Source organism: Crinia signifera, chromosome 3 (assembly GCF_055691185.1).
Source record: "Crinia signifera chromosome 3, ASM5569118v1, whole genome shotgun sequence".
In the NCBI taxonomy this organism is placed as follows: Eukaryota; Metazoa; Chordata; class Amphibia; order Anura; family Myobatrachidae; genus Crinia; species Crinia signifera.
Genome location: NC_139219.1, coordinates 166,837,141 through 167,413,856, shown reverse-complemented (window position 1 = coordinate 167,413,856; position 576,716 = coordinate 166,837,141). Strand labels below are relative to the sequence as shown.

Below are 576,716 nucleotides of genomic sequence, written 5' to 3'. Positions count from 1 at the left end.
GATGGAGGGACACGCAGGCAAGCGGGTGAGCGAGTGGGCGGGCGGCTGCAGAGTGGTCGAGCCACCCGGATCGGTTCTGCGAGCTACCAGTAGCTCGCGAGCGACGGGTTGGCGACCACTGAACTAGATCTAGAACATGATTCATCAATTGTCATTGATTTATGACTAGTTCACTGGGATGCATACCTCCCAACATGACCCTCTCCAGGAGGGACACATTGCTCTGTTTCTGGGCTTTCCTCTTAATTTATGATTTCCATCACCTGTGGTGAAATGCCTTTCTTGTCCATTAACCTGTTTAAAACAGGTGATGGCAGTCATTAATTAAGAGGAAAGTCCAGAAACAAAGCATTCTGTTCCTCCTGGAGAGGGTCATGTTGGGAGGTATGCATCCCAGTGAACTAGTCATAAATCAATGACAATTGATGAATCATGTTCTAGATCTAGTTCAGTGGTCGCCAACCCGTCGCTCGCGAGCTACTGGTAGCTCGCAGAACCGATCCGGGTGGCTTGACCACTCTGCAGCCGCCCTTAGGAGCAGGGGCGTAACTAGATGTTCATAGACCCCATAGCAAAAGTTTGTAAGGGCCCCCTATTTAGCAACTTATGGTGATAAATATGTGTAAAACATATTACTTAAACAGCAAAGATGGGCTCACTGTAGCTCTGGGCCTCATAGCAGCTGCTTCCTTTGCACCTATGGTAGTTATGCCCTTGCTTAGGAGTTTGCTTCATATGCCACCTTGGAATACAAAAGGGGTTTTGTTGGTCGCACAAGACACAATTTGGGAATAAGCGGACCCCCTAAAGTTGGTTGTAGTATTTGGTGTACTGAATACAATTACGGGGGTGTGCTACCATCGGACATATGGAATTGGCAGGATCAAGGAAAAGAAGAAAGGATGTCCTTTGTCGGTGCACCAAAAAGAATAAAACTTAACCTTTATTATTTATTATTCTAAGAACTACAAGATAAAAATTCCAACATATAACAACAAACAGGGGTAGGGTTCACACAATTTAAAACTAAGGTGGCAGGCAGATGTTGCAGGAGCTTTATTCAATATTAATGTGTCTTAGTAACAGTGTATTCCAGGTCTGTACAGAAAAAGGGAAATAATCTGACAGGCCAGGATACTAATGTGAGAGCGGGTTTGTTACACAAAAACCTCTTGAGTATTGAGCTCTCAGTGACGCATGCTCACATATCAAAGAGTGGGGTTATTACACCTACAAAGTGGGAGTAATATCGGATATGGATCAACACACACTGGGGTAATTGGACAGTGTGTGGGTGAAAAATCACTCTAGACTCCGAATAGGAGGATCCTTTCGATGTTGTAGCCCACTTTGATATGCTAGGTTGGTACAGACTGCCCACAACCTTGAAATATAGGTTGCCCTATGTACGGGGGTACACTATCTAGCGTGAAAACGCTCAGTTGGTGGATAGTGTGGGCTCCCGGTGGCGGGGGTTAAATTCCCAGAAAATCAGTGCACCACCTGGGTGTCTTGCTGCACAGGTCCAAAGGAGTACCCTCCAACTGGACTATCACACTCATTCGTGAGCGCCTTTACAAAGGCTATTACGGCGAGTCACTGGCTAAGTACATAATCAAAATGCATAAATATGAAAAATAATAAAGACTGCAAACATCTGCCCACGCACCGCTAGCCGGCACGCGCTTCAGCATAGCGCCCTAAAACTCCTGGGGGGGGGGGGTTTCTGGGTACTCAGACAGCCCCCCCCCCCCCCCCTGCGTGCGCCACTGCTGTCACTGGCAATGAAGTCCAGAAATTGAGCATTTTGTACCTAATGTAATGGGTCATGTTGGAGAGTATGCAGTGTGTGCGTTATATAATAAACTGTAAAGAAATGTTGGATAGTATGCTGTGTGTGTGTTACATAATAAACTGTAAATAAATAATAAATATTTATGTGTGTGTGTGTGAGATTCATCCATCCAGATAACCTATCCTGCAGTGTACGCTAGCCAGTAGGAGTGAGGTTGGCCCGTCCCATAAGGCCGTTACATGGTTCCTGCCCTTCCCTGCAAGGATCTGCAGAGTGCAGCCACACATGCCGCACAGCGCCGCTGCAGCCACGAGCAGAGATCAGGAGGCTGGGCGGATCTCTGCAACGCCCACTATCCAGTCCCCTGACAGCCAATAGGCGTGCAGGCGCTGGGGCCGGTGACGCAGTCGCCGGTATATAAGGTCGGGCACGCCGCCCACTCGCCGCTTTACACAGTATGGCCGGCGATATTAGCTAGCGCTCGCTTTACCGCGTTCTCCGTAACCGGGAGAGATACAACGGGAAATAAGAGACTGTACCGGAGAAACTAACAGTGTCCATCACACACAGGAACACCAACACCTACTACCAGGAACGTCACCCTCCTAACACCAACAAACAATAAACCTCTTTATAAACACTATTTAAAGAAAGTTCTAGAAATAATTCCATAAGAAGCTCCGAGTGTACGGCAGAGGTGTGCGGGAGCCGCGGACCGGGCGTGGGAGGAGAACACTAATAGGCTAGATACAGATTTTTTCCGTTTCTCGTTATTTTCTGCGTTGTCGGTGGGTCTCCGGCTGCCGGGGGAGATGGAGGAGAGCGGGGCTCACTTCTTCGAAGGCACCGAGAAGCTGCTGGAGGTCTGGTTCATCCAGGAGGACAAGAGCAAGGGATCCGGGGACCTCCGAGACATCCCAAGGTGAGGGGGAGGCCGGGGTACGGGGAGGGGGTGTGGGGCCGCTGGGGGCTGTCACTGCTACTACACGCATGGCGGCCGCTCCCCCGTCACTAGCAGCTGCGGGGCTTCCTATGGGGGGTGTTCAAGGTCGATGGTCCCCGGTGCGTGCTGCGGGTACAGGCTACGGCCACTCGCCCTCACACCGGGGAGGCTGGAAGCCATGCCGCCCATGTGCTCTGCACGGGCTGGGGGAGGGGACGCGGCCGCCGTTGGCTGGGGGCAGCATGAGGGAGGCAGAGCAGCACCTTCCATTTTGTTTCTGCTCACCCGGGCACATTATTCCCCCTGATCCCTGTCACGGGTTCTCCGTACCCATATACTGCCCCAGCATCGGGGTTCCCCCGTGGCTGCTCGCTACGTGCCTGGCTGCGGGCATGGGATCTGTCTTTGTTGCTCGCTGATGGCCGGCAGCGCCATGTATGTGCCGGTCAGTGATGGCGGTGCCGGCGTCAGTGCGGGTGTGAGCGACAGTTGTTGCCCCCGCCGCCGCCCAGTGGGACAGCTGTGTGCTGCTGCCCCACAGGCGCTAGTTATGGTGGTATGTGAGAATGGCAGGGTTTGTCCTCGCCTTGGTAACATACATGGGTTTTAGGTGTGTTCCAGGTATACAGCCTGATGTCAGACATGTCTGCCGAGGGTGGGGCTGTAGCCTGTGCAGTGTGCACTCAACATAGTGAGGCGTCCGGGTGACAGCAGCATATGCTCCATTCCAGCATTGCCAAATGGCTTCTCTGCCATTACCCTTATAAGGGGGACTCAGCAGCTGCCCCTCTCACCCTGACTGCATTGAATGTTATTTATTATAAGGTTTTTAAATGTTATTGCCTTCATAATAATTTTCTGATCAATTTATAATACAAACTAAATAGTTTCCTGTCCTTATCCATTTGTGTGTGGCGTGTAATGAAGTGACTGCAGTGCACGTTTGTGTGGTAGATGTGTCGCAGTGCTCATGGTGGGTGTCATGTACAGTAGAGATATATTACCTCTGCAGTCATTCTGACATGGATATATTGATTTCCTTATTGGGGAACCCTCTGCTAAGATAATGTATGTTTGAATTTGTCATTTTCCTTTTATACAGTCATCCACCTTCTGTTGTGAAACAGGATGGTTAGTAGTAATATACATCAACTAATGTAAAAAAAAAACGGTTCCCAAAAATTCCTTGGTTCACTATTCACTAATACATCGGCAATGGTATTCCATTGCACACTAGATCTAACCTCTGTTAGAATCTTGAAAATGAATGGAGTCTGTGCTGGTAATACTAACTAGGCCCTATTGTAAAGTGACTCACAATTCTGTGGTCATGTGCGCATTCTGCCACTGGGAAATGTAACCTTGGTCTTTGCAGGATATTCATTCTGTATATTTGCAGTTATTTAGATACAATATCAATAACCTAATTGTAAATGTTTTGACCTATGAAACTTTCTGTGCAGACTTATTGGAAAGGTTCTAATGCTTCATTCCTGCTAGCATGTGTCTGCTGCAACTACACGTGAGTCTAGTTCAGCCTCTTTATTATGTTAAAGCCTCCTGCAGCAAATCAAAACTATGCCTTTGGTAATCTGTGGAATGTGCCCACTGCCAAATCCAGACTTTAACTCCTGCAATATCCAGAAAGCAGAATAGTGTGTTTTTTAACCGCTGACATTTCCAGCATGTGTAGCAGAACATAAGTGTAATGAATTAGGACAGTTCAGGGAAGATATGGATAGCACAATCTAGCTTTATATATTCTCTGTTTTCCTGAGTGGTATTGCAAGACTAGAAATATCTGCTTTTTCTCTTGCATCCATTTTATCTTGGCGTCATCAAATTGTTGGCATATTGATATTGCTCTCAATCTATTTGTACATTGATAAAGACGGTTGTATATGCTGGAAGAGCACTTTGACGAAGCAGTGTTATTTTTTTTTCAATGCAGTGTTGGCTGTAGTACATTCCATTGAGTGTATAACAGTGACGCAGTTTAATAATCTGAGATTCTAGAAGCCATAACGGTGTGGTTTGTTACATTATGAAAAAAAAACATTTGAGCTAATTAGGTAAATGGAGCCTAATGGTCAAATATAAATAATCTAAATGAAAGAAGCATTTCTTGTGGATACTGATTTTTTGTTTTTGTTACGGATTAAATATTTATGGCGGCAGACCGTGTTTTTTTTTTTTTTTTTTTTTTTAGTTTCCTTTATTTTGTTGTAGTGTTTTTTCCTTAGTATAGTTTTAGCAAATAGTGATTTTAAGCTCTTTACTTGAATCCAATTGCACTTCCATTATTTCCTCAGGCACATACACCATGAAGTGTGTGGAGTTAATCTCACTGGAGAGAGAACATTCCCTGAATGTGTACTGTATGATACTGTGTGTGATAGCACTTATCCCTTAGGATAGGCCATATATGTATAGGAGTTTATGATTATAAACCTTTTCCAATGCAGTGATACACATTTCCATTAAACAAAATGCCATACGTTTGAGTCCATCCATTGACCATTTCATGCTCGGAAAGCTATTTGTGTGTATGCAATATCTGAATGATCAGGTTTGCATTATTGATCGTTCCAGAGATGGTAATGTTATGGCTTACCGTTTCTGAAGTAGCGCTGTCCTCATTCATGGTCCACCTGTTTTTTTTTTTTCTTCAGTTTTTTTGTTTAAACATCATAAATGGCCATGTTTCCTAAAATAGAAGTGACTTTAATAACTGATGGTAATGTTAACAAGTGTTTTACAAGCTTATCCGTTTATAGGACACTTTGGGATTAGCTAAAACTGAAGATATATTTTAGAATAAAATACAGTTTTTAAAAAAACCTGCAGATGTTTGGTTGCAATATAGAAAATTGATTAAAGGAAATGGAGCCTCCATGACTTGACTGAAATAGTTATACTTCCCCCTTTCCTTCTTTGGCACAAAAGGTAAGCTCCTCCATGGTGCTCAGTCTTTCCCTATTGACTTTTTTTTTGCCTGCATTCTCCCCACATTTATGAAGATCATTGCCCATAGAATGTAGGGCGTTTGATCGGCTTTTCTGAAATGCTATGGGAAGCCAGTGTTTGGGTGTGGAAAGTAGTAATTCAATCAACAGCTCTGCTCACAAATTGCTCTATATATTAAGTACTGGTGTTTGGAGTCCATTTTATGTCTGTTTAATTAATAATACCAGTTTTAGAATGTCATTTAGTCAATTATATTTGGAAATATTTAAGTTGCATTAGATTTGCGTAACTTCCTACAGATAAGCTTTGTCTCGTGATTTGATTTAATTGTTGAAATGAGCCATGAAAAGCTCAGCCCACCTGGTTTTACAGGCCAAATATAACCCTTGTCTTCAGTATGTCTATTTGTATTTAAAATACACAAGATGGGGTACAAAAAAGATAAAAGGGGGTGTGGAGCTGTAAGTGCATAGTATAAAATATTTCATTTAATATATAACCTAATCAGAAGAAAACAATTGTTAGTTGCATCGGTCTGACCATCTAACCATTAATAAGCCATGGGAGTATATGGAGAAAGCTTCAATGGTCTTGCAAGGAGGGCCATTTTGCTGAGAACTTAAATAGAACACTGAATGGGATTGACACGAAATTTCGGTGGTCAACATCCCAACTGCCGAAATCCCGACAAGGGGAGGATGTGGATTCCCCCCCCCCCCCCTTTGCGGGCTCGCTGTGCTCGGCACAATCATTTATTCTCTCAATGGGTGGACACCCAGGGAGGAACAAAGTGCCGGGATTTCGGCGGTCAGGATTTCGAAATCAGGATTTTGACTGCCAGGATTTCAACTGCTTCCCCCACTAAATACACCAGTGAGAAGTTACATTTTATGAACCAACAAGGCACTTTCCATAATGGAGCATTTAACTTCTAAAAGGATGAGCATTTAGCTTTTTTCTTTTTTTAGGACGAGAATGGACAATGTTAAGCATACACTCTATCGCGTGTTGAGCGTGCTTACAGGCATCAGGGAAGTGTCATTTCTGGACCATCACAAAATAAGTGGAACAGGTGGCCTTATTGCCTGGAAACACGTCAACAGAGGCAAAGCTGCTGGAACTATTTTATGGTACTGAGATACCGTTGGAGGAGCTCTTTTATGGTATGTTTTCATGGCTGCGTAGGATCAGTATATCTTGATATAAAGGGTCTTCCAAATAAAAAATGTTCTGGATAATTCATAGTGCGCCTTTAATATAGGAGCAATGAGAGGCAATAGGCCACTGGAAAAGGACTTAATGGTGCCCACACAAGAGAGGTGTGCTAGGTGCGATTTGAGCTATCCACTTATGTAAATTGAACTTTATACACTGTGCTATTTGAACCACATAAAAAGTTCAAATCGCATGTGAAAATTGCACAGTGTGTGGGCCCCTAAGACAACAAAGACTCCAGAGCTGTGTGAGAACACGGACTACAGATAGCATTGAAAGTGCTATCCCAGAAAATATTGTTTAAAAAAAAAAGCACCCCACCTTCAGGTTCTCTTATTTAGCCAACATTATTGCAAAGGAGAAACAATCTTTGAGAGAAGGTGCCTTGTTTAAGCCAAGGGGAAATACCCAGAATAAGCAGTCCAGGAGGAAATGTTGTTATACCACATCGGTACTAGGGCAGGAGAATCCAGGGAGCTTAGATTAACCTGTTTGTCCAATTTTCTAAATTAGAAAATCCTTACAGGTATCCACTTAACCTCAGTGCCTCTGGTTTGGAGGGGGTAGCACATGCAGTTATGACATTCATGTACACTGAAGAAAAAAAGTGCTTTTAAATGTCAAAATTCCCTGCATTTTAGCAGTACATTGTGCATTTTACTTCATTTTTTTTTTATTATTTTTGTTGATCTAATACTGGCTAAATTGCTTATTTTTAAATAGTTATGGGTTTAGTAAATGTAGCGAATAATAACCTATAGATATGATCTGACATGACTGATCATTCAGAATAAATATTTAGCGCAATGTGCCTGTAATATATTAAATTACATGAATTGGTTATCTTGAGCAATAATCACTTACCACGACATTCCGATACTCCTATTTTGTTGTATTTTGAATGTATTGTTAAGTCTGTGTGATGTTATCTTCAAGCAGAATCAAATGCTGCTTATGCTTCTGGTTTATATTTTTGGAACCTGCCAGATAACAGATCTCTGAATAACATATACCATACCTGTATTTCCAGTTGTAAGTAACCTGACAAGACTAGTTATCGGTTTTCTATCAGTTAAGGTGAAAGTCAATGTCCTTTCTCTGATTGTGTCACATTAAATGTGGTTAAAGTGGAGCAGTTACATTTCTAGGTGTACGGGTATACTCTATAACACAGGTTCTCAAAGTTGGTCCTCAGGAGTTTTGCAGGTCTCCTCACAGAATCAAGTGAAATAATTAGCTCCACCTGTGGATCTTTAAAAATGAGTGCACCTGTCGTGACCTGGAAAACGTGTACTGTGTGGGGTCCAGAGGACAGAGTTTAAGAACGCTCTACAATATTTATGCTCTGAAGAAATTTCTGTTTGATCCTGCTGCGCATAGGATTTTGTCTCCTGTGTTTGATGTCATCAACTATAGGCCTTGTTTCATGGGCAAGATGTTAAATGAGTGTAGCAGAAAACTGCCTCTCTATTACCAGGTACAACTAGAACAGTCCACAAAGATATCTATTGTGTAATGGAAGGGCAAACAATTGAAAAAAGGTCTGCTTTGCTCGCAGTACCTTTATATTAACAGATGCAAGTTCATTAGGATGGGAAAGTTATTCTGTTCAACCTGCAAGAGATCAGAGCAGCCTGGAAAGCAATACACCAACTCCAGAACCACTTGCAAGTAGCTTAGATGATCTCAGAAAGTGTCATGGGTCACCAACATGAATTGCTAGGGTGGTAACCAGAAGCCTGGCATTCATGAGCAAAGTAATGATCATGTAATGTGCAGAGAAACACCAGCACTCCCATGTGCCAGGCAAAGGCAATGGTAGCTGAACACACGTGTTCCAAGTTATTGTTAAAAGGTAGCAACAAAAATGGCTAAATATCTGAATAAAAAGCTGCCTCACTACTGTATTGTCTTCGTGGGGCACAGGGCATAGATGCGCTCATTAGGTGGCTATTTCATCTGGTTTATGTGTACCCACCATTTTCTATGATGGCTCTCACATTGATAAATATTAGGGAAGAATATGTAGAGCATTTTTATGATCTTCTCTGGAAATAGCCGTAGAAGAACTGTGGGTGTTAGAAATCAGGCTTACCCCATGGCTATTCCCCCAATAAGTCAGTTTGTTGGGAGTTGCTCCATGGCAGTGTATTTTTTTTTTTCTCGGAAGCAAGTAAAGGCCCTCATACACTGACGTGTACTAAGGACAGGTTGGATCAGATTTCCTTTGAAGCTCCCTGGAAGGGCTTCATAGGATTGGGCACTTAATGTGCCATTTTCTTACGTACGATTTATTGCGTGTAAAAGGACTCCCAGGGAGCTTTGGTAGGGACGGGCAGGAGATTTGAACAGTCCCATACAAATGTATGGATGGGTGTCCGTTATTCGTATGGGAGTTTTCAAATCTGGCTACCGCAGCAGGGGATGTAGAACAGGGAGAGTAACTCCCTGCCTGGCAGTTCCCTGCCCTGCAGACTATAGGTGTGTGCCACTGGTTACCTAGTTATTGCCTTGATCCGATATGATACATCGCGGGTGCTAAAAAGCACCAGCAATTTGCCGCTGATGGTCCGACAGCAATGTATCTTATGTGCTGCGCATAAGTGCTCTAGGATCTGATGCGCACGGGACCGCGGATCAGATCTGGTGTCAAACACCTTTGATTTGGACCGTTTTCATTTGATTCATCAGACCGATCTGTCAGAATCGAATGAAAACAAGCCAAATTGGAGCATTATATGGACACCTTAAGTAGAGAAAGTGGAGGTGGAATATATGCCAGATGGGTGGTCATTTTTTGGGAAAAAGTTCCTACCTAAATCTAAGAGTAAGGGCTTCCATGGCGTACAAACTGAATTATTGAATAAATTAGTTTTAGCCCCCATCAGCACGTTTTTTTGTCGATAACTTTATTAAAGAGGAAAATACTTACCTATCAAATAGTTAGTACCACCATTAGCCTAAAGGTGCCCATACACTTATCCGATTTGGATATTTATTTACAGTTTCTTATATAGCGCAGCAGATTCCTTTGCGCTTTACAATAGTAGACCGTGATAAAACAAACTGGGTAACAGACTTGGGGTTTAGAGGGCCCTGCTGCAAGCTTACAATCTATAGGGATACAGGAGGGAAACACAAGGACAGGCATCAGTAATAGCATAGCAGTCCCACCAAGTCCAGAAGGGAAGCTATATAATACATAAGTGCCTCAGAGGGTTAGGCGTGTAGAACTTAAATATGATAGGCTTGCCTGAAGAGGTGAGGTTTCAGGGAACACTTGAAAGTTTGGAGGCTAGTGGAGAGTCTTATTGTGCGTGGAAGTGTTTCACATCCCATCTGACCCGATGTGCAGTCCCGTGCACATCAGATCGGACCCTACAGATTGAAACTGCTGCAGGTTCAATCTGTTGGATCGGACCCATCAGCTGCGCATCGCGGGTATCTTTTTTTTTTTCTCATGCTCCTCGGGAATTTTACATGCGATAATTTGCATGTGGATTATTCCGTGTAAAAAATGGCACATCAAGTGCCAAATCGTAGTGAGCTCTCCCGGGCAGCTGCCGGGGGAGCTCAGGGGAATTTAGGTCCGACTTGTCCTTTGGACAAGTTGGCCTAATGTATGGGGGCCATAACACTTTTTTCAAAAGGGCTTTGATTATGGTAATAGAAGGGCTTGCTCTGGTCAAAGCATGGAAAAGCGTAACAAGAGCAGTAATGGTATATAAATACCATCATTTTCATATTACCATTGTGTGCATTATCTCATATGGACTGACATATTGATATAAAAGGATTTCTACAATAAGTCTGTGTGTTTCATCCCACTTCAAATATACCTAGACTGAACCAGAGAAGCCAGAAGGCTGCTAATCCTTGTTAATGTATAGGGGGTTTTCTCCAGAAACTATCCCAAAGTAAATATACTTACCAGACACCTGTCAGGATTCACTGCATTGATATGCAGGCATCTTGATTCTGTATGTATGTGTACATTAGGTTGTGCATGTCTATCTCAACCTATTGGGTGGGGGGGGGGGGGGGGGGGGGCTCTAGTATTTTGATTTAGTCATTCACCCTCATTATGTTCACCCAATCCTATATCATGTCTCACAATATTTACTTGTATCATCACATCCCGGTTTTGATTATTTTGCTAGTTTATATTATGTTTTTAAATGTAGAAGTCCCTTTTTTGGGGGGGGGGGGGGGGGGGATATAAGTCTAGGTTAATCTAAGACATAGGGGGAAATTTTTTACATTTTCTATCCCAAAAATACGGCAATTCGTATTGATAGCACATCAATACAAATTGCCGTATTTTCAGGATAGTAAATGTCAAAAATAAGTGTATTTCTAAATACAAATACACCTATTTTTTTTACAAATTTCCTTTAGTAAATTTCCCCCATATTGTCAGTAGGCTGCTGCCTACTGGAGTCTGGAGACTCTGCAATGCTGACCCTTCCCTGCCACTTTCCCACTCTTAAGGTGGCCATACACTGCTGCAAAACATCACAGCAGTGTATGTCTAGACGATCCCCCTTGAGATGCCCGGGACCTTCCTGGCAGGCATGATCACATGCGAAACATAGCATGCAGTCTTTTCACATGCAATGTATCACATGCGACTCCATTTCAAGGTGCCGGGAGGGGGCCGAATCCTGAGGTGTATGTGTAGCACATATGATCTCTGGATCTGATGTGCACTGGGCCGTGCATCAAAGCTGATGTCAAATCACATCCCATTTGGCCAGTTTTCATCCGATTCCTCGGAATCGAATGAAAACAGGCCAAATCAAACTTGTGTATGGGGGCCTTTACAGTCACTGAGCACAGAAAAAAAGTCTCTTCTAATACTTGTGGTGAGTAAAGTCCAAACTAGCCTGTGCAATTTTGTTAATATATTTTTTTTTCCCCCACTTTATCTTATTTTTCAGGTTTGAGTGGGACAAACTTTTGGAGAATGTTCACTGTTTGATCATAAGTGTGACAAAAACTGACAAGCAGGAAGCTTATGTACTCAGGTAATGTGATTGGAGCATTTTGCTAGAAAAGTAATGAAATTGCATGATACTTTTGTGATTAATTGTAACACATATAAACTACACAATACTGCATTCAGCGAACACCTCTTGGAATTGACAATAGTCTGTTAAAATGTGAAATTATTGACAAATTAAAATTACAATTGAATCGCTGTATAAAACTGGCCATACATATACAGATTGATTGTCAGATCTGGTTTCTTTGAACAAAAACCTGGAAATGTCTAGCAGTTTTTGGCAGTTTTCCAGCTTTTTTTTGTATATTCTTTTTTTATTGAAATTACATAAAAATACAGAAATAGTGAGTTTGAGCGGCTCCATATAGAGTAATCATTCAGGTAATCAATATTTCTCGACGCAGCGAGAAGAACAATTCTGTAGTTCTAATAATCAGATAATCACTGTAGTAAGGAGTCTCGAAAATATAAAAAACTGTGAATAGAACAGGAGGCCATAGGAGCCAGAGGTGTTGTGGTATAAATAATTTCAATGTTTATCAGCATAAGAAAATAAGAGGGTCAGAGAACAAGTGGGGAGAGACAGATAGAGGGAAGGAAAGGAAGGGTGGGGGTAAAGGCGGGGGTGGGGTTTACCTTTCCCAAGGTAAGGTGGGCTAGTTAAAGCGGTTTAACGCTAAGGTGATCTGGCAATGTAGTTAGCTATTCTGTTTAGGAGATAGAGTTTTTATATTCTTGACTCTCCTTGTATTCCAGCCAGGGAAGCCATGTGGTCATAAAACCAGATTGTTTATCAACAGAGGATAGCATAATCGATTTTGGTGAACCAGGACTTTCGTGTGGGAGGGGTTGTGGATTTCCATAATGCTGGAATTACGGCTCTAGCGGCATTACTTAGGTGTCTGTACAATGAGGATTTGTATAGGGAGACCGGGGTGGTGGAGAGACCAAGTAGCCAAAAGGCAGGGGTAGAGGGGAGGGGGGTGCGGAGTATGCCCTGTGAGATTCTTATAACTTCTGACCAGAAAGTTTCCAGCTTTTTAAAGCAAATGGTCAACTGTCATTTCCTCTCTTCCATACCAGCTTTTTGTTTCAACCAGCCAGATCTGACAATAAATCTGTAGATGTATGTCCACCTTAAGTCTGTTATGACTAAATGGCATGACTGGATATGTCCCATAATGGCATGGTCTGTGTAATAACACATACTGTAGTGTGTCTTAGTAGAGGCAGCAGTACTTTCCAATGTGCAGCTCATTGGATGATGGTAAAAGCAATTGGGAGCAAACGTGCTTGTTTTGTTTGGAATAACTGCAATAATGTAAGGCCCTGATAGATTTGAGGAATTTTCTGGCCTGAGTCATAGTTGGCTACATAGCCTTAGTATTAGTTTCCATGAGTAGGATACTAGTAGGATGATATACATGACCAATTATTTTGTGTTGAGTTAGACTTTTCTGATATATAATCTATATCATGGTTCAAGAAAATATCAGATAATTGGTAATTAATGTATTGACTGTATAGAATTCACTGATCCATTTTGCTCTGAAATCTTTGTGCAAAATCCATTTTTCTTGCTTATTTTAGTAACTCTGCCCCCATTGACACTATTTTCTACTGTTGTTGTGTATTTCCTACAACTTTATGTGGGTGGCAGTTTGACATACATCACCCTTTGCATACAATTGGCCTTTTGTTTGTCTTCCTAAATATTCTAGTTTGGTCTCCAGCACATTCTGTATTGAGGGGTAATTGTTTTCGTACTCTACAGCTACCTTATACAGGATGTAGAAAATTGTGCGGTCATATAGCTATGGTTACATGCAGTGAAGTTGGGGTCTTCATGGCTAGCATTGTGACTGCTCTTACACGTATGATGTGTGGAGTAGTGTAGATATTGGAATTACAGAAATGTGTTGGGGAAGCAGAAATATACCTTTTGAGATTTTAAAATTACAAAAGATTTTTAAAGATAGGATAGATGTGATCTATAAAAAAAATATGTTCCTTTTCAACTCATTGCTGGTAATACTTCAGAGATGAACTAAGACTTTGGTCATGACATTTACCACTGGCATGACTTGTATACTGTATGTGTATAGATAGAGCTTTGCATGTAGGTAGCTAGGGATATAGATCGATGGATAGATAGATATCAATATATAGGTGTATACAGAAAGACCATAGTAACAACTTCAAGTCGTGTAAGGAGCAAAGTGTCACCTCCATGGCTTTTACTTGTTTTCCAGCAAATTCCACTTTTGAATCTGGGGAAATTGTATGCCAAATCGGCACCAATTTTTGCAATGTGGCAGGGCATATTATCTTGCTGAAAGAGACCAATACATCCGGGAATACAGTTACCATGAATGGCTGTACTTAGTCTGTAGTAACTATTAAGTACGTGTAAGAGCAAGGTTTACGTTTTTGGCAGAAAACTGCTCAGACCATCATACTGCTTTCACTTGCCCATTTATTTTCTGTTTCCAACACATCAACTTCAAGTACTTCGAGTTCACTTGCTTACTAATATATTCCACTCATTGATAGGTGTTATTGTAATGAAATAATTAATGTCAGTGGTGTTTAAATGTTATGGCTAGTCATATGTATGTAGGCTTGATGCACAGATCATGCTGGAGAACTGAAGGGGAGGGTATTTGTTAACCTGCAGATATTTTGGAAAAGTAGGTACTCAAATTAGTTGGTGATACTCATGTTTTCCTTAATTATTTACTAGTGTGTTAATCTATTTTTATGATTTGCATGAGGTAGAACAAAAATGAAATCGCTAACCAGAATCTTTTGTCCCATTACACAGTGAGAGTAGCATGTTTGTCTCCAAGAGACGTTTCATTTTGAAGACATGTGGTACCACCCTCTTACTGCAAGCACTGGTTCCCTTGTTAGAGCTCGCTAGAGAGTACTGTGGGTTTGATATTCAGGTAAGTTGAGCTCTGTCTGCCATATTCTATTGTTTATCCTAAGTACACATTCATTGGGCAGTATTCAATGAGAAAGTTCTCCGTGCATGGAGAGCGTTTTATTTCGCTCTCCATGCACTCTCCGTGTTTTAGCGGAGATTCTCCCTGTTCCGGAGCCTCCTGCTCCCACTATTCAATGTATTTAAGACTCGCCGCCACTCGCGGCGAGTCTTAACCCCTGCAGCGGACGAGCATCCGCGGCAGGGAGCTTTCAGGGAGCCGGGGGACGGAAGCAGCCAGAGAGATTAAAGTCTCCCTGGCTGCTCCAGAGGAATGTGGTGGGGAGGGGGGCTCCCCAGGACCCAGGCAGCACAGGCTGCCCCCCCCCCTATAGCCAGCGGGGGACCCAGTATTCACTGCACCCGATCGTGCATATTAACGATCGGGTGCAGTGAATATATGAATATCTAAATATATATTCATGTGCTATAAGCACATGAATAAAAATAACATGCCCCTTCACAGAAAAAAAAAACCTGATTTTTTGACACCAAAATTAAAAAAAAAAAACTTTTAGTTTAAAAGTTCACATTCCAGATCTCCATCAAAAGATGGAGAATTTCTACACGGAGAGAGACGGAGAAAATCACTTAGAAAGACAGAGAATATTTCACATTGAATAGGGTTGCTCGCTTTTGGAGAGCAAAATGCTCCGTCCAAGGCGAACAAAGCACAAATTCTCCATAAAACACGGAGAATTTTTCTCATTGAATACTGCCCATAGTTTTGAAGATCTGACTTATTAGATGGAAAACTCAAGCTGTCAACTTCTTAGAATGCCCTAACTATTATGGGAAAGCCTTGTCTCTCTGATCCAACTCCGTCCTGTACAAAATGTTTTTTCAGTACTTGTTTCCTAGCACGGCGCCTGTCGTGGGTGATTGCATACCTTAACTTAAGGTATGCGATTGACGCGACCAATGCGATTTTAGGGCTATTTTTAGCCTTTTCCCCGACAATTAAAAAACCCCCGTCCATCGCATGCCTTAAGTTAAGGCATCCGACGCGACCGACGCGATTTAACATTTAATGCATTGTATTCAATGTTAAATTCCTATGTAAAATCGGGTCCATTGTATGCCATTATAATGGCATACAATGCGACCGATGCGATGGACTCGATTTTACATAGGGAACAATGTTAAATGGGCCAATGGACCCAATTTTTCATTGTATACCCACCCTGATGGGTAATTTACATGACAAATTCCCCCCCATTGTTAACGCCACCCCATGATGAACGCCAACCTGAAGCGTGGCAGTACGCGTCCTCCAACCTTTTCATACCCCCACTATCCACGTCGGCGTGGAGTTGATTTTATATAGTGTGGCGAGCCACCGAGCCCGAAGCATGACGAGCGCAGCGAGCCCCGAGAGGGGACGCGTAATACATGTGAAGTAATGCGCGTCCCCTCGCGGGGCTCGCCACGCTTTGGGCTTCGTGGCTCGCTGCGCTCTCCACACTATATAAAATCAACTCCACGCCGACGTGGATAGTGGGGGTATGAAAAGGTCGTAGGACGCATACCGCCACCCCTCGCGGGCTCGCTGCACTCGCCACGCTTCGGGTTGGCGTTCATCGTGGGGTGGCGTTAACAATGGGGGGCCATTTAACCCATCAGGGTGGGGAAAGAATAAAAATTGAGGTCTGGGGGGCATTTAACATTGGGGCCAATGTAAAATCGGGTCTCAGGGACTGTTTTACATTGGTTCCAATGTAAAAATCGCGTCGCATGCGATGCGATCTACGGGATTTTTTGGAACCTGATGGATACAATTTCTATCGCTGGCGCCGTGCTAGGAAACAAGTACCGTTTTTTCAAGTCATCTGTATGGATTTACAGTGCATGAAATGACAGTAATCGTGAAAACAGGAAGGCCTTAAAATTTTAAGGTTTCTCTTGAATTTGGAGCAGCCCGAGTCTCGGCTTATTCTATCATTGAGGTTAACCCCGTTATCTGGGCTTTTACCGCATGTCTGTATGCTCTAACCCCTCTCCGCAGTGGCAGCGCGGCGGAGGGAATCGCCAGCTTTTGCTATGAAGCCTACGGGCTTCTTACCGCAGCGCTGTTTGAGGGATCAGTCACAGATCCCTCCCAGCATGCCCTGCGGCCGGCGTGTCACTATGCGCAGATGGACTCCCGGGTCACAGACCCGGAAGTCGTGCCAGCGCCGCATCGCAAGGGACAGCTCTTATCGCAAGAGCTGTCCCTTGCGTTAATAACACATATGTTAGAACATATGCCGTTATTAATAATGCGGTGGCCGGCGAAGGGGAGGCGAACAACATCCCGCCCTGAGAGAGCTAGTTAATGATTCCGGCTCATGACCTCTGTGATTGAACAAACCAATACTGCATTTGCCTGCTTGCAAACTCTTCTTTTTCTTCGTTTTGTTGTGACAACTGTTAGTGCGAGACCACAATTATCAGACAAAACTATGTACTATAGCGAAAACTATTAGATCAAGTGCCATATTTAGCTTCAATGTATACTGACACCATTCCGAAGATACTTGCAAATACTGTCATCAACTGTCTTGTAAAAACTGTCTATTTGAGGCTATTTGTCATCAGAGACCTCTTCCCCAATTCACTACAGAAGTGCTTTAAGAGTGCTAACGCTATTTCACAGCTGCAGCATTCAGTATAAGGGGGTATTGAATTTAGTCTTTTTTTTTTTTCGGCTAGCCAAAAAAAAACCAGTTAGTTCATTAAGCATTTTTGCACATGTTTTTTAGTCTTTACGATGCTGCTTCACTTTTTTTGTGTTAAATTGTCATTGGTGAAAAATTATTAAATAGGCAAAATCTCCCACAATCTAGCCTAAAACATGGATTAGCGAGTTATTCACCGATCCACATGTTTTTCTTCTGTCATTTTTTTTGTCTAGTAAAATTTGCAATTTAGATTGAATAGGTTGAATTTTAATTCGACCAAAAAACGGAAATTAGTGCTGTTTTTTTTTTACTATTATAAAAACCAACACCTAATTTGAATACTCCCCAAAGTGTGAGGTGAAATAATTGGTTTATCATGCAAATGAATGACTGCATCTTTTTTTGCAGAACTTTTTTTATTCACGTAAAAACTTTATGAAACCAGACCACCAGGAATACCCACACAGAAATTTCCAGGAAGAAGTTGAATTCCTAAATGAAATTTTCCCAAGTAAGTAGATCATAAAATTTGTATTCAGGTAATTTAACAGAAATTATCTGAAAATGAACAAGGGCTTGCTTAATCATTAAGATCAAAATGAAACCAGAAATCAGTTCTCTTTCATCTGGCCTTGGTGTGGGATATTTCAGGGCAATTACAAGATGTCCACCAGATTGGTGATTGAGCACAATTGATTTTGGGTCAGCCATGGGGAGTACTGAGTGGTGGTGTGCACAAAAAAAACAATAAGGCTTGTATGCTGGTAGTTTGGTTTGCAAATAAGATCTGAAAATGTCAGTTACAGAATTTTATGGTTAAGAAAATTACTCAGTCCATGACTTTTAATTTATACTTTTCTAATTTCAGATGGAGCAGCTTATTGTATGGGACGTATCAACTCTGATTGCTGGTATGTAAGTTCTACTTTAGAATGAATGATAAACTAGAATTGTACACACATGGGGCGAAAAAAAAATCTATGTTGGTAAATAGTCTGCCTTTAAAGTTGTATCTGCATTATTCCCTTCAATCAGTGCATAGTATAGATAGGGTGGTACAGGGAATTTCTTCATCAAGGGAGAGGGGCTAACCTGGTTTTGTTTTACAGACAGACTAGCTACACGCAGTAAGTGCTTTACATAGAACTACAGAAAGAAATGTTGCATGTATGTGGATCTAGTACAATATATGTTATTTGTGGTTTGTTTGGCATTCCACGTTTTTATGTTGCTGGTTTGAGAACAAGCACTTGAGGCACATTTTTCTTTTAACAATTGTAGAACTACAATGTAATTTCTGCCTGCGTCTAGTTTATGGAGTATGCTGATCCCAGTGTGTGTAATAGAGATAGATATATATATATATATATATATATATCACAATATGGCCTCAGTAATGTGCTGAATTGTAATCCTATACAGCTGCAATTCCAATCTCCTGTTAGTGAGAGCCTGGATACAAAGAGGTGAAAACAGAAAAGGGGGTTTATCGGAGTGCGCTAGACCTGGTACCACCTAGCAACCAATATAATCATAAATATGTGATGTACCAATCACACTTCATACAGTAGTCTTCCGTTCTTTTCCAAAATAAAAACATATACTCCGTTCAGATAATGCGTTTCATCAAAACGACTTCATCAGGGGTATTGCAAGATTTAATTATATTTAGTTCTGTACAATTGAAGAATGTAGACTATGATAAAACATCAATAAATGGAAGTCATCAGAAAAAAAACGATTGTGACCTGTTAACCGAGGTCCTCAAAAAATGTGGTCATTAGGACTCCAAAGTTGTATGAACCATATCCACAATTTATCAAGAATATAGGAAGGTTCGAGAACAGAGGTAACGCCTCTCAATTGCCGGAATCAACCACCACAACGTAGTGAAATCACTGGCTGCAAGTGCACCTTTGTTTAAACCAGTTGTTCGTCCCTGAGTGCCGCCAGTACCCACCAGAGATAGATATGTGTGTGTATATATATATATATATATATATATATATATATTTGTATACCATAGAACTGCAGAGCTTGGTGGCAATTCTCACATATGTGTTCTGTGTTCCCATTTGTAGGTACTTGTATACTCTCGATGTCCCAGAGGGTTTTGTCATCAACCAGCCAGATCAGACACTGGAAATTTTGATGAGTGAGCTTGACCCAGAGATCATGGACCAGTTCTACATGAAAGATGGTGTTACTGCAAATGATGTCACTCGTGTAAGTTTACAATTTATGGAAAAAAGGGATCAAGTTTAATTTAGTGGCTGATGTGTAAGTACTGAATCTTTACATTAAACGATGATGACCACAAAACAGACTTAGCGCGCACTTAATTATCTAACTTGAATATCAGCATCAAAATACAGTAGTAAGACTGAAATTGGTGTTATAGCATATATAAATGCTAATTGTATTATTTCTTAGATGAGTGGAATTCGTGACCTGATACCAGGTTCTGTCATTGATGCTACAATGTTCAGTCCTTGTGGTTATTCAATGAATGGGATGAAATCAGATGTAAGTATCTTGTTTGGTGAAATCCATAGCTTGTACTGTAATGTTGAGTTGTCTTACTTTATCCTATTGTCTCCTTAGGGAACTTACTGGACTATTCACATCACTCCAGAGCCAGATTTTTCCTATGTTAGTTTTGAAACTAATGTATCACAAACAACATATGATGATCTCATTAGTAGAGTTGTCGATGTTTTTAAGCCAAGGAAGTTTGTGACCACCCTCTTCGTTAATCAGGTATATTGTTTATTTATGTCCTAGACAAACAACCTTTTATGCCTGTGAAGTGTTCATAGAAAGACAATTTTATAGCATAGTGCTCTTTGTACTACCTACTGAATCTTTTTTGTTACCTTTATGTGGCTTCTCTGCAAAGGGTTTTTCTTATGCATTGTATTCGTTACATCTGCCTGATCATCTTTAAAACTGTTTGGGCTGGCATTACAGCCGATCTTTTGCATATCTCACAGATGTTCGCTCATATTTAAAATATGGTATTGAACCGGAGTATTTAAGTGATGTACTTCCTTGGGGAGTCATCCTCTTCAGAGACCACAGTGGTATAGCTCACATATATAAAAAGCAGAATCTTCAGTGGGGCATTACCAATATAACCTTGGATGATACAGCAAAAATATTTATTAGAAAATTGTTAAAACTCACATAAAGCAAAGTGCTGCGCAATCAAAATAAAAAGCTTACCCAAAATGCATTGAAACTGCGTGGACCCGTACCAAATGTGTAGTTATGCATAAAGAGTGCCTCCAGATTTACTTTAATTGCCCTATTCAAGTCTGGGCTCTGGCATTTCAGCTTGCACCCTTTTTTGGGGGGCGGGGGTTCGAGTTCAAAGTGGAGGTTGGTGCATACAGGCTGTGCCTTCAAAGACCCCTGATATGGCTTAGGAACATGTCGGCACTTGTTAGTGCCAACTTCTGCTGTGGACTGTTGGGCAATCATGAGTTAGACAGAGAACATCTGGAGGTACGATTTTGTACAACCAGACAAACTTTAATTGTATATTTTATTTTGGATTCTGGATTCATGGTATAGCTTTTATTTTTAATTGCATCACTTTTGCAAGTGCCGGAGCCAAATTTGGTGCCCTGCTATACAAGCTTTCCCCCTACGCTGCATAATGGATTACCTTCTCCACCCATAGCTCTGGGACAGACTGTTCGTCTAGGCTGCCATAATGTGGCAGAGCTGGGAAGTCCCAATGCGCCCCCTGCACACACCTACTCTTGCTCTCTGACAATTTATTTATAATATTTTGCTTTATCATCCAATGTTACTGCAATGTTACATTACCAAGATTTCTGCTTTTTCTTATATATGTTATCTACTGTACACCATTGTGGCAAGAGGCTTATTCCCCAAGGAATTATATATCATTGAATATCTTGGTGCGCAGGTTTAATATTTTTTTTCTTGTACGTATTATTGGATTTTGGGAGCTGTTTCCCTGGCTAGATTTGTATACTTGGCACACAAAATGGGGTATATTCAATGCCCTGACAGCGAGCTACGATGGCGAGAAGTGTTGATAGCTCACCGTAAGTGTATTCAAGTCCCTCCCCTTCACTCGCTGTTTCCATTTCACCTGTTCCCTAATGGGAGTTGGAAACAGCAAGTGTGGCCATTAAAATGGCGGGGCAACAAAATGCATTGGCAAACCTTGCTATTTAAGGGGATCCTCATAGTCCTCTCACGGCGAGGATTTCTCCCTTACATTGCATATGATGAGGGGTTTGACGGTGAGGCTGGCTTGTTTTCGGTGAGGAAAATCCATCCATGCCGTAAAAACCCACTCGCCGGCTGCATTGAATACCGCCCTTTTTCTTTTATTAATTTAAAATGTCTGCATGAGTTGGAATTCTTTAGACCTGTGGCCCAAGTTTGATCACATTTTATTGGGAATAACTTTAATGTATAAAGTATTTAATGAATATTTAAAGCTTTTAATAACTTCCTTAAACATAGGAGTATGTACTTTTATGGATATACTGAAGAAACAATTTGCACACTTAATCACTTTACTAGTCCTAGAAAATACAGCGTAATTGATTTGATTTAATGTCTCAGGTTTGAGTGTACATTGGAGTCTAAAATGTCTGCATGTCTTTTTCTCCAGAGCTCCAAATGTCGTACAGCATTCACTTGTGCTCAGAAGATTGAAGGTTTTAAGCAAATTGACCGCCAGTTTGCGCAGTTCAACGATTACAATTTTGTTTTCACCAGTTTTGCCAAGAATCAACTGCAGCAAAGTTGATTAGGAAAAATGAAGCGAAAACGTAAAAAGAAAACCAATGAAAGAGGTGGTGGGTGCTTGCTAGCTAATGTTGCCGGGGACCATCACCTAGTAGTTGCAGAATGCCCTGAATATAATCATAGTATGAGTTTGAATTGTATCCATAATTATATCAAGGAGTTAGATAACTTGCATGAATGCTCTCTCCTGTGTGTAGGTAATCTATGCCACTCATGCTGTGAAATTGAAGTGCATGTGGATAAGTTAAACACATACTCTACTAGACGGTCTAATACTTGTAAAAATGCACATAGTTCAACACACAGCATAAGTTTTCTACAGGTGTCTCCAAAAATCCCCCACAGACAAGGTTTCCGCCCCCACTAGCTTTTTTCCCCATAGCCAATGCGCATAACGGTTTGAGTTGTGGGCTTACTGCAGTATTACATGCATGCTGTATGTTCACTGGACCATATTTCAGCCTATACCCAACTTTTTTCCTTTTCTCTCACAAAGCTTTAGTATTGTGGACAGAGATTGGAAAATGATGCTTAACCATTAAGGCTGGTCACTGGCCTTGCTCATTGCTGAAATTGTTATGCAGTGTATTGGTTTTGTTTTATGCTCATGGTGAAAATGTCCCCTTCTCAAGAATTTGCTGCGGTTTCATATATTAGAGGGCGTAAATACCAGGTGATTTGAAGCCCATGTAATCTGACCAAACCCTGGCTTTGTTGCCAGCTGTGGCCTGGATCTTTCTCATCAAAATGACCTTTCACAGTATCTGACGTTTCTCATTGTGTCTGAACAATATGCTGTACACCAGTCCAGATCTCAGCTATTTACTGTTTCCAGCTGAATCAATAAGTTTTCATCTAGCCACTAAAAGGAAAGGCCTGTGACAGATTGTTCATGTGACTACTATGCTGTAACTAACTCTGCTGTGACTTCATCTACTCTCCCTTATGTAATGGTGTGGTGGTGATTATCTTTATTTTACCATGTGTAGGTAGAGTCCTAGAATGTGGGGAGTTGATGAGAACTGTGGGCACTGTGATGTCCGTTGTGATAAATGCAGGATTTCCAATACTTATGTTACATTTGGAGCTCTGAAGTAACTTGTTACTTTCATCCTAGTCTCTATTATTTTATGTATCCGTTCTGGATATGTTGCAGCAATGTTCCTTATGTATTAATACATAAAAACTTTTTGTAATGTTGTTAAACTGCACTTGATTTGAAATCAATGCTTTGGAACATCCACGGTCTTTCTGAGCATCTTAAATATAAAGCTTCATTCAAGAAGTTTAATATAATTTTGCTTAGACTAGGGTATTTGAATATACCTGTTCTATTCTTTGTACTCATTTTGAGGACCAATATTTAAAAATATTGTTAAGGGGCTGTATACAGTTTCCTTAATATATACCCTGCCCCCACATGTAGCTGTTAGGGACCTCCTGCAATGAGGCATACAACATTCTCCAGACATTGCAGTCCTCTTCAGTCCTGCTCTCCCATGCAAGCTCCCCAGTGAGAGAACTCCCCTGTATACTGCATGTGGGGGCTGAGAACAGGCTATATTAGGTTGACCAAAAAGTAGAAATCCCATTTATTGTCCAGAAAAAATTGAAGCCTCTGTATTATTTAGCTCTGACCCAGGTATATAAAATACCTCACAAAAAAAGAAAGTGCACCGTAATATATATAATTATACTGTTGACCTGTTTGAAAAAGATGGGAGATGAATTCATTGCATTATTAGGTGACTTTGATCAATTGAACTGTACTAAAAATGTATCTGTACCACAGACCTAATGCTTCAATAAAATGCTTAATTCATGAACTGTTGGCTGAGTTTGTCCTGTGGTCTGCACATGTTGCTTTCTAGTTCTGACACCTTGCATAAACTTATTTATGAACATCTTTGTACACATGACCATTTTTGCCATATATGACGGTGGAAAAAACCAAAACATTAGTCACTATGGACTACTACCTACCAAGGCTTTGTCAGACTTAATAATGGAATGTTGCAGAAAATGTGATTTATCTTCATAGAATCATTACAGGTCCCAAAAAATGTATTGTAAAGGATTCTGAAAACTCAGGACACCTTATTCAATAAAGCTTGATCAAAGCATAAATTTGTTTTACTCTGAGCTCAGGAGGAGGCACATCTTTCCTTTGTTGCAGAAATGTGGTAGTTAGTGATAACAGATATGCAGCCTATTAAAGTTGTGCATTTTGTTAAGGTCCCCATACACGCTGCGATACGCTGGCATCGCACAGCACAAAAGGTATGTGCTGCACATACTTTTTGTGCTGCCCGCGCATCGCAAGCATTGCGATGCACTGTGATGTGATCCACCCGATAACGCATCGCATTGCGCACTGCTTATCGCAGCGTGTGTGAGGACAGTTCGGTCACTAAGTTTTTCTCTTTAGCATTTTTGTTTTTGTTATCGATATAGTCCCAATACAGAAGTACTTGTGTTTATCTGTAAGATAATGATCTGTACAGTGAACATTTCAAAATACTTTTGAATGTGCATAAAAATCCTGAATTTCTCCATCTGGTGGAGACTTCTAGACCCATGGGGTTTAATGCGGTTGAGAAACCAACGCTAAATAGGTTAACTTTTTAGGGTATATTAGCTCCTGCCTTCCAACCCTTTCCCCAGTTTTAATTTAAGTGCTAAAGTAGTAGGTGATCACTGGGTTAAAATGTCTGAAAAAGGGAGCCATGGGGAGTTACAGTACATGGTATAGTGAAGCACCTGCCAAGGAGGCTAAGCTCTTCCCACTCATCTAAGGGATGGAGTCCTGGTATAAGTATCTGACAGACTTCTGTTTTGAGATACTTATGTATTTCTCATGCATGTTGTCAGGCATGTCCAAGCTATGGCCATCCAGCTGTTTTGAAACTACAAGTCCCATGAGGCCTTGCCACAGTATTGCTATCAGGGAGTGCTAAAACTATTAAAAGGCATGATGGGTTGTGTAGTTGCAAAACAGCAGGAGGGCCACAGTTTGGACATGCCCGATGTATGTAGTACTGCAGTTTGAAAATTTTCTTTTTATTGTGATTTTTGCTTTAAATATCTGAAAAGATGAATAGAGAATTAGGTTGTGCAGTTCAACTGTTAAATTACTGTGTGGTGCATATAGCTGTGCTGTGAGACTGGTACCCGCAATCCATTTCTAGATGTGAAATAGCTAGCTAATGCACTTTGCAGACTGACTGTTGACTTTCATCTTTATTGTTATACTGCAAAATGTCTGAAAGGATACTTATAAAGGTAATCCTGGAGAGGGAAAATTATTTGTTCAGATTGTTAGGCAAATTTAATTAGTGGTTCATATTTACTCATGGCTGCTTGCTAGGTTGTCTGATCACTTGTGGTTGCATTGGTCCCCACCAATCCTGCAAAGCAATTAAGTTTGATAACTTCACCATATGTGATGCTGGCTAAAATTTTGACACAAGCGGCTCTGGCAATGAGTGATTCCATTTCACACCCACCCTTAAGCAGTGTATTTTCAAGTTCCGGCAATATCCTTGGTCTTCTAAGAATAGAGTGGAAGGAGGACTGCTGATTTATCAGTCCATTCTTCCAAGGGAATGGTTTCTGTATCCAGAAGCTGGTGTTCTTTGATTATGAAGTAGAGTTGGATATAATGGTGCCTTGGTGCTACAAAATGATGGGCAAGTGCAAAGTCTGAGAACCATTACTCTTCTAAGGCTTTAGAATTTTATTTAGTAATTTTCCACTGATACCCATGCTTCCTGAATTCTCTTGAAGATGTCAAATTGTCATTTTGGTCCTCAGAGCAACTTAACATGGCAGTAGGTCCATGGAGTGCACCCTCCATTTCAATGGAACCAGTTGTCTCAGGGTGTGATTGTCAAGACATTTGTTAAATTTATCATGTGGGTTGTGAAGCTATGTATCTTATGGATTTCAGATTCAAATTCGGGCTAGGAATAAACCAGAAATGAAGTCTCTTAAGACAATTATCTGTGTCTGGGGTCTTAATATTGCTGCTGTAAGAATAGAAACATAGAATTTGACGGCAGATAAGAACCATTTGGCCCATCTAGTCTGCCCCTTTTTTTTTACCCTTCAGGTACACTCAACCCTTTTTAATCCTTATTTCTTTGTAAGGATATTCATATGCCTATCCCAAGCATGTTTAAATTGTTCTACTGTCTTAGCCTCTACCACCTCTGATGGGAGGCTATTCCACTTATCCACTACCCTTTCTGTGAAGTAATTCTTTCTAACATTTCCCCTGAACCTACCTCCCTCCAGTTTCAGTGCATGTCCTCGTGTTTTATTACTTATTTTCCTTTGAAGAAAATTTCCCTCCTGTACTATGTTTAAAACCCTATATATTTGAAGATTTCTATCATGTCCCCCCTTCCCTTCTCTGTTTCAAACTATACATGTTAAGATCTTTTAGTCTATCCAGGTAAGTGTTGTGATGTAGGCCATGCACCATTTTAGTTGCCCTTCTTTGTACACTCTCCAATGTATTTATATTCTTCTGAAGATATGGTCTCCAGAACTGGACACAGTATTCCAGATGAGGTCGTACCAATGACCTATAAAGTGGCATTATTACGTCTTTTTTTCTGCTACTGATTCCTCTCCCTATGTAACCAAGCATCTGACTAGCCTTCCTCATTGCTTTGTTACATTGCCTCCCTGCCTTTAATGCTGCTTTCCCACTGCCTACACGGGTAATGACCCGTTTTTTTTAAACGGGTAAGAGCCATAAAGACCCTTTCCCACTGCAGCTTTTAAACGGTAAATTACCGTTTAAAAGCTGATTTTGTCACGTTCACACTTACCCGTTTAAAAACCCGTTTAAGCAGTGTAAAGATGGGGGGGGGGGATTTAAAAAAAAAAAACGGCGTGGGGTCCCCCCCACTGCTGTAACCAGCACCAGGCTTAAAGAGCCGGGGCTGGTAATAAAAAATCAGGAAACCCGGCAAATAGGGGTTCCCTGATTTTTTTAAAACCAGCCCCAGGCTCCAGGTCCGGGGCTGGTTCCCAAAATACGGGGGATAAAATGACTAGGGGTCCCCCCGTATTTTAAGAACCAGCCCCAGGCCAAACCAGCCAGCAGGGTAATGCCACAGCCGGGGGACACTTATTATATAAGTTCCCGCGGCCAAAGCATTAACCCTACTGACCAGTCAGCCTGGCCAGGGGGAGTGGGGACCCCTCCAATGAAGGGGTCCCCCCCCTCCAGGACTTACCTGACCAGGCTGAAGCCTGGTGCTGTCCCCGATGCCCCTGGGCGGTGGGCATCGGGCTGATGGAATGGTGTAAAAAATAGAATAAAAACTATTGTCTTTTACTGGTGAACTATGAGTCCCAGCAAGCCTCCCCCGCAAGCTGGGACTTGGAGAACCACAAGTCCCAGCCTGCGGGGCATTAAAGGGCCCGCTGGCACTTGTAGTTCCACAGTAAAAGAAATAGTACAATAAACACACTGACACACGTGAAAAATAAAAGTTTAATACATACATTACACAAACACACTGATACTTACCTATCTTGAGCCCGTAGGTAGCCCTGGTCCTAATGTCCTGGTCTGTGTCAGCGTCTGTATCCATGTCGGCGGTCCGGAGTCCGAAGAAATCCATGTGGGAACCTATGGAAGGAAACCATACTCACCTGTCCCAGGGCGATGTAGTCCAGGGATGGGTCTTTGCAAAATAACAAACCGACACGCGAAACCAAGCGAACAGCAGAGAGCCTAGCGGCCAATCAGGAGCCGCTAGGCCGCAAGGCGGCCAATAGCGGCATTCGGGAGGCGGAGCCGCACGATGTAAACAAACACTGTGCGGCTCTCTGCTGTTCGCTTGGTTTCGCGTGTCGGTTTGTTATTTTGCAAAGACCCATCCCTGGACTACGTCGCCCTGGGACAGGTGAGTATGGTTTCTTTCCATAGGTTCCCACATGGATTTCTTCGGGCTCCGGACCGCCGACAGGGATGCCGACATGGATGCCGACATGGATACAGACGCCGACACAGATCAGGACATAGGACCAGGGCTACCTACGGGCTCAAGATAGGTAAGTATCAGTGTGTTTGTGTAATGTATTTATTAAACTTTTATTTTTCACGTGTGTCAGTGTGTTTATTGTACTATTTCTTTTACTGTGGAACTACAAGTGCCAGCGGGCCCTTTAATGTCCCGCAGGCTGGGACTTGTGGTTCTCCAAGTCCCAGCTTGCGGGGGAGGCTTGCTGGGACTCATAGTTCACCAGTAAAAAACAATAGTTTTTATTCTATTTTTTACAGCATTCCATCAGCCCGATGCCCACCGCCCAGGGGCATCGGGGACAGCACCAGGCTTCAGCCTGGTCAGGTAAGTCCTGGAGGGGGGGGGGCCCCCTTCATTGGGGGGGTCCCCACTCCCCCTGGCCAGGCTGACTGGTCAGTAGGGTTAATGCTTTGGCCGCGGGAACTTATATAATAAGTGTCCCCCGGCTGTGGCATTACCCTGCTGGCTGGTTTGGCCTGGGGCTGGTTCTTAAAATACGGGGGACCCCTAGTCATTTTGTCCCCCGTATTTTGGGAACCAGCCCCGTACCTGGAGCCTGGGGCTGGTTGTAAAAAATTAGGGAACCCCTATTTGTCGGGTTTCCTGATTTTTTTTTTAATACCAGCCCCGGCTCCTTCAGCCTGGTGCTGGTTACGGCAGTGGGGGGGGACCCCATGCCGGTTTTTTTTTTTAACGGGTAAAGGGCTACCCCTTTCCCACTACCGAAAAAACAGCTTTTAAGCGGGTAAAACACTGCTTTTTACCCGTTTAACCCCTTCCTGACACAGCCAGTTTTTGCCTTCCTGACAGAGCCCTTTTTTTCAAATCTGACATGTATCACTTAAGTGGGGATAACTTTTTTTTGCTTTTACTTATCCCAGTGATTTTGAGATTGTTTTCTCGTGACACATTGTACTTCAAATTAGTGGTAAATTTGGGTCGATACAGTCTGTGTTTTTTTGTGAAAAATACCAAAATGTCGTAAAAAAATGGAAAATTTAGCAATTTGCAAAATGTTAAATTTTCTGCTTGTGAGACAAATAATCATACCACTCAAAATAGTTAATAACTAACATAGACCATATGTCTACTTTATGTTTCCATCATTATTTCAACTTCCTTTTAATTTTTTTGGACACTAGGAGGCTTACAATATGAATAGCAAATTCTCAAATTTTCAAGAAAATTTCAAACACTGATTTTTTTAGGGACCAGTTCAGTTCTGATGTGACTTTGAGGGACTTGTATGTGAGACACCCCCATAAATGATGCCATTTCGAAAACTGCACCCCTCACAGTATTCAAAACAGCATTTTGGAAGTTTGTTAACCCTTTAGGTGTTTCACAGGAATTAAAACAAAGTGTAGGTGAAATTTCAAAATTTCATTTTTTTTGCAGATTTGCAATTTTAATACATTTTTCTAAGGAACACAGTAGATTTTACTAGAGAAATGTGACTAAAAATTGATTCCCCCAATTCTTTTGTTTTCATAAATATCCTATATGTGGCCCTAGTGTGCACGGTGACCAAACCACAGGCTTCATAATAGAAGGAGCACCTACTTAATTTTGGAGCCTCCTTTTTATGAGATTATTTTTTAGGCACCATGTAGGTTTCTAGGCACCATACGATGCTAAAATGTAGGAACCCCCCCACAAGTGACCCCATTTTGCAAACTACACCCCTCAGGGAATTCATCTAGGGGTATAGTGTACATTTCAAACCCCCAGGGGTTTCACCAATTGTGGTACAACTGGGCAGTGAAAATGAAAAATTACATTTTTTTACACAAAAATGCAGTTCTGGCTCAAAATTTTTCATTTTCACAAGGAATGAAGGAGACAAAGCACCCCAAAATCTGTGCCCCAATTTCTCCCGAGTACGGCAATGCCTCATGTGTGACCAAAAAGTGGCAGGACTCAGAAGGGAAGGAGTGATATTTGGATTTTGCAGCACAGATTCTGGTGGAATGTTGGTGGGTGCTATGTCGCATTAGCAAGACCCCCCAAGCACCAATACAGTGGAACCCCCCCACAAGTGACCCCATTTTGCAAACTACACCCCTCAGGGAATTCATCTAGGGGTATAGTGTACATTTCAAACCCCCAGGGGTTTCACAAATTTTGATACAACTGGGCAGTGAAAATGAAAAATTACATTTTTTTTTACACAAAAATGCAGTTCTGGCTCAAAATTTTTCATTTTCAGAAGGTATGAAGTAGAAAAAACACCCCAAAATCTGTGCCCCAATTTCTCCCGAGTATGGCAATGCCTCATATGTGACCAAAAAATACCAGTTGGGTGCATGGCAGGACTCAGAAGGGAAGGAGTGATTTTTGGATTTTGCAGCTCAGATTCTGGTGGAATGAATGGTGGGTGCTATGTGGCATTAGCAAGACCCCCGAAGCACGGTGAAATGATGAACCTAATAATCCATAGATGTGTGGTATATTTTAAAACACTCCTTTATACATAGGCCGGGTTTGTCGGGGCAAGTTTCACAGTGGAAAATAGTATCCTTTCTTATTCCCTTTTTTATAGCAAACTTTGCACCTTTTTTGTGTCCTGCCCTTTCTTGCAGTGGAGGGGATTTCGTTAGGAAAATGCTGCCCTGGTACAATACGGGGGCCAGTACTAGAAGTACTGGGGCCCTCTGCCTGCTGGTTCCCAAATATTAGGCCCTTTATGACTTCCTCTTGAAAGTGCATAAATGTCCCCCTCTGGCTGGTAGAACGGAATAGAACGTAAGCGTTATACAGTGCCATCTGGATGATATACACGGCCAGCTTCTTGTACCAGATTTTTGTTTTCCGCAGGGCACTGTACGGCTTCAGTACCTGATCTGAAAGATCCACTCCGCCCATGTACCTATTGTAATCTAGGATACAATTAGGTTTTGAGGTGTGGGTACTGGTACCTCGTACAGGGATGGAGGTGGTACTGTCTCCATGAATTGTTGTCAGTATAAGGACATCCCTCTTGTCCTTATATTTGACCAACAACATATTTTCGGTGCATATTCCCCTGCTTTCACCCCTTCTCATTACTTGGGCAATGTGCGTTTTTGGGAGGCCTCTTTGGTTCTTACGCACAGTACCGCAAGCTGCTGTACCTCTTGAACCAAGGGCCTTAAACAGGGGGATGCTAGTGTAAAAGTTATCCACATAGAGGTGATAACCTTTATCCAGGAAGGGGTGCACTAAATCCCAGACAATTTTTCCACTAACACCTACGAGGGAGGGGGGGCATTCTGGCGGTTCAATTCTTGAATCCTTCCCTTCATATACCCTAAACCTGTGGGTGTACCCTGAGGTGCTTTCACACAGCTTATACATTTTTATGCCATACCTTGCCCTCTTACTGGGAAGGTACTGGCGGAATTTAACCCTTCCTTTAAAATGTATAAGGGACTCGTCAATACAAATAAATTTTTCAGGGATGTACATCTCTGCAAATTTGGCACTGAAATGATCAATGACCGGCCTGACTTTGAATAGCCGGTCAAAGGTGGGATCATCTCTGGGTGGGCACAGTGTATTATCGGTGTAATGTAAAAATTTAAGGATTATCTCAAAACGAGCCCGAGTCATGGCCATACTGTCATGATTGGATGCCATCTTGTCATGAGCGATCGCCATTTTTACGCCAGAAGGAGCGTAATTGTACCACGCCATTCTGCCCTAATGGTAAATGTAATGGAGAAAGTGACCTGCCTTTGCCCTGGATGGTTGGGAGGACTGGGGGGTGAAGCAGGAAGGCAGATGGGATCTCTTTCCTTTGAAGTCCATGCTCTGTTTACAATACTGTTTCTGATATGGTGTGCAATCTACTCATCCTGTAATTTTATGAAAACTCCACAGGTTATCTGCTTCCCCCCTGCATCTATAAAACTGGTACTGAAGTCCGGGGTCTCTGGCAAATGTCTTCCCAGACCAGAAGAGATGTCAGAAAAGCAATTCCCTTAGAACTCTAGACTGACACCTTATTTGAGATAAGAATTAGGAGGCTCCAGGGGGTGATTGAATGGCTAAATTGCTAAGCCTCAAAAGAGAAGTCAATTAGCCAGCCCCTGGGGATATCCTCAGGAAACCCCTGGACAAGGAAGATTCCTGAGGTGGGGGCTGTGATTGTGTGTGTTTTTGCCAATCTTAAAAGTGTGTGTCTCACAAGACATTTTGTTCATTTTTCCTTGGGATGATACGGGTCCGATACCTGTCTCTGAAATGATCCAATATCCGGAGAGATTTCCACTCCAACCCCCGCTTCATGCTGTGTGTCCTTGAAGTGGTTTGTTTCTTTATTCCCATTTTGTTTTATTCTGAAACTGTTTTTACGTTTGACTTACCTATTAATCATATATCTTGTAACTTATGTTTTCTGTAATATACTGTAAGCCTTGTAGTGTTTTCACTTAATTAAAAAGTCATAATTAGTTCTGGTATCTGCTGTTTTCCAGCCCAAGCCTCTGACGAATTTGCCAGGGCGCTACCCTGTAACTCATAATTTGGTGTGTCGGCAGAATCAAAGCTGTCGCGGACTAAGTCCAAAAAGCTTACTTTGATTGGTGGCAAGCGGAATCGTGGTGAAATACGCACACGCTTGGGATACTCAGTGAAAGTGTCACGTGGCCGGTATTCACAGATTGTCGTATCTGGGGAATCGCCGACTAGGGTCGTGACAAACTGGTGGCCAGCGGTGGGGATATTTCAAAAAGCAATTTTTGTTTTTTATTTGGATAACTTAAGTGAATACATTTCACCAGATACCAAAACTCAAGGCTTATGTAGTAGTGTAAGTCACTGTAAAAGCATTTTCTGTTCCCCATCCCTGTTTTATTATTTTGGAGAAGTAACTGCAGCAGAATGGCAGCTACTTATAAGGAGGCACAGATTAAGTGGAGATTGACCTGTGACTCTATGGAGGAAGATACAGAGCATCACGATGGCGGACTTGTGCGTGAGAGTTCACCAGCCAGGGCTACTGAGGTAGCAGGAGGTGGACTTCGTACTGAACTTTTACTTTCTGCGGAAATTAATAGTGTGAAGTTGGATCGTGATGTGGTCTCTGGTATCAACCGAGTGGAGCCTGCCAAGGGGCAGACCAGGGAACAGATGATCCAAGTCCTCAGAGATGCGGACCAGCAGGTAGCTGGGGGGAATCAAGCGGATTCCAGGTCTGAGGTTGGGAATCATTCTGGTTCCAGAACAGAGGAAGAGGAGAAGCGGACAATGAAGATTGCAGGCCCCACAAACCGTGGATTGGATGCCTCCAATTACTGCTCTGCCTTGGATCTGTATATGCAAGAGGCTCTGAAGTATGTGAAAGAGCCAGATAATGCCGTGGTGCTGAAACTGATAATGCAGTTTAATAAAAGGGAGTCCACTGCTGCAAAGGAAGCAGCAGAACGCAAGCTTCAGCTGGAAATAGCTAAGCTCAGCTGGCAGCCTGTGTCAGTGGATGCAAATTTCAATGGACTGCGTCACAATAATTTCCCTGTCTTTGAAACACACAGGGAGAGCAAAGTAAATGCCGGCTTGGTTGTGGATAACCAGCTGGACCTGGACTTTACTCAGGGGACTGGCATTTCTGCTAGTACCAGGGAGACTGGAGGGTGCATGGCAGTCACAGAGGCTGCGGAGTACCAATCCCCTATGGTACCGGAGGAGTCCAGTGGGTATATTGACCCAGAGGAGGATGATGATGTGTTTACCCTAATGAGCACAGAGGAACTAACGGAAGAATGCCAGCTGCAAGGTATCTCCTGCCACAACCATACTCGTGGGGAGATGATCACGCAGCTCACCAAGGCAAGGGACGATGAGTGCAATGCCTTCAGCCAGTATCGTGCAGCATTTCGTGTCTGGGGTCCATCTGCGTCTCCTGAGGTGCTGCTGAGAGAACTGGGAGAATGTTACCAATTCGCGCAGCAGGAGGTCGCTGCTTGGAGAAAGCTGGATACCCCATTTTGGAGAGATCAGTGCCGCCGGGTAGATGCGGAGTGGCATCGCCTAGAACAGCTGCTGTTACCAGCTCTGGAAGCAAAGTCCCAGTTTAAACTGCTGGGAGAAGCAGAAGCTGAGGATGTCAGCAGCTTGCTCTCACCAGGAATGCCCTACCAGGACAAGGTAACTCTGCCTACTACAGTCGTCATGGAACCTGCTCCGGAGACCTCACATCACAAGGCCCAGTTTAAACTGCTGGAAGATGTGAGCAGCATGTTCCCACCCGTTGCTCCAGATTTGTTGCCGGAAGAGGCTGGCTGCATAGTGAAAGTATGCAGGGAAGGGACAATGTCGGAAAGAGGAATGGGACTTTCTGACTGTATGCACACAAATGTGTGTGGGACTACTGATGTGGGACTTTTATTCACTCCACACATATCTGTCAATATTGTCCACACTGTCGCTAACCCTTCTGAACCATATGATGCATCTCAGGTAGTATGTAACCATGCTGAACATTGCAATGTTGTGATTTCTTGTGAAACTCCTGGGATGATCTGTGATAGTGCCGTACCTTCTGTAGAGGTAAGGGAGGGTGAGTTAAAGACAGATATAGTGGGTAATCCTTGCCAGTTTGTGGGGTTAAACGAATGCCCTAATCTACTTGGGAATGAGACACCCTCACTCACCAATGGTAGGAGTGCTGCTGGTGATGTCATTCAGGTTGCGGTGCTAGAAGCTAACCCTATTCTTCCCCAGGGACCTGAGGCTATAGAGGTTTTACCACTGGCCAATTGTAAGCCAGCAGGATGGGTCCCATGTGTTGTGGAAGATGCACAGGCTAATTTGCAGCTAGTGCAGGATGCCTTCCCAGGTTATGAGATTGATGTTAATGTTGACAATGTGATGTCTTGCACTACTGTGGGAAATGTGGTACCAAGTATAATAAGTGACCCGGTGGGTCCTGTGTGCACTGCAGACCGGTCAGATAGGGGAGGGTCTGTGTGGGCAGCTGTAGTCACTACTCGCTCCCAAAATAGGGAGAGAGTGTCCCTTGCTGCAGCTTCCCCCACAGACCCCCCTTCTTCTTGTCAGGACACAGTCACACAGCAGGAGGTCCCTGCACACCCTGAGGGCTCAATAGAAAGTGGATCTTTCAAAACTGAATTGATAACGAGTCTCAGGGCTGCAGCAGCAGCTGAGGAGTCAGATGGCTCCCAGGGTACTCCCAGGCTGTACTGGGAGAATGGTTGTTTGCATAGAGAGTATGGAGTCCACAACACTCCACCAGGGCAAGTTACGGAACGTCACCTGGTCATACCCCAAAGGTATAGGGAGGGTCTGCTTAAGGTAGCTCATGAAATTCCCCTCTCTGGACACCTTACGGTTAAAAAGACCGGGGCTCGCCTGCCTAAGTTCCACTGGCCAGGTATGATGAAAGAGGTGGACTGGTACTGTCGGACCAGCCATACCTGTCAGATAGTGGGGAAGCCTGGGGATGTGGGCAAGGCCCCCCTCATTTCTTTCCCCGTGGTATCAGAACACTTTGAGCGGGTGGCTGTAGATATGGTAGGGCCCCTTGCAGTGCCCAGTAGCTCCAGAACAGAGTACATTTCAATAGGGGTAGATTACGCCACCCATTACCCAGAAGCTGTAGCCCTTTTATCCATTAGGGCCGACAAAGTGGTCGATGTCCTTGTCCCCATATTCTCCCGGGTATGGTTCCCCAGGGAGATATTGACGAACACAGGAACCCAGAAGGGGTCCCCTCCAATCACGGAGAGATTCTGTGACCAAACCACAGCCATGGAGGCTGCAAGCCTGCAAATGCCAGGTGAGCCGCCTCCCACTGCGGCTGCCCCGTACCTGGGAAGTGTGAAAGATACACATGGGTATAGTGAGAGGGTTGCTTCAGTAATAGAGCCAGTGGCAAGTCGTGAAGCTGCTGTGTGTAACCAGAAGGGTCTGAGGGCCCACGGAGCACAGATAAACTCAGCTCCATTAACCTCTAAAAGGCTGGAATTGGATGTTTCCAACACAGGGGACAATGACCTGTTGGTTTTCCCCCCCTGCAGAAACCTGCCCCCCTTCACAATTCACACACACAAAGGCTTTGAGGGAGTGTACCTTCCCCCCAGTGAAAGGGAGGGGGAGTCAATCAGCTCAGGCAAGAGAGCAGGACAAGAGATTCTTGGAAGGTGACAGGATTACCTGTCCCACTGTATGTAGTGCTGATGTAAACACAGAAAAGGCCCTAGCCCATATGATTTGTATCATATTTATTGTTGTTAACCTCATGTCATGTCAAGGTACTTTACAACACCTGATAGCATTGTCCCACAGTCCTCTTAAGGCTGCCCCAATCAAGCAGAGGCTCTGGAATGCCTACACCTCAGGGGAATGTCTGTGTGGGGTGTGGCAGAAGAGGTTGGTTCTGACCCCAGGATGGCAAACGGAACTGCCGGCGGCAGGTGAGAATCTATGCCCAGGAGTCCAACGCACAGCGGGGGTGGGCTGTGTCCTTGCCAGCAAGGATGGCACAAGGGGACACAGCTTCCACTGTATCAGTGTGCCCACAGATGGCTTGGGCAGGTACACCTGTTTGCCCGCAGCTTGCTGTCTCCTGGAAGAGGAGCAAGAATCCGGTAGTTCGGAGACCCCGCCCATAGCGCTGGTCCTAACCTGGAAACTGCAGCAGTCTGTCGGGTAGGGCGCTGACAAGTGTCAGGGCTCAGCATGGGATACTGTGGCTGGTTTGGCCACTGCTCCCATGCTGATCTTTAAAGGGGGAGGTGTCATGATTGGATGCCATCTTGTCATGAGCGATCGCCATTTTTACGCCAGAAGGAGCGTAATTGTACCACGCCATTCTGCCCTAATGGTAAATGTAATGGAGAAAGTGACCTGCCTTTGCCCTGGATGGTTGGGAGGACTGGGGGGTGAAGCAGGAAGGCAGATGGGATCTCTTTCCTTTGAAGTCCATGCTCTGTTTACAATACTGTTTCTGATATGGTGTGCAATCTACTCATCCTGTAATTTTATGAAAACTCCACAGGTTATCTGCTTCCCCCCTGCATCTATAAAACTGGTACTGAAGTCCGGGGTCTCTGGCAAATGTCTTCCCAGACCAGAAGAGATGTCAGAAAAGCAATTCCCTTAGAACTCTAGACTGACACCTTATTTGAGATAAGAATTAGGAGGCTCCAGGGGGTGATTGAATGGCTAAATTGCTAAGCCTCAAAAGAGAAGTCAATTAGCCAGCCCCTGGGGATATCCTCAGGAAACCCCTGGACAAGGAAGATTCCTGAGGTGGGGGCTGTGATTGTGTGTGTTTTTGCCAATCTTAAAAGTGTGTGTCTCACAAGACATTTTGTTCATTTTTCCTTGGGATGATACGGGTCCGATACCTGTCTCTGAAATGATCCAATATCCGGAGAGATTTCCACTCCAACCCCCGCTTCATGCTGTGTGTCCTTGAAGTGGTTTGTTTCTTTATTCCCATTTTGTTTTATTCTGAAACTGTTTTTACGTTTGACTTACCTATTAATCATATATCTTGTAACTTATGTTTTCTGTAATATACTGTAAGCCTTGTAGTGTTTTCACTTAATTAAAAAGTCATAATTAGTTCTGGTATCTGCTGTTTTCCAGCCCAAGCCTCTGACGAATTTGCCAGGGCGCTACCCTGTAACTCATAATTTGGTGTGTCGGCAGAATCAAAGCTGTCGCGGACTAAGTCCAAAAAGCTTACTTTGATTGGTGGCAAGCGGAATCGTGGTGAAATACGCACACGCTTGGGATACTCAGTGAAAGTGTCACGTGGCCGGTATTCACAGATTGTCGTATCTGGGGAATCGCCGACTAGGGTCGTGACACATACGGTAAAATGGGGTGCTGTACAGAACATCTGTACTCCAATATTGCCTAATTTCTGGCTTTTTTACTATGCCCATATGAAACACCAGACCCCAAAACGTCATCATCTCTACTGCATCTACAGGGGTCCACCTAGCAAATGATGACGTGGGGTTTTGAGCAATAAACTGCTGGGCATATAAATTACTTTGGTCCACCATTAAATTTATAAAATCATCAGAGAAAAATAATTTGAAAAAGTCAATTTCTCTGAGACCTGCTGAATCAAATTGGATTCCTGGGATGGCCAAAAACTCAGGAACCTGGGGCTCAAAATTGTCTGGTGGTGGGGTCCATACGGGATCAATCATTTGGGGGGGGGGGGGTAGTGTGTATGTAGTGCAGAAAAAAAAAATACTTTATACAGGAATTTGATCCCAATAAAAAAAAAAAAAAAAATTGAAGGGGTTAAAAAAAAAAAAAAAAAAGGTCCTGCGCCAAAAATTGAGCACAGATGTTGGTCAGTAACGTCCGTCACTGAACAGCGCTCAAAAGCAACAGGAAACCCACAAAAACAACGTGGGTGTAAAAACAAAAAAAAACAATTTAAAAAAAACTGCAGAAAAAAAATGATATCAACCTGTGCTAAAAATGCTGTTCAGTGATTGTACGTCACTGATCAGCGGCCACAGGACACCCACAAAAGCAACGTGGGTGTAAAAACAATTTAAAAAAAATTTCCACAGCACTCTCCCAAAAAAAAACAATTTAAAAAAACTGCAGAAAAAAAAATGATATCAACCCTGTGCCAAAAATGCTGTTCAGTGATTGTACGTCACTGATCAGCGCTCAGCGGCCACAGGACACCCACACAAGCAACGTGGGTGTAAAAACAAAACCCCACTGCACTCTCCAAAAAAAAAAAAAAAACGCAGATCAGTGATGCAGTGATGCAAAACTGATTAGCAGTGAGGGGCAACAGACACACAACCTGACAGGGTATATATATAAAAAAAAAAACCTGGACCCCCAAAAAGTTGCTGATTAATTTAAACTGACCAGCACAAAAGGGGGGGCAGCAGTCAGTTGCACACGCAGCACAACCTTTGGTGCAACTGACAGGTATATATATATAAAAAAAAAAACCCTGGACCCCCAAAAAGTTGCTGATCAGTTTATTCAGCACAATCAGCACAAAAGGGGGGGCAGCAGTCAGTTGCACAGGCAGCACAACCTTTGCTGCAACTGACAGGTATATATATTAAAAAAAAAACTCTGCACCCCCAAAAAGTTGCTGATCACCTCAGATATAGTGATCAGCACAAAAGGGGGTGCAGCAGACACAAAATATAGCACTCTCTATCACTCTCTATCACTCTCTGTCACTATCTGTCCCTATTTCTCACGATCTGTGACTCTATGACACTGCATCAGCAGCACACACAGAAGTCACAAGATCCAGGAAGTATCCAGCTGCTGGCAGCACGCTATCAGCGGTGATCAGGTAAGTTTCAGGCAAGGATCAGGTATGTATCACGACAGATTGGCACGGTGACCGCTCTGCACGCAATTCCAGACCGGAATGGCGTCTGCAGTGCAGTCACCGTTAGTTTAAATCACGCGCCTTGGCTGTGATTGGTCCGTGGGTCCCACGGACCAATCACAGCCTTGGGGGCAGGTGGGGTGAGGTGTCGTCGTCACCGATGACCCCCTCATGCCCCCTGACGCCCGGCGGTGATTGACACCTGTGTTACCGAGCGTCTGATTCGCCGGTAACACAGGAAAACGCTGTGAATGGCTGTTCACACTGAACAGCCAATCACAGCGATCGCCGACGGGGGGGCGGCATCGCAGCCCCCCCTGGGCATGCAGGGACATGTCTGCTGTCAGGGACAGCAGACATCGTCCCTCTGTCCCCGCGTCTATAGACGCGGGGACAGTTTAAAGTCATGACGTATATATACGTCATGTGTCGGGAAGTACATCCCGGCCATGACGTATATATACGTCAAATGTCGGGAAGGGGTTAAAAAAACACGGTATTTTTAAACGGGTACAGCAACCTGGAGCTTTCCCACTGCAGCTGTACCCGTTTAAAAAGGCTAAAAAAACGGCATTTTACCGTGTAAAGCCTGCAGTGCGAAAGGGGCATAAGTCACTTGAAATAGTGACTCCTAGATCGCTTTCCTCCTCAGTAGTTTCCATTATAGTACCCTTGATACTATATTGAGCCTTGTTTTTGTTTGTTTTTTTTCCGTGCCAAAGTTCCATTCAGTTAAAAGTACAGGTGTGCCCTGCAACAGCTTACCTGCGTATAGCAGCTTACTGTAGCGGAATTGGGCTGTGTGCTCCCTTTAAACTTGATGCTCCTGCCAGCCCCATTGCAGTGTATATCAAACACACACCCTGCTATTCCATGAGTTGTAGCAACAACCTATGTTGGCACATCTCTTATGGTGTGTACACACGGGGGCGATATGGCTTCCGATGTTCCCGATATAGTGAACATCGGAAGCCGTATTGCATATTAATTGTCAGCTTTTTTAGGGCTAATGAGCCCGATGCATGCTCCCGAGTGAGCGCAAATCTGCAGCATGCCGTGCTATATGCAGGCTCGATGCGATCTGATCGCATCGGGACTCGCATAGCACGGCATATATCTACATATATCTACACACCATTAGTCTATTATCAAAGAGATTAGCTGATCCCAGAAGTTAAGACTTAGTCCAGGTACACACCAGGACGACTAGGGCCCGATCAGCACAATCTAGATCCAATTCCGATCAATCGGATGTAGATTGTGTGCTGATTGGGCCCTTTTCTGACCTGGTGTGGAGCGATTCCGATCCGATGCGCGGTCCCGCGGGTCGGTCGGTCGTTATTGAGATCCTACCTGCTGCAGGTAGGATCTCAATGACGACCATAGAACCGGGTGCGGGTCGCCATCGGATCGGACCCGCTCACGGTGCACATCGTGAGCGGGTCGTGCCCTCCCGCGTCATCGTGAGCGGGTCGGACGAGACACTGACGACCCGCTCACGATGTGCATCGTGAGCGGGTCGTCCTGGTGTGTACCCCGCATTAGACACAGCCACTATAACATTCAGTGTATATTTAAATACAATATACCAGTTAATAAGGTAACTATAACAAATAATATAATGACAACAATAATGGCATTTTAAAACCAACAATGGACCCCTAATTATACATACAATAAGAAAATATAATGCTAAACTTGAACAGTGTAAAGTCAACAATACAATATCATTTGCAGTTAATGAGTCATTTTAATGGCAGGAAATGGAAACCAATTAGGGACATCAGCTATAGCCATGAGAACCATCCCATTAGGGCTCTGTTATTGCCACTGCTGTTTTATGCAAATACATCTGTGTTTCTCAGTTCAGTAAACACTGCTCATGCACCTTGCAGTCCTGCTTCTGAGATGCTTTTCCATCTTGAGGGGGGTATTCAATCAGTGTTATATTCTGAAAGGTGGAAATATCTGCACTTTTCAAATGTAAAAAGTTGCTTTACATTCGATCCATTCAATCTATCTGACCGTCGTAACTTCTATGACGGTTGGATAGCCAACAGATCAGTGAAAACTGCCCCAAATTCCGCAAGTTGACAGCTAAAACCTTTTGTAACCTGTGTATGCGCTACACTCAATTAAGAGCACTAGGCAGGGAGAGGCTTCAAAGTGCCATGTAAGCTCTTGGACAAACATTGTGACTTGAATTATTTCTTCCGGATCCTAACAACAAGGATATCCTTATTACACGGCTCTGCGCAGTGTAGATTATCAACGGCATTTCACTTACCAGTCCTGCAGTCAAAGCACAGGCTGATCAACTCCTGGATTTACTGCATCACATAGCTCGTGGGAAAGATAGCCAGTTTGCTTCCAGTGAGAAGCTCTGCAATACTATATCTATTACCATCTGTGATAATATGCCTGTTATATGTACTTAATGCGATTAGTCTCATTTTAACAGTTCACTTTGGATAGGGTTATTTCACTGTGGCTTATTTTCAGCAGGGTGATAGATATATATATATATATATATCTATGTCCAGATAGACCGCACTCTCACTTTATACAAGACAGCACTGGGGTGTTCAGAAAGAGGCATATATGCCATTATTCATATATCCTCATACATAGTCCGATGCGTCCCTGTGGCTAACCGCAGGGTCACTGAACACTCTCCAAAGGATAAAAATAAATCCAATTTCTCAGTCAAAGAGTAGATAAATAATCAATTGGTGATTTTAGTTCAATATAGTAAACACATCCTGCTCCGACGTTTCGGTCATAGCCTGACCTTTTTCAAGGAGCCTATAATGCAAATAACAATAACAATATCAGAGTGTATCTTATCACAGATAAAAGATAACACCTGACAGAGTACAAAACAAAGTCTTACATACTTTTAGAGGATGCATCAAAGGAACAACAACACGGTGACTCAGCCCAGGAGCGGGAGAACAGCTACACTGGGAGAGAGGCCCAAATCCAGCTTATATACCTAGCTAATAGCATAAATTGGACACATATGCGTCTCGATTGCCTCAGCGCCGCTGACAGCGCTGCCGCACTTCCGGTGGTGCCGGAAGTGCGTCCGGCCGGAAGTGACGTCACGTGGAACGCATAATGTTATGCGAACCCGGAAGTCACTTCCCGGTGACACGCACGGAAGTGCAGTGTTGCGGACCGCTATTGCAGCCACAACTACTGGCCAACTGATCAAAAAGAATTAAAGAATAGGGCTTAGTAATGTGACGCTGTATATTAAACAACGTGGATGGTGTTTAAAATATGCAAAACTGAGCAGCGTGATAACCTTGTAATAATGGTACAAACCATTCAGGTGGAGCGCTAGTAATGTCCAGCGCCACCTGTTGGATCTAATAGATATGGGCAATGTGGGATGACCATCCTAGAATTACATCAGTGCTACTAATGGGTATAAGCTGGATAAGGAGGATGAGATAGATATTAAGACAATACACGAAGGAAAATATATTAATATAAAAAAATATATATATATATTATATGAATCCATATTTTTATAATATTTTATAATATTTTATAATATTTTAATTTTATTTTTATTTAAATTTATATTTTTATTTTTTCTTATAGTTTTGTGAGCCATAGATGCTTCATGGGATAATGTGTGAAACACACAATTAAAAAATAACTACTACTCTATCTAGAGCTCATCCTGATAGTGCTAAAAGCTGGATTTGGGTCTTCTTGTATAGGCAAAACGAAAAAATGCAATATAAACAATTTCAGGAATCATTAGCATATAAAGATGCATGTCAAGGATCGTTGGAGTTATATATATCATCCTTGTAAGAGGTGTTAGATGGCACCTATGGGATGAGGACACAAGAAATGACCACATAAAGTGTGTCCACGCTGTTCTCTTGGGTCGAATTTTAGTCCTTAGGTGTCCCAAAAGATGATGGTGTAGTGGATGGAGAGAATTTATATGATGATTTTTTGAGATGATTAGCTTTTGAGGAATATGGACAGAGGATTGTGCTCATTGAGCCCACGAGGGGCCATGGTTCCCAATCGGTGTATCCATCTACATTCGATCTTTTTCAGGAGGAGTACACGATCTCCACCACGTGGAGGGGGGGGTACCCAGTCAATTAGCCTACATCTCAACGTAGAGATCTGGTGGCCTGCAGCAAGAAAGTGACGAGGAACAGGTAATTCGGCCTTCCCTGTGTCAATGGCTGATCGGATCGAATTTCTATGATTCGCCATTCTATCGCGGAATTTACGCGTAGTCATTCCGACATATGCGAGACCGCATGGGCAGTTCAATAGATAGATTACAAAGTCCATGAGACAATGCAATCTGTGTTGAATTTTTATTGGTTTCCCAGAATGTGGATGGGGGAAGGTTGTTCCTGGGGTCAAACTATTACATGTAGTGCACCCCGTGCAGCGGAAGCATCCAGGTCTTGTTGAGTGTAGCCAGGTTGTTTTTGAATCGGGTAATGGGTTCAAGGTTGGTCGCATTAGTATCTGTTTAAGATTAGGTCCCTTTCTAAATGCCATCATGGGTGGTTTGTGATGTTGCAGTCTTAAAGAGGAGTCGGTGGATAATATAGGCCAGTGTTTTTTTAGACTTTGTTGGATCTGATGGGAGGCATGATTGTATGTATTTACATAAATCATCCTATCCTTTTTCTTACTGGCTGATGACTCAGCGCCGCCCATGTTGGTCTGTTGTTTTTTCTTTATATTAGATCTTGCCTTTTTTAGGCATCGGGACAATGTGTTTGTGGAGTACCCTCGCTCTTTGAAGCGCCCTGTCATTTCCTCAATTTGCTTTTCCATGGTCGTCATATCTGAATTGTTGGTAATCACCCGCATGAATTGGGAGATTGGCAGATTCTCTTTTAGAGCCGGAGGGTGTTGGCTTGATGTAATTAGCAATGTGTTCCGATCAGTGTCTTTACGGAAGAGGCTTATCTCAAGTTTGTCCTGTATAATCTGGATGTTGATATCCAAAAAATGTATAGTATTCGGGCTGATGTCATATGTAAACTTGATGGGACTCTCAAGTTGGTTTAGATTAATTACCATTTGATTAAATGCCTCTATCTCGCCATCCCAAAGCAGAAATACGTCATCTATAAAACGTTTGTAGAAGGAGATGGAACCTGCGTATCTCGGTAGAATATGGGTGCTCTCGTAGTCGTGCATGAAGAGCCCAGCGTAAGATGGGGCTAAGTTTGAGCCCATAGCTGTCCCTGATATTTGTACATAATATTTGCTCTTGTAGATGAAGTGATTACAGGTTAAAATTAATGTCGCCATATTGATCAAGAAATCAGTCGGAGGGATCAGGGTCGTTCTTTGATCGAGTTTTTTACGTAACACTATAAGGCCTTCTTGATGGGGGATGACAGTGTACAACGAGGATACATCCATCGTTGCTAGTTTCATAGTGTCAGTGATTTGCACTGTAGTAACCTTGTCGATGAAGTCCATGGTGTCACGTATGTATGTATCACTTGAGGTTACCAAAGGTTGCAACTGATTATCAAGAAATATGGCGAGGGGCTGGAGTAATGATGCCCGTGCCGAAATGATTGGTCGGCCGGGAGGGTTTGAAGAAGATTTATGGATTTTGGGAAGTGTGTAGAGGATCGGGCAAACTGGAAAAGGCACTGTTAGGAACTCATATTGTTCTTTTGTGAGCCATTTGGCCAAAAGACCATGTTGTAAAAGTATGTCGACTTGCCTCTTGAAGTCTGGAATCGGATTGTAATTTAGTAATCTGTATGTCCCTTCATCAGACAATTGCCGCATTACTTCATGGTCATATTGGGCCCAATTCTGCAGAACGACAGCGCCTCCTTTGTCCGCTTGACGGACTACCACCTTAGCATCTTCTTTCAGGTCCTTCAGGGCTTTGCGTTCGCTCATCGTAAGATTGTAATATTCTGGTTTTCTTGTCGTGGTTTGGATGTCATGTTCGATCAGTCTCGAGAATGTTTTTATGCTTGGGTTTGAGGATAATGGGTCAAACACAGACTGTGGGCGAAATTGTGATATTGTTTCGAGTGGAATTGCATCTTTAAAATGTTCATGCAACCTGATTTTTCTGCTGAATTTATAGAGATCGACAGACGCCTCAAATGTATCATGTACATTTGTGGGAACAAAAGAGAGACCTTTAGATAATAATGAGGTCATAGCTGGAGTAAGAGTTTTCTCTGATAGATTAAAAATCAATGTAGAACTGGTTTCCGGACCCTTTTTCCCAATTCGACTACTTCTAGGGTGTGGTCTGCGCCGCGTCCTTTTCTGGATCTGACCGGTTGATTGTGTCCTCCTCGGTCCGAACCTAAAAAATCTTGGGGATTGCTTGATTGGTCCGTGTCTGATGCTGACGTCGAAGAGCCAGTATATGGGTTGTATGGGTTTCTATTTTGTCTCCTACCTCGGTAGGGACGTTGTGTGCGTCTGTTGGTGGATTCACCGGATAACCATCTATAAACATAAAGTATGATTTTGGTAGTCAGATGTGACCACAGCAAACTTATTCCTCTTAAAAGAGACAAGTTCTCTTTTATAAGTGTCAATCTGCGTGCGCAGTTTTTCAATCAGGTTACATGTCTTATCACTTTTGATAGTCGCCAAATGCTCAACACCAAACTCCTCAATGTCTTTTTTTACTTTTTTGAGTTCTGTGCCCACCTCTTCCACTACTAGGAGCATTAGATCCAAAGAACATTTATTTAACACACCGCACCAGCGGCTACAAAAAGTGGGGTTGTTGCGTCCCAATGTGGGGACATTTGCTACTCTGAACCCTCGCGGTATGTGTTTCTTCCTATGATACTCAGAAAGGAAGTGTCCATGGAGGGACAGGTCAGTCTCCCTCTTTCGTAGTTTAAATAATCGTTGATATAAGTCGTTAGGGGATTCGGTGGGTAGAGTCTCAAAGTCAACTTGATCGAATAAAACCTTATCGGCGTCATCATCCGTGAGTGAAATGATCCCAAGCTCAGCCTGGGTGAGTAAATTGTCGTCTAGGAATCCCAGTCCACCTAAAGCCATTTTGTGATAGCAAGGTAAATGAATATATATGCGCGTACTCACAAAAACAGTCTCAGCACTATGATGGACCCTCTCCTTGGTAGGGCTCTCTCGACTCTGGAATAGGGTCTGAGTTAGGTGTGGGTGACAGGTCAAAGAGTAAAGAAGATAATGTTATCGACTTGGCTCCAAATATATGTCCAGATAGACCGCACTCTCACTTTATACAAGACAGCACTGGGGTGTTCAGAAAGAGGCATATATGCCATTATTCATATATCCTCATACATAGTCCGATGCGTCCCTGTGGCTAACCGCAGGGTCACTGAACACTCTCCAAAGGATAAAAATAAATCCAATTTCTCAGTCAAAGAGTAGATAAATAATCAATTGGTGATTTTAATTCATTATAGTAAACACATCCTGCTCCGACGTTTCGGTCATAGCCTGACCTTTTTCAAGGAGCCTATAATGCAAATAACAATAACAATATCAGAGTGTATCTGATCACAGATAAAAGATAACACCTGACAGAGTACAAAACAAAGTCTTACATACTTTTAGAGGATGCATCAAAGGAACAACAACACGGTGCCTCAGCCCAGGAGCGGGAGAACAGCTACACTGGGAGAGAGGCCCAAATCCAGCTTATATACCTAGCTAATAGCATAAATTGGACACATATGCGTCTCGATTTCCTCAGCGCCGCTGACAGCGCTGCCGCACTTCCGGTGGTGCCGGAAGTGCGTCCGGCCGGAAGTGACGTCACGTGGAACGCATAATGTTATGCGAACCCGGAAGTCACTTCCCGGTGACACGCACGGAAGTGCAGTGTTGCGGACCGCTATTGCAGCCACAACTACTGGCCAACTGATCAAAAAGAATTAAAGAATAGCGCTTAGTAATGTGACGCTGTATATTAAACAATGTGGATGGTGTTTAAAATATGCAAAACTGAGCAGCGTGATAACCTTGTAATAATGGTACAAACCATTCAGGTGGAGCGCTAGTAATGTCCAGCGCCACCTGTTGGATCTAATAGATATGGGCAATGTGGGATGACCATCCTAGAATTACATCAGTGCTACTAATGGGTATAAGCTGGATAAGGAGGATGAGATAGATATTAAGACAATACACGAAGGAAAATATATTAATATAAAAAAATATATATATATATTATATGAATCCATATTTTTATAATATTTTATAATATTTTAATTTTATTTTTATTTAAATTTATATTTTTATTTTTATTTTTTCTTATAGTTTTGTGAGCCATAGATGCTTCATGGGATAATGTGTGAAACACACAATTAAAAAATAACTACTACTCTATCTAGAGCTCATCCTGATAGTGCTAAAAGCTGGATTTGGGTCTTCTTGTATAGGCAAAACGAAAAAATGCAATATAAACAATTTCAGGAATCATTAGCATATAAAGATGCATGTCAAGGATCGTTGGAGTTATATATATCATCCTTGTAAGAGGTGTTAGATGGCACCTATGGGATGAGGACACAAGAAATGACCACATAAAGTGTGTCCACGCTGTTCTCTTGGGTCGAATTTTAGTCCTTAGGTGTCCCAAAAGATGATGGTGTAGTGGATGGAGAGAATTTATATGATGATTTTTTGAGATGATTAGCTTTTGAGGAATATGGACAGAGGATTGTGCTCATTGAGCCCACGAGGGGCCATGGTTCCCAATCGGTGTATCCATCTACATTCGATCTTTTTCAGGAGGAGTACACGATCTCCACCACGTGGAGGGGGGGGTACCCAGTCAATTAGCCTACATCTCAACGTAGAGATCTGGTGGCCTGCAGCAAGAAAGTGACGAGGAACAGGTAATTCGGCCTTCCCTGTGTCAATGGCTGATCGGATCGAATTTCTATGATTCGCCATTCTATCGCGGAATTTACGCGTAGTCATTCCGACATATGCGAGACCGCATGGGCAGTTCAATAGATAGATTACAAAGTCCATGAGACAATGCAATCTGTGTTGAATTTTTATTGGTTTCCCAGAATGTGGATGGGGGAAGGTTGTTCCTGGGGTCAAACTATTACATGTAGTGCACCCCGTGCAGCGGAAGCATCCAGGTCTTGTTGAGTGTAGCCAGGTTGTTTTTGAATCGGGTAATGGGTTCAAGGTTGGTCGCATTAGTATCTGTTTAAGATTAGGTCCCTTTCTAAATGCCATCATGGGTGGTTTGTGATGTTGCAGTCTTAAAGAGGAGTCGGTGGATAATATAGGCCAGTGTTTTTTTAGACTTTGTTGGATCTGATGGGAGGCATGATTGTATGTATTTACATAAATCATCCTATCCTTTTTCTTACTGGCTGATGACTCAGCGCCGCCCATGTTGGTCTGTTGTTTTTTCTTTATATTAGATCTTGCCTTTTTTAGGCATCGGGACAATGTGTTTGTGGAGTACCCTCGCTCTTTGAAGCGCCCTGTCATTTCCTCAATTTGCTTTTCCATGGTCGTCATATCTGAATTGTTGGTAATCACCCGCATGAATTGGGAGATTGGCAGATTCTCTTTTAGAGCCGGAGGGTGTTGGCTTGATGTAATTAGCAATGTGTTCCGATCAGTGTCTTTACGGAAGAGGCTTATCTCAAGTTTGTCCTGTATAATCTGGATGTTGATATCCAAAAAATGTATAGTATTCGGGCTGATGTCATATGTAAACTTGATGGGACTCTCAAGTTGGTTTAGATTAATTACCATTTGATTAAATGCCTCTATCTCGCCATCCCAAAGCAGAAATACGTCATCTATAAAACGTTTGTAGAAGGAGATGGAACCTGCGTATCTCGGTAGAATATGGGTGCTCTCGTAGTCGTGCATGAAGAGCCCAGCGTAAGATGGGGCTAAGTTTGAGCCCATAGCTGTCCCTGATATTTGTACATAATATTTGCTCTTGTAGATGAAGTGATTACAGGTTAAAATTAATGTCGCCATATTGATCAAGAAATCAGTCGGAGGGATCAGGGTCGTTCTTTGATCGAGTTTTTTACGTAACACTATAAGGCCTTCTTGATGGGGGATGACAGTGTACAACGAGGATACATCCATCGTTGCTAGTTTCATAGTGTCAGTGATTTGCACTGTAGTAACCTTGTCGATGAAGTCCATGGTGTCACGTATGTATGTATCACTTGAGGTTACCAAAGGTTGCAACTGATTATCAAGAAATATGGCGAGGGGCTGGAGTAATGATGCCCGTGCCGAAATGATTGGTCGGCCGGGAGGGTTTGAAGAAGATTTATGGATTTTGGGAAGTGTGTAGAGGATCGGGCAAACTGGAAAAGGCACTGTTAGGAACTCATATTGTTCTTTTGTGAGCCATTTGGCCAAAAGACCATGTTGTAAAAGTATGTCGACTTGCCTCTTGAAGTCTGGAATCGGATTGTAATTTAGTAATCTGTATGTCCCTTTGTTCTTTGGATCTAATGCTCCTAGTAGTGGAAGAGGTGGGCACAGAACTCAAAAAAGTAAAAAAAGACATTGAGGAGTTTGGTGTTGAGCATTTGGCGACTATCAAAAGTGATAAGACATGTAACCTGATTGAAAAACTGCGCACGCAGATTGACACTTATAAAAGAGAACTTGTCTCTTTTAAGAGGAATAAGTTTGCTGTGGTCACATCTGACTACCAAAATCATACTGTTTATAGTTGGTTATCCGGTGAATCCACCAACAGACGCACACAACGTCCCTACCGAGGTAGGAGACAAAATAGAAACCCATACAACCCATATACTGGCTCTTCGACGTCAGCATCAGACACGGACCAATCAAGCAATCCCCAAGATTTTTTAGGTTCGGACCGAGGAGGACACAATCAACCGGTCAGATCCAGAAAAGGACGCGGCGCAGACCACACCCTAGAAGTAGTCGAATTGGGAAAAAGGGTCCGGAAACCAGTTCTACATTGATTTTTAATCTATCAGAGAAAACTCTTTTTCCAGCTATGACCTCATTATTATCTAAAGGTCTCTCTTTTGTTCCCACAAATGTACATGATACATTTGAGGCGTCTGTCGATCTCTATAAATTCAGCAGAAAAATCAGGTTGCATGAACATTTTAAAGATGCAATTCCACTCGAAACAATATCACAATTTCGCCCACAGTCTGTGTTTGACCCATTATCCTCAAACCCAAGCATAAAAACATTCTCGAGACTGATCGAACATGACATCCAAACCACGACAAGAAAACCAGAATATTACAATCTTACGATGAGCGAACGCAAAGCCCTGAAGGACCTGAAAGAAGATGCTAAGGTGGTAGTCCGTCAAGTGGACAAAGGAGGCGCTGTCGTTCTGCAGAATTGGGCCCAATATGACCATGAAGTAATGCGGCAATTGTCCGATGAAGGGACATACAGATTACTAAATTACAATCCGATTCCAGACTTCAAGAGGCAAGTCGACATACTTTTACAACATGGTCTTTTGGCCAAATGGCTCACAAAAGAACAATATGAGTTCCTAACAGTGCCTTTTCCAGTTTGCCCGATCCTCTACACACTTCCCAAAATCCATAAATCTTCTTCAAACCCTCCCGGCCGACCAATCATTTCGGCACGGGCATCATTACTCCAGCCCCTCGCCATATTTCTTGATAATCAGTTGCAACCTTTGGTAACCTCAAGTGATACATACATACGTGACACCATGGACTTCATCGACAAGGTTACTACAGTGCAAATCACTGACACTATGAAACTAGCAACGATGGATGTATCCTCGTTGTACACTGTCATCCCCCATCAAGAAGGCCTTATAGTGTTACGTAAAAAACTCGATCAAAGAACGACCCTGATCCCTCCGACTGATTTCTTGATCAATATGGCGACATTAATTTTAACCTGTAATCACTTCATCTACAAGAGCAAATATTATGTACAAATATCAGGGACAGCTATGGGCTCAAACTTAGCCCCATCTTACGCTGGGCTCTTCATGCACGACTACGAGAGCACCCATATTCTACCGAGATACGCAGGTTCCATCTCCTTCTACAAACGTTTTATAGATGACGTATTTCTGCTTTGGGATGGCGAGATAGAGGCATTTAATCAAATGGTAATTAATCTAAACCATCTTGAGAGTCCCATCAAGTTTACATATGACATCAGCCCGAATACTATACATTTTTTGGATATCAACATCCAGATTATACAGGACAAACTTGAGATAAGCCTCTTCCGTAAAGACACTGATCGGAACACATTGCTAATTACATCAAGCCAACACCCTCCGGCTCTAAAAGAGAATCTGCCAATCTCCCAATTCATGCGGGTGATTACCAACAATTCAGATATGACGACCATGGAAAAGCAAATTGAGGAAATGACAGGGCGCTTCAAAGAGCGAGGGTACTCCACAAACACATTGTCCCGATGCCTAAAAAAGGCAAGATCTAATATAAAGAAAAAACAACAGACCAACATGGGCGGCGCTGAGTCATCAGCCAGTAAGAAAAAGGATAGGATGATTTATGTAAATACATACAATCATGCCTCCCATCAGATCCAACAAAGTGTAAAAAAACACTGGCCTATATTATCCACCGACTCCTCTTTAAGACTGCAACATCACAAACCACCCATGATGGCATTTAGAAAGGGACCTAATCTTAAACAGATACTAATGCGACCAACCTTGAACCCATTACCCGATTCAAAAACAACCTGGCTACACTCAACAAGACCTGGATGCTTCCGCTGCACGGGGTGCACTACATGTAATAGTTTGACCCCAGGAACAACCTTCCCCCATCCACATTCTGGGAAACCAATAAAAATTCAACACAGATTGCATTGTCTCATGGACTTTGTAATCTATCTATTGAACTGCCCATGCGGTCTCGCATATGTCGGAATGACTACGCGTAAATTCCGCGATAGAATGGCGAATCATAGAAATTCGATCCGATCAGCCATTGACACAGGGAAGGCCGAATTACCTGTTCCTCGTCACTTTCTTGCTGCAGGCCACCAGATCTCTACGTTGAGATGTAGGCTAATTGACTGGGTACCCCCCCCTCCACGTGGTGGAGATCGTGTACTCCTCCTGAAAAAGATCGAATGTAGATGGATACACCGATTGGGAACCATGGCCCCTCGTGGGCTCAATGAGCACAATCCTCTGTCCATATTCCTCAAAAGCTAATCATCTCAAAAAATCATCATATAAATTCTCTCCATCCACTACACCATCATCTTTTGGGACACCTAAGGACTAAAATTCGACCCAAGAGAACAGCGTGGACACACTTTATGTGGTCATTTCTTGTGTCCTCATCCCATAGGTGCCATCTAACACCTCTTACAAGGATGATATATATAACTCCAACGATCCTTGACATGCATCTTTATATGCTAATGATTCCTGAAATTGTTTATATTGCATTTTTTCGTTTTGCCTATACAAGAAGACCCAAATCCAGCTTTTAGCACTATCAGGATGAGCTCTAGATAGAGTAGTAGTTATTTTTTAATTGTGTGTTTCACACATTATCCCATGAAGCATCTATGGCTCACAAAACTATAAGAAAAAATAAAAATAAAAATATAAATATAAATTTAAATAAAAATAAAATTAAAATATTATAAAATATTATAAAAATATGGATTCATATAATATATATATATATTTTTTTATATTAATATATTTTCCTTCGTGTATTGTCTTAATAGCTATCTCATCCTCCTTATCCAGCTTATACCCATTAGTAGCACTGATGTAATTCTAGGATGGTCATCCCACATTGCCCATATCTATTAGATCCAACAGGTGGCGCTGGACATTACTAGCGCTCCACCTGAATGGTTTGTACCATTATTACAAGGTTATCACGCTGCTCAGTTTTGCATATTTTAAACACCATCCACGTTGTTTAATATACAGCGTCACATTACTAAGCGCTATTCTTTAATTCTTTTTGATCAGTTGGCCAGTAGTTGTGGCTGCAATAGCGGTCCGCAACACTGCACTTCCGTGCGTGTCACCGGGAAGTGACTTCCGGGTTCGCATAACATTATGCGTTCCACGTGACGTCACTTCCGGCCGGACGCACTTCCGGCACCACCGGAAGTGCGGCAGCGCTGTCAGCGGCGCTGAGGCAATCGAGACGCATATGTGTCCAATTTATGCTATTAGCTAGGTATATAAGCTGGATTTGGGCCTCTCTCCCAGTGTAGCTGTTCTCCCGCTCCTGGGCTGAGGCACCGTGTTGTTGTTCCTTTGATGCATCCTCTAAAAGTATGTAAGACTTTGTTTTGTACTCTGTCAGGTGTTATCTTTTATCTGTGATAAGATACACTCTGATATTGTTATTGTTATTTGCATTATAGGCTCCTTGAAAAAGGTCAGGCTATGACCGAAACGTCGGAGCAGGATGTGTTTACTATATTGAATTAAAATCACCAATTGATTATTTATCTACTCTTTGACTGAGAAATTGGATTTATTTTTATCCTTTGGAGAGTGTTCAGTGACCCTGCGGTTAGCCACAGGGACGCATCGGACTATATATATATATATATATATATATATATATATATATATATATATATAGATATATATATATCGAGGAGACCACACACGGATTTATGAAGCAGTGATAAGGGAGGAGAAGTGATACAGTGCCTGGTAATTTATCACCGGCCAATCAGCTCCTATTTAAACCCAGCCTGTAACTGAACAGTCAGAAGCTGATTGGCCAGTGATAAAGTACCAGGCACTGTATCACTTCTCCCTTATCACTGCTTCATAAATCTACCCCACTGTGCTCAATAAAGCTGGAATGGGAGCTGCAACCCTGAGAGGGTCCCCTGTTAGATAAGACCCGGTTTTAGAAATGGGAAAAAAAAGGGGGGTTCAGGGTGCGCTAAACCTTATCTTATTGAACAGAATAATTCAAGTCACAATAACGTTTAGTTTTAATAAAACTGCCAACAGGGCATGGCAGTATACAAAAAGGTTTGTGTAATACAATTTCAGTGAATCAATAACAAAAAGTATCCTCTTATACAGTTGACATTCGGTAAAGACGGATATTGCAATTATCCCAACGCATTTCGTCATAAACATAACTTCATCAGGGGCACGGTACAACAGTTGGATAAGATGGTCACACGATCGCAAATTGAGACTGGGTTTCTCCAGGGCAATATAATGAACCAAAGATGTTAAATCCCATGGAACAGTTATATAATGATATCCACCAGCTGATGTAATTTTTATAGAGAGAACTACAGTACCAGGGTTCTTTAGGCAAAATAACGGCCTTCAAGCTTTTGTAAAATCATATAAGGACATTTCAGGTCCAATGTAAGTGGTGTGTACTGCTCAGCTCCAACAAACTTTTGGAGCTGAGCAGTATACACCACTTATATTGGACCTCAAATGTCCTTATATGGTTTTAGCAAAGCTTGAAGGCCGTTATTTCGCCTAAAGAATCCTGGTAGTTCTCTCTGATTCTCAAAGTTTGCTTTGCTGGCCACTGCGTCTATGATCCTCAAAAGAGATTTAACAGCATTCTAGAAACACCAGTCTGCTTTGAAATCTTTGTTTGGGAGAGACCTTGCTTGCACAGTATATAATTACCTTGAGTCTTGTTGCTGTGCTTTGTCATGCCATTGTGTATGACAAATGAAAAGGTCTTCCATAACCGCCTTTGTAGTATGTATCTCACACAGTTTCACTTAATCAATGTTTGAACCTACATATGAAAATGATTATCACCACCTGTCTGGTATGATTGTTTAGTCATACAAACTCCTTGGCTATGCAAGTGTGCCTAGAAGTTATGCTGTTTTGGAGGCCGAGGGTGGTTACATCAAATAATGATTTGATTTAAAATTCTCTCCTGTTTTTTTTTTTACTTTGCGTTTTGTTAATAAATTATCAACACTTCTATTTTTTTTAAAACAATCTGACTTTTCTGCATTTTTTTTTACACCTGCCTCAAAATTTTGCACAGTATTATGTCCCCAATCCCATCTCTCCTGAATGCTCCTTCATATGCTACCATGAGTCATTATTAATTTAGGCAAGCATTTCCCATGAGTGCCTCCGCCTCCTACCTCCCCATTTGCAACTATCATTTCCCCTCCCCATATGTACATCTGCCTCCTGCCTGACCAAGCATTCTTCTCCCTTATGTGCACCTATCATTTCCTCTGCACATATGTAACTGTGCCCCTGGCAAATGCCACCCCAATTGTTCTCCTGACCTGCTTCCCATGGGCGCATATAATCTTCCCTCCTCATTAGTGGGCCTCTGATCCCCTTCTCCCCATGTGTATAAAAATAGCTGTCTGAATGTGGATACATTTATAGGGCGCATGTGTGGCCGGGCAGTGTGAGTATACATGAGGTCTGTTATGGCATGACACGTCTTTTGAGGAGCATTTGAATTATTGTATTACCTTTATCCTTGCGCGGAAAGTGAATGTATGTTGTCAATACTCAAGAAGCTCTCCAAATACTTGCCGGGTGCATTCCATGTAAGACTGCTGGCATGTGGTCACAGATACATAGTCCCAGAAAGGCGGCTCCCTGGAAAACAAGCAACGCTCACAGATGCATTGCAATTTTTTTATGGTTTCAGTACTATAATATACCTTTGTCAAGGACAAAATCTATGGCACTGTAAACCACTTTTGGTGCCTTAGAAAATATAATTTTATATATATATATATATATATATATATATATATATATATATATTGGAGAGAGCAGGGTGGTCAGCGGCACTCACATGGATTCATCACTTCACTACCAGTCTTTGTAACGTTTAAGGGAATATTTTGATACCTGCGCACGGAATCTATTTTTTGTGTGTTTCCTGTGACTAGCAGCTGCACCTCAACGGAAGACTGGGTCCGTTTAGTATTGCAAGATAGAGAAGTGGGTTGTTGTGCCGCGCTCTGTCACTGAAATTCTACAAGTGGTTTGACAAAATAAAGTGTTTATTTATACATGTACTTGTAAACACACAGGAAAATTGGCCTTTTCAATAAACTGTCTAATTGTTGGTGGCTAGAATAGTAAATTCCTTCAAGGTCAAATTGGCACGGTGTCCAGCTTACAGCACCTCCAGGCAGACGGAGTAGTGAGAGTGCAGCGGTGTACCTTAACCGCTGTCACTCATAGCAGATAAGCTGCGGCGGCTTGTGTGTATTGCTGGTTTTCCCTGCCGAATACTGAGCAATCCAGGCTCACGGCATCACACGGAAATTAAACAATTATATATGTTATCCATACCCATATCTGCTAATTAAATTATTTCTGGATCAGAGATGCCGACATACTGTGTCAACACTGCCATATACCTATAGGGTCAAGATAGCAGTTCTAAAAACACATACTTATCAGCTAACTAACATACTGAAGGGAGACATACCCTGGGGCCCCATGGTGTGAGGATTCTATATCCTTTTTATATGTCATTGTTTTGTTTCATGTGTATATGTGTTTTATATTTCGCAGTTTATAAAAAAATTATTGGTTAAAAGTAAAATTTTAGAAACTCTCTAGGTGTACCACACAGAGACATACTTTTTCTTTCTTGTGTGCTAGATCTAGAAAGGGGCAGATCTTTTCCTGTTCATCGAGTCATGAATGATGTGATCTAACGTAGATAAAAAACAAGGGAAATTAGTTTCTTGTGGATCTCATGTATCCAGTAAAGGATGTTGAATTTCTTAAATGGTGTGGTTTACCGAAGATACACAGTTGCAGAGGTAACATCCCGCACAACATTACCTTTAGAGGACGGGGCTTCATTCAAGGATCTGATGGATCGGAGGATGGAGAGTGCACTTTTGCACTGCGGTATTTCTAAAGTTAGGGGTCTCTATGGCCAGGGCCTTAAGAAGGTGGTGTATGACACTTCACACAGATATCAAAGAAAAAAATTCCAGGCAATATATTTTAAAAAGTTTGGAGGTTATTCAGAATTCAGTCTAATTTCTCTGTGAAGCATTCTTAGATGCTACATCTAGAGCTATGGCAGCTGGTGTGGCTACAAGAAGATGGGTGAGGTCCTGGTCTGCTGACTCTTTCAAATAATCAATTTGTTTCCTTGCCTTTTGAAGGTTCTTTACTGTTTGGAACAAAATTGGATGCTCTTATCCACAGAGTCACTGGAGGGAAATCCCTCAGACTCCCGTAGGACAAGAGGAATCGTTCCCTTATCCTGTGTCATCCAAGCAGATGTTTAAGGAAGCTAAATTTTATAGGCCAGGTAGTCCATACAGTCAAAGAGGTTCCTTTGCCACCTCCAGGCAGTCCTTTTGACAGAACTTTAGAAGAGGTGGAAGACAATGGCGATCAAATGTTCCCTTCGGTAGGAGCTCGTCTGTTACAGTTTTCAGCCGAATGGGATGTTTCAATTCAGGACAGATGGGTACGAAGAGTGGTTCACAAAGGCTACCTTTTAGAATTTACTCATGTACCCATGAACAATGTCTTTATAGAGTCAAGGATACCAAGGTCTTCTCTGGAGAAAATGGAGCTGCAGAAGAAAATCAATTTACTTTCCATCAAGGCGGTCGAGCCAGTACCAGTTTCTCAAACAGGAAGAGGTTTTTACTTCAATCTTTTCCTAGTGGAAAAGAATACTGGTGGATTCAGAACCATCATAGATCTAAGATGTTTAAACCAGTTTCTAGAAGTAAAGAAGTTTTGAATGGAAACCCTAATGACATCACAGCAGGCATCAGAGAAGGAGACTTCATGGTATCCTTAGATCTAAAGAATGCTTAAAAGGATGCTTATTATCATATCCCAATTCATCCGCAGCATTGAAAATTCCTCAATTTCTCCATAAAGGGGATAAATTATCAATTCACATGTCTTCCTTTTGGCCTCACCTCTTCTGCAAGAGTATTTACAAAGGTACTTGTGACTTTGGTGGCAGTTCTAAGAAAAAAGGGTGTGCTACTTTGGCCTTATCTAGGCAATATTCTCATCGCAGCATCATCCAGACAAGAGGTTCTAGAACATTTACAGATAGTGATTACCCTTCTTCAATCTCATGGTTGGTTAGTGAATCTGCAGAAAAGTCAGTTAAATCCAACACAGAGATTTCTCGGGGTGATAGTAGACTCAATAAATGTAAAACTTTCCCTGTCAGGAGAAAGATGTACAAAGATAAGAGACCTCTCAATCTTATTAATGAGGAAGAATTGGGCTCCTCTGAGAGAGTGTTTGCGGCTCTTGGGCATGATGTCCTCCGCTACAGGAGTTGTTCCATGGGCCCAATGGAGGATGAGAGTCTTTCAATTGGAGATTCTGCCATACATGAAGGAGAAAATTGCCAGAAGAAGGATTATAAATCTGTCTATCCAAGTAACAAATTCCCTTAGTTGGTGGACAGAATCTGGGTTGAGAAGCAGAGCAACTCCTCTACAGTCACCCCGGTTACTTGTTATTACAACTGACGCAAGTCAGTCAGGTTGGGGGGCTCACTGCGAAGGAGAGGTAGACAAAAGGCACCTGGTCAAGAGAAGAGCCTGAAGTCATCAAAGTGAAGGGAAGCAGTTTGAAGGGTGTCAGGACATTTGGTTAAAGAGTCAAGCAGTCTCATTTGAGAATTTTTTCCAACAATATGTCAGTGGTGGCATACATAAATCATCAGGGAGGCACCAAGAGCAAGTCACTTATGTTGGTGGTCTCAAAACTTCTAACCTGGGCAGAAAAGATGTGATGTCGTTGACCACTATATTCATGCCAGGAAAGCAGAACATTCTGGCCAATTTCCACAGCCATAATGAGATTCTTCCAAGGGAATGGGAATTAAATGGAAGAATTTTCAAAAAGTTGATTGCCTAATTTGGAGAACCAGAAGTGGATTTGGTGGAAACCCATTTCAACAAGAAGGTGGAGAAATTCTTCTCCAGATACGATCTTCCCCAGACTACACCTTCTCAATTTGATGGACCTGACGGTTAGGTTATGTGTTCCCTCCTCTTCCACTAATTTAAAGGGATGAGGGAGAAGAGTTATTGCACAAGTTAGATGTGGTAAGAGTTATTATTAATTACTTGGAAAGAATGAAGGAGGTCAGGAAGTCTAAAGTCTGTTTGTGTTCCCAGGGCTAGAAGAGGATTACAAACAAACAATTGCACTCCACATTCTTATATATATATATATATATATATATATATATATATATATATATATATATATATATATATATATTTTGCAAGAGAGAAAGGAGAAAAGCGCACTTGTGAGTATTTTAAGAGCAACACTTTACTGAAAAATATATATGCATACATGCATCAAGTAAAGGAATTAACAGCTTGCCAGCAACACAATGATACGGCACATCAGCGTAGTGAACAGATGGACACTGCGAGGGGGACACCGGTTGGATACGTGCCCACGCCGAGTAGATCACAACCTCCGACACCGACCACACGCAGGATACGCTGGAGAGCCTCCAAATGGACAGCCACACTCGTCAGGATTCTGGCACGCCCAACTAGTTTCGTCACCGCACGGACTTCTTCAGGGGGTGTCCACACCCCCTGAAGAAGTCCGTGCGGTGACGAAACTATGTGTATATATGGTGTAGAATCATGTCCTGTAGGTGGTCCCCGTCTGATGAATATGCGGGGGGGGTAGGCACTGTGACCGTTTAATCCTCCTTGTATATAAAATCGGCAGGACACCTAAATTGGATTATATATTGGCTTATGAATTTGAGATAGTTTGCAAATGTTTTTAATAATTTTTATCAGCTTGTTCCCCCCAATATGAGGCTCTGCACTCAAAGGTATACGAAGAGTAGTTAGCCTAGCTATGCTGAAGTGCAATGCACGTATCCGATTGAGAGAGACGGAGCGGCAACTAGATTAAACAGTAGTTTAGCAACAGTGAGTTGGCGTCCCATTAGAAGTCGCCCCCATGCAAAGAGATGGGCGGACTCCTGGGTTTAGCCTTGCGTTAAAGAAAGAGGCGGACCAGGGGCTACGTTCCGGAAGCAGACAGCCGGAGGTGGAACGCATAAGCACAATATGCGCTCCATGGATGAGAATTGTATGGGCGCACGTCACAGGAAGTGACGCGTGCGTTCCATAACCCCGGAAACCGGAAGTATCATACTGGGTATTCGGCGGAATTGAATGATTGTGAGGCAATTAGTATCGGTATAAATATAAGGACTGTCATGCAAGTCCACATACACTCCTGAAGAAGTCCAGCAGTAATATGCAAAGGACGAAACGCGTTGAGGATTTCCATTGATGGACATTGACTGACCTCAAGGGTGCTGGCAGAGCACACATCAGATAAACTTATACCTTATTTTAACACTGTAAGGGCAACTGAGTTGTCATTGTGTCGTGTAATAAAATTTGTACATATTACACTATCATCTCCCCTTTTTTGCTTTTTAATACATGTAATACTATTGTGGAGCAAACGGTGGGATATACCCGGTTCCATAGAGGAGGAAACTACAGAAGCTGTGGGAACCTTGACTGCAACAACTGTCTGTGGGTGGCATTACATACAGGCTCAGATTTCAGTGGTGGTGAACCACCTCTTACGGTACACCTTCATTTGTTGGGGTGATAATTTCCCACATGGTGAAGGGTATCGCACGAATAAGAGATACTGCACTAGGAGGCGCTTTTTTCTCATCCTTTTTTACAGATATATATATATCTTATTGAATATAAAATCATTTTTCAAAGACCCCTGGAGTGACAAGACCATCTTTTCGTATATATATATATATATTTCCGTTGACTATACCCATTACCCCTTTCCCTGTCTGGAGCTGAATGAAGGCTGCTGGGGATCCCAGGTGCAACAAAGGTGTATGGGGGCCCCCACTATTAAATAAGCACACATCCTGGATAGGGATAGCGCACCAGAGCATTAGACATGGATGGTTCAGACTCCGCATTCTCGAGCGATTTTATTTCACTGCCCTGCGAAACTGACTGTACACTTTGGCAGTCGTTGTTAATAAACTAATGAGCAGCCAAAGGGCTCAAACCAGGGTTTTTGTCACTAAGTGCAAGACAGTAATTTGCACCCCTTGTACCCCTCCCAGCTTTATAGCCAGTGTATAACAGCTGGTGCATGTGTACAATTGCTGTTACACAGTGTACAGAGCCAACCAGTGAATGTAGCTTACATTGGGGACTGAGTTGAATGGTATCCGTCTTGGTGCCCCCCTGAAATCTGTCACCTGATTCTTGTGCCCCACCCAGACCCTTAATACCCTCCCTGTCCCAGTCTGTTGCTTTTGACACTGGTACATCTGAAGCAGTAGTTCTAATATTTATAACTGAAAACCAGGTACTAGCAATAGGCTGCATGGAATTGAAATATTATCTGGATGGCCACTGTCTGCCTGATACTACTATGTTGCCTAATCCAAAAAATTAAATCATATGAAACAAATTAGACAGTGTCAGAGTGGCCCAATGAATATACTAAATTTTTATTTTAAGAAAACAAAGACATAACATTAAATTAAAATACACTTTTGAAAAAGTTTATCAGATGAACTTCTGTAGTTTCTTTGGTGCTGCTTGAGGGTACCATGGGGAGTGAACAGGTACATCTATATTGCATTCTTATTCATGCCCATAGTTTATTTTGACAGCTTTCATTACACAATGAATTTCATCAACAAAATCTTATCTTATGTTCTCTGATATACTATGCAGACTTTTTACTAAGACCATGGTTATAGAGATCCTAAATTTTACTTATTTAACTATATGTTAAACCTTGTTCTAGGTCGACAGCACCTTTTGGCATTTATTGTGGTCTTGTTCTGTGGTTGCCTCCTTCTGGACTGCGATTATAATTTTAATAGCTTCCACGGAAGTTCCGGTGCAGGCTTTTACCCCCCAGACTTGCTTATTGGCTGCTTTTGAAGATGACACATTAGACATATCTACACAGAGATATATCATTAAACTGTGTACGCTGGCAAAGGTCTGGGTAGCATGGTTATGGATGGCTATGGAGGGACCCACGGTCACTGCATGGATCCAATTGACTAGCGAAGTGGCTAATCATGAGAATTTTTCTGATATTTCTATAAGGAGAGGGTATATATTATAACATTTGGGATAGGTGGTTGGAGTCTCCCTTTTACCGGTCTCTTGGGGACTCTTAGGAGACCTACTGTTGTCGTTGCCCACACTCGCCAACTGCGGTAGTCATAAAAACCCTGGGTAGTTTGTGCATTGTTTGGGGTATACGATTCTTTCCTTCACTGCCTATATTTAGAGTCTGATAATCTAACCATTAATTTTCGTTTTTATTTCTAATTTTATTTAATTGTATTTTTATAGTATAACGTTAAGATGTATATGTAGTGGGCACGACTCAAGAGACCAGCACTGTTGTTTTGATCATATTCACTTTATTAATGCACTAGTTGTCGTTTGAATTCACATTTGTATGTAATGTATGTGCAACAATATAGCTCAAGTTTTTATATTGTTTTCTGTTATATCTACAAAAATCTCAATAAAAATGATTGAATTTAAAAAAAAAAAACCTTGTTCTAGCCCAGTGGTTGCCAACCTCGGCCCTCAAGTAACCCCAACAGGTACGTTTTCCAGGTCTCCACACAGAATCACAAGTGAAATAATAAGCTCCACTTGAGGATCTTTTACATTTTGTCCATGAATAATGAGTACACCTGTGCACCTGCTGAGTGACCTGAAAAATGTGACTGGGGTATTTAAAGACCGAGGTGGGCAACCACTGTTCTAGCTTGTCCAATGTCTTATTGCTGCTGTGTTTCTTTCAGCTCTTTGTGAAGGCAACATGACATGAACCACTTTACACAGAATTTGTGTCCATTATCTAAAAATATGTATATTCTCATTAATATGCTTAGGATAGGAATATGAATATCTGTTCAAAGAACTAAGGATCAAATAGGGTTTGGATTACCTAAAGGTCTAAATAAGTGTGCAGATTTGATGGACTGAGTTTTACATATTTGCAGTCAAATTCTATGTTTATGTTTTCCCATTTAAGACATATTTCACATTATCAGGTGCTTGTTTGAAAATGTTTTCTGCATCCATGCCAACTGATTGTTGTCACCGAACATTGTTCCATAGCACTGTGTATGTTTGTTACCATGTCATCAGCAGGTCACTAGTTCAAACAGCTGATTCACTTTTATGATGTCACCTTTCAAGTATATCACTGAACAGAGATCATCATTGTGGTATTTCCTGAAAGTTCTAAGTTATAGTAGATGTAAGACAATGATGTGATCGTAATAAAGCAAGTTACTTAAGCCTCTGTAAATTATCAAAGGTAATCTACGTAAGTATAAAGGAATAATGTTTGTGTGTGTGTGTGTGTGTGTGTGTATGGTTGTTCCATGATAACTATCAAATGCTTTAACTAATCATCTTCAAATGTTGCACACTACCTTATCTTAAGAGACCATTTAAGTTCGAAGATGGGTTTCATGGGACCACCCCTTAAGGGAGCTGTCATAAGGGTCCATGCTTTTTCTGTTGTTTTCATGCATTGTGATATGATGTTGGGAAGCTTATGACTTTCTGAATACAACCAAGGCCGCTGAAGGCACCCTGGGCCCTGGTAATAAAAAGGGGTGTGGCCAACGGGATGGGGCTTGGCCACGTCCCTGTAAAAATAAAAATGCAGGGAGTGCGGGCTGTGTTCAGCTGCCTTGCTCAGCACGCGGCACTGAGCAGCATGTACTCCCCCACTGCCCAGTCTCTGCAGGGGGGGATGGGGGCGCACGACCCGTGTCCTTCCATCAGGCCTGGGTAAAAAGTATCCACCCCCCCCCCCCTCAATGGTGCTGAATACAAAACAATAAACAGACTCCCTTAAGTGGGCCCTTAACCAATTGAATGTGGTGGGTTTTCCTGCGGCAGGACAAACCTACCAGGGCAGGTTTTTCCTGCCCCACAAATACCACAGAAGGGGCAGCCGCTGCTTTCTGCAACAGCCCCTGCTCCCCTGGAGCTGCTGCTGACAGCTTCGGCTGTTTGTGGCCGCCTGGAGAAGTTTGGGGCTGCTTGGGGGGGGGGGAGTGACGTTCGGGTGTTTGGGCCCTCAGCCGTTCGTCTGTTCAGTCATTCGTGTGTTTGGATACCCGAGCGGCAAGGGGGGGGGGGGTGACAGCAACATGGGGATGTTGATGCGCCAGTGGGTCATCACTGAAGGCATCATTGGCGTACCCTTTCTTAAGTCTAGTACATTAATAAAACAGTGCATAAGCCCTAAACTACAACAGCTACCATTTTTGTGATATTGGTTTTGACAAACAAGATAGCTCAAATGCCTATGTAGATGCTGCACTGTAAAGGATATCCCCACGCAGCTCCCATGCTCTGGGGCCATTGCTGAGAGGGACCCACTTTTACTGTATAATATACATTTTTTAACATTGGTGGTACAGTACATAGAAGCCTTTACAAACTTTGGCTTTGGGGCCTATGATATATCTAGGTATGTCTCTGGACGTGCTTATTGTAATGTGGTATAAAATTAATTTGAGGTATAATGTTAACCCCTTCCCGCCGCAGCCTGTTTTTGCCTTCCTGACAGAGCCCTTTTTTTCAAATCTGACATGTATCACTTAAGTGGGGATAACTTTTTTTTGCTTTTACTTATCCCAGTGATTTTGAGATTGTTTTCTCGTGACACATTGTACTTCAAATTAGTGGTAAATTTGGGTCGATACAGTCTGTGTTTTTTTGTGAAAAATACCAAAATGTCGTAAAAAAATGGAAAATTTAGCAATTTTCAAAATGTTAAATTTTCTGCTTGTGAGACAAATAGTCATACCACTCAAAATAGTTAATAACTAACATAGACCATATGTCTAATTTATGTTTCCATCATTATTTCAACCTCCTTTTAATTTTTTTGGACACTAGGAGGCTTAAAATATGAATAGCAAATTCTCAAATTTTCAAGAAAATTTCAAACACTGATTTTTTTAGGGACCAGTTCAGTTCTGATGTGACTTTGAGGGACTTGTATGTGAGACACCCCCATAAATGATGCCATTTCAAAAACTGCACCCCTCACAGTATTCAAAACAGCATTTTGGAAGTTTGTTAACCCTTTAGGTGTTTCACAAGAATTAAAACAAAGTGTAGGTGAAATTTCAAAATTTCATTTTTTTTGCAGATTTTCAATTTTAATACATTTTTCTAAGGAACACAGTAGATTTTACTAGAGAAATGTGACTAAAAATTGATTCCCCCAATTCTTTTGTTTTCATAAATATCCTATATGTGGCTCTAGTGTGCACGTTGACCAAACCACAGGCTTCATAATAGAAGGAGCACCTACTTGATTTTGGAGCCTCCTTTTTATGAGATTATTTTTTAGGCACCATGTAGGTTTCTAGGCACCATAAGATGCTAAAAGTTAGGAACCCCCCCACAAGTGACCCCATTTTGCAAACTACACCCCTCAGGGAATTCATCTAGGGGTATAGTGTACATTTCAAACCCCCAGGGGTTTCACCAATTGTGGTACAACTGGGCTGTGAAAATGAAAAATTACATTTTTTACACAAAAATGCAGTTCTGGCTCAAAATTTTTCATTTTCACAAGGAATGAAGGAGACAAAGCACCCCAAAATCTGTGCCCCAATTTCTCCCGAGTACGGCAATGCCTCACATGTGACCAAAAAATACCATTTGGGTGCATGGCAGGACTCAGAAGGGAAGGAGTGATTTTTAGATTTTGCAGCTCAGATTCTGGTGGAATGTTGGTGGGTGCTATGTCGCATTAGCAAGACCCCCGAAGCACCAATACAGTGGAACCCCCCCACAAGTGATCCCATTTTGCAAACTACACCCCTCAGGGAATTCATCTAGGGGTATAGTGTACATTTCAAACCCCCAGGGGTTTCACCAATTTTGATACAACTGGGCTGTGCAAATGAAAAATTACATTTTTTTACACAAAAATGCAGTTCTGGCTCAAAATTTTTCATTTTCATAAGGTATGAAGGAGAAAAAGCACCCCAAAATCTGTGCCCCAATTTCTCCCGAGTACGGCAATGCCTCACATGTGACCAAAAAATACCATTTGGGTGCATGGCAGGACTCAGAAGGGAAGGAGTGATTTTGGGATTTTGCAGCTCAGATTCTGGTGGAATGTTGGTGGGTGCTATGTCGCATTAGCAAGACCCCCGAAGCACCAATACAGTGGAACCCCCCCACAAGTGACCCCATTTTGCAAACTACACCCCTCAGGGAATTCATCTAGGGGTATAGTGTACATTTCAAACCCCCAGGGGGGTTTCACCAATTGTGGTACAACTGGGCAGTGAAAATGAAAAATTAAATTTTTTACACAAAAATGCAGTTCTGGCTCAAAATTTTTCATTTTCACAAGGAATGAAGGAGACAAAGCACCCCAAAATCTGTGCCCCAATTTCTCCCGAGTACGGCAATGCCTCACATGTGACCAAAAAATAGCATTTGGGTGCATGGCAGGACTCAGAAGGGAAGGAGTGATTTTTGGATTTTGCAGCTCAGATTCTGGTGGAATGAATGGTGGGTGCTATGTGGCATTAGCAAGACCCCCGAAGCACCAATACAGTGGAACCCCCCACAAGTGATCCCATTTTGCAAACTACACCCCTCAGGGAATTCATCTAGGGCTATAGTGTACATTTCAAACCCCCAGGGGTTTCACCAATTTTGATACAACTGGGCTGTGCAAATGAAAAATTACATTTTTTTTACACAAAAATGCAGTTCTGGCTCAAAATTTTTCATTTTCATAAGGTATGAAGGAGAAAAAGCACCCCAAAATCTGTGCCCCAATTTCTCCCGAGTATGGCAATGCCTCATATGTGACCAAAAAATACGAGTTGGGTGCATGGCAGGACTCAGAAGGGAAGGAGCGATTTTTGGATTTTACAGCTCAGATTCTGGTGGAATGAATGGTGGGTGCTATGTGGCATTAGCAAGACCCCCGAAGCACGGTGAAATGATGAACCTAATAATCCATAGATGTGTGGTATATTTTAAAACACTCCTTTATACATAGGCCGGGTTTGTCGGGGCAAGTTTCACAGTGGAAAATAGTATCCTTTCTTATTCCCTTTTTATAGCAAACTTTGCACCTTTTTTGTGTCCTGCCCTTTTTTGCAGTGGAGGGGATTTCGTTAGGAAAATGCTGCCCTGGTACAATACGGGGGCCAGTACTAGAAGTACTGGGGCCCTCTGCCTGCTGGTTCCCAAATATTAGGCCCTTTATGACTTCCTCTTGAAAGTGCATAAATGTCCCCCTCTGGCTGGTAGAACGGAATAGCACGTAAGCGTTATACAGTGCCATCTGGATGATATACACGGCCAGCTTCTTGTACCAGATTTTTGTTTTCCGCAGGGGACTGTACGGCTTCAGTACCTGATCTGAAAGATCCACTCCGCCCATGTACTTATTGTAATCTAGGATACAATTAGGTTTTGAGGTGTGGGTACTGGTATGAATTGTTGTCAGTATAAGGACATCCCTCTTGTCCTTATATTTGACCAACAACATATTTTCGGTGCATATTCCCCTGCTTTCACCCCTTATCAGTAATTGGGCAACGTGCGCTTTTGGGAGGCCTCTTTGGTTCTTGCGCACAGTACCGCAAGCTGCTGTACCTCTTGAACCAAGGGCCTTAAACAGGGGGATGCTAGTGTAAAAGTTATCCACATAGAGGTGATAACCTTTATCCAGGAAGGGGTGTACTAAATCCCAGACAATTTTTCCACTAACACCTACGAGGGAGGGGGGGCATTCTGGCGGTTCAATTCTTGAGTCCTTCCCTTCATATACCCTAAACCTGTGGGTGTACCCTGAGGTGCTTTCACACAGCTTATACATTTTTATGCCATACCTTGCCCTCTTATTGGGAAGGTACTGGCGGAATTCAACCCTTCCTTTAAAATGTATAAGGGACTCGTCGATACAAATAAATTTTTCAGGGATGTACATCTCTGCAAATTTGGCACTGAAATGATCAATGACCGGCCTGACTTTGAATAGCCGGTCAAAGGTGGGATCATCTCTGGGTGGGCACTGTGCATTATCGGTGTAATGTAAAAATTTAAGGATTGTCTCAAAACGAGTCCGAGCCATGGCCATACGGTAAAGTGGGGTGCTGTACAGAACATCTGTACTCCAATATTGCCTAATTTCTGGCTTTTTTACTATGCCCATATGTAACACCAGACCCCAAAACGTCATCATCTCTACTGCATCTACAGGGGTCCACCTAGCAAATGATGACGTGGGGTTTTGAGCAATAAACTGCTGGGCATATAAATTACTTTGGTCCACCATTAAATTTATAAAATCATCAGAGAAAAATAATTTGAAAAAGTCAATTTCTCTGAGACCTGTTGAATCAAATTGGATTCCTGGGATGGCCAAAAACTCAGGAACCTGGGGCTCAAAATTGTCTGGTGGTGGGGTCCATACGGGATCAATCATTTGGGGGGGGGTCTCAGCTGCTCTACGGGGGCGTCTTTGAGGGGGTCCCTCATCACTAGAGGAGGAAGAGGAGCTTAAGACGAATCCTTCAAATTCCCCGCTTGCATCACTGGCTGTGTCAGAGTCAGAGGCAAGCATGGCATATGCCTCCTCCGCTGAATACATTCTTCTGGATGACTGGGATGACATTTGGGATGACATTTGGGATGCCATTTTTATTTTTGTGTTTCTGTAAGTGTAATGTTTCAACACGTGTATAGTGTAGGGGGGGTACAAACTTTATTTCAACACGGGGGGTATGTAGTGTGTAGTGTGTATGTAGTGCAGAAAAAAAAATACTTTATACAGGAATTTGATCCCAATAAAAAAAAAAAAAATTGAAGGGGTTAAAAAAAAAAAAAAAAAAGGTCCTGCGCCAAAAATTTAGCACAGATGTTGGTCAGTAACGTCCGTCACTGAACAGCGCTCAAAGGCAACAGGAATTTGATCCAAAAAAAAAATAAAAAATTATATCAACCCTGTGCCAAAAATGCTGTTGAGTGATGTACGTCACTGATCAGCGCTCAGCGGCCACAGGACACCCACAAAAGCAACGTGGGTGTAAAAACAATAAAAAAATAAATAAACCACAGCACTCTCCAAAAAAAAAAAAATTTAAAAAAACTGCAGAAAAAAAATTATATCAACCCTGTGCCAAAAATGCTGTTCAGTGATGTACGTCACTGATCAGCGCTCAGCGGCCACAGGACACCCACAAAAGCAACGTGGGTGTAAAAACAAAACCCCACTCTCCAAAAAAAAAAAAAAAACTGCAGATCAGTGATGCAGTGATGCAACACTGATTAGCAGTGAGGGGCAGCAGGCACACAACTGTGGGTGCAACCTGACAGGGTATATATAAAAAAAAACCCTGGACCCCCAAAAAGTTGCTGATCAGTTCATTTATACTGATCAGCACAAAAGGGGGGGCAGCAGGGGGGCAGCAGTCAGTTGCACAGGCAGCACAAGCTTTGGTGCAACTGACAGGTATATATATAAAAAAAATAACCCCTGCACCCCCAAAAAGTTGCTGATCAGCTCAGATATACTGATACTGATCAGCACAAAAGGGGGTGCAGCAGACACAAAATATAGCACTCTCTATCACTCTCTGTCACTATCTCTGACTATCTCTCACTATCTGTCACTCTATGACACTGCAGCAGCAGCACACAGGAAGTGACAAGATCCAGTAAGCATCCAGCTGCTGGCAGCACGCTACCAGCGGTGATCAGGTAAGTATCAGGCAAGGATCAGGTATGTATATCACGACAGATTGGCCGGTGACCGCTCTGCACGCAAGACCGGAATGGCGTCTGCAGCGCAGTCACCGTTAGTTTAAATAACGCGCTATGGCTGTGATTGGTCCGTCGGTCCGACGGACCAATCACAGCCTTGGGGGCAGGTGGGGTGAGGTGTGGTCATCACCGGTGACCCCCTCACGCCCCCTCCCACCCGGCGGTGATTGACACCTGTGTTACCGAGCGTCATATTCGCCGGTAACACAGGAAAACGCTGCGATTGGCTGTTCACATTGAACAGCCAATCACAGCGATCGCCGACGGGGGGGAGGCATCACCGCCCCCCCTGGACATGCTGGGACATGTCTGCTGTCAGGGACAGCAGACATGTTTAAACTGTCACCGCGTCTATAGACGCGGGGACAGTTTAAAGTCATGATGTATATATACGTCATGTGTCGGGAAGTACATCCCGGCCATGACGTATATATACGTCAAATGTCGGGAAGGGGTTATATATGAACTTGAATTCTGTAAGGTGGCATAATATGAAGTAGAGGAGGTATTATAGTGAGGCATAAAATTAACTAGGGTTTGGGTGTACTGTAGTGCATAATGTACAATGTAAACTAGGTCACTACTATTTTTCAGAAAATGAACCAGGGCATAAAATAAATGACTGCTGCAGAGAGGTGTCTCTCTAGAAGCATTGGGATAGGGGGCCTTATTCTAGTTCAGTCTTTCTGACAAAATCCTTCTTAGATGGAAAACATGGCAGATGTTACTTGTGCAGAGAGAATTAGATTTGGGTGGGGTTTTACTTCAAAGTGAGATCTATATTGCAGTGTAAAAATAAAGCAGCCAGAATTTACCCTGCACAGAAACTAAATAACTCACCCAAATCTAATTATCTCTGCACATGTTACATCTCCCCCGTGGAGTGCACATTGTTTTGTCCATCTAAGAAGGATTTGGTCAGAAAGAGTGAACTAGAATAAGGCCCAGGGGCTCCTTCAAAACCTTTGGCTATGCCACTGGCCGGCACCATGAAAAGTGTTACCACCATCATAAATTTATAATGCCCCTAATTATAAATCAAATAATATTGCCCTCGGGGGAAAAAAATCCATACATTTTTCCATTGGGAAAAAGTAATTTATACTGACTGTAACAAATAACATTTTGTTTTCTACGATCCCCATGGCAGCCGTAACACTGGGATATCATCCCTCTCCTCTAGTTTAGACAGGATGTTTTTCTAGGGACCACCCACCTGGTGGTATATAATCTCACTTCCTCCTTGTCTTTTTCTCCTGTCTCCTAACTAGTTTGGATAGGTAAGGAGTGTTATTTTTCTTTCCTGCTAGGGCTTAGCTCTATCTCAGCAAGGAGCTGAAAGGAGTGGCTCCCCGGGGAGAAGAAGAGTATCCGGGAGTGTGGCCTGTGGAGAGTCCTGGCCGTGTATATTAGGACTTAGAACTTTTTAGGGAGTGTGGCCTTTATAGAGTCCTGCCCATCTGTTTATTCGGCTGTAGCTGCCCAAAAAAAAAAAAAAAACTGCACTTGAGCCGCATTGAGGATTGTGTAAGAGAGGTCTGCCTGCGCTGAGGATGCCTGGAGAGGGCTGGTTGTCACCGCTTGCGGTGCACCTCCAGTACCTTAGCCGCCGGTGGACCTAGCGTTACGGGTCCACCGGCGCGTCACCCCGCACTCCAGAGCCAATGTGACTACAAGCCGGGGCAACAGAGGGAGCACTGGCAGGGCTGCCTGTCCCTGCGGCCTGCATTTTCACAAACGCCGCATTGATGTGCGACGGAGGAGAGGGGCGTGGCCTTCCTCACTCAAGTCCTTTGTGGTGTCGCTGAGGCGCGGCACGGGGTGAGGACTGGGGGGGCGGAGTCAGTCTCTCTCTCTCTTTCTCTGCTGACAGCACCATCTTGACACACGCATCTGCGGAAGCTCCCTCCGTCCAAAGTTCAGGCCTGGGATTCTCCAGCTTCCTGCGCTTCTTCTACACCGCACCCTCCGACACTACATTGTACTGTGAGTTATTGCAGGAGTTTTTTGGGCTGCACTTAAACCAATTGGGGGATTTTGGCTGTGGCTTCTCCCCCTTCTGTTTCTGCCCGGGCCCCGCTATACTGTAGGCTCTGTGTGGAGTCCCTATTATGTGTTTGCGTGTGTGGGTGGCATTTACAATTGATAATAATATGGCAGGAAAGGCTGCAGCATCAAAAGCTGCACTTAAATTGTACTCTTGCAAACAGTGCAAGGATCAATATACCCAGCACATCAAGGGTGTTTCCCTGTGTCCCAAGTGTTATGGGGATATTCAAGCCCCCGTGGATGTTCTCCCTGTGGACAATCAAACACATTCACCTGCTCCCCAAACATCAACTGGGGCGGGGGACCCCTTGCAGGCTGTCTTGGCGGGCTTAGCAGCGGACCTGGCAGCGTCTCGCAGAGACAGGGAAGCACTTCAGGTGCAGGTTTCTAGTTTGGCAGCAGAGCCACCATGGGCTCTTTCTCTCATACAGCCTGTTAATGACTTAGCACAGTCTGTCACAGAGACTTCTACCTCTTCACAGCCATCTGCTATGAAGAGACCCATTGCCTCAGTGCTGCTCGCAGACCCTGACTTAGATGACCTCGACCTAGAAGAGGGGGAATTTGTACCTTCATTGCAACAGGCTATGCAAGAAGAGGATACTGCTGAAGAGATTTCTCAGGCTTGATAAGCTTGATGGCTTGATAAGAGCGGTCAAATCCACATTGAACATAGCAGAGGATATTGTCAGAGGATATTGTCCCGGAGCGTGTCTCCATCTTTTGGGAGAGTTGTAAAACAACCTCTGGTGTTTCCTGAAGAGTTGGATAGGCCGTTATTGGCGGCATGGAAAACTCCAGATAGAAAGTTTCAATTGTCAAATAGGCTGAAGACACTTTATCCCTTTGCACCTGAGTCCAGGAGTAAATGGGAGAACACACCGCCACCAGATGTTTCAGTGTCCCGCCTATCCAAACGTACCACCCTTCCAGTACCTGGGGCGGTCTCCCTTAAGGAAGCTCCAGACAGGAGATTGGAGTCCACCCTTAAGTGCATTTACAGCACAGTGGGGGTTCTTTTAAGGCCGGCTTTAGCTTCTTCATGGGTAGCTAGGGCCATGGAAAAGTGGGCAGAAGAGTTGTCCATAGGCCTCCAGCAGAACACACCTAAAGACGAATTGGTTCCCTTAGCGGAATCCCTTGAGGAAGCGGCATCCTATATGGGTGAGGCAGCAGCTGACATCTCTAAACTGGGGGCAAGAGCCTCCACTTGCGCCGTCTTGGCCAGGCGCACGGTGTGGTTGCGCTCGTGGCAATCCGAAACCGAGATAAAGAAGGCTGTGGAGGGCCTTCCCTATACAGGGGACTTACTGTTTGGCGCGGAATTAGATAAGCTTATATCCCAAGCAACAGGAGGCAAATCCACCTTTTTGCCTTCTTCCGCCAAGTCCCGAAGAGACAGTTCACAGGCCCCTCCTTTCGTTCCTTTCGAGGGGCCTTTACTTATAGTGGTAGATCGAGAGGAGATTTCTCCTCCTTCCTTGGTCGCAGAGGTGGTAGAGCCGCCGCCTCTGCTCAACCCATTTCCAGAAAGCCGGACGCCAAGCGCACTGACAGGGTGGTGGCATGACGGTCTTCCGGCTCACTTGGGGGACCCCAAAGTGGGCGCTCGTCTTCTGAAGTTCTCAGAAGTTTGGGCCAGCGAGTGCAAGAATTCATGGGTCTTACAAATCATCAGAAGGGGTTACCAACTGGAGTTTTCTCATTCTCCTCCAGAAAGATTTTTTACCACAGGACTTCCACCAAAACAAGAGTCCAGCGCAGCTCTGTGCGCGGCCATTCTACCAGTTCCGGTGGAACAGAGAGGCCAGTCTTTTTGTCGTTCCAAAACCAGATGGAATAGTCAGGCCTATTTTGAATTTGAAGTACCTAAACGAGTACGTGGTCTACAACAAATTCAAAATGGAGTCCATTTGGACAGTGATTGCAGGCTGGAGACAAATGAGTTCCTCCTGTCTTTGGATATAAAAGACGCCTACCTGCATGTCCCGATTTGGGAGTCCCACCAGAGATTTCTCCGGTTTGCGGTAAGACAACAACACTTTCAATTCAGGGCCCTTCCCTTTGGCCTGTCCTCAGCACCGAGGATCTTTACCAAAATCATGGCCTGTATGGTGTCTGCTCTCCGCCTCCAAGGGGTCGTCATAGTACCCTATTTTGACGACTTGCTCTTAAAGGCCCCATCCAAGGAAAAGTTACAGCAGGTTGCCCTCTTGACTAGCCAGTTTCTGCTGTGGATGGGGTGGATTCTCAATTACCCAAAATCCCTGCTTTTCCCATCCAAAAGACTGGTCTTCCTCGGGCTGGTTTTCGACATGAGGCAGGAAAGGATTTTCTTGCCTCTGGACAAGGTGGTGACCTTGCAGGGAGTAGTGCGGCAAGTTCTGCAGCCTCCCAGGGTCTCTGCCCACCTGTGCACCCGTCTTCTAGGCCTCATGGTAGCTGCTTTCGAGGCTATTCGTTTCGGGCATTTCCATACACGCTTTTTTCAGTGGTGTCTCCTCGGACAGTGGTCCGGGTCACACCACACCATACACAGGAAAATTGTCCTATCCAGAGGGGCTGGACAGTCCTCTCAGTGGTGGCTCCGGCAGGGAAGGAGCTTCAGGACGCACACTTGGACGATCTTGACGACAGACGCCAGCCTTCGGGGCAGGGGAGCAGTGACGGAAGGTCACGTCTTTCAAGGCGTGTGGTCCCCACAGGAATCTCATCTCCCTATAAATATACTGGAGTTGAGGGCGGTTCGGCTTGCTCTACTGCAGGCCCACAACTTTTTAGCAGGAAAGGCTGTGCGTGTCCAATTGGACAATGCCACGGCCATCTCCTACATCAATCGCCAAGGGGGCACCAGGAGCCGATCGGCGATGAGGGAAGTCCGGGCTATTCTGGAGTGGGCGGAGGCTCATTCAGAAGATTTTTCAGCCATCTTTATTCCAGGGGTGGACAATTGGGAGGCCGATTTTCTAAGTTGACAGGACTTCCACCCCGGGGAATGGGCTCTCCACCCAGAGGTTTTCCAATTGCTGGTCCACAGATGGGGGAAACCCCAAATAGACTTGATGGCATCCAGACTGAACAACCAGGTACCTCTTTATTGCTCCAGGTCCAGAGATCCAGCAGCGGTGGCAGTGGACGGCCTATCCATTCGATGGGATTTTTCTCTGGCCTACCTGTTCCCACCATTCCCTCTCATCCCGAAGGTCCTCAAACAAGTAAAGAGGGTCAGGTTCAGTGATCCTGATTGCACTGGATTGGCCAAGGAGAGCCTGGTTCTTGGATCTCCGCATTCTCCTGACAGCTCCTCCATTCCGGCTTCCACTCCGTCCAAATCTCCTTCTACAAGGTCCGTTTGCTTACCCAAACTTGCCTTGGCTGCGTTTGACAGCCTGGCTGTTGAGGCCGACCTCCTCAAGCGCAGGGGGATCCCACCAGCAGTGATTCCTACGATGATAAGATCAAGTAGGGTTTTTTGAGCACTAGGGGCAAGTGTGCTGTGTGTTGTACAGAATGCTGCCCTCTGGTATAGGGATGCCGCCCTCAACAGAGAAGATTTACAGAAAAAGAGAACCAGTGGGCGCCTTCTGTACACTAAAAAGATTTATTCAGCAATACACATACATATATCACACAATACACAAAAAAAACACATAACAAATAACTTTGCATGCATGCAAAAGAGTAAAAAATATAGATGTACTCTAAAAAATTACTTCAATGCAATTGCATAAAAGGTTTTAAAATAAAAGGTCTGCAGCAGATATTTACCAAGTTCCGATTGGATGGTGTGGTTGCCAATATTTATAGTCCCACCGGTGGTCAAGATCTTTCCAAAAGAATAATAGCCAAAAATTGCAGTATTGGGCAAATTCCAAACTTGGATCAAGCCGGGGCGAGCAGAACACTTACTCGCCACTCTCTGTTGAATGCCCGACAATAATTGGTGGCGTCTGAGCTGTAGATTAAATGTCTCCCGCAAGATAGACACGTCAGTGTTCTGCGGTGTCCAATATTGGGCAGTTGTAACTCCAGCCGACCCGCCACTCGTAGATGCGAGTACACTGTCCCTCTTGTAGTTGCACCTTCCCACTATAGTGGGCTTGCCCTCAGCTCTTACGTGTCGGCGTTACCGCACCGTCCTCTGTGCATGCGGCTGGCTGTGATAGAGTGCGCCGTAGTAGCTGGAGGTGCCTGTTTCGGGGATCAGCTTCTCGCGGAAAGACGTGATCGAGGGCCGGTGATTGTTGCCGGTCTGGTGACACTACTGTGTCCCTCAGGTCCTTTGGCTGCAGTGTCCAAATAGTGCTCCTCACAAAAACGCGTTTCGCCGCTCTCAGGCGGCTTTTTCAATTCAGGAATGAGGAGTTCCATGCTAGGGGATGGTCTTATACCTGTTAGCTAATTGTATACGGGTGTATGTCTCATTACCATAGTCCATGTTGTTTTATTGGCTCTAAGACTCTATCTTTCATTTAGTATAGAAAGCGGCAATGGCATATCGCAGTCACAGTACATTATAATCACACAAATTCTTAAAAAATATATGTATCTATAAAAGTACACACATAATGTTACACTGACAGACTAATGTTCAGTATAGAATTTTATTTTTATATTTCTATGCATATGATTTATTTATTTATAATCACCATAGGGTATAAGAGTACACACATAATGTTACATTGACAGACTAGTATTCAATGTAGTGTTTTATTTTTATACTTTTATGCATATAAATATGATTTATTTATTTAGAATCACCACAGGCTATGTATATACATCATATACACTATATAATACATTTAATGCATTTAATCTTTATCGGATATAAGTGTATGGGTTTGTTCTAACACTCTATCCGTGTCAGACCCATATCGACTTCATTCTAGTGGGGAGGCTTCTAGTTCAGAGATTTTGATCTTAAAGGGACCTTCACTTGTCAACATACGAAAAGTGGACACAGAATTCTGTGTCTATGGGGTGAATTTATGAAGCTTGGAGAAGTGTTATCTATCCCCATAAAGAACGTTATGAGCAAGGTGATAATGGTTCAGCCAATCAGCTACAATATGTAAATTGACAGGTAAGAGCTGATTGGCTGAACCATTATCACCTTGCTCATAACGTTCTTTATGGGGATAGATAACACTTCTCCAAGCTTCATAAATTCACCCCTATGTCCATTGAACAACGGAATATAAATGTAGCGATTTATCCTTAATCTAAGGATTGATACTGTTCTGTGTCAATACGATAAGACAGCTTTTATCTTTGGGAGAGATCTTGACCACCGGTGGGACTATAAATATTGGCAACCACACCATCCAATCGGGACTTGGTAAATATCTGCTGCAGACCTTTTATTTTAAAACCTTTTATGCAATTGCATTGAAGTAATTTTTTGGAGTACATCTATATTCCTACGATGATGAGTGCTCGGAAGATTTTTACATCTAAACATTATCACCGCATCTGGCGGGCATATGTCAAGTGGAGCTTCTGCGCGCAGGGTCTCAGAACTGGGAGCTCTGTCCTGTCGGGCCCCTTTTCTCATATTCCGTGCGGATAGGGCAGAGCTAAGGACAAATATTTTCTCCCCAAGGTGGTTACCAAAACGAATGTCAACCAACCGATTGTGGTACTGGCCTTCACAGAAGGGTCCAGCTCTTTGGATGTGGTTAGAGCCTTACGGATTTATGTTTCCAGGATGGAGTCCATTCGGAAATATGACTGCTTGTTTGTCATGTATGGAGCCGAAAATAGGGGTTGGCCAGTGTCGAAACAGTCGTTGGCGCGTTGGCTCTGTTTCACTATTCGTGAGGCATATTTTCATGCTCAGAAGCATCCCCCTTCAGGAATTTCAGCTCATTCCACCAGATCTGTCAGTACCTCTTGGGCAATGTCTAGAGATGTTTCCATGTCTCAAGTTTGTAGAGCGGCCACCTGGTCCGGCTCTAATACCTTTTTGAGGTTTTATAAGTTTGATACGTTTGCCAGCTCTGCCGCTTCGTTTGGCAGGGCAGTTTTGCAGGAGTCCCTCCGCTCTCCCCCCCAGGAGTAAATGCTTTGGTATAGTCCCCAATAGTCTACCAGACTGCAGTGTCCCCTGCTGGACGAAGGGTAAAAGAGGAATTTGGTACTTACCGATAATTCTCTTTCTCCGAGTCAGCAGAGGACACTGCACGCCCGCCCAGCGTCTGGTCTCCTGCCATGTTGTTCATAAAAGTTCAAGTGATGTTTTATGTTGAGGTTATGCATGTGTCTAACCAAGTGTTATCCTTCTCCCTCTACTACTGCCTGTCTCTCTCCTCTCGGACAGTTTTTCTAAGACTGAGGTCTGGGGGGGGGATAGAGGGGGGAGGAGCCAGCCACTGTAAAACTTTAGAAGTGCCGACTCCTCAGTACACCAGCTCTATCCCAATAGTCTACCAGACTGCAGTGTCCCCTGCTGACTCTGAGAAAGAGAATTATCGGTAAGTACCAAATTCCTCTTTTTGCTCCCCCCTGCCAAAAAAGTTTTTGGCGCCCACAATGTGCAAACGCCCACACAGACCCCGCTGCTGCTTGCTCCCCCAAGCGGCAGCTGGGGCTGGCTTACAGTAGTTACGCCACTGGCAAGTCTGTCCTTGTGCTGGAGCACTGGAAAGATGGAAATACCTTTTCCCCCATAAGCCTGAAAATGCCCAAACAAGGTAAGCTAATTTTTAAGAGCATTATTGTTTTACTTTTTATTTAGCTGGTTAGTGATAGGCTATTTTTGGGTACTTGTTTAGTTTCACGGCGGCCGATATATCGGATGCGATATCAGCCAATCCGATGCAATTTTTTGCCTGTTCATAACCCCACTATCCACTACGCATGAAATTGATTTTATATAGTGTGGCAAGCGCAGTAATCCGTGTACGCTCGCCATGCTTTGGGCTTGGTGGCTCGCTGCGCTCGACACACTATATAAAATCAACTCCATGCGTAGTGGATAGTGGGGTTATGAACAGGTAAAAAAATCACATCGTATCACATCGGATCGGCCGATATCTCATCCGATATATCGGCCGCGGTGAAACTAAACAAGTACATATTTTTGTTATCCTTTTTAAGCTGTGTATATACGGTGCAATATCGCTGGCAATATAGTCCCGAACGACCATATTGCCAGCGATTTGTTTGTGCTGCAGCAATACATTTTCAGGTGCACGCTCCTGTGTTCAGCCCTCTAATGGTCGCTGGTCACAGGAGCTTGCTCCTGCGATCAGCTGTTTCCCTCTGCGGCTCCCCCGGCAGAGTCTCCAATATATTGCTCAGCGTCCAGATTTCATCTGTGCCCAGAGATGGTCGCTGATGAAATCTGGACACTGAGCAATATATTGCACCGTTTGTACACAGCTTAACATACCTCCCAACATGACCCTCTCCAGGAGGGACACAATGCTCTGTTCCTGGACTTTCCTCTTAATGTATGATTGCCATCACCTGTGGTGAAACACCTTTCTTATTAGTAAACCTTTTGAAAACAGGTGCTGGCAATCATACATTAAGAGGAAAGTCCAGATGCAGAGCATTGTGTCCTCCTGGAGAGAGTCATTTTGGGAGGTATGCTTTAATGTGCCGGCAGCCTCTCCACCGTGACCAAAGATGGTCGCTGATGAAAATGAGACACTGCCGGGGGAAGAGGCAGGGGAAGCTGCTGGTCGCAGAAGCATGCTCCTGCGAATAGTGACCACCCCAGGGCTGGTTGCGGGAGCACGCTCCCAGTGACCATCGCCCCGAACACACGGGGATATGGTCGCTAAGTGACCATATCCCTGGCGATTATTGATGAAATCGCACAGTGTGTACAGGGCTTAAGAGAAATCCAGCTTCTTTCTCTGCATTTCTGTGATGACTGTGAGGAACAAGCTGCAACTGTGTCTAGTCAACCTAATCTATTGCAATGGAGCTGCAGGGTTTATAAGAGGTCAAGATCTTAGGCTGGTTTTAACTATAGGTGCAGTGGCGTAACTATAGCTCTGCAGCCCCCGCGGTGGCGGGGAGGCACAGAGAAAGTGTGGGCGCCAGGGGTGTCTGCGGGTATATAGTTACCCGCTGCTGTCTGCCGGTACCTGGCCTGCCACATCTGCGGTCGCGGTCCCGTCTCTCCCGGCGCCGGCTCCTGCTGCTATAATGAAAAGTGACGCTTTGGCTGCCCCCATACTGCAGACAGTTTTTGAAGATGCCAGAGGAGGCAGCGGCAATATGGGGACAGCCATTTTCTGCAGGGGGGCGCACATTAAGTAGTTGCGCCACTGTACACATTACAATTATTGTATACAATATCGCATCTCAGTTTTGCAATGAGATCTAGTACAAAAAGTATGTGCTGCACATACTTTTTGTACTAGATCTCATCACAAAACCGAGATGCGATGAGATGCGATATTTTATACAATAATTGTAACGTGTATGGGCACCTTAAGAAGGTGCTGTTTTTTCCTGGTGAATAGAAATTTCCAGTTATGGATCTGGAGAGATATATGGGGGCATTTAATGTGCCACAGCTATTTTAGACAGATTTCAAATCTCTTACAAGGCAACTTCAGGGGAATAAAAGAAGTATTCAAATTCCCCACACACTGGTTTCAAATGATGGGTTTAAAACATACTTGCCTACTTTTGAAAATGAGTTTGAGGGAGAGTATAGTTGGTAGTACAGTTTTGTACAGCGCCCCATTGAGGGGGCGTGTCATGCTCCACCCAAAGGGCATGTCTAGTTCCATATATGGACACATTGTGAAAAGAGATTGTCAAAGAGGCATCTGGATCGTGGTGTGACCTGCGATATCTGAGTGGAATCTTTTAAAATTACTTATATCCAAATGTAGATGGGCCCCAAAGCAGTTAGTAAGAGCTACTATACTGTACTTGCTAAAGTGCTGGGAAATGGTGCTGATGATTCAATGTAAATGTATCTCTCTCTCATTCCTTTTTTCCCCAAAAATGTAACAGTGTAATGTGGGCTAGGTGACATGAGGAAGATTGCTAGACTAATGAGGGAGAGAGGGAGATTGCTACTATGTCAGGGAGTCTCCTGCAGAATGCAGGAGGGGAGGTAACTATGATGAAACAGTGTGATGTGGGCTAGGTGAAATGAGGGAGATTGCTAGACTAATGAGGGAGAGAGGGAGATTGCTGCTATTTCAGGGAGTCTCCTGCAGAATGCAGGAGGGTAGGCAACTATGGTTTAAAACACAGAATGTGCTGAGAGCTGTTATTTCATCTAATACTGTACTCTTCTCTACACAAGAATGTCAAATATCATTGTTGGAGGTAGGGTCAGGGTTTACGCTGCGGGAGGGAGGGTCAGTGTTTACGCTGCGGGAGGGAGGGTCAGGGTTTACGCTGCGGGAGGGAGGAGGGTCAGAGTACGCTGCGGCAGGGAGGGTCAGGGTTTACACTGAGGGAAGGATGGTCAGAGGGTAAATTTAGCAGCACAACCTCTTCTCCCTTTATCCCCAGCAGACCCTTACCACTTTGTCACAGGTGATGCTTCCCTGGGGCTGCGTTTTAAATCACCTCCGCCCGTTTCTCCCCGCCACCATCACAGTCATAGCGCAGGGAAGCATAGTAACACAGCCATGCTAGCCACACAACTGCCCCTGTCCCCGCTCACCTCATTGTGCAGGAGCCTGCTATTGGAGGTACAGTATGCAGTGCAGAAGGATGTTAGGTGACGTGGGCACGTATGTCATAGAGAAATGGGGCCATACATCACAGGGAGAATTAATGGTAGCCACAGTAAGGGCTGATGTACCGCTGGAACTTCAGCATCGGCGCCCATCACTGCCGCATAATACAGTGTGCAATGTAAAGGCAGTCATGGCTGCCATATGGACACTTACCCCCAAACAGTCTTCCCCACCTAGAGGGGGACTCAAACCCCGCTCCCCCATGCCAGTCTCTGCAGGGAAGCCACTGTCGCGCCTGGACTTTCCTCAAGATGGCAGGTGCAGCACATGGGTGTTCAGTGAAAGTTAACTTCTCTCTTTGCCTCGCCTGCCCACTTGAGACACGCTGTGGGCTGAAGACAGGAAGCTCCCGCTGGCGGGCGAACAGCTTCCTGCTGCCGCTGTGGGAACTCAGTGAGAGCCGGGCGGCCAGTGTAAACTCAGTGAGAGCCAGGCGGCCAGTGTATCCAAGGTATTAAATGGATGGCTGAGGTGGCGGTGTGACCGGCCAGGCTGGCCCATTCAGTGATCGCTCAGAAGCCACCACATATTAACCTCGATTTCTTAAACTGTGTACACACAGAGGCGATAGGGGCTGAAATCGCTGGAAATATGGTCGCAGGTGACCATATTGCCAGTGGTGGGAGTGTGCCCCGGGGATAAATCGCCGGGTGCGCGCTCCCGTTTTCAGCCCCGTTCTAATCGCTGGTCGCAGGAGCTTGCGGCTCCCCCGGCAGAGGTTCCCTTTCATCAGCGACCATCCCTGGTCGCTGATGAAAAGGAGAACAGAGCAAATATTGCTCAGCCATATATTGCTAGAAATATATGGCTGAGCAATATATCTCCCCCGTGTGTACGGGGCTTTATACTGACAACACACACAAGTTCATCATGCTGGGGAGCTTACATTGTACTGACACATTCCTAAAATTACGTCACACAGGATGAGTAAACTGGTCTTTAAAAGAAAGTCTGATAACCTCAAGCTTAAGAGAGGCAAATATTACTTCAAAGAATAGATCAACACTTATCTTGAGTCTTTTCAGCCAATGTTACTGTCATAAGCATATATACATTGGCATAATTCTCAGCAGAAGCTAAATCCTTTTTGGAGAAGGAGAATTGAGCAACAGTTTTCCTGTGGTTCATAAACAAGTTTGGGCAGCCAGATGTGGACCTGATGGCAACTCATGTCAACAAGAAGGCAGACACATTCTATTACAGATTCTAACTTTCCAGAATGTATGCAGTGGACACCTTTTTAATTCAGTTGAATTGTCGCCTAGGATATGTGTTTCCTCCTTTATTCCTCTGTCGCATTCTAAAGCCAATAAGATCAGGGGGAGGTTATAGCGGTCCTCCCCATTTTGGCAAAGGAGAATGTGGTTCACAACAGCCTTTAAAAAAGCAACGCAGGTACTCTGGACATTACCAATTATGCCAGACTTTCTACATCAGGGTCAGTACCATCCAGATCCAGCAAGATTATGCTTGGAGGAAAAGGTTTTGTCAGATCAAGTAATCCAGATTCTATTACAAGAAAGGAAGTTTTTTCGTACACCTATTATAAGATCTGGCAAAGATTTACCCTTTGGAGCGGGAAGCTCTAAAGTATCACTAACTATGATGGCACAAGTCCTACAATTCCTGCGCAATGGTTTCTCACCAGGCCTAACTCTTTCACTCTTAGGAGACAGATAGTGGCCCTAAGTGTATTCCTAGATAGGAGATTGGCAGATGGTAGTGTAATTAAGAAATTCTGCTACGCTATTAAAATAATGCGTCAGCCCAGCAAATCCTTAGTGGTTCCTTGGGACTTAATTCAGGTCTTATGCATTAATAAAACAACTCCTTGTACCATTACTAGAAAATCCTCTCAAATTCCTGACTTGGAAGATTGTGTTTTTAGTAGCAATTATGTCTGCGATTAGAGTATGTGAATTATAGGCTTGTGGATGGAAGAACCATACTTAAACCTGTTGATGGATAGAGTGGTACCTAGGACACATCCTCATTTTTCTACCCTAGGTGCTCACTGGTTTCCATCTGAATCAGGATATAGTACTGCTGGCTTTTTCATCCTGAACCTAAGAACAAGAGAGATGAAGCCTGGTATACAACTGACCTAGTCAGAAGTATTGGCATTTACTTAAACAGACTGACATTAGAACGTCAAAACATTTATTTGTGATCACAGAAGGAAATAAAGAAGGTTGTGTTCCATCAAAACAGACCATCTCTAGATGGATTAGAGACCTGATTATATTCATATAAAAAATGAGGGTCAAGAGGTTCAGCTGTTGATCAAGGCACACTCAACCAGAGCTGTGGAGACTTCATAGCCTAGGAAGACTCAGGTTTCCAGAAAGGACATTTGTGAGGCAACACTTTGGTCATCTATTCATACATTCTCTAAACATTATGCTTTAAATGTTGCTACCACCCACTTGGGGATCCTGTCTTGCAATTTCTCTTGCTAAGTTAATCATACTGCTTTTTGTTTTATCACTGTCTACTATTGTAAAGCGCAACGGAATCTGTAAATAAATAAATACTGCATTTATGGTTTTCCAACCTTTATTCTGCTTTGGTATGTCCCAGTGTTATGGCTGCCATGGGAATCATAGAAGAAAGCAGCAAGTTATACTCGCCAATAATTCCATTTCTTCTTAGAGATCCCATGGCAGCCATCAGAATGACACCTCCCCCCCCCCCCCTTGTAGTGTTTTTCCAGGGACCTAAATACTCGCAAGACAAGGAGGAAGGGGAGGAGTGAGGTTATATACCATCAGGTAGAGGAGAGGGATGATATCCCAGTGTTATGGCCTCCATGGGTTCTCTAAAAAGAAATGGAATTATCGGTGAGTATAATTTGCTGCAATTTCCTCAGCACTGACACCTCAGATTACTTAACTTGTCAGAGACCTGTCTAAAAATGTCTGCCTTCCGGGGGTTATGTGTGTGGTTTGCAAAACCACAGTTGGATTCATGGTATGTTTACATGTCTTTAAAGATGGATGTTGGTTTCAGAAATAATTGCTTTGAAATTATGCAGTTTTGTCTATAGTAAGTTTTACCACTTATAAAGCATACATAAGAGCCCCCCCAAAAAAAACGAGATTTGGCAAAATTGCACTTTAGTTAAACTCCCCCTGACATGTTCATTAAATATTTAAAAATTCGTGGGGATTATGGAGCTATTTCTGCCTTGTTCCTGAATTAACTATCATAAATAAGATTATTCAGATCTGATTGCTAAGCTGCTTTTTTCTCAAATGGACAAAACCATGTTGCACTGCAGGTGGGGCAGATGTAACATGCAGAGAGTTGGATTTGGTGAGTTATTTTGTTTCTGTGCAGGGTAAATACTGGCTGCTTTATTTTTACACTGCAATTTAGATTTCAGTTTCAACACACCCCACCCAAATGATTGCCTCTTTAAAAAGAAAAATGTCAGAGTTTGGCCCGCATGCACACTTCAGGTGAACTCGGACTATATTACATCCCAACGAAAGTCTGCTAATTAATGTCCACTGATTAATAAGACTATTTAAGACTTCCGGTTCCGGCTTGGATGTGAGAGGCCGCAGCTAGCGAGACCTCCGCTGCACCTCCGACGCCAACCCTCCTTTCACACCCCTGGGCAGCCCCGGAGACATCCAGCTGGCCCCGCCGGCATGCTGAGACAGCCCCGCAGCCACTGACGCCGCACGAGCGCGGCTCCAGTGCCGTTACCGGTGAGTCCCGCTGCACCGCACTGGATGCCGGACGCCAGCCACGTGACATCGCGGGATGCCCCTGACACGGCGCACGGAGGATGAGACGGCCAGCTAGGCTACCAGCCGCCTTCACCGTGACGCCAGAGGGAAGCACCCGGACCGCGGCCACAACAGCATGAGCACAGCGCCTAAAATCACTCTGGTGAGTCATGCCACGTGGCACCTGACGCCATATATCCCCTCTGCCCCAGCACACAGAGACAGACCCTGGCTGCCCTGAGGAACACTGTACACTATACATCCGATTGCATCGGAGCACAGCATAAACGTCTCAGTTTACCCAGAGCTGTGAGCCAGCAGCAAGGGATACTGCAGACACAATGATATCTACATTGAGGGCAGGGTGGTCTGGGAACCCCGGCAGTAATCTACATTATCGTGTACCAGTACCTGACAGATAAAAAACAGCCGGGCACATAGTAAACCCTCCATCAGACCCCTTATTCCAGCACCGGCGGTGGATGGAGAGATTTCTCTCTCCACAGATGCAGAGGGGTCACACAAACAAGGGGAACAGAGGGCCAAGTCCAGCACCAGATCACAGTCACAGACTAGATCCAAGATGGCCGCCACACAGGATAAGCGGGGAAAGACGGCGTCTCAGGTTCTGTTCTCCCAATACTCTGATACCACAGAGGGTCCACCTGTCACATACTCTGAGGTTGTTAAGGCCATACAAGAGACTATGGGACCCCTTATGGAGGCACAGGCCGCCAAATTCAACAGTGCTATAAAAGATGTCACAGCCCAGTTGAAACAGGTTGCGCAAATGCAACATACTACTGACTGCAGAGTGGGAGAACTTTTTCATGATGTGGCCAATCTTAAGGGCTCCTCTTCCAGCCTCCAGCAAACCTGTTATGACCTGCAAAACAAGATCGACGATCTTGAAAACAGATTACGAAGAAATAATTTAAGGATTGTGGGCCTAGACAAAGCCATTAAGGGCCCCGACTTATACAAGTTCTTACAAATCTCCCTGCCTGAAATGCTCCAGATCTCAGAACAATGCAGAGACATGGTGGTCGAAAGAGCACACCGTTTGGACCCGGCCCGCACCACGAGGGGGAACAGGCCGAGAGTTGTGATATTCCGGTGCTTGAATTATTTACATAAAGACGCTATATGGTCGGCTTCTAGGAGACACCGCGACCTGAAATGGAACGACACCAAGATATTCATTTTCCAGGACTATTCTGCAGAAGTCACCCGTGCCCGAAAGGAGTTCGCCCCAGTCTGCACGAAGCTGTTCAACGCCAAGAAAAAGTTTGCATTGCTCTACCCTGCCAGATTGAGACTGTTTGACGGGGGAAAAGTCAAGGACTTCACATCTGCTGCTGACGCAGACCGCTATCTTGCTGAGCAGGCTGAATCTGCCGAGGCTGGCCTTGATCTTCAAGAGGCACCTGATCCTACAGAATGAATAGGATGAGTAATATTGCAATATCGCAGGTTGGGGAGGGATGGTGGAGGATATACCTTGGGAAGTCACCTTACTCCGTAGTAATGTCTTATGCCTCAAATGCTTTATATGTATATCTTTAATTTTGAGTTTGGGAGCCATTGTAGGCTGGCAGCCATTAAAACAATTCGTGCATGCCACACAATTCTCATAGATATTGACACTGAGGTTGTTAACAGTTTATTAGATAAACGATATTTAGGCCTCTGCCTAGTGTGAGCCGTTTAGAGAGGATAGGGCATTTACTTGTTTACAATGTTTGGAATCTAGTTATTTCTAAGACCAACAATGCTTATATCCTAGGGACCTTTATACTACTCTGTATGTGGGATCACAGTAGTCTACACTATTAGAATGTTATGTTATTCTTGAGGAGTTACGGGGGATGTTCGGGGGTTTTGGGGGGGAGGAGGGGGTTTTACTAGGAGGGATCGTTGGGTAGGAGGGAGTTGTATACGGAAGTTCTGAATAGAGTACTGGAGATCTTCACACTGGCCATCGCCCAGCGGTGGGAGGTCTTGATGTATGTTTCATGTTTGTCTGTTGTTCCCCCTCAGTCTGTTATTTTTTCCCTCATGTGTCTTTCCCTGCAGCGTTTAAGGTATGAGAAATTCTGAAATTTCGATGCTTAAGATAGGTTCATTGAATGTGGGTGGTTTTAACACTCCTGCAAAACGCAGGAAAATGTTAATGTATTTAAATAAAATGTCTCTGGATATAGCGTTTCTCCAGGAAACCCACCTTGTCCCCAGTAAAGTACTAAAGCTTAATACGCTGAGATGCTCGGCGATGTCATCGGCATCGTTTAACTCTAAGTCAAGGGGGGTGGTAATCCTCATCAGAAACGCTATCAATTACAACATAACATCGACTGAGGTCGACGAGAAAGGCCGATATGTAATTGTTAATGTAACCATTCATGATGTTCCATACACACTATGCAATGTCTATGCTCCTAATGCCAGCCCTCGGGAGTTCTATGCATCCCTGATTGCCAAACTAGAATCTATGCAGACCCATTCCTTGATACTGGGGGGGAGATTTCAATGTAGTAGCGTCACCCACACTAGACAGGAACAAGCCCACCTCCAAACAGAATCGCCACCCAGATGATACTATTGTTTCCCTTTGCGACTGATTCCAACTGATAGATTCCTGGAGGTCCTGCTATCCAGTGGAAAGAGACTATACGTGCCTATTAGCGGCTCATGGTACCCTTTCCAGAATAGATTACATATTAATCCCCCGTCATATGTTTTACCAGAGTAGCCGATGCCAAGATAGAGACAATAAGCATCTCCGATCATGCTTTGTGCTGGGTACAACTCGCTGCACAGGTTGACAAAGGCCCGATCCGCCAATGGCGCTTCCCGGCCTACCTGGCAAACCCCATTCAATTCAGAGCTATGTTGGAGGCAGCGTGGATGGACTTTAAACACAATCATGCAGACTTGGAAAAAACAGACCCTCTGCTGTTCTGGCAAACCTCTAAGGCCGTACTAAGGGGGAATATTATGTCCTTCTGCAAAAAAAGAGACAAAGATCTGGACAAACACTACTTAGAGGCACAGACCAATTTGACCAGGTCATACTCTATTTTTAAAAATGACCCAATGGGGCCCAATAAAGCTGATTACTACAAAAACAAGATAACCTTTGACAACATCTTGACAGGCATAGAGAAGAAATTCAGCTTTCACCAAGGTAGCAAATTCCATCATTTTGGTAACAAGGCGGGGAGACTGCTGTCACATTTGTTGGGGGGCAGGCGTCCCCCCAATATAGTCAGATCGATTAGAGACCCACATGGGAATGTGAAAAAATCTAACGTAGAAATAGCAGAGGTGTTCTTTAACTTCTACTCGTCTCTCTATTCTGCCCCTTCCATAGATGAAGAGGCCAAAAACAACTTCTGGGCCAACCTCCAAATACCTAGTCTTACAGATGCCCAAAGGGAATCCTTGATCGCCCCAATAACCCCTGAAGAAATTCAGTCCACAATAACTGGACTCAAAACTGGAAAATCCCCGGGCCCGGATGGGTTTGCCAATGAGTACTTTAAAATCCTGTCACCTAAATTGGCCCCCCCTTTGGCAGCAGTGTTTAATGCAGTCATGTCTGGAGAGGCCCTTCCTACATATTTCAATTCGGCAATAATACGTCTTCTCCCCAAACCGGGCAGGGATGGTGGGGACCCTGGTTCGTACCGTCCAATATCATTACTAAACACAGATTATAAGTTATTGACAAGAGTCCTATCGGATAGGCTCAAGTTGATACTTCCACACCTGGTCCACACTGACCAGTCTGGATTTATATGGGGACGCCAGTCTGTGGTAAATATCAGGAAGCTGCTAGCTGTAATGGAATGGTTTCATGCTCACCCGTCCGGGGAACAGAATGTAGTTCTCTCCCTGGACACGGAGAAAGCTTTCGACCTGATCACTTGGGACCATGTGTTCGAAACGTTGCACAGATTTGCCCCCCCCGCAATTCATTACATTGCTTAAGACCCTATACACTAACCCGGCTACCCAAATACTTAATAATGGATTTCTTTCACAACCATTTTACACACAAAGGGGCACCCGACAGGGATGTCCGCTATCTCCGTTGTTATTCGCCCTGGCCTTGGCCATAGCTCTGAGAGCATCCCCCATTTATACTGGAATTAGAGTGGGAGGGGAGGAGGCCAAGTTAGCTCTATTCGCTGCGGACATGTTAATATTTGCATCAAACCCGAAGGTGGCTATCCCAGAGATAGTATCACTGATTGAGCGGTTTGGCTCGTTCTCCGGGTTTAAAGTTAATTACACAAAATCCGAATTGATGCTCCTCACAGGCCCCAATGACTCATCCACCCCGGGTTCCCCACTAGCCCTGTTCTCAATTGTAAAACACACAATGAAGTATTTGGGCATCCGTATACCCCACTCCGTTTCCGAGATTTACTCGGCTAATTTCCGACCAGTAATGGCGGAGATTTCTGCACTCCTCCATAGATGGACCACCCTCGACGATGGGAAGGGCAGCGGTCATTAAAAGCATTGCATTCCCTAAACTAGCTTATCTGCTCCAAATGATACCATTATCCCTCTCCAGACATGACTGCTAAATTGTTAACACTGTTTTCTCTAAATTCTTATGGGCTGGCAAGAAGCCGAAAGTGGCATATGCGAAATTACATCTCCCCCGAGCTGAAGGTGGGCTTAATATCCCCGACCCTGCACTATTCAGCAGAGCAGTTTGCTTCCGCTATATAACGGACTGGTTCTGGCAACACTCTATCTTTTCTAATCGCTCTTTAGAAGAAGCATTGTTTGCCCCATATTCGCCGACAGCACTATTACACTCTCCTAGAGGAATGATCAGGCAGGATATATTTAACAACATTTTATTTAAAGACACATACAGAGCATGGTTATACACAAATAAAACACTGAAAAGATCCCCCCAGGTCTCTCGCTTTATAACACTCTGGGGCAATCCCAGGTTTACTCCTGGATTGGATAACCCCCAGTTCTCGGTTTGGAGGAAAGCTGGTTTGGCGGCAATCAGGGATGTTTATGATTCGGGGGGGTCACCTTCGGTCTTTTGCAGATCTAAGAGAAGAATATCAGTTACCACAAAGCCATTTCTACATGTTTTTACAAATACGGCACATGATTCAGTCCCTGCCCCCGGCTGGCCCGGAGGGAGCGGAAACTGACTCAATTAACACCATTATGACGCTGGCTCATACTGGAATTTATAGGCTGATGTACTATTATGTGGAGGCAGGGGTTACAGGGGGGTAAAAGAAATGGAATCGAACATTAACGGCCTGGAAATCAGATATTCCATCAATGCCAGAATGCAAGGTAGTCCTGAAGCACTGCCAACAGACTATGAAACACCTTCATTTGGCATCTCTCCAGGAAGTACACTGGAAAGTAATGCACAGGGCTTACGTAGCCCCAATACAGAGGGCTCATATGATACCTGGGGAGCCAGACTCCTGCGTTAAATGCGGGCAGAGACGAGCTACCTTTTTTCACAACCTTTGGCAGTGCGGCAGGATAGCTACTTATTGGAATAGGCTAATAGCATTCATAAATAGCACCTTCCACCTAAAGGTAATAAGAAACCCTACGGCATGCCTGTTGCTGGTAATGGTGGACTGGGATTGGGGAGGTAGGAAAAAAGCCCTATTACCGGTCATGATAGCAATCCTGGGCATAGCAAAGAGATTAATTATGACACACTGGATAAAAAAATCAGCCCCTTCAATAATGGAAACAAAAAACGCAATCCTAACTACCTTGTATATGGAAAGACAGGCCACCTTACCTGACGTTGAGTCGGGAGTAATGCGGTTCTATAAGAAATGGGGACCTTATATTAAGACCCTGCCTAGCTCTACCCAAACGCATATTTTACGCCTCTATGAAAACACCTCATGGTATATGGTACGACAACTGAGCTCTTCATGAGAATCCGTATAGAGGTAACTGATTGGAGAGAAAGCCTATAACCCACATGCAGTATATAACACCACCACTGGACCTTCTTTCGGAAGCTTGAAATCGATATCTCACTACCTATCCCTCCTCGTACCTTTCCTTTGTCTTGTCTGACCTGTTTAGTTTACTTTCTACTTTTGATATTAATGGGATGATTTGATAAGTGATGCAGTACAATGGTCAATTACTTGACCTAAAGGCTAATAGTCACTCTCAGAAGTGACTTACAATTGAAGGACTTTTGTACATCCGCACTAATCATGATAAGGCCACCATATGAATGCATCATGTGTGATTTACAGTATTACAGGTTTATAGCTTTATACATTCTCATGTTTCTTATTACTTTTTCTCTTATATTTATGTTTGTCTGTAATTTTTTGAAAAAATGAAAAATATGGTCACCCTGCGTTGTGTACTTCTGTCAAACAAGGAAAGAATTGTCGCCTTGATGTAAAGAAATATACTTTGTGACCATTTCAATAAAACGTGTTTGAAAAAAAATAAGACTATTTAAAATGTGATACATCTGTTTACATTTTAGGAAATGGATATTAATATTCTGTGCTGGATCAAGGTTCTGGAGGGCCCGGGGTACTTATGACAGGGGGGCCCTGGGCTGTAAAATGAAAAGCATAATACATATGAATGTGTGTGTGCACATATCTTATTACCATGAGATCCTGTGCGACCCAGAAATGTTGATAATATGCTGTTTGATCAATTACATTTAATGTAATCATTTAATACTGCAGTGCCATGAATGGACTGGATTAATTCTTGACCCTCAGCAGTGGGATGGAATGGGATGCTGGCAGTCAGAATACTAATACCCCTTTCAGACATACTACCCGGGATTTTAGACCCGGTTCAAACCCGTTTTTTTTTTTTTTTTAAATCCTGGGTGCATTGCAGGTGCATAGGACCTGGGATTTTAGAGGACTAAAATCCCGGGTAGAGCCTTTCAGACATACCCTGGTCCCGGGATTGTGCTCGTGCACGTGAAAAATCCTGGGATTTTGCTGTATGTCTGAAAGGTGTATAATACAGGCATCTCAATCATAAGTATGCTTGGCTTCTCCATGCTTGCTAAACCTGGTTTAACAGATTATTATTTATTGTGGCTATTTTTGTATACTGTGCACGTGTTGTTGATGTACTCTAATTACCATTGCTTAGTACAGGGGTGAGCAACCTGTGGTACTCCGGCTGCTGTGAAACTATACATTTCAGCATGCCCTGACAGCAAAACTGTGGCAAGGCATGTTTGGATGTGTAATTCCACAGCATCTGGAGAGCCACAGGTTTCCTATACCTAGCTTAGTCATAGCTATTCATGACCATATAAGGCAGTGTGTATGTTGGACAGAGCTACTATGCCTAATACAGCCTATAAAAAGCCCTAGTTGTCATGACATGTGGGTTCAGCTGAAGAGTGAGATGGTAGTGTCCTGAAATGATATGAGAAACCGTCAGACCCTACTGCATGTCAAACCAGTCTGGTTTACTGTGCACAAAATGCCAGATATGACCTTTTAACTTTCCAGTATCTGGAGTCCCTGGACTCATGTCACCTGCTATCAGCCAAGCACAAATAAAAATGTATTTTTTTTTTGAGTATTTCAGGCTTTTTTTAACATTCTAATCATTATAAATATAGGTGTGGACCGCGCTCTGTGTGTTGGCAGCTCCAGCTGCGCCTCCTCCAGCTGACTGCAGCCTCTGCCTCTAATAAACGAGCATAATATTATTATTAGAGGCAGAGGCTGCAGTCAGCTGGAGGAGGCGCAGTTGGAGTAACGGAGGTGTCCACTCGTACATTTTATTCCTAATTACTAAACACACAGAGCGCTCCGTTACTTCCATTCCATATTCTAATCATTATATTAATATATCATCAATGACTTACTTTCTGCCGTTTCATCTTAGTAACAGTTACTTATATAACATACATATAGGGTGGGATGTATTAAAATACATTGCCACCTGGCCGCAGCGATGCTAGCGCATAAGTATTAACATATGCGACTAGCATCGCAGTGCAGTGACTGAGGCCCCTCGCCATACCTGTGATGTGTTGTGCGGCTGTCCCCAGCACCGCCTCCTCCCCCCTGCAGCATGAAGGACATACAGGTGTGACATATGCTAGGGGGAGGAGGAGTTTCACGGAGGACGGGGAGGGGGGTAGGAGTCTGCAGCGGGTAGCAATAGGTATAAGGTACACCCAATACCCTGCCCTGCGATGAAGTGGCGGCCGGGTATTAGTACTTTTGAAAATGGGGGTTTTACCGCATTTTCTTCTTAGTACATCCAGTCCATAGTGCTTTACAGAGAATATTTGAACATTCACATCAGTCCCTGCCCCAGTGGAGCTTACAATCTATATTCCCTTCCACATATACATGCACACAGACATTCTAGGGTTAACTTTGTAGAAGCAAATTGACCTACCAGTATATTTTTTGGACTGTGGTAGTACCGTGAGGAAACCCACGCAAGAAAAGGGAGAATATACAAACTCTGCACAGTTAGGGCCATGATGGGAATTGAACCCATGACATCAGTGCTGTGAGTAATGCTAACCATTACACCATCCGAGCTGCCCATTATCTTGGATGTCCTCTCACTACCTCACACTTAATATTTCCAAAACAGAATTATTTCCAGGGCCAATAGTAGTTACCAACCTGATACCTGTATCACTGTTGAGAACTCAAAAATCAATCCTACCCCACAAACTTGTTACCTAGGTGTCATCTTTGGCTCTGAACTGTCCTTTCTTCCCCACATTTAATGTAAAAATCATGTTAAATACATCTAAAAACATATTTGAAATATGACCACACATGGACCATACCTCCCAACTGTACCGATATTCATGGGTACCCCTCGCTGTACAATGAGGAACAACCCGATACTAGCACTGGTGTGAAAGACCCCAGGGCCAAAATCCCGGGACCGATGTGCCATGATTTCAACCCTGCTAGCTAGCAGGGTTGTTCCCGGGACCTTCACGAGTTACTGGTCTGTGTGAAAGGAACTTACCTGGCTTCCAAGGATGATGTCTAAGCGTTCGGCAGTCATTCAGGGTCAGTGGTGTAGTGATTGGCTGTAACGCGCTGTATATATGTGTCCCAAAAGTGGAGGATCCCACTGAAGCCTGCAGCTCCTGTGTCCCGCAAGCAGTGGATCCCGCACAGCTGCTGCCAGTCTCGGCCGGAGCCTGCGTCCCGTCACAGCCAGCAGGGCAGCAGTTCCTATGTGCTGGTGGCGGCATCCACTATCATCCCTCACACAGCACTGAACACCCAGGCCAGCCCTGCCAGCATCATCCCACTCGCCACGCCTCTGGACTGTATTCCCAAGTAAGTCCCTGCATTTTCTGGTGTGAAAGGGGTATTAGCAGAGCATCTTTGTCTATTCACGAAGAAAGAGAGACTGGGTCATGGGAGGTATCCTGCATTGATTATCGCAATAGTCTTCTTACTGGTCTTCTAAAAAATAGACTCTCAACACTGCAATCCATTTTAAATGCAGCTGTGACTCTTATTCTTCGTCACTAGCCATTCATCGCCTGCTGATCCGCTCTGTCAGTCTCTCCATTGATTACTGACATTGTACCGTATTCAATATAAATACTTTTACTTACTCCATAAGGCTATTAATGAAACTGCTCCAATGTACGTGTCTTTGCTTATTTCAAAACCCGTCTCTGCTTGACCTCCCCACTCTGAACAAGATCTGTCTCGCATCCACATCCATTACACTCTACCACTCATGATTACAGGAATTTTTGGGGACCATTTTAGCATGCCTCTGTCCAAGTGTCCTCAGTATAATACTGAAGATCTGTCCATAAAACCTGCACCTTAGTACATCCCCAAAGACAATGTACTATGCATTAGGTTACCACATTTGAAATTAGAAGCATCACCTGTTTACATTTTGGAGTAAAATATACTATGCAAACGTATAGGTGCATTTAACCCTTTGAGTGCCAACATCTCTGTGAAAAATGGTCAAAGTAGCCGCTAACATTATTTGTTATATAGAAATTAAAATAAAAAAATGTTGTGCAGATAAATGTAATTTATATATATATATATATATATATATATATATATATCCACGAGTCGGACTGGCACTCTCTCCTCGATAATCAATAGCCTCCGTGCCCTTGTAGAATTAATGTAGGCAGATAGGTAATCCCAGCAAAGCAGGACTCCAAACACGGCACTGGAAGGTCTTTGTAAAAAGTGGACTTTATTTGAGAAAATAAAGTCCACTTTTTACAAAGACCTTCCAGTGCCGTGTTTGGAGTCCTGCTTTGCTGGGATTACATTATATATATATATATATATATATATATATATATATATATATATATATATATATATATATATTTATTAAGGTAAATATTACAGGTCATAATGATGAAAAAATGTTAAAATGTTTGCTTGGCAACTTTTACACCTATTTTGACAAATTCACTTGGCACACAAAGGGTTGAGGGACCAATATTAATTGTGTGTTCATCTTATGCTGGATACACGCTGGAGCGATTCCTGCGGCCACAATATAGTTAATAATTGACATCACCCCTGCTCCCCTTACATGCAGTCGCTGACGAGACTGTCAGATTGAGCTGCATGTACAGATGACGGGGGGAGGCAATAACAACCCACAGCCACATGCACCATTAACAAAATTGACCTTACATGATGGATGATATGCATGTGATATTGTCAATATCCTGCATATCATTAAGTACATATGTGTGTACCCAACTTTAGTATATGAAGTCAAAGTTTTCATGGAAAGCTCAGAGACTTAATATTTCAGTCATTGTGTGTCCTGCAGTTCATTCTAGCAAAGATTGCGTTATTTTGCGATAATGTTACAAATTAGTATCTGGGGGACATTACAATTTTGAAAGCAAGGACATCCATTCAGGTGTAGTTCATGTGCTAAATAATATGACATAGCCGGGTCTTGTATAAAAATACTGTACTGCCTTGAGGGTTATAATTATGCTAGCATGGCTGTAAGGAAAACCTCAGATACTGTGAAACATGATTGTTGGGATGTATTGGCAGGAGTTCAGCGTCCAAGACAGCTAAATTTGCTTAATGAGCTATGTTGTCTAAGGTGAGATCAGCTTGTAACATAAGGAAAAAACATTGGGGGAGATTCTCTAACATTCGCGGAGAATCTGTGTAATTTTTGCTGGTTTAACGGCTCATTTGCGCGCCGTTATTGATGCACACTTCGCCATATGCTGTAACAATTCAGCTACCGCAATCTGCATTAACTCACCCATCCCCGATCCCCGGCTTTGTGTTTTTTTCTACTGCGCATGCGCCCGCTGTGTGCCGAGCGGTCATGTGCACTTGCTTCTTCCGGACATCGCTGGTCTCGCATCCCAGCCTCCCTGTGCGGAGACACAACAAAGTGTCTTACACCTCCCAAGTACATCGCCCAACATCAAAATAGTGCATCACACCTCCCTGCATTATAAAAACCCATACTGCCTTAATTTACACACACCTCAGCTAGCTTATCGCAAGCTTGAGGTGGCAAAAACGTACAGCCTGGTTTCATACGGCGCGGATGTTAGAGCATGCGAATTGACAGAAAGCCCATGCAGTCCAATGGGGAGCTGCGGCCGTGACGTAAAGACCAGGAATGCGGAAGTGCAGAGAAGCACACTACACCGCCGGGGGACAGAACATATGGAGAAGAGACAGCGGCGCCGTTAAAGACGGCTGACCGCTGCGTTACAGGTTAGAGAATCCCGCCCATTATCCACAATGGAGAACACTGGGTGGACTTGCATACGGAATGCTCATTATATCCTTGCATTCATTTAAAGCACAAAGCATCAGGTAATAAACTGATGAACAATTAATGTACAAATACTGTTTCGCAGGCAACATTTCATTTATAGACTTAAGAGATTTCAACTCAACAGAACATCATAATTACACTGCATCACATAAACTGCCAATGGTGTTCAGTGGTGCATATAGAACAGGAAATGAAGTACCAAGCACTGGAGTAAGGTGATATGAACAAATGAATCCTCTTACAGTACACAATTTTTACAAAGTAATTAGTGCACGTATGGTGTCAGACTCCGTACTGAATAGCCCTGATCGTTTGTTCCACCACTGAAGGCTTGGTTACCTGTAATGTTGCTGGGTGTGTGTTTCTTGTCATTGTTTTGTTTCAATCATTTCATTAAAAAGACACAGTCAAAGCTAATTTCATATTGATGGTATTGAGTGATCATCTTATGTTGCATCATTTCTTTCCTGTTGGATGGAGTGTCTTTCAGGATGATGTCCCCATCCACTTTTTTTCGCACAGTCACTGGAAGTACACATCACTTTAATTCCTAGAGGGGAAAGGCCCTTCTCATTACCCAAGCTTATAGGCTTAGCTTCTTGCTTAATGTGGATGTAGAACTTTATTAAAAAGTTATTGCGAACAGATTAAAACTGCTCTTACCATAGTAGATCCATATTGATCGAGTAGGTTTTGCCTGTGGTCAAAAGGCCAGAAACAACACTACTAAAATTATTAACCCATTTAGCTCTCCAACACACAACAGCTTGAAAATGCCTTAAATCATATTAACTGGGCATTCATATGGGGGCATGCTAGGTCATATGTGCTTAGACCCAAAATAGGGTCATGGCATTGTATAGGGTGCCATCTGCAAAGATTAAAGTTAATGGTTACTTCTGAAAACTTCATCCCAACCAAATTTCTAACAGAACGACATAAGGATTCCGTTTGTCTACATTGATGTTTCACTTGTGTATAGAGGCTCCGGCTTGGGCTATATGGGCAAATCCAAATATATCTGGTTCATGGCTAGGGGAGTCAGTAGCGCACGCAGGGGGGGTTTCCGAGTACCCAGAAACCCCCCAGGAGTCTAAGGGCCATTGTCTGAAAGCTGAGGGTCCCCTCTTTCCAGGAGTACAAGAATTTTTAAAATCGGACCTTGGAAACCGGAGATATCTGACTTCAAAGCAGTGGTCCCCATCCAAGCCTGTTAATTGCTGTTCCCAGTCAGATATTTCAGGTTCTGTCTGACGTAGAGTTTTTTCTGAGGATATATTCCAAAAGCTAGGATTCTCCCCCTTTGAAGGACACTTGAAGCTTGTCTCCACTATTCCCAGAACCAGAGATATCAGCCTTCCAGCAGCTGGTTACTGCTCCAGCTCCACACACCTGGTATGTAGTTTTATATACTCGTTGCCAGATTGCTCTGCCTCTTGAACTCTGATCCCCTAGTGTCCAATAGCATTTGGTAGGTGGGATTCTCTAGATTTTAATTCCATTAAAATCTAAGAAATCTATTTCCGGGAACTGGAGATATCTGCAGTCAAGCAAGTTGTCCTCCCACCAGAAAATTATGAATAATAAGCCCACTCCACTATACACCACTCCTCTGCATATTAAATATCCTCTACCACCCTTGAAGTTATGTTTTAGGGCCCCTTCATTCAGCCCAATGCCCCCTTCTCCCACCTCATCTCCCACCATCTGTGCAGTAAAGGAGTAATTTGTGGAAATTACTGATCCAGGCCCTACATGCTGAGCGGTTGATATAATACCCCCTACCACCCGCGGGACATCAAAACATATACTGGGTCACCCAAGTGTCCATCTCCGTACTTTGCTCTGCCCCTCTGGAAACCCCCTTCTGAAAATCCTGCGTTTGCCCCTGGGAGTCTCACTCATCAATAACCCCAGTGTATCACTTACAAATCTTATGAAGGAATTCCATAACATTGATACAGAGGGCAAGATGTACTAAGCTTTGAAAAGTAATAAAATGGAGAGTGATATACACTATCAAATCAGCTCATATCTGTCATTTTTCAAACACAGCTGGTGACATGGCAGTTAGGAACTGATTGGCTGGTGGTTTATTACTCTCCATTTTATCACTTTTGAAGCTTAGTACATCTGGCCCTTAAACTTATTTTAAAATTAATAAATCTAAGTCTGTGGCATTGAATCAGACTTTTCCTCCCACCACTGTAATAGGCCTAGAGATTTTCGTGCTACACTATTCCCTAAAAATATTTAGGTGTCCTACTCCCTAGAAATCTTTCTAAACTGCATTCATATAATTTTGTTTCCATTCTTCCAAAAAATCTGATATCATCTCAATACATGGCGATATGGGGGCATCTCTTGGATAGGGAGGATTAACATAATCAAAATGAATATTTTTATTCGGGTGCTTTCCCACTTACAAACTGGGTTGGTGGCTATCCCTTGAAGGTAATTTGCAGCTCTCCATGGTGTATTAAAAATGTTTATGTTGGGTGGGAGAATACTTCAGTTTAAACATGAGGTTCTCTTTAGACGACATTGGGCAGTATTCAATGAAAATAATCGCGGCGTGCAGCGAATCCTGTTTAGGATTCGCTGCACAGTCACCGTGTTCCGGAGCCTCGCTGTCCCCCTGCTATCCCCGTATTCAACGTCGCAGGGGCTCACTCCCCCTGATGGCGAATCTTAACCCCGAGCCGGGGTGACGGCGGCAGGCAGGGAGATGGAAGTCTCCCTGCCTGCCCCAGAACGTATGTGGAGGAGAGGAGGGCTCCCTGGGACCCAGGCAGCACAAGCTGCCCCCCCGGGAGAGCCAGCAGGGGACCGGGTATTCACTGCTCCTGATCGTGCATATGTAATGATCGGGAGCAGTGAATATATGAATATCTAATGAGCGGCTATTTCCTCCCGGCCCCCTGCTGGCTGTTATGTGTAATTAAATATATATTAATGTGCTATAAGCACATGAATAAAAATAACATGCCTATTCACAGAATAAAATTCCTGATTTTTTGACACCAAATGTAAAAAAACAACAACTTTATTTTAAAAGTTCACTTTCCACTTCACCATGAAAAGATGGCGATTTGCTACATGGCGACACATGGCGAAAATCACTTAGAAAGACGGTGAAAAGTGCACGTTGAATAGGGTGATTCACTTTCTGACACAAAAAATCACCTTCCAACGCGAAAATAGCACAAATTTGCCATAAAACATGGCGAATTGGCTTTATTGAATACTGCCCATTGCCTCATTGTCACAAATATTATGAAGCCATTATGCCTAGTAGAATTCTAGACCAGACTAGCTTAAATTCAGCTAAACAAGCTCTTTTATGTAGAGATGAGCAGGTCCGGATCCCGAGATCCGATAGATCCGAATCTCGGGATCCGGGTCAGGGTCCGAGGCGGCTCGGGAGTTCCCGCCTCAATTCCGGACCGAAAACGAGGCAAAACGTCATCATCGCGCTGTCGGATTCTCGCGGGAGCGGGATCTTAGAAAAGACTCACGCGCGCCCCGCCATCTTCACTCCAATCTTTGAGAGGGAAGAGGGTGGTTGGGAAGCTCCGTGTGCCCTGTGCTGTGCTCCGTGCCATGCTGTGATGTGCTGTGCTCCGTGACCTGCCCTGTGCCCTCACTGCCCTGTGCTCCATGCACTGTGTTGTAGACTTGTATTGAGTGAGAGTCAGTGATTGTTTATAGGCCTGAGCCCTGTAGTGTGATTTTTTTTTTTTTCAAAACTTTTTATTGAGTCAAAGCATCAAAACAATACAGAAAGCATTTCTGTGTTCTCAGGCACGAGAGTCATATCTCAAAAGTTCAAGTGTACAAAGAGGGGTTACATAATAACAATAGAATTTCCCAATTTTGTAGCATGAGTTCAAAAACGTAGTCGTAACAAAAAGAGTTAATAAATTAATCTAGGACTAGAGGAGGGTTGTTGAGTAGCCTCTGTTCTTCATACCAGCGGGTATTTTGGAAGCATTGGTGGAGAGTTTGTTTAGTTGATGTGGGTAGGGTTTCCATATAACTGTTCCAAGTGGCAAAGAATTGTTTTGTGCGCGAGTCCTTTTGGAGGGAGGCCTCCAACCAGTCCATGTGAAAAATAAAAAACAGTTTATCTCTGAACATTGCCAAGGCTGGGGGGGAATTTTGGATCTACACTTGTAGGATAGTTTTGCGGGCAGCGGATGAGATTGCTAGCATTAACTTTTTAACGGGTTTGGGGGCTCTAGTCTCCTCTGGAAGGATGCCAAATATGGCCCATTCCGGGGTGAGTGGGGCGAAATTTACCAGGTGTTCATTGGAAAAGTCACGAACCTCTGTCCAAAATTTCTTAACCTGTGGGCAAGCCCAAAAACAATGGTATAGGTCTGCTTGGGGGTGGTGACATTTGGGGCATGTTGGGGATTGTAGTATTTGCATTTGGAACCCTCGTGAGGGAGAGATGTATGCTCTATGGAAGATATTTAGATACATTTCCGTGAATTTGGCCATTGGGAATATCGTGATTGAGGTCTCCAGGGTTTTTAGCAAGTTGTCCGATGTGAGGGAGGGGAAATGTTCTAGCCATTGGTTAAGGCCTGTTTTTTGCGATGAGTAATCTATGGTCTTTCGGAGAAATTTGTAGTAAGTGTAGATCGCTTTTTTAGGTAATGGGGGAGCTAGGAGCACGTTGTCGAAATCGTTGTTCCAGTCTCTTTCTGGGATAAGTTTAGAGATTTTGTCTGCGTACGATTGGGCTTGAATAAAATTTAAGTTAAGTGCGGTTATTATTGGGTAGTTCTTAGAGTCTTCTGAAAAGTTAAGTGGTTTATGAGTGTGAGGGTCTATCAACTGTCCAACTCTTTGTAGTCCTGCAGTTCTCCAACTTGTGAAAAGGTGTGGGGCATTACCGTCATGAAATTGGGGGTTTCGTACAAAGGGTAGGTGTATCGTATGGTGTGGGTTCAAGTGGAAAGAGTGGCGCAGGGTAAGCCACAACTTGCGGACAGACATTAGAAGAGGGTTCAGGTGTATTTCCGGGGGGATGTCTCTGTCTTCTAAGTGCAGGAATGCAGTTAGTGAAGTGTGAGGTAGAAAGTGTTGTTCCAGGGCTATGTTAGCGTAAGTTTGGTTGGTAAGTAGCCAGTCTTTGAGGTATCTGAGTATCGCCGCTTGATTATATATTGATACGTCTGGGAAATTGATCCCGCCATTCCATTTGGGTTGTGTCAGTTTGATCATTCCGATTCTTGCTCTTCCCTTGTTCCAGATGAAGGTTCGGAACAGTTTAGTTATAGTAAGGATATCGGATTTAGTGGTTAAAAGTGGCAAAACCTGAATTTGGTATAAAAGCTTGGGAAAGTATACCATTCGCAGGAGGTTTGCCCTGCCTAGGTATGACAACTGAAGATGGCCCATTCTATTTAGATCCCTAGTGAGATTTTTAATAGTTTTGCAGATATTGTAGGCATATAAATTTTGCATATTTTTGGGTAGAGTTATGCCTAAATACGTCAGGTGGCCCTTTGCCCATTTCATGGGCAGTTGTGCGGCCCATTTGGGGCGTGTGAACCCCTGTTTTAGGTATAGAATTTCCGATTTTTCCAAATTGATTTGGAAACCTGACAGTCTGCCTGAGTTGCGTAGGAGATCTAGTAGAGGGCGTAGGGAAGTTTTGGGGTTTGCTACATAGATGAGGACGTCATCTGCAAACGCAGTTATTTTGACTTCCATGTTGCCTACGTGTATACCTTGAAGGACAGGCCAGGATTCAATAAGTCGAAGTATGGGGTCTAAAGAAAGATTAAATAGGATCGGGGAAAGGGGGCATCCCTGTCTAGTCCCTCTAAACATCTGTATAGGTGTGCTTCTAGTTCCATTGATGAGTAGGGAAGTGCTTGGTGTATTATAAAAGAATTTTATCAAATTTATAAAATGGGGTCCAAAGGAGTATGCTGATAGTGTCTGGAATAAGAAAGGCCAAGAGACAGTATCAAATGCCTTATGGGCGTCTAGACTCAATAGCATATGTGGGGCATTGGGGTGGAGGTTAGAGGCAATTACCAAGGCTATTGCAGTGCGTATTCCCTTAACGGATTGTCGGCCCGCAACAAATCCCATTTGGTTGGGCGAGATGATCTCTGAAAAAAAGGATTGGATTCTAGTTGCCATAATTTTAGATAATAGCTTAAAGTCTACGCTTAAGAGAGTAATGGGGCGGTATGGGTCCAGTTTTGTGGGTACACGTCCAGGTTTGGGAATTAATGTTGTATACGCCTCATTGAATGAGGAATACAAAGGTTGGGTTTTGTGGATGGTTCGGTATAGTTCTAATAGTGTTGGGACAATATCTGGCTGTAATATTTTGTAATATTCCCCAGAAAATCCGTCTGGCCCCGGGGACTTATTTGTTTGGAGGGAAGATATCGCTTGGGACACCTCCTCAGCTGTTATATCTGCGTCTAGTTTTTCTATTTGGGTTTGGGAAAGAGAGGGTAGTCTGGAGTCTTTAAGTAGTTGGTCTATTTGTGTGTGGTCTGGGGGGTCAGCCGAGTATAGTGTAGTGTAGAAGGTTTGAAATGCATTAACTATGTCGTGAGTTTTAGTGAGTGGTAGGGGGTCATTAGTTTGGTTTATAGATGTGATATGGCTTCTACGGTGGAAATTTTTTGTTAAGTTTGCCAATAAGCGTCCGGTGCGGTTTCCCCATCTATAATATCTGTTTTTTGTGAAGTCGAGGTGTCTTTGGGCTTGTGAGGTTAGAACATGGGTCCTCAAACTGCGGCCCTCCAGATGTGGTGAAACTACAAATCCCAGCATGCCTTGCCACAGTTTTCCTATAAGGGAGTGTTAAAACTGTGGCAAGGCATGCTGGGAATTGTAGTTTCACAACATCTGGAGGGCCGCAGTTTGAGGACCTATGGGTTAGAAAGTCCTCGAGAAGATGTTTTGCCTGTTAATAGGCTGTGTGGTTGTCAGCAGTAGGGTTGTTGATATAAGAGTTTAAGCAGGAGGTCATGTTGGCGTGGAGGGAGTTGTATTGTGTTTTAGAGGCTTTGTTGCGTTTGGCCACATATGCAATAATGTGTCCCCTCATTACCGACTTCGCAGTCTCCCAGAACAATACTGGCGTGTCCCAGTGTTCAATGTTGGTGTCCACGTAATCCATCCAATGGTGTTTTAGATACTGGCGAAAGGTAGGAGGGAAATCTCCAGGATTTGTGGAGTGGGTTTGTATGCGATAGGTTAAGAGATAAAGTTATAGGGGCGTGATCTGAGATTAATATGTCTCCTATATTGGCTGAGGTTACAGAAGAAAACAGATGGTCTGCTACTAGGATATAGTCTATCCATGAGAATGAATGGTGGACTCCCGAATGGAATGTGTATGACTTATCAGTGGGGTGAAATAATCTCCATGCATCAGTCATGTGGGTTTGTGTCAGGAATGTGTTAAATGCTGTCCATATATTAGAAGATGTAGTCTTTGGGGGGGGGGGGGAGTCTGTCCAGTGTGGGGTCTTTAACTACATTAAAATTTCCTCCTATGATTAAGGATGAGTGAGGTCGTTGTGCTAATAATTGGGAAATCTGGCAGAGGAAGTTTTGGGTCTGGGTATTGGGGGCATATATATTTAGGATGGTATATGCAGCATCTCCTACCTTAATATCTAATAGCAAAAACCTGCCTTCGGGGTCCGAGACTGAGTCTACAACAGAGTAGATCAGTTTTTTGGAAAAGAGTATGGCCACTCCTCGAGATTTAGTAGTATAGGGGGCAGATATGCACTCTGCTATCCATGGCGCTTTCAGGGTTGAGTTTTCATCCGCCTTCCAATGGGTCTCCTGCAATAGGATAATATCTGGGTCGTGGTGTTTTATTTGGGTAATTATTCTCCTCCTTTTAATAGGGGAATTTAGACCACATACATTCCAGGACAGGATGTTAATTGAATGTGGTGGAGACAGGTATGGTAGGGTTGTTGGAATGGGTGGTGTCATCCTATTCCAGCCCTGGCAATGACATTGAAGCAAGGGTTGAGCGTACAAGAAGGCCCTCCATCCCAGCGAGTAGAGGGCCATGTCTTGACATGTAATAGACCCCATTTCTGGTAGTACAGACATGCCTGAAATAGCAATACGATTTGAACAATAATAGCAAATAGATTATATATTGTAAATAACAGGTGAGGCTTTGACAACATTTTCCATTTTTTCCAAACCGAACTATCGCAGTGGGTTCTGATTGGGGTATCAGAACCGACCGGATATAAACTATACATTAGTAACATTATACCTAACAGTGGTAAAGTTAACATTTATCTAAGTCTAGCTTAAGGAGAAACAGTTATTTTTTGCAGTATTGTGAGGAAACTCAGGTGGTTACTGGCGAGCCAGGGGAGCTAATTGATGGCATGAAGTGCACTCTTGCGGCCTCAGGGTCATCGAATAACAGTGTACGGCCATTGTCTGTTACCCGGAGCTTGGCCGGGTACAGTAGGGCGAATCTCCTATGGGAGTCCACCAAGAATTTACAGATTGGGGAAAATGCCTTACGTTTCTGGGCCACTGCCACAGAAAAATCTTGGAATATGAGTACACGAGTACCATCAATTATGAGTTGGTCCATTTTTTTGTAGGCCCGTAGTACCTGCTCTTTGGTTCTGAAATCGAGGTATCGTGCTATCACAGGTCTAGGGCGTGAGTTGGGGTCTGATTTTTCTTGTCCAATTCTATGAACCCGTTCTATATGCGGGAAGTCAACTGCGTCAGACACGTCTAAGGCTAGTAACAATTTGGAGGTAAGTAAGTCTGATAGCATAATTGGTTTAATGCTTTCAGGTATTCCTATGAATCGTAGGTTATTCCTCCTATTTCTATTTTCCAAGTCCTCAATCTTATCTTGGAGTTCTTGTATCATCATTGTGGTGGAATCAGAGGAGGATTGTACATTATTGATAGTGTCCTCTGCATCACTCATTCTTTGTTCAAGATCGGCTATGCGGGAGGTGTTAGATGCGACTTCCCTCACTGTAGCTTGGAAAGAGGCCTTAAACTCATCTAGTTTTTTGTCAATATGTGGCATTAAGACTGACAATATTTCCTGTGCCGTAGATGAGCCAGTCTGACTATCTGAGGGGAGGTTATCGTCAGGTGGGGGGCTCACATCTGTAACAGACTGTGAGGCGTGAGGGGTTGGGGGGTTTTGTTTTACAGGTCTATTGCGACCCATTCTGTTCTCATTAAGTGGTAAAGTGGGATGTGGGCGCGTTGGGGACAAGAACCTTTCCATTAACCAAGTTTAGTTCAAGGGAGGGGGAGCAGTGAAAGCATATAAGGAAGTGTCACCTTGGGTGTAGTATTGAGGCAGTGGTAAGTATAAACAATTAATAAAAGATTATTTCGTTGGTAGTTTAGACGTCTCGGGTATCGTGCAATTTCCTTCCTCGCCTTACCCCCTCTGTTACCAGGGCAGCTCGGATCAGACAACAGCGTTTTGGGACAAGGTTAAGCCCGCCAGTGGAGTTAAATCAGAATGAAAAAAGGGTTTGTATCACATTAACATATTATAACAAGTATGTGTTTCTCCCCATTGAACATCAAGATCTACATTATTACTATAGAGTTGAAACTAATGTGTGGAGAATATGTCACACACCAATTCCTGCCATAAGATAAATGCAAGGTTGGTAGGGGGTGTTGTGCAAGCAACTATTATCCCCAGGGTTTAATGGTATTATGAAATAGCAAGTAGGAGTATATCCCAGATTCTACCACATGGTGGCAGCATAAGGTTGAAAAATATAATATGATATGAGCACAATGTTTGTGCTCGAGAGTAAAAAGGTCAGCTATTTACCTATTGGTAATACAGCATTACACAGTATTAGGATTCTTAGTTATGATAAAATACAAATACTATTGAACACAATCGTTTGTAATAAATGAACACAATTTTTTTTTTTTTCTAATAGATACCAGCAAGCTCAAATGTTCAAGAGGGTGAGAGGCAGGTCAGCATTTGGGGGCATAGTATCCTTAATTATTGTTGAGTGCCGCAGCTCCAAGTCCCCTATGTCAGGGAGTATAATAGTGAACAGTAGATGTCCATTTGTTGAGTGGAGAGGTTAGGAGCCTCTTAGTTTGGGCCAGGAGTAGTGTCAGTATCAGAGAGGGCACTTAAGAGGGTTGACTGGCACAAATGTGAGTACCAGGCTTGGATAGCTGGGGGGCTCAGCTGGATGTGCAGCCCAGTGGGTAAGTTACTATGGGGACTTAGGGGGCAGGGTGAGTGATTTCGGGTGTCAGGAGCAGGGAGGTGGGAGCAGGGGACATCACCCACTCCACACCCTCATATTGTTAGTGCGGGGACTGTTACCTCAATTTTCCTCCACCGGAGTTGTGGTGGGAGGACTGGGGAGGTTGTAGATCCCCGAGCAGCAGCACAGCAGTGTGGGGTCGGAGGTGCGGGGACACGCGGCTCTGGATGCGGCTGATGTGGAGGAGGGTGTCTGCGTGTCCGTCTCCCCCTCTCCCGCACAGGGAGGTCGCAGGCTCTCCGATGCGCTGGAGCAGCAGGTGTCAGTCCAGCTCCAGGGGTGTCACCAGCGTTCAGCGGCTCCTGCCTCCGGTCTTCCCCGCTCGTCAGTAGGGACCTCGCTTCAGTAAAGCCACAGGGTGTCGCGGCTGCAGCGGTGGACAGCTCCGGCTGTTAAGATGTTAGCGCGCCCGTCTTCTTCCTCCTCGCCGCCCACGCAGAGAGGCCGCAGGTCCTCAGATGGATCAGGACGGCAGACGGCAACAGAGTTTTAGGGGCGCCCACAGGATTCAGCAGCCGCCTCTCCTACGGGTCACCAGGGGCTGTCTTGCCGCCGAAGGTATGGGGGCCGGGTTGCGATGGGGGTTCTGAGGGGACAGGCACCGCCACGGAGTGGTGTGTTGGTCAGGGGCAGTTAGTCACTTGACGGCGTCCCACGTGAGGGCCCGATCACGGGTCAGACTCCGATGGTGGAAGGCTCCCTCCAGGTCTATGTCCACAATATTGGTATCGGCTTGATCTCCAGGAGATAAGGAGACAGCTGAGTATGATTGGGATACCAATATGTGGTTTTTTGGGGCTGGATTGAGTTGGATGGAGCCTGGGTGAGCGGAGCTCAGTTAAGATGTGGCCATCTTGGATGCGCCACCCACCGGAAGTCCTGTAGTGTGATTTAACTAACTAGGTGCTGCAGTGCTCACACGCAGGGGCTGCAGTGTCCACTGTCCAGGGGCTGTCCTGTGGCCCGTGCCCTGTTGTGATTTATTTAGCCCTAAGCCCTGTGTTGTGATTTATTTAGCCCTGAGCCCTGTGTTGTGTGATTTAACCAACTCAGTGCTGCAGTGCTCACACGCAGGGGCTGCAGTGCTGCTGAGTAGTACACTGTGTACAGGGACTGCAGTAATACAAGAGGCTGTGTCCAGTGTGACCACCTATATCCATTGTCCAGTGTCACGAGTCACGACATATATCCTGTGTCCAGTGTGACGACATATATCCTGTGTCCAGTATGACGACATATATCCAGTGTCCAGTGTGACGACATATATCCAGTGTCCAGTGTGACAGATATATCCATTGTCCAGTGTGACGACATATATCCAGTGTCCAGTGTGACGACATATATCCAGTGTCCAGTGTGACATCTAACCATTGTGTGACGGCATATATAGTGTCCAGCGTGACATATATCCATTGTCCAGTGTGACGACATATATCCTGTGTCCAGCGTGACATATATCCAGTGTCCAGTGTGATGACATATATCCAGTGTCCAGTGTGACATATATCCATTGTCCAGTGTGACTACATATATCCAGTGTCCAGTGTGACTACATATGTCCAGTGTGACTACATATATCCAGTGTCCAGTGTGACGACATATATCCTGTGTCCAGTGTGACGACATATATCCTGTGTCCAGTGGGACGACATATATCCAGTGGCCAGTGTGATGACAATATATCCTGTGTCCAGTGTCACAAGTCACAACATATATCCTGTGTCCAGTGTGACATGTAATGTGTGCCGGCATATATCTTGTGTCCAGCGTGACATATATCCATTGTTCAGTGTGACGACATATATCCTGTGTCCAGTGTGACTACATATATCCAGTGTGACATGTAACCATTGTGTGACGGCATATATCCTGTGTCCAGCGTGACATATATCCATTGTCCAGTGTGACGACATATATCCTGTGTCCAGTGTGACATATATCCTGTGTCCAGTGTGAGAATATATATCCTGTGTCCAGTGTGACGACATATATCCAGTGTCCAGTGTGACAACATATATCCAGTGTGACATATATCCTTTGTCCAGTGTGACGACATATATACAGTGTCCAGCGTGACATATATCCATTGTCCAGTGTGACGACATATATCCTGTGTCCAGCGTGACATATATCCAGTGTCCAGTGTGATGACATATATCCAGTGTCCAGTGTGACATATATCCATTGTCCAGTGTGACTACATATATCCAGTGTCCAGTGTGACTACATATGTCCAGTGTGACTACATATATCCAGTGTAACAACATATATCCAGTGTCCAGTGTGACGACATATATCCTGTGTCCAGTGTGACGACATATATCCTGTGTCCAGTGGGACGACATATATCCAGTGGCCAGTGTGATGACAATATATCCTGTGTCCAGTGTCACAAGTCACAACATATATCCTGTGTCCAGTGTGACATGTAATGTGTGCCGGCATATATCTTGTGTCCAGCGTGACATATATCCATTGTTCAGTGTGACGACATATATCCTGTGTCCAGTGTGACTACATATATCCAGTGTGACATGTAACCATTGTGTGACGGCATATATCCTGTGTCCAGCGTGACATATATCCATTGTCCAGTGTGACGACATATATCCTGTGTCCAGTGTGACATATATCCTGTGTCCAGTGTGAGAATATATATCCTGTGTCCAGTGTGACGACATATATCCAGTGTCCAGTGTGACAACATATATCCAGTGTGACATATATCCTTTGTCCAGTGTGACGACATATATACAGTGTCCAGCGTGACATATATCCATTGTCCAGTGTGACGACATATATCCTGTGTCCAGCGTGACATATATCCAGTGTCCAGTGTGATGACATATATCCAGTGTCCAGTGTGACATATATCCATTGTCCAGTGTGACTACATATATCCAGTGTCCAGTGTGACTACATATGTCCAGTGTGACTACATATATCCAGTGTAACAACATATATCCAGTGTCCAGTGTGACGACATATATCCTGTGTCCAGTGTGACGACATATATCCTGTGTCCAGTGGGACGACATATATCCAGTGGCCAGTGTGATGACAATATATCCTGTGTCCAGTGTCACAAGTCACAACATATATCCTGTGTCCAGTGTGACATATAATGTGTGCCGGCATATATCTTGTGTCCAGCGTGACATATATCCATTGTTCAGTGTGACGACATATATCCTGTGTCCAGTGTGACTACATATATCCAGTGTGACATGTAACCATTGTGTGACGGCATATATCCTGTGTCCAGCGTGACATATATCCATTGTCCAGTGTGACGACATATATCCTGTGTCCAGTGTGACATATATCCTGTGTCCAGTGTGAGAATATATATCCTGTGTCCAGTGTGAGAATATATATCCTGTGTCCAGTGTGACGACATATATCCAGTGTCCAGTGTGACATGTAACCATTGTGTGACGACATATATCCAGTGTCCAGCGTGACATATATCCTGTGTCCAGTGTGACGACATATATCCTGTGTCCAGTGTGACTACATATATCCATTGTCCAGTGTGATATGTAACCATTGTGTGACGGCATATATCCTGTGTCCAGCGTGACATATATCCATTGTCCAGTGTGACGACATATATCCTGTGTCCAGTGTGACATGTAACCATTGTGTGACGGCATATATCCTGTGTCCAGCGTGACATATCCATTGTCCAGTGTGACGACATATATCCATTGTCCAGTGTGACGACATATATCCTGTGTCCAGTGTGACGACATATATCCTGTGTCCAGTGTGACGACATATATCCTGTGTCCAGTGTGACTACATATATCCATTGTCCAGTGTGACATGTAACCATTGTGTGACGGCATATATCCTGTGTCCAGCGTGACATATATCCATTGTCCAGTGTGACGACATATATCCTGTGTCCAGTGTGACATGTAACCATTGTGTGACGGCATATATCCTGTGTCCAGCATGACATATCCATTGTCCAGTGTGACGACATATATCCATTGTCCAGTGTGACGACATATATCCTGTGTCCAGTGTGACGACATATATCCTGTGTCCAGTGTGACTACATATATCCTGTGTCCAGCGTGACATATATCCATTGTCCAGTGTGACGACATATAGCCTGTGTCCAGTGTGACGACATATATCCTGTGTCAAGTGTGACATATATCCTGTGTCCAGTGTGACGACATATATCCTGTGTCCAGTGTGACGACATATATCCAGTGTCCAGTGTGACAACATATATCCAGTGTGACATATATCCTTTGTCCAGTGTGACGACATATATACAGTGTCCAGTGTGACATATATCCATTGTCCAGTGTGACTACATATATCCAGTGTCCAGTGTGACATGTAACCATTGTGTGACGGCATATATCCTGTGTCCAGCGTGACATATATCCATTGTCCAGTGTGACGACATATATCCTGTGTCCAGTGTGACGACATATATCCAGTGTGACATATATCCTGTGTCCAGTGTGACGACATATATCCATTGTCCAGTGTGACGACATATATCCTGTGTCCAGTGTGACATATATCCTGTGTCCAGTGTGAGAATATATATCCTGTGTCCAGTGTGAGAATATATATCCTGTGTCCAGTGTGACGACATATATCCAGTGTCCAGTGTGACATGTAACCATTGTGTGACGACATATATCCAGTGTCCAGCGTGACATATATCCTGTGTCCAGTGTGACGACATATATCCTGTGTCCAGTGTGACTACATATATCCATTGTCCAGTGTGACATGTAACCATTGTGTGACGGCATATATCCTGTGTCCAGCGTGACATATATCCATTGTCCAGTGTGACGACATATATCCTGTGTCCAGTGTGACATGTAACCATTGTGTGACGGCATATATCCTGTGTCCAGCGTGACATATCCATTGTCCAGTGTGACGACATATATCCATTGTCCAGTGTGACGACATATATCCTGTGTCCAGTGTGACGACATATATCCTGTGTCCAGTGTGACTACATATATCCAGTGTACAGTGTGACATCTAACCATTGTGTGACGGCATATATCCTGTGTCCAGCGTGACATATATCCATTGTCCAGTGTGACGACATATAGCCTGTGTCCAGTGTGACGACATATATCCTGTGTCAAGTGTGACATATATCCTGTGTCCAGTGTGACGACATATATCCTGTGTCCAGTGTGACGACATATATCCAGTGTCCAGTGTGACAACATATATCCAGTGTGACATATATCCTTTGTCCAGTGTGACGACATATATACAGTGTCCAGTGTGACATATATCCATTGTCCAGTGTGACTACATATATCCAGTGTCCAGTGTGACATGTAACCATTGTGTGACGGCATATATCCTGTGTCCAGCGTGACATATATCCATTGTCCAGTGTGACGACATATATCCTGTGTCCAGTGTGACGACATATATCCAGTGTGACATATATCCTGTGTCCAGTGTGACGACATATATCCTGTGTCCAGTGTGACGACATATATCCAGTGTCCAGTGTGACATGTAACCATTGTGTGACGGCATATATCCAGTGTACAGCGTGACATATATCCAGTGTCCAGTGTGACGGCATATATATCTAGTGTCCAGTGTGACGGACTATATCCAGTGTCCAGTGTAACGGGCTGTGTCCAGGGGCAGTGTCCAGTGTCACAGGCTGTGTCCAGTGTAAAAAATAAGAAAAATAAGTAAAAGTATTAAAATAAAAACAAATTTTTGGAGGATGATGGAGGAGGAAATAGTGGGAGATCAGCAACCTGATAGAAGTACTGAAGCTGCTACCACCAGTCAGATTCATGATGGCAAGGCCGATGGTCAAAGGCCTAGAGGCCATGTAAAAACAAAGCAGAAATCTCATTTTACAATGGTCCATAAAAAAAAAATTAAGTCATGTGCGGAGAAAAATAAAATTGGCAATATGCCGTTCACCACACGCAGTGGGAAGGAAAGGCTACAGCCTTGGCCTTTGTTTCTGACTGATGGTACAGCATCTCAGAAGAATGATGGTAGCCCTTCTGCTACTACAAAAAAAAAGAATGAAAGTTTTTAAGACAAAGGCGAGTTCACAAGTGTCACAAATCCCAGAGGAGAGTCTAAGTGTGTCCGCGGATGCCATATGTGAGCCGGACCTTTCAAATACTGTTCATGAAGAGGAGGTTCATTCCACCATTTGCGTGCCCTCTGCAAGTGTGTGCAAGAGCATCCACAGTCAAGATGCTGACCTGGTTATTGAGGATGCTTCTGAGGAATTGGATGAGGATGTGGATTCTGTTGGTGAAGCTGGCACACAGAGGGATGCGGATGATGACGATGTTGAGGATGATGTTGTTTGTTTTAAGGCACCGACGGAGACAGTTGTTGTCCGGGGTATGGAAAAGCCCATTGTCATGCCAGGGCAAAAAAACAAAAAATCCACCTCGTATGTATGGAATTATTTCTACCCAAATCCGGACAACAACTGTCAAGCCGTGTGTCGCGTTTGTAAAGCTATTGTAAGTAGAGGTAAGGACGTGCAGCACCTTGGGACCTCCTCACTGTTACGTCATTTGCAGCGCATCCATCAGAAGTTTTTGTCAAAAGAAACTGTGAACAAACATGTAGCAGCATGCCCAGCGTCGCCATCCTGCTCCCCTTTCTCTGTTAAATCCAAGGGCCTGCAATCTCCTCAAACACCTGCATCATCCACATCCTCAGAGATTATGGGATTGGGAAGTAGTCCTGCACCCAATGTCATGATCCTGACTGAATCCTCTCCTATCCTGGATTCCTCAAAAGCATCCTTAACAGCTACACCTGTTGCTTCTGCTGCTGCTTCCAGGAAGGGGACCAGGAATGCTAGTCCTGATCACTTAGCCAAGCAACTGACTGTAAGTCAATCCTTTGCAAGGGGGATGAAGTATGCCAGCAGTCACCCCGTTGCACAGCGTATTACTGACGCCATAACAACTATGTTGGTAATAGACGTGCGTCCAGTATCCGCAATTAATTCTGTGGGTTTTACCCAGTTGCTAGAGATCCTGTGTCCCCGTTACCAAATTCCATCTAGGTTCCACTTCTCCAGGAAGGCAATACCCAGACTGTACACGGACATTAAAAAAAGCGTTGTTACTGTCCTTAAAAATGCCTCTGTACCCACTGTCCACTTAACCACGGATATGTGGACCATTGGAACAGGGCAAACAAAAGACTACATGTCTGTGACTGCTCACTGGGTGGATGTATTGCCTTCAGCAGCAGCACCAACAGCAGCAACAGCAACATCATCTTCCATTGTTATTCAGAGGCAGGCTACACTGTGTATCACCGGTTTCAGTAAAAGGCACACAGCGGAAAACCTCCTAGAAAAACTACGGGAAGTCATTGCGCAATGGCTTACCCCACTTGGACTCTCCTCGGGATTTGTGGTATCCGATAATGCCACCAATATTGTGAGTGCATTACATGTGGGCAAATTCCAACATGTCCCATGTTTTGCTCACACAGTAAATTTGGTGGTGCACCATTTCTTGAAAAAGGACAGGGGTGTTCAAGAGATGTCAGTTGTTCGGAAAATTTGTGGACATTTTCGCCATTCTGCAAGTGCGTGCAGGAGATTGCAAGACTTGCAAGAAAAGCTAAATTTGCCCTGCCATCAGCTGAAGCAAGAGGTGGTCACGAGGTGGAATTTCACCCTCTATATGCTTCAGCGGATGGAGGAGCAGCAAAAGGCCATCCAAGCCTACACCTCGACCTATGACATAGGGAGAGGAACGGGAATGCACCTGAGTCAAGCTCAGTGGAGAATAATTTCCGTGGTGTGCAAGATCCTGCAGCCCTTTGAGGCTGCTACACGCGAAGTTAGTTCTGACACTGCCAGCTTGAGCCAGGTCATTCCCTTGATAGGCCTTTTGCAAAACCAGTTGGCGAAATTGAAGGAGGAGTTGAAGCAGAGTGAATCTGCTAAATATGTAGGACTAGTGGATCACGCTATTAGTTTACTTAGCAAGGATCCAAGGGTCGTCGATCTCTTACAATTAGATCATTATATTTTGGCGACAATACTGGATACTAGGTTTAAGTCTTACATTGTGTCTTTGTTACCAATGGGAACAAATCTGCAGAGGTGCAAAGACCTCTTGCTCCAAAAATTGTCAGCTGAAGTGGCAGGCACACAACTTCTCCTTCAATTTCTACCACTGGGGTTGCGAGGAAAAAGCTAAATTTTCCTAAGAGACCCACTGCTATTCAGTCCGGAAATATATTTGACATCTGGTCCGGACTGAAGGAGCTTCCTAGCATAATGGACATGTCGACTGCTACTGACTATGATGCTATCACAATTGAAAGAATGGTGGATGACTACTTTGCCGATAGCATTGATATAGGTATGTCAGATTGTCCATTCCATTATTGGCAAGATAAAAAGGCAATGTGGCGTCCTTTGCACAAACTGGCTTTGCTTTACTTAAGTTGTCCACCCTCCAGTGTATATTCTGAGAGTCTTCAGCACAGCTGGGAACCTTGTTAGCGATCGGCGTAGGAGGTTACTTCCACAAAACGTGGAGAAGATGATGTTCATAAAAATGAATTTCAAATTCCACGAACTGGACCTCCTTCACCAGCACTTACGTCCTCCTAATACACACAGTCCTCCTGTATTGGTTGATTCCAGCGACTACGAATTAATTGTGTGTGAAGAAGAGGATGAGGCTGAGGAATCTGATGCTGAGGATGACATCTTGTAAAGCCAGTTTGTGCAATGCCCATTGCCATTTATTTTTCGTGGGGGCCCAAACAAACCAATCATTTCAGCCACAGTTGACAGTCCCTGCCGCTGAAGTCCCTGTCGCTGAAATGATTGGTTTGTTAAACTGTGCATGTCCTGTATACAACATAAGGGTTGCCCAAGGACAATGTCATCTTGCACCTCTTTCTGAGTCGTTTTGTTGGCTGTTGAAGCGTCCTAATTTTTTTACCTCTTTGATGGATGGTGGGGAGATGGGTGATTTCTCTCTCTACATCATCTATTATGGATGAAAATATGTCCTCATGGACATCCATGGTCTCATCCATTCCTATCGTACTTCTTTTTTGGATGGGATGTCCCAGATGGATGGCTGGGTGGCAGGGCCCCAGCAATTCTTTTCCTTGCACCTCTTTCTGCGTCATTTGTTGGCTCTTTGTAGCGTCATAAATTTTAAATCTTTGATGGATGAATGGTGGGGAGATGGGTGATTTCTCTCTCCACATCATCCATTATGGATGAAAATATGTCCTCATGGACATCCATGGTCTCATCCATTCCTATCGTACTTCTTTTTTGGATGGGATGTCCCGGATGGATGGCTGGGTGGCAGGGCCCCAGCAATTCTTTTACTTGCACCTCTTTCTGCGTCATTTGTTGGCTCTTTGTAGCGTCATAAATTTTTAAATCTTTGATGGATGAATGGTGGGGAGATGGGTGATTTCTCTCTCTACATCATCTATTATGGATGAAAATATGTCCTCATGGACATCCATGGTCTCATCCATTCCTATCGTACTTCTTTTTTGGATGGGATGTGATGGATGGCTGGGTGGCAGGGCCCCAGCAATTATTTTACTTGCACCTCTTTCTGCGTCATTTGTTGGCTCTTTGTAGCGTCATAAATTTTAAATCTTTGATGGATGAATGGTGGGGAGATGGGTGATTTCTCTCTCCACATCATCTATTATGGATGAAAACATGTCCTCATGGACATCCATGGTCTCATCCATTCCTATCGTACTTCTTTTTTGGATGGGATGTGATGGATGGCTGGGTGGCAGGGCCCCAGCAATTATTTTACTTGCACCTCTTTCTGCGTCATTTGTTGGCTCTTTGTAGCGTCATAAATTTTAAATCTTTGATGGATGAATGGTGGGGAGATGGGTGATTTCTCTCTCCACATCATCCATTATGGATGAAAATATGTCCTCATGGACATCCATGGTCTCATCCATTCCTATCGTATTTCTTTTTTGGATGGGATGTCCCGGATGGATGGCTGGGTGGCAGGGCCCCAGCAATTCTTTTACTTGCACCTCTTTCTGCGTCATTTGTTGGCTCTTTGTAGCGTCATAAATGTTTAAATCTTTGATGGATGAATGGTGGGGAGATGGGTGATTTCTCTCTCCACATCATCTATTATGGATGAAAATATGTCCTTATGGACATCCATGGTCTCATCCATTCCTATCGTACTTCTTTTTTGGATGGGATGTCCCGGATGGATGGCTGGGTGGGAGGGAGGGCCCCAGCAAATCTTTTTCTTGCACCTCTTTCTGCATCATTTGCTGGCTGTTTGTAGCGTCCTGATTTTTTACCTCTTTGATGGATGAATGGTGGGCAGATGGGTGATTACTCCCTCCACATCATCTATTATGGATGAAAATAAGTCCTCATGAACATCCATGGTCTCATCCATTCCTATCGTACTTCTTTTTTGGATGGGATGTCCCGGATGGATGGCTGGGTGGGAGAGCCCCAGCAAATCTTTTTCTTGCTCTTTTTTCATCTTTTTTTGGCTCTTTGGAGCAATAAATATTTTTTTGGGATATGATGGATGAATGGTGGGGAGAGAAAGTCCAAACAGCTGGGGATGGTCATCCAATTAGACCGAGTGTGCGGCTTCAGGAGGGACACATGTGAAGTTGTGAAGTGGTGAGGGAGGTCAGGGAACACACGCCTAGCCAGTCATATCAAACGAATTAACCTTAGCGGTAAATTGGGTGACAGATGTTGCAGACCAAGATAGGGGTCTATAAGGGTAGACTAGATAGGGATCTCCAAACCAGGGGTCCTAGAGAGGTGGAGGAACTCTGTTATCTGCCACCAATTACCCCCCTCCCCTCCACCCATTAGGTGATGGATAAGGAGGCAACTGGTAATGTTTCCAGAGTTCATCAACCTGATCATGACAGATAGGGGTCTTATTAGATTTTAAACTGATCAGAACAGATAAACACTTGCCGCAGATTAGAAGTCAGTCTCTGCACAGACCGGCGGCTGCGCAGGAAACTCATACAGGGGAAATTGGGCCAACTACAGTAAATGAAAACAATTTTGTGAGCTGTGAAGTGATCAAAATTGACTAGAAATGAGTGGAAACTAATGTTATTGAGCTTAATAACACTTTAGGGGCAAAAACAGGCCCAAATTCTGTTATTTTAGCAATTTTTAGCATTTTTCCAAAAAAAATCTAGATCCAAAACCCGCAAGGGTGGTTTTGCCAAAACCAATCCAGATCCAAAACACGAAGGGAGATCCAGATCCAAAACCAAAACCCGAAAAAGTGACCGCCGCTCATCTCTACTTTTATGTAGTTTCCTATATTTTCTCTGCTCTAAATTTCGTGCCTAACTAATATATCTCACCCAACCTTGGGCTTTACACTAGCTGTTAGAAATAAATGTAAGGGTTTAGGATGTATTCCTGCTTCCCCCCTTGGCTCTGTTATTTGTTAATCTGTTGGTTTTTTTTTTATCCCAAGCAGGATTTTACAAGTAGGACAGTTAGTAATATTAATAATATTCACATCAAATGGCCTTTACCCAAGCCTGAAATTCTATTTTACCTTGAGGTGAAACATTTTCTCCAAGCAATTGATCTCTAACAAGTGGGAACCCAACATTTGAAGCCCTTTGAGTAGTTGACTGTTTCCTACTTATCCCACCCACTGTCAAACATTTATAGACTCTTAATTACCTCATTCCACCTTATCACAATTTACTTAAAAACTAGCAGAGAGATCTGGGAATTCCTATCAGTGATGCCAAATTGTCTTACATCTTTTAAAAGTCCTTGTGTGGTTAACCTAATGTATTAACCACTGAGATGCATTACACATATAATTTTAGATGGTATTGCTGTCCAAATACTCGATATAAAATGTTTCAGGAGTTGCGATTTTAGCATGCACTCAGATAACACAACCTAAGACAGCTGGGTTGTCATGGTTGCGCACTTCAGTCACTTGGATACATATGCCATTTCTTCTGCTACTATAAAAGAGTTTAAATGGGTATTTTTGTTCCCTGGCCAAATATGAATATTTCACACTTAATTACACATATAGCATGGCTCACCATTTCAACAAAAAACATGAAAATACACTAGATTAAATGTATATTGACCCGAAAAAGTGTTTCCAAGGTTTTGGGTTACAAAAAAGAATGTTACAAACATGGACAAAAAGTTATATTGCAGTAGGTTCAATGAAAATAACAGGGAATGAAAAGAAAAAAACAGTTTCCTAATTTACAGATGCTGCTGCAAAAGGAGTTAGAAATGTTCAATACATCCACAGTCTCTTGTAAAGGTAATGCACACTTGCTGATGATGGGCAAGCAGGGATGGTGGTTTCGATTGCACAGAAAAATTTGGGCCCAGGTGTTCCAGATAGTTTTGGCTTCTATAGTTGCTTCCCAATCCAATCCTTGATGTGTGCATATTGTCTTTGAAGTACCTCAACAGAGGGGTTATGCCAAGAGATTGGAGTATCTCGCTCCCAACACTCACTGACTGGTTTCAAAGGTTTATATATATCTATATATTTGGGTTGATTTTTAATTAACCTCTGTTACCGTGATCATAGCTTTCTCATGCACCCTAGATAAGCTCATTTACCTGAAACCTGTGACAGCTGCCCCTTTAATACTAATTCAGGTGCTGTGTTTGGGATTGTCTCACCTTATAAAAGCCATTAGTTACTTGGCAGTTGAGCATTAACCCAGGAAAAAAACACATGTTCATTTTAGCTATGATGTGTAAGCAGGTGCCAGGTTCCCAAGAAAACCAGTTTTTAGTGTAGGACTTGCAGTGAAATGGGGTCCCTTGGCGATGGGCTGCAAGCTTAAATGCATTGATCAATTCATGAACTAAAACCCCATTATTTATTTATTGATTATTTGAATGTTAAGGTGAGTTAGTTTGTTGTAGTGAGTGCTGGGCCCCCAGTGTTTGTATTTACTAGAGTGTGTGGTCACAGGCCACCGCACCCCACCCTGGGATGTGGGTGCTGTTTGCACCCCATTCCTAGGAATGGCGAGTGTGTTGGTACTTCTGTATCTATATATTTGGGTTGATTTTTAATTAACCTCTGTTACTGTGATCATAGCTTTCTCATGCACCCTAGATAAGCTCATTTACCTGAAACCTGTGACAGCTGCCCCTTTAATACTAATTCAGGTGCTGTGTTTGGGATTGTCTCACCTTATAAAAGCCATTAGTTACTTGGCAGTTGAGCATTAACCCAGGAAAAAAACACATGTTCATTTTAGCTATGATGTGTAAGCAGGTGCCAGGTTCCCAAGAAAACCAGTTTTTAGTGTAGGACTTGCAGTGAAATGGGGTCCCTTGGCGATGGGCTGCAAGCTTAAATGCATTGATCAATTCATGAACTAAAACCCCATTATTTATTTATTGATTATTTGAATGTTAAGGTGAGTTAGTTTGTTGTAGTGAGTGCTGGGCCCCCAGTGTTTGTATTTACTAGAGTGTGTGGTCACAGGCCACCGCACCCCACCCTGGGATGTGGGTGCTGTTTGCACCCCATTCTTAGGAATGGCGAGTGTGTTGGTACTTCTGTATCTATATATATATATATATAGATATATATATATAGCATAGTAGTTAGAGGTCGGCACAACCATTTTGCAAAAAAGATTTTACAGTGAAAAAAATAGAAGAAATCCAAACTTTTGCAGCAGCACTTTACAAAAACATTGTCCATATACTTATCAATGAAGGTACAGGAGAACAAGCATTTTGAATCCACTGCAAAAGAAGGTCATATTCAGTCATGCTCTACAGCTGTTTCGGAGGTGTATCCGTCATCAGGAGCATGTCTGAGTGACCAAATAGACCAGGTATATATAGCTGCCACAATTAATTATCAATGGGAGAAAGTGTGCTCACCTGTGCAACATGCCGATTTCCAAACAGGAAGTGTGCACCTGGTCCAGCTTCCGCCGGTCCCCAGTGCAACTTCAACAAATTATTAGTACCAGCTAGGTGTACGGTGTCAGCATCATCGGAAGTGACGCAGCGTAACCAAGAAATCAAAGAAGCAGTGGCACTCGTGGGTCTTTGCAAAAATCTGTATTAAACAGTGTTGAAACCGACGTTTCGGGGCAACAATGCCCCTTTTTCAAGGTCACATCTTCACCTTGAAAAAGGGGCGTAGTTGCCCCAAAATGTCGGTTTCAACACTGTTTAATATAGATTTTTGCAAAGACCCACGAGTGCCACTGCTTGTTTGATTTCTTGGTTATATATATATATTATATATAGATTAAGCCTTCTGGAGGCCCGGGGCACTTTACACAGGGGGACCGTCTTGCACTTGTCATTACTGGCCACAGAGAATATTATACTGTCAAAACAGAGTAAAGACAGTATAAACTCTGTAGGATTGTAGGAGACCTCGCAGTGTCAGTGCTGCCTCTGATTAAAAACCCTCCCATGACTAGGCTGCTGCTGCTGTTCTCCATGGGCCTGAGAAGCATATAATGAGCTCCACCAATCAGAGCTCAGCATAAACCTCTAATCCTCTGCCCTCTTGTGCAGTGTCATGGGACTTAGTTAACTCCCAGTAATGCACTGCATACTTGTACAGTCAGTGTGCCTTGGCTCCCGATGCTCAGCACCATTAATCATTGTCACATTGGCAAATAGGTGAAGCTGCAGCACTACCCCACTCCCATGCACAAAACCTTTAGCTAAAAAAATAAATAAAAAAATAGATGGTACTTGTGGAGTATCACGGCTCCCACGACCTTCATCGTATGCTGATCGTATGCAAAAAATTTGCATCACATCGCATACGATCAAATCGCACGCGATGCGATCGCACCCGATTTTGCAATGAAATGCATCAAAATGCATTGAAATGTGTAGTAAAGTTGTGAAATGCCCCCAAATGCCATTTTTCATAGTGTACCACCCCCACTATCAACGTCAACCCGAAGTGTGGTGAGCGGCGGCGGTACGCGTCCTACGACCTTTTCATACCCCCACTATCCACGTCGGCGTGGAGTTGAGAATAGAAAGTGTGGCGAGCCCGAAGCGTGGCGAGCGCACGCGGACACCTTCACAGCTATACGCGTCCCCTCGCGGGCTTCACAGGTATCTGCGTCCCCTCGCCACACTTTCTATTCTCAACTCCACGCCGACGTGGATAGTGGGGGTATGAAAAGGTAGTAGGACGCGTACCGCCGCCCCTCGCGAGCTCGCTGCGCTCGCCACGCTTCGGGTTGGCGTTGATATTGGGGGTGGTACACAGTGAAAAATGACAGTTGGGGGCCAATTAACATGTTTCATACTAATTTTAATGCATTTGGATGCATTTAAGATCAAAAACGTATGCCATCGCATCGCATCGTATCGTATGCCATCCGATGCGATCGCATACGATTTTTGACCAGAAATGCTCAAAAATCGGTAAAAATCGCATCGCATCGCATCGTATGCCATCGTATGCCACTACATATGGCATACGAAGCCATACGATGGGAGCCGTGATACTCCACAAGTACCAAATATATATATATTTTTAAATACATGCCAACTACAGGGGGCTCCTAGCTAGAGGGGGGCCCAGGGGTACTGACCCCTTTTGCCCCTGCTTTAATCCGACCCTGTATGTATATATATAAAACAGATGGAAGGCAAGACTGGTGCTGCTTGTCCTTAATTGTGACATATCTTGTCTTGACAAAGATCCCTGTGGTGGATCGAAACGTCGACTGCTATGATGATCTAAAATAAAGCTTTCATTCAACTTGCTCTAATGCCTATGGTGAGTGCCTGCCTCAACAATCTATGCTATATTTGAAACTTTGATTCCTCTAGAGTGGAGCACCGCCCAGTCGTCCTGTGACTAATCTAAATCGGTTCTAGATTTCTACTATATATATATATATATATATATATATATATATATATATATATATATATATATATATAGAAGATGATGCAGCACTCCAGCGTAAGCAAAAAATATTCTTTTTAGTGAGTAAATACAGCAACGTTTCAACTCTTGCGTGTTGTCCTCAGGCTCAATATACACAGTGAGATAACCAACCTTAAATAGCTCCCTGTACGCCGTCTGCCTGCGAATCCAGCTCACGCTGCAGGTGGCATGTGCTCCGGTGACGTCATTCAGATGTGGCCTGCTACGGCCGTAATGGAAACAATCTGATCACCATGGAGACCAGTGATGCGACGTCCGGCTAGCTAGCCGTAAGTACGCGTATCGGGTCTGCACAGCGAATGTGTGAACAATGTTACAATCTGTGTTAAACATACAATTTTTTTACAAATCAGAACAACATTAAAAACCTTGCTACAACTACTACATAGTAGCTATCTCTACTCAAGTTATGTACAACCATGTTAATGCATCAAGGTAACTGCCGAACTAGGTGTTAATATCTAAGGAATCACTAGCTCATGGCGACATACATAATATATTTAGTAAATGATAGAGGCCAAGTGGGCTCCACTCAGCCTACAACATATAACCAGGAGACTGCTACAGATGTCGACAGCGCTTCTGAGACCTCTCAGGGCAGCAGTAAATTTTTGAAAATCGGCATGACTGATGCCATATCAGGATTCTATAGGAATACCCCTACTCAGTGAAGACCTTTCATCAATATCCCATTTATACATTACAACCCTCCTGGGGTAACGACATAACTAATCTAAGTATGTCGACTACTTAATGCTGGCTTAACAAGAAGCCTGTCCTAAGGACATAACCACATATTGAGAGCTGCAGCCCAACCCTTTAAACCTCAAATGATGAAAACTGAGTAATGTTAAAAAACCATAGTGGTATATGACCCCTCGAATGCTTAATCAGGCATTACGCCCCTACCATCAAACCGCCCCATAATCGACCTGTTGGGCATAATGTAACTGCTGGTACCCGGCGATGACCCGCTAATTGCAGCCAGTTTTGTTGTTTTATTCAAATGAGAGCATTCAGACCTGTCGACTCATTTAGGCCCCTTGGGCTAAGGGTGTCCAGTCGCATGATCCAATTTGCGTCTCGCTGTAATAGTCGCAAGCCCCTATTGCCTCCACGTATGGAGGCTGGCACATGGTCAATCATCCTGTAGCGAATTGATGTAATTGAGCTTCAAAGAAGTGCCTTGGGCTGTTCACTTTTGCTGGTATTAATGGCAGATTTTATCGCCGACCGATGTGCAGCCATGCGCTCTTTGAAAGCTCGTTCGGTCTTCCCAATATACGAGAGACCACATGGGCATACAATTTGGTAGATCGTAAATTAAGTATTGCAGGTTAGGGTAAAGTTGATGGTAAGGGCTTTGCCTGTATGTGGGTGGTAGAATTTATCTCCACCAATCATGAACTGACATGTCACGCAGGTACAGCGTATACAGCCAAGTTTGTTGGTAGACTTGGCAGCTGTTGTTGGTTCTTTATAAGTTTTGACTAATGTGTCGCGTAGGTTACGCCCCCGTTTGAAGCATGGCATAAGGGTGGTATTGTCCAACTTTAGATCTTTATCAGATTGGACCAAGTGCCATAGCTTCTTTGATTTTTTCACAATCTGTTCACTTTTGGTGTTATACTGTTGTATAAAGGGCATCCTAGTACTGGTCGAGGGAGATGTTTTTTTGGGGATCAGAAGAGATTCCCGTGGGATTTTTGAAACTTTTTCCCTAGTTGCTCTAAGTTGATCCGGGTTATATCCCCGTGCCAAAAAATTAGCTACCATCTTGTCCATTTGGACCTCAGCAACGCCTGGATCAGAATTGATCCTTTTACACCTTAATAGCTGTGAATATGGCAACCCATATACACTTGCCCTTGGATGACAACTAGAGTGGTGCAAGAAATTGTTTCTGTCTGTTGCTTTTGTAAACAAGCTTGTAGAGATGACACCCTCCTCCAGGCTAATGCATACGTCTAAAAAATGTATTGCTGTTTTGCTTACTGACTATGTAAATTTAACAGTACTTAGACTATCATTATGTGTTTTAATCACATCTTCGAGATCCGAGGGGTCTCCCTTCCAAAATAACAGTAAATCGTCAATGTAGCGTGTATAGAATAAAATTCTGCCCACCACACTGACGTCACTGAAAAATATGTCATTTTCCACTGCAAACATGAACCTGTTGGCATATGAGGGGGCTACCGCCGCCCCCATAGCACAACCAACGTTCTGGAGGTAGAACTTATCCTGATATAGGAAGAAATTTTTTGTCAAAATGAGTCGGAGCAAATCAATAATTAGTCCAACATCCGGACCGGAGTATGTTATAATCTCCCTTAGAAACTTGGCCATACTCAATAAGCCAAGTTCATGTGGGATCACGGTATATAAACTCCCCACGTCTATAGAAAACATACAGACATCCGGGTCCAATCTGGGTAATTCTTTCAATTTAATTAGTAATGAGGTAGTGTCCAATAGGAAATGTTCATTCTCCCGGAGGCATGGTTGGATGAGACTATCAATGTAGATTGATGTTGGCTGAAAGAGGGATCCCCTGGCTGACACAATTGGTCTGCCAGGGGGATCCACAAGGGACTTATGTATCTTTGGGATACAGTATAATATGGGGGACACCGGAAATTTTGGAATTAAGGCATCACGTGTAGAGGCAGCACTACTAATGTCGGCAACTGGTGTGGGCACGTGTATAGGCAGCGCTACTAATGTCGGCAACTGGTGTGGGCACGTCTATATGCAGCGCTACTAATGTCGGCAACTGGTGTGTGCACGTGTGTAGGCAGCGGTACTACTGTCGGCAACTGGTGTGAGCACCTGTGTAGGCAGCACTACTAATATCGGCAACTGGTGTGGGCACGTGTGTAGGCAGCACTACTAATGTTGGCAACTTGTGTGGGCACGTGTAGAGGCAGCACTACTAATGTCAGAAACTGGTGTAGGCACATGTAGAGGCAGCACTACTAATGTCGGCAACTGGTGTGGGCACGTGTAGAGGCAGTGCTACTAATGTCGGCAACTGGTGTAGGCATGTGTATAGGCAGGACTACTAATGTCGGAAACTGGTGTGGGCATGTGTATAGGCAGCGATACTAATGTCGGCAACTGGTGTGGGCATATGGTTACACAGTGCTACTACTGTCGGCAACTGGTGTGGGCACTACGTATAAGCAGAGGTACTACTTTCAGGCAACTGGTGTGGGCACGTGTATAAGCAGAAAAAGGAGGATGGTCGTAAGAACGACCTATTAGGCACTTGTGATGGGATGTATTGTGGAGCGGCTACTAGGGAAGGGGGTGAGAATCCCTTCAGCAGAAAAAAAGGGACAGAAAAAATAGTTGCGCTAAATAAGATAAAATTTAATAAGAATTTAATATATCATAAAAATAGTAATAAAGCACAATATAATAAACAATAAAGCACTGGCACCTGGTGAGCTACCTATTAACATGGGTCCATTCCTAGTAACACCGCCAATAATTTTGGAGATATCCGGATACAGTTCAAGACCTGTTGAAGCTCAAGGTGAGCTGTATATTTACCGCAGGGTCCAGTTGAAGATTTTTAATCCTTTTCAAGGAAAGCAATAACTGCAGATGTCTTCAGATGGAAAATGGTGGAGTTCCCAAGATGTTTTTGTGGGTACTTTTTGTAGATAATGAGCTCCGCTAACGGCTGGTCTGGAACCAAATGGTAGTGGGGGTAGCAAGAAGGTCGCCAAAGTGCCTTACGCCTGACGCGTTTCGCTGTAACAAGGTGCAGCTTTATCCTTGAAAAGGATTAAAAATCTTCAACTGGACATTTCCCTGCAGTAAATATACAGCTCACCTTGATCTTCAACAGGTCTTGAACTGTATCCGGATATCTCCAAAATTATTGGCGGTGTTACTAGGTATGGACCCATGTTAATAGGTAGCTCACCAGGTGCCAGTGCTTTATTGTTTATTATATTGTGCTTTATTACTATTTTTATGATATATTAAATTCTTATTTCATTTTATCTTGTTTAGCGCTACTATTTTTTCTGTAACGTGTATAAGCAGAGCAACTACTTTTGGCAACTGGTGTGGGTGTTATGTATAAGCAGAGGTACTACTGTCAGCATCTGGTGTGGGTATATGGTTACGCAGTGCTACTAATGTCGGCAACTGGTGTGGGCTTACATATAGGCAGCGCTACTACTTTTCGCAACTGGTGTGGGTGTTATGAATAAGCAACGCTACAAATGTGGGCATATGCAGGAGTACTCGGGGCATTATGTGTAGCATAATGTGTGTCAATGTCATATGGGCATTATAGTGCATGGCATATTATGTAAGGGGAAGCATTACAAATAATGTGCATTACTGTGTGTGGTTACTATAATGTGTTGTGGGCTTTGAGGTGTGAAGCATAATGTGTTATGGGGACTATGGTGTTATTGGTACTTTTATGTGACCACGCCAATTCCCCATGAAGCCTCGCTTCTACAATTTTGTATATATATATATATATATATATATATACAAGTCAGTCCTTTGTCCCTTTGAGGAAGGTGTGCAGGGCACCGAAACGGTCCGTCGGGACCTACTGACAGACTGCTACTAAGATCCAGTCACAGTAACGTATTCAATGTGTATGCCTGAGGGTGGGAAAACCTATTGGTCCCATGCCATTGTCACACTTGGAGCTGTGTTATAACTGTGTTAGTAGCTGGATTTACATTTCTGGAAGCTTGGATTATGATGCTACAATCCTGTACAAAGTTGCTTCACTAAAAAGATTTTTTTCATTTCATCTGGTGGTCCAGTGCTGGTTCTTCCTTGTGATGAGGATGGCAATTATATATTCTACATGACCGGGCACGGACATTTATTTATTTCATAGGTGTTGTGCGAGCTATAAATTTGCTATATATATATATATTTATATATATATATAGATAGATAGAGAGAGAGAGAGAGAGAGAGAGAGAGAGAGTTAAGCTTAAGCATGTGAGCAGTTGAACATTTAGAGAGAAAATGTAATAGGATGAGAGATTCAGAAAGTGAGAGATTTGGTAAGAAATCTCTAGGTTTTTTTTTTTTAAAGCGGCAATCATTTACACTGCAAAACCAGTTTGATCAATTATAATTGACAATACACATATACGTATTGTCATATTGAACCCATCGTTCATTATATCTATATGATGGGGACTCCTCCCTATACACGAAGCCTGTATGCGAGTCAGTCTCAAGATGGAAATTCTACCACTGTAAGTGATGTAGGCAAATACAGATTTTTTAACTAAATTAATAAATTGCTAGTTGACATCTATGGCTTTAATCGGACAATGATTTGCTGAGTGGAACAGCATCTGCTTAGAGTTGAATTTAAAAAAATCCCTGCTTAGTGGGTGGCTGCAAATAATGCCCCTTTCAGACCGCACTTAAAAACCGGTATTTTGCCGATTTTTTACCATTTTAAAACGGTAATCTGTGCGGTCTGAAAGGTGCAGGACCACTTTACCGTTTTACAAAAGCCGTTTTTGGCTTATAAGAAAAGTGATTTTCGGAAAATGGCTGCCCCCCCATACAAAATACAGTTTTTTTTAAACTGGTTTTCCTATGGAGCAGCCATTTTCCAAAAGTCCCTTTTTTTCATAAGCGCAGCCAGCCGTCCATACTGCCGGGATCCTCAGGAGGTACCGGCTGCACGGGGAGGGGGGGGGGGGGTGTTAGTCCTAGGGGGGGGTGTTAGTCCTAGGGGGGGTGTTAACCCGCAGGGGGGAGGGGTTAACGGGGGGGGGGTGTTAACCCGCGGGGGGGGTGTTAGGTTGGGTGTGTTAACCCGTGGGGGGGGGGGCACGCCGAAGACTGGCTTTGACCCTGTATTTGGAGAGTTTCAAAAAACGGGTCTGCCAGTGTCCAAAAAAACGCACTTAAACGGTAATATACCGTTTAAGAGATGCGGTGTGAAAGGGGTTTTACCTGGCAGACCCGTTTTTGGAAACGTTTTCAAATACAGGGTCAAAGCCAGTTTTGCGGTCTGAAAGCAGCATAACTGTCAGTTTCCAGACCACGTAGCAGGTTACATTTTCCAGGATACCCAGTAGGTGCACAAGAAGAGTTCCCAGAAAACAATGGTGATTCATTGTAAATGGTAGGTGGACATTTTGCCACAATTTCAAAACGAAGCAACCAGTTACAGTGCAAATATTTTGTCTGCAAATCTATAGACCTTTTAATTTGGTATATATTGTGCCCTGTTTAGACAAAGGCATCATCAGAAAAAAGGCACTCATATAAGTCGTCTTTTTGCTATTAATATATAGCTATTGTACACTTTTTCCAATTTTGAAAGGAGCTCCAAATTTGAAGCAACTCCTTGGTAGGCAGGAGTGAAACAAATATGGGTATTATTATGGATCCACTAATTAAATGCAAGCAACATTTCTAGTGGATGTGGTTCCACTGGATAGGAAGGGTTTATATTTGTAGAGTCATTTACATGCTTTGCATTGGAATTACAAATGTTAAAAACATTTTTAATTCCACAATGCTATGCATAAATAGGATTGTTCTCCTAAGACAACTTCCAAATAATGTAGTAGTGTTATATATTTATATAGCACGTTCTTTACAAAAAGATGAAATAAATCTGTGGTCATTAGACATTTGAATTATTGTGGTCTAGTCTTTTTCCATGAATCATACACAGAACATGAGCATGACATTACAGATCAGGTGACTCTTCTAAGAAGCCACACATAATATGACTAGACTAAATTTAAACATGGGATAGTTACACCTCTAGTAAACTTATACAAGTTTAATTTGTTGATTCAGCTATCACTAAATAATAAATGAAGAATCCTTAATAGATAAGATTTTGCATCTTCACAGAAATTAAATGAGGGTTAACAGGAATGTTATGTGATGAATTAAATAACTAAATAAACACCAGAGTGCAGAACCAAAAATAAATGTCAAGATTTATTTGAGCAAAAGTAATAAAAAGGGGTTGCTTCAAACTAATTTCAAACTTGCTGAATTATCTATAATAAAGGTGGCTTTTTTGCGTGTCACAAGATAGGGCATTTATAATAAAAAAAAAAAGAAATGTTATTGGGGAGGGATGGGAAGTAAAAGTATAAACATTAAGCTCTATCTTATCACAAAACGGGGATTGGCAGCGCTGTCCTCCCGGTCTCTAACCTGTCTGGGCCGGGCACAGCTGTGCATTTAATCTTTTCCTGTGTCTCCAGTATCTGGCGGCCATTACAGCGTCCTCGTGTTTGCAAACTACAGTGTTTCTCTCCATTCCCAGCACCGGGCGCAGCCATGTAAGTTTGGATCAGCTGACTGCTTTGGATCCAATCCAATCCCACTCCACTGCCAGCCAATCGCCATAGCCAACAGACAGGGATATAAGTTCAGTCTCCAAGCATTTTGGAATCTCCAGTGCTTTGTTGTACCAACCCTTCTATAACAGTCTGCTAAACCAGCTCCTGGTTACCAAGGACTAGGTCTAATTCCAGCTGTAGCAGCACCTAGATCCCCTGGCTATCCTGCTGCTAACCATCAAGCCATTACGGTGTTCCCAAATAGCTGTCCTGTCTCACCAGCTGTGCATTCCTTCTGTCTGGTTCAACCCAAGTAATTGGCACCATTTAGCTTCCCTGGCTATCCTAGGAGGCTTTTCCAGCACTGCTCATTGGTCAATCCTGATGTCCGGCTGTCTCCAGCTCTGCCCATCGGTCAATCCTGGTGTCCTACTGTCTCCAGCTCTGCTCATTGGTCAATACCAGTGTCCTGCTCTGCATAACAGTTTCAGTCTCCACTGCATCATACAAGATACTCTTTATGTATTAAGTGGCTGACCTGCATTCTCTCAGTCCACCACCATTGTTACAGTGTATTAAGTAGCTGACCTGCATCCTCTCAGCCAGCACCATTGTTACAGTGTATTAATTGGCTAACCTTCATCCCCTTAGGCAAACACTGGGGGTGGGGGTGGGGGGGTTCTGGTTGCCTAGAAACCCCCTCCTCCCCCCTTCTCTTGGCAAGTGCCTTCAATTATGACAACAATAGTGCTGGTTTATAATATGATCAATAAAGCTGCCACCGCATCATGCAGTGTAAGGGACAGAGCACAGCTGCTGCACATGCCCAGTGGTAGCAGCTTCTTCTACCACATTTACTTTATGTGTGGATCTGAGCTCTCAAACATCGCAATGCAGAGCAGCTTCCAGGAGGAAGAGACAAGAGCCTTACCATGAAGTGAGAGATTGTGAGAAAGTGCAGTACTGGTTCTATTCTGTTTGTGTATTTATTTATTATGATATGTTTAAACATTTCCTGACAAGATCATTTGTACTATAAAATATTAATACTGTATTCCATACAGTATCCAGTATATAAAAAGATCAATTTTCAGGGCTGTTACCACTCCCCCAGTACTTCAATGAGCTGCAGAGTGGGACATTTTGGATTACATTTGGAAACCCCCCTCTGAAATTCCTGCCTTTGCCACTGATCCTCTCAGTCCAGCACCATTGTTACAGTGTATTAAATGGCTGACCTGCATGCATTCAGTCCACTACAATTGTTATAGAGCTCTTGGTGACTGATCTGCATCCTCCTAGCACACCTGTAGCGCAGAAGACTCAAGTAAATTGTTATTGGTTTAGTGGTCGGATTGACTGTTCTACCTATGTTTATTACTAATTTGTTGCATGAATAAATCTGTTATTAAACCTGCTACGTTTGTCCTTGCTGCCTCTAGTCAGGGCCCCCATACACCAGCCTTATCCGGGTCCACGAACATCCTTACCTGTGTCTAAGCACTGGCCCAATGGATATAGCAGGTGGTGCCGGGCTCAGTACCAACAAGCAATTGTAGCAAGGTTGAGGTGGTTGAGGTTACGGAATGACGGGTATGCAAAGGGTTGCAGGATTTATCTGCACATGATAGACTACAGGCATCTCTGGCTTCACCTTTGTCTCAGCATGGCAATACTACCATCCCATAGCTTTTAAAGCTGTATAGTTACCCATCCCTGAAAAATTTGATAGGAACCCCAAACTCTGGGGCAGATGTATTAAGCATTAACAAGAGATAAATCCAAGGGAGATAAACATCCAGCCAATCACCTGCTTACTGCAATGTTACAGCCTGTGTTTGAAAAAAGTCAGTAAGGAGCTGATTGGCTGGACATTTATCTCTCCTTATCACCCTTGCATTTATCTCTTGTTAAGGCTTAATACATTTGCCCCTCTGTTTCTTAACATTTGTGATGTTAATTTTCACTGCAACCTGGGAACTTTCCAACTGCAAAGGCAAAACTGGCCTTTATTATGTCTTTGCTCACTGGAATGGATATCTCCACTATGGGAGAGGTCAGATCCTATCCTCCAGAATTATACAACATTTTTCAAATCCTTCCATGTAGTTGGAACATGTAGTCCACCCTGCCTACTTGAACCCAGCATGTGCGAATGCAAAAAAATCGGTCCTCCGTGCAAATGCGTGGGGAACCAATTAAATAAGAATAATCTCCAATGTCCCTGTGCAATAGTAATTGGCCTGCGTATCATGGAGAGATACTTTGAGAAATCCCAATTAAAACACTCTAAACCTCATCCTCCTCTTCCAGTACCTAGGTCATCTTCATCAGATATAAAGCCAATGCAGATCAATCGATTCAAGATTTCTACCAAATAATGACGATGTCGTTGAACACTTGGTCTCTGTATGTATAGTGGGAACAAAAACCACGTTCTTACTGATTTCTATAAGCGTCCAGGAAATAGACAAACCTAAATTCAGGAAGTCGATGTTAGGTCTATTAAGCATCTCTACCCAGTAGAAAGACATACTCTTTAATTCCAATATTCCTGTTTCTGCCTACTAGAGTCATCGATTTACCAGTCCTTTTGGACTCTGGGGCAACAGCTAATTTAATTTCCGCAGATCTGGTTTTTAGCCTTGGCATTCCTACCAGAAGGTTAACCCAAGCTATCTCTCTCACTGCTGTGGATGGTAGTCCCATTCTCCACAGGTCTATTACTCATTAGACTTTCTTGCTAACACTCCACATTGGAGTTCTGCACTTTAAAGCCATTTTTTCTGATGATACCTAAAGCCTCTCATTCCATAGTACTCAGACTTCCTTGGCTCCAGCAGCACAACCCTTGTCTGGATTGGTCCACATTGCAAATATGTCAGTTGTCGTGATTCTTGACAACATTGTCATCTTTGAAGACCTTCAAAACCATCGTTTCCAAGTGAAGGAAATGTTGCGATGTCTGAGAATTGATCATCTCTTCTGTAAGATCGAAAAATGTGTATTTGACTTGCCATCAATATCTTTTCTGGGGTACATCCAACCACAGTAGGGATCCAGAAAAAAATCTAGGCCATTCAAACTTGGTGTAAGCCTTCCTTTATCAAAGCGACTCAATGCTTCTTTGGCTTCTCCAACTATTATATTTAAATTTACCTGAGTGTTCTCCATGCTCGTAGCTCCTATTACAGCTCACAAGGAAGCCAGAGAAACAAGCATTTAGCTATCTTAAAGAAGCCTTAATCTCTGCTCCTCTGTTACAGCAGCCTGAACCTCCTCGTCCTTTTATCATAGAAGTGGACGCATCTTCAGAGGGAGTTGGGGCGGTGCTCATTGAGCTTTTTCATATGATAAAATAAATCCCTGTGCCTATTTATCCAAGAAATTCTCTGCTGCTGAAAATAACTATCCCATAGGGGAGAAAGAGTTACTGGCTATCCAACTTGCCTTTGAGTAATTGGCGATACTTGCTGGAGGGAGCTCAGTTCACCATTACAGTATATCCTGATCACCGGAACCTACTATTCCTGAAATCACTCCAGTGATGTTCTCCTCGCTAAACCCGGTAGCATCAATTCTATTCCAGTTTTAGTTTCAAGATGACATGCCGCCCAGATCATCAGAATTGAAAAGCAGATGTCCTCTCCTGTTCCATGTCCAGTATTGAAAATTCATCCCTGGAATATCCTGGTCCTCTATTACTTTGTTCAGTGTTTGCTACTACTCGAACCAGTCCCATTCCACCAGAGGGATAAACTTTTGTAGGTACAAAACTCCAACCAAGTCTCCTCAATTAGGCTCATGCATTCCACTTTTCTGGGCATCTTGGTTCTCAAAAAACCCTGGAATTCTTAAGATCATATTGGTGGCCCATTATGCGGCAGGATACCCAGGCCTATGTCGCTTTATGTGCCAAGTGTGCTCAGCACAAGAGCCACTGGCAGTCTCCAATGGGTCCTCTTCCTCTTCCTGTGTCCCAAGAAAAGAGTACTCTTGGGGCAATTGTGGACCGTTTTTTCCAAAATGGACCACTTCATTCCTCTAACTTGTCTGCCTTCTACACCACAAGCTCAACTATTCATTACCAACATTTTTCATCTGCATGGTCTTCCCAAAGAAATTGTTATGGACCGCGGTGTGCAATTTGTGGCAAATTTCTAGAAAGCTATGTGTTCTGCCATACAACTTAAACTCAAATTCTCTACAGCGTATCATCCTGAGAGCAATAGTCAAACTGAGTGGGGGAATCAAGATTGGCCCCTAGTGGTCTGCACCAGAAGGGGAATCCAGGCCACCACTTGCTGTCAATGCAAAACAGCAAGTGGTGGCACTCTGGGGTTAATTGATGTGTGGTTAAGGTGTTATAAAGTCTATAGTCTCATATGTATAATGGTCTAATGTTCCTGTGCAGTCATAGGGGAGCAGTACTTATGCAGTAAAGATGTAAAACCTTGATTATGTCCCATGGTGTTTAAAAGTCTGGTGGTAAAATTGAGGCTGGGTGTTCATATGACAATATATACCAGTGTAGAGGATCGGAGTCCTAAGTGGTAACTTTCCCTGTAGTTCAGGATTGTCTGGCTGTCCAAGTGCTCTTTGTTACTGATACTCCATGCAATGTGGGGTAGTGGTTAATAGGAATTGGCAAATGAAACAAACACTAGTGCTTGTATTTAAAGCACATGGGTTTATTACAATATATACATATAGGGATCAATAATACATTGATTGATGACAGAAGGTAAAGTATAAGGTAATATTACCAATGCTGTATAAGGTGGTATTACCAATGATGTCACACCTTTGAAAGAGAACCCCATTGTGGGACGAAATGCATTTGGACCACTACATCATTTTACATTTTACCTGTTGAGGTGGACTTGATGGCCATGTCTAGTTCAGTCAGGGTTAATGGGTTCTTTAAGGAAATCACTTCATCCGACATTGACATATTATTTCTAGGTTTAGTTGGTGGAGAATCCCTTCTTAGTAGGGCATACATACACTTTTTTCTTAAACAGCTAAGTACCATAACGCACCTTCTATTGTAATGGACAGAAATATTTAATTTAGCAGGACAGAGGATACGTATTGACTGGTATGAGGTAAATGGAAGAAGAAAGAAGACAGACCCTCATAACACAGGAAAGGAGTGTAGTGTGCAGGAAAAAGATGATATCTGTCTTTGCATTATTCAGTTTAGGTCTTTGTGGGTTGCAGCTGAGTTTGAGGGATGTCATTAGGCCGAGATGCATGAGGAAGGAGGGAGCCCGTCCTCTCTAACCATTGGCACAAGCAAGTAGACTCTGGCTTTGTGATTTTTCTACTGTGCATGTGCAAATCGATTGGAAAATGTCCACTGCTCCTTTTTCCCTGTGATTTGTGTAGCACGGCTAATGCAAGAGTACATTAAGGTTAGTACTGAAGAACATGGGTGCAGAGTGCACCAATTATAGATATTATACTAAAGTTTTATTGTTCCTCAGTGAGAAAAACAAAATAGCAATCTAGCAAATATGATACCTTTTAATGGCTAACAAAAATAAATGTTGTTAAAATGCAAGCTTTCGAGACTTCTTAGGTCTCTTCCTCAGGCATGGTATAACAAGGTGAAGAGACCTAAGAAGTCTCGAAAGCTTGCATTTTAACAACATTTATTTTTGTTAGCCATTAAAAGGTATCATATTTGCTAGATTGCTATTTTGTTTTTCTCACTGAGGAACAATAAAACTTTTCTTATCAACTGGCTAACACGGTACCAAACTTTTTTTTTTTTTTTTTTTAGATATGATACTGCCACAGAGATCTGATGCAGTGATATTTAAATGACTGGTGTGCAAGAAAGCTATGGTTTAATAGTGCCACCTAGTGTACATTACATTTTATTACAGGAGTATCTAGTACACAAAACTATTTTCTCTTTTGTCCTTTTTAAAGGATATGTTTAGATAGGTCTACAATATATAATTTTATAGAGAATTATATCATTGATAAAGTGCAATAATATAGTGGTAAGTGACCAATATATGGTGAAAGTTTTGGTATGTCTCCCTTGCACTAAATTGCAAGTTCTGACCCAAACTGTCTCTCTAACTACCATCCCATCTATCACAGAGAGGTAGTAACAGCACTCAATTAGATATACACTGTTTTGAAGTGGCTACTAAGAGGAGAATGATCCATGCTCTAAATCTGGGGTAGCCAACCCTAGTCCTCAAGAGCTACCAACAGTGCATGTTTTGCAGGTCTCCTCACAGAATCACAAGTGAGCTAATTAGCTCCATCTGTGTATCTTTTAAAATGTGTCAGTGATTAATGAGTGCAGCTGTGCAGCAGCTAGGTTGTCTGGAAAATGTGAACTGTTGGTAGCTCTCGAGGGCTAGGGTTGGCTACAACTGCTCTAAATCATATAGTAGTAGGATACTTAGCGCTCACCATCTAAGTCAAGAATGAATACATAAATGTTGATAAGGTGTTGAAAATGGAAGTAGTTTTCGTACTTGTTTCCTAGCACGGTGCCCATGATTTTCAATCGTATGGCATCTTATGCATTGTATCGCATGCCATATAGCCGCATGCGATGCGATTTTGGCCCCCCTATACGATTTTTAATTGTATAAGCACCCTAATGTTAAATGCACCCCCACGCCACCCCCACTATGAATGCCTACCCGAAGCTTGGCGAGCGCAGCGAGCCCGCGAGGGGCGGCGGTCCGCGTCCTCCGACCTTTTCAGACTTCAGATAGTGTGGCGAGCACAGCGAGCCACCGAGCTCGAAGCGTGGCGAGGGGACGCGTATTACTTTACATGTATTCCGCGTCCCCTCGCTGCACTATCTAAAATCAACTCCACGCCGACGTGGATAGTGGGGTATGAAAAGGTCGGTGGACGCGTACCGCTGCGCTCGCCACGCTTCGGGTTGGAGTTGATACTGGGGGTGGCCTGGGGGTGCTTTTAACATTGTAAGCACCCATTACGGTGCTTATACAATTAATAATCTTATAGGGGGGCCATATAACATTGAAAACACCCATTAGGTTGCTTATAGAATTTAAAATTGTATACCATTGTATATGGCATACAATGCGATGGTATACAATTTTAAATTGTATAACATCGGGTGCCAACGCGTCACATCGCATACCATTGTAAGGCTTATGGTATACGATGCGATGGGTGCCGTGCTAGGAAACAAGTACTGTAGTTTTTACAAATATAGATGTTTGATGCTTGTAACTATAGTTGGTTTGGTGTAGTAAATGAGTCAGTCAGGGGCGGATTGGCCTACCGGGAAACCGGGCTGTTTCCCGGTGGGCCGGCATGTTTTTAAATGTAACAGGCCGTTTACTTCCTTTACAGGGCCGGCCGCGGCATCTACGTGCATTTTCCCCTTATCAAAGATGGCCGCGGCCGGCCTCGACTGCTGCCACAATAAAAATGGCCGCGGGAGGGCTGGTGCGCATGCGCGCGCGCGCACGCAGCCGCTCCCGGGGTCCTGCTCAAAACAGCCCGCCCTCGCACCTTTACAGGGCATCTACATCATGCATTTTGCCCTGAAGAACAATGGCCGCGGCCGGCCTCAAACTCTGCCATAGTAAAAATGGCCGCGGGAGGGCTGGTGCGCATGCGCGCGCGCGCACGCAGCCGCTCCCGTGGTCCAGACATGCTTCCTGCACTGGCTCTCTGCCCACCCACGTGATACAGCAATCCGCAGGATTACTGCTGGGCTGGAGCGGCGGAGCCTGAAACCAATGGGCGGCAGCGGCAGCCAGGACTGAGCAGAGCAGCAGCACTACCCACCCACCCAGCACAGCAGCACCCAGGTTAAACTAGCACCTAAGGGCGCACACTTGCAGAATTTATATGTTTATATATATATATATCTATATATATTGCACAAGTAAATGTATGTCACTTTTTTATGCATTTACCTTTCACGGTGTGTGGCATATGTATAATGGGCATTATGGTGTGTGGCATATGTATAATGGGCATCACGGTGTGTGGCATATGTATAAAGGGCATCACGGTGTGGGGCATATGTGTAATGGGCATCACGGTGTGTGGCATATGTATAATGGCATCACGGTGTGTGGCATATGTATAATGGGCATCACGGTGTGCGGCATATGTATAATGGGCATCACGGTGTGCGGCATATGTATAATGGCATCACGGTGTGTGGCATATGTATAATGGGCATCTCTGTGTGTGGCATATGTATAATGGGCATCACGGTGTGTGGCATATGTATAACGGGCATCACGGTGTGTGGCATATGTATAACGGGCATCACGGTGTGTGGCATATGTATAACGGGCATCACGGTGTGTGGCATATGTATAACGGTCATCACGGTGTGTGGCATATGTATAAAGGGCATCACGGTGTGTGGCATATGTATAACGGGCATCACGGTGTGTGGCATATGTATAACGGGCATCACGGTGTGTGGCATATGTATAACGGGCATCACGGTGTGTTGCATATGTATAACGGGCATCACGGTGTGTGGCATATGTATAACGGGCATCACGGTGTGTGGCATATGTATAACGGGCATCACGGTGTGTTGCATATGTATAATGGGCATCTCGGTGTGGGCCAGATGTATAAAGGGCATCACGGAGTGGGCCATATGTATAATGGGCATCACGGTGTGGGCCATATGTATAATGGGCATCACGGTGTGTGCCATATGTATAACGGGCATCACGGTGTGTGGCATATGTATAACGGGCATCACGGTGTGTGGCATATGTATAACGGTCATCACGGTGTGTGGCATATGTATAAAGGGCATCACGGTGTGTGGCATATGTATAACGGGCATCACGGTGTGTGGCATATGTGTAATGGGCATCACGGTGTGTGGCATATGTATAACGGGCATCACGGTGTGTGGCATATGTATAACGGGCATCACGGTGTGTTGCATATGTATTAAGGGCATCACGGTGTGTTGCATATGTATAAAGGGCATCACGGAGTGGGCCATATGTATAATGGGCATCACGGAGTGGGCCCTATGTATAATGGGCATCACGGTGTGGGCCATATGTATAATGGGCATCACGGTGTGTGCCATATGTATAACGGGCATCACGGAGTCGGCCATATGTATAATGGGCATCACGGTGTGTGGCATATGTATAACGGGCATCACTGTGTGTGGCATATGTATAACGGGCATCACGGTGTGTTGCATATGTATAATGGGCATCTCGGTGTGGGCCATATGTATAATGGGCATCACGGTGTGTGCCATATGTATAATGGGCATCACGGTGTGGGCCATATGTATAATGGGCATCACGGTGTGTGCCATATGTATAATGGGCATCACGGTGTGTGCCATATGTATAATGGGCATCACGGTGTGTGCCATATGTATAATGGGCATCACGGTGTGTGCCATATGTATAATGGGCATCACGGTGTGTGGCATATGTATAAAGGGCATCACGGTGTGTGGCATATGTATAATGGGCATCACGGTGTGTGGCATATGTGTAATGGGCATCACGGTGTGTGGCATATGTATAATGGGCATCACTGTCTCCCCTCCCTGCATCCTCCACCACTTTGTGACTACCCTCCCTGCATCCTCTGCCACTCTGCATTCCCCCTCCTACCCTGCATCCTGTGCCACCATGCCCCCCCTCACACTCTGCGTCCTGTGCCAACCTGTGTAAATCCTCACTCCATTCATTCTCAGCCACTCTGCATCTCCCCTCCCAGCATTCTACACCCCCCTCCGCCCCCCCCCCCCCTCCCAACATCCTCTTCCACCCTGCCACTCTACTGTGTTGGGAGACCCCCTGTCACCCCCCCCCCTTCTATCTCCCCAGCCCCACAGGCTGCAGAATAAACGCTGTACGCATGCACCTTTTCTGTAGCCTGAGGGGCTGGGGACATAGCCAGCAGCTCAGAGAGCCACTAGCCATGCCCTCACAGCGGCAAAAATCGGGCGTGGCCTTGTTGGAATAGGCCACACCCCCATATTGGTAGGCCACACCCCCCCAAAAAAAATCGGGCGCGCCTCCGGCGCGCAACAACACTCCACGCCCCATTGGGGCTGCTTCAAAATATTTCCCGGGCTGGTTTTAATTCCCAATCCGCCCCTGGAGTCAGTAGCCAATGTTATAAAGAAAAGGTGTTTTATTTATATGATAAAATTAAGATGTCCCATCTATCAGCTTCCATGTCCATCCAAACTACTTGAGAGACTTGCCTACACTCTCCTTACACACTTTCTTAACTCGCTCAATTTATTGGACCCATTTCAGTCAGGCTTTCGTTCCCAACACTCCACAGAGACAGCACTGATTATAGTGGTGAATGCTCTGGTCACTGCTAAGTTTAAAGGCCAGTACTCACTAATTCTTCTTGATCTTTCTCTTCTCGTACAAACACTACAATTCCTAGGCCTTTAGGGCAGAGCCCTTTCATTTATGGTTCTCATCCTACATATCTAACCACTCTTTCAGTGTTTGTTTCTCTGATTCCACTTCTCTACCTCTATCAGTTGGAGTACCTTAGGGCTCAGTCTAGGATCCTCTGCTTTTCTCAATCTATACCACAGCTATACCACTGGTTTTCAGTATCATCTGTACGCAAGACCTATCACCATCTGTATTGGGCAGAGTCTCTGAATGCCTTTATGCCATTTCATTATGGATGTCATCTTGCCACCTCAAACTGAATATCTCAAACACAGAATTAATTATATTTTCATCACCCAATAGTAGTTACCAACCTGATATCTCTGTCACTGTTGATAACACAACAATCAATCCAACCCTACAAATTCACTGCCTAGGGGGTCATCCTTTATTTATATATATATATATATATATATATATATATATATATATAAAATGGTAGGAAGCGGCGGCACTCGAATATAATGAATGACACAAACGCAGGTACTTGTCAAACGTTTTCGATGTATTAACATCGTCATCAGGACAACCAAATAACAGTGCAAACATACCTTATATCTACCCTCCACCAAGTGAGCAGACACCCACAGACCGCCGCGCTGAAGCTGATGCACCCATCAGTGACGTCATCACGCCCCGCCGGTTACCATGGTAGCCTGTAATCCAAGAAAAAAACAAAGTAAAACAAATGTCGCAATGCATGGCGATAGCAAAATAAACATGTAGCAGTAAACGCATAACAATCCCAATGCAGATACATGAAGCAGGATGACATGACAACAGAAGAACGTACTGCAGTGGCGCAGGCAACAACATATGAAGACAACTGTGCGAACATACGCAACCAATTGTAGATACTAACTATAGGAAGCAATGCAATCCTGAGGTTTCATGAAGACCTTTAGGCGAAAGTGTCCCTAACCTATGGATCCACCTTGCCTCTCTTTGGAGAAGGCGCAGAGCCCTGTCACCTCTCCTAGCTGTCAGGGGCTCATGATCAATGATCATGTACTTAAGTTGAGTGATGCTGTGTTTGTTAAGCAGGTAATGACGTGCGACAGGTTGGTCGCTATGGCCGCTGGAGTACGCTGCCCGTATCGAGGTCTTATGCGCTGCCATCTGTTCCCTCAAAGTGCGCTCGGTCTTTCCCACATAGCAAAGGCCTCAGGGACAAGTGATGAGGTAGACAATGTACCTGGTGGTGCATGTCACCCTGTGCCTAATCTCGTACCTGCGACCCGTATGTGGATGAGGAAAGTCCTTGCCGACCGTGAGGGCTCCACAGACGGCGCAATTAAGACAGCGAAAACAACCCTTTCTAAGTTGCAAAAAGGAAGAGGTTTGTTCAGAACTGGCAGCTCTCATGCCAGTGATATCGGTGCGCATAACATAATCCCTGATATTCTTCCCCCTACTGTAGCATGACATGATGCGGGACTCATTAAGGTTGAGATCGGGGTCAGTGCCCAGAATGGGCCATAGCTCACGGGTAATAGTGCCAATCTCCCCACTGTTAGAGTTGTAATGGTTAACCCAAGGTAAAACCTTGGTGAGTTTCTTTTTAGGCCTGGATGTAAGTGCATCCAAGCGGGAAGTGCGAAGCGCTTTGGTTTTAGCTCTGGCCAGTAAGTCCAGAGGATACCCCCTGTCAACGAAATTGGTCGACATTCTGTCGATATGCGCAATGGCAGTGGACTGGTCGGAACATATCCTAATGGCCCTCAGAAATTGTGAGTAAGGCAATGAGAATTTGAGTTTAGGGGGATGAAAACTCCCCGCATGCAACAGTGTGTTGCGATCAGTTTCTTTACAAAATAATTCAGTGGTAATCCTGCCATCAACCAGTTTAACACAGACATCAAGGTAGTTGAAACAAGCATCGTTAATCGTGTACGTCAGCTGTACGGGATGTCCCGTGGAGTTGTGGGAATTAATGTACTTTTCAAGAGAGGCGGCACTGCCGTGCCACATAATGAACACGTCATCAATATATCTCTGATAACACACAATATTGGACGCAAAAGCCACATCATTCAACCAGAGATCATCCTCTATGGCATACATGTACGCATTGGCGTACGATGGGGCCACGGAGGACCCCATCGCACAGCCAGACGTCTGGAGATAAAACTTGCCGTCAAATATAAAGTAATTGCAAGTTAGCACCATTTCCAACAGATCAATTATGAAATCAGCCTCGGGACCCGCGTAATAGGGGTTATTCACAATCAACCAGCATACAGCAGCCATCCCTTCAGGATTGGGTATGATAGTGTATAAGCTGGAGATATCCATACTGCAAAGCAGTGTGTCGACAGGTATCACATCAATATCACGCAGCCTGTTAAGGAACATAGTAGTGTCGAGCAGATGTCGGGGATGGTTGACGATACACGGTTGTAACACGGAGTCAAGATAGGTGGATACCTTGTGGAAAATCCCCCCTAGAGCCGAGATTATCGGTCTACCGGGCGGTTTGTCCAAAGTTTTGTGTATCTTAGGCAAAGAGTACAATAGAGGTACCGTCGGACATTCGGTGTAGAGGGCTGTTGCGAGGTTTTTGCTGATCACTTTATTGTTGGCGGCCACTGTAAGTTTCTCCAGAAGTTGTTTGTTAAACGCAGGTGTTGGGTCTGTACTGAGGACTCTGTAGACACTTGTGTCAGCAAGTTGACGCTGTAGTTCAGTAGTGTAATCTGATAAGTCTTGGATGACTATAGCTCCGCCCTTATCGGCAGGGCAGATAACTATGGCCCTTATTCTGATCGGTGCGGATATTCCCGCATTCTTACGGTGCGGTCCGCACGCCACGGTGTTTTGCCGCGTGCGGCCATCGTCCGTAGAAACGCCCACGTGTCCTCCGCATTCGGACGGACTCACTCTTTAAGAACAGGGCGTGTTTACGGACGACATACAAAGCATGCGTGTGCGGGAGAAACACTCCGATTCGGCACGGTATTACAGAGTATTACAGAGTATGCTCGGGAATACCGCATCCGAACGGGAGCCAAGCGGTGCTACCGCACGTAAGCGGAGTATTTACGCCAAACAACCCACTATGAAGTATCTTCTGCTATACATCACATGACCCACTTATTCAATTACCTATCCTCATAAAAAACTTCTTATTTTGAATTGGAATCAATTAGATGCCAATATATCCTTACAAGCATGCCTAACACATGCATTGCACACATTAACCCTTACAGCAATTGAAGTGCAATGGTTTCAATTAAAGCACTGACAAGCGTCCTATTAGTGAGTAATGAGTAAAGGAGTAGATTCTATTGGGTTCAGGTGTTAATGGTTGTAGTCATTAGGCGTACGTTCGCCTAGCGCATGAACGAGTGGTGTCCGCAAAGCAATAGTACACTTGTGGACACCGCACATTTCTGCCCTTTTTGATCGCGTGCATTCGGAGTGGTTTCCGAATGTACGCCCCCCAACATAAGTGTACTCCCCCGTGTCCGCCCATGTTTCCGCCCCATTTTGCCCACTTTGAAACTACGCCCATGTGTCATTCCGCATGACGCCCATAATACGCCCCTATTTCCCGAATGATAGCGGTGAACAGTTCTGGACGGGATCTGGCCGAACTGGTACCGAGTCAAGGCGTGGCACATGCGCGTTGCGTTCTCCACGCATGCGCAGACGCCGTAAACACGCGATCCGAAAGTATGCGGTAAAGTCCGCGTCAATCAGAATAAGGGCCTATATCATTGTACCCAGATAGCGCTTTTAGGGCTGTAGACTCTTCCTTGCTGAGGTTGTGTCGAATAGAAGTGTCAACATCGCCAACCTTATGACTCAGGAGTCAATTAAAGGTTTTAATGGAAGCGTTATTGGAAACTGGGTCAAATTTCGACCTCTTCTGTAATTTTTGTAAATTAGGGGGTAGAGTAGGCTCAGAAGCAGTAGTTTGTACGGCTTTAGTGCCATTAAAAAACTCATGAAGTTTCAACTGGCGATTGAGTTTATATTTCTCAATAGACCACTGCATATCATTGAGTGGTACAGTGGGGACGAATGACAAGCCACGTCCAAGCACCTGTTCCTCCATTGGTGTGAGAGGATGATGTGACAAATTGAAAATCAGGTCCTGGGATGTAGTGGAGGGCGACCCACTCTGCCGCGTCCTTTTCCACCTTTGTTCCCTCTGCCTCTGTCCCCCTCGTCGGGTCCTTTGCCGATGGCGCTTCGGCCCCGGCGTGGTTCCCCGCCTAAAGGGATTTGCTTGCGCCTATTGGACCCCCTTGTAGACTGTTCTGAGTCGCTGTTAGACCCTTGATCCTGTGAGGAATCTGATTGCCACAACTGTCTGTAATTGCGGGGTCGGAATCTAGTGTTCCGTTGTGGTCCCTCGTTGTTGGCCCACTGGTAAACGCGATTGTTCTCGTAATCGCCGTTAACCTTGTTAAGTTTCTCCTTCTTAAATTGTATCAAATCACATTTGTAATTGGCTATTTGGTTCTTGAGATTGCCTTCCCAGTCCTCAGACTTGTCGTCCTTAAAGGCTTTAAGATGTAGGTGTTCGAACGCTTCAATTCTCTCTTTGGCAATGGACAGTTATCTTGATGACTCCTCTATCACAAGCAATAGTAAATCGTAGCTACACTTATTGAGTACAGCGATCCAGCGCTTGCAAAATGAAGAGTTGTTGCGTCCGATTGTGGGTGAATTCCGAACACGGAACCCACGAGGGATACGCTTTGCCTTGTAATAGTCGCTTAATGTGATACCGTGATAGAGGTAGTCGATCTCCTTTTGTCTCAGTTTTACCCAGTCCCTGTACAGGTAAATCAGGGGTAATGCTTCCAAATCGTCCTGGAACTGTTGGTCAAAGAGGATTGAGTCAGCCTCTGACGCTGAGAAGGTAAGGGAAACACCCTGGGTTAGGAGTGACAAATTCTCCGATGTTGTACCAGCGGCTTGCAAGCCCTCGCTGTTCTCGGTCATCCTCTCTTAATATGAAAAGTCAAGCCAGTTGCAACCTCCACCGTGTGGTGTACACCCGTGAATTAGGCCCTTAGACCAGTGAAGGGCTGATGATACGTATGTCAATGAACTAAAGTCTATAACAAAATAGGGTGCTGTAGCCAGTGGGGAGATTGGCACTATTACCCGTGAGCTATGGCCCATTCTGGGCACTGACCCCGATCTCAACCTTAATGAGTCCCGCATCATGTCATGCTACAGTAGGGGGAAGAATATCAGGGATTATGTTATGCGCACCGATATCACTGGCATGAGAGCTGCCAGTTCTGAACAAACCTCTTCCTTTTTGCAACTTAGAAAGGGTTGTTTTCGCTGTCTTAATTGCGCCGTCTGTGGAGCCCTCACGGTCGGCAAGGACTTTCCTCATCCATATACGGGTCGCAGGTACGAGATTAGGCACAGGGTGACATGCACCACCAGGTACAATGTCTACCTCATCACTTGTCCCTGCGGCCTTTGCTATGTGGGAAAGACCGAGCGCACTTTGAGGGAACGGATGGCAGCGCATAAGACCTCGATACGGGCAGCGTACTCCAGCGGCCATAGCGACCAACCTGTCGCACGTCATTACCTGCTTAACAAACACAGCATCACTCAACTTAAGTTCATGATCATTGATCATGAGCCCCTGACAGCTAGGAGAGGTGACAGGGCTCTGTGCCTTCTCCAAAGAGAGGCAAGGTGGATCCATAGGTTAGGGACACTTTCGCCTAAAGGTCTTAATAAAACCTCTGGATTGCATTGCTTCCTATAGTTAGTATCTACAATTGGTTGCGTATGTTCGCACAGTTGTCTTCATATGTTGTTGCCGGCGCCACTGCAGTACGTTCTTCTGTTGTCATGTCATCCTGCTTCATGTATCTGCATTGGGATTGTTATGCGTTTACTGCTACATGTTTATTTTGCTATCGCCATGCATTGCGACATTTGTTTTACTTTGTTTTTTTCTTGGATTACAGGCTACCATGGTAACCGGCGGGGCGTGATGACGTCACTGATGGGCGCATCAGCTTCAGCGCGGCGGTCTGTGGGTGTCTGCTCACTTGGTGGAGGGTAGATATAAGGTATGTTTGCACTGTTATTTGGTTGTCCTGATGACGATGTAAATACATCGAAAACGTTTGACAAGTACCTGCGTTTGTGTCATTCATTATATTCGAGTGCCGCCGCTTCCTACCATTGCATACGCAACTCCTCCACGGGGTTGTTCCTTGGAAGGCACCGGAGACATTACTGCATTGAGAGGAGTGCTGCCTTCACCAGTTCCCTATATATATATATATATATATATATATATATAATATATTCTCCCCACACTTGCGTGCGTTTCCTCCGGGTACTCCGGTTTCCTCCCACAATCCAAAAATAAACTGGTAGGTTAATTGGCTACCAACAAAAATTAACCCTAGAATGTTTGTGTGTGTGTACATGTGGTAGGGAACATAGATTGTAAGCTCCACTGGGGCAGGGACTGATGTGAATGTTCAACTACTGTATACTGTAAACCGATGCGGAATATGTATGCGCTATATAAGAGGCTGTTAATAAATAATAATAATACAGTCAGCTTGGTGTTCACGGTCCACAGCACTGGTTTGTCGGAAACAGCTGCAGATTGCCGAATTCATGGATGTTTTTCATCAAACCACGGCCGTTTTCGCAGATCCACAGACTTTCCGACACTCGACAGCCTCAACATTGAATTCTGACTGTCAAGTTGCTGTCAGTTTAGACCAGGGGTGGGGAACCTTTTTTCTACCGAGGGCCATTTGGAAAATTTTAAAACCCTTCGGGGGCCATATAAAAATTATCAATTATCGGCATATACGCGTGGGCATTATACACAGGGCAGCGGCATATACATGTGGGCATTATACACAGGGCAGCGGCATATACATGTGGGCATTATACACAGGGCAGCGGCATATACATGTGGGCATTATAAACACTGGCAGCGGCATATACATGTGGGCATTATACACACTGGCAGCGGCATATACATGTGGGCATTATACACACTGGCAGCGGCATATACATGTGGGCATTATACACAGGGCACCGGCATATACATGTGGGCATTATACACACTGACAGCGGCATATACATGTGGGCATTATACACACTGGCAGCGGCATATACATGTGGGCATTATACACAGGGCACCGGCATATACATGTGGGCATAATACACAAGGGCAGCGGCATATACATGTGGGCATTATACACAGGGCACCGGCATATACATGTGGGCATAATACACAAGGGCAGCGGCATATACATGTGGGCATTATACACACTGGCAGCGGAATATACATGTGGGCATTATACACAGGGCACCGGCATATACATGTGGGCATTATACACACTGGCAGCGGCATATACATGTGGGCATTATACACACTGGCAGCGGCATATACATGTGGGCATTATACACAGGGCACCGGCATATACATGTGGGCATAATACACAAGGGCAGCGGCATATACATGTGGGCATTATACACACGGGCAGCGGCATATACTTGTGGGCATTATACACAGGGCACCGGCATATACATGTGGGCATAATACACAAGGGCAGCGGCATATACATGTGGGCATTATACACAGGGCACCGGCATATACATGTGGGCATAATACACAAGGGCAGCGGCATATACATGTGGGCATTATACACACTGGCAGCGGAATATACATGTGGGCATTATACACAGGGCACCGGCATATACATGTGGGCATTATACACACTGGCAGCGGCATATACATGTGGGCATTATACACACTGGCAGCGGCATATACATGTGGGCATTATACACAGGGCACCGGCATATACATGTGGGCATAATACACAAGGGCAGCGGCATATACATGTGGGCATTATACACAGGGCACCGGCATATACATGTGGGCATAATACACAAGGGCAGCGGCATATACATGTGGGCATTATACACACGGGCAGCAGCATATACATGTGGGCATTATACACAGGGCACCGGCATATACATGTGGGCATTATACACACTGGCAGCGGCATATACATGTGGGCATTATACACACTGGCAGCGGCATATACATGTGGACATTATACACAGGGCACCGGCATATACATGTGGGCATAATACACAAGGGCAGCGGCATATACATGTGGGCATTATACACACGGGCAGCGGCATATATTTGTGGGCATTATACACACGGGCAGCGGCATAAAAAGTGACAGTGTGGAGGAAGGGGGGCTGTCACCCCCAAACAGGTTAATGTGATTATGTCTGATTATGAGAATCAGACATAATCACATTAACCTGTTTGGGGGTGAATCCAGGGGTAAATGACAACCCCTGGATGTGTCAGTCACTGCCTGGGAAGGGAGGGTGATTATCGCCCTATATTACAGCCGCCCGCCCGCCAATACTACAGAAGTATCACCCGCCCGCCGGCTGCCTACATTTCATACCAGCCGCCCGCCCGCTGTATCAGCCGCCCGCCCGCCTATATTAACAGCCGCCCGCCCTCCTATATTACAGATACCAGGCGCCGGGGATGGCTGCTGCTGCTGCTGCCGCCGGGGAGATGTGTAGAAGACGCGCCCTCCAATCACAGTGGCTGTGGAGGGGATGCGCCGGCAGTGATTGGCGGGCGCGTCTTCTGCACATCTCTTCGGCGGCAGCAGCAGCAGCCATCCCCGGCGGCTGGTATGAAATGTAGGCAGCCGGCGGGCGGATGATACTTCTGTAGTATTGGCGGGCGGGCGGCTGTAATATAGGCAGGCGGGCGGGCCGGACAAACTGGGTGCGGGGGCCGTATCCGGCCCGCGGGCCGGAGGTTCCCCACCCCTGGTTTAGACTAAATATTATTTACAATAAATTAGCAAATTCAGCATTTCTTTCAGCACCTACAGTGGGGAGCAAGGTTTCTGGGGGGCATGCGGTAGACTTGCCCACCTTCCCAGGGGGCCAGGAGGGGACCATTATTTTCTTGAGCCTCCCGGCCATTCCGGGGGGATGATATAATGGCCGGGAAGGAATGGCCGGGAGGCTCAAGAAAATAATGGTCCCCTCCTGGCCCCCTGGGAAGGTGGGCAAGTCTACCGCATGCCCCCCAGAAACCTTGCTCCCCACTGTAGCTGCTGAAAGAAATGCTGAATTTGCTAATTTATTGTGTGAAGTTACCAGACTCACTGTAAGACTGTAATTATTATATTTTATTAGGTGTAGTGATTAATGTACTTTTTAGTCCGTCGGTACCCTCTTGTTCTCCATATATGTCTATATTCCCCATAGCTGCGTGTATTTCCAGATCAGATCGCTCTTGCCCAAATATGGTCTGACAGGAAATACCCAGGAAAGAATTCACCAAAAGGTTATGTCCAATTACCATATGTTATGTCCACAGGGGGTGATCCAATTCCCCTGCTATCAACAGGAAGGTTGTCCACAGGGGGTGACCACCACACAACTTAATCAGCTGGGTATTGTATCTTGTGTTGACACTTCTCTGCATATCTCTGGCCACTCCCAGACTTTCTGGAACCAGACCCAGCAGGGGGGCAGCAGCAGATGGCCAGCTGGATATTACCTGGGGGGATGTGTCTGACTCTTGGGTCCACCAATCCGAACCAAGTACCGGCCCCCTGACAGTTTAAGCCCCGTGGGAAATTGGAAGTTTTTAAAATGACTTGTACACCTGCCAGCTCAGAATGTTAGTCGCAATCCGGGCTAAGAGGTCATACTCTGCCACTGGACCTTGTGAGCGCATCGTTTGCCTGGGGGGGGCATCCTACGTAAGCTCTGGTGTGGAGCGTCCGGTGCTGTGTGGATTCGCACATGTTTCTGCTGTCACTGCTGTGTGGAATAAGTGATAGTTTCGTTATTTGGACTGTGATGCTACAAGGACTTTGCTACCCGGATGTTTTTATGCTACCATTTGAATCTTTTTCCTGTCTTCATCTACTTTCGTGTGCTGTGATAAAAATAAACCATATTTTGGTTTCATCTGCTCGGTGTCTGAGTGATTGAGGAACCCCGTATCCTCACATTTGGCGGCAGCGACAGTGGGATCATTCAGACACCAACCATCGAGCACAGAAAGCACAGAGAACAGAGGATCAGACCATATGTAAGGAAACGGAAAATGCAATAAGGTGATGTTCAGCAAGTGAGCAGGTGTCATTCCTTTGAAAGGGAAAATGTTTCCAAGGAAAGAAAATCGATGCCTCAAGACCCCTGGAGCAGAGGAGCTCAGGGATGGAGGTTCTTCAGTGTATCGGCAGGCTGGGAAGCCGGATCTGTTATTTATTGTCAGAAAAATGCAGTATATCTGGGAGTACTGGGAAGAAGCTCAGCAGATGATCAGCGGGTGGAGAGTATCCAGCATACAGGACAAGTTGTGTTACCTGGGGGATGCATTCCTGCACTGTAAAGGTGAGGCCACCTCGTGGAATCTGCTGGGGGAGCCAGAGTTTGTAGAATTTACAGAGGAAGTGATTGCTACAGTTACCCAGATGCTACAAAGAGGACAATATTCTGAGGCTGAAGGACAAGTCCAGAATAAATTGATGCCCCAGATAGAACCAGAGGAAGGGTCCAGAAGGGGGCTACTACAATCTGGGCAGACAACCGAGGGGTCTGCCACAGAATTAATTGTTACCGCAAGAGAAGGGTCGTTGTCAGGGGGGCCCCTAACTGCCCTGGAAGAAATGAGTATGGAGGAGCTGATAGCAGAATGTCAGCTGCGAGGTATACCCATCCAATCCTGCACGCGCGGGGAAATCCTTCAGCAGATCCTTCACGATCAGTGAGATCCTACAAATATATTTGCTGATTATCGGGCATGGATCCTCCATTTCGGTGCACAGTTGAGTGTGTAGGAACAATTGCAGTGTCTGGAGGAGTGCTTCGTGGTGGCAGAGGAAGAGGCGATTGATCGCGGGCTCCTGGATACCCCAGCATGGCAAGATCAGTGTCGCAGGGGGCGTGATGAAAGGCACCGTTTGCAACTGCTTCTCCCCCATCCTAGGGAGGAAGCTGCTCAGTGTTCTCTGCAGGGGGAGGTTATCCCCAAAGTGAAGGAAGTGAGGCCTCTGAGCCAGGCACCCCGGGAGGAGCTGCACTACAGCTTCCCTTTTGCTGAGGTGGGAGATGCAGAATTATTAACCTGCTGCCAGGGGATCTATGAGGACTGCGTCCAAGAGGAGATCACCGTGGTTAGAGGAGTATCCGACAACATCCAGGCCACAAGCATACCAGTCGCAGATGATGTCGTGCTTCAGGCTGCCCAGCATATTCAGCTGGGGAAGGTGGTTATCCTGGAGACTGAGGACTGCGCAGAGGAAGCGGTAGGTGAGACCCAGGCTTTTGAGGGGGTAGGACTGGCCTTGGACCAGCCTGCCCTGCAGCCACCAGCGGAATTGTTCCTGATGGAGGGTCCCTTCTCAGCCCTGGGCATTGAGACCAAATGCTGTACTGAAATTTGCCATGCCCCTAGTTTGGGTTTGAGGGAGGAAGGACTTGACAGAGTGGCGGAAGTGCCAGGGCCAGGGCTCCGATATTGGGCTGCCGTTTGGCAGATGTTCCTTGGGCAAGAGGGGGAGGTGGAAACTGCTCCCTGCCCCATTGTGCCAGAGGCAAAAGTATTAGCACACCCTATAGGTGTGCCCGGTGTGAAAGTTTACGATGTTGCAGAGGGGGGGTACCCAACATTTGAAGACGGGGGATTGCTAACTCACTTGTTAGTTAACATGCATAACTTATATTGTGATATTGCCCTTGCTGATTCTGCAAACCAGCCGCCTCTTCCAAGATGGGTTTGGTATGATGTCACTCTGTGGGACTCAGGTGGTACATCCAAACCTCAGATTCTCTGCTCTGCATCACACTACAGGTTGTTATTGGTTCCTGAACAACTTGGTACCGGGACTAAAATAGTAGGGGAAGGAATGTGAAGTTACCAGACTCACTGTAAGACTGTAATTATTATATTTTATTAGGTGTAGTGATTAATGTACTTTTTAGTCCGTCGGTACCCTCTTGTTCTCCATATATGTCTATATTCCCCATAGCTGCGTGTATTTCCAGATCAGATCGCTCTTGCCCAAATATGGGCCCTTATTCTGATCGGTGCGGCCCGATCAGAAATATGCGGTGATGTCCGTCTTGGCGAATCCCCGCCTTCCATACGGATCGCCACCTCCGTCCGTATGCGGATATGTGGCGGTCCGCATGAATGTGGACGGGGATACGCCTCCTCCATGGTGGGAGCAGCCCCTGCATTCGAAGGTCGCCGAACATCGAATGCAGGGCCGCACGCTCCACCAGGTCCCGCAACACAAGACCACACGGACACTTGTCCGTGTGAAATCTTGTATGGGGGTGGGCAGCTGACATCCGGCGATGTCAGATGCCCGCCCCGTACCCACGCGTCACGGCCTCATTACCATGCATACGCCCCGCGTTTGCATGGGAACGCCCATGAAACGCGGGGAGTATGCATAGGGTAATGAGGATAAGTAGCCCCTCACGCCCCTCGTGCGGCGTATAAAGAATCCATGCGGCGAAATCGCCTGCACATGCGCAGAGTGACCTCTGCACATGCGCAGACGATAAACATCGGCGGGCCGTACGCAAGCGGGAATATCCGCACCGATCAGAATAAGGCCCATGGTCTGACAGGAAATACCCAGGAAAGAATTCACCAAAAGGTTATGTCCAATTACCATATGTTATGTCCACAGGGGGTGATCCAATTCCCCTGCTATCAACAGGAAGGTTGTCCACAGGGGGTGACCACCACACAACGTAATCAGCTGGGTATTGTATCTTGTGTTGACACTTCTCTGCATATCTCTGGCCACTTCCAGACTTTCTGGAACCAGACCCAGCAGGGGGGCAGCAGCAGATGGCCAGCTGGATATTACCTGGGGGGATGTGTCTGACTCTTGGGTCCACCAATCCGAACCAAGTACCGGCCCCCTGACAGTTTAAGCCCCGTGGGAAATTGGAAGTTTTTAAAATGACTTGTACACCTGCCAGCTCAGAATGTTAGTCGCAATCCGGGCTAAGAGGTCATACTCTGCCACTGGACCTTGTGAGCGCATCGTTTGCCTGGGGGGGCATCCTTTGTAAGCTCTGGTGTGGAGCGTCCGGTGCTGTGTGGATTCGCACAGGTTTCTGCTGTCACTGCTGTGTGGAATAAGTGATAGTTTCGTTATTTGGACTGTGATGCTACAAGGACTTTGCTACCCGGATGTTTTTATGCTACCATTTGAATCTTTTTCCTGTCTTCATCTACTTTCGTGTGCTGTGATAAAAATAAACCATATTTTGGTTTCATCTGCTCGGTGTCTGAGTGATTGAGGAACCCCGTATCCTCACATAATGTAAATAATATTTAGTCTAAACTGACAGCAACTTGACAGTCAGAATTCAATGTTGAGGCTGTCGAGTGTCGGAAAGTCTGTGGATCTGCGAAAACGGCCATGGTTTGATGTTGAACCTTCAGTGATTGGTTCTGTAATAGCCTTTAGTTAATTCCAAAGTAAATCAAAGTAAAGTCCAAAATTTATAAACATTTATTAAAAAGTCTCTTATTCCACTTGGTATTGGTGGTTTTCCAGACCATAAAAAGACTTCAATAGTATATTTCAAATTAGCAAACAAACGTTCCCAACTCGTTTCGTCCTATGAAGGACTTCATCAGGTGTTTGCTACAAACATAAGAATATAAACTTTAAAAATACATAAATCACAGTTCATACATTTTTCATTTTGACAATAATAAAACAATTCAAGGACTTTACTATTACGATTGTAACTTGATTGGCTCAATCATCTGGGTAAAACAACTTTTCAAGAAAGTTAACAAATACACGGAAAAACAGGTGAAGGAAAGAACAAAATCCTACGAGGGTTGATGAAAGACTGTTATAACATTTCAGGTAACATACCAAATGATTTTGAAACTATTCCCACGACACTTTCAAACGGGGTGAGTCTCCAACTAGACGTTTTATAACAATGGGTCCTTTATAAGCACTGCTGCGCCTGGTGGAAATAATGTACTGCTTTTGGACATGGCAACACATTGCATTCAACCTATTGGTCTATTTTTCTAGAGTGGAGAGTTGCTCATTGAGAGTCTAATCACCCTTCCATTGAGGTACACAAATCTATGGATTCAGATTTTCCAAAAATTGGTACACCTACCATTAAATGGTAAAATGTGGATATGCTCTATGCATCATCATGGACTATTCGTGGTGTGCCTTTCTCTGTCTGATGTACAGTCTCGTTTTAGGCCAACCTAATAAATAAAATAATGGTCTCCAACTGACTGTATTACGGCTTGATGATAGATTATTTAGGTATGATGTTATAGTGCTATCAATCATTTCATTTTCCTTATTTAATTGGGTTCATTGACATCAGCAGGGCTGTGGAGTCGGTAGATAAATGTTCCGACCCCGATTCCAACTCCACTCCTCGTACAGAGAAAGGCACACCACGAATAGTCCATGATGACGCATAGAGCATATCCACATTTTACCATTTAATGGTAGGTGTACCAATTTTTATTGATGCTATGTAATTAAGATAGTTGTTCTTCTGGCTAAAATCAGATACTTATTTGTGTGGACAGGTGTCCAACTACTGGAATACCTCCACCTTCCCAATATTGAATAGCTATATATCCTCCTGGAGATTTGTATTAGAACTCACAATCACACAAAGGTAATTACACATTAGTAAGATTCAACAAAGCCACCTTAAGAGGTGCCCACCATATGCATAGGTCTACAGTAATATGAATGTATCTATATGTCCACAGCTGTCTACTCGATTACACGCAGAAAAAGTCTGTGGCAGAGAAGTGAAGACCCTAGAACCAGCACAGATTTTAATAGAAACTTCCAGAATAAGATTGTAAGTGTTCCCAGTTTGGAAAATCTGAATCCATAGATTTGTTTACCTCAATGGAAGGGTGATTAGACTCTCAATGAGCAACTCCCCACTCTAGAAAAATAGACCAATAGGTTGAATGCAATGTGTTGCCATGTCCTAAAAGCAGTACATTATTTCCACCAGGCGCAGCAGTGCTTATAAAGGACCCATTGTTATAAAACGTCTAGTTGGAGACTCACCCCGTTTGAAAGTGTCGTGGGAATAGTTTCAAAATCATTTGGTATGTTACCTGAAATGTTATAACAGTCTTTCATCAACCCTCGTATGATTTTGTTCTTTCCATCACCTGTTCTTCCGTGTATTTGTTAACTTTCTTGAAAAGTTGTTTTACCCAGATGATTGAGCCAATCAAGTTACAATCATAATAGTTAAGTCCTTGAATTGTTTTATTATTGTCAAAATGAAAAATGTATGAACTGTGATTTATGTATTTTTAAAGTTTATATTCTTATGTTTGTAGCAAACACCTGATGAAGTCCTTCATAGCACGAAACGCGTTGGGAACGTTTGTTTGCTAATTTGAAATATACTATTGAAGTCTTTTTATGGTCTGGAAAACCACCAATACCAAGTGGAATAAGAGACTTTTTAATAAATGTTTATAAATTTTGGACTTTACTTTGATTTACTCTGATTTACTTTGGAATTAACTAAAGGCTATTACAGAACCAATCACTGAAGGTTCAACAAGGGCGCCAACTTACAACTGTTGTGTGTGTATGTATGTGTATATATTATATATATATATATATATATATATATATATATATATATATACACACACACACACACACTTGGATAAGAGCCGGCACTCCACTCAGATGCAGCAACTGCCTGGGTGCCTTTGTGGGTATGTAGATAGTAGACAGAGAGGAACTGTCACACCCTTACGGCCGACAGCTCCCAACACGGCACTCCAGGGACTGGGTTCAGTGAAGCAAAACAGGTTTATTGCACTACGTTTCGAGACCCGTAGTCTCGTCGTCAGGTGAAGAAAGACATATAGGTAATGAGTGCAACAAGAAATGCATAATACACAAAGCATATATACAATAATGCATAGCATATCTATACAGTGATACTGGTCAGTGTGGATGAAGGCATTCATGTACAAAATTAAAGAAATAAATATATACATAGCACACAGTGACACACTGACATCTAGGCCCTTATTCTGATCGGTGCGGCCCGATCAGAAATATGCGGTGATGTCCGTCTTGGCGAATCCCCGCCTTCCATACGGATCGCCACCTCCGTCCGTATGCGGATATGTGGCGGTCCGCATGAATGTGGGCGGGGATACGCCTCCTCCATGGTGGGAGCAGCCCCTGCATTCGATGGTCGCCGAACATCGAATGCAGGGCCGCACGCTCCACCAGGTCCCGCAACACAAGACCACACGGACACTTGTCCGTGTGAAATCTTGTATGGGGGCGGGCAGCTGACATCCGGTGATGTCAGCTGCCCGCCCCGTACCCACGCGTCACGGCCTCATTACCATGCATACGCCCCGCGTTTGCATGGGAACGCCCATGAAACGCGGGGCGTATGCATAGGGTAATGAGGATAAGTAGCCCCTCACGCCCCTCGTGCGGCGTATAAAGAATCCATGCGGCGAAATCGCCTGCACATGCGCAGAGTGACCTCTGCACATGCGCAGACGATAAACATCGGCGGGCCGTACGCAAGCGGGAATATCCGCACCGATCAGAATAAGGCCCATAGTGACCAAAATCAGGAAGTACAGGTGAATAAGAAAAATCTCTAACTTTACAGTAGGTGCAAAGTGCTAGCAATAAAAACAAATTGCATATGGCTACATATGCTGCACCAACCGGCTATATGTCTACAAAACGTGGGAATATGTAGAGCTGGCCTTCATCCACACTGACCAATATCACTGTATTGATATGCTATGCATTATTGTATATATGTTTTGTGTATTATGCATTTCTTGTTGCACTCATTATCTATATGTCCCCCACAGCCCGCCCCACGTGACCGCTGGTGTGTTCCGCCCAGATGCGCCTGACGCTCGACACTGCCTGATGCAGATGACGTCATCAACGCGCGATCCACTCCGGAAGTGAGCCCAGCGGTCCCGGTGTGAGTGAGCTGCCTGTAGGAGGGGGTAAGTAACGGAGGGTATTTATTGCACTTTGTCACTCACCTGTACACCCACTGTTTGTTTATCCTGACGACGGGGGAGACCCCGAAACGTTGATGTAACGGATTAAAATCTGTCCTACTTTCACCACCTACTTGAAAGTCCCTGAGTGCCCATTCTTTTCTTCGCATGTCTACAAGGGGCTGCAAGGTCCCCATTGTAGGCACCAGGGCAGGCTACGTTCATTGGGCTCAATTTAAGCCGAGTGCCGGTCCACAAACTTGGATATATATATATATATATATATAGATACAGAAGTACCAACACACTCGCCATTCCTAGGAATGGGGTGCAAACAGCACCCACATCCCAGGGTGGGGTGCGGTGGCCTGTGACCACACACTAGTAAATACAAACACAGGGGGCCCAGCACTCACTACAACAAACTAACTCACCTTAACATTCAAATAATCAATAAATAAATAATGGGGTTTTAGTTCATGAATTGATCAATGCATTTAAGCTTGCAGCCCATCGCCAAGGGACCCCATTTCACTGCAAGTCCTACACTAACTGGTTTTCTTGGGAACCTGGCACCTGCTTACACATCATAGCTAAAATGAACATGTGTTTTTTCTCTGGGTTAATGCTCAACTGCCAAGTAACATGGCTTTTATAAGGTGAGACAATCCCAAACACAGCACCTGAATTAGTATTAAAGGGGCAGCTGTCACAGGTTTCAGGTAAATGAGCTTATCAAGGGTGCATGAGAAAGCTATGATCACAGTAACAGAGGTTAATTAAAAATCAACCCAAATATATAGATACAGAAGTACCAACACACTCGCCATTCCTAGGAATGGGGTGCAAACAGCACCCACATCCCAGGGTGGGGTGCGGTGGCCTGTGACCACACACTAGTAAATACAAACACAGGGGGCCCAGCACTCACTACAACAAACTAACTCACCTTAACATTCAAATAATCAATAAATAAATAATGGGGTTTTAGTTCATGAATTGATCAATGCATTTAAGCTTGCAGCCCGTCGCCAAGGGACCCCATTTCACTGCAAGTCCTACACTAACTGGTTTTCTTGGGAACCTGGCACCTGCTTACACATCATAGCTAAAATGAACATGTGTTTTTTCTCTGGGTTAATGCTCAACTGCACCCTGGGATGTGGGTGCTGTTTGCACCCCATTCCTAGGAATGGCGAGTGTGTTGGTACTTCTGTATCTATATATTTGGGTTGATTTTTAATTAACCTCTGTTACTGTGATCATAGCTTTCTCATCAGTGTTCGCGAAAACCACCCAAAAAAGTGGGTCCCGGGACCCTTCACTTCTAAAAATTGGGGTCCTACCGGACCTTTTCTGGGTCCTAACGGAATAAAGCCTCCTCTCCCCTTCTCCGCAGCATGGCACATGTGGTTTGGGGGGGTAAGTATCAATTGGCCCACTTGCATAAAGGTACATGTATACTAGAAACTATATAAACCTGAAAACAGGGACAGTGTTTAGGGCATGTTTTTTTGGGGGAAGTGGTGTGATCACATAGTAGTACACATTATAGCACACACCGTAATGCCCAGTACACATTATAGCACACACCGTAATGCCCAGTACACATTATAGCACACACCGTTGGCCCACTCGCATAAAGGTACATGTATACTAGAAACTATATAAACCTGAAAACATGGACAGTGCGCGCCGAAGGCGCGCGCTAAAAATTTAGGGCATGTTTTTTTTGGGGGGAAAGTGGTGTGGTCACATAGTAGTACACATTATAGCACACACCGTAATGCCCAGTACACATTATAGCACACACCATAATGCCCAGTACACATTATAGCACACACCATAATGCCCAGTACACATTATAGCACACACCATAATGCCCAGTACACATTATAGCACACACCGTTGGCCCACTCGCATAAAGATACATGTATACTAGAAACTATATAAACCTGAAAACATGGACAGTGCGCGCCGAAGGCGCGCGCTAAAAATTTAGGCAATGTTTTTTTGGGGAAAGTGGTGTGGTCACATAGTAGTACACATTATAGCACACACCGTAATGCCCAGTACACATTATAGCACACACCGTAATGCCCAGTACACATTATAGCACACACCATAATGCCCAGTACACATTATAGCACACACCGTTGGCCCACTCGCATAAAGATACATGTATACTAGAAACTATATAAACCTGAAAACATGGACAGTGCGCGCCGAAGGCGCGCGCTAAAAATTTAGGCAATGTTTTTTTGGGGAAAGTGGTGTGGTCACATAGTAGTACACATTATAGCACACACCGTAATGCCCAGTACACATTATAGCACACACCGTAATGCCCAGTACACATTATAGCACACACCATAATGCCCAGTACACATTATAGCACACACCGTTGGCCCACTCGCATAAAGATACACGTATACTAGAAACTATATAAACCTGAAAACATGGACAGTGCGCGCCGAAGGCGCGCGCTAAAAATTTAGGGCATGTTTTTTTGGGGAAAGTGGTGTGGTCACATAGTAGTACACATTATAGCACACACCGTAATGCCCAGTACACATTATAGAACACACAGTTATGCCCAGTACACATTATAGCACACACCGTAATGCCCAGTACACATTATAGCACACACAGTTATGCCCAGTACACATTACAGCACACACAGTTATGCCCCAGTACACATTATAGAACACACCGATATGACCAGTATGTATTATAGCACACAATGTAATGCCCAGTATGTATTATAGCAAATAAGTGCTGCTTACCTACATGCTTGTTGCCAGGGGTTACATGCTCCTTGCAGGGGTTACATGCTGCTTGTAAAGGTTACATTCTGGTTGGCGCAGGGGGGGGGGGGGGGGGTGTTATTCTGGTTGCCAGGGGGGGGGGTTGTTCTGGTTGCCAAGGGTTGTGGGGGTTATTCTGGTTGCCACAAGGGTGGGGGCGCATTTGTTGCTCGCTGCCCCGGGGGGGCTGGTAAAGCTGATACAAGACGATGAAAGAGTAGGTGAGCGGGCTGTCTGCGAGGCGGGGGGACTGGATGTGGCTGGAAGAGCTGAAACGCTGCTTTGAGTTGAGCAGCGTGTCAGCTCTTCCAGCCACATCCAGTCCCACTGACAGCCCGCTCACCTCTTATGCCGAGAGTGGCTGTCAGTTGTTACAGCCATATCGCATCCCGTCCCCCGCTCTCAGCAGCAGAATGGACGGGGGGGCGGCAGAAGGATGCAGAGCCGCAAAGACACTGACCATGAACCTGTCCTGCTCTCACAAATGGCAGGGCGCGCGGCTTTAGTAAATGAATGGCGCGCACTTGCAATGATTGGCTGCCGGCCCGGGCGGCCACTGTGTAATGATTGGGTCCCGGCGCTGCCGCTGCTGTGATTGGCTAACGGCGGCTCACAGGCGCAGCTCAGCGCGTCCTCGGGGACTCCTTTAGTTTGAAGAACTGAGTCCCCGGTTGCCGTTTTAGGGTAAAATACGCGCTATAGCGCGTATTTGCGAACCCTGCTCATGCACCCTTGATAAGCTCATTTACCTGAAACCTGTGACAGCTGCCCCTTTAATACTAATTCAGGTGCTGTGTTTGGGATTGTCTCACCTTATAAAAGCCATGTTACTTGGCAGTTGAGCATTAACCCAGAGAAAAAACACATGTTCATTTTAGCTATGATGTGTAAGCAGGTGCCAGGTTCCCAAGAAAACCAGTTAGTGTAGGACTTGCAGTGAAATGGGGTCCCTTGGCGATGGGCTGCAAGCTTAAATGCATTGATCAATTCATGAACTAAAACCCCATTATTTATTTATTGATTATTTGAATGTTAAGGTGAGTTAGTTTGTTGTAGTAGTGAGTGCTGGGCCCCCTGTGTTTATATATATATATATATATACACATACACAGGCAGAAACTGGAGGCAGCACTCAGTCTTGTGCAAAAAGTTAGATGTGTATTGAGCACATAACAAGTGATCTACGTTTCGGGGATAGCCTCCCCATCATCAGGATGCTATCCCCGAAACGTAGATCACTTGTTATGTGCTCAATGCACATCTAACTTTTTGCACAAGACTCTGAGTGCTGCCTCCAGTTTCTGCCTGTATGTATGGAGCATCGCTTCTAAGGAGGGCACCGGAGCACAGTATTCCCCAGGGGGGATCCAGCAGTGCCGGAGCCAGAGGTTTGGAGATATATATATATATATATAATATATATATATATATATATATATCACACACACATACATGTGTGTCTGTATGTATACACACGAATAATTACAAAGAGACTTGAATGTCAATGTGACCCGGCAAGCTCACACAGAGAGAAGGTAGTTGCTAAATTCTAGTGGGCTAAAGGACCTTTCACACAGAGAGCGCTGCCCCCACACAGCTATCCATACACAGGTAAACAGCTGCGGGAATACATTTATTCCATTCGTTTACTACAACCAACGCCGCTGCGCGGTGCCAGAGCACAGCCCGACCGATCAACTTCCGGGACAACGTCTCACAGTCACTCACTACCCGGCCTACTATCTCCATCTCGATGCTTTCGAAACTCTATGGTTCCGCCCTGCTGATGTGCGCATGATGTTGACGTCATTGGTTGGTTCCGGAAATTGCAGTAGCTGCTGTGCCACACGTGTGCGTTTCGGGTGTTCTGTGCGATGGCGGAATTGGACAGAGTAGTGTAAGTACTGGAAGCGGCATACACCCAGGCTCCCCTAAATGACATAAACGCTTCGGTGCCTGCCGCTGAATTTATGTTCATAGTGTTGCCAAGCACGTGTGTGCCCAGCGTAATGGATGTAGCAGTAACGCACTGTTTTATTCTTCTGTAGAAAACCGAAGACAAGGCGAGCAAAGAGATTTTTGGAGGACAGGCAGCCAAAACTAAGTGAAAATGACAAAAACGCTATGCTTATTAAAGGGGGGAACGCCAACAACACTGTGTCTCAGGCCCTGAAAGATCTGGTAGGTGTGCAGGGTATTTCAAGTTATGTTACGCTTTTCATCTGCTTCATCCTAATTTTATGTATTACATAGGTTTGTTATAGGTCTCGTAGGCACATAGTTACTTGCCAGCAGGGGAAAACACAGGATTTGCAGAAGGGGGTTTGGAGAAATCATACCTCCCAACATGACCATCTCCAGGAGGGCCAGAATGCTCTGTTCCTGGACTTCACTCTTAATGTATGATTGCCATCACCTTTTTCACACGTTAATTGATAAGAAAGGTGTTTCATCACAGGTAATGGCAATCCATAAATTAAAGGAGAACTCCAGAAACAGGGCAATGTGTCCCTCCTGGAGAGGGTCATGTTGGGAGGCATGAGAAAGGTAGAGTCAAGCAAGGGGGTCGAGAATGGGGTTATCAAGAATCCAGACCAGGGATTCCAATGTCCATACATTCTCAAGAAGCCACTTGTACCCTCACTGTGGCACATGGGTACCAACGTAAATGCATTCAGTTGCTTACACTATAGTACATCAAAAGAACAATGTGTCTTGCAAGGATTAAGTCCCCCTAATTCTACAAATCACATTACTTGGTCTACTGTCTCCGCTCTGTGACTCCATTCATCATGTACTCTGCTCTTTCCTTCTGCACCACTGTTCTTTCTTACAGTATGTAAAGTCTGCATTTTGGAATATTATTTATATGTTGTTAATACAAGAGCCTTTTGCCTTGATAAATGGGCAGTCGCACTCCAAAACATCAGTAACTTCATGTGGCACTTATAATCATCTTTTAAGAGTACGGTCACAGCACCTTGATCCCCTCCCCCCCCCCCAATTTTATATATAGATATATATATTTTTTAGAACAGTTCGACCATTACACAGTTAGACAGTGAGTCTGGACAGCTGATGATTGCTCTCTGTATTGAGCAGAGCTGCCGCAGCAGGAGTCGGAGATCAGTGCCGGTGGGTAGAAAAGGATCTTCTGCAATGCCTGCGATTTGCCGGTCTTTGAAAAGGGAGCCTGAGATTTCTACTGCCTAGGGGCCACCACAGGATTTAATCCAGCACTAACATGCCTATAAGCCAGGGCTGGGCAACACCAGCCCTCCAGATGTTAATGAACTACACGTCCCAGCATGCCTTGCATCAGTTTCTGCATGGCCACATAGCAAAACTAATGCAAAGCATTCTGGGATGTGTAGTTCACTAACATCTGGAGGGCCGGTGTTGCCTAGCCCTGCTAGAAACCATACCTCCCAACATGACCCTCTCCAGGAGGGACACTTTGCTCTGTTTCTGGAATTTCCTCATAATGTATGATTGCCATCACCTGTTCTAAACAGGTAAGAAAGGTATTTCCACAGAGGTTATAGCAATCATACAATATGAGGGAAGTCCAGAAACAGAGCATTGTGTCCCTCCTGGAGAGGGTAATGTTGGGAGGTATGCTATAAACCTGGGGTAGCCAACTCCAGTCCTCGAGAGCTATCAACAGTTAATGGTTTCCAGATCTCCTCACAGAATCACAAGTGAAGTAATTAGCTCCTCCTGTGGATCTTTGAAAATGTTTCAGCTAGTAATGAGTGCACCTGTGCAGCAGCTAGGTTGTCTGGAAAATGTGAACTGTTGGTAGCTCTCGAGGACTGGAGTTGGCTACCACTGGTATAAACAGTGGCGTAACTAGATGGTGATGAATCTATATAGCACATTTTGCTTTGACGGAATGTGGACCCCATTTAACTCCTGCAGAGAAGATGTGAATGGTGCTTCTTTTGAGTAATTTTTTTAAGCTGAAAAAACATTGCCAAATGCATTTTTGTAAAATAAAAGATACAATTGATTATATTAAATACATAAAAACCACATATATTGTATATGACAATAAAATGTATGACTTTATTACCAGTTATTTATATAGTGCACACATATTCCACAGCTCTTTACAGAGACCATTTGAACATTAACACGAGTCCCTGTGCCAGTCGAGTTTACAATCTATATTCCCTACCACATGTATAGGCACACGCAGACAATCTAGACAATATTTTGTGATCTGCAACTGGCGCTAAACGGAGATTGCAGCTAGGTAAGTTTCCCTGGAGACCATCAATCCTCCAAACAATGTAGACAAATTCAAGCAGGGGTAGGATGGGAAACAACCAGCGCAGAAGATGAAACTTGCGGTGAGCAGGAGAAGAGGGACACAGGTGTAGAACTTGGTGGACTAATGAGACCACACTTACTTAAAGTTCCTGTCTCGTGTTCACGTAGCAGTTTCTTTATAAAGACCACACTTCCTCAGGCATATGAATAACAAGTGAAAACTTACTTTAAAATTCTGTCACGCGTGCCCGTAACAGTATCTTTAGGAACCGCACTCCAGGGTAGACGAAAACGGTTTATTCAGACATCCAACAAACATTAAAAAACAGCAAGGTGTTCCCCGATCCCTTCAATGAGCCAGGTGTTCTCTGTCCCGCTCTCAGCACTGCAGACGCTGAATCGGAAGGCTCTCGTCCGGGACCCGGCACAGGCACTTGCACGCAGACCTCTGGCAGGGGTATGCCAGCAGGTATCACGTCAACGCGTTTCGGAAAGAATTCCTTTTTCAAGACGTGCTGTTTGTTCTCCAAAGCCTGGTATTTAAGGTCTGGATTTCAGGTCACGTGACCTCTTTATCACCAATCCGGGATTATTCCTAATAAACCGGCTGATACAACTGATATAGTATGTATTTCTCTATAGATACATGTTCTATACAGTACTTTATGATTTAAAATACATCAACATAGTTTAAAATTTAAACAATATATAAAACCAACATATGAATTGTACGATATTTAATATAATTTATACAATACGAATGTTAAAATGAGCACATATAGCTGATAATAAAAGACATAAAAGGCGGGGATAAAAAAAGACATACAAAGATTAGTCACGATATTTAAAAGACCATACCTAAAAAATGCAAGATGTTAACAAGATTAAATGAACCATTTGTATTCAAAGTCAACGTTGAGTCCTCATTCTAGAACCTGGCATCTTTCAAAACTCATGTAGTTCCTTTCTCATTCCTGGGGTGTCACTCTGCTGTGGTGCTTCTAGCACAGGTCTGATCTGCATATCAGTGCAGAGAATCAGACCACACTGTGCTAGAAGCACCAAAGCAGAGAGCAACACCTGTGCAGTTCCTCTGCCTTGCCTAGTGTTTTGCTCTCTGCTGTGATGCTTCTAGCACTAGGTGCTCTGCATACCAGTGCTGTAATACAGACCACACTGCTAGAAGTGCCAAAGCAGAGAGTGACACCCCAGGAAAGGTAGAGAAACTGCACAGATTTTTGAAAAATGCAGGGTGCTGGAAAAAACACTAGCCAAGCACTTTAACATTGTTACATGTTATAAGGAAAGTATTGAATATAATATTACATACATAATACATAATTAATGTTTATAGCTTATGTGGATACAAAAGCCTGATTTAGTATTTAAACATATTTTAACAGCTTTTTTTGTTGGTTTTTTAGTATTCTTTGAAAAAGCCATTCTGTGTGCTGTATAAAAAGTAAGTAACACTTTATACAGTAGGTGTATTTTTTTTTAACGTCTGTTACAGAACACTTTATTTTTTTTCAGAAAATGATATGAAGCATTAGTGCAAGCTTTTTATTCACAGCTGTGAAGATATATACCACAATCATAAATTCATGTGACACATGATTTTTATCACTGCAAAAATTATAACACAAAAGTTAGGAAAAGGGTGCATGCAGACTGTGTATGGTCCTGTTAGAGCCCCACAATGATGTTTCTTCATGGGCTTATTGCCACTAAACAGAGCCTTTTTTCTGATGAGTACCAATGATGTCTTGATATATGCATCAAAGAAGATTAGCCTTGATTCAGCAGAGAATGCAATGCCGATGTTTGCACAATTGAGCAATTTTATTGTTTGTACTGTGCATCCGCCATGCCCACTACATGTGGTGGCAAACGTAATGATTGCAAATTGTCAGCATTTGTGGGAGGCAATGATTGGTGGCTTAAACATGTGTCTAAAAATGTCTAAGCAACTGCAAATTCATACGCAGGTTTAAGTACACCAGCAGCTTACTTGACAATTTGAGAGACCATAGACTTGCTCAGAGTTTCGATGGTGGATCAGAGACGGTGAATGTGTGTCTGGACAAATCCTTGTAGCATTGGTATATTTTCGCAGTTGCGTTGTGTGCACAATAGTCCTACTCCCAATGGGACCTTATTTTTAATTAAATTTGGCCCACATACTGTTAATTAAGGATGAGCACCTTCACTGAACCAGAAGGTTATGGTATAATTGAGAATCTGTATTTATTCTTTGTTTTCCTGCAGCAAAATGGCCCAATATTTATGTGCAAGTATAAGTGAGGAATTTTATGTGTTGTTTTTTTTTTTTTTTTTTTTTTAACTTTCAGTGAAATATTTCATATATTTGGATGGACAAATGTTACATAAAGGTCATTTTTCTTCCTTCTAATCTTCCACAAATTATGTTATTTCTTGGTACTCTGCAAAAAAAACAGAAAGCTCCAAAGTAACATCTGTTGTGGGGAAAAATACATGTAGTCACTTTAAGATTCTGCTAAGAAAAACATGCCTGCGGTTCATATGACTGCAATCTGTGATCAACCTAATACTTATGAACCCTTCAAATGCTTTCCACTAGACTAATACCCCTTTTACACCAAAATGTTGGATCCGACCCGGTATTTGGAAAATGGGTGAAAGCCATGTCGGATCTGGGTTTTTGGTCCGTTCACACTGCGGTGCCGACCCGCAGTGTAAACGGGGGCGTCGCTTGGAGGTGATATCACCTCCAAGCGCCGGGCCCCAGTGTGCCACGCTGGGGGCAAGCCCAGCACCAAGGTAAGCTGCTGGGCTGCCCCCAGCCTTCATGACCCCCCAGCCCAAGTCCGGATGACCCGGCATACCTGGTTACACTGCCCGCTACCCAGGTCCTGCCTATGTTCTACGCTGTTCAGGACCTGGGTAAAAGTCCTGTGTAAAGGGACGTGGGTTAACTCCTTTTACACTGCCCCTGACCCGGGTGCACAAGGGAAAACCCCGGGTTTTTGCAGTGGTTTAAAAGGGGTATAAGAAATAGCTGTTAAATTGAATGCAAAATGCATGACCAAGAACTGATTTCCCTAACAGAAAGCAATACTAGTCATGCGAACACCCAAACATATTTGGTGTGTTTGCAAACCTATAGATCTATAAAGCAGGTTTATAGATCAACTAATCACGCATTATCATGTTTTCACGGTGTCCGATGTCTTCCAGTCATGGTAAACTAGTCTTATTGCTGTGAATGTACAGTTTCCAATGTCTGATCACTTACTCTGCATTTGTTTAGGAAAAACATGGCACGGCCTTTTGAAGATCAAACTTCACTAGTAAGTATAAATAAATAAATAAAAATTCCGGTTTTTAGTTACATACCTGATTCTACTGTTTTTCTTTGCGCTTGCCAGAATCTCACCAGTGTGTGCATCTTGCATTAACTATAAAGATTTTATGTTTATTTATTTATTAGCAGGTTCTTATATAGCGCACACATATTCCGCAGCACTTTACAGAGAATATTTGAACAGTCACATCAGTCCCTGCCCCAGTGGAGCTTACAATCTATATTCCCTACCACATATACACACACACACGCACAGACATTCTATGTTTAATTTTGTTGGGAGTCAATTAGCCTACCAGTATATTTTTGGATTGTGGGAGGCGGAGCACCCGGAGGAAACCCATGCAAGTATGGGGAGAATATACAAACTCCGCACAGTTAGGGCCATGGTGGAAATCAAACCCATGACCTCAGCTTTGTGAAGCAGTAATGCTAACCATTACCCCATCCGTACTTTTTATTGTTTGATATGTGAAAGTGTACATTTACATTAAACTCTTCTAAATTGGATGCTACATTTTTACTTCAAATGTAATGTATAATCTTACATAACCTAACCTTTTGTAATAAAATACAGTAAGTTATACCCAAACTGTCCTCAACTGTACCATTGGCAGCTGACTTATTAACCCTTTGAGGTCCAACGTCTAGTCAGGCTCAACAGCCCTAGGGCTAGTAGAAGATCCAATGGTGAACAACTTTAAAATAAGAACATTAATATCATTCAACGTTCAATGTAGACCATTTTTCAATAAAAAAAAAATTACAATTAATTTAAACCAGACAGTTTTAATTGCAAAAAAAAAATTGGACTGCAAAGGGTTCAGACCTGTATTGAAGTTGTATAAAATGTATGGTACTTGTGTATAATCATGGCGCCGTGATAATACAGGAGGCAGCAGGGTGGTGTGGTTTATACTTACCCTTCTCCGGCCCAGGCATCGCATCGATCCATGGTGACTCCCCGGCAGTCACATTCAGTCCCCCTGCTCCGGCACTCGCAGCGGACGCTGGATGTTATTCAGCATAGTGCAGCTGGCGGTGCATCACATGGTTTCCCTGCTCCCCCAGCAGCACTACGCTAATTGCGTACAGCATCTGTGGTGAGTACCGGAGCAGGTGGACCGAATCCGGCTGCCGGGAGTCAGCGGGGATCAACACGGTGCCCGGGCCGGAGGAGGGTAAGTATAGACCAGACATTTTACCCCCACTATGCACGTCATACCCACAGTATCCACGTCGGCGTGGAGTTGATGTTATAAAATGTGGCGAGCCACCGAGCCCGAAGCGTGGCAGGCGGACGCCACACTTTATAAATTCAACTCCATGCCGACGTGGATAGTGGGGATATTAAGCATTGTGTATTTTTAGGGCTCCAGTGCCACTTACGTAGTTTACTTAGCCAGCATAGTGCTCTATTGGTATTCTCCGTACACCACTACGTAATGCGCGCCCTGATAATACACAAGTACCAAATGTACAAAGGGAATTGCATCTTTTCAGACATTTTGTGATTTAGGATGTTGTCAATTACTGCTGATATTAATCCTAAATCGGTTTGCCCTCCTGTTTCTATGTGCTTACAGGAATTTTTTTCAAAGAAATCAGACTGCTCATTGTTTGTGTTTGGTTCCCATAATAAGAAACGTCCAAATAACTTGATCTTTGGTAAGTTTGTCAGACTGCACACATAATGTACTTTCATAATGTAGTTTCCAAAATCATTTGCAGTAGAAAACATTTGTAGATTTCGCAGGTTATGCTGTTAGTGTATGTTAGGATAAGCTTTCATCCAATGCCATATACAAATAGATGTCTGTACTAATATCAGGGAGCATCCCATACTAGACAATAATAAACAAAACCCACATTTCCCCAGCACTCTGCAGTGAGCCAGCTAAAGATATATGCATCCTACATACATTGGCAAAATGTGGCAAGCCACCAGCCTAGGCTAGGCTTCCCTGCTTAGGTGGCATTGCACTACATAACAATAAACCTACTTTGGGTCATATAATGATGTGTTTCTAAACTGTCAGCCAAATCGCCAGGAAGTATCTTCCAGTATGGCACTATAAGAACCAGCAGCTGAGCCCTTATGCTTCTCATAACAGTGATATTCTGAATGGAAGTAGCACATAAACGATGCAATTGCCAATCGCGTATGTTTAAGAGAGGAATTAATTAATGTAATTTTTCACCATTGTTAACATGATCTCTTTTAAGGTGTAATGTTCCTTTTACACCATGGTTTATCACATTATAGTGGCAATACTTTCAGATTTGTCTTTCCTAAGATACATAAACACAGCTGCACAATACATCAGTTCCTGGGAAAACTAGTAGCTAGTATTTATTGTATTATAGCAACTAGCGTTGTTACTGAGAAGCGTGAAAACCCTGGAATGTAACGTTTTCTGAGCATATACTCTTTTACAGAACAGAATCCATTAATTGCCCTTAGGACTATTAGGGGTACATTTACTAATGCTTTTAATAAATGAAAGGTTGCTATTGCCCATTGCAGCCAATTACGTTTTCTAGAATGCAATAGAGAAATGATAGACAGAATCTGGTTGGTTGCTATGAGCAAAATCACCATTTTTCCTTTTTAGAAGCTTTAGTACATTTACCTATTGGTGCATTGTAATAAAAGCCAATGGTCTTGTTATCAGGAAATCATATAAGTATATCTCTGGCTGTAGAGGTGTGTTCTCATAGCCTCAATTACATCATGTTTCCTGAGATGCCTGGCGGGAGTGATAGAGGGTACACACTGTGACATACGCACTATATTTCTCAATCAAATGGTTTTTCTACATTCGATGCAGATTTGATTCCAATGCACGCACCAGTGTAGTGTAAATCGAATAGAAAAATAGTCTTGGAAGGCAAGAATATATAGTCAAATTGAATGCATTTTGCATACCAATTCGATCCCAATCGGGATGGAATCGCAAGCAAAATCTCACCGTGTGTACAGGTCTGGAGACTGCTGATTCATTTGATATACAACACTTGGAGATCTTTGTGCTTTGCATATGGAGCACAATGTAACTTGGCATGGAAAAAAGCTGCATTGCGGCACTCGGTATACAGGTAAATCTGAGTATGACTGAGTTTCTAAACAAGTGTCCTATATCTAATTATATCTAAAAAAAAGTCTCCTGGTGTGTCAGTCACATTGCAACTAAAATGCATTTTCAGTAGAAAGGTGCAAGCATATTATCACGAGACCAGGTGCGCTGAGACGTGATGTTTAATACCAGTGTAACAGTGTATGAGAACACATCTGTACTAGGTCATTTGTATCTATAAAATGTATATTTTATCCACCAGAAAATACTTTTAAATGTTAGATTGTTGATCGTTCACACAACATTTCAGCAGAACATTTATGGAATAACTGCACAACTGGGGGGGGGGGGGGCGACTAATCGCGTATTCTCACCGTGGCTCATTCTGTTTTCCTACTAGGTCGGATGTTTGATTTTCATGTACTCGATATGATTGAGCTTGGAGTGGAGAAGTATGTTTCCTTAAAGGAGATTAAGGTATAGTCCAGTGGTTGGCTTGTTCGTGTTTGTTTTGGTTAGGCACCTTTCTATTACTACAGCTGATGGCAAATTTCTCTGAACTATTTCCTTGCTTTACAAATGAAGAGCAAAAATAATCTAGAAATAAACCAGTTTTTTGTGAACACCTTATTTGGGGACCTGTCGCTGCCTCACACAGTGGCTGTGCACTTTACCATTTAGCTTCATCGTTACTAAAAAATTATTTAGTTAGATGATGGTTTAATCCTACATTTATTTTCCCATTTGTATTTGTGATGGTCTCCTCTTCCCTCCACATGTTGATTTTATACAGCGATAAAGCAGTCTATTTGTGCATGTGATTATTACTGTACACACCAGCGTTACCCATGTTGGTTCAGTCCAAGCTGTATTTAGCCATATGAGGGACATATTTTAGCATAAATCGGAGCAGCGATTATGGTAGCTGGATAGAAGTACATCTATTCATAGTGACTAGCTGGCGACAGGTTTAGAAATTGGGATGGGACTGGAGATTTTCACTTTCCTATCAGGCAAGGGTGTATCTATAATTGGTGCAATGTTTGTGATGCACATGGGTCTATGGGGCCAGTGGTCCCACAACACACACACACACACACACACACCATGCACACATTTAATTATAACTTCCTCTTCTGAGTACCAGGCCCAGTACTGCAGACAGAAATCACCAGGAAAATGTCACGGTGGCCATTTGTCCAGTGACTTGGCATTTCCATTTTTTCAGGATCTGATGTGGACTTGACAGGTTGGAGTTAAATGAACTGAAGCTGTAGTTTCAAGTCCTTCATTTTACACCTCAAAGTTACAGTTATCTATAGTAACAGTACATGAGGAAAGAATAGCTTTAACTATGCCAAGAAGACTACATATGGCATTAATCACTACAGTGACAAGGTCACAAAGTCCTGCATCTGATATGCAAGTTTACTATAATCCAAAATGTCAAACTCTATAGAAAGACCAGGGTTCTAAAAGTAGGTGAATGTGTCGCAGTACTGTGATTTTAAGGGGGTGGTTACAACTAGTTCTCCCCATACCTAATCAGCAAATAATTTTCCCTGTCTGACCCCTGAGGAAGGATAGTGTCTAGTGGCGCTCCTGTATATTTGTTCCTGGGAAGAACACTGGGTACTTATGTAGTATCTGGGCGTCCGATTTAGAAATTGGGTCGGATCTGTAGCATCGCATGCGACGGTCCCCATTTTTCCATAGGATTCAATGTTAAAATGGTCTGAGTCCATTTTAACATAGAATTCAATGGGAAAAAGGGGTCCTTTTCCTTTCCCCACTATCCAAGTGGGCATGGAGTTGGATATAAACCTGTGGCGAGCGTAGGGAGCCACCGAGCCCGAAGCATGGCGAGCGGACACAGAATACTTTTTAAGAAATCTGCGTCCCCTCGCGGGGCTCGCTTCTCTCGCCACAGGTTTATATCCAACTCCATGCCCACTTGGATAGTGGGGAAATGAAAAGGACCTTGTTAACATTGAATCCTAGGCAAAATCGCATTGCATGCGATTCGATGCGATTTTGCCGAAAATCGCGTCAAATTGCATCTGATTGTATGCCTTAAGGTAAGGCATACAAACAGAAAATCGGCAGCCCAGATACTACATAAGTACCGAACACTGCTTATGTCTGTTTGCCCTGGCTTGCTTTACAGAACTGCAAGTGTCCCGAGGGAACCAAGCCTCTACTGATATTTGCTGGTGATGCCTTTGAAATAAGTGAGGATTACAGACGACTGAAAAGCCTCCTGATAGGTAATGAACTGTTTTTATTGATTTTTAGATTGCAGTTTCCCAAAACTGTTAAATTGTATGATTGTAGTTCAAACTGTACACCTCTAAAAATAACATCTCCCATTGTAAGTCATAGTTAGAATTTAGTTAAAGCTGGCTATACACCTAAAGATTATCATTCCAACCATCTAACTAGTTTGCTGATTAAAACGAAAATCTGATTAATTATAAGCATAAATGACAAATGTGTGTTTGCTCCCAAACACCAGAAAACCGACCAAAATAGTCATTCAGACATCAGTATTTAAAACTATTTATCTGAACTACGGTTTTGACCATTTATTAGTGTTTGAGAGTTTGGTTGTTTTCTTCTATACATTACCATATTTTTCAGTCCAGCCAACTAGTTGGCAAATGAATTCTCTTAAAAGTAAATGGGATGTCAAATTACCTGCAATCATTCTAGCAGGCAAAGCAAAATCCTCAAAAGTAGACCCATTTTAAAGCGAAAACACACAGATTTCACTGAACTTTTTTTCCCAGACATCCCTTATTTTTTTTAAATCCATATGAAGCAATTACAGTATATCATGCCTGCATTTGTAAGGTTGCATCTACCCAATAATTATTCTCACTAGAATTCTAAGAACCACCAAGATTGCCGATGTTTTGATTTGTGTTTTTATTTCGGGAGGACCTAGATGCATCACTATGCACCACTATAAATTCTTTACCATTAAATGAAATGTCAGTCTGGGGAGGGGGTAATGTAGAGAGCTGCAGATAAGGGAAAGGCCTCCATTCATAATCTGAAACTGCATGTATAGGAGGAGTAGGGCAGACTTCTCGAAAACAGTGTTATATAAAAAAAAGTCCTGTTTTTTGCACCTAAAGGTGGCACTTCACATTACTGATACCTGGTATGTATCTACTATTACACTCTTTGGTCGGTATTCAATCCCGGCCGCTATTGACCCTAGCAGAAGTAGCAACCGTTATTGAATACCTCCCATAGTATTCAATGCTGCTGTAACTGACATTTTAGGCAGATTCCAACGAAACAGATCTGACTGTAAAAAAAAAAAAAAGTCTGATCTACTTTGTCGGAAATGGCAGCAGACTTTCGAGTTCAGTTGTTTTTTGACGATTCATGGGCGCTTTCGATGATTTGCACATTTTATTTATATATTAACGGTTTCTCATATAGCACAGCATATTCCGTTGCGACTTTCCAACCCTGTACATTGAATACCAAATTCCTGCCGGAAGGAACTAAAAACATCCCGGATTCCTACTGTCGGAACATCTTAACAGTTGGAATCCGGTATTGAATAGCCCCCTTTTTATCTTCACGCTGGCTCATTTTTTTTTTTTTTTTATATTTTTTTTTTATAATAGTCTTTTAAAATCTTTACAATATTTTACGCATTCTATTATGCAGGTTACATTTTAGGACTTCTCTCGTGAATGAATCTAGTAGCTTTCCAAAGTTTTTATAATGTAAAATATGCTCACTGTTTTTAATGTTTCTAGATTTCTTTAGAGGACCATCTGTGTCGGCAATACGTCTTGCAGGTCTGGAGCATGTCCTGCATTTCACAGCAGTGGATGGAAAGGTTTACATGCGCAGCTACAAGTAGGTATCATCTAACTTTTTATATCAAACTACAGTGCTAGGTAACCTATTAGTTGTGTTTTGCTTTATTAGATTGGTAATAAGGGAACTTAAGTATAAAATGGAAGGGCCTCAATCAAATTAAAAATAGCCTTCAGGTGCTGAAAGACACACAAAATATATTTTTCCCCAGCACACTAATAGGTATTGGCAATTAGAATTGAAAAACCACATGGTAGTAGGTAATTCATAGATGTTACTTAAATATATTTGCAAAAATATGGAAAGGCTCCAGGCCAACATTTCATCATTTGGAAACTTATCTGATTTCCTCCAGCTTAGCACATGGCATTAGTCTCTGCTTTTCTTATGACGTTTTATTCCAGCTCCCACTTGTAAATGGTTCAAAGCTTATCGTTCCACATTTATTTTCTATTTAAGAGTCCTAATGAAGAAATCTGGCTGCAGGACCCCGAGAATAGAACTGGAAGAAATGGGGCCTTCATTTGATTTTGTGATGAGAAGAACCCACCTGGCTTCTGACGACCTGTACAAATTATCTCTGAAACGTCCTAGAGGCCTTCAGGTACTTGACTCAATTTGTAATACAGTTTCAGTTTAACATGTTCACAAAATGCCCAGGAGCAAATGGGAAATTCCCTGTGCTTTCCTGTTGGGTGCTAGATCTAGAATCTAGGATCATCCTAGCATGACTGAGAAATTGAATGCTTGGCTTTTATAAGACACCTTTCTGATGGAAACCAAGTTGGCTGAGGCTAGTGGTCAGTCATATAATGATCTTTATAGATCATCCATGACTCACTGGTGGCTGGCTCTGTGTAACAGCTATTTTAAGAAACTATAGTAAGCTGTTTTTTTTCCAGTAATGCATGTTCCTTGTTTTGTATTAAATAGGCAAAGAAGAAGAAGAACATCTCCCACAATACTTTTGGCACAAAGTATGGACGTATCCATATGCAGAAACAGGATCTGGGCAAACTACAGACTCGTAAAGTCAAAGCATTGAAGAAAAGACCTGCAAAGAAGTCAGCAGCCAGTGAAGAGACAACCCCAAAGAGAAGGAAGAAAGAGTGATTGGGTTGGCAGCATATGAGGACTGTATGTGTCAGCAACGGCTCATTTTATAGGACTCAACCTAAACAAACACCATTTTTTTTGGAGGGGGGGGGGGGTGTTTAAGTTGAATCCTACATTGTCAAACTTCATTACGTCATTTTGACAGAGGCCTTGAGTTATGTGTGGTTGTAAATTGACAATATTGGATACAAAATAAAATGTTAGCTGTTCGTCTATTCTAAAGCGATGTGAAAATTACCAAAAAGAAGTAACAGAAAATGTACGTGAAGCCTTCGTCTGTTTAACAGTTACTAACCACATGTATGGGACAACACCATTCTTACAGATCTGTTTTGCAACAAACTGAATTGTATGCACTCTTGTTGTGCAAAGTCTTAATACAGATCAGCTGGACCACCACTCCTACTATCTTTGATACAAAGAGGAAGGTTCTGTTAGCCTGTGTTGAAAACAGGTAACTCTTTTGTTTGTACCAGATAGGGGTGAGCAATAAATGAAATCTCCCTCCCTGCTTAGCATGAATATGTGTTCTGTATATTGACTAAGAATAATGCGAGAAGCTTCAGTTTTGCAAGAGTTTAATGTTGGCCTCCAATAAAAATCTTATGTATAATAGCCCAGAACTGTCAATCTGTGAGTGAGTATGTGTGTATAACACTGGGCGGAGTCGTACATACTCTGAGTGAACCTGGACCAGGGCACCAGAGAATGGGGAAAAAGAGCAGGGACACACATTATTAGAGTAGGGCGCCACACAAAGCTGCAGAGACATACGGGTTACAATAATTGGGGGTCCATGTCGACAGATGTCAACATAGGTGCCCCAAAATTTTTTGAAACCGTGTGGAGACCTTATCTGTATTGTCCATTTCCAGCATCCTGTAGTCATGCGCCGCATCTCCGCCTAGTGGGAGGAGCCGTTGACTCGCGAACCTCTTCCTCTGCTGCGCTGCCACGCTAGACGTTCCCCCACTGGGAGGAGCCACACTCTCCCCCACCCTCCTCTCTTCCAGCACCACAACTTTAGACCCCATGGGGAGTCGCACAGAGGTCCTGGAAGTCAGTGCATGGAGCCATGCCCACTTACCAATTGGGGCGTAGCTCCAGTTAGTGCACACACCTCTTGTGTTGTTGCCAATCGAGGCCAGGACACTCACCAGTTAGGGGCATGGCTCAAACAACCCCACAGATGATTCTTAAAATTCTACCCATATTTCACAGATTAAGGGGGTGGAGCCCCTTACGATGGTGTGAAGAGCACATGTAGGGCGTGATGAATCGCCTAGTTCAGTGGTTCCCAAACTGTGCGCCTGGGGTGCCTCGGGACACTTGCAGGGGTGCCTCGGGTTGGTCATCCAGGACCAATGCAAATTATTTCTGATCAATTATTTCTGGACAAAACCAGTGCTGGTGGCTGCCAATCATAAAATTTGTACAATCAGAACAAAATCCTGCCCTTTACCACATAACTGAACCTAAGAAGCACATATAAAAACAATCTACTTAATTTGATATATATTTTTTGGGACCTAGGGGTGCCGTGGAAAAATTCTGATACTCTATGGTGCCATGATTAGAGAAAGATTGGGAACCCCTGACCTAGTTACATTAATAGTTTCCAAATTTCTTGTATGAAACTGCTGCATAAATTAAGGTGTACACTAGGGGTCAGTGTTCCATAAGCTGTAGATTTGGGATTGTGTGTTTTATTTTCACACAATGTATTTTGGTCTAAATAATAAGCTTCAGTTGTGTGTTACCATACACATACTGTTGGACAATGCTGTAGGGTCTATAATCGGGCTGGACTTGATAGGACTTTAGTGTCTAATTACAGATGTAAACTGGTGATAAAGGGCAGGAACCTGCTGTAAGAGTAACCAATGCTATTTACATTGTGCGCTCTAGATCAGCCATACTCTGTGAACATTTGCTATTTTCTTAAAAAAAAAAAAGCTTAAAGGGTTTAGTGTACATAAAACTATCTTGTGTTCCTGTGACAATGAACTTTACTCTTAATTTACATTCGGTCCTCTATGGCACTGTGGACGAGCTTATCGTCTGTAGGCAATGGTAGGTTGACTGAAAAAATAAACCTGATGCTAGTATGTTCTACTGGAAACATTTGTAATTTTTCTATATTGCAAGTGCTTCCCTTCTCTTATATCTCAGCCATGCACCATCTGACGCATCAAAGTCAAGTGCAGTACTGGTTACCTGGGGAACCAGTCTGCTGTCTCCGGCGTATGAGTAGTGTAGGTAGAATGCAGTTTGTATTTTTGGTACTTATGTTAGTTGGGCACCCACTATAGTAAGTACGCTCATAACCCCACTATCCATGTCGGCATGGAGTTGATTTTATATAGTGTGGGGAGCGTAGCGTAAAACTAAGCAAATAGCTTAGTGGGCGCCCAACTAACATATAAGTACCTTTTGTCCAGAGGAAAAGCCACGTGGGATGGATGCTGCCTCAACAGTGGATATTTGGAGGCATTTCAAGAGACTGGTGAGTGCTTTGTTACACCTGTCCAAAAACGTGATGCCAGTACTCTGATGGCTGCCATCAATTAATTTATTGAACCGGGGACAACGATCTACTACGATTGGTGGAGTGCCCATAATACCGAACAGCTGGAGCAGGCAGGATACCACCATGCTCGGGTGAATTATCGTTTTCATTTCGTCGACCCGCATGAAATTTTGTGTGCGATGCTATGCGATCAGCGGTCAGGGTGCAGTGAATAAATTAACTAGTTAGATCGCATTACATCGCATGTCACGAAAACGTGCCATGTGATGCAATACGATTTCACTGCGCAGAATAGCCCACTAAGCAAATAGCGTAGTGGGCGCCATGCTAATACACAAGTACCATATTTTTATGCCTGCACTGCATCCCTTAAGTCACCAGATCTCGGCCAGGAAGGCAGAAAAGTGATCTAGATCACAGATCTGAGCATCCTTTATCCCAAAATACACAGTACTGGAAATACAAGTTACTATTCCGAATCAAATGGCAGAGTATGAAAATAGTCCTGAAATTATTAATAAAATGTTGATAACTATTTTGTACTTGTCAACCATTTACCAGTTGCTCTAATGACAATCTTAACATTTTGTACCGGTCAACCTAAATAGGGGAGACCTACCATCTGGATGCCTTTTTATACGCTATGGCAATTAGTGTATTCAATTAGTGCCTTTAGTTTAATGTACATGTTCTGAAACTCGGTCATCAGGACTCCACACACGTTTCCCAAGTCACCAGTACATTTTTTTTTTTAAATGTGACAGTTGGTGATATACAGTACTCCTGCTATGTGACCTGTGTGATGTCTGTGTGAGGACTGAGGCACATTTAGTCCCGGTAAAGTGACTGGTACTTTATCACTGGCCAATTGGCTCCTAACTGCAATGTTATAGGCTGTGCTTAAAAAAAAAAAAGAGTTAGGAGCTGATTGGTCGATGATACAGTACCAGCTACTTTATCACTTCACTGGGCTTAATGAATCTGCTCCTGAGTTCTAGAACCACTGGTCTAATAATAACCAGTGACCCATGTAGGTGTCCCTTTTTACTTTTTTTTTATGTGCCTTAATTTTTTAAATATGTATAATTGTAAGACAATGCCCCTTGTGGTATATCTCTCAATGTGCCACCTGTACGTTTGTTTTAATTGCAACATTAGCTATACTTACCCCCTATATATCTTGAAGTGGTACTTGTTTCCTATCTGGGCGCCCGCTAAGTTAATTGCGCACCATGCTATTCTCCGTAGAGAAATCTGATCGCATCGCATCGTACACATACACGATATTGAACGATGCGATGCGACGCGATGCGATCCGATTCGATTTCCCATAGGAAACAATGTTAAATGGATCAATTTACCCAAATCAGCATAGGGAAGAATGGTAAATGGGCCAGAAACACCAAAAAAACCCACAGAGCAGTGGAATGTCCCCCCAAAAGTAGTTGACGCCACTCCGCCATCAACGTGAACCCGAAGCGTGGCGAGCGCAGCGAGCCCGCGAGGGGCGGCGGTACGCGTCCTCCGACCTTTTCATGCCCTACTATCCACTAGGGCGTGGAGTGAGAATAGAATAGTGTGGTGAGCGGACGCGGATACCTTCACAGGTAAACGCGTCCCTTCGCGGGCTTCCCAGGTGTCCGCGTCGCCATTAACACCTGGGAAGCCCGCGAGGGGACGCGTATAACTGTGAAGGTATCCGCGTCCCCTCGCGGGGCTCGCTGCGCTCGCCGCGCTTCGGGCTCGGTGGCTCGCTGCGCTCGCCACACTATTCTATTCTCACTCCACGCCCTAGTGGATAGTAGGGCATGAAAAGGTCGGAGGACGCGTACCGCCGCCCCTCGCGGGCTCGCTGCGCTCGCCACGCTTCGGGTTCACGTTGATGGCGGGGTGGCGTCAACTACTTTTGGGGGGACATTTCAATGTTCAGGGGTGTTTTTGGCCCATTTACTATTGTTCCTATTATAATTTGGCTAAATTGAGACATTTCACATTGTTTCCTATGGGAAATCGAATCGGATCGCATCGCATCGTTCAATATCGTGTATGTGTACGATGCGATGCGATCCGATTTCATTACGGTGCCGTACGTAGAAAACCTGGGCGCCCAGATAGGAAACAAGTACCCTTGAAGTTTATCAATCACTCTAGAAACATGTGCTAGTTTGAAAATTTCCAAAATGCTCTAAATTGTTATAATTGCGCTTGATATTTTTGTCATTTACGTTTATATTACGTACTAACAAGCCGCCCCGGCTTCGCACGGGAAGCACTAATTATCTATAGCCAGATGACTTCTGGTGGGTGGATAGGGGTGTTCATGTCAGATGCAGTTGAACGGGGTTCTCTATTGTACTATGTTTCTCATTACATGTGTACTGTATGTTCTGTCCCAGTGAAACTGGAAGCGATGCAGCACTGGTCAGCATGAGGTTTGTACCATGGGCATAACTATAGTGGGTGCAGGGGTGCCATTGCTAAAGGGCCCAGAGGCTTAGGGGTGCCTGGACCGAGGTTATAAAGTTGCATACCAATTTCCCAGAATTGCCTGCTAAAGCAATAGGTCTGATTTATTACCCACCCTGTACTTGAGTGAGAGGAATGTGTAGTGGATGTTGTAATAATAAGGGGTGCTGTAATGTACAATATGAACTAGAGGGCACCTTTATTTGTCAAAATGATCTCATTGTAATGTGGAGGGTACTAAAATGGGTACTTGTTTCCTAGCACGGCCACAATCGCGGCCATCGGGGGTAATTTTTAGTGGCCTGCGACGTGACCGACGCGATGCCCCCGATTTTTCCATTGAAATGCATTGAAAACAGTGAAAATCGGGTCGGTCGCGTCGTGTGCGCTAAAAATGCTTAAATGGTCCACACGCGATGGCCGCGATTTCCCCATAGGGAACAATGTTAAATGGGTAACTTTACCCGCGATGACCGCGATTTCCCATAGGAAACAATGTTAAATGGGTCAATTTACCCAAATCATCATAGGGAAGAATGGTAAATGGGCCAGAAACCCCCCAAAAAAACCCTGACCAGTGAAATGTCCCCCCAAAAGTAGTTTACGCCACCCCGCGATCAACGTGAACCCGAAGCGTGGCGAGCGCAGCGGTACGCGTCCTCCGACCTTTTCATACCCCCACTATCCACGTCGGCAAGGAGTTGAGAATAGAATAGTGTGGCGAGCGCAGCGAGCCCGAAGCGTGGCGAGCGGACGCGGATACCTTCACAGGTAAACGCGTCTCTTCGCGGGCTTCACAGGTGTCCGCGTCGCCATGGACACCTGGGAAGCCCGCGAGGGGACGCGTATAACTGTGAAGGTATCCGCGTCCCCTCGCGGGGCTCGCTGCGCTCGCCACACTTCGGGCTCGGTGGCTCGCTGCGCTCGCCACACTATTCTATTCTCAACTCCACGCCGACGTGGATAGTGGGGGTATGAAAAGGTCGGAGGACGCGTACCGCCGCCCCTCGCGGGCTCGCTGCGCTCGCCACGCTTCGGGTTCACGTTGATCGCGGTACTAGTACTTTTGGGGGGACATTTTAAAGTTCAGGGGTGTTTTTGGCCCATTTACCATTGTTCCCTATGATAATTTGGGTACATTGATCCATTTCACATTGTTTCCTATGGGAAATCGGGGTCATCGCGGGTAAATTGAGCCATTTAACATTGTTCTCTATGGCCCCGATTTTACCCCCGATGTCCGCGATTATGATCGTTGTGGCCGTGCTAGGAAACAAGTACCCTTAAATGTTACATAATATGAACTGGGGTAAAGTAACATGGCATAGTTTGACCTGGAGTGCATGCTAATGTGGCACAGTAGGAACAGGGGGTGCTATTGTGTCATAATATGAATTGGGGACAGTGTTATAATGTGAATTCGGGAAACCGTGTGGCATAATGTTTACTGGCAATGCTACATGACCTCATGTAATGGGAATGATGGTTCTTAAAATAAACTTTGCCACTTTTATGGTTCAGAAAATGAATTAGGAGAGTATCATAGGGAATAACTTGAATGACTGCTGGAGAGTGTTGTCTCTCAAGAAATATTGGGACAGGGGGCACAATCTATATGTTGATATCTGGTTGTACGTCTTCCCTTAGCCCTGCACGGACTTATACAAAGGAACATAGAAGCCTGAAATCTCATTCTGAACATGGATAATGTGATTAGACATAAAACCAGTTACATTATTGTATGACAAATTGAATTTGGAGTCTCTGCAGTGTAATTATAATTTCCCTGCTTGTAGAATAATCTTTGGCTACATTTATGTTATCCATTCTTTCTTTACCTCTGGAATGTTTACAGCATACTGGCTTACGTTATCAACGAGGATAACATTTCACAGTAATGCTTTCATCTCTAAACATAGCGCTTAATAAAAGGCAAGCACATATTAAAAGGTAGGGTGCACTGCAGGGGAGATAGATTCTCAACCTGCTTCCAATTTCAAGAAGCGTGCCACATGGCTCATAATTTAAATGGCATGAGGTTTAAGAAGTAAATCTTGCGACAATGAGACATGCACTAGAAGCAAAAAATGTAGAAATACAATTGTATGACTTCAGATTTAAAACCTTTAGGGAGGTGGAAATTGTGAACATGTGCGAGTCACACATTTTGCGACTCAACCAATGTAATAGGGTGTGGAAACATGCAAAATCACATGTTTCATGTAATGCCATAACGGTCAATGGCAAAACTTGCATCCAGCTGTTTTGTCATTGCAAACATATAACTTGGGCAAATTAGGTGCGCATTTGAAACTGATAGGTGAATTGAGAGTGACAACCTGTGGGGGGGGGGGGGGGGGAAATAAATCATAAACTGTGTGAAAAACCCATTACACAAATCCTATGAGGTCCTTCAAACTAAACCGGACGTTCCGGCCAGTCCGCGTCTTCCCAAGGGCAAGTTTACCAGCATCCCCCTGCACCACCAGCTCATTACTTTCATGTTCCTCCAACTCCTCAGTGCTCCCATCATCACCAGTCTCTAATGCCCCCGTAATAATCTCCCCGCTCTTGTGTCTCCCTAATGGCCTAGAAGACATTATGCAGCTCACAATTATTCACTCTTAATTCTCGAGGTCCTTCCAAAAAAAGCCTCACTGCCTAGCAAAGGACAAACTCAGGATCAGGGGTTTATAGGGTAAGCGAGTTATAATTCATGTTACATTTAGATGCCAATGGTTGACTTTTTTACCAAGTGTAAGGTCACATTACGATTCGTCTAAAAACACGCATGCCTCGTGGTGTAAAATCGTGCGAGAAGTCACATGCAAGTTACGTTTCAATCTGAAACTTGCACCTTTCAAGTAAGTGAAAACATGTGTGTTTGTACATGCACAGAAAACTTGCACACCATTAAATCTCTGTCACTTTTCAGATTTCTCCCAGCACTTTGGTCAAGTTTAGCCATTTTGCGTGGCTAAACTCTACTTGTCTGGGTGCAATCAGTGTAATTTTTATTAAAAACGACTCAATTTCACTTCAGATGAGAGATCTATCAATAGATAGGAGATTGGGTGCTATCAGAGTCGGACTGGGGCATGAAGGGCCCCCTCGGGGAGTGCAGTAATAGGGGCCCTTGTTTAGGGGTGTGGCCAGCTGCCTCAGAGGTTTGGCTGACCATTACAGAATGGTTGTGTCTAGATCCACTTCTGTTTTGTGGATAGAATGTGACGTTAGGTGAGGGCAGAAATAGTTAGATGCCCTCACAGCATGTATTTTATTTTATTTGTATTTACTTAGCTGTAGGTTATTTTATTTTACTGTAGCTGGATTGTACCCTCGCGGGCTCGCTTTGGGCACAGACAGATTTATATTCCCCCTCCAGGATACATGGACCCAGTGCATGATGGAAAAACCCACAAAACAAGTGGTTCTAGCTGCAACCATTAGAGAATTTATACGCTGGGCCCTTTCATCAATACATATAGTAAATACTGCTAGAGCATGCATAATAATGACAATGCACTTTAGAAAAAAACACACTAGTCCTAAGAGGAGTTTGGTCCCAAGGCAGTGGGGCTCACCTAGGGTTACCACTTCATCCCTTTAATTCTGGACACATATTAATTACACAGGTTCTGTAGCTGATTAAAACCAGGTGAAATAGAGTCTTGACGTAAGCCAGAAACAGAACCTGTGTAATTAATATGTGTTCGGAAAGAAAGGGATGAGGTGGTAACCCTAGGCTCAGCAGGGATTGCCCCTGTGGTCCAGGCCAACCCTGGGCAAGATACGCTATTAATCGCTTCCTTAAAGTTGATCAGTATAAGTATGGCTGCACACTACATAGTTTTAATTAGCTGTAATAATATAAACCAGTGGCTCCCATCCCTGGTCCTCAAGTACCCCCAACTTTGCATGTTTTGCAGGTCTCCACACAGAATCAGAAGTGAAATAATTAGCTCCACCTGTTAATCTTTCAAAATGTGTCCAAATAATGAGTTAACCTGTGCACCTTCCGGATGACCTGGAAAATATGTAGTGTTGGGAGGTATTTGAGGACCAGGGTTGTGAAGCACTTGAATAAACTGACAACTAAAACTAGTTTCCTGTATTTATAATTACTTGGCTTCCATTAGAGGAACAAATACTTCATGTGTAATTGTCTGACTGTGATGTGTGAGTTTGGGTGTCCAAGTTACTGAGTATTTTGAATATTGGGCAATTTAAAAGTTATATAAGTCTGTCTGTAGCATTCCTGGCTAGTGAGAATGCAGAATCCTTGTAAACTTGTTGAATGCTTTTACTATTAGAAATGTCCTTGGCAGCAAAACTCCAGCTTGTTAGTATCACAATTGTTAGAATTTTGTACTGAGACCAGTGGCAAAAAGTTTGAGTGGTTGGCCAAGGTGCAAAAATATAATTTGCCCCCCCCCCCCTTCTCCTCTCCAACCCAAGTTCACAAAATGTCACACAGAAGTGAGTGGCAGCAGTGGACCCCGTAGTCCACAGGACACCTGCTGCACCAATGGTAGTTCCGCCTCTGTCTGAGACATTGTTGGAGACAAAACTGCTTGTCCCGACCATTGTAGGAGAATTATAAACTATCAACTAGTTCTTCTGGGGTATACGGTCATTAGGAGGTATATGGCTTAGGTTGACACATGAAATAGGTTGAAATGGTTGGAAGCTCGACACAAGCATTAGATCGACAATGACCAAAGGTGCATACACACTGTACAATTTTTTTAGCCAATTTAGTTGAAAGACATTTCCATTGAATCCAGGGTCCTGGACGAAAGATGTTGACGAAAGATGTTGACGAAAGATATTGACGACAGATGAACGACGAATGATGCCGCCCCTCGTGGGCTCGCTGCGCTCGCCACACTTCGGATTGTCTTTGATAGTGGGGGTCGCGTTGACAATGGGGGGCATTTAACATTGAGACAGGGTGACTGACGGCGCTTTGAGTGACGGTTTAGCACTGAGGTTGCTGCTGGGTGTCTAGGGTAAGACTACGAACTACCCAAGAAGTATATAATGGAAAAGGAGGTAAGGGGGCACTCCTGCGCACACCTCTACCGTACAACAATATAATACACTTGACCTTCTAGGTGTATAAATAAATATTTTATTGTGGAAAAAGAAATGACAGGTTTATCAATTCATATACATTTAAAGATCTATGCAATAAAAATAGTGGTAGATTGTCAATTCATATATGTAAAAAAAAAAATATATATATATATATATATATATATATATATATATATATATGAAAAAGACGATAAAATATATATATAGGGGTTTTTATAAAAATATTAAGTATAAGAGAAAAGTACAAGAGCAGTGGGGGGGGGTGTCCTAATACCGGTATACTTTTACATACAAGGACAGGTACAACATAAAACATATATGGTGCCCCTAATAAATGGGGTGATTGTGGTTCAGTCTATTCCACAAAAAGTCCTGGTGTCGTTTATAAGCAGGAATAAATGCTGGAGGTGGATGTGTGCCACATTGAGGTCCGTAGTCAGATACTTGGAAAGTAAGGTAAAAATTACAGTGTGTATCGCTTTAAGGAGCTGAAGTGGTGCCTGCCGGCAGACTCGTCTTCCTCCCCCTTGCTATGATCAATTGATGTAGTGTGCAGGGAAGGTCTCTGTAAGGTCGACGCGTTTCACCCAATAAGCGGGCTTCATCAGTAATTGCAGAGTGACTAGCACCTCTCTCCGTCTCCTCTTTTATGCTCTGGTCGCAGTACGCAACATCCGTTTGCGCCACTTCCGCCCGGACTTGGCTTTCGTCTACTATCTCTTTAGTTGCGGTTTCCGTCCTCAATATGGTGCATTTCCACCCTTTCTTTTCTGTAGTTTTCTGTGTCAGCTTCCGCCCTCTGTTATGCTTACCACGGATTGCATACTTAGGACATACGGAGTGCATATTAGGACACCCCCCCCCCCACTGCTCTTGTATGCACCCATCAGGGTGCTTGTAAAATTAAAAATCGCATGCGATCGCATTGCATGCCATTTGCTGGCATGCGATGCAATATTTTATTGTACATTTTGTCTTTTTCACATCACATCGCATACCTTATTTAGTGGTATGCAATGCGATGGGCGCCGTGATAATACACAAGTACCCAACAAAATTGGTCAAAAAAATTGTACAGTGTGTATGCACATTAAGTCAACATGAGTTTTTCAGGTTTTTATTTTGAGCCGACATCTGTTGAGAGGTGGTATTTCATGCCCTACCATCCACTAGGGCGTGGAGGGAGAATAGAATAGCATTGTGAGCGTGGCGGTACACTTTAATGGTGTTCATGTCAACCATGTTGACATTCGAGACATTTTTTTTAAAACTCATGTCGACCTTTTCACTGGCGCCCTAGCCATTGTAGACCTAATGCTTGTGTCACCCCTTCTGGATTGTTGCTGCATACACACCTATACAACCGTCAGCCATTCACCCAATATCAGGTGAGCTTACTGACAAATGTATAGGTGTGTACTCAGCTTTAGTCTTGGGAGTTGGTGCATTTTCATATTATTATTAAGTCTGAAACTTCAAATAAATATTCTTTTGATTAATATTAGAGATGAGCAGGTCCGGTTCCCCGAGATCCGGCAGATCCGAATATCGGGATCCGGGACAGGATCCGAGTCGGCTCGGGAGTTCCCGCCTGAATTCCGGACCAATAACGAGGCCGAACGTCATCATCGCGCTGTCGGATTCTCGCGGGATCTGGATTCTATATAAGACGCACGCGCGCCCCGCCATCTTTACTCCAGCATAGGAGAGGGAAGAGGGTGGTTGTGCTCTGTGCTGTGTGCTGTGGGGAAACGGTCATCTATTAGAATGAACTTAGGTCTACAGTCATTAGGTCGACCCCACTAGGTCGACTGGCAGGAAGGTCGACCTGACTTAAGGTCGACATGGGCCAAGGTCGACATGACGTAAGGTCGAATTTGCATAAAGGTCGACATGAGTAAGGTCGACTGGTCATAAGGTCGACATGGGGTTTTTCACTGTTTTTTGAGCCGACATGTGCCGACAGGCGGTATTTCATGCCCTACCATCCACTAGGGCGTGGAGGAGGTTATTAAAGCTGTGGCGAGCGAAGCGAGCCACCGTGCCCGAAGCATTGCGAGCGTCCGATTCTCATTGCCAACTGTGTCCATGTCGACTGTGTCGACATTCGGATAAAAAAAAACAGTGAAAATCCCAATGTCGACCTTATGACCAGTCGACCGTCCTCATGTCGACCTTTATGCAAATTCGACCTTAACTCATGTCGACCTTGGCCCATGTCGACCTTAAATCAGGTCGACCTTCCTGCCAGTCGACCTAGTGGGGTCGACCTAATGACTGTAGACCTAATGACTGTAGACCTAAGTTCATTCTGACAGATGTACCGATTCCGTGCTGTGCTATAATAATAATATATTATTTTGCTGCTGCTCACTCGATTAGGGTCTGCAGGGGCTGCTGTACACAAGTCCAGTGTACAGGGGCTGCTGTACACAAGTCCAGTGTACAGGGGCTGCAGTGGCCAGTGTACAAGAGGCTGTACGGGGGCTGTGTTCAGTGTGACAGGGCTTGTGTCCAGTGTGACAGGCCTGTGTACAGTGTGACAGGGTCTGTGTCCAGTGTACAGGGGTTGTGTTCAGTGTACAGGGGCTGTGTCCAGTGTACAGGGCCTGTGTCCAGTGTGACAGGGGCTGTGTCCAGTGTACAGGGGCTGTGTACAGGGGCTGTGTCTAGTGTACAGGGGTTGTGTCCAGTGTACAGGGGCTGTGTACAGGGGTTGTGTCCAGTGTGACAGGGTCTGTGTCCAGTGTGACAGGGTCTGTGTCCAGTGTACAGGAGCTGTGTCCAGAGGCTGTGTCCATTGTCCAGGGGCTGTGTCCAGTGTCCAGGGGCAGTGTCCAGGGGCTGTTTCCAGGGGCAGTGTCCAGTGTCCAAGGGGCTGTGTCCAGTGTGACAGGCTGTGTCTAGTGTAAAGCAGGGTTGCCGACCCTCCCGGAATTTCCGGGAGTCTCCCGAAAATCAGGTACCCCCTCCCGGCCCCCGGAAGGGTGGGCAACCCTCCCGGATTCAGGGGGGACCCCCGCTGACCCCCGGATCGCGGCATTAAAATGCCGCAATCCTCGGGTCTCAGAGGAGGGGGCGGAGCTAAAACGGCACAATCGTGTCATTTTAGCCCCGCCCCCTCCATGGAGATCCCTGAATGCGCTGCTTTTAACAGTATGGGGGCGGGGCTTAGTGATGTCACTTGTAAGCCCCGCCCCCTGAGCGGCTGCTGAAACTCTCCTCTCCGGGCTTCTCCCGGAGAGGAGAATGTTAAAGTCGGCAACCCTGGTGTAAAGTAAGGAAAATAAATAAAAGTAATAAATAAAATAAAAACACATTTTTGGAGGATGATGGAGGAGGAAATAGTGGGAGATCAGCAACCTGATAGAACTGCTGAAGCTGCTACCACCAGTCATGACAAGGCCGATACCTCTTTGTATTTTTTGCTCTTTGGAGCATTTCTCTTTTTTTGGGATAGTTTATTAAACTGCCACCCTGTCTGCCCCTGCAGTGCCGCTCTGCTTCCAAGATGTGCCAGGTTGGAAGTGTAAGGTCCACATGTATGTGATACCCACTGCTGTCGCTTAGCTTAGTCATCCAGCTACCTCGGTATACCCTTTTGGCCCAACTACATTAAATGAAAACAATTTTGTAAGCTGTGAAGTGATCAGAAATTGACTAGAAATGAGTGGAAAACTAATGTTATTGAGATTAATAATACTTTAGGGGCAAAAACAGGCCCAAATTCTGTTATTTTAGCAATTTTTAGCATTTTTTCATACAAATCCAGATCCAAAACCAAAACCCACAAGGGTGGTTTTGACAAAACCAATCCAGATCCAAAACCAAAACCCGAAAAAGTGGCCGCCGCACATCTCTAATTAATATCATACTTGCCTACCTGACCCTCTCCATGAGGGAGAAAATGCTCTGTTCCTGGACTTCCCTGGTAATGTATGATTGCTATAACTTGTGGGGAGACACCTTTTTTTATTAATTACCTAGCTCCCCACAGGTGCTGGCAATCCTACATTACCAGGGAAGTCCTGGAGCAGAGCATTTTCTCCCTCATGGAGAGGGTCAGGTAGGCAAGTATGATTAATATATTTAATCATTCCACTTATCATTGCATTTATAACCACTTAGAATTTACCACTGAGCTGCCCCTGATTTCTACACAACAAACACAACAGTCTAAGGCCCTTATTCTGTTTCACTCGCAAAGGCAAATTCCTTTTCAAATGGACAAAACCATGTACACTGCGGGGGGGGGGGGGTAGATGTAACATGTGCAGAGAGAGTTACATATGGATGAGTTATTTTGTTTCTGTGCAGGGAAACAAAGTATGGCTGCTTTATTTTTACACTGCAATATAGATCTCACTTTGAAGTAAAACCCCACCCATTTCTAATTCTCTCTGCACATGTTACATCTGCCCCACCTGCAGTGCACATGGTTTTGTCCATTTGAGAAGGAATTTGCCTTTGCGAGTGAACCAGAATAAGGGCCTAAATTGTTAAAGCACAAATTTGGCGTAGAGCGAAGCATTTACCCAAACTATTTGTACAGAGGCTGCAACATTTTTGAATTGAGTGTTTATGATTGTGAATAATTTATTACTGGCCAGTGGCGTTCATCCAAGGGCTAAAATAACAGACGAGCCCAGTGAGCACATAGCATAACCGTCAGGTTTAATTTATATAAGAAGCTGGCCAACTCAATGAATTATAATGTGAAAGAAACAATATTTTCTCATACTGCATATAAAAGAAAAAGAAAATATAAATAATTTGCAGCTAGAGTTCTGACTAAAGGCAGAGGCAGCTTAAAGGAGGAGAGGACCCTGTGCGGGGTCCTCGTGGTCTCCCCAGGGCCAGCTGTAACATTAAGCAGCTACCTAGGGGCTCCAGAATGTGGGGGTGACCCTGAATCTATTAACAATGACCCTGTGAGAGGCATCCTTGATGAATGTAATGCAAATGGTAGGTGTTGAACTTCTGAGATGCCTCCTCCACACTTTCACCTGAGGTTCCTGAATGTCGCTATTGCTTTGTGGGTGCTGTGTGGGTGCTGGTGGGAGCAGTAAGCTGAAGTTTTACCATTGGTGTCTAAACACCTTGCACCGTATAGTAAGGCAATCCTTAGTGGGAAGCAAATGTAAGTGAAATGTGTGTCCAGGAGGAAACAATTACATCATTTGTTTACCAATAAGGAAGCAAGTACTACTGTATACAGTATGGTCACATAAGGGCAGGTGTTAGTATATAATAATGAATAAAGACTTCTCGTAAACATGGTTTCTCAAAACTCGGTCCTAACAGTGCAGGTTTTAAAGATATTAATGCTTGTGCACAGATGGTATAATCAAACTGACTGGAATACTATCTAAGGGGGTTATTGGGACCTGATTGCTGTTGTGTGAATTCACAGTCCTATCGATTGACTGTGCAGGCGTGCAGATTATAGCGCGCACATGCAATGACAGTGATGAATGTAAATGCAGTTTGACTGACAGGAAGTCGCCGTTTGGGGATGGACACCTGCCGTTTTCTGGGTGTGGCAGAGAAACGCAGACATGCACAGGCATTTTAAGGGAGTGTGTGTGTGTGTGTGTGTGTGTGTGTGTGTGTGTGTGTGTGTGTGTGTGTGTGTGTGTGTGTGTGTGTGTGTGTGTGTGTGTGTGTGTGTGTGTGTGTGTGGTCATCTTCAGCCTCAGTCAGCCTGTCTCTGTGGCAGAGTCGTGGAAGGGTAAGGGCATACCTCCCAACTGTCACGATTACAGCGGGACAGTCCCGATTTTCGGGTACTGTCCCGCTGTCCCACCCGCGTCAGGCATTGTCCCGCTGCGGGGGGTGGCAGTTGGGAGACCCCCAGCGTCTATTCTCGTATGAAAATGAGGTAGCGGCTAATTAGCATAAACTGCACCCTCATTTGCATATGCCCCGCCCCCTTTTTCTTCTACTGAGAAGTTGGGAGGTATGGTAAGGGTCACTTGCACAGACTGGAAAAATCATTAGATGGTGAATGAGTTGATGTACAAAAATGAACACTGGGTACAATCAGATGCTCTGTAAATATACATAAATATACAATATGTTTCTTTGTATAGAAGGAGATCAAAAATTCAGAGATTAGGAAGAATCACTTCATCCGCGACAATGTATTTCCTCTGAGGAATATAGGACACAAAAGACTAAACACAAATCTGTAGTGCAGTTATGAGTTGGTGCATACATTAAAATATATGATGTGAATGTGTAAAACAATTGTCTTTGTGTTCAAGCTTCTTATTGAGGTGCCAAAACTTCTTAATAAAGTGAGAGGTGACTGAGTCGTACCCTGACTCACATGTGGTTCTTTTGTGTAAAATTTCTAAAGGTATCTAAATGTTGAGGAAGATTCTATGATCCAGGAATCAAGGTCTGCGTACCATACTCACAGTAAGGGCAGTATTCAATGCTCCCGATTAACCATTTTTTTCCGGCAAATCGGGCTGTTTTCACTATCTATGGTGAATCTTTTTCACTGAAAATCTGATTCACCCTATATATGTGTGGTTTCACTGTTCTCCGAAGCGAAAAGTGAATGCCGGGCAGTTCTCCGTTTCATGCTCGCCGCAATTCGCTGGTGTATTTCAATGGGGTTTTCACACTGTGATTCGCCGAGAGTGTATTCAATGCTGGGATGGAGAACTGCTTTCAGCATGATTTTCGCCGTGATTCACTGTTTTGCATTCAACATCTTTTTCAGGTGAACTGGAATGTGTTCTTTTGGTACTTCTTTACTTTCACGGCGCCACTCTAGATAGGACAGATAGGATACTAGATAGGATACGATTTGTATGCGATTTGACATAAGATATCGCATAAGATATAGGATAGGACAGATAGGATACTAGATAGGATACGATTTGTATGCGATTTGACATAAGATATCGCATAAGATATAGGATAAGATTTACTATCCATTTCATTACCCCACTATCCACTAGGGCGTGGAGTTGATTTTATATAGCGTGGCGAGCGCAGCGAGCCCCGCGAGGGGACACGGATGTTGTTTGAAAGCAAGTCCCCAATATCGCATGCCATTTGCATGCAATTCCATAAAATACATTCCGTGTCCCCTCGCGGGGCTCGCTGCGCTCGCCACGCTTCGGGCTCGGTGGCTCGCTGCGCTCGCCACGCTATATAAAATCAACTCCACGCCCTAGTGGATAGTGGGGTAATGAAATGGATAGTAAATCTTATCCTATATCTTATGCGATATCTTATGTCAAATCGCATACAAATCGTATCCTATCTAGTATCCTATCTGTCCTATCTGTCCTATCTAGTGGCGCCGTGAAAGTAAAGAAGTACCGTTCTTTTAAAATAAAGATTTTTTGTTTGTTTTTTGACACAAAAAAATCAGTAATTTTATTATGTGAAGGGGCATTCTATATGGATTCATGTGCTTGCAGCACATGAATATATATTTAATTTTTTTTAATTTATTTTTACACATGACGTCAGCAGGGGGAGCCGCTCATTACATATTCATTGTACACTGCAATGCAATGCAATATTGCACATATTCATTACTCATTACATATGCATGAGCGGGACCAGCATACCAGCTCTCTCCACCGCGTCCCCTGCCATCTCTACCGGGGGCAGCTTCTGCTGCCTGTGTCCCCGGGAGCCCTCCTTCTCCTCCACACATTCTGGCACAAGCAGGGAGGCTTCCATTTCCCTGCCTTGCGCTGTCAGGGGCAGCGAGCCCCTGAGTCATTGAATAGGGGGAGAGGGAGGGCTGGCAGCGAATGCTCCAGCCCTCCGGAACCCGGCAACTGTGCAGGATCCGAAACAGGATTCGCTTCACAGGGTGAAAAATATCATTGAATACCTGCCTAAGTATGATGGATCTAATTTATTGGATTACTAAAAGCTATATCTGCAGAAATATCTATAGACCGGGCAGTGTGTATGGAGATCCATCAGGACTGACATCACAAGTCGGCGGGCACATCAGCATGTGCCCGCCTATTGAGCTGCTAATCACCAGCGGTCCCTGCATCGGCTGTATGGGCAGTCGGCAGATTGCTCATACACACAGCACGATGCGTCAACATATTTTTAGATATATCGGGCATTGGCTGTGTTGCACAACCGAGGCGATATATATGCGAATTGCACCTTTCACAGATATATTACCCACTGACAGATGGTCCATCGATATATCAATGGAACATTCAATTTATCGGCTAGTGTTTATGCACCTTAAAGCTGGGTGCACATCTAAAGATTTATCGTCCAATCTGTCTAGTGAGAACAAAATCATGGTAATGTATGGGCGTGATGGACAATAAACCATTTGTTCCCAAATACTGGAAAGCAGACAACGGTCCTTCAGACAAATTGGATAATCATCTGATTTAACACATTTATCAGAACAATCATTTTTAATTTATCTGAACAATCATTTCTATCCATTTCCCATCATTTGGGAGCAAAAGGTGGATTTTCTTATTCTCCCATACATTTCCAGATTTTTGTTCCCACTTGCCGAATAAATCTTTAAGTGCGTACCCAGTCCTAGTGTGTCCTGTAAACCGAATTTGAGAAGCATTGATCTATAACACACATATGTTTTGCAGTTGTTTTTATTTTTATACTGGAAAGTAATACATATCAGAACAACACTTAAAAGTACAGGGAATGGGTTGTATATTTCAAATGAAAGTTTGGTACTTATGTATTATCTGGGCTCCCATGTTAAATGCACCCCATTTTTTCATACCCCTACTATCCAACTACGCATGGAGTTGATTTTATATAGTGTGGCGAGCGCAGCGAGCCACCGTGCCCGAAGCGTGGCGAGCGCAGCGAGCCCCGCGAGGGGACGCGGTCTCATAAGAAAAACGGGAGCCCAGATATTACATAAGTACCGAAAGTTTTCCTAATGAAAAGTGGTATCCTTCCCATATTATCTATTACAGTTCCCAAATTCCAGATTGAATTACATAAATAAAACACCCGTGTTATTTAATGTTATTTAATGTTTTTTTTTTTTTTTTAACATTTGAGCTTAAAAATGACAAAAAACTAAGTAGAACCTACGGTAAATGCCACATGCATAGTAAATACGTTATCATTTTTACATGAAAATATATTATCTTATAATAGTGTAAGGCACATAAGGGATGATACATGATTAGAAAATGAGATAAGAAACATGGCCTTGAATAGAGTTGAATTTATTAGGATAGATGTTTATTAGGATATTATGCAATACAGTCTTTCCAAATCTCTTTATATTAAGTGATAGGTTCCAGGTGCAGATAAGAGAAGCTCTTATTCCATCCATATGTACATAGGAACTGGAATTCCAGGCGGAATGTTGTTTTTTTGACGTCTTATAGATAGTATGCATTAAGTAAAATAGGTATTTATAATATTTATAATATTTAAGATATGATTCTAAACTGTTGACTTGCATAATATATTTGGTAGGCATTATGTGAGGAAAGGTACTAACACGTAAAGCTTAGCCACAAATCATATTATCCTATGATGAAACAGGATTTAGCCAAATTCTCAATAATTCCCTGTCTTTTTTTGTCTAGGGCTCAGTCTTCAATGTTATCATCCTTTACTAGAGGAATCATCCTTCATGAACTAACTCAAGTTTCCTAGTAAATCATCATAAACATCATGTTCCCTTGCCTATAGCCATTGTACCTCTGTGTTCATTCGCGTATTTTCCTTTCCACACAGGGTTTTTAAAAAATTGACAGCTCCTTCATTTATATTAAATCATAATGCTGATATATTTGTAATGCTAAAGGATGCATTTCTACATGATCTCTTTGAATTTATCGCCATATATATATATATATATATATATATATATAAAGGTATAAAACACACACACATGTATGTGTGTATATATATATATATATATATATATATAATGGTACTTCTTTACTTTCACGGCGCCAGCATGGCGCCGTGCTACTTCCGGCTGTTACGCTCGCCACAAACTAAGTAAAATAAAGGAACTTAACTCCATGCCAACATGGATAGTTCAGTAGTTCAGATAGTTCATACCCCCACTATCCATGTTGGCATGGAGTTGATTTTAAATAGCGTGGCCAGCGTAGCGAGCCACCGAGCCCGCAGCGTGGGCGAGCGAAGCGAGCCCCGCAAGGGGACTCTGACGCGCGGCGCCATGCTGGCGCCGTGAAAGTAAAGAAGTACCATATATATATATATGAAGAAATTCAGGAGACAAGCGCACAATGAGCAATAAATTAAAGTCAAATTTATAAATGAATAGCAGCTCACGTACAATGTAAGTTTAAAATTAACAGCTTGCCAGCATAACAAATAAGGAACAACAGGTAGCCGTCTCTCACATAACGCTGAAGCCACAAGGCTTCTGACGTCCCGTCGATCAGACTCCCGGCTCCACAGATATGTCACAGGAAGAACACGCACATACAGTACATATATATATATATATATATATATATATATATACACACACACATATATACACGTGTATATATATGTATTCTATATACAGCAGCAGCCACTGGCAATTACACCTATAGATGATGTGCAAAATAAATAGCGCCATAATCCCATCACCAGCCCCTTCTTCCCATCACTTACCCCATCCTTCCATCATCAGCCCCATCCTCCTGTTAATACCAGCCCCATCTCCCCATTCTCCCATTAACATCAACCCTTTTGTCTTATTAACATGAGCCCTAAGAGAATGTAGCCCCTGGCAATGATAACACAGGTAAACCAACTTATGATTAATGTGTCGGGGGGAGGGGGGGGGGTGGTTATTAGCCTAGGGTTGCTGGGACCCTTAATCATGCTTTATGAAGGGGGAGACTCATTACATTATATAATATGAGGAGGAGGGGGCTCATTACATTTCTACACTACATGGAGGGGGTGGCTCTTACGTGAAGAGGGGAGGTTATTACATTCAGTGCTATAAGGGGAGGAGAAGTTTACTGCATTCTGTGATATAGGAAGGCACATTACATGATATACTACTATGAGGATGGTGGAGAGGCTCATTGGGGCATCACGGACGGTGTAATGGTTAGCATTACTGCCTCACAGTGCTGAGGTCATGGGTTCAATACCCACCATGGCCCAACTGTGCAGAGTTTGTATATTCTCCCCGTGTTTGCGTGGGTTTCCTCCGGGTATTCTGGTTTCCTCCCACAATCCAAAAATATACTGGTAGGTAAATTGATTTCCAACCAAAAAAAATTAACCCTAGAATGTCTGTGTGCATGTACATGTGGTAGGGAATATAGATTGTAAGCTCCACTGGGGCAGGGACTGATGTGACTATTTAACTATACTCTGTAAAACGCTGCGTTATATGTATGCGCTATATAAGAAACTGTTCATAAATAATAAATAAATTATATTCTATGCTATGAGGAGGCTCATTACATTATATACTCTAGAGATGGGGAGGCTCATTACATTCTATGCCTGAGGAGAGGTAGGTTCAATACATTCTATGCTATGACTATGGGGAGGGTGGAGAGGATCAGTGCATTGTACACAATTAGGAGGGAGTGGCTAATTACATTCTGTTTTATAGTGATAGGGAGGCTCAATACATTCTATGCTAAGGGCAGCGGTGTAGCTAGGTGACATGGTGCCCGGAGCAAGGGTATGTGTGTGCCCCCCCCCCCCCTGCACCACCTAATTTTTAGCAGGCCTCCCCACTTTCCTATAATCAATTATTACATTACATACATACACACAAACACAAATAGCATATACAGTATGCATACACACACACATAGCATACCTACACACACGAGATAGATAGATACACACACAGCATGCAGTACATACATACATACATACATACATACAGCATAAAGTCATACACACAGCATACATATATACACATACACAGACCCACAACATACATAAATACAGCATACATACACATGCAGGATACCTACAAACATAAAAATAGCATGCATACACACAAAACCCACATACAGCATATCATATACACATACAGCATGCATAAACACACACAGCATATAAACCTACAAACATACATATACTGCAGCACACACTGCCAGTGGCCCCCCACACCCACTGAGCACTAACCAACACCTTTGAGGAGGAGAAGAGGAGGACATCAGTCACAGTGGCCGGGAGAGGAGCTGATGCTGCACAGTGCACATGCTTCCTGTCTGTGTGATCCGGTCAGCTGAGCTCTGCTGTGTGCTGTTTGAGCTCTCTGTGTCTGTGAGGAGCCTCAGCAGCTGAGCTGCTCTGAGCAGAGTGGCCCCAGAAAGTGCAGAGACGGAGACAAGGCTGTCTTCGTCTCTGCAGCAATTAAATAAATAAATAAAAAAAACATTGAAACATTGTTTCCGGCTGTGGCTCCAGCTGATATTGTGAGCCGGGGGCACAGCAGAGAAAACCTAGCAGGTGCCGTTAGCAGTGCACGGCGCCATTTCAACCTCTGGCGCCTGGAGCTTGAGCTCCAGTGGCTCCATGCTAGCTACGCCACTGGCTAAGGGGAAAGGGGAGACTCAATTCATTCTACAGTATGGGGATGGGCAGAGTCGGATTAAGGGGTAAGTGGCACAGTGGACACTCTACCCCAGCCCTACCCCACCCCACCCCACATCACCAGTTCTCCCTCTTGTGTAGCAGCAGAAGGAAGAACCAGGCAGACAGAATGCAAGCAGGAGAGTGTGCAGTGCAGAGACAGAGGAGCATCAAGTTTCATGATCTGCTATTGGAATCGGAGAGTTGGTTCACAGTTTCTCTCCAAGAACCACTTGGCCCATCTAGTCTGCCATTTTTTATCCTTTGGGAAATCTCAACACTTTTTCAACCTTAGTTCTTTGTAAGGAAAGTAATATCCCTATTCCCATACGGTAGGTCTCTCCTGCTTATGTCAATTAAATTTCAACTGGCGGAAGCAAATCTAATTTTTGCACATTTGTAACGTGTCTGCTGTGTAATTACCTATCATACAGACTGCCTGATACACTAACTTTTAATTAGGTCACAATAGAACAAACCTGACGCTTGGGGTCACAAATGAGACAAAATGGTTTATTGCTTAGTTTCTTCTATGTGTAACTGACCCCTGAGCCAACTAGAACCCAGTAGATGTATTCTGCACAAAAGACCTTCAAATCCCTGCCAAAATAAATTATTATTATAAACAGATTTAGTTTTTAAAGGCTTGCAGGTTCTCAATTGGTTACAGTACTCGCTTTGTCCATGCTGAACACGGTTTTCTCCTCTTCTTGTTATTATATGACAGTATTCATCTATTTATGTTTAAGTCAATGTATGAAAGACATGTGTGTGGGAAATAATAGGGACAGTGGGGAGGAAGGTATAACAAAAGGTTTAACAATAGGAGGGATAATGAATGCCATTAAAATAATAATTCACATTGACCTGGCTAAATTGCAGTGTGGGCCTTATGTAATTAATAATTATGTTATTATTTTCTTTAATAACCTTCCCTTAATCCAACAACTTCAAAATGTTTTAATTGTCAACCTTTGAAATATCTACATTTGTAATCACAGAATTAGGTCCAACTAAAACAGATGAGAAAAAAAAATGGTACAGGGGAAAATTGTTTAACACATAAATGTGTATATGTACTTTACATCTCCAAGCACTGTCAGGCGTTACACTGAACCTGTGCGCAGTGCAAATGCAGTTTGAATGGAGTCTATCCCGGTTCTGACCCGGGTTTAAACCTTGTTCCAATTCCTGGGACAGACTAAGGACTTTTGTGAAAAATGGGTATTAGGGGTCTATTCAAACCTGATCACACGGCTGCGAATTTACAGGCCGGGCGGTTGTTGAATGACTGTGCATGTGTAAGAATCGTAGCGTGCATGCGTAAATCTATCCTTTGATAAATTCCTGCAAATTTTTTGATAGCTGGCCGTATGCAAGTTGATTGACAAAAAGCCAGAGTTGTCGGTGGTAACCATCAATTTTCTAGGAGTGTCCGGGAAAACACAGGCATGCCCATTCCTATGAATCCATTTGCTTCTATTGCAGCCGCCAAGTATGTCCTGGGCAACTCACATACTGCACACACTGGAAAATCATTTAATTCAATTTGCAGGCTTGAACGGGGTGGGATTTCACTCTGGCTGGGCAGTGTATACCTGATTGCAGGGCTCTGCAATTTAGCGGAGCAGCAATTAGGTCTGTATAACCCCATTACTCACTTGAGACCGTTATCAATAAACTGATCATTTATATATGTAAAAGTAAGCAATTAACTGAAATCAGTATCAGTATAGTTTTAAAGGGAAATTGTTGACGACATTGCATTGATTGCGCATTGTCTAATGTGTACTCAGCTTTGGAGTGTGCAGATTTATTTAGTAGGCATTGAGTTGTCAGTTATAATGATTTTGGTTTGTGAGTACATTGGCGAGATGTAATAGGGTGCGATTTTTTAGAACAAGCCAGAAATCACTTTGGTGCCTCTCTTAGGCAGACACCAAAGGGGAGAGAAATCACTGGATGGCCGGTGACTATCGAACGATTTCTATCCCCTATGGCCACATGCGAGGGGATGTGTTCGCGTACATGTTAGCGATGGGTTCGGTGGCGGGGGGCAGGGGAGCAGGCAGTGTTAAGCCGCTCGCTAAGCAGCAAAATACCACTGCTTAGCAAGCGGTCCTGATCAGGGCCACTGTGCACATGCGCGAGCCATCCATGCAAAAGCAGCCAGCGATGGTTAGACACCCTGCCGGTAACAGTCATACCCAGGCCGCTGGTAGGCAGGGCCGCTGACGTCATCAGTGGGCTCCTTCTCCACACTAAGTCCTGGCTTACTCGCCACTGCTTTTGCTGGCAATACCCTATAGAAACCTATGGGCTTCTCTCCGCAGCACTGTGGGCCTTATTCTGATTCACTCTTATGCTGTGTACACACTTGTACAATCTGCATGAGATCCAGATGAGATTTTGACTATGTATACAATTTAGACTATGTATACAATTTAGACTATGTATACAATTTAGACTATCTGCATACATTTTAGACATAGTGCAGATCTGCACCATATAGTCTATGCAGCCAAGACTTTCTGCATGAGATCCAGATGAGATTTTGACTATATAGTCAAAATCTCATCTGAATCTCATGCAGATTGTACAAGTGTGTACACACCATAAGAGGCAAATTCCTTCTCAGATGGACAAAACCATGTGCACTGCAGTGGGGCAGATGTAACATGTGCAGATAGAATTAGATTTGGGTGAGTTATTTTGTTTCTGTGCAGGGTAAATACTGGCTGCTTTATTTGTACACTGCAATATAACTTAGATCTCACTTTGAAGAAAAACCCCACCCAAATCTAACTCTCGCTGCACAAGTAACATCTGCCCCACCTGCAGTGCACATGGTTTTGTCCAATTGAGAAGGATTTTGCCTCAAGAGTGAACCAGACTAAGGCTGTCTCTGAGGGATCCGTCACTGCCTTTAACAAATATATATAGGGGGAAATTTACTAAGAATACAAATATGAAATTTCTTATTTGTATTCTTACTACGACTGCAAAGTCGTGTCTCCCCCCCGCCTCCAGGTCCGGGGCTAGTTCCCAAAATACGGGGGACAAAATGACTAGGGGTCCCCCGTATTTTAAGAACCAGCCCCAGGCCAAACCAGCCAGCAGGGTAATGTTACAGACGGGGGACACTTATTATATGAGTCAGCCTGGCCTGGGGGGGTGGGGACCCCCCAATGAAGGGGTCTGTGGATGCATCTGATGCATCTTGGTCTTTGTAGTACCCAGGTTATGACATCACTTCCGGTCACACGGCTGGCCGGGCAGTCCGTGTTAGCCGGAGCTGGAATAAAGACGCACATGATTGAAACTGCACAGGTCTCCGTGAGTTTCTTAATACGCACACATCTACATGGTGTCAGAAGCGGGATAAACATGGCACACGGGCTGAGGAAGATTGACCCGTTGGTTTTCGACTAACACATCGCTGACAACTGGCTCCGATTCAAAAGAGAGTGGCACGTGTACTGCATCGCAGGCTTATCAGACAAGTCAAAGAAGGTACAGGCATACACGCTGCTGAACCTCGCAGGCACAGACTCCGTGGACAAATCAGAGGCATTCATCTATGCGGATACAGAGAGCAGAGAAGATCCTGAAGTCCTGCTGGCTAAGTTTGAGGAGATCTGTATGCCGGTAAATAACGTCATTATGGACAGGCATATCTTCAACAGCACAAGTCAACAGAGCGACGATACAGTGCAATCATACGCCTCCACACTAATGGGCCCCACACACAGCACGATATTCAGGCATTTTCTGAGCGGTTCTAACTAATCGCTCAGAAAATGCATGTAAATCGCTGTGTATATAGCCCACACAGCGATTTACATGCGCCCCCCCCCCCGCCGTTCTGAATCTGTCCAAGATTCAGAACGGACGGGCTGTACAATTCAGAGCAGTCGCTCAGAAAGCTCCTGGTCATCTCCCGCATGTGTGGCTGCGGGCAGATGAGCAGGGCGAGCGACTGCAGACGCCGCAGACCGCGCCGCAGAACCCGCCGCCGCCACCCCTGACCCCCCTCCCCCACCAGCAGTAGCACCCATCGCCACCCCCACCTCACCTCTCCTCTCGGCGGCAGCGCGGCGGCGGCATCGGGACGGAAATGTTTAAAAAAAATTTTGGGTACTTCTTTACTTTCACGGCGCCAGCATGGCGCCGCGCTACTTCCGGGTTACGCTCGCCACAAACTATGTAAAATAAAGTAAGTTAACGCCATGCCAACATGGATAGTTCATACCCCCACTATCCATGCTGGCATGGAGTTGATTTTAAATAGCGTGGCGAGCGTAGCGAGCCACCGAGCCCACAGCGTGGGCGAGCGAAGCGAGCCCCGCAAGGGGACTCTGACGCGCGGCGCCATGCTGGCGCCGTGAAAGTAAAGAAGTACCAATTTTTTTTTCCAAATTTCAAAATGGCCACGGCCAGCCAATCACAGCTCGCTGCGTCATTGCCCCGCCCCCTAGAGCTGGCTATATTAGCCTGCTCGAGACAGGGTAGGGGCAGTCAGTCCGACGGCGGAGGAGAGAAGAGCTCCTGAAGTCCTTGGAGGCGCGGCCAATGCAAAAGAGCTTAAAAGGCCGCCGCCCCCAGGTGAAGAACACAGATGAAGGGCAGTATTCAATGAGAAAGTTCTCCGTGCATGGAGAGCGTTTTATTTCGCTCTCCATGCACTCTCCGTGTTTTTGCGGAGATTCTCCATGTTTGGAGATTCTCCGTCACGGCACTTTACCCACTATTCAATGTGGCTGATGCTCGCCGCCACTCGCGGCGAGTCTTAACCCCTGCAGCGGACGAGCGTCCGCGGCAGGGAGCTTGCTCCAGAGGAATGTGGAGGGGAGGGGGGCTCTCCGGGACCCAGGCAGCACAGGCTGCCCCCCCCTATAGCCAGCGGGGGACCCAGTATTCACTGCACCCGATCGTGCATATTAACGATCGGGTGCAGTGAATATATGAATATGTAATGAGCGTCTCGAGCGCTCCGGCCCCCTGCTGGCTGCACTGTGTAAAAAAAAAAATTTTTTTTTTTTTCAAATTAAATATATATTTATGTGCTATAAGCACATGAATAAAAATAACATGCCCCTTCACAGAAAAAAAAACCTGATTTTTTGACACCAAAATTAAAAAAAAAAAACTTTTAGTTTAAAAGTTCACATTCCAGCTCCCCATCAAAAGATGGAGAATTACTACACGGAGAGACACGGAGAAAATCACTTAGAAAGACGGAGAATATTTCACATTGAATAGGGTTGCTCGCTTTTGGAGAGCAAAATGCTCCGTCCAAGGCGAGAAAAGCAAAAATTCTCCATAAAACACGGATAATTTTCTCATTGAATACTGCCCGAAGAGGCAGAAGCCCTGGGAGGTGGCGGCCATGCAAAAGAGCTTAGGGTGCCGCTGTCCCCAGGTGAAGACACCGCAGAAGCCCTGGGGGGGGGGGCAGGAGCCCACCTGGGTGAAGACCAGATGCAGTTAATAAAACACTAAAACATCTGTGTTTGTGTTTTATTTTAATATTTCCTTTACAGGGGGGCTATAGGTACCGACGGGCCTTTAATGCCCCACATGTTGATACCTGTGGTTCTCCCAAGTGCCAGCATGTGGGGCAGGCTTGCTGGGAGCTGTAGTCCTACTGTAAAAGACAATATTACTGTTAAACAAGCTATCAACCCTGCACCCACCGCCCAGGGGTGCAGGGGATAGCCCCGGGCTGCAGCCCAGGCCTGGGGTGCCCTGGAGAGGGGGGACCCCCTTATTTGGGGGGTTCCCACCTCCCCAAAAACTCCCGGCCTGGGCTGACTAGTTAGGGTGGGTAATGCTTTGGCCACGGGACACCATCAAGCGTGTCCCCTGGCTATGGCATTATACCCCCTGCTAGTGAAGCCTGGTGCTGGTCTCCAAAATACGGGGGACCCCTATTCATTTTGTCCCCTGTATTTTGGAAACCAGGGCCAGCTCAAGAGCCTGGTGCTGGTCCCCAAAATCCGGGGGACCCCACGCACTTTGTCCTCTGGATTTTGGGAACCAGGACCACTCAAAAAGTCCAGGGCTGGTCATGCCTGGGGGGGGGGACCCCATGCCATTTTTTTATTTTACAAAATTATCCACTAGCCACCATGCTTACATTTTTTTTTGGGGGGGGGGGGGTTGTCCACTAGCCACCACCAATGATTAACTTTTTTTTTGGGAGGGGGGGGGGGCGGCAATATTAGGGGGAGGTGAAAGAATACTTATTAAAGAAGACATTAGTTATGTGCTAGATGTGTTCAGTAATAATAACATTTTTGTGATGTTTGTAGTGTTTTACTTCACTTTCTGTGACAGATTTGAAATCTCCCCTGCTGAATCTCCCAATTTGAATCTCTGACACAAATCTCTCTGTATGTGGCTCATTGTCTGAAATGAGCCACAAGAGTGAAATCTCTTGTGCTGAATCTCCCGTTATGTATCTCTGGCACACATCTCTGCGTGTGTAGGGCCCTTTAATCTACTGGCAAAGAGGTGCAACTTTGGGACACTCACAGATGAACTCATCCGTGACAGAATCGTGTGTGACATTAGAAATGACAAGGTACGTGCACAGCTGCTAAGGGAGAAACTGCCATAAGCATATGCATGCTCCATGAGCAGGCCGAAAAGGGCACAAGGGAGTTAAAGAGGGACGCTGAAGTATGTATCATGGCGGCCACCACAACCCGCTCACCCTCATGTGGGAACAGCATCCCCCAGGCAAGCAGAACTACCCCGCATATGATAAACGCTGCAATGCATGTGGCAAATGGAACCACTTCGCCAGGTGCTGTCGCTCCAAAGACCAGACAACCCTAAAGCAGCAGTCAGAACCCCGATACAGCCGCACACCTAGGCAGGTCAGCCAGGTAGACACAGACCTGGTGCACAGCACAGCCCGCACAACAGTCTGTGACAGTGTCGATCACACAGATGAGAGGGGTGAAATATTTATAAAGCTCAAGACCAAACACACCAACAGAGTGGCCACAATGAAGATAGACTCAGGGGCCAAGTGCAACGTCATGTCACGCAGACAACTACGCGAGCTAGACCCTGCTGCACAGATCAACCCACAGGACAAAATCAACTTAAGAGCATATGGAGGCGAGGTCATCACCACACTTGGCACCACAAAAATACAGTTCAACCGTGCTGAACTGCTTTTCCACATCGTGGATCAACAAGTTAAAGCATTGCTTGGCCTCCCGGACAGCATGAAACTGGGCCTGTTGACACTGGGGCCTGATGTACACGCTATTCAAATGACTGTCCCAGAAATTAAAGATTTCCAAGACTTGTTTGATAACAGCACACTAAGAAAGCTACCCATCACATATCATATGAGGCTGGATGACTCTATTGCCCTTATACGCACACATCTACATCTACAGACAGTGGGTCTGTGCTCCCCGCAGAATCCCCATTGCAATGAAGGACAAAATCATTTAAGAGCTACACAGAATGACGCAGCTAGGTGTCATTGCACCAATTGAAGAAGCAACACAATGGGTGTCTGCAATGGTAGTAGCTGCTAAAAAAGATGGAACTATAGGCTTATGCATTGACCCAGTGCACCTAAAAAAGGCACTTTTACACCCCTACCACCCGCTCCGTACCACGTATGACACAAGATCTTCACAGGAGGACCTGGGTGAGTTGGATTTCCTTCCACAGGTCCCCCATGGATTTCTTCGGACCCGGATGGACGCCGACAGACGCCGCCGACATGGACATTGACATGGAGCCGAATGCCGACATGGATCCGGAACAGGACAAGGCACCGGACCAAGACCCAGGCACCTACCTACGGGCTCAAGATAGGTAAGTATCAGTATGTATGGGCTTTGGATGTATTAAAGTTTTATTTTTATTGTGTGTCAGTGTGTGTTTATTTCACAAATTTTTTTACTGTGGAACTACAAGTGCCAGCGGGCCCTTTAATGCCCCGCAAGCTGGGACTTGTGGTTCTCCAAGTCCCAGCTTGCGGGGGGAGGCTTGCTGGGACTCATAGTTCCACAGTTAAAAACAATAGTTTATTATTCTATTTTTTTACACTCAATCAGCCCGGTGGCCACCGCTCCAGGGCCACTGGGGACAGCACCAGGCTTCAGCATGGTCAGGTAAGTCCTGGAGGGGGGACCCCTTTATTGGGGGGTCCCCACTCCCCCAGGGCCCCTGGCCAGGCTGACTGGTCAGTAGGGTGATGTTTTGGCCGTGGGACCTTATATAATAAGTGTCCCCCGGCTGTGACATTACCCTGCTGGCTGGTTTGGCCTGGGGTTGGTTCTTAAAATATGGGAGACCCCTAGTCATTTTGTCCCCCGTATTTTGGGAACCAGCCCCGGACCAGGAGCCTGGGGCTGGTTGTAAAAAATCGGGGAACCCCTATTTGTCGGGTTTCCTGATTTTTTATTACCGTCCGCGGCTCCTTCAGCCTGGTGCTGGTTTCAGATTTTTTTCATTTCATTTATTTAATTGTATATTTTTTAATCACTAAAGCCTGCACGGATCTGACTGATCCGTGCAGGCTAAAGCCAAATACGACAGGAAAATAAAGTGTATTTTTCCTGCCGTATATTCGCGGCCGTTTCACGCCAATTAGCAGCCGTATTTTCAATACGGCTGCTTAGTAAATCAGGAGTCACCATTCTTTTGAATGGTGATCACTGTCGTATTCTAACGATGGTGTATGCATTCGTATTTGTAAATACAAATACGAATGTCCCATCAATATGAATAGGAATATTTGTATTTTTGGCATAGTAAATGCCAAAAGCACGAATACACCCCCAAAATTTGTATTTTCCTAGGAAAATACGATTTTTTTCTACTAATTCATATTAGTAAATTTCCCCCATAGTGTGATGGGGTTGATATGAAAGGTTAGAATAAATATATCTAATTAAGTATCAGAATAAGGCTCCAAAATAGTACTCTGAGCATTCTTATCATTATTGAAATCACTATATATTACATGCAACACGTTTTTCACAAATACAGTTTCTTTGGGCAGATCCAATTGTCTCCTGTGGAATTGCTTTATTATACTCTGAAACCAATCCTGACCAGCAAGTAGTGTCACCCAAACAGCCAATCATTTTGCTTTATTCCACGGGTTCTCAAACTCGGTCCTGAGGACCCCACACAGTGCATGTTTTGCAGGTCTCCTCATAGAATCGTCAGTGAAATAATTAGCTCCACCTGTGGATCTTTTAAGTGTCAATGAGTAACGCATGCACCTGTGCACCTGCCGGGTGACCTGGAAAATGTGAACTGTGTGGGGTCCTGAGGACCGAGTTTGAGAACCCCTGTTCTATACTCAGCAACACAGAAGTATACTGACTCTTTGTGTTATTCTGTTGTTAGTATGCCGCGAAGTAACGAATAGGTGTATTCTCTATGCATGTGTCTCCAGTTCAACTGCGCTTGGGCACACAGGGCCCGATTCAGCCCTGCTGGCTGGCTGGGCTGCAAGTTTTCGGAGCCCAGCGAGCAGGTAAATGCTGGCATTCGTATCACCGCTTGAGTGAAATCCGGCCCATGTGTATGGCAAAATCCATTCCGAATCACTCACCATCTAAAGGATCCCCGCCCAGTTTGCAAGCAGAAAGTAAGTCTAGACTTACTTAGCACTGTGAAAGCCTTAGAGGGAAGGATGACGTCATCAGCCCTCCCCCCAAAGACCAGGGTACACATGCATTTTCTGGGGCACTTAGATTCCTCTTAATCAACAGAAGCCGGAGACTGTCAGTCCTAGTCAGCGGCAGCCGCCGGAGCATGGGATGGCTGCAGCAGGACAATTTGTAAGAGAAATTTTTAAATATGGCCCCCGAAGGATATTTTCCCCATACAAACGGCCCTTGGCACAAAAAAGGTTCCCCACCCCTGGTGTATGCAATGCACAGTCCTCCAATAATTGCTGGGATTTTGCAGCAGAGCATGTAGCTCTGAATCGGGCCTAAAGTCCAATTAGAGCACATAGCGATTGTTTTTGATAGACAATGCAGACATATATTGATGCTGCAGTTAAATAATTCCTTTACACCAGGCCTGTCCAAAAGGTATATTCACTATTAGCTCATGGGGCATCCACCAGTAGATCACGCCCAACTTAAAAAAAACAGTGATGACTTTGGATATGTTAGAGCAGTGGTCTCCAACCTTTTTCGGGGCGGGAGCTACTCGCGACAAAATAAACCGCCCGAAGAGCTACTAAATTAAAAATTTTTAAAAAATCTGCATAATAGCCAAAAAAAATGCCCTTTACACATTATGCCACACACCGAAATGCCCCTGACACCTTATGCCACACACTGCAATGCCCTAGACACAATATGCCACACACTGCAATGTCCAATATGTCACAAACATACCTCCCAACACGAGGCAGAGGAGACAAAAATTAGAGGGTTCACCTACTACCGTGGAACTCCTGCGAGGCTACATCCCCCATTTTTTCCAATATGAGGGCATGGTCAGCTCTCTAAGAGCTGTAGCCACATGGGGTGCGGCCATGGAAAATGGAGATGTGATACACATATGCCCCCAATAGTACAGTGCCAGATACACATGACCGCAATAGTGCAGTCCGTGATGCCCATTATACCTATGCCGCATACTGTGATGCCCATTACAAATATGCCCCGCACCGTGATGCTCCATTATACATATGCCCCACACCTGGATGCTCATTATACATATGCCCATTATACAGTACATATGCCCCACAATGTGATGCTCCATTATGCAAATGTTCCACAGCGTGACGCTCCATTAAACATATGCCACACACATGATGCCCATTATACATATGCCTCACAACGTGATGCTCCATTAAACATATGCCACACACCGTGATGCTCCATTAAACATATGCCACACACATGATGCCCATTCTACATATGCCCCACAATGTGATGCTCCATTAAACATATGCCACACACCGTGATGCTCCATTAAACATTTGCCACACACCGTGATGCTCCATTAAACATATTCCACACACATGATGCCCATTATACATATGCCCCACAGCGTGATGCTCCATTATACAAATGCCACACACATGATGCCCATTATACATATGCCACACACATGATGATCCATTATACATATGCCACACACATGATGTCCATTATACATATGCCCCACAACGTGATGCCCCATTATACATATGCCCCACACATGATGCCCATTATACATATGCCCCACACATGATGCCCATTATACATATGCCCAACACATGATACCCATTACACATATGCCACACACATGATGCCCATTATACATATGCCCCACAACGTGATGCCCCATTATACATATGCCCCACACATGATGCCCATTATACATATGCCCAACACATGATGCCCATTATACATATGCCACACACATGATGCCCATTATACATATGCCCCACAACGTGATGCCCCATTATACATATGCCCCACACATGATGCCCATTATACATATGCCCAACACATGATACCCATTACACATATGCCACACACATGATGCCCATTGTACATATGCCCCACACATGATGCCCATTATACATATGTCCCACACATGATGCCCATTATACAGCAGTGAAAGCTGTATGCGGATGGGAGTCACAGGCAAATGCACACTGCACACTTTAAAAAAACAACAACAGCGAGCGACGGGTTGGCGATCCCTGTGTTAGAGGCTCCCAATAGTCCAGTGAGCATTTTTTGTTTCCAATTAGTTGCAACTTGTGTCCATATTCTTAGCTGCATGGATCCCTCTTATGCTGCTTTCAGACCGCATCTCTGGCTTTGACCCTGTATTTGGAAACGTTTCCAAAAACGGGTCTGCCAGATAAAACCCCTTTCACACTGCAGCACTTAAACGGTATATTACCGTTTAAGTGCCGATTTTTTGACACTGGCAGACCCGTTTTTGGAAACTTTCCAAATACAGGGTCAAAGCCAGTGCAGCCTTCAGCCCTCCCCTCCGTGCAGCTCCCCCCCCCTCGCGCGTGTCGACCGAGAGCGTGTCGACGCCCCCGTGCATGTCGACGCCCCCCGGGCATGTCGACGCCCACTGCTCGTGTCGACACCCCCCCCCCGCGCGCGCGTGTCGGCGCCCCCCCCCCCCCCCCGTGTCGACTTACCCCGTGCCGGTACCTCCGTTGTGGATCCCGGCACTGCAGCTCAGTATGCTCGGAAAGCACTTATGAAAAAAGTGTCTTCCAGAAAATGGCTGCCCCATAGGAAACCCTGTTTAAAAAAACTGTCTTTCGTATGGGGGCAGCCATTTTCTGAAAGACACTTTTTTCATAAGTGCTTTCCGAGCATACTGAGCTGCAGTGCCGGGAACCACAACGGAGATACCGGCACGGGGTAAGTCGACACGGGGGGGCCGCCGACACGGGGGGGCGTCGACACGCGCGGGGGCGTCGACACGCGCGCGGGGGTGTCGACACGCGCACGGGGGGGGCTCCAGTGCTGTGAATACTTAATGAGCGCTCATTAAGTATTCACTGTGCTGAATTTAGGACCCAGCTCATTGGCTGTGTCCTAAATACCGTTTCAGAACCGATTTTGAGCCTAAAATACCGGTTCTGAAACGGGTAGGACCCTGCATTTTAACCAGTTAGAAAAAAACGTTTTTTTCTAACCGGTTAAGTGGTCCTGCACCTTTCAGACCGCACACATTACCGTTTTAAAACGGTAAAAAAACGGCAATATACCGTTTTTAAAGTGCGGTCTGAAAGGGGCATTATGTGTGCAACAGTTTTTTTCAAAGAACAAATATTAGTGTCCACCACCCTTCTCAAAGTATAAACCATGGTACGCAGTCGCCAACACTAATGCCAGCAATCCTGCATGCAGCTTAGTTGATGTGGACAGGATTATTGATGTTTTTTTATTGTTTTCATTATTATTATTAAGGCTATTTTGACCACTTTGACAGCTGCTTATGGTTACGAATGAGTATCTACCACCCTGATTATTCCAAGCTTGCGGACACAATGCAGTCCATTGATATCATCAATACAGTTTGCATTAGGTTTCAGCGTATTGATGTGGTAGATCACTTCTAAGAAAGTGAACAAAAAGTAGGTCCCAGGTTGCAAAAGTTCAGCCACCCCTGCTTCAGACAATGGTATATGTGCCTTCAATATACCATATATACTCGAGTATAAGCCTACTTTTTCAGAACATTTTTGATGCTGAAAAAGCCCCCCATGGCTTATACTCGAGTGAGGGTCCCACTTGAGTCAGTAAGTTTTCCCAGGTTTGGTACATTGAAACAAAAACCTACTTTCATTCTAAATGTACATATTATATTAATTATATAAGGCTTAAATCAGACTTGACTGCTAATGTCAGAGAGTTTGCAGTGGACTGCGATAAGAAAGCCGCCGCCCAGACAGAAACAGAAAACGCCACTTGCTAAATTGTAAGAGAAGTGCAAATGTATTAGTAATCACTATACACTCACAAATCCATATGCAAATCCAGAACCATGGAACAGATTTTGCAATCTGTGCAAATAAGTTATGTGCGGTGGCAGAGGAGAGGGGAGTTGAGACACGGGGACGGGGGTAGCCAGGGGACAAGTGATAGAGGAAGGTAGAGAATCACTTCCAGAAGCTTAATCGACAGGGGCCGATGTGACTGGACAGCAGCAGGATCTGCTGTCCAATCATAGCAACCCCTGTCAATGAAGCACTTCTAGAAGTGCCACTTTTTGCCGCTATATTTAATATCTTTAACTTTAGCTCATGGTTTAGCCCAACCCCCCCTACCCCCCCAATATGTGTCATAGGTATATTCTTTGTATTATATTAAACTAAATGGAAGAGAAGACACTGCCTCCCCTGACTGCACGTCAGGGGCGGATTGGGAATTAAAAGCAGCCCGGGAAATATTTTGAAGCAGCCCTGGGGGGGGGACATGCATGGTGCGCCCGTTTTTTGGGGGGCGTGGCCTAGTGATATGGGGTGTGGCCTATTCTGACAATGACACGCCCCATTTCCGCCGCTGTGGGGGCATGGCTACTGGCTCTCTGAACTGCTGGCTATGTCCCTAGCCCCTCAGGCTGCAGAATAGGCGCATGGGAGTGGGGGACACAGGGTGGCATAGGATGTAGGGTGACAGAGGGGAGACGCAGCGTGGCATAGGATGTGGGGTGGCGGAGGATTCAGGCAGGGAGGGGGGAAGCAGGATGGGAGGGTATATGCAGGGTGGCATATGTGTATATATATATATATATATATATATATATATAATACCAAGGGTCCGGCACTCCCAATAACCAAACAACAATTGTCTGTGTGCCCTCACAGAGAGAAAGACATATAGCAGCAGAGGTGCGGCACTCCATGAGTTAATGATGTGATGAAGACAGTAGTCAGTCAGGTAACCACAACGTTTCAGTTCTATTGAACTTTTTTCAAGTGTCAGTGAAAAAAAGTTCAATAGAACTGAAACGTTGTGGTTAGCTGACTGACTACTGTCTTCATTAACTCCTTGAGTGCCGCACCTCTGCTGATTGCTTTTCCTTTCCCAACGGAAAACAATGTAAACAATGTAACAAACAAATATAGAAGGCACTCCCAAGATTTATGATAACTGCACAGCGGCAGACTCAAAAGTAATACAGGTTGAGTATCCCGTATCCGAATATCCGATATCCAAATTATTCCGAAAACCATACTTTCCAGAGAGTGGAGAAAAAAAATTGTTTAGCTAAAAACTCACTGGGGACATTTGTAACAGCACTACTGGGGACATGATATGTAACTGGCACTATATATGTGCAAGAAAATGATTGCTTGGCATTCAAATTCAAATCTGAGATAGTACACAAATTTTGTTTCATGTTTTGAAACCTTGTTTTTTGAACAAATAAAATATATTTGTGTTTATTTTATGTGTTTATACAGCATAAATGCAAGGTACTTCAAAAAACATCATTGAAATATTGAAATATTCCAAAATACGGAATAATCCGTTATCCAAAATTCTCCTGGTCCCGAGCATTTTGGATACGGGATACTCAACCTGTAGAAGCAAACACAAAGCTTGTGTGTCAACGTTTCGGGCAAAGCCCTTTATCAAGACATGGCAAGCAAAAGAAACATGTACTTACATTTATAGGAGAGTGTGGGGTCAGGGACACCTCGTGCAGCCATCACCAGCACAGCCTCGGCTGGTGTAGGATACTGCGCACAATGCCTGAGAATCGGGATCACCGGGGGCGTGTCAAAATCACCCAAAAAGGTGGCTGCTATGAGAACCGAGGACGCTAGACAGCGCGCCCTTCTGTGTACAGTGAGACCTCATGCGGCATCCGGCCGCTTGAGTGATGTGTGGGAGAACGCAGGAGCGGTGCCGGTACTGAAAGCCGGCTGCTGTACTGACAGCCGGTGCTGAAAGCCGGCTGCTGATGACTGCAGCGGAGTGCTGTGAAGACAAGAGTGAAGAGTTTACAACATGACAGGATAGTACAAATAAAAATATGCAACATATCTATAAACATTAAACATGTGTGACTGATTAATACCACTTTCACACGGTATTTTAAAATGGTATTTAAAACGGGTCTGAGCCTTGACATTGCAGTAGATTACCGTTTTAAATACCATTAAAATACCATTCACATCAGTCAACCCGTTTTAATCCCCTCAACACGTTTCAAGGCAGAATGCACGGGACAGCCAATCACAGGTCTGTAATCTGTTGTTTTGGTACTTATGTAGTATCTGGGCTGCCGATTTTTTGATTGTATGCCTTAAATTAAGGCATACAATCAGATGCGATGCGATGCGATATCGCATCGCATCGCATACGATGCGATGCGATGCGATGACCCGATTTTTCCATAGGATTCAATGTTAAAATGGACTGAGTCCATTTTAACATGAAATTCAATGGGAAAAAGGGGTCCTTTTCATACCCCTACTATCCAAGTGGGCATGGAGTTGGATATAAACCTGTGGCGAGCGTAGCGAGCCACCGAGCCCGAAGCGTGGCGAGCGAAGCGAGCCCCGCGAGGGGACGGTATTCTGTGTCCCCTCGCGGGGCTCGCTACGCTCGCCACGCTTCGGGCTCGGTGGCTCGCTACGCTCGCCACAGGTTTATATCCAACTCCATGCCCACTTGGATAGTAGGGGTATGAAAAGGACCCCTTTTTCCCATTGAATTCCATGTTAAAATGGACTCAGTCCATTTTAACATTGAATCCTATGGAAAAATCGGGTCCATCGCATCGCATCGCATCGCATGCGATTTGGTCGGGTGCGATGCGATGCGATGGACCCGATTTCAAAATCGGCAGCCCAGTTACTACATAAGTACCGTTGTTTTTTTACTAAATACCGTTTCAGAGCCATTCTCACTGCATAAAAAATGGCTCTGAACCGTGCAGGACTCTGCTTTTTAAACGATTTGAAATACCGACTATCTTTAACCGGTAAATCAACTCTGGCACTTTCCCACTGCAGCCTTAAATGTGTTGAAATGTGAAAAAAACGGCAATATACCGTTTAACAAGTGCGTTGCGAAAAGGGTATAAAGAAGTAGCAGACATGTTGCAAACTTGTAACAATATGCAGGGAGAATGAAACATGCAAGTGTGGCTGACAAATGAAAGGTAATAACCTGCGGGATCAGTTTCTGATAAGAGGGATACCGTTTGGTGTGAGTGGACCATGTGAATGACGGGGAAGAGAAGTGCAGCTCACACCATACGTAAATGCAGAGATGCTGGTGGATGTGAAAAGGAAGACAGATATGAGGAGTCAGGGTCCGTGGCTAACCTAGGTGCTGAAAACGTAGTAGGAGAGGGAGAAAAGGGTGCGCAAAAGGAGAGGGTACCCGATGTGGAAGGAGATATGGCAAGGTGTGCCAAGCAACAACCTGCCTATCTAATAGCAAGGGAGTGGAAAACCTAGGGCAGTGATTTTCAACCTTTTTACCTTGCGGCACACTAAATAAGATTTTGAAATTGCCAAGGCACACCATGAGATCCACACAGGGCAAAACATATTGGCACCCATAGGGAAAAAAAAAAAACCTATTGGCCCCCATGTAAAAAAATCAGACTGGTCCCCACAGGTAACAACAATTAAATACATTGGCCCTTTACATGAAAAGAAAAGACCAGTAAATAACAGTTGAACTGGTGGTGGCTGTAAACTGGGCATCTCTAGATCTGGGGGCACACTTGAGAACAGCTCAGGGCACACTGGTGTGCCTTGGCACAGTGGTTGAAAAACACTGACCTAGGGGGTAGAGTGAGCAGGCAAGTGGTGGATGTGATATGGCAGGGTGTGCAAAGAAAACACCTAACTGCAGAGCAGCGGATAAGGAGAAATTGAAGGAGTGCAGGTGTGTGTAATGTAGCTATGGGGAAGCCTCCCTTCCCCATAGCCACATTACACACACCTGCACTCATTCTATATGCGCCGGGGGCAGGGGCTGACTGGCAACTTTTAGCCCAGGGGGCAACACAAGCAAGCAGCCCACCACTATAGCCATTCTGCAACCCCTCTCTAGTATACTGCCTCCCACTGCTGCTACGGACACGAAGGTAGGATCCGGGCCGGCTCACGAGGGACACGGGACAGCCTCCACGGCTGCTTCTCCCGGAGGCTATCATGTCTTCAAGTCCCAACTACAACTTCTTCAAGGGGGGGGGGGGCAGCATGCCCGGGTGCGGGTGGTGCCCGGGGGGGGGGGGGCAGCTGGGCGTCTCACCTGCTGCTCTTCAGCTGCCACCGGCGGGGGGGGGGGGGGGAACGGGCGCTGGGAGGCTCTGCGCGCATGAGCAGCAGCCCTCCGGCAGCCTTTTTTTATTTGGGCAAAGTGCTGCGGCCGCTACCCGCGGCCCGGCCAGCCCAGGGGGAGCGCGGCATATGTTCCAGTCTGTGGTGCGGCACTCCAAAACTAACTCAACTCACGGGGGTACAATTAAGTTTTATTCTGTCTGTAGCAACGTTTCAATGACACTAGGGCATTCTAAGCCTGATGACAATGCCCTAGTGGCATTGAAACGTTGCTACAGACAGAATAAAATGTTAATTGTACCACCGTGAGTGGAGTTCGTTTTGGAGTGCCGCACCACAGACTGGAACATAGATTTAGTGCAGGCACCCACACATCAATGACAATAGGAGGCTGTGCCGGGCCACCCTGCTTTTTCATATATATATATATATATATATATATATATATATATACACAGGTATATATATAGTATCCAACGTGTACATACATACACACATCCACACACACATACACATATATACACACACACATAAACATAGAAACTGCACAGCAGCCAGACTAGTATTAATTTCATTATGCTATTTTAATACTGCCTGTACACTGTGTGTGTTTGTGCTGCGCCTGCTACTCACTGCTGTTCTTTTCAGCACCACTCAGCACCGCCCAGCGCCGCCCATTAGATGGATCCCCAGTCCTTCGCGCTGCATGCTGGCTGCTGGGGATCACGTCAGCAGCCGGCATCCGGTGTCATCTCGGCCACTTCTTCTGAGTACCGCGGGAGAGGCTGTGCGCGTGCGCATCAGCCCTCCCGCGGCCATTTTAAATTTGGGGAGCCAGGGCTGGCTGCGGCCATCTTTAGTGATGGCATAGAGCTGCGGTCGCGGCCGCGGCCCTGCAGGGAGGGTAAGCGGCCGCATTTTAACATAAATGAGCCAGCCCACCGGGAAAATACCCGGTTTCCCGGCAGGCCAATCCGCCCCTGCTGCACGTCCCTGGTGCAAATGTGAGTGGGTCTGAAGCTTCCACTAGTTTCCGACTGAGACAGGGTGGAAACATGACAACACAGACCCTCCTCTTTGTAAACTGTTGCTCCCAAGAAGTAATCTAGTTTACTTCAAAACATCCAGTAAATAATAAATATGAGATATCATTAATAAATCTATTTTTAATTATTTAATATGCTAATATGTTAATATTTAAATGTACATGTTGATTAATGTAGTAGATAAGTTGAGAGAGAGCTTAGTTTTGCCGTTTGAGCTGCTTTCAGCTCAAAAGCCACCCAGAGTGCATGGTCCGTTGATGAACGGTGATCGCTGATGCGTGCTCCCGCATCATCCTCCCCACCGCTCTTCTGCTGGGATTACCAGTGAGCAGCGTCAGGGTGGACGGCTTTCCATAGCATCCTGCTATGGAAAGTCTTCCATCCCCGTGAAAATTACTTGTAAGTGCAAAATCTTCAGCCCAATATCGGTCTGCATACACACTGGGCAGGAATGCCCAGTGTGTATGCACCTTTAGTAAGACTTCACCCGGCATCTACAAATATAAGGTATCTAAATGATATTGCAATTACAGTATAAAAATAAGAAATGGCTGAATGCAAAAATACATTCAGTATTATATAATGACTTACAGACATCTTTTATTACATACCTTCAATGATTGTAAAAACATAACTAAGAGAAATTATAAGGATGTAATGACAATTAATGGTCCACTAGGTAGGTACTGCATGATATCAAAGATATCAAATATAATGTATCAGTATCAATTATTGTTAGTTGTAATTAAAAATGTATGGCTGTGAGTGGTGTTTCTAATAATGGCATCTTGTGTTCTTGATGAGATATTTCATGCTCAGACCTTGGAGATACAGCCATGTGTCTCATAATAGTGTTGCTATGGAGATTAGATATTATTTTGTGTTTCTTATTATGGGGGAGATTCTCTAAACTAAAAATGCGGTAAAAACCCAGTTATCTGGGTTATCCGTCAGGTTATCGCGATGGGGGGCTTCACCAGAAAAATCTGGCGATGCCCCATAGAAGCCTATGGGCTCCTAACGCGACCCACCGATGCCCCGCACCGATCCACCGCTGCCCCGCACCGACCCTCGCCACCCCGCACCGACCCCCCCTCACAGAGCTGTGCTGCCCGGACCTGTGACCTCCTCCTCCCTGCACTATGATCCTCTTCTAGGTACAGGGAGGAGGAGAGCCTGGCGCAGCAGCGGCGCCAGGTAAGGGAGGGAGCGGAAAGCCGCTAGTCCAAAGCTGTCCTTTGTCATAATTATCGCATATGTTAGAGCATATGTTAGAGCAACCCCTTCCGAGTGGGTTTGAATTAAGCTCTTATTAAGGGCTCAAACAGGACTCCTTGGGGTGTTACATACTTTATTGGTTGACTGATTGCTGTAATATTTTTGTAGCCTATTTGGGCTATATACTGTTTCTTCCATGCTATGCCTGCTGAAGCCCTGAGGAGAACTGACAGGATTCACATAAAATGGCTGTCAGGTCTGCTGAAAAAATTGCTGAATATGAGTGCTTTTTTTATATTTTATCTGCCTAGATGAGGTGGATACAAATACAGAGTAACAAACAAACACACATATTATTATTACATTTTTATTTTATACATTCAGGGTTTGTATAAAAAAGTAATGAGACCAAATTCGGGAAAAAAATATTATTGAAGATATCGCTACAAACAATTAATATTTTCAAAATAAGACCCTTGTGCATCGACACACTTCTGCCAATGAGTTGTCTACGCTTGGAAGGCACCCTGGAAGTCCTTTTTCGGGAATGTCCTTCTAACAGCGCGTCAAAGCCGCTTTGACCTCTGCCATGGTCCCATGGTGGTGTCCTTTGACGGCGGTTTTCACGAGGGGGGGGGGGGAAGTCTGCCGGGGCCAAATCGGGGACTGTAGGGGGGCTGGAGAAGCGTTGCGATGCCGTTCTGGGCCAGGTAGTCATTGACTACGAAGCTGGTGTGCCTTGGTGCATTGTCATGAAACAGAAGCTTTTGATAGGCTTTCACTCCCGAACACTTTCCGGATCATGGCTAAACTCGCCATAGCCGATTTTCTGAGTCCCACACAGAATTTAATGGCGTAGCGCTGTTCGATAGAATTTTGCATTTTTAAGTTTTAACCAAGCCTAGGGACACGGGTCCACTAAAACCACGAAACAAACCGATTGGAAGCTCGTAGGGGACTGACGCTCGGTGCGTGTTGAAGCTGACTTCCTCCTCAATCTAACCCGCCAGCGGACATCGGTGTGTCGGTAGCTGCAATGGCATAACTGCATCAGGCTATCCCCTGTACCTTTAGGAATTATTATTAATTATTTTTATTTTTGTTACATTTGGTCATGTTCCCCCGCTACCGAGTTCCGGGCTCCGCAACTCATTTCCTTTTGTGCCTCCTCGTTGGTAGGAGTGGTGATATCATAATCTCAAAATTTCCTGACCAGAGGCATGCCTGCTGTTCTGTCAGAGGCTGAAGGGACCTGCGGAGCCTGGATAAACTGGTGAGTGGATTGGAGACTGAGCAGTCCCGCTGATGTCGCCTACCCCCCCCCTCCTTCTCCCCCCATGTGATGCTGCTGTGGGTGAAGGGGGGTGGGAAGGGCACCCGAGAGGTGGGAGGGGAGCGGGTACTAATTTCCCAGGCCCAGGCTTGCTGGAGGGGATCTGCAGGGGCCCTGGTCCGACCCCTCCCTTTCCCCTCCATCCCTCCCAGGTAGCAACAGCAGTACACACTTCTACAGCATGTGCTGTGCTGATAGCAGGCTCAGCATGAGCATCTCACTGTGCTGCTGCTGCTGCTGAGGTTAGAGTTTTCTTTCACCCTCCTCGAAACATTTTGGGGGCGTGGCCTAAGTGTGGGAGGTGGCCACACCTCCCACACTTAGGCCATGCCCCCACAATTTTACTGGGGCCCAGCATTCCTCACGGCTGCCCTGGGGGTGGGGGGTGATAATGCAGTGCTGCAGACTGTGGGACCCCCACCCGACCTCTCCCTTTCCCTCATATGGTGCTGCTGTGTAGTGTTCCTGTCCTCAGGGGAGTAAAGAGGGGGCGGGTGATAGTGCAGTGCTGCTGACTTTAGAGCGCTCCCCCTTCTCTTCTCCCCTTCCCTCTATATGGAGCTGCTGTGTAGCCTTGCCACCCACAGAGGGTAAGCAGTGCAGTGCTGTTGTCTGTGAGCGGTGTTTGGCCTAATGTGTAAGTGACATTACGGTGTCTGGCAGAGTGGGAGATTCTCTAAGCTAAAAATGCGGTAAAAACCCTGTTATCGGGTTTTTACCGCATTTTGGGATGCACTAAGCGTCCCACCGCCGGGGGCATCGCCAGAAAAATCTGGTGATGCCCCATAGAAGCCTATGGGCTTCTAACGCGACCCCTCACCGCCCCGCACGGACCCACCACCACCCCGCATCGCCCCCCCTCACCTGTGTCTGGGCAGCACAGAGTGCTGCCCGGACCTGTGACCTCCTCCTCCCTGCACTGATGCTCTTCCGGGTGCAGGGAGGAGAGCCAGCCCCCCCGCAGCAGCAGGGTAAGGAATGGAGGACCGATGGGACCTGCTGACTCACCGCAAGAGCTGTCCTTTGCCATAATTATCACATATGTTACAGCATATGCGATAATTATGAATGCGGTAGCCGGCGATAGGGGGCGGTAAGGGGGCGCGGATGTTAGAGCATCCCCCCCCATATTGTGTAAGGGGTAATATGGGGGGGGGGGTTTCGGGGCAGAATTTTTTTTTGGGCAGGGGGAGAAAAACTTATAGTTATGCCACTGGATGTACCGTTAATGATTGGTACATCCAGTTCTGAGAGAGGCTTGAGATCATCACTGGTATAGTTTCTGCTTATAAAGATTGATAGAGTTTATCTTACTCAACATTATATTACTTATACCATAGCATAATTCTTGTCAGTACAGAGTATTATAAAGACCCATATGTACTAGCATTATATATACTTATCTTGTGTACAGGAAGCTGAATGGGTTAAAAGATATATTCCTTCTGAGTTTCAGATTCTGTAGATAACTCAAGGTTACTAATGATACCCATATGAGGAAATACACTCTTGTTATGTTCTTTTGAAATACAAGAAATTTTTTCACAAATCCCAGGAGTGCCAGTTCTTTCTTCTCTCCATATATTTATATATATATTTTTTAAAAGAGATTCCACTCACCTCAGATCCCTCTGTAAATAGCAGACACAAATGTACGCATTCTTTCTTGCTTCTGTCATTCGAGGACGAGCCACCACTGAAAGCTTCCGGAATGTGACCTTTCTCTAGAGCACGCAGTTATCTCAGAGCCTTGGAAATGACTGTCCGACAGGGTCTCTTTCAAACAGGTTTATTCACACACCCTCCTTAGCTCGTTGGTCACATACTTATACCATGAAACACAAATGATTCCTCCCCCTTATGGGAGGGGATATTACCAAATACATACATGTTCACATGCTACACTCCCCTAGTGTGGTGTTACAAAGTCTATAACTGGTTTGACGTAACTTTACTATGCCATCTCCGATGACATACAAGAGTGTATTTCCTCATATGGGTATCATTAGTAACCTTGAGTACATTTGTGTCTGCTATTTACAGAGGGATCTGAGGTGAGTGGAATCTCTTTTAAAAAATATATATATAAATATATGGAGAGAAGAAAGAACTGGCACTCCTGGGATTTGTGAAAAAATTTCTTGTATTTCAAAAGAACATAACAAGAGTGTATTTCCTCATATGGGTATCATTAGTAACCTTGAGTTATCTACAGAATCTGAAACTCAGAAGGAATATATCTTTTAACCCATTCAGCTTCCTGTACACAAGATAAGTATATATAATGCTAGTACATATGGGTCTTTATAATACTCTGTACTGACAAGAATTATGCTATGGTATAAGTAATATAATGTTGAGTAAGATAAACTCTATCATTTACTCCCTCCTTTTTATAATAATTAAACATTACAATTGAGATTACATTGTTTACATACAGTAGTAAACAAAGACAAAAATACAAAAATTATTATAAATATAAGAAAAACTCATAGTGGTCGGACATCTTACAATTCAAACTGCCTAACTATGCTAAGGATTAGTCACATCAGATGGTTCTAGTGGGTTATAGCCCTGAGAACAAGGTAGCTTCTCCCTGTCGTCAGAGAGCAATTGGCTGTTCGCTCACATCCATCGGAATAGACTGATTCTCTGCTTTCTGTGTCCTTCCAGATATGAGTTTTTTTAACTTGGTTGTAGTTGCTGCGGACTGACACTGTTTTAGACAAATAGAGAAAACACACATCAATACCTTGAAAGCAAATATAAGCAAGTATGCATAATCCTATAATTTTTAGATCTTCATGATTTATCACTTGTGCTGCAGGTACTATGCGTCCTAGGGTGCAATTCCCATAGTCGCCATAAACAAACCACTTGTAGGCGTATTTCCCACATAAATAATATAGATTCTTTGGGAGAATTGGAGGTATATTGTCCCACATTCTCCTTAAGTTATCCAAACCTCTTTCTGTCGTTAGACTTATCAATTACAAACTCGTTGGAATTGCTTCCTGTCTCATTCATCAAATGTGATGGGGACAAATGTCCACTCTCCTCCTCCTGAGGTAGGACCTTGAGAGCAGATCCAACAGTTTGTAGTGTTAAGGGCATTCCCTACCAAATTATGCAATTGCAACAACATGTTTTGGTTTTCTCCAGTAGGGGCCTTTCATCATTCTATGCATGTTTCCTCAGGTGACTGTCTACAATACTCACAAATACACCTTGAGATGAGTGGTAAATTCCTACATTCATGGCTAGGGTTTACTACTTCCCTTTTTCTCACATAATGTGGTTTGGGATAGAGTATATAGGTAACTTGTACTGTACTGTTGTTATTAACATAATCTGGTGCCTCTAGTATTGTACATAACCATATTATTGCCACTATTGTGGTTGCCAAACACATAATACATCCCCATAGACTTTTATCGGGTTTGGGCCCCAATAACATCGCAGCAAACTGCATCTTCAAACTTAACTTTGTAATCGTTTATAATGGGAGGCATGAATCCATGTGTCCCTCCCCTGTAGCTTCACTGATGTTGGTGCAGTCAGTAGGACCTGAAATGGACCATCATATCTGGGCTCAAGCGATTTCCGAACATGTCTCTTAAGATACACCCAATCTCCTGGCTGGAGATGATGCGGATTGTTTTCTGCTGTAGAATCTGTAAAGTGTGTCCCCCATCTAACTCAATGACATCTGGGACACCATATCTACAGACAATTTCTGAGAAGATTTTCTTAGCTGTGTTCCTTGCTGTGGCCTTTGCTACAGCGAAAGCCTCCACCCATTTTGATAGAATGTCCACTATCACAAGTGCATCATACACTCCACCCTTAGGCCTCTGAATGTAGTCAATCTGCAGTCTCTGAAAAGGAGCTGTTGTTTTTGGTATTGCCCTTTGTGGAGTTTTTACTCTTATCCCTGGATTGCTTGTTCCACAGATCCAGCATGCTTGTGTATGAAGTGTTGCTGCTGATTGGAATCCCGGAGCAATCCATCTCTCTTTAATAATGGCAATCATTTGATCTTTCCCAAGGTGGGTCTGTCCATGAGTGACTTGGCACATGGCTGGGTATAGTACTCTGGGTAGACATAACAGTTCATCTTTTTTCCAGAGCTCTGTTTCTTCATCTTTTGCCGCACCTTTCCTTTGCCACTCTGCTTTTTCCACTGGACCTACTTGGTCTTGGAACTTCTTTAATTGCTGCATACCTGCCATGTGTTGTGGTTCTTCCGTTTCCATCACGACCATGTAGTGTCTTTTTCCTACTGGCTGGGCTTTTGCTGCTCTCTTAGCTTCTGCATCTGCAAGATTGTTTCCTCTTGTTTCTTTTGTTTGATTCTTTGTGTGTGCTTGAATCTTGATGATGGCAACTTTGTGTGGCTTCATTAACGCTTGAAAAAGTTTTTTAATGAGGTCAGCGTGCTGTATCTGTTGACCTGTAACTGTTTTAAAGTCTCTGTTTTTCCAGTCCCCATGTGGAATCTGTATAAATGTTCGCTGTTGTATGCTCTGCGTGCTCCAATGCTTTAGTAAGGGCCACAAGTTCAGCTACTTGTGCTGATAAGTGTGCTGGTAGGGCTCCAGAAGTTACTACTTCAGTGTCAGTAGTGACGGCATATCCAGTGTAGGGCTTGCCATCTTCATAGTATCTGGACCCATCAACATATAGTTCGTAATGAGCATTGGGTATGGGCATATCTTGGACGTGTGGCAATGTCTGGGTTTCTTGTTCCATCAAAGCAAGACAGTCATGGGAAAAATTTTAAGTATTAGTATTTTCCTTTTTGTCCTCACTTTCAGCTTCTGTATCGACTTCCATTCTCTGGGCTGTTGTAGATGATACTGTGCTGACAGAAGGCGTTTGTCCCCTTATTCTCCCTCCTTTTGAACATTGATGTTCATACTCCTTTTGTTCCGGCAACAGAGCTGGTAAGTGTGGCAGGATTGAGGGTAGTGCACCTCTTGATTGTCACATTGGTTGCACTCAATAGGGACACTTCGTACTTGGTGAGTCTAGCCGCTGAAAGATGTTTGGTTCTTGCTTGTTGTAGGATTTCTGTAACAGCATGTGGTACTCGTATAGTTAGTTCATGATTACGAACAATGTCTATGCACTTGTACTTCAATACAGCAGCCACTGCTACAGCTTTAATACATGTAGGTGATCCTTGGATGATATTGTCAAGCCTGTGTTAACACTCCCAAAGCATGTCCTCTTTCCTCATGACAATATAAGGTGAAAAGTTTAGAATAGTCTGGCAGGCCTAAGGCAGGTGAAGAAGCAATGGCCAACTTTAGTTGCTGAATTGCTTGAGCCATGTCTTCATCTGTTGGATGTGGACCCTCTGTTTTGATGGCCTTGCATAATGTTTGCATGTAAACTGATGCAAGAGGTATCCAGTCTCTGCAATAGCCCACCAGGCTCAGGAATGAACTGACTTGTTTCACAGTCTTTGGTACTTTGGTTTGCAGTATTAGCTGCTTTCTGTCTTCTGTCAGGTGTTTGATGCCTTGAGAGATACAATGTCCAAGAAAGATGACTTTTTGCTTACAGAGCTGTAGTTTTTCTTTTGAAGCTCTGCAGTCTTGTTCTTCCAGGAACTTGAGTAGAGACACTGTTTCCTGTTGGCATTTGGCTTGAGTTGTAGTAGTTAACAAGAGGTCATCGACATACTGGATAAGCTGAGTTTCTTCTGAGAAAAAGGGTCTCCAAGCCTGGAGAACCAGTGACATGGCTTCAGAGTAGTCACTGGGACTATTAGCAGCCCCCTGGGGTAATCGTGTCCAGCAATATTGTTTGCCATCATGTGTAAAAGATAACAGTTCTTGAGAGTCTTTAGTGATGGGCACATCATTTGCCAGATCGATCACCGTAAACCAGGCCCCTGATGGTGGGATCTGATTCAGCAAGGTGTGTGGATCAGGCACAATGGGACAATTAATTAACAGTCTCTTGTTGACCTCTCTAAGGTCATGAATCATTCATGAAACAAAGACGTCGACCATGGAGATCTACTTTGAACAAGGATGCCGGACTGTAGATAAGCTTGTAGTTGCTTGGTGATGGCGACTCTTTGATCAGGATTCAGTGGATATTGCTTTACGGATACTGGCACTGCTCCTGGCTTTAGTTGCAGTTGGACAGGTTGTACGTTCAGCTTGCCAGTGTCCATCTTCCCCTTAGACCACAGCTTGTCCGGTACTTGGGATGTGATCCAATCTGGAAGGATAACTTCTGCAAAATCTGTAATAGATGACGGGGAGAGAAACTGCCTATACCCACAAATGACACAAAACAGACTATAAAGTCCACTAATGAGCACACATGCTACACCTGTGCAGCCTAACAGAACACTCAAGCTATAGATCCATAGGAGTAGCTGTGCCCACAAATACAAGAACAAGTGAATAAGGCAAAACCCCAAAAGCTAATGCAAAACCTGGAAAGCTAATCCAGAGAGACCATACAAACTAAACACAAAATAGAAAATTTCTAACGAAATACCCAAAACAAGAATGAGCCACTCTGTGGCTTGTAACAATGTTCCAGTAAAGTATCATTGTTCATATTAGGCTATGAAAAATAACATAGTCACATATGAACAACAATAGGAACTGTGTTTATTTTAGCACTGCATTTTTAACGTAAAACCAAATTTCCAAATAATTTCATAGTAAAGAAGTATAACGTTCCCTTCAAATACTAAGTTCTTATTAAATGCACACATATGTGTTTGAGTATGTGTGTATATATCCACATATTTTCTTACTTTAAGGAAAAATTCAAGTAGTAATACCCAATGAAAATTAAGAAATATCTGATATGCAAAAAAAAAAAAACCAAAAAAACACTTAATTGTACTGAAAAGTTTGCTATGATTCTATAAAAAGAGAATAGAAATAGCAGTCAGCTCGTATCTTTAACTTTCTACTAAGGAGACAAAAAACAAATGTTACTGTCACATAATTGTTTTTAAAAAAACAAATTAAACATACAACTTAAATACTGATCAGATTTCTAAAAGAAAAAGACAATTTTAAAATCAGCGCTTCAATCCTAAAAAAAATGATTCTTTTAGCTAGCTTACTGCAATAGCAGCTGTTGTGACGTCACATGCATTGAACATAAAAAAAAAAAATTCACTGTTACACACACTGCGTGTTAAACATAGAGCAGCTACGTGATCTTTCGTGACCTTTAGCTGTCATGCAGTCAGTTAAAATTCTTAACATGCTTAAATGTTAAATACTGAATGTTTAAATACACTTTAGTATTAAAATTCACCAAATGCAAAGATCATAATTGCATACATATGAATTAGACATGCACATTAAACATTACAAATGATTACACACATGTAATGACACAAATTTGATGATTTTAGTTCATCACTTTGAACACAAAACTGTACATTTGATTCTGCTCATTGGTAATATAGGGAAAATTAAGATATTCATTTACAGTATTTTCCTGGCCAGGATACATTTTCCAAAATCACCAACTTGCAGACTTTCAAACATAAAGCTTTTTTATTTTCTCAGATCAGTTGTTTGATCTGGGCACATATTTATTTATTCCTAGGATTTTTTTAAATAAAAACAAAACTTTAATTTCTTTTCATAGTTACTTTGGATGTCATTATTTTTATCTGGATTTTTATACTGTCTGTCTTTGTTTAAGATACTTATTTTTATTCTTAATTGCTTGCGTGTCCTAGCCTCAGATAACCCATCTTTGGGTGGACTTTCAAATGGCACCTCCTTTTTTCCCGTATTTTTTTTTTTATCTTGTAATTCCTGTAACACTGTAAGCCATATATTAACTGTATCTATATAACCTTTTTTCTGTAGCCAATGTGCGTTCGTCACTTGGAATTGCTTCCATGCGACAGGATCTAAACTTCTATCCTTATGAAAATTAGCCCTTCTTAAAATCGAAACGATCGATTTGATCGATTTCTTACCTTCCCTTTCTGCCACAACCTCTAGGGGGGGAGCGCTCCATTAACCTTCCACTGTTCACTACCATTGGATTAATTACTTCCTGTGGGTGTGGCCATTATCCACGTGCGTAAAGCAGTGTGTAACGTTGTGCAGAAAGGTAAAACAACTGTGCTTCTATTGGCTAAAGTTTAATATTGATGCGGCTTTCAGTTCCTTGTTTTCAATCTAAGTCAAAATATCATAACCACTTATCAGGACAATAATATGATACCACTTTTATAACCTAGGCAGGCACCCTGTTCTGAGCACTTAAAAAATGTATTTCTGCAAGCAATTCTGTTATATGCACCTTACGCTTGTTGCTGTTTAAATGACAATTAGACAGAAGATCAGTCACTCACACCCCAACATATACGTAAACACTTCTAGTTTTATAAGGGCTGTATCCTAATTGGTTCAAAATGGCTTCCAGGGGCAAATCTTTGTCATAAGGCAGGTCCAGCCTATCACAGCATATTCCAATGAAAGTCTTAGAAGCTTTTTGAACTTTATTCACACCTTATAACTTATTTGTGTTTACAAGACAAACAACAAAAACGCTTTTAGAGCACTTTGTCCGGCGTTAACCAGAAGTAATAGCGGACTCAGATCGCTCCACTTACAAGCCTCGTTAAGATGGCCAATTCATACAACATGAAACATGTGCATACAAAATTCTGACAAAACAAACAAAAACTCAAAAAAAAAAAAAAAAAAAAAAAATAAATAAATGAAAAAAAAAAAAATAATAATAAATAAATAAAAAAACAAACACAACTTATGCAGTCATATCCAAAGCTGTGCGATATCCAAATGCTCTATATATGGGGTTTTTATATGAGGTTTGCAAGAAAAATGCAAGTGTATATTTATGCTCTGCCTTTTAAAACAGGGATTCTGAGAGAGTAAAATATATACATATATTTATATATCTGGGTTGCGGCCCGGCACTCACCCCTCCTGGTCAGCCACCCAGGTGCCCGTTCAGATGAATTGGACAATGGAGAGAAGAAAGAACTGGCACTCCTGGGATTTGTGAAAAAATTTCTTGTATTTCAAAAGAACATAACAAGTCATCATGTCATCGGAGATGGCATAGTAAAGTTACGTCAAACCAGTTATAGACTTTGTAACACCACACTAGGGGAGTGTAGCATGTGAACATGTATGTATTTGGTAATATCCCCTCCCATAACAAGGGAAGAGAAGAAAGACTGTTATGTACGTGACGCACTGTTAGGACAAGAAAAATTTATAAAATGTAACCTTTAATTGTTTATTTTAAGATTTGCGACATATAAAAACAGTTGCCAAGGAGGCAAAGAGGAAGAAACAAAGTGGTTTTAAAAAAGGGGATATAGATCCTCTCAAATTGAACCCCAATGTCCTGTTCCCAGTGTAATTGCTAGATTAGGTGCGTGTTGCTGTATATCTTAAAAAAATGGGATTTTTGTGAGCGTAAGAGGACCCAACAAGAGCCCCTCAGGTTCACAGATCCTGGCGCTGTTTCAGATAAGCAAGGAGGCTTAACCAAAGAAAGATAATATAATAAAAATCCGTATATAAGGATAGCTGCTGCAAGGTGTAAGTGAGAGTGCTAAATCTCACTAAGGATTAGGAGGACAGAAAATTGATTACACCTGCGCTGCTGAGCCTATGAGCTTTTGCTGAACAAAAGGACAACCGGAGACACTCAATAATAATGTAACAAATTTTATAAAAAAAATATGAATAAAGATATATAAATTCATACAGGTATATTTAAAAACAGATACAATAAAGCATGCTCAATAGAAAAATGTATAGCAGAAAACACTCGCCACTTGGATCATAAAATAGATGCCTGATAGCAAAATTAAAGCCAGTCTTGTTAGTTTAGCAGAATTCAGCTGTTAAATAGCAAGGGGAAAAGGTGGGAGGGTTGCGGGGGACACAAGCCAGTAACGATGGAAGCAGGCAGATAGAATATGCACAGATGACAATAGCGCAGTACCCTTTTTAGCGCGTGTAACGCAGATGGATGGTGTTCGGGAGGCGCACTAATGTCCAGGACCATATGCTCACCCTCCTTAGAATGGATAGCTGGAGGGGCCGGGGAGCACGATGTTGTAGGTTGCTCGACCCGGTGTCCGTGATGTTATGTGTCTGCAGCTCTGACGGGGAACCCGATGGTAGCGGGGGCTCTACCCGGAGCGATGGCTTGGTGACGTCCGCCGGAGGGGGGGAGAGACGGAGGCTGCAATCTGCTGCCGGCTGAGATGGAGAGCCGTGGGCGGCAGTGGTTGATGGGAAATGTAGTCGGCTGGCTTGTAGTTTGGGCTCAAGTGAGCAGCGTGAGTCGGCTCCAAGATAGCGTGTGGCTGTGATCACAAGCAGTGGGAGGTTTCTGCTGTAAAGCGGAAGTAGGCGTCAACGCGTTTCGTACCCTTGGAAACGGGAACTTTCTCAAGACAAAGTCCATACATCCACTGCTATGGTATTTATTGTGTCCATATAATTGGTATCAATTAGCAAAATATAACAATAAAACAATTTATGAGTGTCCGGTGTCAGACTAATGTAACATCAATTCAAATACATTCAATATAGGTAATCCCAGATACAATAATATATAAAAATAGATAGATTTATTCAGTTCATTTATAGGAAACAGAGAGATTAATAGCAATTATGGTCCACTTAAGTAATCAAGAATCCTTGATTCAGAGGATAAATTAAAGCATTGTAAGCCACAGATTTCATTTAGAAGGAGAGATAGAATAGAGGAAAAACGGAAGTATTCAGATTTAATTTTATGGCAAAAAGACAGATTAAATGTACATATATAAAAATATGAAATTAATATAGATATTAATAGATGAAGAATATATGTACAAATAATAATAATAATAGTAAAAATATATAATTATAATAATAAATATAACTATGAAAATAAATAAATAAAATTAAATTAAAAATAAAAATAAAAATAAATTAAATAAATTAAATTAAATAAAATAAAAATATCAATGTAAATATAAAAGTAAAAGTAATAATAATAATATACCAATGACTCATTTTTATTCTAATTTCTAGAGATAACATTAATTTTCATGGGGCTATCAGTAGTATACCAGTGTTCTAATTCGAATAATACAGGCTAGAGTTCAGTTCAAACTGACAGTAGATCCTTATCAATAACATTTGATATTATATATATATATATCACAAAGTATACATATTGAGATACTAGTAGTTTACTTGTACAACGTCCGTACATATTTCTACATATATATTTTAATTGTCCAAAGACATATATACTCAGATTTATTTATAAATTTATATAGACTGGTGGGTTCAAGAGACATGAGAGAATTTTTAGCTATAAAAGGAAACATTAGTTTTGAATAGAAACTTTTAAGTTCATATAAAAATATAGAGTTATTTAATTATTATTTTTCTGTTATTATTCAACAAGGTATACTGGTGTGGAGTGTGGGAAGCAGAGTCTGCAAACCCGGGGTATCACAGTAAAACTGAGTGTCCCGGGTAGACTCCGATCTCCACAGCCCACCCAGTGACCCAGCTGATTTGAAATTGTTAGGAGCGAAAAAGCACTATAAAAAACTATAGGGTATAAATAAATAGAATATAGGGGAGAAAAATCATATCTTACAGTGTGTACCCACTCATGAAATGAACAAATCTGTTACAATTTTCACTTAATTAAGTTACTTTTGTTTAATATTAGTTTATAACACAGATTGCTCCCAAGGACTGTGCAGATAAATTAGGACAGCAAAGTAAATATGTCTGTTTGGTCCTTTTAAACATCAAAAAAAGGGGTTGTTGCCTAGTATCTGCACAGATATTGCGCAGTGTGTAGCAGAGTCTTAAATAATAACAGACTACGGGGCCGGCTGGTAGTACACGTGCCGTATTTCACATCTAAAGTGTACCCGTTAGATCTGATATTGGGAACACAAATCGGCTGTTAGTGTTCTCCGCCGTTTGTTTGGTTCCTCTCCGCAGGGAAAGTGGCTTGTATGTATGCCGCTGTTCCCGGCTGTGCTGGTAGTGCGTCGGTGTCTGTGGGGAGATCACAGTCAGTGGTGAGGCTGTGATTCTCCAACTCGCAGACTCGCGTCGCGCTCCGTCACTTCACACTGCGCCTAACAGAGGGACGCACCGGCCGGGTGCTGTATCTGCACTGGCGTGCTGTAATCACATCTGAGTCTTGGGAGACCGTGGTCAGGTTCTGACCCCACAGCTCCTATCAGATGCGCCCTCTGTGAGTGGATACTGTAACGCCCTATACATCAATCAAAATACATTTCATGGGGGAAGGGGACATGGGGATATTTCACACACTAAGTGTGTCTGGTCAACGCGCGTGTCGCCACCAGCTTCATCAGGACCAACCAGGTGAGTGCCCGGAAGTCCCTTATATACCTACCCCTTCCTGTATACTAATGAGTCAGGGGCGGGTGTGTCCTCAGTTTTGCAGCCCTTAATTGGTCTTTAATTGGTATCTTGCCTTGCTGCCAGCATTGCTGCAGCCCTTAATTGGTCTTTAATTGGTATCCTGCATTACTGCCTGTGTCAATATCATTAACTGGTATATCTTAACTGCATAAATAATTTGACCCTAAACGGAAAAAAGCAATCATTGAATATGAATGTGTATCACAAGAAATTTGTGTTTCTAAAAAGAGCTACATAGAAAGATATTGAGAACATATTAAAAAAAATATAAAGAATTGGGGAGAGAGAAGAAAGAAAAAGGGGTTTTCCCTTTATTTATGGTACATTCTTTCTATGTTTTTCATTAGACCGTCTTATGTTGACGGGTCAGGCCGTGGGGTAATGGTCTTTGATGTTTGCTCGAAAAACAGACCATTTAATGATATCTAGCTAGGATATTTTATATCCATTGATTGTATGCTTGGGTAGATTCCATTATCCTGTTGTTGTTTGCATAAAAACTGCATGCTAGATTACTGTTTGGAACGAATGGTAAGGGAAGTGCTGAAGATATGGCAGGAATTGGGGACTGCAATCTTTTGTTTTTTTAAATTTTTTAATTTTTAATACTGGCTCACCACGTTAGTAGTTTGCTATTGTGTCAACATTTGCATGTCGGCAGAGAGACGTATATCTTTTTTCTTGTTCTCTTTTCATAGGTTAATCTCGTGCTGGAGGGATGGCAGGAATTGGGAACTGCAATCTTTATTAATACTGGCTCTCCATGTGAATAGTTTGCTGTTGTGTCGACATTCGAATGTCGGCAGAGAGACGTATATCTTTTTTCTTTTTTTCTGTTTATAGGTTCATCTTAAAGACATCATGGGTAGAGAAGTCTGGTGCCTCCGGGGGAAAAATACAGGAAAGGTAAGTATGTTCCTGTGTATTTGAGTGATCCGAAGTGTGGTGAGATGAGTCATTCAAAAAGAAGAAGAATTTTTATATTATAGAATAGTCGGGTGGTGACATCGCATCCTGGCTAAATTATAGTGCTTAGAAATGTAAGGGTGACGGGGATCCTTATTTTGTTGTGTGTAGTCGTGGTCTCATTGTACTCAGGCTAAGTGGGGGGATTAGTGTTTAAAAAAAAAACGTGAAAAACCACTCATGGTGTGAAAAACGTAAATAATAGGGGATGTGCATTGAGGAAGGGATTGAAGGTGTCTTTCTGATTTCCTTTCAATAGTGATGAGGGAGGGTGATTATCACAGTGATATTAGTGACCAGTTGTTGTGTGGGACTAGGTTCTACTTCCCATGATGTTCATTGTCGTGAGATGTGTCTCTCTTCAAAGTGTGGGGGCCAGTCTGGTAGACCAGTTGTGTTGTTTAGGGAGATCACTCAGAGAAAAACTGTATAGTTGTTTTCCTCATTTATGCCGTTTGGGGACATAGTGTTCATTAGGAAAATCAAACGTGTCTCCTGTTTGAGTAATTCCTTATCCCAGTCTCCCTTCCGTATCCCCATCTCCACCTTTAGCATCCCAAATGCTTTCAAGCCTTTGGCATTTCCTTGGTGGTATCTCATGAAATGCTTGGCTACAGGGGTTAGGGTTTTAAAATTCGCCTGATCTCTGCTGGCATTTTCTATGCTGAGGAGATGCTCAGATAGTCTTGTTTTCAGGGGTCTCCGTGTCTTCCCTATGTACTGCTTGCCGCAGGGGCACTCTAGATTATAGATAACCCCTGCAGTGTCACATGAGATATAGTTCTGTATTTCCCATTTTTTCTTGTATCTATCCGTGTAGGATTTGCATGGGCTCATGTATGTGCAGATTTTGCATGTGTCGCATTTAAATGATCCTTTTTTGTGGATGGTGGGTTTCACATTTTTGTCTAAGTGACTGTGGACTAGGAGGTCTTTGATATTACTACTCCGCCTCCAGCTTATGTCCACTCGGTCCCCTATGAGCTCTTTAAGGTCCTTGTCAGTTTTTAAAACATTGACATGTTTATTGAGAGCTTGAACATTGATCCACAAAAAAGGATCATTTAAATGCGGCACATGCAAAATCTGCACATACATGAGCACATGCAAATCCTACACGGATAGATACAAGAAAAAATGGGAAATACAGAACTATGGCCCTTATTCTGATTGATGCGGATATTCCCGAATTCTTACGGTGCGGTCCGCACGCCACGGTGTGCTGCCGCGTGCGGCCATCGTCCGTAGAAACGCCCACGTGTCCTCCGCATTCGGACGGACTCACTCTTTAAGAACAGGGCGTGTTTACGGACGAAATACAAACCATACGTGTGCGGATGAAACACTCCGATTCTGCACGGTATTACAGAGTATGCACGGGAATCCCGCATCCAAACGGATGGCAAGCGGTGCTTCCGCACGGAAGCGGTGTATTTACGCCAAACTACAAACTATTATGTCTATTCTGCAATACATCACATGACCCACTTATTCAATTACCTATCCTCATACAAAAATGCCTGTTTGGAATTGGAATCAATTAGATGCCAATATATCCTTACAAGCATGCCTAACACATGCATTGCACACATTAACCCTTACAGCAATTGAAGTGCAATGGTTTCAATTAAAGCACTGACAAGCGTCCTATTAGTGAGTAATGAGTAAAGGAGTCGATTGTATTGGGTTCAGGTGTTAATGCTTGTAGTCATTAGGCGTTCCGTTCGGCTACCGCAAGACCGAGTGGTTTCCGCAAAGCAATACTTGACTTATGGACACCGCACATTTCTATCGGTTTTGGTCACGTGCATTCGGAGTGCTATCCGAATGTACGCCCCCCAACATAAGTGTACTCCCCCGTGTCCGCCCATGTTTCCTCCCAGTTTTTCCCACTTTGAAACTACGCCCATGTCTCATTCCGCATGACGCCCATAATACGCCCATATTTCAAGACTGATTGCGGGGCACAGTTTTGTACAGGATTTGCACGAACAGGTACGGAGTCAATGCGTGGCACATGCGCGTGGCGTTCTCCACGCATGCGCAGACGCCGTAAAGACGCTATCCGAAAGTATGCGGAAAAATACGCATCAATCAGAATAAGGGCCAATATCTCATGTGACACTGCAGGGGTTATCTATAATCTAGAGTGCCCCTGCGGCAAGCAGTACATAGGGAAGACACGGAGACCCCTGAAAACAAGACTATCTGAGCATCTCCTCAGCATAAAAAATGCCAGCAGAGATCAGGCGAATTTTAAAACCCTAACCCCTGTAGCCAAGCATTTCATGAGATACCACCAAGGAAATGCCAAAGGCTTGAAAGCATTTGGGATGCTAAAGGTGGAGATGGGGATACGGAAGGGAGACTGGGATAAGGAATTACTCAAACAGGAGACACGTTTGATTTTCCTAATGAACACTATGTCCCCAAACGGCATAAATGAGGAAAACAACTATACAGTTTTTCTCTGAGTGATCTCCCTAAACAACACAACTGGTCTACCAGACTGGCCCCCACACTTTGAAGAGAGACACATCTCACGACAATGAACATCATGGGAAGTAGAACCTAGTCCCACACAACAACTGGTCACTAATATCACTGTGATAATCACCCTCCCTCATCACTATTGAAAGGAAATCAGAAAGACACCTTCAATCCCTTCCTCAATGCACATCCCCTATTATTTACGTTTTTCACACCATGAGTGGTTTTTCACGTTTTTTTTTTAAACACTAATCCCCCCACTTAGCCTGAGTACAATGAGACCACGACTACACACAACAAAATAAGGATCCCCGTCACCCTTACATTTCTAAGCACTATAATTTAGCCAGGATGCGATGTCACCACCCGACTATTCTATAATATAAAAATTCTTCTTCTTTTTGAATGACTCATCTCACCACACTTCGGATCACTCAAATACACAGGAACATACTTACCTTTCCTGTATTTTTCCCCCGGAGGCACCAGACTTCTCTACCCATGATGTCTTTAAGATGAACCTATAAACAGAAAAAAAGAAAAAAGATATACGTCTCTCTGCCGACATTCGAATGTCGACACAACAGCAAACTATTCACATGGAGAGCCAGTATTAATAAAGATTGCAGTTCCCAATTCCTGCCATCCCTCCAGCACGAGATTAACCTATGAAAAGAGAACAAGAAAAAAGATATACGTCTCTCTGCCGACATGCAAATGTCGACACAATAGCAAACTACTAACGTGGTGAGCCAGTATTAAAAATTAAAAAATTTAAAAAAACAAAAGATTGCAGTCCCCAATTCCTGCCATATCTTCAGCACTTCCCTTACCATTCGTTCCAAACAGTAATCTAGCATGCAGTTTTTATGCAAACAACAACAGGATAATGGAATCTACCCAAGCATACAATCAATGGATATAAAATATCCTAGCTAGATATCATTAAATGGTCTGTTTTTCGAGCAAACATCAAAGACCATTACCCCACGGCCTGACCCGTCAACATAAGACGGTCTAATGAAAAACATAGAAAGAATGTACCATAAATAAAGGGAAAACCCCTTTTTCTTTCTTCTCTCTCCCCAATTCTTTATATTTTTTTTAATATGTTCTCAATATCTTTCTATGTAGCTCTTTTTAGAAACACAAATTTCTTGTGATACACATTCATATTCAATGATTGCTTTTTTCCGTTTAGGGTCAAATTATTTATGCAGTTAAGATATACCAGTTAATGATATTGACACAGGCAGTAATGCAGGAGACCAATTAAAGACCAATTAAGGGCTGCAGCAATGCTGGCAGCAAGGCAAGATACCAATTAAAGACCAATTAAGGGCTGCAAAACTGAGGACACACCCGCCCCTGACTCATTAGTATACAGGAAGGGGTAGGTATATAAGGGACTTCCGGGCACTCACCTGGTTGGTCCTGATGAAGCTGGTGGCGACACGCGCGTTGACCAGACACACTTAGTGTGTGAAATATCCCCATGTCCCCTTCCCCCATGAAATGTATTTTGATTGATGTATAGGGCGTTACAGTATCCACTCACAGAGGGCGCATCTGATAGGAGCTGTGGGGTCAGAACCTGACCACGGTCTCCCAAGACTCAGATGTGATTACAGCACGCCAGTGCAGATACAGCACCCGGCCGGTGCGTCCCTCTGTTAGGCGCAGTGTGAAGTGACGGAGCGCGACGCGAGTCTGCGAGTTGGAGAATCACAGCCTCACCACTGACTGTGATCTCCCCACAGACACCGACGCACTACCAGCACAGCCGGGAACAGCGGCATACATACAAGCCACTTTCCCTGCGGAGAGGAACCAAACAAACGGCGGAGAACACTAACAGCCGATTTGTGTTCCCAATCAATATCAGATCTAACGGGTACACTTTAGATGTGAAATACGGCACGTGTACTACCAGCCGGCCCCGTAGTCTGTTATTATTTAAGACTGTGCTACACACTGCGCAATATCTGTGCAGATACTAGGCAACAACCCCTTTTTTTATGTTTAAAAGGACCAAACAGACATATTTACTTTGCTGTCCTAATTTATCTGCACAGTCCTTGGGAGCAATCTGTGTTATAAACTAATATTAAACAAAAGTAACTTAATTAAGTGAAAATTGTAACAGATTTGTTCATTTCATGAGTGGGTACACACTGTAAGATATACAGCAACACGCACCTAATCTAGCAATTACACTGGGAACAGGACATTGGGGTTCAATTTGAGAGGATCTATATCCCCTTTTTTAAAAACACTTTGTTTCTTCCTCTTTGCCTCCTTGGCAATTGTTTTTATATGTCACAAATCTTAAAATAAACAATTAAAGGTTACATTTTATAAATTTTTCGGTACTTATGTAATATCTGGGCTCCCGTTTTTTTTATGAGACCAAGTCCCCTCGCGGGGCTCGCTGTGCTCGCCACGCTTCGGGCACGGTGGCTCGCTGCGCTCGCCACACTATATAAAATCAACTCCATGCGTAGTTGGATAGTAGGGGTATGAAAAAATGGGGTGCATTTAACATGGGAGCCCAGATAATACATAAGTACCAATTTTTCTTGTCCTAACAGTGCGTCACGTACATAACAGTCTTTCTTCTCTTCCCTTGTTATTGCTCAAATTACTGTTGAAGTGACAGCACACCCCACATAATAAAGTCTATGAATATTGATTGAAACAAGGGGTTACCTTATAAACACTGCCAGTGCGATTGTTCACCCCCCCTCTTTTTGTTCCAATTTGTATGGTGAAAGTTCTCTTCACCTTCTTGAACTAATCAGCACGGCACAGGGTCTAAATAACACCAATTTAGACCATAAACAAAATATTTAACCAGGAGACCCGATTAAGTCCCTAACTGTCCGAAAGATTGCACAAATATGTCAATGTTCAATACATCAGTGCTGACACAAGCACTCTTTACTACATCAGCACCGGCACCACAACCTTTCAGTTTGAGTCAGGAACTGAACAGCAGGCAAACGAATTTGAAAAAATGCATTGAAACCATGCTGGAAAGGGACATAACCCAGATAGATACGACTCAAGATGATTGGGTGAATGACATGTATGCTCTCAAAACAGCCCTGGCCAAACAAACTAAGACCTTTTGGAACAAGGCAACTTTTGAGAGCTACATTAGACAACAGATAACCCCGAGAGGTCTCAGACCGAGGGTGTTTCCATCCTACGAGCTGGCAAATGAGACTCTAAAGAATGAATGGGAGAAGATACTGACCACCTGCTCCCATAGTTTAATAAATGTCCTCGTTAAACATGATGAAATCATGTTAGAGAGATATGCCCAGGAGATCACTATTTTGGGTGACAAACTGAAAAGTTTTGAAAACCTGGAAAAATTTCAAAAGACATACCAAAAAATTAAATCAGAACTTGAGGGCATTGAAAAAGAGCTCATTAGCCGCAAGTAAAAAAAGTAAACTACAAAGGGACCTAAACGATTTCAAAACAAATAAAGTTTACAGGTGGAATTTTACCACCAATAGGAGGAGACCAACAAATGGGTCTACGGGATACACAACATCAAACGTAGATTCCTCAGAAGGGGAACAAACTGACACGTCCCAAAGCACAAGGGTTAGACGTGATTTTTTAGGGGTCAGTCCCAGGGATGCCAGAGGGATCCTAGAACGAGATGGTGGAGAACTAGGAGGGGGAAGAAGAGGAAAAAGAGGGCCAAGGGATTGGAGGGAGGACCGCAAAGAGACCAGGCGGTACAGGAGATAATTCCGACTGACTCCCTAAGGATAGTTAATCTCACTAACCATACCCTGACAGAATCCCAGACCTCCATCCTTAATAAAGGCCTATCCTTTTCACCCACCAAATCCCTAAATAGATTTGAATTTCAGAAGGACCTACAATTATACGTAAGGAAGCTATTGCTGAAAAAGTTCTTTGTAAAACGCTCTGAACAGAATCTTGACAGACAAGTAAACGTACAATCAGAAACAACCAACACTGGGGCAGATGTATTAAGCTTTAACAAGAGATAAATCCAAGGGTGATAAGGAGAGATAAATGTCCAGCCAATCACCTGCTAACTGTCATGTTACAGGCTGTGTTTCAAAAAAGTCAGTAACGAGCTGATTGGCTGGACGTTTATCTCTCCTTATCACCCTTGCATTTATCTCTTGTTAAGGCTTAATACATCTGCCCCAATGACTCATCTCAATTACGAATTGACCAGTTGTGGGATAGCGATGACATACAAATGTTACAAATGTTACAAGAGCTATCTGACCTGGAAGAGACACCGGAGGTCCCCCTCACTACAACTGTAGGGACACATGGTGCACCTCTAAAGAAAAAATCTACCTTTTCACCCGATCCCTCAATCTGCCCGCAGGTTAAGGTATTTCTCGAGCTTGTAAGCAGAGAATTTGACCAAATCATGTCACACAAGGGGACACTTAACCCACATTACAATCTCACCAGAAGCGAAAGGAGTGCTCTAAAGGAGATTAAGGAGTGGAAGGACACTATTGTCAAACCCTCTGATAAAGGGGGGAACATAGTCCTGTGGCCCTTGGAGAAATACCAAAAGGAACTGAGGCGGCAACTAAGTGACACATCGTGTTATAAGAGGTTAATTTTTAACCCCACTAATGACTTCATGGCCATTTACCAGAGAATGATAGAACAGGCAGTTAAAGACGGGGTTATCACAAAAACCCAGTTTGAATTTTTGACAGTGAAAAATGTAAGGATACCCACCCTGTACTTGTTACCTAAAATCCATAAGTGTGAGGACAATCCACCCGGCAGACCCATTGTGTCCGGCATAGGAGGACTCACAGAGAAGGCTAGCAAATTCGTAGATTACCACCTAAGGCGATTTGTTATCACACTACCCTCCTATGTACGGGACACAATGGATGTTCTTAACAAGTTACAGGGCATTACCATCAATCAAAACTCGTGGCTCATCACTTGCGATGTGGAGAGCCTCTACACGAGTATCATACATGACTGTGGTATCCAGGCAACCAGGTACTTTTTAAGTATGGACCGACACACCCCTAAATGACTACATAGTCAGACTACTGCATTTTGTTCTTTCCAAGAACTATTTAGTCTGTGAGGACCGTTTCTACCTCCAGGTGCAGGGGACTGCGATGGGGAGCACTTGTGCCCCGACGTACGCTAACCTGTACCTGGGGTGGTGGGAAAGGGAACGGGTCTTCACAGATGACAATGAAACCTATACGACACATGTGTTACTATGGTTACGCTACATTGATGACCTGCTCATTGTATGGGAGGGTGAGAAAGATCTGTTTGTGGAATTCATTGATAAATTGAATCTGAATGACCTGAATCTCAAACTGACCTACCATATGAGTCAGCGAGAAGTAGAGTACCTAGACCTGCGAATCAATGTGGAGCCAGATGGAACGGTGACCACTGACATCTTCCGCAAAAGTACGGCCACCAACTCACTGTTACATAGTGAAAGCGCACACTTTCCACCAGTGATAAAGGGGTTGCCAAAAGGTGAATTTTTGAGGACAAAACGTAATTGTTCTAAAGAGCAAGTATACAATGAAAGGGCGGATCAGCTCGATATGAGACTGAAAAATCGAGGCTACAGCAATAGAGCGATACGTAAGGCAAGGAAAGAAACTGATGCCTATGACAGAGAGTCACTCCTGATACCTAAGACCAAAGTAACAGCACAACAGGACAAAATCAGATTCATAGGTACCTTCTGTAAAGAGTGGCGCGAGATCCAGCAAGCTCTCAATAAACATGTCAATGTTTTAAAAACTGACAAGGACCTTAAAGAGCTCATAGGGGACCGAGTGGACATAAGCTGGAGGCGGAGTAGTAATATCAAAGACCTCCTAGTCCACAGTCACTTAGACAAAAATGTGAAACCCACCATCCACAAAAAAGGATCATTTAAATGCGGCACATGCAAAATCTGCACATACATGAGCCCATGCAAATCCTACACGGATAGATACAAGAAAAAATGGGAAATACAGAACTATATCTCATGTGACACTGCAGGGGTTATCTATAATCTAGAGTGCCCCTGCGGCAAGCAGTACATAGGGAAGACACGGAGACCCCTGAAAACAAGACTATCTGAGCATCTCCTCAGCATAGAAAATGCCAGCAGAGATCAGGCGAATTTTAAAACCCTAACCCCTGTAGCCAAGCATTTCATGAGATACCACCAAGGAAATGCCAAAGGCTTGAAAGCATTTGGGATGCTAAAGGTGGAGATGGGGATACGGAAGGGAGACTGGGATAAGGAATTACTCAAACAGGAGACACGTTTGATTTTCCTAATGAACACTATGTCCCCAAACGGCATAAATGAGGAAAACAACTATACAGTTTTTCTCTGAGTGATCTCCCTAAACAACACAACTGGTCTACCAGACTGGCCCCCACACTTTGAAGAGAGACACATCTCACGACAATGAACATCATGGGAAGTAGAACCTAGTCCCACACAAGAGGTCAACAACTGGTCACTAATATCACTGTGATAATCACCCTCCCTCATCACTATTGAAAGGAAATCAGAAAGACACCTTCAATCCCTTCCTCAATGCACATCCCCTATTATTTACGTTTTTCACACCATGAGTGGTTTTTCACGTTTTTTTTTTTAAACACTAATCCCCCCACTTAGCCTGAGTACAATGAGACCACAACTACACACAACAAAATAAGGATCCCCGTCACCCTTACATTTCTAAGCACTATAATTTAGCCAGGATGCGATGTCACCACCCGACTATTCTATAATATAAAAATTCTTCTTCTTTTTGAATGACTCATCTCACCACACTTCGGATCACTCAAATACACAGGAACATACTTACCTTTCCTGTATTTTTCCCCCGGAGGCACCAGACTTCTCTACCCATGATGTCTTTAAGATGAACCTATAAACAGAAAAAAAGAAAAAAGATATACGTCTCTCTGCCGTCATTCGAATGTCGACACAACAGCAAACTATTCACATGGAGAGCCAGTATTAATAAAGATTGCAGTTCCCAATTCCTGCCATCCCTCCAGCACGAGATTAACCTATGAAAAGAGAACAAGAAAAAAGATATACGTCTCTCTGCCGACATGCAAATGTCGACACAATAGCAAACTACTAACGTGGTGAGCCAGTATTAAAAATTAAAAAATTTAAAAAAACAAAAGCTTGCAGTCCCCAATTCCTGCCATATCTTCAGCACTTCCCTTACCATTCGTTCCAAACAGTAATCTAGCATGCAGTTTTTATGCAAACAACAACAGGATAATGGAATCTACCCAAGCATACAATCAATGGATATAAAATATCCTAGCTAGATATCATTAAATGGTCTGTTTTTCGAGCAAACATCAAAGACCATTACCCCACGGCCTGACCCGTCAACATAAGACGGTCTAATGAAAAACATAGAAAGAATGTACCATAAATAAAGGGAAAACCCCTTTTTCTTTCTTCTCTCTCCCCAATTCTTTATATTTTTTTTAATATGTTCTCAATATCTTTCTATGTAGCTCTTTTTAGAAACACAAATTTCTTGTGATACACATTCATATTCAATGATTGCTTTTTTCCGTTTAGGGTCAAATTATTTATGCAGTTAAGATATACCAGTTAATGATATTGACACAGGCAGTAATGCAGGATACCAATTAAAGACCAATTAAGGGCTGCAGCAATGCTGGCAGCAAGGCAAGATACCAATTAAAGACCAATTAAGGGCTGCAAAACTGAGGACACACCCGCCCCTGACTCATTAGTATACAGGAAGGGGTAGGTATATAAGGGACTTCCGGGCACTCACCTGGTTGGTCCTGATGAAGCTGGTGGCGACACGCGCGTTGACCAGACACACTTAGTGTGTGAAATATCCCCATGTCCCCTTCCCCCATGAAATGTATTTTGATTGATGTATAGGACGTTACAGTATCCACTCACAGAGGGCGCATCTGATAGGAGCTGTGGGGTCAGAACCTGACCACGGTCTCCCAAGACTCAGATGTGATTACAGCACGCCAGTGCAGATACAGCACCCGGCCGGTGCGTCCCTCTGTTAGGCGCAGTGTGAAGTGACGGAGCGCGACGCGAGTCTGCGAGTTGGAGAATCACAGCCTCACCACTGACTGTGATCTCCCCACAGACACCGACGCACTACCAGCACAGCCGGGAACAGCGGCATACATACAAGCCACTTTCCCTGCGGAGAGGAACCAAACAAACGGCGGAGAACACTAACAGCCGATTTGTGTTCCCAATATCAGATCTAACGGGTACACTTTAGATGTGAAATACGGCACGTGTACTACCAGCCGGCCCCGTAGTCTGTTATTATTTAAGACTGTGCTACACACTGCGCAATATCTGTGCAGATACTAGGCAACAACCCCTTTTTTTGATGTTTAAAAGGACCAAACAGACATATTTACTTTGCTGTCCTAATTTATCTGCACAGTCCTTGGGAGCAATCTGTGTTATAAACTAATATTAAACAAAAGTAACTTAATTAAGTGAAAATTGTAACAGATTTGTTCATTTCATGAGTGGGTACACACTGTAAGATATACAGCAACACGCACCTAATCTAGCAATTACACTGGGAACAGGACATTGGGGTTCAATTTGAGAGGATCTATATCCCCTTTTTTAAAAACACTTTGTTTCTTCCTCTTTGCCTCCTTGGCAATTGTTTTTATATGTCACAAATCTTAAAATAAACAATTAAAGGTTACATTTTATAAATTTTTCTTGTCCTAACAGTGCGTCACGTACATAACAGTCTTTCTTCTCTTCCCTTGTTATTGCTCAAATTACTGTTGAAGTGACAGCACACCCCACATAATAAAGTCTATGAATATTGATTGAAACAAGGGGTTACCTTATAAACACTGCCAGTGCGATTGTTCACCCCCCCTCTTTTTGTTCCAATTTGTATGGTGAAAGTTCTCTTCACCTTCTTGAACTAATCAGCACGGCACAGGGTCTAAATAACACCAATTTAGACCATAAACAAAATATTTAACCAGGAGACCCGATTAAGTCCCTAACTGTCCGAAAGATTGCACAAATATGTCAATGTTCAATACATCAGTGCTGACACAAGCACTCTTTACTACATCAGCACCGGCACCACAACCTTTCAGTTTGAGTCAGGAACTGAACAGCAGGCAAACGAATTTGAAAAAATGCATTGAAACCATGCTGGAAAGGAACATAACCCAGATAGATACGACTCAAGATGATTGGGTGAATGACATGTATGCTCTCAAAACAGCCCTGGCCAAACAAACTAAGACCTTTTGGAACAAGGCAACTTTTTAAAAGCTACATTAGACAACAGATAACCCCGAGAGGTCTCAGACCGAGGGTGTTTCCATCCTACGAGCTGGCAAATGAGACTCTAAAGAATGAATGGGAGAAGATACTGACCACCTGCTCCCATAGTTTAATAAATGTCCTCGTTAAACATGATGAAATCATGTTAGAGAGATATGCCCAGGAGATCACTATTTTGGGTGACAAACTGAAAAGTTTTGAAAACCTGGAAAAATTTCAAAAGACATACCAAAAAATTAAATCAGAACTTGAGGGCATTGAAAAAGAGCTCATTAGCCGCAAGTAAAAAAAGTAAACTACAAAGGGACCTAAACGATTTCAAAACAAATAAAGTTTACAGGTGGAATTTTACCACCAATAGGAGGAGACCAACAAATGGGTCTACGGGATACACAACATCAGACGTAGATTCCTCAGAAGGGGAACAAACTGACACGTCCCAAAGCACAAGGGTTAGACGTGATTTTTTAGGGGTCAGTCCCAGGGATGCCAGAGGGATCCTAGAACGAGATGGTGGAGAACTAGGAGGGGGAAGAAGAGGAAAAAGAGGGCCAAGGGATTGGAGGGAGGACCGCAAAGAGACCAGGCGGTACAGGAGATAATTCCGACTGACTCCCTAAGGATAGTTAATCTCACTAACCATACCCTGACAGAATCCCAGACCTCCATCCTTAATAAAGGCCTATCCTTTTCACCCACCAAATCCCTAAATAGATTTGAATTTCAGAAGGACCTACAATTATACGTAAGGAAGCTATTGCTGAAAAAGTTCTTTGTAAAACGCTCTGAACAGAATCTTGACAGACAAGTAAACGTACAATCAGAAACAACCAACACTGGGGCAGATGTATTAAGCTTTAACAAGAGATAAATCCAAGGGTGATAAGGAGAGATAAACGTCCAGCCAATCACCTGCTAACTGTCATGTTACAGGCTGTGTTTCAAAAAAGTCAGTAACGAGCTGATTGGCTGGACGTTTATCTCTCCTTATCACCCTTGCATTTATCTCTTGTTAAGGCTTAATACATCTGCCCCAATGACTCATCTCAATTACGAATTGACCAGTTGTGGGATAGCGATGACATACAAATGTTACAAATGTTACAAGAGCTATCTGACCTGGAAGAGACACCGGAGGTCCCCCTCACTACAACTGTAGGGACACATGGTGCACCTCTAAAGAAAAAATCTACCTTTTCACCCGATCCCTCAATCTGCCCGCAGGTTAAGGTATTTCTCGAGCTTGTAAGCAGAGAATTTGACCAAATCATGTCACACAAGGGGACACTTAACCCACATGACAATCTCACCAGAAGCGAAAGGAGTGCTCTAAAGGAGATTAAGGAGTGGAAGGACACTATTGTCAAACCCTCTGATAAAGGGGGGAACATAGTCCTGTGGCCCTTGGAGAAATACCAAAAGGAACTGAGGCGGCAACTAAGTGACACATCGTGTTATAAGAGGTTAATTTTTAACCCCACTAATGACTTCATGGCCATTTACCAGAGAATGATAGAACAGGCAGTTAAAGACGGGGTTATCACAAAAACCCAGTTTGAATTTTTGACAGTGAAAAATGTAAGGATACCCACCCTGTACTTGTTACCTAAAATCCATAAGTGTGAGGACAATCCACCCGGCAGACCCGTTGTGTCCGGCATAGGAGGACTCACAGAGAAGGCTAGCAAATTCGTAGATTACCACCTAAGGCGATTTGTTATCACACTACCCTCAGTGGTCGAAGTGGGGCGGTATACGGGGGTATGCCATACCGCCACTTTAATCTGAAGATAAAAAAAAAAAAACCCTCAGGATGCTCTCTGATCACTCAGCAGCGCATATTGTGCTTTTGTAATACCCCTGTACAACGGGGCAGTCTGGCAGGGGACGTTGATGGACAGGGGGGTGTCCGAAGGTGCGCACTATATTCACTCTTTACTTTTCCATACCCCCACTTCAAAATTTCCATACCCCCACTTCAAAATTTCCACTTCGACCACTGACTACCCTCCTATGTACGGGACACAATGGATGTTCTTAACAAGTTACAGGGCATTACCATCAATCAAAACTCGTGGCTCATCACTTGCGATGTGGAGAGCCTCTACACGAGTATCATACATGACTGTGGTATCCAGGCAACCAGGTACTTTTTAAGTATGGACCGACACACCCCTAAATGACTACATAGTCAGACTACTGCATTTTGTTCTTTCCAAGAACTATTTAGTCTGTGAGGACCGTTTCTACCTCCAGGTGCAGGGGACTGCGATGGGGAGCACTTGTGCCCCGACGTACGCTAACCTGTACCTGGGGTGGTGGGAAAGGGAACGGGTCTTCACAGATGACAATGAAACCTATACGACACATGTGTTACTATGGTTACGCTACATTGATGACCTGCTCATTGTATGGGAGGGTGAGAAAGATCTGTTTGTGGAATTCATTGATAAATTGAATCTGAATGACCTGAATCTCAAACTGACCTACCATATGAGTCAGCGAGAAGTAGAGTACCTAGACCTGCGAATCAATGTGGAGCCAGATGGAACGGTGACCACTGACATCTTCCGCAAAAGTACGGCCACCAACTCACTGTTACATAGTGAAAGCGCACACTTTCCACCAGTGATAAAGGGGTTGCCAAAAGGTGAATTTTTGAGGACAAAACGTAATTGTTCTAAAGAGCAAGTATACAATGAAAGGGCGGATCAGCTCGATATGAGACTGAAAAATCGAGGCTACAGCAATAGAGCGATACGTAAGGCAAGGAAAGAAACTGATGCCTATGACAGAGAGTCACTCCTGATACCTAAGACCAAAGTAACAGCACAACAGGACAAAATCAGATTCATAGGTACCTTCTATAAAGAGTGGCGCGAGATCCAGCAAGCTCTCAATAAACATGTCAATGTTTTAAAAACTGACAAGGACCTTAAAGAGCTCATAGGGGACCGAGTGGACATAAGCTGGAGGCGGAGTAGTAATATCAAAGACCTCCTAGTCCACAGTCACTTAGACAAAAATGTGAAACCCACCATCCACAAAAAAGGATCATTTAAATGCGGCACATGCAAAATCTGCACATACATGAGCCCATGCAAATCCTACACGGATAGATACAAGAAAAAATGGGAAATACAGAACTATATCTCATGTGACACTGCAGGGGTTATCTATAATCTAGAGTGCCCCTGCGGCAAGCAGTACATAGGGAAGACACGGAGACCCCTGAAAACAAGACTATCTGAGCATCTCCTCAGCATAGAAAATGCCAGCAGAGATCAGGCGAATTTTAAAACCCTAACCCCTGTAGCCAAGCATTTCATGAGATACCACCAAGGAAATGCCAAAGGCTTGAAAGCATTTGGGATGCTAAAGGTGGAGATGGGGATACGGAAGGGAGACTGGGATAAGGAATTACTCAAACAGGAGACACGTTTGATTTTCCTAGTGAACACTATGTCCCCAAACGGCATAAATGAGGAAAACAACTATACAGTTTTTCTCTGAGTGATCTCCCTAAACAACACAACTGGTCTACCAGACTGGCCCCCACACTTTGAAGAGAGACACATCTCACGACAATGAACATCATGGGAAGTAGAACCTAGTCCCACACAAGAGGTCAACAACTGGTCACTAATATCACTGTGATAATCACCCTCCCTCATCACTATTGAAAGGAAATCAGAAAGACACCTTCAATCCCTTCCTCAATGCACATCCCCTATTATTTACGTTTTTCACACCATGAGTGGTTTTTCACGTTTTTTTTTTTTAAACACTAATCCCCCCACTTAGCCTGAGTACAATGAGACCACGACTACACACAACAAAATAAGGATCCCCGTCACCCTTACATTTCTAAGCACTATAATTTAGCCAGGATGCGATGTCACCACCCGACTATTCTATAATATAAAAATTCTTCTTCTTTTTGAATGACTCATCTCACCACACTTCGGATCACTCAAATACACAGGAACATACTTACCTTTCCTGTATTTTTCCCCCGGAGGCACCAGACTTCTCTACCCATGATGTCTTTAAGATGAACCTATAAACAGAAAAAAAGAAAAAAGATATACGTCTCTCTGCCGACATTCGAATGTCGACACAACAGCAAACTATTCACATGGAGAGCCAGTATTAATAAAGATTGCAGTTCCCAATTCCTGCCATCCCTCCAGCACGAGATTAACCTATGAAAAGAGAACAAGAAAAAAGATATACGTCTCTCTGCCGACATGCAAATGTCGACACAATAGCAAACTACTAACGTGGTGAGCCAGTATTAAAAATTAAAAAATTTAAAAAAACAAAAGATTGCAGTCCCCAATTCCTGCCATATCTTCAGCACTTCCCTTACCATTCGTTCCAAACAGTAATCTAGCATGCAGTTTTTATGCAAACAACAACAGGATAATGGAATCTACCCAAGCATACAATCAATGGATATAAAATATCCTAGCTAGATATCATTAAATGGTCTGTTTTTCGAGCAAACATCAAAGACCATTACCCCACGGCCTGACCCGTCAACATAAGACGGTCTAATGAAAAACATAGAAAGAATGTACCATAAATAAAGGGAAAACCCCTTTTTCTTTCTTCTCTCTCCCCAATTCTTTATATTTTTTTTAATATGTTCTCAATATCTTTCTATGTAGCTCTTTTTAGAAACACAAATTTCTTGTGATACACATTCATATTCAATGATTGCTTTTTTCCGTTTAGGGTCAAATTATTTATGCAGTTAAGATATACCAGTTAATGATATTGACACAGGCAGTAATGCAGGAGACCAATTAAAGACCAATTAAGGGCTGCAGCAATGCTGGCAGCAAGGCAAGATACCAATTAAAGACCAATTAAGGGCTGCAAAACTGAGGACACACCCGCCCCTGACTCATTAGTATACAGGAAGGGGTAGGTATATAAGGGACTTCCGGGCACTCACCTGGTTGGTCCTGATGAAGCTGGTGGCGACACGCGCGTTGACCAGACACACTTAGTGTGTGAAATATCCCCATGTCCCCTTCCCCCATGAAATGTATTTTGATTGATGTATAGGGCGTTACAGTATCCACTCACAGAGGGCGCATCTGATAGGAGCTGTGGGGTCAGAACCTGACCACGGTCTCCCAAGACTCAGATGTGATTACAGCACGCCAGTGCAGATACAGCACCCGGCCGGTGCGTCCCTCTGTTAGGCGCAGTGTGAAGTGACGGAGCGCGACGCGAGTCTGCGAGTTGGAGAATCACAGCCTCACCACTGACTGTGATCTCCCCACAGACACCGACGCACTACCAGCACAGCCGGGAACAGCGGCATACATACAAGCCACTTTCCCTGCGGAGAGGAACCAAACAAACGGCGGAGAACACTAACAGCCGATTTGTGTTCCCAATATCAGATCTAACGGGTACACTTTAGATGTGAAATACGGCACGTGTACTACCAGCCGGCCCCGTAGTCTGTTATTATTTAAGACTGTGCTACACACTGCTCAATATCTGTGCAGATACTAGGCAACAACCCCTTTTTTTGATGTTTAAAAGGACCAAACAGACATATTTACTTTGCTGTCCTAATTTATCTGCACAGTCCTTGGGAGCAATCTGTGTTATAAACTAATATTAAACAAAAGTAACTTAATTAAGTGGAAATTGTAACAGATTTGTTCATTTCATGAGTGGGTACACACTGTAAGATATACAGCAACACGCACCTAATCTAGCAATTACACTGGGAACAGGACATTGGGGTTCAATTTGAGAGGATCTATATCCCCTTTTTTAAAACCACTTTGTTTCTTCCTCTTTGCCTCCTTGGCAATTGTTTTTATATGTCGCAAATCTTAAAATAAACAATTAAAGGTTACATTTTATAAATTTTTCTTGTCCTAACAGTGCGTCACGTACATAACAGTCTTTCTTCTCTTCCCTTGTTATTGCTCAAATTACTGTTGAAGTGACAGCACACCCCACATAATAAAGTCTATGAATATTGATTGAAACAAGGGGTTACCTTATAAACACTGCCAGTGCGATTGTTCACCCCCCCTCTTTTTGTTCTAATATCCCCTCCCATAAGGGGGAGGAATCATTTGTGTTTCATGGTATAAATATGTAACCAACGAGCTAAGGAGGGTGTGTGAATAAACCTGTTTGAAAGAGACCCTGTCGTACAGTCATTTCCAAGGCTCTGAGATAACTGCGTGCTCTAGAGAAAGGTCACATTCCGGAAGCTTTCAAGATTAAACATGTTGTTTATGAATATAATGAAATGCAGGATGACAATGGCAATGAGATCCTAGCGCCACATTCATGTGTCACACCAGGAAGCCAGGGGGATACAGTTGCTAGGTCAACACTATGAATGTTGATATACATTAGGTTGACCACTAAAGACCGACAGGGCTTAAGTCAACACATGAAATAGGTTGACATAGCTAAGGTTTTTCCAAAACAGGAGGTAGTTCATACCCTACCATCCACTAGGACGTGGAGGGAGAATATAGTGTGCTGAGCATAGTGAGGCACCATTCCCAAAGCATGGCGAGAGCAGCGTTACACTGACACGGTGTCCAAGTCGACTTATAGCAAAATTCGGTACTTATGTAGTATCTGGGCGTCCGATTTAGAAATCGGGTCAGATCGGTAGCATCGCATTGCATCGCATGCGACCAAATCATATGCGTTGCGATGGTCCCGATTTTTCCATAGGATTCAATGTTAACCCCTTCCTGACAGAGCCAGTTTTTGCGTTCCTGACAGAGCCATTTTTTCAAATCTGACATGTTTCACTTAAGTGGGGATAACTTTTTTTTTGCTTTAACTTATCCCAGTGATTTTGAGATTGTTTTCTCGTGACACATTGTACTTCAAGTTAGTGGTAAATTTGGGTCGATACAGTCTGTGTTTTTTTGTGAAAAATACCAAAATGTCGTGAAAAAATGGAAAATTTTGCAATTTGCAAAATGTCACATTTTCTGCTTGTGAGACAAATAAACATACCACTCAAAATAGTTAATAACTAACAAAGACCATATGTCTACTTTATGTTGCAATCATTATTTCAACCTCCTTTTCATTTTTTTGGACACTAGGAGGCTTCAAATATGAATAGCAAATTCTCAAATTTTCAAGAAAATTTCAAACTCTGATTTTTTTAGGGACCAGGTCAGTTATGATGTGACTTTGAGTGACTTGTATGTGAGACACCCCCATAAATGATGCCATTTCAAAAACTGCACCCCTTACAGTATTCAAAACAGCATTTTGGAAGTTTGTTAACCCTTTAGGTGTTTCACAGGAATTAAAAGAAAGTGTAGGTGAAATTTCAAAATTTCATTTTTTTTGCAGATTTGCAATTTTAATACATTTTTCTAAGGAACACAGTAGATTTTACTAGAGAAATGTGACTAAAAATTGATTCCCCCAATTCTTTGGTTTTCATAAATATCCTATATGTGGCCCTAGTGTGCACGGTGACCAAACCACAGGCTTCATAATAGAAGGAGCACCTACTTGATTTTGGAGCCTCCTTTTTATGAGATTATTTTTTAGGCACAATGTAGGTTTCTAGGCACCATAAGATGCTAAAAGTTAGGTACCCCCCCACAAGTGACCCCATTTTGCAAACTACACCCTTCAGGGAATTCATCTAGGGGTATAGTGTACATTTCAAACCCCCAGGGGTTTCACCAATTGTGGTACAACTGGGCAGTGAAAATGAAAAAAAATTAATTTTTCATTTTCACAGCTCAGTTGTATCAAAATTGATGAAACCCCGGGGGGTTTGAAATGTACACTATACCCCTTGATGAATTCCCTGAAGGGTGTAGTTTGCAAAATGGGGTCACTTGTGGGGGGGTTCCACTGTATGGGTGTTTCGGGGGTCATTCAACCAGAATCTGTGCTGCAAAATCCAAAAATCACTCCTTCCCTTCTGAGTCCTGCCATGCACCCAACTGGTATTTTTTGGTCACACATGAGGCATTGCCGTACTCGGGAGAAATTGGGGCACAGATTTTGGGGTGCTTTGTCTCCTTCATTCCTTGTGAAAATGAAAAATTTTGAGCCAGATCTGCATTTTTGTGTAAAAAAATGTAATTTTTTACAGAAAAATGCAGTTCTGGCTCAAAATTTTTTATTTTCACAAGGAATGAAGGACACAAAGCACCCCAAAATCTGTGCCCCAATTTCTCCTGAGTACGGCAATGCCTCACGTGTGACCAAAAAATACCAGTTGGGTGCATGGCAGGACTCAGAAGGGAAGGAGTGATTTTTGGTGGTGGAATGAATGGTGGGTGCTATGTCGCATTAGCAAGACCCCCGAAGCACCAATACAGTGGAACCCCCCCACAAGTGACCCCATTTTAGTCACCAGCTTTGGGAGGGGGGCTGGCGCTGCGGCTGGCGGGGGGGTGGGAGGGGTGCTGGCGCTGCGGCAGCCGGGTGGGTGGGAGGGAGGGGGGCTGCCGGGTGGGAGGGGGGGGGGGGCTGGCGATCGGTGGTAATCGGTGCGGTATATACACACACACACACACATATATATATGTGTGTATATATATATATATACATATATATACACACATATATATATATATATATATGTGTGTGTATATATATATATATATATATATAAAAATATATTTTTCAGTGCATATATTTCATTTTTTACTTGTTCTGCAGCTTGATGCTGCTGCTGCTGCTGCTGCGGGGGGGAGGGGGGAGGAGGGCAGCGCTGCGTGCGCTCCAGACGCTCCGGGGGAGCCGGGGGAGCTGCTGCTGCTGCCGGGTGAGTGCCCGGCGGTTTCGACGGGGGGCTGCACATCGGTGGTGATCGGTGCTGTACTTGACAGCACCGATCACCACCGATCCCTGTGTTACCGAGCGGCTTAGCCGCCGGTAACACAGGAAACGCTGTGAATGGCTGTTCAGATTTGAACAGCCAATCACAGCGATCGCTGACCGGGGGGGGGCACCCCTGCCCCCCCTGGGCGGCGAGGGGGGATGTCTGCTGTCAGGGACAGCAGACATCACCTAACTGTCACTGCGTCTCTAGACGCAGTGACAGTTAGAAGTCATGACGTACATGTACGTCAAATGTCGGGAAGTCCTTCCCGACCATGACGTACATGTACGTCAAATGTCGGGAAGGGGTTAAAATGGTCTGAGTCCATTTTAACATAGAATTCAATGGGAAAAAGGGGTCCTTTTCCTTTCCCCACTATCCAAGTGGGCATGGAGTTGGATATAAACCTGTGGCGAGCGTAGCGAGCCACCGAGCCCGAAGCGTGGCGAGCGTAGCGAGCCCCGCGAGGGGACACAGAATACTTTTTAAGAAATCTGCGTCCCCTAGCGGGGCGCGCTTCGCTCGCCACACTTCGGGCTCGTTGTCTTGCTACACTCGCCACAGGTTTATATCCAACTCCATGCCCACTTGGATAGTGGGGAAATTAACAGGACCTTGTTAACATTGAATCCTATGCAAAATCGCATCGCATCGCATGCGATATCGGATTTGCCGAAAATCGCATCAAATCGCATCTGATTGTATGCCTTAAGGTAAGGCATACAATCAGAAAATCGGCAGCCCAGATACTACATAAGTACCCAAAATTCTACTATATATTTTTTTTTGGGGGGGTGCATGTCAACCTTTCCAATGTCGACCTAATGATCGTGTCGACCTTCCTGCCTCGTAAATCTTAGCCCTGTCGACCTATTTCATGTGTCAACCTAAACCCTGTTGACGTTTAGTGGTCGACCTAATATATGTCGACCTTCATAGTGTTGACCCTTTGACCCATACCCGAAGCCAGTATCCATACATAATCCATATGATGGAGCTGTCACTTTGCAGAGCTTTCTTTGTTTTGTGAAGCCCAATGTCCATGAGAGTTTCTCCTCGGTGGGCAGCCCCTTCCTCCTCCTAGCACTCTACATGTATACATGACACAGGCAGCTGCTTATATGTGCTGTGTAATAATATAAGCTCCCATCCCGGTATGGAGGGCGTGGAGACCCCGGACACCCCTCCGCACACAGGAACGCCTCTTCCAGAGGTTACCCTTAAAAAAAACATGGGATCTCGATTGAGTGCAGAGGCAGAAAGCGTGTCTGAGGTGACAGAGGCACAGCATACAGGAGGGGGCAGGAGCAGCGCAGGTAGAGATAGAAAGGAGGGAGAACTTCACTCCACACTGGTAGAAGGAGAGAGAGTGTGCCCTCAGCAGGCGACATCATATAACACAAGCTGCAAGTTATATTATTGCAGCAGATCTCACATAGAAGAAGTAGTATAGTCTGCAACGTGGTCATATAAGTGGCCGCAACTTGTCCCGCTGCCCTGATCCTGCATGCGGTGAGCCTCCTGCTCTGGCCATTGCCTGCCCGGGCCACTGCTGTGCTGTGTGTATGACAGAGGCATCAGTGCAGAGATGACAGACGACAGGACGCAGGAAGAGCTGCCCACCACTGTCCCGGCGACAGCAGCAGCAGCTGCAGAGGAGCCGGCGGGGGGAGACCCGGCAGCAGCAGAGGAGTCGGAGGGGGGAGACCCGGCAGCAGCAGAGGAGAGCGCACCCCTGACCGGGCAGGAGGAGAAGACAGAGAATGGGGGACAGTGGGACTCAGTGCCGGCAGATGAGAAGAAGCTGGCTGATGGAGGAGCACCAGAGACCAGCACAGAGTTTGTACCCCCGGAAGGTGGCTGGGGATGGCTGGTCATGCTCTCCGCCATGTGGTGCAATGGCTCAGTGTTTGGCATCCAGAACGCATGTGGGGTCATCTTCGTGGTCCTGATCAAGGAATTTGGGTCCAAGGATGATCCTCAGCTCATGTTTAAAACAGGTGATTGGGGCTAGTGGGTGTCCAGGCATGGCACACTACACAGTGTCAGTGAGTGTGAGTGGGATACTTAACATTTACTTTAGTAAGAAATCTTTGCCCTATTTACTATTAAATCTGTTAAATAAACAGTGTTTTGCAGGAAGTATCTTATCAGTGTCTCCTAATGTTCGAATTGTGTTTTTTTTTTATGTTGGCACAGTGTGCCCAATTCCCGTGGTAGCATCACTGTAATCATAAAGATTGATGGATAGAAATATATAATATACATTTCACTATGACCTGTTACATTCTTATCTTATGCAGTCAGTCCATAGTCACAGAGGGGGAGCTTGTTTATGTTACAGTTTAACAAAGTACCACTGCTAAATACTCGCAATGTGCTTATGTTTTGATGTGTCATTACTCTATATATCTATCTATCTATCTATCTATCTATCTATCTATCTATCTATCTATCTATCTATCTATCTATCTATCTATCTATCTATCTATCATCTGTCTGTTTTTCTCATCTCTATGTATTGCTGAATATAAAGACATGCTTGCTTCTACTTGCACATTGTAGGTGTTTTAGCTGGAGCAAAATGTGGCCATAGTTAGAATGGATTTATTTTTAGAACTTGTGTAAATGTGTACAGGGGCCCAGGCTGCAGGCTTTCTGCACATAATAACATATGCTACACTGTCTAAGCCCAAATGTTAAGTGCGCAGTAGGCTACATTATGTGACCACCTCATGGCATAAGAACATATACTGTACATAGTTTAACTCTCGTTCTAAATCTTCATATTCCTTTTAGTTGAGGACTGATCTGCTGGCTTCTCAGCAGGCCTCTCGGGCAGGCATGTGTCGGGCTCTTTACAGCTAGTACAGCCAGCACAAATGGCCTGGGAGCCAAAATAGAACAGCAGAAAATGTGGATTACATTTCTCCTAGTTGTAAAGTTAAGGCGGTGGTGTGTTGCAGTAGCAGTTCTGTACATGGGTTATAACATTGACAATCCACATTAAACTACAGATTGTCGACTCTTGTTGTAAATGCTTACACGTTCTAAATATGTGATATACTGAATAAAGCATGTTATTTTGTTTTCTGTACAAAATTACGGGAAAATAATTTTTTAAACTTGAATTCCTTTTAAACAGAGTGTGAAATTGATTATGGGGACTTTGTATTAATAATCGCAGCATTTCTGCAACTATTAGCAATTTGTATGACAATGGATATTTTATTTTTGAATGACAATATCCCTGCTTATACCTCTTTCTCTGGGCGATTTTGCCCAGTGTGTATTGACAACGATGATGGGGAAAATCGCTGGGCTGAAAATGGCTCTGTGCATACAGATTTTCGCCCCTTCTGAGCATGTTTTTTTAAAAAAAAACAGTTTTCCACATCTGTAAAATGTGGCCACTAGTTTTTGCAGGCTGCATACAAGTATATTATGCAGAGAACTGAACTTAGAGCCTCCATTCATGTAGACTGTAAAAAAAAAATGTTCCATAAGAATATGACTTCATTCTGTAAATTAAAGAAACCACATGTACCATATGCAGCTGCTTAAAGCTGAAATGGCATTACTCATTTAGTTAATTGGAGATATATATAGGTTTATTTAAGTTCACCATGTTGTTATATTCAAACAGATTTGCCTCACTGCATGTTGTAAAAGTATATACAGAATGGAAGGCAGTGGAGACTTGGATTTCCTTTATCTATTTTGCTTGGTGTCATAGATTTACTGGTTTCATTTTTATAACCTTTTAAACTTTAGCTAATACTTGCCTACTTTTGAAAACTAGTTTCAGGGAGATTAGAGTTGGTATTAGAATTTGGTGCGGTGCCTCGTTGAGAGGGCGTGTCATGCGCCACCCAAAAGGTGTGTCTAGCTCCATATATGGGCCAGAGTCAGATTAAGAGGGGGCCCTGGGTGTCAGAGCATCCTGCCTTAGGGGGTGCATTGTCCGGAGTGGTACTTATTTTCTTTTAACTCAGTATATTACAGTATATGTGATCTCTTATCCAAATATCGGTTATCCAAATTTTTCCGAAAACCATAGTTTCCTAAATGTTTTTTTTTTTGCTAAAAACCTACTGGGTACATTTGGCACTACTGGGGACATGATATGTAACTGGCACTAAATATGTGCAAGACAACACTTACTTGTCATTTAAATGAATTACCTGAGATAAAACCTGAAACAAAGTTTGTGTACTAAAACCTTGTTTCATGCACAAATAAAATGTATTTTTGTGTATTTTATGTATTTGATCTGTTTATGCAACATGCAATATACCTCAAGATACCTCATTGAAATATAAAAATATTCCAAAATAAGGAATAATCCGTTATCCAAAATTCTTCTGGTCCCGAGCATTTTGGCTAAGGGATACTCAACCTGTACTACATCTGAGAGGCATGTCATAAAATTACTTACAACCAAATGTAGATGAGCCCCAAAGCAGTTAGTAAGATCTACTGTACTTGTTGATGAAACGCCATGTGTCAAGACTTCTTCATGTATTGTGTCTTAAGCTGGGTACACATATGTACAATCGTCGGGCCGTTCTTCCGTTCTGCGGACGAACGGCCGTTCGATTGTATATATGTGTACGCAGTCCCGATCCCTTCGTTGCGACCGATAAACGGCCAAAAACGCTCTTGGCCGTCCACGGTCGGTCGGTCGGAGGTTCTTTGCTGCTTAATATTCTTCCGACAGGACGGCTCCATATTGAAAGAAAAGTGACATGTGTACGCACGTTCGATCGATATGCAGCCCGTTCCTGCGATCATTCCTCCCAAAAGCAGCACGCCGGGACGGGAGTACATCGGACGTCGCAAGTAAAATTGTACATATGTGTACGCGCAGATCGGTCGTATGTTTTGGACGGCCGAACGTGTATTCGGTCGATCGAACGGTCGCAAGAAAAATGAAATTGTACATATGTGTACCCAGCTTTACACGTGGTTCCATGTGGGCCATGAGAAAGCTTATTTAATATGTATGTAGCCATAGGGATTATTGGGGCAGATGTGTTCAGCCTTAACAAGAGATAAATGCAAGGGTGATAAGGAGAGATAAACGTCCAGCCAATCAGCTCCTTACTGACTTTTTTCAAACACAGCCTGTAACATGGCAGTTAGCAGGTGATTGACTGGACGCTTATCTCTCCTTGGTGGAGATTCTCTAAGAATCTCCGCCCCCCTTCGCCGCCCATCGCATTTATAATTATCGCATATGTTGTAACATATGCGATAATTAAGGCAAAGGACAGCTCTTGCGTTAAGAGCTGTCCTTTGCGGTGAGAGTTGCCGGGTCCCAGCAGGTCCCGGCGGCTCCCCCCTCCCTCCCACACCCGGCGCTGCTGCTGCTGCGCCGGTCTCTCCTCCTCCCTGCACCCGGAAGAGGATCAGTGCAGGGAGGAGGTCACAGGTTCGGGCAGCACAGCTCTGTGCTGCCCGGACACAGGTGAGGGTGGAGGGGGCGATGCGGGGCGGCGGGGGGTCGGCGCGGGGCAGCAGAGGGTTGCGGTAGAAGACCATTGGCTTCTATGGGGCATAGAAGCCGGGGTTTTTACCGCATTTTTCGCTTAGAGAATCTCCCCCCTTATCACCCTTGGATTTATCTCTTGTTAAAGCTTAATACATCTGCCGCATTGTGCCTTATACTAACTAATGCAGGGAAATAGTATTGATGATTCCATTTGAATGTATATATCTCGTATTTCTTTATTTGTTGTCTCCCCCCCAAAATATAACCGCTGTGTAATGTGGGTTTGGTGAAATCAGGAAGATTGCTAAAGCTTTCAGGGAGGCAGGAAGATTGCTGCTATTTCAGGGAGTCTCCTGCAGACTGCATAGGCTAGGTAGCTGTGCCTTAGCAGCCCCCCCCCCCTTTGTTTCAATCCATGACATCTCTACTGAGGGTAATGTTGTTCAGGTATGTTATCTGCTTATAGAAAACCTCAGAGATATAGGGGGGATTCTCTAAGAATCTCCGCCCCCCTTCGCCGCCCATCGCATTTATAATTATCGCATATGTTCTATCATATGCGATAATTATAGCAAAGGACAGCTCTTGCGTTAAGAGCTGTCCTTTGTGGTGAGAGTCGCCAGGTCCCAGCAGGTCCCGGCAGCTCCCCCTCCCTCCCACACCCGGCGCTGCTGCTGCTGCGCCGGGCTCTCCTCCTCCCTGCACCCGGAAGAGGATCAGTGCAGGGAGGAGGTCACAGGTCCGGGCAGCACAGAGCTGTGCTGCCCGGACACAGGTGAGGGGGAGGGGGCGATGCGGGGCGCCAGGGGGTCGGCGCGGGGTGGCGGTGGGATGCGGTAGAAGCCCATTGGCTTCTATGGGGCATCGCCAGATTTTTCTGGTGATGCCCCCCGCCGCGTTAACCCCAAAATGCGGTAAAAATAGCGTGGGAGCTCTTCTTGAGTATAAGTATCTTTGCACTCTGCAAACCATCACTTGTTTAGGGGTCTATTTATTAGTAGTGACCACAACCAGCGGTATCTGCTGCTCACAGTGATACTAGCATATGACTGATGCGAATGCTCAAATATTCTCTGTAAAGCGCTGCAGAATGTGTGTGCTATATAAGGAACTGTTAATAAATAATAAATAAATATGTACCTCTGGTATGTATCAATACTTTTTCTGCCTTGGGACCCTCTCTGCATTGTTTCCCAGTTGTCAAGAGCCTAATGCTACCAGTGAAAGAGGTAGATGCATATATGTTGCTATTTAACTAAGCTGGGAGTTAAGCATACCGGAGAGGCTTCACTGGTCCCCTTTGCTGTCAGTTAGGTCTAGATCTTAGATGGTGGAGGGAAGCAAAGCTTTGCTCGCCACCTGGTTACTATAGATGGTGGCATGGATAGTGACAGTGCCAGCCCCCTGACCTTGCTTTGTGCCCTGGAGACGTGTCAAGTGGTTGGGTGTGAAAGGTGCTTGCTCCCACTTATGATACCCATACACTTGTGAGATATTGCAAATTAACATGCAGTCATGCATCTGGCTGATAAATTGAATGATTGTATGCATTTTTAAGAACTTAGGGCCAGATGTATCAAGCTTCAAGAGGTGATAATGTGGAGAGTGATAAACATCAGCCAATCAGCTCCTACCTGTCATTTTTAAAACCCAGCCTGTAAAATGGCAGCTAGGAGCTGATTGCCTGGTTGTTTATCACTCTCCATTTTATCACATTTTGAAGCTTGATACATCTGGCAATTAAATATAATAATATAATATCCATTGAATTGCAGGAGCGATCACATATGGGGGGCACATGGGACGCTTTAGGTGGCGTGGGGTTTGTGGAGAGGGGACCGGAGGGACTGCTGGTGGCATGAAAGAGGGCGGGCAGAGGAGTAGCATAGCACTAGAAGTAGTGCTAACAGTCAGCGGGGGGCAGCGGTGGTCAGCGGTGGTGGCAGTATTGTTTAAAATGCTGGGCATCCCTCTGATTGGCTGAGCTCCCTACCTACTTCTAGCGCTACACTACTTTGCTGTTATGTCTGCCCACTGTCTGCCACCCGATGTGACATCAGGTGCTGAAAGGGGGCAAGCTTTGCACCTTAAGATGCGATCGGATTTGATGGACAACGCACTGCAAATCTTATCGAATAAGTGTATGGGTAGCATTAGATCTAGCAACTACCATTTGCTGGCTATGAACAATGCAGGGGTAATACCATCAAATGATGGCATTACATACTGGTAAGTAAAGAGAATGCGTTTCAATGGCAGAAAGAGTTTAACTACCATTCCTACAGTATATGGCAGGGCTGGGCAACACCGGCCCTCCAGATGTTGATGAACTACACATCCCAGCATGCCTTGCATCAGTTTCAGCATGGCCACATAGCAAAACGAATGCAAAGCATCCTGGGATGTGTAGTTCATTAACATCTGGAGGGCCGGTGTTGCCCAGCCCTGGTATATGGTCTATGCAGATTTTGGTAAAGTGTGTGAAGTAGGAAAAGGCCTGAGAAATATTTACTTTCTCCAGCAATAATCCTTTCTTAAACAGGGAGAAGCTGTCATAGAGCCTTTTGCCGGTGTTTATACAAGGGAAATAGCTGTTCACTGCTTGATAAACAAAGCCCATAAGCTGGCCATAAGTAAAGGAAATTGAATACCCAGTTTGGTTGATTTAACCCTTTGAGTGACATCATCTATATGAGATGTGCAAAATATCCGCTAAAAATATCAGCGTCACTCACATTTGTTATATAAATTCAAATAAAAATTGTTGTGTTAAAAAAAAAAAAAAATTATATTACCTATATAAGGTAAACATTACAGGTCAATGTGATGGATAAAAATGTTTGCTTGGAAAGTTGCACACCTATTTTGACAAATTCTCTTGGCACTCAATGGGTTAAACCAGTATCGCACATTATATGGTCAATGAGGAGAGTTTTTGCTGTCTGTAGGGGCCAAAAGAGCTACAGTCAGTCCAGGGATAGAAGAAGTGCTTCAGTTTTACATTTGTCCCTTATTCTAGATCATATTGTGGTGGAATCCCTACCTGAACAGCAGCAGTCAAGTGAATCTAGCAGTGATATAGAATGGATACACACCCTCATTTTGTTAGATTGTCCCTGCAGAACTGTAGCACTAAACGGAGAGATGTAATGAGACATGGAGAGAGATAAACTATCAACAAATCCTCATTTTCCAAACACAGCCTGTAACATCAGATGTAGATGACTGGCTAGTCCTTTGCTAGACCCCTATGGGATCTATTTATTAAAGAGTTTTATTGTATACACAAAGGGGTCACTACCGACACTTGCATATCACCAGCAGTAATCCCAGTGCATATAGACTGGCCTAACAAAGTTATAAATGAACACAGCTTGCAATTATACTGCTTTCATGTTGCAGAAATGGGTAATGACACGGTATTCTTAAATGGGACTTTAAAACGGGTCTGAGTCTTGAGACCTTTCACATTGCAGGTGAAAACCGTTTTAAAAATCATTTAATACCATTCAAACATTAAACCCGTTTAACCCCCAAGGGACACGTTTCAAGCCATTGAAATAGAGCTGTTCAAACTGCCGAAAAAACGGCTTTAAAACGTGTAGGACTCGGCTTTTTAACCGTGTTGAAATACCGGTTAACTTTAACCGGTAAATCAACTCTGGCACTTTCACATTGCAGCCTTAAACGTTTTAAAATGGAAAAAAAATGGCAATATACCGTTTTAAAAGTGTGATGTGAAAGGGGTATTAGTGAGTATTGCTCAGCTACCCTAGCATTGTGTTATTGATAGGCTGAGGCATTAATTATATTTGGTTATTATCGTACACAATGATAGAAAATCAGCCTTAATGATAAACATTAATGAAAAGACCTCAAAGGGGCTGATTAAATTAAAGTTTGCCATCATGGTGTAGCCCTGTGCCGGATGCATGGGCACACATACAGTATGGTAATTACAATACATGAAACATTGCTTATATTTTTGACAAATAAAAAAGCTCCTAATTACACTATCTGAGTGTACAGATGAGAGGTCAGAGGAATTGTCCCAATGAACCATAGTTGGCAGAGGGAAAGAATGACCTACTACAGGGTGTGAGAAAAAAATGCGCTGCAGGGAGAACAGGAAAAAATGCGCTGCTCCAGGGAGAAGAGGGAACAATGCGCTACTACAGGGTCAAAGGGTAAGATATTCTGCTAGAGGGAGGGGATAATAGACTGTGCTCCTGACCAGAGGAGTTGGAAAGAGTTGGAAAGAATGTCCTGCTACTGAGTGTGAGGGAAAAATGCACCAGCACTGAAATTGCGATCTCCTATAATCGCAGTCTGAGGGTTGGTGCATGCACACTTCCACAAGCACACATGTACAGATCATGTACAGATCTGTCAAAATCGCTGAATAGCAGTTTTTCTAGACGTGTTAGTGTCGGAATCAACCCACAGATTATTATACGGTCTGTTTTTACAAAGTAAGGCGTATCATACCGTTGCAAGGGAGGGACGAGGCCAGGATCTCCGTCATTCCTTCTTGGTAGGTCTTGATAGGTAGGTCTTGATAGGTCTGGTGGCCAGCTTGTGCAGCCCCAGTGTTTGGAGCAGTACTTAGGATCAGTAATGCGTGATGCCTCACTCTACATTACCATGTATGCAGGGCTATTTTTCAGCAGGCTTCACTGCAGGTGAGGCAGGTGTTACTTGTGCAGAGATAATTAGATTTGGGTGGGTTTTTACACCTGCCTCACCTGCAGTGCACATGGTTTTGTCCATCTAAGAAATATTTTGTCAGAAAGAGTGAACTAGAATAAGGGCCTCAGTTCCTGCTGGAGCCTGCTGAAAAATAGCCCTGCATGCATGTAAACAGCCAAAATAGCACTTCCAACCACATCTGAATTAGGGCCAGGATGCAGTAAAAGTGATTTTTTGGGGGGGGGGGGGGGGGGGGGGGGGGGCGAAATGCTGTTTCCCATTAACTCTTCCTTACAGTTTAAGAGACTTCGCTTCTCAGTAAAAGTCTGTTTTGCTATCATAATGCTTTTCTCATTGGTCATCTTTATGTATCCTGTTCCTCAGTTAGTACAAGGAGAGATCTTTGTATTTGCAATCAATGCAATACAGTCAAAACAACAAATACTGTATATATATAGTTAGGCTCCACATTAACATTGCTAACTGCATTCAATTTTGCAGTGACAATAAACTAGTTGTTTATTTCTGGTATGTTTACTATAAAGATTATTTTATCAGGACCATAATGAATAGTTACTTTTGGACTTACCTGGACTATTCAGAAAAATCTTAATAAACTATGTAAAGCTAACAAAAACTATTTATTGAGACAATATAAATATCTTACTACAGTAGGATAGAAGAAACACAACAGCCCCGATATGGAATCCTGGGATTGCTGGAATGTGATTATTGGCATTTTTCCATCTGATGAAAAAGAAATGCACAAAATAATATTAGATCATGCACAAGGATTTTACAGACATCTGCCTTTGTGGGCCAGATGTATCAAGCTTCATAAAATGATAAAATGGAAAGTGATAAACAACCAGCCAGCCAATCAGCTCCTACCTGCCATGTTACATGCTGTGTTTGACAAATTACAGGCAGGAGCTGATTGGCTGGTTGTTTATCACTTTCCATTTTATCATTTTATGAATCCTGATACATCTGGCACTTTGGGGGGTTTTCAGGTTCACGCGCTAAGGCAAATTCCTTCTCAAATGGCCAAAACCATGTGCACTGCAGGGGGCAGATGTAACATATGCAGAGACATTTAGATTTGGGTGAGTTATTTTGTTTCTGTGCAGAGTAAATACTGCCTGCTTTATTTTTACACTGCAATATAGATCTCATTTTGAAGTAAAACCCCACCCAAATCTAATTCTCTCTGCAGTGAACATGGTTTTGTCCATTTGAGAAGGAATTTGCTTTTGCGAGTGAACCAGAATAGGTGTTGATCAGGATATTTGTACCCAAATAATTACAATTGAGTTGTACTTTATTTGTTGTGCTATTAGCTATTATTGTTTTTATTCATATCCCACCAGCATATGCAGTGCTGTATGGAAAATGTTAAGTCATTCACATCTGTCCCTTACGCAGCAGATATTACAATCTGATATCTCTCACAGGCACAGAAACTCACACCAAGGACAATTTAGCTATAAGACCGTTAACTGTTAACCTACTAGTATGTTTTTGGTACATGGAAGAAAACACATGATGGCAATATGCAAACTACACTGAAAACTCCTTGGTCAAACACAAACACTGTCATAAAATTATTATTTTTCATACAAATATTAGTGGCGAGTGAGACGGTAGGGTAAATGTACTAAGATGGAAGTTCTATTGAAGATGGGATGTTGGCCATAGCAACATCCCATCAAAGAGAAATCAAAATAATTGAATAGGTTGAATCATGGATTTGACTCAAAAAAGTCTAAAACAGCAGTTTCTGACTCTAATTGAATATGCCCCAAAGAGGTAACAAGGCCCTGTTCACTAGCTTACAGTCATAGGCGAATCTAGAAATATGCTAATGGTGGTCCCAGAATATACATAATGGTTTTGCGCACGTGCAAAAAAGGAGCATTTCAGGGGTGTGGCTAAACAGGGGCACAACCCTCCCAACACTACCTCAACCCATCCCCATTCCTCCCCACCCCACCTGCACACCACAACCCACAGTACACACAATACACCATGCTGTGGGAGCATACAGTAAAAAAAACCAAACCGGGCCAGGCAGAAGGGGGGAACAGATTACCGCGTTGTTTTTTTTTTATAAAAGTCATTGCAGAGCAGTGGGCAGGACAGTGGGAAGGGCACTGGGAAAGATTACAGGCCAGCATTTTTTTTTATTTTTTTATAAGAGCCATTGAGGGCACTGGGGGCACAGCAGGCAGGGCAAGTCAATTTGCATAAAAAATCACAGTGACACTGACTTACTCTCAATGTCACTGTCAGTGAGCTTACCGGCGCCCAGGGAGAGGAGCCGACTCAGGACTCAGCCTAGGAGCAGTGACAGTCTCTCCCAGACGTGACTGTCAGTCCCCGCCACCGCGTGACCTGAACCCTCTGTGCTGGCTGCTGCGCACACACACAAACACACACATGCGCGCGCTAGCCGACGCCGCAGCAGCAGCACAAGAGGGAGGACGGAGGAGGAGGACACAGAGGGAGCCACCCAAGGTTAGGTGGCACGCTCCGCAAAGGACCATGGGAGCTGCGTGCAGTTGGGCACTTCCGAGTCCCGTAGACATGTTTTAAAATGCGGGCAGCGGTGGTGACTAACTATTTAAAGCTACAGACGACGGGCAGTCTAATGGATGGTCCGTGCACCCCCGGACCACCCCCTAGATTCGCCTAACAGTGTATAGGGATTTATGTAGTTAGATAGTGGACAGGTGGCAGATTCAGAGATGAAAGCCACCCATTTCTGGAGCATATGTTTTGTGAACTTAAACCACTCATGCTCTGTAACTACACTTGCGCATGTATGGGTAGTGTAAAAACATACATATTTAGGTAACATTTACATGTTTGTAGGAGCAAAGGTCAGTGAGGGAGTGTCCACACAGGCAAGGGAGTAAGCGTATAGTCACTTGGTTAGAGGTGCACCTTTTGCAGCTAGCAAAGGGCAGGTGTGAGTGCATTATACTGATAAAGCTTGCTGTCAGTAAACCAGGCACACACCTTGTTAAAGTCGCATCTTACTGTACGTACATCTCTGAATATGAAAGAGTAAACGTTTGTTCGTTTTTTACTTCCGACTCTACATTAGGCAAGTTACGTTCTGGCACTGGCACATTATAATGCATAGTGATTGTTTCAGTCAGATTTCTAGCCTCCAGCCAAGAAACGCCTGTTATTTGCTTTGCTCTCATACATAAAGCAGAGCTCAGAATCGCTGCTGGCATTGTTCATGATTAACATTGATGTATTTTGTTAATCAGTCATATCAGTTAGAATTGTATTTACACTTTCATTTCTAATGGTTGTTAATCCTTTAAGAAAATCTACCTTGGTCCCTTCCCTCTAAATGCTATTGTAATACTGTTTCCCACTGGCTGTGTGTTCATCTTTCTGCAATGAGGAATTTCTCACAGCTGTTTTAGTCCCATGTAATATGAACAGCTGCAAAAGACTAAGGGGCCCATTTATCAAGCATATCTTTCTAAAAGTGCTGTTTCTGCATAATGTTATGTATTTCCGCTATGCACTAACAGCCTAATGCAGGAGATTTGACAGAAATCTCCTGCAGAAGGTTATTTTGTGCTGTAGTCTACAGTCTTTGTTGTTATCAATGTGTTGCAATTTCTGAAAAGTACAGCTTTTTGTAGTCTGGTAGGTTTTCATCCTCCTCAGAAGGCATAAAAAACTTTATGCTTATAATAATAATAATAATAATAATAATAATAATAATAATAATATCTTTATTATCATAAAATGCTCACATGCATGAACATTAAACTAAATTCGATTGTGAACAGTACAAAAGATAACAAAAAGACAATAAAAGTAAAACAACATGCAAATCAAGATCTATACCCAGTAAAATTCCAACTAAGAATTTAAAACACGAATTGCTGTTGGAAAGAAGCTCTCTCTGTATCGTTTGGACTTAAGGTGCCCATACACTAGTAAGATTTATCTTCAGATCTGGCTGGATGGAACAAAAACATGGTTATGGATGAGTGACAGTTTGTCAGTTTTCCAGCAATTCCAAGCAAATGGTCAACTGTCATTTGTCCTCATCCATAACCAGGTTTTTGTTCCAACCAGCCAGATCTGAAGATAAATCTTACTAGTGTATGGGCACCTTAAGTCTTCCAGGAGAGGGAACTTACGATCCCTCTCTGGCAGACTTCGGTTGGCTCCTGTAATTGACACTGGGCGAAGGGGGTTATTCAGATTCAATCTGTCCCCCGCACGTTTGATTGTTTGAGATTGTGCATGCACATAGGTTTTTATGCGCATGTGCAGCCGCTGTGTACGAATGCCCACAGCGCTTGCACACACACACAAGTCCAGACGTTGGGTGTGGAGGGGTGAGGGGCGGCAGGCCGGGCAATTTACATATGGGAACGCCCAGCGTTTCATGGGCCTCATGTGAGAACGCTGGGCATTCCCATGCAAATTGCCCTGTGACACGTGTGGGGGGGGGGAGGGGGGGGGTGGGCAGCAAACATAAGCGGATGTCAGCTGCCCACCCTGTCCTCGTACAGGGCGCCCACAGGACTGAGACACCATAGAGGTGTCTCAGATCTGCGAGCGCTGAAGAAATCATCCGATGGTCGCCGACCATCGAATGATTCTCCCCCGCACTCAAGGCTGCGAATGGATGATTAGGGGGATGGATGCGTGCAGGGGGCGGCCCTTGGTGGGCTTGCAAGGCTGCGAAATTCACAGCCTTGCGAGTCAACCAGAATTAGGGCCCAGATCTGATTTGTAAGGTAATGTACAGCTATGCAATACCATGCAATTTGCAAATAAAATCCAAATGTATCAAGAGCTGTCTGTACAAAACACTTCCTGTATGCATCTGCAAATGCCACCGCATGTCAGTCATGCTGTGACTAAGGGGGCCTGTGAGTGATATTGCTGGATTCATTCTGCACAGAACCCAATTCATCTGTTTGGGATATAAATTGAATCAGGGCATTCCACAGGGTGGGTGCTGCCCGACAAATATCCTGCAAGTGTAAGTGGGAGCAAGTAATGAGTGTGGGTGAGAGACACAGATCTTCTGCAGGGCAGAGAGGTCGGGTGGGGATATATTTTGAGATAAGTGAAGAGATATAAGTCGGTGTAGTCAGAATGATGGCCTTGAATGTAAGTAGAATTATTTTATATTGAATGCGGTAATATACAGGCAACCAATGGAGGGACTGAAAGAGCGGATCAGCAGATGTTGAACGTCTAGCCAGGAAGATTCCCTACCTGAACCCTCTGACGCATTTACTTCATTTGATCTCACGAATGAAGATATAGTATCTGCACTTTTCTCTTCCTCCCACTCTATTACCTCTCCTATTGACCCTATCCCTCACAAATAAGCAAATCTCTGTCTCCTGTGCTCATCCCAACCTTAACTAAAGTCTGTATTCTCTCTTTCTCTACTGGTATCTTTCCTTCATTGTTCAAACATGCAGTTATTACTAGAGCCCCACAGCTGGGAGCCCAATATACACCACCCACATGAATGGCATGGCACTTGTAAATAACAGGGTGAAGACACATGCCTGTATTCATCCCATTATTTCTGAGTGCTGCGCCGTTCGTGTGGTGTGCATGTGTGTGTGAATTATATACAGGGCCGGATTTGTGCCTAGGCCCGTGAGGCACCGGCCTCAGGGAGGCACCAATTAAGGGCGGCAGGCTGGCTGACATTCTGTTAAATGGCACAGCGGGTGGGCAGCGGCGAGTGACGAGCGCCGCCGCCGCATAGATGAATTATATGTAGGCGGCAGCGCCACTAGTCACCCGCCACTGCCCACCCACTCTGCCATGCACATTACATCACCTCTGGTGGCTGGGTCCGACGGTCCCCCTGCGCGTCCGGAATTGGCTCAGGCTCACTGCTGCCGGCTTCCACCCATTGGCTACTCTACACACACACACACACACACAAAGTCTATTGGCTGCTGTGTATCCAGCAGCTGAGCTGAACGGCGCGCAGATCCTCCTTGTGCTCATCACAGTGTGTGAGCCAGAGAGAGACTGACGGAGACACTGTGCTAATCACTGTACTAATAAGTGCCTCCCTCCCTCCGGGTCATCTGTACAGTGAGCAGTCCAGAGTGCTTAAAAAAAATATTAAGGTGGGCTACAGTTACATTTTTATGACATATATATATATATAAATAACAATGTATATACATATATGATTACATTAAAATTGTGGGGGGGGGGCACAAAAATGTTGTGCCTAGGGGCGGCCTGACCCCTAAATTTGCCCCTGATTTTATATATATATATATATATATATATATATATATATATACATACACACACAGTTCTCTCTTTGTGGCCAGGATGTACCAAGATCCGTACACTCACCACCCATTGCACCGATACTAATTGCATATGTACTAAAATATGCGATTAGTAATGCAAAGGGTAGCTATCCCTATAAGAGCTACCCTCTGCAATGCACTTTGGTGCCTGACAGGAGAGGGTCTATGGAGGGGGGGCAGAGCGACACCATGATTTTCTACACCAGGTGGCATCAACTCTAGTGACGCCTCTGTGTGTCATACAGTATATCAATTGCGCCAAAAAAGTTAACTGGATTCTTAGCTTTTTTATACTAAACAGAGTTGGCAACTATAGGGGTTATTCAGAACTGATCACATGGCTGTAAGATTGCAGGCTAGGCGATAATCGATCACCTGCACATGTGTATAGCTCACAGTACGCATGCGCGAGGCCATCCTGCTATAAAATCCAGCATCTTTTTTTAATCGATGGCCGTATGCGTTTGTGGGTGTAAACCAGCCATTTACTGGGTGTTAGAATGTGTGCCCAGGTGTTTTTTAGGGAGGGTGTGTGACGTCAGCTCTGGCCCTGATCAGCCTGTTTCTATTACACTGGCCAAATACAGTAGGTCCTGGACTACGCACAGACAGAAAACATCATTCAATGGTGAGTGGTTGTGAATGGATTTGCAGCTAAGCATACTGATGCCTGAATATAGCAGTATTAGACAAAAAATATACAGAAATTAAAATAAATTACAATTGCAATATTATTCTCTATCTCTAATCTCTATTTTCACAGATGACTGAAATATTTTGAGTTACGTTGATTTTATTATGCATTTTGCCCAGAAATTCTGTATGTGTGCGTTTCCTGTACCACACCACACCAGTGATGTGTTTCTCGTTGGTGGCTAGTAGCTACTGTACCTTTCTGTTTCTGTATTTCCCCATGATCCGTAATGTAGCACCTTGTCTTTTTAACATGCCTTACCCACTGGACAAGACCTGTTCCTATCCATAGTGTGCATTACACCAGCAACCTACCTGCAACAAAATTAGTATATCTACAGATATAGCCGCACTCATTATTGCTGCACCATGGCCTCTCATGCCTGCAATTCACGAACCATTGAATGATTATTCTACTCCACAGGTTCTCAAGGTTGGTCCTCAGGACCCCACAAAGTGCATTTTTAGCAGGTCTCCCCACAGAAGCAAGTGAAATAATTGGCTTCTGTCAGGTTACCTGGAAAACGTGAACTGTGTGGGGTCCTGAGGACTCAGTTTGTACAAATATGAGTAAGTCTGACCCTTCTGGTCATCTGTGACAGATAGGGTGACCAACTCATCCCTTTAATCCGGGACACATATTAATTACACAGGTTCTGTAGCAGTTTAAAACCAGGTGAAATGGAGTCTTGAGGTGTGGCAGTCTAAAACCAGGTGAAAGCCAGCCACAGAACCTGTGTAATTAATATGTGTCCCGGATTAAAGGGATGAGTTGGTCACTCTAGTGACAGAGAAAGGGTTATCAAGGCCGGCCCTCCCTTAAAACAACTGGGCACATCTGCCCTAATAAAAAACCTTCCCTGGCCGCCCTGCATATTTACTTACATGTGCAGTGCGATGTGGCCAGTAGCTGTGTGGTGCGGCCTGGAGGGTGGGCAGTGAAGCTGGGCAGGTTGGCAGGCGATGGAGCCTTTCGATGGTGCCAGGGTGGGTGGGTGTGCTGACAGCGCCTGCAGGGCAGCGCGCCCAGGATGAGGTGGGCTGTGTGGCTTACGCAGGGTGACCTCTGACATTGTCACGCTGCACAGAGCCGCACAGGGATGGGAGAAGCTGGGCAGCATCTAAGCACCCGCTCAGCCGCTGCCCAGAATTAGACTGCGCATGCGCAGTCTAATCCCGGGATTGAAATCCCAGCGTTTTAGGGACCAAATCCCGGGATCCTGCCGATCCTGCGATTGGCCACCCTACATGCTACAATCCATATACATGCACAATCATTCGATAATTGCTTGATATGCAAAATCGCTGATCGGCAACTAACTCTGAATAAGGCCCCATGCCCAATGATGTGGCCTGGCAAGTGACCTAGTGACATCTCTCTGACAACACTGGAGCCCATGTAAAATGCAAGTACCATTACTTTGGTGGTAAAAACAAAGCTTTTCACTGCATGCTGAATCAATTAATTTTGCTTTCACAGCAGTTGATACCTAGGGTAGCATAGAAGAAAGTTGTATTTTCTTCTGCAACAAAGTCATAAAAGTAATTTTTTTTCCTGGCAAAACAGCTGTTTTTGTTTTGTTGGTTTTTCAGGAATTTCATCTCTAAACTGCATAATAAATTGGCAGCTGAGTGTCATCATTCCAGCTCCGGTCATAGACTATAAATTCCTCAAAGCTTCTAGGAAACGGGCTGCTCTTTACAAAACTTTGCTAATCTCTTTCCCATAAGACAAATGCAGGCATATTATTTAGAAATAAATTGGGTACTTATGTAATATCTGGGCTCCCATTTTTCTTATTAGACCACGTCCCCTCGCCACGCTTCGGGCACGGAGGCTCGCTGCGTTCGCCACACTATATAAATTCAACTCCATGCGTAGTTGGATAGTAGGGGTATGAAAAAATGGGGTAAATTTATCATGGGAGCCCAGACAATACATAAGTACCATAAATTGTATTTGATAAAGTTAATTGAATGTGTTTTGTTGCTAGTACATTTGATTTGTAAACATGTCAAACAACTGAGCTGATTAGGTTATTTTGGCCTTTTAACTCTGCATGCGCAGGAGTCCTGCTAGGGGACTGAACACCTTTTGTAGCCACTGTCCCTGCTTGTGCTATATCTTATGTACGGACAGGATAATTGCATACTACAATGTGATTCTGGATGCTAATAGTGTGCCAAGATCCTAATGCGAATGTGGATATTGATAAATGGGCCCCTCAATATTTTCTATAGTGAGTTATGCTGCTTTCCCACTGCCAAACCTGCTTTGACCCGTTTTTTTAAACGGTTCTTTAAACGGGTCAAAGCAGGTTTAACCCCTTTCCCACTGTATGTAGTAAACGGTATATTACTGGTTAATTACCATTTTTGTACCTTTCACATTAAACCCCTTGTGAAAGCTACAAAATGGTAATTTACCAGGAATATACCCCCTTCCCCTGGTACCTGCCCTGTGCCCACCCTCCCCTGATACTTACCTGCGTGGGGGATCCATGCAGCGGGGTTCACGCACTTCTGGGGAGGCATCGGGTCTGGCATGGGCACAGTACTTGGGGTCCCTCTGGATGCTGGGCAGTGGGGACGCTCCGGGGTCCATCCTACATGGGCACTGTGCTGTGGATGCTGGTGGTGCAGCAGGGTCATTTCGGGGTCCATTCGGGGTCCATACGGCGTCGGGGCAGTCCCTGCAGCTGATGGGAACTAATAGTTCCCACTATGCGCATGTCTACTGAGCGCCGTGCATATCAATGAGCCGCTCATTACATATGTGCATATGTAATGAGCGGCTCATTTATATGCACGGCACTCATTAGATATGCGCATAGTGGGAACTATTAGTTCCCATCAGCTGCAGGGACTGCCCCGACGCTGTATGGACCCCGAATGGACCCCGAAATGACCCTGCTGCACCACCAGCATCCACAGCACAGTGCCCATGTGGGATGGACCCCAGAGCGTCCCCACTGCCCAGCATCCAGAGGGACCCCAAGTACTGTGCCCATGCCAGACCCGATGCCTCCCCAGAAGTGCGTGAACCCCGCTGCACGGATCCCCCATGCAGGTAAGTATCAGGGGAGGGTGGGCACAGGGCAGGTACCAGGGGAGCGGGAAGTAGTGTGGTATTTTAAATACCGTTTAAGAGGCATTCCCACTGCCTTAAAAACGGTATTTAAACGTGTAGGACTCTGCTTTTTAAACGGGTTGAAATACCGGTTAACTTTAACCGGTATTTCAACTCTGGCACTTTCCCACTGCAGCCTTAAATGGTAAATTGTGGGGGGAAAACGGCAATTTACCGTTTAAGAGCTGCAGTGGGAAAGGGGTATTAATGTATTTCCTCTAATGACGAATCAAGTAAATCTACTTTGTGGTACTGGTAGCATGAGCCATTGGAACTACTGAGTATTGTCAGTCATATAAAGCTGAATACATAGTGGAGTGACCGACAACCATTCTGACTTTAGTGACGAGTTCCCTTGAGCCCAGAACTAGCCAAAGTAAGGGTACACACACTGCAATCTTGCTAAGGACCAAATGATATTTAACATCGTTTGGACACATCCGATATATCTTGTACACAAAACAGCAATGTTTATGCCACTGTGTTCTAGGGAGTGGCATAAAGGAGATGTCAAATTGGTCCAACATATCATTTGTCATCTTTTTTGTAGTACACACTGCAAGAAAGGCATCAAATCACAATTGGTAATGCTAGGTTGGGTGTACAGCACATCAGACCTAAGGGTGTCTCTTACAACTGTGTGAGTGCGCATATAGGGCCTGATTCAGAGTCGCTCACTAAGAAGTATTTTTTTGCTTCTTAGTAGGCACCTAAACGCCTCCTGCAGCCCTGCTGAACGCCCACACACACCCGCCGCCAGCTCCGCTGGTGTCCAAGGACACTTTGCATGCGGCCGAATGGGACAGAATACCAAACCATCAAATGATTTCTCTCCCCATCGGAAATTAAATTCATTCGCACAGGGGGTCTGCACATGCATAAATATGCACATGCACAGACCCCCCACCCTCGGAACGACCCCGTCTGATCAACTCTGAAACACCCCCATTAAGTCTACACACTTTTTATTACTGTTTTCTCTCAATTGTAAAGCGCAATGCAATATGCTGGTGCTCTAAAAGATACTGGGAATAATGTATGATCTCTGTCATCATCTGTACATGGCAACAGCAGGGAGAAGAAAAGAAATAGGGGTTTATAACTACTGTTGTTATTAAGAGCCAACGTATTCCTGTCGTCCGTCACTCCCTCCCCTTCACTACACTTCTGCTGTATGTCAACAATCTGTTTACTTCCTCAAGTACTAATCCACGTTCTGCAGCCAGGAAGGAAATTGTGCTGCCATAGCTACATAAAACTCCATATAGGAGTCGGGTTAACAATAGTTTCCAAATTACTTTGATATATACTGTAACTATTTATTTATTTACAGTTTCTTATATAGTGCAGCAGATTCTGTTGTGCTTTACAATAGTAGACAGTGATAAAACAAACCGGGTAACGACAGAGAGACTTGGAGGTAGGAGAGTACTGCTGCAAGCTTACAATCTATAGGGACATAGGAGAGAAACACAAGGACAGGCACCAGTAATCCATCTAGCTTTGTTTCTTACGGCCATGTTACAGGGGGATGCAGTTAGAATCCTGCCGATCGGAATCCCAGCTGTCAAAATCCTGACGCGGGAATCCCGACCGCCGAAATCCCGACCGCCGAAATCCCAACACTTTCTCCCTCTGTGTGTGTCCATGACACCAATAGGGGGCAATCCACGTCCCCCTTGTCGGGATTTCGGCGGTCGGGATTCTGGCATCGGGATTCCGACCAACAATATTTGGTACCATTCCCGTTACAGGCTTGGTTGGAAAAATAACAGTTTTAATCACTTTTCAAGGCTTGATACATTTGGCCCATAATGAGAATATATATTTTTTCTTTGTTATTATTACGTATAATGGTGGAGCTAATACACCATTTCATTTTTTAAATAACATTTTTTATTGAGAATTTCAATACAATATAAACACATTAATGACAGCAAACATTATATATATATGTTGTGAAACAAAAGAAAAAGTCAAACAATATAGGGGTGGGGAGAGAGGGTGGGGAAGACTCCAAGCAGTTGTAATCATTGATTTTTTTGGGTAGAGAGAGGCAATTCTTATCAGTTACATGCTTCATAGGAAACGGGTTCTGCGAGAGGGTTCACCGAACAAGAGGGGTCCCAGGCGTAGAAAGCCAGAGCTAGAGCTAATCAGCTTCCTAAACAATTGGACAAGTCTAGGGGTTGTGTTGACGAAGGTTAGAGGCTACGGGTTGGTGTCGGCATCCAGGATAGCCAATACTCAGTTTGTTTAATTCATTTTATCAGGGGATTCGAGGCTGATGAAGAATAGGTTATCCCAGCTATCTCAAATTCGCAGTTGTACATTTTATTCAACCATATAAGGCACCATTTATATAAAAAAAACATGCTGTCTCTGTGAAGGCATAAGTATTGACAGGTTTGGACCAGTCCTTTCATGTACCTAGTGAAATCACAGTGAAGCGTAGAAGTTATATCCCATTGGTTGGGGAGGGATCAGAAGATATCTCTTAAGGTGCCCATATAGGGTGCTGTGCAATGCGATGCGCGCTCCCACGCACATCCCACTGCACAGCACATTAAGTCTGTGCCCTCTGTATCACCAACTGCCCATTGTGACGAAGAGAAAAGTGGAACTGACAAGTGGCGCTCAGGTGGTAACTATGTATAGAGGGTGATAGACCTCAGGTAAAGCAAGATATAAATACAATAAAAAGGTTTATACAAAACCAAGTAGAACTTCTCAGTATCACACAGAGTTTGAGAAGCGTGGATGATTTCAATTTTCCCACAAATGAATTCTCCCCTATTGAGTATAAATGGGAAAAACAATAGGGAGAGACATGGTGCAGATCATTAAGGTAAAAACAATTTAATACATTTAGATACACTCACAAGTGTTGCAGATAAAATGGCGTGTAACAAAGAATCCAAGGCAATGCAGCAAACACAATGATGTTGATCGGGAAAGAAGTCCTGTCCAGGGTCCCTTGGTCCGGAATCAAGGGGGGCTCAGTCCAGGGTCTTCCTGCGGTGTAGATGCTGCTGCTCAGAGATCCAATGTCCAAACGAAAGCGGGACACGCTTAACGCGTTTCGGAAGTCTATGTTCCTTCTTCAGAAGCGTGTTTGTAAAGTCCCCAAGCGGGCATATATATACCCCTTGTCATTAAAAAATATACATTGCAGCTGCCGCTATTCGGCGTTCAATATCCGGGTTCCGTGTGGAACAAAGATGGTGGTGCGTTCCATGCACCGGAAGTGCGTCACTTCGTGCGGTCCAACCGCCGGAAGTAGACGCGCTGAACACCTATCGATGTGGTTATGCGTACAAAGATGGAACAAAGATGGTGGTGCGTTCCATGCACCAGAAGTGCGTCACTTCATGCGGTCCAATCGCCGGAAGTAGACGCGCTGTACAACTAGCAATGTGGTAGTGCGTACCAACAAACTGCTGGCTGCGTTCCACTTAGTTATTCAATACGTTCTCACATAAGGGGTGTCTATCTATGTGTGTAATAAGTGTAACACAGGGAAACCAGACATTGTTTACAATAATCGGCAATCAATATAAAATCTGCAGTGATTGGTCAGAGTGATGTGACAGGCGCAGCAGGGTAGTGTGTACTCCTGTGTGAATGGAGTTTGGTTTCGTTTCTCCAGCTCTCCAGAAGTGAATGTGGAGAGCTGGAGAAACGAAACCAAACTCCATTCACACAGGAGTACACACTACCCTGCTGCGCCTGTCACATCACTCTGACCAATCACTGCAGATTTTATATTGATTGCCGATTATTGTAAACAATGTCCGGTTTCCCTGTGTTACACTTATTACACACATAGATAGACACCCCTTATGTGAGAACGTATTGAATAACTAAGTGGAACGCAGCCAGCAGTTTGTTGGTACGCATTACCACATTGCTAGTTGTACAGCGCGTCTACTTCCGGCGATTGGACCGCATGAAGTGACGCACTTCTGGTGCATGGAACGTACCACCATCTTTGTTCCATCTTTGTACGCATAACCACATCGATAGGTGTTCAGCGCGTCTACTTCCGGCGGTTGGACCGCACGAAGTGACGCACTTCCGGTGCATGGAACGCACCACCATCTTTGTTCCACACGGAACCCAGATATTGAACGCCGAATAGCGGCAGCTGCAATGTATATTTTTTAATGACAAGGGGTATATATATGCCCGCTTGGGGACTTTACAAACACGCTTCTGAAGAAGGAACATAGACTTCCGAAACGCGTTAAGCGTGTCCCGCTTTCGTTTGGACATTGGATCTCTGAGCAGCAGCATCTACACCGCAGGACTGAGCCCCCCTTGATTCCGGACCAAGGGACCCTGGACAGGACTTCTTTCCCGATCAACATCATTGTGTTTGCTGCATTGCCTTGGATTCTTTGTTACACGCCATTTTATCTGCAACACTTGTGAGTGTATCTAAATGTATTAAATTGTTTTTACCTTAATGATCTGCACCATGTCTCTCCCTATTGTTTTTCCCATTTATACTCAATAGGGGAGAATTCATTTGTGGGAAAATTGAAATCATCCACGCTTCTCAAACTCTGTGTGATACTGAGAAGTTCTACTTGGTTTTGTATAAACCTTTTTATTGTATTTATATCTTGCTTTACCTGAGGTCTATCACCCTCTATACATAGTTACCACCTGAGCGCCACTTGTCAGTTCCACTTCTCTCTTCGTCACAATTGTCTATTTTGAGTAGTTAGAAGTGTATCTACTCTGTGGTTCTGTATGGTAGCTGCACTGAGGTTTAATTGCGCATTCACACAGCTTAAACTACTGCATTACCAACTGCCCATAGCAACATACCATCTTCAATAGAACTCCCATTGTAAATAAACCTCTAAAACATAAGTAGGTACACTTCCATATACCTATGAAGGAATCTGAAAGTTATATCCTGCTACATCAGGGACAGTGGGCCAGGTGCTCTAAGCTTCAAGTGGAGAGCCATAAACAGCTAGCCAATCAGCTTCTACCTGCCATGTTACAGGCTTGGTTTGAAATATGACAGTTAGGAGCTGATTGGCTGGTTGTTTATCCCTCTCCATTTTATCACGTTTTGAAACTTAGCCCAGTCTTAAATCTAGAAAATATTCACAATTAATAACTGGTCTAGTTAATTAGCACCAGTTAGAATTGTCAGTGATAACTACAATAGTTATCCTAATAGAAACCTAAAAACAGCATCTAGATAGGTGGCCTCCTTAGTGATATTTATTACCAAATAAGAACAACCTAAGTAATATACCCACAATGCCAGTGTATTATGAATCTGGATCTTATCTGCATATTTTTCAATCACCATATTTAATGTGTACCTCTGAAGAAGGGCCCTAAAAAAAGGAAACACTTTCAAACACCCAACTGTTGTGACATTTAAGGATTATTAAGACACATTATTGTCTCTATTTTTGGTCCCAGAAGTTATGTATACAAGGATATGTTGTCTCATTGGCAGATTTAATTGATGGGTGCAATGGGTTGTCTCATTGGCATATTTATAATGGGTGCAATGTGCCCAGTGCACACAGGCCCCTAAGTCCCAGACCACCCATTTCTTTAAATCTTACCCTAAGGAATCCCGCGAGGAAGGCATTGTGCTGCGGCCGGTAGAGAGGAGGGGGCCCAGACAGTAGGCAGCACACAGGCCTCCTCCTATCATAATGTGCCCCTGGTGAGTGGTTAGTGATAGAAAAAGTAAACCTGATGGTTTTGTTGCTTCATTATTTATGCTTCTTGTATGTGGTTGTTTAATGGCTCATGCCATAGGTTAATCATAGGTTAAAAATGGGGTCCTGAAGGCACCTTAACGGTTTTATGTATATCCATGGCTCAGCAAAGCTGGTTAAATCAAATTGACTGAGGTATTAATGAAGTCACCTGTAGCTAAACATGGATATCTGGACCATTGTGGTGCCTTGAGGACCATGATTGGAAACTTCTGCCTCATGCATTAATATTTCACAATGTACTTAAGTTCATGCAAGTTAACAGCTAAGTAAACAGTGAGCAAGGAATTCTATTTCCCAATAGCTTCATTTATGTTTCATAGCTCAAGAATGGACACAGTTGCCCTTTCAATTTGTACACAAGTTTAGTTTAAGAAATGTTATATACTGTAACAGTTTATCCTCCACACGACAACACAAATTGGTAATATACACAATTTAAAACATTAATATTTATATGTAAAGCTTTGACATTGTGGCTGTCCCTAAACTAACTACAGTATGTGCACTGATTAATGTTTATATAAGGCGGTGCTATGTCATAGCAGTTTAGTTCTTTCTCATCACCCAGTGACAGTAAAAATTTAATATGTTTTCCCAAACAGAATAACATAAAATGAAAATAATATATATAGCCTAAGTTCCACCATGATAGGCTGTTGTGAAAACTGTTCCTTGCAGCTCTGCAGAATAGGCTCTTCTGAATTTTGGCCTAATAATCATATAGTCTTGTTAGAACAATGTAAACCTATGTTTCCCATGGGCTATCATCCTTGGCAGAAAAAATGTTTCCAAACATTATGTGTGCAAATGATGTTACTAGTAGCCTTTTACAGCTCAAGTTACATAAGGTTAGATATTCTTACAAAGCAATTTGCTTTTTCAAAATGTTGTTTACATTTCATACAACCAACTTATACTTTAAAACTATTTAACAAATAATTACTTATAGCCTTGATAGTCTCCTATATTATTGAACACTACAGATATTTGCCAACCAGTAAGCCCGCTTGAACCAAATGTTTCGTAAGCTAGTCTGCTACCTTGTGATTGCCTCTGTGTTTGTGCAGGTGTGATAGAGAAAGAGAAGTGATGTGTGATAGAGTCTAGTTTCACTCGCTGCCAACAGATGGCAGTGTTTTGGAGACACAATCAGACACTAGACATTTATAGATGATCATTCCCATTCTTTATCTATCTATCTATCTATCTATCTATCTATCTATCTATCTATCTATCTATCTATCTATCTCTATCTAACAAAACATGCCACCAGACCCTCGGAAACCTGCCTCTCCTTTCCCAGCCTATCCCTATTCATCCATTTTACCAACTCTTAACTTCTCTTTTCTTTTATTTTGCAACTTACCGTCCTTTCTTTTCTCCCACTCCCTGCTTGACCCATTTTCTGTTGGTTGTATTTTTCTTTTGCATTCTCATTCATGTTCACTCTTTGTGTTTCTGTACACACTTTGCACTTGCCTGATTGGCCCCTGTACTCTATGGGGTTGGCTTTTGTTTAAATACATGACCCCACCCATGTCAAATGGCATCCAGTGAGCCTGTGGTGGGCTGGACCAGCCTGTGCCATCATGGGATGTTTATTCCTTTTTTGCACCTTTTTTGCTGTATAACTTGCCCCCTTGCAGTGGATCATGATCCCCTGAGGAAGGCTAATTGATGGCTGAACAGCCGTTGAGCTGCTGCTGCCATTACATTTTGACTGTATGGACAGTTTATTCAAGTAAAAATGCTGCTACTGAATTGTGAGTGCTGGCCCTTCTCTTTATTCTTGCATAAAAACGTGAGTATTCTTTACGGTACTTGTTTCCTAGCACGGCCACACCGATTTCCATCGGGGTGGTCGTGTCGGAAAAATCGTGTCGGTCGCATTGCATGCGATGCGACCGACGCGACCGACCCGATTTTTTAATTGAATCAAATGTGAATAGGGTCCCTGGGACCCGATTTTACATTGGATTCAATGTAAAATATTCCCTAGACCCCCAATTTTACACCGTAAACCCCACCCCACGATTGACGCCAACCCGAAGCGTGGCGAGCGCAGCGAGCCCGCAAGGGGCGGCGGTGCGTGTCCTCCGGCCTTTTCATTCCCCTACTATCCACGTCGGTGTGGAGTTGAGAATATAAAGTGTGGCGAGCGCAGCGAGCCACCGAACCCGAAGCGTGGCGAGCGGACACGTATAACTTCACAGGTATACGCGTCCCCTCGCGGGGCTCGCTGCGCTCGCTACACTTTGGGCTCGCTGCGTTTGCCACACTTTATATTCTCAACTCCACGCCGACGTGGATAGTAGGGGAATGAAAAGGTACACGATGCCCGCGATTGTGGCCGTGCTAGGAAACAAGTACCTTCTTTACTAATAATGTGGACCCTGCATTGTTCTCTATCTCAGATATTGAGTGCTGCCTAACGTGTGTGTGTGTGTGTGTATGTATTTGTGTGCATATATACACTGAGTGGCCAAATTATTAGGACAATGTTGGACCTTTTGCCCTTAACCATACCTCCCAACATGACCCTCTCCAGTTTCTGGACTTGTCTCTTAATTTATGAATGCCATCACCTGTGGTGAAACATCTTTCTTGTCCTTTAACCTGTTGAAAACATTTGATGGCAATCATAAATTAAGAGGAAAGTCCAGAAATAGAGCATTCTGTCCCTCCTGGAGAGGGTCATGTTGGGAGGTATGCCTTAACCACTTGAGTGGTATGGCCGGAAATATTCTGGGCTCAGCTGCGCTGCCTCAGTGGGCTGTCCTGGAAAATGAAGGTGTGTGCCAGTGGTGCCTGCATATCCTTTCCGGGCACTCCACAGTGGCCGCTCTGCTCTCACCTCCTCTCCCATCACTCCCCCTCACCTCTCAGCTCCGGCGATTGTACGCCAGAGCTCCCCTGCCCCGCCGCCATTAGTTCTAGTAATAAGCAGGCGGCAGGCTCGGAGATGTTTGGCGCGGCTCGGGGGGACTCAGGATTTCAGGCTCCCGAGCGCCCCGAACATCCCTGAGCCTGCCACCTATTATGATCAGCAGCTGCAGGGCACAGGAGCTCCGGCATACAATTTCCGGAACAGAGATGAGGGGGAGAGATGGTGTGTGTGTGGGAGGCCCACAGCTCTGTGGTGGGTTTTGCTGGGGCAGGACAAACCTGGAGAAATCATTCGATGGTCCCTCAATGACTTCTCCTGTCATCAGAAATTTCCTCTTTAACCACTTGAGTGGCATGCCCGGAAATTTTCCGTGCTCAGGAAAATTTCCATGCATACCACTATGTAGTAGGTGAGCGCCAGTGGTGCCTCCAGCGGAGCATCACTGGCACACTACCTTTAGGGGTCCCCCGCCCCCCTCCATTACCCCCCCTCCTGTCACCCCACCCCCTACGCTCTGGCGATCGTATGTCGGAGCTCCCCCGCCGACATACTGCAGTGACGTAGGCGGCAGGCTCAGGGATGTTTGGGGCGGCTGCCTGCGTGGTCAATGATGACTGACTGGCAGCTGGGGCAGCGGCGGCAGGGGAGCTCTGGCGTACTAACGCCGGAGGTGAGGGGGAGGGGGCCTTCCTATGATCAGTGGTGGGTTTTGCTGGGGCAGGACAAACCTGCCCTGGTAGGTTTGTCCTGCCCCAGCAAAACCCACCACTCAAGGGGTTAATACTGCATGGATTCTTCTTGGCATGAACTCTCTGAGATGTTGGTAGGTGGTATGAGGAAGGTAGGTGGTATGAGGAAATTGAGACCATGTCCGATAACTGCACTTTCCAATTTCCAATTCCTTAAGATTTGATGGTACTGTATCCAGCTGCCAGATGGCCTGTTCGATCTCATCCCACAGATTCTCAATTGGATTGAGATCTGGTGATTGTGCAGGCAAACTAAGCAAGGTAAAGTCTCTGTCATGCTCTTTGAACCATCTGCGGACAATTCCAGCTTTATAACAGGGAGCATTGTCCTGCTGGAAGTATCCATCCCCGGCAGGGTACACCATTAACATAACAGGATGTATTGATCTGCGATAACACTCAAATACCCTTGGCCATTCAGACATTGTAAAGGTGTGTATACATGGGCGAATCCGGCTGGTGCGTCTGGGTGACTACATAGGCTTGCAGGGAGGGGGAGCAGGGGCGCAGCATGGCCCTCATTCTGTGATAGTTGAAATAGATTGTGCTTTTGATTCCAATGTCGCGGGGCTACGCATCAGGCTAGAATCGCAATTGGGTGTGGCCAAACCCAGTGTGATTTGCACTAACTTGCTATTGATTTTGACTATATAGTCACAACGTGTGTCCACTCCATTAGTTGCATGTATGCAAGCACACCTCCCCCATCCATCAACATGTCAAAGTAGCTGTCACCATAATAAGCAGATATTTGCACCAGCCCTATGCCTGGTACAAGAGATCCATCTGAAGTCATTTGCATTTTTGCATGTTCTCAGCTCTGTATATCCTACATGCAAATACCTACTTGCTAAACAGTAACACCAACTCAGTTACAAGTGTATGACTCTACATTGCATGTGTAGTTTGCTACAGATTACAAGACCCTTCTGCAATATTTTATGAGCTGATCAGATAACGCTCGAGATGTACATATTTATGTGGTTTAAGCCATACATGTACAGAACTGGTGGTTTCCTGGGTAGAAAACAAAGCTGAAAATGCTAAATTGCTAGTAAAACATTCATTATGTTATAAGCTAAAAAAAATTGTTCCTGTGCTCTGTCACCTAAAATGTATTATGAGTAGTGTTGGGCATGTTAACGCGTTAATATCGGGTTAATGCGGCAGCACATTAACTGCGATTAAATTTTTTAGCGCAGTTCACGTGGGGGGAGGGGGTGGGGGCACTGCGGCTACAGGGATCGGGAGACGGGGCTGGCGGGCACAGGGAAATAGATGGGGCTGCGCCGCAGGGGAGCAGAGTCTCCGTCCACATGCAGGCGGAGACCCTGCGCTCCTTCAAATATGGCCACCTCTGTGAAGGAGACAGAGGCTAGAGGTGCTCCTTTACCTCTAGCGTCTGTCTGGGAAGTGCAGAGTGCCCAGCGCTACCCGGAAGTGCAGATTCCGGGGTGCTGTCGACCTCCAACCCCTGGCAACGAGCAAGGAACCCCCCTGGCATGGAGCAAGTAACCCAACCCCCCTGGCATGGAGCAAGTAACCCCCCATGGCATGGAGCACATAACCCCCTGGCATGGAGCATATAACCCCCCCTGCCATGGAGCACATAACCGCCCCTGGCAACAATCAAATAATCCCCTGCTCGCAGGGGCGATTTTTGCTAATATAGTGGGCAATATGGTCGCTGAGCGACCATATTGCCCGCGATGGGAGTGTGCACCGGTGATATATCGCCGGGTGTGCCCTCCCGTTTTTTCCCCCATAGTGATCGCTGGTTGCAGGAACATGCTCCTGTAACCAGCTGATTTACACTGCCAGGCTCCCCCGGCAGTTTCTTTTTCATCAGCGATCATCTCTGGTCGCTGATGCAAACGGGATACTGAGCGATATATCGCTGAGCAATATATCGCTGCCGTGTGTACGCACCTTATCAGTGGAAAAATGTCATGTGATTAATTACGATTAAAAATTTTAATTGTTGCCCACCACTAATTGTTAGATTTATCGAAAAGAACATAAAGGGGTTAGGTATAGCTCAAAGACAATACAGTATGTAGCTAGACCAGTGGATCCCAATTTGATGGCCTAGGTACCCTGGGGTGCTTTGGGACATTTACACCTTTCTGAAAATGAGTTCATTAGTGCACACAGGCTTGTGTATCATATATTGGCCTGTAGTTTTGTGTTTTTGTAAACAGCTTTTAAAAATGTTCTATTCATGTTTAAAACAACAAACAAAAAATACAGTGTGTGTGTGTGTGTGTGTGTGTGTGTGTGTGTGTGTATCATATATATTATTTCTAGGAGGTGATTTTTGTTGACAATCCATTTTTCTCCCTTCATACTATACCAAAATCGATAAAATAGGTATCAGTTTTAAGATTATGTTCACCTCTTCTGACGAATTGTTCATTTTGAATTGCACATTGTATTGTTGTTTACAAATATTAATTAAAAATATACTTTTGGCCCATCCGCATGCAAAATTTTCACACGGGCCACTTAGTACTGTATATATTTAATTAAGATACTAGCATTTTTGAAGTGCAACAAGTTTGCTTTATTTCTTCAGAGACCTCATCAATTACTTAACAGTAAACTCAGTGTCACATTAACAAATGTGCTAATGTGACACTGATTCCAGTTAAATCATTGTTACAGTGTCATTTATAGCAGGGAACTGTTTGATGGGTGCTGAACTTGAAGTGTGAACACAAAAAAGGAAATGGGTGTCACTAATCTCTATTATGTCAGCTCACTGATGAGGATAAAGAAGTAATTGTGGACTAATCTATAGGTAATTGCTTGAATTTGCCAGGGAAGATTAGTTTTCACAGCAGTTTGTTCAGGGGGATTTTCCAACTTGTTAGAAGCAGTGGGTATTCTTAGAAAGTTAATTGCGTATAAGATAATACAATAAGGCCCAAGCTTGTCATGTCATTGCACCCAAATGCATTCAGACTGCTGAGTAAATCATGCTGAATACAAAGTCATCTTGAAAGTTGTGAGTTCTGTTTTTTTTTTCCTGTCAAGTTCACAATGAAACTTGTTTCTAGCATTATGTGCTATTACAAAGCAGCACTTGCTCCTTTCCAGTCATACTCTTCAGCTTTCTGCCTTTTCAGTTGTCTGGCACACAGTCTTCATTGAATATGTCAATTTAACTACACTGTATATACCGCTAACAGGAGTTTTAACTTTAAATAATATGCATTTTTCTTTGATTTACTGTATGCGCAGGTAAAATAGCATCAATTCGGAGTCATGAAACAAAGGTGATGTACAGCGGCGTAAACATAACAATGCAAGAGATACAGGTGAAGCCAAGTTCAGCTGTGAGGTGATTCATAGCTGTCTGCGACTGTACGCATGCCATTAAAGTGTATTTGCAGCCTGGCACACCATTCAGCATGCCACGATGCGTATGCCTGTGTGTACGCGTTGCAACAAAGCTGAATATGGCGACAACTGTATTTAGCCTTAGAGATAATTCCAGACTGGATAAACACAGAAGTCAGACTGAAACTGATACTTGCTTCTTTAACCAGATTGGAACCACTGGAATAGTTAGCAGTACATTCTGCAGTACTAGCTGCAGGTAGTCCTAGCTACAGGGGGGACAAAGGGGAAATGGGTATCAGGCCTTGAGGGTCACTGACTCTTAGGTGATTTAACCCCTTGAGTGGTGGGGAAGGTAGGCTACCGATTTGGACATACTACAAGCTAACAAGCCTTTGCAAATTGGCAAACATGAGTATGTGCCTTTCTTTTTAAAGCATGTGGCATGTTTACTGTTAGATGATAGTGGGCGGTGTATTATTTGGACTGGGTGAATGCTTGGAGGTGTGGAGGTGCTTTGAAGTTATTAAAAAGCAGGATTTTTTTCTCAAACGGACAAAGATTGTGCAAGAGTGTATTTATATACCAAACACAGCAGAACACAAGGGAACAGAGATCAGGGCTCTATTTTATTATTTCATATATTAAAAAAACACAATTTCTCCAAATGTTACCTTGAGAAATCTTCTCTCTATTCAACATTTTTTTTTCACCATTAATAATCCCGCTGCCCTATTTGATATGCTCGGAGCTGTGCAGTAATGGTATTTATATGGATGAGAAAAGAAACCCCTTTGCTAAATAATGGGGATACATAAATGATATGGAAATAATATGTTTATGTTTTTCTATGTAAACCTCGAACTAATGGTGCATACCCACTGGATGATGTATGCACTGAAAGTCATTGGTGATCAATTTCCCTTGAACTTCCCCAATGTCCTGGACGAAACCAAACGATTTGACGAACGATGAACGATCTAGCTACAGTCTATAGGCTTTTCTTGAAAGATATCCAAATTGAGCTGCATGTACAGTTGACGAACAACCTTGATGAACAACCGCCGGGTACGCGCATCATCGTTCATCATTCACAGCATACACACTGAACGATAATTTGACCAGTATCGTTCAGAAGGGCCAAAATTAATGATATTGGTCCAAAATACATAGATTGTGTATGCACCTTAAGGACTTAATTCAGCTTCAGTTTTAGTTTTACAAAAATTGCCAAAACTACAACTGCCTCCTCTAACATGCGGGGACTGTCCAGCACCGGGCAAGGCCTCTGTGCATGCAGGATTCCTCCCCACAATGCGATTGCAAAGATTTGCAATTGTATCACAGAAATGCGAGCACTTGCAATTCTGTGGTAGCCCCCTATTTGCACAGCCTAGCTCCAAAGGTAGATGTAAGGCTGGAATGATAACACGCAGCCACCGTGACCCTGCCTGCAAAAGGTCCAGGCACCCCTTGGTTGTCCAGATCACACCCTCCCAACAGCGACCCCTGCTGTCACTCTGACTGCAGTTGCATTATCAATTGCATTGAATTAGGCCTGTTAGAAAGCTCTTATGATATAAATAATATAGTTTAAAGCATACTCTGCATAATGAATGATTTATTTTAAATGAAGATATATGCATACACAGGTTACATTCATAATAAACCACTAAGGTGATTATAGTAATATTCCTTCTAAATTGAGTGATCGGGAAATGAACATGTTAGAAGCTAAAAGTAATGATGACTATCACTGCTTACATTGTGAATCTACTGTTCAGTGCTGCCCTGAACTTGTATTACTTCCTGAATTAGTATTTCTTCAGTTAGCATTCTGAAAGGTATGCAATATGTTTGTTTAGTCATTAATATACAGTGGCACAAAGAGGGAAGGGGGCAAGTAATCTTTAACTTGGTATGGTCCTTTGCCTCCCCCCCCCTCCATATTTCCCTGTTGTCACTAGCCTGTGGCACTTGGGTGCGGGAAATAGTGAGCAGCTCCCAAGCCCAGCACACATGCTGCATACCTCCCAACTTTCCCGATTTTTGCATGACAGTCAAGTTTTTTTGTGACCGTCGAGTGTCACACCCACAGCCGGCAGTTTCCTGTGGTTGGAGAGCAGGCAGTTAGGAGTCCCGCTGACACTCAGAACTCAACAGTGATTAAACACTGTGCGCATACACACAGCGTCTAATCATGGAGACAGAGGGGGCTGGGGGCATGGCTAGCAGGTCTCAGAGTGCTGGCCATGTCCCCTCAGCTGCCAAAACAGGTGACTGGCTTCACGATCTTGGGTATTACCTTAAAGCTACGCCCCTTTTCTAGGCCAAGCCATGCCCGCTTTTGTGCCGTGCGGAAGTCCCAAATTCAAAAAGGAGAATGTTGGGAGGTATGCTGCTGTATGCTGTGCTGAGAGAGCAGTGTTGTCTTTGTCCCTGCATGACATGTGGGGGGTGAGCAACGCGGAGCGCTGTACATATGGCACACAATATCTACCTTTCCAATAAGACAACATTGTGAATGCTTGCAAGCAACATAATTTAATACAAAATGTTGTAATATATGGAGAGAATATTATCATTTAGATGGCTCTCTCCCAGGTTAGCTGATAATATTATTGTGGGTATTCAACCCAACAGCTCCAGTTATAAATCCTTTCCTGTGGAAGATAAGCATTGTCTCACCATTGTCTAAAACAGATATTGTGAGTGGTTGGATAACAGCATACCTTCCCTTACGTCCTCTCCTTGCCAAATGTAGAGACTGTGTGCCAAGGGAAGTTCTATCCTAGCTATTACAGAAATGCCAATGAATCATCTACATTGCAAACCTCTGCACATCAGATAAAGAGGCGGAGTCGGAATGGTCCTTTGTATAAAGAAGCAGTTTACACAGCACTTCTATTTATCTATCTATAAATTGATGTATTTCTGTATGTATACGTGTATGTGTGTGTATGTTCCAGCATAACTCTTGAATGCCTGGAGCAATTTACACTAAACTTGGCACACATATGACTTCTCTCTCTCTCTCTCTCTCTCTCTCTCTCTCTCTCTCTCTCTCTCTCTCTCTCTCTCTCTCTCTCTCTCTATATATATATATAGAGAGAGAGAGAGAGAGGGATACCCAGTGCAATTAAGTCCAACAAAGTCTTTGTATCAGGTCCAAACCACTGTTCCCAATGTGTGCAGCTCCAAACAATAGGATCCAACCACGAATCCAAGGTATGCGTTTATGGAGAAAGAATAGATAAAGCGCACAGTCAGAAACACTATATAAGATTATAGTAATTTTACTGATATTTTAAGTAGAAGTAAAAACTGACATACATGGGGTTAAAACAAGGGTAAATCGCCACAAAAACGGCGCTTGTCACCGGCACAGCGGGGTCAACCAGATCTCAGAGGCACGCAGGGTGATCAGCCCAGCGGGGTTCGTCCACCCACCGCAGTCAGGACAGAGCCGGATACGTTTTCACAGGACCAGAGGACGTCAGCCGTCAGCATCGGATAGTAGCCACCCATCGGATAGTAGCCACCCACCCTCCCCCCCCCGCTGACGGTGCCGGCAGGAGGAAAGTCGCTTAGTGTGTATGCACTGAGTGTCTTTCCCCCAGCGATGATCGCTGTCCATACTCTCTGGGTATAATCGCCCAGTGTGTATGGACCTTTACTGTTTAGTGCTGTACATCCCATAGTGACATGAGAACTGTAGCTCACACATGCATTGAGCCTTGGAAACTTCTGCCACATGTATATTCTTGAAACGTTGTGCTTATCTGCAGTGGTAGGGAAATTCTCAAAGCTCAAATGCTTTGCCAGATATATGTAAGAGACGGATATTATTTCCACATGTACTTTTATGGCAGCTCTCTTTTATATATTACTAATCATTGCTCTAGGGAAGGTAATGCACAGAAATGTTTTCCAGATGTATCATATTTCAATCAAGCCTTCTGTGTCTCTGAAGTGTTAGATATTATTTTGCTTAGAAGCAGTTTATTAATTTTTTTTTTTTGTATGGTTTTTATATTGTGTCCCTGCTTCAAATATATGATAGTCACCGTTTTCATGACATAAGTATTTGAACAAATCTAGTTTAACAAATATCAGTTGCTTAGTATTTAATGGACATGTTTTGCTTGAATCGTGGATCCAGAAACATCAGTATTACACATTCCTATTATTCATACCCCTTTTACACCAAATATCCTGGATCCGACCCGGCATCTGGAAGAAGTGTCGGATCCGGGATTTACACCGTTTCCACTGCGGTGCACACCCGCAGTGTAGACGGAGGAGGCGCTTGGAGATGACATCATCTCCAAGTGCTGGGACCGCGGTGATCCCTGCCAGAAACACTGATCGCCGTGCTGGGGCAGCCCAGTACCAAGGTAAGCTGCTGGGCTGCACCCAGCCCCCGTGCACCCCCCAGCCGTTGTCCGGGAGGTGAATGGATACCGCACACAGGCATCCATTCACCTCCTCCGCTGCCGCTGCTGCTGTCTACAGAGTACAGCAGACCGCAGCGGAGGCTTTCTGTGCCCCCCCGTCCAACCTGCGGACGCAGGTTGCACGTCCCCCGGATGACCCGGCGTACCCATTTACACCACCCTCCACCCAGGTCCTAGCCGTCTTCTACCCAGGTCAGGCCAGGTAAAGGGACACAGCGTGTCCCATTTACACCGCCACTGACCCGGGTTTGACCCGCCGAAGACCCGGGGTTTTGCGGCGGTGAAAAAGGGGTATCATTTTATATTTCAGAATGTAAATTAAAGTGATAGAACATATGTAGAGAGGAAACTTGAATGACCCTAGGTTCACAAGGAATTGAATATGGGCCAGGGCTTCAGTCTATGCTGTCACTAAGGTAATTTATGTGCCTTCCAGGTGCACTTTATTGAGAAGGGCACATTTTCATACTATTAGGAGCAGTTTCCATTATACACCATTCACACCTAAATCCTGGGGTGATACCTATATGAGACCCTTTTTTACACAGAGGCAAGGAACCAGGATTTAGGTCTGACATTGCCAAGACAACCTGGTTTTGTGTTGGTGTGAATAATATTGACCTGGGATAAAGTTACATTCATAAAATCAGGTTAGAATAACCCAGGTTGCACCTTTCAAATGGTCAGAACTGGAAAGCTCAGTCCCAGGTTTGATCAATAAATAACGAAACAGGGTCACACAGCATCGGTCTGAGATGCTGTGTGAAAGAGGATACTAGCATTCTGGCTAGATGAATTTACCACTTATACATACTGTATTTACTAAATATAACCCTGATGTCACTTCATTGTCGTGATTGATTTAAGACATAAATGAGACCAAACCTAGCAGAGTTTTATAAGAAACAATTATCGTGGCTTGGTCATATCCTCCAACCATCCCAATTCCAGCGGGACAGTCATGTTTTTCAGGCTCTATCTTGCAAGACGCCGTGTCCCATGGGTGGATGGGAGGCTGGGGGATACTACTGCTCCAGCTGCAGCTTGTGCAGGGCAGTGATGAATAGACACTACTGGTGCTGGAGTACTGGGCTGCCCTGTTAATAAAAGCAATAATCAAAGAAGGGTCATGACCTTACATGGAGCCACACCCCTTCCAATGAGGTACTACCCCTTTTTCGGGTGACATGCCTCAAGCAAGTGAAGGATCCTGATTTCAGCAGTTTATGGGTTGGTTATAAAGTGGCAGTAGGATGGTCTTTAAGATAATCAACTTTTTTGATAGTTGGAAACTACAGTCTACAGTTCCCATAGATGAAATGTAGGAAAATGTTTGTTAGACAAATAGAATTTTTTTTTGCAAACAAATGCTTGCACTGTGTGAAGTGTACACTTTCATAAATAACCCTTTGTGATGCTAAGAGGATCAGTAAAGACATAGGGTCTAATTCTGCTTCAGTTGTAGTTTTTCCTAAAAAAGGAGAAACTACAGCTGCTGTGTCTGATACGATGGAAGCTGTCCAGCATGTCCGGTTCCTTCCCGTGACCACAACATTTTGCAATTGCATGACTGAAAGAGGAGCAATTCACAGAAATGTGAAATGCTTACACAACTATGGCAGCCCCCAGCCTGCCCATCCTAGCTGCGAAGGCAGAGGTCGGGCTGCCATTTTCATGTACGCAGGGCTGCATGTGACATTGAGCAGCCACCGCAAATCACCCCCAAAAATGGTCCAACGTTGCTTGCTTGCCTACCCATAACCACGTTGCCACCCCTCACCCCCGCCCCCTGCCATCACTTAAACTACAGTCAAATTTTCCAGAAATGCTTATTCAGCAATTTTAGTGATTCTACGTTCAATGTTAAATTAGGCCCAAGATCCATAATTCAGGCTCTGACATAAGAATAAAGACCACTAATCTCTCTTTCTAGTCCCCTCTCTCAGGTCTATTTATTATACAGAGAGTAGCTTGTTTTTTTTTAGTGGGGCTGTTCTCTATCCAACATGGGGAAACCTATGAAACAAGGATCGGGGCAGGACAGGGACTACTACACTCCTCCTATTGCTAATGGAATTTCAGGAAATAGTCAATAAAACAAACTTGGTTTATTTAAAAGTTATTATTACTAGTGGTTCTAAATCTCTTGTTTACAAATACAAAATACTCAGTGGCAAATTATGTTTTTAATAGTAATTATGTACAACAGGTAGATGTTTTTGCTTACTGCAGTGTGCAGACCTTTGCGGAAGAATTAATTCTGAATGAATTATAAATGAATGAGATAAATAAGGGGAGTGAATGATGTATGCTTATCTGTTGTCTGATCAAGTTGTACTTAGTGCGTGCCTGGTTTATCATATCCTGTTTCCCTTGTTTGGTTAAGCTTTTCCTGTACAACTTTGCCTTCTACAAAAAAAAAAAAATTATCAAACAGCTGCTCAATAAAACCTTTTGTAAATCTGTAGTACTGCCTGCGGCACTTGGGCACATTACTGACTCCACAGGGTACAAGCCAAATGTGAGATAATAAAGTAGTGGCCTAGATTGTATAATAGTCTGCATTGTACTGAGCTGGTTGCTATTTCCACGAGCTGGTCATCAATGCGGAAGTCTGCTGACTTTAGTTTCCCATTTCATGAAGTGCTGTATACAGGGATACGGTCAGTAGATTGACACTATTTGGGTTGACCACTGAAGGCTCCCAGGGGACAGGATCGCATATGATACATTGCATGCGCTCCTTTTGCATACAATGTATCACATACGATCCTAGCAGGGCTAACGGGCTGTGACAGATATTCGTGGCAGCCAGTGAGATCTGCGATGCGAGGCCCACGAGATCGCTTGCCATTGCAATCGCACAAAAAGCACCTGCGATGTGTCAGTTTTCATGCGATCCATTGCAGAAAAGTGTTGCAATCACATGAAAACAGGCCATATCGCACTAGTCGATGGGGGCCTTTAGGTCAACAGTGTCGACAGTTGGGACAAAATCGGGAAAAACCTTTGTCGTCCTTTTGACTGTCGACGTTCTCATTGCCGACCTAATGCTCGTTGTCGACCTGCCAACTCTGAGGACCTTAGCCGTGTCGACCTAAGCCATATTGACCATCAGTGGTCGACCCAAAGCACGTTGACCTAATGACCCCTAATATTGTACAGGATGCTGGTGCAGTCATTTCCTAGCTGTACTATTATGGTCAGCAGTGTTATTTGTACACTTGCTCAATAGTTTTCACTTTTGCTCTTCAGCAGTTTCTACTTTAAGTTTGCTTCTTTTTATTCTGCGTTACAGCACAGTCCTGGCGGTGCCTTCTGTTCTAGCACTGCATGTGACTTCCTTTGGTCAGAACACTACAGATAGAAAGCTGACTGCGGGGATTGCTGTACTACCTTTACTGTCACATGTATTGGACCAGATGTACTAAGCTTGAAAAGTGACAGAGAGTGATAAAGTACATGCCAATCTGCTCCTAACTGCTACTTTACAGACAGTTTTATAAAAATTACAGTTGGAAGCTGGTCAGTTGGTGGTTTATCACTCTCCCTTTTATCAATTTTCAAGCTCAGTATATCTGATCCAAAGTCTAACCATTAATGACTTTCAGATTGCTGTGCCACCTTGATAATATGAGAGAATCTGCTTTGCAAAGACTTTTGTGTTGATAATGACTAGCCAGGTATGGTGATACGTGTGCTTTATAACAGGTAATGGGTGGGATGTACTAATAAAAAAAAAAAATGCTGTAAAAACCCTGTTTGTTAGGCTGATTGGTACATCCTGCTCCCAGTTTCATATAATACCCTAGGATTCTAATTTGCCATTGTTAGGTTCTTTTGCACAAATGCAAATACTAATGATTGCCCATACAGTAATATAATTCATAAGCTTAAGTTATGTAGAGTAGGACTCCAGATTCACCATGCTTGAATAAATATGACATAGGTATATCTAACATCTCCATCCTAGCATCTGTTTCCTTCCATTAGTGAAATACGTTGTGTTATTGTAAATGTTAACCTGATGTTTCAATCTCAGCGCAGGATTTAGGCCACTAATCCATTGTCTTTAAATCTAATTTGCATGTGCCTCCCATAAGTGTTTGATATGTGCTTGACGCATTGATATGCATTTGCAAATGCATTGAGTACAAGCCTTATAAAGAGGTAATATACAGTATGTATAGAACATTAATCTGAATGGGAAAGAATACATGTAAAATAGATGCATACACTATAAAGACATAGGGCCTAATTCAGTTTGGGATGCAAATTGGCAAAAATAGCTAATATGCAATATTACGCAATCTGTGCATGCGCCAGCACGCTTGAACGACCCCTTAAGCTGGTCACATTCAAGAGCAGCAGAGTGGCAGGCCTGGTCCGGTTAACATAGGCTTGCCCAACCGTTTGTGGTGCAAAACAACTGAAGCTGGTTTACAACCAAATCCCGCAAAGGTTTTACTTTGGATGGGATAATCCTGCTTTCCATTGTCCTGTGGTTGGAGTAGGGGCATGGGGGATCTTTCTTGTACCTTTTCTCTACTATACACCTAAATAGTGCAGAGAGAGCCTGGAGGGCAGCTCAGGAGTGTTGCGCTTGCCAAAAAAGTCACGTCCCCTTCCTGTGACACACCTTTGTGAGATAAAGGCGGAATTGTGTATTAGACTCTATGATATTATAATTATCTCAACAGTGATTATTAGCATACACTAGATTTTTTTACTATCTTTTTTGGTTATAGTTTTCAATAATTTCACTGTAGCTCAAAAATCTATTTTTATTGGACATCATATGTATTCTGTAATTCATATTACTAAATTAATTGTTTCTTAAAATGTATCTAATTGTGGTATACATTTTTTGCGCTCTCCTAATTTCCTACATTGTGTAAGTGAGCAGTGACCCCCATATTTAGCAGCAGCAATAAATAAATCCCAGTTCTTGGTTAATAAATCACTATACATTCGCAGGTTAGAGTGGAGTTAGCTACATCTATTACTGTGGTCACCTTTTATATACAGTGGCAGATACCCTATTCCAAAAAGGGAAACTCTATCTGTGACTGTTTCCAACTTTGTTGATCTACCACATGAAATTGATTTGATTTGATGAATTTGTTTCCTTAAAGAATACTCTTCAGCATCCAGATTTTGTTTTGATATAGGGCTATGGCATCTGAGTATTATGCTTAAAACCAAAATGTACGATGTTAGATTCCGAAGTCCAGTGAACCAGAGAAGTTTTTCGTCCAAACGTATATTATTCAAATGGTCCTTCAGTAAGTTGGCACAGAATGTACAGTAGAGTATTCCTCAATATGCACATAACAGAACATTTTCAACACGTTTCCTCTTTAACAGACTTCATCAGGTTTAAAATGATCTATCTTAAAAAAGAGATGATTCTCTAAGGAGATCATATATCCATTATATTAAAAAAGATTCCTATTCAATGTTCAACCAATTTATAGTAAATAAATAATTTTTTCTTAAATTAATTAATTCCTTAAAAAGTAACAGTGAATACACCAGGGGCACTGAAATGATGCTATCCCTCCAAAATAATGATATCAACTGATTCACTACCAATAAGTTGTTTAAATTGATGCCTATTTTTCCGGACAGATGGCATCATGACTGCTGTTGGCTGCCAAGGTGCTGCGCAGCTCAGCGGGTATGTGTTCCATACCTTTATATCCATAGGCGTGTGCACCGTCAAAGGGGTGTGCCTGGCATCACCTAAAGGGCATGTCTAACACCGCCCAATTGGTGTGTCTAACACTGCCAATCAGGCTTGTCTACCACATACAGTATATTGGCACTCACTTCAATATAAAACATCTCTCTTAGGCCAGGTACACACCAGAACGATCCTGATTGTTAGTAGATCGTTAGCAGATTGTGTGATTTTCGCACGATCTGTTGGAGCACACAATCTGCTAACAATCTGCTAACGATCTGCATCCAATCTGATCCCAATCCGATCTGAGTCTGTATCCAGTTGAATGGATCTTTTACAGATCCTCACTGCAGCAGGTAGGATCTGTAAAACGACCAAACGACAGCGGGGACGCGCATCGGATTGGAATCAGATCGGAATTGGACCTAAACATGCCCAATCTACATACAATCTGCATCCAATCGGTCGGAATTGGATCCAGATTGATGGAATTGAGCCCTAATCGTTCTGGTGTGTACCCCCCCTTACTCTGTGTAACAGTACATGCATATAAAGTAAAAAACGTATATGGATGACGCAGGTATGTTGTGATATGACAATGTCTAGTGCAATTAACAATGTGAAACACACAATTAATTTATGGGTGCTTCTTTTAATGGAATACAGTTCTAAAAAGCAAAAGTCTTTGGTAAAAGGTATTGCTAGCGGCAGGGAGGTATACATAATGGTGGGCAAAGCATTTGGGGGTGCCTGTTCACCCCTAACACTCAAAGTGCGCACACCTATGTCTATATCCCCCAGGTACTTCTAGCGTATACCTGTATGTGTTTGTATATCTGTATGTGTTTGTATATCTGTCACTGTTTAACTGTACCAACTGGCTGTTGCACAGCAATTCAAGTCAAATTCCTAGTATACGCAAGTATACATGGCCAATAAAGTTGATTCTGATCAAACTTAACCTTTGAGGTGTAGCCCTGTCTCCTACAGGGATAGCAGTCAGAAAATTCTGGGCCAGGTGCACTAAGCTTCAAAAGTGATAAAATGGAGAGTGATAACAACCAACCAATCAGCTCCTGCCTGACATTATTCAAACACAGTCTGTGACATGACAGGTAGGAGCTGATTGGCTGGCTGTTTATCACTCTCCATTTTAACACTTTTGAAGCTTAGTGCATCTGACCTTCTGACTGCTATCCCTGTAGACACACGCACACATGCATATACATACAGTTTGTACATGACATATCCACACCATTCTATACAATGACTGGAATATATTAAACCCTGTGACATTATCACTACATGCAAAATGTCTCGGTGCAGAGAAAAAAAGACAATGTCAGTACATTAACCCCTTTCTGCGCAGTAAGTTCCTATAATGCTTTGCCACAAAACCACCACTGACGTAATCGCTGATTTCTCCAGTGTCTGACTTCTACATACAGCCCCTTATTACTCAGTGACGTTATCACTACTTCAATCTGGTAATGAATGGCAGCAAACGACAAAACCTGTCAATGGGTGAAATTAGTTAAATCAGAGATTTTACCAATTTCTGTGAAGAATAGATTTCATCCATGTCCCAGTGTTTGAGAGCAAATTCTCATGTATCCCATCCATTACTAGATTTTCATTCCAGCCAGACCTGGCAGATAATTTGCCAGTTGTTTCTGTTGAATATTGCAATTTGTGATTCATATGAAGTCAGTACTGTACAGTCAGCAGCCCGATATCTCTAGTACTAGTAGAGAGCAAGGTTGTTAGTAGATGTACTACTGTGTTATGTTATGGCTGAAGCACATTGACCTCCACTATCTATCAGCACAAGCCTATAATATTATTATGAGTTGCTAAAGTTCAATGCTGATGCTGCACCAAGATAAAGGCCCCGTTCTAAACTGTAAAATATATTGGCAGCACTGCAGCAGCAATATGATAAACTCACTTTCATTTCTTTTTATGTATATGGAAAAATGGGTTTGTTAGACAGGCATGCCTTCTTACACATCAAAGGAAAGTTGTTAACCCATAGGCTATACATTGTTTGGCTGTATTGTGTAATAGTATGGATATCACATGGCATTTGGCATTCGTTTGAATGCTTTAGCATGTGGCTCAGTGTTCCACAGACACAGTGTGGCATAGCTTCATCTTTTGTAACGTCAGATGACGGGCTGCATCCTGACCCCTTTTTCAGGCACTAGTTGTCACCATTCATTGCATCATCAGTTTCTGTGAATAAGTCCTCAAGCCTTGGCTGTACAATAGCCTCTGTTATGTTTTTAGTTTCATTGGGATAGCATCCTGTTGATTACCTGTAAACAATCTTATCCTTGTTCTTCTTTGCTTTGTGTGACCTGCCACATGCCCAATGTCTGGCTCCAAGAAGATTGTTACATAGCTAGGAGGGAGCTGTTGTTATTATTCACAGCCCAATAAATGTATACTCTCTGTTTGGAATGATATATTTGCATCAAAATTTACAAAAACTGCTAATATTAGTTTTTAAATGAGAGACAGACAATGTTTATATATAACTCCTCCATCAAGGGGTCCACTATAGTTATCAAATAACTCACTCCTGCCACCCTGGACAAAATGGCCCTCATTCTGGTTTAATCGGACCCCCGCGTGTTTGCACGGGGGACCAATGGTAAGTCTCTGTCCTTTTCATCAGCGACCAGAGATGATAACAGGACACTGAGCAATATATTGCACCGTGTGTACATAGCTCTAGTCTCCACTGACTTTCATTTCAAGCCCAGGAGAAATCATTCGATGGTCGCCAACCATCAAATGATTTCTCCTGCTGCAGCTGCATGCGAGGGGATGTGTTTTCATAACACATGGTTGCTAGGGGATACGGCAGGTGGCGGGGTGTTTGGGTGGGGCGGGCACTCTGGGACTCGGTAGGCTGCGATCTTCGCAGCTTACAGAGTCAAAGGGATTCAGGCCCAATATCTCATTCCAAAAGGAATTAATAGCTCCAATTCCATCTGTCGGTTGGGTGAAGGGTGTTTATATATATAAAGCTGGAATTCTCCTTTTAAACTGCAAACTTTTACCTATACTTTTACCTACTCATATTGGGCATTTTAGGATAAAATGTTATGTTATTATTATGAAAGGATGCTTTTTAATTGCAGCGTGATTATGTCATTCTGGGATTCACATCTTAAAACCAAGGGTGAAATGTAATAGGATGAGAGAATCAGAAAGTGAGAGATTTGGTAAGAAAGCTCCAGGTTTTTTTTAAAGCGGCAATCATTTACCAGTTTGATTTTGCAGTGTAAATGATTGACGCTTTAAAAAAGATGGAGATTTCTTACCAAATATCTCACTGTCTGATTCTCTCACCCTATTACATTTTCACTCCAAGGGAGTGTTGTAACAGCAAAACTGGTTTGCAGGGAATGCTGGATGTATAGTTCCACAGCAGCTGGTGTGCCCTTCTGCTCCAGGGGAGGTTTCTGTCCTCCCTAAGTTCACCTTGAAACCTAACTTGAAACCATTAAACCAGGCATTGGTAACCTTTGGCCCTCAAGCTGTTGTTGAACTACACATCCCAGCATGCCCTGGAACAGCTTTGCTATTTGGCTATGCTAAAACTGTTGCAGGACATGCTAGGATGTGTAGTTCAACAACATTGGAAGACCAAAGGTTCCCCATCCCTGCATTAAAGAAATTAAATTTTTATCTCTCTCTGACACTTCAGACTAAAAAGTTTATTTTTGTGCTACAAATGTAGCGCCGCTCATTCAGTGCTGGAGCTCGCCAGACCACCCCCACTGGCGGGCCCGCGCTACATCTGACTGGGACGCGGGTACGGGAAAACTGCCCGTCTCCGCTTCAGGGAGATGGGCAGTGTTAGGGGGGGGAGCGTGGAGGTGGGGGACATCGACGAGGTGGCGTGGACCCGGGGGGAGCTCCGGTTGAAGGGGATGCGCGTGCATCTCATGTGTGCGCATCCCCTTCTGGCGGCTGTCGGGGGGATGGTCATCTGTAGCTAGGATTCATAGTTAATATTCTGGCTCTTACTGTAAATCCACATAATGTTACCAAGATGTGTATTCTACTTCACATGTGATGTTGCTATGGGCAACCAATCAAATCCTGTCTCCTATCTTCTAGAGGGTGCTAAATAAATAAGTAGATTCTGATTGGTTGCCCATAGCAACATTACCTGTGAAGTAGAATACACATCTTAGTCAATTTCCTACAAAATATGATAACTTTAGCAAAACTGCCTGCATGACTATGGGGAACATTTATCTAACCCAGTGGTTCCCAAACTGTGTGCCGTGGCTCCCTGGGGTACCTCAGGACACTTGCAGGGGTGCCTTAGATTGGTGGTCCAGTGCCAATTGAAATTATTTGTGGTCAATTTAAAAGGCAAAAGCATTGCTGATGGTGCCGTGAAAAAAACTCTGATGCTCTAGGGTGCCGTGATTTAAAAAAGTTTGGGAACCACTGATCTAACCTTTTGAAGAGGTCAGCAGGGGTGTAGCTATCAATCAATCAGATTCTAGTTTTTATTTATCAAGTACACTCTATTAATCATACCTAGGTTTCTATCTGCATCACCTCCACTTTATATTGTGTGACAAATTCTACCCTGTTTGTTTAAATCTGAAAAATGTAAATCCATTGTGCCAGCTCCACGGGAATCTGATGTGCATGTGGAAATATGTATAACTTAGAATCTTGTGTCTATGCTAGACCTGTCTTTGGAAGCATTCACAGAACAAGAGAAATGTACGAAATGGAAGAGATTCTGGTTGTGCTATCTTCTTACTCCCATGTGGTCTATGATTAATATTTCCCTCAGCGTGGAAGTGTGGAAACAGTGGATTGGTGGAGAAGTGGGTGGGACGCAGCTAGGATCATGATTGGCAATGCCTCTTCTTACGCACAATCTTGATTATGTTACAATGCAAATAGCAGATAGGGCTGTGCACTTGTATTGCTTGTAATGCACTGAAAGGTTGCTCCCTTTTATGCTAAAAATCCATTCTTGATAGAAGTTTTTGGCAGGCATGTAGGTAAACATTCAACAATTTGTATCACTCAAGGCATTTTCCAAATCGTTTTTCCTTTAACTTTCCCTTTGTAGAATATTAAATGCTGGCAACGGCTATATTTTAGTTACATCTAACAAACACAGATAAGCCTGAAAGACAGTATGGCAATGGAATTCCTGATTTAGGGGGATATTTAAAAGCTTGGAGAAAGGTAAAGAGTGATATGTATCAAATCCTGAGTTTACAGGCTATGCTTGAACAATTACAGGAGCACATTGATTAGTACTAACCAATCAGCTTCTCTCATTTTTTCAAACACAGCCTTTAGAATTAATGGTACTTGTTTCCTAGCACGGCGCCCATCCTATGCCATCGCATACCGCTAATTAAGGTATGTGATGGGATGCGATGGGACCCGATTTTCTGGTCCTAAGATCCGCACTGTACAATTTTAATATCGCGTTGCATCGCATACCATTACAATGGCATGCGATGCGATTTTTAATTGTACAGGCACCGTGATGGGTGATTACTATGTTAAATGCACCCCCATTGTTAACGCCACCCCCACTATCAACGCCAACCCGAAGCGTGGTGAACGCAGCAATACGCGTCCTCCGACCTTTTCATACCCCCACTATCCACGTCGGCGTGGAGTTGATTTTATATAGTGTGGCGAGCGCAGCGAGCCACTGAGCCCGAAGCGTGGCGGGCGGACGCGGAATACATGTGAAGTAATCCGCGTGCGCTCGCCACACTGTATATAGTCAACTCCACACCGACGTGGATAGTGGAGGTATGAAAAGGTCTGAGGACGCGTACCGCTGCGCTCGCCACGCTTTGGGTTGGCGTTCATAGTGGGGGTGGCGTTAACAATGGGGGTGCATTTAACATAGTAATCACCCATCAGGGTGCCTGTACAATTAAAAATTGTGTCTGATCGCATCGCATGTGATTGGGTCGCATGCGATGCGATCGATCCGATGGCACAAGATGAAAATCGTGGGCGCCATGCTAGGAAACAAGTACCGAATTAATCGCCACACTTCTGGCTAATTTTCCGCGTCCCCTTGCGGGCTCGCCACGCTTCGTGCTCGGTAGTGGGGGTATACTAAATCACATTGCATGAAAATCGTATGCAAATCTTATGCAAATCACATATGATTTGCATACAATGTGATTTGCATATGATGCGATCTGCGGGCAGTGCCGCCGTGAAACTACACAAGTACCCATGAAACAAAGTTTGTGTACAATCTCAGATACTGAATTTCAATGCCAAGCAATCATTTTTGTGCACATATTTAGTGCCAGTTACATATCATGTCCTCAGTAGTGCTGCTACAGATGTCAGCAGTAGGTTTTTAGCAAGAATTTTTTTTTCCACTTTCTCGAATGTATGGTTTTCAGAATAATATGGATAACGGATATGTGGATAAGGGATACTCAACCTGTATTAACAAATAACATCTTCGGTATGTTGTGATTTCTTCTTTCGACAAAGTCACATTTATTTTGTGGAGGTAAAAATAATATAGTTAATGAGATTTCCTATGTGTCAGACTTTACAGTACAGTAAGATTACAGGTAGGGTGGCCAATCCCGGAATCGGATTTGGCCCCCAAAACACCGGGATTTCACCCGGAAACGCCAATCCCGGGATTTCAGGATTAGACTGCGCAGTCTAATGCTGGGTAGCGTCTGAGCATCGCTCAGACGCTGCCCGGCTTCCCATGTACCCGACACTGCGGCCCTGCACAGCGCGACGAGGTCATAGGTCACGCTGCGCAGGCCACACAGGCGCACAAGACAGCCTAAGCCGGCTTTACCTACATCGTCCTGGCCACATCCTGCACGGCTCTCGGAAACGCCACCCACCCGCCTCCCGGAGAACTCGCTTACCCATCCTGCCCGGCTCCCGATGACCCCGCCCACCCACCTAGCTCCCGGCAACGTCACCATGCCCAGCCACCAACCAGGCTCCTGGCCGCATCTGCCCTGCCCTGTGACTGTGAGTAAACATGCAGGGCATTTTTTTTTTAGGGAAGCCAATCCCGGGATCACGGGAATCCTGTACTAAGGCATCCACTTTAAGTGGCTTATAAGACGCCACCAGTGACTGCATCCAGGAAGTTTGACAGGAGCAGCTTTTCCATTTGTGTGTGGCCTTCCAAAGTGAATGATTAAGCACCTGTGGATACAGCCAGTTTAGCAGCACACCTGGGATACTTGGTACTTATGTAATATCTGGGCTCCCGTTTTTCTTATGAGACCGCGTCCCCTTGCGGGGCTCACTGCGCTCGCCATGCTTCGGGCACGGTGGCTCGCTACACTATATAAAATCAACTCCATGCATAGTTGGATAGTAGGGGTATGAAAAAATGGGGTGAATTTAACATGGGAGCCCAGATAATACATAAGTACCAGATACTCAATTAAGGTGGACCATTTTTGTGCGTCTGAATAGCCACCTCGCAGTCACCGCCCAGAAAGACTCATCCATCACCCCTCATTCTTGCAACCTAACCCTAACCTTCACACCCACCGCCTTGTGCCTAAACTCCACTTTCCCAGACATGACACTGGTGCACCTCAGTATAATTACCTTCGGCATCCTGGCATTCAAGATTCAGGCATCCTAATTGGTGTCAGGATTCCAGCGCCGGTTTCCCGGCGTTAGTCAAGATGTCTAATGTCATAGGGGGATGAACAAGGATTGCTTGACTTACAATGCTTCAACAATGGTGGCAAGCGAAGCAGCACGTGGTGGCGTAAACGGTGACAGTGCAAAAGCCACCGGCCTTTTTCCTCCCCGTGGGTGTAAAAGGTAATTTTTCCAATGTGGATCTAGCAACTACCATGCAGTTATGAACACTGGCATCCTGACCGGCGGCAGGATGCAAAATGCATCTCTCTCTCATGTCTATAACATGCAGCTGTACAACAGGCCAGCCAGTCTGGGGAAGTCACAATTGACGGGCAGCACTGCCGCTAAAGTATAAACCACTCCAGAAGCCCCATATAACTCTGACCTTACTCCAGGGTAATCCTGGACAGTGTCACACTCTAGTAGGGGGTAGACTGTGTTTTGCCCACTGGCAGTAGTCTGTCTAATGAATGGAATGAATTGCTATAGAGCACCTAAACTAATAATACTCAAATCATTAGTTTATACTCTAAAGAATATGAGTGCTCAGAGGCATAGATATTGATAACTTCTGTAATAGTAAAACAAGATATTGATATTTGCTATTTGAACAGTGTTGCTGCTCTCTGAGGTGCCCTTATAATGCAGTGTCTGTCAACACACTGATGTTCCCGGTACATAGTATGCTGGCGGTCAGAAGGCCTTTAGCATCATCCCAATGCTGAGGAACACAACACCTCGTAGGTAAGTATCCAAACCCTCTCCTCCTTGCCCCTAACCCTCCCTACCTGCAGCCTAACCCCCCCAATCCTGAGTGCCGGTATGCCAACTCCATCTTGCTGATAGGGCTGACTACAGTGAAGCCTGTATAATCACAAAAGACCAGAGAACACTGATTACCTGAATTCGAGGTACACACTATGCCAACATCCTGCGGCCATATGATCCACCAACAAGTATACACACTTACCAATCTACTGCTCGATATGTTGTGCCAGACATCACAACAGCTGTCAGTGGTTCCAACTGCTGTCTTATGGGATTTTCATCTGTACACATAACCAGACATGCCATTGTATCCACAAGATAATATCAGCATTGGCTGTGCTGTAGGACCAACCTGATATGTCTGTAACCTACGTAATTCACACACATATAAGGTGAACACAACCACTGGCGCAGTACAAATATATTGTTTATTGCTTGTATCCAGTTTTTTGGAGTTAAATTTGGAATGCAGCCAGGATCCTTAATTCAATTAGCAGCTTGGTCTTCCCCAAGGCTAATTGCTGTAAAAAAAAATCCTGCAGTGCGGCGAAAGGCTATTCAATTAAATAGCCTTGGTATGGTGCCGAAAAATCAGAACTTATGTGTGGAAACCTACTGATGTGTGGAAACCTACTGATTCTATGGAATCTGTGGAATCAATGTTTTTCATTGACTTAGAGCTGCGAGGTTCAGTATGGCAATAATCTGCAGATAAGTGAATACCACCCATCATATTTTTTGTTTGTTAATTATGGTATATATAAATAAATCTGGATAAAAAAAAAAAATTATATAGAGGTGTCCTTCCTGCTATAAATTAGCGTGGGCTGACATTTTTTTGAGCCAAGCTTGCCAATTAGAAAAGCACATGTCTGTACATAACACATAGTAACTTGGAGAATATCTAGTTAAATGCAATGATTTTTATCCATACACTGTTGGCATTGCAAGCTGAGAAGATGGTCATACAGTACATTAAACAAAATATACAATACATTTTTGTCATTTCTGTTTTCAAACCTCTGTTTATATGCTCTCTGTATGCTTTTTTTTGCATAATAGTACTTGTTGAATTTAACCTCAAAACTTCTTACTGTTAATTTTTTTATTCGCATAATTGAATTAAATAATTCCCATCCTTTTTTAAATGTAACAGACATGTGGCCTATATGATTAAATGGCCAGGCTTTTATTAATTTGCGAAGTAGTGCTACAGCTCTGTTTGATCATGATGATATTAATAATAATTAACAATAACAGAGAAGACAGCTTTTCAAGTACAGACAAGATTTGACAAAGGTTATTTAAGGAGTCCAGTTCAGTGAAGGACAGTGGAACCAGTAGAGTTTACATTGTGTAATTGTATTAGTTCATTCTCATTTACTGTTGTCATTTATGGATTCAAACACTCACGGGTGAGTTACCAGAGCACCGTAGATGCCTAACTCAGCAGGCAAGCTCTGCTTTCATGTTCCAATAATAAGCAGTTAATATCTGCTATAAGCAGCAGGTAGCCTGTCTAATGCCTAACTAGTAAATGTTCTCAACTGGTATAATTGGTTACTGGAGTCCAGCTGTCCTTTCAATATCTACTATATCGGAAAAATTAACGAGAAACATCTGGCTCACCTTTCCTTCAACTCCCTCCTTGTCCCCAGAACATGCAACATGCTGCTGCACAGCGAGAGCAGGAGACTTGTGTAGTGTTTTAGCTAACAACAGTGACAGCATTTTATGTTGGCCTCTATGACAGGACAATAGAAATGCATTTTCCCCATTTTCAAAAAGTTAAAATTTTTCTTGTGTCTAGAATTAAGTTAATTTCCATATTTTTCATAGTTTCCAAATGGAGATTTTTTTACTCAATCGCTATGGAAACAACTACTGAAAATGCATGTGTAAATATCACTGGGGTAATTTCCAGTACAACATAGGAACTGCTGTCAGAGTGCCTGATTCAGAGTTGTACGTCAATGCATTCGCAGCTGTGATCACATTCTCAAATACTGGACCTAATTCAGACTTGATTGCACTGCTGCGAATCAGCAGGCCGGTTGATTATTGGTAGACTGCACTTGTGTACAGCCCGTAGGACACATGTGGGAGGCTGTCCTGTGATAAATTCAGGGTTGCCTACCTGACCCTCTCCATGAGGGAGAAAATGCTCTGTTCCTGGACCTCCCTGGTAATATATGATTGCCATCACCTGTGGGGAGCTAGGTAATTGATAAGAAAGGTGTTTCACCACAGGTGCTGGCAATCATACATTACCAGGGAAGTCCAGGAACAGCATTTTCTCCCTGAAGGATCCGGCTTCACCTTACGAAAGGCCAGCGATAAAAAAACAACAACAAGTGACCGTAGATACGTGGTGCAATGCTGCCTTAAATCACAATCCCTGAAGATACACCTTTACTTTGGAACACAAATTTGGAAAATAATGGGATATAGACAAAATGGCCCAAATAAAGAAATACTTGAAGTTTTTCTGTTCGGACTCCTCTTTTTGGGCGGGATGTATTAAAATACATCGCCGCCCATCGCGGCCCCCCCGCCGCGATGCCGCCGCATATGTACTAACATATGCGGCTGGCATCGCGATGCGGTGACGGAGGCCCCCCGCGATACCTGTAATGTGGTGTGCGGGGGGTCTCCGTCACCTCTCTGCCCCCTTCTGCATCCCTCACGCCGGGGACAGCTATGCAAGCTGTCCCCGGCGCCTCTTCCTCCCCCCTGCAGCCGGAAGGACGTCCGGCTGCGTCACTAGGGGGAGGAAGGTGTTACCTTCCGGGTCCAGGAGGACCTGGACCAGGTAAGAGAGGGAGGGGGAGAGGGGGGTCGGCGGGTTTTTCGGCGGAGGCGTCGGGCGGCGAAAAGAAGCCCATAGGCTTCTATAGGGTATCGCCACCCAAAGGTGGCGATACCCTACACTGCGGTGACGGTGCGGTCGGGTAATAGTACATAGGAAAATGCGGTAAAACGGGGGTTTTACCGCATTTTCCCTTTAGTACATCTCGCCCCAAATGAGATGAGTTTGCTCTCAGGTGGATATCGGTTACCAGGCCGTGATGATTTGTGAAAAAATAAAAAAGAATAAACAATGATTAAAATCTGTGTGTGTGTCTTATTATAAACAAGATGTCTTGATAAAGGTCAGTTGGACCAAAATGCGTAGATCCTGTCAGAGGAAAGTGAGCAGCCACACTTCTGGATCACGTGTGAAATTACGTCACAAATGAGAATATGCCCATTGATGCTGAGAGGCTGAGCTCCCACGAGACTGGGCCCAAAGAAACCTTTATAAGAGGGATAACATCTAAAACCAACGTGAGTCTTGGTAAGCCTTGTGGAGCTCAACTCATCTCAGCACTTATAATACCACTCACTGGAGTGTTTATAATACTTCAAGTATTTCCAGGGTTGCCTACCAGGTGGTAACCAGACGTTTTCTGGGAGTGTCAGGGAAAGTCCAGGCGTTTGAGGGGAAGTCATGTGACATCAGCTCCGCCCTGATCAGCTTGTTTCTATCGCAGCCACTGAGTAAGTCATAGGCTATGCACCGATTGAACACAGTGAAAACATCATTCAATGGTTAGCAGCTTGCAAATGGATTTGCAGCTGATCGCAGGCCTGCAATATATTTGCAAGCTGTGCAAAGCAATTAAAGCTGTCCTGAGTAGCTTCATGGCCGCGGGAACTGAGATTCCTGGTTCCAGGTTTTCTGCATATAGCAATAGAAGTTGTGGGTTGAGACACTGAAAACAACCTCCAACGCGCCTTCATTTTTGCACTACCGGTTAATGTGTCAACATTTTGTCAATATCAACCTTTTGCTGTTGACATAATAACTGCCAACTTAGAGCAAAATGTTAATTGAAAATTTTTAGGACATAATGTGCAAATGTGCTGTACAACAAAATAACACAGGCAACATTAAATCAAAACAGATAAAAAGAAAGAAAAGGAGTCGAGATAAAGAATAGAAAAAATGTAGAGAAATAGGAGGAAAGAAGGAGAGGTAGTGAGGAAGAGAAGGGTTTAGGGAGGGGAGAGGAGGGTCAGATCCGATATATATCCATAAAAACTGACAAAACATATAGAAAAATGTGAGAGTATGTGCAGAATACTTATTGGGTTTAAGTATAACAAGACCAGTAAATGGATATTAGCGTCCAGAGCAGAGTGTAGCTAAGATATCGATGGTGGGATAGATTCCAATAACGTCTCATATGTGGGGGATTCTTTAAAGACTAGCCATGGAGCCCAGGTAACACTAAAGGAGTCATAACTGTCTTCAGCAGAAGACACTATGGGCCAGATTCTCTTCTGATTCACTTTCAAAAGTGAAAAATGGAGAGTGATAAACAACCAGCCAATCAGCTCCTGTCTGACATTTTTCAAACACAGGGCTAGATTCTCTAAGCTTCAAAAGTGATAAACTGGAGAGTGATAAAAAGCTAGCCAATCAGCTCCTACCTGCCATGTCACAGACTGTGTTTGAAAAATGTCAGACAGGAGCTGATTGGCTGGCTGTTTATCACTCTCCATTTTATCACTTTTGAAGCTTAGAGAATCTGTCCTTATATCTTCCATAACTGCCAACTTAGACATTGAGCAGTATTCAATGAGGCTGATTCGCCATGTTTTAGGGAGATTTTGTGCTATTTTCGTGCTGTAAGGCGATTTTTGTGACTAAAATGGTGAATCACCCTATTCAATGACCAGATGGCGAATACATTTCAAGGTTTTTATCGCCATGATTCACTGAGTAGCAATCGCTATCTTTTTATGGTGAAGTGGAATGTGAACTTTTAAAATCAGGAATTTTATTCTGAGGAGGGGCATGCTATTTTTATTCATGTGCTGTAAGCACATGAATATATATTTAATAAAAAAAAAAAAATATATATATATATATATATTTTTTTTGTACACAGAGCAGCCAGCAGGGGGCCGGGAGTCGAGCCGCTCATTAGATATTCATATATTCACTGTACCCGATCATTACATATGCACGATCGGGTGTAGTGAGTACCCGGTCCCCTGTTGGCTATCCCGGGGGGGGCAGCCTGTGCTGCCTGGCTCCCGGGGAGCCCACCTCCCCCCCACAAACGTTCTGGGGCAGGCAGGGAGACTTCCATCTCCCTGCCTGCCGCCGTCCTCAGGCTCCCTGCGGCATCACCGCAGGAGTTAAAATTCGCCGGTCAGGGGCAGTGAGCCCCTGACTCGTTGAATACTGGAGCCGGCGAGGCTCCGGAACGCGGCGGGCAGTGGCAAATGTGCAGCGAATCCTAAACAGGATTCGCTGTACATCGTCAAAATTCTCATTGAATACTGCCCATTGTCTATGAGTTATACCACAGATCTATAGGAACTGATCTCATTGGTTTTGCAGGAGATGAAAATGCCACATGCTTTTTTGTATACAACGAGAAACAATAAATTTGTAATTTTTTGAGATACCGTCTGGTCTTTCTAATTGTTCAGCCAGCGCTGGCACATTCCTTTTTTCTTTTTTGTATACAGCTTAAGGAGATCATAGATCTAGCACAGGTTTAGTGGACTCAAAACAAACTGTCATATTAGGGTAAATAATGTAGTCTTACTTCTAAAAAAATAATCTGCGTTTCAAGCCTATGCCTTAATGTTGGAGGCCTACATCAGGCAGAAAATACATTGTTAAAAGATGACATCACAGTTTGTACTAATAGAGCCCTTTCACAGATGTCAGTGGAGGAAACAGATGAGACAGAAAAAGTAAAAAGCAAGAAAATTACATATTAAAGTTAATCAGCACATAAATATAACTCAGTTACTCCTTTGAGCAAAACCTTATTCGTACCCAAATATGGAAACACACATACAACTCTACATACAGTTTTCCTGTATGATACTAAAGAATTAAAGAATGACTGAAGTGATTAAAGCTGTCAGGGAAGTGTTCTAAATGAACTTGGTGTGAGGGTGTACTACTGTAGCTGTGAAAACTCTATAAATATGATTTAGTTGGAGGTTAGGAAAAAATGTACCAGTACAATGTGATGCCAGGTTACTGAGAACTGTATGCCAAGTAGAGATTTTCACATACTATGGTTATTTCCAAGAAGTAAAGCTAATAAGACTGGACACATAATTAATCAGTTCTTATGCTTCAAAGACATCTCTGCTTTCCTAGCTGAGTTTTACTCCATACATTGGGGGCACAGTATAAGTACCTCTACTAATGCTGCCACCCCAATAATGAAACCAGCCTCTGTATTGGTGGCTAAATGGCACATAAATGTGGAGAAACACAGACTTTTTTCAGTGAAAAACATTGTCCTATAGAGTCTAGGATTATAATGCGGCATTCAACAGCATGGCATTGTTAACAATATCTTCTGATTGACCATGCAATAATGCCAACCAGAATATATCATTAATGACCCGCGTGAGTGTGCACTTCTGGGTACACACTGCAAGATATGCACATTTGTCTTTCCAATTTTCCCAGAAACAACATATAGTGATAATTCTGTTATAGTGTGTACCCTTGTTAAGAATACACTAATTTGAGTGAGATTACTGAAAGATGTGGTGATGAGACAGCGTTTTTATTTTATTAATGGCCAAATTGCATCCCAGTAGCAGTACTATACTGTATCGATTTTCCACGATTCGCCAACTACGCATACCTTGGCAGACATCTAACCACAACTGCGCAAATCAAGAGACAATTCAATGCATCACCACAGTAGGATTTCTCCCTGCACCTTTACTGTTCTGTGCTACTGAATGTAAATAATCTCTATGGTGCTGTGTTACATAAGTACGATTGTAACGGTCGCTGTTGTCTGAAGTTTGCATCCCTTAATTTAACTGTATGATTATTGGCACTTTTTGAAAACAAATTAAATAAAAGCTAAGTATGCTTTTGGGATTCATTTGTGCTGATCTTAGTACAAGGTGCACAGTGTATTTTTACATGCAGAATCCAGATTCCTTCCACATATCACACCCCTGGTCTGCAGCATAAGCTGCTATGTACTGTACGGTTCATTAGCGCCGCTGATTCTTATGTGCTGTGTTTACAAGTTATATTAACCACTGAAGGTCACTAAATTTGTCTACTCTGTGCATATTTCCTAGTTAATAATTAAGGCATGACTGCAAAACAAGGAAAAAACCCAACAGTAAGATTATTACTCAGTACTGTTTTTTTGCCATTGTCATTATCTCAGGGCAGAATGAATTATTGCTCTTGGCATGAGCTTCATAGATAACTGAGTGCCATGTAATAGAGTCATTATCAGTATAGCCAGCTTTCCATCTGTTGCAGGCAAATGTCATCTCCCTATTACTTTTATTTTTAGTTTTAACTAGCAGTAAAGCATACCTTCCAACTTTTAGGATTTTAAATGAGGACTGCTGCAATGACTATGGGGGGCATTCCCACCTCTCAATGGGCCTTATTTTGGTTCATTCTTTCTGACAAAATCCTTCTTAGATGGACAAAACCATGTGCACTGCAGGGGGGGCAGATGTAACATGTGCAGAGAGAATTAGATTTGGGTAAGTAATTTTGTTTCTGTGCAGGGAAAATACTGACTGCTTTATTTTTACACTGCAATATAGATCTCACTTTGAAGTAAAACCCCACCCAAATCTAATTCTCTCTGCACAAGTAACACCTGCCCCACCTGCAGTGCACATGGTTTTGCCCATCTAAGAAGGATTTTGTCAGAAAGAATGAACCAAAATAAGGCCCAGTGAGCTACAGGGGGTCTAACACCTTGTTTGATAATCATTGTCCCTCATGTCCAAATACATGAATTTACCCCATCTGAACAGGTTACCACCCACACACAAAATAAGGGCATGGTACTACTTACTGTACCATGTAATACTATGCCCTTATATAGCGCCTGGTCAAAAAATGCATTAAGAAAACTGGTGGACATGTAAGTTTTAATAATTTCCCTGAGTGTCAAGGCTGTTTTAAGGCACCGCTGCTTAGTTAAGGTCCATACACACTGGGCGACTATGCCCAGCATGTATGGACAGCGATGATGTCAATCACCGCTGCGGGGAAAGCCGCTCAGTACATACACACTGAGCGGCTTTCCCCCTGCCCGGCGCCGACGGAGGGGGAGGACGGCGTTGCATAGCGCAGAGCTATGCAAAGCCATCCTCAACGCCACTCATCACTGGGGCATACACACTGCTCACCGCTCATCGCCGGGCCATACACACTGGGCGGCATTGAACTGAAAGCCGCTCAAACCTGCTGTTTTGAAGTCGCCCAGTGTGTATGGGCCTTTAGTCACACCTTTGCTTTTTTTATGGTTTTGTGTACACAAGTTTTGTTTTATACACAAAATTGTTTAAAATATTGTATAGAATGACCTCCAGGCTATGTGTATAATGATGATGATAATAATAATTATTATTATAATTATTTATTTATAAATATTTATAGTGCTCTTTCTCGAATAGGACTCAAGGTACTGAACATATTGAATGTAATACAGTACAGAAACAATGAAGTAAATAAAAGCTTTTCAGAAAATACAGAGAGCAGTGGTGATATGCAAAAATACATGTTGGGCCCCCTCCTCCACCCTAACCCAAGTTCTCAATATGCAACGCAGCAGAGGTTGAAGGGGAGAGGCAGATGCAGTGTTCCCTCTAAGCTGTGCGCACGTGCGCGCGCACACACCTCGACGAGCGTGCGCACAGACATTACAACAGAGCGCACAAAGCAGCAGTGGTCCCTTTTTGCAGTTGTGGACTCAATTAATGTGTGTTTCACCCAGTAACTACATTGTGTGCTGTATTTTGAATGTTTAAATGTTTAATATCATTTTGAAGTAAAGTTAACACAAATGCTGAACGTCATTTTCCAGTTATATATAAGTGACGCACAAAATTTTTAATTTCCTCCCAAAGTTGCACAGCCAAAATCTTTTGCCGCACACAGGCTTCGTAAAATTAGAGGGAACATTGGGCAGATGGTGTCAGGGAGAGGTAGAGGGAGGCAGAGGGTGTCAGGGAAAACAGTAGGTGACAGGAAGAGGGTGACAAGGGCATCTGTGGGCCCCTTAGTCCTCAGGAGCCCCAGTGCATCAGGGGTGCCAATTTATGTTTTTGCTGTAGGGTGCTCAAGGAGGTGTGGCCTCTTGAAAAAGGAAATGTCATTTGGGGAGGGGGTGTGGCCCTGCAATATGCTGACCTGAACGGTCCTGAATCATAATGAACACGCAACACATAACAGTGAATAATACTGCCCACTGTAAGCTCACATACTGCACAAAAAGGCAGTGTGTATACAAAAAGAACACATATTAAGCAGCACACACACTGCACTCTGCCCAGCAGTTATTACTCACCAGAGCAGCAACTTTATGATGATGCCAGGCATCGTCTTGTATGTGCGAGTGTGCATGCGCCAGTTGCTGGGTCACGGTTAAGGAAAGGGGCACACACACGGGGCAACAGTGCTGAGCATTACACTACTCCTGGTATACTGCCTTGCGTGTCCCAGGCAGTGGGACGGCGGTGTGGGTGCAGTGGACGCAAATCAGCAAGTAAATATGGCCTAGGAGCGGGCCTTGGGAGGTTGTGGGCCAGTGGGTGCTCATAATTTTTTGGGGTGCTTGGGCCCTTGAGCACCCACAGAATCGGCACCTATGCAGTGCATTGCACCTCCTGCGCCAATGGTAGTTCTGCCTCTGACAGAGAGCATGGAGAAACATACTAAAGGGACAATTAAGGAATTGCTTGAGTAAACAGGAAAGTCTTGAGTCTGTTTTCAAGGATTCTGGTATAGGGGCCTCCCCAACTATAGGGGGTATTCAATCTCCCGACGGGGAAAATAGCAGTGGGGCCCTATTCAATGCTGTCTTTCCCGACAGCACTGAACAGGGATCTTGGCAGAACGGTCCCGACTTTAGAAGCAGTCAGGCCCATTCTGCCAAGAACAGCCGTGGATTGTCGAGCTCCCTGCCACAGATCGACGTTGTTCGTGCCAGTTGAGCCGGCCGAGAACAAGACAGGGTCGCGGCTGTCAGGCTAGCCCGACAGTCGTGACCCGGGATTGAATATCCCCCTATGTGGGGAAGAAAGTCCCATAGAGTCGGCGCCACATGGCTAAAAGCTTGACCCCCAGATGAATTTGCTGAGATTATTGGTACTGCTTAAATTCCATCATCTACAGATGGTAGTAATTTGGACATAATATTAGAAGCTGCTGCGACAAATGGCCAGCATGATGAAGATAAGCTGCTGGAGAAGACATCCTGTGTTCTTTAAGGGATACGATCATTTGGTCTACAGCATGATGGTCGACAAGCATTAGTTGACACCACTAGGTCGACATGGGTCTAGGTCAACATGGCTTTAGATCGACAGGTCATTAGGTCGACACAAGCATTAGGTCGACAGTGTCTAGGTCGGCAGTCAAAAGGTCGACATAGGGTTTTTCACTGTTTTTTTGACCCACATGTGCTGACAGGCGGTATGTCATGCCCTACCATCCATTAGGGTGTGGTGGGAGAATAAAATAGTGTGCCGAGCCAAGCGAGGCACCGCACCCAAAGCATTGCAAGCGTAGCGAGCGATGTGCGGGGATACGGTGCACTTGAAACTGTGTCCATGTCGACATTCGGGTAAAAAAACAGCGAAAATCTAATTACCTGTCGACCTAGACCCATGTCGACCTAGTGGAGTCTACCTAATGCTTGTCGACCAACATGCTGTAGACCAAATGATCCCAACCCATTTTTAAAATGTTCTAGTACTTAAGCCATAAAACACTATGGATGCTGACATGTGTTTAATATAAGCATGAGTGTTTCCTTCTAAACTTTTAACATTGCAGAATATATTTTAGTTCTCAAGTCCAGTATAAACATATTTAGTTAGGAATCTACATAATAACATTGGCAGGCTGAGCTCATGTTACATTTACACATTTATAGTAGCACATCTCATCTCATATACTGAATAGGGTATTCTGTCTGTAGCGATAATTCCCGACAGGGGAAATATTGGTACTCACCTATTCAATGCTGCCGTTAACAACAACATTGAAGGTCGTCAAATCCTACTTTCTTATTTAAAGCTGTTTTTGACAATTTATGGACTCTCCGACACTCAACAGTCGGAACATTGAATTTTGTACTGTCCATTTAGTGTCGGATCCAACAAAACACCCGGGATTTTGACTGTTAGGATGTTCTGACAGTTGGAATCCCGGATTGAATACCCCACTATGTCTAAATTGTGCTCTTTGAAATGCTTTTTGGCTGAGTAAACTGAGCATTCTTATTAACCCCCCATATCTTCATAGCTGTGCGGAAGTGGGAGGTGAATGAGTGACATTCCAATTCAGAGAGACTAGCCCTGAGACAAAAATCATTAAACATACCACTACACTTCCATCAGGCATGAGACATTGCCTCACGGTGTAGTGTCTGTGTGGTTCTGTGTTCACAAAACTCTACACTGTATAACAGGAAACCCCTAGAGCTGATAATAGCATTCTTGGAATGCAGTAGCACAATGAGTAGTTTTGAGGTTATTTTACTTTAGTTGTTAATGGTCAGCAACCCTTTGTTACAGTCATATGATGACTTGGATGTGTGAAAATCATGCCAAGGGGCTAAAAGATGTAGTCATACATTGTAGTATAGTATAAACATATGTTACTAGTAAGCCCGCTCGAAGCAAAAGCTAGTCTGCTACCTTCTGTGTTTGTGCATGTGTGAGAAAGAGATGTAGGGGGAAATGTAATAGGCTGAGAGATTCAGAAAGTGAGAGATTGGGTAAGAAATCTCCAGTTGTAAATGATTGCCGCTTTAAAAAATCTCTCACTTAATCTCTCACTTTCTGTATCCTGTTTCACCCATAGGCCCTTATTCTGGTTGGTGCGGTAATATCCGCGTGCGTTCGTGCCGCCGATGTTTTGTGTCTGCGCATGTGCAGAGGCGTCTCTGCGCATGTGCGGGCGGGACGCACGGCCACATTCCGCATGAAATGTGTACACTACGAACAGGGGGTGGAGAGGGGTGTGAAGTGCTGTTTGGGCTCATTACCATATGTTTACACCCCGCGTTTCATGAGCGTTCCCATGCAAACGCTGGGCGTACGTATGGTAATGCGGCCGTGACGCACGTGTGGGGGGCGGACATATGACATTGCCGGATGTCAGCTGCCCGCCCAGATCCCTGCTTTTGCACGGAGAAATGCCCGTGTGGTCTGAGGTTGAGGGAGCTGCATGGCCATTCGGTCCTGCATTCGATGGTCTGCGACCATCGAATAATGGGGGAGGTTCCCTGAGATGGAGGAGGTGTATTCTTGAGAAATACACAGCTTCTTACCGCGTATGGACAGAGTTGGCGATCCGTATGGAAGGCGGGTTTTAGGACGCACGGTGCTGGCTGCATATTCGGATCCGGCCGCACCGATCAGAATAAGGGCCACAGTTTCACTCGCTGCCAGCAGATGGCAGTGTTTCGGAGACTCACGGACACACATATATATATATATATATATATATCACAGGAATAAGTGGCATTCAGAGGCTGTAGAAGCGGTGAAAACCAAGAGGAATGTTTATTCCATGTGCAGGGGCCAAAACGTTTCGGAGCTCGCAGGCTCCGTCGTCAGTTGAGAGTAAGTGCTTACTCTCAACTGACGACGGAGCCTGCGAGCTCCGAAACGTTTTGGTCCCTGCACATGGAATAAACATTCCTCTTGGTTTTCACCGCTTCTACAGCCTCTGAGTGCCGCTTATTCCTGCGATATATCCCTGGAGGATTCACACCCTCTTGAAAGAGGGCACCGGAGCCAGTCATTTTGGCATTACCCCCAGACCTGAGTGCCGGCCTCCTTGTCCTGTATATATAAATCCACAAATGCAGAAATAATAAACATAGTTGCAGTATATGAAGTGCAGTTGCCAGTAAGTACTGTATGTAAGCATAATTGATACTAAATGCGAAATGCAGTAAAATCTCATAAAAAATCGAATGCTGAACGATTTGGCCTCAATTCCCCCAATTTCGATACAATCTCGACCGTTTGTATGTAAATTGGGAAGGTTTTAGATCCGATTCCGAACCGATGTGCGTCCCCGCTGGTTGTTTGGTGATTTTGGAGATCCTATCTGCTGCAGTCAGGATTTGAAAGCAATTCCTTCAACTGGGTACAGATCGGGATAGGATCGGATGCAGATTGTGAGCAGATCGTGTGCTCAAGCAGATCGTGCGACCATCATATCCTCGTCTCACGATCTGCTCACGATAATGATCCTTCTGGTGTGTACCCTACATTAGTTGTTTTTCATTATTTATTCTCGATTATGCAAAATGCAGTGTACTTCATGTGAAACAATGCTTGCTTTAGCCGGCTGCGGGTTATGTTGTGGTTTTGCAGTGGATACACAGTGCTAGTCTAATGTGTGTATATGTTTACTGTTACTTTAGCTGATTCATGAGACCTCTCACAGCTCTGCAGATAGTAGGACATCTACTGGCCAGGGAAGAGTATAGATCAAAACACTTTATTATATGGGGATTGAGTATAATAATTTTTAAATTGATTTGTATTCATATTAAAAGGCTTGATCTGGCATGGTAGCACTTAGCTTACACAGTTTGAAGGTTTATTGTAAGTAGCTTCATTGCATTGCATGATGTTGTGTCCTCTCAAACATAATGTTACTTCCCAGTGCTGAGAAGCCTGCTCTAGATGTTATGCGGGGTACACACCAGGATGACCTGCTCACGATGCACATCGCGAGCGGGTCGTCAGTGTTTCTTCCGACCCGCTCATGATGACGCGCGGGGGGGGGCATGACCCGCTCACGATGTGCACCGTGAGCGGGTCCGATCCAATGGCGACCTGCACCCGGGAGTATGGTCGTTCTTCAGATCCTACCTGCTGAGTGAATCTCTCTGGCTTCTGCTGCTACCCTGCTGTGCTGTGTATATCTGTATCTGTATGTATATATATATATTTATTTTTTTATTTACAGGATCTTATATAGCGCAGCAGATTCCGTTACAGCGTCTTATATAGCGCAGCAGATTCCGTTACAGCGTCTTATATAGCGCAGCAGATTCCGTTACAGCGTCTTATATAGTGCTGCAGATTCCGTTACAGCGTCTTATATAGCGCAGCAGATTCCGTTACAGTGTCTTATATAGCGCAGAAGATTCCGTTACAGTGTCTTATATAGCGCAGCAGAATCCGTTACAGCGTCTTATATAGCGCAGCAGATTCCTTTACAGTGTCTTATATAGCGCAGCAGATTCCGTTACAGTGTCTTATATAGCGCAGCAGAATCCGTTACAGCGTCTTATATAGCGCAGCAGATTCCTTTACAGTGTCTTATATAGCGCAGCAGATTCCGTTACAGTGTCTTATATAGCGCAGCAGATTACGTTACAGCGTCTTATATAGCGCAGCAGATTCCGTTACAGTGTCTTATATAGCGCAGCAGATTCCGTTACAGCGTCTTATATATAGTGCAGCAGATTCCGTTACAGCGTCTTATATAGCGCAGCAGATTCCGTTACAGCGTCTTATATAGGGCAGCAGATTCCGTTACAGCGTCTTATATAGCGCAGCAGATTCCGTTACAGCATCTTATATAGCGCAGCAGATTCCGTTACAGCGTCTTATATAGCGCAGCAGATTCTGTTACAGTGTCTTATATAGCGCAGCAGATTCCGTTACAGCGTCTTATATAGCGCAGCAGATTCTGTTACAGCGTCTTATATAGCGCAGCAGATTCTGTTACAGCGTCTTATATAGCGCAGCAGATTCCGTTACAGCACCTTATATAGCGCAGCAGATTCCGTTACAGCGTCTTATATAGCGCAGCAGATTCTGTTACACCGTCTTATATAGCGCTGCAGATTCCGTTACAACGCCTTATATAGCGCAGCAGATTCCGCTACAGCGTCTTATATAGCGCAGCAGATTCCGTTACAGCGTCTTATATAGCGCAGCAGATTCCGTTACAGTGTCTTATATAGAGCAGCAGATTCTGTTACAGCGTCTTATATAGTGCAGCAGATCCCGTTACAGCGTCATATAGCGCAGCAGATTCCGTTACAGCGTCTTATATAGCGCTGCAGATTCCGTTACAGCACCTTATATAGCGCAGCAGATTCCTTTACAGTGTCTTATATAGCGCAGCAGATTCCGTTACAGCGTCTTATATAGCCCAGCAGATTCCGTTACAGCGTCTTATATAGCGCAGCAGATTCCGTTACAGCACCTTATATAGCGCACCAGATTCCATAACAGTGTCTTATATAGCGCAGCAGATTCCGTTACAGTGTCTTATATAGCGCAGCAGATTCCGTTACAGCGTCTTATATAGTGCAGCAGATTCTGTTACAGCGTCTTATATAGCGCAGCAGATTCCGTTACAGCATCTTACATAGCGCAGCAGATTCCGATACAGCGTCTTATATAGTGCAGCACTATCAAAGCTGGGGGGAAAGCTGCTCAGTGCATAGACACTGAGCGGCTTTCCCCCTGCCCGGCTGTCAGCGGGGGGAGGACAGCTTTCCATAACGCAGTGCTATGGAAAGCCGTCCTCAAAGCCACTCATCTGCTGGTAATACCAGCAGGTGAACGGCTTTCCCGGCGATGATGCGGGAGCGCAAATCACCACTCACCGCCAGGCTGTACACACTGGACGAGAAAACAGAGCGGCTTTTACGTGAAAGTCGCCCAGTGTGTATGGGCCTATAGAGTACTTGCAGTAAAATGGAGTTTGGGACCAGAAGCTTAAATGTATTGATCTATTTATGGACTAAAAGCTGATTTTTTTATTGTTGGGAGTGACTTTATTATGGTGCCCGCTGAGCTCTGTGATTTATATGGGTGTATGTGTGTTTTTAGAGACAGCGGTGAATCTGCTGAGATGTTTGCCTTTATAATTTGGGAATTATTTCCTAACAACACTTGCTCCATCTTACAATGTACAGAAATAGCACAAGTCCGGTAGGAGATACAAGAGTGTCTTTGTCTCATATTGTATAAATAAAGTTGAGGTCTCACATGACTGTGATGATATTATGATTTTGGGTGACTCCGCTAACATTCAGGAAATGATCGTTTTAGCTTCAATACAAGGCTACTCACAACTTGCAATGTGCTGTACTTCATATATGACTTGTTTGGGTTTTGTTGCCAGTGTTTGCTAGTTACAGACCAGTAACAGCTAAACATGTAAATGTTGTTTGGTTTTAGCCTGGTCTTAGTGCATCACAAGGGCAATGAGCACCAATTGTCTAATTCTGAATTATATGCAATTACTAATGGGGGTGCAGCTTCCCATTCTTAACACAGTGAGCATATATAGCAGCCTGCATTCATAGTATATAGCAGGCATGTCCAAACTATGGCCCTCCAGCTGTTGTGAAACTACAAGTCCCATCATGCCTTGCCACAGTTTTGCTATTAGGGAATGCTAAAACTATGGCAAGGCATGCTGGGATGTGTAGTTTCACAACAGCTGGAGGGCCACAGTTTGGACATGCCTGGTGTATAGCATTTATCGCATCTTACATATAGCTAATTACAACTGGGTGCACTGGACGTGTAGACTAGGAGGCTGGTTCTGTGTTATTGCTTTTCTGGGAAGGAGGGGGGTCTTCTTACCAGCTTCAACTAGTGGGCAGGATTCTCTAATAACCCCCGCCTCACGTCGACGGCATTCGCATTGTTAATAATCGCATATGCAGTAACATATGCGATTATTAACTCAAAGGCAATGGTCGGCGATGTGCAGCGGGTTCCCTCCTCCCTCCCTGCACCTTTACCCGGCTGTGAGGGCTCCGTTTCAACCTCCCTGCACCCGGAAGCTGTGCAAGGAGGAGGAGGTCACTGGTCCGGGCAGCACAGCAGGAGGCTGCCTGGACACAGGTGAGGGGGATGCGGCACGAGTTGGCGGGGGGGGGGGGGTGCGCGGGGCGGCATGGGACGCGAAGGGAAGCCCATAGGCTTCTAGAACTGGCATAACCCCCCGCAGTGAAGCCCTGGTGGTGGGGCTTTGCTGCATATGAAAATGCGGTAAAAACCCAGAAAACTGAGATTTTATGGCATTTTTAATTTGGTGTATCTCTCCCAGTGTGAGGATCCCATGTATGAAAAAAATCCCAATGCTTTTCTGCCCACACTGGCAGCCATCATTTGTATCTGGCCATGCACCTACCCCAAACTGGGTCTAAACAAGCATCTCATCTTCATCCGCATACCACAACTGAGGATGAAAGTCTTCCTACACACAGTGATACTCCCATGACACTCCTCCCAGATAGAACAGATCTGTGCATTCGCTTGGTCACTGCCTAGAATGCCGATTTCATGGAACATGTGGTCCGTCGAAGGAAGGATCAGCCTGTACGCCTTAGCATTTGCCATCCCTGTGCTTAATCAATAACAACACATATACTGATATGGCACGTGTGCTGCTGCAGATCTCTTTGACGTATGCACAGTACGCTGAGGTCCGCAGGATCCATCTGCTTTGCCATTTGTGTTAGGCCCAAGCTATTCTGGCATCCTCATAATATAGGAATGTACTCAATGATTTCCAATCACTGGGAGCAGCTGAATTACGGAACCAGGCCCGTAAAACACACATCTGATCTCCTCCAGGGCATATTATTCCCGAAAAATATGTATTTTGCAGTGACGGGTTGGAACTAAACGCGAAAGTTTGAACTATGGTGTGGAATGGTTCTTGAATAAGTCCATACATTGGCAGAGTGAGTGTGATATTGCTGACTGGCAAAACAGCATAAGTTACTTTGAAGGGAGTGCTGACTGCAGTGTACATGTATATGATGCCACAAGGGTCCCGAAACGCCTGACAATATAGATGAGCAAAAAAACAATAAAAGAATGAATTACAGTACAAGGCAAATTAGGAAAAGTACATGATAAATAAAGACAGATACAGCAGGGGACAGGATACTGACGCAAATTATCAAGGTGGCAGAAATATATTCTATGAAAAGCACACGAGGAGAGAGGGCCCTGCTCGTGAAAACTTACATTCTAAATTATATATATATATATATATATATATATATATATGTGTGGGTGTGTGTGTGTTATAATGTATAATGTTCCTTGTGTTACTGTCATTTCTATCCTATTTTGTTGTTTTAACTATTTAATAACTTCAATTGTCTATTTGTTCCACAGCATGGGTAAGCTCCTTGTCGATGGGAATGATATTTTTCTGCTCTCCTGTGGTCAGCGTATTTACGGACATGTTTGGGTGTCGGAAGACAGCAGTTGTTGGTGCTGCTGTTGGTATAGTTGGCCTTCTTTCCAGTTCTTTTGTGAAGTAAGTTCATTAAGCTTGCTAAGCCTTATACACCACATAACAGTAAATGTGTTGCGTGCTACTGAGTATTTGAAGCTGCTCGGTAAGTAATTTGCATGGCTTAACATGAGCTCCGGACAGTATGTATGTGTGTGTGTGTGTGTCTGTGTTTGTGTCTGTGTGAGTGTGAAAGAGAGAGAGAGAGAGAGATAGAGAGTGTGTGTGTGTGGGCACTAAATATATGTTTTTTTAAGCTTTATACAATATAAAAGAGTAAAAAGTTTATAATAGAGGAAACATACAGTAAGCATATAGCAATGTTTAAACCTTTTTTGGGGACCAGTGGCAGTCACAAGGATAGTTGCAGGTTGCAGAGCTTATGTACTCTTGGCTTTACCTACCTTAAGCTCTGGTGATCTTACCAGATGCTGGTAGCTTGTTCTCCAGTTGTTTCCTTGTGGCCAGAGATGCAGGGACTGTCTATGACGGGTGTGTGATGATGTCACTCCCTAATGAGAGCATATACTATAAAAAGTACAATAAATCATATTTTAGCACCTGTACATACACGCCCACATTGTTAAGAAGTCATTGTAACCATTGCTTTTGTACAGCATTCTTAAGATTCTTGAACTAACAAACCTTCACTGAGGCCAATTGTTGTAATGGAGCAAAATGAGAGTGGGGCTGGACAGAGTCATCTAGGTGGCCATTATGTTCATAGCAGGCACAAGGGACTGATCATCTGTGGATTCCACTGGTGTCTGTCTACGTGTTGTCTGATAATCTGGTGCCTCTATGGTGCGGGCCGCCGCCTTCCCTCTCCCTCCACCCAGTGCAGAGGGGGCATTTATTATGGATCCCGCAGCAGTTTATCCTCTAAAATCAGTGTGCTACTGCAGAGTGCTGTGTTCCTTCTATAGTAGTTGTCTCTCTCTCTTAAGAGATGCATTAGTGGAAGGAGGCAAGGCCATGCTGAGCCACGTCTCCTCCCAGTAATGCATCTATGAAGAGAGACAGCAAGTACAGAAGGAGCAGAGCACCCTGCGGCAGCATACTGCTTTTAAAAGAGAAGCTGGCCGAGGGAATCCGTAGTTAGGCCCAGATTCAGGGCCTCCTGGGCCTGGAGCTAAAAATGTTTAGGGGCCTATTACGCAAAGTGGACGAGGTGAGGCCAATGCCATATAGGCATGTAGAACCCATGCACTATAAGCCCCAGTGTCTCTCTGTCTTGACAATGGGCATATTATTATGTGGAGGCCTGGAGTTGCAGCTCCATCCACCCCATTGCTAATCTGGCCCTGTCTGAAAGTTAAACGCTCCCCCACACTCACACCTCTGTCATGTTTCTACGTCAATTTTAATTATTATCATAACCATATGGATAATTATCACCGGTTCCATATACATGTAAATACAGTGCTGCAGTGCATAATGCATAATGCAGTGCATGTTCTTTGTCTGCATTGGGGCATAGTTGGGGGGAAGCTCAGACAACAAGGATTATGATGGGGCACTGTGTTGGAATAGTTAATCAGATGTTAGACAGTGTTCTGTAGTACTTATTCATGTATGGCTTTTGATATATTGTTTATGTTAAATGGTAATATAAAGTGTTGCATTTACTATGGCATACATTCTTATTCTGTGCCAATCTCTTCCCACAGGAGCTTAGAACCTCTCTATTTCACCTATGGCATTTTATTTGCCTGCGGCTGTTCATTTGCTTACCAGCCATCCCTGGTCATCTTGGGGCACTATTTCAAGAAACGTCTGGGACTAGTGAATGGGATTGTGACAGCAGGCAGCAGCCTGTTTACGGTGTGCTTGCCTTTTATCCTCAGCTATTTGCTGGACAGTATAGGACTTTACCACACTCTACGTGTCTTGTGCATCCTTATGCTTATTCTCTTCTTGGCTGGATTCACCTACAAGCCACTCATACCTATACGCCGTATCAGGGGGAAACAGATCTTCAATTTCTCCATCTTCAAATCAAAGAGCTACTGTATATGGGCATTTGGAATCCCCGCTGCATTATTCGGATACTTTGTGCCTTACGTTCATTTGGTAAGTAACTGTTTCTGTTTCAGCATTGGTGTAATGACAATGTATTCTTGGGTATTTGCTTGCTCTTTGCTGCTCTGCCTTTCCCTTTTACTGAGCTGGTCCCATGTGAAAACAATGCAGAAGTAGAATAGGGCCAAACTATGTATATATTATTCCAGATCTAGGACTTAATGCACCCTAGCAGTCCATGTTTTAAGCTGTCCATAGTTAGGGACAGGTGCCTTCATTAGTTCCTTAGTCAGTTTGGGTATACAGTCTGTACATAGGCATGGATATCATTAAACCTGGATTGTTTGGGTGCATAGTTTAGTCGCGCCCCCCTCTATAGGGAAGTCGGAATCCCAGGGATAGTCTCCTCATCTGCCCACTTCACTAGGAAGCAGGTGGGATACGGGAGATTTGGCCATGCAAATCCTCTGGGCATAGACATAGTGCCAGATAGACATTTCCTTTATTTGGCAGCTGTCCTTTGTGGTTCTTCCCGGAACATCTAATGATTCTCAACTTAAAAACATGTTATTGCAACTCTGTCTGTATTGAATATAGAGGACATTCCTTACATTCCACAGCTCCTTATTGCTACATGCTATCCAAATCTGGGATTCCAACGTCTTTAAATCAGCTTGCCTTTTCCAGCAGTGGGGGTTATTCAGACCTGATCGCTGTTGTGCAAATTCACTAGCCTATTGATTATGGAACAACTGCGCATGTGTATGGATCATAGGGCCTTACTCTAGTTCACTCTTTCTGACAAAATCCTTCTTAGATGGACAAAACCATGTGCACAGCAGGGGGGGGGGGGCAGATGTAACATGTGCAGAGAGAGTTAGATTTGGGTGAGTTATTTTGTTTCTGTGCAGGGTAAATACTGACTGCTTTATTTCTACACTGCATCAGTGTAGAAATCCTGAAAAAGGACCCATGTTATTCCGCAAATTGCCGGGTGGTACTGCTTCACCCGGTAATTTAGTTTACTGTCTGAAAGGGGTATGATTGACTACATTTAGGTTACAGGTAATTGTTGTGCCAAAAATTTAATCTGATACTGGAAAATAAAATTATAACACGCGACTGTCAGTATTCTTTGAGCCTGAAAGATGTTTTCCAATAACAAAAATGTTTTTTTTTTTAAAATTGCTTTTGAAGATTGCGTTTGCCAGGCCTAGTGTTAAAGTGGGGTTTGTCAGAAAGCTCTAATCCTACAACCACACACCTTCCTTAGCCATGCTGCCTGTGTCATCACACGCCTAGCCTCAATATGCCATGTGGCTGGAGACACTTGCAGCACAGCTGGGCTGAGCAAAGTAGCATGTTTTTTTGCATCTGTTTTTCCCAAATTTGCTTATTAGTCCCAATATGATGCAGCAAAACTTTAACAAAATGACACTGCTTCATATGATTGGCAATATTTGTATATCTGTGAGTGATGGCGTATACGAATATGAATAAAGGCAAGACCTCTGCACACAGTGTGTGTCAAGGCCACCATCACAACTGCTGTTTCCTGTTTTGTGGGTATCCACTTTGTGCTTTGCTTGCAAATCCTTTCAATAAACAAGTAATATACAAGAGTGACATATTGAATTAATCAGTGCTTAAGACACAAATTTGGCAGAAAAAGTTGCATAGCTTGCAAGCTGGGTCACACGAGACCTGGCACACCAAGAAGGGCTGTTTGGCGTGACTGAAGCAATAGTGTATAAGAACACAGCTGTAGTCATCAGTAACTGCACGGTGAGTGGTTCAAACTAATGTTAGTGCAGGTTGAGTATGCCTTATCCAAAATTCTGGGGACCAATTATTTTTATATTTTAATTATGTATCTTGAGCAGAGGCATCACTAGGGTTGGTGTTACCCGGTGTAGTGACTCATTTGTCACTCCTCCTCTCATTGGGCCTCCTCCTGTCAGGCCCTTGAGCAAAACAAACACAAGGAAAACATGTAAAAAAGCACATAGTGCTTTACATACAAATTTGCATGCAGTATATAAAGTTAAAGGCCACTATATTACCTTACGGATAGCAGTTATTACGTACATCAGGATACTTACTTAAGTATCATATGCCACCCATCTGATTTCTGCATAAACCACTTCATATTGCAATGTATAAAAAATACCATCACACAGACATAAACCTAGAAATAATAAAGATAAAACAGACATGAACCAAGGTAGAATAAAGGTAGAATACACAGCATTAGATCACAGTTTGCAATAACATGGCCCCCTTCAGTACTGGAGACAAAAACTCCTTAAAAATGTCAGTTATGTCCCATTGAAAGCAATGAGAATTAGAGAGATTTTTTTTAAATATTTAGATATAAGTAGGTTGACTGCAACGGTGCTTCCCATATGCTGCTATTTGCCTTCGAGGATGTGCGGATCGTGGATGCAGGGGTGCAGGTGTGAGTATAGCTCTGTTTGGTGTCAACCCACCAAAGGGTGACACCCAGGTGCGGGCTGTATCCCCCAAGTGATGCTAATGATCTTGAGGTATCTTGCATTTATGTTAACATAAAATGCACACAAATACATTTTACTTGTACATGAAACAAGGTTTCAACTCATGAAACAAAGTTTGTGTACTATCTCAGGCAGTAGTGCTGTTACAGATGTCCCCAGTAATGCTTTAAAAAAAAAAAAAAAAAAAGAAGAAAAGCACATTCTGGAAACTATGGTTTTCGGAATAATTTAGATAACGGATATCTGGATAAGGCATACTCAACTTTTATTCTTTGCTCATCTTAGTTTTTTTTTTTATGTGAAAATACTCCACAGAATGGTTATCTATAATAAATTTGCATGATTAAAAACAGACTGGGATCTTATACAATTAAGGTTACAATCTGTAAATGACTGTCAGTGAAAGGGTTATAAATGAGAAAACATTCTGCATTAAGTTCTGGTGAAGTTCTGGAATCTAATGCATGTATGAACAGTGCAGACCATGAAATTGTAGGTATACACTGTATTTAAACCTGTGTCTACATAATATACACAATTGATATTATTTACTACATTTACTTTGTTATTGTTAAATTTGTTTATCTTTTCACAGATGAATCATGTTAAGGAGCGCCTTGGAAGTGACGTAAAGGAAGAGGTTCTCTTACTATGCCTTGGTGTTACATCAGGAGTTGGAAGGTTAATTTTTGGAAGAGTTGCAGATTACATTCCAGGTGTGAAGAAGGTGTACTTGCAGGTAAAGCTACTTACAGGATTCGTTATGAAATACCGACGGTCAAAATCGCGACAGCTATTGACCGACGGCCAAAATCCCGACAAGGTCAAGAAAACGACATTTAAAATCCCGACAAGGTCAAAATTCGGACAAGGTCAAAATTCCGACATATAGAATGTAGACAGGTGAAAAAATCAACATGACTTTCGGACGACAGGTCACGAGGTCGACATGGTTTTTTTCACAGTTGGAAGCCGGAAGTCAACTGGGCTGGTGATCTCTTTTAAGCTCCAGGACCCGCCGGCTACTTAGTATGCATGGGTATTCATAGCGCATCTACGTGCCGGGACCCGTCGGCTACTTAATATGCAGGAGTATTCATAGCGCATCTCATCTCCATACTGGAGCGGCTTTTTGGATTTTTATTGTTTATTATTTTAGAGAGATCTTACTGATATTAGGAGTTCATTTGTTTTTAAAAACGACGGGTCCTGGAGCTTAAAAGAGATCACCAGCGTGATGGGCGTGGCCTACGTGACGTACCTCTGCTGTTACAGACTGATGTATAATTTGGTACGGATTCTATACTTGATTTTTCAGGATATATTAATAGCTCATTTATAATAAAAACGACACTGCACTATCAGGCACCAAGAACTGTATGGACAAGTGCTTTTCTGAGACACTATTAATTGGTGATCCTGTGGACATTTATTTGCAGGTGTCAGCGCACCTAAATAAGTCTTTTGCATATATATATATATATATATATATATATGTATATATATATATATATATATATATTATAGTATGATAGTATCCTTTATTTTTTTTAAACTCTTCTCTTCCTGTAGGTAGTGTCTTTTTTTATGATTGGACTGATGTCAATGATGATCCCATTATGCCACAACTTTGGTGGCCTAATTGCTGTCTGCCTTTTTATGGGATTGTTTGATGGCTGCTTCATATGCATCATGGCCCCCATTGCTTTTGAGCTCGTTGGACCACAGAATGTGTCTCAGGCCATTGGGTTTCTGCTTGGATTCATGTCCATTCCAATGACCGTTGGCCCTCCTGTTGCAGGTAAATATGACTTTTGCTCTGGTGGAACCTTTTTTTAGGACAGGGAGCATGCATTACTTGGTTTAGGGACATTGGGCCTGATTCTAGTTGATGCACTCCCATGCAAATACGAGAGTGTGATGTTTTTGATCTGCGCATGTGCATGCGCTATGTGCGAGAGGCCACGGCGAATAGACAACAGGGCGGGGGGAGGCAGGCCAAGAGATGCGCACATGGGAACACCCAGCGTTTCATGGGCATTCCCATGAAAATGCAGGGCATTCTCATGGTAATGGCCCGATGACACGGGTGCCAGAGAGGAGCAGCTGACATCACCGGATGTCAACTACCCGCACTGTCCTCGTACAGGACACATGCAAAGCTAAGACACCTGAGAGTGTCTTAGTTTTGAATGTACCTACCACATCATTCGATGGTCTGTGACCATCGAATGATGTGGTCCTAGCCCCCTAGGCTGCGAATGGATGTTTATGCGGGGGTGGGCGGCAATGAGGGTGGCGGACAGGCTTAACAAACAAACTTCGCAGTGCTGCATGTCAACCAGAATAAAGGTCCACAGCGGCAAAGAACATATGCAGACAATGCAATGCAATGCCTGTATTAGAGGTGTAGGCAGTTGCATGCAAAACTCTGATTTTGTTCGCAGTGGACTTGCAAAAATATGCTAAGGGCCAGAGGTGGCTACAGCCCCTGATCTGCATTGCTGACCATATAATGCAGTAGTCCCCCCCCCCCTCAAATCCTTCACCCTGAATTGGAGACGGTCAGATGGAGCGCCTCTCCTCCAGCGCTCGCCAGCGGGGGCATTCTGGCAAGCCCTGGCGCTGGCTGAGAGGCACTCCATCTGTATATTACATATATAATAACATGTCTGTTTATATGTTGTAAGTTGTAAGTGGTTTCCCCTCTGCACTATATGATTGGTGCTGCTGCTGTTGCTGCTAATGATCCATCCACCATGTTGTGCACAGAGATGTCCACTGCTGGCACCTCACATGCACCTGCTCTCACTAATGAGTGGCAACATTGGGAGGCCAACAGTCAGACAATTGCACTGCTGAGCAAAATATCACTCCACTGCATCTATCAACAATGCATGCACCTCTGAATCAGGTCCAATGTGGAGAACATACCTCTAATATTAAGCAGGTGATTGTGTCTTCAGTATTATTATTATCATTTATTTATATTGCGCCAAAAGGGGTCAATAGCACCATACAAAGTACAAGAACAGAAACCATGTAAACAAAACAGGAAAAAGTGACTCAACTACACACATGGCGATCTTGCTGAGCGATATATCGCTCTGCACACAGCACTGCATAGCGATGTGTCAGCGATGTGTGTTGAGCGATCTATCAGGGCCTGTGTTTTCCGGTGAGAACACTGGCGATCTGACTAGATTTATCATGCATGCATGATCTATATCGCCTGACAATAGCGACACGCGCGACCGCGCATCCTACACACAGAGCACAGAAATTATCTAGTCAAATTAAGTCAGATCGCTTAAAAATTGTCAATTACAGTACAGAGCATTGCAGGACATGGACATTGCTGCATCAGTAGTCATAATGCTCAGATAATAAGCAGCATGGTGGCAGCACTCAAGAGCTAGGGTCCATTGCAACGATGTTTGGGAAAATCGCTGGGCTGAGAAATGCTCAGTGCTTACACACTAAGAGTTTTTCGCCCATTTCAGTCATTTTACCCGGGGATGGGCAGCTTTCTATAGAGGACTCTGGGAAAAGCCATCCATACACACTGGGCGGCTTTCACAATGAAAGTCACTCAAACGAGTAAACTGAGCTGCTTTCAGCTCAAAGTCGCCCAGTGTGTAAAGCCCTTAAGTAATGGATGGGAACGCATAAGAGGGAAAGGGCCCTGCTCATGAGAGCTTACAGTTTAAAGAGGAAGAGCAGGCAATCAGGGGTGACACACGTGAGATACAGGGAGCAAGGAGCATGGAGTGTCTGAAACTTCTCATTGTTCCTCTGTTGCTTTTCCAGGTTTACTACGTGACAGACTTGGCTCTTATGATGTTGCATTTTATCTGGCGGGTATCCCTCCTATCATTGGTGGAATTATCCTTTGTCTCATCCCATGGATACATGAAAGGACTTTGCGGGAAAATACAAAAGTTCCAAATGGAGATCCTGAAAAGACAATGCTGGATAATACTACATTAAAGCCAGGCTCAGCCGAGGATGCTAAAAAAGAAGACATATCTGTCATATAATTAGCCTTGTTTTACAGAAACAGATTTTCATATATTCTTTTTAGCTTTTGTATGACAATTACCAAATAGCTGAAACTGGTGCTACAATCCCAAAGCTGTATGTTCATGCTAATCTTTTTTACATTTCCAAGTGAGCCTGCAATGTCAAGATCCCTTCATTTCCGCTCAATGAAACTCAAAGCACACGTGTACATGCTGCAGGGATTAACGAGCAGGGAAATGAATGCCAAGGAGAAGTATTATATACTTATTAACAGGAAAGCTTTGACCTCTTATATAGCTTTACAATAGTTCAGGTTTTATTATTTTAACAACTGCCTTCTTATTGAGTTTCCATTGCTGAACATGTTTATGCTGTGTTTCCAGACTGTAGTGTGCAAAATTGTTACCAGATTCTACAATATACAGTAGATTACTGGCGAAGAAACGTACAGTATATACTTTTGTTAACTGCTGTTCAATTATGTTAGTTATCCCAAAAATGTAATTTACAGTATTACTGTAGTTGACCTTAAATATCAGGAATATTCAGTTAGTGGCTTGCCTTCAATGTTCCCTGCCAGAGGGGATTTGGGGCCAGCAATATCACCAGCTTTTCTTCGCAACCCTTAAAGGGGCACAGGAAATCTAGCAATGGCCTTCCTATCATAATGGGCAAATATGTGCGGGATAATCAGCGGCACATCACCCTTAATGAATCAGGCCCTATGTCTCTCTTATATATGTCCAGCTGTGCTGTTAGTCTCCAAACCCAATGGCAAACACTGTTGCCATGTAAAAATGAGTATCTTTATATCAAAGCAAGTAGGTTTCTGCTACATTAGTATGGCTTTTCTCAGTGGAATCAATACAGCACTCATTACTGGCCAGTGGGTCTAATTCAGCTTCAGTTGCAGTTTTACGAAAATAGCAAAGCTGAAAGTACAAACATCTCACATGCTGGGACCACGCAGCACAGGGCAAGGCCGGAAAAGTCCCTACCTGTGATGCGATTGCAAAGGCAGTGGCATTTTTCCTATGGCAGCAGCAGCATGCAGCTGCTCGGAAGATAATCCGGACACATCTGCGTTGCCCAGATCACGCAAAAAAGCAACCTTACCACGTCACTGAAACTGCAGCCGCATCCTTCCGGGATGCAATCGCACTTGGAACTGTCACAGATGTGCACTGTGGGTGCGGGAGGGGCAAAAATGGCCCAATATACAGGATCCGCTTAAATAGCAGAATATACTTTACATTTTATGGATCATGTCTCAAACCAGTATCTGCACTTACTATGCAATGCTCTGCATAATCAGTGTAACAGTAAAAGTAATATAAGATGAATGTAAGTTTGATGAATGTGCAAGTGATTATAAAACATCTAATATTAAAGAAGCACTAAAAGCCAAAAATGAAAATTGCCTTACAGTAAGAGCTACCAACAAGATTCAAGGACTGATTGTGAGCTGCATGCAAAAGCCTACGCAGCAGCATCTATTGGCAGGCACGCCTCTGGCGGCTTATGCAAATTGCATACAAACTCCTCCTCTTGTGTACATCCATATGTTACGAGCCTCCTCTGGTGAGTCTGGGTAACTGCAGCCTGAGTCCTGTGTGTATTCTGTGAGCAGTCTCAGCTGCTACATAATTAGCCCATTACCTTTGTGTCAGCTGCAGTTATTCTGGGTATCAGGAGGCTTGTCCTTTCCCAGCCATCCTGATTAGGACTTGCTTCCTAAATTTTCCACCCTGCCCTTAACTTGACGCCAATTATAGGTTCTTTTCCTTGAAGTTCTAGTTACTGTTGTACCTGGTTCTGGTCCTTGCTTGTATCCCGGTCTGTTGATTACTCCAAATTCCAAGCTCCCTGTCTGAGTACCAGTTCCATCTTCTGCAGACTGTTAACCTGCCGTAGTCTTGAACCTTGAATTTATATCATGCTGTAATAACATCCTATGCATTGTTGCATTTAACCTTGCATTAATATTATATGTTACACCTTGTAAAAAGTAGCAGTCATACTAATTAGTGTCAGCACCTGTTTGGTGCTCCGCTCTATCAGTGTCCTTCCCAGTTCATACTGCACTTTTGTGCTGGGACACTGATATGTAACTGTGCTGCTTTTCAGAAGTGACATTCTCTGTTGTTATTGTTTTTTGTTTACCTGTGTTAGTTTTGCACTGCAGGTGGGTCTAATATTACATATACAGAGATTTATATTTGGGTTGGTTATATTTTTCCTATGCAAGTTAAATACGTTCTCCTTTTGCATCTAGACTACAAATGTTACACAGATTTACTTTTATATTGCAATTTAGATCTCAATTTCAACACATGCCACCCAGAGCCGGATTACATATCTGAGGGCAGTCGCCAGTGCAGTATAGGGATGCCACATGCCATCAGTCTGGGGGCTGTAAAACTGAGCAACTGCAGCCTGCAGCCCAGGAACTCACTGGCACGCAGGCTGCAGTTTGAAGAAAGCGGGATCCACAGTTGAGTGTGGAGGCCAGAGGTGTGTGCACATGACGAACCTAGAGGGCAGACCTCACTCTACTCCTGCACTGTGTGGACACAGCCTGTCTTTACCAGCAGAACAAAAGTAACACAGGCTGTGCTGACAATTATTTTTTTTATATAAAATGTCAACTTAAAGTTCTGGGTATATATAAATATATGTGTGTGTGTGTGTATATATTATATATATATTTAGATCTTAGGGCCCCCTGTCTTAAGTACACTTGGCCCCCCCAAAGTCTTCATCCAGCTCTGACCTTCACCCAAATCTCTCTGCACATTACATCTACCCCACCTGCAGTGCAACATGGCTTTGCTCAGTTGTTTTCAGCTCTGAATCATGCCTATGATCTCTAATTTACAGTTGGACACAGGTGTGTCTGCTTTTTTTTACACAGTCGCATCTGCATTGTTATGCTAATTCTGGTACAAAGTCCTTTCCTGGTGTGCGTCCGTGCAAATGAAAAAGGACTGAGATGCCCACTATCAGCATCCATAGACTGATTTAGGGCTTGGTGTGTCTTTAGATGCTTCATCAGTCGCACCATCAAAATGTATACCTGCTGTAGGGCAGGTGAAGTTTTTCCATCTAAGGGCCTCATTCAGAGTTGATTGCTATTGCGTGAATTCGCAATCTGGGCATTTATCACATGACCATGCATGCGCAAGCGAAAATAGCAACATAAATAGCAAAACTATCTAATCGCAATCCCTTGCAATTTGACAGACAGGAAGTAGGCATTTGGTGGGTGGTAACCGGTCGTTTTGAGGGAGTGTCCATAAAAAACGCAGGTGTGTCCAGAACTTTAAAGGAAGGGTGTGTAACATCAGTGCCGGCCTCAATCAGCCTGTCTCTGTCACAGAATTGTGGAAGGGTCAGACACCCACATTTGCACAGACTGGGAAAATCAATCAGTGGTGAGTGGATGTGCAACAGGATACTGGATGGCGATATCTTTGCAATTGACTCTCAGGTTTTACACATGTGGGGTTTTCACTTTGTTTGGCCACCGGCAAACTACTCACAGTCGTCTGCAAGTTTGCAGATCAGCAATCAGGTCTGAATCAGGCCCCAAGTTTGGTCTATAATGAGCGTAGTTAAGTGTCTACTCTATGTATGAAACTGCTTTTAGCAACACAGTCCTGTGACACTCCCATGAGTGTTACATCCCCTTCTGTCTATTTAGCCATACCTATTACCTTCAAGTCACTAGCTAACAATGTTCCTGGTATCTCTGCTACTATGCAGCCATGCAATATATGAACAAATTCAGGACATGTGTGCTTAAAACACTTTGTTCAATACATGAATATTGGCATAGCACGAGAGTGTGAATCAGGCCCACGGTGTCTTTCTTATACAAACACTAAGACACTGATTTGTACACAAATTCAACAATTTACATGCAGATCCTATGGTCTGGGGCCTGTGTAAGAACTGTTCTTTGCATGTACGTAACAGGTCCTGTGTTACTGCTTGCAGCCCACATTAGCTTCAGCATGATTAACATGCTGTGGTATTTGTGGTGTGGTGACTGGTCCATTTTGTAGGCATGCTGGGCCTAGGGTCTGTGTCACCAAACGTGCTGCGACCATCGTGAGTCGTAACCAATGCTGCCTTTTCAAGCCCAAGTCAGGAGTTTGCTCTCTATTACTTGACATCAGTTGATCACTGCAAAATCCTCAGTGCCTTCATAAACTACCATATGGAATTCTTGATAGAGATAAGCGACCAAACTGAACAATATCTGGTGTACAGGCTGGGAAGTTCCCAGAGCTTGTCTTGCTTTGCCAGTGGCACCACACCCCATTGGCATGCCATTACCAAGACTACACAGCGCCCATGGGCTTCACAGGTGCCAATTAATGTGATTAGGAAATTTCTGCACATAGCGTTCATGATCAGTTTATGTTTCTTTAGAAAGTGCTTGAAACAAATCAGTTCAGAGGAATGCACTGTAGGATTGTGCCCTGACGACAGGGTTTTAAACTCTGAAAGCTTGCTTAAATACACTTCTTTTTTTTCTGCATGTATTTTATGCCTCCGGAATTCTGTTATTTTTTGGATTCCTTTAATCAGGCTTTTATCAAAACAGCTTACATGTGGACACTATCGATGGCACAGGGCCTACACACAGTCCAGAGCTGAGTGTCGGCTGACCGCTATAATATATATATATATATATTTATATTTAAAGTAATGCGGTTCTTAACCATTTATTTTTGTGAACTTTCTTAAGTCATATGCTTCAAACTTGCCTTGTCTGAATCTGTTAAACATATGACAAAAGGCATTTTATACACACTTCATTGCAAAGGTTGGCATAGAATAATATAATTCCAAAGAACCTTGGTGAAACGAAGCTTATAATAGTAGTAGTAGTAATGTCTAAAGTATAGGGTTATCGTACTGCTGTTTTAAAAATGTATTGATACTCCTAACACTTTCTCCGGGTTTGCAGTTGGATCATAGTGGCTTCTAATTTTATATTGTATTCGATATTCTTGAATTGTTAATATACTTGGACTGGTAGTTGATGAAACATATCATGTCTACAATATTGCATTTCTAATGAACTACAGTATCTCAGTGTAAATGTGATTCAATTAAGCTGCTTCATTTATATTGATTGTTGTGATAAAACAAGGGTATACTTTAAGCTTGCTTTACATTAGTGTATCAAGATTTGGATTGGGGATGTTATATGAGAGCAGTGTTAGTTTGACCCCAGGCTTATATGTATATAACACTCAGGTTATACACATATAAGCCTGCGGTCAAATTAAATAATGAATCCATTAATAAATGGGTATATCTTTACAATTTCAGCTTGGCTTCTTGATTTAAACTGTCATAAAATGAATATGAGTTCATTATGTTGATGACATTTCCAATTGTTTTTAGTATATGTAGTCGATTTGCTGTGCTCAGTAGCTGGAAATGATTACAAGTGTACATTGTTTTCTTTGGCTATCGGATTGTGCCTTTATTTTCATTTTAATGTGCGTGTTTCATTATCCCTTTGAGTGCCAACACCAAAATATCCGCTAAAAAATTCCAGTGTCGCTCACATTTGTTATATAAATTCAAATACAAGATGTTGTGTAAAATATATTGTATTTCCTATGTAAGGTGAACATTACAGGTCATTATGATTAATAAAAATGTTTGCTTGGCAATTTTCACACCTATTTTGACAAATTCACTTGGCTCTCAAAGGGTTAAGGGGAAAGATGTTTGTATATATAAATTGTGTTTGGTTTTATACTTGTCTAGATGACATTTGTTTATTCTTTTAGAATACCTTAGTTTATATAGAAAATGTGAATGAAGGAATACTAAACAACATTTAACACAATAAGTACACGTTGTTTTTGTTAATGAAATAATTGCTGATTTTTTTTTTATTATTATTATTATTATTGTTGTTCCAAAGATGACTGATAAACAAATAGCGAGTATTATTACATCAGTAATAGTGAATTTGTCTATCATACATTTACCCATGCAGATGTATACATGTTGGGTGAGATTTAATAGGATGAGAGATTGAGAAAGTGAAAGATTTGGTAAGAAATCTCCAGGTTTTTTAAAGCGGCAATCATTTATACTGCAAAACCAGTTTGATGTTGCAGTGTAAAGGATTGTCGCTTTAGAAAAACTGGAGATTTCTTACCAAATTTCTTACTTTCTGAATCTCTCATCCTATTAAATCTCACCCGTTATGTCTGAAGGAGCCAATAACTAATGTTAATAATTATTATTCCATCCAAGTGCCTATTTTGCAACTATAAATCATATATGTTGCATTTTTCTTATTTGTTATATACAGTACACTACCATGAGGGATGCCTGTAATGAGCAACTTATGTATGAGGGTCACCATTTTCAGGGGGTTGGGCTACACTGGCTTCTATACACAGCATCCCACCAAATGGTTGCAGACCTATATCAGGTCTGTGTACAGAATTAAAATGAGCAGATCGTGTATCTGTCTAATGATAAGTATGAAGATAAAAGTCCACACATGTTTAATGTACGATTATTACAGTGTTGTAAAAATAGTCTGTAGTTACTCTGCTTCCAAACTAGACTCCTTGTTGTCCATGGTCACCATGACTGAGCCTGGTTGGTGCTCTAAAAGAACACAAGCGTTCCTGTTCCTCATCTCTTGAGGCTCTGTATTAACTACAATCTAATACTATTTTATCATTTTGTATTAACCAATATGTTGGCCTGCCAAACATTGATTCTAAAATGTATGCTACATTAATGTTTAATATATCTGCTTTTTATAGTAACACTGAAACAAAGACAGTATCTGTTGCTAGTTTTCTTATTACATGACTTTAAAGTGTGACTATGCAATGAATGTAAAAAAGACGGCAAAGGTTTTGGGTCTGCCACCAGTATTTAAATGCATAATAAATATGGAATATTGAACCTGAAAATATGGATTTTTTTTTTATGTGTTACACAATGCATGTTTTAAAGAACTTAGGTTAATGAATACACAAAAGTTTGTTCCACAGTGTGTAGCATCTATAAAGGGGACTCAGATAATACACAGTTCAAAGTCTAAAAGGCTCATTCAGTAACTGCAAATGAAGCTTACACGTGCCTTTTTGCCTGCCAGGCTTGTAACATGGTGCAGGGTGTAACTCTCAGAGGCAATGGAGTCGCCTGCCTCCTGGCGACAAGGATGTAGAGCAGCACCTGTGTGGGATCCAAGTGTGACCACTGCTCTCCGAGAGAGAGGAGCTCTGCAGCGCTACTGCTGTTGCTACATAGCTAATTTTCTATATCCCAGAATCCCTGCTAACATCTGCAATAGGACAAGGATGGCTCCCGCCTGGTTCCGCCCAGCCTGTGCTGCAGCAAGCAAGATGGGATCCACCACTGAACACTGCTGCTGCACTATACCGTTCGATCTTACAACATATATGCCTAAAAGATCTACCAGAGACAATATGAAAAAAATGTCAACTATATGATAGACTAACATACTGTAACAAGGTATGCAATGAATCTATTAGAATTTGGATCATACAGTACTTGATATTTTATTCAACTATGAGTTTCCTGAATATTTACAGTCTTCAATACACTGTAATGCAAGATGATTATTTTCCAATATAGCAAATTTTCAGGTATCATGGGCATAATCAAAAACTGACATCACAATATGTTTTGGGGGTTCTTTAAAGACTAAATAAAGGCTACATCACTCTTAAGGTACCCATACACGTTACAATTACCGGGTGCGATTAGATGCGTGCTCCCTCACACATCCCATCGCACAGCACAAAATGTATGTTTTGCACATACTTTCTGAACTAGATTGCATAGCATCTAGTTCAAAATGCACGGTGCTTTAACCCATCGCATGCGGTTTGAAATAGTTTAAAATGCACGGCACCTATCGCACAGTGTATGGGCACCATTAGACCAGGAAGTAATAACTCTATTTCCATGTGCATTATAAGTCACACAAACATCACATGCAGCTTTTAAATCACAAAGCACTGCATTTTAAATCATCATTTGATTTTAAAACCCTTAGGTTGCGAAAACCAGGACAGTGTAAAAAATGACTTTCCAGCGTTCCTGGTCTCATTATTGTTAAAGAGTCGGTAAGACCCCTCTCCATAATGTCATATGTAGATATTTTAGCAAGTGTCCGCAATTTGAGATTAATAATTTGGTGCCATTTTCTCTTTAATAACCCTCAATATATTGTTTTTTAATCGATCTTGTGGAATTTTCTGTCTTCCATTGTACACACATTTTTATTGATTTTGTGCCATCTCCTATATTTTATTTTAATAATTTTAGGCCTGATACAGAGGTAAACGCTAATTGAATCCCCCATCCGACGGAACTTGCGTCACCATGACTGTATGCAGAAAGGCGCTGTTGCATATGAATACGCCGAGATGATAAAGAATGTTTTTGGGTAAATAATGGGAGTGTTGGCGTTGTGTCAATGCAAGTGGCAGATGGAGACACTGCTCTTGCCATAGACAGGTGCCACTATAGATGCTGGATTTGATGGTGCACCAATGTCGGACTCACCCACTGGTGGTGCTAGTGCGCACAGACAGTGGGCATCTCAGTGGCTTGCACATTCCAGTGCATGTAACTGTATAAGCGAAGGCTGAAACTAGCATTTGCATATTATCACTACAGTATATGAAATTAATGATATTGGGGGGGGGGGGGGGTGCTCTAAAGTGAAAATGAGGTAAAAACTCCATTATTGTTTTAACTTCATTTTCACATGCTCTAAACAAGCGTGCGTGCATAGTTATTTACATTTTCACTGTGGAGGACTGAAGCAAAGGGGGAATAGAGGGTGACAGGCCGCCATGTGAGAGGAGGGGTTGTTATCGGGCTTACATTGTAGACTAGGGTGAGGTAGTACAAGCAACCAGAGATTTTATTTTGTTTTGGGTCAGGGCTAATTTCTAAATGGAAATCAAATCAAGTGTTCTGGGGGACGGGGAGGAAAAGGGAATTGGAAAAGAGAGAATGGTTAGTGATTTTTTTTTTATTTTTTTTTTTTTTTAACATGTGATAACCTCCCAGTAAGTTTGGTGGCATATAACTTATATGCCATCTAACTCAGTGGGAGGTTCTCACATGTTTATATTATATAAGGCATATGTGGAAGGGTCTGATGGCATAAATGGTGTCTGTAAGGCCCTGGTGACAAATAGGGAGTGTCTCAAGTATAGGCATGCACAGCACAATTTATTAGTGTTTTGCACCACCGGAGGGGCATGTCTAGCACCACCTATTGGGTGTGTTTAGCACTACAGTATTTTACAACTAGTGCAACTGGTAGAGCATAAGAATGCAATAAGGGTGGAATGCTGAAGGGTATGTGTGATGGGCCCTGACTATGTCAGTCCCAAAATGCGGGTTTTGGCATATGAACAACAATAATGCCAAGGCAGCGTACAGATCCCACACTCATCGTTGCTATGGAACTCCCCTGGTGATCAGCTCATTGAGCAGCAAAATTGCAGTGTGACAATTCCATGCTGCAGGTGTGAATGTGGCATGCCAAACAAGCATGAGCAGCTAGATTGCCACAGCAATGAGCATGGCTACATCTGTACTTGGGGCCTAGAGGAGATAGTTGTTCCATCAATAGATTATAGAGTTATGTGGAAGGGTGGGAAGATGATCAGCTCAGTCTTCAACATGTTAAGTTTAAGAAAGTGCTGGGACGTCCAATAAGAGATAACAGAGAGACAGTTGAAAATTCGCTCAGCGATACCTCTACATTTTTTCAAATATTTGGAGGTGTTAATCTGCGAGGGCGAATGGTGGTTGCTTGAGCTACAGAAAGCTTAAGTTAGGGAGGTACTGTATAGGGAAGTGGCTTGTTTAGGAAAGGAGAGAGAAATTAGAGACGACAGAGTGTTAAAGTAGAGCAGGTGATAGTCAGAGAGGGGAAATAGCACAACCAGTGGCGCCGGAACGGGGGGGGGCGAGGGGGCAGCTTGCCCCCCCCCCCCCCAAAATTGCTGAGGCGCTAAAGTACCGTTCAGGGCCGTTTCTAGAGGCGGACAAGCCGTGCAGCAGCCCTGGGCGCTGCACGGCTTGTCCGCCTCTGTTAAACAGCCAGGGCGCCCGGCAATGTTCCCTGCAAGGTGTGCGCACAAACATTTTAATTGTGCGCACTACTGTCCGCCACCCGCCGCTCACTCCCCTGTCAGTGCAGTGGAGCCGGGAGCCAGCCAGCGCCGTGTGCTCTGCCTCTGGGTATAAACTATAAAGTGCTGCGCCGGCGTCTGACGGAGACGCTGGCGCCGCACAGCGCGCAGAAAGAGCTACACTCAGGACGGAGCCTGCCCGCATGCCTGCCCACCTTCCTAACCCAGTGCCCACCACATAACTTAAGGCAGTGGCACAGACAGAGCCCTACAACCCTAGACGGTATGTTTAGAAATAAACTCGCCCCCTGAAAATGTTGCACACTGACTATATATTATATATATATATATAGTCAGTGTGCAACATTTTCAGGTGTACATATGTGTGTATATATATATATATATATATATATATATATACTGTATATATATATATATATATATATGTATATAAACAGGGGGTAACATATAGCAATTTAGGGGGCGCCAAAATGAGATTATATCTTGCCCCCCCCCAACCTAAAAACGTTCCAGCGCCCCAACAGTGACTTGATGAAGACTTAAGTAGATTAAGTGAGTGACCACTTACATGGGAGGTCCACTGGGAGAGACCAAGGGATGATGTTGGGTTAAGGTCTTTAGAGGCAGAGGATTCTGTGGGGATATTAATTGGGATGTTGAAATCAACTAAGATAATGGACGGAAGGAATTTGCTGGGAATGCCAGGTAAATGACAGCTACTCAAAGGTGAACAGGTTGGAATAGGTGCATGGCATGTACCTAAAATGTAGAGAATGTAAGGGATTGTTCTGGGGGTATAGGCAATAGGGCAATTTACATGCAATTTCAGCGATAAATTGCAGGAGGTGCGATGCGATGCACATTCCCATTTACACCTACTAGGTCGTACCTTCCACCAGAGATATCCGTCGTTGGGCCGCCGGTCATCAGACACCCTGCAGCTGGCCATGCAAGACATCGCCGCTGTGAGGTCTCCAGCCACCTCGGACATGAGAAAATCCTCACAAGACTGTTGCTTAAATCACACTGTCCACCAGTACTTTTTCTTATTTTTATAATAATGACATTAGCCAGCCACACAGAGCCTAGGGGTGGTGGGGACAGCCACGAGCTTTAGGTAGCGGGGACCCCCCAATTAGCCCCAGGCTTCAGGGAGTGGGGACCCCCCAAATTAAGGTTCCTCACTCCCTCACTGACTCGGCACGGGCTGACCAGTCAGGGTGATCATTCTTTGGCCAGGGGACCTTATGTAAAAAGTGACCCCCAAGCTGTGACACTGGTGGCTGTTTGAGCCCGGTGCTTGTTTCCTTTTGTCCCCTGTATTTTGGGAACCAGCCCGGGCCTATTTCCCACTGTATTTCTGTAACCAGGACCAGCTCAATGAGCCCGGGGCTGGTTATTGGCGGGTGGGGGAGGTTGCAGGCGCTTTTGAAAAATGATTAATTTTTCAACTTTTTACACAGAGAAGCCTCATCTGTGCAGGCTTCAACCAAATACGCCTGGAAAATGAGACGTATTTATCAGTCGTATTTTTGGCTGAATTACCGTCCGAATACGCATAGGATCACATGCCAGCAAATGGCATGCAATGCAATATTTCATTGTACAAGCACCCATGCCATGAGATGTAACCCCCAGTATCCACGCCATCACGAAGTGTGGTGAGCGCAGCGGAACGCATCCTCCAACCTTTTAATACCCCCACTATCCACGTTGGCGTGGAGTTGATTTTAGATAGTGTGGCGATGCTCGCCCGAAGCGTGGCGAGCCCCGCGAGGGGATGCGGAATATGAGCCGGAAGCGTGGTGAGAGCAGCGAGCCCTGCGGGGGGATACGGATTACTTTACATGTATTCCGCGTCCCCTCTCCACGCTTCGGGCTTGTATTATGTGTCCGCTCGCCACACTATCTAAAATCAACTCCACGCCGATGTGGATAGTGGGGATATGAAAAGGTCGGAAGACGCGTACTGATGCGCTCGCCACGCTTCAGGTTGGCGTTGACACTAATTGATGGAATCATATTGTAAGCACCCATCTGTGTGCTTGTACAATTAAAAATCGCATCGCATTGCATGCCGCAATATTGCGGGGGATGCAATGCGATGCCGTACGATGGAATCGTGGGCGCCGTTATATGAAACAAGTACCACAAATATATATTTATTAGAACATATTACTCTGTGCAGTAATCACGAAGAACGTCTTTTTTTTCATGAAGCAAGCATGTCCTTGGGTGTTCTGCTGGCCAAAGCTTCTCTCCACACACATGACATTCTGGGCGAGATTTATTGTGTTGACCGTTTTTCCGAAAATGCGATTTTTGCTCAAATCGCCCTGTATCGCCATTTTTTAAAATCACATATTTTTCCAGAAATCGCGTATTGAATGAGGTGTGTATTCCGGCATGAAAAGTACGAGAGTGCGATGTAGGGCGATTTTCGGGATGAAAAGTGCGATTTTTTAGTCATGAAAAGGTGCGATTTTGTTAAAATGTGCGATTTTGTGATAAAAAAAAAAAAAAAAATTGGCATGAGGTCCCCCTTCCTGTACATAACCAGCCCCGGGCTCATTGAGCCGGACCTGGTTCCAAAAATACGGGGGACAAAAAGCGTAGGGGTCCCCTGTATTTCTGAAACCAGCCCCGGACTCTTGGACCGGTCCTGGTTCCAAAAATACGGGGGACAAAAAAATCTGGGGGTCCCCCGTATTTTGAAACCAGCACCGGGCTCCAACAGCCCCCAATGTCATGCCACAGCCGGGGGACACTTTTTACACAAGGTCCCCCGGCCGTACCTTGAGCACCATGGCTGGTCAGCCTTGGACGGGGTACCTGGAGGAGTGGGGACCCCCCCAATAAAGGGGTCCCCCCCAGGCTTCACCCGTCTAGGGCTGAAGCCCGGGGCTGTCACCGGCATCCCTGGCCATTGGACGCCGGCCTGATATGGTTAAATTCACATTCCTAACATTGCTTAATACAGGAGAACTACAAGTGCCAGCAGACCTCCCCCGCATGCTGGGACTTGGAGAACCACAAGTCCCAGCACGTGGGGCATTAATGGGCCCGCTGGGACTTGTAGTCCACCTGTAAAAAGAATGTTAAAATAAAACACACACACACACAGAAAAGTAAAACTTTATTACATACACACACATCCACACACCTCACTTTTACACCGCTATACATACCGATCCAGGATCCAGCGCTGGTCTCTCTGCAGCAGAGCCGGACAGCCCGCACTGACAGCGGGCTGAACCAGCCAGTGTCCCAGCGCGACACTGGCTGAGCTATGCGTCTCCATGGAGACACATAAGCCGGAGACGCTCTCAGCCTATCAGGGCTGAGCTATGCGTCTCCATGGAGACGCATCGCCCAATCACGCTCTCAGCCTGTGTCGGGCTGGGACAGCGCTACAGAAGCTGTTAGCTGCATCGGAGGAAGCCGGTTCAGCCCGCTGTCTGTGCGGGCTGTCCGGCTCTGCTGCAGAGAGACCAGCGCTGGATCCTGGATTGGTATGTATAGTGGTGTAAAAGTGAGGTGTGTGGATGTGTGTGTATGTAAAAAATTTTTTACTTTTCTGTGTGTGTGTGTTTTATTTTAACATTCTTTTTACAGGTGGACTACAAGTCCCAGCGGGCCCATTAATGCCCCGCATGCTGGGACTTGTGGTTCTCGAAGTCCCAGCATGCGGGGGAGGTCTGCTGGCACTTGTAGTTCTGTATTAAGCAATGTTAGGAATGTGAATTTAACCATATCAGGCCGGCGTCCAATGGCCAGGGACGCCGGTGACAGCCCCGGGCTTCAGCCCTGGACGGGTGAAGCCTGGGGGGGGGGACCCCTTTATTGGGGGGGTCCCCACACCTCCAGGTACCCCGTCAAAGGCTGACCAGCCACGGTGCTCATGGTACGGCCGGGGGACCTTGAGTAAAAAGTGTCCCCCGGCTGTGGCATGACACTGAGGGCTGTAGGAGCCCGGTGCTGGTTTCAAAATACGGGGGACCCCCAGATTTTTTGTCCCCCGTATTTTTGGAACCAGGACCGGTCCAAGAGTCCGGGGCTGGTTTCAGAAATACGTGGGGACCCCTACGCTTTTTGTCCCCCGTATTTTTGGAACCAGGTCCGGCTCAATGAGCCCGGGGCTGGTTATGTACAGGAGGGGGGACCTCACGCCAATTTTTTTTATTACTTTTACACATATTTTACCAAAGAACCGTACACAGATCACAATGATCTGTGCATGGTTCTGACAAAATCGCCATGTTTCTGACAAAATCGCCAGTCAGGATCAGGTCTATTTTTTTTTTGAACTTTAGACCATTTTTGGTGGCGATTTCCAAATTCGCATCTCATTAAAAATGCGAATTGTATATTTTTCAATGGGGAAAACATCTGGATGCGAATTCCGGAGTTAAAAAAAAAATCGCACTTTCAGAAAGTGCGATTTCGCGGCAAAAAGTGCGATTTATGCCGCAAATCGCCACCCATTAAGTAGTCGATTTGGGAAAAAAATGAAAAAACTGCCGTTTTTGCGATAAAAATCACCAAAAACCCAACATCGATCTCTAATAAATGTCACCCTCTGTCTCTCTTAGTCTGACTCTTCATTATGTCTCTCCCAGTATGAGCCCCCCTTCATTATGTCTCCCAGTATGACCCCCACCCCCTGCTCCTCACCTGTATGTCTGTCCAGACACTGCAAGAAGATCATGGAAGCCAGCCTTCTCCACTTTAGCATCTTGGGAGCAAGTGGTTTCTTTCCTCTTGCTGCCACAAATAAAGTCATGAGATGGCAGGGAATGATGTGGGACACAACACCCAACTTGCCTGCTGGCATGTGGTTTTAGGTTCTCGGAAGAATGAATAAAGAAGAGTTCAGAGCGCAGGCTATCAAGAAGGGTGAACATGCAGGGCCAGTGTGGGGTTCTGACGGTCCTGTGTCTATGCCTTTGGTAGCCAACCCTAGTCCTCGAGAACTACCAACAGTGCATGTTTTGCAGGTCTCCTCACAGAATCACAAGTGAGCTAATTAGCTCCATCTGTGGATCTTTTAAAATGTGTCAGTGATTAATGAGTGCAGCTGTGCAGCAGCTAGGTTGTCTGGAAAATGTGAACTGTTGGTAGCTCTCGAGGGCTAGGGTTGGCTACCACTGGTCTATGCTAATGTGTGGCACCCTCTAGTGGCCAGCATCCATAGGCAGCCCCAGTGGCCAGACTGTCTCTCCTTGCAGCAGGATCAACACAGGTATTTTCAGAGCGCCTCACAGTACCAGTTGGCACTGGCTTCCCCATGCCACCACTGGGACTGCTGCACCATTGTTACGCTACTGGGTCGCACCCTTCAGGGCACCTCCTGCCCGGGATGAAGCACTGGGCAGTGGGCGGCAGGCTAAGTTTTATTATATATTTATATTATAATTTTTATTTGTGTAAAAAGAATAAAATTACATTGGGTTTAACATTAGAACTACAAGTGCAGGCAAGCCTCCCCCACAGCCGGGACTAGAACAACCACAAGTCCCAGCATGTGGGGCATTAAGGGGCCCCCTCATACTTGTTCTACTGTTAAAGCAATGTAAAAATAAAGACAAACACACCAGAAAATAACTTTCTATATAGACACACAAGGCATGTCCCTGTCACTGATTTTCAATGGGCTTTGGACAGAGGCGTAACTAGAACTCTTTGGGCCCATAGCAAAATTTTACACAGCCAGCCAATCAGCTCCTACTTGCCATGTCACAGACTTTGTTTGGCAGAAGATTGGTTGGTTATCACTCTCCAATTTATTACTTTTGAAGCTCTGTGCATCTGGCACTTGGCCTGCAATCTTCCAGAAACTTGCACCATATCGGCATACTACAAGTCTACCCTTTACTACAAAATCTTCACAGGAATTACTTCAGTCCTGGTTTGCATTCTATCAGAAGCCTGCACCATCTTTCATGCCACAAATTATCCAGACAATTTAACAACCTCAGGTACAGTATGACCTGCATTCTTTCAGTATCTGTGTCAACTTCCAGCATTATATTCAGCCTTGCCCCATGACTCGGAATCTTTGCCTGCTCCCCCCAGTTTAATATCATGCATACCAATTCTCTTGAATTATCCAAATCAAGTCAGCAAAGTCCGTATCCCCTGAACACTCCCTGGTGTGTTAGATTCTGCGCCTCTGCTCTGGGTTAAAAGCCAACCACCTGATTCCGGATTGTGACTCTGAAAATACCAGTTATCGTAACACGGCGCCGGGCCTCCTGGCTAACAGGTGAGGCTGCTAAAAGTTAAGATGGCTATACACCAACAGATTTATTGTCAGATCTGGCTGGATAGAACAAAAATCTGGTACTTTCTGAATGACCGGTTTCCAGCATTTCCAAGCAAATGGTCAACTGTCATCCGTAACCAGACTTTTGTTCCAACCAGCCAGATCGGACAATACATTTATAGGTGTATAGCCATCTTAAGAAGAGGAGTATGAGCCAGAATGAGGTAAAGAAAGTGTGTGAATGAGAACTGGGCATTATGTAGAAGCAGTGCTTCTGCTGTGGGCACTACTAATGTCAGTGTATATGCAGCTCTACTACTATGGGCATCATGTTTGTAATCGGCATTCCTACTGTGGGCATTATGTATAAGGGGTGCTACTATAGTGGGCATTATGTATAAGGGGTGCTACTATAGTGGGCATTATGTATATAAGTAGCGCAACTGTTGTGGATATTTGTGTCTAAAGCTCCGTAAACATGGAGCAATATGATCGCTGAGCAATATTGGTCAGTGTCCAGAGATGGCCGCTGGTCACAAGAGCATGCTCCTGCAACCACCCCAGTATTCCGCATAACGGAGACGGCAGGATTAGGGGGGGGGGGGTGTGCAGGCACCTACGAGGGAGCGGTGGGCGCTTTCAGAATGGAGCGCGTGAGCATCTGCCCTTTTGGCAGATGGCGATAGAATGAGAGCTGCTCCATCTGTATGTGGTTAATTTTTGTGCTAACAAATAGTTGGTATTGCTAGCTATTGCTTCCTGTATATCCTTCAATTGTATCCAAATACTTTTTACAGATCCTGGATTATTTGTTCATGTTAATACAGATACCAAATAAACTGAAGTTAACATGTTATTTTCCTTTTTCATTTACATCATTGACCAACCTCGGTCATTGAGGATCACAATTGGGGACACAATATACTGTATTTTAGCAGGCTATTTAGATTAGGAAATTAAATGTGTTTTGGATTGAGTTCAGCACTGGTGGATCATACCAATTTCTCTGCCCCCCTTATTTTGTAAAGAAAAGAAAAAAAAAGTGGGTTCTATTGTGGAACTACAAGTACCATCAAGCCTCCCCTGCAAGTAGGGACTTTGAGAACCACATGTCCTAGCAGAAGGGGAATTATTGGGCCCACTGGGTTGTAGTTCTACAACAGAATCAAAAGCAAAATAAAAACAGACACACGAATAAAGTACAACTTTAATACATACTACAATCACACATACATACTTACCTATAGGGTCCCCCGTAGGCCTGTCCTCTTCTCGTCATTTAGAGCTTACAACTCTTCTTCCGATACAAGACAGGCAGCACAGCAGTGTTCGCCAGGCTGGGGAATGCCAACACACTGAGCGGCGCTGGTGCTTGCGGTACAATCCCCCTCTGCCAGGCTGGCTTACAGTGCCTCCCAGGCCTGATGATCCAGCTCCGGGATTTGCGTTCCACTATATCAGTGGTTCCCAACCTGGGGTACTAGTACCCCTGGGGGTACTCTGCAGACCAGTTGGGGGTACTTGAAAATAATATTGGTAATGGCAGAAGAAGTCTCCAGGATAAGTCTCCCATTGCCATGGAGACAAATCACGTTACAACACCGGTTCTGTCTGCATCGTCATTAGCGTCTTCTCATGTTTTTGCCCGATCAGCAATCCACTGGGAGCTACCTGCGCTGCCACAGGTGGAGGAAGCAGTGGCATTCATCTTACAGGCGTTAGCAGGAACCCTGGAGACCGTACACAGCCAGCGGCCAGACACAGAGGGACTCTATTCCTGACCACACAATACTCCTCAGCTACTCCTTAATATAAGCTTAATCAAGGGTACGGGAGAGAAAAAAGGTTGGGAACCACTGCACTATATGATAAGCAAACCAAATGGTACCATCCATTGAACGGTACTAGTATCTTCAAGGGGGGGAGGGGGGAGAGCTATACAATACCAAACTAACGGAACTCTGTGCAATGGGGTCAGCTAGGTAAAGCGCATTGGCCATCTCCTCTCCACCAGTGGACCCTAAAAGTAGCAAAGCAAAAACCACCCACCACGATGTCTGCCACAGTGGCAAATCTTTCTGCTACTCACCCATGGCCTGATTAAAGGTTATTTAGGCTGCCCAGCTGGCGCTATATCACAATATACATAAAGTAATCTCCCCAGGCAGGAGCCAGATGCTGATACCATGTGTGTCAATGTGCTTTAAATGGCAGTGCCTATTTTTATCCCCAGTTGGAAGTGTATGTTACAAGGCAGGAGGGTGCTCTTGCTTTTGAAAAGGGGCTCCCCTGCCCCCCATCCCCTCAAAGGCTCCGCCCCCATACATCAATGCCAGTGGAATTTTGGAGCTCGTCAGCTATGGAATCAGCAGAGCAGTCAATTACCCTAGCTCTGTGATTTTACTTGTTTTCCACTTCATGTCTGAGTTGCTGTTGTTCCTGAATGCTTCTAATTTCTAATATTATCAATTACTGTTGATCGTGGTATATTCAGCATGAATGAAATGTCGAAACAATCTTATTGCAAAGGTGGTATCCGATCACAGTACCACGCTTATAGTCACTGAGCTCTTCAGACCCGTTTTGTATCACAAATGTTTTCAAATGGAGACTGCATGACTAGGTGCTTGAGTTTATACACCTTAATTCAATAAGTTTCAGGTGTGGCCAAAGACTTTTGTCCATGTAGTGTACCTATGAGGTGTTGGGGTTCTGAGCATCAGGATGCCGCTGCTAGTCTTCTGACCACTAGCATCCTACACACTGGGATCCTTATATCTATTAGTATTACTGTGATGCCATAAGGGGTGTACACATATGCTGCAGGCTAGGTGATTTTTGACCAAGCAATTTTGCTTAGACAAAATTGCGATGTCACTGCCAGAAATAAGCAGGGAGCCGCCCACGTGTACCACCGAATAGACACTGCAGTATCTAGTCAAAATATTCTTGACTGCAGTATCTATTCAGCCAGGCGATAGCGACGCTGCATAACGCTATCGGCCTCTGTGCACACATGGGGCGATTCAGGCAAACCTAAGTGATTTTGATGATGTACTCATAATCGCTTGGAAGAATCTCCCCATGTACATGTTTCATGAGCATATCCAACTACTGTAGGCATGGGGGATACTGCAACAGGAAAAGCTCTGGGTTTAGTGCATACTTGCCTACCTGACCCTCTCCAAGCGGGAGAAAATGCTCTGCTCCTGGATTTCACTGGTAATGTATGATTGCCAACACCTGTAGGGAGCTAGGTAATTGATAAGAAAGGTGTTTCACCACAGGTGATGGTAATCATACATTACCAGTAGGGTTGCCACCTCACTTTTGTTCGATTCCTAGAGATTCCCACTTCGAACCCTAATGCGCGCGCGCTCCAGGAAAGTGGGCATGGTCTATTAAAAATGGACGTGGTCTATTCACAAGTGGGCATGGTGTCTAATACATATATATATATATATATACATACACACACACACGAAGCAGAACTTTGATCACCTGAAATTAGTTACATTTAAGAGGCAGAGCTGGGCTGCTGGCAGGCCGGGGGGCAGCACAGCAGGCAGGCTGGGGGGGCAGCACAAGGCGGAGAGGCTCCTGTTTGACTCACCACCACAGCCGTCGTCAGTGTGTCACAGCGATGGCGGCTGGCAGGCAGCGCGGGGTCCAGCAGTGGAGGGCGCCGGGCGGAGGCAGGGCAGCACGCTGGGACACTGATCACCAGACCAGCGGAGAGGGGGCTGCAGGTAATGACGTCATCGCGTCTGTCAGGGTGCGGAGGCAGGCCTGGCAGGCGCAGCGGCCATTTCTATGGTGGCAGGACTCTGGGAACGGGGGAGATGCGTCAGTGGAGGCTTTTTCAGACACCCGGATTCCGGGAGAATCCCGGAATCCGGGAGACCCGGAATCCGGGAGACTGGAAAAGCCTCCTTGAGGGTTGCCAGTGCCACCAAAATCAGGAGAATCCCAGAAATCCGGGAGAGGTGGCAACCCAAATTACCAGGGAAGTCCAGGAGCAGAGCATTTTCTCCCGCATGGAGAGGGTCAGGTATGCAAGTATGGTTTAATGTTTGGAGTAGAGATGGGTCGTTCCTGAACGAAGCGTATCTTTTGAACGGATCCCTTTAAAGAACGAGTGAGCCGCCGATCCCAAAAAGGTGAGCCGTCGGTCTTTGTCATACGAAAATGACCCACCCTCCCGCCCGGTGGATATAAATGAAATTAAGTACAGGTGAAATCTCACGAGAGCTATCGACCTCTCGCAAGATTTTATGGTTTGTTAATATGAAATTAACCCTTTTTCAATGCGAGTCGGAGATCCGTGTAAACGATACGGATCTTTTCACCGACTGATCCACTGGATCCCGGCTCGGCTAAGTGATCCGTTTAGCCCATCTCTAGTTTGGAGTGGTACCATTATCATCCCTCCCAACATGAACCTCTCCATGAGGGACACAATGCTCTGCTCCTGCACTTCCCTCTGAATGAATAACTGCCATCACCTGTGTTTATAAACACCTTTCTTATCAATTTCCCTGTTTGGCACAGGTGATGGCAATCATACATTCAGAGGAAAGTCCAGAAACAGAGCATTGTGTCCCTGCTGGAAATGGTCATGTAGGGAGGTGTGCATTATTATGCATTGGAGTAATGCATGCAAACTTAAACATTCAGAAATCACGATGGTCTCATTTGTATTTTTTTACAAATATAATCATGTAGTTTAAATACAACGTTCTGCACTGATAACACTGCATCGCTGAGCGGTTTTTAGAAGAGGAAGAAAAAAGGTCAGCTAAGTGGCAAATGTTCTGCACAACATGCTCTGAAGTAGTTCACTGATGCGATCCCGGTGGTCCCATGTTCTCACGTGAACCTGGCTGCTGCTGCTGACAGACCGCGGTGGATGAGCCGGAGAGAGTGGGGACCTGTCGGGGATGCGGCGGGGAGAGGGGCAGGCGCTCCCCGCTCCTCCCACACGTGTGCACCCGGCTCTAACCGCCTGCTTGAGGCTGCTGCATCCGGGTTGTTCCCGGGAAGAGGAGGCCGCACAGTGACAGCGATGAGGCCGCGGCTCTGAGTGTCAGTGTATGGCCGGGGACATGGCGGACAGCGTCAGGAAGAAACGGGTGCGATTTGCACGGGCAGAGGACGAGCAGGCCGGGGAGGAGGAGGAAGAGGACGAGGAGGACATGCTGTACGAGAAGCGGCCGCCCAGCATCCTGGGAGCCGGCCTGGAGGAGGATGGGAGCCTTACCGGGGAAGTGGCGGACGAAGTGCGTCTGGTGCCCGGCGGCGGGAGCCCGTGCGGGGGACTACGATGCTTTATGACCTGCGTCATGTGCGCTGCCTTCCTGGGGCTGGTAAGCGGGAGCTGCCCCCTGTCCTGTCACCCGGCGCACACCTGTGACTCTGTACTGGCCCGGGCTTATGCTCCATAGCGCTATACTCCGCTTCATGATTTTACACTACACACCCATAGCTACCTCTCTATCTCATGGACTGCTGACATCATCCAGTGAACATTCTCTTTCTTGTAGCCTACACACACTAATCATACTTAACTACCTGACCCTCTCCATGAGGGAGAAAATGCTCTGTTCCTGGACTTCCCTGGTAATGTAGGATTGCCAGCACCTGTGGGGAGCTAGGTAATTGATAAGAAAGGTGTTTCACTACAGGTGATGGCAATCATACATTACCAGGGAAGTCCAGGGACAGAGCATTTTCTCCCTCGTGGAAAGGGTCAGGTAGGCAAGTATGCAGTACGCCAGAGGTTCCCAAATGTGGTCCTCAAGGCACCCCAACGGTCTAAGGACGGGATGTATTAAAATACATCGCCGCCGCGATGCTGCCGCATATGTACTAACATATGCGGCTGGCGGTGCGGTGACGGAGGCCCCCCGCGATACCTGTACACTGGTGTGTGGGGGGTCTCCGTCACCTCCCTGCCGCCCAGGGCCGTTTCTAGAGGCGGACAAGCCGTGCAGCAGCCCGGGGCGCCGCACGGCTTGTCCGCCTCTAATAAACAGCCGGGGCGCCCGGCAGCAGCTCCCCCCAGCGCTGCCTCCCTTCCTCCCCCTCTCCGTCTCACCTCTCAGCTCTCACCGTCCACCACCGGCGCCGCTGATTAATTTCCATGGGGAGGGGAGGGAGCGCATCGTGCGTCTCTCCTTCCCCTCTCTCACTGTGTCACTGGGCTGTCAGCCAATCAGGAGACAGCCCGCGATGTATGAATGGCTGACAGCTCAGTGAAGGGGAAGGAGAGACATGCGATGAGCTCCCCTCCCCAAGGAAGATGAAGAAGAGGCAGCAGCAGAGGCGATGGCAGCAGGGGGAGGCACAGTGAGTTACTGTATATGCTGCTTCCGGCACTGTGGGGCATATTGGCACTGTGGGGCATATTTGGCACTGTGGGGGCATATATCTGTGGCACTGTGGGGGCATATATCTGTGGCACTGTGGGGGGCATATTTGGCACTGTGGGGGCATATATCTGTGGCACTGTGGGGGCATATATCTGTGGCACTGTGGGGCATATTTGGCACTGTGGGGGCATATATCTGTGGCACTGTGGGGGGCATATTTGGCACTGTGGGGGCATATTTGGCCCTGTGGGGGCATATATCTGTGGCACTGTGGGGGCATATTTGGCACTGTGGGGGCATATATCTGTGGCACTGTGGGGCATATTTGGCACTGTTGGGGCATAGCTGTCACTGGGGGCATATATGTGTGGCGCTGTGGGGGCATATGTGTGGCACTGTGTGGGAATAGCTGTCACTGTGGGGGCATATATGTGTGGCGCTGTGGGGGGCATATCCAGCACTGTGGGGGCATATATCTGTGGCACTGTGGGGGCATATATCTGTGGCACTGTGGGGCATATTTGGCACTGTTGGGGCATATCTGTCTCTGTGGGGGCATATATGTGTGGCGCTGTGGGGGCATATGTGTGGCCTTTGAGGGAATAGCTGTCACTGTGGGGGCATATATGTGTGGCGCTGTGGGGGGCATATCCAGCACTGTGGGGGCATATGTGTGGCACTGTGGGGGCATATGTGTGGCACTGTGGGGGCATATTTGGCACTGTGGGGGCATATCTGTGGGGACATATCTGTGGGGGCATATTTGGCACTGTGGGGGCATATATGTGGGGACATATCTGTGGGGGCATATTTGGCACTGTGGGGGCATATTAGTAAATGGCATCAGTTGTGCGGCAGCGGCTCGTGGGGCATAATGTGTAATGGGCATTACGGTGTGGGGAGTATTGCGTAATTGCCATCCCAGTGTGGGGTGTAATGGGCATCACGGTGTGCAACAAAAATGTGTAATTTTTATCACGGTGTAATATGTAATTGGCATCACAGTGTGAGGCATAATGTGTAATTGGCATCACAGTGTGTGACGTAATGTGTAATTGTCATCACGGTGTGCGGCGTCATGTGTAATTGGCATCATGGATAAATAGTGTATAATGATTTAAGTAGCCTGTCATTGTTTGGCCTTGATCTGTGAGGCGTACTAGGTCACTGTGTGGGCCTTTATGTTTTTTATGTCACTGTGTGGCCTTCAGCCCGCCAACTTAAGTGCAGGAGGACAATGACAACTCCTGCGGTAACCAATGTCTGGTCACGCAGGTCGCAAAAGTGTGATGTAAGGTAATTGTTTTCTGGCTAGGCCACGCCCTTATATTAAGCCTCACCCCTTTTAAATTAAGCCACACCCCTATTTCGCCGCGCGCCTCCGGCGCGCTCAATTTCTTCTGTGCTATGTTATGTATTGGGGGGGCGCATTTTTTTTTTTTTCGCCCTGGGAGCTAAATTGTCTAGAAACGGCCCTGCTGCCGCCACGCTCTCCCCTCACGCCGGGGACAGCTATGCTGCTTCACTAGGGGGAGGCAGGGCTTCCCTTCCGGGGTCCAGGAGGACCCTTCAGGAAGGTAAGCCAGAAAAGGGGGGGGGGGGGGCGGCGGGTTTGCGTCGGCGGCCGGCGAAAAGAAGCCCATAGGCTTCTATAGGGTATCGCCCAAAGGTGGCGATACCCTACACTGCGGTATCATTTTTGATACATTGGAAAATGCAGTAAAACCGGGGTTTTACCGCATTTTCCATTTGATACATCTCGCCCCAGGTATTAAGTATATCCATGCTTGGCCACAGGTGACTTAATTAGTAACTCAGTCAGTATGATTTAATCATCTTTGCTGAGCCATGGATATACCTAAAACCTAGACCGTTGTGGTGCCATGAGGACTGCGTTTGGGAACCTCTACAGTACTCAATGATCTTTTTGATAAATGTCCCTCAAGATATGTGAGGTGATGTTTTACATGCAGGTTGTCAGACGTTTGTATGCACTGCATTTTCTGCACAGCATCGCCTTGTGTCGACCAATGAACATGGGGGCAAATGTTTAAAGTCTGGGGAAGTGATAAAGTGGCTGCCTACAGGGATTTTGGGGCCCAGGACTGATTTCCAGTTAACCCTAACCACTGTCCCCTATCTGTATATGACCACATCTCAGTGTTTGCAATGACAAGGCATGTGATAAAAGTTTTAATTGTACATGACACTATTTTGGTCTATTTTTCTTACCTTTCCTTTTATTTAGCAGTATAGGGTATTTTAATAATATATACCTATTTGTCTCTTAGGGAATGGCCATTTCTGTATTAGGACCGACTTTCCATGATTTAGCTGCTAATGTAGACAGCACTGTTGGAAACATTTCCTATATTTTCGTGGGACGTTCCTTAGGATACCTTGGTGGCTCTGTCTTGGCAGGTGTTCTTTTTGAGCGAATGAATCAGCTCCTTCTTTTGGGTACGTAACCAATATTTTTTGCTTTTATGATGTGCCTTATTGTTTCCTTAATATTCCTGTTTCATCACACTTCACTAACGTATAACCGTTTGCAAGGAACACCATTTTTTTGTTTTTGTTTTTTTTGTTTGGTTGCTGCAGGCATGTGTGCAGGGTGACAGACCGCTCACAACTTCCATACTTTCTTATAAGCTAAACTAGTTGTAAGGATCTGGAGAATGTTATAGCTTTTTGTAGTACAGGTTGAGTATCGTCTAAATCAGGGCTGGGCAACACCGGCCCTCCAGATGTTTTTGAACTACACATCCCAGCATGCCTTGCATCAGTTTCAGCATGGCCACATAGCAAAACTAAGTCCTCGAGGCAGCACTCAGTTAGCAACTGGTGTGAGATAAATCCATCAATGGCAGGTATTCAATGCTGTTTGCGAGTGGTGACAGCGAGCAGGGCTTCCTGCTCGCTGTCACCACTCACCCTGACAGCATTCAACACAGCCTCCGCATCCGCCAATTCCCCCTCACTCCGTTTTTTGAGCGAGGGGGAATTGGCGGAGGCGGCTCCAGAAGCAGCGAGACCCGCGGCTAAAAACTGCGGGTTTTCTGCAGTAGCCGCGGGTCTCGCTGTTTTGGGGAATTCTCGCCATCCTGTGACGGCGAGGATTTCCCCAGAACGTTGAATAGAGCGAGCGGCCGGCGCGGGGGTTAAACAGCGAGGATCGCTGGTTTTCAGCAATCCTCGCTGTTTAACCCCCTCTCCGGCCGCTCGCTGCGGCATTGAATACCCCTCAATAAGTCATGCAGACCAAGGTGCCTTCCGTATAGCAGTTGGATAAACCGCTTGTATAGACTCCCGGCGGCGGCACTCAAAGTAAATAAAACACCAAAGACTGTGGGTTTTAGCCAATGTTTCAAGGCCGTCTGGCCTTTTTATCAAGGTGCAACGAGACTCTGTGTGTATGTGTGTATGTGTGTATGTGTGTGTATATATATATATATATATATATATATATATATATATATATATATGGAGCAGGAGTCCGGCACACACAACAGCGACGTAGCGCTTCACAAGGTAATACTTCGCCCGGTGCCCTCACTATGATAGTGAATAGCTTCAGTGTGGAGGTGCGGCACTCGAGGCATTGGCAAAGAAGATGCAGTACAACGGATCAGGTTACTATCAATATATATATATATATTTTTTTTAACATACTTACCTGGTCCCCTGGTCGTGCTCCAATGGTCCACGGTGGTCTTCAGCAGTCCCAGGGGTGCATTGCGCGAGTTTGCCGGTGACATCAACAAAAACAAAAAACCCGAAATACTCTGAAAAAACATGTTTTTTTTGGCAATATTTCGGTTTTTAGATATTCGGATACAGAATACTCAACCTGTAGTAGGATAAGTAAATGTATGTGTGTGGTAAAACTGGACAAATAGAAAATTGTAAAATTACAAGGTGAATACATACTACAATGCAACAAAGAACATGTTGGGGCAGATGTATAAAGCCTAATAATGTGGTGATAACATACCAGCCAATCAACTCCTAACTGTCATTTTCCAAACACAAATTTTTGGTTGGTGCATTATCACCTTCTTCTCTATCACTTTACCAGGCCCCATTTTGTGACCATCATCCTTAACATGGGTCTTCAAACTGCGGCCCTCCAGATGCTGTGAAACTACAAATCCCAGCATGCCTTGCCACAGTTTTGCTATAAGGGAGTGTTAAAACTGTAGCAAGGCATGCTGGGATTTGTAGTTTCACAACATCTGGAGGGTCGCAGTTTGAAGACCCATGATCCTTAACATGCAAACAGACATGAATGAGCAGTATGGGAAATAATGTAACTGGCTTCTGACACTCAAATACAGAATGTTTCAGTCCTGCCGGCACATGTGATGGTAATAGGTGTAATACAACCATCAATGCTAATACAAGGGAGTACATATGCTTTGTGTTATTAAAAGTATCCTCCTTGCTCCCAGAATGCACTTGGGTTGCTTCTAGTAGTAGCCTAGAAGTGGCAAGCTTTTTACTTTTTATAATGGGTTCTCCGAAGGATTTATTTTCGCATCCCTCCTAAGGTGCGGGCAGAAATTCGACAAAACTAGTGCAGCTCAAAGAGCAATGCAGCAGGGGACTTAAGTTGGAGAATGTGTAGAGAATTAGTGAAAATATGTGTTATGCGTTAAGCAGCAAGGTAAGCAGTATACCAAAGATGAGTTTCCTCTAGTCACCGAAGGTGTACCCCAAGGAAACTAGGTATCTACTTAACCATGCTATGTTTGTTCAAATAGGTTTCCAGGAGCGTTTCTTCCTAGTATCTGGGGTCCATATCCATACTAGGGAGAAACGCTCCTGGAAACCTATTTAAAAGAAAATTGGGGCCCATTCAGACCTGTTAGTTTGGGCCCAAATTCGTCCCTGTCCCCGATGCTTGGGGTTTGCACATGTGCGATTATGCACATGTGCTAACCCCGGGAGCCAATGGCTTCTGCGAGTTTCACACTCGCTGAGCCGCTCGCTCCAGTAAGGGAGGACATGGGGCGGTAACCAGGGATGCCCACCGTTTTATGGCCATCCTCTACGAACGAACGCAGGTGTGGCGATGCCTGCTCTGGGTGGTCTGCTGATGTCACATGATGTCAGCGTCCGCCCCAAATTTGGTGGATAGCGGCTGGACTAAAAGTCTGTCTAGACTGACATTTATTACCGAAGGGCAGAAAAATCATTCAATGACGTGCGACCATCGAATGATTTTTCTCTAGTTTGGCTGCTTGAAAGGGGATGTGTTTGCGAACACATCCCTTTGCATGTTAGAAAGGGGATTCATTCGGGTGGGTTGTGTTTACCTGTTCGCTAGGTTGTGGACATGCGCACCCTAGAGAACTGGTCTGAATTCCGTCCCCTGTGCGGTTAAGTAGATACCTATTTTTCTTAAATAGGAGAATGTGACTAAACGCTGTTTCACTCTGTTCTGGTCACAAGTACTGGCATTTTCTGACATAGCAGCGCACTGAATTGAATAGCTGCGGACTCTCCTTCCTGGCGCTATTCAATTTCCAGTTAAATTAATTGGCCCTAATGTCTGCAATGCCAGGCTGACTTCTAGATGGAGCTCATATAGGAAATACATAATCCTGAATGTACGATAGATCCTATTATTATTATTCTTTATTTATATGGCGCCACAAGGAATCTGCAGCACCTAATTAGAGAGTACATAAATGAATAAGAAAAACAATGACCTACGGTACTTGTGTATTATAGTGGCGCCCATCGCATTGCATACCAAAAGGCATGCGATGCGATATTGCGCAATATTGTACAATCTCATACAATTTTAAAATTGTATGAGATTGTATATGGCATACAATGCGATGCGATAAAAAATTGTATAAGCACCCTAATGGGTGCTTACAATGTTAAATGCACCCCCACGCCACCCCCCCCCCACTATAAACGTGAACCCGAAGCGTGGTGAGCGGCGGCGGTACGCGTCCTCCGACCTTTCCATACCCCCACTATCCACGTCGGCGTGGAATTGAGAATAGAAAGTGTGGCGAGCGCAGCGAGCCACCGAGCCTGAAGCGCGGCGAGTGGACGCGGATACCTGTGAAGCCCGCGAAGGGACGGGGATACCTGTGAAGGTATCCGCGTCCCCTCGCGGGGCACGCTGCGTTTGCCACGCTTCGGGCTCGATGGCTCGCTGCGCTCGTCACACTTTCTATTCTCAACTCCCCGCCGACGTGGATAGTGGGGGTATGAAAAGGTCGGAGGACGTGTACCGCCGCCCCTCGCGGGCTCGCTACGCTCGCCACGCTTCGGGTTCACGTTTATATTGTGGGGGGGGGGGGTGGCGTGGGGGTGCATTTAACATTGTAAGCACCAATTTGGGTGCTTAAAAGCACCCTTTAGGGTGCTTATACAATGTTTCATCGCATAGGGGGCAAAAATCGCGTTGCATCGCATGCCATCGGGTGCATGGCATGCGATAAAAACATTGCGCGATGAACATCGGGGTGCCGCTATAATACACAAGTACCTGACCTACAGTTGAATACAATAGAGGACAAGTACATGGTACATAAACATAACTGCATCAGAGGTATAAGTATCAGTGTGGCCAAAAACTGCATGATTTGATGCCATCAAGAGAGAGAGGGCCCTGCTCGTGAGAGCTTACATGAGAGGGGCAGACAGACAGGGTGATGCAGAAGGGATAGACGTGAGCATGGAACAGAGTTAAGGTGAGATTTGGCTCGGTTTGGTAAAGAAGTGGGTTTTGAGAGCCTGTCTGAAATTTTGTAGAGAAGTGGAGAGTCTGATAGGATAGGGAGGGTGAGAGAATGTCAAGGGTTAGAGAGCAGCGAAAAATCTTGGAGATAGGAGTGCAAGGAAGTAATCAGTAGGAATATGCATAGTCCACTATATGTCTAGTTCCTCAAATGCACAATTGCATTGCATCCAATGCTGCTGGTCTGCTCTCTAATGCTGGTCACACATCAGACCAACTTTCCTCCAACCATCCAACTAGTTGGTTGGTTGGACTGAAAATCTGGTACTGTATGGGGGCAAATGCCAATAAGCAATTTGCTCACAAACTCAGGAGAATGGACAAAAACATTCAGTGAAATAGTTTAAATCAAAAAGGTCAAACTACAGTACATTGTCTGAGTGACAGTTGTCCATTTTCAGATTTGGGAAACTAATTAATGAATTACAAATTACATTTGCTCTCATCCAGTACCAGATTTTTATTCCATCCAACCAACTAGTTGGATGGTTGGAGGAAAGTTGGTCTGAGGTGTGGCCAGCATTAGAATTTCAGGAAGACTTTTTAAATCTAGTGTGTACCCTTTGACCTCGGATAAAGTAACACATCTGATAAAGTAACACTTTATCATGGAAGTGAGCATGAAGGAAATATGATGGTAAATCGTGTTCTAATTGTCTGACTCATGCTACGTGATGCTGCTAACCAATAGTTTGGGTGAGGAGCGGGCAGAGATGATGCTACGTGATGCTGCTAACCAATAGTGTGGGGGAGGAGCGGGCAGAGATGATGCTACGTGATGCTGCTAACCAATAGTGTGGGGGAGGAGCGGGCAGAGATGATGCTATTTGATGCTGCTAACCAATAGTGTGGGGGAAGAGCGGGCAGAGATGATGCTCTCCACACCTACCTATTGCACAATGAATATTTAGCAGAGGGATTAATGTTAGTGTGTAGAAGGCAAAAATTACCTTGAAATCTGACAATAATCCATATTGAAGAGTATAATTAATTGGGTGTGGTATGAAGCTCCGACAGTCGGGATTCTGACTTGAGAATCCCGACCGCCGGGTCTCTGACAGGTGGCTAGCACTAAAGGTGCCCATACACGGTACAATTGTTGGGTGCGATGAGATGTGATCTCCAATCACACCTCATTGCGCATCTCAAAAAGTATGCGCTGCACCTACTTTTTGTACTAGATATCTCATTTCATTGCATTGCAAAACCTATGCAATGAGATGAGATATTGTATACAATAATTGTACCGTGTATGGGCACCTTTAGATTCCCGTCGCAGGCTCACTGCACTCATCACGCTGCTTTCTGCACTCACCACAGGTTCTATTCTCACTCTGTGGGTTTCATGGACCCCCATGAGGTAGAATAGCCCCTGTCATTATGGAATCTGATGTCTGTGTACTAACAGTTTGAATTTCAACTGTCACAGCATCCTCCGGCACCTAATTAATTGGCATGGTGGGAAATATTGTTGGCCCCTATCAAATTGCATGTGTGTGTGTGTATGACTTTCAGCTGCGCTGACACACTGCACTGAAGCAAGGTGTGTTCCAGCTACTTGGCAATACTTCTTAAAAGGTATGAATTCTCTCTCTCTATATATATATATATCTCTATCTATATATATATATATCTCTATCTATATATCTATATATATATCTATATATATATATATCTATATATATATATATATCCAAATTGAAAGATAATCATGCTTCTCGTCCTCTGTGGCCATCTGTAATTACCATTGTCAGAGATTATTTAACAGCACCTGAAGTGTCAATAGTTAAAGAACAGATTTCTGTAGGGGAGATTGTTGCTAGGCGATATGATCTCATGTCTGCCTTCCTGGTACTGTGTTCCATGCTACAGTACCTATCAATCCGTTTGGATATTTTAGGATCTTCTGCTGTGATCTTTATTCTGTGTACACAGGATGCAGCCCTGCAGTCAGTCCTTGTACCTCAAATGAGTCTGTTTCCTCATTTAGGGCCAGATGTAGCAAGCTTCAAAGAGTGATAATAGAGAAATAAAGTAGCGCTTACCAATGAGGAATATTCAAAAGTGAAAAAAATTTAATAAAAAATATGATATACACAATTCATATTAACATTTGAACAATAAAATGGTACCATATAATATGGGGGAAAAATAAAACATAAAACCTCTCAGGGCCCTCAATAAATGCCGATGTAGTTGAGTTAAAAGTGAAACAGGATCCGCTCCTATTTGTGCCGTCTAAATACAGTCCCGAATGGAACGGTGGAGTCCTTTTGGACTGGGGGTGTTAGGGGTTTTCCACTGGATTCAATAGTACACAAATAGATGAAGGTATAGTTACCACTGTGTATCCCTTTGGAGATTTGTATCCATATAGGACTGCTGTAGTAAGCTGTTTTCTCCGTTTGAAGGGAGGAGGCAGATGGATTTTCCTCCTAGGTAGGAATCACGATGGATGTGGAAAAAACAGGGTAGCAATGTCCCGGACAAATAAGTTTCCAAAAGTGGGGATTGAAGACGGCTGGTTGGATCCTGATGCATGCAGAGTAACAATGGCAGTGAGGGGCTGTGAGAGGGAGCAGCTTCCAACGCGTTTCACTGCCTCTAGGGGCAGCTTTTTCAAGGATATATCCTTGAAAAAGCTGCCCCCTAGAGGCAGTGAAACGCGTTGGAAGCTGCTCCCTCTCACAGCCCCTCACTGCCATTGTTACTCTGCATGCATCAGGATCCAACCAGCCGTCTTCAATCCCCACTTTTGGAAACTTATTTGTCCGGGACATTGCTACCCTGTTTTTTCCACATCCATCGTGATTCCTACCTAGGAGGAAAATCCATCTGCCTCCTCCCTTCAAACGGAGAAAACAGCTTACTACAGCAGTCCTATATGGATACAAATCTCCAAAGGGATACACAGTGGTAACTATACCTTCATCTATTTGTGTACTATTGAATCCAGTGGAAAACCCCTAACACCCCCAGTCCAAAAGGACTCCACCGTTCCATTCGGGACTGTATTTAGACGGCACAAATAGGAGCGGATCCTGTTTCACTTTTAACTCAACTACATCGGCATTTATTGAGGGCCCTGAGAGGTTTTATGTTTTATTTTTCCCCCATATTATATGGTACCATTTTATTGTTCAAATGTTAATATGAATTGTGTATATCATATTTTTTATTAAATTTTTTTCACTTTTGAATATTCCTCATTGGTAAGCGCTACTTTATTTCTCTGTTATTGCTCTCTCTTTTTTTAGGGACCTACTCAGTCCCTCTAAGTAGCAGCTTTGTTTGACATCCACCCCATATACAGCGCCCTCGGACTACCCCAGGGTGGTCCTTTTGTTTCTTCAAAGAGTGATAAACAGCCAGCCAATCGGCTCCTAACCGCCGTGGTACAGTCTGGGTTTGAAAAATGACAGGTAGGAGCTGGTTGTTTATCACTTTTCAAAGATTGATACATCTGGCCCGTCCCGTACAGAGGACCTAATTTACAGTCTGGTATTCTATTGCTTTAAATAATACAAAGTCTTTGACTTCATTCCTAGTCTCTTGCCTCATAATTTGTAGTGCAGGCATAGCCTGTTTTGCTGTCCACTTTCCAAATGGATTTAATCTACTTGATTACTGAACTAGTGGATTGTATGAACAGCATGGCATTCTTAAAACTGTATAAATGTGGCTTTTATACAGTTTATAAACCATATAAAGAGGCATGACTGCAACTCACAGAAAATGTTATTGTTTTTTTTTTCTTCTATTTTGTTTTATCAGGAATATCAATGCTGTTGACTTGTGCAGGCCTATTTGTTTTACCATGGTGTAAGAAGGCCATACTTGTAACTGGAGTAATGTGTCTTGTGGGCACATCTATGGGATTTCTGGACACAGGTAAGTGCTCTGCTTCATATAAGTTCTGTTTAAAAATATTATTCTCAACTGCTAAATAGTTTGTGTTATTTGCGCTTTGTCTGAGGTTTTGATTTTTAAGACCAAAGCAGTTGCTAAAGTAGTAGATGCCAGTAGCAGACATTAATTTTGAGTAGCAATATTTTACGATTACAATGTTGACATCATTGTAGTGCTAACACTACAAGTATCAGACTGAAAGCACAATGTTCACATTGTAGCCAGAGACGTTCTAACTATAGACTAGACCAGGGGTCCTTTAAACTATTTTGCTCTGGGACCCCATCCGACAATAAAAATAATTACGGGACCCCAGCAAGTTGATGCAGAAGGCCATCACATGTGTAGCCAGCAGACAGCACATACATGGCAGCATTGTGGAGGCACAGAGTGATGGTAGGAGCCTAAAATAACAGACAATTCAACAGGTTGTTCAGACTCCTTGAATCACTGACTGAGATTAGAAAAGTCATCTGTCTGATGGTCAGCAGCATGGAGTCGCGACCCCTCGCTGAGAAGGTCGGGACCCACTTTGGGGTCAGGACCCACAGTTTGAGAACTGCTGGACTAGACTTATAGCTGACTCACTGTTAGTTTCCTTGTTGAAGAGATAGAGTGCATTTAAATGATTTACTTATTTATTATCACAAATAATGTGAGTGGATGCTCATTGCAAGTCTGCAAATGGCCTGGAAAAATATCACAGGTCTGCGATTAGCTGCAAATCCATTTGCAACTCAATCACCTTGGAATTATTTTCCCAGTGGGAGCAGTCTGTGCGTAACCCAGAACTTACTCATACGGTGCGATAGAAACAGACTGATCAGGGTTCGTGCTGACATCACAAGCCTTCCTCTAAGAAAGCCTAGCATGCCTGTATTTTCCCTGACACTCCCAGAAAACGCCTGATTACCACCAGTCAGCTTCCTGTCAAACAACTTGCATATGGCAAGCAATTATAAAAGATGCTGGATGGCCTCGCGTGTGCGCACTGTGAGCCGTGCGCATGTGCAGTTGTTTGATTGTTGCTCCGCCTGCAAATTCACAGCCCAATGAGCAGTTCTGAATAAACTGCATTAAGCAGTAATGTACACAGCACCACATCAATGCTAATTAAGTACATCCAAACATGATAAAATATTCTTGAAGCATTGGTTTATGGGGCATTGATGCACTGACATTTATCATGATTATTAGTTTGTCCCCCAAAGTAATTGCCTCCTGCTATGTTTTTTCTATAGATTCCATATCTTTGGGTACTGTAGTTGAATAATGGCTTCATGGGAGTTTAATAGTTCCTCTTTTCATATAAAATTTTGCTCCTGAGCCTCTAGTGTTTACATAATCTGAATATGAAATGATTAAATAATGTTATTCTCTGTTAACTTTACATGTTTATTAGTGACCTTTAGTTGATATCATGTTTGTAATTCTATGTTTCATCCTATACATCAGGAGGCAACGTGGTCATTCTGAACACATGGGGAGATGAGGCAGGACCACATGTACAAGCTCTGCACTTCAGTTTTGCTCTGGGGGCTGTTCTAGCTCCAATCTTGGCAAAAATAATCCCAGAGATTCTGCCTCAAACTTTTCATGGTCCACTAGATCTCCCTCTTGGAATAAAAAAGTCAATGCTGTCCTATATTGTTATCGCAACATATATTTTGCTAGTCTCGTTATTTTTATTTATCTTGTATGGTAAAAATCCAGCACAACAATCAGATACCAAGAGTTCAGAAGATAAAGTTCAGCCCGCCAGATATCACAATGCACTTATATTTCTGCTTTTCCTATTTTTCTTCTTCTATGTTGGGGCAGAAGTTGCCTATGGCTCATACATATTTACCTATGCCACCACTATTGCAGAGCTGGACGACAATGAGGCAGCTGGTCTGAACTCTATATTTTGGGGATTATTTGCTGCACTTCGGGGTATGGCCATCTGTTTTGCAACCTGTTTGTATCCTGGCACCATGCTGCTTCTTAGCATGATTGGCTGCACTGTGTCATCTTTATATTTACTACTGTTTTATAAAAATCGTATTGTGCTTTGGGTAGGAAGTGCACTCTATGGCGCTTCAATGGCTACAACGTTTCCCAGTGGATTTTCCTGGGCACAGCAATACACAACCTTAGGAGGGAAGTCTGTATCCTTATTTGTGATTGGGGCAGCACTTGGGGAAATGGCTATTCCTGCATCTGTGGGTTACCTTCAGGGACTGTTTTACCCGCTCCCAGTACTTATGTACGGTATCCTGGCATCATCTGCATTCACTGCAGTCCTGTTCCCTGTTATGTACAAATTAGCCACCTGCCCAAAAGACAAGACACGGTGGGAAAGAGTTGAAAGCGAAGACCGAAGAGCTTTACTTTCAAGTTCTGGTATAGAAGAGGAGGAAGAGGATGATGGGCGGCATTGGAATGAAGTAGATTTTGAAGCTATTGAAATGAATGATCAGAGTAAGCACTGTAACAGCATGATGCTGGTGGATGCATCAGAGATGACTTCTACTTCCGGCATCAACAGCCAACCACTTGCAGAAAACGGGACAGTGGGTGAGCAGATGGCTACCCAATCGCCTTCAAAACTTCTTCTCAATTTGAACAGAGAAAAAAATGATTAGTAATGTAATACCGTATTTGTTTGATAGTGTACAGGCTATAGCCCTGGCTAAGTCCATTAGCTGTGGTAAATTACAACAGTTAATTTGATACTGGCATTAATGGTGAAATATGTATTTGGAATAATTTAATTGGGTAGAACAGTCACCTAAATCTGGTTTTATCCAGCAAACCGTTCCTATACATATAACCAAATTCTGAAATAACTGGAATAATAATGTTTTAAATATGAGAAACTTTGAAGGCTGTACATTATAAATCAAATACAATTTTGTAAAGCTTAATATTAAGGAGAACTGGTCAGTTTGAGATGATTTGTAATTTTTTATAGTTGCAAAAAAATATAAACCCCAAAACATTTTTTCATGCTTCACTCCAATTGTTTAATTTAAAAGAAAATGTACAAGGTGGTGTGCTTTAGATTTCTTTATGCAGATTCTACATGTAGTATTATTGTGTTTTAACTGTTATACAAGGCTATAGTTCAGAAAATTAAGGTCTTGTCCTTGCAGGGACAGAATGTTTGATTTAATTGCAGTTAAAATGGATGGTACACATGATGTTGCCACATTGTAACCCTAGTTTCTCATTGTCAGTTTGATGTCTATAATTGTTTATGGATTTCATTGCAGTTATCAAATATGATTTGAGCTCCTATGAATGTTTATATAATGTATCAATCTCACAGATATCTCCTAAATTCTGTGTCTGTTGAGTTGAGACTGTAGTGTTGGGACAGTCAAGAAGCCCCTAAACTAGTTGAGATAGATCTCGACAAGATGTGACTGATGTGTGAGCTGTTTTACTTTTGTTTTCTTGTGTTTATAAAATTGACATTTGAACATACATTGAATAATGTCATTATTTTATATATGTAGGAATATTTATAATTGTATTTATGGTTCACATTCTTTTATAATACTCGGGATTATGTATATATATTTATGTAATGCAAATAATAAGGTCTCGTGAGCAGGGTCCTCTCTCTAAAAAACAAATTTTATTTTTATATATATATATATATATATATATATATATATATATATATATATATATATATATCTATCTCTATATATATATATATATATATATATATATATCTCTATATATATCTCTATATATATATATCTATATATATCTATATATATATATATATATATATATATATATATATCTATATATATATATATATATATATATCTCTCTTATATATTTAGCCAGAACTGTCAATCAATCTGTGTGTGTATAATGCTGGGCGGAGTCAGGGTGAAGCTCCGTTCAGCGTTACACACACAAATCTCGCCCAGCGTTATACACACAGATCTACGCACAGCAGCTGTATAGAAAGTACATAGGGCCTTATGTGGGGGTCTTTGATTGGGGGAGCCTCCCCCGCTTTGCATAAGGACTGTCCTCTCACCTCTCCCCGCTGCGTCCAGCTCACTCAGCACCAGTTCAGCATGACAGGGTACCCGTCATAGTGTCGTCACCTGCAATTTAGCACAATAGCACGCACAGCCCCCCGCTGCGCCCCAACTACGGCAATATGACAGCAGCGGTGGCTGTGAGTCTGCTCAGTGTGCTGACTGCCAATACGAAGCAGCTGCAGGTGTACACTGCTCAGAGGAAGGGAGCGGAGCTACCGCCAGAGTCATCCGGGGGCAATGCTGTGCAGCGTGTTACATGGACCTTCACTTCTAGGTAATGTGCTCAGTGCTATCCTCCCGCTGCCGCCTCTGCACCTCCTGCTATGGGGAACACTGCACACAAAACCTTTCCAGGTCAGCCTCTGCCCCATACGCAGCAGAGCCCTGCAGCTACGCAAGGGGAGAGCCCGAACCTGTCCTAGGTCCCGCATAGCCACTCTGCCAGGTGTCTGTCACCCATCCAGCTACACCCCAATTGCTCTTTGTGTGTCACCTTGCCGCTTACTCACATACATCACCCCTGCTGCCGCTGCTCACACCTAGGGGCCCACATAAGGATGGTGGTGGGGGGAGGCACATTGTTACATGTGGGAGCATACATAGCCATGTACATGTGTGTATGCAGCTACATTCCCCATGACAACAAATATATATCCCCCCCCCTGCCCGTGCCAACAAGCATCAAAACACTGCCAATCACCATTAAACCCCAGGCAAGGTGCATGTAACCCCTAGCAACAATCATGTAACCACCGCCATTCAACAAAAAATCCTGACAACAAGTATGTAATTCCTGGCTATGAACCTGTACGTAAGCAGCAGTTGTGGCATACATAATATGTCATGTTCATAACGGTGTGTGGCTTAATATGTAATGTGCATTACGGTGTGTTTTATAATATGTAATGCCCATTGTGATGTGTGCAGCCCTGCATCCACTAACACCACAACCGCCCCTCCCCCACCTACAGTACACCTCTCCCCCATCCATGTCACAGTGGCCTCTCCCACATCCACAACATGCCCAAACCCTGCGCCCACCCCTCCAACACCGTCCGTACCCACCATCCCACACCCACATGCGGCACCTACAACTCCACCACCTGCGGCACACCCGCACCCCACCCTCCCACACACACAGCACCACTAAACACCCAACCCCACACCTGCCACTTCTCCTCCCGTGGTACTAATGCACCCACACACTACACCCCTCAACTTGGACCGCCTCAACCTCCAATACCCCTGCACCCAACCACGGCAACATCGCACCTGCACATCCCTCACCCTCAGTACCCACACCACCCAAGCTCCCACAGCAGGCAATCCTCCATATAATAGTCAACATATTTCACTCAAAGGCGTTCACAGGTTAAGGGGGTGGAGCCCCTTACGACGGTGTGAAGAGCACCCGTTGGGCGCGATGATTCACCTAGTATACATATATTACACTGTGTGTGTGTGTATCTATCTACCTATCTCTAGCAAAGCCCGCTCAAAGCAAAAGCTTTGAAAGCTAGTCTGGGTACTTGTGAGTTATCCGGGCGTCCGATTTTTAAATCGGGTCGGATCGGGACATCACATCGCATCGCATGCGACCATCGGATGCGATGCGATGCGATGACCCGATTTTTCCATAGGAATCAATGTTAAAATGGACTGAGTCCATTTTAACATGGAATTCAATGGGAAAAAGGGGTCCTTTTCATACCCCTACTATCCAAGTGGGCATGGAGTTGGATATAAACCTGTGGCGAGCGTAGCGAGCCACCGAGCCCGAAGCGTGGCGAGGGGACACGGAATACCGTCCCCTCGCGGGGCTCGCTTCGCTCGCCACGCTTCGGGCTCGGTGGCTCGCTGCGCTCGCCACAGGTTTATATCCAACTCCATGCCCACTTGGATAGTAGGGGTATGAAAAGGACCCCTTTTTCCCATTGAATTCCATGTTAAAATGGACTCGGTCCATTTTAACATTGATTCCTATGGAAAAATCGGGTCATCGCATCCGATGGTTGCATGCGATGCGATGCGATGCGATGCGGTATCGCATCGCATCTGATTGTATGCCTTAACTTAAGGCATACAATCAAAAAATCGGACGCCCAGATAACTCACAAGTACCCTAGTCTGCTACCTTGTGAATGCATCTGTATGTGTGATTGCCTCTGTGTTTCTGTATGTGTAAAGGGATGTAGTTTAATTCGCTGCCAGCAATTATATATATATATATATATATATATATATATATATATATATTTCTTTTTTTTTACTCCATTCCTTATCACCTTACCCTAGGTATCTGCCACCCTAATAATATCTTCAGTGTCCTGTCCCCTGATGTATCTATCTTTTATTTATTATGTACTTGTCCTAAATTTCCTTGTACTGTAAGTAGTTTGTTTTCTTGTTTGCTACTTGTATACCTTCACGGCTCCCATTGCATGCCATCACATGCCATATGTAGTGGCATGCGATGCGATTTTTCCGGGTTTTATATGCATTTGTTATAAAAATCGTGTGCCATCGCATGCGATGCGATGGCATGCGATTTTGATCACAAATGCATTTAAATTAGTAGCAAACATGTTACGTGCACCCCAAATGTCATTTTTCACACTGTACCACCCCCACTATCAACGCCAACCCGAAGCGTAGCGAGCCCGCGAGGGGCGGCGGTACGCGTCTTACGACCTTTTCATACCCCCACTATCCACGTCGGCGTGGAGTTGAGAATAGAAAGTGTGGCGAGCGGACGCGGATACCTTCACAGGTATCCGTGTCCCCTCGCGGGATTCACAGCTATCAGTGTCCCCTCGTGGGGCTCGCTGCGCTCGCCACGCTTCGGGCTCGGTGGCTCGCTGCGCTCTCCGACACTTTCTATTCTCAACTCGACGCCGACGTGGATAGTGGGGGTATGAAAATGTCGTAGGACGCATTCATAGTGGGGGTGGTACAGTAACAAATGCCCTTTGGGGTGCATTTAACATGATTTTAACACATTTCAATGATTTCTGTGAAAAATGGCATTGCATCACATCGCATGCGATTTTTTTTCCTATACGATGCCCATCGTGGGAGCCGTGATACTACACAAGTACCTCTTGTTTTGCTCAATTATATATTGTTAGGCACAGAGGAATCCTTTTAGAGCTATGTAAATAAACAGTAATACAAATAATAATAATTGGGATGCCTGTGCCACACATTTTACATATGTAGCTTAAACTTACATCTCCACCAACACCACTGTGATAGCTGTGCAGTAGAAAAAGCACAGGGAAATTGTGGCCTGTCTGGTCACTTCTTTTTAAGATTGAATATCGTGTGTTTTTAAGAAAAGCCACAACATTAACGCAACAGTCCAGTCTTTTTACCATTGTATTGGTTCTCTAATGGCTCAAAAATATCACGTATAGCTGCTAGATTGCAGGTTAAAAATGTTCAAAATTAGAATGGACCTTGATTTTCTAATGGGTATATATTTTTTTTTTCTTGTAATTTGTAAAGTCACATTAGTTTAATTTTAGGATGCATTAATCCTAGTTCTTGGATGGCTTAAATACTGAAAGATTCCAAGACTCTGGCCAATCCCATTTTCACTACTTTATTATTTTAAAAAAGACACTTTTTAATGTGAACATACATCAGCCAAAACAGAAAAAGTCTTAATTATAAAATAATAATAACGTAGTATAGTAAACATTAAATACATGAAAAGAGATGGGACAAACACAAATACAGTCCCAAGGTATGAAATATAAAGAATGACAGAGTCAAATAGAAGTCCCAGGTGTACTCGAGGGATTCCTATATAACCCAGTGGTAATGGTCTCATCTCAAATCTTGTGGCACACTTAAAGCAACAATGTATATGCTTACTGAGGAAGTTTTATGCAATGAGGAGTTCACACATAGCATAAGAAATACAAAGATAAGCATAGAGAGAAAGAGTCTCAATGTTGTGGAACACTCCTGATCCAACACGGCAAGATGCATTTCCTTGTCATTGCTAAATCTGTAATATATGCTTACTACTGTTGGTGACACGGAGTGATGGGCTAAAGACACCAGGCATTGTCTAGCAATAAATTAGCATCATTTAATAAGTGAGTGCAATTATGAAACTGCACCTGCCACCTAAATTGTTCATTGGCAGGCCTGTACCACATGTATTGGAAAACATGCTGGCCACACTTTAAACAATCAGTGGAGTTTGTGAGGTGATTAGCAAAATACCAATACAGAGAAAAATATCCATTATAGCAGTGGTCTCCAACCTGTCGTTCAGTCATAATTTGGGTAGCTCACCTAGATGCAGTACTGCTGAGCTAGAACCAGGAATCTGCAGGGGGATCCAGTTTCCGTGTCCCTGAGCGGAGACTGTGATGAGGACCGATTAAGATGCACACCACTGGCAGGATAAAGCAGCACAGCTGACACTCCCACAGAGGAAGTGAGCAGGAAGGTAAATGGGAGTCAAGACCTACAGCCAATGGCAAAGATGAGTTGTTAGATACCTATTTAAGTGTCTCTAATGTAGAAAAATATGTATTTAGGACTATAAGAGTAGTCCAATATATGTTGTGCAGTGGAATTTCAAGCAGCTGTCCAGATCCTTAATAGCTTGGTGAAGGTATAGCCGTGTACACACGGCTGCGATAGGGGCTGAAATCGCTATATTACCAGTGATGGCAGTGTGTCGCCGGGTGCGTGCTCCCGTTTTCATCCCCATTATAATCGCTGGTCGCAGGAGCTTGCTCCTGCGACCAGCTGATTACCTCTGCGGCTCCCCCGGCAGAAGTTCCCTTTCATCAGCGACCATCTCTGCTGAGCAATATATCTCCCCCCGTGTGTGCGCACCTTAAGAGTACTGATCATGTTATTCTTTCCGAAATGAGAGAACTTGGCCACTCATAACCACTGTAGTATATACTAATAAATATAATACACTAATTCCAGTGGTCGACGATGTCATCAATGTACACTAGTTTCATCATTCCAAGATGTCATTAAAGTACTAGACCCAAAGGAAGCTTACAAAGTCATGAAGATCCTCTGAATGGAATACATAAGATAAGAAACTCCAAGATGGAGGGTCCCCATGGTGTTTACCAAAGATAAATGCAGCAGAGTTTGGTAAAATAAGGTGATGACAACACTTGGAATAGTTAATTATGGTTTTACACCAATTGTCAGAATTTTTTTTTTTTAAGCAAAGCTACACATTCAAAAAATATAATATATAAAAAAAAAAAAATTGATGTAATATAAAAAGCATGAGAATGTGTTCATGTTAAACAGTACACCTAAATTGTGTAGTGGATTAGGTAGAATCAGCCCAGCCCCATTAATGAATAGTCAGATATTTGATAAAATGTTCATTAAGGTGGATCAAAGATTTAAACACATCAGTGCTCACCAACTTCAGCAGAATATCAATAATAATAATAATGATATTTATATAACACTTTTCTCCCAACAGACACAAAGTGCTTTACCATTGTCTTTACAGCTCAAAATACAAAACTTAATAGTAAATGTCAGTGAAATGCTTGAGTAAATAAGTACGTATTTAGTCTATTTTTAAAGGATTCTACAGTGGATCAAGTGATGGATTACATAACCTGTATCAGTCTGACTTATTGCAAGAAGAAGTTTTGCCATTGAATTCTTGTGCTGCTCTAAATGGCATATTTGTTGGTCTCAAAAAAGGTAAATGCTGCCTAAAACACCCAAACACCAGTTCCCATTTTTCTGATTTGCATTAAGATATTTTGTCCTATATTAAAATACTTACTGAGGTATGGCATTGCTCGGGTTTGGTTGTGCAATTACCATTACTTGAACTTTATCCTTCTTTTGTTTTAAGCTGAACTGCTTGCCATGCCCATGGTGTGACCGGCTTACACCTGTTTGTGGTGGGCTCCCGAATCTGACCACAGGTTTTTTTTTCCTTAAATCCCATGTCCTCTACCCCCTTTATGTTATGAAACTCTAACATACCTTGCATCCCTGACCCACTTTTAGTGTCCGGGCCCCCAGGACCCCCACGGAGGTGCTAAGGGTGTCTCACCCTCTCAATATCCCCTCTCCCCCCCCAGATTGTAAGTTTATATGTGTACCACGTTTGGTGTAAATTGCTCCATGCATTCCAGAGTTATGCTGGGACACACACACATACATCCATTTATATAGATCAAGTCAGTGACCCCCTCCTGTTCACAAATTATGTATATTATCTACTTAGGGCAGGGGTTCCAAACTTTTTGTGACGAGGGGTGAATTGTAAATGTGTGGGGGCCGACCATTCAGCCCGACATTCTTTGAATCATTAATCACATCAGAATGGTCCCCCAGCCTGCTCCTCCACTGTATGTTCCCCACTCTGCACCCATTCACTCTGTCCCCCAGCCTGCCCCCCCTTCTCTTAATGTCCATCAGTGCCTCCATTCATTGTCTGTCCCCAAGCCTGACCCTCCTTCACTGTTTGACTCCCATTCACTGTATGACCCCCATTCACTATGTACCCCACTCTGCCCCCATTCACTGTATGTCCCCCAGCCTGCCCCTGCTCCCCCTTCTCTAAATGGCCATCACTGCCTCCATTCATAGCCTGACCCTCTTTCACTGTATGTCCACCACTCTGCCCCCTCCCTTCTCTATGTTTTACAGCCCCTTGTGTGAGTCAGAGGAAGGAGAGGCAAAGCAGGCACTGCAAGGACAGGAGATGCTTGGGCTCCCACTGCTGCCCTCCTCCACTCTGCTCCTTGCTGCCCCCCTCCCCAAACACTGCTGTCACTGTGATTGTGGAGTAGGGTGATATACGATTGCAGCAGCAGGGGTAGGACACCAAACACATCTGGCTGTAGCAGCTGGCACCTCCTCATTGCAGCAGACAGCAAGGTAAAGGCGCGCTCGCCGGGGCCCCACCTTTTAGTGTCCTGTGCTGTGCTTCCCACATCTGATGCTCTGCCTGCTTCCAGCTGGAGGCTGCGGGCCGCTTGAAATGACAGCAAGGGCCGCAATTGGCCCCCAGGCCTGACTTTGGGCATTTCAGCAACCCATATTCAGTTTATATCTAAAATTGAATTCTGTTGTTTACCCTCCTATATCTTTAATCATTGTTTATATTTTTATATTTAATCATATTTAATTTGTCATTTTAAGGTGTGTACTGTTAAAAAAAAAAAAAAAAAAAAATTGTGAGATTTTTTTTAAATATCCATATTTGATTAACTATTACTATTGCTAAACTTTAAATGTGTCGCCTTCTTTACCTGTAGCAGAGACTTGTGCATTATGAGAAATGAGGATGTGGTGGAAGGCTGCTTATGGCAGTATACGGGTCATTCATTCAGCCTGCAGGATTTAATCAATCCTGGAGAATGTGTGGTGTACATTGTACACAAAAAGAAATGGTAAAGACTTAATTATCACAATTTTTTCCAGTATTAAGTATCCTTCTGAATCCAGGAGGATATCCCCGCCCCCAATCAGAAGGTTACAGAATACTGGGTACTTGTTTCCTATCTGGGCGCCCGCTACGTTAATTGCGCACCATGCTATTCTCCGTATAAAAATCGGATCGCATCGCATCGGATACCACAAATGCACATACACGATATTGAACGATGCGATGCGATCCGATTTCGTTCCCGCTTTTATGGTTGGCCCATAGGATATATAGGAAACCCCCCCCTGATGGTTTAAAATGCGCCTCCATTGTTAACGCCACCCCAGTATTGACGTCAACCCGAAGCGTGGCGAGCGCAGCGGTACGCGTCCTCCGACTTTTTCATACCCCCACTATCCACGTCGGCGTGGAGTTGAGAATAGAATAGTGTGGCGAGCGGACGCGGATACTTCACAGGTATCCGTGTCCCCTCGCGGGCTTCACAGGTATCCGCGTCCCCTCGCGGGGCTCGCTGCGCTCGCCACGCTTCGGGCTCGGTGGCTCGCTGCGCTCGCCACACTATTCTATTGTCAACTCCACGCCGACGTGGATAGTGGGGGTATGAAAAAGTCGGAGGACGCGTACCGCCACGCTTAGGGTTGACGTCAATACTGGGGTGGCGTTAACAATGGAGGCGCATTTTAAACCATCAGGGGGGGTTTCCTATACAAATCGTGGGTTTGCGGGGTTATTAAATTGAAATCAATATAAAATCGGGTCTCAGGGACCATTTAACATTGATTCCAATGTAAAAATCGGGGTTGATCGCGTCACCGCATGCGATCCGATTTAAAATGAAATCGGATAGCATCGTATGCCATCGTACATCATCGAGTACCGAATCCGATGCGATGCGATCCGATTTCATTACGGTGCCGTACGTTGAAAACCTGGGCGCCCAGATAGGAAACAAGTACCGAATACTGAATACTGGAAAGTTTAAAATAAATGGCTATAAGTTCTTTACCACACACCTGTGAGTGTAATCGGAAATACTGCACCTCTGCTCCAGAATGGCTGGCTACTATGTGCTGAAGATATGTGGCAGGCTATCAGATACAATATAAATAATAAGACAGCACCAGTGAATAGATAGTTTCATTAAAATATGTATACCAATAATTATCAACACACTGTCTGGTGTTAACCACCTAAAAAGCCATAGTGAGTCATGAATAGTTCCTCAATAGTTTAAATTCTACCCAATTGCCTGTACCAGCGGTGCATTGCCCATCAGGGGCGGCGAGTGTGCATGTGCGGGGCGGCGAGGGAGACGATAAGGAGAGCCGTTCATGCTGGAGATAACGTCTCTCCTTATCAGCTGGGATGGGGTTAATACATCTGCCTATAACGTTTGCCCGCTTCTCCACGTTATGCTGGCGAAGCGGGAATCGTTATTCGCCAAACGTTATAGGCAGATTAATACATCTGCCCCAATGTTCTCTCAAGAACCAGATATCTGTTCATGAGATTTTTTGGGTAGGATTACCATTGTTAATGGAAACATTTGCTAACCGGCCTGTTTGATGGTTTTCAAGGGTATTGTGAGATCCAGGATGTTTCATGTTTACAGGGCCGATCCTATTAAGAGCAATGATTTTGCAGGTATGAATAATCGAGAGCAGCAGCTGCACTATCCTGGGGATACGGCCACTAGGTCAACAAGCATTAGGTTGACATGCATGAAGGTCAACATGACAGGAGGTATTTCATGCCCTACCATCAGGGGCATAGGGAGGGCGGAGCACAAGCTCCGGACGCCAAGAGATCAAAGGGCGCCAGAGCTGTGCACCCCTGCTGCCTGCCTGCTCTGCACGGCAGAGATGTGCTGTCCACCACTATTTTCAATTAAGGCTCACACTGGACCGCTATCCAATAGGTGCAAGCTCCTTTTGGCTAGTGGTCCAGCGGGAGACTTAATTGAAAATAGCAGGGCAGGCTTATACATTGTGTAGCCAGGGCTGCAGGACGTGGGCTGCGCTGGATGCCACCCACTACGACTAGCCCTGCCCCTTTTTTCCTCCCACATCACACGTCCCTTCTTCAGAACTCTCCCGTCCTTGTCCTTCTTTCATCCATCATTAGAATAGAAAAGCTTACCTCTGCTGCCTGCAGCCCCCCTCGAGCCCCTCCCCCCACCCCCTGGCATAGAGCATACTGGGCTGTCACCTGTAATATATATTGTAGCCTGTCCTCCCTACCTGTCACAGCCTGCCCTCTGACCCATCCCTACCTGTCGCAGCATACCATCTGACCCCTACCTACCTGTCTCAGTTTGCCCTCTGACCCCTCCTTTCCCTTCACAGCCTGCCCTGTGTCCCCGCTCTACCTGGTCTGTCTGCCCTCTGACCCCTCCATATCTGTTGCAGCCTGCCCTCTGACCCCTCCCTACCTGTTGCAAATTGCCCTCTGACTCACCCTACCTATCACAGTTGTCTATCTGACCCTTCCCGGCTCTCTGAATCCTCCACCCCTAACTGTCACAGCATGCGCTCTGCCCTTCCTGTCACAACCTAACTGTTGCAGCCTGCCCTCTTCCATATACCCAGCCAGGACTGGCTCCAGGGAGATTCCAACAGATCCGTCGTATGAGGCGCCACATCACAGAGTTGCAGATTGACAGAATGGAAGATACAGTAAGTATTGGTGATGGGTGTGGTTTTTATTTATTTCCAGTGGAGGATAATGTATTTTTATTTTTTTGTATTTTCTCTTTCAATGGTCCTGGTGACACAGCTCACATTGGGATGTAGGAGGGTCCGGAGGAGCCAGGCACCAATGCTAAAAGCTTTGAGAGGTAGGCTCCTCCCTCTGCATCCCATACTCCCCAGTTCATTTTAGGTGCCCACAGGAGTGGGTGCTATGCTGAAAGGGTTGCAGGGCAGTCAGAAGATTTAGAGATAGTTAGGTGTTTTTTATTTTTTTTATTTTACACTTAGGGCCTTATTCTAGTTCTCTCTTTCTGACAAAATCCTTCTTAGATGGACAAAACCATGTGCACTGCAGGGGGCAGATTTAAAATGTGCAGAGAGAATTAGATTTGGGTGAGTTATTTTGTTTCTGTGTAGGGTAAATACTGACTGCTTTATTTTTACACTGCACTATAGATCTCACTTTGAAGTAAAACCCCACCCAAATCTAATTATCTCTGCACAAGTAACATCTGCCCCACCTGCAGTGCACATGGTTTTGTCCATCTAAGAAGGAATTTGTCAGAGAGTGAACTAGAATAACCCCCTCAGTTAGTTAGGTAGGAAACAGGGAGAGTATTCTATTAGAATCCTCACACTGTCAGCGCAGCAGGGGCTGACAGTAACGCATCCTGTCAGCTCCCTGTGCACAGAGAGACACTGTCTGGTCTCCCTGTGCAGCGCTTTGCAGCCTCTGTTGAGAGCCTACCTGGGCCCCGGAGCGTCCCTGAACCGGCTACAGGGGACGTTTTAGTGCCAAAACACGAAGACCCTGCTGTACAAATGGTCTCTTCCCTTTCTCTGCTTAGCGGCGTTTTGGGAGACGCTGGCCGCGGAGTTGAATCGCTGTATCCTGCAGAGAGATTGATTCTCCTAGGCATCGCCATCCCCACTATCCGGAGAAAGTGATTCGGTGGCTTCAGACAGATAAGTACTGGCTTTACATTGACTTGGTACTATTCGCCTGGCATTTTGCACTGTGTGGTTTTTTAATCATGACAGAAAGGCAGTCTACAGCCTTGGGGGGGGGGGGGGAGCCCTTAACACATTGAACGCGTGCAGAGTTTGTGCACTAGCATTAACCCCTGAACAGATGACTCAAGAAGATATGTGTCCTGTGTGCGCAGCTGTGAGACCCATGGGTGCCACAACTCAGAGGGTAGAGCAGACAGAACCAGTGTGGGCTACGGCTCTGAACAGGTCAGTTACTGCTTTAGTGCAGTTGTTAGACAAGCAGAAGGATGAAATGGTGAGAGCTTTTAGACCTATGTCATCCTCTCAACATTCGTCTGGTTCTTTTCCATTGACACAGGGTGAACCAGTTTTGCTGCAAGTGATGCAGGATAAAGCTACGGGTATTAGCAGATTTAATGCACTTCTGGATAAGTTTAACAAGGATTCAGATGTTGCTTCTAAATATTCTCACTCATCTCTCCCGGCATTGGATGATTCTGGGGAGGAGGGGGAGCAGGGTGATGATGACTCTTCTGTCCTAGGTGTGGAGGACTTAATCTTAGCTGTAAAGCAAGCTTTAAGCTTGTCTGATGGTATCAAGACTCCTGCAAAAGGAGTGTTTAAAAAAAACAGCGAAAAGAGGCTGTTACCTTTCCGTCAGATGAGGGTTTGAAAGACCTGTTGGAGGGTGCTTGGAAAACGCCCTATAAGAGGCTTCAGATGCCTAAGAGATTTTTAAACCTTTACCTTATGCCAGAGGAGCACGTAAAACTTTGGGAAAAGGTCCCTTTGGTGGATGCACCGGTAGCCAGATTGTCTAAAGCTACGGTACTTCCCGTTCAAGGAGGTTGTGCGTTTAAAGACCCCGTTGAGAAAAAGCTTGAAGGGAATCTTAAAGCAATTTTTGAAGGTGTGGGTTTTACCATTAGACCTATTGTTGCTTCTGCATGGGTTTCGAAGGCCATGATTGTATGGGCAAATGCCATGTGTGCAATGGTGCATACAGATCCAGGTGTCTTAATTCTGGCTGAAAAATTAAAGGCTGCGGCAGAGTATAATTTAGAGGCTGGAGAAGAGGAACTCAAAATGGCTTACAGAGTTTCTGCGGTCTCTGTTAACGCTAGGAGGATTTTGTGGCTTAAGGCCTGGGAGGCGGACAATGAGTCCTTAGAAGCGTTGGCTTTTAAAGGGAATCTTCTGTTTGGTTCTGAATTGGAGGACATTATTAAACAGGCTACGGGGGGGAAAGTACTTTTCTACCTGCCACTGCAGTTAAACAGAACTCAAAGTTCTCAGCCTTTCGTCCCTCCCCTAGAGGAGGTGTGGCCTTTAGAGGACAATCCTACAGAGGAAAATTCCAGTTGGGAAAGGCTCCTAAGTCCCGCTTTGATGCTTTCAATAAGAAACAGCACCAAAGGTGAGGAGAAATCCTCAGCATGACAACCAGGAGACTCCCCTTTCTGTCCTCAGTGGGGGGTCGCCTCCTGCAATACAGGGACACTTGGGCCTTATTGGAACAGGATCCTTGGGTCTTGGACGTAATTTGTCTAGGATACAAGATAAACTTGAGAGGTTTACCACCAAAACGGTTCCTACCTACACCATTGCCAAAAGAGGCACGTTTAAGAAAAGCGCTTTTGCGGGCTACTCAGTGTCTTCAGGAAAAAGGTTTATTGGTCCCTGTACTGTGGGAGGAAAGAAAGAAGGGGTATTACTCCATCCTTTTCTTAGTGCCCAAACCGAACGGATCTTTCCGACCCATTCTAAACTTAAAGGCTTTAAATCTCCATCTGTGGGTGGACCATTTCAAAATGGAGTCTCTGAGGTCAGTTCTATTGAGTCTGGACCAAGGAGAATTTTTGGCGTCAATGGACATCCAGGATGCATATTTACACGTCCCCATCTGCAGACTTACATTGTCAGTTTCAGGCTCTACCCTTCGGTCTGGCTACGGCCCCGAGGGTATTTACAAAAATGATGTCTGTAATGGCAGCCGTTCTCAGGTTGAAAGGAATAATTGTGATTCCCTATTTGGACAATCTATTGTTCCAGGCAGAGTCGGTGGAAAAATTGCAGCAGGACCTGGCAGAGGCTATTCGTTTCTTACAGAATCATGGCTGGCTGTTAAATTTTCAGAAGTCCCAGTTGGCTCCCTCCCAGAGGATTCAATTCCTTGGAGTCATACTGGATACTCACTTGCATCTAGTGTTTCTCCCTGAGGCAAAGGCCAGGGACATTTGTCATCTGGTGACATCGATTCTGGAATTGCCAGATCCTTCGGTCTGGAGAGGTTTGAAGTTGCTGGGCAAAATGATGGCAACTTTCGAGACACTTCAATATGCCAGGTTCCATTCTCAAGCGTTTCAATGGAAAATATTGGCTTGTTGGTTGAGAAACCCAAAGACCATGAAGACAGTCAGTGAAACTGACATCGGGAACAAGGTCCTGGTTACTATGGTGGACAGAGGTGGACTCCCTGCAATGGGGCCGCTCTCTCCAATCATGGGACCACCGATGCCAGTCTCAGGGGCTGGGGAGCTGTGGTTCTGAATTTGAGGCTTCAGGAGGACAAAAGGAGGAGTCACTTCTCCCGATCAATGTGCTGGAGCTTCGGGCGGTCTGGAAGACTTTGTCACAGGCGGAAGACAGGTTGAGGGGTTTTCCTCTAAGAATCCAGTCGGACAATGCCACGGCGGTGGCATACTTGAATCATCAAGAAGGCACCTGCAGCAAGATGGCTATGCTGGAGGTGTCACAAATACTGTCATGGGCAGAACAGAATGTTCCGGCCTTATCCGCAGTGTTCATTCCAGGAGTAAGGAACTTGGAAGCAGATTTTTTTAAGCAGAGAGGAGCTTCTGGAGGGAGAATGGGCACTGAATCCACAGGTGTTCCAGGACATTGTGGCTCGTTGGGGTCTTCCGGAGGTGGACTTAATGGCCTCCAGATTCAATCATCAAGTGCCCAAGTTCTTTTCCAGGACCAGGGATCCACTGGCAACAGCAGTGGATGCTATGATGGTACCTTGGACGGGGAAACTGGCATACATCTTTCCACCATTTCCCATGAATGCCAGGGTGCTGAAGAGTGTCAAGTCCCAGGGGATTGCTGTCATAATGATAGCGCCGGATTGGCCAAGGAGATCTTAGTACTCCAGCATTCGGAGAATTTTAGTAGAGTCGTGGCGTCTACCTCTACAGACAGACCTTCTAAGACAAGGCCCGTTCTTTCACCAGGATATAGCTCGGCTAACTTTAACGGCATGGCTATTGAAACCGCCATCTTAAAGAAAAAGGAATTTTCAGAGGCAGTAATAACTACTATGATTAAAGCTAGGAAGCTGGTGGCTTCAGTGAATTATTACAGGGTCTGGAAGACTTATATTCGGTGGTGTGAAAGGCAAAAGGCTCACACTGCTAGATTTAAGTTGTCTAAATTACTTGAATTTTTACAGGATGGCTTTTCTTCAGGACTAAGTCTTCAGTCACTTAAGGTCCAAGTATCGGCCTCATAGATTTTCTTTCAGAAAAAAGTTGCTATGATTCTGGAAGTGCAGACTTTCCTGCAGGGGGTTACCAGGTTAAAACCTCCATACAAACAACCTGTAGCTCCATGGGATTTGTCTTTTGTGCTGGCAGTTCTTCAAAACCTCCTTTTGAACCATTGAGGTCGGCTGACCTGAATAACTTTTTTGTTGGCTATTTCCTCTGCGAAGAGGGTTTCAGAGTTGGGAGCATTGTTGTGTAAGTCTCTATTCCTGATTTTTCATGATGATAGGGCTGTGCTGAGAACAGTAGCTACCATTTTTACCTAAAATGGTTTCTGCGTTTCATTTGAACCAAGATATTGTTCTTCCAGTTTTTCAATCCCCTGAGGGGTCCAGGAAGAGGGACAAATTAAAGAATTTGGATGTTGTTCGCGCTTTGCGCATTTATGTGGACAGAGTTAAGGGTTTCCGTAAGACTGATTCTTTGCTGGTATTGTACGACGTACACAAAACAGGCTGGCCTGCTTCAAAACAGACCATTGCTAGGTGGCTCAGATCAGTAATTGCTTTTGCATTTTCTAAAGTTGGTAGGCCAGTACCTGCCAGGATAAACGCACATACCACCAGGTCGGTTGCTGCCTCTTGGGGGGTGCGTCATGGGGATACAGCTTAGCAAGTTTGCAGGGCCGCCACTTGGTCACCTGTTCACACTTTTACCAAATTCTATAGGTTCCATGAGTTTGCGTCGGAGGACGCATCATTCGGGCGAGCAGTGCTGAGCAGGGCTGTGGAGTCGGTAGATAAATGTTCAGACTCCAACTCCTCTGTATTAATATGCAAATGTATTTGATACATTCCTTGAAGGAAAGAAAGGCAACATACATATTATTACTACAGAAACTAGAGGCTGGGAAGCCAACAGTCTACTGTATTGAACAGTTTAAGCAAAGGACAAACACAATGAAAACAAAGTTTTATCAAAAATGTTATTAATTAATTAAATGGCTGGATAGTAGCAGTAGGCATAAACATCAGGAACTTTACCAGTTCAAAGATAAAAACCACATTATTTGGTTGTTTTGGGAACAAACACAATAGGAAAGGTTCAGAAGTGTGGAGCATGAGTTCCGCATGCTTTGTGACGACAACAAAAATCACTGAGCCACAATCTCCGCTGGTTTGCTTGCTCGTCACCGTTCAATTCATGGACACAAGGAACGATTTCTTTACCGAATCGTTACTGGCCATGAAAAATGGTGCCTGTACATCAATATGAACCAGCGTAAGGAATGGCTTAGCCAAGGTAAACAAACGACCCCGCGCATGAAACAAGATCTTCATCCGCATAAAAAGATGTTGTGCTTATGGTGGGAGAGCTTGGTTGAATGAATTTTTCGAGTCTACACCAAGTGATTTCTACCAACGAGGTATTGAAAACCTTATTGAACGTTGGAAATAAGTTGTAAACTACAAGGGAGAATACATTTATAAGTATTGGTGCTCCGAATTGTGCGTTGCGTGCCATATAGTAAAGCACATGAAAAGCATGCTTTTTCACGGTCACGTTTTGCGGTTACGTGAGGCACTTCATGTATTAGTCTTTATTCTTACAGTAGAGAAGTCATTAATTATAATTGTCGGAGTCGGTGCATTGTTTGCCGACTCTGACTCCAGGTACTCGAAATTTCCTCGACTCCGACTCCACAGCCCTGGTGCTGAGTACTGCAAACCTGAGCGTACCCTCCCAAAGGACCGAACATCCCAATGTGAGCTGTGTCACCAGGACCATTGAAAGAGAAAAAGGGATTTTTGTAAGAACTTACCATTCGAATCCCTTTCTCTGATATGGTCCTGGTGACACAGCGATCCCTCCCTTACGCTCAGTAAGTATTGCCGTTTTCATGAGATGTCACGTTATAATTGGTTTTGTGAATGTATTGTGCATATAGTATGTCAGGTGTTGTACTGAGTTAATGTATTCCAGTGGGCTTTGGAAATTGAACTGAGTAGTCTGGGATGCAGAGTCTGGGACCCTCCTACATCCCAATGTGAGCTGTGTCACCAGGACCATATCAGAGAAAGGGATTTGAATCCTTCAACGCCATTTTAACACCTTCTTCGCCGGTCTCACAAACATATTCAGCTGCCCACTTAACTTCTCCACTAAAGCAAAGGCCTTTGTATCAGGCTGAAGCTGAGAACACAAGTTATAAGCCCAAATAATAACAGAGCACAGGGTAAACCCAACCCCTTCAAACACAGCTTTCAGACAGCCCTCAATCTTTTTATCAACGGGGTCTTTGAATGCAGCACCCCCTGAATGGGCAAAGCTGTGGTTTTAGACAACCTTTTCCCACAATTGTACATGCTGCTCCGGCATGGGATATAAATTGGCAAATCTCTTTGGCATAAGAAGCCTTTATCAGGCATCTTCCACGCCTCCCCAAGCAGGTCTTTCATGCCCTCATCCGAGGGAAAAGTAACCGTGTCTCTACGCTGTTTCTTAAACACACCCTTTTGTTGTACCTTATCAACATCAGAAAGATTTAATGACTGGTGCGGGGGACTCCAACTCCTCTCTCTGGTCCCAAAACATGTCTTCAGTACATTCACCCTCTTCCTCAGTCTAAATTAAGGAGAGGAGGTGTGAATAAAAGGTGCCTGGGAGTACCAACCTCAGGGGCCTTAGCAAACTGCTCCATAAAAGCATTCATTTTGTGAAGGCTGTGAGGGGGAGAAAGGCTTAGGAGACTTAGCCAGCTCATCCCTCTGTCTATTTAAAGCCTGTACCAAGGCAGACATAGACCTTCCCAGGGCAGCTGCCCACACAGGTTAAGGCTGCTCAGACCTCTGGGCTTGAGCCCCACTGGGCAGATTCGCATGCAGGGCCCAAATCCCCATGGTCCTTCTGTTCAGCTGTTAATTTGACACCACAAAACCTGCAGTCTATTAATATGTGTCCATCACCCATGATCCCCCTCTAAGCAGGAAGCAGACCTACAGATGGAGCCGGCGTTGTCTTTGCAGGGGATGGCAGCAGAATCGCCAGCCGCTCTGCGAAAGGGGACGTGCGCGCACGTCCCCTTCCGACGGCGCTTCCCCCGGGTCCCCCACTGCCTCCCCGCTCCCCCCCACCGCCTCCCCTAACCCTGTCCGTCTCCCTGAAACTGAGATGGACGGGGTTCCCGTCGCCCGGAAACGGAGACGCCAGTCTCAATCAGATGGACGCCGGGCTGCTGGTGGATCGCCAGCGGAGACAGTCTGGCGATTCGCCAGCAAGAGGGAGCCCGGCTCCATCTGTAGTTACTGTCTATCCTATGATCCATACCCCTATCCTGCAGCTAAAACCAGCCCATGAAGGATGCGAGATTGGGTGCCTGTTTCAGCATTTAAACACACCCTTCACATTTAATAGGATCAACCACTTACATTGTAAAACTAAAAATGATTTATGATAAAGGTGATTAGTGAGGCAATCTAAAGAGCACATACAAAACTGTGGAAATGGGCTTGTGTTTATACAGCATCTTTCATATGCAAAAGTAACACATCTACACACACCATTATGCATTACATAAATTTAAACCATAAGGTACCAAACAATATATATAGTTATAAAGAAACTGGAATTTAAATGTAGCCACATGATTACATATCCTTTCTGGCTTTTAACCGATGCCTCAAAGCAGAAAAGATGTCTTTAATTACGTAAACTATCAGTCCAAACACGAAAGTCTATTTTAATGTAGTTTAATCCATTGTGAGATCGGGGCTATGGTACAGTTAATCAATAATGTGTTACTCACAACATGTATTGTAGTTATAACAGGTTGCTTTGTTAACTATATTATGGCTTATTACCTAGAGTAAGCATCAAAGTGATGAATACAAGAATGTAAATCAAATGTTTTATCCCTTGTGTAAAAGTAATTCAGTTCATTTTAGGGCCTGTGTATAAAAGAAAGGGAAAACTGGTTTTGACGTCAAATGAAGTGTTTCATTAGTACCGATCACCCACTTTCCCACATCAATGCTAAGTGCAGTATTTCAGAGCTAGAAATGGATTGTAACAAGAGCATGTGAATTTTCCCTGGATTCTTTATACTGTATGTATAAAAGGGGTTACATTCACATTTAATGACACTATGAAAAAAAACATCTACAGTAGGCATCATTTACAGTAACATTTCTTTTCCCAGGGTAAATTTAAAGCAGGTGGTAAACAGTAGACGTACCAGCAACAGTTACCTGGTTGTTGCAGGATTTGAACAGTTTGAGAACGCTTTATACTTATGCCTGGTTCTAAATAAGCTGATCCAGTTCATGGCACCAGAAAATAATCCCACGCATACAAGCCAATAGTTATGAAGAGGTAAGAAGGAAAGGCAGTAGGTACCTAAAATCTTATATTCCTCTACCTCTATCTGGGGGGACACTATTGGACCATGGTGATATTCTCAAGTTGCCCCTAGGGCAGTGTATGCTCAGCCCTGGCTGAATGCAATACCTTCTGTCCAAAAGGAGCATCCCTGGATGCAAAGCCATGGAATCTATAGCATTTGGTGAATGTAGGAACCAAGGACCACATAGTTGCTTTACTTAACTGCTCTTCTCGCAAGATCAAAGCCACACCACCCAGGAAGTAATGATATTCAGCTCCTTGATATGCTAGCTTAAGTGTGGCTCTTACCAAGTCATTCCCAACCTCGGTTCTCAGGGCAGACATACAGTGCAGGTTTTAGGGATATCCAGGCTTGAGCACAGGTGACAATTAGTACCTTCGTTATTTTGATGTAATCTGTGCTGGACAGTCTGAAGTCTGGACATCCCTAAAACCAGCACTGTTAGTGTGCCTTGAGAACGGAGGTCAGGAATGCCTGCTCTAGTCCATCTAACTATAGTCTGCTTATTGACTGGCCAACCTCCTTTCTTAGCACCATAAATGATAAACTAGTTTTACCTATACAACACTTCTTTATTTTCCTGAGCTCTCAAGAGTGCATTTGAATTGATGGACCAATGTAGGCTGTTGAAATTTTCCTGGCACTGCTATGGCATCCATTACAAAAACCAATGGGTCCTTGGATCTGCAAAACCAGGCATTTTGTTGCTGAACTGAAAAGCCATTAGCTCTATATGTGGATGATTGCACCCAAAAGTCGTTAGCAGCCTAGTGAAATAGAGACCATCCCCTAGAACAGTGGTTCCCAACCCTGGTCCTCAAGTACCCGCAACAGTGCACATTTTCCAGTTCTCCACACAGAATCACAGGCAAAATAATTAGCTCCACCTGTGGATCTTTTAAAATGTGTCTGAATATTGAGTGCACTTACTGGGTGACCTGGAAAACGTGCACTGTTGGGGGTACTTGGGGACCAGGGTTGGGAACCACTGCCCTAGAAGAATGGACTGGTGACTCACATATCCATTTGGGATATAAATCTCTGACCAAAGATAGAATCTAAACATCTCAACACGGCATCCCATCTGCCGGTATGCTAACTGCATCCTCCGCCATGATATACTGTACTATTTAAGAACTAAACCTAAAGGAGAAATTAAGGTTTACCCACAATTAATAAGATTTCTAGTGACACTGGAGGAAACAAAGTTATTTTCAGAAACACATACAGATGTAGCAGGCTACATTTTTGCAGGGGCTGGCGATTCCATCGGCCCGTGGCTACGGAGCCTGCCGGGGGTCCCCGCCACCTCCCCCGCCGTCCCAACCTCCCCCCAAACTGGGCAGCGTCTCCCTGAAGCGGAGAATGGCAGGGAGATGCTGCCCAGCCGCCATGATACTGGGTCGCACGTGAGTATGAGAAGCACGCGAGTCCCAGTCCCTATCACCGGCACTCGTCAGTTAAAGGGATCTGGCAGGCGCCGGGCAAAGATGTAGCCTGCTACATCTGTACATCATATATTATAATAATAATAATAATAATAATAAAAAAAACCTTTAAATAGTAATACAAAATCACTGGCTACACATCAAAACTGCTTGATGTAATTTATTACCAAAGGCTCCTGCTTTTTCATACATCATTAAACAAAAAGGCAGATGCAATTTTTTTTATACGACTTTTGCAAATTCTCTACACCAAACTTTGAGAACATAGCACAAGCCCCTTTTCTTTGCCTCCACTTTATTACACTGTTTAATTGCATGTGCTGTTGTCATGTTGTTCCACCTAAACCCAAAAAATAGTTAGCAGAAAATGCAAAACCAGGAGCCATTGTAAATAGTCAGACAGTACTTGAAATGGCAACTGAACATACAACCTCTTTATTTCAATTGTAACTCATTCTTATACTTTCTTTGCTCATCAAAGACAAAAAGTTTTAAGATAAATTTTTGGGGCAGCAATTTCAATTATCATAGAATTTTATGGGTTCCCACAATACAAACATTTAACAAGATTCTCAACTTTGTTACACAAAATGAACAGTCACCATCTTATATCTTTTATTCATTTTTAATATTGTTTTAAATTTTAACTTTTCAAACGATTTCCAGTTTAGAAAACATTACACTGACCACATAATTCCTTTTTTTAATTTTATACAGTTTTACAAATAATTCTAAATACACTGTTGTGTTCAGGATGATGGCAAATAAGATTTAACTGTACATAAGGAAAGAAAAAATATTATAAGCATATTTAGAAACCATAAACATGTCTATACAAAACAAGCAAAATGGAATAAATCTTATATTTAAAAGTATTGCAACAGTCCCACAGTTTTATAACAAAAAAGGTCTTTGCACAGTTCCTCACAATGCCCCATCAACAGCTAAAGCAAGACAGCAATATACTTTATTTCCTTTTTTTTTTTACCTTTTTATAAGAAACTGAAAATTGTCTGAAATGTTACACAGAAATACGATTTTGCACATCAAAAGAACAAAATATTTCATGAGTGGAGCAAAATGTGAAGGACACACATCAAACCGACTGGTATAAAATCCCATTGCACATTATTTTACTCAGTTGTTTCAAAAGTAAAAAAGGTATATTTACAAAATATTTTGCACTTAAACTTAGAAATGATATGGGTGCTCTAGAATTAAAAGAGAGTTCCTGATACGGATGTATCTAGAGAGGTGCGTTCTGCTAGTCAGCTATCAGTGCTCCTTCCCAAGCAGCAAGCCAGGAAGTAACAGAAGCCTATTGTAAGAAATGCATTTACACCATGATTCCTCCTCTAGCTTGTTTAAACACCTGCATTATAAAACTGTATGTTACAAAGTCAAAATAAAGAAAAAAAAAATAATACTTTGTACATTGTAAAAAGATACATAGCAATTAAAATTGAACCCCCAGCACTGATGGAGATGTGTTACTTTGAATAATAGTCATTAAACAAATCATAAAAATAATGAAAGCAATGCAATCCAAAACAGCACCATGCACAAGTTTGTAGTGTGATAAACATAGAAATATATAGCACCAATCATCTCCTAACACATGTCAAAACTGGTCAAGGAGCTGACGTAGATATGGAGCCTTGGAGAGTTCCCGACTCACTCTTGAGAGCTTGAAGAGTACTGGACAGTTGAGAGAAACACACTGGATCTGTTGGTCACTGCAGCCTGTGCAATTCTTGCATATCTAAAAGGGAAAGGTGACAGGTGAATGCAGGCACAAAGGCTCTGAAATAATTTTTACTACTGCAAAGAAAATAATAGCTAAATATTACATCTTATTGCAACAGGGACCATTGGAAGTTTAGATAACGGAGTTACAGGGAAAATGTAAGGTACTTATTTCCTAGCACGGCGCCTATCGCATAAGATTGTATGCCTTAATTAAGGCATACAATCTATACAATTGAAAAGATTTTTAATTGTATGTACAATTTCGCATCTTATGGATCTTATGCATCCATAAGATCCATGAGATCCAAGATCCATAAGATGCCATAACATAAAAATCGTAATAAAACCCCCAATAACCATTGTTAACGCCACCGGCACTACCAACACGGACTACTTCACATGTATTCCGCGTCCGCTCGCCACTATTCGGGCTCGGTGGCTCGCTGCGCTCGCCACACTATATAAAATCAACTCTACGCCAACGTGGATAGTGAAGGCATGAAAAGGTCGGAGGACGCGTACCGCCGCCGCTCGCCACGCTTTGGGTTGTCATCAATAGTGGGGTGGCGTTAACAATTGCATTTCACCCATGAGGGCATAAATGTAAAATTGGGTCTCAGGGACCATTTCACATTGATTCCAATGTAAAAATCTTGTCGATTGTATCTCATGCATCTTTTGCCGCACAAACACATAAGATGCATGTAATGCTTGCGATATCGGCCCGACACATACAATCTAGATCGTGGGCGCCGTGCTAGGAAATAAGTACCAAATGTAAATATAATAGATTATGCACAGTAATCTTACCTTTAATATCAGTGTTGTGGGACAAGTGCTTAGGTTTGGCTGTTGTCAGCATTGCAGGACACATGTGTGGCGTATGTTTGTAGTGGAAGCACAATGGTACGAATTCTCTGTAAGTGGGTGGTGAATGCTTTGTGGGACAAGAGCTTAACTGTGTGGGCAGTCTCAGCATTGCAGGAGGAGTTCTTCACATGTTGGCAGTGGCAACATAGCATGGCAAGTTCTTTACGGGTGATTGAGTCAGAATTGTAAATCATGCTGGACATAAGCTGTATCAGTGTAGCAGAACAAGTGCTTTATAAGGTGGGCTGTGCTACCATTGCAGTATGAATGCTTTATAACCGGGCAAGTGTTTTATGTGTGGGTAATATAAGCATTGGATATGGATCATATGGTCGACCTAAAGATGGTACAGTCATTTGGTCCACACCACTAGGTCAACAAACTGCAAGGTTGACATGGGTGTAGGGCGACATGTCATTAGGTCAACACAATCATTAGATCGACCTGGAGTTTTTCACTTTTTTTTTTTACCCGAATGTCAACACTATCGACATGGACGCAGGATTAAGTGCACTGCATCCTCTCGCATGGCTTGCTGTGCTCGCCATGCTTCGGACACACTATTGTATTCTCCCACACCGCCCTAGTAATGAAATACCGCCTGTCAGCCCATGTCTACCTTTTTACTGTCAACCTAGACCATGTCGACATAATGCTTGTGTCGACCTAATGACCGGTCAACCTTCTCCCATGTCAACCTTGCAGTATGTCGACCTAGTGGCGTTGATCTAATGACTGTCAACCATCTATAGGTCAACCAATTGACCGTAGCATTGTGGGGTAAGTGCTTTAAGTGTGGCCGGTATCAATATTGAGGGGCGAATGCTTTACAGGTGGATGGTTTCATCATTACGAATGAGTACTCTATGGGTGGGATAAGTCAGCATTATGGGTTGAGGGATTTTCGGGTGGGATAAGTCAGCCTTGTGGGTTCAGGGATTTTCGGGTGGGTTAAGTCAGCCTTGTGGGTTGAGAGCTTTACGGGTGGGTGGAGTCAGCCTTGTGTATTAGTGCCTTACTGGTGGGTGGATACAGCTTTGTTGGGTAGGTGCTAAATGGTTGGAGTCAGCATTGTGGGGTGAATGCCTTATGGATGGTTGGAGTCAGCATTGTGGGGTGAATGCCTTATGGATGGTTGGAGTCAGCATTGTGGGGTGAATGCCTAATGGATGGTTGGAGTCAGCATTGTGGGGTACTTTAGAGTTTTGTTTTATGTGTGAACTGAATATTAAATGTACGCGAATGAAATCTTTATATTACAATGACATTTACCTTGACTAGTTGGTGTTGCCTATATTCCAACTCTCTAATTTCTTGATTGAGAATCACAACTACATGCTGCGGTTGACTTCTACAGTTATCACAGATCCCATGTTGAGTCAATTCATCACATATAGGACAATGTAAAGTGGTAAAATACTGAGAAATTGTGCCTTTCCTTCCGTCCAGTTCATTTCGCACTGTTGAACAGGCCTTCTGGATCTGACAGAGAAAACAAAACACTGATGACTGTAATTATACGGGTGGGTTACAAAACGACTGTTCTACAAATAATGATTTCAATTCTTGAAAATATTTGTACCATTTTTGGTTTCCCATTTTTTTTCAATCCTCAATACAAATATAATGCCCTTCAAATTTATACAAGGTCAACAACTTATTACAAAAAATATATATTTATTATCTTGGGCTCACCCTTGGTAGCTCATCGTACCAGCTGAAGACATCTACTCCTATCAGTGAAAAGATCCTATTTAGTGGTGGCAGTATCTGTTTGGTTATGTAGTAGGTTGCGTTCAACCTCAGATTATGATCTTGGAGGACATCAATGGGCCTTCTCACAAGCTGGATAAGGGGCACTCCAGGTGTACCATATACTATGACATATGGCACTCGTTCTCCAACACGTGGCTCAGAGCGGCGGTCATACGCTACCATCTTCCTGTTTAGGAAAAAGAACAGTCATTGGTCTGCTTAATCATAGCCTTAATATGAACCACATATATACTGTAGATGCTGCAGGTGAAAATACAATGTATAACGACTGTTGTTTCAAAGTGTAAAGCGCTACAGAATTTGCAGTGCCATATAAGAAACGGTTAATAAATCATAAATAACCTGGGCTGCAGCACAGCATCTCAGTCTCAGGAAGAGACCTGCGACCAATATCTAAGTGGAAATTACCCATCTATATAATAAGTTGAAGAGTCTGTGTGCGTGTGTGCGTGTGTGTGTCCGTCGCATTGCGGACACACCGTGGCACTCAGAGACACCAAATTCAGCAACAAGATACCTCTGGACCCGGTGGTGTGCACCTCGAAGCCGTTTTTGGGAAATTTCACTTAGAAATTTAAAAAACACCAAGTTGTAATTTTCCTTCATTGATGTTCTGGGGAAAAGATTGATGATCTGGGAAACCGTTTGCGAAGGAACAACTCCACACCTGATTTCATTGCTGTCATTGAGTATGAATGACACATTCTAACATTATGGTGAAGGCTTTAAACAATTAGGAAATAATTGAGGATATACATAGACCACACAACACACACACACACACACACACACATATACACATTGTACACACACACACACACACACACACACACAACACCACACCACATATGCACACATAGCACACAACACACACATTTATACGTAGAGCACCTCACACACTTACACATTGGACAGATACACACACACACAAAACACACCACATGCAGTACAATACAAATCCATACACACTACAACACACACCCAAAAACAGTACAACAAACACACAGAACACACACACTTAAACATTGCCAGGATACGCAAAGCACACTACACACACATATATACGTACGTAGCACACATCACAAACTTACACATTCGGCAGATACACACAACACAACACTCACAGTACAACACACACCCACATTCACTACAACACACACCCAAAAACAGTACAACACACACTTAAACATTGCACAGATACACACAGCACACTACACACACACAGATTTATACATAGCACACCTTACGCACTTACACATAGGGCAGATACACACAACACACACACATAACATACCTCTAACAGCACAACACAAACCCACATTCACCACACACACCCAAAAAACAGTACGACACACACAAAACACACACTTAAACATTGCACAGATACACAAAGACACAACACACACATACTGTATATACGTAGCACACCTCACACACTTACGCATTGGACAGATACATACAATACAACACACACAACCACATACACTACAACACACACACAAAAACAGTACAACACACACAAACACACAGAACACATAAAAAATAATTTGCCGTTTATTTAACCGTCTGTACCGGCAAATAAAAACTGTACCTAATGTACCGTTTCTACTTTGTTCCCCATATCCGTCTCTCCAGTCCTCCAGCCTGTCACTGCGCTCCCCGGCCAGTTGCACTGAGAAATCTTTGTCCTGGCCAATGCACCCATTGATCAATACAAAGTGGGTACACTGCACTCACCCTGTTAGTCAGTTGGATATCAGGCACTGCTCTGCCTTAAGGGTTTCCCAGACTCTTTTGGTTTATAGATAATGTTTGGTCGATGGGCATGAGCGCTGCATGCATTTGTTTGAATGTTATGAGTGTAAGAAGTTGAAGAATAAGACTGAGATGAAGATTTGTCACGTTATAGTGTACAATTTACTCAATAAATCGTGAAAAAAATATGCGTACATAGAAGTACAGTACAGTACAGTACAATCAAGAAATAAAAAGTAGGATTAAAAAATAAATTCTGATTCAAACTGATAATTGTTTGGATGGCGGTGGGTTGCGAAACAAATCTATACGTGGAGGGGGTATGGATATTGTGGGCATAATTGGTGTTTGGTACACCTACAGGGGGTCCCCAGTTGATGAGAAATTCTCACTACAGTGTCACCGTAGGGGGATTTCCAATTGGGGTTCAGGTGGTCTTTTAGGGACCCCTTTACAATCCCGTTGGTCTCTTCTCCTGGAGCCTACGGTCTCCCTCAGTGATTGACTATCATTAAGGGAGACTGTAAGCTCAAGGAGAAGAGACCTACAGGATTGTAAAGGGTCCCTAAAAGACCACCTGGACCCCAATTGGGAATCCCCCTATGGTGACACTGTGACCGTGACACTGTAGTGAAAATCCCATCAATTGAGGACCCCCTGTAGGTGTAACAAACACCAATTATGCCCACAATATCCATACCCCCACCTATAGATTTGTTTCACAACCCACCCCATCCAAACAATTAACAGTTTGAATCAGAACTTATTTTTTAATCCTACTTTAAACATTTTTTTCACGATTTATTGAGTAAATTGTACACTTTGTAACATGGCAATTCTTTTTCTCAGTCTTATTCTTCAACTTCTTAAACTCCAAACCTTATCAATGCATCCCATTGATGATTGTGATGGCTGGATCAGTGGATTGGCCCGGCGGGTGTAGGGAAGAATTTGGCCCATTGCACCCATTCCCAGTGGTGCATTACAGTGGTGCGGATAGTTTGTGTCGCGTCATGACATCATGTGGCCAGGCCAGCGGACCTGCTCCCACACTCAGGGGCTGCCCCACTGTTTGGTAGAGATGCTCGGTGCATGTGCTTTACAGATCCCCAGACCTCAGAGACTGCTGCAGGCAGGTTCGGTGAGGGGAGTGGCAGTGGCAGGGAGCAGTGAATTTTGTATTAATTATGGCGCGGTAAGTAACACCCACCCCGGACCCCACGCACTCAGCGCCTGTAATTACACACCCTAGAAACTGTACCATTGAAAGTATAGAAATTGAGGTGTGGACATGTCCTTTTCTGATTTTGTACCGATTTCTGACCCTCAGATGTTGGAGGATATGTCATACAGTAGGTGCTAAATCTCAGGAGTGGATGTGGAATTCATCAACACATACAATTTTCAACTCCGGAGCGTTGTGTTTCAAACAACAACACCACACCTGATTTCATTGCCATCATTGAGTATCAATGCAAACACATTCTAACATTATGGTGGAATCTATAACAAATTACAATCTTAGGTCTTTGTCACAGCATACTGTAAGATGACATTTTTCAGCAATTTTGGAAATAAAGAAACCCCAAGGTTTTCCCGGGCAACGCCGGGCGGGTCAGCTAGTAGAAGAATACTTTTATGCAATTGCTGTTTTTAATAATAATGCACTATTAGGGTATATTTTCTTAAGTGCAGATTTTTAGAAGTGAAGATGTATCCCATAAGCCAATGAGATTCTAGTTATCGTCTAGAAAAATGGTTCTCAATCTCGGTCCTCGGGACCCCCAACAGTTCACGTTTTCCAGGTCACCCGGCATGTGCACTCATTATTCACTGACACATTTTAAAAGATCCACAGGTGGGGCTAATTACTTCACTTGTGATTCTGTGTGGAGACCTGGAAAATGTGAACTGTTGGGGGGTCCTGAGGACCGAGGTTGAGAACCATTGGTCTAGAAGGTTCTAGATCAGGCATGTCCAACGTTGGCCCTCCAGATGTTGCGAAACTACACATCCCAGCATACTTTGCCACAGTTTTGCTATTAGAGAATGCTAAAACTATTGCAAAGCATGCTGGGATGTGTAGTTTCAAAACATCTGGAGGGCCAACGTTGGACATGCCTGTTCTAGATAATCACTTTTATGTAGATTATTTCCATATCTACCTCTTCTCTCCTGATCATTTCCTCTTTCCGCACTTGTGTTTCCAACTGTCTCTCACTATCTATGTCTTAGTGCTTTCTTAAATTAACATGTATAATGGGCCCTACACACGGAGCGATACTCAGGCATTTTCTAAGTGATTTTACATAATTTCACAGCTCAGAAATTGCCTGAATATCACTATGTGTAGGGTAAATAGCAATCTAAATACACGGTCCCGTGGGTCTGTATCTGGCACGCAGGTTATTAATCGGTCAGGGCCAGTGTTCTCACCGGGTGATCTAGCATTGCTCAGAATGCTAAGCGGATCGTGTAGGGCCCATGAGACTGAGCTGCACAGATAAAAGCAATACAAAGTGTATGATGTATTGCATAGAGAAAGCAGGGTTAGATATTTTGGCATCTGGAAACAGTGAAATAACACAGGGTGACAATAAGTTGAGCGTTGACTTTGTAAGAGGTGTCCAGTCCCCTGGATAGCGATGAGAGTGGCAGTCCGACAGAATGGCTATTGCATGCTGCAAGTTCTGCTAAACTACCAGAGGGACCTCAACTTAAGAAGAGAACGGCTACTACAATAGTATTGAACATAAAAAAATACAGATAAGAATTTTTTTCTTTTTTGGGATGAACACGTACACTGCTCAAAAATATTTAGGGAACACTAACATAACACATCCTAGATCTAAATTAATTGTACTTTACATCACATCTTTACGTGGATTCAGTATTGAATCCCGGCGGTCGGGATCCCGGCGTTCAGAATCCCGACGCCGGAATCCCGACAGCCGAAATGCCGACAAGGGGGGGATGTGGATCGCCCCCCCTTGCGGGCTCGCTGCGCTCGCCGTGCAGCGGGCCCGGTGCCTCGCTACGCTCGGCACACTAATTTATTCTCCCTCCAGGGGTGTCGTGGACACCCCAGGAGGGAGAATGTGTCGGGATTTCGGCGATCGGGATTCCGGCGTCGGGATTCTGAACGCCGGGATCCCGACCGCCGGGATTTTAACTGCATCCCCTTTACGTCACACTTTCTTTGGTTTCCCACTTTTGCTTCTCTTTCAATTTTTATTGTTGTTCTTGCATAAAACAATAAAAAGAAGTTGGAGGAAACGTGAAGGTAACAAAGGAAATAATGGATGTTGGAAGCTTGGATTGCAGAATGCATAGATTTGAAAGAAAGGAATTATTCCGAAAAGAAGTACCAAAAAAGAAAAGCAGCTATGCGCACGTGTAGACGCACAAACATACACAATGGGCATGACACTAAATGTTGTGTTTCTATGATTAATCATAGTTTAATATTCTAACTTTGGGGTTAATATTCTCAGTGCCGGTGCAAGGCGCCGGAGCGCCCCAGCGCTCACCCGCTCCACGGGTGGGGGGTGGAGAGGAAGAAGGCCGCCGTGCTGCTCCGGGGGGGTGGGTTTCCGGTGTATATATTACTCACCCTTCAGGAGGTGAGGCGCTCGGGTCTAGCTCAGCGGGCGGGAGGGAGAGCTGGAGAGCTCAGCGGGCAGGAGGGAGGCCTCGCAGTTCAGTCCCGGTGCAGTGTGACTGACATCTTCCTGACTTCCTCCACCCGCACTGTGTACAGCCGCTCAGCCGGGCAGCGCTGAGCACTTGGCTCACCCTCAGACGCTGAGCGGCTGTACACGGTGCGGGTGGAGGAAAATGTCAGTTAACATGCACCGGTGTCTGGGACTGAACTGCACACAGCGCAGCGAGCCCTCCCTCCTGCCCGCTAAGCCAGACCTCCAGCTCTCCCTCCTGCCCTGCTGCCAACTACCGCCCCCCCCCAGTGGGGGGCCCTGAATATCCTAGCCCCATTTTTTTTATCATAAATGTATCAAAAATTGTGTACGAAAGAAATTAGTTCAATCTCTAACTAGTAATTATATGCCATAAATTGAATGATATCTCCCATCTCTGGGCATGTGTGGTGTCTCCATAACTCCTACCTTGTGAGTTCTAGAGCTGGAACACAAGCTCCTGGTCTGTACGCAAAACTTCCTCTGTATTCCTTGGCAAAGATTAGATCCTGCATGCTGGCCTTTCCCTCCAACAGCTTCATGCATTGTCTCTGGACATACTGTTTAATTTGACTTATATCTCTTGTCTCAAATAGCAGCTTAATAGAACGTTCAAGTATCTGGGGGGAAAAAACAAAACAACCCCACACTTTTGAAAACACATTTTTCCTGGAGAAGGGGAGTTCAGCTTCTCATGTACTCCTAAATGGCATCACAATTGGATTTCTGGTTTGTCACATAATACCAAAGTTAGATAAGGGCTAAATCAGCATAGTTTGTAGCCAGGTACCAATTTGTTTTACAATGTATTCTGCTTATTTATGCATTCAACACTATACTGCGCCTCTTAAAAAGGCATAAGTTAAGCAGGGAGAAGAACAAGAATTCTGATAAGCATCTCTAACCTATACTGAAATATTGCTACAGTATACCGCATTGGTTCCCAAATGTGGTCCTCGTTGCATACTAATAGTCCAGGTTTTAAAGATATTCCTGGCTCACACATATGATTAAATCACATTTACTGAAGTATTAATTGATCCTCTGTGGCCAAGCACGGATATACTGTACTTAAAACCCGGACTGTCAGGGTACCTTGAGAACTGCGTTTGGGAACCTCTGGTATAACTATAATACTAAATACATTAGGCATTATAAAAATAAAAAGCAACTTTATCGGAAATATGAAAGTATAAAAAAGTCCAGACTGAATACTGAATAATGGGACAAACATGGTCACTCAGGGAAGGCGTCAGACGGAGCTCCCTGCCGCCGTCTGACGCCTTCCCTGCCTGTCCCCGCCCCAAACCCCCGGGTCCTGCTGCCCAGCCACAGAGAAACTCTAATGCGCTTGAGGTGCACGTGCATGCCAGTCTGATGGAGTCCCTCTCCGCCGCCTCTCGCCAATGGGGATGGTCTGGCGAGAGCAGGGCAAAGAAGACAGGGGCTCCATCAGTATATAGCAGTGTTTTTCAACCACTACGCCGTGGCACACTAGTGTGCCTTGAGCTGTTCTCAAGTGTGCCTCCAGATCTAGAGATGCCCAAACTAGTTTACAGCCACCACCAGTTCAACTGTTATTTACTGGTCTCTTCTTTTCATTTAAAGGGCCAATGTATTTTATTTGTGTTGACTGTGGGGACCAGTGTGATTGTTTTTTTATATGGGGGGGCAATAGGTTTGTTTTTTTCCTATGGGGTGCAATGTGTTTTGCCCTGTGGGGATCTCATGGTGTGCCTTGGCAATTTTAAAATCTTATTTAGTGTGCCGCAAGGTAAAAAGGTTGAAAATCACTGGTATATAGTGTATGCACAGCTTTTTATTGGTTATACTGTAACCGCCAACATCTCCCCCATACGGCCTATAGTGGATAAAACCCATATTCGTAACAGCAGTTTAGTTTGCCATAACTAGGCTACAACAACAAAAAAAAAAAAACGGTACTCTTTACCTAGAACGGCGCCCACGATTTTGATCTTGGGCATCGCAAGGTAAAAAATCGCGTCGGTCGCATCGCATGCGACCAAAAAAATCGCATGCGATGCAACCGACGCAATTTCACATAGGGAACAATGTTAAATGGCCCAATTGACCCGATTTTACATAGGGAACAATGTTAAATGGCCCACAGAGGCCAAATAGCCACCCTCCTCAAGTGTGAAATGGCCCCCCCCCCCCCCAATTGTTAACGCCACCCCACGATCAACGTCAACCCGAAGCGTGGCGAGAGGCGGCGGTAAGCGTCCTACGACCTTCATACCCCCACTATACACGTCGGCGTGGAGTTGAGAATAGAAAGTGTGGCGTGCGCAGCGAGCCACCGAGCCCGAAGCATGGCGAGCCCCGCGAGGGGACGCGGACACCTGTGAAGCTCGCAAGGGGACGCGTATACCTGTGAAGGTATCCGCGTTCGCTCGCCACGCTTCGGGCGTGGTGGCTCACTGCGCTCGCCACACTTTCTATTCTCAACTCCACGCCGACGTGGATAGTGGGGGTATGAAAAGGTCGTAGGACTTGTACCGCTGCGCTCGCCACGCTTCGGGTTGATGTTGATCGTGGGGTGGCGTTAACAATTGGGGGGGCCATTTCACACTTGAGGGTGGCTATTTGGCCTCTGTGGGCCATTTAACATTGTTCCCTATGTAAAATCGGGTCAATTGGGCCATTTAACATTGTTCCCTATGTGAAATCGAAGCGATTTTTTGGTCGCATGCGATGTTACCGACGCGATTTTCATTTTAACATGTATTTCTATGTAAAATCACGGGCATCGCATCGGTCGCATCGCATGCCATTATAATGGCATGCGATGTACATGCGATGCCCGCGATGGGCGCCCTTCTAGGTAAAGGGTACCAAAAAAACATTTGCAGCTCACATCACAACTCTCTTGGTTGCCAGTATTACACATTGCCTACATTGGTTACTGGTAGCAAAAAACTGTGCTTAGCATTCTGTTAAACTTACCTTACTAACAGCAGGACAGGCGTCTCTTCGCACTGTCTCTATCCCCTTTGCATCGAAAACTGGATCCTTCTGGTCAAGCGTTTCATACATATAACCTACGTATCTCTTCTTGGTTTGCAGAACACATGGAAGATACACCTGCAAATTGCAGTTATAAAAGTTCAACAATTATATTTACAAAATGAAATACAAACTTTTAAAATGTACAGGTTTGCAACACAAATTTGAACACGATAACAAACATAATATAAAAGTTAATTTAAAATTATTGGTATTTGTGCCCAAATGTCCAGAATAAGTGTCACCTTGAACTTTTCAGGAAGGCCCAACTACAGATACGTCCACATAGATCTATCCCCCACATGATACAAGTTGCGTTATCTCAAACGCGTGAGTGCCGTATGACTCATGTCATCTTTGTGAGTGACTTTACATTAAAACGTGTTTTATGCCCAAAATATGATATACAAGCAGCTTTGGCTGATTAAAATGATATGCAACAGGCCTATACTCAGTGTGTGAATGAATGTGTGTCTGCATAATTAATGGAATGTTAATGTCCTCCAGTAAAACACTGTTACGTAGCATTTTGTATGCAGATACAGCAGCAGTCACATACAGAATATAGGCATGCTGCATATTACGTTAATCAGAAAAGCTTGTGCATCCTATGCCGTTTTACAAAAAAAGATGTACTTTAATGGAAAAAGTTGTACACAAAATGCTCAGTGCTACCGACTCACAGCATGAAATGGTGCAACTAGAAGGTCGATTTAAAGCAAAATGAGGCATACATAGAAACATCTGGAGGTGCAATGCTGCACTTCATAATGGGGTTCGAAGAATCTAGTCTGGAAAAAATAGATCTGTTACATTATGCTGAAATGGACACCCAGAAATAACTATGTTTAAGAGCACTGAAGACTGGCCCCCATTAGACAAGCACATAATACCAGGGTCACAGACTGAATCATAGCATTGTGCACCACCATTAGTGATGGCTCCAAGATGACTTTACGTCACAAGTAACTTTCATGCCAGAAATTTAACATGGCTGCTGTCCCACAGGAAATCAAGTATGATACAAAAAGCAGGTTTCCATTACAGAGATATTCATCATCAGCCACTTTACCAAAGACTATATCATTATGCATGAATTACCTTGCTCCTCGTGTTCCCTAAATTGACTGCTGAGGAAAAGGTGTATTTCAGCTAGTGTGTTTTATTTCTTGACGCATAAAGTAGTGTATTCTTAGTTTTCTGCCTAGATAAACAGGCTGAACTCTTCCTCCATGGTGTGTACCCGTATTTAAATTATCTGACTATCACCGATTCCACAAAATAATTGCTATATGTTAATATATTAAGCTAAATACAAGTGATAGATTCAGAATCAAGGTCTCTCTATCCCATTTTGGGCAGAATCAGAAAAAATGGATTTGGGGGGAATCCATCATGCATCCGACCACGCAAATCAAATTAAGAAACTGAGGCGAAGTCGTTCACCACATATGTGCAATCGGGAAAAACACCAGGCAATCTATCGCGAAAACACAATCCACCCACAGCAAGTGTCTCCTTTTCATTTTGGCACACTATATATATATATATATATATATATATATATATATATATACATATATATACACATATATATATATATATATATATATACACATATACACACTGTAACTAAACACTGTTCCCACTTAAAGATATTACAAAGTATCTACTACGGGCCGGCAGCTTCCAATTGTACCATAGATGTTGCAAAAAGTCTCATCCTATTACTATGATACCCTGGATACTATACAATATATAATATGTAAAATGTATGTATCGTTTTATTATATTTAAGATATATACCTACCATGTATGTGAGCGCTGAGGTAGTCCCTTAAAATGGCTATGTGGGGGAGGGATGAGTGCAGTTCTTATGGGTGTGGTATGGCAGTGACCATGCAGTTGACAGTCAGAGAGGGAGGGGGCTGATCATCCTCCTGGCTCCCCTCTCCATGATTATCCTCCTGGTTCCTCTCACCTAGGGGTAGACCGGCAGCTCTGATGGGTTGCTGGAGCTTCCCCCAGCTAAAAATCGCTTGCTCCCACACACTAGATCTATTATCATTCCAACCAGCCAACTATTGCTTCCAGGCACATCCCATCGCACAGCATAGCATATAAAGGATGTGCTGCCCAGACTATTTGAACTAGATCGCATTGATCCAGTTCAAAACGCACAGAGTTCATCACTCCGTTTATGGGTGAAATTAGTGTTTCAATACAAGCTATTGCGCTTTCAATCATTTTAAAGAACTCTAAAAGAAATAATGAACACTGGTTTATGTATTTACAACTCCAGCAAAGTTTTAAGAACCAGGAAAGGGGGAAAGAAACCAGGGGGAAAGAAACATAAGAATAAAGGGAACAACAATAATTATTCAATGCTTAAATGTTCGTGTGCTTGGCGTCATGGCCCTTACTTGTTCAGCATTTCACCATTACCATTTTATATGTGCAGTTTAAATATCTATCGCGGCATATATAACCACACAGAGCAACCAAAAATCTAAATATACTGTAGTAGAAAACAATCGTGCAAAATCTATTCCTTATTTATCGCGATTTGTGTCCTGAAAAAAAGTAGATTTTATCCAGTGGTGCCAGATCAGGTCAAATTTAGCCAAAGTATTCTGTCTAATGTATATAAATTTTTCTTGTCTATGGGTGTAATTGACAAGTGACGTCCATTTATTAAAGTCAGGGCCTTTGTTGGACATCCATGTTCTACCAATTATTACTTTCGCCAGAGAGAAAAGGATATTTATATACAAGCTTTCGTTTCCCAGAGTTCTATCTCCAACTATACCTAATATACAGCACTTGACAGTGAGGACTTCCTTCGAGAAGCCGGTATGGGCAATAGTTTGAATTACTGCCACAGAATTCTACCCATCATTCCCAAAGTAAATGTATAAGGGTACCCGGGAGGAGGCCGCACTTCGGGCAGGTAGCAGATGCTCTGCCAACAAACTTGGACAGTGTCGTGGCCAATATATATGCTCTATGGAGTATGTACAGTTGTATCTGTTAAGTACGGAGAGCATTTGTGGCTTTCGCCACCGATGACTTTGCCACTGTCCATTCTTACTCCCTCAGTGTCCCCACATCTGCCTCCCATTTCTCCCTCAGCGTGTTTAACCCGTCATCGTGTTTTTTACCCAGGGTACGGTATAGTCTGGAAACTAATTTTTTCCTATTGTTTGATCTCAATATTAATTTAATCTGGGAATCACCAAATGTTGGAAATTGACCAGGGAAATGCTCCATTAGAATTCGTTTTTAATTGTAAGAAGCGAAAAAAGTGTGTATGTGGTAGCCCAAACTCCTCCTTTAGCTGCGAAAAGGTTTTAAGTCCCATTATATTATACAGCTGAGAGAGGGTGGTCACAGTGTGAGGATGCCATGCTTCATTCCCTGTATGATAATAGGGCTTCTAATGGATATTCCCGGTCTAGGAAATTAATTTCCATCATTTGGTTTGCTTTGCGCCATATCTTGATGGATTGGACCAGGAGTGGAGGATCTGAGGCCAGTTTATTACCCTGTAAAATCCTATATAGCGGGGTCTTACCTGAAGACGAGGAGGTCACTAAGGCTATGGCTATATCGCTACTGTGTACTTCTTGGTCAAGCCATGAGCTTAACTGTGTCAACCCTTGCCCTCATTAGATTATTTAACTGAATTTTAGGTCGCGTCCCGTTCCAAATAAATGAGGAGATTATACTGTTCAATTTTCTAAATATTGATTTAGGGATATAAATTGGTGAGTGTTGAATCACATATAAGAATTTGGGAAGGACCGCCATCTTGACCAGGTTTATCCTGCCTGATACTATCAGTGGCAGTTTCGTTCAAGATTTTATTTTTTTCCCCAGCCAGTCAAACAAGGGATGAATGTTCAGAGGTATGTAATCTTTCAGGTCCCAGGACACAATAATTCCTAGATATTTGAAGGATGCGGCCCATTGTAATGAATTTGAAAAAGATGTTGGATAGTTTGCCGAAGGACCTGCCAGAAAAATTATAGATTTTGCCCAGTTGATTCTGAATCCGGAGAAATCTCAGAATTCCTTGATCAGCTTTAAAACTATCAGAAGTGAGGTGTTATGGTCCGACAGGTATATTAAGAGGTTATCGGCATACAATGAAACAGTGTCCCTCCGTTCACCGTGGACAAATCATACTTACTGGGCTTGCTATGTAGTACATACTAAACCTTCCTATCACAGGGAATTTGTACCCTGAATAATACAAGAAAATGCAATAAAAGCAATGAAGTTAACAATGTTAAAAAAATCATTCACAATTATTTTACCTTCTCAAACTTCAGTTTCACTGGTTTTGGGTTTGTAGAAGTGACAGCTTCAGCAATTTCTTGTCCTATCTTGAAGGACTGTTCTTTTGTGGCTCCTTTCAGCAGTACAAACATGCTGCAAATGAAGCGGACATATAAGGAGAGCATTCATTATCACCAGATACCTCTTCACTTCATGTTCCATGAGCTCAGAACAATTTGGTTACAATGAATAAACACAGCTTTGCTGATTAGTGGTATACATTCAGTTGTGACAGTAAAATTTCTGTCCAACTCAAACTATATTTTAATATAGGATAATAATCAGTCAGACCACACGTTGCATTGAGCGCGTATTATAAGACAGAGACATACATGTTATTGTATTTAATATATGTGCTGGCTGCCTGACCTTGGGGATCAGCAGTACTGGCTTTCACTGAAACACAGCTGCACCCCTACACCCCACCCCCAAACTCCTGTAGAACTAGCCAATGTGAGTCTGCATACGGCTCTCGTAGAGGTAAAGCAGAGTGCTGCATCCTGGGAGCTCAGTGAAATGCACAGCTCTGCTGATCTCCAAGGACAGGCAGCTAGCATGTTTATTACATACAACATTACATGTATGTTTGTGTGTGCTAACCGGACCTCTACTCAATGCAATATGTGGTGTACACTGGAGCCCACGGGCAGCAGCCACCACAGATAATAAATAATAGAAATAATACAAGTGGAAATGAAATAAGTACAGTTTTTGCTCCAATCTACTTAAAGCCTAATACGGTAATTTTAATTAAATCTAGTCTCCAAATCTTTCTATTCCATCTACTGCCATTAAAAGGCATCAAGACATCACAACCAAAGACTGATCTCATGTGATCATTTGTCACAGAAGGGTTGGAGCTTGTAAAGGCTTTGTCCACAGGCTGGACACAATTGGTCAGCTGTGCTGGATCCAACTCGCCAGAGCAGCTAGGACTATGTGTGTAGTACAGTATGTGTGTGTTCTTCATAGATCCTCCTTGTTGCCTGGATATACAGAATTCCTTTCACTATTTTTATATTCAACAGGATATATGCAAGGCTTCCATATGCGTTTAAACAATACTTGGACTATTGTCATTTTTACCATAGGAGTTTATAACATGAGATGCTGTGTGTATGCATATCATGCTGATAATTACCTGTCCGTGTCACCATACACCACTTTGGCTCCCCATTTCTTTGTGTCATTGACAAGTTTAATAGCCCGTTCCAAAGTCTCCCGTGCTTTATGGATTATGCTGTCTCCAATCTACATGTGAGATGCAGAACAAGTCAGAAGAACATTTGTGCAAACCATTCACAGGGATTAGCACCAAAGTAGAGGTCGAACTTAAAATTTTAATCAGCCATTCTTAACCTGCAAGTCTGGCACAAACCATGGCGCTCCATGTAGTTTTGGGTGGATCAGTCTTCTGTTTGTCAAACTACTAATAAACAAACTTATTTATACTGTAACACTATGCTGTACAAGAGCCTAGTTATCAGCAGTTACCTTTTATACAAATATATATACTCCTGCCTAATAAACATATTTTATATTTTGTTCCCCCCCCCCTCTAATATCTTGTTGATAAGAGTTTGCCATGTGCACTAAGAATGTGAATTTTTTTTCTAATGTGTACTACCTAGCCTTGCACAGAACATAAGAAACATGAACCGACATTATCAAATTAATTAACCATAGCACTGTATGATTTTAGTAAGCCACACATGTGTGTATTACTGCTAGTGTAGACCACTGTATATATATCTAGGCAACATCCCCTGTGAGTGCTGCCTCTTCACCTGTTTGTCTATTGGATTTCCATATCCATATTAATATTTTTGATATTGCAATATTGGGGTGTATTCAATGTTTTTATTCCCTATGTGCAGCGAATCCTGTTTAGGATTTGCTGCACATTCGCAGGGTTCAGGAGGGCTGCAGCATTCGCTGCCACCCCTCCCTGTCACCCTATTCAATGCAGGAGGGATTTAGGGAATGCCGCAGGGAGCCGAAGGCAGGCAGGGAGATTCCTGCCCCAGAATTTATGGGGGAGGGCTCCCGGGGCACAGGCAGCAGAGGCTTCCCCCCGGGAATGCTGGCACGCGGGGCAGGGGTAGGGAGCCCCTCCTCTGGTCCCGCACATAACAAGTCGGAACCAGAGTGCAGTGAATATATGAATATTAATAAGCGGCGGCTCCCGGCCCCATGCTCGCGAATATGTAAAAAAAAAAAATTGTTTAAAAAAATACAAAAAAATTAAAAATATAGCATGCCCCTTCACAGAAAAACAAAAACCAGATTTTTTGACACAAAAAAAAAAAGGCTTTATTTTAAAAGATCACATTCCAGTTCACCTAAAAAAGATGACAAATGTAAAACGGAGAATCATGGCGAAAATCAATGGAGAAAGCAGTTCTCCATTTGAGCATTGAATACACTCTTGGCGAATCCCAGTGAAAACCCCATTGAAATACACCAGCAAATTGCAGCGAGCATGAAACGGAGAACTGGCCGGCATTCACTGGTCGCTTTCGGCCAACAGTGAACATTGAATAGGGTGAATCAGATTTTCAGTGGAAAAAATTCACCGCAAGGAGTGAAAACAGCAGATTCGCCGAAAAAAACAGTGAATCGGGAGCATTGAATACTGGCCATTATATTTACGGAACTTAAAATAAACATAATGTAGTACTTTAGGTATAAGTTTGGATCTATAAACTTTATCATTTAAAAGGAAACATCAGACAAAAAAGTTAATTCTTAATCACACCCAAATATATGCTGCAACATATATGCCTATTGGGTATATAAAACATAATGGGGAAAATTTACTAAGATGGGTATTCTACTTCACATGTGATGTTTCTATGGTCAACCAATCAGAATATACTTCTTATTTATTTATTTAGCACCCTCTAGAAGACAGTGGACATGATCTGATTGGTTGCCCATAGCCACATCACATGTGAAGTAAAATCCACATCTTAGTAAATTTCCCCCAATGCCCAATGCGTACTGGTCTTATACTGTCAGCATAAACATCTTTGGCGATTCTGTAACAAAACAAGAATCACTTCAAATACAACACAAATGAAAGCTCCTCCTGCTGTTCATTCTCTCAGTATGAGAACATCCAGCGTTTCACTGAACGCCTGTACCACTCTTGTTCACTTTACCACCATTCTAGGACGGCCAATACTGTGCAGAATGGCTCGCTTATGGGTACAACATTGAGATGGTATTTGTATGTAATTCCTGCTGCACTATATTGCTCAAATGATCCAATAAACATATGCCTTCTTACCTCCACACAAGGCATTCTCCCAGAGAAGTTAGCAGCAGTATAGCCAAATGTGACATTGGCAATTAATTTCAGCCCTAGCTGGCGGGCATCAAGCAGTCGTGTAAGGCTTTTGTCATGTTTATATGCTTTCATGGACTGTTTCACCATTATTCGAGTCTTCAAAATCTCTTCCAGCATTCGTGGCAGCACCCCTTTTCTGACTGATGCCTACAGTAATGGAAAAAAACACAGATGTTAAAGAAATAGGTAATCAAACACCCTGAACTCTTTGGAAGGGATACAGCGCTGCATCCCGGCACTGCATATCAGCATATATTAATGCCGTATGAATTAAGATTTTAGTAAAAGGACAGCTCTTGCGGTAAGAGCCAATATTTCTGGTGATCAGGCTTCCGGGTTTAGTATCTGGAGTCCTATTTGCACATGCGTTGAGTGATGCATGGGCCGTGGGGGCTGCTGGAACGATCTCATTAGATCCTTCACAGCAGGGAGCCATATACCATCTTCTACACCAGTGGTAGGCAACTTGTGGCACACCAGATGTTGTGGAACTACAAATTACAGCATGTCTTGCATCAGTGTTGTTGTTTGGGTATCCTGGGATGTGTAGTTCCACAGCAGTTTCCAACACACAGTGTGGAGGATGGTTGATGAATGCATGAGATGTTGAGAGAATGCCTAGGCTTAAAATAAAAAAATATACAAGGTGCAGAGTGTTAAGCTTGGTACACTCAGGTGATAAATTGATAATCAGCAGATTGCTGATGGGGTATTGGTATAGGTTGTGCCCAGTGCAGAATGGGTGTGATAGATGCCCCTGAAATTATGACAGTAATGTATATGAATAAAATACAATTATTTATTTAACAAGTGGCATGGATGTATTGGCGGCATACAAACATGTGGGGTATATGGGGTGGGGAGGGGTACCCTCGTGGAGGGATGCGGGGAGGGCAAAAGTCTGGCTGCAAGAGCCTAAATGTCCAAGTTCATGGGGTGGTATTGGTACCAGGGCAGACACCGCTTCACCTCCTGCGGTGAAATCGGTCTGTGTGTCCTGGATTAGGGGTGAGCTGTGGAGAGGAAACAGTCACAAGTGCCCGCTCTGGTTATGCTGGGTAGATGGAAAGTTCCAATGGGTCATGGGAAGTGTCCAGGTGTCGCTCAGACCCAGAGCGTCCTCCTTCTGGTTTCAGCGGTGCACCTAACACTTACCTGATACCCGGTGGTGTCCTCTGTCCGGCCGTCCCACGTCGTGCTGAGTGTGGCTGTGTCCTGCTGGTGTCTGCACAGCCGTGCAGACGCACCAGTGTAGAGGCTGCGTCGTTTCCACAATGACCTCAGTACTTCCGGGTCCCACTGCTGTACGTTCGCCGGGTTCTGAGGGTCACTGGAGTAACACGGGCTGGACTCCCGGTGGGGAGGAGACCGCTGTAGTGGTAGGAATGGTGTCCAACGCGTTTCAACCCCTCTGGGGTCTTTTTCAAGGATGATGCTCTGTGTTGTGTTCCCGCTCTATAAAGGTGGTCAGCAGACCACGCCCCTTGGAGGAGGGCGTCCATTGGTCTGTGTGCTTGTCCATCAAAAGCTGCATGCTTTGTCATTCATGTATTTTGAAAGGGGTAAATGTCCATCGTGGGCAAGGTTTTTTGATTACATGTACTCTAATACAACCGGGCATGATGCGTTCTGTGGGGAACCTGATGGGTCCATGTGTTAATTAAAAGGTGGAGAAGGGTGGACACTGGTTGTGTCGACCATAGACACACATTGGTGTGTCTAAGTATCGGGGCTGTGCGATATTGGATGGTGTGGGGTGGTGGTATGTCGACTGGCCACTCCCCTTTGAGGATGGTGTTCATATCATTACCTTCATCACATTTTCCCTGGGTTTGGACAAACCCGACCTAGCAGCCGGCACAAAGGTAGAGCGCCCATCTCTCAAAATTCTCCCATTGGTACACTCAGGGGCAACCTGTGGCTCTCCGGCTGTTGGGAAACTACAAGTACCAGCATACCTAGCCACAGTTTTGCTATTAGTCAATGCTAAAACTGTGGCAATGCATGCTGGTATGTGTAGTCTCACAACAACTTGAGAGTCACACGATGCCCATGCCTGCACTAGACTATATGTCATTCAATTAAGCGGATCAGGCAGCCATATTGGACACATTGTCTAGTGTACACCAGTTATGTTGCTGTCAATGCACAACCCTCAGGTCATCAACGACATCCGCTGGCGGAAGACACTGCTAGTGAGGGTCAGTGACAGTGATTCAGAAGGTGAGTAACTATGGACTAATTAAGCAAACTGGAAACTTTAAATTGTTTAACTAGTTATTGGGGTGGAGGGGAGGGGGGTCAGTAGTTCTCATTGTTTATACAATAAATATGGATGTGCAAATTGTTTCTTGGTGACAAGTGTATTCTATGCTATGGTGGAAAAAAAACTATATAGCCTGGCTGTCACTCTGGAATTTGTAATGGCGTTTCATAAGCTCTTCCCACCTTATGGATTGTCTCTTGTTTTTGCTCTCCATGCTGTTGTGCTATGGGGCTGCTGGCTGCCACAGCCTGTCACACTGTAGGACATGCAGCAATGCCACCGGTAGTATGAATAGTAAAGAACCGGGTGGCACGGCTCTCCCAACCTGCTGGCCAGCTCCCTTACCCGGCAGAGGTATTCGCAAGTTAGACCAGTTGCCGCACACCTGCTAGGGTCTGGCCATGCATACTACTGGTGGTGCTACTACTGCTGGGAGCATACAGGGAATCATGGCTAATGCTGCTCTCTCTGCACCGTGCACTGTAGATTAATAGTCTAAGTATTTCCATCAGATCTTTATTTGTCTTATTACATAATATTAAACATGGTTACTGGGTAAATGTAAAGCTACTCAAACAGTGCCTGAATATGCCACACGTGTTTAAGTGGTGTGCTCCAACACGATGATTGTCATCAGTGGACCGGTGTCCTGTCCAATCAAAACTCAGTTGAGAATAGCTAGGTATAACATTGTTTCAGGGCTTCACCTGAACAACCGGAGACAGTTTGGTGCAGAAAAAATGTCCTACAATTGATAAGTGAAAGTAGGTAACAGACAGTATCTGCAGGAGTTTTTGAATTATAAGGCACATTTTTATGTTTTGAACCATGGTTTTACCTTAACAAAAGCAACTCCATTAGGGGATACTGTAATATCATGTCGTAACTGGTAGAGTAGATCTGGAGGAACGCATAAAGATGCGCAGCCAAATTGGAAGTCCTCACATCTGAAAAACAAGCAGTAAATAATGTGTCACAAAGTAACTGTAACCATAATACAGTAAAAATATAAACACATCAGTAAAGATATTTACACAACTACTGCCAGGTAAAAGGACAGAATTCCCATGCAGACCCATAGAATAAGCTTGCATAAGCAGGGGTCTAACCCCCATAAGCATACAACACATTATGCATGAGCTAAAGAACAGTGGCATCCGCAAATCAAGTGTGCACCTTATTTTATTTAGAAAAACAAAATGTAAGTCGATTGCCTATGATTGTGGTCCTTACTTTCCCAGATTCTCAATGTTCCCCAGGCAGGTGGAGTAGCAGTAGTTGTAAGCAATCACTATGGAGGGGTATAAGGACTGGAAATCCAACACTAAAATGGAGTTGCTGTAGAATTTAGACTCTGGCTCCATCACAAGCGGGATGCACTGTGGGGCTCTCATCTGAGAACGTTGCTGGCTGCTGGGAGTTATTGGGATGTAATTCATCGGCTTTGCAATGCGTAGCATCATTGACTCAACTCGGTACTATGCAAATAAGAAAGAAGTCATTAGTATTGCTGTATTATGCTTCCTACCATAAGAGAGGATGAAGAGAACATATTACATGCACAAAGAAACCGGAGTAGGTACACTGGAGCTATAGGAGAACAGAAATCACAGCCACAATTGCCTTACACTACTATGCATTTAGTAGATAGGAAAGTTTTGATTCCACACTGGACCCTTCCTTCACTACCTATCAATCAGAGTGACTGGTAGCTGATGAGGGCTGAATATATAATTATGAATAGCCAACTAAATGTAATAACCCAGTTTGCTGGTAAGACTCAAAACTGGCTAATAATTACTTTATTTATTTACAGTTTCTTATATATAGTGCAGCATATTCCATTGCGCTTTACAATTGGAAACAACAGTGATCAAACAAACCAATGAATGTGAGAGAGATGACACTTTGCTAGGGGCACTTCTTGGTGTGTGACTTTTGATAAAACTTAACTTTTATTAAAGGCTTTTAAAATAAGAAATCTCCATGTCCATAAACATAAAAACAAAACAAAAGCAAACACATGTGTATATAGTCCTGTTATTAGACTATCTCATGGATACAATGCACAGGATACAATGTTGCTACTGCTGCCAAGGGTGGAATTGCCTTGTGAGACAAGCGTGAGGTTCTGTGTCCTGAGTGTGTGCAGGATACAATGCTGCTAAGCTCCGTGTTATTGTGGAAATCTCTCAGTCTTATGGCTGGTCTATGCCGTCAGAACAGGATGGATGAGGACTAGCATGTTTCACAGCTGGGGGCATGTCTAACAATTGAATTCCACCTTCACTTGGAGCTCAGCAGCAGCAGTTGCAACATTGTATCCTGCACACACTCAGGACACAGACCATCTGGCTTGTCTCACACAAGGTATTCCTAGATGCCCTCTCATCAGCAGTTTGGCACTGGGTCCTGCAATGTCAGCTGATAGACACTTATGCCTGTACTTCCCTGACAGCAGAGGCATCTTCTTCATCTATCCCTCTACTGGACAGCAATTTATAGACTCTCTCATTCGCAGTCTGATACATTGCAAGACTGTTTTCAGGATAAGCCTCGGCAGACACTGTCACCTATTGCTGGCCCTTTAAGGACATAGGACAGTTTTTTTCAGAAACTATTGTACCTTCAAACCAGATGTACCTTAGCAGGTTTTCAGGATAAGCCTTAGCAAATGCTGTCATCCATTGTGGGCTTTTCAAGAAATGTGCAACTTACGGCAATTATGCACAGTTCATGAAATTATTCTCTATGCCTCCAGGATCTTTTCTTCTGATACTATATAAACTGATTTTGCTGATATTTCTGATTGAGCCTTGATTTCTCATCTGCTTATTGTTATAAATCATCCTATTATTGTATTTTCAGTTCACTTCTCATCACCATCAGACTGGAGCGTCCACAACCTCTCCTTCTGAGCTACTGTAGCTGCTCAACATGTCCTCGGGTTCCCTTATAAGAACAGCAGCAGACTTCATACACACTGTGGGGGTGCGAGGATTGGTGGTAGTGGTGGGTTGGGGGGTGTAATATATACCATCGCTACCTTTAAGTGGTGTTTACGTTTGTGTGGTTTACGATACCAGTGTGGGAAACTTTAGTCACTTATCACCCTACAATGGAGGACATCACACTTGTGCTCAGGTAATATGGTTAGTGAGTAACCAGTTTAATCCAATGGCCCCAATAGTCAGTGGCACCAAATCACCTAATACACTTGTGGTAGATGACAGGGTGGCTGAATTTGAGTACCCATCCCAGATTGGACATCCATCATTCTTTAATAAATCACTTTGCACCTAGCTTTGCTTCCTAGTAACCACTGCACATTGACAGGGAAAATATAGAACACATGTTATCCATGTAGAACTCCCCAGGCACTAAGCAAAAGCACAATCTCTGCACGGAGATAGCCAAGAGGTGACATCTCAGCATTGGCCCCTCACAGATAACAGTATAAAAATGAAGGTCTGTGTAATACACTGTTGCAGAGAAAAAGCTTTAGTATGCTTAGATAAAAAAGCAGCAAGCAGTCTATGGGGGGTATTCAATTAGGACTGAACTAGTCTTTTTACCGCCGATGCGCTTTAACCCCTTCCCGACAATTGACGTACATTTACGTCATGGTCGGGAAGTACTTCCCGACACATGGCGTAAATGTACGTCATGGCATTTAACTGTCACCGCGTCTATAGACGCGGTGACAGTTTCAACATGTCTGCTGTCCCTGACAGCAGACATGTCCGTGCATGCCCAGGGGGGGCTGCGATGCCGCCCCCCCGTCGGCGATCGCTGTGATTGGCTGTTCAGTGTGAACAGCCAATTACAGCGTTTTCTGTGTCACCGGCGAATAACGTTCGCCGGTGACACGCGATCGGAGGTGATTGGTGCTGTAAAGTACAGCACCAATCACCGCGGGGTGTAAGGGTGACACTGGTGTCACCCCACCTCACCCCGCCCGCCCCCAAAGGCCGTGATTGGTCCGTCGGACCGACGGACCAATCACAGCCATGGAGGGGGGTTTAAACTAACGGTGACTGCACTGCAGACGCCATTCCGGTCTGGAATTGCGTGCAGTGCGGTCACCGTGCCTAGCTGCCGCGATCTACTGACCAGAACCTTGCAAAATACTTACCTGATCCTTGCAAATATCTTGCCTGCTTCATCACTGCTTGTAGTGTGCTGGATGCTTCCTGGATCCTGCTACTTGTGACTTCCTGTGTTGTGAACTTGTGCTGCTGCAGTGTAATAGCGTTAGTTAGATAGAGAGAGATAGAGAGAGATAGTGTCAGAGAGTGCTATATTTTGTGCTGCTGCAGTGTGATATAGTTATAGAGAGAGAGATAGAGAGAGATAGAGAGAGAGAGATAGAGGCCTAGTGACAGAGAGTGCTATATTTTGTGCTGCTGCAGTGTGATAGTTATAGATAGAGAGATAGAGAGAGATAGAGAGAGAGAGAGATAGAGATAGTGACAGATTGTGCTATATATTTTTTATATAACTGACTGCTGCCCCCCCTTTTGTGCTGATCAGTATAAATTAACTGATCAGCAACTTTTTGGGGGCGCAGGTTTTTTTTTATATATATATATACCTGTCACTGCTGCTGCTGCTGCTGCAGTGTCATAGAGTGTTAGATAGTGAGAGATAGAGAGATAGAGAGAGATAGTGACAGAGAGTGCTAAATTTTGTGTCTGCTGCCCCCGCCTTTTGTGCTGATCACTATATCTGAGGTGATCAGCAACTTTTTGGGGGTGCAGAGGTTTTTTTTTTTTTATATATACCTGCCAGTTGCACTGTCAGTTGCACCAAAGGTTGTGCACCTGCTGCCCCTCACTGGTAATCAGTGTCGCATCACTGATCACCTTTTTTTTTTTTTGTGTGTGCTGTGGGGTCTTTTTTTAATTTTTTTTTTACACACACTGTGATTTTGTGGGTGTCCTGTGGCCGCTGTGCGCTGATCAGTGACGTACATCACTGATCATCTTTTTCGGCACAGGGTTGATCTATTTTTTTTTTTTTTTGATCAAATTCCTGTTGCCTTTGAGCGCTGTTCAGTGACGGACGTTACTGACCAACATCTGTGCTCAATTTTTGGCGCAGGACCTTTTTTTTTTTTTTTTTAACCCCTTCAATTTTTTTTTTTTGTATAAAGTATTTTTTTTTTTCTGCACTACATACACACTACATACCCCCCGGGTTGAAATAAAGTTTGTACCCCCCCCTACACTATACACGTGTTGAAACATTTCACTACCAGTAACACAAAAATAAAAATGGCATCCCAAATGTCATCCCAGTCATCCAGAAGAATTTATTCAGCGGAGGAGGCATATGCCATGCTTGCTTCTGACTCTGACACAGCCAGTGATGCAAGCGGGGAATTTGAAGGATTCGCCTTAAGCTCCTCTTCCTCCTCTGGTGATGAGGGTCCCCCTCAAAGACGCCCCCGTAGAGCAGCTGAGACCCCCCCCCCAATAATTGATCTCGTATGGACCCCACCACCAGACAATTTTGAGCCCCAGGTTCCTGAGTTTTTGGCCATGCCAGGAATCCAATTTGATTCCACAGGTCTCAGAGAAATTGACTTTTTCAAATTATTTTTCTCTGATGATTTTATAAATTTAATGGTGGACCAAACTAATTTATATGCCCAGCAGTTTATTGCTCAAAACCCCACGTCATCATTTGCTAGGTGGACCCCTGTAGATGCAGTAGAGATGATGACGTTTTGGGGTCTGGTGTTTCATATGGGCATAGTTAAAAAGCCAGAAATTAGGCAATATTGGAGTACAGATGTTCTGTACAGCACCCCATTTTACCGTATGGCCATGCCCCGGGCTCGATTTGAGACGATCCTTAAATTTTTGCATTACAACGATAATGCACAGTGCCCACCCAGAGATGATCCCACCTTTGACCGGCTATTCAAAGTCAGGCCGGTCATTGATCATTTCAGTGCCAAATTTGAAGACATGTACATCCCAGATAAATTCATTTGCATAGACGAGTCCCTTATACATTTTAAAGGAAGGGTTAAATTCCGCCAGTACCTTCCCAGTAAGAGGGCAAGGTATGGCATAAAAATGTATAAGCTGTGTGAAAGCACCTCAGGGTACACTCACAGGTTTAGGGTATATGAAGGGAAGGATTCAAGAATTGAACCGCCAGAATGCCCCCCCTCCCTCGTAGGTGTTAGTGGAAAAATTGTCTGGGATTTAGTGCACCCCTTCCTGGATAAAGGTTATCACCTATATGTGGATAACTTTTACACCAGCATCCCCCTGTTTAAGGCCCTTGGTTCAAGAGGTACAGCAGCTTGCGGTACTGTGCGCAAGAATCAAAGAGGCCTCCCAAAAACGCACATTGCCCAAGTAATGAGAAGGGGTGAAAGCAGGGGAATATGCAACGAAAATATGTTGTTGGTCAAATATAAGGACAAGAGGGATGTCCTTATACTGACAACAATTCACAGAGACAGTACCACCTCCGTCCCTGTACGAGGTACCAGTACCCACACCTCAAAACCTAATTGTATCCTGGATTACAATAGGTACATGGGCGGAGTGGATCTTTCAGATCAGGTACTGAAGCCGTACAGTGCCCTGCGGAAAACAAAAATCTGGTACAAGAAGCTGGCCGTGTATATCATCCAGATGGCACTGTATAACGCTTACGTGCTATTCCGTTCTACCGGCCAGAGGGGGACATTTATGCACTTTCAAGAGGAAGTCATAAAGGGCCTAATATTTGGGAACCAGCAGGCAGAGGGCCCCAGTACTTCTAGTACTGGCCCCCGTATTGTACCAGGGCAGCATTTTCCTGATGAAATCCCCTCCACTGGAAAAAAGGGCAGGACACAAAAAAGGTGCAAAGTTTGCTATAAAAAGGGAATAAGAAAGCAAACTATTTTCCAGTGTGACACTTGCCCCGACAAACCCGGCCTATGTATAAAGGAGTGTTTTAAAATATACCACACATCTATGGATTATTAGGTTCATAATTTCACCGTGCTTCGGGGGTCTTGCTAATGCCACATAGCACCCACCATTCATTCCACCAGAATCTGAGCCGCAAAATCCAAAAATCACTCCTTCCCTTCTGAGTCCTGCCATGCACCCAACTGGTATTTTTTGGTCACATGTGAGGCATTGCCGTACTCGGGAGAAATTGGGGCACAGATTTTGGGGTGCTTTGTCTCCTTCATTCCTTCTGAAAATTAAAAATTTTGAGCCAGAACTGCATTTTTGTGTAAAAAAATGTAATTTTTCATTTTCACTGCCCACTTGTATCAAAATTGGTGAAACCCCTGGGGGTTTGAAATGTACACTATACCCCTAGATGAATTCCCTGAGGGGTGTACTTTGCAAAATGGGGTGACTTGTGGGGGGGTTCCACTGTATTGGTGCAACATAGCACCCACCATTCATTCCACCAAAATCTGTGCTGCAAAATCCAAAAATCACTCCTTCCCTTCTGAGTCCTGCCATGCACCCAACTGGTATTTTTTGGTCACATGTGAGGCATTGCCGTACTCGGGAGAAATTGGGGCACAGATTTTGGGGTGCTTTTTCTCCTTCATACCTTCTGAAAATGAAAAATTTTGAGCCAGAACTGCATTTTTGTGTAAAAAAATGTAATTTTTCATTTTCACTGCCCAGTTGTATCAAAATTGGTGAAACCCCTGGGGGTTTGAAATGTACACTATACCCCTAGATGAATTCCCTGAGGGGTGTAGTTTGCAAAATGGGGTCACTTGTGGGGGGGTTCCACTGTATTGGTGATTGGGGGGTCTTGCTAATGCGACATAGCACCCACCAAAATTCCACCAGAATCTGAGCTGCAAAATCCAAAAATCACTCCTTCCCTTCTGAGTCCTGCCATGCACCCAAATGGTATTTTTTGGTCACGTGAGGCATTGCCGTACTCGGGAGAAATTGGGGCACAGATTTTGGGGTGCTTTTTCTCCTTCATACCTTCTGAAAATGAAAAATTGTGAGCCAGAACTGCATTTTTGTGTAAAAAATGTAATTTTTCATTTTCACTGCCCACTTGTATCAAAATTAGTGGAACCCCTGGGGGTTTGAAATGTACACTATACCCCTAGATGAATTCCCTGAGGGGTGTAGTTTGCAAAATGGGGTCACTTGTGGTGGGGTTCCACTGTATTGGTGCTTGGGGGGTCTTGCTAATGCGACATAGCACCCACCAAAATTCCACCAGAATCTGAGCTGCAAAATCCAAATATCACTCCTTCCCTTCTGAGTCCTGCCATGCACCCAAATGGTATTTTTTGGTCACATGTGAGGCATTGCCGTACTCGGGAGAAATTGGGGCACAGATTTTGGGGTGCTTTTTCTCCTTCATACCTTCTGAAAATTAAAAATTTTGAGCCAGAACTGCATTTTTGTGTAAAAAAATGTAATTTTTCATTTTCACTGCCCACTTGTATCAAAATTGGTGAAACCCCTGGGGGTTTGAAATGTACACTATACCCCTAGATGAATTCCCTGAGGGGTGTACTTTGCAAAATGGGGTGACTTGTGGGGGGGTTCCACTGTATTGGTGCAACATAGCACCCACCATTCATTCCACCAAAATCTGTGCTGCAAAATCCAAAAATCACTCCTTCCCTTCTGAGTCCTGCCATGCACCCAACTGGTATTTTTTGGTCACATGTGAGGCATTGCCGTACTCGGGAGAAATTGGGGCACAGATTTTGGGGTGCTTTTTCTCCTTCATACCTTCTGAAAATGAAAAATTTTGAGCCAGAACTGCATTTTTGTGTAAAAAAAATGTAATTTTTCATTTTCACTGCCCAGTTGTATCAAAATTGGTGAAACCCCTGGGGGTTTGAAATGTACACTATACCCCTAGATGAATTCCCTGAGGGGTGTAGTTTGCAAAATGGGGTCACTTGTGGGGGGGTTCCACTGTATTGGTGCTTGGGGGGTCTTGCTAATGCGACATAGCACCCACCAAAATTCCACCAGAATCTGAGCTGCAAAATCCAAAAATCACTCCTTCCCTTCTGAGTCCTGCCATGCACCCAAATGGTATTTTTTGGTCAAATGTGAGGCATTGCCGTACTCGGGAGAAATTGGGGCACAGATTTTGGGGTGCTTTTTCTCCTTCATACCTTCTGAAAATGAAAAATTGTGAGCCAGAACTGCATTTTTGTGTAAAAAATGTAATTTTTAATTTTCACTGCCCACTTGTATCAAAATTGGTGAAACCCCTGGGGGTTTGAAATGTACACTATACCCCTAGATGAATTCCCTGAGGGGTGTAGTTTGCAAAATGGGGTCACTTGTGGGGGGGTTCCACTGTATTGGTGCTTGGGGGGTCTTGCTAATGCGACATAGCACCCACCAAAATTCCACCAGAATCTGAGCTGCAAAATCCAAAAATCACTCCTTCCCTTCTGAGTCCTGCCATGCACCCAACTGGTATTTTTTGGTCACGTGAGGCATTGCCGTACTCGGGAGAAATTGGGGCACATATTTTGGGGTGCTTTTTCTCCTTCATACCTTCTGAAAATGAAAAATTTTGAGCCAGAACTGCATTTTTGTGTAAAAAATGTAATTTTTCATTTTCACTGCCCACTTGTATCAAAATTGGTGAAACCCCTGGGGGTTTGAAATGTACACTATACCCCTAGATGAATTCCCTGAGGGGTGTACTTTGCAAAATGGGGTGACTTGTGGGGGGGTTCCACTGTATTGGTGCAACATAGCACCCACCATTCATTCCACCAAAATCTGTGCTGCAAAATCCAAAAATCACTCCTTCCCTTCTGAGTCCTGCCATGCACCCAACTGGTATTTTTTGGTCACATGTGAGGCATTGCCGTACTCGGGAGAAATTGGGGCACAGATTTTGGGGTGCTTTTTCTCCTTCATACCTTCTGAAAATGAAAAATTTTGAGCCAGAACTGCATTTTTGTGTAAAAAAATGTAATTTTTCATTTTCACTGCCCACTTGTATCAAAATTGGTGAAACCCCTGGGGGTTTGAAATGTACACTATACCCCTAGATGAATTCCCTGAGGGGTGTAGTTTGCAAAATGGGGTCACTTGTGGGGGGGTTCCACTGTATTGGTGCTTGGGGGGTCTTGCTAATGCGACATAGCACCCACCAAAATTCCACCAGAATCTGAGCTGCAAAATCCAAAAATCACTCCTTCCCTTCTGAGTCCTGCCATGCACCCAAATGGTATTTTTTGGTCACATGTGAGGCATTGCCGTACTCGGGAGAAATTGGGGCACAGATTTTGGGGTGCTTTGTCTCCTTCATACCTTCTGAAAATGACAAATTTGGAGCCAGAACTGCATTTTTGTGTAAAAAAAATAATTTTTCATTTTCACTGCCCAGTTGTACCACAATTGGTGAAACCCCTGGGGGTTTGAAATGTACACTATACCCCTAGATGAATTCCCTGAGGGGTGTAGTTTGCAAAATGGGGTCACTTGTGGGGGGTTCCTAACTTTTAGCATCTTATGGTGCCTAGAAACCTACATGGTGCCTAAAAAATAATCTCATAAAAAGGAGGCTCCAAAATCAAGTAGGTGCTCCTTCTATTATGAAGCCTGTGGTTTGGTCAACGTGCACACTAGGGCCACATATAGGATATTTATGAAAACAAAAGAATTGGGGGAATCAATTTTTAGTCACATTTCTCTAGTAAAATGTACTGTGTTCCTTAGAAAAATGTATTAAAATTGCAAATCTGCAAAAAAAATGAAATTTTGAAATTTCACCTACACTTTGTTTTAATTCCTGTGAAACACCTAAAGGGTTAACAAACTTCCAAAATGCTGTTTTGAATACTGTGAGGGGTGCAGTTTTTGAAATGGTATCATTTATGGGGGTGTCTCACATACAAGTCCCTCAAAGTCACATCAGAACTGAACTGGTCCCTAAAAAAATCAGTGTTTGAAATTTTCTTGAAAATTTGAGAATTTGCTATTCATATTGTAAGCCTCCTAGTGTCCAAAAAAATTAAAAGGAAGTTGAAATAATGATGGAAACATAAAGTAGACATATGGTCTATGTTAGTTATTAACTATTTTGAGTGGTATGATTATTTGTCTCACAAGCAGAAAATTTAACATTTTGCAAATTGCTAAATTTTCCATTTTTTTACGACATTTTGGTATTTTTCACAAAAAAACACAGACTGTATCGACCCAAATTTACCACTAATTTGAAGTACAATGTGTCACGAAAAAAACAATCTCAAAATCACTGGGATAAGTAAAAGCAAAAAAAAGTTATCCCCACTTAAGTGAGACATGTCAGATTTGAAAAAAAGGGCTCTGTCAGGAACGCAAAAACTGGCTCTGTCAGGAAGGGGTTAATAAAAAATAAAAAAAATCTGTGAAATGTGCAAATATTTTCTAAAAATGCCAATGTCGCTCACATTTCTAATATAAAAAAATATGTAAAAAAATATTTTATTTCCAATATAAAGCAAGGATTATACTTACGATAATACCTTTTCTTCGGAATACTTCATGGCAGCCATTACATTGGGTTCATCCCTCTCTCTCTCCCAATTAGACAGGTAGTTTTTTCCCCCTAGGATCCGACTCCTCCTCTTCCTTATCCTATATAACTGAGCACCTCCCCTCTGACCATAGTCTTTTGAATGTCTCCGCCCAGATCCTAGGGAAAAAACAGAAACAGGGAGGGCTAAAAAATATAGGCTGTCATGAAGTATTCCGAAGAAAAGGTATTATCGTAAGTATAATCCTTGCTTTCTCCTTCATACTTCATGGCAGCCATTACATTGGGATGTACCAAAGCAGTAGGGAGGGTTATACAATACCTCAAGCCAACGCTTGCCTCAGGACTTCACCTCCAAACCGCACTTCCGCCACATCCAGGGCGTAATGCTTAGAAAACGTGTGTAGAGAGGACCAAGTGGCTGCTTGACATATCTCTCTGGCTGACACATTCGCCTCTCTCGCCCATGAGACCGACATTGCCCTTGTCGAGTGTGCTTTAATACCCTCAGGGACTGGACGCCCTACTTTTCTGTACTTTTTTAAGCCATCTTGAAATTGTTTGTTTTGCCGGAACAAATCCTTTCTTTGCACCCTGCGGAATCACAAACAAATTCTCTGACTGTCTGAAAGCTGCATACCTGTCCAAATAAATTTTTATGACTCTAACCACGTCCAACGTGTGTAAATTCTCTTCTCTCTTACTTGACGGATTCGGATAGAAACAAGGTAATATGATTTCTTGATTTAAATGAAAAGAAGATATTACTTTTGGTAAAAAAGAAGGTTTGGTCTTCAAGACCACTTTGTCCGGAAATGTCTTCAGATACTGATCCTGTATACACAGAGCTTGAAGTTCACCAACCCTTCTGGCTGAGGTGATCGCCACTAGGAAGGCTACTTTCCATGTCATAAATTTGAGATTTGCTCTATCTAATGGCTCAAATGGTGCTGACATGAGTCCATTCAGGACCATATTAAGATCCCATTGTGGAACCATAGATGGAATTCTTGAATGAATTCTCTTAATAGCCTGACCAAACCTTTTTTTTATCAAACTATGATCAGCAAGTTTTCGGTCCAACAAAACACTTAATGCTGATATGTGCACTTTCAGTGTAGACACTGCCAACCCTTTGTTGAAGCAGTCACATAGGAATTGCAGCACATGCGACATGTTTGCCTTTGGAAACTGAAACTTATCTTCGGTCCACTTCGCAAATATTCTACAGACTCTGTAGTAAATAGCGGATGAAACGTTTTTTTTTTTCTAGCCTGAAGAAGTATTTCAATCACATCTGGCGACAAATGTTTCTCTCTCAATTGTTGCCTCTCAATTTCCACGCCGTCAATGACAACTTCTGAGGGTCTTGACATCTGACTGGTCCCTGGGACAGAAGATCCACTGATACTGGCAGAAACAGGGGCTCTGCCACCGATATACTCTCCAGCATCGGGAACCAAGCCCTCCTGGGCCAGAATGGTAAGACTATTATCACCTGACACCTCTCTGTCCTGATTTTCCACAGCACCCTGTGAATGAGGGAGAAAGGTGGGAACACTTAAGCTAGGGCATAGTTCCACCTCTGCGACAGGGCATCGATTCCGCATGATCCCTGCGTTGGGTACCTGGAGAAAAATCAAGGAACTTTCTTGTTGACTGACGACGCCATGAGGTCTATTTCTGGCATGCCAAAATGTTCGATTATCAGCTGTTTTAGTTCCCATTCGCCTGGAATTAATGTACTGCGACTCAAGAAGTCTGCAATTTGATTTTCCTCTCCTGGAATGTGCAACGCTGAGATAGACTGGAGATTTGCTTCGGCCCACGACATTATGTTCTCTACTACTTCTAACATCACTCGACTTCTTGTACCCCCTTGACGGTTGATATAAGAGACTGTTGTGATGTTGTCTGAAAACACTCGAACATGAGACCTTTTGAGATCTTCTGCGAAGAATTTCATCGCCTGCCACACCGCTCTCAATTCTCTGTGGTTTGATGACAACTCCTTCTCTTGCATCGACCACCTTTCCTTGGCACGACCTTCCGAACCCATGTGCCCTCCAACCGGAGGCACTGGCATCTGTAGTTATTACTACGAATGTTGGACTTTCTAGTGACCACTTTCTTTCAGCAGTTCGTAACCCCACTACACTAGGGATTATCTTACTGTGCTTGGAATTCTTATTATCTGATCCAATGACGTGCGACTTCTGGAGAACCTTAGAAGGAACCATTGCAATGGCCTCATCCTCCATCTTGCCCTAGGAATTGAATATTTTGTGAAGGAATGAGCCGACTATTCTCCCAATTGACCATCCACCCGTGGTCTTGAAGAAACTTGATGGTGTAATCTCTTGCGATAATACTTTCCTCCTCGGACTGAGCTGCTATCAAGATGTCGTCTAGATACGCCCATATCAAGATCTTATGTTTCCTTAATCTATCTATTAACACCACCAGAACCTTCGTGAAGACTCGAGGGGACAAAGTTAGGCCGAACGGCAGACATGTGAACTGAAAATGCTTCTCTTTTATGGCGAACCTCAGATACTTTCTGTCGCTTGGAAAAATGGGAATGTGAAAATACGCATCTTTTAAATCGATTGCTACTAGATAATTGTATTTTCTGATACCCATCAAAATAGATTTGGTTGTCTCCATGTGAAACTTCTTTTTTCTTAGACGATCGTTCAGACTCCTCAAGTCGAGGATAGTTCTGAATCCGCCTGACACCTTGCTTATAACAAACAAACAAACGGGAGTAATATCCCATCCCCTTTTCTATTTCTGGGACTTCTTCGACTGCATTTGTGTCGATCAGAGCTTGCAAACTTAACTTTAAGACCTCTTTTTCTGTCTCTAGTAGAGGAACTCTGGAACTTAAATATTTCGCCAACCTTGGCTTTGAAAGAAACTCCAAACGGTAACCTTCGGTTACTATCTCTAACACCCATTTGTCTCTGATGCTTTGTTCCCAGATATGAGCAAACTCCAAGAGCCTTCCTGCTACTGGGACCTGTTCCATGGGACATCTGGCGTCACTGCTTCTGACTTGTGCAAGAACTTTCGCCTCTCTTTTTAATGTATTGGCGAAAAAATGCACGCGTTGTACCTGAAGTGTACCTGTTGCGAAACTGCCTTCCCGGCCTGTATGATCTGGCTTGTCTATATGACTGCCTACTGGAATAGGAAGAAACCTGCCTCTCTTATCCTGAGGAAACCCCACGGATTTGCCCACCGATATTCTCTGAATCATCTGATCGAGTTTACTTCCGAATAGAAAGGCACCTTCATATGGAAGTGTTGCAAGCTTATTCTTGGAGTGAGAATCTGCCACCCAAGATTTTAACCAAAGGGCCCTTCTTGGCAGAGAAATCCAATACATCTAACAACGCCTTTCTTCGCACCCTGTTCACAGACGTAATCCACCGCCAACTGAATTTGCGCCAGACTTTTGCTCATCTGGTCACGAGAGGCTCTGTCTTGCAGGTCATCTTGCAATGAGGCACACCAAATTCTTAATGCCCTAGAAAGGGATGCTATGGCTACTCCTGACTTCATCGACACAGATGTTAATATGTGTAACCGCTTTAACGTACTCTACATTCTTTTCTCCATGGGGTCTTTCTTCTGCAGACAACTTCTACACAACACATTTTCACCAGTAAATGATTTGTCACATTCAGGGCAAATTTTATCCATTCTCTTCTTAGCTGACTTCTTTTTTGTAACCACAGGCACACTAAAACGAGAAAGAGATAGACTAACTACCTTTTCCTAACCTCAGCAAAAAGTAAAGAACCAGTCCTCAAAGAGGACTTACCTGGGCAGCGGTATATTAGGTTTAGGAGAGGCATCCTCCATGATGTGCAGCACTTAGTATCCACTTCCAAGCTGTGAATAAGCAGCAGCGCCTGTTACACCGGCCAGGTGCTATAAATACCGGCACTTCCGGTATTTGAAACGCACACGGCCTGCTGTAAAACGCAGACCGTGTGCAAACGCGCCAGAAATGCGCGTCACTTCCCTACGGCGCTACTATGCGGAGCAGCTATAAACCACCGCCGGGAATAGTGACCACGCCGGACACGCTGCCTCTCTCCACTGCTCCGCCAAGCCACCACAGGCATCCAGCCCAGCACCGCTTACCGGCCATGCCTCCCGGGTGAGTCCCGTATACAGAACACTTAAGGCAAAAGGTTCCACCCGTTCTGCACATTTCTTCCAGGGTAAGGCACCGCCAATCCCCATAGTATTTTGAAGGAGCAAGGAGTGATCCATGCCTCCGGCCAGGATCAATGTCTTAGGGTTAAGGCACCGCCATCCCCACGCTGCCAGGCCACCGCATATAACATGCTTACCTACACTAACTGACCTAACTACCTGTTTACAGATAGAGGAGACAGGAAAAAGACTATGGTCAGAGGGGAGGTGCTCAGTTATATAGGATAAGGAAGAGGAGGAGTCGGATCCTAGGGGGAAAAAACTACCTGTCTAATTGGGAGAGAGAGAGGGATGAACCCAATGTATTGGCTGCCATGAAGTATGAAGGAGAAAGGTAAACATTACAGGTCAATATGATAAATACAAATGTTTGCTTGGCAATATTCACACACATTTAGACTAATTCACTTGGCACTCAAATGGTTAAAACATGCGTTTCCCAACCATGACAGATTTTCGCCAATATAACTGAATAGGCTGAATATAAATTTAACCTAAAATCTTTGAAAAGTGACAATTCTTCAATGGTTGGAAAATCAGCACCTAGCTGTAAACCCTTTATATCAGGACAGGCAATTTACAAAAATAAAAGGTGTTGTTGGAATGGAAGCAGAGTGGCAGCAATGTGTGATTATGATGAATAGTCACAAACATGAATAATGATGAATGTGAAGTTTAGGAATCTATCGGTAAACTGATACATTATCGCTATAAGAACAGAACGTTCTGTTTGTAGTCACAATGCAGCTGCATGAACTACATATGAGGCCTGATCTGAATTGCTGCTTTCTTACCAGACATTGCTCTAAAAATGCAATAAAAAAAAATGACAAATAATGTTGTAGATCACAATATTAATAGGAATTATTCATTGCAAATAGGAAGAATCGCGGGAGAATTAAACAGAAAAAACAGCAATTACTTCCCCTATGCATTACATTACCTGTGACCCTCTGGTTAAAACATGTAAAAACTGAATTCCAAACAGTCTTGCTAATTCACTGGTTCTCCCAATCAAGTCCAACTGTTCTAATAACTGAAGTGTTCCATTTACTCTACTCATGTAGTGATCAGTCATCCTCCATCTATATATATAAAAATATAGTTAGAAATAACAGTCACAAGCAAAGTTACATCATTTCAAACAATAATAAACCACAGTTATTAAAATAAACTTAGGATGTATACACACCTGGATGATATCTGCACAATATGTAATTTCCAGGTGAATCAGAATGACATATTGTGAATACTGGGCAGTGGATATGCCCAATTGCACATTCCTGTGATGCACGGCCAATTGAAAGATACTGCATGTGACTTGGTGCAGTGTAATGAAGGAACGGATCGTGGTCATTTAGAGGTATATTCAATGCGGGCAGCGAGCCCCTGACGGTGAGCTATATGGCAGGATTGCCTACCTGGCCGTCTCCTTCAGGGAGAAAACGCTCTGTTCCTGGCCTTCCCTGGTAATGTATGATTGTCATCACCTGTGGTGAAACACCTTTCTTATTAATTATCTAGCTCCCCACAGGTGACGGCAATCATACATTACCTGGGAAAGCCAGGAACAGAGCGTTTTCTCCCTGAAGGAGAGGGTCAGGTAGGCAACCCTGCTATACTGCAAGCAGTGCCAATAGCTCGCCACCAGAGTATTCAATGCCGTCCACTTCGCTCACCGTTTCCACCTGGCTGGTTCTTTTCAGTAAGGCCATCAAAATGGCAGGGCTCGTTGCGGCGAAACTTGCCATTTAAGGTAATCAGTCGTCCTCTGACAGCGAGGATGTTTGCAAAACATTCAATACGGCAAGGATGGCTTTTCCTCGCCGTACAAACTCCCCTCACCGCCGCCCGTATTGAATATACCGGTTAGTCATTCATTACACATTCTGATGTGTACACAACCTTGGAATACACACTTAACTGATATCATCATAATATAATTTCCAGCCGAATAGTACCATACCATACATTGGGCAGTATGTATGCCCAACTGTATGTTACTGAGGGTCGCATGCATTATCTTCAGGCAAATTGGTAGTTACTGCAGGAGAGTGTGCACTGCCAATAGAATATATCTTATTGATGTGTACCCAACCTTACAATGCTGACTTTGTAGGTCATCTGTAAAATTCTAAAGGCAAACTACAAAATATGTCCTTTTAGGAACTTTAAAATATTATTGAACATAATTCCCAATACCAATTAATCAAATAATAAAAAGAAACAATTAGAGAAGTTGCAAACTCCATCCAAGAGGCTATTACTATGGCGCATATGACTCAACCGCGATCCACACTGTTCATAAATGTATGTACATCTTACTTATACAAGATATTCACCTGCTCACTGTAGTTCCCATAATGTGCCTCACTGTTCTGAGAGAAAAAGCTATCCTGAGTGAGAGGTTTATTTTATCGGTGACCTTTTTGTATTAGGTGTATTATGTGCAATAGATAGTTTGATATTGTTGTTATACTCTTAATTAACTTGACTTTCCCAGTTTTCAAATACTGCTATTTTTTTTTCTATTATTATTATAAATTTGTTTTTGGGCAGGTGAGATGGGTCAAATGCTCTGTAATCCCCACATATGGTATTCATTTTGCGCTTCCCTTATTTATCATCCTGTATTTTTTCTTGTGCACGCTGACAGTTCCACTGTGAAAGCAGCCATGGCTACACAGCCATGGCCAAAGGTTTTGAGGATGACACAAATATTAATTTTCGCTAAGTCTGCAGCATGCCATGAATAGTGATCAGATAAATTGAAACTTATAAAGCCCCTGTTTGCCTGGACTATGAAAGAAAAAAGAAAACATATGCAGTCATCAATGCTTTGAACAAAAGGGCTTCACAGGCAAGGAAATTGCTGCTAGTAAGTTTGCACCTCAATCAACCATTTATCAGATCTTCAAGAACAGTGTTTCAATAGTTGTGAAAAGGTTTCATGGCACTCAAAAATGTCCAGTAAGAGCCAGGACCATCTGCTAAAGTTGATTCAGCTGCATATTTGGGGCACCACCAGTGCAGAGATTGCTCAGGAATGGCAGCAGGCAGGTGTGAGTGCATCTGCACACACAATGAGTCGAAGACTTTTGGAGGACTGGTGTCAAGAAGGGCAGCAAAGAAGCAACTTTTCTCCAGGAAAAATATCAGGGACAGACTGATATTCTGCAACAGGTACAGGTGCTGGACTGCTCAGAACTGGGGTAAATTAATTTGCTGAATCCCCTTTCAGATTGTTTGGTGCATCCAGAGAAGGAAAGGTGAGCGCTACATATCAGTTCTGTGGGAACAGTGAAGCATCCTGAGACCATTCATGTGTGGCATTGCTTCTCAGCCAAGGTAGTGGCCTCGCTCACAATTTTGCCATAGCCATGAATAAAGAATGGTACCAAAACATACTCCAAGAACAACTTCTCCCAATTATCCAAGAACAGTTTGGTGCCTTTTCCAACATGACGGAGTGCCTTGCCATAAGACAAAAGTGATAAATAATTGGCTCAGGAAACAAAACCGACATTTTGGGCTCATGGTCAGGAAATTACCCAGACCTTTTTCCAAATGAGAACTTGTGATCAATCTTCAAGAGGCAGGTGGACTCCAAGCATTAAGCAACAAGAAAGAGAAGTGGCGCTTGTTTGATGAAAGAGTATACAATATATTTAATAACAATGAAAAATCATATCACACAATCACATTGACAATAAACTGGTAGTGCATGCCTGTGCACCTTAGGGAGCACACCAAACCTCTTTTAAACTCCAAGCATGGATTAGGTAAGAATGGGTTGCCATCAGTATGTGGTCCAGAAGTTGATTGAGCACTTGTCAGGGAGAATTGCAGAGGTCTTATCAAAGAGGAGTGAACACTGCAAATATTGACTCTTTACATAAACATAATGTAATTGTCAATTAAAGCCTTTGACACATATGAAATGCTTCTATTTTAACTTCAGAATACCATCTGACAAAGAAACATCTCAGTAATGGTCCATACACACTGAGCAATTTTCCCCCTGCCCAGCGATTTTCGATGCTCTGAACAGCTTTCCATAGCAGGTAAACAATTGTGTCATTCTCAAAACTTTTGGCCATGGCTGTATGTGTAGGTGTACACACCAGGAGATACTCATCACCAGAAATTTTGCTTCATTAATGTTTAGCCATATAGGGGAGGACTCTATACTAGGCTATGTGATGCCAGATATTACTGCGATAAGTGATGGAACACATTGTGGCTGAACATGGTAGCAAAGGTTTGCCACTTTTTCTGCGAACCTCTATGGGTTGCAAAGGAAAATCAGAAAAGATGAGCTGTCAAGTAGTGCACTCTAATCATCAGTCACATCCCATAGAACAAAACCTCCCCTATGTTAAAGGATACAAATAGAACGCCATGTAATAAAGCCACAATGCCAATTAAGTGCTGATCAATATGTAATCAGTGGCACATATTGTACTGTAATTTGTAATTTTTGCTCATAACTATGCTCTGTAAAGCGCTGCGTAATATGTGTGCGCTATAGAAGTAACTGTTAATAAATACAATAATAAATAGTGAAGGGTCGAGTCATCATTGCACCAGCTTACCAATAGCCATGAGAATTACATCTTATAATGCATACGTAATGATGTAACCGATTACATTCATTAAGCTCAAGACTTATTTACAGGTTAATAATCTAATTACTGTATTAAGCAAATGCTTGAGTTTCTCTAATTTATGTATTTATTTAGTAATTCATCTCTCATTTTCATTCTTTTCTTCAAAGATTTCATGCAGGTGGAGTTAGAAACATGATTTTAACAGTATTCTATTCACATGATCAAACATGAAAAAAATGCATCCCACAAGTTAGATACTAGCAATTTTACAATTAAAGCTTGTAAATCATGCAGTCATTATTAGCGGTGCACAGCGGTACACGTCATATTACATGAGTCAGTAATTAGTAGGTATTATTTATGTAGAGCACTTTGTCCAAGAGGCCTCAAGGCGCTTTCGAAAAATTTGATAAGCAAGGAAATTGCTTGGGACATATTACAAGGCATGTTTCCGACACATTATACAACATCGTGAATCAGAATCAGTCCCAGAGATAATAAATTAGGTTTCTACAAATCACTGCAGACAATGAGGGGTTCTTTCAAAAATAATTTTCTGGCATCCGCGAATTACACCGCTTTCACGCTGCCAAAACGTTTAAAGAACCGGTATTGTGAAATGGGTCTTTAAAACGTATCTAGCCTGAAACCCCTTTCCCACTGCATGTTGTAAACGGTATAATACCCTTTTTAGTACCATTCACATTAAACCCGTTTTGAAAGGTACAAAAACGGTAATTCACCACTGAGTGTCCCCTGGTACCTGTCCGGACATGCTTATTTATGCGCAAAAATAAGCAAGTTCCTTGCGAGATTGGGCATTGATGGGGCAAATTTTGCTGTCCCTAATTTAATTTACCCCTAAATGTCACCCAGTGCCCCACAAATCTATTACACTGGTCTGTGATTTCAGTAAAACATTACTTAACCTCCAGCTCCACAAAAACATTACATAATTTTGTAATGAAAGAAAAAAAAGTTGTGCATAGTGATTAATGTCAGGCCTCTAAGAAATAACTAACAAAATATCACTGATGCGAAGGAGCACCAGGGCCATTTTTTATGTCACCACAGTATACTTAGCCTCCTGGAGGGTAAGGGAGACTCACAACTTTTTGGGCAATCCCCAGGACTCACATCCCACTACCTGAAGTGAGTGAAGTGAGCAGGATGGGAAGGTAGTACTGGGAGGCACAGGACAATATGATGTGATTGTAAAGTATTACTTCAAGGATTTATCACAGAAATCTGGGAGCTAAGATTTGTACACACATGCATAATATAAATATAATATATTCACACACACTTCATCATTACCTGTAAATATCACACTTGTTATCAAACCAATCGGATAAAGTTCGAGAAGTAAACAGAGGGAACCTCTGGTGTAGTATATGAAAGGCCACATTTTCAAAGGTGTAATTAGTCAGTGCCACCTGGGAAAATGAACATGTCAAAGTGTTATTCTAAAAAGAAATACAAATGTTGTTCCACATCACCAAAAATGATATATGGTCTGGTCACTTTTAAACAGTTTCCACCTCACCCTGTTAGATCTACCGGTGACTTGCTCCCATTCCCAAAGCCTCCAATTCTTTAAAATGTTCTTGTAAAATCATACCAGCCTACTCCCAAAAGGTCTGGGAGTCTCCTGCATTTCAGTCAGCCATCCCAGACAAGTAGGTTACTCTCCTGCACCCCAAACCTTTCCCTAACGAGGAGCTGACTGACTTGATGCGTAGTGGGACTACAAGCCACAAATTACGCTGCCTTGTCTTTTACATGGTAGTTTACTATCCTTTCTGGATTTCCAGAACAAGTCCATAGAGTAGCCATGTAGGCCAAAACAAAATTTTTTAATAAAGGTTACACCTACCTTTACATTCAAGGTTTATGAAGTCCTCTTCCAATTACATTGTAAACCCCTCTCATTAGCAAGTCTGCACTAACTTTTTCTACATTGTATGTTTTGTGCATATATCCTGTTTTCCTAATATGAAATAATGGTGCTTTGCAAATGCACAATACAGGTCACACCAAAGGTGCCCATACATGGTGCGATGATCGCACCAATTATGGGCTGGATCGCATCGCAATGCATGCGATTTGCGTGCAATGCGATCAAAGGGCAGTAGTAAAAGTATGTGCAGCACAAACTTTTTGTGCTGTGCGATGAGATGCCCGCATGAGCGTGCATCGCACTGTGTATGGGCACCTTTAGACCATAGGGATATCTGGCACACAAGTTCTTGGGATGATGTCATCGCCAGGCGCTGGCAGAGGGAAAACCAACCACAAAAAGGGCTCCATCCTGTGGTATGAACAGTGTTTCAGCCACTGAAATACAGCTTGAAGCTGTGTTCAACTACCCAAATCACACCCAGGTTTTTTGGAAAAGGGGGTATAACAAATTGTCACTGTAACGCACATAACAAATAGGTTGGGATAATCAGGCAACTGTAACAGATCTTTTAGATCTGGCAAAATACAACTACATAAAGGAGCATTATTGGTGTACCCCAACTTATGTATTTCAAATCATACATGTCTAGTAACTATGAAGATGGTTATTGAACATTGACATTGGCCAGTACCTCGGTTCTCATCATCCTCCAAACGTTTAAGACAATCCGACCAACTATATTTATCTCACTCATTGTGTCTGCACCATATTCATCTTTGTCAGCAGTGAATCGGTTGTCTTTTTTATCCTCTGAATATAAAAAAAAAACCACAATAGGACATGTAAGAAGTAAACAAACCAAAATGAATACAATTTTACATTGAGGTTTTTTCTTTTACACTCTAATCTCATTTTAAATAAAGCTGAAGTTTGTTTCACTTTGTATACTCAACTTAAAAAAAAGAAAGTATATAAAACTCAAAAAATTTCAAAAATTTAATATATAAGTGTGTGCAAAATAATATACACACACACCTGAAAATATGATATATTATACAGACAAATATATGCTCTATAGAGTAGACAAACACACACCAGGAATTCTAGACATTTGCTGGCAAAGATCAACATTCAGGGCAGATGCTCTCTGTAAGAGATAACCCCAGGAGTGCATTTGGACTTCATATCCCAGCAGAATATCAGGATCATACCTAGATAAATAGAAAAAGGAAATATACACAGTAATGCCGCCCAAAGGTGTTCTTTCAAAATTGCTAAACATATCACTATCACTAGACCTAGAGGATTTACAGAAATGGCCATTAAACATTACTGGTCAATAAAATAAAATGTATAATGCAGCTATAAACAATATATTGAGACGTGTATCATTTAAAATAGTAGAACCAAGAATAAGGGAAGACATTGGCAGCCCCACTTAAAGTTGGACTATAGTTTCTACATCAAGGTGGCACATGTTTCTTTGGGATTGTACCAGCCAAACTCTACAGTATATGCCACACACAAGTGACTTATCTTTGCTGTTACATGTGCAGTATAACAACACGATGAAGAAACTGTCAGAAACAACAGTACTCTATATAGAGTTTTCATACAATCAGGTAGGCACGGCCATTGGGCATACCTGCTGATCAGGTTTAGTAGCTTTTCAAACAGTTCCTTTTCATCAGCAGCATATGTAGTTTGGAAGCCTGTGACACCAGATCTGGTCAGTAATGATATTCTGCTATCTGGAAAAATGAATAAATGTATATCAAACCGCAAGTACAAATATTATAACTTATTCCAAAACATGGTTAAATGGGCGCTCAAACCATTCAAAAGCAAGGCATCTACCAGTGACCAGAATGGTTTACTAGACACATAATTATGGTAAAGAACCAATAAATTGGCAAGTGGTTACCTTCATCAGCAGTAGCTTCTTGACTGATCACAATGGCACCAGTAATTTTTGTTTGGTCACTGTAAGGCAGCGGGAAGTCTGAGGACAGGCAGTAAAACAGAGCACAGATGGGATCAAATTCAGGATCTGGCTCCAAGTCTCGCCGAGTTCGTGCATGCAACTCCATACACATGAGGGTCAGGTGCTGAACCTGGAGCAAAAAAAACAAAAACACCTATAATAGCATGCTTGTTGTTATCGTAAGATATGATGTGCTGGTGCACTGCCACTATAAATTATACCCTTTACTTAAACAATGACAGCTATTTATGTAGGAATGTATACAGCACAAAAACTGGTCGAAAAGGGTCATCAGCAGCGTCCACATAAATGTACCCTGCATATGTTTTATCCCATAAACTTTATGATGTTAAATGCACTCCCCCATCCACTGGCTCTACAATGCAAGTTGGTATTGCCTGCTGACATTGGAATCCAGACTGCTGGCATCCTGAAAGTATGCGGGGAGAGTTTGCATTAGACTGGGTGGGGGTGTTAGATTTAGGCACTGGGGTGGGAGGGAATTAGGGTTAGACTGTGGCGAAGGTTAGAATTAGGTGGCTGGGGTATGAGGGTTAGGCACTGGGGGGGGGGGGGGGTTAGGCTGCAGGGAGGGAGGTTATGGTTAGGGGGTGTGGAGGGGGCAGGAAGTTGGTAAGTATATTTAATCGAACCCCTGTGGAAATCCCCTCCTTTAGTATTCAAGTGTTGTAATTTATAGTTTTCTTTTTCCCTTTACTGTTTTGTTCACAATTAAGTTAAAACTTTATGTTTGTGCTAAAGACACAAGATGTATCTGGGGCATCTCCTGCACCTCAGTAATTTTAGGTCACTTGTATGGCCATCTTTTGACATCTGGACTTAAAGATTAGTAACGAAGTTAAATGATTCTCATGCAGCACTGGAACCAAGGGTCCTGCTTCCAACCTATCTACCATTTGATAAAATGTAGTGATATGATAGATTTATCACATGCTGGAGACAGATAAAGTACCCACCAAATCCCCTCCTGTCATTTTTTTTTAAACACAGCCTGTAAAAGGGCAGAAGCTGATACTGTAACTCTCCCAACAATAAGCTTTGAAAAAGCTCCCACATTTGTTTTTATATCAAAATAATAAGAAAAAAAAAGACACACATCAGTATACATACATAGCAATTTCAAATAGCATGCATTCAATATGCAATGAGAAACAAGATAGCACTTCCTCATGGGGCCAACACACCTAGCGATATGCAGGCATTTTCTAAGCGATCGCAATAGCGATGCGTGACGCCGCAGGTCACTATAGCCTGGCGATTAATATCCAGCATGCTGGATAATAGGGCCAGTGTTCTCACCGGAGAACACTGTCGTTTACAGATCGCTCGGCACACAGCACCGACACATCAGTGTGTGCTGAGCAATCATGCTGAAGCATTCTGAGCAATGCAAATCTCTACATGCGTAGGCCCCTTTACAACAGTACAAAGAGCGTGCTTAGTCCACAATCATCACACACTGGAGTTGCCAAATGAGCATTTTCTGATTTGTGCAGTACTTCAAAAAGCAGCACTAGTTATTGTGCAAAGTTAAAAAAAAAGTACATTGATCAAACTGGTCTAAAAAAGGTTTTATAGCAAGTGTATGGCCATCTGGTTTGCCACTACAGAGCAAGCCAGTTAGTTGCCCAGATGGAATTAATTTTACACACTATCCATCCCTAAACATTGTTTTCTATTGAGTATGTAAGTCAAATACCCCGAGTACTGCATGACCCACATTTAATACGAACACTTAATATTAGTCCCCAGAATGTTTTAGCTGTTGTGTGTAATGTTGGTTCAGTCATGTCAGTGTCAGTAAAGCTTTCATTTGTTAAAATGCAGCATACATTTTCTTTATTTCAGCTTATGTCTGTATATTTCGATAAATGTAATTTGCATAATTTTGAATATCCCCAACACATTACCTCATGCAAGGCCTTTGCATCTTGTAGATTTTGGGCAGTGACTTTAAAACCATAGGAGTTATTGAGAGAAGGGCCCTCAATCTGAGAAGTTTCTTTTTTTACATGCGCCATAGCAGCAAATTGATTCTGGGAAAAATAGGAAGGAATGACAGAAAATAAAGAGAAAACTCAAAATCAGAATATCAGTTAGACCAGGGGTTCTCAAACTCGGTCCTCATGACCCCTCACAGTTCACGTTTTCCAGGTGACCCTGCAGGTGCATTCATTACTCGTTGACACATTATAAAAGCTCCACAGGTGGAAGTTATTATTTCACTATTTGTGAAAAGACCTGCAAATCACGCACTGTGTGGGGTCCTGAGGACAGAGTTTGAGAACCTGTGCAGTAGACCAATCCAATCATCTTAAATAGTAACAAAAAGATTCAAGCAGATGTCTAGTGTCCTTTCAGAGGAGTGATACTGGGGCATTCAACCATAAGGTCAATGGTTTGAATACATTTCCTGGGCTGGAAGGAAAGCCAACATACAGAGGAATAAGGAGTAAAGTAATATACATAAGTTAAAGTGTGTTGTAGTGTAAACCCTACATTAATACTGCTATTTAACACAAAGCTGCTCTCGTTTTGGACACAGTACAGAAACCAGTGTTCTGTCCATGGGCAACTACAAATTCTGATTATATAAATATTTAGATAGAAGAACTGACCGTTAACCCAATGAGTGCATCCCTTTTCTACATCTTCCTTGCTTGCCTAAATAATGAACAAAAATGTAACTTATACCACATTTACACAGCACTTCGACCTAGGTCGGACCTGGGTCTGCACCGTTTACACTGGACCTGGGTCAGCCCTGCCTTTCCTTGTGGATGTCATTAAAAATGGCCATTTAAGGTCTGATAAAGATGAGGTCACAAAAGTTAACAAAAGGGACAGGTGAGGCCAGCTCTCAGCATTGCAGCAATGATGGCAGAGAGAGCACATGTGTGTGATCCTGATTTTCTTTGTGTTTTCAACGCTTTGATGTTTTATACATCTATGGAGAGCTTGACACAGCACCTCATGCTGTGTCACCTTCTCAGTAGTGCAAGACTATATACAAAATTCCCCTTTGCCTCCCCTCCCCATGCAGCATTTTTCATCTACCCCCTCCACCTGCTGCAGCAAGCAGGGTGCATAGGAGACAGTAATGACCTGCACGGGGGAGTCCAGTTCAGCAGCCAATAGCAGACCTTGAAGCGTGGCCGGCGGAGCGCCTGTAGGATGCTAGTGTGCGCTGCCACTTTAGCAGAGTATGGGCACCGTCTGGAAGCATGGCCGGCGGGGCACCTGACAGTAGAACGCCAGTGTGCGCTGCCTCCCGAAAAGCGAGTACTGTGTGCGACGCGCTTTTGTCTCCCCGCCGCGGCTGACTTCCTGTGAAGTGTGCAGCCAAATTAGCTCCCCGCTGCCGCCGACTTCCTGTATATAGAGCTGCCGGTGTCGGGAGACTCCGGACCCGCAGCGCAGCATTTATACCGGCGTTTACACGGGTCCTAAGCGGATTCTACCCAGGTCAGGACCTGGGTAGAGGACCCATGTAAAGGGATTCGGATACACCCCATTTACACCGCCGAAGATCCGGGTCTGACCCGCCGCTGACCCGGATTTTTCGGCGGTGTAAAAGGGGTATAATACTTGCCAACGCTACCGGAATGTCAGAGAAACTCCCAGAAATAGATCTGATCTCTATTATTTTGTGAAAAGTCTACCAACATCCCTGAGGCTCAGAAGGAATCTAAAATTGGGAGAAGTAGCCTATGAGAACCAGCTTCTAATGACCATTTATCCAACACGGGGGGAAGATGTATTAAGCCTGGTGAAGTGATAAAGTGGTGCTCAAGCTGAAGGTGATAAAGCACCAGCCAACCAGCCCCTAATTGCTATTTTTCAGTCTGTAATTTGACAGTTATGAACCAATTGACTGGTGCCACTGTTTCACTTCTCCAGGCTTAATACATCTGCTCAACAGTCTATGCAATGGCAGAAGCCGGTTGGTTGTTATGGGAAACTTCTCCACTTTCGCTCTCTTGTTGGTTAGCTACATCTACCCCATCACATGGGTGCAATGCAGTGAGTATGTTAGCACACTGTGCCCACCGGGAAAGAACCACATAGTTTAGTGTAGATGTGCCAAACCATGTAACTACCAGGCAGTTCAAAGGAGAGCGAATGCAACTTCTCCCCTCAGCGAAGTTGTATAGGTGTATGGGGGCCTTTGCATTGGAAAAATTTCTAGAAATAGTTTGGCTAAAGTCAGTTCAGATATGATGATAGATCCTGATATTGACATAGTATTTATATAATTATCCTGAATGGGCTATAATCAGAACGTGACAATATGCATTCTAAAGCATAAGACAAAACTATCTGCTTTAATATCCGGGTGTTCTGGTGCTTCAAACCGGCTATGTATGACCAGCAATTACCTTCATCTGAGACGTCAGAAGTACTCTGCGCAGTTTATCAGGGTTTGCTCCTCTTCTCTGACTCATCTTCTGTAATCGTGTTTCTAGACCAAAATAAGATGATTTAGGTAAAAACAACTGAACGGATATAGCATTTGTTCAATGTAAACTTCACATTTATAGCAAATTGGTAATGCAGTGGTTCCAGAACTGGGTAACGTGGCACCTTGGGGTGTACCACATAGATAAATCTAGAGGTGACAAAGGTGGTCATTCAGATGTGGTTGCTACTAATGCGGCTTCCTTTGAAAAAGGTTCTCAAACTATTTTGAGTCCCAGCACCCTAGTGTTAATGTTGCACAGTATTATTATGCAGCATTTTTTTTTAATCTACTACAATGGCATGTAGAAAAATAGTAACCCTTCTTTCCGACTCCCACTGTTAATGAATGCAGCCAAATTAGATTTGGCTTGCGACCCACTTTGAAAACTAGCCAAACATTTTACTTCATGCTTGATCTCTGCAGGAATCTGCACATTTGTTAATCAGGAGACAGAGTGTCCAAGCTATCATATCGCAAAAATTCACAGGGTAGAGGCACACTGGGCAAAGTCATGTGTGTACAATCGGTCTAATTCAGACCGGAGCGCAGGACAAATTTATTCTCAAAATGGGCAAAACCATGTGCACTTCAGGTGCGGAAAATGTGCATGAGTTGGATTTGAGTGGGGCGTGTTGAAACTGAAATCTAAATTGCAGTGTAAAAATAAAGCAGCCAGTATTTACCCTGCACAGAACAAAATAACTCACCCAAATGTAACTCTACCTGCACATGCTGCATATGCCCCACCTGCAGCCCACGGTTTTGCCCATTATGAGAACAAATATGTCCTGTGATCAGGTCTGAATTAGGCCCAATATACAGTATAAATTGTGTGTGTACACAGAGATATGTATATATATATATATAAATGATATCCAGTTGATAGTGTGGCAAGGGTGCAGAGCAAGGCACGATGCCAAAGCATGACAATCCGCTCTACACTAATTGAAGGTCAGGTGTCAACGCTGACATGAAAAAATTACAAACACGTTGACCTTTTCATGTATTGACCTTTTGTCAATGTCAACCTTTTGGTATGGACCTAGATACTGTAGTCCTTTTCATCCACACCCATACAAACATATCTATGTTCACATATTAATACAATTAAACTGGATGGACACATCCAACATTCTTCTAGTGTTCACATGTTTCAAAAGCTCATTACAGGCTTAAAAGTCTTGGTGTCGTCCTAGTGAGCATAACATTGCCAGGTGACCCTCTACCATACACAGTGACATACCTGAAAGTAAAGGAGAAAGCCGTGTCATATCCGGAGATACTTCAGTCCTGCTTTCCACAACAGGTGTACTATGTAGGCACACATGTTTGGATTTGTGTCTCTTCTGTTTAAATGGAGGAGAAGGTGTTGATAACTCTCGAAGGTTATTTTTCACATTCTGCTTACTGTCCTCGGCCATGCCTGCTTCAGCCGGTGATAAATTATCATTCAGAGGTGCAGGATTCTGCCACGGCGTCAAAACTGGGGATTCTGGAGAAATACAGTTATCAGATAATTCATTTTCATTAGTCCTATAACTCAATTCCATTTCAGCTTCACCAGGCAATGCGTCAACTCCCCCTTCTACCTCTACGCAGTCCGAAAGGTGGAGAGATGGGGGTGAGCTGGCTATATGGATCATTACATTATTTTTATTAGTTGGTTGATCTTCTACACTTGCGGGCTGTGCCAATAAAATCTGTATTTCCTTTGGAGGCAAGCTGTTGCAACCACTAGGCACAGTAGTGATCTTGATATTCTTGCCATTATTTGGCTCTTCAATTAATGGACATTTTCCTGATGTCTTAGAGGACTCATAAAACTCTTTGGCTTGAAGCCATAGTTGGACTCTCTGAGGAGCAGGTGCACTTCTACAGGGCATGATTACCACCTTTTTATCATCATCAGGATTCAGCTGATTTTTATCCTGTTCCATGACCAGTCTGGTCATTCGAGTGGGAGATACTGGCCTTGGGTTTTGCGTCATTGCTGAAAAAGCCGTTTTCCATAGCCTCAGTCCTTCCATTAAAAAATCCCCTTCAAACTCAGGAAGATTATGTGCAAGTTTTGTTTCCACTGTAAGAACTCTTCCTCCGACCTCTCTGTGCAAAGAAAAAGGTAACAAAATTAAGAGAGACTTGAGGACCCAGCATAAAAAAAACAACAACACAATATATATGGTCATAGAAGGTATTAGAAAAAAGAAGATATTAATGGTGTTGAATTAAATAGGTCTAAATCAGGGGTCCTCAAACTATTTTGCTCTGGGACCCCATCGGACAATAAAAATAATTGTAGGACCCCAGCAAGTTACTGCAGAAGGTCATCACATCACATGTGTAGGCAGCAGACAGCACATACATGGCAGCATTGTGGAGGCACACAGTGATGGGAGGAGTCTGACATAACAGACAATTCAACAGATTTTCAGACTCCTTGAATCACTGACTGAGATTAGAAAATTAATCAGCCTGATGGTCGGCAACAGGGGGTCGCGACCCCATTCTGAGCAGGTCAGGACCCACTTTGGGGTCATGACCCACAGTTTGAGAAGTGCTGGTCTAAATCATTACAGTGCATTTTTAGTGTGCTAAGAAATAGTTTATTTTATAAATTACTGGGTATTTGTGTATTATCTGGGCTCCCGATTTTTTTCATTGCATGCCACTACTTAAGGCATGCAATGCAATGCGATTTTTCATTGTAAAGACCCAATTTTTAATTGTATAGTCAGCCATGGGTGATTTCATACCTCCCACTATCCAGCTCTGCATGGAGTTGATTTTATATAGTGTGGCGAGCGCAGCGAGTCACCGAGCCCAAAGTGTGGCGAGCGCAGCGAGGGGACACTGATTACTTTACATGCATTCTGCGTCCGCTCGCCACGCTTCGGGCTCGGTGGCTCGCCACACTATATAAAATCAACTCCGTGCGTAGTTGGATAGTGGGGGTATGAAATCACCCATGGGTGACTATACAATGAAAAATCTGGTCTTTACAATGAAAAATCACATTGCATTGCATGCCTTAAGTAGTGCGATGCGATACAATACAATGAAAAAATCGGGCGCCCAGATATTACACAAGTACCAATTATGGTCTATAAGTATTTCCAGTCTTAAAATGTGTGTTTAGCTAGGATCTGAGCCAGATATTTTCAGCAAACGTTAACAGATACTCATCCAGAAAGGTGTCTGTATAGCCTGTACACAAATTGAACATTCACAGCAATAGGAGAGGAGATTTGCTGATCATGTGTACTTGTTATGCAGGGCCATTCCAATTCTAGGGGCCTTTGAGCAGAGGTTTGCTCGTGCCTCCGGAGTTTCTTGTGAGGCTAGTAGAGAGATTGCTGACCGGCTGTTTGATTATGAATTACACAAAATCAGAACTGCCAGGAAACATCCTCTACCGGCCTGCAGCCAAACAGTGAATGGCTGTAAGCTAATGCTAATTGCTGGATAGCTGATAGCAGGTGGAGAGAATGTGGGAAATTATGATTTTTTTTTTTTACTTAAGTAGGGGCCCCAGTGTATTGTTTTGCCTAAGGCCCACAAGGTTGTTAAGACGGCCCTGATGTTATGTTGCCACAATCGCTACACGGGAAATACAAGAAGCAAGGGATAGACAGAGCACGCATTGTGCTCCCCAAAAGAGAGCTGAGGCTCCAAACAGGTGTCACTCAGGAGACAGATAACTGCGATGAAGAAAATATGGAAGTTTTTCTTCATTACAGTCATCCATTGCTGCCTGTTCTTGGGGATTATCTTTATACAATACACAAGTGTCATATCAAAATAATCAGCACAGTCTCCTAATACCTATTAGCTGCATTTCCTTCCTTGAAGATACATTTTAGGCTAAAAAATACACCCAATGTTAGCAGAGCTGCACAAACCTAGTGTCTAACTCACGTCAGGCATCTTGTGCTGTATGACATATTGAGGCTACATGTGATAAAAAGCATCTGTACACACACACACACACACACACACACACACACACAGAGGCCAACCCCAACATTATAACAAACGGCCTAATATTGTGTAGGCCCACCTAGCTTTGACTCCACCAAGACATTAGCAGTAGATTCTTTAAGACTTGTAAATTGTGAGGTTGGGCCTCCATGGCTCACACTTGTTTACCAGCGCATACCACAGATGCGTATTTTCTGGGGAATTTGGAGGCCAAATCAACACTTTGAACTCACGTTCCGCAAACCATTCATGAACAGTTTCTGCAGTGTGGTAGGAAGCATTATTTGGTTGAAAGAGGTCATTGCTATCAAGGAATACAGATGCCTTAAGGGGGTTTATTTTGTCTGTAACAATGGCTACTGGCCCACAAGACAATCCGATATAGGTTAAACTTAAGTAACATCCACATGAATCCATGGATCCTAGGTTTCCCAGAGCCCCATACGGTCTCTCTCCCATAGTGCATTTTGGTGCCATATCTTTCTTAGGTAAACAATGCACATGCACCCATCCATCTACATGATATAAAAACAAAAACATAAATTGCCGAACCAGGCCACCACTGGTCAATTGTCCCAGTTTAGATGCTCATCTGCCTATTGGAGGTTCTTCAAGTGTTTAACAGGCGTCAGCAAAGGCACTAGTCAGCAGCGATGCATTGTTTGTATGAGATGTTTTTAATATAGCCAATATTAACTTTTTCACCAATCTGATCTACAGCAAGCAGCTCTGGGTGGGTTCGGATCAGACATCCTAGCCTTTGCTTCCAGAAACATCAATGAGCCTTGAGTACCCATACCACTGTGAGTAACTCAATGGCTGTCCTCCCTTGGACCACTTTTGTTAGGTACAAACCACTATACACCTGAAACACCCCAAAAGACCTGCCTTTTTTTAGATAAACTGATCCAGTTTGCTAGCCATCACAAATGGCCCAAGTTGCTGAGATCCTTCTGCTTGTCCATGGTTTCTGCTTCCAGAACTAAGTGTTTCTGCTTCCAGAACCAAGTGTTCATATTGCCTTCCAGTTCAGGCATTCGTTCTAAAACCATTAATTTCAGAGCAAAATAAACTTTGATTTAATTTTTTTCCTGCATCTATTACTACGGATAGAAAGACATGAACGATTTCAAGGGAAATGTTGTTACACTTTTTTCCCCCAGTGAAATATAGTTGAACACTAGGAGGCACTGTAGCATTATACAAGGGTGAAGACAGATGGCAGAATTAAAAGCACAATGAAGGTCATTTGCTATAAGAAAATGTAAAGCAGTGGTTCTCAAACTGGGTTCTCAGGATCCCACACATGTTTTACATGTCACCCAACAGGAGCACTCATTACTCACTGACACATTTTAAAATGATTCACAGGTGGAGCTAATTTTTTCACTTGAGATTCTGTGAGGAGTCCTGCAAAACATGCACTGTGTGGGGTCCTGAGGACCAACTTTGAGAACCTGTGGTGTAAAGCAGGTGTTCTATACCTCGGTCCTCAAGTACTCCCCCAACTGTGCATGTTTTCCAGATCATCCAGCAGATGCACAGGTGGAAACCTGGAAAACGTGCACTGTTGGTGGTACTGGAGGACCTAGGTTAAGAACCACTGGTGTAAAATATGTGATGGCACAGACGTTTTCCAATGGTCTTACTAGCACATTGAAGAAACTAGCATCTATAGCAGAGTTGTGGGTACTACCTAAGGAAACGAGGCCCCACCCCGTTACACAGGTGCTGTAAATTCCATTTGTAACACTGGACACAAAGTTGATATTTTGGAGTGGAGCTATGGAAATATCAGGGGGGCTACTTAGTGAGGCTCTAATCATGAATCCCATAGATATCTCCATCCTACCCCCCTCAAATAATGACCCATTGACCTTGGCCTAATGTCCAGGGGCACTGGGCTCCCTGCCCATGTACCACGGGCATGAGGCCTGACTGCACCCACGGGCCTAGTGATTGACAACCCTGGTGGTCTAGGGAGGGTTGAATAAGTGAAGATGTCCCAAGCTGCCTACAATGGCACTGGGAGAGGCTGCAATGGGGAGGTTAGTTTAGTTGTCCTCCTCCTTTTGTCTCTTCTGCAGGGGCTTCTGTGGACAGCTTGTTCTTCTTTCCTACTACCCCTACGACTCGGCATTTGCAATATGAAGAGAGGTATTAGAGAGGTCCTTCTCTGCTCTTTTCCCAGTACAGCACCCTCTCTTCACAGCAAACCACCCTCACCCATCATAGCACCACCCTCAGCTCCCTTTATTCAATACAGCACAGTACCCTCCCCCATCACAACATGTATTTCAGTCCAATAAAGCACATTTCACCCATTAAAGCAGAACACTTCTCTCTGCTCTCTTCACAGCACATATCCCCTCAGCAAAGCACTCCCACCCTCTCTGCTTCCCTCGCCCCTTATAGCACCCCTCAACCATTACAGCAAAGCACTCCCACCCTCATTGCACCCCTCTCTGCTCCCATTACTGCAATCCTCACCCATTATAGCATTACCATCCTTCACAATACAGCACCCCTAAAAGAGACCCTACCCTCATAGCACTCCTCACTTTTAACAAGCAACCCTCTCTCTTCATAGCACCTCTCACAGAACAGAACTAATCTCCTTACATCATTACACACCTACTTTCCCCTCAAAGAATCCTCTTCAGCATCGTTTTGACATTTTGGAACTGGCTACAAGCCAATCGCATCTTGCGGACTTGAAGCCCAATTGGCTTCTGGTCCATTTGACAATGTGGTGCCAAATTTAAAAAGATGCTCACAACTACTTCTTAACTGGCATTGGGATAGTGACAGTACCAATGATAGCCACCAAAGTGACATACAGTTTCATATGGTATACATACAAGCATTTACCGGTGTCAAACAGGGAATAGAAACAGAGGCGCACCAAGAGATCACTAAATGCACAACTCTCCAATCTCTCTCATTTGTAAAATTTCCTTCTGCATGACAAAGTCTCAATTTTGCATGTAGGTGCATAACTAGGTGTAATTATGCACCAAGCTGGTATTAAGCAAAGAATATTCCCTGACCAGCGGCTCGCATCATAAGGGGAAAAACTTCAAACCCCTCTAGATTGTGTAATAACACATAGCCACGAGATATAAAATACTATTAAATAATTACTGGATCATCAATTAGAGAACCTACCCACTTGATTATGAATGGATTAAAATTTACTTCATTGAAATTTTTAAATATATTGAATCTCACCTTGGCTTTTCTGGAGCATCTGAAGGGTTGCTGAAGAATGGTTCTTGATAAATGGTTTCCATTAGGTCATGGTCCAAGAGAGTTGCCATAATTTCTTCACGGCTTGGTGGGGACATTAAAGGTTTTAAAATGTGAACTGGTCGTGGTGTGGCAGTCCCGTTCTTGGACTGAGAGGGCGAACTCATAGATCTTGGTGAACTGTCAGGAGTTGGAGTTAGTCCACCATTGTGCCTTGAAATATATAGTTCTAAGTCTCCTTCCATAAAATCTGTTTCAGGAGAAGATGCAAGTCCGGTAAAAGAGTTTGGTTGATGGCTAATCTCAAACATTGTGCCTTTAGTCTCACTATTTATTTGTGTATGAACCCATTCAGACTGAGCTGCATTAAATGAGGCCTCTTTCAGAAAACCTTGGCTATATGGTCTACAGTTGCTATTTTTAAGGTCTTCTGTATGTTGAGAAAAAGCTCCATCTATCAAGGGTGAATGCTGAAAATTTTGAGTAAGTAAACCATTTTTCCATTGCTTAAGGATAGGGCTTTGTGTAATATCAACAGATGATTTTTCAAATAAATCTGGGCTGAGAGAGCTAGGTCTTTGTATTTGCTGATCCAAAGTAAGGATGTTGTTCTGCTCAGCTTGCTGGCTTTCTTGTTTTACAAGCTCATGTTCTATAGTGTTTCCAGGGAAGGGATCGCTCAGAAATTTTTGAGGCAAATTTTTATCTGCTGGAATAAACTGGCTACCAGTGTATAGGCTGCAAAGACCAGTTTGCCCTACAGAATTGATATCAAAGTTGTAGTTCTGTTCAGGAGATAAACTGTCTTCAAGTGAGTAGCAACTTTCAAAACCAGGGTCAGCAAAAATACCAGCGCTCCCATCCGGGCCTTTAAGTGGGCGATCACTCTGTTTAACTAAGTCGAGTTTCAAATTCTTGGCAGCTTTCGGTTTTGTGCTCCGAGGAGCCCTAGGTTTTTTGTTGGGATTTGCACACCGGGATTTTTTACTGGTACACTTTTGTTCAGTCGGAGGAGACTGACCGTTTTGAACATTAGAATTTGATTCCTCTGCTTTTACATTCTGTTGTTTTTTGTGCAACAATTCCTTCAGAACAGCTATTCCACACTGTGCTTCAATGACGCCATGTGAAGCACCTGTTTTCATAGAGTTATGGAGTGTTTTTGTGCAGGAAAATATATCAGGTAAACAGTTTTGATTCAGCCTCTGAGTAAACTGTGTTCCATCAAACAATTCTTTCTGCTCCCAAGATGCCATTTTGATGGGACTTTTCAAAGATGTTACCAGAGAACTTCTAGGCAAGTGACCTTCTGAAGATGAACTTGAGTCACATTGCTTAGCTCTATCTTGTAATGTTATCTGCTGGTGGTTGTTTATGGTACACGGTAAAAGGTTGGACTGTAACTTCTCAAAAGGCATAGAATCTGGTATGCTTTGGGAGTCCCGCAACTTTCCAACAGAGGCTAAAAGCCTTTTCTGCACTTCTGTGGCATCCTCTTGACTGAATGGAGTACAATTCAAAGTGAACTGTGCATTCTGTATTACCTGAGATGGGCGACTAAATGGATTTGGGACTATAGTTTGAGTTCCATTCAATTCCTTTGTTTGAAACACATTTGGAAATGGCGTTCTTATAGTATTTATCTTAAATGGCTCTACACTTGAATTTAATGGCAGAGATACAGAGGAAATATTAGACTCTTTCAGAACAGTGGAGCTCTGAGCATTAACAGGAGTAGGCGTGCCAGTGAAAGAAAGTGTGCTTTCCGATGAGACTTCCTGGGTGCTACCAGATGAGAGCTGGGTAGAGTGGACATGTCCAGTAGAAAAAATAGACAGAGAAAATGGTGATGACTGGTTAGCGGATTCGGACTTTGTGCCTTCATCAGTTGGAGTCACAGGCTGTTCTTGAATCAATGGTTGTGATCCAGCAGTTTCAAGATTTGCTATCTTATCACGCGCTTTAATTTTTGTGTGTTTCCTTGGAGCCTTTTCACTTTTTTTCTGTCTAGGTTTCCCCTTTTTCCTTTTTCCATCTTTGCCTACCTCAAGTTGGTTAAATTGGTTTCCTTCCTTTGAAACAGCAGAAGGAGGACTTACTGCTGACTTTTTCCTAGTTTTGTTTTGTGGTTTCCGTGGTCTCTTTTTAGTACCAACTGAACGCTCTTTCTTAACAACACTTATGGGATAATTTTTAAAAAGAGGAGTATCCTCAACAGGACTAGACATCATTTCTTCAGCTCTTGGATCTGTTGGTGACCAGCAACGTGGAGGAGACATATGAATTGGGCTTGGACTTCTTTCAGTCAGAAAGCCAAGTTTTGACATAACATCCTTGTAGTCTGTATCACAATCTTCTGTTTCAACACTATATGATGGCATGGGCGGCGTAAGGAAAATACAAGTTTTTTTTCTCCTTAGAGGTAGGGATCGCTTAGGCAGTTCACTCTCCGTCTTTGGAATTCTCCCTGGCTTTTTCTTAGCAGATTTCAGTTTTGTTTTTCTTTTATTGGTCTTCTTTGGTGCTACTGGGTATATTGGGTATTTGGTTGCAGGGGATTCTGGAACTTTAGGCCAGAAATCTTTTAATGGTGCCATTTTATTATAAAATGTAAGCTTGCTATCTGTTAACTTTACTTGTTGTTCAGTAGGGTCTAGCCTTTCTAATTTTACTTGCATGTTTTTTCTGCCTTTAAACCGATTGATAATGATATATTTTATAATTACTGGTGGTAGCTTATTGGAGACCTTTCTCCGCTTGCGGGACTTCTGATTTTGTACCGCAGATTCATTGGCTTCAATAGGTTGAGGTAGATTAACATTTGATTCACTTGCACCCAGGTTTGCATCCCCATCCTCAATTTCAAAATTGACTTTCCGTTTTGTCCTTAAAGTATACTTATTTCCATAAAGTGCAGAGGATGGATCAGAATCTTCATTACCGTCCTCAAAAGGACATTCAAAAGTATTCATTTCACAAGTGTTTCCTTGAAATGCACCATCATCCATCATAACCGCAATATCACAGGATGGAACCCTGTCAACATCAGGAGGACTTTTGCTACATGCATTACCAGGGGCATAACTGCTATCTTTTACCAAGTCCATGTCATTTACATTGAGTGTATCTTGGAATTCCGAGCAGTCCGCAGTCTCATGTTTTGCCAGAAGCTGTAAATCTTGATTAAGATCATTTCCTGGATCACATCCTAGACACTCCTGATGTTCCGTTTCACTAGCTACATTTATATGCTCTTTATTCACAATACTCTTTAATTTTTTAGCAAGCTTTAACCTTGAAGTTTTTTTAGGCTGTTGAAGTTTGCAAGCTACTGGCACAGATTTCTGTGGTCGGTTTAAACAGTTTGAAAGAACAACACTGGGGAAGAACTTGTAATGGGTCACCTGCTGGTTAACACTAGTCACTTCTGCTTTGTGTTCCTGAAATTCTTCATATCGTACCTTCATTTTATTAAGGCATCCTTCACTAAGGTCTGTATCCACAGGGTGCACTGTGATTCTACTACCATCAACACATGGAGTCCTTTCACAACTTTCATTTAAGGCTGTGTGAACAAAGCTATTTGGAGGAACATTACATTTATCACTTATGTCTGCAGTTTGTTTAGCTTTACTCAGCTCTGTAAAGTTTCGCTGAGTCCTATCTAATGAACCCTCACTTCCATGCCGGCTCATGTGCAGGAATGTGGCATCCTTGTCTTTTCTAATGCTGGTGAATTTCCTGCACTGCAGATGTCTATTCACTGAGGAGATTCCATCCTCATAGACATTCTTGTCACTTGCGGAGATGGAGACAATGTCATTCATGACTCCTTCTTTATGTAGGATTTCTGAATGAGCGGAGCTGCTGAAAGTAGGTGGATATTTCATACTATAAGTGCTATCATTAGTAAATGAATGGACGGAAAGTTCTGCTCCCTTTTCTATAGGCGACTGAGACAGCTCTTCTATTAAACCCTCTTTTTTCAACACATGAGATGAAAGGGCACTTGTTTGCTGAATCTGGAACGCTGTTTTGGCAGAAGACTGTGGTTCCAGTGAAGCGGCATCTTTGTGAAAGATGGAGGTCTTTAGTGACAATTTGCTCTTCGCAATGACAGAAGAGTGGGTTAGTGTACTTTCATTATTCAACGCATTATCTAAAAAGAAAATGAATATAGTGTTACTTTCAAATTTGACAAAATGATATCCAGTCATTACATTGACATTCAAAACACAAATATAGTTGAATTGTCGACCGTGAACATGTTGGCATGAAAAGCTAACATTCAGCATGCTTTCTGGCTCTGATTGTCAACAGGACAACCGACAATATGTCGATTTTCAACAATATTAACATGTTCATAATGTTGTCACTTAACGTGTGGAAATTCTGTTTGCTTATTATAGCCCAAACATAAACCGAACATAAAAACAGCATGCCGACATTTTGGTGCAAACATAAAATGTGGTCAGTCTGAGCAATCAACATTTGACATTTTGACCTTGTATCTGGAACTCTATGGCCAGTATTCACTGCTCCGGATTCACGTGTTTTTTTTCGGCGAATCGGGCTGTTTTCAATCCTTGCGGTGAATCTTTTTCACTGAAAATCTGATTCACCCTATTCAATGTTCACTATTCGCCGAAAGCGACCAGTGAATGCCGGCCAGTTCTACGTTTTACGCTCGCTGCAATTTTCTGGTGTATTTCAATGGGGTTTTCACTGGAATTCGCAGACAGTGTATTCAATGCTAGGATGGCTTATTGCTTTCAGCATGATTTTCACCATGATTTTGCATTTGACATCTTTTTAAGGTAACCTGGAATGTGTTCTTTTAAAATAAAGGGATTATTTTTTTTAGTGTAAAAAAAAAAATAACTAATTTTATAATGCTATTTAGTATAATTTTTTTTTTCTTTACACATTTGCCAGCAGGGGGGCGGGGAGTCGCTCATTACCAGTGTGTGCAGCTTGTACTGCCTGTGTCCCCGGGAGCCCCCCCCCCCATTCCGGCACAGGCAGGGAGGCTTTCATCTCCCTGCCTGCCACAATCCCCCAGCTAAAATCGCCGTCAGGGGCAGCAAGCCCCTGCGGTGTTGAATAGGTAATTTGTCATTGAATACTGCACTTTGAATCTATCCTCATGTAGCCTCTCTACGTAATGAGTCGCGTCTCGCAGGGCACATGAGAGCTGCCAGCTCCCGTGCAATTCATCCAACACAAAGCATCTGTTTAGCCAGAAAATGTGTCTAATTTGCATCGCTATGCTGCAGATGCATACAGAATATAGTCATTAGAAATATAAAAAATCAGCAAAGTCTGCTGCTCGTCGTTAATAAACGAGCTCACAACGAGTTGCAACTAGAAGGTGTTTAAACACGACTGCAGCAAACATGGGCTGGACATCTGTATGTGCAAACTGAGGGTATCAAGTACAATTATGGAGACTGCTGCTGACTGTACCCATTTGGCCACGTTAAGTCCTCCTATCTGATGAGCTGCAAATTAGATAGTCTGACCCTGCTGATGCCACAAAAGGTGAACGCGAGATGTACCACTATATAGCGCAGCCATACACTGGATTGTGCAGTGTGTACAGCTGCACAATATAGATTGGTACATCGGTCCACTTGTCAGGTGGAATACACATTGTTCTGATGTATATATAACACCTAAGGATATCCATGCTTGAGTCCAGGTGATTAAGTCAAATTTAATGAGGCACGAATTAAGTAAAAAGAGCTCAATCATGGATATTCTTAAACCATGGATTGTTAGAGCAGTGTGGTTTTCCCAAATGCCAAAAAAAAGATAAAATGCAGTTCTTCTAAATAGAAGATCCTGCGCATTCCATGGAATCATAAACTATATATTTATAGATATAAGGTGTGCCCAAAACTAATCACAGTGGCATAATGTGTTTGCTAATATGGGGCATGGTGATTTTCCAAGTTCTGCATGTTATTGAACAGCTACATGTATGCCTCAGTTTCTTCATTCCTGGAAAATTGTTTAGCATGGTCAGATGCACGATGGATTACTCCAGATCAGAGTAAAGAGCAGTCATCAATTTATTTGCGCAGAAAGAGAGCACGCTATAGAAATTTATCACAGGATGAAGGACGTGTATGGAGAGCAGGGTCTTGCATGGTGTACCATATTCTGGTGGTGTCAGCATTATGAGGCCACAATGCTAGGTCACACGTGGCCAATAAGACCCTCAGCCTCCTGCCAAAATTTTGATGGGAGGTCCTGAAGTATCCTCCGTACAGTCACAATATCTTCCCATGCAACTCCCATACCTTCGGCCCCTTTAAAAAAAAAATCACTGAAAAGTCAACGGTTCACCTGTGACACAGCTGTGCAGGACACGGAGGAAAACTGGATCCATCAGCAACCCAGGAGTATCTACCCTGAAGCCACCCACTCCCTTCCTACGTGCTGGGATCAGTAGGATTACGTGTAGTTGTAATGAAACACACAAACTGTAATTAAATATTCTTTACATACAACTGTAGTCTCCTTTTCATTTGGACGCACCTTATATTTTCAAAAAAATATTGCGGCAAGTAATAATGAATAAATGATAGAAATGATCTATTTACCACTGTTTTCATCCGCTGTGCCATCTAATTGAGGTATAGAAAGATTTGCAAGGAGAAGTTTATTATTACTCCACTCCATTTCATTGTCTGTGGAGTCGTCTTCTTCTGATGAGCTTTCATCAATGTTCTTACCAAGGCTAAAAAAAAAAAAATTTTGTCAGTTCAGTAATGCAAAACATATTTTTATATGCATTAAACAATCTACCAATTAAAAATTGTGGCTACTGCCAAGATTATAGACTGGTCATAAGCATCCCCATCCTATCATCCAGAACCTTACATCAGTTTTGGAAGGTCACCTCCAGTATACCACCAACAAAAGTTCTACAGCTTATTTTAGAAAAGTTAATTAACCCTCTAATGGGGGAAGAGCTCAAGAAAAAAAGTAATCAAAAGTGTGTTTTTATTTAACTAAATCAAGGCATGCTAAGGGGGAACTCAATGAAATGTGCACTACAGTAGGTTACACAACTTAGATGAACATGGGTCTCAATGGGAGAAATTGCGGCTTTTAGGTTGCATAACCATTCTAGGTGGACACTATGTAACTATCCTTATTTTAGAAAAATAGCAAAGTATAATGCAGTAACTCTGGCCGACTAGCGAAACCGCTGATATAGTTAATGATATTGGTGTCGCCGCTGGTCAAACGAGATACACACTGAACGATATCAGTTTTGAATATTGTTCAGTGACGTCACTGGGTCAGCGGCTATGCTTGTAGTAGCTGACAAAAAAGTCAGATTGAGCTGCATACTCAAATGACTGGGGAGGTCATTAATGACACGCAAGAGCATGCATTGTTAATAATATTGAGCATCCCTTAATGGCAATAGAAATTTTAGCTAAAAAGCAGAACAATGGGTTAAATGATGTATGACATGAATGTGGAGTTGTTGTATTGTTGGGAAGGGGAATTGTAGGACTTTCTAGAATAACGTGATTTTTTCTTTGCTTTTATATAAACATTATTAAAACACAAGAGTAATTTTAATGTTTCACAAAATATTCTAAGTTTAATTATTTTGATTTGCTGAAAAATACATGGTGGCTTTGAAGGATTCCTTCAATAATAAAAGTTAGAAGGTGTGAAATGGTTGATTTTTACAAAAGCTTCCTATTCTGTGTTAATGCCCACTATCAACATTCTATGCCATGCTTATGGCACCTTATCTTTTTCTGGATTCAAGGGGATAGATGCATGAAGCAGTGATAAGGGAGGAGAAGTGATAAATTGCCTGGTACTTTATCACCGGCCAATTAGCTCCTGACTGTTCCAGGCTGGGTTTAAAAAGGGACAGTTAGGAGCCGACTGACTAGTAATAAGGTTCCAGGCACTTTATAACTTCTTTGTTATCACTGATTCATATATCTAGCCCAAGATGATTTCTCCATGTTTTCATGTCAGTTTGCCCCCTATAGAGCTAAAGCATTATATCGATGTGAAGTACGGGATGTTTACAATTAAATTACAGAAACTATTCATATTGTTTGGGGGAAAGTATTATGCAATATGTATGGAAAATTCATGCACGCTTTTACAGAATGGAATTCACTGCTAAATGGACCTGTTACTATGGAGTAAATTTAATAATGTGCAAACTGCCGGAATCCGAGTCCTGTGCGAGTCTGCCCAATGCTTTAAAGTATCATTGAACAGACAAAACCAGGTTGTTGTTTTTCCATATACATACATACATACATACATACATACATACACACACACACATATATATTTATTTATGATCAGCTGGTGTATAGGGGCATTAATACACCTATACTACTGTAAGTAGTCTGCATGGAGTCCAGTAGACCCTGTGAAAAATATACAGTTGTATCTGCTGAAATCTAGCATATCAAGTGGCAGCTCTGAGGTACCACAGTATACATTCCCCATCATGTATTTCACCCACATCCACCACCCACTTAGCACAGATAGCATAGAGGCCAGCAGCTCCTAAGAAGGTAAGGAGGGCAGAATAGAGAACAGAGACCATTCTTCATACAAGCATAATATGCACCAGGGTATGAACAGGAGATTGTGAAAGTTGATGAGCAGTGCCCCTTCCCACCACACACACACACACACCAGTAAGTACCGGTAAAAATTACAATGCAAAATGTTAACTGTGAAGGATAGATATTCAAAAGTGTTAAGGACTCCATCTTGGTATAGTTGTTCTATGGAAGAAACCTCTGGTTTGGTCTTTTTAATAATAATATTGGTACTTATGTAATATCTGGGCTCCCGTTTTTCTTATGAGACCGCGACCCCTCGCGGGGCTCGCTGCGCTTGCCACGCTTCGGGCACGGTGGCTCGCCACACTATATAAAATCAACTCCGTGCGCAGTTGGATAGTAGGGGTATGAAAAAAATGGGGTGCATTTAACATGGGAGCCCAGATAATACATAAGTACCATAATATTATTATTATTATTATTCATTTTATTTATATAGTGCTCTTGCTCAGGACCCAAAGCTGCTGAACAAATGGAATGAAAGTGATACCCTAGCAGAACAATAAAGTACAGAAAAGCTTTTCATACTTTTAAAAACATTGGGCTGACTCACAGAGAACTCACGCCTGCAGCCTATTACATACTGAATGTCCTATTTTTTAAGATTTAACAATTACAAAAAGCATGTATTTGCATATTTTGAATTATTTTGGAACTGGGAAGCAGACAAGAGCATAGTGGACAAAAATGTAATGCTTAACTGGCTTAATGATTAGGCAACAAATGGCACCTTAAAATGTAGAAGGTTCAAACAGGTCATGGCCAGAAAGCAGTAAAAATGTAAAGGAAACAACTGAACCCGCTTTGTTTCCAAAGTACGGTAAGTTTCAATTCTATTTCATATATAAAAAATATTGAGGTGGGTTTACTAGTCCTTACAACATGTAAGAAATTGTGAAATACAATTTACAACTAAAGATAACTGATGCATTCGTTTCACTCTGTTGGCATAAAACTGCAGAGAAAAAATATTTACTGCAAGTATTTTGTCCAAAAAACATCTTAATGTTCTTAAGACAATATTTACCTCTAACTAATGACAGACATGCCCGAAGTGCCCTTTATGGTGCATGTCGCTGCCTCCTTCGCGCTATAGCAAGAATGACGGTAACACAGCAGAGTACCATCTGCTGTCCGGCAGCCCTCTCGTGATCCTACCTCTGAGGCCGTGCTTCATACAGTAGTTCAAGCAGAGCTCTGTACACTAAGTTCCTCTGGATATGCTGCAATAGATAGTTCTGTCATCGGTAAAAAAAAAAAAAAAAACTACTCGCAGTTCTACACTATTCTTCATTTGATTCGAGCAGACACTGGAAACCGTTACATCTGCTTTATCCATGATATAACGGCACATGCAAAATCAGCATGGAGTACTACCGTGGAGTAGATAAACAGGCTGCCAAACATATGCACACTTTACAATGTACAATAAGGCAGGTTTCTAATCTAACCCAAAAAGTACAGCAAGCAATAGGTCATGGTTATATAAATACTATATGGTGTCATATAAAGAATCTACTGTACTGGGACATAGAAAAAAAGTGAAAGTTATTTTTCTAGCTGGATACATACTTTCTTTTATCACCATGTTCTTCCATGTTGTTGTCCCATCTTTGAGACATTAACATGCTAAGCTCCATCTCCTCCTTCTCCACTTGTGGTTCATTCTCCTCATCATCACTATTCTGCATGTTACTGCACCTTGCGGAAAAGCTGTGCTGTGACAAGCGCCTTGACAGGTCCACTTGATAACCATCATCCTCTAGGCCAGCTAGCAGTTTTATCATAGCTTGATCTTGACTGTTATTCACTGAGAATGTAAAAACAGCAACAATACAGGTTACTGCAGGTACATGGGCCTTGTGACACCAATCATCTTCTGTGGAATAAGGAAAATTGCAACTATTGGCTGTTCAGGTTGGTTAGCAAAGCGAAAAAATACACAACTAGGAAAAACCATGCAGCGCTGCAGGTGGGGCAGATGTAAGGTGCAGACAGATAACAGTTAATGTGCCCACACACGGTGCGGTTCTCACACGGGATTTGAACTTTTAAGTTCAAATCGCATCTAGTTAAATCATGTCAAATTTGCCATGCGATGCGCAGTAGTCCATATTGCAAGGCTAAAATAGTACGTGCAGGCAGGTATTTTTGTACTACATCGCATCGTGTCTACTTCAAAATCGCTCCCTGTGTAGGGAATCGCAGGCAATATGTTCTTTATGTATTTCATTACATATTGTAGTCTAGTCCAAAACTTATGCAGTTAAAATTGTAAGTACTGTAGTTCAAATAGCACACTTATATACGCTTAAATCGCACCTAGCACACGTCACTGTGTGTGGGTACCATGAGGCTTGGGTGTGGTGTGTTCAAATAGAAATCTAAATTACATTATTATAAAAATAAACCCCCAAAAATGCAGACTGTATTTACCCTGCACAGTTCCATCCCACCTGTAGTGCAAAATGGTTTTGCCCAATTGTGTGCTTTTCTGATTTGCTAACAAAGCTGAATCAGACCCTATGCCAGATATTATTTTATATATACACAATCATATACAGTATTAATTACCAGTTGCTACTGTGCACAAATGGGGCATAAAATCCCAAAAAAGAAACAAAGTTTGATCCTTGGAATGTTTTCTTTATGGAGGTCTTTCGTCTCCATTTGTGCTGCTGAATTCATCAATCATAAATTACCCAAATGTACCTACTTAACCCTGTCACTGCCATTTCACAAGCTTTTGCATACCGCCTGTTTGTGGTACGGCAGCCGAAGAACAATAAATCTTTGCACTTGAACAAATCATTTGTGAGCATTGCTGTCTTCCAGTAAAGGTTTGGAAACAACTTAGTTGTGATGGACACAAATATTTCAAGCTCCTGGGTGGTCAGATAATGTGGGAAGCCTCTTAGAGAACAGGAAATCAATAACAAGCGATTCCTGGGATTCTGCTATAGCTCTCTCATGCTAATAAACTAAGCATCAAGGAGATTAATGTACAATGTTATCACAGAACACAAACCGAGAACAGAAGAATTATAGTATCTATGAAACAGATGACAACAGATGTGGCCACACATGTCGAGATGTGGACAATTTGACCTGCCCTTCAAACAAAAGTAAGTATCCAGTTTAGCCCCACACATGTTATTGACCACACACACAAATAAAATAGATCACTGTCGCACTTTATTTATCCACCTTGAAGAGGTGAAATATGAAATTCCTGACTGTCTGGGGGATTTGTGGACAGCAACATCATCATTTTTACGGGCTGGTAACTAGTAAACAGATCCCTCCTCATACAGCTTAATAATCTAACCATGCCATCAAACCTCCTTATATGTCCCTTAACTGCCAATGAGACCTCATCCAGCCCATCATATAATCCCATGTGGCCCTTACCCATGGAACACACTCTCAAATGAGGGCCCATATAGCTCATATCTTACCCCTTTGAGTGCCAAGTGAATTAGTCAAAATGGTGCGAAAAGTGCTAAGCAAACATTTTTATTCATCATATGACCTGTAATGTTTACCTTATATAGGAAATGTAATCTTTTATTACGCAACATGTTTTATTTGAATGTATGTAACAAATGTGAGCGACGCTGGTATTTTTAGCAGATATATTGCATACCTCTCACAGAGCTGTTGGCACTCATATTGTGAGACATTTAGGAATGGTGAAACAGATTTGGGAAAGAGGTGGATTGACACGTATAATAGGGAACATGTTGGATAACTTTAATTTTATAATATTTAATTAAAAAAAACCTGAATCATACAGGATTCTTGCCCTTAAATCATTAATGCTGTCTATAGGTTTAGAGTTGGGGAGTTGTCGTCCGTGCCCAATGCTTTACCCATATATTCTCCTGTAGTCTCCTTGCAACTGTCTATGGCTAAGTTTTTTTAATACACTTTAAACTCATATTTTATATGTACAGTACTTTCTGAGTGATGCACCACACATGTAATGTTTATATTCTTTATTTTTCATTTGTTGTATGTACTTTTAAAACTTAATAAAAATACATGAAAAAAAAAAACCTGAATCTGAATCTATGGACACAAAACATTAAAAATAGCTAATTTTCACAATTGTGTGTACACAAATGCATCCAAAAAAATATATATAGCTTTGCATAAATAGCGGTTTTGCGTGTGTCTACATAGAACACACTCTCAAATGAGGGCCCATATAGCTCATATCTAAAATTAATCTCCCAGTAATGTGCCTGTAAGCTACTCGAAAAAGGCAAGGGACGGCAAGGGGGTTTGACAGCGAGGATGGCTTGTTTTCGGCGAGGAAAAGCCATCTTCGCAGTACAAACCTCCCCGCCGGCTTGCATTGAATAATGCCCACAGTGTTTTGAGTCCTAGTGGAAGAAAAATGCTGTGTTAATAAAATTATCTGGATGCCATGGATTGGTGGTCCAGGACCAAATCAAATTATATGTGGTCAATGTGACAGGCAATGTGGCTGCCAATTAGAATAGGTGTGGACATGAAGTACTATCCTCTCCACAACAACTTAACCAAGCATGAGGGTGACATACATGTAGTAGTGTGAGTGAACCTGTTGCAGTACAACTCTGTTAGTGTCAGGCATATTTTGTTTTTCTTTCAGTTTTTTTCCAAAAATCCATTTTATTGGTATTGTGATGGGTACATGATCCACAGACAAACCTTGTGGAATAAAATAATATTCGGCATGCCTATTGCTCTATGTGTGACTGAGGGTGCAACTGCATATGAAATGCTATGTTACGGTGTTTTCCAGTAGTACACGGTAGCACTGCATTTTGTATGCAGATACAGAATATAGGCATGCTGCATATCATTTTAATCAGCATAAGCATCACTTTTTTGTAGGTGTGCCTAGAAATGTTGTTAAGCTCACAAGGAGGCTAGATGTATGTGGACATAGCTGTATAAGCTCATTTTACTTAATTACATTTTTTTGGGCCTAGGGATTGCCATGAAAATAAAATGCTGATCCTATAGGTTTTCAGTAATCCAGAATGGTTGGGAACCACTGGGTTATAGAATAACTTACAGAACACTGGAGACTGACTCATCCTCTGAGACCTAGGCTGGAAGCATTGACTTGTTTCCATGATGTTTAAAATGGCTTCTCCATCAATCACAGCATCTGTACAGCTCGCTTCTTCACACTCCTCAGGATCTGATAAGAGGAGACACAATGTTCACATACAAAAACTTAACACACACAAAATGGATCTTCAAGGGCACATACAGAAATATATTAATTAAAAAAGCATAATGTTTAAAATACAAAATTACATAGTGCAAGTACATTAGAGAAGGACCCCCAACAGTACACGTTTTCCGGGTCACCTGGCAGGTGAACAGGTGCACTCATTAGTCACTGACACATTTTCAAAGATCACAGGTGGAGCTAATTATTTCCCCTTTGATTGTGTGTGGAGACCTGGAAAACATGCACTGTTGGGGGTCCTTGAGGACTGAGGTTGAGAGCCACTGCATTAGAGGATTTCAGGAGTACACATTTTCAAGGTATCCTCAGTAATAATTGATACCATCTCTAGATCGAATTTGTTGCTCCAGCCAGATGATCTGGAGAACATGCACTGTTATGGTTCCATGAGAAATGGGCTTGATACTACTAGTCTCAGCTTCCCTAGTAACCAGTGGCAATATACTGTAAGGTCAGGCATTCTTACTAGGCTTCTTTATCTTTATTATTTGTAAACAATACTAAGTAGTGTAGGGTTTTTAGTTTCTAAGTTTCACGATGCATCTCTGTTACATGGTCACGGTAATTCAGTGGTTTTATAGTGACACGTTCCTCTGGAGGCTTAGGCTTGTTTAGTACATTTTGTTTTGTCTATGCACTCTTCTTTACAGATAGAATACTGCAGTCCTTATGTTACATTCAGATGATTTACAGTACATACAAATACAATGGTGGGTGCACTGCACATGTGCAAAATACGTGATTGCTAGCAGTCTCCCCCACAGCTGCAGCGTAACTGACAATATGATTCATCTGTAGGGGTGCCTCGCCCCCGTTTGCAGGCTTGCTGAGCCCAGGGTCTGAGTAGGCAGATGCAGAATTCCTGAACCAGTCAGAGGAGTTCCGAGAGTCAGCCGGAGTAACACATTTAAGCACAAATACAGATGTATCTCTTGTATCTAATACCTTTGGAGGGGGAAAAGCTTTATGGAACTTTTAAGCATGTTGTGGTAATAGAATTCCAATTATAACGTGATTAACAGGTTAACTTTAGTCAACACACATGGGTCCTCAAACTGCGGCCCTCCAGATGTTGTGAAACTACAAATCCCAGCATGCCTTGCCACCGTTTTAACACTCCCTTATAGCAAAACTGTGGCAAGGCATGCTGGGATTTGTAGTTTCACAACATCTGGAGGGCCGCAGTTTGAGGACCCATGGACTAAACATAAGTAATCAATACAAGCACACTGCTTTGGATTTAACAATCGCACTCGATATAGCCTATTGCAGGGTTTCTCAAACTATTTTGCTTGGGACCCCGTCAAACAATAAAAGTTACAGGACCCCAGCAAGTTACCTCAAATGGCCACCACATGTGTGGTCAGCAGACTGCTTATTCAAGGCAGCATTATGAAGGCACAAAATAGAAGTGACACATTTTGACTGTCCCTGTTCTGCATGAGTTTTTTTTATATATCTATGTGAATGTTAACGCTTATACCTATGAAGGCTTTGAGGATGGCAGGGAGGCAGAGTAGATGACAGTGGGAGGCAGGGGATAGCAGGAAGTTTTCCTGGTGTCTCCTCAGATATCTAAGTCAGTGATACGAGAAGTCTGAAAAATCAGTTGAATTGTCTGTTAACGGTACTTCAAACTTCTTGGATCACAGACAGAGATTAGAGAAGATATTATCCTGATGGTCAGCAACATGAAGTTGCAAGATGAGATGAGATGGTTGTGTGAGAACTGCTGGTTTATTGGGATGGTAGTCATAATAGAGGCACAGTGGATGTGACTGTGACTGTTACAGATGTTTCCTAACATCCATGCTGCATTGACATTGCGACATAGTGATTCTCGTGTGACTGAACACACTCCAGCTTGGTCACTGAATGGAAGCTGGCTTGCAGATAAGCCTGCCTCCTGTTCACTTTAGTAGATCACATATGGGTCCTTAACTAGGATGCTGGGGTTTATTGGTGAACAACAAGGTGCAGTGTTAATGCAGGATTTAACAGCAGTGGTATCCAACAGTGGTAAATACAGGTATTCTGTTTTTCACCTTATAAGCCAAGTTAAGCAGCACCTGTACACTCTTACACAGTAAGGATGGCTGCAGTCTGTACATATGCAGTAGCATTTCAGGCTGGAGGTTACACCTCCCTGCAGATTCTGTGTCCTAGTGCCCAGCATGGATGCACAGGACAAATTGACAGAGGCAGTGCAAAGTGCTACGGCTACGTTCACAACACACTTGTGATATCCACTATACAATGCTGTGCAGTGCAATAAATACAGACTACTCCTTCTGCATACCATTGTACTATTATTCACAACACTGCCCTACATTCCTGAAAGCTTGCTAGTGTGACTGAAGAGCTAAACGTATAAAAAAAACAGACAGATTACCACATATGTGCTGATGTGACGGAAGACACCATAAAATAAACAAATTCAAAATGTGACAGCTGCTTCCTTACTTTTCTGCTGGTCTATGTGCTCCTCCACTACATTAGCTGGCGTACAGCGAATGTCCTCCTGTGAGCTAAGCTGTGAATGTAACGTCAGCTCTGCACAAAACTGATCGGACATGTTGCTGCAGTCCATAGAGTGTGACTGGGTCCTGATATAGAAAAAAATACAATATAACAAGAAACATAATTATAGAATAAATAAAAAAACAGAAACAAATAATAAAAATGTACTTCATACGATAAATGCACTTTGGGCCTGATTCAGACCGGCATATACTCGCAGCCTAGTGAACAGGTAAACAGGCCACCCCCCTCCATATACATTCACTAGTATGCAAGGGGATGTGTACGTGAACACATCCTCTCGCATGCAGCCGCACTGCAGAAAAATCATTGGATGTATTTTCTGCCGCTCACTAATAAAAAAGTCAGTCTAACTTATTATGCCCGCAGATCGCAGAAAAAGGGGCATGAGCTGATGTAGTTGGCAGCCCGCCCTGAGCCAGCATTTTCATGCCTACATGTGCAGGAGAAACCCCCCCCCCCCCCCCTGTGAATGGCTCAGCGAGTGTGTAACTTGTTAAGCCGTTTGCTTCTGGGGGTTTTGCATGCGCTCATTAGCACATGCACAGACCCCGAGCATCAGGGAAGGGGCGCATTCGGACCCGAACTAAAGGGTCTGAATCAGCCCCATTGTGTTTAATTATTTTTTTATAAATTATTTAAAATAAAAAACTCTGATATCACATGTTGCCAGATTCATGCAAACACTAAAGATCTGGAGTGTAAATATGGCTAGGTGATAGAGTCTAGCCTGTAGTCCGTAAATATGGTGGACAAATAACAATCAGTGTACTTTCAGCAGGTTTCTGTTGAAATGGGAACCAAACGCGACAAAGTTCTGGGAACGACGCCCACCCGCTACAACCATTTACTTCCCATGCCTTACACTCACAATGGATTATACTTACACAGAGAAGTCATTTTGTTTCAGGATCTCTTTTAGTCTCTTCTGAAAGATTTTTTCACTTTCTGTCACAGCCATAAATCCACGGTCTATAGAAAAAAGGCATGTCAAAATAGTTCTGAACAAAAAAGGTTTCTATCCAGATCCCTATACTTTATATAAATGCATTTAGAAAATTCAAAAAGCATAACAAAAATAAAAAAAGATCTTACTACTAACAGCGGATTCAGAGTGTGGTGCGCAAAAATGCTAACTTCCACACTGTGCTTGTGAACCGCAAAGCATCCATTTGTAAAGCTGGCATAGCTTACTAGGGGATGCCTCTTACGCTCAGAAAGTCACGTCTGTAGTAGGAGAATGCAGATGCTAGTCATGCACATTACTTAGAAATGAGCCAGCGTCACTTTCACATATCCTTAAAATATACTTTTTTGTAATTTTTTTTTAGGAGAAGCAATTTTGCACCTACCATAAGAATGGTGCCGTGTACTGGGTTGACAGTAACACATCTGCACACTGCATTACAAGTCGCGCACCTCTTTAAAAAAAAAAAGAGACCTATATAACTGCATTTGTGCATCACTACTGAGTTGCCAGCAGTTTAAGTCAGTTCTAAAATAGGCCCTAGTTACTTTTAGTTAGACACTGGCATTTTCCCTATTAACACCTTGAGTGGTGGGTTTTGCTGGGTCAGGACAAACCTACCAGGGCAGGTTTGTCCTGCCCCAGCAAAACACACCAGAGAACGTAGGCCCCCTACCCTCACCGGCGTATGTACTACACCAGCCGCCAGTCACAGCAGTGACCACAGGCGGAAGGCTCGGAGATGTTCACAGCAGCTCAGGAGTACTTGGGCGCCTTAACTCCTGAGCGCTCCCAAGTCTCCCAAGCCGCCCGAACATCCCCTAGCCTGCCGCCTGCAACTCATGGCAGCAGGGACAGCGGCAGGAGAGCTCCGGCGTACAATCGCCACAGCAGAGAGGTGAGGGGGAGCGATGGAAAATTTTCCAGGACAGCTCGCTGCGGCAGCACAAAATTTCTAGGTATACCACTCAAGTGGTTAAAGAATAAAGAAAACACTACTGGTTGTTTCACTATAAGAACTGCACATCTAATAAGTGGATAATTTCCTTCTGCCATAGGGCCAGATGCACTAAGCTTCAAAAAGTGATAAAATTGAGAGTGATAAACAACCAGCCAATCAGCTCCCGCTTGACATTTTTTAAACACAGTCTGTGAAATGGTAGGTAGGAGCTGATTGGTTGGTTGTTTATCACTCTCCATTTTATCACTTTTGAAGCTTAGTGCATCTGTCCCTAAGTGAGTTACTCTAAGGGCCAGATGTATCAAGCTTCAAAAAGTGATAAAGTGGAGTGTGATAAACATCCACCCAATCTGCTCCTAACTGCCATATTACAGCCTGGCTTATGCCAAATGTCTCTCATCTCCTACTACTGGGGACAAGGCTTGAAAATAGCGTATCACTTCACAACTTTAGCTCAATTAGGGCTAGATTCTCTAAACTTTAAAAGTGATAAACTGGAGAGTGATAAACAGCCAGCCAATCAGCTCCTGCCTGCCATGTCTGAGACTCACTTTTGAATTTCAGAGAATCTGGCCCTTAATCCCCACTGAAACATAAATCTATTAACAATGACATTGTGTTAAAATGTCAAAAGATCTATTCACCTTGTGAATCTGGTGGACTGATCTGAGAACATTGCTTCTTCTCTCTACGACGCAGTTTCTCATCCTCCCATATTGCTTGCAGACCAGGATTCTTTCCAATCTGAGCTGTAGTTAATAAAAAAAAAAAAAACAACTGCAAGTGCTAGGGGGAATATAAATAATATAATAAACGCAAACAAATGCAAATCTTCCCCCAAAAAAATGCACTTTGGGTACAGTCCCTCTTCTGGATCATCTTTCAACATAAGCCCCAAGGAGAAATCATATTACAAATCAGACTGCATAATACTTATACCCTGGTCCCCCTTGTACCCCAGCAATCAGATCACTTGTATGCAGGCTACAATTAGAGTATTAGGTACTTGTGTATAATCACGGCGCCCGTCACATCGCATACCACTAATTAAGGTACGCGATGGACCCGATTTGAGGCTTTTCCCGGGATGAGTGTACAATTTTAATATTGCGTGGCATCGCATGCCATTATAATGGCATGCGATGCAACGCGATTTCAATGTTAAATGCCCACCCAGACCCGATTTTTAATTGTATCCCCACCCTGATGGGTAATGACAATGTTAAATGCCCCCCCCCCCCCCCCCCCATCATTAACGCCACCCCACTATCAACGGCAACCCGAAGCGTGGCGAGCGCAGTGAGCCCGCTAGGGGTGGCGGTACGCGTCCTCCGACCTTTTCATACCCCCACTATCCACGTCGGCGTGGAGTTGATATTATACAGATATTATAGCGTGGCGAGCCCCGCGTGGGGACACGCCTCACTTCACAAGTATTCCGCTCGCCACACTATATAAAATCAACTCCACGCCGACGTGGATAGTGGGGGTATGAAAAAGGTCGGAGGACGCGTACCGCCGCGCTCGCCACGCTTCGGGTTGGCGTTGATAGTGGGGTGGAGTTAACAATGGGGGGGGGGGGGGCATTTGAACATAGTCATTACCCATCAGGGTGGGTGTACAATGTAAAATCGGGTCTGGGGAGGCATTTAACATAGGAATCAGGCATCTGGGTGCCTGTACAATTAAAGATCGGGTATAATCGCGTCTCATCGCATGGCATGCGATCATATGGCATGGCATGCGATGCGATTTTGTGGTTGTACAATGCCCTGCGATGGAAATCGGGGGCGCCGTGATAATACACAAGTACAGAGTATTATTACAAGTGATCTCTTAAGGCCCCCATCCACTAGTGCGATATGGGCACTTTTCACGAGATTCCAACTAAATTGTTGCAACGGATCACATGCAAAAAGTGTCACATCGTATGTACTTTTCCTGCGATCGGATGCGAGGTGTGTTTCAATGCGCCTCGCATCGCAAATTTCAGTGTCTGCCATTTTCAACTAAGCCTTCTCGTCCTTGTTTGGGTGGGGGAAAAGAAATGGGCAAAAAAAATACTAAAAACCAGGAGAAAATGCCCATAATTCCCCGATGCAAATGTTTTTTTTTGCCTAGGCACTTGTATTTGACCAAAAAACTCTGAAAGTGCACCAATAGAACACCATACTAAGTGGCTAATGACTATATAACATCCCTGTTTCACTGGATACTGGAACATTGTGTCAAACTTCATTGTTTCCTACCACACAAACCTTTACTCTAAATACACCTCTATGTCAGAAGGCAAAATGCAACAAATAATTGCTGGCTGCATCTGAAGCAATGAAAGCCTAGATTTTCAGTGTTTATTATTCCATCCCATATAAACGGCAAGGCAGGACAAATTTCCAGTCCAAAGACGAGAGTTGACATACTTTTGGTGACTTCAGTATGTTCTCCAATGCTTCCATTACTGAATTACAGGCTGGCTAAACATAGCCCCTCATTAGTGCATATGTTCTTCCCTACTACTCTGAGCTCTGATTCGACAGTAGATGATGCTGGCACTTTTCCCACAACACATATCTCACCACACATGTCATAACACTATGCCTGGAAACTGTAATACACAGCATACTGCCCTTCCAGCTTAAGCAATGCAAAGAGGTGAAGGAGCAGGTGACAATATTTAAGGGGTTACAATGCAGGACCATCACAGTGTAGTTTGTGTAGGTTTTATATAGTTATGAAATATGTATTCTCTTTCACAGACAGACATTCACTTGAATTACAAATTTGTTATACATGCAAATAATGAATTACCATATTTTTTATTATGCATTAATCATTTTAAATAAAGTCACTACAAAAACAGTCAGTTCCTAACATTCGGAGAAAAGTGTTCTAAAAAAAGCGCAGTTGCCCACATAATACGCCTGTATATCCCAAATAGGATGCCCAAGTTTCAGCATGTTATTAGTGTGGCTCCTGGCTTCATCTGGCTTTATGTGTAAAGCCCCAGGGCTCCTTATAAAAGTGGATGACAATAACATAGCACTTTGAATACATATATGGTAGCTTTCTCCCGAGAACCACTGTTCATAGATTGCTCCTCCAATAATTCACTTCCCAAAATCAAAGCTGAACATGATTGTATTTCCAAATGAAGAATAAAATAAAATTTGGGATTTATAACCGGATTATGGTAAATGGAAAAGCATACCTTCAATTTCTTGACGGTTTAAAATATCAGCAGCTACAGCATCCACTTCCAGTTCACAGGTACTCTGCGGCTGTACTCCATCCAGCAATAAAGAACTGCAAAAGATATGCCTACTGGTATCATGTGTAACTGAACAATACAGTGCTCACTACTGCATAAAATACCCCCCATACCGTGTTTCTGTTATCTGCAGACATTACGTAATACCGATCTAGCAGATTATTGAATTAAAAAAGGATGCAGGTTAATAAAGCAGCAGTTATTAGTTTATATAAACAATGCACCACTACATTCCTTAATCAATTAAAACGTATCATGGTAATAAATTATGTAAGTATGACCCAACTGTCATTTCCGTATACCAGGGGCTCGCAAACAAAAATCTCACCCGGCTTTCACACTACGAGAGAATAAAACAAATTCTTCCCCTTGGCAGCTGAATGAACCTAGATAGGTCATGGTCACATGGTATTCCTGTTTTATTTTTGTCTAAGAGTGAGTGAATTTGCAAATGAGAAAATAGCGTGGGTGCATTCGGCCACCACTGTAACATTATCTGTGACCTTTCGGGGAAGAAAGCACTAACCATGCTGGTCATTAAATCACAGAAATGAACAGCACATCTCTTGTAAGCTTGTCAGCACAATAAATCTTTTCTTAAATGTCTTTATTTCAATTTCAAATATATGCACACATCTGAAATGTATTTACGACAGAGCTCTGACTTAAGAGCTATATCGGACCATTCAAAATGGGTGTCACAATGCACCATACAGCAAGCGCCTGTGTATAGCATTTCACATATAGGAATATAGTGCAAAAGAACAATTTACACATCCTTGGCTTATGAACAAAATTAACAGATGGCATTAACATCATCAGTACTTACAAGCAAACTAATTTTGTGCAAAAAAAAAAACAAAAAAAAAAAAACATAAAAGTATTTTTTAAAACAATATTTAATTATAGCATAAAGAATGTGTAGTGTTCATATTTGCCGACCTTGGGATGTCCTCTTCCTCCCACTGCATGAAAGTAGCGGTAAAGGAGCTTCCTGGGATGGGGTCTTTCTCTTCTTTAATGCCTTGTGATCCATCTCCTAAACAAAAGTAACATAAAAAATGTATTTAACATCCATCTAAGAACTTCAAAGAACCAGTATGACCTTACATTTTGTGTTTCAAATGTACTTTTTTAATTGTTTAAAGTTCAATAAATTGAATAATAAAACACAGGGCACAGAAGAAAGGTTTAAAGTCTAGTAATAGATAGTAATACCCCTTTTACACCAAAATCCCGGATTCCACCCGGTATTTGGAACATGGTTTCAAGCCAGGTCAGATCTGGGATTTGCACTGTCTATACTGCAGTGTAAACAGGGCGGTGCTTTGAGATTACATCTCCAAGCGCTGGGACCACCAATCACCCCGCCTGGACCGCTGATCGTTGCGCTGGGGAAAAGCCCAACACCAAGGTAGGCTGCACCCCCCCCCCCCCCCCACTATTGTCTGCACAGTACAGAAGATAGCAGCGGCACCACCCAACCTCCATACTGACCCCAGGACGCCGAGGTCTCGAGGTTGGGCATCCCCCACTGATGTAAACGGGAGTTGGGTCGGATGACCCGGCACACCCATTTACACTGCCCAGGTCCTGAGTAGAAGTCCTGTGTAAATGGACACGGGTTGACCCCTTTTACACTGCCGCTGACCCGGGTCCACGAGGGAAGATACACAAAAAGAACACACCCTGAGTCTGCTGACGCTGAGGTGTGATATATTTAGACACACAGCGCGACAGCAGAAAACAGGGATATCGGGCGCAAGTAATTAAAATAATTATACAATTAGATTTTTATATAAACAAAAAAAGTGTGGCAGGTGCTGCTCTCAGAAGTGAATCTGAATCACTCCAAGTAGAAAGACCACAATTAATTTTAAACAAAAGAGAGATCCTTTGTCACACTATAATAAGATATAAAATTTATTAATAACAACACATAGATATAGTCTCTCTAAAATATATCATATTAATCAACACTGACATCTGTTGGGCACATTGATCAAAAACGCACTGGAGACAATATTTCATATATTGCTTTTAGAAACTTAGTATCAATAAAGAAGCCAATTCTCACCAGCAATAACCACGGTTTCAGATATCCCTTGTAGGTTAATGTCCCGTTCAAATTGTGCAAAGCAACACAACTAATCCAATGTGAGACAAAATTGCCTCCAAGGTCTGATGTGCACACACACCAGGAGATTTCCCAATTTGTAGGTCCACAGTATTGATGTGCAATGCCGCTGGTATAGTTATGTTCCCCCAGTGTCCTTGGGGCGGCAATGGCCGGGAGGGGAGAAGGGTACAGTTGGTGAGGTAGAGGGGCTGTACAGGAGCTGGAGGCTAAGACCTGCCGTTCGCAGGTAACCTTACCTCAGCTTGTACTCCCAGAGCTCCGGCTCCGAATGTTGTGGAGCAGAGCTTGATGTGCCTCAGCACCCGCTCGTATCAACCGGCAGACTGGATCAGACGGTTTGCAGTCTTGTACGGGCAGCTGACTTAAGCCAAGTGTTTAGGTGCTATAACACCGGGCTTTTGCTGCGTGCACAACGGCTTGTAGCATGTGCTCACGGCACCTGTGTCGTGCTGCCCACCGACACCTCCGGTATCCAGCGTAAGATAAGCGTACTCACAGTCTCTGTGTCTCCCGCAGGAACAATGAGCAGTCCAGAGGGGGGGGGGGGGTTGTGGTAGCAATAAATTGGGTGCAATCAGACCAGGGAGCAGCTGGTGGTGGCTTCAAAAGCAGGTTTAAAGGTGCCCCAAAGTGTCAGTGTTCTAAATAGGAGGCTCTTGACGCATTTCTCCGGTATAGCAAATTACCGGTTTCATCAGAATTGACACTAAGTTTCTAAAAGCAATATATAAAATTTTGTCTCCAGTGCTTTTTTGATCAATTTGCCCAACAGATGTCAGTGTTAATTAATATGATATATTTTATAGAGACTATATCTATGTGTTGTTATTAATACATTATATATCTTATTATAGTGTGACAACTGCGCTCTCTTGTTTAAAATTAATTGTGGTCTTTCCACGAGGGAAGAACCTGGGTTTTTGTGGCGGTGTAAAAGGGGTTTCACTTTGCATTGTATTTTAAGCTTTTCTCTTTTTCAACAAAACATAGACAAGGTTTCAGAGGACAAGACTGGTGGCCAGTGATCCATATATACGGATTCCTTTTGGGTTCTTGCTAGAGATGTGCTGGTTTGCATCTACTTAATTCTCAAAGCAGGATGTTACTGCCTATTGGTGTTTTGGATAGTGAATTTGATAGCAAGAACCGAGATAATCCGAACCTGTACATCTAGTTCTTGAACGGTGTGTTCCAAGAAAATATATTATAGAAATGTGCTTGATCTGATCTATAGATATTTTGCATTGTGCACATTTAGTTTTGATAAATAACATATGTATCACCTTGTATATATTCATGTATTTTTATTTTTTCCGTAACAAGAGTCACATACCCTCCAACCTGACCCATTGCTGTTGGTACACAATGCTCTGTTCCTGGACTTCCCTGGTAATGTATGACTGCCATCACCTGAGTTGAAACACCCTTCTCGTCAATTAACTAGTTCCACACAGGTGATGGCAATCATACATTACCAGGGAAGTCCAGGAACAGAGCATTGTGTACCGAATGCAATGGGTCATGTTAGAGGGTATGGGGTCATTGGAAAATTACAATATTTTCGGTCTGAGCTACAAAGTCATTAATAAATAAATAATTATTAAATAGGCTTCACAGATCACCTGTAACTGAGCACATAAATTAGCAACTTCATTGGGTACACATGACCTGCAATCCATGACACTTTCTTGGGTAGAATAAGTCATGTGCTGGAGAGTTATTTACTTGTAGCACACCTCCTCAGTCTCCTCCCCAGAATCTCTTACATGGTGGGTGGAGGATGAAACTGTTTTGCGCACATCCAGCTAACATTTTAGGCTCAGAGTCAGGGAAAATCCACACATTTCATGGAATCTCCCTGACATTTAAGGAGAGTCAGGAAGTAGAATTATACATTTTTGTTCAGAAGCCATATTAATATGCACAGACTTCTCACTAACATGCAAGTCTCCCCAACCTTACTTTAGCATAGCAGTGATTGATACAAGAAAATGTTTGTACATCAGCTAAGTAGGATTGTTATTTTTTTTAATATAAAATTGTGCCTGTCATACAAAAAATACAACGTTGCAATATTTTCAAAAGCTAGTCTTGTGTGACATACAGTAGTCTTACTATACTTATTCTGTGTGCCAACAAATTGTTACTGGTGGGAGAATGTTATGGGAAAAATGTTTCTGGATCCTTGGCCTTCAGAGAATACTTAGCAGACTGTAGGTTCTGCAAACAGCTCCATGGTAACAAGAATTCAGCACAAGCTTAGCATGACTCAGTACTGTAACCAGAATGAGCAGTAAATCAGTTGCAGATGCACTAACTGACAGGCAGCAGCCTGGAGGTGGAGCAGCTGCAATGTGACCTCTTATTAAAAGATCATGACTTGGTTGTGTTCACACACCACATCAGCCATGTAGGCTTTACTGAATGCTGAGGACACAAATATTCATATCACTACAACAATATGAAGCCTTTCATCTGTGTGTTGTAAATCTAAAAGGGTCTAAAGTCTTAAAAAAAAAAAACACCTATAATTTTACTGTGTAGAAACAATTAACCATTTGAGTGCCAAAATTGGTTTAAGAATTGGTGTAAGAATTGTCAAGAAACATTTTTATTCATCATAATGACCAGTAATGTTTACCCTATATAGGAAATATAATCTTATTTTACACAACATTTTTTATTTGAATTTTTATAACAAATGTTAGTGACGCTGGCATTTTAAGGGGATATTTTCACACAGATGTTGGCAATCAAAAGGTTAATTATTCTACAAGTGACTTGTTACAGGAAATATCACTAAGCTTTTAACCAATTTGTGTTTTTTGCAGAGTGGGAAATATATCTGTTGAGTGCAGAATACTCATTTCCGTACTGCACAGGTGCATACAAAAATGTCTACAGACACATGTTGTAGCATGCATCTTTAACTCTTGCATCTCCTTCCATTTAAAGAAGCAGAACAGGGGATGGAAGAAACAGGTACCTGTAGGTTACTGACTGACAAGCTACGGGTTTGGGAAGCAGAAAGGTGGCATTCCTGCTTAGTGTTTCTAAAAACATTGTCCAGGAACGCCAATGATGCCCTCACTCACCCCAAGGCCTGCGCTATATCACAATGACACGCTCTCTAGCCCCATGACCCATCACACAGACCATACCCCATGGCTCACAGTAATGCCTCTTATGCACAATAGCCACAGTAGCCATAGACTCACAGTTCTGATGGCATAGCTCCTCCAGGAACCTCTGGTGTACATGTCCAATGATGGTTCATGGCTCCAGGGGAAACTCAGGCAGTCAGCTTGGGGGCTCTGATGTCAGTTTACACAGTCACCCAGCACATGCTGCCTGCACCAGAGCCACAGCTCCCCCACCTCCTCCATCCTCTCAGTGGTAACAGGCTGCAACGATCTGTGTAAGCAGCGGCTGGGAGCTGCTGTCCGTTGAGTGGGCAGAGACTTTCCCTGGCCACTGCATGTCTGTCAGAAGTAACACCCAGCTCCTGCTGCTGCCGCTCACCTCCCCTCCTCCAGGCCACAGAGGTATATACAAAATTAGGGAGGAATACTCTGGTGGCCAGTTTGACCCTTGGGGCCCATCATGGGTGTCCCCCTAGACCCCCCGTCGCCGGGCCTGTGCACAGCCTGGCCAATCACGACAGTCAATCAGAGGCAGCATCTACGGATGCTGCACTCAGATCAGGGACCAAATGTAATAGGGTGAGAGTTTCAGAAAGTGAGAGATTTTGGGAGAGTTTTCCCATGTTTTTTTAAAGCAGCAATCAATTGCATGGCAAAATCAACCTGGTTTTGCAGTGTAATTGCAGCTTTAAAAAAACATGGGAAAACTCTCCCAAAATCTCTCACTTTCTGAAACTCTCACCCTATTACATTTGGCCCCAGGTGTTTATTTTATATAGTCACCTCCTGCTGCATGTGCATTTTGTAGGCTGGAATCACAAAGCTGCTTGTGTGCAGCTCTGTATTTCCGTCCACCTCTGAATCAGGCCCAATATACGCAAATGCAAGGGTTTTTCGGTGAACACATTAGAAGTCTGCATTTTTTTTTATTTTGCAAACTAGTTTTTATTGGTTATTAAAGCATCAATGAGTCTACAATAATGAAACAGTGGTTACACCATATCCTACATATCTGACATAATACATATTTGCTTCGGTGCAACAACCAATTAATCTCAAGCACAGTTAGAGTTTAACTAGTGAGGTAACAAAAAGCAGGGCAGTAACTAGGGGGGGGCTAGGGGGTCTCGCGCACCGGGCGCTGGAGGGGGAGGGGGGCACAATACTGTCACTGTGTGTCTCCTTCACTACAGCCCGTACCCCAAGTCATCTGTCTGCCTTCCCCCCTCATCAGCGACGAGCTGCGGGTCATCCGCAGCCCACCGCACAGCCCAGCATTGTGACCTCCCCCCCTCATCAGCGGCGAGCCGCGGGTCATCCGCAGCCCACCACACAGCCCAGCCCAGTGACCTTAACAATATCAGCGCCTGCCCGCTGGGATGTTTAACTGGCAGTGCAGTGGGCAGCACGAACACCGGGAGCCCCCAACAGCAGGACCTCATTGCACTCGTGACTTAATGATGTCACACCTAGGGCGCCAGAGGAAGGGGGCTGAGGAGCAAGCGCCGCCATCCTGAGCATGTACGGGTAAGCCTAAAGGAATTGTAATACATCATAGAGAGGGGAAGGGGAGCCCGGGCGTCTATCTGAGCAGGCTGTAGCCTGTGAAACAGTGACAGGCTGCTGCTGAGATCGTGCTGAGTGTGTGTGCAGATTCACGCAGCAAGGCTACAGTGTTGCACCTTTTTACAGTGTTTCAACATGCCAGCTTCTCCAACCCCTGGGCAACGAGCACAAAATGCATCCCTTCCCCCGGCAACGGCCATAAAATGCCCCCGCCCCTTGTGGCGATCCCCCTGCACCAACCAGCATGTGACCCCTGGCATCAAGCATGTAACCCCTGGCATCAAGCATGTAGGTAAGCAGCACTTATGTGCTATAATATATACTGAGCATTACGGTGCTATTTTTTTTATTTTTTTTCCCCTGGGGGGGGGGGGGCACTAAATGAATGTCTTGCCCCGGGCACCAGAAACCCTAGTTTCGGCCCTGCAAAAAGGACAAACGAGGGGAGTATGTGATAGGTGAGGGAAAAGGAAAGGGGTGGGAGGTCCGTCATCGTGGCACTAGTGTGTCAGGTTCTGTGTCATATAGGATTTGTAGAGTGTAGATTCTTTGAAGGTGAGCCATGCCGCCCAGGTAGTGGTGAACTTTGAGGGTGATGTCTGTGAGGTGTCAGTGAGGTCTTCCATATTCATGTAAAAATCTATTCTCAGTATCCAACGGGATATAGGCGGTTGCGTGGGAGTCCTCCAGAAGCAGGGAATAGTGGCCCTTGCTGCGTTTACCAGGTGTCGCAATAGCAAGTTTTTATATTGGGAAAGTGGCATGTCCATCAAGTTGAGGAGCCAAAATTCAGGAGTATTTGGGACTGGGTACCCAGTAAGGTCCCAGGTGATTTTGTGAACATGCCGCCAAAAACCAGTCAGCACACTGCACTGCCACCATATATGGAGGGGAGTGCCTGGTGATTGTTTGCATCTCCAGCATATGGCCGATACAGATGGAAACATTCTGTGCACTTGTTCAGGGCAGCGGTACCATCTGGACATTATTTTGTATTGGGTTTCTAAGACCTGAATGGAGGGTGAGCTGGAAAAAGTGTATTAAAATATGCGAGACCACTGATCCTCTGTAAGTTCATGTTGTAGATCTCTATGCCAGTCTTTGATAAAAATGGGAGCCGGCAGGGAAAAGTTGGCCAAACAGAGTTGGTATAATTGTGAAATTAGGTGTCTGGGTATTAATCAGTAAGGCATAATTTTTCAAAGGGGGTGGGAGTTTCCATCCTATGGTGCGTGTGGGCGAGGAGGTTATGAGGTGTCTTATTTGTAAGTATGCCCAAAAGCAGTTGGAGGGTAGGTCATAATTCTGAGTTAGTTCAGTAAAGGATCGGAGTCCTGTGGGACAGTTTAGAGATGCCGGCCTTGTCCCATATAGAGAGGGACATTAGGGAGAGTGAGTTTGGTGGTAAGTCTGGGTGATACTGTAAGGGCATGGGGAGAGAGAATTCTGGGCTGAAGGTTGATATACGTCTATACTTTTTCCAGCAACTCAGAGTTGGGTCGAAGAAGTCTGCATTTTTTACACAATAGTGTAAACCAAATGCATAAGACTTTACAGATTCTCCTAATATTCCAAAGCCAATCCACTATCATTCTAAAACACAGAAAGCAAGGTAATGATCGCACAAATTGATGTATCGTAATTATTCAAATCAATTTTTTATAGATTATTCAAGACGAAAAACGAACTACAATTTAAACATTATCTAATGTTTCAGCTGTATTATAAGCAAATTCTAACTGTATAAGCAATACTTTGTGACATCATTACTAACAACCATATTATAAGGATTACATAGTCAACAATGTATATTTGAAGTGACCCAAGTGGTTCTAAGCTAGGAAACATAATATCGCAGAGTGAACGGAACATTTGGCACTGTATGTCGTGTTAGGGGGTCGACCTGCAGTTTTCAGGGAGTGTCTGAGTAAATGCAGGCATGCCCAGGCGTTTTAAGTGAGGGTGTGCGGCATCAGCAACAGCCTCATTTAGCCCGTCTGTTGTAGATGACCGGTACAGACTGGAAAAATAATTAGATGGTTCATGAATTGCATATGGATTTGCAGGTGGAGAGCCATCTGTGATATTTTCACAATTCATTTGCAGAGTTACACGGGACAGGTTTTTTTTCTGTCAGGGTTGTGTCCAGTGGCGGTTTTTACCTATGGGCTGCAGGGCTGCAGCCCCCCCCCCAGGTATAATCTACCACTGTCTCTGCCTAAGGTGAAGCCAGATGCAGTCTGTGAGACTGCACTGGATTCACTGTGACTGGCAGTGACTTCCTATTGGAAGTCTGACCTGCCAGTCACTCAAGGCATCCCATCAGGAGGTTTTCCCTCCCTCCGGGATGCCTCTCTCTGCGCAAATGCACGGCAGCCCCCAAAACGGGTTCTGGGCATGCGCAGTACCACGGACCATACTGCGCATGCGCTGGAACCCGATCAAGTCTCCGGGGGCTGCTGCAAAGGCAGCCCACGGAGGCTTGGGCCAGTGCATGCGCAGTAGGTATGACGTTACTGCGCATGCGCTAGCCCCGTGCAGGGACAGGGGGGCGCGCGGCGTCCGGGGATGGCGGCAGTGACCAGGGACGGCAGCGGAGGGGGGAGCATTGCGGCAGCCCTCCCCCTCCATAATGGTAAGAACCCCACTGGTTGTGTCTACCTTTCTGTAGTCATCTGCAAATTTGCAGATTAGTGATCAGGTCTGACTCAGACCTTCAGTTCAATATATACTGTGGAACAGTATCTAAAGCCATACAAGCATTATTTCTTATTATTAAAAATTAAACACACGTTGCATTAGAGAGAACTACATCTGCTAATAGTTAAAAAGACTGACAATGCTTGTTAAGAAATCATTCCAAAGCAAAACAAAAAGACAAAGCATTACCTTTTCTGCATGCCCTTCTGAATTTTACAGCAGAAAGATTGATCAGATTCATCCCATACAAGTTGTAGTCAATGAAAAGCTGTAGAAGATATGGGACATGGGCCTCATGAGGCTGGTAGCACTTATTCATTACAGCTCCACCTTGCAGCAGTTCACTCACTCTGAAAAAGGATACATGAAAAACAACATTTTAAAACATTGTAAATAAGGCCAAGCACACGCATAATTCCCATAAGCATACTAACAAACATTAATGCACCAATGGAGAGAGAGTAGCATCATAGTGTTTAAACATTATCAAAACTTGAGTGTATTGTACATACACAAGAAATAACTAAGACTACATCTCCTATCTCTCCTATATAATAGCCCAGATCTGTCACTCAGTGTGTGTGTATAACGTTGGGCGGAGTCATAGAGTGACAGATGGTGCTAATAGCAGGGCCGGCTCTACGGGTTCCGGATCTGGGGGCCACCACTAAGTCTTCCTATCAAAAAATCAAGGTGATCTATGAGGATCCTTGTTGTACTTAAAGCAGGTGGCTGCTGTGGAACTTCCAGAGCTCACCTCCATACTTCCAAACTTTGCTTCCTCCTCCTCCACTCTATTGAGGGTGACAAAGGAAGGCCTCCAGGGAAAGCAGGGGACTTGCTCACCTTGCTGGGGGGCTAGGAGGACCACTTGTTTTTTTGGGAGCCTCCCTGCCATTGGCAGAATGTTAGGCAAGTATGCTTTAAGGGGTTGGAAAGTGGGTATTGGTGGCCACAGGGGGAGGGGGGCACAGTAGGTTGAAGTTTTGCCTAGGGTGCTGAGAAGCCTTACACCGGCCCTGGATAATAGTCTATCAGCGCAGCACTGACCTCTCTCCCTTTCTGTCACTGTCCCACCTATGCCCCCCCCCCCCCCCCCCCCCCCCGAGATGGCTAGCCAACAGCCAGCCTGCCCTGCTCGACAGGTGGCTCCTGCTTCTTTCTCAGCATGAGGGAGAGGAGAGGCTGCTGTATTCCAGGCCCACCCAGCCAGCCTGCCCTGCACTCTGCAGATACTGTAGGTAGACGGATGTGAGTGAGTGTGAGTGATGTATGCATGTCACTGTTACTGTCCCACCTATGGCTCTCTCCCTTGAGATGGCTAGCCAACAGCCAGGTTGCCCTGCTCGGTGGGTGGGCGGGCGCCTACATGGGACCCATTAGGGGTGGGGCTAGATGGTATTTGCATGTGTGCATATATGTGGGGTGGTTAGTGTAAGGGGGGGGGTTAGGTCGCAGGGTAAGGTAGTGCATCAGTGTGATAGAGCAAAAGCCACAGGGTGAGGGAGTGCGTCAGTGTGATAGAATGCAGCCAGCAGGGTGACAGAGTACATCAGTGTGTTAGAGCACAGGCCGTGGGGTGAGGTAGTGTGTCAGTGTGATGGAGCGGAGGTCCCAGGATGAAGGAGTGCATCAGTGTGATAGAATGCAGCCTGCAGGGTGATCAAGTGCGTCAGTGTGATACAGCGCAGGCCGCAGGGTGAGGTAGTGCCTCAGTGTGATGAAGCGCAGCCCGCAGGGTTAAGGAGTGCGTCACTGTGATAAGAGCACAGGCCGTAGGGTTAGGGAATGCGTCAGTGTGATAGAGCGCAGGCCCCAGGGTGAGGGAGTCAGTCAGTCTGATAGAGCGCAGGGCGTGAGGTGAGGGAGTGCGGGTGTGTGAAACTGTAAGCTGATACCTTCTCCCGCCCCTATCCACCCTCTTTCTGTCACTGTCCTAGCGAAGGACTGTGTGAACGCTTTCTTCGCACAGACCCCTCGCCTAGCGGTGATCTGCTTTGTGTGGGTACAATACGCGTGCGCATTGCAGTCATGAAAAAAACGCAGCCATACAATCAAGTCTAAACAATGCTTTGTGTATGTTCATTGACATTTTAAACACAGTACTTCTCTTAAACCATATTTCACGCAATAAAGGCATTTACAGGTTAAGGGGGCGGAGCCCCATATGACTGTGTGAAGAGGGCACGAATAATCACCTAGTTTATATTATTTGTCCTGCAGACATAGGTCAAAAGGTGACTAAAGAAGAACAAGTAGGGTCTATGTCTGCAGTTATATTGCTGAACTTTCTTTGGGAGCACCACCAACCAAGCACCACAGGGTACAGGTACCATTGCCGGTCTCAAATATAAATCTGCGACCAGTGCTAATGCTAACTCCTACTAAACATATTATTGTCCTGCCAGGCTCGCCTATAATGTTTACACATGGAAGCCAAGCAGTGTTAGGCCAGGCTAGTATTGGATGGGAGCAGTGTTCCCTCTAAGCTGTGCGCACACACCTTGACGAGCGTGCGCACAGACATTACAACTGAGCGCACAAAGCAGCAGTGGTTCCTTTTTGCAGTTGTGGACTCAATTAATGTGTGTTTCACCCATTAACCACATTGTGTACTGTATTTTGAATGTTTAAATGTTTAATATAATTTTGAAGTAAAGTTAACACAAATGCTGAACGTCATTTTCCAGTTATATATAAGTGACGCCAAAAAATGTAAATTTCATTCCAAAGTTGCACAGCCAAAATCTTTAGCCGCACACAGCCTTCGTAAATTAGAGGGAACATTGGATGGGAGGCCACCAGGGAATACTCAGGTACTGTATTTATTTGTTGTCACCTTTGGGGTACTTATTCTATGTGGAAACATCTTCTGCGTATCTGGAATATTCAGGCTAAGAGGAATGGACTACTCTGAACTAGGATTCTATTATCCGCAACCCACTACCAATTGCAGAGTGGAGAGTGTGTGTAAAGACTGATGGTCACTATGAGAAATGTCTCCTCTATTCATATAGCCAGAAAGTATCACCAACAAAGGAGCACGGCCTTACATGAAAGCTATTGCTTTGTACCACCCTTACCGCTAATATATTTCTGCACAGGCTCATTTTAGAAACAGGACTATGTTTTTCCATTTTGAAAGCATTTCTAATAAATGTACTAATTTTAAGCAATTAATACAACCTAAACCCTGTGCTCCCACAGAGAGTCTATTCTTTTTCATTTATACAGAAGAAGTACAAACTGCCTGGCCCTGAACTGATCATAAACAAATCAGCAATTATGATCCCTTCACACATGTACATTAAATAGTTTCTCACCTTTCAGTCCCAAAGCAATGTATGCAGATTAGTGCTCCCTCTCAGTCCTAGACTCCTAATCAGCAACCACCAAAGTATTTAGGTGACCGTTCAGCACCAGGGCTGGGTCTGAGCATCTTTGGTCAGGGGGTCCCCTCGGGCCAAACGGTACTAATCCCCTGTGCCCCCCTCTAATCCAGTTCTGCATGAAGACCGATATTTGTCCAAAGCAGGACATTTCCTCCAAATGTAATCATGTTTGTTTATGTATTTTATTTTAACACCATAACGTTATAAAAATAAATGTAATTTTCAAGTTGTGTGTGCGTGTGTCATTACATCTGTGTGTTTAGGAACCACTGATGAATTTACAAAAGCCTTTTTTGGAGCCTGTGCTCAGAGATGCACTGTATAATTTATTAATAGTAAAATAAAAAGAAGATTCTACCTACATTTCCCAGCTGTCAAGTCACACATAAAGCCAAAGCACACAATGGTGTGTAGGAACAGAAAAACAACCATGTTTGTCTTTTGTGTTAAATGTGAATTATGCAGACTGAACGGCAATGGATAGAGACGGGACAGAGGTGATAAGCCAGATGGCAAACACATGTTTAGGAGGTTTATAGCCAGATATGGATTTTAGCTTCTATGCTCTCATCCCATGGGAAACCAGTACTGTTGAGTGAAGGTATATTCTTTTTAGGCATTTTTGAATCTTCCATCTATCTGCTTAATGTTTCATATGAGGGATTTTATACATTAAATTAGTCCCCACAATAAAGCAAAAAGCTGCTATGATATCTACATCACGGTTATACCCAAATTGGAGAGACTGTTACCCCTGAGTATGCCCAGCATACTCACCAACTGGGATGCTACCGTAGTAGCCGGTATTCCGGCGTCAACATCTTGGAGCCTTTTGAGGTATACGGACCCTCAGCATCCTGACTGCTAGGATGTTGGCTGCATCCCTTGGAGAGAGATAAAGTAGATAAACTACAAACCAATCAGCTCCTGTCATATGTAACAGGATAATTAGAAGCAGATTGGGTGGTACTTTATTTCTCACCAAAACGTAGTACATCCCTCCGCTAAAGTACATCTCTCCCCAAAATAAATCAGTAAAAACCTAAAAAAAAACAGTAAATTCCAAATGAGATCATTAGGAGGGGTTTTATCTTTGGTCTCAAATTACTTTTAACAGGTTATAATTACATTGTTTCCCCCCCCCCACAAATCATGGACAGGTCATCTTATCTACATGATATGAGCAATAATTACCATCTTGTTCCCACCGATTTTCAAAACATGACCTATTGGGGGAATGGAGACTGGAGATGAGTTATCCTGCAATAGATATTGACTAAGGGGTAACTAATAAAGGGTAAGTAACCGAAATGGCAGTACAGCATTATATTTGCTAAAATAAGTGATAATGGGCCCGATTCAGAGATGAATGCAGCAGCGATGTGAAAATATGCTAATGCCACAGGAGGTGGCAAAGGTAAAAAAAAGAGGCCTCAGGTCGGCATATAAAATCCAAGCCAGCATAAATTCATCTGGGACACCATCGGATATCAGAGTAACTATAAAATGTTACTCAGATTTGCACTAAAAGCACCAGTGCCCCCTTATTTTCCAGAATGGAGGCCAGCATTACCCCAACTCAGACCCCAAAATGCTGTAGCTTCTCTAACAGAGTGTGGGTCAATGGCAAATGCATGCGACAACACAGAGCAAGTCCTGCTCATGCAGCCCCATAATCTGAGATCTATGCAAACCATCGGGTTTGTAGACATCTCTGAATTATGCCCCATATCCATAAATCTGGACTGAGCATTTGAGGTTATTCCAAGGAAGCAGCAGTGATAGCAACTCATCTGAATTAGCCCCTTTTTGATTTTGGAGACTATAAGAATAACCTTTCTCTGTGAATACACATAATTTATATTATGTATAGAAGGGCGTTGATACTATATTTAAGCCATAATTTATTCAAATATACGTACTATCGACAATAAACCATTAGTTTTTATATAACTAGTACATCAACTTTAACACTATTCTGCTCAACAAAATGGGAGATTTTAAATGCATAGATCACCTGATTTTCCTTATTTAAATGATCCTCTACTCCAAATTTTTTTACAGCATCTGATCCCTTGGTTTTCTGCTATGCTGATACTTATGTCACTGTTATTTGGTGATGCAGCCAAGTTTATATACCCTGTATTTGTCTTGAACTGTAAGTCGCTGTTGTCCTCTTTTGCCTATTTGTTTATTGGTGCAAATGCCTTGTGCTGCCATATAAATAAAGGATAATCACAACAATGAAATAAGTGTAAGGGTTGACCACCAGTTTGTGCCTATTCATGGCCATACGGAACTCAAAAGAATAATCCAAAACAGTCCATATTATAATGTGAAAGAACACATTATTAATGGCTGGATATACAGAATTTGCTTTCCCCTTTTGATTATTTACCTTTTCACCATGGATGGATTATAAAGATATATCTTCATGAATTGCTTTTCTTTTTCATTATATCCATAGAAAGGGCTACAAGAAACAGAACAACAAGTTAGTGACATGACATGTAGCAATTACAGGGGATGCCATAATCTATATGGATACATATATTTCATTGGAACGCTCACTGAGAGGTTAATACTCATTCCGTACCTGAGCTCAAGGTGCCCATACACTAGTGGTATTTTGGCCTATTTCATTCAATTTGGTACTTGTGTATCATCACGGCGCCCACGATTTCCATCGCAGGGCATTGTACAATGAAAAAATCTTGTTGCATCGCATTACGCATAAGCAATTTCACCCGATTTCTAATTATACAGGCACCCAGATGCCTTATTAACATGTTAAATGCCCCCCCCAGACCCAATTTTTAATTGTATACCCACCCTCATGGGTCATGAGTATGTGAAATATCCCCCATTGTTAACGCCACCCCACTATGAACGCCAACCCGAAGCGTGGCGAGCGCAGCGAGCCCGCAAGGGGTGGCGGTACGCATTCTCCGACCTTTCCATACCCCCACTATCCACGTCGGCGTGGAGTTGATTCTATAAAGTGTGGCAAGCACAGCGAGGGGACGCGTATACCTGTGAAGTAATGCGCGTCCGCTCGCCACGCTTTGTGCTCGGTGGCTCGCCACACTTTATAAAATCAACTCCACGCCGACGTGGATAGTGGGGGTATGAAAAGGTCGTAGGACACGTACCGCTGCGCTCGCCACGCTTCGGGTTGGCGTGGATAGTGGGGGGGTCGTTAACAATGTGGGGCCATTTAACATATTTATTACCCATCAGGGTGGGTATACAATAAAAAAATCGGGTCTGGAAAAAAAGGCTGAAATTGGGTCCATTGCATACCTTAATTAGTGGTATGGGATGCGATGGGCGCTGTGATAATACACAAGTACCTTCAATTTTGCCGCAAAGGGCCGATAATTTGTATGAAGGGCAAATCGCATGTGTTTTACCTCCGGATCTGATCCGATGTGCAGACCTGTGTGCATCGTATCCCATCCAGATTTCTTATGGCCTTTACTATAGATTTATCGGATCCAAAGCCTTTGCTAGCATGCGATACCTCGTGTGTATGCGGCCTTCAAACCATATCCTCTATTAATACTATATGTCCCTGCATAATACTAACATGCCGGAGTATTCTTCCTCAGAAATTATACATTGCAAAACAAATGATCTGAAAAGGACTCCAGTAGCACCTGTTACATTGAGATAAGCCTGTGTAAGCGATCTTTGGGTCGGAAACACCAATCACCGTGATCATCAAAGAGAAAATGTCCCAAAATGTAGATATTGCAGAACAGTCTCCCCAGATGTGCATGTAGGAACCTATATGACCACATTGTCGCTAGCAAAAACCTGATGACCCCTGAAAAAATTGTTACAACTTTACGGGAACCATGTACAAACATGAATACAGCGTAAAGGATTTTTCTTTAATAGTAGTATTAATTGAGTATTTGACCACCCCTATTCAGATAGCCAACTAGTCATCCTCTTCCAAACTAATCCCTTAGTTGTCCACGTTTAGTTCAAATGGTTAGCAAGGAGCCTAGCAAGAGTATAAAATAGATATAGAGCCTGTACAACCAAGATTGTAAATGCCAGACTGGAGCCTGTGTAATCCCTGCAGGTAACAGGCAAGGTTGAGAGACTTTTGTTTGCAAACTAGCTGTTCAAATATAGAGATGGGCAAAGCAGTGAGGTAGTGCCCTCCATGGGTGCTCGGCTGTTCTCTGTTCTCTGTTTATTTATGCTGACCGTAAAACTTGTGTAATATTACCCAAAGCTGATTGGTTGAAATGGGCAACTTCTCCACTGGCTCACTTCTACACTGTTCTCACCATTAACTTAACAGATCCAAAGCATTTTCAACATCTTGCCAGAGGTCACTGAGAGGATTGAAACATCGACTCCTGTATACTGCCAGGAGTTAAAATAAACTTTTTTAAATGAAATTGTTTTATTGAATGCTTTGTCAAAAGATGTACAATTAACAACATATGTATTCCTATATTTGGGATGAGGTGGGTAAAAGGGTAAACAGAAAAAAGAAAAAAGGGAAGTTGGGATAGGGAAATGGGATACACAGTTAATATGCAGTATCAATCCGTTTACCATAAATCTTAGAATATATGGGTCCTTTTTTCTGTAACAGAAACTCACCCTCTTATTTATTTTTCTTACCTATCTTTTATAACCTCTATGTAAATGGTATTGGAAAGTTATGATATTTTATCCATGGTGACCATATATTCCTGAAAGATTGTTCCCTATTTTCTACAATAAAATAAACTAGTTTTTCACTGTCAATGACAAGCCTGGTAAGTGCTCTTCGATTTAACCAGAACCATATGTAGGTCTCCTGAAGAATACAGGATTGCTTTGAGATACAGCGCACCCCAGCATAATAGACTGAACTGGAAATCTGCAAGTGCATCTTTATTTGTTAGTATAGGGCAGGCTGTGAAGCAGCATAAGCGTAAAGTGTGATTAAGGGCGGGATGTATTAATATACATCCCCGCCCAGCCACAGCGATGCTGGCGCATATGTATTCGCAGCGCGGTGACGGAGCCCCCCACGATACCTGTGATGTGGTGTGTGGGGGTCTCCGTCACCTCCTTGGGCGCCTCCTCCTCCCCTCACGCCGGGAAGACTAAGCAGGCTGTCCCCGGCGCCTCCTCCTCCCCCTTGCAGCTGGAAGGACGTCCGGCTGCGTTGGGAGGAGGGGTTTACCTTCGGGTATGTAGCTGCATACGGTACGTAGTTGCTTGATAATCACTATTTACAAATTATTAGCCTCTAACTTCTATGCCTCCTCCAAAAGGACTGTTATCAACATATAACAGTGAGTTAGCTAGTTACCACCTCTAACACCTGCTGCATGCACAGCCCAGACATGCCTCACTGAACCAGTCTTGCTATCTAACTTTAAGACCTAATAACCCATTGATCCTCTGTCTAAATAACTATCTCGTTCTATTCTAAAAATATAAATTTTTCAATTTGCCTGGATTCCTCAAAAGCCATGTCTGTACTGCCTTTGCCTTTACTATACATGCCGTTCACATTGTATATTTTCATCCACTTCATTTTTAGATTATTCCTCTGAACAGCGCTACTGTATTGTTACTGGGCATAGGACTCCTCAACATTGTCCCAAACCAATCCACTGTGCCTGCTTTCACTACCCCAGTTCCAGTCCGTCCGTCCCCACTCCCCATGACACATCAAACCTGATCCGTATCTCACCTGTCCCTTCCCTCCTTTTCACCTGTGCGCCCTAGAATGCCATATTAATCTACAACAAGCTGCCTGCCACTACCTCTCCCACTATCTTAGCCTTTTTCCCATCACCAAAATCATACCCTCCAACTCCACCTTCTCTGCTGCCCTTTTCTATGTGGGATCAGATTGGACATCCTTCTCCCCCCCAACTGCCCCTTTCGTATTGTTCTCACACAAATCCGCTCACACTTTCTGCACTTTTGAGGTACTCTTTATCTGCCTCTTCTACCAAATCATCACCCGTGAGGCAGTAATCATCATCTATTGCCTGCAGTATCCTCTTCAAACTCTTCACCCTCACATAAAAGGCCCTCTCTAACTTCTGATCCCTACATCTCTAACCTCATCTCACTACATACACCCTCTCTGGTCTGCCAATGAGAGTCACCTCTGCTCATTGCACCCCTTGCTTGAATCTAAGATTTTGCCTGGGCTGCTCCCCTTTGCTGGAACAAGCTCCATTGCCCTATTAACACCCCCCCCCAATCTTGCAAAGCTTCAAATGGGCATTGAAAATTCACCTATTCAGAAAGGCATACCATTCCGCATAACCTAGTACTGAGGCCACTCTACCTACCTAACTCATGCCTTGGCCAATCCTGCCACTTCTGTCACCCCCTGCACCTAGATTGTAAGCTCCCTTCCCATTCTCACAGTCCTCTTCTCTCACACTTTAAAAACAGCTGTCTCCTACTCAGCAATCATTTATAACCACATCACTCGTAATTGTTCATCTCTACCAATAGCAGCCCACAGAAAACTCCTTTGCTTCCTTAAATCTCAGCTGAATTGTGCAGGGAGAATGGTGGTGCTAATGGTTACCTGTTTTAGTTTTTTCAGTTACTTTTTTGTTGTAACGTATGCAGTATGTATGGTACTGTGAACCACTTGTCATGCTTATAAATAAAATGTAATAATGATCAATTGTAGACATATACAATCTATATATAAAAAAAACATAAATGCACAAATACTAGTATTCTCTTTCTAGTATTGTTTTTGTTGATGGTTTTTTTCTACTCTAGCTCGTCAGACCTCCAGAAGCGACGCAGAGCTAGACAGGCGCGAGCTTCATCAGCTGGAGTATGAAATGTACATTTTGCAATTACCAGAAAATGTAAGTGCTGTGGTGAGCGGATTGTAGTGGTGCACGTGTTAGGATCCGCCTCCAGCGGATCTGTGTTATGCTCAGATTCACATATTCTGTGTAGTTTCATGTTCTCCCTGGGTTTATCTCAGCCTGTGTGTGTGTTTACTCGCTAGTGGCATCCAGTGGTCAGCCTGGGCCAGTGCAGGTTACTTTCAGTACTGTGTGTTCTGGACTCAGGTGTCTTGATTAGGCTCCTAGCCTGCAGTGCACACCTTTAGGCAATGTGTAATCAGCACCACATTGTGCTCACTATATAAACCCTCTGGTTATTCAGGCCCATGCCGGTTATAGCTTTTGTACCTCAGGGTCTCAAGTGTTCCTGGTTCCCAGTCTTCCGTTATTCCTGGTTCCTGTTCCCTGTCATCCTGCATCCTGTCGTTGATTCCCAGCTGTGTCCTCCGTTCAGTCTCCTGTCCTCCCGGTGTCCGTGTGTCGTCCTTTATCCGTCTCCCGGTCCCTGCAGCTCCTGTTGGTCTTTGTGGGATTCCTTCTCCAGCGTGGTGCTTCCTTCGGCTGGTTCCCTGCCTTGTCCGCAGCATCTCAGCTCCAGCTAAGTTGATATCCCTCGGTGTTCAGATAAGTTGGGAGATTCCCCCTCTTTGTCTCCTTACTAATCATTTGCTTATTGTGTCAGCGTATAGTGTATTGTTACACCTGTCAGCAGTACTTATTGGGTCAGCATATAGTGTATTGTTACACCTGTCAGCAGTTCTTAGTGTGTCAGCATATCGTGTATTGATACACCCGTCAGCAGTTCTTAGTGTGTCAGCATACTGTGTGTGGTTACACCTGTTAAGCGTTAGCACAGCGGGTTCCTGTTTAGAGTGCTATCCACTGGCACCCCTCTCCGCAGGGCAGGGTGGTCCTCGCCTCTTTGTTTGTTAGATAGGTTTCCCCTTGTTCATCACTGGCCTTGGCGTGTGTGTTGTCCTTAACATAAGACCAGGTGGCATCGAGGTGGGAGCCTGACTAACGGGCTCCCACGAACGCGGCTATTATTGGTGAAGCCTAGCACCCCGCACACACACGTCAACTCCATCTGAGTACAACGGAGTCAGGTTGGCGAGCCTGCCCTGGTCCTGTCACTATCTCCTTCCAGCCAGTGTCACGTGGTGTCTCGCCAGACAGCGTGGCACAGGAGATCCTAACATTATAACCGGCCATAACAGATAACTCTGGAGCTGAGTTCTGCCCTCTCAGTCCTGCAGTTTTCCTGTCTTGTCACAGTATCTGTTTTGTCACTGTCCTTGTCGAGCCACTTTTTGTCGTGTCATTGTTTGTTGTGTCTGGTCTGTAACCTTGCACGGCTATATCATGCAGGCCATGCAAGAAACTTTAGCGGCTCTAAATTTGGCATTTTCTGCCTTTAAACCTGGGCAGTTAGAGGTTTTGCAGCAGTCCTTACTGCAGTTGCAAAAACTCCTCACAGAAATTTTTCTGATCCTCCCAGAGGTCACAGGGGTTCATTCAGCCCCTAATGGGACCCTGCCTAAGGAGGTATTAGGCAGCAAGTCCTCAGACCCAGAGGTTCAGGTAATGCATAGAAGTGTTCTACGGCCGAAGCTCCCATTGGAGGAGCGTCAGCGGCGTAGAGACTTGAATCTATGCTTATACTGTGGAGATTCAGGCCACTTTGTGCAAACTTGTGTTTTGCGCAACTCCAGTGGTGGCAACAGGGTGTTTCCTCTGGCCAAGTCGGGGCAGGTTGTCAGATCTATGCCTGTCTACACTGTGGCAGAGGAGTGCTCTGAGTCTCCCAGTAAAAGCGCTCTGATTAATACGGTTGGTCCAAGTGCTGGGAGTCCCCATTTTGGGTTTAATAATCAGCAGAGGAGGTGCTCCCCGCATGATGGGATTTCTGTTCATATTAAGTCAGAGTTGCAAACCCTTAAGGGGAAAACCCAGGTGATTGACTCAGATGCCGGGGGCCCGCCGAGCCGGTCAGATGCCGGGGGCCCGCCGAGCCGGTCAGATGCCGGGGGCCCGCCGAGCCGGTCTGATGCCGGGGGCCCGCCGAGCCGGTCTGATGCCGGGGGCCCGCCGAGCCGGTCTGATGCCGGGGGCCCGCCGAGCCGGTCCGATGCCGGGGGCCCGCCGAGCCGGTCCGATGCCGGGGGCCCGCCGAGCCGGTCCGATGCCGGGGGCCCGCCGAGCCGGTCCGATGCCGGGGGCCCGCCGAGCCGGTCAGATGCCGGGGTCCCGAAGTGCGCAGCCCCGAGTGGGGTCCCGAAGTGCGCAGCCCCGAGTGGGGGCCCGGAGGCCGCAGCCCCGAGTGGGGGCCCGGAGGCCGCAGCCCCGAGTGGGGGCCCGGAGGCCGCAGCCCCGAGTGGGGGCCCGGAGGCCGCAGCCCCGAGTGGGGGCCCGGAGGCCGCAGCCCCGAGTGGGGTTCCGAAGTGCGCAGCCCCGAGTGGGGTTCCGAAGTGCGCAGCCCCGAGTGGGGTTCCGAAGTGCGCAGCCCCGAGTGGGGTTCCGAAGTGCGCAGCCCCGAGTGGGGTTCCGAAGTGCGCAGCCCCGAGTGGGGTTCCGAAGTGCGCAGCCCCGAGTGGGGTTCAAGTTGGTGTTGCCCCAGAAGGGGTTCAAGTTGGTGTTGCCCCAGAAGGGGTTCAAGTTGGTGTTGCCCCAGAAGGGGTTCAAGTTGGTGTTGCCCCAGAAGGGGTTCAAGTTGGTGTTGCCCCAGAAGGGGTTCAAGTTGGTGTTGCCCCAGAAGGGGTTCAAGTTGGTGTTGCCCCAGAAGGGGTTCAAGTTGGTGTTGCCCCAGAGGGGGTTCAAGTTGGTGTTGCCCCAGAGGGGGTTCAAGTTGGTGTTGCCCCAGAGGGGGTTCAAGTTGGTGTTGCCCCAGAGGGGGTTCAAGCCGGTGTCGCCCCAGTGGGGGTTCAAGCCGGTGTCGCCCCAGTGGGGGTTCAAGCCTGTGTCGCCCCAGATGGGGACTCTGTCCATCTAGTCCCTAAGAGGGATTCTGATTGTCCTGTCTCTGAGCAGAGTTCCAGCCATGTCGGTAACATGGAGGGACCATCTGTTGGTCTTTTTGTTGCTGCCCAGCCAGAGTTTCACTATAGTGCTGCCCACTTAGAAGTACGTCACAGTGGTGATCAGCCAGAGACTCATCATAGTGCTGCCCAACCAGAAAGACCATCAGACTTGGAAGAGGTCATAACCTCTAAGGGGGTCCCTAAAGTCTCAGCCTCAAGGGCCATAATTCCAGCTATACAGACCAGTCAGTTAGCTGATAATGAAGTTACTGTTGATTCTTTGAACGATATCTCTACATCTCTAGTCTTTGATGGGGACTTAGCCCAATTTGTTGCACTCGCGAACCACTATGTCTCCATTATGGAGTCCAGACCATTTTTAGGTATCACTTCTGATAATATTGTGTCCTATATGATCTACTCCTTCAGAGGGAAGCCTTCCAAATGGGCGTTCGAATTGATTAATTCTGAAGATCCCCTTCTTAAGGATTTCCGGGCATTTAGTGATGCTGTAGTGAAAAAATTTGGTCCCAATAAAAGTGGTTCAGATGCCTCTGGGCCGAACATCTTGTCTACAGAGACTCCATGTTTAGGAGAGTCAATACAAAGGGCCCAGCCCATAGCTATTGCCTTGACTGCAGGATGTGCTTTTCTATCTTCCTTTCAGAGCCATTCAAAGAGAAGGAGAAAGAAGAATAAGCACTGACCTTTTGCTTTGTCCTGTTTGTCATATCTGTTTGTCTGGTTTTGTTGTGTCCGTAGGCCACCTTTGAGAGGGGGGCACTGTTACAAGCTGCAGTCACAGCTTGTTTCTGTTTGTTGGTTGATACCCATTCCAGGGTTTGGTATTCTCCATGTAGGGGAGAACCTGGTATTGGGGTCCCTTGACCCCTCTTCAAGGGGGGGGGTACTGTTAGGATCCGCCTCCAGCGGATCTGTGTTATGCTCAGATTCACATATTCTGTGTAGTTTCATGTTCTCCCTGGGTTTATCTCAGCCTGTGTGTGTGTTTACTCGCTAGTGGCATCCAGTGGTCAGCCTGGGCCAGTGCAGGTTACTTTCAGTACTGTGTGTTCTGGACTCAGGTGTCTTGATTAGGCTCCTAGCCTGCAGTGCACACCTTTAGGCAATGTGTAATCAGCACCACATTGTGCTCACTATATAAACCCTCTGGTTATTCAGGCCCATGCCGGTTATAGCTTTTGTACCTCAGGGTCTCAAGTGTTCCTGGTTCCCAGTCTTCCGTTATTCCTGGTTCCTGTTCCCTGTCATCCTGCATCCTGTCGTTGATTCCCAGCTGTGTCCTCCGTTCAGTCTCCTGTCCTCCCGGTGTCCGTGTGTCGTCCTTTATCCGTCTCCCGGTCCCTGCAGCTCCTGTTGGTCTTTGTGGGATTCCTTCTCCAGCGTGGTGCTTCCTTCGGCTGGTTCCCTGCCTTGTCCGCAGCATCTCAGCTCCAGCTAAGTTGATATCCCTCGGTGTTCAGATAAGTTGGGAGATTCCCCCTCTTTGTCTCCTTACTAATCATTTGCTTATTGTGTCAGCGTATAGTGTATTGTTACACCTGTCAGCAGTACTTATTGGGTCAGCATATAGTGTATTGTTACACCTGTCAGCAGTTCTTAGTGTGTCAGCATATCGTGTATTGATACACCCGTCAGCAGTTCTTAGTGTGTCAGCATACTGTGTGTGGTTACACCTGTTAAGCGTTAGCACAGCGGGTTCCTGTTTAGAGTGCTATCCACTGGCACCCCTCTCCGCAGGGCAGGGTGGTCCTCGCCTCTTTGTTTGTTAGATAGGTTTCCCCTTGTTCATCACTGGCCTTGGCGTGTGTGTTGTCCTTAACATAAGACCAGGTGGCATCGAGGTGGGAGCCTGACTAACGGGCTCCCACGAACGCGGCTATTATTGGTGAAGCCTAGCACCCCGCACACACACGTCAACTCCATCTGAGTACAACGGAGTCAGGTTGGCGAGCCTGCCCTGGTCCTGTCACTATCTCCTTCCAGCCAGTGTCACGTGGTGTCTCGCCAGACAGCGTGGCACAGGAGATCCTAACAGCACGTCACTGGTGGCAAGTGGGAGAGGTGATAAGACGCTAGTCCAGCTGTGCATGTAGGATTATAATATACACAGACGCTTTCTGCTTACTTGCTTTAGAAAACCCTAATTTCTTGTTCCTTTTCATCAAAGAGTTTATTTATCAAATAGCCCTGAAAAGAGAGATTTTCTAATTCTGGTCATTGTGAAAACATTCAGGCTTCCCAGGATTTAGAATGTAATGCATTTGATGAATAAACTCCTCAGTCGTCGGTTTTAATGGTGGTTCACATATGAAACTTGCTTTCCTTTAGGTTATAAATCTGCAGGTTTTTTTTGTAATGACCAAACAATGCTGAGCATTTACATACAAAAAATATTGGAAATGGTGTCAGAATAACGTAAGACTGTTGTTTTGGTATACTGGAGCTTGTCTGCAGAGGTCATGTGATTAACAGTCTATGGCTATTTGGAGACAGGAAGGCGCACTTGGCCTCCATTTTCTGGGACACCAGAGGCCAGGGTTTTCATTTTCTGATAGATTTCCTGGCCTTAGGTGACAGAGCTGCTGGGTTACTATGCCAGCTATGTTGCAAAGACATCCGATGCAGCACAGCTGACCAGAAGATCTCACATGCGTGAGTTCGCAATTGTGCGCACAAACAAAATCTAACAGAAATGCTTTTAGCAGCATTTGATGCAAATTTGATCCCGATGCGCATTCACGTATAGTGGCAATCAAAAAGAAAAATAGTCTCGCCCGGCAAGACTATATAGTAGAAATCGAAAGCCAGAATGAATCATAATCAAATCGCAAGCCAGATCTAAAAGGTGTGTACACAAACAGATTTACTTTTGATTTCCCCTTTCGATTTGTCCTTTGTGTTCTATTCAATTTCACATTCAATCTACATTTTTGCATTCAATATCAAATTCAAGGCACAGTGTACACATTCAATTTACTGGATAGAATTTGATACTTCCTTGCCTGCAGAGTCTATTTTTCTTTTCGATATAGAGAAAATGGGAGCGTGCATTGAATTCAATGCAGATCGAAAGCATCATAAAACCATTTGATTTCGATTCGATTTTGCTTCTATAAGCAAAACCGAATCGAAAACCTGTCAAAATCGAAGCGTGTGTACACCCCTTTAGTTGGATTTCAGATTCTTGCCATTACTAAATCTACTTTGTAATATACTATTAAAGTGTTTTTGTTTTTTTGCTTGCAGGATTGTGCGCATTATAAACATATAGGGGAAACCCTGTACTTATAATACAATAACTGTAGAGGAGGAGGAGGAAGAGACCAAGCTTCATATTGTCCCACGTTACTGCAAACCATGGACACATTGTCCAAAATTGGAGAACTGCTATGACTTCTACTTTCTCTATTTAATAAAATACAACAACTTTATTTTGATTATACAGGGAGATCAAAGGTCTGACAGACTGACAGAAATGTTATCAGATAGCCTAAAACCAACAGATATCATGGTCATAAATGGAAATATTGCATGGCCAAACCATATCTGCATGACAAAGGGCACAATTACCCCAGCATAGAGCCACTTCTGATTGGTTCAGATAATTGGCTATATCATTCACTTTAACTACATGATGCAAATGTTGAACGTGACTTCCGGTTTCTTTCTGCACTAGATATGTCTTGCTACATGCACAAACATAGCTTTTCTGAAGCCTCTATGACAAACTACGAAGGCCACAACTGTTCATGATTAAACCGTTGACCTGCTTCATACACTGCTCTTATTTCCAGTAGGTAGAGCGGCTTTTCTTTTCTTGACCGTGTACTTTGTGCTATCCTTGTAAGGGGATGTGAGCTACAAGTCTGTAGGACCGGAATATTTCCTTAAGGTGCCCATACACGTTACAATTATTGTATACAATATTGTATACAATATCGCATCTCTTTGCATATCGGTTTTGCGATGGGATGAGATGAGATCTGTGCAGCACATACTTTTTGTACTAGATCTCATCTTATCGCAAAACCGAGATTCGATGAGATGCGATATTGTATACAATATTGTATACAATAATTGTAACGTGTATGGGCACCTTTAGTATGCATCTTTCATTTTGTTAGGTCTTACTAATCTATTGTTTTAAACTAGAGCCCTTCTTGTGATCCCCACTGGGTTAATATTTGTAGTGGAGGACAGCTCATGTGCCATCATTATGATGGAGGAAAATATTCCCAACAGTTCCAGCACTTTCCTTATTGCTGTCCGCTGATGGATCTGTAATTGATGAGCCAAGTACACTGTATTCCCGCCAACGGTGCTACCTATCTTTATATTTAATTTCCCCCCTGAGATTGTATTTGCAATGAGGGAGCAAGTTGTTACTAGAAGGCAGCTTAGAATTTATGGATTCCTTACAAAAAAATTGTTTTGTTTAGTATCTTAAGGTACAGGATAATGCAATTCCCAGACCAGGACTGCGCATAGGGTCGGAGGGGATGTCAAACACATCTGATTTGGGCCGATTTCTCAGGATCGGGTGAAATCAGACCAAAACGGATAAGTGTATGAGCACCTTAAGAGAGAGAACACAATATGCAGAAGGAATATTTTGTCTAATTGTCTTGAGGACAGAAAGTAGTCCATTTTAATTTTAAGAGTGTCTGCTGCCCTTGGACATGACCAGTGTCTCTTCTGGACACGACTATTGGTTTCACAGAAATCAAGGATGGGGAACCTTTGGCACTTCAGCTGTTGTTGAACTAAATATCCAAGCATGCCCTGCAGCAGTTTTGCTATTTAGCCATGCGAAGACCATTGCAGGGCATGCTGGGATGTGTAATTCAACAACAGCTGGATTGCCAAAGGTTCCCCATCCCTAACATATGTAGATATTGCTACATAGTTACATAATAGTTAAGGCTGAATAAAGACTGGCGTCCATTGAATTCAACCCTGGTAGCCAGTATGATCTATTAGCTTCATCCCTTTTTGTAGTGTATTCTGACATTATGATTATTGTTTATACCACTGGATGTTTTTACCCAATAGATGTTTGTCCAACCTTATTTTAAACATATTTATACCTCACCAGGAAGAGAGTAACAGGTTGGCTGCTCAGACTGTAAAAAAATGTTTCTTTCTAAGGGAACGAAATCTTCTTTCCTCTAATCTTAAGTCATGCTCACTTGTCCTAGAGTCCTTCCTAACAGAAAAAAGGGTGCCTGACAGTTCCTTATATTGCCCCTGATATCTTTTTACATGTTAAGCATGCCCCCCCCCCCTCAACATCTCCTCTCTAGCGTAAACAATCCCAATTTGTTCAATCTGTCTTCATAGCTTAAATTCTCCATCCCCTTTATTAGCTTTGTTGATCTTCTTAGGAATTTTTCCAATTCTATGAGGTCTAATTCTAGTGTGGGGCCCAGTATTGTACTCCATATGCTGAAGTAGTAATGGTTTGCAAACAAGCTTCACACCAGAATTAGATCCCTCTTCCTGACAAATTCCATGTGAGTTCTAAAGAAACTTTGAAGCATATTGAAATTTCTCTCCATCCTTCTACAGTATCTATGGATTATTTAAGAGGACTCATCATCTTCAAGATAAATGACAGTTCCAGCCAACATACTGGCGATTGCTGCATATACTTAGAGGACCAAAGTTCATTAAATGGATACATGGGTGTAGGCGCTTAGCATTATTAGCCTGAAGTTTTCCACCTGTGCCTATTCCTTATGAATAAAATCTTTTTACTACCTGCTGTGTTGAGAAGACTCTGATTTTATGACCGAGCGTCTGAAAAAAAGGACTTTTGCACCAACATTGATGTTATTGACTTGGATGGATGGATGAAAGTGACCTGTTTGGTTAAGCTGTACCTGCACATGTATTTTACCATAGGTACCATGTGTTTAAGCCACTGTTCGCAGATATATAACCCTGCATTAACAGCTAAACTCTAAGTAGCTGTCTCACTTGTAACTTTCTCTCTCTTATAAATGGTTCTTCCCAGGGTGGGTTTTTTACACAGAAAATATGGGCTACACGAGAAAGCGGAATCTTTTTATCAAGGAGAATGTGGCTACGCCAGAGGTTCTCAAAAGCTGTCCTCAAGGCACCCCCAACGCTTCAGGTAATAAATATATCCATGGCTCAGCATAGATTGTAAAATCAAGTAGAGTGAGGTACTAATTCAGTCATCTGTGGCCAAGCATGGATATACTTAAAACCTGCAACCTGGTTGCATGAGGACCACGTTTTGGAACCTTTGGGCTATGCCACAGTTACGTTACAGTGGTAAATTGATAATGGCTTTGCCAGTTCAATATAACAGAAATTTACCTGGAAAATATGCTTAATGGTGAAGCTTTTGAAAAGCCAAGTAGGTAAGTAAAACATATTGGTAGAATTATAATGTGGTTTTAATATATACTAGACAGAAAGACGGGGGAAAAAATAAGCAATTTACATTATATATAATGCTATATTGCTCTTGCTATTTTCTCTGAAGGTCTTTGTAGCTGAAATTTAAAAATGAAAATGCTATGACATGCTCGCAGTGCTTTTATAATGTCGCAGAGCTAAAACCATCAGTGTCATTTTCTTGTTCACGGTTATTGCTACACCCAGCATTTTTGTAACTTAACAAATTAATTTCTATGGACCCGGAATCAACTACAAAACTATTGTGGTTAAAAAAGCTTTGAGAAAATGACCAGTGACACAGTCCTAGTTGGCAAACAAGGTCAGTGCTAACAAATCTTACTGGGCTAAGAATTTATGTAAGTGTTTGCACCAAACTTAACTTGTATGAAGATCAAGAGCGTTTCATAAATCTGTTGCAAACATCGTTATACTGTATAACCGGGTTCCTCAAGGCACACAAAACACAATGGGGCAGATGTATTAAGCCTGGAGAAGAGATAAACTGGAGATAAAGTGGAAGGAGATAACGCACCAGCCAATCAACTTCCAACTGTCATATTTCAAACACTGCTGATTGGCTGGTGCATTATCTCCTTCCACTTTTTCTCCACTTTATCTCTTCGCCAGGCTTAATACATCTGCCCCAATATGTGTACTCAGTGATGTTGGGAGCGATAGGACTCAGAGGGGGTGCAAACACACTTGCTGATGCCAGGTGCGATATCCTCAGTTGTCCGGCATGTACAGATGATGGTGATAATCGCTAACGACCCACGGGAGCACGCAGCAAGACATAATGCGTACACACTAGGCAACATGCATGAAAATATCGTTGATGATACCATTGTCATCCATATCTAGTGTCTGCACATCTTCATAATCCAGGATTCAAGGATAGCCATACTTGAACACAGGTGACTTAATTAGCACTTCAGTTATTTTGATTCATTCACTTGTCTGTGCTCAAGCATGGACATCACTAAAACCTGGACTGTTGGTGTGCCCTGAGGACTGTGGTTGGGAATCCCTACTTCATAAAGAAATACATTATTCTTCACTCCATATTAGATTGCTATGCATAACAAGAAGTAGTGTGGCTTCCTACACGCGAGGCATTCCCCCAGCATACAACCATGAGATCATCAATTCATGTCATTGTCTCTGGAAAAGCACCAATAAAATAAACAAACATTTGCCTTGCATAAATATGCTTACACTATAATATTATTTATACACTTCTAAAATTAAAAAAATAAAATAACCAATAAATTATACTAAAACATTCATCTACAAGTGAATAAATGGGAAACAAGTACTTACACTCCAGATACTACTGTGATCTTGAATACATGTTGAGCATTGGCTGACGGATTGCCTAAGGCCACATTAAGTGCCCGATCAATGCTGAACGCTACCTGGCGAAGATATCGCTCTGGATTCTGCTGACCAAACGCATCATATGGCACATATAAATAGGGAAAGATGCCATGAAGATGCAAGCAAGTCTTTTGACCTAAAAATAAATAAATAAATAAAAAATCAGTAATTGATTTGTGTGAAAAGTACAATATATTATAATGCTGATGTTTATGGAAAATATAAAAAGGAATCTACCTGAAAATAAACCAATACCTTCTGGGATACATCACAATCTAATTAACAGAGGTCACGCAATATATTTACATCTTATTAGTCAATCACAGTTCACAGTGTAATTACTGTTATATCTTGATACTTTTTAAATTACTAATTTGGATCATAATTTGACAAATCATTATTGTTCAAAAAGTATTGAAGTGTGTACAAAACCTGCAATTCTTAAATTCCATAATATTTTAATAAAGCGTTTGAAATGAAAATGACTGACGATGGACAATACATTTTTTTTTTAAATAGATGAGGTGTTCTAAAGCGGGCTATACACTTGTCTGATTTGGCTACTTTTCACCCAATTCCGACAGATCGGGCTGAGAAATCATGTGAAAAGAGGCCAAATCACAGGTGTTTGACATCTGATCAGATTCTTTGCTCATTGGAACGGAGATTTGCCTCCGACTCAGACAGCCTCCTGGCTTGATCCAATAAAAATATATTGCAGTATCATCTAATATGTGCCTGTAACCAAGTATCAGGCAAGACCTCCACAATAACTTTTGTAAAACAAGTCACCTAACATTGTACAAAAATTACCTAATAATCTCAGCTGTTGATATATTTGACAATTACATTTCATAAAACAGGTCATCTTCTACCACCTATGCATTCTATACTGATCCTCACTTACATGAGCTAGCCAAGTACATGAATCATACTATGGGTCCCGTACAAGTGGACAGTATTAAAATAATGCCACGATACATTGCAATGGTGGGAAAGCCCAAACAGAAATGGTGGGAAAGCCCAAAAATAAAATGATCTCAGCTCACACTGCCCTGTAAAAAAGTTCTGGCTTATTAATTATTTTTCCAAGATGACATGTAAAAATACAAAGCAAAACAGGGAGGACACTAGTGTCAAGAATGAATCAAATGAAAGAAAATTTAAATAACCAGCTGCATCCTCCAGTTTCTTCCGGAAAAACTGTAATAGACCAGCTACATAAAAATAATTACTAGGAGGCACACAAAGCACAATCCCAGGGAAGCAGATCATTGGGATCCGCAATAACATAGGTGATCCAGGATTTATACCTTTCATATAAACGGTCAATGGCAACACATATGGTCCCTTACAAAGCTTACCAATAAAGTGAACTCTTGACTCTTTGTATATGTGTGCGACTGAGTTTTACATAAAGTGCTATAATACAAGTTCTATTCTGAATTGTACTCAAACTCAGTCCCACACAATATACAACATTTGTCCACATACATCTAGCCTCCATTCCCATTTAACCGCCCTTCTAGTCACTTTGCATAACGGAGCAAATCGTATGCACAAGCGGTTTATAATATGTGGCATGTCTATATACAGTGGATGACTGCTACTGTATCTCCATAAAAAAAATGGAACGTTAGTGTTTCTCTGGAAAAAAAAAAATGAACTTAGCATTTCGAATGAAGATACAGGCACAGTCACACACTGAATATAGACATTCAGCATTTCATTTTAATCAGCAGATACTGCTTGTTGCTACAGTCACACGGAGCTCACACGTTATGTATAGCACGACTGTATGTGGACATAGTTGTACAAGTGTCATATCAGCGCATCTTCCTTGTACATTATAGGTGCATTGCACTGCAATTAAAATGCAGTTTTGGTTAAAAAAAAAAAAAAAAAAAAACACTGCCCAGTCGGCTGTTCACTCATGTCGCATTATACATGGCTTATTGAGGCTATACATAGGAGGACAGATCTGTCTATCAATAGAATAGTAAAATGAATAATGTGGATAATTGTGTGTCAGATGCAGATGAAGATATTAAAGGGGTCAATCATATCGCCCGCAATTGTTTTTGGGTGTGGGTTGTAAAGCACTATGGCACACTTTGATTACTTCCGAAAGCCAGATTTTTGTTTGCTGCCTCCTAGAACTATGAGCAAAAATATGCAAATGGGGCACAAAAAAGGTGCTGCAAGGGGTGTTAGTTTAAGGTGCAGGCACCATCATTTACAAATACTGCAGTAATGGCACCTAGCACCCTTCACGGGCAATTGGATTGATACATAAGCTACCCGCCTTTTCAAAAACACTATCTGCATTTCCTTCACTCTCAATGTGGAGCACAAGCTGTATTAACATTTGGATTTTTTTAGGCATCTTTTCCTAGGAGGGTTGAGCAAGCCAAATATCCACTTAAGAAAACAAAACAAAAAAATTATATATGAGAGACTTTCATACAGTACTATGCCTTACTAATGTAATCAATGGCTGATTGGGAACAGAACATTGTAGATGGAACCAAATAAGCTGTAAATGGGGGCCAACGCAGAAGTGTGCAGTGTATTTTTGTTCTGGTTTCCTTTCTATTTTTCTCTTTTATTCCTTTTGTGCTTAATTTGCTTAGGCAGCCATGTTTAAATGTATACATTTTCTTAATGTTTCTATTTGTCAGTTTCAGTCTATGGGGAGTATTCAATGTTGGGTATTATTTCTGACAGTGGAAATAGCGCCCGCCTCCTATTCAATGCTGACGTTTCAGACAGCATTGAAGGTGGATTTCGGCAAAACAGATCCGACTTTCGGATGTTTTGTCGCCCAAGGATTGCCAAATTCACGGCCGTTTCTTGACAATCCACGGCCATTTTCTTCAATAGGTCTCCTTTTTACCATTCGACGGGTGTAAAATTTAATTTCACCTGTTGAGTTGCAGGCTAGCTGCCCGAAAACGGGCCGGAATTACGACTGGTCGTGACAGTCAAAAGGTAAACATAGAATTTTTCGGTACTCTTTACCTAGATGGGCGCCAGCGATTGAAATCGCGGGCGTCGGGGGTAAAAATCGCTGTCATCGCGGGTAAATCGGGATGCCCGCGATGCCCGCGATTTTCCCATAGGGAACAATGTTAAAAAGGCTGATTGACCGCGATTTTACTGTTAAATGCCTCAATGGACCCGATTTGGCCATAGGAATCAATGTTATATGGGCCACAGAGCCCAAATAGGCACAATTAACCCTTAAATGTCCCCCCCAATTTTTAACGCCACCCCACGATCCACGCCAACCCGAAGCGTGGCGAGCGGCGGCGGTACGCGTCCTCCGACCTTTTCATGCCCTACTATCCACTAGGGCGTGGAGTGAGAATAGAATAGTGTGGCGAGCGCAGCGAGCCACCGAGCCCGAAGCGTGGCGAGCGCAGCGAGCCCCGCGAGGGGACGCGGATACCTTCACAGGTAGACGCGTCCCCTCGCGGGCTTCACAGGTGTCCGCGTCGCCACGGACACCTGTGAAGCCCGCGAGGGGACGCGTATAACTGTGAAGGTGACCGCGTGCGCTCGCCACGCTTCGGGCTCGGTGGCTCGCCACACTATTCTATTCTCACTCCACGCCCTAGTGGATAGTAGGGCATGAAAAGGTCGGAGGACGCGTACCGCCGCCCCTTGCGGGCTCGCTGCGCTCGCCACGCTTCGGGTTGGCGTGGATCGTGGGGTGGCGTTAAAAATTTGGGGGGACATTTAAGGGTTAATTGTGCTTATTTGGGCTCTGTGGCCCATTTAACATTGATTCCTATGGCCAAATCGGGTCCATTGAGGCATTTAACAGTAAAATCGTGTCCATCGGGCCTTTTAACATTGATTCCTATGGCAAATCGGGAGCATCGCGTCGCGGGCATCGCGGGTACATTTATGGCCGGCCGCGACCGACACGATTTCCATGTTTAACATGGGTTTCAATGGGAAATCGCGGGCATCGCGTCGGTCGCGTCGCGGCCAGACATAAATGTACCCGCGACGAGCGCCCAACTAAGTAAAGAGTACCATTTTTCCTTTTTTTTTTTTTTTTTTTTTTTACACGAATGACGACACAGTCAGTCAACATGGACACCGAATCTGTGCACCGCTGCACTCGCCATGCTTCGGGCACGGTGCCCGAAGGCTCAACACACTATTTTATTCTCCCACCATGCCCTAGTGGATGGTATGGCATGAAATACTGCCTGTCAGCACATGTTGGCTCAAAAAAAAAAGTGAAATTCTAGATCACGTGCATTGCAGAATGAAAAGGCCAGAATTTGACAGCCATTCTCAAACATAAATTGTAGCTGCTTTGCTATTATAAAAAGGGGCAGCAGCATAAAAGCCACAGATCACTGGACTCATGTTCTCTTTGTTCTAGTATTATTATTATTATTACACTAGAACAGAGACTATCTGTTACAGTTATCACCAGCAGCAAGAACATTTTAATTATGTATTCAAAGATGACTTATGTACACCAACTGGTGGTATATTTAATTGGTTATCACCAACAAATAATACTGTATTTACAGGAGAACTCAAGAGCAGTGCAATTTTTTTAAACTTGGCATCAAATGCAATAACCTTGCAGTGGCCTTTGCTTATTGGTGTCTGAAATATCAAATCTCGTGTATTGATAGACTGCTGCTACTATAACTATTCAAATTTCTCCCTTGCTTTATATACTACTGCAGTGGTTAAGAACCTGCTTGCCATGGCACCCTGTGGTGCCAGGGGTTCGTGGTCCAGGACCAAATGTAATTATTTAGTTAATATGATAGGCAATACTAGTTCCAATTGCTGCAATTCATAAACTATATAGAAAAACTGAAGCACAACCCTGTCTACCACCATATAATAAAACCAGAGCATGACAGATCAGCACAATTTGCTTAATTCAATCATTTTTGCTGAATTTCTCATTTGGAAACATATTTATGTATTACCGGTTATATAGCGCATACATATTCCGCAGAACTTTACAGAGGATATTTATTTGAATATTCAGTCCCTGCTCCCAGTGAAGCTTACAATCTATATTCCCTACCACATGTACACACATTCTAGGAATAATTTTGTTGGGAGCCAATTAACCTTCCAGTATATTTTTGATTACCAATGTAATGATAAAGCATGCAATTTTACAGCGGATCATGCAGTGTGTAGATAGACACAATTATTCATTCCAATGTATCACACCATCGCATCATCCATTTGTGTAACCAGCTTTACATGTAAGAAGACCCACACAGTACCACACAGCTGTATTCCCTCCCAATTTCTCAGTCAAATGTATGTGGTCAGGAAAATATCTGCACAATTAACATCACCATTCTGTGGTTGCTTAGACTGGCATTCAGGGGGAGATTTATCAAGCCTTGGAGAGAGATAATGTGGAGAATTTGCCCATAGTAGCCAATCAGCATGTGTCATTTTTTGAGCACAGTATTTTAAATGACAGTTATAAGCAGATTGGTTGCTTTGAGTAACTACTCAACTTTATCTCTCTGCCAAACTTACATACATCCTACCTTTTGTGGCCATCATTTGTAGTAAAAAAATGGTTTACTTTCCCACCAAAATATCACTTAGAAGGTGAAAGTTTCTGAAGCGTCATAATGGAAAACTACAGATAATGTAAACAGGAAAATACAAATTCTATATCTTTCCGATATTGGCTGAAAGCCCTAATAATTATATAGGGGTGTATGCAGGATAGGTTAGCTGATAAATGGCTTAAAACGCACCTGAAAACAGTCAGATTGGCATGCCGCATCTTATGAGCAGTTTAATATTTCAGATGCCCGACCTCTTGATCAATTATAAAACGTACACACTGAGCTAGAAATAGATCAGCGTGTATGGGCTACATAGTCAACGGATCGGCACAGTGTGCCCCAGGCTTTATTCTCTGCATCCAACAGTTACATTGTCCTGCAGTGTTCAGAATGTTTATTGTAGACTGTGTGTTCACCAAGTTTCAGAAGTCTAATCCCATAAAAAGACAGATGAACACACAACTTCACACGGCTTTCACTTTCAAGAAATCTTCTGTGAGGCTCACAACTAAATATGGTAAGCTGTACGTGCACAGACGCTGATTCTACAGTAACTAGCACTTGCAGGACCACGTAACAAGCTAGAAAAGCTCCAGCTAGCTTCGAAATTTGAACCACTTTACTGTGATCTTATGCTATACCAATGATAATCACGAATGAGACCAGAGACAGTTTAAAAAGGAAATTACAGCATAACGGATCAAAAACCGTTATCAGTCATAAAGAATGCAACATGTTAAGACAGAGCCACCATCAGCAAGAGGGGGAGCTGAGGGATGCTGGGATGGAATGGGGTCCCAGGACAGGAGTCTATTCAGTATAATTTGCCATAATCAAAGTCACATTTTCCCTTGATGCAATGTAGAGGCAGAGTAGGGCAGCCAGTGCTGCAGACATCAGAGGTCTCACCAGGCATACCGGGAGTTTCAGAATGGGGAAGGGGGCCCTGCCTATTTTGACAGTCCTGGGCCCCACAATTTCTGATGGCAGCCCTGGATTTAGGACTTCAGAACCAGGCTTACTTTTATCCCATAAATTAATTTGGCATCTTTCAGTTAAAACAATATACATAAAACATACTAAAAAACTAATTCAGGAACACTGCATGTACCCATTGAGCCCTAGAAGGGCCGTTTGACTAGGACTAGACTTATTGATATTTTTGCTTATCAGATGTTTCTGCGCATGGAAAACATGCATACTGACTTGATCTATGAGAAAGTTGCTGTATTCCCTTTCGGTCTTAAGGTGTCTACACGGTCTGATTTTGGCTTACATTTTTGACTATATATAGTCGAAATCCTACAGAAATGTTGCCCAAATCTCAGTGTTCCCCCTGCTTGGGGGATACAGATACGCAGCTCTGCAAGGCCGGTATCGCATGGATAAATAGACTGTGCAGGCAAGGCAATTTCGATTACGTCGCTTGTAACGTATTTTGCCATAGGACAAATAGCACAGTCAAAATCGCAAGGGCACAGTCATAATTGTATGCTTCTGGGGAGTTCAAGGGAAATTGCATGGTCAAAATCGGCCATAGCTAAAATATCACTGTGTGTACACAGTCGTCGTCCCACCCCCCCTCTGTTATTGTTTTTGACAATGCTTTTATTAACGGTATTCTGTAAAACAAAAGTTTGTGCATGAGGTTTTTTGTCCTGTATTAAAACAACATACCGTAATCCTTCTCTCTTTCTACTCACGCTACCTGTACTGCTCTGCTTCCAAAGAAAAGTCTTGAATGCCTGAACCTAAGTTTACAGGGTTTACAACAGCCAACTAAGAAACACACACACACACACACACACACACACACACACACACATACACACACACATACCACAAAGGTACAACTGTTTGTTCTTGTGCCCACTGCACATGTTTTTGCTTTCATTAGTAAAAACTCAAAGGCTGTCTACCGTTTTATTTACAGCACTCTTATGGCCTCTTTGGCATTCAGCCTGGACATTTCCCACTATGGTCTTATCTGCCTGTCCGCCTTAGCAATGCCAAATTATTAGAGCGGTGTATTTATGCAGGAGGTGAAGGGAAATTGTAAAACGGTACACAAATCCTTTTCGAGCTCTGTGCTTAATGAGAAACATTGCTGTGTGGGAGCCTCGTGATTCACTGAACTCACAGGATACTTTATCAAAAGGAAATTTAGACAGAGAATAACTTTAAAGTAAGTGAACACAATCTACTAGAACATTATCACCAAAGGCCAAATATGGGCAGTCTTAAACACTCAAGCTTTAACAAACATCATATTTCCCATGATGCTCAGCACATAGCTGACTATCCTGCATGATTCACATTTCGATCCGATCAGCGATCCCTGGAGCCGGAGAGCACAGCAAACTTTGGCTCTGATCGGATCTAATATCAGCTGCCACAAAGATTTATTGGATCATGCAGCCATGATTGGGATCGCATAGGATACATTGTATGCAAAAGAGCCACATACGGTGTATCGCATGCGATCCTGCCACCCGGTAAGCTGCTGGGGAGTTTAAGGGTAATCGCATGCGATGTCTAAGCTCCAATAAGTTGCACAAGTGTAAGGAGGGGGGGGGGGGCTTGCCAGTGTTATTGTCGAAGGGAAATCATTTTTTTTTATATCTCTCACCATTGTGAATAAGCGTTCTGCACCGGAGCTGGCATAGAAAGGAGTCCTTAATTCACTTCTTATAACATTTTTTCCCATCCATTTACAGGGCCGGGTTTCTCTGATACAACAATTAACAAATAAACCCCTCAGCATTTATGAATCTTTGTGCTAACGATCTTCCAACATAAGCTTGCATACATACTCTAGTCTATGCTACAGACCCTTTTTTCTGATCATAAAGGCTCCGATGAGTGTGCTTGGGAAGCCGATGTAGGGGGATAACTGGATGCACACAAGTGAGAGGAATCCACACCGGCTCAGACTCTAGCTCCCCATTTATAATAAAAATAATTGTAAAGATAAGCCATTCTTTTTCATGTTTTTTCAGCGCTGCTCTTACACTTTGTTGTTCTTTTTGCAATGTCCCAAACGTCACCCATTCCATTTTGTCAGACAACATGGTCACCTCTATAATGAATATCACTATCTCGATTTCTGCTAGATTTAACACCCCCCCCCCCCCCCCCGATCCCTCGTCATCAAACCAAACAACTAATTTTTTGGGTTGCCACATCGTAGCAGACTGGAAACAGCCTTCTTCTGCTCCCTTGCTTAAGGCCACCTCTCCCAGAATTTGGCATGTTTACAAAATAGCATTTATGTCTAGAATTATGCACAGCCCCTACCTAACTTTTTCTAAAACATGGGATCCCTGGACTTCATATTTTCAAGTGGAGACCTAATTTGTCTAATTGTTTACTCTTCCATTATGGATGTCTGCCCCCTCTTTGCAGATTGCCATTCCACGTTCCAATTCTCTACTCTTGAAAAAAATTGGTACATCTCTGAACAGTTTTGTTGTGCCCATCTAAGATGCCAATTTTTTCTCTGCATTGTTCAGTTTTACTTGATATTGTTGATATCTGCTTTTCATACTTGGTCTCTCTTTTTGTTTATTGTACAGCCTAACAAATAAAAAGTCTTCAAAAAAAGTATTAACACTGTTGCCATATAGGAGTATACTCAAATAGCTACATTGTTCACCCCATAAACTGTGTGGTAAAATCCACGAGAAAAATGGCAGATTAGGCAGAGTTCCTAAATTGAATAGCATTTCCCTCTGTGTAACAAGGATTCTAGCCATGGCATTCAAAGATTTTTTTTTTTTGGCTGATAATTAGCTAATATTACAGCAGCTGTGTTAAATATATTTTTATATATATTAAATTATTATAATGACAAATCAGTGCTTCTTACACAAGCAAGGCGCTGGTGAAAGTTTGGTGTAAGGCAGAGTCTAAAGCAGGGCTGGGCAACACCGGCCCTCCAGATGTTAATGAACTACACATCCCAGGATGCCTTGCATCAGTTTCAGCATGGCCACATAGCAAACCTAATGCAAAGCATCCTGGGATGTGTAGTTCATTAACATCTGGAGGGCCGGTGCTGCCCAGCCCTGGTCTAAAGACACAAAAGCAGGATGGTTGCATCTAAAAGACACAAAAAGTGTGTGTCTCAGTCTTTGCACATTCAGATGAAGACAGACGAAGAAAAGGCCGATACCAATATTAGCTTAAATTTGTAGATATGACTTCGGTAAAAGACACTAAAACGTTCACAGGAGCGTGCAACTCAGAATAAGCTTTTAAGTGTTTACAGTATGTACATTTTAATAGCCACTGTGTTACAGACATTGGGCATATCCCACACCTCCTGAGGATGCAATTTATGAGAAACTGTACAATGCAACAAGAAAGCAATAAACATTAAGTTTAGAGATCTATTGAAAAGTCAATTATTTCTGAAAATACTGCAGTCTCAACAGCTTACTTCAAGCAATTCATTTGCAGGGTTTACAGTCTTGCTGGATCAGCACAATTCATTCTTAATGCCAATATTTTTAAAATGTATTTCCATTTTGGAAAAGTCAATTATAAAACAAAATGTAATGATTGTCTGTTATCAGATAAAGAACAGAAGGACTAAAGTGCTAATTTTTCCCATAATCTGCATTTAATTTCACAAATTAGCTCAAATCGAACCAGACCCATGGTTGGTCTTCCTAAAATCTCAAAAACCTACAGCAAACTTCATTTAAAGATCATTGCACATTTGCCAGGAGGTACACCTAAAAGCACGTCAGAAGCCAACTATTCTAGGTGGAATCCCTGGAGGGCATGGTGTCCTCAGCAATGAAGCTCACACATATATTATAGTATTTATACGGTCCGGCACTCTCCCTTGGTTGGCAAGTGCCCCCGATGCCCCTCATGTAGATAAACATGTATGCAGAAAAAGATGGCGCTCCAGAGGGACTTCGTAAAATATTTTATAAGTAGTGCAGAAAAAGATGCGCCAAAGTTTCGGGGCTGGCAAAGGGGCATGCCAGCCCCAAGATGCTGGGTCCAGCCTATGGTGTGAATGGTGTCTGACTCATGTTCAAACACCCAGGTTGAACCCAGAAATTATGGTGGGAAAGGATATTCTGCTTCTGATACAGAACTTTGTGGATGGGGACCCAAGATACATGGCCCCCACTGCGTAGAAAAATGTAACATTCTTTTGTTGCTGAGCCATCAGTGGAAAGTCATGGATAAATGCCTGAAGTGGACCAAATACATATCTAATGTGCAGAGTATGATTGAATATTTACTTCTTTAATAACTTGTTATATTTAATAGGTAAAATGACTGTACTGGAATAGCTCATTTCTAGTAGTGCAACAAAGGGAACCCACTGTGTGCACAAGTACACACAAACCCAAAATACATTTTATTGGAATACTTGCCATAAAGAAGTATAAAACACACAAAAAAATTGTACCAGTATTACTAATCAGTGTCCCATAGTGTCATAGATTTATCAGGAAATTCTACATTAGTATGCACGGATTAAAATTGGCATTAAATCATTAATGAGAGATAAGAGATTTTTCTATCTACTGGAAAGTTAAAGAAACAATGGAAGAAAACAAGATTGGTTGGTATTTCTTATGGGCCATACACACGTACCGACATGTATAGGGAGAGCGTTCTGATCAATGCTGCTTCGCTCAGCTATCTCGGCACACAGCACTGCACAGCGATTTGTGCTGAGTGAGGTGTCAGGGGCAGTGTACTCTGACCAATTAATTAATAACCCGCGTGCAGGTTTACACAGCGATTTTCAGGCATTTTCTCAGCGAATTAGTGAAATAATGTAAAATTACCCAGAAAATGCCTGAATGTCGCTCTGTGTGTAGGGCCCATAAGTTACACACATGCATCCTTTCCCCACCATTACTAAATATACTGTCATTTCATTGGCACACAAAAGAATGTATTAAAGTTTTAAAGGGTTGCTATGGAATCCTGATGGTCAAAAGGCCGGCAGCAGGATACAGAAAGTGAAAACGACAAATGTTTAGAAAGTATTCTACAGCTATCCCTAATCTTAACTTACCCCTCCTGCAGCATAAGCTTAACTGAGGACTACTGCAGTGTAACCCTTAACCGACCCCATCATCAACCCCATTATCACCCCCTCCCCCCCCCAAAACACACACACACACTTGCAGCCTAACCGTCGTACTTACAGCATGAAGTCTGCATTTTCACCAGCCGGTATCCTGCCACCAGTATTCTGATGGTCGGGCTTGTGACTGTCAAGATGCAGACTACAACCCCATCTAACCTTAGATTTCTAATGAAATGGCTGTTCTATATAACTGGCATGTAATATTGCAGATATTGCCAGTACCAATCCCATGTACTGCTGAAGACAGTATTACTTCTAGTCCTGTGTGGAAAAAGCAGTCTGGTCCAATTTAACAAGTCAAGAGCTTAGCTTTATTAAGCTAGTCCCAGATAGAGAAAGCCATCTTTGGCCAACGTCCACATAAAAAAGTTTATTAACATCCCCAAATAAGTTTGTGGTTTAAAAAATAAAAAAAATGGATTTCCCTAAACACCCAAAGAAATGCAAAGGTCGGGCATAGAAAGGAGATAAAGAACAGTCACTGATGTGGTCAGCCTTTTATTCTTTGCCAAGCTCTGAAAAGTTTCCAGGAGTCAGATGAAATGATAATCACAGGAGTCCAATCATCCACCGGATGCTGTAGGAAAGAGACTTTCACCCAACTAACATTACTTAGCCATTACTTTTACAAAGAAATGTATGTGGCTTAGGTATGGCTGCAGGCTGCACTTAAAAATCAATACAAGCCAATTAGTCATATTCAGATGCTGTAGAAAACAGCATTCTGAAAAAGAAGGAGGGAGGGTGGAGATTGGGCAAGCAGCCATTGTGTAATCACCATTGCCAAGAAACGGATTATATTGAAAAGGGAAAGGAAAGCATAATCTCCCCAGCATATCATGTAAGGACAAATATCTAACATTCCACACACACACACAATATACAGCTAGCTTCTCATAGCAAAATGGCAGCATCAGCCACTACATGTAAAACATGCCAATGATTTTGTTCGGCCAGATAACTTTAAAAATGGGATCTAAAAAAGGGGAAAACGGAAAGACCTCCAGCCTAGTAACATTCCTGAGCAGGGAGGGAGGGGGGAGTGTTCTGGAGGCCAGGCGTGCAGCAATATAAAGCTCACAGATCAGGAGGATTGTGTGAAACTTAATATTTCTCCTCTTAGAGCAAACAAAAAGATCTGATTCAGGATTACAAAAGCACACCATAAAAAGGTCACTGGAAAAGCTAGCCATGCACATACTGAAGAAATATAAATAAACGGACGATAATAAATCTTCAAGCTTCACTAAAGCTCATTAATGTAAAGATAAAAACTACAATGTTCTACCAGTCAAGAAGCATAAATAGGTTTTTATTTGCAGTCTGCATTGTTAGGGAGAAGCTGCGCAGATCATATACAGATCCCACTGGTTATTCATAATGTAGATTGTCATAAGGAAGCTTAGCTACAGATTGGCACACACTCCACTACAGCAGACAGAACGCCACACTCCACTACAGCAGACAGAACGCTAGACAGGATGAAAGGGAAAAGAATAAACCAGCTTGTCTCAAATATGATGAAACAGGACTGCGGAGAGAGACTGCCTGCACTGATTGCAGCCAGCATAGACTGGAGCAATTACTGCATGAAAAAAAAAAAAAAGGACATTTTGTTATTCCTCTGACCTCATTAAATCTCAAAGACTTGCCAAATATTTCATAATCAAAGCAAATAAAAATCAGTATATAAATCTTTTTGCATTTTAAAAACATCAAATTAGATTGAAAATTTCAAACGCTGAAGAACAATTTCAGTATTTCAATATAAATTCTAAATCCGTCTGCCAGAATCATATATGTATACACAATATACAACATTAAATAGTGTTACTGTTTATGTCTGTTATTTGGATAAAATGTGATCAACCTAATTTTTTACAAGGTACAGAAACGCCCTACCCTGTTTTCACAATTAAGTCACGTGTGTACATGCATCACTGCAGCAACTACACATACCCCGGTATAAATAATCACAATGCATTCCCTATTGTTTGCACATGCCCATGTACAGGCATGTTAGTTGTGGCATACCAGTCGCATGGTGGTGAGCACAACGGTCACACTACAGCCATTTGCTAAATAACACCAAATATTTCGCTTCGAGTTGGATTATTCTGGATAAGTTTCCAGATAATTTTTTAACTAGCACAAGACATCTCATATATTTAGCCAGATCTGTCACTCATCCCGTGTGTATAACGTTCCCGCTCAGCGTTATACACAAACCCGTCCCCCCTAGGGAAAAGACCAGCATTATATACATCCCCACCCCCTTGACATCACCTCCCCCTACCCAGTCAGGGCTACAGTACAGGCCCACCATGATGTAGGTGAGCGGCAACCCTCCCCCCCCACCACGCGGACCCCCGCACCCGCCACTCCCGAGAATCGCGGGCCCCCGCGACCCCCACAACCCACCCCCCCTTTTGTAATTCGTGGACCCCCGCCCCCCTCTTCCCACAATTCATGGCACCCCCCCGCACCCCCTCCCACAATTCACGGCAACCCCCCCCCCCTCCCACGATTCACAGACCCCCACAACCCCCTCCCGATGATTAACACACACACACACACACACACACACACCCCCGCGCGATTTGCAGACCCCCATCCACTCCCCCTCGCAATTTGCTGACCCCCCTGACCACCTTCCCGCAATCCCCCCCCCACCCAATGGACCCCTGCGACCCCGCATTTCACGGAGCCCTGTGAGAATGGGGGATCCTGTTCCGCCACAGCAGGTGCTGCCCCTAGGTGGGAAATCCAGCCCTGGCTTCCACGCTGCAGGTTCCCCCACGGTCCTCTGCACCAGCGCCACAACTTTCATCAATGTCTTGCCCATATACCACTATTATACAGCCTCCTGCTCTCATGGACCCTCACTCCCTCCCAGTGGCAGGAGACGCTCACCCACTGCTGGGAGCTGCATACTGTACCCCACCCTCCTCCAGTTCTAGGGATGCACATCGACCATCAATGATTTCAAATCATTGATGGTTTATGGCCGATGTTGAATACTTTTGCCATCGATGTGGGAGGACCAGATGGTTTCCCTACATCTATGGCAAAAGGAGAACCGATCAAGTTTCACATTTTTTTAAGGTGCCGGGACACGGAGCATAGCTCCGCCCCACCACACCTGGAAGTCCCGCCACCGAGTTCTGATTGACCCACGGCCTATTCTGTCATATATAATGGATGACCATCGATAGCTACAACAATCTATGGTTATCCAAGTAATATTTTACTACTATCGATGGCAGGGTACAAAATCGCCATCAATGCCAACCATCAATGGCGTCTACACCAATGGCCATCCCTACTCTGCAACAGCCAAAAACCTTTACTACCCCTCATGCCCACACACCCCTATCGCTGCCCTGCCTCCTGTTCTCCTACCTCGTAACTTCTGCCAATGGGGACACGCTCACCCTGTGTTGCCCACATTTCCCTATCATGCTTTACCACCCATCCTCCTGCTCTCATGCACCCTAACTCCCACTCAGTAGGAGGAGACACTGACTCAGGGGCACCGTCCTGTACTCCTGCGCTGGCATGCTGGATGCTCACCCACTGGCTGGAGCTGCACAGTGTCCCCCACCCTCCTCTGCACCAGTGCAAAAGCTTTAGTCCCCCTCATTCCCACACACCCCTATTACTACCCAGCTTCCTGCTCTCCTGAACAGTAACTTACACCACTGGGGAGTCGCTGACGCTGTGTTGCCCACATACCCCTATCATGCCTCATAGCCCAGCCTCCTGCTCTCATGCACCCAAACTTCCAACCAGTAGGAGGAGACACCGACTCAGGGCCACCGTCCTGTACTCCTGTGCTGCCACGCTGGACCCTCACAGTGTCCCCCACCTTCCTCTTTAGTCCCCCGTATGCCCACACACCCCTACCCAGCTTCCTGCTCTCCTGAATAGCCCAGCCTCCTGCTCTCATGCACCCTATGAGGCATGATAGGGGTATGTGGGCAACACAGCGTCAGTGACTCCCCAGTGGTGGAAGTTACGGTTCAGGAGAGCAGGAAGCTGGGTAGTTATAGGGGCGTGTGGGCATAAGGGGGACTAAAGAGAAGGGTGGGGACACTGTGCAGCTTCTGCCAGTGGGTGAGGGTCTAGCGTGGCAGCACAGGAGTACAGGACAGTGGCCCTGAGTCAGCGTCTCCTCCTACTGGGTGGGAGTTAGCCCAGCCTCCTGCTCTCATGCACCCTAACTCCCACCCAGTAGGAGGAGATGCTGATTCAGGGCCACCGTCCTGTACTCCTGTGCTGCCACGCTGGACCCTCACCCACTGGCAGAAGCTGCACAGTGTCCCCCACCCTTCCCTTTAGTCCCCCTTATGCCCACACAGCCCTATCACTACCCAGCCTCCTGTTTTCCTGTGTCGTGGCCTCCACTGACTCAAAAACACCTTACTAGACTATTGCACACACACACACCTAAACAACACGCACGCACACAAATGTCATTGTACCCTCCACACTATCAATGTACAGCTTACTCTGTAACCACTTTTTAATTAAACAAAACAATACACACCCCCTTCCAAATCATATGCTCTCTACTTAACACATTTCACCTATAACTCAAATTGCAATGCAGGGCAATTCTTTCATACAATTCTAACCATTTTTCACACAATACAAAAGTTCACAAATTAAGCAGCCCCTTACGACGGTGTGAAGAGCGCCCGTAGGGCACGATGAATCACCTAGTTAATACATACAAGGTGTTGTTATTACATAATAGACTGATGTTATAATTTAATTATAACAAGTACATATCTCCATTCCCCCTCTACGTACTCCTCTTCAACATCCACAAGGCGGCATTATTTTAAATTGGTCAAAGCCGTGCTGTAGCTCATTATCTGTCAGCTGCCTCAATAGATCAGTCGTTAACTTATTTACTTCAGTAATGGATGCAAAATGGGTTCCTTTAAGCCACATGTCTTCAACCTGTGGCCCTCCAGATGTTGTAGAACTACATGACCCAGCATGCCCTGACAGTTTTGGCATGCTCTCATAGGAAAAAATGTGGCAATGCATGTTGGAACATGTAGTTTTACAACATCTGGAGGGCCGCAGGTTGAAGACCCATGCTTTAAGCACAGAGTTACATAGGTCTATTGTGCAGGAAGGGTGTTCTACTACAGCACTGCAATCTGTTTCTCATCCAATAACGGATTCTCAGACAGTTTGTTGGGCTGGTGCACTGTCCTGAGTGAGGTTAAAACCATGGGGGTTATTCAGACCTCATCACTGCTGTGCGAATTCACACAGGAACCATTTATCGAACTAAGCATGCACATAGATCGTAGAGCACATACGCAAGGCCAAACAGCAATAAAATGCAGTGATTTCTCTAGTCGCAAGCCGTTTCCAGGTTGATTGAAAGGAAGCCACCATTTGTGGGGGTCACCCAGCTGCTTTCTGGAAGGGTCAGGAAAAACACAGGCATTCCCAAGCATTTTCAGGGAGAGCATGTGATGTCAGCTCCGGCCTCGATCAGCCTATTTCTACCACAGAGATGCCGTAGGGTGAAGGTTACGCACAGACTGGAACAATCATTTAATGGTGAGTGAGTTGCATATGGATTTGCAGCTTTCCACCGATCAGCAAGATTTACGCAAGCCATTTGAAGATCGGCCCATTTGGGATTTAACTCTGTCTGTGCAGCAGCTATCTGATTGCAGGGCTCTGTCAAATCGCCCATCACTGATCAGGTCTGAATACCCCTCCCCGTCCCCATATTTCCCAAACTGGTCACTTTCTTCAGATTCTCTCAAAGTTTTTAGAACATTTCTGTATTTATTTTGATTCACTGTTGTTCCTTATGATACACAGTCTGCAAAAAATAATCCCTTTTATATCAAGAAAACTATTTAAACATGAATAATTTGCATTGACATGCTTTCTTCATTCTTGATGTGCTGCTGATATTTTCCAGTCCATGAACTGGCATTTCTGTTTGAGGATCATTCTGAAAGATCAATGTTTCATCACAGGTAATAACTTCATCTAAATCTAAAAAAAAACAATGTGAATTTGTTCCAAAAATATATCTGTCCAAATTTAAATTTTCTTTCTGCTAAGCACCGAGAAGTTTTGGAACCATCGCAACACTTTTTTTCAGATTTTGTCAGGTTAAGATCTCGATGCAAAACTTGACTATTGGTGTTTTTGTCGAGGTTTACCATTCCTGCTATCATACAGATGCAGAACAGATGGTCAGTTCGAACAATTTAAAGCAGTGGAAGCCAACCCTAGACCTCGAGAGCTACCAACAGTTCACATTTTCCAGACAACCTAACTGCTGCACAGCTGCACTCATTAATCACTGACACATTTTAAAAAATACACAGATTGAGCTAATTAGCTCACTTGTGATTCTGTGAGGAGACCTGCAAAACATGCACTGTTGGTAGCTCTCGAGGACTAGGGTTGGCTACCCCAGATTTAAAGAAATAAAAAATGTGTTTGTTTTGACGTGCAAGGGTTTCATCTTTGACATTCTCAGCAAAGTCACTAAAACTTGTGTGTTACTCAAAAGGCCCCCATACACCAGGACGAGATTGTATAATCTTGAGGTGTTGTACAACAGATTGTATGCACATAATGGTTGAATGGTTGCTCCTCTAATCAGATATTCTGCACGATGCTGATCAGTCATGATTAGAAGTAGATTGCATGTGCTATTAACCCCTTCCCGACATTGCCTTTTATGTTAATTTTTTTTTTTTTTTTCCTCCTTGCGTTCAAATAAGCGTAACTTTTTTAATTTTCCGGCTATATAGACACATGAGGGCTTTTTTTTTGCGGGACAAGTTGTACTTTGTAATGGTACCATTTACTATACCGTATAATATTCTGGGGAATCAGGAAATAATTCAATGTGGGGTAAAAAAAAAAAAAAAAAGCCATTCCACAATTTTGCGCTGGTTACGGTTTTTTTGGAGTTCATAGTTCGTTTAAAATGATGGGTTATCTTTATTCTATGGGTCGTTACGATTCTGGTGATACCAAACTTATATAGTTTTCGTTATGTTTTACCACTAAAAAAAAAAAATCGCAACTTTTACGGTTTTTCTAATTTGCGTCGCGTCGCCATGTTCTGCGGCTTATAACTTTTTTATTTTTCCACCTACGGACCTGGGTGAGGGCTCATTTTTTGCTGGCTGAAGTGTACTTTTTAATTAATTTAATTATGGGATATGGGCGACTTTCTGATCTCTTTTAGTTATTTTTTTTTGGGTACGCGATGCGACCAAAAAACGTAGTTTTGGCGTTTGGAATTATTTTCCGTTTACGCCTTTAACCGTGCGGGATAACTAATGTTATATTTTAATAGATCGGACTTTTAGGAACGCGGCGATACCAAATATGTTTATTTTTTTATTTTTTATTTATTTTTATTTGTGAAATGGGGAAAGGGGGGTGATTTGAACTTTTAATATTTTTTTATTTTTAAACTTATTTTTTTTTTTTTTTTTACTTTTACTACAAGGCCCCCTAGTGTACTTGACCACTAGGGGGCGCGATCGCCTGTACTAGGTTCAGCCATAGAGCTCTATGGCTGAACGTAGTGATTTTCAGCACTTTCTATTACATCCTGCCTCAGGCAGGATGTAATAGGAATACTGACACGGCCAGCACAGGGGTCTACATTAGACCCCTGGCTACCATGGCAACCGATCGGCACCCTCCGATCTCGCCGCGGGGGGCCCCGATCGGCGCCGGAGGGGGGCGCCCCCCCTCCGATCAGCTATTTAAGCACTGCGGTCGCTTTGCCCGCGGTGCTTAAAGGGTTAAACGGCCACGATCGGCGAACTCGCCGCTCGTGGCCGTGAGAGCAGGGACCTGGCTGTAATATACAGCCATTACCTGCTCTCTTTCAAGCCAGCTCACTCCGTGAGCTGGCTTGATTCCCCCTCAACCGACATATGACGTAAATGTACGTCATATGTCGGGAAGGGGTTAAGCACATGCAAATCGGTCGATTGACGACTCATACCACCAGTGTAATTTGAGTGGCAGTTTAGATGCATACAATAGATTGTGAGACGACTGGTCGTATGCAGCAGCTGGATTGCGCTCACATTATGAGTACATTGTGTGTCCAAAATACACTAATTCACGAGTCTGGGACTGCCAGGGAGTTGAAGTGAAAGGTTGTTCTGATGTATGGGCAGCTAAACACATATGCACGTGATATAGAAGATGCACAGAGACTCAGTTAAGGCCCCCCATACACTAGTCCTAAGGACAAGTCATACCCAATTTCCTGCCATCTAGGCGGCCGCTGATTGGCTGAGAGACTGCTGCACTTGCCACCCGGCACCTTTCGCTGCCCGCCCCTCCCTCGATAGGTGTGTGCCAGCGGTGCTTCACCCCTGGCACACACTTATAGAGGCTATAAAGCACCCACGATGTGCCGCTGATGGGTCGGATCGGAATGATTTTATGTGCAGCAGGTTCCCGACGCGCTCGGCATCGGGCTGGATGAGATGTCAAACACATGCGATTTGGGTTGATTTTTTGCAACGGCTCGGTTAAAAATCGGCCCAAATTGTACGATTGTTTTTGAGGGCCTTTAGCTTTCGGAAAGATTTGTTGGAAGGCTTTGTTCAATAAGTCAACATGTACAAAGAGATGAAGCTTGCAATACAGTTTTGAGATAGTCAATGTCCCCCACCCTTGAAACTCATGCAGCATGGTTTTTTGTTTTGTTTTTTAAGTACATTCTCTCATAATGCAATGGAAACTGCTTAAACTATTTTTTTCTTTGCATTAGTCAATTCTTACATGAAGGAAGAACATATTCTGTAACCCTCTATTCCAGTTATGAGGAAAGCAAAATAAGAAATAAGTGAGCATTTAACTGACATACAAGCAACACACACACACACACCGCACATTTCATCCGTTATCTGCCCACACCATTAGGCTAAACATAATGAACAAATATTGCTCGGTTTCCACGAATTCCACCAATAAAAGCCATCTAACAAGAAGCTTTATATAATTTTCCCACCCACAAGTTCTAAGAGGTTGTGTGAGTGATGTACATGATTCAGTGTTAACAGAAACTGTAATATAACTAGGTGCTGCAATAACAAGGCATGTGGGCAACCTGCAGTCAGGCTAGTTGTTCAGATCAGGTCACAACCCCACTTTCTGTTGTGTCAGTTGATAGACTAAATCAGGGTACACACTAAACAAATTTGAAAAATTTGCCCTATTCCAACGGAATGAATCCTACTATATGGGTATGCTCACAAATTATGTGGGTATGAATCAATGGGTCAACCAAAAATTAGTTGACAGTCAATATGTTGACCCCATATGGTCAACATACAGTAGGTAAATAGAGTAAAAATTACAGGTAGTGGAAACTTGCACACTCGCCATGCTTCACAGAAGGTGGCATAATCCACTACCGCTGTGCCCGGCACAGGTTTATATTCCCAATCAAAGTGCATGTGCATGTACATGGTAAATTCTATTAAAAAAAAATAATATTTTGCTATTGGGGAATGCTAAAACTACAGCAAGGCAGGCTGGGATGTATAGTTTCACAACAGCTAGATGGCCGCAGTTTGGTCATGCCTGACCTAATGCATGTCAACCTATCATCCGGAACCCTCAGAATATATACATCTAAAGATCATCAAAAGAAAAAAAGTTCAGTATGAAAATGTTCTTTACCAAGCAGGGATTGCTGACAGACTTCAAGTAATTTTTTCTGCAACTGGCTGCTTTACAAGAATGTGCCCAACCTTAGCACTAGGAGTGATTCCCTCCTATTAGTTGCTGCCAGATTTAGAAGGTACGCATGAAGAGCACTGAGCGAAGAACAAAAATACAAATACTGAGGCATTACTCAAGCCTGTGCTCCATTTTGCTTTCACTTTAAAAATTTGAGACACCTAAAACAAGATGGCTTGCTATAAAAACAAACTTTTTATTCATAAAAGTGTAAGTATTAATGAAACAAGGAACAATACAACACCACCACATTGTTGGGTATTTTTGTTTGTTTTTTTACCTTAACTGTTTAGCATGTCATGTTAAAAAAAGCAAAAACATAAAAATGGTGAAGGAATACTGGAACAGCTTACACTACAATAAAGCAAAATGGCAGCATTTTCTACATTTTTCAGCATTATACCATGTCAGGATTTTTCTTGAATGAAAGATCACAAAAAACCAATAGGTTAAGTAGGTACTTACTTAAAATCATTATTTATTTACAGTTTCTTATATAGCGCAGCAGATTCCGTTGCGCTTTACAATAGTAGACAGTGATAAAACAAACTGGGTAACAACAGACAGACTTGGAGGTAGGAGGGCCCTGCTGCAAGCTTACAATCTATAGGGACATAGGAGGGAAACATAAGGACAGGCACCAGTAATAGCATAGCAGTCCCACCAAGTTACAAGTCCAGAAGGGAAGCTATATAATACATAAGTGCCTCAGAGGGTTATGCCTGTAGAACTTAAATATGATAGGCTTGCCTGAAGAGGTTAGTTTTCAGGGAACACTTGAAAGTTTGGAGACTAGTGGAGAGTCTTATTGAGCGTGGAAGGGCATTCCATAGGATGGGAGCAGCCCGATTAAAGTCCTGTAATAATGAATGGAGCTAGTGATCCATGCAGAAGAGAGACAGATCTTGTGTAGAGCGGAGTGGTCGAGATGGGAGATATTTTGTCATAAGTAAAGAGATATATGCTGGTGCAGTATGGGTAATAGCTTTATATGCGAGTAGAAGTGTTTTATATTGGATACGGTAAGATCCAGGCAATCAACGGAGGGACTGGCAGAGCGGACCAGCAGAGGATGAGCGTCTTGCAAGGAAGATCAGCCTAGCAGCAGCATTTAAAATGAATTGCAGTGGCGAGAGTATCAGAAATCTGGTACTGTATGGGAGAAAATGTTATTTTATTATTCAGTAATTTGCTCCCAAAATGCGGAAATGGGCAAAACCGGTCGCTTTTAGTCTTGAAGGTTGTGGATGTTTTGCGAGTGCAAAATAAATCACGACACTGAGCGCACTTCATGGCAGGCCGAATTCGCTGCTAAGTGCTCGCACCTCCATAGGGGTGCAAGCAATTTCCAGCAAATTCTGCCCTGCGAAGGGTGCAAGTTGGGCTTAATTTGGGTGCAGTTTTCAGCGTTAAAACGGCACCCGAATGGCAACTCTCACCCTTTGGAACTAATAGGATCAACCCCATTGTTCTGCTGTTGAATTTGTTTGATTTATACAATTTGACTATGTTTTGTTAAACCACTTAGGAGGCAGGTTTAACAGTGTCCCCTGGTTTAACTATTTAACCTTTCATCCCATTTGCTTTCTTCTGCGGGCACCATATTTCTGGAATTCTCTCTGGATGGAATTGGATAGCAAAACGGTCCCCAGAGAGAATATATGGCATCTGTGGTCACTATTCTGTGTGCAGGGTGGGTGGGATGACTTGATGGCCTTACATCAATGCTAGATGTGCCACTGATCTTGAGTTTGTTTTAAAAGTTATATTGACACAAGTGAAACATTTGAGTCTCTTCAGCTGCACATGCTTGCCCTTAATACCCGGAGGTGGCACAAGATGAGGTAAAGTTACCAGCAGTAGCAGCTCCTCTATTTGAATTGTGGACTGCGCTGCAACCTCACCTTTGGAGCTATCACTGCTGGTAAAGGACCATACACACAGTACAATACTGATGGGACCCAGAAGACTGTCTTATTGGCAAGTGCATACACACTTGCCATTGCCAGCAAGCAATGGTGGCAAAAGGAGGCATGGGGCATTTTGCATTGCCCTCATTAAGGATCTGCTCCCTCATCTGTACATGTACAGCTAACAGACAGGGTCACTTATGACCCGCAGGAGAGCGCACCGGTTGTCAGACAGGGCATACACACTAATATAATAATGAGAAATATCACTCAGAAGGGCTAAAATTAGCAATATCTCATTTAAAAAAAAAAAAAATAAAATAAAAAAAAAAAATCGCCCAATATGTACGAGGTTGCTCCAAAATGGTGACTCACACAGATTTTGTATAAAAAATAAATAAATCAGTGAATCCAGAGTTACCATACATCGCTTTGCTAGCCAACTAGCATCAACCCCAAAGATCATGGGGTAAATACACTAAAGCTTATTAAAGTGAAAAGATGGGACGTTGCCCATAGTAACCAGATTCTAGCTATCATTTCTCTATTGCATTCTAGAAAATGATAGAATCTGGTTGGTTGCTACAGACAACTTTTAGAAGCTTAGATGTAACACGGTCAGCCTATTTGTTGCGCTCCCTGTGCATCCCATACAGTATGTCCATTTCCTAGGGTTGTCTTCACCATATGGTTACTACTGAAAAAAACTTGTCTAGAATGCATCATTGATCTCTATGAGGAACATGTTCCACCCCACACATGCCAATTAGCACTCACGATAAAGGCTTGCCGTAATCGGTGCAGTGTTCTTCATCAAGAGCAATGATCCTTAGTACCTGACAGAGAATATCAAATGTAACACCAAAACAAAGACGCTGATAAATGCACCTTTCCTCGTGCGATTTAACGGCTTGTGTTCTGCTGGAATGTAAAAAAAACAATAACCTCTATTATACAGGGTATGATTCACTTTATTAAACACGTATACAAATTTGGTTCCTTTGTTTGGAGAAAATGCAGTTTGCAAATAGACATTTTAGGAAAAGCCAGGATCCCCCATAAATGATAATTCATATTACATGCAGACAAGAGAGGTTTCAATACAAAAGTAAATCAGAATTTTAGTCCCTATGCCATGCAGAATTTAATTTCCCCCCACATTATTATTTATTAAATCTATTGTATACTATCAATAAAACACAGTATATCTGACAAATACGTACAGTGTTCGTAATTAATGTTCTATCAGTTGGCACTAGTATTCCACTTTTATAGTCCACAATTATAGTCCATTTGCAGCAGAATAGATTACAGGTCACTTAAAACTGGAGAAGTGGAAGTGCTGGACAAGAACACTCTTCCGGTGTGGAGAGCTACGTTACTACATAACATTTCTGGAAAGTAGCTATTTAACAAACTAAGAAAACCATGCACGTAGATTAACACAACATTTCCCATTTAATCAGACCACCCACCCCTTTATTATCAATAGAAGAGCACAGGAAGGACATTGTCCTCTTCTGGCGCTGAAATCTTAACTGGCAACATTAGCTCTCACATGCCATCATAACAGGATACGAGGAGGCCAGGAGAAAAAGGACAGGTGTTTTCATTGTTGAACCACAGGCCTTACTGCTATTTTCCTAATGGCATCTATCCATAACTTAATAAATTAGCAATGTTTTTTTGTTTTTTTTTACTTTTATTAATTGAAGCAGCAGAATACAAATCATGACAATGAGAGTAATTGCATACAATAACATACAGAATGTACAATATTTTGTCAAAATAAAAAAGGTACAGTACAATTTCGTTCCAGTGTATCATTGTCTCACATTTAGAGAGCAATAACACTAAAACAAAAGAGCGAGATATCGACTAAAATAACAATATAGTATTAAAACATATCGATGGCTCTGAGTATAAGGGGGAAATTTACTAAAGAAAATTTGTAAAAAAAAATAGGTGTATTTGTATCCAGAAATACACTTATTTTTGACATTTACTATCCCAAAAATATTCAATTCGTATTCGTATTGATGTGCTATCAATACGAATAGACATATTTTCGGGATAGTAAATGTAAAAAAATTATTGTATTTCTGGATACAAATACACCTATTTTTTACAAATTTCCTTTAGTAAATTTCCCTAAATGTCCATGTGGTATCCCCAACGTACAGTAGGCTAGTCCTACAGAGCAGAAAACGCATCTAAGATCAGATGTTGACAAATAAAATGAAGGGGGGGGGGTGTCTTGCAAAAAAAAAAAAAAAATTGTGTTTCATACCATAGAGTACTTCTGCACCCGTTTTCAAAGTATCAATAAAACTATCCCAAGTAGAAAAAAAAAATGTCAGTAGAGAGATCTATTTTGTAGAGCCCTCAAGCCATTCCACCCTTAAAACGTGAAACAATTTGTTTAAGAAGAGGGAGAATGAGGGGGCATTAGGATGTAGGCAAAATTGAAGAAATCTTTTTTTAGCAGCTGCAGACACGATAATTAAAAGATTGCGGACCCCCAGGGGCACACGAGTACCTTCTGGCAGAATGTCAAACAAACATTGGCCACTCAGGAGTTAAAAGGCAATGTTGAGAGCAGTGGATGTGTTGTAAATCTCCAGACACGGGCCCAAAAACCCCTGATTATGTATTGGAACATTCCCATAATTCTGCCCTTTGTGAGCTACAGCTAAAGGCATACATAAGTGTCAATCAGACCCATCAAGTAGCGATGACGTGAGGATAAATATGTCCTATGCAAGATATTTAAGAATAACTCCATATACACATGAGCCTGCTTGTGTTTTATAGAATATCGCTGACCGTTTCTCCTGGTGTTTCTTGCAAGTCAGTGTCCTAGGAATATACAAAATTGCTCCCACATATAATACACAAAATCGTTCATTTGTGCAGATTTCTTATGGTCTCTGCATAAACCACTATTTTCAGACCTGAGGATGATTCGGAGACAAGTTTGGTGGCACAGTGACATCTTATGCTAATGCTGTGGTTGGTTTTATTAATAATGAGCCCACACTTTGCAGTGCAGTTCCACCTCTGCAAAAGCACCATCAAACCTTGCACCAGCCCAATGGCAGGGGCAGTTTCTCCATCAGACTATGGTGCCCTGTGTGAGTGACTGTGTGCCTTTGGATGCCTGCGTCTGCTTAGCCACATCCCTATCTCCCAGGAACACCTGCTGAAATTCACAAGCCATGCGTCAGATTCTGTTCTGTGGCAACAACATGCGTAAATCAGAATCAGGCCCTAAGGAAGAGTCGCCATTAGGTTTAGTATAGTCACGGCAGAATGGCCTTGAAATAGTGCAGACATGGTAATTACAGCACTCCTAGCATCTCACCAGTAATTTTCCAGTGCAACTTTTATCCCACTTGGCTATGTACAGAGCAGAATCTGCATTTGCACAAATAGATGTTTGTAAAAAAAAAAAAAAAAAATGTCCTAATCATTCTTTATGTATAACAATAACCTTTATCATATTCATAAGTATTCTGTAGTCATAGATATTTGGTAACCCGATCAGGTGTTATCCGGGGTGAAGCCACATGGGTCAAACTCATGATGGACACTTAAAATGTTAATTGCTATTTACTAATGGGGGTTATTTTAAGGAAACTAAAATATAGTAACATTTATAACGGTGTTACTGTTTTCTAAAATGTTATAATTACATTTACAATGGTCATTAAAATGGCTAGATGTATGCTTCATTATATTTAATAAAACATTGCAGACGTCCTCCTTGTGCAGAGTTTAAATGTAATATGCTAAATATTTCACAGATCCACTGACACTACTACACTCAAAGGGCTAAATGTACTATGATGGGAGTTGCCCATAGCAACCAATCAGATTCTATTTATTATCTTCTAGAAGGTGCTAAATAAGTCAAATCTGATTGGTTGCTATGGGCAACATCCCATCTCCAATCGAACTCCTATCTTAATAAATGTACCCCCAACATGTACTAACTGAAGACACCAGGCAATAGCTACTGGACATTGCGCTTCCAAATCATGGGGTACGGCTTTTTTATTTTTACAAGGTGTTTGGGAGAGAAGGGAGCTGGATTACACATTTAAATGGACAATAGAGGAAGTGATTTATAAAATAATTAAGGCACAAAAGGGGAGGGGGGGGGGGGGGGGGGAGAGTGTATTTAGATATCCACTGTAGATGGCAGAAGACATTTCCAGCCATTCATTCTTCCACTGGTGTGGCGTGACCTTTTTCCTTCTTGTGTCGCCAGATCTCCCACATAAAACCTCATCAGTGCCGAAAACTTACTGGTAAAAAGGAGCTCTTGTTAGGAGGCTTCTGTATACACAAGGTCACATGTCTGTATCTAAATCATATGCCCCGGTGTTGTCCTACCATGAAATCTTTATTGGAATGCTATGCCAAGTTACAGATAGCAGAAAAATAAGTCCAAATTTGTGACTATAAGGAGATTTTACTTGACTTGTGTATTAATGTATTTAAGTTGTATATATAACTATGTGACATTTGTGTGGTTGAGTGGAATCTGTGCCTTACAAATACAGTAATAGATTATGATGAGAAAGGCGCCCAATAAATCACTTGCTGTACATGGCATGGCCTAAATCATATGTACAGGAAGCTGCCCTGTCCTGTCAATAGGAGAGGTTAGATTACAGTATCTGTGTGTTATTATCAGTGCTCATAAAGACTGTAAAGTAATGCCTTGAGCTATGGAGTACACGGGAGAAGGACCAGGAATTGGGATGCACCCTGGATAGATAGATTCCTAAATTGATGGAGGTGGAACACATCCCAGGAGGATCTCATTTCTGGCTTTGGTGAGCTTTAACCTGAAAACATTAAGGGGGATATTCAATCACCGGCGAGCATCTCTCATCGGGGGAGATGGCCTCCGGGCCCTATTCAATGCGGTCTTACTCAACAGTATTGAGCAGGGACAAGCAGTCGGGCTCGTTCTGCCGAGAACGGCTGGGAATTGCTGAGCTCACGGCCGCAGCTCGACTATTCCTAGCCACGCCCCCTTCTCGTCCCACGACAGGCGGGACATTGAATCCCGCCTGCTTGTTCTCGATCGAGCTGACCAAGAACAGGACTGGGTCACAGCTGTCGAGCCAGCTTTTTGTACTATGTGATTTGGTTCAACACACACACACACACACACACACACACACACAGGTCAACAGAGCACTACATGTACACTAACCTGGCTGTATTGTTATTGTGCTTTCATATAAGAAGGATCTTCGCAAACCCTTCTCAGTACCAGAGTTTTTCCAGGGATGCATGTAGTATGAATGTACACAACCTGCGTTGCTAAGAAACGTGTTTGGCTGCTTGGTGTGCCTGCAGATGAGATCAACAGCAGGCACCAGACCCTATGATAACCGTACTCTATCCCCGAAGCACATAATGGCATTGAGCAAAAACCCTCACCTGCTCTTCCTGAAATGACACTGCAATTGTAACTGCAGAAACACTGGGGTGCAGCTGAACCTTTACTGAAAATATATATTGATGAACAGTTTATTTTATGCAATTATCCTTAAAGGAGCAGTCGCAATGTGCAAATGCATACATCACATAATTGCATATATACATACATACATACATACATACAACACACACACACACACACCTTCCTTCGTGAGAGAGTGAGAGATCCAAGTACAACCACTGTACTTACTGTACAGCCAGCAGAGATACAAGATATTTGCCAGATAGTGAAGACAATAAAGGAAACTAGACTGAAATGGAAACAGTACTAGCTGGCAGAGGGTGCTGCACTCTCAACACAGTGAGGCCCAGGCTAAATATAGACTTTGTGAACTCCAGCTGTAAATACCGAGCTACACAAAAAGCAGAATAGAAACCAGCCCCTGCAGCCAGTCAAGGAATCAACACACAAATACAATAAACACCACTGCAGGTAGAGATAGGTATATAGTCTGTCTTTAAGTTGGGACAAGTTGATGCCAGAATTTTTTAAATAAAAACTGAAATAAGCAACATGTTATCTCTGCATTACCTATTAAACACATCTGATTTAGTACTTATTATACAAAGGGGCAGATGTATTAAGCCTTAACAAGAGCTAAATTCAAGGGTGATAAAGGAGCAGATGTATGAACCAGCGTAAAGTGCAGAAATGCACTTAATGCTGGTTAACTGGGGGGTATTACATTTATCCTAATGTATAAAGTTACGCTCGGCGGGGCTGTCCCCTGAAATCCTCCCCAGTGATTAGCGGCTGGGGCGATGTATTAACAGCCTTCAAGGTGTTAATTTGCTCCGGCCGCTTCGTCAGCTCAGGGCTAGCGTTGTCCTATCCCTCAATGTGAGGACAACGCTAGCCCTGCTTCTGGCTTGGTTTTAGCGAGATCTCATGCATGCCCAGAAAGCCGGCCGGGAAGGGGAGCCGTGAGTGCGCATGTGCGGGGCGGCCGATAAGGAGAGCCGTTCACGCTGGGCATAACGGCTCTCCTTATCGGCATTGGGGGAAATCATACATCTGGCTAGAACGTTTGCCCACTTCTCCACGTTATGCTGGAGAAGCGGGACTCGTTATGTGCAAAACGATATAGGCAAAACGATATAGGCAGATTCATACATCTGCCCCAATGAGAGATAAACGTCCAGTCAATCACGTCCCAACGGCCATGTTACAGGCTGTGTTGGAAAAAAGTCAGTAAGGAGCTGATTGGCTGGATGTTTATCTCTCTTGCATTTATCTCTTGTTAAGGCTTAATACATCTGCCCCAAAGATTGAAAATACAATATCAGGTAAAAAACGGCAAGAAATTTTTAACAATACAGGTTGAGTATCCCTTATCCAAAATGCTTGGGACCAGAAGAAATTTGGATAACGAATTATTCTGTATTTCAGAATATTTTTATATTTTAATGATGTATCTTGCATGTATGTGGTACAAACACATCAAATACACACAAATATATTTTATTTGTGCATAAAACAAGGTTTCACAGCATGAAACAAAGTTTAGTGCTATCTCAGACACTGAATTTGAATGCCAATATTGCACATACTTAGTGCCAGTTACATATCATGTCCTCAGTACTGCTGTTAAGGTGGCCATACATCAGAAAGATATTGTACCCAATCATACAATCTCAATTGATTGTAAGATGAACTGTATGCAGATTGTGTGCACATTGTCCAAAAACAACCAAGGACTGCCGGGGAATTGAAGGGAAATTGGACACAATCATGAGCGCAATCAATCTTAAGATCGATCTTTCTGATGTATGGCCAGCATTACAGATGTACCCAGTTGTGCTTTCAGCAAAAAAAAAAACATTTCCCCCCACTTTCTGGAATGAATGGTTTCAGAATAATTTGGATAACGGATATTTGGATAAGGGATAACCTGTTTCACTGTCAGTAAATCACAATGACATGTGACAACAAGAGGGAAGTGCACAGTGTGATGGAGATTTGAAGATTAACAAAACATGTGCAAACCTCTCTATTAATGTGCACCCAACAAGCATGTCTACTATGCCCCCCGGTGCCAGACAGTGATGGGTTAACAGAGGAGAGGGTCTAGGTGCAGGCTCCGATCAGGTCCCCTTCTCTCTTGGAGCTCTGTAGACTCTGGCTTGGTGGCAGAGCCTACTGCATATGCTGAGATATCCGGGAGCGGGAAACGGTCATCTGTCAGACCAGACTTAGGTCGACAGTCATTAGGTCGACCCCGGAAGGTCGACTGTCCCCAAGGTCAACAGGGTTAAAGGTCGACATGACTCAAGGTCGACATGGTTTTAGGTCGACATGAGGTTTTTCACTGTTTTTTGAGCCGACATTTCATGCCCTACCATCCACTAGGGGGTGGTGGGAGAATAAAATAGTGTGCCGAGCGCAGCGAGGCACCGTGCCCGAAGCATAGCGAGCGATGCGAGGGGCTGCAGTTCAACTCCAACTGTGTTCGGGTCAAAAAACAGTGACTGTCGACCTAAAATCATGTCGACCTTGGCCCATGTCGACCTTAAGTCATGTTGACCTTTAACCCTGTCGACATTGGGGACAGTCGACCTTCCGGGGTCGACCTAATGACTGTAGACCTAAGTCTGTTCTGACAGATGTACCGCTTCCCCGGGAACATAGCAGCGACTCCCTATTCCCAAAAACATCTTTTATGTGACAGTCACCAGGAAAATTGTGAATGGAATTTTATTCCTGTGTGTGCTGTCTGCAAACGTGGTTGCAGAACTCCAGAGGGGAAAGTCGAATTATATGTGGGCAAGATGTGCGGTGTGCGCCCTTCTGGACCCACATACACCTTTATTAGATATACCAAAAGGTGTAATATAACAATAAAAAAATAAAAGTGTAGTATTAACACATTTTGTACATTATCATCTCCACTTAACAATTTTGCCAGAAGTTTCTTCTATTACACTTATGCCATAAAAAGCCATGTTACAAGCGGTCTTCTAAAATGAAGTCCTGCATCTCTAGTAGAAGAAGAAGCGTGTGTGGCCTAACGTCTATTCCAGTATCAGGATTCGGGAATCACAGATACGATGTATTTTTATGAGAAAAAGGAAAAAATGTTCACCACTCCACCGCCACCCGTCAAAAAATGGCTGTAATCACAATTTTTGGCAGATTTTTCACTTTGACGGGTTTTTTTTGGGGTGGCGGGGCGGGGGGGCAGTGACATTTCTGGCAAAAATTGTGATACAGACCATTTTTTTTATACATACAAGAATTTAGAAGGGACAATTGAATACAACCCTAAGAACTTGATTGAATCCAATTGAAATAGCATTTTATGATCTACAACTAAATTAGAAGGTTCCGGGTTGTTCGGGTGACATGATCAAGTGGTGGACTGTTCAAATGGTCAAAATGGAAAATAGGCAACTCTGCATACGGTCAATAAATTATTATTTTTTTTAAATGACTATTTCTTTCCATTTTTACAACTTTAGCATATTTTACCATGCAAGTGGATTACGATTGGGAAAAGTACATAAAAACTGGTGTTGACTTTTCATTGTGTCTAGCTTTTGCACATGGTAACCATTTATGGTCAACCTAGACACTAGAATTTTGAACCACACCTATTAACTCCTACAGATATATGGCAAAAATAAATAAATATATAAGTTATTAAAGTTTTAATACCGGGCAATAATGGTTTCATACACACAAACACACACACACAGTTCCATGGTTATAGGAAGAAATGGGCTAAAAGTAAGTACAGATGAATCTGGCCTCGTTGTTGCTGGCGATCCGCCAGCAACACGGCGCCTCTATCTGACTGAGACGCGCGTGCGTCCCCCACGCACGCACGTCTCAGTATCCGGGCGGCGAGGCGGACGCAATACTGTCCGCCTCCTGCTCGAGGGGGCTGGGGGGGACACGAGGCACTGCGGGGGGGGGGGGGGTGCGGTCGCCCGGTGTGGGCACCGGGCGACCGAGGGCAGCACCGTCGGAAGGGGACGTGCGCGCGCGTCCCCTTCCGGCATACAGATGGCGGCGGGGCAGGGGATGGCGACGCCATCACCTGCAAAGATGAATCCCGCTACATATCTGTAGTATACAAAACAGAAGAATTTTTATGATTGCAACCTTCTTTTGTGACACATGGCTAATTCCAAACAATATGCACAGCGCAGGTACATCATTCTGCCGTCCTAGGTTGTTGTGTAAGTGCTGGATGTTTTCATTAAATCAATGTAGGATCAAGCGCAGCTAAATGGCCTGTTTGAAGGAACACATGACAAAAAACAGACATCCTTCAAAACACAGAAACAAACTCTTTCCAGGGTGCTTGGAACATGCACACACTCAGAACCCATTGTAAATTTATAGGGGACAGAGTGTCCCCATAGAGTAACAATATTAATGACAGGCAATAAACGACAGATGGAAGTCTGAAGCGTGTCAAGTCTGCATCACTGCTGGCTCAACAACTGATGGACTGATGTAGAACAGCTCTCAGAACATGTAACCATACACATGTGTTAATATATTCCCTTTTGAAGTTAGAAATAACCCTGCCCAGCCACATTCAGATGTGGCTTACACGGTTGCAGTCTCTACATAGAACATGTTTGTGTATCTACATGGAGATCTGTGGCCAAATAGGACCAGTGGGTCATTATTACAGATATTGATGATCAGATATTTCGTTTTTATACCCAAATATGAAATTTTATAAGACAATATTTACCATAATATTCCACTGCAGGTGCAAAAACGGCCACTGCAATTATGAAAACATTGCTCATTTTTGCTTGAGGATTATTAACCAATCATCATGAGGAAACAGTCACAGAGCTACTATGAAATGTGTGTCTTATTAAATGGTGTCCTTAGAGATAGGTCACATGTGTGCTTTTACTGCCATCCACATAACTAGGATGTACACATATTTGTACCTGGGATAACACACTTACCACTGGGGGCTTGATGTGGAGATGGATGCATTTTGTGTATGCATGTATAGCAATAAAGCTATAGTGTGTGTGTGTGTGTGTGTGTGTGTGTGTGTGTGTGTGTGTGTGTGTGTGTGTGTGTGTGTGTGTGTGTGTGTGTGTGTGTGTGTGTGTGTGTGTGTGTGTGTGTTGTAACATTGGTCATGCTGGTGAACTCGAAATCCCAGTGGGCCCTTTAATACCCCACATGGTGGGACTTGTGGTTCCCCAACACTTAATCAACCCAGGACAGCCAGCTGGGTGGGCATCTGAATTTGTCAGGCCAGCTAGGACAATACATACGAAAAGTTATGTTAGTGTTTTTCCTGAAAAACATTATAACGTAGCACTTCCTATGCAGATACAGCGCACACACACACACTTAGAATATAGGCATGCCGCATATCATTTTAATATATTTACATAATGTATTTTTCTAAAAGATAATAAAAGCCCGACTTTAGCAGAGTTGCACAGGAACTGTTGGCTCACACATGCCACACATCTCGCAGTTAATGGGATACTGCGGCTAGATGTAGGACACACCTGCAAGTAACACGTTATACTGTATGCTTGCACGCCCCTTCACTCTCCTGTTCCACTAAAAGGAGTATAAAGTATAAAATGCAACCAAATCTGTATCATTTCTTTTGTGCCCAGAAAACAAAATGTACTGCACACCAGACAGACACAGAGAGCATATAAATGTATACATTTTAAAGGACCATATGTGACATTAAATGAACTGCAACATTTGCGATAGACCGTTATTTTACCAGAACGGAGAAGCAGAAATCAGTCTGCTTGAAAACCTTGCTCCACATTTTTGTTGCATCTTAGTAAAGCCATTGTTACTAAACAGGATAGCGTGCTTGAGTGACAAGGTTCTTAAACAACAGACTGCAATGCAAGATGTGTACCACATGCTCTATGTATACCAACTCCAGCAGGACATGACCATCACCAAGTCACATATGAGACGAACATAAGAGAAAGCAACCCATAGCAGATGTACTGTAACTATCATTTAACAAGAGATAAATTCAAGTGTTATAAGGAGAGATAAACGTCCAGCCAATCAGCTCCTTATACCCCTTTCACACCAGAAATGCAGGGACAAGATAGCGTGCTTGAGTGACAAGGTTCTTAAACAACAGACTGCAATGCAAGATGTGTACCACATGCTCTATGTATACCAACTCCAGCAGGACATGACCATCACCAAGTCACATATGAGACGAACATAAGAGAAAGCAACCCATAGCAGATGTACTGTAACTATCATTTAACAAGAGATAAATTCAAGTGTTATAAGGAGAGTTAAACGTCCAGCCAATCAGCTCCTTATACCCCTTTCACACCAGAAATGCAGGGACAAACCCTGGAATTCAGTTCCCGGGACAAGCAGGGACATTCCCGGGTTTGGACCCATTCACACCAGAAAAGTCCCTGCAGTTTCTGGTGCGTGGAAGGAGGCGGGTAGTCAGCGGGATGGCGGCTGAGGTAGGGAGAATACTCACCCCGGTTGTTGGTGCTCCGCACAAGCCAGGGATCCACACTGGCGGAGGCACAAATGACGGGACAGGCGGCGGATGAAGATGACGCAGCTCTCCGGCGCCCTCACTGCCGCCGGAGAGCTGCTTCATCATTATCCACCGGCTGTCCCGTCATTTGCGCCCGCCGCCTGCATCAAATCCCCGCTGGACAGGACACAGAGGACCCGGCAACCCGGGTAACCCATTCACACCAGCCAGGTCCCCGGGTTGAACCCGGGAACAGCTCTGCTACCTAGCAGGGTTGGATTGCCGGCAAATTAACCCGGTAATTTGTCCCGGGTACCTTTCACACCAGAGGTAGTACCGGGTTGTTCCTGGACTCAACCCGGGAATTTAGGCTGGTGTGAAAGGGGTATTACTGACTTTTTTTTTTTTAAACACAGCCTGTAACATGGCAGTTGGCAGGTGATTGGCTGGACATTATCTCTCCTTATCACACTTGCATTTATCTCTTGTTAAGGCTTAATACATCTGCCTCAACCATGTATCGCTTAAAAAAAAAAAAAAATTGTGTTAATAGTTAACTGAGTGTAAAGTGAGTTTACAAACTATTTAAGGGTTTAAACTGCAATTTACTAGCAAAATAATTTAAAAAAAATCTAAAATCAGATCTACATGCTTTAAAAGATCAGGCATAATCCTCAAGAAGGTTTACAAAAGTATATAAGATCAAGGAAAATACACTGGAAGATATAGGAGGGGTAGGGTTATGAAAGTAGAACAAGAAGAGAAGTGTACTGGGAAGGACAAAAAGCTACATGGGCTTCCCCTTGTGCTGCCCCGTGGCTAGATCACAAATACACATGTAGCAATGGGTGTATGGGAAATCTGTGCTAACTCAGGTGCAGATTTATTAAGCTCGGTGAAGTGATAAAGGGGGGTATTCAATCGCCGTCGAGCATCTCCCGTGGGGGAGATGCTCGACGGGCCCTATTCAATGCTGTCTTCCCCGACAGCATTGAACAGGGTTTCCTGGCAGAACGAGCCCGACATCTCTAGCTGTCGGGCTCGTTCTGCCGAGAACAGCCGGGAAGTGACGAGCTGCCGGCTGCATCTCGTCACTTCCCGGCCGCAACTCGCGGCCACGCCCCCTTCTCGTCCCGCTGCAGGCGGGACATTGAATCCCACCTGCATGTTCTCGGTCGAGCTGACCGAGAACGGGACTGGGTCACGGCAGGCGAGCAAGCTCGTCTGCCGTGACCCGAAGATTGAATACCCCCCTAAGTGTCTTGTTTTTATCACCGGCCAATCAGCTTCTATCTGTCATTTTTCAAACCAAGCCTTTAACTTCAGTTAGGAGCTGATTGGCCGGTGATAAAAACCAGACACTTTATCACTTCACCGAGCTTAATAAATCTGCCCCTCTGTGAGGAAGATGTATTAAGCCTGGAGATAAATTAGGTGATAATGCACCAGCTAATGAGCTATGCTTGAAAAATGGCAGTTAGACGTTGATTGGCTGCTGCGTTATCACCTTCCACTTTATCTCCACACCAGACCTAAAGGCCAATACACACTAGAAGATATTGGCACCAGTATTGTTCAGAAAGGGGCTTCTAAATGATATTGATGACAATGTCTTCTAGTGTGTGTATGCCTAATCTCGTTAACTATGCACGCCCACCTCGCATCATTATCGAGCGTCGCCATCTGCCAAACATGCAGCACAATCAGGTCAATATCGTTAGGCACATCTTAGGTACGCTGTGCCTAACGATGGCAACGATATTGTACTGCAGCTGCTCCCCTGCCACCCGACTCTGCTACCTGCCGCCTCTCCTCAGCTCAACAAAGGACAGTATACAATGCACCCATTTCGCGTTTTTTCCAGCGAGGTTCGAAAGTTTTGGTGAGAAGGCCAGTCCAGTCAAAAATTGGTCCTCGCCCTATTCAATGCTCCCAGTTCGCCTCCAAAAAATAACAGAGAGCTTTGCCCTGTCCGCCGCTTGGTCATTGCCTTTATTCGCTGTTTTCTTATGGGAAATGTGTACCTCGCCATTTGTGTATTCAATGCAAAAATGGAGAAAGATGTTCACTGTTTTTTTGGCTTGCTTCACAGTTTGCTCTCTGCAATTTTTTTTTTAACTTAAGTACTTGTATTTGTATGTATTTTCTTTTCTTTTTGTTGTCTGCAAGTGTATTTTTTTTATTATTTGCAGTATCTATATATTATAAATTTTTTTTACTTTAGAAGTGCCACATTAATTTATTTAAACATTTTTGTGGTCATTTTTTCCCCCCGATGATGCATTTTTTTCGAACTGTATATTCTACCCATGATTTACCTCTCCTTCCTCACTCGTTCATTTTGAGATGTACAGCTTTTCACACAGATTTAGCAGCTTTGGAATAGTTTAAGGCTAATTTGCGGTTTTCAGCATATATCTGCGATATCTAAACAGTGTACACAAAAAGGAGTCATTAACTCCACGTACGCGCATTGGTCAATGCTTACCATTAGGGGCAGCAAGCATCTGACACGTTGAATAAGGTGAACATAAAAAAATGGAGAATGCACAGCGAACAAAAACATTGAGAACTCTGTGCGGTGCTCACCGGAGCATTGAATACTGCTAAGATTACGGTGCGAGTACTTTGGCTTCGGCCCCCAATGAATGAATGAATGAATACATTTTTCATTCCCTCTACACACCACTGTTTATAATAGTGTACTCACCACTGGCCACCAATATTTTCGCATGTATGCACACTTTATAGCCCACTGGCCACCAATGTTTGTCTAAAGCGCCCTCCACACTAACCACCAATGATACTAGCAAGCATGTTTGTGCTATGCATGCACGCACCCACCCCCTGGCCACCAATATGTCCCATGCACGTTACTACCATGCATGGTAACCCCTGCCCAATGACGTTTGTATCATGCATGCATGCACATTTGCAGCATGTATGCACTCAAATCCCATCAATGTATAGCCCACATGTGTGTACATATGTGCTATATTTTACACACTGCAATACATGTAGGCTGTCAGCATGTAAAATATAGCATACGTACGCTGCGTTTAAAGGTCCCCATACATGCTGCGATAAGCCGTGTGCAATGCATCACATTGCACAGTACAAAAAAGTATGGTGCTGCACATACTTTTTGTACTGGCCACAGACTGTATCGTATGCAAAACGCATGCGATGCGATTCACCCGATAATGCATCACATGTTGCTTATCGCAGTGTGTATGGGGACCTTTACATGGTGCAATACATGTAGTCTATACTTTGTCGGCAGCATGTAAATACAGCGTACATGTACACTATATTTTATAAGCTGTTGCCAAAGTATAGCCAACATGTATGGCAGCATGTAACATATAGCCTACATGTATGCTGTATTTTGGCTAGCCCATTATTTAAATTTCAAGGTTTCACAACAGACCATACAGATACGGTCATTGCGTCTAGAACCAGTTGGTCGACAAGCATTGGGTCGACATGGGTCAAGGTTGACAGGTCATTAGATCGACAGTCAAAAGGTCGACATGGGGTTTTTCATGCCCTACCATCCAATAGGGCGTGGTGGGAGAATAAAATAGTGCGCCCGAAGCATTGCGAGCGAAGCGGTGCACTGGAAACTGTGTCCTTGTCGACTGTGTTGACATGTCAACCTTTCCCAACGGTGTCAAACAACTTGCTGTAGCCCGAACGATCCCAACCCCTCAGAAGATTGGTGCCAATATCGTTTGTCTTTCATACGTTTCATAAAATTGTTCAGTGTGTATGCACAATATCTTTCATGCTCTTTCACCAACCTCTTTCATATCTTCTGATGAGTATGGGCATTTATACATCTCCCAGTATTATCTATGCACATGCAGGCGATCTATCTACATCTTGACTGCATGTGCTAAAGATCTGAGTGGTTGACATGCAGGACCGCACATCGCCATCACTATGGGGCATACACAGGGAGCAAAATGTGCTTAATATTTAAGCGATCTAGACAGATGACTCAGAAAATAGGGAAAAATGGCCCTGTGTATATGGACCTTAAAAAGGGCAGACAGGAGACAAGAGGCCGCAGAGATAGCGGTATCCAAATAGCCCTGATAGAACTGCTATTTTTCCTGATGTTTTCAATGTTTGTTTTTTTAATTGTGCTATTCAATTAAGGACATCCAATAAAAAGCACGTTCTCCTTCATGTTCAGCCAATCCTGTGTGTTTTCAGCTGCAGTCCTTTTTCCTTGAAAAACCAGGCTTTTTTCAGGGATTTTGCTTCCCCTGCCTTAACGGGTCTGACAGGATAACCCCCGGCGAGCCAATTACCCACGATTATTTATATATTTATTCAACTCTGGTAGCAAAAATAACTCATACATAAAATAGGACATACTGTAGAGAAATGATTCGGGACTATACAGAAAGCACACACAGCAATTCATGACAAGTGACAGATAGCAGTTTTACCTTTGGACATATGGATTTTGTACAACATGAGGTAATTCACTTCATGCTCATGTCCCCCTTTGGGGCATATTTTGGCTCATGAAGTACCGTGAGCCACAAAGAACTCGTCATCAGTCATTCTTACTAAACTGTTTTACTACCAAATAATTCTGAAATGTATTTAGAAACTCCATGTACGGCATTACATTCCAAAAGCTATCATGGAAAATGTGATCCACTCAATTTCTTCTTGAAATCAAACTCACAACAGAGATGGAAACAATTAAGTTTCCTAAACGATTCTGGTCATGCACAACTGGTTTCGAATCAGAACAAAAAGGCAGCATTCATCTGATGCAGAATGCCACAAGTTAGTTCACAACAAAGGGCACTATTAATGCTTAATATATGTCAAAGGCTGTGTATTATGGAGAAGAATATATAAATAAAGTAAAGTTAGTTACTTTACAACAGTTAAGAATAAATAAATACAATATAAAAAGTCAGCATATACAGCACATAAATACATGTTCTGTAGAAATACATGTGAGTTTGCGTTGTGGCCCTGTCTTGACAACAAAAATTGTGAGTTACCACTGGAACTTGCAGCAGCAAAAATCCACACCGACCCCACAAAAAAAAAAAAAAAAAGCTTGGCATCAGACATGCCCATAAGCGCAACATAGCTTTACAAAAAAACACATGCTTCCGACATCCCCGGTGGGAACCGAACTATGGTTCTAAATGTATTAGGTCGACCACTATTGGTCATCATGCACGACGTAGACATTGACAATAGTTCGACACATGTAGATGACCAACATGGTAATGATCGACAAATGAATTTTTGGGATCTTTGGACTACAAGTGGTAATGATAAAGTGCACAGAGCAAAGTGGGCATGGTAGTATACCAAAAGGGGAATGCATTCCACGTTCTATGGTGTCAACATGGACACCAAAAAAATTGTGAAAAATTACCTTTTCCCCCCATGTCAATATTGTGCATGTCAACCTTTTTGGGGTTGAATTAGACACGGTCAACCTAATTACTGTTGACCCTATGATCCACACATGCCATAACATACAATCACATCTGCCCACATGTCCTTTGTATAACCCATTCCATTAGAACTCTATATAATATAGTTGAAAAGACTGTGTGTGTATATGTGTGTGTGTGTCTGTCACATTGCAGAGACACCGTGGCACTCAAGAGCAAACAAATTTGGCAACAAGGTACTCCTGGAGCCAATGGTGTGCACCTCAAAGCCATTTTTGGGAAGTTTCACTTACAAATTTCAAAAACACCACGGTTCAATTTGCCTTGATTGATGATATGGAAGAAAGATGGACGATCTGGGAAACAGATGACGAAAGAACACCACCACACCTGATTTCATTGAGTACTAATACCAGCAGATAAACGGCTTTCCCAGCGATTATACGGGATCGCGCATCACCGCTCATTGCCGGGCCATACACACTGGGCAGCTTTGAGCTGAAAGCAGCTCAAAACACTAAGTTTGAGCGACTTTCAGCTCAAAATCACCCAGTGTGTATGGCAGGGCTCAACAAACCCCGGGCGCCAGGTCGCCACAGCGACCAGAATGTCCTATCTGGTGACTAGATTCTGAGGGGGGTGCATGGCCTGCCATCTGCTGGGGTCCGGGAGATAGCACACTGCAGCAGTGTGTTCAACCTCCTACCTAGCAGTGTCAAGTGTCCTCTCTGCATATCACGGCGATATAGAAACCCCCCCCCCCCTCCTCCCAGCTCAGCACTCAGCAGCCGGAAGCCGCCCTCCTGCAGCCATACTGCTGATGTAAGTAATTATTTGTGCGGTGGCCTGTTATACTAAATCTGCTCCCCTGCCGCGGATAAGCATTACCCCCTGCTGTGGATAACAGTGTGACACCCCCACACAACCCTGGAGATCCGGTCCCCGCCCTGCATAGCAGAGAAATTTCTGAGCGGTGATGAGCTCCTTCCACAGCAGTGGGAAGCCGCGGATGTCCATGTCGCTACAGCCGCCCTCCTGCTGAAAGTAATTATGTGTGCGGTGTCCGGCTATTTTCAATCCACTCCCCTGCCGCGGGATAGCAGTGACACAGCCGCCCACCCCCCCCCCTTAGAATATCTTGGAGAGCTGAACCCCCGCAAAGGGAACCCTGCGCCTCAACATTATTAGTGCTGGGTGTGCATTTTAAACCCCATGGCAACAAGCAGGCTAACCCCATGGCAACAAACAGGCTAACCCCATGGCAGACCATGGCTAACTCCATAGCAACAAGCATTTAACCGTGGCAGAGCATATTAACCCCTGGCATCAAGCATGAAACCCATAGCACTGGGCATGTAGGTAAGCAGAACTTATGTGGTATAATATGTAAATACGGCATGTGGCATTAGATTTAATGAACATTAATGTGTAACGGACATTATGGCGTGTGGTATATGTAATAGGCCTTATGGCGCGCACTGTCATTATTATTTCATCTGGCTCCTACATTTTCATCCTGGCTCCTAGATTTTAAAGAAATTTGTCAAGCCCTGGTGTATCGGTTTTTACATTATGATGGAGGCTTTCAACAATTAGGAATAAAACCACATATCACACACACATACACATTGTGCACACACGCACAGTATACACATATGCACACATTTACACATTGGACAGATACACACAACACAGCACAATACACCCCCCCCCAAAAACAGTACAACATACACACACACTTAGGGGGTTATTAAATGTGGGTCACGGCTGTGGAGCTGGCACGACAGCCGTGACCCTGTCCCATTCTCGGTCTCCTCAACCAAGAAATCGCAGGCGGGATTCAATGTTCCGTCTGCAGCAGGACAATAAGGGGGCGTGCCCGCGAGCTGCGGCCGGAAAGAGGCGAGCTGCAGCCAGGAGCTTGTCACCTCCCAGCCGTACTCGGCAGAAAGAGCCCGACTGCATGTGAAGTCGGGCTCGTTCTGCCGAAATACCATGTTCAATGCTGTCGGGGAAGACAGCATTGAAAAGGCCCTTACACACAGCAGACACCCCAAATTTTTTTCATAAAATATTTACAATTGTTGTTAAACTATTTCACCTTGACAAAGGAGCGTCAGTGCTCCAAAACCTTGGTGTTTTTTTTTCCTAATATAACATTTTGAAAAGTTTGCCGTGTAGTGCCATGAGTTTTTTCCTCTATTCTGCATCAGTACTTCACCAAGGGCACCGGGGTCCTGTATAACATTTGGGAGAGTGCCACACACATATATATATTTGCGGTTTCTTATCCTCCTAATCCACACTATCTATCTATCTATATATATATATAGAGAGAGATAGATAGATAGATAGATAGATATCGAAAGTTCCGCACTCACCGTCATCACATACCAACAGTGGGATGCTCCTCTAAGGCAACAGATACTGCTCCACAAATAATCAATCCATATGGTCACTTGGGTCCAATTAAGGGCACTCACCAATTTTCAAAAGATGAAGCAATTTTTTTATTACATCACCATTTCCAAAAGGAAAGTCTTCTTACACAAAAGTGATCGTGGGTCGACGTTTCAGCCACAAATGGCCTTTCTCAAGACACAGCAACTGTAGCAAGCGTTCAGCTCCAGAGACCAGGGTCTACTATTGTGTAAGAAGACGATTTGTGGAGCAGTTTTTATTGTCCATCAGGGGGACTCCACTGGGGAGAGGGAGATCGCACCTCACACACTGGACAGATACACACACACACACACATAAATAAAACAGTGCCACACACACACACACACACACATAAATAAAACAGTGCTACACACCCACATACACGAAAAATAGTACAACAGAACACACAAAAAATACATGCATCAATGGTGCTAAATCTCAGGAGCAGATGTTGAATTCATCAACACACACAAGCTATCAAGTCAGGAGCAGTGCGTTTCAAACAACAACAGAACACTTGATTTCATTGCAGTCATTGAGTATCAATGCAAACACAATCTAAACGGGACCACGCATCAGACCTGAGGGGACATCAAACCGAGCCGATTTAGGCTGATTTCACAGCACGATTCGTCGCAATCGGCACCTTAACATCAGAGGCATAACTAATAATTGTGCGCCCCCCCCCCCTAAAAAACAAACAAAAAACCAAGCAGCGGGGAGCCGTGGCGTGCGCGGGGGGGGGGATTGAGGGGAGAGAGCGTGTATGTGTGTGTTTGTGTGCGTGTGTGTTTTACCTTGGGCCGCATCCGTCCGCGCCGGGTCCCGGCTCTCCCGGCTACTGCTGCTAACGAAAGTGACACTTGGAAAATGGCTGCCCCCATACAGCAGACGAAAAACTGTCTGCGGTATGGGGGCAGCCATTTTCCAAGTGTCACTTTTTGTATCAGTGAGAGCAGCGCTGCGGCAATAGCCGGGAGAGCTGGGACCCGGACGGTGCACACAGTGACTGTCGTCCCGCAGCCCCCCCGGCGCCCACATACCCTCAGCGCCTCCCCGCCACGGCGGGGGCTGCGGGACGATAGTTACGCCAGTGCTTAACATTATGGTGGAGGTTTTAACAAATCACAATTTTGGGCCTCTGGCACAGCAGAAGACAAAATTTTACAGCAATTTTGGAAATTAAGTTTTTCCCAGGCAAAGCCGGGCGGGTCAGCTAGTATTATATAATCACACACACACTCTTATGGTTGTGCTGGAGCCCACACAGAAGAAGGGAAGGCACACTTTCATCTTCCTGCTCTTTATATGCACCCTGAAAGTGACCTACCTATGCTATGCGGAGGTCATGTCTATAGATCTGAAAATAGAATAAGGCAGATTTTGTTTTGCGGATTCAAAGCCATTCATGGCTGACACACGAATACAAACCATGCCAGCAATGTGCAGGTTAGATGGGCCATAAACCTTGCTACTGCAGGTGAAAGCTGCCGGGGTTCTATATAGCGAATGAAGCATGGATTACAGCAATGTCAGCTACTGTACACTGAAGTGCCTGCTATAAATTTGATATTATTCATGACGGCAGAGCCATCAGAGATTGATAGCATTCCTATTCTATGCACTGATGCGGTAAATCATATTCTCCCCAATGCCATTTAGCATATTGGATGAGACTGTTTCTTGACGTGCTGCGTTTTTCTCTAATCAGCACAGTGCAGTAGAACGAGAATCCTTTGTCTGAAGCTAAACATCCTATACTGCCTACTAGTATTAATCAGCAGCACTGTTTATAAGCCTTATCCTTGATCTGTAATGTTTTCTGCTGCACGCCTATTCCTGTTTATGTACATTGTTAGTTGCTGCGGACCCCTTGTGGCACCATATAAAAGGATAATATAAATCACAACCCAAAAAGACAGCACATACGTGGAGATTTAAAAAAAAAAATAGGTCTTCTTTTATTTCACTGTATTTCCCTTTTTTATGTGGAATTCACCACATAAAAAAAGGGAAATACAGTGAAATTAAATTTTCACTGTCAGGGACATAATGCTGTATGTCAGGTAACCAGGATACTTGACAAACACTATCTGGTCGATCCCATTGAATGGGAATGATGAAAGGTGCCATGGTATTTAAATGCAGGCAGCAGCACCAGATTTTGCACCCTTCGCAGGTTGCTTTCAGCACGAATTTGCACAAAATTGCTCACTACCCGTAAAGTGCAGCCACTGCAGTGATGATTCTCACTTTCATGTTTAATCGCAATAAATAGAATTGACCCGTTTGTTCTTGCAAGTTGGGCTGGTGCTAGTTTAGGCATATAAAAAAGGTCCAAACTGATGATGCCAACATGTGAATTACTTTCTGGCATTGTGTGTTTTAGAGTCTATCTAGGAGATTAAATTGTTACATGGGATTCAATTGTTACATGGGTATCAAATTCCTGCAACAGCCACAGAAGTTATTCTGCGTACTATTACGCAGGTATTCTTGTATTAAAAACTAACTAGAAAAATGTTCCTTATCGCTCAATTTAAAAATAAAAAATAAAATAAAAACATGAATGTATGACACAGTGAAAGGGTTTGGGGATTAGAGCAGTGGTTTTTAAACTGGGGTGGTGGAGCATAGGACCCTGATGGTAGGTAGACCATAGGTAAACAAGCAATATAGGTAAACAAGCAATAGGTCAACATAGGCAGAAGGTAAACACAAGCAAAATGTTCACATGACAATGGTCAAGATGAAAAGATCGACATAAGTTCTTTCTTTTTTTTTTATAGATTACCATCCATGCCAACTATGATTTGGAACATAAAAGTGCAGCAAGATACCTGGCCTGAAACATGGGGATGCGGTGCAAATGTTCGACAGACAAAACGAGTCTTATTCACAAAACTGTATGTAAAAGGACGCACAAGCAGCTCCTGCTGATTATGCAGCAGGTCTATATTGACTGAGGCTGTACCTAAATACAAAATTTTACATTATAGTGTTTTAATGGGAAAACACTATAGCATAGCATTTCCTATGCACATACAACTGCGGACAGAGGCAGAATAGAAAACACGTTGCATATGATGGCACATTGTGACTAGGAGGGCTGTTTAATGCGCCAAGAGGCTAGATGTATGTGGACACATCTGTATATCTGAAATTATAGGCTGGTATCCTAATAGCAGCGGTAATTTAATCCTCATAATAGGCTCGTCCAGGGCTATCCAGTTAGCCCCGATATAAAGCAGCCGCCAGATTGCAAGATCATAGATCCTTTTGTTGTTCCATAAAAACGGCCTGTAATTTGATAGCCTGATAATGACCAGCAGGATGTTTTTATCAACCAAAGAAGGGATCACCAGTAAATGAATATCAGACTTAAGTGGGCCATACATCAAAATATCAGGCCCGATGTTTTGAAATGTTCAGCAAAAATGTATTTTTAAAATTTTCAGTAAAAATGTATTTAGAAGTTTTCAATACAAATTTATTTTGAAATAAAAAAAAAAATAAAATAAAAAAATAGAATGAGATCAGGCCCAAATGCATGTTATCGATGCGATTGATTGTGTGGAAATCGTGAGGTACATTGGTGCGAAATAACCTTTGCAAACGATGGAACACATTCCCTGAAAAATAATTAACATTCTGGCAGACCCAGCTAAAGCAGAAACAATAACACATGCATAAACTCCACAACTCAAAAGCTGCCTATTAATACCGGTTGCACACATACAGGAAAAACAAGGGCTTTTACATGTGAACACACATTGACCTGGGTTATCTGTATGTGTGAAAGAAAAATCGGGCCCCCCATCCATGCTCAGGACCAGAACCAGGCTGAGAGCCAGGAATGTATACCTGCTAGCTGGACCTAGCAATTTTTGGAAAAAAAAAAAAAAACTTATGTTAACCTTATTTACGTCGATCATCAGCATGGGTTGACCTAGACATGGTCTACTCAGTGACCACATACCTTTACACTGCAGGTAGGGCAAATTTACATCTAAAAAGGTCTCTGCATATTTTTAGAGAAGAGTGTTCAAACTCAAATCTAAGTTGCAGTGAAAAAATAAAGCTGGCCATCAGTTGTGGACTACATACAGAAACAGTGATACCCCTTTCACACCAGAAAATGTAAGGACTTACCCGGGAATACAGTCTAGGGATGATGCATTTTCTGGTGTGAGGGGGAGAGTTAATGCGGGAAGCAGGGTGAGTGGGATGATGCTGGTGGGGCCAGGCTGGAATTGGCCAGGTGCTCAGAGCTGTGAGTAGGTTGTAGGGTGGGGGGGATGCGAGTGCCATGCTGGCATACAGGAGTTGCTGGCCGGATGAAGAGTCACCTGTGCCAGCCCTGATCAAGCTCCAGTTAGGCGATGACATCCATCTCCCAGCAGGCAGGGACTGGCTGTTTCCCCAGCGGCAGAGAGCATGCGGCGCTCTCTTCAAGACCAGAAACCGGTTAAGTAACTTTCACACTGGCCTGTATCCCAGGAAGGTCCCCGCTAGCTAACATTGCTGAAATCCCGGCAAATCGGTCCCGGGAAATTGGCCCAGAAGCCTTTCACACCAGTGCTAGTCCAGGGTTGTTCCCGAGTCCAACCCAGGAATTTTGGCTGGTGTCAAAGGGGTATCAGTATTTACCCTGCAAAACAATAAATGCAATATGGTTTGTCCAGATGCAGTTACTAGTACTTGTTCTTTCTTAAGGCCTCCATACACTACTGCGACTTCTCCAATGTCGCAGTAGTGTATATATCAAATACAATCCCCAGCAGGGGCTGCGCTATCCAAAAAAATTATAGTGCAGCCCTTGCGATCTAGGGGTTTCAATCCAACGCGCATGGGACTGCACATTGGATCTTAACCCCTTCATGACAGAGCCAGTTTGTGCCTTCATGACAGAGCCCTTTTTTTCAAATCTGACATGTCTCACTTAAGTGGGGATAACTTTTTTTTGCTTTTACTTATCCCAGTGATTTTGAGATTGTTTTCTCGTGACACATTGTACTTCAAGTTAGTGGTAAATTTGGGTCGATACAGTCTGTGTTTTTTTGTGAAAAATACCAAAATATCGTGAAAAAATGGAAAATTTAGCAATTTGCAAAATGTTAAATTTTCTGCTTGTGAGACAAATAATCATACCACTCAAAATAGTTAATAACTAACATAGACCATATGTCTACTTTATGTTTCCATCATTATTTCAACTTCCTTTTAATTTTTTTGGACACTAGGAGGCTTCAGATATGACTAGCAAATTCTCAAATTTTCAAGAAAATTTCAAACACTGATTTTTTTAGGGATCAGTTCAGTTCTGATGTGACTTTGAGGGACTTGTATGTGAGACACCCCCATAAATGATGCCATTTCAAAAACTGCACCCCTCACAGTATTCAAAACAGCATTTTGGAAGTTTGTTAACCCTTTAGGTGTTTCACAGGAATTAAAACAAAGTGTAGGTGAAATTTCAAAATTTCTTTTTTTTTGCAGAGTTTCAATTTTAATACATTTTTCTAACGAATACAGTAGATTTTACTAGAGAAATGTGACTAAAAATTGATTCCCCCAATTCTTTTGTTTTCAAAAATATCCTATATGTGGCCCTAGTGTGCACTTTGACCAAACCACAGGCTTCATAATAGAAGGAGCACCTACTTGATTTTGGAGCCTCCTTTTTATGAGATTTTTTTTTAGGCACCATGTAGGTTTCTAGGCACCATAAGTGCTAAAAGTTAGGAACCTCCCCCACAAGTCACCCCATTTTGCAATCTACACCCCTCAGGGAATTCATCTAGGGGTAGAGTGTACATTTCAAACCCCCAGGGGTTTCACCAATTTTGGTACAACTGGGATGTGAAAATGGAAAATTACATTTTTTTACACAAACATGCAGTTCTGGCTCAAAATTTTTCATTTTCACAAGGTATGAAAAAGAAAAAGCACCCCAAAATCTGTGCCCCAATTTCTCCCGAGTACGGCAATGCCTCACATGTGACCAAAAAATACCAGTTGGGTGCATGGCAGGACTCAGAAGGGAAGGAGTGTTTTTTGGATTTTGCAGCACAGATTTTGGTGGAATGAATGGTGGGTGCTATGTTGCACCAATACAGTGGAACCCCCCCACAAGTCACCCCATTTAGCAAAGTACACCCCTCAGGGAATTCATCTAGGGGTATAGTGTACATTTCAAACCCCCAGGGGTTTCACCAATTTTGGTACAACTGGGCTGTGAAAATGAAAAATTACATTTTTTTACACAAACATGCACTTCTGGCTCAAGATTTTTCATTTTCACAAGGAATGAAGGAGACAAAGCACCCCAAAGTCTGTGCCCCAATTTCTCCCGAGTATGGCAATGCCTCACATGTGACCAAAAAATACCAGTTGGGCGCATGGCAGGACTCAGAAGGGAAGGAGTGATTTTTGGATTTTGCAGCTCAGATTCTGGTGGAATTTTGGTGGGTGCTATGTCGCATTAGCAAGACCCCCCAAGCACCAATACAGTGGAACCCCCCCACAAGTCACCCCATTTTGCAAAGTACACCCCTCAGGGAATTCATCTAGGGGTATAGTGTACATTTCAAACCCCCAGGGGTTTCACCAATTTTGGTACAACTGGGCTGTGAAAATGAAAAATTACATTTTTTTACACAAAAATGCAGTTCTGGCTCAAAATTTTTCATTTTCAGAAGGTATGAAGGAGAAAAAGCACCCCAAAATCTGTGCCCCAATTTCTCCCGAGTACGGCAATGCCTCACATGTGACCAAAAAATACCAGTTGGGTGCATGGCAGGACTCAGAAGGGAAGGAGTGTTTTTTGGATTTTGCAGCACAGATTTTGGTGGAATGAATGGTGGGTGCTATGTCGCATTAGCAAGACCCCCCAAGCACCAATACAGTGGAACCCCCCCACAAGTCACCCCATTTTGCAAAGTACACCCCTCAGGGAATTCATCTAGGGGTATAGTGTACATTTCAAACCCCCAGGGGTTTCACCAATTTTGATACAAGTGGGCAGTGAAAATGAAAAATTACATTTTTTTACACAAAAATGCAGTTCTGGCTCAAAATTTTTCATTTTCAGAAGGTATGAAGGAGAAAAACCACCCCAAAATCTGTGCCCCAATTTCTCCCGAGTACGGCAATGCCTCACATGTGACCAAAAAATACCAGTTGGGTGCATGGCAGGACTCAGAAGGGAAGGAGTGATTTTTGGATTTTGCAGCTCAGATTCTGGTGGAATTTTGGTGGGTGCTATGTCGCATTAGCAAGACCCCCCAAGCACCAATACAGTGGAACCCCCCCACAAGTCACCCTATTTTGCAAAGTACACCCCTCAGGGAATTCATCTAGGGGTATAGTGTACATTTCAAACCCCCAGGGGTTTCACCAATTTTGATACAAGTGGGCAGTGAAAATGAAAAATTACATTTTTTTACACAAAAATGCAGTTCTGGCTCAAAATTTTTCATTTTCAGAAGGTATGAAGGAGAAAAAGCACCCCAAAATCTGTGCCCCAATTTCTCCCGAGTACGGCAATGCCTCACATGTGACCAAAAAATACCAGTTGGGTGCATGGCAGGACTCAGAAGGGAAGGAGTGTTTTTTGGATTTTGCAGCACAGATTTTGGTGGAATGAATGGTGGGTGCTATGTTGCACCAATACAGTGGAACCCCCCCACAAGTCACCCCATTTAGCAAAGTACACCCCTCAGGGAATTCATCTAGGGGTATAGTGTACATTTCAAACCCCCAGGGGTTTCACCAATTTTGGTACAACTGGGCTGTGAAAATGAAAAATTACATTTTTTTACACAAAAATGTACTTCTGGCTCAAAATTTTTCATTTTCACAAGGAATGAAGGAGACAAAGCACCCCAAAATCTGTGCCCCAATTTCTCCCGAGTACGGCAATGCCTCACATGTGACCAAAAAATACCAGTTGGGTGCATGGCAGGACTCAGAAGGGAAGGAGTGTTTTTTGGATTTTGCAGCACAGATTTTGGTGGAATGAATGGTGGGTGCTATGTCGCATTAGCAAGACCCCCCAAGCACCAATACAGTGGAACCCCCCCACAAGTCACCCCATTTTGCAAAGTACACCCCTCAGGGAATTCATCTAGGGGTATAGTGTACATTTCAAACCCCCAGGGGTTTCACCAATTTTGATACAAGTGGGCAGTGAAAATGAAAAATTACATTTTTTTACACAAAAATGCAGTTCTGGCTCAAAATTTTTCATTTTCAGAAGGTATGAAGGAGAAAAAGCACCCCAAAATCTGTGCCCCAATTTCTCCCGAGGACGGCAATGCCTCACATGTGACCAAAAAATACCAGTTGGGTGCATGGCAGGACTCAGAAGGGAAGGAGTGATTTTTGGATTTTGCAGCTCAGATTCTGGTGGAATTTTGGTGGGTGCTATGTCGCATTAGCAAGACCCCCCAAGCACCAATACAGTGGAACCCCCCCACAAGTCACCCCATTTTGCAAAGTACACCCCTCAGGGAATTCATCTAGGGGTATAGTGTACATTTCAAACCCCCAGGGGTTTCACCAATTTTGATACAAGTGGGCAGTGAAAATGAAAAATTACATTTTTTTACACAAAAATGCAGTTCTGGCTCAAAATTTTTCATTTTCACAAGGAATGAAGGAGACAAAGCACCCCAAAGTCTGTGCCCCAATTTCTCCCGAGTACGGCAATGCCTCACATGTGACCAAAAAATACCAGTTGGGCGCATGGCAGGACTCAGAAGGGAAGGAGTGATTTTTGGATTTGGCAGCACAGATTTTGGTGGAATGAATGGTGGGTGCTATGTTGCATTACCAATACAGTGGAACCCCCCCACAAGTCACCCCATTTTGCAAACTACACCCCTCAGGGAATTCATCTAGGGGTATAGTGTACATTTCAAACCCCCAGGGGTTTCACCAATTTTGATACAAGTGGGCAGTGAAAATGAAAAATTACATTTTTTTACACAAAAATGCAGTTCTGGCTCAAAATTTTTCATTTTCACAAGGAATGAAGGAGACAAAGCACCCCAAAATATGTGCCCCAATTTCTCCCGAGGACGGCAATGCCTCACATGTGACCAAAAAATACCAGTTGGGCGCATGGCAGGACTCAGAAGGGAAGGAGTGATTTTTGGATTTGGCAGCACAGATTTTGGTGGAATGAATGGTGGGTGCTATGTTGCATTACCAATACAGTGGAACCCCCCCACAAGTCACCCCATTTTGCAAACTACACCCCTCAGGGAATTCATCTAGGGGTATAGTGTACATTTCAAACCCCCAGGGGTTTCACCAATTTTGGTACAACTGGGCTGTGAAAATGAAAAATTACATTTTTTTACACAAAAATGTACTTCTGGCTCAAAATTTTTCATTTTCACAAGGAATGAAGGAGACAAAGCACCCCAAAATCTGTGCCCCCATTTCTCCAGAGTACGGCAATGCCTCACATGTGACCAAAAAATACCAGTTGGGTGCATGGCAGGACTCAGAAGGGAAGGAGTGATTTTTGGATTTTGCAGCTCAGATTCTGGTGGAATGAATGGTGGGTGCTATGTGGCATTAGCAAGACCCCCGATGCACGGTGAAATGATGAACCTAATAATCCATCGATGTGTGGTATATTTTGAAACACTCCTTTATACATAGGCCGGGTTTGTCGGGGCAAGTTTCACAGTGGAAAATAGTTTCCTTTCTTATTCCCTTTTTATAGCAAACTTTGCACCTTTTTTGTGTCCTGCCCTTTCTTGCAGTGGAGGGGATTTCGTTGGGAAAATGCTGCCCTGGTACAATACGGGGCCCAGTACTAGAAGTACTGGGGCCCTCTGCCTGCTGGTTCCCAAATATTAGGCCCTTTATGACTTCCTCTTGAAAGTGCATAAATGTCCCCCTCTGGCCGGTAGAACGGAATAGCACGTAAGCGTTATACAGTGCCATCTGGATGATATACACGGCCAGCTTCTTGTACCAGATATTTGTTTTCCGCAGGGCACTGTACGGCTTCAGTACCTGATCTGAAAGATCCACTCCGCCCATGTACTTATTGTAATCTAGGATACAATTTGGTTTTGAGGTGTGGGTACTGGTACCTCGTACAGGGATGGAGGTGGTACTGTCTCCATGAATTGTTGTCAGTATAAGGACATCCCTCTTGTCCTTATATTTGACCAACAACATATTTTCGGTGCATATTCCCCTGCTTTCACCCCTTCTCATTACTTGGGCAATGTGCGTTTTGGGGAGGCCTCTTTGGTTCTTGCGCACAGTACCGCAAGCTGCTGTACCTCTTGAACCAAGGGCCTTAAACAGGGGGATGCTGGTGTAAAAGTTATCCACATAGAGGTGATAACCCTTATCCAGGAAGGGGTGCATTAAATCCCAGACAATTTTGCCACTAACACCTACGAGGGAGGGGGGGCATTCTGGCGGTTCAATTCTTGAATCCTTCCCTTCATATACCCTAAACTTGTGGGTGTACCCTGTGGTGCTTTCACACAGCTTATACATTTTTATGCCATACCTTGCCCTCTTACTGGGAAGGTACTGGCGGAATTTAACCCTTCCTTTAAAATGTATAAGGGACTCGTCAATACAAATAAATTTTTCAGGGATGTATAGCTCTGCAAATTTGGCACTGAAATGATCAATGACCGGCCTGACTTTGAATAGCCGGTCAAAGGTGGGATCATCTCTGGGTGGGCACTGTGCATTATCGGTGTAATGTATAAATTTATGGATTGCCTCAAAACGAGTCCGAGTCATGGCCATACGGTAAAATGGGGTGCTGTACAGAACATCTGTACTCCAATATTGCCTAATTTGTGGCTTTTTTACTATGCCCATATGAAACACCAGACCCCAAAACGTCATCATCTCTACTGCATCTACAGGGGTCCACCTAGCAAATGATGACGTGGGGTTTTGAGCAATAAACTGCTGGGCATATAAATTAGTTTGGTCCACCATTAAATTTATAAAATCATCAGAGAAAAATAATTTGAAAAAGTCAATTTCTCTGAGACCTGTGGAATCAAATTGGATTCCTGGCATGGCCAAAAACTCAGGAACCTGGGGCTCAAAATTGTCTGGTGGTGGGGTCCATACGAGATCAATTATTGGGGGGGGGGTCTCAGCTGCTCTACGGGGGCGTCTTTGAGGGGGTCCCTCATCACCAGAGGAGGAAGAGGAGCTTAAGACGAATCCTTCAAATTCCCCGCTTGCCTCACTGGCTGTGTCAGAATCAGAGGCAAGCATGGCATATGCCTCCTCCACTGAATACATTCTTCTGGATGACTGGGATGACATTTGGGAGGACATTTGGGAGGACATTTGGGATGCCATTTTTATTTTTGTGTTACTGGTAGTGAAATGTTTCAACACGTGTATAGTGTAGGGGGGGGTACAAACTTTATTTCAACCCGGGGGGTATGTAGTGTGTATGTAGTGCAGAACAAAAACAATACTTTATACAAAAAAAAAAAATGAAGGGGTTAAAAAAAAAAAAAATTGAAGGGGTTAAAAAAAAAAAAAATGAAGGGGTTAAAAAAAAAAAAAAAGGTCCTGCACCAAAAATTGAGCACAGATGTTGGTCAGTAACGTCTGTCACTGAACAGCGCTCAAAGGCAACAGGAATCTGATCAAAAAAAAAAAAAAAAAATTGATCAACCCTGTGCCGAAAAAGCTGATCAGTGATGTACGTCACTGATCGGCGCACAGTGGCCACAGGACACCCACAAAATCAGTGTGTGTAAAAAAAAAATTAAAAAAAGACCCCACAGCACTCACGAAAAAAAAAAAAAGGTGATCAGTGATGCGACACTGATTACCAGTGAGGGACAGCAGGTGCACAACCTTTGGTGCAACTGACAGTGCAACTGGCAGCAACTGACAGGTATATATATAAAAAAAAAACCTCTGCGCCCCCAAAAAGTTGCTGATCAGCACAGATATACTGATCAGCACAAAAGGGGGGGTAGCAGACACAAAATATACACTCTCTATCACTCTCTGTCACTATCTCTCTCTATCTCTCACTATCTCTCACTATCTCTCACTATCTATCACTCTAGGACACTGCAGCAGCAGCACTGACAGTTATATGTATAAAAAAAAACTGCACCCCCAAAAAGGGGGGGTAGCAGACACAAAATATACACTCTCTATCACTCTCTGTCACTATCTCTCTCTATCTCTCTATCTCTCACCATCTATCACTATCTATCACTCTATGACACTGCAGCAGCAGCACTGACAGTTATATATATAAAATAAAACCCCTGCACCCCCAAAAAGGGGGGGTAGCAGACACAAATCTCTCTATCTCTCACTATCTATTACTATCTATCACTATCTCTCACTATCTATCACTATCACTATCTATCACTATGACACTGCAGCAGCAGCGACAGTTATTTATATATAAAAAACCCCTGCACCCCCAAAAAGGGGGGGTAGCAGACACAAAATATAGCTCTCTCTGTCACTATCTCTCTATCTCTCTCTATCTCTCTCTCTATCTCTCTATCTCTCTATCACACTGCAGCAGCAGCAGGAAGTCTCAGGAAGTCAGATCCAGGAAGCGTCCAGCACGCTACAAGCAGTGAGCAGGTGATCAGGTAAGGTATTTGCAAGGATCAGGTAAGTATTAGCAAGGATCAGGTCGGTATTCACGGCAGACAGGCACGGTGACCGTTCTGCACGCTATTCCAGACCGGAATGGCGTCTGCAGCGCAGTCACCGTTAGTTTAAATGTCGCGCCTTGGCTGTGATTGGTCCGTGGGTCCCACGGACCAATCACAGCCTTGGGGGCAGGTGGGGTGAGGGTGGGGTGAGGTGTCATCGTCACCGATGACCCCCTCATGCCCCCTGACGCCCGGCGGTGATTGACACCTGTGTTACCAAGCGTCTGATTCGCTGGTAACACAGGAAAACGCTGTGAATGGCTGTTCACACTGAACAGCCAATCACAGCGATCGCCGACGGGGGGGCGACATCGCAGCCCCCCCTGGGCATGCAGGGACATGTCTGCTGTCAGGGACAGCAGACATCGTCCCTCTGTCACTGCGTCTCGAGACGCAGTGACAGTTTAAAGTCATGACGTATATATACGTCATGTGTCGGGAAGTACTTCCCGGCCATGACGTATATATACGTCAAATGTCGTGAAGGGGTTAAACATATGCAATTAAATTCTGTTTTCAACATATTGAATCACATCGATGCAGCGAAAACGGATAAAATTGTGCAAAATCACACAAGTGTATGGGGGCCTTGACTTTATTCCCAAATCACTATCATGCCCCAAAGGTCCTGATTCTGGTTGGCTCAGTAAGCTTACCGGGCACCAGAGACTCTGGCCATCCGAATGCTCGCCCCCTAATTGCCACCAATTCCCCTCGCTAACATGTGAGGGGATGCGTAACAAAAACACATTCGCTGGCATGCCTCTGCTGCAGGAGACATCATTCAATGGTCTACGACCATCGAATGATGTCTCCTGGCTTCGCAAATAAGTCAGTGGGACGAAGACTGGGTGGGTTGCTGACGTCCTTTGAAGTCAGCGGTCCACTTCTGGCAGACATCGTCCTGTTCGCGTACCCATGAGAATGCCAAGCATTTTCATGGGGATGTTCATAAAACTCTGGGCATTCCCATACCTGAACATGACCCTCGACGCAGTCGGCCCCGTATATTCGCTGAAGCTATTTGCAAAGGCCTACACATGCGCAAAAATATCAGGAACTCGCAGTATTGTGAGCAAACCTGAATGACCCCTACAGTGTGAGGAGGTTACCATGAGAACCAGTCAAATCATAGGAGTTGGTTATTAGGAAGGTGTTGAAATAGCTGCATAGTCAAACCGGTCAGGATTTCTTAGGTTAAAGGACAGAACATTATTAACCCTTTGAGTGTCAAGTAAATTTGTCAAAATTGGTGCGAAAATTGCCAAGCAAACATTTTTACATTGGACACAAAAAGTAGGCCACTTCATGGCAAAAAGTATTCCATAATGGCAGTTGCCTCTTTCATCCTGCCACACTTGAAAAATGTTCAGGAATACTGTAGTTTGAGGAACATTACAGAGTTAAAAGTGTTGACATGGCCTACAAAATTCCCCAGATCCCACTCTACCCTCCACCTTTTTCATTTTCTCCATAGATAATAAGTAAATGCCTGCAGCCTAATAATAATAATAATAATAATAATAATAATAATAATAATAATAATAAATACTGTAATAATGGAGATCTCTGAGAAAATCTATCACACCCCATTGCATTCAATAGTACAATTTGTGATAAGCAACATACAAGCGCTTGGCACTAGATCCCAGTTTTAAAAGTCCATAATGACATCATTATGGACTTTTAAAACAGGGATCTGAACTAAAGCACAGTTCCTTCTTAAAAAGCCATCTGCGGTGGTGTAGAGCTTTCTTTGCCCAGGACTGACAGTATGCTATACAAGCATAGCCAACTGCACCACTGTAATTTAGTGCAATATTCTGTTGACTGTTTTACAGTATCCTTGCATAGTATAGAAGAACGTACTCAAAGCGCATCTGTAAGTCTGAACGCGCTAATCCCGGAATGCGCTAGATGAAATATTTGTTCTGCAGGATCCGGCCAAAATGTGTTTGTGTGTTTATGAGAGCCACACAGTCTCCTTGCTAACGGGACCTGCTTGACCGCTATATGTGGCCATAATGCAGGATTATTTTTGGAAAATAGTCAATCTTGGAGCACAAGGCCTTGTGCGACTTGGCTGTGCTTGCTTTTGTACATGCAAATTGGGCATCTCATTTGCATAATGAATACTATGCACTGATCAATGGGTTAGGAAACCCATTTGTACATTTGTGTGCAATGAAATCTGAAGAGGCCAAATTCTAATGTTTTTCATTTGCGACTTTGGGTCTGTTTCGGCTTTGGCCAGGGTCAGGTCCAGTGTTGTCAGCGAAGAACACTGGCCCTGATAGATTGCTCAGCACACAACGCTGGCACATCACTATGTGCTGAGCGATCTTGCTGAGCATTCTAGAATCGCTCAGCAAACTCACTGCATGTGTAGGGCCCATTACACATCAATCAGTACCTCACTACATCTCAACACATTCCTGCATGGGGGCAGCATCAAGGGGGCGGACTGGGCCCGCCGACGTCACTGTTATGGGTGGTACCGGGCTACGACAAAAAAGGGGCGGGCTTGGCCACCGTCATCAATGAAGGGGGCGGGCCCGGCCGCCCCAAAGGCTCTGCACTGGCGGGGAAGCGCCTGGCACCGCTATCTACTGTGGCGCCGGGCTTCCCCGGTACCACCATAGGAGTAAGGCTGTTTTAGCCGGGCGCTGCCAGAGTTTTAGCCGGGCGCTGCTAAAAACAGCCTAGCGGGAACACTATAAGCCTATAAGGGAAAAAGCTTATAACCATTGTAATACCTGCTCACACAAACTTGTTTCCTCTGCAAATATTTAGTGGGTGCAAAGCTATTCTTGCTTGTTCTTTAGTAGATGTTAAGGATTAACTAATGTTTAAAATACACGGCGATCGCATTACATGGCTCAGAAATCTAGAACAAAGACTGGTTCCTGGTTTCATAACAATTTAGTCCAGTGCAATGCAGCCATGAGTAAGCTGATGAATGAGAAGATAGTTATAGAAAAGACTTCCACGTCAATTTACCAATATGATATCTGAGCCAGGTTTGGTACGTTATGTCGACAAGAACATTGCAGACAACATCCCTGTCGGCCACATAACACCGACCCTGTTAAATGTTAATTCAAATTTTTAATGCTGTCGGCAGTATAACTGTAAACATGCTGCTAAAGCAGCAGGTTTACAACTATACTGCCAACAGTATTAAAATGGTTTACTTAGCATTTTAACAGAGTTAACATGTTCTGCTTTTGTGGACATCATGACCACATGCCATTTGGCTGAGTGGTGGATGTAAAGCACATTTCTTACTTCTCCAAAATACAGGTGATGTGTTTGTGGGTACCCAAGCAATGAAACCCATGAAAAACACGTAAATATGCAGGTCAGCAGAAAACCATCCATGGTCTTATCAGGTGACTAATATAAAAAAAAAAAAAAAATGAAATGAAAAAAAGAATGAAGGGGCCTACCACTGAAGCCTGGAACACAAGTAGGACCCCCATTCCCGAATTTAACATACATGGGTTCAAGCCCCATTACATGACATGAGAGAAAGAGATATTTCAAATCAAGTCTAGAGTGTATGCTTAATACCCCCATCGTCACTGTGCATGTAGCTCAATCAGTCAATATCATCAGCGAATACATGAACCTGATGAGGCCACTGAATGTTCTTTAAATAATTTTGTTCAGTGGGTACACACAATATCATACGACAGGCTTACTGGTGATATCATTACTGGCCTACTATATACGGTGCCTTAACATATGGTGATCACCAACAGGAATAGGCTTTGGAGCACATCCTTATTCACTCAGACCTTTACTATGGGGGTTACTCTAGTTCACGCACAAAATGGCCTTATTCTAGTTCACTCTGACAAAATCCTTCTGGACAAAACCATGTGCACTGCAGGTGGGGCAGATGTTACTTGTGAAGAGAGAATTAGATTTGGGTGTGGTTTTACTTCAAAGTGAGATCTATATTGCAGTGTAAAAATAAAGCAGCCAGTATTAACCCTGCGCCAGTGGTCGAAGTGGGGTGGTATAACGCCACTTCTCCACTGTGAGTATTTTTTTATTTTTTTTGGTACTCTTTACCTAGAAGGGCGCCCACGATTTTGATCGTGGGCATCGTTAGGGGGGGGGGGAAAAAATCGCTTCGGTCGCATCGCATGCGACCAAAAAAAAAATCGCATGCGATGCGACCGACGCGATGCCCGCGATTTCCCATAGGGAACAATGTTAAATGTCCCAATTGACCCGATTTTCCTGTTCAATGTCCCAATTGACCCGATTTTCCATAGGAAACAATGTTAAATGGCCCACACAGCCCAAATAGGCACCCTGAAGTGTGAAATGGCCCTCACAATTGTTAACGCCACCCCACGAACAACGTCAACCCGAAGCGTGGCGAGCGCAGCGAGCCCGCGAGGGGCGGCGGTACGCGTCCTACAACCTTTTCATACCCCCACTATCCACGTCGGCGTGGAGTTGAGAATAGAAAGTGTGGCGAGCGCAGCGAGCCGCGCCCGAAGCGTGGCGAGCGCAGCGAGCCCCGCGAGGGGACGCGGACACCTGTGAAGCCCGCGAGGGGACGCATATACCTGTGAAGGTGTCCGCGTCCGCTCGCCACACTTTCTATTCTGAACTCCACGCCGACGTGGATAGTGGGGGTATGAAAAGGTCGTAGGACGCGTACCGCTGCGCTCGCCACGCTTCTGGTTCACGTTGATCGTGGGGTGGTGTTAACAATTGTGGGGGCCATTTCACACTTCAGGGTGCCTATTTGGCCTCTGTGGGCCATTTAACATTGTTTCCTATGGAAAATCGGGTCAATTGAGACATTGAACAGGAAAATCGGGTCAATTGGGACATTTAACATTGTTTCCTATGGGAAATCGCGGGCATCGCGTCGGTCGCATCGCATGCGATGCCCGCCCTTCTAGGTAAAGAGTACCTTTTTTTTTTTTTTACGTAATAGGAGTGTGCAGACTTGTGTCTGCACACTGCCTTTACCGGCAGCCACCAGGCACCTGCTGCCAATCAGCCTAGCTAGCTGTCAGCTCAGCTGGCGTGTGTAAGCCCCAGAGAGAAAGTGGTTAATTTGAGCCCTTGTTTGGCGTGCCCCAGCACGGACAGGGTTAATGCAGCAGCAGCAGCTGCCAGTGATTGGTAGGCTGGAGCTGCGGGCCATTGGAGGAGACCTGGAAGAGGCGGCACTGGAGAAAGAGGAAGGGTAGAGGAACTCACGTGGACCTGGGAGCAGCATGCGGCGAGGAAGGACCAGCGCAAGAAGCGTGAGCAGAGACACCTTCGCAGAGGACCCGCAGACAGCCAGAGTGAGCACCGGAGCTGAGGAAGCGGCTGACGTCAGCATGACACCCGCCGACCTCTCTGGACGTGACAGCCGCGCCGGGCACGCTGCCGCCGGGAGGGGAGAAAACTGCAGCCGTGCCGGGCACACTGCAGCCGGGTAAGCATTAAAAGGAGAACAACCGCACTGGGCACCCAGCAAGCAGTAAAGGAGAAGCAGCCGCTCTGGGCACGCAGCCAAGAGGTGAAGAGCTGGGGGGCAATGTGCATCTGGCACTGGGGGGCAATGTGCATCTTGCACTGTAGGGGCATGTGTATCTGACTAGGTGACCACGCCCCTTTATAGGTGACCACACCCCTTTTTCTGGAGCGCGCGCATAAATAAATCCTTTGTTTTTCCATACCGCCACTTTCCACTTCGAGCACTGCCCTGCACAGAAACTAAATAACTCACCCAAATCTAATTCTATCTGCACATGTTACATCTGCCCCCCTGCAGTGCACATGGTTTTGTCCATCTTAAGCCCCGTACACACGGGGGAGATATATTGCTCAGTTTCTCCTTTTCATCAGCGATGGTCGCTGATGAAAAGAAACCTCTGCCGGGGGGAGCCGCAGAGGTAATCATCTGGTCGCAGGAGCCGATTAGAATGGGACTGAAAACGGGAGCGCACAGCCGGCGATTTATCACCGGGGCACACTTCCATCACTGGCAATATGGTCGCCAGCGACCATATTCCCAGCGATTTCAGCCCCTATCGCCCCCTTGTGTACACAGCTTTAGAAGGATTTTGTCAGAAAGAGTGAACTAGAATAAGGCCAAAAGGCACAATCACTCTCTTATAGACAAAACCACGTTAACTGCAGGTGGGGCTGATGTAACATGTGCAGAGAGAGTTACATTTGGGTGTTTTATTGTTTCTGTGCAGGGTAAATACTGGCCACTTTATTTTTACACTGCAATATAGATATCAGTTCGAAGTACAAACCCCACCCAAATCTAATTTTCTCTGCACATGTTACATCTGCCCCACCTGCAGTGCATATGGTTTTGTCCATAAGATAGTGATTGTGCCTTTGCAAGTAAACTAGAATAACCCCCTATATGTAGATCTGCAGCTGTTGCCATAATAGACTTGGTGGGCTACTCCTAATATAGCACTTTTCGAAGCATAGGTCTCACAACAGCTCCAGACCTCCCAAAAATGTAGGCTACCCTTCTCTTCTTATCTTATACCTTGACCATCTACACCAGATGTGCACTAAGTAAAGTTTACCAAACAGTAGAGATTGAATCTCCATAGAAATTAAATAGTGGTTCACCCCTTTTCGGCCATCTCACACATGTAAATGTTTTGGAGTTTCCATGGGCTTAGTGACAACCACTTATTCATAAATTTGTAAAGCCGCCAACTTCTACAGAGAAAACAACAATTGTTTAAAAGAAACCACTTGGAATATTAGGCAACCTTCCACACATTGCTGAATACAAAAGCTCTAGTACATTTCATCAGGAGGAGCCTTTGTATGTGTGTTGATACGTCTCTGGTCATCATATATTAAACTGCAGTTGTTACAGTTCCTTTAAATTGATGTCATGCACTACACATCAATAATAGTCATATGTCACTCTGCAATATTGGACTAAAAGTCACAATTAAAAGTGAGAAGGTGCAATAGAGGTTAGGAGCATGCAGCTCAAACTTTTGGTATTCAACCAATAAGTTCCTCGGATCAAACTGGGAATGTTCCAGTGCTTCTTCAACCAACCTTTAATTTCAAGATATGTGGGTTATTTTACCAGAAATAAAGGGAAAACAGCTTGCCTGATCCAGCATTATTTGCAGAAGTGCAAAATCACACCCAGCGGATTTTTCGCACTGCGGATGAATCCAGAAGCACGTGATTGCACTTTTAGTGGCAGTGCAGGGTGGGCCTTTTCGTGGTGGGCGGTCCCCAGCACATGGTACCAAGCAGTTGCAGTTTTGCTATTTTATCAAAACTGCGACGGATACTGAATTGGCCCACTGTGTGGGCCCAAAACCGTAGACTCAATATGGTATATGCTCACAGATTCAGGAATGTAAATTGAGACTACAAATGTAAGAGGAGAAAATCAACCCTAAATCCTAAAATAACTGCAAACACCACACATTAAAAGAAAGACAGCCAAATAACCACATTCCTCATAATGCTGGTGACTATAGAGGGGATGCAGCTGCTTTGGTGCCCAGCCCAAACCCGGCACAGTAGCAGTAATTAAAAATAAAAAATGAAGAAGGAAAAATACAATAGAGAGCCCACATGGTGTCTACACAAGGACACCCTCCTCTGTTAATCCCCCACAAGTTGGTGGTCCGGTTATATAATTGTGAAGGAATAGGTTAGATCAGAGGGTGACACTGAAATGTGGGGTATTTAACCGCCAGTTCAGGTGAAATTGAGGGTGGTGCTTCTTTTTAGGTGCTGTGATGTCGCCAGTATCCTTAGTACTGCAGCATCCCTTGCTACAGACATGCTGTAAGCTTCTAAATCAAAACACTACCAAGATTACTGCTAATGCTTTCAGATAACCATCTCATGAGTACAATAATGACCTTGAGTATTGCACATAAAAGTTACTGTGATCTCCAGTTGGGACACAATGCATGACAAATGGCACATCCCATGAAACATCAGCAGGAGTATGCACATATGTTAAGAGTGTTCTTTCGCACTGCAGATGCAAGCATGTAAAATAACATACACATCACAGTACCCAAATAACCCTTAGCAACAAAGTATTGCTTTAATATCTTTGGTTTGCTTTATTTATATTATTAGGCGTTTCCTCTTGTATCCTCCAATGTAGCGGTTTTCCTTTATGATTCCAGATTTCTAAAAACTAGCTATATAAAGAATATTTTCTCTCTCTCTCCCAAGATCCTTCCTGGGGAGGTTTCCATGGCAATATCAAAAGCTGTGATTTAGAAATTTTGTTTTGATGTATATTTAAAAGCAATGCAAGAAGGAGAATATATTAAACACTGACCAATAGAGCATATTCATTTATCAGGTAATAACAATAAAGAATTCCTGTTCAGAACAGAAATTCACATCTGTTATGTCATAAGGGGGTCCGCAAAGTAAATAAGCACATGGTACAGAACCGATACTAATACTGCTGTAGAAGGTAAAAAGCCTGCTATCCATCATCAACCACATTACCTGGTTTTTTTTTCTATTTTAAAAGGGGCTGTATATCTACTTTACATTTTGTAAATAGACAGGCACTAGTCTTTTCCATAGAGTGCATGATCTGATTTATAGAGAACCACACACAACCAATCAGATGCCAGCAACCACTGCATTGGATGCTGCCTCCCTCTACATGCAATTATAATTTCATAATCTTCAGTTAACTGAGCTGCTACACATGAAATTTCAACTGAATGGTTCGAAGTCTTTTAGAGATTTGTAGCCGCTTAGTGACAACCAATTATGCACACATGTGTAATACCTCCCACACAGAAAGTGGCATGAGAGCTTAAACTCCCAAATGGATTCTCCCAGGCGAATCTCCTGGGCACTCTTGGACACAAATAGGCTGTAGCTGTGGAGAACTTGGATATGTGTTCATTATGTAAGAATGGATCACTTCTTATATAATGCAAAACATTTTGCTTCTACGCATAAGTATTTTTCTTTTTGACCGAAAACCACAAACCTAACAGGTAATATTACATATATGTAACTGTATAACTGTATTTTGGTACTTGTTTCCTAGCACGACGCGATGGACCCGATTTTCTGTCAATCACCAGTTTATTTGCCGGTAAAAGAGAAAATTGCGGATCTCGAGGGAGGCGTGGCCTGAATAGCTAGCGGCCGGACGTGTCTTTCGGCTCTCCCTCACAAATCCTGCAATAGATCCTGTTCTAAGCTAAGATTTCGGCACAGGACCACACGGTAAGGTGGGCTACCCTCTCCTGTCACCTCTAAGGTGTACCTCCTGTGGGACGGACGACACCTTGCAACCCGGAGTGGGTTGCGGCCTGCTTGCTCTGGGTGAGGCTCCGGACCCTGCACGCTGCCCCCCTGTTGAGCTATTCAGCGGCTGCCCTACACTGCACTTGGAGCCTTCTTGTTGGTCCATCCGGAGTCCGGCCACAATCTATGTAGCTGCGGAGTGCTCTCCCTGCAGCTGCCCCCTGAAAATATACCTGCAATATTTTAAAGCTGTGGCTGGGATCGCGGCCATTTTGGGTCTCTCCGGAATCTTTCTACTATCAGGAGTTGGCTTGCTGGACTACCCCTGCCACCTGCTGCCGCTGATCGGGTGGTGTGCTAGCCACCACCGGGTCGGCTGGAAGGTTCCCTCTGTCAGGCAAGTGACTTGTGTAAAATCCGGCTACACATAGCCCTGCTAAAATGGCGGATCCTCTTCACAGTATACTGCATGCTATACATGCTTCTACTAATAGGCTCTGTCAAAAACTCACTGCAGTAAAAGACTGTGCTCTCTCTATTTCAACAGCAAGTGCTAATCCTGCTATAGTATTTCCTGTTTCTACACCCCAAGATTTTGCCTGTGCAATTTCTCCAGATGAGGATGCGATCTCCTATATCATGGAGGCGTGCTCCGCAAGAGAAGATTTTGTGACTCAGCCGGGTATGGCCCCTATTGATCCTATGTCTGAACATTTTATGGGGGAAAGATGTGTGGAAGATATCTTCCCTCCCTACCACTATGCTGTTACACCTCATGCAGATCCTGCGATTGTCCATATCCTTGAGAAGTGCTGCTCGCTGGTTCCGTCTGAATCTGCAAGTGTGTTATGTTTTACCCACCTAAGTTCAGATGCTGATGTGGTATATTCAGCTGTATATTGGATGCTCCGGCTGGTAGCTTTGAGATTCTGGACAGTACTTTGTGATCGTTCCAGTCCTGCCCCAATGGGTACGCAGATACCTGAAGTCCTTCTACGTGCTAACTATAGATCCTTTTTGGGACTGAAGAACTGGCCAGATTAACTCTGCACAGTATATATAGGTTTAAGATGGTTTCTCATATTCCTTGGTCCGGCTTTCTATTTGTTCTCTTACTTGATTTTCTGATGTATACTGATGTATCCTTACGAATATTGTGTCATTTTTGACTATGCTAATGCTAGCTTAATATATGATATAATTTTATATGTCACACTTGCTACATGTTTATATTTAATGGGGGGGAGCTGGGACATGCTCCGCCTAGCTTAAGGCCATTAGTATTTTGTCCCCCTGTTTATGGGTTAAAGGGTGGGGTTGGTGGGGGTATTAGACAATATAGATAGGATATAGAATAGGTATTGGGGTAAGGGTTGGCTATGGGCTCCAGGTATACCTAATGTTGGGGGTAGGTTATACAGGGTGGGGGGTTTTGGGGGTAGGGTTGCTTTGGGAGTTATTGTATTAGTTTTATTTTGGGTAAATGGGCATAGCCTTGGTCTTATTCCATAGATAAATACAGTTACTGCAAGATATATTCAATAATTTATACTACAAGAGAAGATGCTGGCTACTATGGTTTACATTTATTATGTCAATACATACTTTAAATCATGTTTGGTAGGCTGTGCCCGAATGGCGCCTTCGGTGTATGCATTACCATGCTGGATCTTTTAGAAACAATATGCATACTGTACCTGTGTCATGTAAACCCTGTTTTAGTTTATACGCTTGTGTTGCTACAGTATGTGCTGCAGCTTCTCTGGGTTTTTCTGCAGTTTATATGGATGCTCGAATCGCCCACTAGTTGCACGGGATGTTTGTTATGTATGTTCAAGCAAAAACTTTAATAAAAATTATTGAATTAAAAAAAAAAAAAAAAAAGAAAATCGCGTTGATCGCGTCCATCGTGGCCGACGCGATCAACGCGATTTTCCCATAGAGAATAATGTTAAATGATTTTTAAAGTTAAAATCGCGTTGATCGCGGGCCATTATAATGGGATGCGATCAACGCAATTTTACATAGGGAACAATGGGAAATGGGCCAATATGGCCTATTTCTCATTGTATATGGTTAATGCCCCCCCATTGTTAACGCCACCCCACTATTGACACCAACCCGAAGCGTGGCGAGCCCGCGAGGGGCGGTGGTACGCTACCTCCGACCTTTTCATACCCCCACTATCCACTTCGTCGTGGAGATGATTTTATATAGTGCCCGAAGCGTGGCGAGTGCAGCGAGCCCCACGAGGGGACGCGTATACCTGTGAAGTTATGCGCGTGCGCTTGCCACGCTTCGGGCTCGCCACACTTTATAAAATCAACTCCACGCCGACGTAGCTAGTGGGGGTATGAAAAGGTCGGAGGACGCGTACCGCCGCCCCTCGTGTCCCCCGCATCCATGACAAACCAAGTGAGCGCCTCTCACACAGTGCCGGTAACCGCCAGATCTCCTGTGTAGGTGGACGCAGGCGGAGAGGGGATCATGCGGGCGCCGGCGGAGAGGCACTCCAGCTGCCGGAGACAACGCTCCTGCATCTCAGTAATTATTGCGGCAGGGGACGGCAACCCTGTCAGTGTCCACTTAAGGGAGGCGGGGTTATAGGGTTCGGTAGCACGTGCGTCTCCTGCACAAAGGGGGTTATGCGGATGCAAGTGCGTCTCATTCACAATAAAGGAGGCATTTGCCAGTGCTCCATGTTACATACTTGCAAATGCCTCCATTTGAAACCCACACTATCCACGCCAGCCCGAAGCGTGGCGAGCCCCGCGAGGGGATGCGTTACGCATCCTCCCGACCTTTTCATACCCCCACTATCCACGTCATCGTGGAGTTGATTTTATAAAGTGTGGCGACCGCAGTGAGCCCGAAGCGTGACGTGCGCAGCGAGCCCCGCGGAATACATGTAAAGTAATCCGCGTCCGCTCACCACGCTTTAGTAAATCAACTCCACGCCGATGTGGATAGTGGGGGTATGAAAAGGTCGGGAGGACGTGTAACGCGTGTTCTCGCCAGGCTTCGGGCTGGCGTGGATAGCGGGGGTGTTTCAGGAACACATTCACACCTGCCATATCTGACAGGACCACTAACTATGCTAAGCGGCCGCAGGAACACTAAGCTACTTCTGACTGACTACGCTAACTACGATGGCCGCGCGAACACTACGCTGATTCTGACAGGGACGATACGCTAACTACGTAATGGGTGCCATGCTATTACGCAAGTACCCTGTGTTTTATGGTATAAATCAGGGGTAGCCAACTCCAGTCCTCGAGAGCTACCAACGGGATTCAGTTACAATCCCGGCGGTCGAAATCCTGGCGTTCAAAATCCTGACACCAGAATCCTGACACTTTCTCCCTCTGGACACCCATGAAGGGAGAATAAATGAGTGTGGTGAATGCAGCGAGCCCGCATGGGGGGGGGGGGCGGGCGATCCACATCCGCCTTTGTCGGGATTTCGGCAGTCGGGATTCCAGCGTCGGGATTTTGAACGTCAGAATTCCGACCGCCGGGATTTAGTACCACTCCCGCTACCAACAGTTCACGGTTTCCAGCTCACCTCGCAGGTACACTCATTACTGACTGACATTTGAGCCAATTACTTCACTTGTGATTCAGTGAACAGATCTGGAAAACGTCAACTGTTGGTAGCTCTCGAGGACTGGAGTTGGCTTCCCCTGGTATAAATCCTCAAGTGAGCAATGCAGATCAATGAGGAGGGTCTTTCTTTAGCCTAGTATACAGAGGAAAAGTTCTATTATTCCTCACTCAAGAGTAGATTAAAGCCACACACGGGGCGATATTAGCCTGGCTAAAATCGTAGCTGAGTGACCATATCCCCCATGTTTCAGGGCAATATTGCTAGGTGTGCGCTGCTGCAACCAGCCCTGTCATGATCGCAAGAGCATGCTCCTGCTATTTTGATTTTTCAGTGCCGACTTGTCAGTCAAAACGGAAAAGTCGCTGAAAAACAACCGTACACTGTACGATACGGACACTAAGTGATAAAAAGCCAAATTCGCTCAGCGACCATATTACACCGTGGGTACTTCTGTACTTTCACGGCGCCAGCATGGCGCCGCGCGTCAGAGTCCCCTTGCGGGGCTCGCTTCGCTCGCCCACGCTGCGGGCTCGGTGGCTCGCTACGCTCGCCACGCTATCTAAAATCAACTCCATGCCAACATGGATAGTGGAGGCATGAACCATCCATGTTGGCATGGCGTTAACTTAGTTTATTTTACTTAGTTAGTGGCGAGCATAACCCGGAAGTACGCGTGGCGCCGTGAAAGTAAAGAAGTACCCACCGTGTGTACAAACCTAAAGGTTGTTCAAATTACAAAGTTGTTATGTATTTTACCAAAAAATGTACCTTTGTGTTTCATAACTGTTTGATTATTAGCATGGATGGACTTATCAAATAGGACTGAATGCCAATAGGCTGCACAAAAGACAACATAACAATATACTATTGTTTTATAAGAAATTCGTACAGCTGATCTTAATGAATGTATTTGAAAATAATGAGTCATTTGTCTATCGGTAACATAACAATATCATGTTATAAGTAAATAACAATGCAATTTTGTTTCTACTAGCATAAGGTATAGAATATTCTCCTTCATATAATGGAAATAAAATGTGTTCATTTGTCTCTAATTACATGATCTTGGCGAATTAACACAGCAGGTTTTGCATCTTGGTGGTGGCTTTATAGGTTTGTTGAACTGCAAAAATAAAAACAATGATGCCAGAGTATACAGTCCTGAAGTAAAGGAGGTGATCACAGGCACACACCATTAGCGTGATGACTGTGTGGGAGGCGCATCGCTGTTTGTCCTCTGGGTAACACGTCTATGTTCCTGTCTAACTCCACAGCAGGTCATATGAGGTTCCCTCAACCAGTTCTCTACACTGCTTATAATGAGTCCCGAGGTAAATCTACAAAAGGTTTTCCTCTTCGTGTGGTTAATAAAAAAAAAAAAAATAAAAAAAAAAAAAAAAAGGAGGAGGAGGAGGAGGAGGATTCCATCTCTGCTAGATCGGTCAGAATAACCATCAAACAGGCTGTCGCTAACATTATGCTTGATAAATAGCATGACATCCTTTATAACAGAGCAGTTGTACAATGGATATAAATGTCATCTTATATATTACTAAAAACAGAACAACAATTTCATAAAGCAACATCACACAGATGCAATGTAAACATGACATGAATCTCTTGGGTGTCGGATCATGCAGAGAAAGCCACTAATGGGATTTAATAGGGCAGCCACCGCATGAGGCACATAACTTACAGTCAGAGAGTAACCTTCTGGTGGTGTGTCGGCTAGTCACGTGCCCCTGTACTGTGCATGTCTGGCAGATTATGACAGCCCCTGTATGTCTCATATTGTAAACAGCCATAGACCCATTGTGTCTGGGAGTAAAAAACTGATTCAAATCATTACACTCTACATTGCCTTTCTATTGTACTAGAAGGGGGTTTACTGGTTCTGGGGTCCATTACTAAGCATGACACTGGACAATTACCTGCATTAATAAAATGATTTGGCTAACATCCATGTGTACACAACCAATGCAATAAAATCAATCTGAACTGCATATAGAACATTTTATTGTCATACAGTTCCACCTTTACTTGCACAGACCCCTCCATCTTAATTTTGAACCCCAAGGTTATGCTCACTGACTCAATATACCTACAGTATCTGGCCACTAATCTATCCATGCCAACTGAGACACTTTGGCCTACCATAATGCCAATATACACCCCCTTAATTGGACGTTACCTCTGATGTGACATTCATGCATGTGCCTACACTGATTACTAGTCACTAGCTGGTGAAGTCCGTGCCCAGCACACTACCTGCACTCAGCATAATGGCCATTTACTCCCACCCCAGCACATCCTTCTCTGACAAGCCATGCCCTTCTCGCCAGCCTCTGTCAAACCCTGAGCCATGGCCTGTACAGGCAGCAGAGTATCTCACCTGCAGGGGTGGCCCCGAACACTCTGACCACGGGCACTCTTCTCACATCACTGTCTCTGAAGTGGGACTTGGTGACATCAAGGCCTGGTAACGGGGTGGCCAAATAATAATCCGCTGTCACCAAGCGCAGGGAAAACATCTTCCTGAGGCTGAGCCCCTTCCCCGGGGCAGCCCAGCAGCCTCCTTCCTGCGCTTCCCCCCACCCTAGTCAGTGTGTGTGCCCGGCAGCGGCGCAGGCATGCACATGAGTGTGGCGGCTATAAATATGCGTCTGGCTACACACACACACCGCTTCTAGCTGGCACACTTCTGATTACAGCGCGCCGCACACCGCCATATAGCGACCTGGGAGCAATATTACAGCGCCTGTGTACACACTTACACGTGACAGCCGCTAGCTGCGCTGTGCAATCTATAGGTGTGTATTCTATAGGTGTGTGTGCGTTCCTGCAGATGGGCCCGCTCCGTCCGGACGTGTTTCCAGCGCTCCGCGTCACGTGCGAGGGTACCGGTCACACGCCGCCTGCCCCGGGGACCTTCATACGGCGGGGGCGCCCCTGCGCCGGTCCTCGCGCCCCATGTCACACTCTCCCCGGTTGTGGCTGGCTATCCCCCCGATCACGGCTCTGGCTGCGGCGGCCGCAGCTGTTGTTGCCATGATGGTGACGTCACGGGGAGGGAGAGTGACAGGCTAGTGTGGGCGGCCGTGGGCGTGGCATAGTACGCTGAGAGGGAGGGGTCACGGATCCGCCACGCCCTTAGCTTTGCTCCGGCTGTGGGTGATATAGTAGTAACCCGTGCAGCACCGGCGTCCGTTCACACATGCAGTATGGCGGGGGCAGCCCGCCCCGCACGTGAAGCGGCTTGGGGGTCAAGTTACTGTGTATATCCTGAGCAATAAGCATTTCAATGATGATTTTTATTGTCACACTATGACTATGTAGTGCACTGGCTGCTACGGTAATTCATCCGCTGATGGTGGAAATTGGGATCACCGCGCTTGCGTATTGCAGGCGTTGCATGGAAGCTTTACAGCTCTCTGTTACACAATTAATATAACTGTGTTCTGCATATGCAAAATAGACCGAGATTGATGGAGGCTGAAGTGTAACCTGGTGAACTATTTGCTTACAAAATTGGGGTGATTCTGAAGGTATCCAGATGGCTAACAGACATTCTAGGTTGACATCATATGGTCAACATGGGAAAGGTTGACATGGTGAAGGTTGACACATGAAAAGGTTGAAATCCAGGTTGTTGGGGTTTGTTTGTTTTTTGTTTTTTTTCTTGTTTGCTTTTTAATGCCTTTTTCATACTTGTCCATTCGCATGGACAACTGGAATGGTAATGTGTGCCAACCAGCAGAGCGAGTTATCTGACCCGAAGCATGGCAAGCAAAGCAGTACACTAGGGTTACTACAACCTATCCAGCAATTAAGACCGGGGTCAGGAGGGGTGGCATTCCTGAACTATCCTTTTTTTATACATTTGCAGAAATCCCCAAGTCATTGAGGTATTGCGTGTAGAATCTGAGGGGAAAAAATAAATTTATTCCATTTTGGAATGAGGCTTTAACATAACAAAACTTGGAAAAAGTGAAGCGCTGTGAATACTTTCCAGATGCACTGAACATGGTAGGTGAGTTAAGCCCCATTATAAAAGATATTGCTCAGATATTTTACTATTGCATAGTGGACCTTATTCCATACCCTCCAACAATTCCAACTAAAAAAATCGGTACAGGCCAGGGGGTGTGGCCATAGATAGAGGCGTGACCCTTTGTAAAGGGGTGTGGTCTTGACCCTTTTACTTTACACTACACATCCCATTTAAATGAAAATGCTAAGGCAATGAAGCGGCTGACATCACCTAATGTCAGCTGCCCACCCTGTCCACGCACAGGGTGCACGCTAAGCACCTGAGAGCGTCTTAGTTTTGCATGCATATTCCACATCATTCGATGGTCGGTGACTCTTGAATGATGTGGTCCTTGCCCCCTAGGCTGCGTATGGATATTTATGCAAAACAAACATTCATATCCATGTGGGTGAA

General features: G+C 43.7%; 5 protein-coding genes across 5 annotated transcripts; 4 read left to right on the top strand and 1 right to left on the bottom strand.

Annotated features, from left to right (window-relative positions):
• The first annotated feature begins 2,230 nt into the window (after positions 1-2,230).
• On the top strand, positions 2,231-24,191 carry AMD1 (adenosylmethionine decarboxylase 1). Its single transcript, XM_083176898.1, has 9 exons — positions 2,231-2,717; positions 11,861-11,947; positions 14,750-14,873; positions 17,980-18,082; positions 18,440-18,482; positions 19,653-19,797; positions 20,005-20,097; positions 20,176-20,331; positions 22,229-24,191. Exons 1-9 carry the CDS (start codon positions 2,608-2,610, stop codon positions 22,364-22,366), a joined length of 999 nt encoding a protein of 332 aa, XP_083033024.1. The 5' UTR covers positions 2,231-2,607; the 3' UTR covers positions 22,367-24,191.
• Positions 24,192-163,503: 139,312 nt separating this feature from the next.
• RPF2 (ribosome production factor 2 homolog) lies at positions 163,504-178,218 on the top strand. Its single transcript, XM_083176897.1, has 10 exons — positions 163,504-163,843; positions 163,995-164,127; positions 167,646-167,683; positions 169,514-169,553; positions 171,154-171,235; positions 173,045-173,121; positions 174,812-174,911; positions 176,424-176,526; positions 176,947-177,091; positions 177,421-178,218. The coding sequence occupies exons 1-10, from the start codon at positions 163,821-163,823 to the stop codon at positions 177,598-177,600; spliced, it is 921 nt and encodes a 306-aa protein (XP_083033023.1). The 5' UTR covers positions 163,504-163,820; the 3' UTR covers positions 177,601-178,218.
• A 78,833-nt stretch (positions 178,219-257,051) lies between these two features.
• SLC16A10 (solute carrier family 16 member 10) lies at positions 257,052-340,486 on the top strand. The gene is made up of 6 exons (XM_083176896.1): positions 257,052-257,825; positions 325,711-325,855; positions 327,502-327,904; positions 330,965-331,108; positions 331,942-332,170; positions 334,180-340,486. Exons 1-6 carry the CDS (start codon positions 257,414-257,416, stop codon positions 334,407-334,409), a joined length of 1,563 nt encoding a protein of 520 aa, XP_083033022.1. The 5' UTR covers positions 257,052-257,413; the 3' UTR covers positions 334,410-340,486.
• A 15,237-nt stretch (positions 340,487-355,723) lies between these two features.
• Positions 355,724-371,373, top strand: SLC60A2 (solute carrier family 60 member 2). Its single transcript, XM_083176895.1, has 4 exons — positions 355,724-356,225; positions 359,522-359,690; positions 367,768-367,884; positions 369,358-371,373. The coding sequence occupies exons 1-4, from the start codon at positions 355,953-355,955 to the stop codon at positions 370,527-370,529; spliced, it is 1,731 nt and encodes a 576-aa protein (XP_083033021.1). The 5' UTR covers positions 355,724-355,952; the 3' UTR covers positions 370,530-371,373.
• A 21,532-nt stretch (positions 371,374-392,905) lies between these two features.
• Positions 392,906-575,357, bottom strand: REV3L (REV3 like, DNA directed polymerase zeta catalytic subunit). Its single transcript, XM_083176894.1, has 32 exons — positions 574,665-575,357; positions 503,363-503,555; positions 488,120-488,194; positions 482,519-482,679; positions 473,723-473,819; positions 472,721-472,815; positions 470,157-470,261; positions 468,472-468,556; positions 467,507-467,649; positions 464,861-464,989; positions 461,365-461,602; positions 457,774-457,910; positions 451,148-455,324; positions 445,182-446,041; positions 443,856-443,938; positions 441,387-441,512; positions 439,396-439,585; positions 439,117-439,222; positions 438,567-438,682; positions 438,163-438,281; positions 436,886-437,004; positions 431,902-432,043; positions 416,454-416,698; positions 416,059-416,167; positions 412,895-413,101; positions 410,744-410,853; positions 409,581-409,695; positions 405,202-405,339; positions 402,664-402,854; positions 396,704-396,950; positions 396,281-396,490; positions 392,906-394,151 (listed from the first exon to the last, which is right to left on the bottom strand). Exons 1-32 carry the CDS (start codon positions 574,801-574,803, stop codon positions 394,011-394,013), a joined length of 9,348 nt encoding a protein of 3,115 aa, XP_083033020.1. The 5' UTR covers positions 574,804-575,357; the 3' UTR covers positions 392,906-394,010.
• Between the last annotated feature and the right edge of the window lie 1,359 nt (positions 575,358-576,716).

Coding starts and splice junctions, on each gene's coding strand:
- REV3L (XM_083176894.1), bottom strand. CDS start 574,803: ATGTTTTCCCTGCGCTTGGTGACAGCGGATTATTATTTGGCCACCCCG. Junction 468,557..470,156: donor CAGTCCACCAGATTCACAAG/GTGAATAGATCT, acceptor TTTTTTCTATAG/ACCGTGGATTTATGGCTGTG. Junction 416,168..416,453: donor AACATTGAGAATCTGGGAAA/GTAAGGACCACA, acceptor CTTGTTTTTCAG/ATGTGAGGACTTCCAATTTG.
- RPF2 (XM_083176897.1), top strand. CDS start 163,821: ATGGCGGAATTGGACAGAGTAGT. Junction 164,128..167,645: donor CTCAGGCCCTGAAAGATCTG/GTAGGTGTGCAG, acceptor TTGGTTTTTTAG/TATTCTTTGAAAAAGCCATT. Junction 176,527..176,946: donor GTTTACATGCGCAGCTACAA/GTAGGTATCATC, acceptor TTTCTATTTAAG/AGTCCTAATGAAGAAATCTG.
- SLC60A2 (XM_083176895.1), top strand. CDS start 355,953: ATGGCCGGGGACATGGCGGACAGCGTCAGGAAGAAACGGGTGCGATTT. Junction 356,226..359,521: donor GCGCTGCCTTCCTGGGGCTG/GTAAGCGGGAGC, acceptor TTTGTCTCTTAG/GGAATGGCCATTTCTGTATT. Junction 367,885..369,357: donor TATGGGATTTCTGGACACAG/GTAAGTGCTCTG, acceptor CCTATACATCAG/GAGGCAACGTGGTCATTCTG.
- SLC16A10 (XM_083176896.1), top strand. CDS start 257,414: ATGACAGACGACAGGACGCAGGAAGAGCTGCCCACCACTGTCCCGGCG. Junction 325,856..327,501: donor CTTTCCAGTTCTTTTGTGAA/GTAAGTTCATTA, acceptor CTCTTCCCACAG/GAGCTTAGAACCTCTCTATT. Junction 331,109..331,941: donor TGAAGAAGGTGTACTTGCAG/GTAAAGCTACTT, acceptor CTCTTCCTGTAG/GTAGTGTCTTTTTTTATGAT.
- AMD1 (XM_083176898.1), top strand. CDS start 2,608: ATGGAGGAGAGCGGGGCTCACTTCTTCGAAGGCACCGAGAAGCTGCTG. Junction 2,718..11,860: donor GACCTCCGAGACATCCCAAG/GTGAGGGGGAGG, acceptor CTTATTTTTCAG/GTTTGAGTGGGACAAACTTT. Junction 19,798..20,004: donor CTGCAAATGATGTCACTCGT/GTAAGTTTACAA, acceptor ATTATTTCTTAG/ATGAGTGGAATTCGTGACCT.